This window comes from Macaca nemestrina, chromosome 10 (assembly GCF_043159975.1).
Source record: "Macaca nemestrina isolate mMacNem1 chromosome 10, mMacNem.hap1, whole genome shotgun sequence".
NCBI classification, from domain to species: Eukaryota; Metazoa; Chordata; class Mammalia; order Primates; family Cercopithecidae; genus Macaca; species Macaca nemestrina.
In genome coordinates this window covers 67,876,290-68,423,727 of record NC_092134.1, presented here as the reverse complement: position 1 = coordinate 68,423,727, position 547,438 = coordinate 67,876,290, and the positions used below count along the sequence as shown (strand labels likewise).

General features: G+C 37.9%; 5 protein-coding genes, 2 long non-coding RNA genes and 1 other non-coding gene across 17 annotated transcripts; 4 read left to right on the top strand and 4 right to left on the bottom strand.

Annotated features, from left to right (window-relative positions):
* Positions 1–47,155: 47,155 nt before the first annotated feature.
* On the bottom strand, positions 47,156–118,914 carry LOC105473451 (WNT inhibitory factor 1). 2 transcript variants are annotated; one of them, XM_011727275.3, is made up of 10 exons: positions 118,622–118,914; positions 117,997–118,136; positions 74,875–74,983; positions 65,576–65,716; positions 64,506–64,601; positions 63,463–63,558; positions 59,371–59,466; positions 52,581–52,676; positions 51,674–51,769; positions 47,156–47,999 (listed from the first exon to the last, which is right to left on the bottom strand). In XM_011727275.3, exons 1-10 carry the CDS (start codon positions 118,767–118,769, stop codon positions 47,878–47,880), a joined length of 1,140 nt encoding a protein of 379 aa, XP_011725577.2. In that variant the 5' UTR covers positions 118,770–118,914; the 3' UTR covers positions 47,156–47,877. The 2 variants fall into 2 exon arrangements, with proteins under 2 accessions (XP_011725577.2, XP_070927601.1); XM_071071500.1 differs by lacking the exon at positions 59,371–59,466.
* Positions 92,678–92,784, top strand: LOC112425177 (U6 spliceosomal RNA). The gene has a single exon (XR_003016225.2). It is a non-coding gene; the product is annotated as a U6 spliceosomal RNA (small nuclear RNA).
* A 16,015-nt stretch (positions 118,915–134,929) lies between the features above and the next one.
* LOC139356480 (MICOS complex subunit MIC26-like) lies at positions 134,930–181,254 on the top strand. Its single transcript, XM_071070575.1, is given in 5 exon segments — positions 134,930–135,070; positions 138,679–139,083; positions 139,085–139,330; positions 180,921–181,082; positions 181,150–181,254. Coding segments are annotated over 5 exon segments (1,059 nt in total).
* LOC105473449 (LEM domain containing 3) lies at positions 181,248–260,295 on the top strand. Its single transcript, XM_011727273.3, has 13 exons — positions 181,248–182,801; positions 222,987–223,024; positions 227,931–227,997; positions 230,504–230,571; positions 250,396–250,475; positions 250,562–250,707; positions 251,851–251,952; positions 252,080–252,182; positions 252,845–253,023; positions 255,340–255,421; positions 257,629–257,734; positions 257,821–257,899; positions 258,122–260,295. The coding sequence occupies exons 1-13, from the start codon at positions 181,286–181,288 to the stop codon at positions 258,283–258,285; spliced, it is 2,730 nt and encodes a 909-aa protein (XP_011725575.2). The 5' UTR covers positions 181,248–181,285; the 3' UTR covers positions 258,286–260,295.
* LOC105473450 (uncharacterized) lies at positions 260,118–286,039 on the bottom strand. 2 transcript variants are annotated; one of them, XR_982253.2, is made up of 3 exons: positions 285,702–286,039; positions 282,359–282,514; positions 260,118–260,243 (listed from the first exon to the last, which is right to left on the bottom strand). It is a non-coding gene; the product is annotated as an uncharacterized lncRNA (long non-coding RNA). The 2 variants fall into 2 exon arrangements; XR_011609064.1 differs by having other exon boundaries at positions 260,133–260,243; positions 282,355–282,514.
* A 92-nt stretch (positions 286,040–286,131) lies between these two features.
* Positions 286,132–480,744, top strand: LOC105473442 (methionine sulfoxide reductase B3). 7 transcript variants are annotated; one of them, XM_011727267.2, is made up of 7 exons: positions 286,238–286,408; positions 316,792–316,918; positions 335,398–335,506; positions 337,106–337,183; positions 369,073–369,101; positions 467,171–467,268; positions 476,982–480,744. In XM_011727267.2, the coding sequence occupies exons 2-7, from the start codon at positions 316,843–316,845 to the stop codon at positions 477,147–477,149; spliced, it is 558 nt and encodes a 185-aa protein (XP_011725569.1). In that variant the 5' UTR covers positions 286,238–286,408; positions 316,792–316,842; the 3' UTR covers positions 477,150–480,744. The 7 variants fall into 7 exon arrangements, 6 of the variants coding, with proteins under 6 accessions (XP_070927598.1, XP_011725567.3, XP_011725569.1 ...); XM_011727271.2 differs by lacking the exon at positions 286,238–286,408 and adding an exon at positions 286,504–286,619; XM_071071498.1 differs by lacking the exon at positions 286,238–286,408 and adding an exon at positions 286,994–287,063.
* A 978-nt stretch (positions 480,745–481,722) lies between these two features.
* LOC105473445 (large ribosomal subunit protein eL32-like) lies at positions 481,723–482,190 on the bottom strand. Its single transcript, XM_071071499.1, has one exon. It carries the CDS (start codon positions 482,167–482,169, stop codon positions 481,762–481,764), a length of 408 nt encoding a protein of 135 aa, XP_070927600.1. The 5' UTR covers positions 482,170–482,190; the 3' UTR covers positions 481,723–481,761.
* A 31,558-nt stretch (positions 482,191–513,748) lies between these two features.
* Positions 513,749–531,057, bottom strand: LOC105473447 (uncharacterized). 2 transcript variants are annotated; one of them, XR_982251.2, is made up of 5 exons: positions 530,830–531,057; positions 522,356–522,573; positions 521,393–521,442; positions 517,415–517,463; positions 513,749–513,925 (listed from the first exon to the last, which is right to left on the bottom strand). It is a non-coding gene; the product is annotated as an uncharacterized lncRNA (long non-coding RNA). The 2 variants fall into 2 exon arrangements; XR_982250.2 differs by having other exon boundaries at positions 530,909–531,057.
* Between the last annotated feature and the right edge of the window lie 16,381 nt (positions 531,058–547,438).

The following is a 547,438-nucleotide window of genomic DNA, read 5'->3' as shown; positions in this document are numbered from 1 at the left end:
TGGGAAAGGCGTGTGATCTGATCCCCTTCCTCCTGTTCTCTCTGGCTGTATTATGAACACATGTTGCAACGTCTCATGAAAAAGGGTGCATTCCAGAGTCCCCACTTTAGATTAGACAGAGCAAACATTTACTAACCCCATTCTAAGTTGAAACGAAGCATATTGATCTTTCAATGATTCTTCTATCTCCTTTCATTTTCAAGCATTTCCTGTGAATGTTAGAGGATGTCCTGCCACTCAGGAGCCATCATCTTTACCTTGCCAGATCTAAATTTGAGGATGAGGAGTGAAATTGAGGGGTGGAGATAGCATAGAAAAAAAAATAAAAAGCTTAAATAGGTCACAAAATTTTGGCCCAGGAAATTTACAAATCTCAAACAAGTTACGTAAATCAAAAGAAAGGAAACATTGTTTCAGCACATAATGGACTGATTGAGAGAAAAGCCAAACAAATTGAGTGTCAAAGCATTTTATAAAACTTCTCTTCACTAAGGCCCCTTTAAAGGGAAAGCGTGTAGCTCCCTCACTCTCCAGGTAGTGAAGCTCTGCCAACAAGCAGTCGCTCTGTCCAAATCTCTGAGCCCAGTTCAGCTTCCTGCCACCTAACAACGACTGGATTTCACACTCTGTTGGAATGAAATCTAGAAAAGAGAGCCCATAAAATTCTGTATTCTCCAGTGAAATGGCAGTGTTTTGAGTCCACAGCAGTGAAATCATTGCTTTAGGTTATCTGTTAATTCCTTTGGCTAAACATTAAGCCTGGAAAGTCATCAATTACAGAAGAGAAGGGGCTTCAGTGAGACATAAAAATAAATAGTAACAGAGAAGTTGAACAGGCATGAGGCAAAGCTCTCCAGAGCCTAGGATGCTGCTTCTATGTAGTAGCCAACTCTGGCCTGTAAAATCCAGTAATCAATTGTATGAGATGTGGAGGAAATGCCAGGCCAAGGATTCATCAATGCCATATGTATACTGCCACGTAAGAGTCAACAGTTTGGGAAGTGGATGAAGCTGTTTTCTGGCTGGACTGGTTTGTGGACAAAAACTTTTTGTTCAAGTTGGACTATTCAAGGAGGGAAAGATCACCTTTTAGACTTCCCCTTGTGATGATGGGCTCAGAGAGACTGTGAGTTGGTGGATTTGGCACATGAGAGGTTTATCCTTCATGGCTTCCCACTAGCTACCTCCAAGATTAAAGCACTCCACAATTTGAGCAATAGAACCAAGGAGACACAAACACTTCCTGGCAGGAACTTCTAGGCTTTTTCAAGCTCTCCAGAGATCATGGGAGGAAGGGAACATGAGAGAGTCATACCAGAATGCGTTAAAGGGGCCTCAAAGTTCAGCATGAAAAAATGTTAAGGGTGACAAATTAAGAGGAAAATGAGTTCCAGAATCCATGAACTACTCATTGAATTAAAACTGGTTTGCTCTCTTGGAGCTAATGACTAGAGGATGATCTAGGAAGTCAGAACATATTATGATTCTAAATCTACTGCTGATAGAAATTATTACATAGAACTTGAGTTCAAATTCTTTTATATCATATTGCTTTCTATACAGTTAACTGATGCAGCTGTGTTAGGGAACAATGAGGTAAGGATAAAAATGCAGCTTCTCTAGAAGCTGTTTTGCTTATTAAGCCACGGAACATGTGCACTGGAAGGGTCATTAGAGATATTCTAGCATTCTGTTCTCATAACTGAGAGCCAAAGAGAACAAATGATTTTCCTGAAGTCACACATTAAAGAGTAATAAAACAGGACTTCTGGATTCTGCTTAGGGAGTAGGAAGCTGGAAAGAGAATCATTCTCACTCTAACAACAACAAAAAATGCCAACTTAAAATTTGTAACTTCTCTTGAACCTGTCAGAGGACAGAGGTCACAGACAATCAACTCACCTTAAATCTGAACAAACACCCAGTGCCTCCCAGGAGAAATGAATCTCAGGCACTGGCTACAGGTGCAGATCCTATTGATAAGTAGAAGTTGGCTAAAATTTTGAACTAAAGGCTGAATATGGGCTAGCTAGAGTGTATAGAATGCCAGGGGGCCACAGACACAATGGAAATTCATAGCCACTTAGACTCTTCTCCACAGACCCCATCAAGTGCTCACAAAAAGATTGGAGGCAGGATGAGAGTTCTGAGAAACACTTCCTCACAGTACAGATCTGGGGAAGAGGAACAGCTGCCACTGTAGAAAAGGCACAAATCCTTTTCCCTCTGTCTCTCATGTGGAGTAAGTTCTTAAGTAAGGTAAGTTACTACACTATTGCTTTTAGGGCACTGGAGAAACCCATTGCAACTGTGAAAAAGGGACTGCAAAAAACCTCTCCTTCTGGGGGAGGCGCAAAATGTAATCTGAGAGTTGGGTAGGATTATGTACCAGAAATCCAGGAATATAGTGCCTACATAAGACTAAGAATTAAGCAGAACAACTGAGAGTCCCTCCTTTCCCATTCCACTCCCACCCATCAAACCAGGCTAACAAATACCAATTAACCAATAATAGCACTGAGATGCAGTGAAAAGGGAAGACCTAAAGCTGAGTGTGAAACAGACATTCAGAAAACATTCAGCAAACCAGCAGCCACCCTAAACACCAGAGAATGCTAGAGAAATTTAAAGCTCGTGCCACATTGAGGGTAACTGTAGCAACAAGTCACAAACTCAGCTCAAATCCCAACAGGATTGATTTAGCCCTCTCTCTCTCTTTTTTTTTTTTTCTGAAATGGAGTCTCGCTCTGTCACCCAGGCTGGAGTGCAGTGGCACAATCTCGGCTCACTGCAAGCTCTGCCCCCCGGGTTCACGCCATTCTCCTGCCTCAGCCTCCTGAGTAGCTGGGACTACAGGTGCCCACCACCACGCCTGGCTAATTTTTTGTATTTTCAGTAGAGACGGGGTTTCACCATGTTAACCAGGATGGTCTCGATCTCCTGACCTCATGATCCTCCCGCCTCGGCCTCCCAAAGTGCTGGGATTACAGGTGTGAGCCACCATGCCCAGCGATTTAGCCCTCTCTTGCAGAAGAAAATGCATGCCCCTACACAGGCATAAAACCTGCAGAAGGAAAAGAAGACACAAAAACAGTAGGGGCTAGTAGACTGGTAGCCTTTGTCTCTACTATCCTATATAAGATGTCTAGCTTTCAGCAAAAAATTACAAGGCAAACAAAGAGAAAAAAAAAAAATCCAACACTGTTAAGAGAAACAAAGTAATCAACAGCACCAGGCTCAGATATGACACAAATGTTGGAACTATTAGACAGAGATTTTTAAAAGGTGGACAATATGCATGAAAAGATGGCTAAATTCAGCATGGAGATAGAAACAATAAAAAAAAATCAGTGGAAATACATGAAAAGAAATGAAAAACAGCAAGAGAAGTGAAGTTTTTTGATGAGCTCATCCATAAACTTGAAACAGCTGAGGAAAGAATTAGTGAATTAGGTCAATATAAATGACTCAGATTGAAACACAGAGACAAATAAGGGAATAAATAGAGTATTTAGGAGCTGTGGGGCAATATCAAATGGTCTTACCTAGGTAACAATGACCTGAATGTGGACTTTTGGCAGTATTTGACACAGTTGGTTGCTCCTTTTTCTTGACAAACTTTCTTCACTTGGTTTTGAGCACCCAGCATTCTCTCCATTTTCTTTGTTCTTCACTGGTTGCTTCATTTCAGTGTACTTTACAGATTCCTCCTTTTCTTGTAACCTCAAAAATTGGAGTGATCCAGAACTCAAACCTTGGTTTCTTCTCCCTTCCACAGCCACTCTTTCACTGATCTCATCTAATCCGATGGCTTTAAATGCCTCTTATGTTCTGATGATTCTCATATTTCTATCTCCAGCCCAGATCTCCTTCCTGAACTCCACACCCATATCCAGCAGCTTATTGGCATATCCTCTTGAATGTCTAGTAGGCATCTCAAAATTGATAAGCCTCAAATTAACTCTTATGTCTTAACCACAAAGCTTTTCCTCCTATAGCCTTCCCAAAGTCCATTTAGTGGATCCATTCTTCCAGTTGCTCAGGGTAAAATCTTTGGCATTATCCTTGATGCCATTCATCCTCTCATATCCCACATCCTAACTCTCAGGAAATCCCACCGACCTTACTTTCTAAATATATCCCGAATTTGACTCTTACTATCACCTCTAGTGCTCCCATTCTGGACCTAGTCACCATCACTTTCTACCTGGATTATTGAAGCATCCTCCTAACAATTTTCCCTGCATTTGCTCTCATCCTCATCCCACTTCAGTCTAAGCTCCACATAGCAGACAGAGTGATCATTTAAAACATAAGTCAAAGTTTGCATTTCTCTGTTCAAAAGTATCCAGTGGCTCCTCATATTCAAAGTAAAAGCCTGATATGGGCTGAATTATGCCTTCTCACCTCACATTCATATGTTGAAGTCCTGACCCCCAGCACTTCAGAATCTGTCTTTATTTTAAAGAGGTAATTAAGATGAAATGAGTCCAGATGGGTGGACTGTAATCTAATGTAACTGGTGTTCTTATAAGAAGAAGAGATTAGGATGCAGATAATATATGGACCTAGCAATGATCATGTGAACACACAGCGAGAAGGCAGACATCTGCAAGTCAAGGAGAGAGGCCTCGGTAGAAAGCAAGTCTACTAACACCTTGATCTTGGATTGCTAGTCTCCAGGACTGTGAGAATATAACTTTCTGTGGTTTAAGCCATCCAGTCTGTGATACTTTGTTACAGCACCCTTAGAAAACGAATGCAAGGCCCAGATCCTTTCATTACAAAGGCTACTTGATTTGGCCCCTGGTTTCACCTCTCATCTCATTTTCCCTCCTTTTCCTCTCTTTCATGTGGCTCTAGCCATGCTATTTGATAGGCATGCCAGGCAGGCACACTCCTGCCTTAGGGCTTTTACCTAGGCTGTTTCTGCTGCCTGAACTGCTGTTCCCCCAAATATACAATGGACTTGTATATTTCCCCAAATATACAAGTCACTCTCTTTGAAGTCTTTGCTCAAATGTGACTTTCTTAATAAAACCTATCATGAAAACCCCATTTAAAACTTCAGTCTAGGGCCTGGCATGGTGGCTCACGCATATAATCCCAGCATTTTGGGAGGCCGAGGTGGGCAGATCATGAGGTCAAGAGATAGAGACCAGCCTGGCCAACATGGTGAAATCCTGTCTCTACTAAAAACACAAAAATTAGCTGGGCATGGTGGCTCACACCTGAAATCCCAGCTACTCAGGAGGCTGAGGCAGGAGAATTTCTTGAACCTGGGAGGCGGAGGTTGCAGTGAGCAGAGATTGCGCCACTGCATGCTGGCCTGGTGACAGAGAAAGACTCCATCTCAAAAAAACAAAAGACAAAAAAACCCAACAACTTCAATCTCCCCCCATTTCCTTCCCCAGTACTGACAATCCCACTTTCTCTCCTCTGTTACCTTCTAACTTATATATCATTTACTTATTATGTTTATTGTTGTGCTCAAAATTTCTTTCACTTCTTTAGATTCACTCTTCACCCCTATCCACTCTGCCCTGTGCCCTGGGAAGCTGGCATCTGTGGTGTATATCAACAAATCTCCCTTGCTCTCTGGCTTCTAGTTGAGTTCAACTATAGGTGACACTGTCAAAATATTGCATGTGAGGAAGAAAGAGAGTTTGATGTATTTCCCTAAATTGATCTGTCGAAGGAGACTAGACTGCTCAGCACAGTGTCACCAAGCAGAGAAAACTCCTGATCTTACATAGGGCTCAACTTGAGGTAAGGAACTCAAGATTGGCAGATTTTCAGAGGCTCAAATGGTTGACATCATCTGTAGAAACATTGTTAGTAGGCAAGGCTGTTGTTGATGGGTTGACTCTCAGAGGCATATTTATTGGAGTGTGTCTGTCTTGTTTGCCTGACTTTCAAAATGAGGGCCTGAAAGTAGTTGGCTTGCAAAAAGCACATTCGCTGAAGTAAGTTTTTGTTGATCATTTGAACAGTCTTAAAATGGGTTCTGGCGGCTACTTATTACCAGGGCTTCAAAAATCAGTGTTTTCCTAAGTTTGTGGGAACTTTTAAATTCTCATCTCTCTGCATGCTGTGGTTTGCTCATTTGAGCCTATGTGGTGGTGACTTCCTCTGGTTGCTAGCATGGGCATGCTTTATTACACCGAACAGTCATCGAATTATGTGCATTCATGCCTGTTAAGTGTGTCATCTCTTTCCTAGAAGGGATCCTGATATGCCCTTTGTCTTTCTCTCCCTGAGAGAGTGTAAACTCTAGCTTATACTGAGCAGGGATTTTGACCTCCTGTTTTGTTCATTGATGTTTCCAAGTGGCTAGAGTAGTATCCGGCATGCTCAATAAATATCAATTGTTTGACTGATAAGCTGATTCTAGAATTCTTTTTCTTGCTTTCTTTCTTTAATTCCCTGCAAGTGCTGCACATCCTTTTATTTCTAATTGTTCTTTCTCTTATTCATCTGTTCTGATTCCATTTCTGGCTAATTTTGGTTCAAATTCCTTGTTTTTTTAATAGCTATTATGAATTCCACTATCTCTTTGAGGACCACAAATATACTTATATTAAAGTTGTTTTTGTATAGTTCCATTTTTATTTTGCCTGGATGGATTTTATCTCCTGCTTCTGGTTTTAACTGGTTATGAGTTTTCCTCATGTGTTTTGGAATTTTGGCATGTAAGTTCATTTTGCATTGTTGTTTTCCTCTTTCTTTTTATTCCTTGGTCTTGCTTTCTTTCTGGGCACACCCTACCCTCAGTAGTCATTTTGTGGTTGCTTAATACAGATGTGATTGCTAATATAGAGCCAGGTCTTATGTTGAGGGCTTTGGCTCCAGCTCTGTGGTGATACTAAAGAGAGAGTAAATCCTACCACCAAGGAAGTAGGGAAGTTGGTCCTGGGTTTGGGACTGCATCTTCATTCTTTCACTGCCATTGGTAAGTGGCTATAAGTAAGGAATAGAAACAGAAAGTGGTTAATGGAAACATTTTTAGTCTTCTTTTCTTTGGCAGAAAATCTTGCTCCAGTCCCTAGGTTTGAGCAGTAAACTCATCTCAGGTCCCATTGGATCGACAGCTTCATCCAACTTTTTGGTTTGTATTTCTGTTTTGTCTATGGCTCACAAAAATGTTTATATGTTTATATTCTATTTGAATTTGGATAGGCCTTCTCTATTTTCTCTTTTTATATTTCATCAATCATTGCTTTGTGATGAGAGTAAAAGAAGGTGCCTTAAAGTATAGATTTCTAGTATATCTTGACTGGAAGTCAAATATCCTTCCATGGCATAATTTTTAATTGGAGTATGATATTTCACTGGGACAACTGCAAGTTAAACGTTGTGGACTGAACATGTACATTTACTTCTACTTACTCCCCGAATGTTGCAGCATGACAATTATGATCCATTTATGAATACACACTGCTTATACTCCTACTCTGATTTCTCCATAAAATGTGCTTACGTATTTCCTTTATTTTCTCCTTCCACTAGAATATAAATTCCACGACGGCAGGGATTTTGACAATTTTATTCATGTCTGCATTCTCTGCATTCTCAGCACCTAGCACAGGGCCTGGAATGCTAGTAGGTACATAAACATTTGTTGTATAGCAGATGAATGAATAAAGATATATAAAAGCATAACCCACAACAATAAAAATGAAGGCATAAACAACCACTGGCAAGAGAATTCAGCATCTTGGGCACTGAAAAATTGACCAATCAGAAGTAATTGTGATAGACTGCAACAATAACCATAGTTCTCACTTCCCTTCATCTATGCCCATTGTAATGTGACTTTGCAGATCCTTCCATTAAGAAGTAGAGTATATTTCCTCACTCTTTGAATGTGGACTGTTCTTGTCATTTGCTTTGACCAATAGAAATGGACAGAAGTAAATATTACCAGATCCAGCCTAGACCTCAAAAGGCTTGTTTATTTCTGCTTTGAATCTAGGGAGCCTGGCCTCTGCCATGAATAATCCTGGGCTAATATGATGAAGGATGGGAGAACATATAGCCAGCAATGAATCAACCCAATTGTCACAGTCAAAACTGCAAGAATGTGGGTGAACTCTGCCAAGATGGACACAACTGCCTTCCAGGCTCGTACCTGACTGCAGGTGCCTGAAGGAGCCCAGCTAAAAGCAGAAGAACCATGCAGTTGGACTGCAGAATCCTGAGTAATCAGAAATGATTGTTGTGTTGAGACACGAATTTTCGAAGGTACAACAATTCACTTAGAAAACTAGAAAACGCCGAAGACTAAGCCCATAGTGGGGAAGCCAGTGAAAGTCAGCTAATTCTTTCTGCCAAATTCCCCTGTAGAATCAGAGCTACCAAGTTTCACTGGAGTTAGAGATACGTGGCTCAGGCTTTAACAAGAGTTTAGAATACTAGATCATCTTGCCAGTCCATGCATACAAACAACTGTTTCTTTCCCACCTTGGCATAAGATGGGAAGTTTACTTTCTGGAGAGACCTTTGGGTTCAGGTACACTAGGGGTAAGGGGTGGTGTGGAATCATATTAAAATCGGGAACAATAAAAAGTCACCAAGCTTAACGGCACAATTCTGAGTCCCCACCTTTGCTCCCAGGATAATAGCAGCCAGGATTAAACCTCTAACCAGGATATTGGAGGGAAATCTGACCTGTCCAAGGGAAGGAATTTACACATATGACCAGGTGCCACCCAATGACCCTTCAATAAAATGTACCAATTGGCAAGCTCCATCCCCACACCCAGAGGGCTTCCAATCAGTATTTAAACATATTTAAACAAGAACTTTTAGTCAAGGATTATCAGTTATGTGAGGAAAGTCCTTAGCATAAAATTCAGAAACCAAAACAAACAGAAAAACAGAACACAGACAAAATAGAGATAATGAAGGGAGCAAAAGAAAACTTAAAAAACACCCAAGTTAACATTTAAGAGATAGATAAAATACTGTATCTTTGAAACAAGACAAGGATGCTGTTTATAAAGGAATAATCAGAGAACAAGAACAAGCTCAAATAAAATATCTCACCTAGAAATAAAAAAAAGTAACAGAGGAATTGAAAGGTAGAGATGAGAAAACCTTCCCAAAAAGTAGAATAAAAAGACAAAGAGATGAGATCATGGAAAAAAGTCAAGAGGCTAAAAATAGTATTCTATAACATCAAAATCTATTTAATTCACATTTTTATGACTTAATATTAAAACTATTTCTGATCTTTTCAATTATCAACATTTCTTTCCGTGAACATCCTTGAAACTAAATTTTGGTCCATGCCATGGTTATTTCTTTGGGACAAAATTCCAGAGTAGAATTACTAGATTAAATATATATAAACATTGTAAAGCCTTTTGATATATATTGCCAACCAGAAAGATTGTCTCAGTTTGTAATGCCAGCATCTGGGAATAATTGTTTGTGAATTTTTCTTAAATTCAATCTTCCTTGTCTCAATCTATCTAGTAATGGGTGCCCATCATATCCATAATAGGAAATTGGCAGTTGTAATTTACCTTTATTTCCCAACAAGATTAAGCAAATTATCATTGTATAACACCTTGAATTGTTTGGGGACATTCCTCTGTGTTCTACAGATTAAAAGCCCTGAGCTGAGTGAGAATTCAGAGAAATATGTATTACTTGGATTAAAAAAACTCTGTGACATCCAGCTTGCTACTGTCATCATTGCTGGTTTGGTATTTATTGACTTTTACATTCCTCCAGAAAGAACATATTGTGGACTTCTCTTCTTATCAGGTTCCTGTCACAAGTATCTCATTTCCCATAAACTGAGTTCTTACTAGCCTAGGTTAGAAAAAAGGAGTCTAGATTAGGCAAAAGAAAAAGGCGATGCAGTGAAGAGAAGCAAACTCCCAGGTATTTGGTTTCCTTGGTAACTTTCATGGAAAACAACAACAACAACAGCAACAACAACAGCTGAATGGATGTTGGTACAACTCACCAACAGAATCTGGTCTCAGTGACATCAAAGCAATCAGAAACTTTTAACCCAATAAATTTAACATAAGATAAACCTGGAAGAACCAATATTAATGGCCTCGTCCAAGTAAGAAAACTGAGGCCCTCAGATAAAGTGACTTTGTTTGTGGTTTTGTAGAATCAGAGAAGAGTTTCTATATAAATTCTATATTAGCTACCATGTTTGAGCTCAAAAACAAATCTCTATGGTATTAGATTAGTAGGTGATATTTTCCAGGACAGAGAAATAGGACACAGATTATATAAAAGGCTCAGTTGTTCAAGGGAAAAATTTGAAGATAACTTTTCATCACTATTAGACCAAATGGTGACTTTAGGGCACGCTAAACAAAACAAAGCACAAAATCCCTCAAACCCATACACATAAATAACAAAAAAGAAACAAAAGGTCTTACCAACACAAAGCTTCAACATTGTTAAATGATCCTCCTTGATCTTGAAAATACCACTCGCTTGAAATGTCGTACTTGTAGGCACATACTGTTCCTCATTGCCATTCTTCTTTCAGCTTGCATCTTTCCAGCTTCCATTCTCACCATCTGCCAAAACTGCTCTCATCAAGATCATCACCAACTTCTATGTTGCCAGATCCTACATATTTCTTTCTCAACTTATTTTTGAACACTTAGGCTTATTTTTGTTAATTCTATTCTAATCTACAACCCTTTAAAGATAGTATAGGTTAACTGTGCATACTAATGAATCTCTTAATTCAAGTTTGTGGGATTTAGTGTTGGTTGTTTATAAGTGATGAAATTTTACCCTCTTAGATGCAATAAATGATATAAAACCTTCTCTTCCCGACTTCCTGCCTGCCTTCTTCTCCATCCTCCCTCCCCTCTTCATTGCTTTCTTCCTTTTCTTCTTTCTCTAAATTTTCATAGAGCAGAACATTTTATTAAATAGACTCCCACTATCACCTTTGTTATCCTTAGCACTGCTAAGGTATAGTCATAGTTGGGCTGGACCAAATGTAGGCTTTAAAATTGGAGCAACTCCATCCTCATTAGATATGATCTCTTTTAGGTTGAGATTGTAGCACATGTATGGAGCTGTAATAGAAAAGAACATTTTCATTTACTGCTGCAGTAAGCACCTTATATTCATATCTGGTTCACTCAGGTTAAAGCAAAACTGCTAAGTCAATTTAAAAAAATTAAAACTGATCTAAGACAGTTACATAATTAAAATTTTTTCCACTGTAGTATTGCAGAAAGTATATTGGATTTGAAATCAAGCCATCTGATTTGAGAAATAGTTCCATCCCATAATGGACATGTAATCTTCAGCAAGTTACTTGACTTCTTTAAAACTTGGATTTCTCTTCTCTAAATTGGGGCCATGTGACTTCAGAAATATGAATAGAACTGAAGCATTTGAGAGCTGGTGCATAATTCTCTAATCTCCTGCCATGTGACTGTTGATGTTCCAGGTGGCAGAGTCTCCATCAGCCTGTGTCCTGAGTGATGGTACTACAATGGATGTGTAAGAGAATCCTGTGCACCATTAGGAAGAAGCTAGCTTTTTAATGTTAGATCACTGAATTTTGGTGGTTATGTGTTACTGTGACATAACCTTGCCTATACTAGCTAATATAAAGAGAAGAAAAGAAATAAGGCAGAAATTGGAAGAAAATGTAAGTCTTAAAGAGGATAATTTTTGGATGGAAGAAAGTTGCACCTATTTACAGGCTGAAAAGATGGAGCTAATAGAGAAGGACCCACTGAATCTATGGGAGAGAGGATGGGAGATCACTGAAGGATCAAGACCCAGAGGCAGGCTGGCTTTTAACAGGAGGTGAGAGACTTCACCTCTGAGGCTGGATGAAAAGAAGTAAGGATGAGTGGATGAAGACGCTTGTAGATTGTGGGGTGAGATGTTGAGGAAACTCACCCTGATCACTCACTTTTTTGGTTAAGCATTAAGTAAGCTTATCTGCTAAGAGGTGGGAAGATGTGAGTCGGATAAAAAGAACTAGAGGAAGTTGGGCTGGTAAAGATTTGAAATGTTTGCTAATGGGAATGAGAAAGGTAGCTGACCAAGGACAAATAAAGATCCTCTCCATCTCTTGCCCTCATTTGTGAGTTCCTTGAGGGCATAGGCTGTGTCTCTACCCCTCTGTATTCTCAATATCAAACACAGTATCTGACATACTGGGAATGCTCGAGAAATTCTTGCCAAAATGTGACTGCCGGTCATTGTTGTTTGATTCATAGTTTTGGCATTGAATGGCTGGGTTTTTTCCCCTTTCTCTTAAAATATCAGCTTGCCCTAGGCCTACCCTTACTTGTTCCCTATAAAAGTTGTTATTAAAAGAAACAAAAACAAAATCCAGTTCCCACTTGGAACACTAAATTCCAAACGCCCAGGAAGCAAATGCACAGACAGAGTAAGCCTCTGATTAGTTATGTTCCTGCCGCGGTATTTGAAACTCTTTCACTGGTGATGCCAACTTTTCAAAAGAAAATTTAACAGAGAAACTTTCATCGTGTTAAGTTCTTATCCGAGGCAGTTAGCATTGGAATGCATTTGCCGTGTGTGTTACAGTTAACATTCTAAAGAGACGTGAATTTTTAGGATGCCTCATGTTGGCAATTAAACTTTGGAGGAGTTAATGTCATGGCCCCATTTTTAATAAAGTGTGTGCACTTAAAAAAAACTTTAAAAAATTGCCAAAATAATGTGTGCCTATTGTAACCATAAAACAATGTAAACACATACAAAGAATAAATTACAAATGTCCACCTTCTTCATGCCTTTCCACTGGAGATGATGAGGACAGCTTGATGTGTATTCTTTTTATGCTTTTCTCTATGCTCATACAAATAGGTGGAGCTGTAAGCAGAACTTTGTGTTATTGTTTTATGTTTTACTAAAACTATATACATTGCTCTACAGCTTCCATATATAATTGTAAAATATATCATGGATACTTCCCCCAGATTAATTACTATAGGTCTAACTGTATACTCCAATGTATTAAATTATGTCCCTATTCATGAAGACTCAGATTTACTAGTTTTCGGTTGCTTTAAATAAAGCTACAATAAATGTCCTTGGATGTACCTCTTCAGGTTTATTTATTTCTTTTTCTATAGTATCCCCAGAAATGCACTTTTGAAGGCTTTAATGAGGAAGACCATTCAGGAGAAAAATCTTTCCAACAAAAGAGAAAGTGTGGAATAATGCATCAATTGAGAAACAGAGCGATAGGAGATCTGACGTGGATTCAGTATCTTGTTCTGGATTTGCTGTATGTTGGGAAAACCTTTCTGATTTTATTCCTTTTCTTTAAATGGAATTTTTTTTTCTCTGTCATCAAAATAGATTCTCATTATTTCTGGATAATGAGAAAGTTCACTGGATAAAGTGCTGCTTATTTATTATATATGCATGCACATGTATTACATGTATAATACAAACGACTTCTGGCTCAATAGGTCCCACTTTCATCTCCCTACAGTTACTTTGTGGAATTTTCAAAGGGATGCTTCTCTTCTGCTCAGAAAATCATTTGGAGAAGCATTATGCCCTCTCATCAATAGTCTTGCCAACAGGCTGACTCAAAATGCTCCATGCTTCCCATCCTCTTGGTCCCCAAGTGGTCCCAAGTTCTGCCGCCTACCACTGGGGACCCCAAATGACTCAGATTATTTACAGCCACGCGAGGTTCTTCTTGAACTGCCCCATCACTTTCTGGTCCTCTTCGCTCTCTAACCACAGGGCTACATGAGGCTGGGTGGGAAGGAGACAATAAACCACCCGTTCCATCATCCACTTCTTTTGGGGGCTGTAATTATTTGGGCAGACTTCTGATTACCTCATCCCAAACTCCTGTTCCAAGATAAGTTTCAGAACAAAAGTTCACATGCATATGAAAGGAAGCAAATGGATATAGTTAGGAGATGTGACAGCCAATCCCAAATGCCCTGTTTCATCTGCCCCTATGAGGTACAGCTATGTTCAATATTCTGAAACACAAGTATTCTGTTAATTACATGTGAGGGCTTTATGCATGAAAGATAACGAAGGAAAGAGAGAATGAAAAGAAAAAACTCAAAAGAAAAGTTATTATGTTACTTCCACTGCACTCACAAAGTGAAGGGGTTGTTCTCATCTTTGTTGGCATTTCATGTGCAAACACACACATAGGAAAATGTAAAGGAAAAAGGACTGGCAAGGGGGAATTTTTTGAAAAAGAAAGTAATTTAAAAGATGAATCAGACTGTAGCAATTATTAATTGAAGGGAAAGGAATCTTATTTTCCAGGTTTGGTCTTAGGCCAAGTGTAAAGCACTTACATAATTAAAATAATTTTTCATGCCCATTTGAGCCCTGGGAAGAAGGGAAAATCCACTTCTATGCAGAGAATGACTTTTCAAAAAGTTTAGCACAATTTTCAGTTGAACTCCTAAAACTTAGATATGTAGGGACATGATTATAAGATTCAAGCTTAAGTTTGAAAAACAAATACATGTGAAAGAAGCTGTCAACATTGCTCTTTGGGGACAGACCTATTTGGGAAGCACTCAACTTGCCAACAGGACAGTTCACCCTAGAAGCCCATCCCGTAGGCATCAGACCCGTCAACACTGACCCTGGGTGTCTGGAGGGGCACTCCTAATACTCTGGATAGATGAGCTCTTCTCAGACTTCTTCCAGAAGTATGTTGTGCTGGCTCAGAAGGAGGTTAAATGAAATCCAGTGTTCCCTTTACTCAACTTCCAACAGACATTTGGAATTGTTCATCAAGAAGGTCCTTGGAGGAACTTTGGGGTCACTGTGCTTCTGGAATTGTAATTTTGTTAAATAATAATTTATGATGTAAATTCTTCTTTATAATGGGCAAGCAACAAGGGCATGGCTTTATTTATATCAAATCGAATTTTAGAAACAATACATCCCCCTCCTCTAAATATGTTCGGTCAGAAGGAAATGTATGCTTAGACAGGTGGGCCCCTTCTCCAGGGTTGTACAAGAAACTTGTGTGGTGTTCAGAAAATGGAAAACGTACCCGCAGTAGCCTGTCATTGCTACTAATATTCTCACCATTACATTTTCACAGTCCCTTGAAGATGGGTAGTTTAGAGTGGGCTAGAGAAAAATATGATGACAATAAAATAGAAATTAGTATCTCAATAAATGACCCAGCCACAAGAGGATGAAGACATGGTCTTGATGATTCCACTGTGCATACTGTTTCTGGCAGAGCAAGGCTTTGACTTCAGGCAGTTTGACTCCAGAGCCCATATGGAATGAATTTATTGATTCATTTATTAAGTCAACCACCTATCCCATCAACCAGTGATATTTATCACCCACCACATTGCAGGCACTGTGTACAGCTATGAACTCCTAGCACAGGGGGCCTTTCTTAATGTGGTTCAAAGCCTAGCTGTAGAGGCAGACATAACCAGATGCAGCAGAGGAGGAGAGTTCACGCCTTACTACTCAGATGTGCTAAAAATTAAGTTTCCTTTATTTCTTATGATAGGTCTCATTCCTGCTGATGGTAAGAAAAACCCTTAAAATTATCAATCAATAAAACTAATTTAATTCTTTTATTCTTTAAAATAGCTACTTTTGGTCTACCTCAATCTCTTTTTGGGTACTTGCATTTAGTATTTCTCACCCCTTCTCTTTCTCCTTCTCTGGGCATGAGGAAGCCTGAGAAGCATGTGGGTAGGGAGGGTTCTTTGCTTGTGCTGTACCCTCAGGATTGTGCTGGGATTTCCCTGCTAGAACTTCCTGAGGTTTCTACAGTCCCTGGTCCTCTTCTCTTAGGGAGTTTCAGCCCTGAGGGAGAACAGGGCCCTTCAGCCTGACCTCTTTGCTTTGCTCACTTTCTTTCCTCTGTAGGAAAGAGGCACCTACCTCTTATGGATGAGAGCTTCTAAGAGATATTCTTCGCTCTTCCATGATTGTCTTCGATGTGGCCTTCTGCTTCCTTGGGGCATTTGATTATGCATTCAACAAACATTTATGGAGACCCTACCAGGTACTAGGGATATATCAGTGATCAAAACAAAGGTTCCTGCCTTTGTGAAGTTGACATCCTAGTGGGGGGGAAATCAAAGATCCAATACCCGTAGTGAAGAAGTAAATTACTTAGTGTGTTAGATCATAAATGTTACCAAAAAAGAGAAAGAAGGGCAGGGTAAGTGCGAAGGAGACTGTGGGGCTAGAGGATAGTTGCCATTTCAAACAGAGTAGTCAGGGTGGGCCTCATTCCGAAGGTGAGCTCCAGGAAAGATCTGTAGGAGGTGGCCAGCTGGACATCTGGGGAAAGAGCGTTCTGGACAGAGTGAACAGCAATAGCTAAGGTGGGGTGTGACAGGCACACAGCAGGGAGTCCGGCACCTCTGGAGTGGAGTGAGTCAGGGATCAGCAGGACTACAGGAAGAACGTTCATAAAAGTGGAGCAGGAGGGTGTAATAGTGTGAAACTTTTATATAGCTCATTTTTCCATCAAAGTTTTAGCTCCTTTAGCCAAGATGTGTGCAATACTTCTTTTTGCTGGCATTGGAGGCACTTAATAATTACTAATTTTTTTTAAATAAAAGATTTTGAGGGATTACTTGAATATGGTTCTACCTAGTGACACAGTGATGAGCTATACTCTCTTTTGCTGTTTTAAATTCCTGACGATGATTGCACTTAGTCCGGAGTTATGGTGAAACATTTCTCATTTACATTCAGATCTATGCTTGTTCTGTTGGCAGAGCCTCAATCAGTCAGATTGGAGTAGGAAGATACTCCTTTGGGATTGTGCCCTGATTCAGTAATACACAGGGAGCTCACCACAGCACTTAGCTTGGAAGCACAGGAGCTCATGGGTCACAGATGTTTTTGCCTAGAGGAATGGCATTTTTATTTAATATTTAGTTAAAGGGGGCGGCTGTACATGGTCATCCTGGAAATTCATCGCAGGAATTTGTCTGATATGCCCTGCACAGATATTTCAATTCAGTGATATATATTTTATATCTTTGAAATTGAAGTTTTTATAGCAAATCTGTCAGGGAGAAACTGAACAGGTATCATTCTTGCCCAGTCAATTAATTTGATCTCTGGCCCTGAATCCCATCTCTTATAAATGTATTCAAGGAGAGTCACTTGCTTTCTGAAGGGGACCTGGATAAGAAACCAGGAGCTGAGCATCTGATGAGTTACTTTTCTGTGTTTTAACAACTAAAGAAATGTGAGGAGCATGTTGGAAAAAGAGAGATGGCTTTTAAGCTTCTGTAAAGAGTTAGCTGCCTGTCTTTGTACTGCACAAAAGTACATTCTGTAAAATATCACATTCCTAGAAGGTGGATTAATGAAATTCTGAAACCATCTAAATATGATACACCTCTTGGGCGATCTCACATATGTTAAAATTGTTGCAGATATTTTCCCATCACCACAATTACATATTTTTTATGTGTGGATAGAAAAAGGAAAAGAATTCATGAAATTAAAGTAAGTCTTTCTTGTCATGTGGCAAATCCATCGGATAAATGATAAATATTTTTCAGAGCTGAACTCAATAGGGCAAGAGTGTTTATTCTCTTCCAACTCAGCCTGGGCTCTAGTAACTCATTAGTTGAGCGTATAACTGAACTTTGCATCCAAACAAAGTTCCGGAGGCCCCCAGTGTGCAGTTTGTTTCTTGCTGAGCACATTTTAAGGTTGTATTTTGAGTTGTTTGCCTTTCCCCTCCTTGAATGCCATGAAACAGTTTACTAGAGCAGAATTGCTTTTATGTGTCCTTTCTCCTTTCATGTCCATTTCTGGCTGGCTCTTCAATAGTGTGGCCATTGGCATGAGCTGTAATGCTCCAGTAACTGGACAAGCAATTAGGAGAGCCAGACAAATCTTCCTTCTTACAGCTGGGCTTTCCTGGCTTCTCTAAACACAGTCGGCCAAACAATGAAGATCCTGGGAAGAAACCAAACAGTAAAGCACTTCTTTCTTTAAAAGGAACACACTCAAAACTCTGCTAATAGTTGTCATGTTGTAGCTGAGGACAGGATGCTTCAGGAACCAATGCCATATGGATAGCGTTGGAGGGGGTGGCCGGAGCCATCCTAATCCGGCGTTTCCTGTGATTACCCTTTTGTGTCTCTCTACCTCTCTGGCAGCACATCACTTTAGAAGCAAATACTCAGATTCCAGATCAATGCATGGCTAATAGATGAAGCTTCTGGAAATCCCCACTGACATTCTGAGAGGCCAGCTTGAAGGATAAGAATGGAGTGAGACACCTCTTCAAACATCTTGGAAACAAATGACAGATTAGTTCTGAAACTGTAATTAGCACCTGAGATGGGGTTTCTTCCATTGTAGAAACTAAACGAACTAGAAGAAAGAGAAAATAAAAAACAAACAAACAAACAAACAAAAACATAACCAAATGTAGTTTATAGACACAAAAGGAACAATTAAGTTAGTAAGACTAGGCAAGAACTCAAAGGTAAATATAAGCATGAATTTTGTAGGCATGGGATCAAATAAAATACATTTTTAAGCCTTTCAAATCTCTGAATCCCACTGCTATTGAAATGCAGCTGAAGAAATGGGAAAAACACGGCTAGAAGCTTTACCGAAGCCAGGGGAGTAGAAATTCTTGGTACTAGTCAGCCAAACTCATCCCAGGGACAGGGAATGAGGAGTCAAAGGAGTCATGCTCCCACATCATCCTAGTTAAGGACACAAGAACTGTAGCCTCACCCTTCCTCTTTGTAGACACCATATGGGATCAATCTTGGTGATGATGATAAGTCCTTGGTGACTGTGATAGTTCCCTTTAAGATTCTTCAGATTTGACATGGAACTGGGACTGGGTGGAGGGGTGGAGTCAGAGGGAGAGAAAGGAATCATAGGGGATGAAAGAGGGTAATGAATATCAAACAAACCACAAGAAGACAAAAAGATGGGACTCCTTCAAGAAGTTTCAACACTTCCCAAATGAGTGAGTTAGGAAAACCTCACTAAATGTACCGCCCTTAATTTAAGGTAGTAAAGAAGAGGTTCTTTTGTATTGTGTTTTCTGAAGGCTAGATTAAGTTCTGATGGATGCTTTTGCAAATAAAACAGTAATTCTTAATTTCTCAACTTGCTGGAGCTTGCCACTTGAGCAGGACATCTAGGATGAAGCTGCTGTGTGTTTTTCCAATTTACAAGGACAATCATGAGGGAAAGAGTGCTGTGTTGGGAGCCTAAAGATGTGACTTCCTGCCACCAACCACTTATGCAAACTTTGGCAATCTGGTGGGATCTCTGGACCTGCTTTCTCATCTGTAAAATGATGCTGGGTCTGATAACCCATTAGAATGCTCTGAGTTCTAGAAACACCCTCAAATTTGATAATCTATAGTTTTAACTTTATCTCATGTCTTCCCAGTTGACATAACTCTCAGTCATCGCTTCTAGAAACTTCCTCAAAATTCACTTTAAAAGGAAAACTGTATGTAAAATGTTTTCTGTAGACAAATATGTGTCTCTAGTTTTTATTTGCTAAAGACATGTGTCATGCATGCCATCTGTAGGAACCCTGTAGGAACTCTCTTCTTTTCCCTGCCTCTTTCTGGGGGTTAAGCTTCCTTTCTTACTGTTCTCCACATGATTGCCAAGGATGAGACCAAAGTAGAACCCTTAACAACAGTAATAGCGTGAGAGGAAAAAGAAAGAAGGGAAGAGAGAAGGCAAGTCCAGGGAAGACCAGGCCAAAATGAGGAGGATGTGAGGAAGAAACTATTACACAGCCGCCGTAAGGAATGAACTTTGCCCCAGGCAGTCCTCAGGATGAGAGGGGTTCAACAGCCCTCTGATGGCTCAAAATTTCTAAAAAGAACAAAGAATGCTTTAGCTGGCCTAGCTGAGAAAGTACACCTACTTTTCTTGAGTTCTGTGGAACTTTATGTTACACAAATAAAAGGGTACTGTAGCCGGACAGTCTCTAAGGCAGAAGTGGGATCTGCCAACCTAAATGAGCAGCCCCAGCGGAGCAGCAGCACCTTGGGAAATTGGGGAGGCATCCCTGAAGGCCTCCTGTTAAAAAAAGCAAGGGCCGGGCTCCTTTTGGGACACCTGAGAAACATGCAAGCCCATGAGTTGCCATTGGATCCATGGGTAAAGCCCACTGCGACACTCCACTCATTTTTTTTTCAACACAAACAGTCCTCATCGTCAGGACTGCCCTCAGCTCCTGTGTGAGATGGACACACAGTGTCCCACCATGTTGCATGCATCTGGCCTGGGAAAAGGGGTGAGGTTGGATTTCAGCAGGGATTCCCCACGGGCAACTGTACTCAGCAACCCTGCTCGAACTCACACAGGACTTATCATCCAGATCTATGACAGGCAAAGCACAAATTCCCACCCACTGATCAACAACTCAGCCCTCCAGAGAAGCAGAATCAGGTTACTGTACAGGGGAATCACGTTGACTCTGTGGGATCCTGGCCCCCAAGAGGAGAAACTTTGTCCTAGAAGAACCAGTACTTAATTATTCTACTTTACATCTCCTTTAAAAGTGAACTGCTTTCAGTAAAACTAAGCTTTGTTAAAAGTCAGAAGAGTGGCTAAACTTGGCTGGAGTCTGGGAGCGTGGCAGTGATTGGGAAGAGTGAGGAGGTTCCTGGGCGCTGGCAGCATTCTGTTTCTTGATTTGAGGGCTGGTTACACAGGTGTGTTCTGCTTACGAAAATTCACTGTGCAATACAATCATTGTGTGTGTTTCTGTGTATATGTTATACTTCAATTTAAAGAAACGTTTTCTTTAAAAACTGCCCTGGGCTCTGCTCCCCTTCGGGACAGAGGATGTGTTTTTATTCACTGCTCTATTCCCTGCTTTGAGCACAATGTCTGGCTCATAATAAGTGTCTTAGCTCAAGTGGTGGCAGATTTCACATCTGGTGAGGGCTGGCTGGCTTCCTAATTCCTACATGGCTGTCTTCTCACTGCATCTTGGTTGGTGGAAAGGGTTAAGAAAACTCTCTGGGTTTTTTCTTTTCTTTCTTTCTTTTTTTATTTTTTGAGATGGAGTTTCACTCTTGTTGCCCAGACTGGAGTGCAATGGCATGATCTTGGCTCACTGCAACCTCCACTTACTGGGTTCAAGCAGTTCTCCTGCCTCAGCCTCCCAAGTAGCTGGGATTACAGGCACCTGCCACCATACCCGGCTAATTTTTTGTATTTTTAGTAGAGATAAGGTTTCACCATGTTGGTCAGGCTGGTCTCAAACTCCTGACCTCAGGTGATCCACCCGCCTTGGCCTCCCAAAGTGCTGGGATTACAGGCGTGAGCCACCACACCCAGCCTAGGATCTCTTTTATAAGGGCACTAATCCCATTCATGAAAGCTCCACCTTCATGATCTAATCACCTCCCAAAGTTTGCACCTCCTAAAACCATCGCATTGGGGGTTTGGATTTTGATGTATGAATTTCCAGGAGACACAAACACTGAGACCATCACAATAATACTTAATAAATACTCGTTGAGTGAAAAAAAGAGAAGGAACTGCTTTCTGCTGGTGTCCTGGCACCAACCATCTGTCATTGTCCTTCAGAAGCGTTGGCTTCTGAACAATGAGTCACCAAACAGACGCAGTTTACAGATGTCAGCAGCTGGCAACATCTCAGCGCCACCCTTTCAAGGAAGCTCAATGAATATGTGCCTGGCCTTTTGTGTTTTCAGTTCTCTTAAGCATAGGATGAATATTCAAGCCTGGAAAAACTATGCTGATAACAAATGTAAATCATCTGGGACTAAGATCCATGGCGGTGAGAAACTTCAAGCTGAAACTTCAAGTGGAAAGATCCAGCTGCTCTTGGAAGGACCAAAGGACCTGCCCCCAGGAGGTTCTTTCTTAATCCACAGTGGATTGAGCTTCCAGACACCCTGACAATTCCAGGAGATCCCTGCTGTCAGGTATTCTGTTGTTATCATAGGATATATTTGTTCTGGTTTTAAAAATATACTTAAAATATTTTTCAATCACAAACTTACAGAAAAGTTGCAACTATGGCATAAGAATCTTTTTTTTTCCCTGAATCTTTTTCCTTACATTTGAGAATAAGTTGTTGACCTGATGGCCATGAATCATTGAATACGTTAGCATGTATTGCCTGAAATAAGGACATTCTGCTACACAGCCACACTACAACCATCAGATTCAGGAAGTTAACAGGAATACGTCACTACCATCGAAACTTCAGGCCTCATTACAGTTTTTCCAACTGTCCCAATAATGCCTTTTATTGCAAAACGGTCCTACTCAGGATCATGCGTTGCATTTAGTTTTCACGCCTTTTCTGCTTCCTTCAGTCTTTCCTTGACTTTCATGACCATAATACTTTAGAATATTGTATACCAGTTATTTAACAGAATGGTCTCAGTCTGGGTTTCTCTGTTGTTTTCTCATGATCAGATTTTGGTTATTTATTTCAGATAGGGAGTCAGAGGAGTGAGGCATGTTCCTCTCCTTCCATGCTGTCAGATGGCACAGGAATTTGATTTGTCCTCTGACTGGTAATGCTCATTTGTATCACTTAAGGAAGGGGTGTGCTTGGTTTCTCTGCTCTGTCATTACTTGTAATGGTAAGTATTTTGGGGAAAGGCACTTTGAGACTATGTAAATATCTCATTCATCATCAAATTATTATCTTATTAATTTAATCTGTATGAACTCACGGTTTCCTTGCTATTTATTTAGTCGGTTATAATGTACTACCATCATTCTTTTTAAAAATGTTTAATTTTCCCCAGTTTGGTCATTGTATCCTTTTCAGTTGGCTTCTCTGTCCTTTTGACACATCCTCATCATTCTTCACATACTTCTTTGTTTTTCTGACATAAGATATTTCAGGCTTATCTTATTTTTTTCTCATGCCAACCCAGGAATCAGCCATTTCTCCAAGGAGCCACACACATGCATGCGCATGCACACACACACGCAAACAGACACACACACTCCATCTTTATTTTTGTATCTTGCTTTGCATATGGAAACATCAAGTTCACATCCATACCTCTGCTTCTAGTCTAACACCAACACCCGTGCCCTCCATGTGGACTCCAGCACTGTGTGCTGGTCTGCCCCCACCTATGGAGGCCTGCTTGGGCTCTAACATCCTACTCAAGGTCACCTTCATCCGGACAACCTCCTCATCCTGCTTGGGCTCTAATGCCCCTCACTGCTGTCCCCATATGTGGATCTCTTCTCGTCACACTTGGGCTGGAGCTCCCTCCTCCTCCCACTGCCAGTGTGGGAGCCCACCTGGGTCTGCACCACCTAATGGCTTTAGGACCAAATTCTTCAGACATGGAAGGGAAGAATTGAGAAGGAAAAGGAGAATATGGGGAAGGATAACCTTTTCCTTAATTTTGACCCCAGAATACTTTGTTCAGTATAATTATTTCAAGAGCATATTATGTTCTTTTCAGATGATTCATCCGTGTCTTTTGATTTATAACTGAGAGAGATATCCTTTTAGACCAATAAGAAGAAATGCCTGATACTTCTTTATTGTAGTTTCCAGAAAAGTGTTTACCATGTAAGTCATACTACTATTTCAAGCAACCCTGGACAACCCTTCTTGGTTGAGGACAATTGAAGGGGTGGGTAACAATTCTAGTGATAGTAGCAGAAGACTGTTCTTTGATTTATAGCTCTCAATCAAAACAGCCACTGAGAATCTGAATTGCCACCCTTTTACTACCAAATGAATCCAGATCATGCCCAAGAACCTGTGCACATTGCTGCTGTGGTGGGTGGTGGAGTGAGGAAGGGGGTAGAATTCTATGTCCATTACCCCCAGAGCTGGATGGAAAGACATTTCAGTGGCAGTGTCTCCCCAACACACCCATATTATCACTCCCTGTGTTTTCCAGTGTTCTTGACCTTTTTCTATCTCAGAAAGGCTCTATTTGCCTGAAGGCATTTCCCAAGGAATATGGGACTAGCTTTTGGGCCCCTCTTTCTATTTGAGATGCTTAATCCAGGGCCCTAATACAAAACATTGGTTTCATGCCATTATCAACATTTCTTCCGGAGAGCGTTCATGCCCACAGTTCTCCTGGAGGCTTGTCCTGATAAGCCAGTGGACCCAACTGTTTTCTGTAATCCCCTCTACATTTAAAATAATTGGTGATATAAATCCTGGTTTTAAGAGATTCAGAAATGATGTAATAAGAAATCTAGTAATGAATAAATACAGTCATTTGAAAACACGGGGAGAGTAAGTTAATGGTTAACCTCTTCTATGCTTATTGGTTTCTTTCCCTATAAGCCTAGACTTAATAATGGGATTCCAAACCATTTTTCTGGACTTCACCTACCCCACCCCATGCCCAACCCCAACAAGATTACACTGGGTCCATCACCCTGGACTATTGTTATACAGAGCTTACTTTGTTCTAGTTATTTAGTTATTCAATTGCTTTTTAAAATGCCTGTATTTCCTACTATACTTGAGATTCCATGTGGGCATACACTTTATAGGCTTATTCATCAATTGTGACTTTAGTGCTTAGCATAGTGCCTTGTGCATAGTCAGAGCTTTAAAAACATTTGTTGAATGAATGAATAAATTAATATTTTCTGAGTGCCTATTATGTTATCAACCTCACATTATTTAATCCTAATAGCAGCTGATAGGCTCTGAAAAATTAAAAACTTTGTGCAAATGTGCGTAAGTTTTAAAGGGGAGAACCTGAATCCAAACTCATTTAGAGAAAGAATAACCTGTAGTGGTTAAGAGCACAGGTTGTGAAGTCAGACTGCCTAGATTTGGCAGTTTTAGAGGCTGTCATGAGGAATGAATGTGTTAATGCAGAAAAAGCACTTGGAACAGAGCCTAGCACAGAGCCAGAACTTGGTAGCCATTAGGGATTAATATCATTTATGTCTCTCAACCTGTGTCTTTTCCACTCTACCGTGTTGCTTCCTCTCATTAATCAACAAACTTTCTCATGTTCTTAACTGCCCTCCCATTAGCTAAAAAACTAATCAAAATTAATATACTGCTTGTGTACTGTGATTTTAGAAATATCAAAATCTAGAGGCAGAACCAGAAGATGGAAGGAGCCTGGGTCCCTGAATCACTATGTGGAGGAAAGCCATTCACGAGGAGTATCTGCTTTAGACTGCAATATAAGTGAGAAACGAACTTATATTGGATTACATCTCTAAATTTGTGGGTGTGTTAGTGATACCTGGACTAATCTTTTTGCAGTAAACATTTGGGTGGGTAAACTAGACAACTGTTACTTTGTGGAATTTACAACCACAGCCTCTGTTTTTCTTTCCCCTTCCCTATCTCCCTCTCTGTCTTTGTCTCAGTTCCTTTCTTCTGGAAATCACACTCAAACAATATTTAAATATTGGAGGGAACAGAGAAAGAAAGCAGGAATTCCTACTTAAGCTTCCAAGTCCGAACAAGCCCTTTACTGGAGTATTAGGGATTTGCATAGATGTGAGTAAAGTGGGATTTTGGTTCCAATTTATCTGTTGTTTCTTATGAGTATGGTTTTCCCAGAAATTTTGTGATGAGGATGTGGTGTCAGGAAAGGATGTTACATTCCTGCATCTCTATTAGTGATATGATCATAAGAGCACCAAAACTCACTTCTCGTCTTTTTCAGAAGAGACTCTACTGTCTTTTCATCAAAAGAGTGAATTTCCCGTGTAAAAATTTGTTGCTTTCTGTTTCAATTAACTGCACCTATAAGAATCCTGGTTGTTTGAAAAAATTGTGAGATAATCCTACTTGCAGGGTAAAAACCCTCATTAAAACCTTTGGAGTATAATACCTATTACCTCCAAGCAGTGAAACACAAACATTTTATTATTACCCTGCATTGCATTTATCATTAGAGGAAAAAACTGTTTTCATAAAAACAAAACAAAAGCAATAATAATAATAAAAGCCAGCTTATTTTTGGAATGCTTTTGTTGGACACTATAAAAACCACCCTCAATGCCTTTTTCTCCACCTGTCTAATTTGTTTAGGAATTAACTTGAAGCATTTCCTGTAGAGAAGGCAGGCTTGACCACCCTGCCCACCCTGGCTTAGGTCAGAATCAGATGCTTTTTCGTTGTGCTTCCACAGTACCTTCTGCACGCATGTATTCCACAGAATGCTAGTGAATTACCTGCTTTCCCTCCTATTCACTTGTTAATGCAGAGTCTTACTCATCTTTAAACTTGGAACATGGTAGAAACTCAATAAATATCTGTTACGTGAGTAAATGATCAATAATTTACATCTGCAACCGCCTTTGCTAGGTAGGACACTTTGAATTTGAAGGTACTATTGTACAGGGACATCCCTCAGCTCCTTGGGAAGTAGCGTACACAGAACCTTCCCTTTAGAGAGGGAAAGCACGTTTCTGGGAACTTTTCAAATGTTTTATTGAAATCCACTTTTGTTTCCCTTACAAACTCTTTTTTTTTTCATTACTCCATATGCCTCAGTGGACATTTTTCTGGTGGTTCAACATGTTCTTGGCTACAGAAGGCTGAAATACTGCTACAAATTGAGCCTTGTAGGAACTTAAAAGGAGATGTGTCTCATAGGAAACCTGTCCTTCAGCATGCTTTAAGTGAGCCTCAGGCATCTGAAGACATCAGACCTAGACACTAAAATGAAAATAACAAGAAGGAGCTCCTGAGACGGGGATAGGGTGCCTCAGATTTGAATGAGTAGTCAATTGAGTCAAATGAGGGTGCTGACGAGCTGTTTTACGTGGTTCTGGCAAATGTACCCTGCACCCATAATTTTCTCTCAAGGTATCATTAAAATCAAATGATTCCCTTATTTTGGGTATCCATTTACACTGTACTTATTTTGGTCTTTTGTAGTGACTTTTGTGGTTAAATTAAGCAATTCTACTCCAGCCTGTGTAGATAATGTAATGACTTTTTAATCATTTGTTTTCTACTAGCCAAATTGTTTCCATGATCCCATTAGAAATTCTTCTGTAGTGATTCCAATGGATTTATTGAACTACTGGTGACAGCCACACTGATGAACTGCAGGCTGCCTGCTGCTAGATTCAGCCAATAAGTATCAAATACCTTCCATTTTTCCCTGGAACTAAGAAAGAAGCTAATAATTCTGATCCATGGACATAGTTCCTGAGTTTTGCCATAGAAGTCATAAAGAATACCATGTGGGTATAGTAGTTTAAAAACTGCAGTTATTGTTTTGTTCTGATTATAAAGGTAATGCATTATTATAGAAAATTCAGAAATACACAAAATACAAAAAAAAAACTATGAAAATTACCTATAATTTCACAACATAAAACCATTTCATATTTGATGGTATTTCCTTATAGTTTTTATCTAGTTATCTTTCTATTGTCTCTGTCTATCTATTTATCTATCTATCTATCTATCTATCTATCTATCTATCTATCTATCTATCTATCCATCCATCTATCTATCTACCTACCTAGCTACCTTCATGTCTGTCTGTCTGTCTATCTATCATCTCTACTTACCTACCTCTCTATTCAAAATTTGGGCTGTAACTTACATGTGATTTTTTTCCCTTTAATATGTATGATGAGTATTTTTCCATGTCACTGAATATTCTTTGAGGTTATGAGTCTTAATGGTTGTATAGCAGTCCGTTATATTCATTTGTTCTTTAAATATTTTCCAAACTCCTACTGTGAACAAGCACAGGATTTGCTGTGATTTATTTAGCAATTTTCCTGTTGTTTTAACATTGGGGAGCCCTTATAGGCTTTTGAGAAGTGGAGAGACATGATATGACTTATATTTTTAAAGGATCTCAACAACAGGGAAATTGCTACATAAATCACAGTGAATCCTGTTCTTGGCAACTTGGGGAGCCCTTATAGGCTTTGAAGCAATGGGGAGACATGATGTGACTTTTATTTTTGAAGGATCTCATTCTGCCAAGTGTGAAAAAGCTTTAGTCCTGGTGATGGCCTTTGAGGTTTACTCTCAAACTTTACCTCTCCCGCTTCATCTCCTTCTCCTCCCCTGCTCAAGCCACTCCAACCACATGGGACTCCCCACTTTTCCTTTGGAAAAGGCCCCTGGGCCTTTTCACCAGCTGTTCTCGATGCCAGAATGCCCAAGAACTCACTGCTCAGTTAGCTCAATGCCTTCAAACCTTTGCTTGTATCACCTTCTTAATGAAGCAAACTGCTCCTCTCTATCTTACCTCTTGCTATTTCTTTTTTTTTTTTTTTTTTTTTTTTTTGAGGCGGAGTCTTGCTCTGTAGCCCGGGCTGGAGTGCAGTGGCCGGATCTCAGCTCACTGCAAGCTCCGCCTCCCGGGTTTGCGCCATTCTCCTGCCTCAGCCTCCTGAGCAGCGGGACTACAGGCGCCCGCCACCTCGCCCGGCTAGTTTTTTTTTGTATTTTTAGTAGAGACGGGGTTTCACCGTGTTAGCCAGGATGGTCTCGATCTCCTGACCTCGTGATCCGCCCGTCTCGGCCTCCCAAAGTGCTGGGATTACAGGCTTGAGCCACCGCGCCCGGCCACCTCTTGCTATTTCTGACCTCTCTCTCTGTGTCTCTTATTCTATTTTTTTGTTTTTATGTTTTTAGAGATAGAGTTTCACTGTATGACCCAGGCTGGAGTGTAATGGTGTAGTCATGGCTCACTGCAGCCTCAAACTCTTGGGCTCAAGGGATCCTCCACCTCAGTCTTCCAAATAGCTGGTACTACAGGCATGCACCACCACACCCAGCTAATTTTTATTTTTATTTTGTAGAGATGGGATCTAACTATGTTGCCGAGGCTAGTCTTGAACTCCTGGCCTCAAGTGATCCTCCTGCCTGGGCCTCCCAAAGTACTGGGATTACATGCATGAGCCACCGTGCCTAGCTGTCTCTCTTAACCTCATATGCTTATTTTTTTTTTTTTTTTTTTTTTATGGCGAGAACATTTAAAATTTATTCTTTTAGTGATTTTCGAGGACAACACATTAGCTATAGTCGCCATGTTGTGCAATGGGTTACTTGAACTTATTCTTCTTGTGTAAATGAAATTTTCTTTCTCTGTATTTTTCACATCATCTATTACTTTCTCATGTACTATTTACTTTCTTTTTTCAACTTTTATTTTAGATTTGTGGGTACATGTGTAGGTTTGTTACATGGTACATTGCATGATGCTGAGGTTTACAGTATGATCGCACCATCATCCCAGGTACTGAGCATATTAGTTTTTCAACTTTGAGTGTTCTTCAGTGTCTAGTGTTCCCATCTTTATCTCTATGTGTACCCAGTGTTAAGTGAGAACACGTGGTATTTGGTTTTCTGTTCTGCATTAGTTCACTTAGGATGATGGCCTCCAGCTGTACTTGTGTTGCTGCAAAGAACATGATTTCATATTTTTTATGGCTGTGTACTACTTCATGGTGTATATGTATCACATTTTCTTTATCCAATCCACCATTGTGGGCACCTAGGTTGATTTCATGTCTTTGCTATTGTAAATAATGCTGCAATGAACATACGTGTACCTGTGTCTTTTTGGTAGAACAATTTCTTTTCCTTTGGGTATATACCCAGTAATGGAATTGCTGGGTCAAATGGTAGTTATATTTTCAGTTCTTTGAGAAATCTCCAAACTGCTTTCCACAGTGGCTGAACTAATTTACATTCCCACAGTGTAACAGCCTTCTCTTTTCTCTGGAGTCCCACCGACATCTGTTATTTTTTGACTTTTTAATAAAAGCCATTCTGTCTGGTGTGAGATGGTATCTCATTGTGGTTTTGATTTGCATTTCTCTGATTATTAGTGATGCTGAGCAACAAACATTTTTCATATGTTTGTTGGCTACTTATATGTCTTTTTTAAAGAAGCATTTGTTCAAAAGTCCTTTGCCCACTTTTTAATGGGGTTATTTGTTTTTTGTTTGTTGATTTGTTTAAGTTTCTTGTAGATCCTGGATATTGGACCTAAGTTTTCTTCTAGAATTTTTATAGTTTGAGGTCTTACATTTAAGTCTTTCTTCCATTTTGATTGTGTATTGTGATAGGGAAGGATTCAGTTTCATTTTTCTGCATATGGATAGACAGTTATCCCAACATCATTAATTGAATAGGGAGTCCTTTCCCTATTGCTTATTTTTGTTGACTTTGTTGAAGATTAGATGGTTGTAGATGTGTGGCTTCATTTCTAGGTTCTCTATTCTGTTCCATTGGTCTATGTGCTCTTTTTATCCCAGTATCATGCTGTTTTGGTTACTGTAGCCTTATAGTATAGTTTGAGGTTGGGTGGTGTGATGCCTTCAACTTTGTTCCTTTTGCTTAGGATTGCTTTGGCTATTCAGGCTCTTTTCTGAGTCCATATAAATTTTAGAATAGTTTTATCTAATTCTGTGAAAAATGACGATAGTTTGAATAGTATTGAATCTGTAGATTGCTTTGGGCAGTCTGGCCATTTTAACAATATTGATTCTTCCAATTCATCAACATGGAATGTTCTCCCATTTGCTTGCATCATCTCTGATTTCTTTTAGCAGTGTTTGGTAGTTCTCCTTGTAGAGATCATTCACCTCCTTGTATTGTTAGATGTATTCCTAAGTATTTGTGTTTTTGTGTTTGTGTGTGTGTGTGTGTGTGGCTATTGTAAATGGGATTGCATTCTTAATTTGGCTCTCAGCTTGAACATCATTGGTATATAGAAATGTTTCAGATTTTTGTACACTGATTTTGTATCCTGAAACTACTGAAGTTGTTTATAAGTTCTCAGATTATTATGGCAGATTATTATTTTCTAGGTATAGAAAATCATATTGTCAGTGAAGACAGATAGTTTGACTTCTTTTACTATTTGGATGCCTTTTGTTTCTTTCTCTTGCCTGATTGCTCTGGTTAGCACTTGTAGTACTATGTTGAATAGGAGTGGTGAGAGTGGGCATCCTTCGTCTTGTCCCAGTTCTCAAGGTGAATGCTTCCAGCTTTTGACCATTCAGTATGATGTTGGCTATGAATTCATCATAGATGGCTCTTATCATTTTGAGGTGTATTCTTTTGATGCCTAGTCTGTTGAGGGTTTTTATCATGAAGGGATGTTGGATTTTATTAAAAGCTTTCTCTGCATCTATTGAGATGATCATACGGTTTTTTGTTTTTAATTCTGTTTATGTGGTGAATCACATTTATTGATTTGTGTATGTTGAGCTAAGCTTATATCCCAGGAAAAACGCCTATTTGATTGTGGTGAATTAACTTTTTGATGTGCTGCTGGATTCAGTTTGCTAGTATTTTGTTGAGGATTTGTTCATCTATATTCATCAGTGATGTTGGCCTGTAGTTTTCTTTTTTGTTGTGTTTGCCAGATTTTGATATCAGGATGATGCTGGCTTCATAGAATGAGTTAGGGAGGAGTCCCTTCTCTTCGATTCTTGGGAATAGTTTCAGTGGGATGGGTACCAGCTCTTTGTACATCTGGTTGAATTTGGCTGAGTCCATCCATCCAGGGATTTTTTTTTTTTTTGGTTGGTAGATTTTTTTATTACTGATTCAATTTTGGAACTCCTTATTGATCTGTTTAGGGTTTCAATTTCTTCCTAGTTCAATCTTGAGAGGTCGTGAATTTCTAGGATTTTATCCATTTCCTCTAGATTTCCTAGTTTGTGTGCATAGAGGTGTCATAAGGATGTTTTATATTTCTGTGGAATTGGTTGCAATGTCACCTTTGTCATTTCTGATTGTGCTTATTTGGAACTTTTCTTTTTTTCCTTGTTAATGTAGCTAGCAGTCTATCAATGTTGTTTATCTTTTCAAAGAACAAATTATTGGGTTTATTGATCCTTTGTATGCATTTCTGTGTCTCAATTTCATTCAGTTCTGCTCTTCTTTTCTTCTGCTAGCTTTGGGATCAGTTTGTTCTTGTATTTCTAGTTCTTCTAGGTGCAATATTAGATTGTTAATTTGAGATCTTTCTAACTTTTTGATGTAGGCATTTAGTGCTGTAAACTTTCCTTTTAACTCTGCTTTTCTGCATCCCAGAGATTTTGGTATTTGTGTTTGTTTTCATTATTTTCAAATAATTTTTTGATTTTTACTTTTATTTTGTTGTTTACCCAAAAGTCATTCAGGAGCAAGCTGCTTAATTTCCATGTAATTGGGTGGTTTTGAGTATTGATTTGTTATTGATTTCTGTTTTCATTCCACTGTGGTCTGAGAGTACGTTTGGTATGATGTTGATTTTTTAAAAATTGATTAAGACTTACTTTGTGGCTGAGTGTGTAGTCAATCTTAGAGTATGTTCCATGTGTGGATGAGAATAATGTATATTCTCTGGTTGTTGGGTGGAGTATTCTGTAGATATCTTTTAGGTCCAAATGGTCAAGTGTAAATATAAGTCCAGAATTTCTTTGTTAGTTTTCTGCCTTGATGATCTGTCTAACACTGTCAGTGGGGTGTTGCAATTCTCCACTATTATTGTGTGACTGTGTAAGTCTTTTCATAGGTCTAGAAGTACTAGCTTTGTGAATCTGGGTGATCCATGCTGGGTGCATATATGTTTAGGATAGATCAATGTTCTTGTTGAATTGAACCCCTTATCATTATGCAGTGCCCTTCTTTGTCTTTTAAAACTTTTGTTGGGCAGGGCGCGGTGGCTCAAGCCTGTAATCCCAGCACTTTGGGAGGCTGAGACGGGCGGATCACAAGGTCAGGAGATCGAGACCATCCTTGCTAACAACGTGAAACCCCGTCTCTACTAAAAAATACAAAAAACTAGCCGGGCGAGGTGGCGGGCGTCTGTAGTCCCAGCTACTCGGGAGGCTGAGGCAGGAGAATGGTGTAAACCCGGGAGGTGGAGCTTGCAGTGAGCTGAGATCTGGCCACTGCACTCCAGCCTGGGCGACAGAGCGAGACTCCTTCTCAAAAAAAAAAAACAAAAAACAAAAATAAAAACAAACAAAAAAAACTTTTGTTCGTGTCAAGTCTGTTTTATGAGAATAGTAACCCCTGTTCTTTTCTTTTTATTTTCTGTTTGCATGATAGATCTTTCTCTATCCCTTTACTTTGAGCCTGTGCGTATAGTTACATGTGAGGTGAGTCTCTTGAAGACAGAAGATGGTTGGCTCTCATTTTTTAAATCCAATTAGCCACTCTCTGTCTTTTAAGTGGAGTGTTTAGACCATTTACATCAAGGTTAATACTGATATGTGAGGTTTTGATCCTGTCATCATGTTATTAGCTGGTCGTTTCGTAGACTCAATTGTGTAGTTGCTTTATAGGGTCTGCAGGTTATGAACTTAAGTGTGTTTTTATGGTGCCAGGTATTGTTCTTTTCTTTCTGTGTTTAGAACTCCTTTAAGGATCTCTTCTAAGGCTGGTCTAGTGGCCATGAATTCCCTTTGCATTTGCTCATCTGTAAAGATTTTATTTCTCCTTCATTTATGAAGCTTTGTTTGGCAGAATATGAAATTATTGGTTGGAATTTCTTCTCTTAAATTTAAAGATGCTGAAAATAGGTCCCTAATCTTATCTGGCTTGTAAGTTTTCTGCTGAAAAGTCTGCTTTTAGCCTAATGGAGTCCCTTTGTAAGTGACCTGACCTCTTTCTCTAGCAGCCTTTAAGATTTTTTTCTTTCACATTGACCTTGGAAAGTCTGATGACTATGTGTCTTGGGGATAGTCCTCTTGCACAGTATCTCACAGGGATTCTCTGAATTTCTTGAATTTGCATGTCAACTTCTTTAGTGAGGTTGGAGAAATTTGGGGGGACTAGGTCCACAAATACATTTTTCAAAGTTGCTTGCTCTTTTTCCTTCTCTCTTAGGAATGCCAGTGGGTCATAGGTTTTATCTTTTTACATAATCCGATATTTTTCAGAGGTTTTGTTCATTTTTAAAAAATTCTTTTTTCTTTTTTTTTTTTTTCTGACTGGGTTGATTTAAAAGACTGGTCTTTGAGCTCTGAGATTTTTTTCTCATCTTGCTGTAGTCTATTGTTAATGCTTCCAACTGTATTTTGAAATTCTTGTAGTGACTTTTTCAATTTCAGAAGTTCTGTTTCATTCTTTCGTAAAATAGGTATATCATCTTTCAACTCTTGTGTCATTTACTAGTTTCCTTGGATTGGGTTTCACCTCTTTCCTGAAGTTTGTTGAACTTCCTTGCCATCTAGATTGTGAATTCTATTTCTGTCATTCTAGCCACTTCAATCTTGTTAGGATCCATTGCTGGGGAGCTAGTGCAATCATTTGGAGACAAACACTTTGAATTTTTGAATTCCTAGAGTTCTTGTGTTGCTCTTTCTCATCTGAGAGGGCTGGTGTTTCTTTTCTTTTCTTTTTTTTTTTTTTTTTGAGACGGAGTCTTGCTCTGTGCCCCAGGCTGGAGTGCAGTGGCGCGATCTCGGCTCACTGCAAGCTCCGCGTGCCCCGGGTTCACGCCATTCTCCTGCCTCAGCCTCCCGAGTAGCTGGGACTACAGGCGCCCGCCACCTCGCCAGGCTAATTTTCTTGTATTTTTAGTAGAGACGGGGTTTCACCGTGTTAGCCAGGATGGTCTCGATCTCCTGACCTCGTGATCCACCCGTCTCGGCCTCCCAAAGTGCTGGGATTACAGGCTTGAGCCACCGCGCCCGGCCAGGGCTGGTGTTTCTTTAGCTTTTGAAGTTGCTGTTGTTTTGGTGGAGTTTTTTGTTTTTATACATATTTTTTCCCTTGAGAATTTGTGGTGTATGTTTTATGTAGCCAACTGGCTTCATTTATGGGTGATTTCAGAGGTCCAGGGCTTGTATGGGTTCTTTTGCTGTTCTATTCTTTTTTTTTTTTTTTTTAATGGAGTCTCACTCTGTCACCTAGGCTGGAGTGCAGTGGCACACTCTCAGCTCACTGCAGCTTCCACTTTCCAGGTTCAAGAGATTCTCCTGCCTTAGCCTCCCGAGTAGCTGGGATTACAGGCTCATGCCACCACGCCCGACTAATTTCTGTATTTTTAGTAGAGATGTGGTTTCACCATGTTGGCCAGGATGGTCTCGAACTCTTGACCTCTGGTGATCTACCCACCTCGGCCTCCCAAAGTGTTGGGATTACAGGCGTGAGCCACCGTGCTCAGCCTAACATGGATTCTTTAGTTGTAGCTAGATTCCTGCATTGGGTTTCACATATGATGTGTGCTGAAGAAATTTTTGTTTGGTGGTCTAATTCAGACTGAGATCCAGTAAATGGCACTTAAGAGTAAGGGCCAGCAGGTAGGCTCTTCCTCATCTTAGCACCTCTTTTGTATTCTCAGCAATGTTCTGGGGAGCACATTTGGGGAGATAGGAGGTCAAGAGATGACCCTCTTGTCAAGTTCATTCCAACAAGGCCTTGAAGAGCCCCCTTGAATGACTGGTGCCACACCCACATTTCCTTAGCCCCAAGGGTGTGGGGCTCTGGTAGGCTGTGTTGCCTCCTCCATTAGGGGCAACCCAAGCCAAAGGTTAGGTCACTAGCAGACCTGCAGTTCCCCAGGGAGCTGGTCCTCTGTGATTGGCATAGTCAGGGTGGGTAGCAGGGTATGTATGGGGGTTGTCTGTTGATGCAGTGCGTCAAGGGCAGAGGATCCCTAGACAAGGCAGTGTTGTCAGGGATATGCAGCTGGTGTGACACCCAAGGCCCTGGGTTTTGTGCTCAGCAGACAGCTATGGGGACAGTACAGCATGTGCTTCCCCAACCAAGTTTCTTCCTGGTGTCTGCCTCCGTAGCAGGCCTGACCAGTTAGTTTTGTCCTAAGCCTTCTGTGCCCAGATTGCTGGTATTCTGGGATGTGGGACTTCACTGGGCAGATGCTGCAGCTGGCAAACAGGGTACATCCTTCCTGGACTGCACTTCTGGAAGGAGGCATGCCCAGCTCCCATGCCAGCATATGAACCTATACTTTATTCTTTTCAGTGTTGTGAGAGTGGGGGCTCCTCCCTCACTTGATCTCAGATCTCAGCTCAATACCCTTGAGCTGTGTGCTCAAACTCTGGGGGGTTGGGTCTGGGCCCATGACTTTGTCCTCTGGCCCCACGGGGTGGTGTACTGACTCCCAGGCTGCAGGCAAAGCACTCGGGCAAGGCAACGAAGGCTGTGCTGTTTGCATGCTCTTGAAGGGGCAGCCAGGCAGGGGCCTTGGGAAGGGCTAGTGGACAGACACACCCCCGTCTTGTGGGAAAGACAGCCCTTCTCCATCCCAGCCCCAAAGTCAACAGAAGCTAGAGTCACTCAGAGCAAGATGGAGAGCTCTGGGGGATGGGCACCTAGGGTTGCCTTTTGCTACAGCTGCTTTTTGAAAACAGAATCATACTCTTTGGAGTCTTCTGCACTTCAGTACTGTGTTTCTGGAATTCACCCATGTGTGATTTCTACAGCTGTGATTTATTGGTTTTTGCTGTATGTTACTTATCCAGTGTCCTGTAGATTGGGTTGTACTTATCTCTGTTATTATAAATAACACTCCTACAAACATTTTGCTCGTGATTCCTAGGGCATTATATGCAAAATCTCTGTAGGGTATATACCTAGGAGTGGAATTGCTGGTTCACAGAGGATGTGTATATTCAGCTTTTCAAGATAATATGTAACTCCTCTTTAAATTGGTTGTATCAGTTTATATTCCTGCCAGCAGTGGATGAGTATTCCCATTGTTTCACATTTTTCTTTTTCTTTTTTTTTTTTTTTTGAGACAGAGTCTCACTCTGTTGCCCAGGCTGGAGTGCAGTGGCGTGATCTCAGCCCACTGCAACCTCCATCTCAGGTTCAAGCCATTCTTGTGCCTCAGCCTCCCAAATAGCTGGGATTACAGGTGAGTGCCACCATGCCTGGCTAATTTCTTTTTGTATTTCTAGTGGAGATAGGGTTTTGCCATGTTGGCCAGGCTGGTCTTGAACTCCTGGCCTCAAGTGATCCTCCTGCCTCAGCCTCCCAAAGTGCTGGGATTACAGGCATGAGCCATGGTGCCCTGCCCACATTTTTCTAATATTTGGTACTATGGTAAGGTGGCTGGCAAGTGGTATTTCATAATGGTTTGAATTTGCATTTATCTTATTACTAACTTAGGAGGTTGAATATCCTTTCAAATGATTGTTGCTATTTATCTTTCCACTTTCTTTTTTTGGCGGGGACAGAGTCTCGCTATGTCAGCCAGGCTAGAGTGCAATGGTGTGATCTCAGCTCATTGCTACCTCTGCCTCCTGGGTTCAAGCAATTCTGTCTCAGCCTCCCAAGTAGCTGGGATTACAGGCGCCTGCCACCACACCCAGCTAATTTTTGTATTTTTAGTAGAGACAAGGTTTTGCCATGTTGGCCAGGCTGGTCTCGAACTCCCGACCTCGAGGGGGGTGATCCACCCCTCCTCGGCCTCCTGAAGTGCTGGGATTATAGGCGTGAGCCATCGCGCCCGGCCTTCTCTTTCTTTATAAGGAGTAATAACCAGCATTAACACAATCATTTATTGGGTACTACTTTCTGTGTGCCAGTCTCTGCATATCACATGTTATTCCCTTATCAGTCTTATGAAATAGTTACCATGATATTTTGGGGTCCCAGAAAAATTATTATTAGAGTATATGTTACAAACTGTATTTCTCCAAATCATGGCCTTCACATCTTTATGACATGTGACTTGAGAACCCAAGCCTAGCCTGTAATACTGCAATTTGACTATAGGTATCTAATTTCTAAAGTCTATCCTAAGGCTTTTCAGGGATCCAAAAAAATCCCTAGTGGTTATATGAAAGAAACATTTCTAGACTTCATCTCCAAAGCCTTTTCTTTGTTACCTTAGCAGAAAGGCTAAGACCACTGGCATTTTTGCTTGTTTCCAGAGTGATATAAGAAATCACTTACATGTGAAAACACCAACCTAGAGCAAGGTATAAGCTTCTTTTCAGAAGGACTGTCTCTTAGAAGAACTATACATTTTTTTTTTCTCAATGGATGATTTTTTTTTTTTTTCTGTTTGACTTCCAAAAAGGAGTTGGCTGGTGATATGAGTCTGGAATTTTAGAAAAGAGGAATGTACTTATTGGTTCTTTTGAATGAATCAATCCAATAAGCATTTATTTTGAGTCTACTTTCTACAACACCCTGAGATATAGAGAGAGATGACAGAACAAGGGGATGTCATGCCCATCTCCACTATGTTTCCTATTTAGTTGAAAAGTTTCAAACTCTCAAAGATGGGGGGGGGGATTCATTCCTTTTTACTTGTTACAAGTAATTTTTTCCTCATTTATGTGTACCCCTGGCATATGGGGGTTACACAAAGTTTAGGATAGGGTTCCTGGTTGATTCCCAAATACACAGAAAGTTATCATTTTTAAGAAACATTTTTGACAATGTTCATAGTATATCAGAGCAAAACAAACATCCCAGAGCTTCCTTTCAGCCTTCCTGAGAGAATACCCATAGGGAATATTGTGGGATGGCTCCAAAGAGATATGGAAAGGCGATATGATTCTGCTATGGGCAGCTGGAGCCTCCCTCACCCAATGGAGGAGACCCAGCAAGCCTGGCTGAGAGCTGCGCCTTGGGCAGTGGAGAGGTGTAATGTGTTCTGATGCCACTGTTCTGTGTGATGTGTTGTGTTGGGCCAAGTTAGGCTTAGCGAGTCCACTGGGCCACAGGACCCCTAGGTGTCCAGGCTGCAGGTCAAGGGAGGATGAGCAGAAAGTTAATGAAAGGGATGCACAAAAGGATGACTTGTGAGCCACAGAGGTTGGAGCTAAAACTTACCTTTCTTTGTATACCCCTGGGCAGGTCCTCTCCTCAACTGTGCCTGTCTTCCAGCCCAAAACCATACTATGTCTGATGATTTGCTTTATTAGTAGAATTGAAAATATAACAAAATTTTAGATTTGACTAAAACACATACATACACACTGCACACTCGTATCCTCTCTTCAACCTTTGCATCACTCACTTACCCTTAGCATATATGGTCTTAGGCTATCATTCACTTAAAAAAAAAACTTTATTGAGATATAATTTGCATACCATGAAAACCTCCCACGTTAGGTATAGATTTCAATGATTTTTAGTAAGTCTGCTGAATGATGAAATCATCACCAAAATCTAATTCTGAAACATTTCCATTATCCCCAGATAGATCCCTGATGCTCATTTGCAGTCATTCCCTGCTCCCTCTGCCCCTCCAGCCCCGGGCAACCACCAATCTACTTTCTGTCTCTATAGATTTGCCTTTTCCGCGCATTTTATAAAAATGGAATCATACAAAGTGTGGTCTTTGTGTCTGACTTCTTTCACTTAGCATGAAATTTATCCATGGTGTAGCATGTATCAGCATCTCATTCCTTTTTGTTGCTGAACAGTGTTCCATTCCTTGGATATACCATACTGTGTTCATCCAGTCACCAGCCGATGGATATTTGGGTTGTTTCTACCTTTTGGCTATTATGAATAATGCTGCTATGAACATTCATATGCAAGTCTTTGTGTGTACATATGCCTTGATTTCTCTTGAGTATAAACCTAGGAGTGGAATTGCTGGTTCTTATGGTAAATCTATCTTCTCAAGATCTTATTCACAAACATCCAGTTTCTTAACTTGTTAAGAAGCTGACAAGCTATTTTCCAAAGTGGCTGCATCATTTTGTATTCCTTGTGATTGACTTAATGGTGTGAGTTCTGTCTCCCTCTGTATGTTGTAGGTTTCTTGAGGACAGCAATGCTACTCAAGTCCTAAATCACCGCATAGGTTTTGGGTCATTGATGATGATGACTGTAGTGGGCTGAATGTGGCTCCAAAGATACATTTGTCCTAATTACTAGGATGTGAGAATATTACATAGCAAAGGATGTAAGTGATTAAAGATCTTGAGAAGAGAGGCTCATCCCAGAATATCCAGGTGGGCCCTAAACGCCTATTGTGTATTTCTTGGACACCATGATATAATGTTTCCTTTATATAAACACAATAGATGTAAATAACCTCACGTAACAGTAAAATAATTAGGAAGAAGTTCATTTTCAGTATTTTTATTCTTTTTAAAATAAGTAATATAATTTAATTTTTATTCATTTTTTCACAATTTAATTTTTATTCATTTGTAATTTATTGATTTTATAATTTGTATTCACATAATTTAATTTTTAATAATTGCTGAATTTAACAACTGGCTTATTAGTTTCTTAAAAATTTAACAAGATTCTCTCTCACAAGCTGATATAAACTAATTCCAGCTCATTTAGATTTATGCATATAAAGAGCATTCAACAAAACCTTGCATACACAAATGGCATGTATTAGCTAATTACTACTGCTACTACTATTAATTATTTTCACTGGTGAGCTCTACAAAGGCTGAAAGTAGACCTATTCTCTTATTATCCTAGCACTAACACTGAGCTAGGGCCATCCTGTTTTGTGCCCAGGGAAGATTAATTACTGTTTGAAGAGACTCAAATTTAAGGGCATGGTCACCCAAGAACAGCACAGATTTGGTAGCAAAATGAAGGCAATGTTAGCTACTCCATCTCTATCAGAGTGCTTGATGTGTTCAGATCATGTTAAGAGCCAATTGTTAGGAATAAAGAGAGGGCCCAGAGAGGGGGCAGGTAAGGCAAATCTTGTTTAAGGTGCATCATTTTGGGGATCTAGAGTAAGAACCATCAGCTTGTGAGAGGAAGTGTTTATGGTTTGTCTCTTTATTCCCATCTGCTGTTCTTACTGGTACCTGTGCTCCCTGTTGTCTTTAGTTGGTGACCTTTTGTTCTCTGATCACCACGTCCATCCCTGATTTAAAAGTTGAGTAATATTTAAGAGGCAACTGGAGATCAGGAATTGACAAAATCGCCATAAAAGCATACCAAAGGCAACTGACTTTTAAAAAGTATTTGCCAGGTAATTCACACATGGGCTCCTTAGATGTTGGATGTTACTTAAATGTCTCAAAAATAAAATCATTATAAGGATCCATTTATCCTTTTGTTTAATTCCATAAATTGTAAACTTATACCTAAGTTTGCAGAAATTGTAGTGTTTTCTAATACTCCTATGTGTAAGTAAAGCAAGAATAAAACAGATCAATTCATTTAGGGGAAAGATAAGCAAATTATGTAAAAACAGCTGATTTACTTTATACCAGAAATTCTTTGTGTTATAAGCGACAAGTTTCACTCATCCTTGAATTAGCTTCAAAGAGACAGTGTAAATTCTGGAGAGAAAAAAAGAGTGCATTAAAGACCCAACTTGAGGGACTTCAAACTACTTATCTAGGAGTGTGCTTCCCAAAGCATGCTGTATGGAATTTTATTTCTGGGAAATGCTTCAGGAATAAAATTTCCTAAATTATTCTTTTTAAAATAATTTATTTATTTGTATTCATATAATTTAATTTTTAATAATTGCTGAGTTTAACAACTGGCTCATTAGTTTCCTGAAAATTTAACAAGATTCTCTCTCATGAGCTGATATAAATGAACTCCAGCTCATTTAAATTCATGCATATAAAGAGCATTCAAATAAATTCAGGGTGAACAGTTTCTTTGATGAAGTAAATTTGAGGGTGCTGCAGACCAGTCCCCTCTGACAGATGATGGCACACAGTCACACAGTAAAGGCTCTAAGAAGTGCTGCTGTAAAGACACCCCTCAACTTAGTGTAATTCCTCATTTTCTAGACATATTTGATCCCAGAATCCTGTTTTCACCTAACTCCTATTAATATTCTGAGCAACTAGTGTTTCCAGGACACAATTTTGGAATCTTCACACGAGGGTTGTTACTGCTTCTAAGTGGTTTTGTGATCTTCAGCAAACCCTAGCCCTCAGTTTCTCTGTAGATTTACTGAATCCTTTCACAGAGATGCTGTGAATCGAAATTTCCACAGAGAGTTTCTCTAAAAAGTTTCAGAAACTGCTTTTGTGCTGGGCTAACATTCCTAGCAGAAAGCCAGCTTATGAGTTCTCCTATTACTCCATTCTGTGGAGACTCTCAATAAGGCACATCTGTGGAATGTTGACCTCAGATTGACACACACTTAAAAGCATTGGTGGACACTTGGCAAAGCCAAGGAAGCTACAACTTGTTTCAGTTTTCACCCTGATGGTCTGTTTCAAAGGTCATTTTCTTTCTCTTCCTCATCCTCTTCTTCTTCTTCTTTTTTTTTTTTGAGATGTAGTCTCTCTGTCACCCAGGCTGGAGTGCAATGGTGTGATCTCAGCTCACTGCAACCTCTGCTTCCTGGGTTCAAGCAATTCTCCTGCCTCAGCCTCCTGAGTAGCTGGGGTTACAGGCACATGCCACCATGCCCAGCTAATTTTTGTACTTGTAGTAGAGACAGGGTTTCATCATGTTGGTCAGGTTGGTCTCTAACTCCTGACCTCATAATCTGCCTGCCTTGGCGTCCCAAAGTGCTGGGATTACAGACGTGAGCCACTGCACCCATCCCTTCTTTTTCTTCTAAAGGCACAATTGCTGCAGTAATTTTTTGTAGTACATCCTTAGTTGCATCAATGTAGGTTGTCATGGCATAACCTATGTTCACATCATTTCAAGGTTGGCTTAAATGTGGAGCCAGACGACTGCAACCTTAACGCTCACCTCGGCTCATTAGCCTGAAGCACCTCCTCGGCCTGGTTTTGGATTAGAAACAAGGTAGTACAGAATCCAAATAAACAAGCCTGGGCGGAATATCCAACCGACAGAAAAGCAAAAACTTGTTCTTTACAATTCCAGTAGAATACTTAGGTTTAGCTCGTGTGACACAGCCAAGGATTCATTTTTCGACAAGATGCCCAGTAGACTTGATGCCATGGGTGGCTTTGCTTCTGCAGAGGATGCCTTTGTTCTTTCCTCAAAGCATGTTATGTTGTAGGCTCAAATGCAAACTTTGAGCAAATGGTCATCTTCACAGAGTAAAAAAAACAATCACAGATTTTCTTTTTGGTTTTGGGTGTTTTCTTGAAATGAGGCAAGACTAATTTAGGTCTTTGGGACATTTGTTTTGGGGGTTTTTGGAAAATGTCATATGGCTTCTCATTGAATTAAGCTTCCATGTTTGGGGATGAATTTATTTTTTGTCACAAGGCTTAACATCCCAACTCAGCCAGGTTTCTGTGTGTTTCTTCTAATAAAGAACAGCAACTATGACTTGGAATATCCCCAAATTATCTTTTGGATTAAAATAGCTTGTTCACAGAATTCTGAAAAATATCTTTCCCTTGTGAGCTATAAACTTAAAGCTACTAACTCCTTTCCTAAGCAGGAACTGATGTTCAAACAATTTGGACTAAAACATAAAGCAAATAAATACTTGTCCCCTCAATTTGCCATCTACTCTCTTCCCTAATTTTGTGTTTGCAATATTAATTCAGAAGAAATTCAGTAAATGGTCATTGACATAACTGATTCGTTGGCTAATAATTATTTCTTTCTTAAGGCTTGAGTTCTTACAGTCAGCCATGGGGCCGAAGCCAAGAGAAAGGCAAGGGAGGAGGCCAGTGTCTAAGGAGGGGAGGATGTTTTCTATTTTACCCAAACTACCTCATGCATGGACCTAAGAACTTGCTCCCTGACAGGGCCAGCTTCATGGTGTGGTAACTGTGCAGCTGCACAGATCACTGCTTTGAGAAGGGCCTCATGCTTGTTGCATGCTCTGTCACCATCTTGAAAATTTTAATACTTTTTGAACAAGGAGCTCTACATTTTCATTTTTACTCTGGGTCCCTCAAATTATGTAGCCTGTTCTTCTCCTGAGTTATAGACGGCTTGGGCTCTCTGCTTTCTTCTCACTCTTCTCTCCCAGTCATGCCCCTGATCCAGGCTCAGGACCTGGACTCTCCATTGCCATGTCGTCTGGAGCAGGAAGCTGATTACTCACCCTACGGGGAGTCAACTTTCAGTGATCCTTCTGTGGATTTTGTGGATTATTTGTCATCTCATTAGTTTTTTTTTTGTTTTTTTTTTGTTTTTTTTTGTTTTTTTTTTTTTTGGCCATCCCATGGACCTCTAGCTGGTTTGGACTTTCAAGAAAAGTCAGGTAATTTCAAGTCATGCAAGCTGAACATGAGGAGAGAGGCAAATATGTTTTCCAGGAAAAATCCTGCAATGCCAAAGCTCGATGAAAATTACATTTCATTTGTAATTTTTATACTCATCAATGATAAACCAGTAAACAGGTACGAAATCAATTTACATTTGGAGTTTACATTAGAATTCTAAAAAATCTTGCTGAACACCTGAATACTTTGGTTTATGATGTCTGTTTCCTGTATACAGTTTCTATTTTTTATGTTGAACCATATGGAGGCTCATTTATTCAGTGTGCTTATTAAATTTTATATTTGCACCACTTGTATAAGCTAAGAATTTTTGCCACAAAACTCCTTTCTTTAAATAGTCATGTGTGTCTTTTTTAAAATTTTATTTCTTTATTTTTTATTGCCTTAGGAAATTCTTTTGAAATGGCAATATTTCTTCTTTACCCGATTTAAACATTGCTCACCTTACTATATTCCCTTCTCTTCTGCTACCTTGGTAGAAATGCTTTTGTGAAACCATACTTTATAGTGAAGATTTGTGCCTTCTTGAAGAATATGAAAAGAAATGGTCCTCTCTGTTATTACTCTGTCCATAATACTGAGAGCATTGTGTATTACATGACACTCTGACTTCTTTACGAGAACCATAGAAGACATTTCTCTGCTCTCGGTGAGATCTGGCTTAAGGCCTACGTTATCTGGGGCCATAACAAGCATATAAATCTAAAATTGTGCCAAAGAGAATAAGATGGCAGATGCCAGAGACTGCGAAATGTGGGTGAGGGGAGAGGGGGAGTGAAGAGAGTTTGGTTATGGGTACAAACATACAGTTAGATAGAAGAAATAAATTCCAATGCTTGACAGCAGACTAGGGTGACTGTATTTAGCAACAATATTGTGTATATTTCAAAGCAACTAGAAGAGAAGACTTGAAATGGTACCAACACGTAAAAATAATAAATAATCCAATTATCCTGACTTGATCATTACACATTCTTTGCATGTAACAAACACTCACATGTGGCCCATAAATATGTAAATTTTGTGTCTGTCTATCAATCTATCTAGCTATATCTCAATATGGCAATAAGAACAGAAAGAATTTTAGGCCTGGAGACATATAGTCTGGAATAGTGGATGAGAAGCTGAACTCTGTCAGCATTTTCTTCCTCACCTCGTTTTCATGCAGTTCCTCTATAAATAAATTTGAAAGAAATATTTTAAAGATTATCAGCCTGAAGAGATGCCAAAAAAGTAGCATTCCCACAGACCTACACCTCTTGATCTAGCCCGAATAGAAGTACCTCATGCAGTCTAACTTCTCCTGACAACTAGTTTGTTTTCATATTTATGGTCTTTGGGCCTCCTAACCAACCATGGTTTCCTCTTTGAGGAATGAGGTTAGGACAAAAAGTGCATATGAGCTTCTGCACACTGGTGAGAGATAAGCATATGGTCCATCGCTCACAAGTGTGCAGGAACTCATGTATGCCTTTTGTCCAATCCTCCTTCTTCCACCAATTTTATTGTCTACACTATTTCCTTTTGCCTCATTTTTCCTACTTCGTTATCTTGCCAATGGTATACGTCTGACTTAACTCCTTACGACCTTAACTTTTAAATTCTTGTTTAGAGGTGTTTTATACAGATACTATCCTCCTTTTCATTCTTTGTCTTCTTCTTCCTTCCCCTCCACGTTCTGTTGTATGGTAACTTCACAACAGAGATGACAATGATTTCATATACCATAAAGTCACAATTATTGGCCTTTCTATTTTTCTGTATTTTTCTATATAATATATATTTCTATATATATTTCTATTTTTCTATATTTCTAATTTTTTCTATTCCCTTTAACATTTCTGGCTTTATAATGCATATATTAGTGCAGTTATCCATGTTAATAAATAGTGGTCATATATAGGACAGTGTGCTCAAAAATGTCTAATGAAATGTGCAATTCAAATGGTTCAGAGATGACCAACCAAGATTACTGCAGTTAGCCCCTTTGTTTCAGACTAACTTCCCTACCATTCTATTATTAATCTGTTAGTTAATATAACTAAAGTGCTTAGAACAAAGTAAGTACTATATACCTTAGCTATGATTATTATCCTCTCGCCAAACTTGACTTTCTGCCACCATCTTAATCTTCATTATCACAGATTTGGATTTTTACTTACTTAATAGCTTTAGACAAATGACTTGTTCCCATAGTGGGATCCCAATGTTGGTTCCCTGGTTCCTAGCCTGCTTTGCCAAGTCTGTGTGATCACAGGCTGACAGGCCAGGCTCTCCCAGTTAGAGGAGAGGTTGCTGTGGTCCTGCACTGCATCAAAAGATGCATTCCCTCAGCCAAAGCCTTTCCCTTGATCCCTTCTGGTCATCAAGTCACCTCTCTACATCACACAACTGATAATGCCACACCCTAGTGGAAGAGAATCTGTAGACATTAGACTGTCTATGAAGTTAAGTCCACATTCCCTTGGGAGAATCAGAATAACATAGGCTGGAAAGCTGCTCTCTAGGATTTGTGGAGCTTTGTGTTCTATTGTGTCTGCTGAGAAAAAGGAAGGAGGGAGAGCAGCATAGTGTTACACTTTGGAGTCAGATGACACAGATTCAAACCCCGTCCCTGTCACGTGAGATCTTACTGTCTCCAAGCCTCAGTTTCTGATCTGTAAAAGGGCATAATGATAACTTGCCTCATAGAATTGTAAGATAACCCATGTACTATACTTGGGAACTAATAGGGCTGTTTGTTTTTTTGCTAGGTTCTCTCAAATCATGGTGCCAATAGGTTTTTTAATACATGGGAGCACTTTTCATTTATAACATTCTGACCCTTGAGAAAGTCTTCCACTCAAGGGATATTTAACACATTCTACTTAGTGAGAATGTGAAATATTCTTGAAAGAAATAACAAGCTGAGACCTGACATAAATAGCGTTGCAGGTGGTGACAACAGAGAGCAGTATGGCGTGGCTGGAGTACAGTTAGAGAGCTGGGAGGGAGGGCTGACACTGAAGAGCTAAGGCAGGGGTAGAGAAAGGAATAGCTTTGTTTCTTTATGATACTGGAAATATTAACTACCACTAAATTGCAACCAACTTTATTTTCATAAGACAGCATGTGCAAAGATCACCTCCGTGCAACACTCAGAAAACTAAAGCAGCACCTTTATTTTATACATACAAACAGTATAATATGTTTATTATGTAAGAGCTGTGTTTTGTTTACAATATATTATATTGCTTCAAGCCAATGCAAAAAGTTCATACATTATATTCCCTATTTCATTGTGTTTAGAATATATTATATTGTTTAAATGCCACTACCACAGTGTAATGTTTTTTTTTTTTTTAATACTGAATCTCTGGAATAATGGTAAGGTCAAAATATACTGTATTGAGAGTTTAAAAGTTAAGAGCGATTTTTAAAAAATGTGACAAACATCTAAATATCTGACAATAAAATCTGAAATGCTGTAACTTCAACATTATTAATGGCTCCATCCAAATTCTTGTGACTTACACATTTTTGCCCAATTTAACCTTTCGAATGTTCCCCTGCCCCCAGACACCATAAATGCATTGTGATTTTGAAAATATCTGCCAACTACACACTGAAAATCTTAACCTGATCAAATGACATAATATAAAATCTGTCCCAAAGCACTGAAACAAGAAAATCTATACCATCATGCTACAGACGTACTTAGAAAACTTAAAAGGAAGAGTAAATATCAGCTCAGTGATTTATAATGAAGCTAATAAAATTCAGGCCAGTATTCTTAAGTGTAATGAACATTATTTGAACATTCAACACATGAAAGGTTAACAAAGGCTATGAACTTGGTGTAACTTAAAACGTTTCAGATGTCGGAGTTCACCAGATGTAATTGGATTCAGGTGGATCCCGCCGCTCCTCGGCCTTTTTAAGTGAAGGCGTGTGCTGCCTGAGCTGGGCGCCTGCTGGCCTCAGGGCATGTATGAGGCTGGCTCCATACCCTGCAAAATTATTCACAGCTTAAAAGGAAAGAAACTACAAAACCAGGCTCTTCAGATTCATTACTAACCATTCAAATGAAATCCATTTTTGCCTTTTCAACCCAGAGTGAAAAACCACAATGACCACAAAAAGCTACCTGACTGAAGAGATCTCTGTTAAGAGCAACCCATTTTACTAACTCCATGAAACCAGGTTTCTGTTGGATTTCTTATTCTCTATATATTCTCGCCATGCAGAAACTCTTGATGCAAGATCTGGGTGAATGTGACTGGAAGGATAGTCTCCATCCAAAGGCTGGTAAGGATCTAGCACTGAAATTTTGAATGCGGCTACAGATTTGGTCATTGATCCTTTTCACTGCACTGCAAACCTAACCTAGCTGATATTGATCCAGTTCAATATGACGACCCTACTCTTCATAAAGATCACATGATTGGGTGTGGCTATTGCACTTATAAGACAGGAATTTTGTAAAAATTAAGGACTTCCATTATACGTGTTAAGGAAAAGGTTAAGATTTGAACTGACTCTTCCTTATCAATGGAGATTTGTGTTTTGGTCAAGGTGGTCATCTATCTGTTTCCACCTGGGTTGTAAATGGAATGTACTGAGTTACACAACTTCAGACCTCCCTTCTTCCTACTTGGGGTGATGCTCGGGGGTAGTGACTCATTTCTCATTTCCTAAAACTGATCCAAGGCAGCAAATTACATTGTAAAAATCTGCCTCCATCTTCTTGTGCATCAAAGTTAAATCAGCATTTATTTGTTCCTTGTGTTTTTAAATGCAAACGTGCCATTACGCAGCTACCGAGAACAGAATAATTTTTTCCTGAATGTGTTTCTTTGAATTGTCAATATGTAGTCTAGTAGCTCTTGGAGTGGTCAGAACCTGAGCCACCAATGAACTGGAGTAAATCCCTACCATGCTGCTTGGCCTGTGACCCATGAAGCCCAAACTTCCCTGTTGGTGAGGGTGAGCCTATGCAGGGACGTCTGTCTCCAGTATCCTCCTCCTCACCATGATGCCTGGGTCCCTGGACCTCCCAACGTGTCATCCCACTGGAAGTATGTTCTTAGCAGAACTCTATGCCTCAGAGCTTCCTTGACCTCCCTCTAATCAAAATAAACCCCCTTCTTTCAGTTCAATTATTTTAGCTAATGTACAAAATGACTGGGTGACTTCTCCTGGAAAACACATTTGCATTTGAATCAAGCACCAGGTCATCTTCTTGGCATGCAATGCTTGGATTTGAAGGAGGCACACTGATGGCAGAAGCTTTCAGCAGCATAATCTCCAAGTGGGGGTGCTATTTGGAGGCTGGCAGACCTGTCAGGAGGGCTCATCTACTACACGAGGGCCCCTAACTTGCCTTCCCTTTAGAAGAATGACTGGGTACATCAGAAGTAACAGTGCCCTTGTTCTCCCCTCTTTATCACTTGTGGGGATCACTGGGACCCGGAAGTGAGTCTTAGAAGACCTTTGTAACTAAGTCCTGGGATGTGTGGTCTGATCTAGGTGTGAGGATTTTTGAAAGTTATTTTGATTCTGAGACTAGCCTCAGGGTTTGTCTCCAGTTGAGGGTGGCATAAGGGCTTCGGTTTACTCTTTTCCAAAATGGCGCTAGAAATATTGAGTCTCCTATGGTCTTTTAGTCCAAAGAAGATCTCCTTATCAGTATGTCCTAGGAGGGATACCATTCAACCATTCCCACTGTGTGAGAAGCGACTTTCCTGAGGAGCTGCACTGCTTATTAAACTGTGTCCACCTGAAGCCAATTTAATCAACCATCCAGTTAATTCAATGGAGAAAAAGCATGAAATCAATGGCTTAGTGTAGTGATATGGTTCAGCTGTGCCCCCACCCAAATCTCATCTTGAATTGTAATCCCCATAATCCCCATGTGTCAAGGGAGACACCAGGTGGAGGCAATTGAATCATGGGGATGGTTCCCCTATGCTGTTCTCCTGATAGTGAGTGAGTTTTCACGAGATCTGATAGTTTTATAAGTGTTTGGCAAGTTCCTTCTATGGTCATTCTCTCTCCTTCCACCTTATGAAGAAGGAAGGTACCTGTCTCCGTTTGCCTTCTGCCATGATTGTAAGTTTCCTGAGGCCTCCCTAGCCATATGGAAGTGTGAGTCAAACCTCTTTCCTTTATAGGTTACTCAGTGTCTGGAAGTTCTTCATAGCAGTGCAAGAACAGACTAATACATGTAACCTAGACCAGACACCAACCTACCTTAAAGTAAACAGATGTACAACTACATCTGTTATAGATACATTATCTATACATTATATTATAGCTACATTAAACTAATACAATATGAACATTGTAAAATATAAGCAAAACTTAGAAATTAGAAAGATGACCATAAGTATATTAAATGTATATTTATATATATAAATCAAATTTAAAATATAAAAAATATTTAAAAACTAGTATATTCTTTTAGCACCCCAGTGGATAATTTCAACACTCACTGGGTTGCATTCACCAACCTTTGGAGACTACTGGTCTAGGAAAACATCTGACATGTGAGTGATTTGTTCAACTTGTATCCATTACTTTGGTGACATAATATGGTAGACACAACCTGGAATTTTGTGAATTTGCTTTTTTTAATTAATTAATTTATTTATTTATTTAATTTTAGAGACAGGGTCTTGCTATGTTGCCCAGGCTGATCTCAAACTCCTGGATTCAAGAAATCCTTTTGCCTCAGTCTCCCAAGTAGCTGGGACTACAGGCATGCGCCACCACTCCCAGCTAGGAATCATGTTTTTGAAGAGTATGGTGTGTGACTGATGTCTTCCTTTTTTCAAACTAAAGTGGACAGTGGGCCCAAGCTTAGGAGACTGAGTTCTAGCTGCCAGAAATGCTGAAACTGTGTTGTTTTGGTAATTTGCTAATTGACTGTCCCTCCACTCCACAAGGCAGGGCCTTTTCTGTCTGTGTACTGGTGTGTCCCCAGTGCTCGGATTCATGCTTAGCACAGGAGAGACCACAACAATACTGAACGCATTTAGCAAGTTTCATTGTGTGTCTAAAAGAGGCCAGCTGTTTATCTACATAGCTAGCTCATTTTTGGTAGTAAATTTTGAAAAAATGTAACTCCATTGTAACATCTCTCCCACAGACAACTTTATAAACCTTTTCTTTCCCTCAAAAGAACTCATTTACTTGCTATTACCAATACGATTTAAATATTTTAAGAAGCAAAATGCTTCATGTTTTATAATGATACTTGACAAATCATGAATTATAAAATCAGAGGCAAGGAGATACTGATTCCACATTTGATTTAAAAATCTTAATTTCATATGTCATTTCTTTCATAGTTAACATACTGTATTACCCCAAATCAATCTGTATTACTAATTTAGCCTAGAAAATATTTATGATATTTTACAGATGTGATATTTTACAAAGATGCATTACTCTTTACACACTAAAGCTTAGACTCTAAAGTTTAAAGAGGTGGAGAAGTGTGGGGGAGAAGAGGCAGAGAAGCTGCTTTTAATGAAATGGAAAGCAGGGCTGAGTTATAGGTTGACTGTTAGCCTTTGAAGTCAAGAAACAGAAGTGAAAAGGCTGGCTCTTCTTCTGGTCTCCCACTCACTTTTATTTTTATTTTTTTCCTTGTTTACAACTTTTTATTTCTCCCACTCACTTTTATTGCAGTGTCTTCCATGCCAACCTTCTTGACACTGGCATTTGTTGGGTTCATGGCAGGTTCCATGTGCACCACAGCCAGGCTCGCAGACAGCTAGAATCAAAGGAAATAAAAAGAGTATTTCCTGAGCTTTCCTTTTTCAACAGAATTACATAGTTGCTTTCCTTGCAATTCTTTAGAACGTGTTAGTTTTGGCTTCATCCTCTAATTTTTTTTCCTAAGTCAATCTCCAGCCATAAGTTGGTTTTGGACTTTTGTAAAGTCCTGAGAATGATCTTTAAGCATGATATTTTTCATTTGCAAAAGACGTTCAGTAGGATTTTGAAACTGCTGGATCATGGAAGTTTATTTTCCTTAAGAAAACACCTGGCTGGGCGCTGTGGCTCACGCCTGTAATCCTAACACTTCGGGAGGCCGAGGCAGGTGGATCACGAGGTCAGGAGTTCAGGACCAACCTGGCCAAGATGGTGAAACCCCATCTCTACTGAAAAAATACAAAGATTGGCTGGGTGTGGTGGCAGGCACCTGTAGTCCCAGCTATTCAGGAGGCTGAGGCAGGAGAATCAATTAAATCTGGGAGGCGGAGGTTGCAATGGTCCTAGATTGCGCCACTGCACTCCAGCCTGGGTGACAGAGTGAGACTCCGTCTCAAAAAACAAAACAAAACAAAAAAGAAACCACCTTATAGTTAAAACATTCAGTTGCATGTGTGAGTATCCATTTTTTTACATGCACAGATTTCATACAACGCCTCTGGTCTACATAAGGAAGCATATATGTCAGTGAAGAAAGGTTAACTGTGATGCCCGGGCAACATGCAGTAGGCACAGAAGTATGCAGTGAGAGACTCCTGCTAGTTTAATGACCCCGTAGCCCACATTGGCAATGTGTATGGGGTACTTACGCTTTGAACAGAGGTCTCCCTGGTAACCTTTGGAACACTTACATTTGCTTTTACCAATGCATTTACCTCCATTTCGACAGGGTTGTGGGCATTTGCCTGAAAAAGAGAAGAATGCAACTAAACAAGGTACCTGGTGCTTCATTCAGAGGTAATTACATTTTTCAGAGGAATTACAAGGCTTTGAGAGGATAAATGCTTTTAAATGGCAATTTTCATTTATTTCAGATCTACTCTGGCTTTTATTTTGTTTGAGTTTTGTTTTTGGAACAGATAGGATAATAGTTTTAACTTACACTTTTGGATTATAAATGTGTTGCCAAAATGCTGTATATATATATATTTTTTTAAGTAAAGACGGGGTTTCATCCTGTTGGTCAGGTTAGTCTCCATCTCCTGACCTCAAGTGATCTGCCCGCCTTGGCCTCCCAAAGTGCTGGGATTATAAGCACAAGCCACCATGCTCAATCCAATTACTTTTTAATAAACAGAATAATCTTTTAACTGACTCATAAATACTTGCTAAGATATACTTTACTAAAAGTTATGACATAAAGGGCCCTTTAAATAATCTTTTCTCTGGGTATTGGTTTTTGTTTTTTGGTTCTTTTTGAGATGGAATCTTGCTATTTTGCCCAGGCTGGAGTATAGTGGCGGGACCTTGGCTCACTGCATCCTCCGCCTCCTAGGTTCAAGTGATTCTCCTGCCTCATCCTCCAGGGTTGCTGGGAACACAGACATGTGGCACCATGCCCGGCTAATTTTTGTATTTTTAATAGAGACGGGGTTTCACCTTGTTGGCCAAGCTGGTCTCGAACTCCTGACCTCAAGTGATCCTCCTACCTCGACCTCCCAAAATGATGGGATTACAGGCATGAGCCACCATGTGTGGCTGAGTTTTGATTTTTGAATGTCACTTTTTTTGAAAGTGACTCTATACCTGTACCTGATGACAGTCTTTGCCTAGGATTCCCCAGAAAGCAGGACCTGCATGCAGCTAGTTTATTTGGGGAAGTGATTGTAGGAAACAGGAATGGGGGAATGGGAGGGGTAAAACGGAAGGAGGGAAAGGCAACACAAAAGTGTGTTTGTGGGTGGAAAGCAGGAGTATGGGGCCGCTAAGTCGAGGTGCAGTGGCAATGGCTGGCGTGCAAGGCTGGCCAAGAGGCTGTGAGATGTGACACAAAAGGTGCCCAATATCACAGCAGTGCATTTTCCTGGAACGTCCTAGGTCCATAATGATACTTCGTAATTTCTTTTTTCTCTTTGCCCAATGAGTATTACGAATGCTTTTCACAGATCTTTGAATCACAGAATTTTAGAGCTAGAGTAAGGCCCTAGGTGTAAAAATCATGTAATAAATTTTTCACTTCTTTCTCCAGAGGCTATTCTCCCTCTGCAATCTATTATTTACTATCATAAGTCCTAGCTTTTGAAGAAGTAGAAGATAAGGTACTTTTTACCTAGAGCTGAAACCACATCCTATGCCTGGCATAAGATGTTTTGAAGACAGCAAGTAGCCCATAGATTTTGGTAGTGGAGGAGTTTGGATTGCTTTTGTTGTTCTTTTTCTTTTCTTTTTATTCACTTCAGCAGAACACTCATTACAAAGGCTTCTGGGTACATAAGGAGAACTAATGAAAATTTATCCTAAACCAACCCGCCTTTCACTCTCTAAGCCCTTCTTTTTATTGCCAAAGAAAGCTGTGAAGGAAGTCAACCCCTATATATTTTACTGACAAGTACTATTCGTGACAAGCAAGAAGTAAATTCTTTATGAAAATCATTCTACTAAAAACATTTTATCTTTTTATTTACCTAAAAGGACTTTCTTCATATATGAGTAGACCAAAGCAGTATTTAGTCATTGTAGAGACAATATAGACATAACAATATTGGGATGTTAGGGTCTCTCACAAACCTGGAATGCTGTTAGACATTGAGGTTTTTCTGCATAGAGGTGTTCCAGAAAGTTATTAAAACAAACTTAATAACAGAATATCACCTCTTCATTGACCAAAAGAGGATCCTCTTTTTTTTTTTTTTTTGGCCAGGTTTGAATACAAGAATACCATTTACTGTTTAGTTAAGATCTCAACTCTCACCCAGAAGAAGGAATATCTAACTCCAAATTTCCATTTGCATCAAAGAAATACCTGACTCCAACATATACACAAAATTGGGTCATATCACAGTACTCTGCAATGCACCAGGTTTTTTCAAGCGAGCAAGGTATGGGATGATAATTATATGGCAGAAAACACAGAGTACTCATATATGAACTACTTGGTGGGCCCGAATTTTCTCCTCCTCTATGAGGGGTGAAGTTGGTAACTGGGAAAACACAGAAAATGATTGGTGGAGAGAATCCTTTCATTGACTTCAAGAGGTTTTTTGTTTTCATGGCAACAGGGAAGTGAGGACCCTTAGATTCACCGCAGTCAGGAAGGAGGACATTCTCTCCTGGCTATCACACAACAGAAACGTGACTGCAGGAGATGTTAGACATTTGAAAGCCATTACTAGTTCAAAGACTGTAAGAGCCAAAATTCATGAAGATCTGATTGTTTTAAAATTCAGAATACTGGAAACATCTTTAATATGAACTTCTTTTTCCTGAAAATATTTTGCAACCAAATTCTACCCATTAAATAGTGGAAAACTGATTCAGCCTGGGAGATGGCACATTTTTACTTAAGAGACTAAGCCCTAGCTGGGCATGGTGGCTCACGCCTGTAATCCCAGAACTTTGGAAGGCTGAGGTGAGCAGATCACTGGAGGCCAGGAGTTCAAGACCAGCCTGGCCAATATGGTGAAATCCTGTCTCTGCTAAAAACATAAAAAAATTAGTCAGGCGTGGTGGCAGGCACCTGTAATCCCAGCTACTCGGGAGGCTGTGGGAGGAGAATCGCTTGAACCTGGAAGGCGGAGGTTGCAGAGAGCCAAGATGGTGCCACTGCACTCCAGCCTGGGTGACAGAGCTAGACTCCATCGAGAGAGAGAGAGAGACAGAGACAGACAGAGACAGAGAGAGAGAGAGACAGACTAAGCCCTGCCTGAAGACAAACAGATTTGACTAAGTTTAGGCTGTTGGCATTTTTACTGTAACCAATGGATGAGTCCTTGTAAGAACAATGAAATAAGGTATTGACAAAATAAAGACGTTAGATTTCCTCCACCTATGCAATTGTAGGATAACTTAAATTCATGACAGTTTAATGAAGAAAAAAGATAAAAGGGTTTTTAAGTGCCAACAATTGTTAACTCTGGGTTTTAGGATGGTAGGTGATTTTTAACTGTTTCCTCCAATATTCTAAAAATTTTTAACAGAGAACATTTTATATTGAGAACTTTTATAAGAAGAACCCACTCAGTTATTTTTAAAATCCTTTTCTAATTCTTTTCTAATAATCTTTGCAGTAGAAAAGGATTATAAATAATTTGGGTAGTCTTTTTAACTGAAGGTTCATTAAAGATTCTTGGGAAATCCATGAGTCTTAGATAACAAGATGAATGTACATATCATCCATCCAGATACCTCTAACTATAGTTTTGTTAACCTACAAGCACATCTCACAATCAACTCAGAATGAAGTTTGAGATGGTATCATTCTTCTTCTTTTTTTTTTTTTAAGATGGAGTTTTGCTTTTGTCTCCTAGGCTAGAGTGCAGTGGCTCAGCCTTGGCTCACTGCAACCTCTGCCTCCACGGTTCAAGCGATTCTTTTGCCTCAGTCTCCTGAATAGCTAGTACTACAGGCGCCTGTCACCACACCTGGCTAATTGTTGTGTTTTTAGTAGAGATGGGGTTTTGTCATGTTGGCCAGACTGGTCTCTAACTCCTGACCTCAGGTGATCCGCCTGCCTCAGCCTCTCAAAGTGCTGAGATTATAGGCATGAGCCACTGCGCCCAGGTGAGATGGTATCATTCTTGATAGAGGTCAGGAGAAATGAAAATAAAGATGACATCAGAATATACATTTCATTAAAAAACAAAACAAAACAAACAAACAAACAAATACAACCAGCAATGAGTGCTGGTGAGGATGTGGAGAAACTGGAACCCTCATATACTGCTGGTGGGAATGTAAAATGATGCAACATTTTGGAAATGTTTGGAAAACAGTCTGGTAGTTCCTCAAAAAAGTTGTTACCATGTGACTCAGCAATTCCACCCCCAGGTAAATATTCTGAAGAAATGGAAACGTCCACACAAACATCTCACACACAGATTTTCATAGCAATATTATTCATAATAGCCCCAAAGTGGAAACAACCCAAATGTCCAACAACTGATAAATAAACAAAATGTAGTAAATCCATAAAATGAAATATTATTTGGCAATAAAAAGGAATAATGCACTGATATATGCTACACCATGAGTGAGCATTGAAAACATTAGAATGAACCCAGGTGAAAGAAGCCATACAAGAAATGCCACATCTTGTATGATTCCATTTATGTGAAATGTTAAGAATAAGCAAGTCTAGAGACAGAAAGTAGCTTATTGGTTGCCAGGGTCTGGTGGGAGAGGGGAAGAGGGAGTGACTGCTAATAGGTACAGACTTTCTTTTGGGGATGATAACATGTTCTGGAATTTGATAGAGGTGATGGCTACACAATCTTGTGAATAACCTGAATGGTACATTTTAAAATGTTGAATTTTATATGATTGTGACTTATATCTTAATTAAAAATAAGAATACAGGGGCTGGGTGCAGTGGCTCAAGCCTGTAATCCCAGCACTTTGGGAGGCCGAGACGGGTGGATCACGAGGTCAGGAGATGGAGACCATCCTGGCTAACAAGGTCAAACCCCGTCTCTACTAAAAAATACAAAAAACTAGCCGGGCAAGGTGGCGGGCGCCTGTAGTACCAGCTACTCAGGAGGCTGAGGCAGGAGAACGGTGTAAACCTGGGAGGCGGAGCTTGCAGTGAGCTGAGATCTGGCCATTGCACTCCAGCCTGGGTGACAGAGCGAGACTCCGTCTCAAAAAAAAAAAAAAAAAAAAAAAAAAAAAAGAATACATAATTCAACTATACTTTTTTGTTTCTATACCTTTAGAGGCACTTTTCAACTCAAGACCCATTTCCATATTTTCCTGGTAATGTGGTTGCCATGATAGAAACAGGAAACTTCCGCAGAGGTTTTGGATAAAACTTGCAGTAGGGTGAATCAGGAGCTTTCAAAGACCCACATTTTTTGATGCAGTTAGAAAAAAAACAAAACAAAAACCAAGAATACAGAACATTGTCTCTGCCAACAGAAGATTCATAAACCTAAGGACATGAAAGGGCATATTTACATGAAGGAAAATGAGTTTATGAACAAAGATTCATAACCATGAACCAAGTAAGTGTGCAGAGTCTGAAGTAAGTACAGGGGAAAATTGAGGGGAGTTAATTCAGACATGTCTTTATCTGGGAAGCGTAATTAATAAGAATAGAAACCACACCCAGACAATTAATTGCATGCTCTACGGAAACTTTAGAGGTATTTCATTTGAACCCTATAAAAAATGGTTACTTCATCCACTACTCATTAAAGTACAAAAACCCACAAATAAATTAGAGGTTGAAAGTTCAAACAGGAACTTAGTCTTATTCAACTTTCAATCTACAATACACTACTATATACACTACTGTACACACTGTTTGGCTATACCAAACAGTGGTGTTTTACAGACACAGCTGGAAATGAAACACAGACCAAGTTTCCCTCAACCAACACATCAAGAAAGGCAGGGACACAGGACCCTTAGTGGACAGGCTGACCTTCCTTTTGCTCTTTCTTGAGCATGTGCTTTGGTGCTATCTGTTCTTCTGGATTGTAAGGCAATCTAGGAGGGAGTTACCTCATTTCCGGGTTAAAGAGAAGGCTACATGACTTGCTGAGAGCTGCATGGCTGGTCAGTGGCAGAGCCTGGACAAGCAATTGGAATACTGGAATATTGATTCCGAAAACGATGATAAGCTACCACATTTCAACCCTTATGTTTTTAACTTTTGTGTATTGAAGTCTGACAAATATATAGTCAAGGCATAATGTGCACCAATCTTAAGTTTACAGTTCAGATATTTTTATTTACATAAACAGATGTGTGACACTTCACCAATCAAGATACTTAGCATTCCATAAAGTTCCTTTTGCTCCAGCTGTGATTCTTGTTTCCACCGTCATCCATTAGTTTCACCTATTAGCTTGAACTTCAAAAAGATGGGATCATGCAGGAGGTAATTTTTTGTGTCTGGTTACTTTCACTTAGTATCTGTGTGGTTCATTCATGTTGCCGTGTGTGCTATTATTTCATTCTTTTATTATTGCTATGCGCCTTTTTTTCCTCCTTTTTCTTGAGTCTACCTTTTTCTCTTAGATGGGTTGTTAGGCTCAGTCTAGGACATCTGGCAGTGAGCGGCAGGGGAAACAGGTAGGTAGGTAAACAGATCCCAGCTGTCCCAGAGCTCTGATCTACATTTCCAGTCTGAACCTCTGGGTTCCACATAATGAGGAGAGGACAAAATGACTAGCAGAGAACAATGCAACATGCTGAATAATCCAAATCCAGACATAACCGAGTCAGAGATCATTTCTTCTGAGTCCTGTGAGGTGAGCTGTGTCACTCTGCCCCACCTTCAGCCAAAATGCATGGCAGCTGAATCTAGCAAAAAGAAACCACTGGCCTAAGACCTTAGACAATCTATTCATTCTCTCTGGGCTTCTGACTCCTTCTTGATAAAATGAAGGGGTTATAAGCTCTCCCTAAGTCAAAAGAAGGTAGAAAGTTAATACTCACTTATTTCACATTGCTCTCCCTCTAGTCCTGGAGGGCAAATACATTTTCCAGGGTAGAAACAGGTCCCTCCGTTAAAGCAGGTGGTTGAGCAATTTGCTGTTAGAATGAGCAACAGGGGTGTTGCATTAGACGGTAGGTTAAGTCTAACACAAATTTCACTTAAAGTGAGGTACTATTTTTAGGCATCTGCTGCCTGTCCATTTCCTGACTTAAAGAAATAAGCTGCTTTACAAATATAAAAATTATAACCAATTGCTTGCCTATGTGCAGACTCCAGAACATAATAGGAGACCACACACATCATATACTACCCACCCGTAGGAGTTTCCATCTCAGTGAAGAAAGGCACAGTAAAAAATTAGCTTTTTAAATGTTTTTATACACATCTATGCCCTTAAAAGAAGAAGAATGGTATAAACCTAAGGATGTTTTTTTTTGTAAACATCAGATTGGAGGATAAAGGAAGAGTAAAAAGGAGAAGACTTACTTTGGAATAGATAAACGAGAAGTCATAAATATCAGGACCTGACAAAGAAAAAAAGCTACTTTCTTTCAGGATAAGATGAACAAAGGTTTATCTTAATGGGATTGTTTAAAAAAATAGACTTTTATGACTTTTGGAGAAAAGAGTAACTGTATTCAGAAAAAGAATGTGGGCCCAGGTGAGATGCCATAGGTAGGAGTGTGGCCACAGCATGGACCAGACGACAATGAAGCTGGCTGTATCGTAGTGGGAGCCCAATAACCAGATTATCCAGGTAGTAATCACACTTTGTGATTCATCCTAAACCTTCTCTCACAGTGTCAATTTCTGGAATTTCACTGCTCACTAGCACCTAAAATAGAGGGAGGATGGATAAATGGGGAGAGGAGGAGAGGAAATATCTAAAAAGAGACAAGTTGGCTCATTCTATAAAGGAAATTAAAATGAGAGCTTGGATTTTTAGCAATTCCAGTTATATGACCTATTTGTTCTTGTCCCATATAAAATTGGCCAAAATTCGCTATAGATGAACAAAAGCTAAAGTAAGCTTCCAGTAGGAAAATCAGAAAAGAAATCCAAAAGTTCTAAGTGTATGTTTTCTTTGTGGAAAAAAAGTCCACCAAGTAAAATGTTCTATGAATATCATGCTTCTTAGATGATAAATTGTGTTTAAAATCACAAAGATCTCCCAGTTGAAGGCAGTGCTGTACTCACTTTGGAAAATCAAAACTCTTTTTTTTTTTTGGTTTGTTTGTTTTTTGAAAGAGACAGGGTCTTGCTCTGTCTCCCAGGCTGGAGTACAGTGGCACAATCATAGCTCACTGCAGCCTTAAACCCCTGGGCTTAAGGGATCTTCCTGCCTCAGCCTCCCAGATGACTGGGAGTAAAGGTGTACACTACCATGCCTACTTAAGTTTTGAAATTTTTTTGTACAGATGGAGTCTCGCTACATTGCCCACACAGGTCACAAAAAAATCAAGCCTCTTAACGTGGAAGGGAGCTGTAGTATTTTGGTATGGGATTTAGGATTTAGGAGAACCAGCTCTTGGGGCCTCCTCTTTGCTGCAGTATTGCTAAGGCTGGACAGTTGTTTTTGTAAATGTGCCCTGTCTCCTCACTTCTGTTTCTCTTGGAGATAAAAGGGAACGATGAGATCAGTGCCCTGAAAAACTTTGGGATCAGTGCCCACTTGGCCCGTGTCCCATGGGCACTGCCCAATTACTGATGTGTAGAATGCAATGGTAGAATTCGGCAAAGTTGTTATATAACTTGGCCACACTCTTAGTACTTGTATGCTATTGTATTGTCATGAGCAAGTTTCTCTACATTTCTGTTGTTCAATGATTCTTGATTAGAAAAACAAGCAGCTAGAGACATGAAGTATGTTTCTCTGGGGCTGAGGCCCCACTGGCCAATGCTAAACTCCTTAGGTCCTAAAGGTTGTGATGTCCCAAGGGCCAATGAAAGTTATTCTTTAATATTTGTTCAAATAGATAGTGCTGAGGTCTAGCTCCACAGTAGTAATTAAATCATTTTTCCAGAGCCTCCACACATTCCTTCCTGGAGAATAAAAGCACCTTTTGTTGAGGTAGAAAAAAAATTTTTTTAGTATTCCCAGATCTCCAGTGAGACCAAGTGGAATTTCAACAGACTTTATAAAAGAATAAAGAAGTTACTGGAGTCTGATGAGTAGGAAAATCTTTCATTTGAAAGATAAAATATTATAAAATATAACATATACTGGAATATAGATAGATATATTACTTTAACAGTGACCATGTGGTGTTTGTGACACCACAGCACTAGAAAAACACTGCAATTGACACTCCATTTTGCAAACCACACCAACAATGGCCACACCTACGTAAGAAGGTCTCTTGTGAATATATGAGTTTTTCAACTAAATCTCTGGAGGATTTGTATTATTTATTAATAGTTTTGAGGTCATAAGAGTTTAATTCTGCTCTAGAATGCCCAGTTTTAAAATAGCAGAGATACTGAATGCTAAATTTAGACAAAAAGATTCACGGTAATGAATTTTACTCACTGGCTGTTAATTCTTATTAGAGTAAATAGTGCTACTCTTTATGAAAACACATTAAAAAAGGTTTTTTAATCCAATACTATAGTTTTAAAAGACCACTTTTAAAAAGGCAGAAATGCTTTCACATATTATCTCAATATAGTTATTATATATAGCTCAGGGGTGAGGGACAGGAGGGTCAGTGGCTTAATTCCAAGTCTAGAGATAGAAAAAGCATGGTCCACACAGAGATCAAGTTGCCTGCCCAGGTTCAGAGTCACCTGTGGAAGAATCGAGGGCTGAATTAGGTAGCCTGGGTGGCAACATGGTACAGTGCAGGATATGAATTTGGGTCAACCGACTCAAGTTCCATAAACCTCACTTTGCTTATCTAGGATGAGATGGATAATACTTTACATATCTCAAAAGATGTTCAGAGTAAAATCACATAACTGTATCATCATAAAAGAGTAAACAACCATAAATTATTCTGACTAATACTGAAGGCTCTTTCCTTTAAAACAACAACAACAACAACAAAAAACTGCTCATGGCAATCTTATTTGGTACTAACTGAGTGATCACTAAAGAGACACTTTTCAAGAATAAAATTTATTATTCCATCTTAACTTATATGTTTATTGACAAAAAACAATGCTCTATGTATACACTTAGCATTTTTAACACAAAGATAACTTTATTAAATATACAAATTTCACAGCATAGTCTTTATTTTTTTCCACTTAAAAGATGTGAACTGGGCAAAATAAACAAGTATCTTGTAAAGAGTATGAATCATTCAGCAATTTTAGGGCCAAGTTTGAATACACTTACTAAGAGTAAAATCTGGCTGTGTGGCTGCAGTGTTGAGAAGGAAGAACCCGATCTCTCTGGGATATGATTTGTGAGCAAAGTATTGAATCAGGAGTCAGTAAACTTCTAGGTTAGGCAATATATAGCAGGTTGTTTAATTTTAGCCTTGGAAGTTCACCCACAAAACCGATTTAGGACATACCAAAATTCCATGTGGCATAGACCAGCTAATTGTTCACAAAAATTTGCACTCCGCTCACATAACATGAGATGTCAGTGGGAGACAGCTGGGCAACATTTCTTCTGCCTGAATCCAGGTAGGGCCATGAGGCTAATTCCTACCTATGGAATAGGTGTGGAAGTTTTGTGGGTAACTTCTGGGCCAGGGCTTTAAATTTTTTAATTAATTTACTTATTTTTAGCAGTGCTTACTTCAATCCTTCTCTGCCTATTGGCTGGATCTAGAGAGTTCCAAAGTTCTAGGCAGGACCACAGATAGAGGGTGCCTGGGCTCCTGAGTCACTTCATGAAGAAGAGCTGCCCTGCCCACTGACCAGGCAAAATGCACTGGAGCATTCTGTGAATGAAAATAAACTTTTGCTATTACGCTACACTAAAATTGGGATTTCAGTTACTGTAGCAGCCATCTTTACCCTAAGCCATACACTCTATTTACAGAGCTGTTATGAAGAGTGAGGACATATAAAGTAACTCATTCTAATCAAACATTTTTAAAGTAAAAATAACTTTGTTCTTACAAAGAAACTGTTACCTTTGTCACAGTTCACTCCATAGAATCCAGGTGGGCAGATGCAGAAACCAGGAGTCACACAAAGTCCACCATTCATACACCGTGGGGTGCAAAGGGCTTATAGGGAGAGAGAACCCTGATTAAGGCCAAATGGTATTTTGGAGCAGGACCATTTTGAAATGTCAATAATACAATAGGTCTACATTTTCAAGCTTTGTGGTTGACTCTAAAATGATTACTCTTCAGAGACACAAGTTTGCTATATTAATATTATTTTTGTGGTATAAATTAGGCTATTTTTCAATTTCTCAGCCAATTTCTTAGAGATGACTTTTGGATTGGTTCCATTTGAATACCTGAATAAATTTTCCCCAGAATCATTTGACTAAGATGTAGTCTTCTTAAAACTGTTAAATATGTTCAGTCTGCCCCATTTCCTTAATCTTCTAATTCCAAGATAAATGCGAAGAAGAAAAATAAGAAAATATTCTTTCTTACTTATTTTAAAATTATTTTTTAACTATCTCTCATAGGATATTCTTATTTTTTGAAGATGAAAAATATTTTGCTTACTCTAGTCAGATAAGCTCTTAGTATTTAAACATCTTATGATTAATATTCGTTTTCATGCTTATCTTTTTTCATATATTTTTAAAAATTAATTTCCCTGAAATTGATGTACTTGCTACACAAATTCTTTTCACCCACTTTTTTGCCTTGTAACATCATAAGTCAGATATATTATTCGTTGTGAATCAAGCTACTTTTAATTGGAATAATTTCAGATCAGTGGTGATACTAGCTTTTTAAACCCTACTTAAGTGGAGAAAAAAACCCTCAAAATTATCATAAGATTATGCCAAAGTACGGTGGCTGTATTTGTGAAGTGGTACGAGTTGGGGGAGATGGCCACGAATGGCCACAAAAAGTGGAGGCATTGTGCCAAAGTTTTCTGCCCCTGTGACCAGAAAAATAATTTCAGGTGTTAAAAATCCACATGGGGCTCCTGCATGACATCCATGTTCATTAGGAAGGGAGCAAGGGAAGTCGGCTCTGTGTCTTACCTTTCTCACAGTGAGGTCCGTGGAACCCATCAGGACACTCGCAGATACGTCTTTCATTACAAAAGCCTCCATTTCGGCACCCGCCTGGGCACTCAGCTTCACCAGAGAGAAACAAAGCTTATATGGACACCCTTGAAATCATGTCGGGTGAATCACAGCCAGCATGAGACAGTAGTGTTCATTTCTGTTCTAGCCCACCAATTAATCATAATTGATCAAATACCAGTACTTCCAACTCATTCCCTCGATATCACTTGGATTTCACTAAAGCTGCTGCAGAGTAAGATTTTGCCTCTCTTACTTCCAATAGTAGGGGGCTCATGGAAGAAGGTAAGGCAAATTTTATTCTGCCTTCATCTCCTCCTACGGATCTACTGTACCTTGTTAAATTCACACTGCAATTGAATGAATGGTATTGCCTTTCCCCTTTCAGAGGGTAAGATGACTTATAGGTGCATCTTTAGAGCACTGAAAGGCTCCAGAGCTTAAATTCTGAGCTAGAAAAGCTTGTATGCAGATGCGAGAGGAGCCTGGGCCTTTATGTTTAAATGGGCTTCTGGGGTGTGGTGGGGAGGTACTGAGTGAGGCCTTGACCTGGTAGGAATCACTGGCATGAGGTGGCACCCTGTCCTCCATGGATGTGAGCAGCATCAGGCTTTCGTTAGGGGTTATATTACTGTTGCCTTTGACAAGTGGGAAGTGATGGTAATGACAAGCCACCTTGCCGTGAGCAAACAGAGCAAGAAAGGGGGGGGAAATTCATGACGACAGGTAAGATATACTGGGACTCCCAACAACTGTGTTGGAGGAGTGGAGAGGGAGGAAGAAAAGGTGTTTTGAAAAGGTTCCTATTCCTAATATTAAAAGTGGGGTCAAAGTTAGAGAAAGTCTTTCTTAGTACTGTTGCTAAATCCTGTGCTTATCATCTCCTCCTTCCGTTGCTGTAGTTATACAGCCATCATCCAAAAAACCGTGTGTGTGTGTATGTGTGTATAGATATAAATATTTGGCCCAAGTCACACCTAAAGCCCTTACAACATGTCTTCTCTTGAATCACCATCAGTGCTTACCTTGCTGACATGTTTTAAAGAAGATAGCATTTTGAGGTGTCTGGAGAATGGTGTTGCCTTCAGAATTCATAACAATCACATTCACTTCAAATGCTGCCACCCCATCCTGTTTTCCAAGACATGGGAAACCAACTTGAACAACTAAAAGAAAAAAAGAGAAAGTACGGGGAAACAGTTAATCTAGTTGATTCTAGTTTTACAGAAATCTTGGGAAGACAGTCAAAGGACAAAGCAAAAATGTTCACATGTTGTGGATTTCCTTGTATCTCCACTGGAGTAGGAACTGTATTTTGAGCATTAAGTTGGGCATCATGTGAGGTGAAGAAAGAGTGAATGACTCTCATTAATTTTTACCTCATTAATATGGAATTGGGGATATTCTGTTCATAGTCTAAACTTGTACTATCTTAAATATTTTCCCTGGAAATTAAAGATGGAAAGAAGAATCATAAAGTGGCTAATTATACATCAGTGTAGCATGGGAAGAACAAAAAGACAAACAAAAATAAGTAAAAAGTGGTTGATTGCGGGAAGAAACTTTGTGGCATCTTCGTCAACCTCCATATAATCCAAAAAGGGCTAGAAATAAGCATTTCATAATCTCCTAAATAAAGCCCGATGAGCAATATCCCACTGGTTTATGTTTACTATGTGTATGTGACAGTGACAAAATATCTTCTTTGAAAATATTTTATGACTCAGACTAGAGGCCAATCATTGGACTGAGTTAATGAAGTTAATATTTTATCAGGCTGTTTGTTAATAAGAAGTGTCCATATCTCAGGCATCTAGAAGAGAGTTTGATGTGATGAAATAATCTCATGAATAGGGTTATATCTAATAGTTTATGTTCCTAAAGAGAAGTTTCTCTTTCTTGTGAGTCTACGCTTGGCTTGTGCAAGTGTTGACAATGAAGTCACAAAGCAGGGATTGGGAACTGAAGACATTGCTGTACAAAGAGGGAAGGAGGACACCCATTGTGGGATACCCACAAGTCACTGGGCGAAAATGGGGCAAATCAGACACAACCATTTGCTGAGAAGCTGATTATGTATATTTCCAGCATCCACTAGGTTATGATAACATATCCACTGGGTAAGACTGATCTAGGAGATCCACCAGACTTGTTCTTCCTTGTGAATATAAAGAAATATTGCTAATGGGTATGTTTTTTGCTTCATTTTATTTCTGCATGGCAGGTTATGGTTTCTGCCAAGCTTGTGCAGAAACCATATCAAGCTAAGACGAATCTTTTCCTTTTAGAGTGTCAATAAACTTTCTCCCTAGGTTTATAGGAATAAATGGGCTGGAAACTGGTCTGCCCTTTTCTGTAAAGCATTGCACACAAGCTGGTCATACAGTTTCCTAGTGTGCTTCTGGCAACCCAAAACTCCTCTTACAGCTCTGGCATTGTCAGTGTTCATTGCTATGCCATACTCAAAATTACATGGACTTCCATTTCCAGCTCCCCTGAAACTTGAGATTTTAACATTGCAAATCGTTACGATGAAAAAGGAACACGGATATTTTAACAGAAATAAAAAGAAAAAACAAAAAATTTGTGTCTAAAGTTCTAAAGTAAAATTGTCCCTATTGAAAACCTTGGCTTAAGAAAATCCCATATATAAAAATGCCAATTTACAAAACATTTATGAATGGAGATTTCTACTTCAGAAAGTAGCAAAGGAATTGACAGGTAAGTTCCTTAAATTGTTTGTACTTATACTTTGTTCAATTATAAAACTTTACTCTTCTTATGACTCTTTTACATGGACAGGTAGGCCAATAATTGCTTTGAGGCATAAAAAGATGGAAAAACCTGAACGGAGACTTAAAGATAGAACTTTTAGAATCTTCCTCACTGCACGCCATCATCCAAACTTTATTCTTTTCCAGGTATATCTTTTATCTGAACCACATTCAGCCTCTCTTTGCAGCCCACCTGATTCTTTTAAAAAGGCCCTTCAGTTGTATTTTGGCTTCCAGAATCTTGGTATGGAAGAGAAGATGCTTACCAGTAAACTCATTTTCATTTCTGCTTGCCAGCATTATCAAATTTCAAAACATACCTTGGATATTAAATATCAAAAACTGTCTTATTAAGTTTGTAGGAAATTTAGTTAAGAACAATTATTAGTTCTTCCACATCTTCAGATGTGCTAAAAGACCGTTTACAAATCTGGTTAAATTATGACTACATGTTCACAAGCTCCCATTGTCAGTTGTCAGGGATGCTTCTAGAGGGTTTGGAGTGCTCATATAAAAGTGTGTGGTTTGCGGCCGGGTGCAGTGGCTCACCCCTGTAATCCCAGCACTTTGGGAGGCCAACGTGGGGTGCATCACTTGAGATCAGGAGTTGGAGACCAGCCTGGCCAACATGGTGAAACCTGTGTCTACTAAAAATAAAAAAATCGCCGGTATGTTGGCATATATCCATAATCCCAGCTAGTGGGAGGCTGAGGCATGAGAATCACTTGAACCCAGGAGACAGAGGTTGCAGCGAGCCAAGATAGAGCCACTGCACTCCAGCCTGGGCAACAGAGCAAGACTCCATTAAAAAAAAAAAAAAAAAAAAAGGAAAGAAAGAACAGTGTGTGGTTTGCTAACATAACCTTTAAGTCAATTAAAGTAAGGACATGTTCACAGAGTTCCCAGGCCTGTGGTGATGCTAGAAGATACGGCTTTCCACTATCGCAGGGAACAAAAACGAGGTTGCAAAAGCTAATGAAAGTTTTAAAATAGAAAAACTGCAAGCAATTTTGGCAGATAACTAAAGATGCAGTATCTTCATTTTCTTAGTAAACTAAAAGAAATGATATCCCTAAAAATTATTTTACTAAAGTTATATTCAATTACTGTTATAACTGATATGAAATATTTTCCTTCTTACATTTTTTAAAGACCTAGTATACTCTAGGCTTACAATTTTTGCTAATTTTATTTGTGCATAATAATTCCAGCCCTCAAATTCAGCTTCAAGTTAAAAATGAACACATTAAAAATCCCATCAGCCCAGGTAGATAAGTTTTACCTGCACATTTCTACCTCTTTGGAAATAGAAGGCATGTAAGCACAGTTATGATCTGAACCCTATGGCAGAATGATTTGTAAAGAACTAGGAAATAAAGTTGAGAAATTAGGAGGTGCCTAGCTTATAATTTCAATGAATTACTATTTTTTTCACTGAGGATATCTTGTGCCAGATCAACAATTAACTTTTAATGTAAAAGAATAAATTACAGAAAGATGTGATAAACCAAACCATTACACTTGCCCACTCTTCAATTTTAAAATACAAAGTAAAAATTTTATTTCTTCTTGTGCAAACCCATTTGTCTTCCTTTCTGTTTATATAAACTTTACCTATAAGACCATTTAGGTAATAATATTTATAATTGAACACCTTTTTAAAGTTTTCAAAGAATTTTGCTTTAAAAAACCAAATCTGACTGTAGTTAGCTGCATCTCCAGTAATTGCCTTTTGTCAACCCTGTGCTCTGCCCAAACTATTTCTCTCAGTTCCCCAAATGTGTGGTGCACGTCCACAATTTCCTGCCTGCACACCCAGGTGCTTGGAATGTTCTTGTGTTTTCTGTCCTACTGTCCTCCCACTCAACTTTCAAGGCCAAAATTAAATAGTACTTGCTTTCTTTAGCCTTTCCTAACACCCCTTGCCTGTATAATTACATTTATATATTTTACAAACACCTATATATTATTTCATTGTGGTGTAATGATTTAATTACAGTTTGCATTCTTTGCTAAGGATGAGAATTCTCAAAAACAAGAACTATATCTTGTTATTGTAATCTCGGCATCTAGCATATTATCTGTCACAAACTAGGTACCAACAGATGTGATATATGTTATGGTAGACACAACCATATATCTCATGTGCATAGGCACACACTTGCACTTCCACACATGCACATACCTGCACAAATACACAGAAACAGAAATCCACCATATACGGTGGGAGTTGTAGAGAATAAAATACTAGCAACAGCGCTCAGAAAAACAGATGCACAGAGAAAAAGAGACATCAAAGGCAGAAAAAGCAGAGACTCTTTGCTTCCAAGGAATAACAGGAATGTGAAAGTCATGTACTTTTGCAACAATAGGCATATGAGTAAAGAGCCACTGTTCCCAAACGCTAGATGAAGTTAGGCTGGTTGTGAATTCCAGTGCAGAATAGGTTGTATAATCTAAACGAGGTGAATTAAAACAACTCAGAAAAACTAAAGCAGATTGAATATAACTCACAGCATTGAAGTACAGACTGATATGCCATTGATTGCACATCAACTAACTCTTCCACAGAAGAAAGCAGCAAATTTGTTCTGATTGCATACTGCTCCCACATACAGATGGGCATGGTGTTCAGATAGCCTCAGCCTCCAGTCAGTTGAGTCTCTGTCCTTACAACAAGGCAAGAGATGAGAAAGGCAGGCAAGAGCCCATCCTCCACACCATATGATCATGAACCACTACATCACTAGAAATATACAACGTAAATATTCATCAGTCCTTCAAGCTGCCCTGCCAGCCATTCATTCTCTTACCAAATACTTAGCACAAACTCTGGGCTTCACATTCTGCTAAGAACTGGGGTCACCTATAAGAAGATGGTCTCTCCAGCATGGGCATCTATTTAATACAGTGTAGACATTGGATTCCTAAAAGTCCTAGTTGAGAAACACCACTGCTCTGTTGGTTTCATGGTCAGACAAAGAGAGTGTTCAAAGAGGCAAAGTCTTGGCTTCATGAAACTGTTTTTTGTTAAACAACTCAGTAATTTTACTGAACCACCCTGCAGTTTGTATTTCCTGTTTTTGTTCTCTTCTGATGCCAGAAGGCAGGCACTTCATAACTGTTAAAGATCAAGAGTTTTCTTTTTTCATGTAGTGTTTAGGCATATAGGAGTCTGTGGGATAAAAGAACAGTTTAGCAGCTTGGGGGTATAAAATAGCCCTGTAGAATAATGAATGCTACCTGGATGCTTAAGAGCAAAGACACACTGATTTGGTTACTTTTTAATAATGCAAGGTACCTTCACTTCTCCTACTGGAGGGACTGAGCTAATGAGGCTAATGAGTAACTGCCCTGCAATGGTCTAAGGTTCCCATAAACTTCTTGCACCTGCATTTCTACAAACAAATCCTACATCTGCTTCTAAAAGACTGTGTGTGTAAGGGGGTGGTGGGGTGAGGGAGTTGTATATGCAGAGGATGTGTGTGTGTGTGCAAGTCCGTGTGCACACATGGACACATGTGTACATATCTCCTGGTTCCCAAAGAAGGCTTGTTGTTTTTAGTTTCAGGTTGACCAAAGTGTTACCCACTTTTCCCTCTACATTTATTATTTATAAAGAACCCAAAGTATTAGAAAATTATGTTCTATCTAAACATGATCTATTAAAATATCCTCACATCATATGTTCAAAATCTTATGTGTCAATTTCCTAAGAAGTAGAATTTCAGTAATTTTTTTTTTTTTTAACTAGACACAAAAAGTGAAAAAAGCACTTAGGATACAAGCATTAAATTAGAAATTCAAAGATGCAAGATTTACCAGAAGCTGAGCAGGTAGGTATAACTGGGAATTAATGTATTTTTAATGGGCCATGATGAGCTTATATTCCTTTATTAATCAGAAAAAATATATAAAATAGAAATTGAGAGATGTTATGTACTTATTTTATTCTGACTGCTTCTAAAACAAAACAAAAGAGCAAGAAGAATTTTATAGAAAATTATCTTTAGCCAGGTGCTGGCTCATGCCTGTAATCCCAACACTTTGGGAGGCCAAGGCAGGCAGATCACTTGAGGTCAGGAGTTCGAGACAGACCCTGGCAACATGGTGAAACCCAGTCTCTACTAAAAATACAAAAATCAGCCAGGCATGGTGGCGTGTTCCTGTAATCCCAGCTACTCAGGAGGCTGAGGCAGAAGAATCACTTGAACTCAGGAGGTGGAGGTTGCGGTGAGCTGAGACCCACACCACTGCACTCAAGCCTGGGTGACAGAGGGGCACTCTGTCTCAAAAAAAAAAAAAAAAAGAAAAGAAAATTATTTTCGACTAAAAAGGAACACCATGTGACATGACATGAGATTGAGTGATGACCGTATTCCAAGAATTTGGTGGCTGGAGTGCCTTTGTTTTCTCCACAAAGTAATAAAGCCCTACCAATGCCATCTGAGTGGAATCAGCGTATCCAGATCTCTGGAATAGATACTCATGTCCTTGGGGCTACACATCTCAGGTGAATAAATCTTCACCCAGAACCCAAACACATCTAGGTCAGAAACAGATCCTCTAGGGGGGCTGTTGGTCACACCTGCAGCACTGTGATGATCAAAGAGAAACTGAAGTTATACTCCTCCTGTCTACACCCATGATGGCACTTAGATTGGGAAATTAGAGAAACTCTGTTTATTTAGTCTCCCACTCTTATGGCAGTGGAATGCAACAAGGAAGATCCACTGGAAGTGGCAGATAACTGTAATCTGAAAATGCCCATTGTAAAAGTACCTGATCTTCTGATTACTTTAGAGACTTAAATTAGTTCTGAAGGGGATTTGTATTAGTCATCTGACAAAATTTATTTTCATGTTCCTCTAGAAGAATAAGACTAAATTTTTTTTTAAAAAGAGAGAGTATGCCAGTGATGATTTTAAAACACTATAAACTACAACTATCACAATAGTAAAATAAAGAGTAATCTCTAAACATACCCTATGTGTAGAAAAACTTAACGTGAAGTAAACAGTATATCTTGAATCAATTCAACTTCTCATGTCAGAAAAGTTAATGACTCAAAAATAATTCAGTTTAGAGCCTTATTTCATAATTCAAAAATAAATTTTTTTTTTTTTTTTTTTTTTTTTTTTTTTTTTTTTGAGACGGAGTCTTGCTCTGTAGCCCGGGCTGGAGTGCAGTGGCCGGATCTCAGCTCACTGCAAGCTCCGCCTCCCGGGTTTACGCCATTCTCCTGCCTCAGCCTCCGGAGTAGCTGGGACTACAGGCGCCCGCCACCTCGCCCGGCTAGTTTTTTGTATTTTTAGTAGAGACGGGGTTTCACGGTGTTAGCCAGGATGGTCTCGATCTCCTGACCTCGTGATCCGCCCGTCTCGGCCTCCCAAAGTGCTGGGATTACAGGCTTGAGCCACCGCGCCCGGCCCAAAAATAAATTTTTATAAAATGCTAGATGCATATGTAAGTTATCACTTAACTGCTTTCTGAAATAGGAATTAGTACCAAAACATACATGCAGTGCAAAAATTGCAAAGGAAAAGATAGGTTTGACCACATAGGATTTTAAAGCCTCTGCATATTCTCCTCCAAAATAACATAAAATATAAATGTTAAATTGAAAAATATGCAATAAGTGGTAAATATACCTAATATACAACAAGCTTTGCAGATCAGTAGGAAGAACACTATTATCTCAATATAAAAATGAGCATGGCACACATTTTTCATGCTTTAATAGATACAAGAAAAATTTTTTTTCCTTAATAGGAATAAAAAATACCAAAAGAAGACTGCGATAAATGACTTTTTACTTTTTCTTTCTTTTATCTTTTTTGAGACTGACTTTTTTTTTTTTTTTTTTTTTTTTGCTCTGTTGCCCGGGCTGGAGTGCCTTCGTATGATCATATCTCACTCCCCAGCTCAAACAACCCTCCTGCCTCAGCCTCTTGAGTGTCTAGGACTATGGGCATGTGCCATCATACCTGGCTAATTTTTAAAATTTTTTGTAGAGACAGAGTCTCACTATGTTGCCCAGGCTGGTTTTGAATTCCTGGGCACAAGCAAGCCTCCTCCCTCAGCCCCCGAAAGTGTTGGGATTATAGGTGTGAGTCACCACACCCGGCCCGACTTTTTACTTTATTAGCCACTGAAGTAGTTAATGTGATCAATAACCTATGTTGATGAGATTACAGTAAGCCAAGCATTCTCCCTATTGCTTAACCAGGGTAAAAACGGGTATGATAACCTTTATGGAAAGTAATTTGGCATTTTGGCAATTTGTTTTAAGAATCTTTAAAAAGCTCATAGTTCCTATCCTTTGACACAATAATTCAACTTTTAGGAATCAATTTTAACAAAATAATGAGATAAGCACCAGGATTTTGGTATGCACATTAACCCAACAATTACTTTCTGAATACCTGCTCTGTGCTGGGCCCTGGGGTGGAGCCACAGTGAACAAAAATTAGGGCTCCTATGTGCATGGAAGTTACCATCCATTAGTTTAAAAAAATTGTGCTATTTCTATATTCAAAGTCTAAAAACAATGTCATTAACAAGTAATAAGGGAATGGGTGTACAAATTATGGTATATCCATAAAATAGAATATTGTAAGATCATTAAAAACAACTTTTGAAAAATCCATAATGACATAGGAAATGGTTATGTTAAAAGGTTAAAAGCAAAAACAAAAAATCTTGATGCAAAACCAAATATGTATTATCGCAAGTATGTAAAAATTCAGAGAAAAAAGATTAGAAGGAACTACATTAGGATGTTAACACAAGGTGACTTGTGATCTCTACATATTTCTAAAAGTCAGAAATTCTGGGCTCTAGTCTCAACTCTACTGCTTATTACTATCCTAATATTTGACTTTGGGCAAGCCAGTCAAATCTCCTAAGTCTTAATTTTTTAATTTAGAAAATGGAGCTGCAATTCTGGATTTGACTCACTGCTAGTATTCAAATTAGATAGCGCAAGAGTGGGTCTCCTGTAAGCTGAAAAGTTTGAAACAAATATCACATACTATTATTTTCTTAGCAAAGAAGGATGATTAGACTAGAAATGTTGAACGCCTTTCTCCCATTTTTCCATGTCTCCTCTCTCCTTCAAATTCTAATTGAATACAATGCTAACTTTTGGGGAATTTTCTTGACTTACCCCATCTGCCCTCCAATCACTTACTTTGTATCTTTGCCACATTTTTGTGTATCTCATTAATCCATACATTGGCCAAATATATCTCACTAGATGTGTTTATTTCTTCTTTTTTTTTTCTTTAAAAATGTCTTGAATCATTTATGAACTTAGTGTGGGCTGGGCTGGGGCTATTCTGAATTTTTAGAAAATTATATAACCATAATTTCTTCACTCCCATCTTAATCCTTTGCCCACAGAATAACAACTGAACTGTCCTAAAATCAACAGATCTCTTTAGGAAAACATCTCATAACCTCTCTGATGGTAGGACATTTGCATCTTAAATATTCTCATCATCATTACATTTTAAGTGTAAACCTTGCTTCAGGCAAAGACCACCCACCTGATGCCTTGTGAGGCACTGTTCCCAGCAGAGGGACATTGACGGTTGGATCTGCCATGATGCCTTTATCCAGGGAGCGCAAGGACAGGAATTCATAGAAGTATTCTGCCTACAGAAAAAGGCACTGACAGTTAGTAACATGGAAACCACAGAGAGGGAGAAGGCACCACTGAATTCATTGTCCATATGATGGGGCAGAGATAATTTTCATTACAGGAACTCTGGAGCACACGGCATCCAAGATACTGGGTAGGCACAACGCACCCTTCTGTGTTAGACTCTGGAGAGAAGTGATCTTTAAAAACATTAAAAATAGTCACAATAGTCAGTCTGTTTTTTGGGGTTTTTGTTTGTTTGTTTGTTTTTTGAGACAGAGTCTTGCTCTGTTGCCCAGGCTGGAGTGCAGTGGTGCAGTCTCAGCTCACTGCAACCTCTGCTTCCCAGGTTCAAGCGAGTCTCCTGCCTCAGCCTCCTGAGTAGCTGGGATTACAGGCATACGCCACCACGCCCGGCTAATTTTTGTATTTTTAGTAGAGATTGGGTTTCACCATGTTGCCAGGGTCTGTCTCGAACTCCTGACCTCAAGTGATCTGCCTGCCTTGGCCTCCCAAAGTGCTGGGATTACAGGTGTTAGCTACCACGTCCGCCCAGTAAACTTTTAACTTAAATGATATTAATTGCTGTCTTTATAAAAGAATGAGAAAACAGATTCTCTTAGGGAAATAAGTGATGTCAAACCAGTTATTGACTAAAGTCCATCTCAGCTATTTTAGCCATTCTTTAATACTCCTAATTCTAAGTTCTAAAGTGAGTCTTTTGATCAGAATTTGGAGAGTTGTAATGAAGTCCCAAATTTCATGATATTGCTGTTAACATTTATTTTTTACTCTCATTCCCTTTGAAAGATTTGTATTTAATGTCTCAATTTATTATGGAGAGAAAAGCCAAAAAATGCAAAAACCACCATCACAATAAGATAACAAGCCATAAACCTTTACATTGTAAACATGTTCATTTACCCACTAAGTCTAGTTGAGAAAATGATTCCTGCTACTCAAATGGCCATGAATATTGAAAGTAATGATGCATAATCTCACTATAGAGCTTTAATGCTTAATGGATTCCCAACTGGATTATTAAAAGGGTTTGTGAAGGCCAGGCTTGGCAGCTCATGCCTATAATCCCAGCACTTTGGGAGGCTGAGGCAGGTGGATCACTTGAGGTCAGGAGTTCGAGATCAGCCTGGCCAACATGGTGAAACCCCATCTCTACTAAAAATACAAAAATTAGCTGGGCGTGGTGGTGGGTGCCTGTAGTCCCAGCTACTTGGGAGGCTGAGGCAGGAGAATTGCTTGAACCCAGGAGGTGGAGGCTGCAGTGGGCCAAGATAGCACCACTGCGCTCCAGCCTGGGCAACAGAGCAAGACTCTGTCTCAAAAAAAAAAAAAAAAAAAAAAAAAGTGAAAGAGAGGCATCACTAGAGATGCTATAGACATTTAAGCAAGAAAACATATTGCTGTCAATGTTACACCAATAAATTCAATGACTTTGATAAAATGAACTCCTTGAGAAACACAAATGAACAAATCTGACAAGAAATAGAAAGTTTGAATAGCCTTATGTCTGTTAAGGAAATTATATTCAAAATTGTAAACCCCTCCAACAAGAAAAATTCCAGGGTCAAATGGCTTCCCTGGTAAATTCTCACAAACATTAAGGAAGAAATAATGCCAACATTACACAAATTTATAAGCATTAGAGATTGTTATTATTATTATCAATATTGTTTTCATAAGTCTCCTCCCTCAGTTATCAGCTTCCAGCTTGAACCTGGGAGGCAGAGGTTGTCACGAGCTGAGAACATGCCACTGCACTCCAGCCTGGGTGACAGAGTGAGACTCTGTCTCAAAAAAAAAGAAGGGGGCGGGTTGTGATGGTAACAATATGTTCTGGAAACAAAGAACAATCAATAAATAGCACCAATGCTAACATGAGAGTTAGGTAAGTTGAATGGTTCTGCAGTTACTTGTAGAGACATCCAGAATTACATTAATTTAATGTAATGAATTTAATTAATTAATTAATTTTTTGCATTCTATCCATTCAGTTCCACACCCAGGACTACATTAATGTAATTAATCAAATATATTAATTAATTTTTGCATTCTATCCATTAATTAAAGAAATTACATTAACATGAACCAGAAGGAGGTTAAAAAAGAATATGACCCTATAAGCAATATAAAATTTACTTTACAACATGAAGATATTAAGAGATTCATGGTAGACATTCAAACAATTTGCTCTTTTAAATCACAGTATCACATGCAGCAGGCATTAAGGACTTCATATGAGGATAATAATGCCAAGGGGTAGTCTCAGATCCTGTGGGAACTTGCCTATACTTGAAGTGAATTGAGAAATACTTCCTGGTTTCACTAGGCCAAAAGGAGCACCTTCATGGACCAAATTCCCACTGCATCCCCTCCTGTGAGTTGTGGTCAAGGTTCCAGAACACCACTGTGAACAGTTCCCTAGGTGGGTAACAACATTGTGTAAATTAATTTATAAAATTGATTCACTAGGATGGCCCTCAGAATAAAGGGTCATAAGGCAGAAAATTCTTCCCCTGTTTAAGGGAAGGCAGAGGTTTATAAGAAGTCTGATGAAGGGAGTGTTGTCACGAAAGGTGATTCAATTTGGAATGAATTCCTTTGAAAGAGAGAACAGTATGCCTCTCCCTGCAGGAAAAACCAATGACTATTAAAAGTGGATTCGTTTTCATGAATCCAGGTGTTTTAAATGACTTCTACCACCTGCACTTCCCTCTACACTTTACTAGATAATAAGTATCATTTAACACATTGTTCTAAAATGTATTTTATTTGGCACTATGAAAGGATTAGTGATAGATGCCTTTATAATGAATAACATTTGAATTATTTATATTACTAAGTACAGTAACAACAATCACACAATAAACATGGGTGTAACGCACACCATGTGCCAAAACATTCTAAACACTTTATTAACAGTACATATAATGTTGGAAAAGAACTGAATGGATAGAATGCAAAAACTTTGAAATGAAAAGGTCAAATACCATATAAGTTATCATTTACTACCCCATAATTATATCTTTGAGCTTTGTCACATTATAAATTAAATAAACCTTCCTATGTGTGATATATTTTAAAATTACATTTGTAAAACTATAATACTTTTAATAAATATAATTTAACTAAAAAAAACTTTTAATAGAAACTAGACACCCAGATTAAAACAATGATTGTGTAGAATTGATGGTGATTTTTTTCCTTTTCTCTCTTTTTCAGATTTTCTATATGTGAATTTATATCTTTTAGTGAAATAAGTGCATTTATTTTAAAAAACAGCATTAATCATGTACCCTCCTTTCAGTTATGTGGGTGATGATTCTTTTTCCATAATTCTCTGATCATAGATAAAATATTCTTCTTGAACATCTATTTAACATGGCTGTGTTTATACAACAATTTTATTTAAATCTCTTGCACGTCTCCTTGAAAGTGTGCTTCAAGGAAACAGCAATTCGCATAAAATAGCTTCTGAATGTCTCCTTCTTTCAAAAAATGTTGATGATATTCAAAGAATATGGAACTGAAAAAATTTCATTCGGAGGCCAGAAACATAACTTTACAGAACCTTCAGGTATGGCCACAGAAGGTAGGCTGAGAAGCATGGAATCTGTTAAACGTAGCATCAGAGAGTTGATAATGAGCAGTGGCACGACTGCTCCACATGATGCAGCTAGGCTTAATAGATTTCCCTGGACACCCAATACTCTGATCTAATCAATAACAAACTTTACACAAAGGTGTCCCTTTTATTTCTTTGAGAATCAGTAAACATTTGTCTTATTCTAATAAGACTATCATAAGGCAGGAACTGGTTTCTTTCCTGGATCTTATCAGCAAAAGGCAGTTACTAGAGTAAATCGTTTTCTTTCTTGCTGATGATGATAACTAACGGTGCATGAATCTGTGAAACATGTAATTTCCTGGATACTTGGTACATTTCTTAAAAAAGATTTTGTCTGTGGTTTTCATTGCCTCTTTAAAAATTCTAACTTTACACTGGAAAGTTTTAAGATCAAAAAAAAGAAAAAAGAAAAATTTGAACTTGAAAACCATTTAGAAATTAACCTTTTATCTCTGATGTTGACACTAACTTCTTTCAAAGTTTTACTTTGCCATTGTAAAGAAATCTGAAACCATCAATACTGTAAAAATATTTCTACAAATATAGTATTATGAACTACACAGTAAATATATCCTTCATTTAACCTAAGGGCTTAAATTAAAAGCCACAATAAATGGCTGATGAACAATATATTTATGCCGTACTCTAACTTCTAGACAAGACTTTCTGTTTCTACTTTATTTATAATATAAATATTCTTAGACCCAAATCTCTGCATTGGAAAAACTTGAGAGCAAATAAAATCCAAATTCTATGCCAAAGAGAACAGAGAACTAGCTTTAAAGTTCGGGAACAATTTCCACAAATTGTAGATTTATTATTTAGATAAAAGGAACTCAGAGCATGAACAGTAATAGAGAATTGGTATATTGGAGAGTCTAAAACCTCTATTAGGAAAAAATACATTTTGTTCTATTAAATGACACTAGAGTAAACTCAGGTAAAGGCAAACAGAGTGATTATCTGGGAAACACATGAAAAGGTTGCTTTGTATTCAAACAAAGAATGGGTCTATTCAGGAGAATAATTCACTGGCCTGGTTTGCCATGCAGTAAATTTTCTTTTCATGGAGAAGCATAAAAGACACCCAAATATTATCAAGAGAGGAGTGCTGGAGGTCATTTAACTTGCTTCCAATTGACTTGGCTGAATATTAGGATTGTTCCTTCCAGATGAGATGAAGACATCATTTAAACAGCAAAATGGGACAACTCATAAGGCCTTTGCTCTGGCACTTCTTTTGGGGTAGACATAGAGAAAGGAAGCAGAGAATTGCATTAACCATTGCGAGGAATGAAGAGAATCCAATATTTCTCTTCTACCTTTGAAGTTCTATGTTTATGGCATGTACTTAATCTAATAAACACAGTAATTGTAGGAGCCTCTGAGTTAAGAATCAAAGATCTTTCATAAAACATAGGTCTTCAAACCTCTTTTAACCCATATATCATGATGCTGGCCTAAGTGCTCATGGAAGAACATTAAAACAATGAAGTTATCATCTTTGTTCTAAAGAAGGCTTCAGGCATTTATAGATACAAAACACACAGAAGCCGTAAGGTTTGAAAATTTTCAAATAATTTTTGTTGAATGTTTATTATACTGCAGTTACTTTATTTAATTATCACAACAGCCTATTATTATTATAGCATACAAGTGAATTCAGATTAGCAGATTCACTGGGTATGAGAGGTACTAAAGAGATACAAAATAGATCCTACACTGTATGTGAAGGGCCAGAAAAAATCTAAAATCAGCATGGAAGGAAAACAGTTCAATGTTAAAGACCCAAACAAAACGAATAAGCATGCCCAATGATTAAAATAATCTGAACATCTAGAGCAAAAATTGCCAGATCTCACATTCTTCCTCAGAATTATTCTTGTTACCTCTGCAAAATTTCATCCTTCAAACTCAAAGTTCACTATCCTTGGACTCTGTGACACTCTTCTGATTCTCAAACCACTTCTTGATTTTCCTGCGTTTCCTCATTGACTCTCCTCTCAGCTCATAAGCATACACAATCACTAAGACTCTTTTTATATTGTTATGAAACTCAGGTATTTTCATAGATTGAACCATTTCCCTATAGACAGTGATGCTCAACATGAACCATTCACATCCTCCTTCCAAAGCGCAGACTCTTCTTGCCATCTGCCTCGTGCCCATGCTCACGTTCTTGGAGCCTGGTTCATTATCTTCCAAAATCAGCTTCCCCACTTGATTTCTCTTTTCTTTTTCCTTTTCCCTTTTCCCTTTCCTCTTTTCCCTTTCCCCTTTTGCTTCTCCTCTCCTCTCCTTTTCTTTTCTTTTTTCTTTTTGCATCTCACTCACTCTGTTGCCCAGGCTGGGATGCAGTAGCACAATCATGGCTCACTGTAGCCTCAACCTCCTGGGCTCAAGCCATCCTCCTACCTCACCCTTCCAAGTAGCTGGGATTACAGGCATGAGTCACTGTGCCCAGCCCCACTTGATTTCTTTCTAGCTGCCAACAGTCTTGTTATTGTTTCAATTAACAGATACTGAATCTCAGGGTTATTGCTGTTTCTTACCTCTATCTCATGTCCCCACAGAAATACACCAAAATCTTATCTTTTCTTCTTTTATATCTTATGATTCTGTACTTTCCTTTCATCCCCACCACTTCCACCTGAATCCAGCATTTATTTCCTCATATTGGCATTATTATAACATTCTTTGAAATATTCTTTTTGCCTTTCTATTTAAAAGTGGCCAATACATCAAATTAAACCACCACTTTTGCCATGTTACAATCCTTTCCTGTCCCTGCTTATGGCTGGGATAAGGCCTTCAGCCTGTTACGTGTCTCCACAGCCTGGTTCCTTTGTCTTTTTATCTCTCACTACTCCCCAACAGGGATCATCTTCTGGAGCTCACTGGCCTGAAGTGATACCATAGCCATGCCTATATTCCAGTGATTTAACCTCTACTGACCTTCAACAGGACTTAAACCAGCTTGGCCCTTAAACATCTACCACTATGCATTATTATTAAACTTTTCATATGTTTATATCTTGTATTCTCATCTAAATGCTGGATTCCTTGTGGCTAAGAATGGGACTACATATTTTTCCAATGGTCTACTGGAGACTCACTCAACATTGTGCACAGCAAGGCATTTGAAAAATATTTGCTGAATAAGTGAATGAATGGCCTACTGAGAAGCATCCAGAAGTGTAACCCCGGTGCGTTCCAGAACACATTGTTGTGGTAAAATGGCATTAGCCTCTGATTCTAGCAACAGGCAGCAGCTTTTCTGTTTTGGCAATTGCTTAGTTACTTTTATGGGCCAAAAACCTCTCTCTTACTTTTCTGTGTGGTCAGCCATTGCAGCCCACAATTGAGAATACAGAACACTTTTGAAAAAAGAATAATCAAACACTGACATTTGTTATCTACCTGATCTGTGTATAGTTTATAACTGTTTTATGCTGGTTCTGGCACAAAGCTTTGGCAATGAGGCTCCCAGAAAGAATGTAAGGAGACAATGTAAATGAGGTCCTGTTCTGACACAAGACTTTGCCCAAGGCTCTTCTGGTTTATATTTCTCTCTTGGGTTTCCAGTCATTTTGCCTTCTATAAATTACAGGATGTAATTGCGCTATCACTGGGAAACTGTGAAATACAGATTGAATATACCTTTTCCAAATTCTTGGGACCGGAAGTGTTTTGGATTTTAGATTTTTTTTCAAATTTTGGAATATTTGAATATATATAATAAGATATCTTGGGGATGAGACCCAAGTCTAAACACAGAATTCATCAACTTTCATATACACCTTACAGGCTGAAGGTAGTTGTATATAATACTTTAAATAATTTTGCGATTAGTCACACAAAGTCAGGTGTGGAATTTTCCACTTGTGGTGTCATCATGGCCATCAAAAAGTTTCAGATTTTGGAGAATTTCAGATTTTGGATTAGGAATGCCCAACCTGTATCAACAATGACTATTTTTCCCTGCCTCCTTTTGAAACTAGCGCTTAGAAGAACTTGTTTCAGAAAGGAAAAGGGAAAACGCCTTCTCATGCAGAGCTGCTATTTATTTTACCGATCGTGGCTTAAACAGGCAATGGAAGAAACATTGCTTAAAGAGAAAATCTCGGTTAGCCAACTTCTTCTGTTCTAGTCATTGTTTTTATATACACTAGACTAGACCCCAGCCAGTGGGCTGGACTGACGGAGTGAAGTTATTGGAATATAATGGTGATATTAAAACTTGAAGTTCAAATAAACATATCCAGGACTATGAGAGTTTTGTAAACTAAAACTGGCAGGAGATCACAGTTTGGCTTCACATGAATCTGAAATTTCTAAGACATTTTCCATTTTTTCCTCCTAGGGTTTGGAATCACCACTGCTCATGCAAACCACAAACAGACCTGGCTATCTGACAAATCGTTGGCTAGTCACTCTCTTTCAAGATGTCTAAAGATAGAGAAGCAACAGAGGGCTATACTGCTATTTTGTATTAAATAAAACCAACAGTTAAGGTTTTTTATTTATATTTTTTGAGGAAGGGATGACAGAAAAGTAGAAAAGCAAAGCATTGGGAAATGGAAAACACTTTTTTCAGCTCATCTAAAAATTGAAGAAAAAAAAAGGTATTAGTATAAATATGAAGTAGAATTTAAACCAAATTTTGCCCTGTTCAGCACACTGCTTTCACTGGTTTGCCAAAATTTATAATGGAAAGGGTTGTGTAGGCAGCAGTGGGGCTTCTGAAAACTTCTGTTCCCCTGAAACTTCCAGGACAAGTGCCTCCTCCTCACAGTAAGCCTGCTCCAACTCAAGCAGTAGCAAAATCCTGGGTCGATGCCAACCTAAAAATTGGGCATGGGGAGGAAGGAAGCATTAGGCAACTAAGGGGGGCAAGATAAGGGACTGAGGAAAGAAAATGTCATTACAAGTGGTGTGGCTGACACAGTGGAGACCAGGGACAGTCTAAACAGGAGGTGTGGAAAAAGAAACAGCGTGGAGAAACTTGAGAACAAAACGACACATTTCTGTTAGATGCTAAGGCAAGATGATGATTCCAGAGCATGGAGGTGCCCAGAAAGCAGCAGTGTGTGTGCAGGTACTTGGAAGAAGAAGGGAGAGGGAGACAGTTCTGGAAAGGGAAAAATAATCTCTTTCCTTGTGGTTTTTTTTTTTTTTTCCCATCTCATCTCAAGGCTTACATTTGAATATTTCTTTTCTTAAAGCTTCAGAAGCAGTCATTGGATATTCATCTGTATGAAGGGAAAAGAGAACTGTGCTAAGAGCTATTTCTTTACTAATAATTTTTAAAAATCTGAGCAATTGTCTGGGCGTGGTGGCTCACACCTGTAATCCCAGTGCTTTAGGAGGCCAAGGTGGTGGATCATGAGGTCAAGAGTTCAAGACCAGCCTGCCCAACATAATGAAACCTCATCTCTACTAAAAATAATAATTTAAAAAAATTAGCTGGGCATGGTGGTGCACACCTGTAATCGCAGCTACTCTGGAGGCTGAGGCAGGAGAATTGCTTAAACCTGGGAGGCAGAGGTTTCTGTGAGCCAAAATTGTGCCACTGCACCCCAGCCTGGGTGACAGAGCGAGACTCCATCTTGGGGGGATAAAACAAAACAAAACAAAACAAAAAACCCTGAGCAATTACCTTCACACCTCATGCAGTACATTTGTTCTTCATCAATATCTCATTCCCTTGTTCTCTCCTTCATGCATTTCACATGGTGATATATTTCAGCAAATCAAAATTTTTAGGACAGAATGATATTTACAAAGTGTACATAAAAACTTGAGTAGCACATATAAGTAGCTCAAAGAGGCAAAATTAATGTTCCATTTCTTTCACAGTTCTTTAAAATGCATAGTTACCTCAAGGGGTGTATATTTACTTCATTCTATTGGTAAAAAGTAAAAGTCAAAATTTTAAAACTGAAATATCAGGAGATATATTCAGTGGTGACTTCCAAAATATTTAAAATTAGGTCATATTTTTCTTAGTTTAGCTCTAGGTAGTTTTCTTAAATTCTTTAGTATTTTTTCATTGAATCCACATGGACAGTATTAACTTATTTGATTTTAAAAGAAGGAGGAAAAAAAACCACAGACTTTCCCCCTTAGCTTAATGTTTTGAAAAAATGCATTAGATATTTTCATAAAGGTTATGAGAAGTGCCTTAATTTGACATTTTTGTTCAAGTAATTGCAATTGCATATTTCAGAATACTATGTTACAAGATATCCTAATGAGTTCCTACCTAAGAGTCAAACAGAAAAAAAAGTCTGTAACCTCTTGGTTACTGATTTTCAAGGTCCAAAACTAGTCTTACGAAAGAAGATTTTAAGAACAGTCATGTATTCGATAAATTTTATTTTACACTTTAGAAAAAGTCATTGCCTAGAAGGTAGAACATACTTGGCTCTTTTAATCTTCTTTTAAGCTCTTCTAGTCATTTGCTATTTAAAAGTTGTTACTCATACATGCATTATTCATTCTGTTTAAGAAAAAGAGAAACTAAGGCAGAATTGAAAATTTCCTGAGGAGTACTGTTGATGACAAGCCATAATCCAAGGACTAACTAAATCTATGTGGCCAACTTCAATTGTCCTCCTAATCCCCAAGAAATTCTTGTAAACATCACTAGTCTTTCCCTTCTCGTACACACGACAGTTTCATAGTTTCCCCTCAGGTATGCTGTCCCATTCCTGCTATCTTCTCTCAACTGATGTCAATATCCACAAAGAAAACAGAGATTACTATATACGAATCCTCTCAACATTCCCCCCATCTATCTACAAATAGTCTATCCATATCCAATCCTGGTTCCTTTCCATATCCTCTGGCCCCATTATTTATGCCATTTGTGCTCATGTAGGTGATGAAAAGATTAAAAACTCTGTCTCCACCATCATTATCATGCTTTTAAAAGTCAATAACCACGGCCTCAGTTTTCTTGCCCATCAGTCTTTACTACAGTATGGTTTTTGCCCCAGTCACTATTAAAATTTCTCATAAAAGGTTACTGATGACCTCCAAGCTGTTGTCCAATGAGCCCTTTCCCATCTTTCTCTCTCCTGTCATCTATGAAAATTTTTAATGACAATTAACTTCTCCTTCTCTTCTTTTTTGATGTATACATAACAACTCTCTCTGAGTTTTCCTTCTTCTCCAGTCACTTTCTCTAGTCACCTTCTCATGCTCTTCTCTCTATAATTGCACCTCAAAAAAAAGAAAGTTCTGAATGTGGGTCTATGCATCCTTAGAGAACCCATAGCTTTGATGTTCATATGCATATGAATATCTTTCTGGCGGGGGGGGCCGACTGTAGCTTTCATCACATTCTCAAAAGAATCTATGACTCAAAAAAGTTAAGAACCATTGTCTTAAATGTTGATGTTCCCAGCAAACAACTACTTGTCTGCTCTTCTGGCTTATGCTCTCTTCTTGGGGGCATCTTATCTATTTCTATGACTTCAAATTACACCTACATTTCATTAGCCTCCAAGTTTTTTATCTCCAGTTTTCACCCTTCTCCTAATCTCTAGATTCATACTGACAACTGTCTACCAGACATCTCCTTTCGGACTTAACATTGGAAAGATAATGGACTAACTCATTATCTTCCCAATGAGGCTGTTCATTAGTATTCCTTAAGAAAGCATAATATACCTATTACCCAAGACATAAACTTGGCGGTTTTTCTAGACTCCAAACTTCTTTCTTACCACCTACCTCCACAAATTTTCATTGATTTCTCAGCTTTATTCCTGTCTTTTCCTTTCCAATGTTACAACCAAAATTCAGACATTTCTCCCTCATGGTCCTGTGCCCTAACCTACCTCCCTGGTACCTCATGCTCTCCAGATTTATTCCCTCAATCCCCTCAATCGGCACCATCATCCAATTTTTCTTCTTAAATGCCAACTGGAATATATCACTGCTCCTACTTAACACCCTTAATGGTTTCTTATTACAATGAAGACTTTGGCTACAACTTTCTCTCCAGCTCTGCCCACCAGCCTCTTCTCCCACATCCTGCCTCACAAGTCTTTGATCTGGCCATAGCAAACTTCAAGTTAACTGAGCCACTAGCCTCTGTCACGAATCTTATTTCATACTCTATGCCTGGAGTGTCCACTCCCTGCACTTGTCCACAAAACAAATTTTGACTTACCTCTCTAAGCTGGAATGAGATGTCATCTCTTTGGTAAAACTTCCCTTGCTACAGATGCTTCTTTCCCTTTTCTTCATCTTTACTATTGTACTTATAGTAAAAATCTGTTTTCTTGTCTCTTCTCCTTGGCCCCTATCCCAATTAAACTCTCCTCATTGGAAGGGAATTTTTCTCTTCTTATTTGAATCCACAGTGACTAATCTATTTTTTGTGGCTCAAAAACTGTTTCTAAAAAATGAATGCGAACATTGGGTTAAGTTAGTATAGTCTAAAAAATAGGTAAGTCACTTTTTACCATGTCCATTCAAGTCACGAAATTTCTGCCAAGGCATTGGGTCCCAGTCAGCAGTCAGCGGGAAATGGGAAAAGGAGTCAACAAGGGAGACTAAGTTGGTCCAGAGCTGACTCTTGAAGGGAGAAAGTCAACAGTCCAAATAACAATGGCCACGAGCCTGCAGAGAATGTGGGTGAAATCTGGGCTAGAGTGAGACCAGCTTGGCTTGAATTCTAACTCTACTATTTACTAGCTGGCCTTGCATACAGGCTTAGCCTCACATTCATTCAACACATATGTATGGCATGTGCCAGGCGTAAGGCATTATGAGTGCCTGAGATGCCAAGCTGAGTCAAAACAGACCTAGTATTTGTCCTTATGGAGCTTGCAGGCTGGAAGGGAGCTGACCATTAATCAAGTAAGTAAAAAATTAAGACTGTGATAAAGGGCTTCAGAGAAGTACACGGGGTTCTTTGAGAATGTGTACTTTGGCTTAACTTGGGGGTCAGGAACAGCTTGCTTGAGAAAGGATGGCAGAACTGAGATCTGCTCAGTGAGCAGATTTTAAACAGGTGAAGGAGGGGCAGCTTTTTAAGCAGAGGAAAGATCAGTTGCATAAGCTCTGGGAGGACTCTGGCAAGCTTGAGGAACCCAAGGAAGCCAGTGGCTACTTTGCAGTGCTGTTGTGAGGATCAAATAATGCATGTAAAGTAGGTGCAAATGTTGGCACATTGTAAGCAGTCAACAAATGCTAGTTACTATACACAGGATCAATATAAAGTCCCTTATTGGTGCAGTGTGGTAGCAGGAGTCCCTAGACAGTGGCAATACCCATAGGAAAAAGCAGCTTGGAGATTCCTGGGTGATGGGAGCTGGAGGGGTGTGATCAACGGAGGGTCTCTGTAATGCATTGTGGGTATAGGGAGTAAGGTTCAGAATGAAAGAAGGGACGGTAAAAATAGTCCCAAACAACCTTCCTTTTCTAGTTCAAGTTAGCACATACAGGCAAAGTTGGAATTATCTTATTTCTTTAACTTTAAAATAAATTAGAAATGTCTTATCAAATTATTAATTTGCAGGAAATTTAAAGGGTAGAGAAACAAACTACACCAAAAAGATGTAATCAGTAAAATCCAGACTATGGAAAACTCTATGGGGCAAAAACCTAGTTTCTTTAATACAAATTTGAAGGAATGAAAAAAAGAAATACATGGAGAGGAAATCTCCATATATTTTCCAGAATTATGCAAGACAAGTATTTTATATATTGTGTATATATTCCATACATAATATATATTATACATTACATATATTATTCCCAGTATTATACAAGGAAATCTCCATGTATTTCCCAATATTATACAAGGCGAAACTACAGAAGAAGTCTTATTCCCTACCTTTGAGAATCTCTGATAATAATGCTATTTGCCTGAACTTAGCTAATAAGAGTATCTGCTTCTGTTTAAATTAAATTCAATATTGTATCCTATATAACCAATTTCCTGTATTACAGTTTGAATAAAGAGAAATCACAGACTAGGTAAAATGGTATTGTGATTAAATTCTACTGTGTTTATATTTCCAAAAGTAAGTTCGATTTTCATAAGTCTTGCCTTTTACCCTAGGAATCCATTTCAACCAATAGCTCTGATCAAAGGTTTAAAAGTAAATTAATTCCAATCAATTAAGAACAAAATCTTTTCCAAATTGAGATACACACAGAAGAGCAAATCATTATATCTGGCTGATCTTTCCATGTTCATGCCTTCTTTCATTCATTCACCCAGTAAATATTTACTGAGTTTACACCATGTGCCAGGTTCTGCTCTAGGCACTAGGGATGCAGCAGTCAACAAAAGAAGTAAAAACCCTTGGCCCTCATGGAGCCTACTTCTGATGTGATAAAGAAGAGGAGACACATAATTTTTAAATAAATATTTAAATTAACATATAATATATCAAGTAATGACAGGCACTATGTGGAAGACTTCAGTAGAGAAAGATGATAGAGAATAAAATGTGGCACATATACACCATGGAATACTATGCAGCTATAAAAAAGAATGAGTTCATGTCCTTTGCAGGGACATGGATGAAGCTGGAAACCATCATTCTCAGCAAACTAACACAGGAACAGGAAACCAAACACCACATGTTCTCACTTATAAGTGGGAGTTGAACAACGAGCACACAGGGAGGGGAACATCACACACTGGGGCTTGTTGTGGGGTGGGGGGCTAGAGGAGGGATAGCATTAGGAGAAACCTAATGTAGACGACGGGTTGATGGGTGCAGCAAATCACCATGGCACGTGTATACCTATGTAACAAACCTGCAAGTTCTGCACATGTATCCCAGAACACACACACACACACACACACACACACATATATATATGCATGGTAGGGGATTGCTGTTTCAGAGAGGACAGACTCAGAAGACTGCTGGGCTGGGATGTTTTACTAGAGACTGGAATCAAGTGAGAGGGCAAGCTATGCAGATATCTGGGGGAAGAGCAGAGGGAATGCTTAGTGCCAAGTCCTTCAGGTAGCAGCGTACCTGGCACATTCATGAAAATAGCGAAGAGGCCAGTGTGACTGTACCAGAGCAGATGGGTACCATGGTTACGAGCATGCAGCTCAAGGGGAAGCAATGCCTTAACCCACGCAAAGCTGTCTGGAAATCCCAGAGGAGGAACCCAGGAAAGCGCCCATAATAACAAGATCAGTTTTAAACATCCTCTGGGGCCAGAGGAAACTCTGTAGGTGACATCAACTCCTGTCTGCCTCTTACCTCTGATCTCTCTTGTCCATGATCCCGCTCCTGGAGGAACTAGACCCTACTGAGAAGGGTCTACCATGTTGCAAACAACCACGCTGCAGCTAAGGGAGAGGAGAATCTTAACTTTAAATAAAGGTCAGAATTTTAACTACCCCACAGGAGATTTTAATTACTGCCATGAGAATAATCTTAGCACTAAAGTAATCAGAGGACATTTTATTATCTCAGGCTGACTACAGCAATCCCAGGATCTGCCTGAGCATCCATCCAAAGACCCAGAGAGAAAGTAGCCTAGTGATAGGTTTGCAGGAGCCGCTGTGAGAGAGAGTAAAGATCGCTCTGTCTGATTACACATGATGGCATTTTGCTGCTTTGGTGTAATAATTTATGTAAGGATGTTAAGAGTAAAAGAGGGGCAGCAGATCTGCCATTTGTAACGTTAGCCAAACTCACAGTCTGTTTTTTTGTTTGTTTGTTTTTTGCCTGCTTAACACATGCCAGAATATTAGGACACACCTGAACCCTCCTTCATTGCTTTTTACCTATATTAAGTTACACCTTTAGCTTTTCAACTTTTAAGAGTTGTTTTCTGCAAATTTTGAGTACTTGCAATTCCTGTTCCTAGATGCATACCTATTTAATGGTAATCACTCTCTTCTGAAAGCACAGCATATGACAGTATTTTACAGTCAAAATAAATGATTATATGACAAATGAGAGCAGACACTATAGTTAGTCAAGTTGATTCACTAAAAATATACATACACACACATAGACACATTAAAGTTGAATCAACTGTCATCTTTTAGTGATGACTGTTGATCTGATGTGATGAGAGTTCCCACACGTGGATAGGTGGATTCGGCTCCTGGATGGTCTGGAACATCGTTAACTCATACAGACTGATTCTGGCCCCGGTTCAAACTTCTAAGCCTTTGTTCTTGAGGCTCAGAGGATGGCTTTGAAGTTCAGGATAAAGCTCTTCTAACACACCATTACCAAAGAATAACCTTTTGATTATGATCTCATGAAAGTATAATCAATAACTTACATAAGTTAAAACCATGGCAAACAGTGATGGTTCTGTAATTGGACCTTTATGAATTCCATATGTTACAATCTCTGCATTAGCTAACAGTTCTGCATAATATACATATCTCTTTCCCAAACATAGTCGCTGAACTTTCTTAAAAGACTATGAAACTTTTCACAGCTACTGTCAGCCTTGAACTCTTCAAACCCCTAAGCGTGGGTGTAGTACCTAAAGGGCAGGATTTTTGGAAAGTCTGAAAGGACAAATATTTCTCCCAGATCCAATAAACAGTCATTTGCGGAAAGCAATTTAATCAAAGACAGTAACTTTTTAACCTAATCGCATGGCTTGTGTGCTTTGAAAAATATATCGGGGGAAAAAAAAAGACTTCCGACAAATCATTGTTAAAATATGAGTGAAAATATATTCATTTAGCAGACATGCTCTCATGTGAAGATCCCAAATGCCTGGGAAGCCATTATATCATTAACCACATTATCTAGGGTTTATATTTGCTTTCTCTTTCTCATTAAGTGAAATTGCATTATTAGCAAATTAGAAAGGTGGGTGTTTAGCTTGATTGCCTTCACTTTGGGAGGAAGGGCAGTAAGCATGAAAAAAACAAAACCAACAGAATTTTCTGATCTATCTAAGGGGGCAACAAAGAAGTGTGAATTGAAGGAGCACTTAATGACAGAATAAAAGATATCCAAGGAAAGATTAGTCCCATCTTTTTGTACTAAACATGAGATCTTTAAAGAGAGATGAATATGTAAAGCCAAATGCAATAAATGAAGAGGGCACACATCAAAGGAGTTATTTTTGTGTCTTGGCTTCTTCCTTCTCAATAACTATTACTAACTTCCCTCCCATTCCCCACTCTATCATCACCTTAGTCAATTTTGTTACCTGTTATCATGGATTCTCCTCCTCCTCCTCCTCCTCCTCCTCCTCCTCCTCCTTCTTCTTCTTCTTCTTTTTTTTTTTTTTTAACAAGGTCTTTCTCTGTCACCCGGGCTAAAATGCAGTGGTGCAATTTTGACTCACTGCAGCCTCCATCTCCTGGGCTCAATCCATCCTCCCACCTCAACCTCTGCAGTAGCTGGGACTACAGGTGCATGCCACCACATCAGGCTAATTTTTGTATTTTTTTTTTGTTTTTTGGTAGAGGCAGGGTCTTACTATGTTGCCTAGGCTGGTCTTGAACTCCTAGGCTAAAGCAATCCTCCTGCCTCGGGTCTCCCAAACTACTAGGATTACAGGTGTGAGCCATAGTGCCCAGCTTGAATTTTTCTTTATTTTGGAACATATTTGAAAGTTGCCAAAGCCAGGTCTGAGCAAATTTGTAGGTCTCTAGATTCTCTAGTTCAAAATAGCATGCTCAAGCAATCCTTGTGGCTCTACTGCCACTATAGATAACTTTTCCTCTTGTAACTATGTTAGTAGCTTTCAAATTAGAAATACTGACTCACAATGCATTCATTGTACTCATTTGTATTAAAAATATGATATTTGGCCCCATATCTCCTCTATTTGATTATAATTCCTAGAGGCAGAGATGATAACGATCTATCAGTCTATTTTCAATAGTCCAGTTTATTTTGTAAAGGTAATTTCAAGTGTCTTGCACACAAAAAAAGGATGATCAAAGACCAGTAACAGCAAAGGGGAGAGAGATCAGGTTTTTGAATATCTTCAGTATAACTAAAGAAAATATCAGTGAGCTTATTAGGACTCCAGTTGTAATAGAAGGAAATAGGCTACATAAAGAAGAAAAGAAAAGAAACAGATTTTGCTCACTTAGGCAGCACATATACTAAAATTGAAACGATACAGAGAAGGTTAGCATGGCCCCTGTGCCAGGATGACACGCAAATTCGTGAAACATTCCATATTTTTCAAAACTTAATTCAAGATGGATTAAATACTTAAATGTAAAACCCAAAATCATAAAAACCCTGGAAGAAAACCTAAGCATACCATTCAGGACATAGGCATGGGCAAAGACTTCATGACTAAAACACCAAAAGCAATTTCAACAAAAGCCAAAATTGACAAATGGGATCTAAATAAACTAAAGAGCTTCTGCACAGCAAAAGAATCTATCATCAGAATGAACAAGCGACCTACAGAATGGGAGAAAATGTTTGCAATCTACCCAACTGACAAAGGTCTAATATCCAGAATCTACAAGGAACTTAAACAAATTTACAAGAAACAAACAACCCCATCAAAAAGTGGGCAAAGGATATGAACAGACACTTCTCAAAAGAAGACATAAGTGCGGCCAACAAATACATAAAAATAAGCTCATTATCACTGATCATTAGAGAAATGCAAATCAAAACCACAAGGAGATACCATCTCATGCCAGTTAGAATGGCAATCATTAAAAAGTCTAGAAACAACAGATGCTGGTGAGGATGTGGAGAAATAGGAATGCTTTTACACTGTTGGTGGGAGTGTAAATTAGTTCAACCATTGTGGAAGACAGTGCGGCAATTTCTCAAGGATCTAGAACCAGAAATACCATTTGACCCAGCAATCCCATTACTGGGTATATATCCAAAGTATAATAAATCATTCTATTATAAAGACACACACACACACGTGTGTTTATTGCAGCACTGTTTACAATAGCAAAGACTTGTAGCCAACTCAAATGCCCATCAATGATAGACTGGATAAAGAAAATGTGGCATGTATACACCATAGAATGCTATGCAGCCATAAAAAAGAATGAGATCATGTCCTTTGCAGGGACATGGATGAAGCTGGAATCCATCATTCTTAGCAAACTAACACAGGAACAGAAACCCAAACAACACATGTTCTCATTCATAAATGGCAGTTGAACAATGAGAACACATGGACACAGGGAGGAGAACAACAGACACTGGGGCCTGTCAGTGGTGGAGGGCAAGGGGAGGGAGAACATTAGGAGAAACACCTAATGCATGTGGGACTTAAAACCTAGATGACAGGTTGATAGGTGCAGCAAACCACCGTGGCACACATATACCTATGTAACAAACCTGCACATTCTGCACATGTATCCCAGAACTTAAAAAAAAAAAAAAAGAAAGAAAGAAACAGATCAATAGAAAAAAACTCGAGGTATCCAAATCAGCAAGGCTGATGTAATCTGATTCATGATTTGTGTGGATGTATGGACACTAAGAGCTCTGAAAACTGGGCCTCTTTTATTCACCTTAGAAAAAAAAAAAAAGAACAGCTCTGAGAATTATACACCAGTCAGTATCAATATTTGTTTTCATGGCTTTATTAATGGCTAGATGAACAACCTAGATACCAACATAGAGTCACAAGATGCAAGCCATGCCATATTAAATTGATGTCTTTGCTCAAAAGGGAGGACAGGAAACAACAGAGATATCTACCTCCATAGTTACAAAATGGGAAATCTAGCCTCTACCATTCTAGGGGATGGCTAAACAATAGACTTAAGAGCCACACCCAAAGCAAAAACCTGTATCAGCCTGGTGGACACATTGCGTGGTATTTTATTCAGGTTAGTCTCAGAAACCAATCTATTAGATACTCTTATTAGTGACTTTGACAAAAGATATGATAGAGACATATCTTTGCCTTTATCAATTCCTGATGTTTTCAAAATGTATAGAAATGTATACAAAATGTATACAAATATGAAGGTGCTCACGTTGCCTACTTCTTTTTCCTACTTTTCCCACTCCCAAGTCTTATCATTGATTCATACTAGTCTATGTTACTTTTCCTGATCCCTCCAAAATCACTTTGTTTCAAAAAATCAAGTCCTTCCTCAACGTTTATTTCTAAATTATCTCCTGCCCAGAGAGTAAATCTTTCCACAGAACTCTTTCTGTTGCCATTTTTATAATTACCTTAGCATTGTCTTTTATGTATTTCTGTCTTTGGTGTTTTCCCTTAATTTTCTTTGATTGTATCGTATCACTTGTGTGATATGATTAGAGGAAATTAAAATTCAAAATGTTATAGTATCATAGAGGAAAAACATGTTTACTAAATGGAAGAAGTGAGGAAGAGAGGAGTTTTAATTCTAGGATTGGCAGATTCTGGTGAAAAGAACTCATCTCCAAGAAGGAGCCAAAGTTATAAAACAAATTAAGAGAAGGACAACAGCACATCAGGGTTAGTACATGTTGTGCTAGCATAATGTCTTTCCTGCTCCAGAGGCAGTGGATAAAGTAAGTCAATTTATGGACACAGACTTTTAGAAATAGGTTAACATAGGGTCAGGCCAATTTTTCAAAGTCATGTAAAAATAGTACTATTTTTAAACATATATATTATCTGACTGTTAAACACTTTTCAACTCTGTTTGAAAAATCTGTATCTGTAGTTCCTTTTGATGCTGTTGGAATGTCCATAATAAGGAATCTCAGAAAGCTTTGTAAACAGGCCAGTCTTCACAAAGCCCTTCTAAGGGAAAATAGCAGATCACAACACTTATACTACTTTAGAGCTGGAAAAATTCTAAGAGATCATATGGGGAAGTGGAGGACCAGGTAGGTTAATTTACATTTCCAAAGCCCAACCAGTCAGGACTGGCTCAGCATGCTTTTTATGATACCATATGGCCCCCACACAAACTACTTCCATTTTGCTATTGTTCAATACCTACCATGTCCTGGGCACTGTGCTGGGCAAAATGGATCATGGCCAGAACTGAGTCACCAAGTAAGCCTGCAACTAGCCCTCTCAGCTACTGCCTCAGAATTGAACATTAAAGTCTGTGTGTGTGTGTGTGTGTGTGTGTGTGTGTGTGTGTGTACTGGACAACACAAAAACAGATCAATGGCCTTCCCCATACTCCATTCCAGAGAAAAACTGTAGGTAACTTTTTCTCTCCACATTTTATAGGAGTGTGATATGGTGATTTTGTATCCTAAGACTGAAGTACAGTGAAAAACTCTGCCCTGGTTGTCAAAAAACATGTGCCCTTTAGCTAGCTCTGTTGCTAACTCCTTCTGAGAAGTCGGTCATCATTTCTAGTCCTTGGTTTCCTCATCTGAAAAGTGAGGTGGTTGAACTAATCTTTAATATTCTCTCCCTTCTAAAAGTTCAGAATTCTAAGGAAGCCCTTAGCAATTTCTTCTAAGATTATATTAATATAGAGTCCTGAGCATTTGGGAAGAGAATATAGCTCATTCTGCGTACATACCTAGGTAGAGAATTGATGAGCTCAAAGTAGACTTAGGTCTTAAAAGTCCCAGCATAATTGTTCTGTACTCTCAGTGACCTAAGATCTAATAAGCAATCTTCTCGGAAACACATGCAAACCTAGAAATTTGGTGCATACATCTCTTTGGAGACATATATTTGCCTTTATCAATTCCTGATGTTTTCAAAATGTATAGACATCTTTTGATAGCCAATTTATGAGATTACTTAGAGTGAGCCAATGGGAATGGTTCAGAATGATTTCCCTCCATCAGATCTGCCCATTTCCCTCCATCAGATCTGCCCATTTCCCTCCTGTTTGCCGCATGTTCACCGCAGCAGATTTTGCTCAAATAAGCCATGTGATGCTCCTGCCTTTGAAGTGGCTACAGAAGATGCTCTGCAGCAGAGAGGCCAGCAGTCTATAAACAATAATTTGTGTATGACTACCAGGCTCCCCTTCTCCCCTACCCGCCACCTTGAACTGTTTTATTCCATAGAGAGCAAATTTAGCAGAAGTTAACAGACATTTCAAAGCCTGAAACAGAGTATTTACTCAGATATCAAGACGGCTGGTTCAAGTGAAGCCAGCTCTTTGGCTGCCTGGGTACTTTCTCCAAAGACTCTCCTGTATCTACTCTTTCCTCTTCTTCCACTTTGATATACAGCTCTGGGAGCACTGATTAGCAAGTTAATTTGCCTTTTCTTTTACAAGCACCCATAAGAATGTATTTGTTAGCTCAGTTTCCTCATTTTTATACAATGTAGTATACACATTCTTTCTCTTAAAAAGTCCTATTTTCCAGCCAGTAATGACAATAACTCTTTGTTTTGACGTTGATCCACTTGTTAATCCCACTCTATTTTGTCCTTAAGAAAATTGAGGAAATAACACCTCTGAGCATTGGGAGAATAAATTGCTTAATATTAAAAAAATGTTAAAGCATTTCTACAAAAATAAATGTTCCAAACTCTGTCATTTTAAAATATTTATGAATAAACGCATGTGTACATGTATATGAAGCATACAAAGAAACTCATAAAAATATTTTACTCCTTCATTTAAAAGTAGTAGAAAATATGCTTCCTTATTATGTTCAAAAGGAATTACTTGGTTTATTTTTTAGTAATTACCTACTAGTTTTGTATTTGTAGGCTAGAAGTACAATTTATAATGTAGTATCCATCTGATGGGTCCCGTGTTCACAATTATAGTCATCCCCATGCAAAGCCTCTAAACTTGAGGGATCTTAACAGCCCTGATGAAAAGGGAGGAGGATCACTCACCTACCACTTACTGATCCCCCACTGCCCCCTACAGTATAAAATTCCTACTGAGAAAAACTCGTCCTAACTGAACAAAAATGTAGGCACAAATCAACAATTATCATTACTACTTGGAAAGCTTCATTTGGAGGATTTTTAAAAAGCAACAAAAGCATACTGAAAAAGAGATTCTTGAATAATTCTGCTGGAAGTATGGAGTAGTCATTACGAGCCATTCAGCAATAATGTATGTGCCAAGAGCCCATAGAATAATTGGCAATTTGACTCAGAAATTCCGCTTCTGGAACTCAGTCTTATGGCAGACATCCTAAAACAGAAAAAGCTTTATGCATCAAGTTGTTCTTCACAGTGTTAATTGTAATAGTAAAATATATATACATATATATATATATATGTAACATTTAAATAGAATGTTTAAATAAACCACAGAATAGGGCCAGGCATGGTGGCTCACACCTGTAATGCCAGCGCTTTGGGAGGCTGAGGTGGAAGGATCACTTGAGCCCAGGAGTTCAAGACTAGCTTGGGCAACATAGTGAGATCCCATCTCTACAAAAACGAAATAATAAAATACCACAAAATATTGTGTAGCCACTTAAAAAAACCATGTTTACAGAGTATGTAATAACATGGGAAACTACCCTACTGCCCTTAAGCAAAAAACAAACAAAAAGGACACAAATCTTCTTAGGCGAATTAACGATATATGAATGCTCTTTTCCCATTCTTCTTTCTCCTTTTTGGTATTTTCCAAATATTTTTAAGGGTGTGCTAATTTATGATGGAAAAATGTAATGAACTTAAAACTCAGTCAGGATTCATATAAAGAAATAGTTATATCCAGGAAATTAAGTACTACAAACTTTAATGAAGTCCAATTTATGTTTTTGATGAGTAAAATGTTTTGCAAGTTATAATTACTACAAAGACAACTAGCAATATAAAAACCTCAATTTGTAACAGAGAGACTAAATCTCAGAGTCAATTTCTCAGTTGTTTGTAAAGAGCCAAGCCAGGAATAAATGTCATGAATATCTAGAAAGAAGCTACCATTTGAGGAGGTCTTACAGTATAAGCACTAGTAATACAGTAATAGTAATTAGTAATTAATTCTGTCTACCGGCCTCAGAGTATAACTCCTAAAGTCTGTTTATTAGTCAAATTGAAGACACTGAAATCAAGCTAATAGAGAAACCAGACAAAAACTGCCTAAAATGAATTTAAGAAATTTTATTAACATTAATCTAGCAAACAGTATTTTGAAAAGTTAATTCTCTCAAAATTTGCTCTATTTTTGTTACAAGTAATTGTATTGTCCATGCTATTTTTCTTACTGTGATTTAAATTCAAATGCAAAACTAAGAACAATGCAGAAATGATAGTGACCAATCATAAATCACAGACATTTTAGAACTGGAAAAAAAAAAACCCTATAATTTACCAATGAGGACAAAAGTGAAATACTTGTCTGAGGACTCAGATAGCTGGTGTGGGAGCTGGTCTGGGACAGGTCTCCTGAGGTCAGCTCAATGTGACACTCTGAGTCCAGAGAGTGGAACACCATTCACTTAGAGGGGCATCTGGGCATCTTGCCAGCATATCCCCCAGCTTGGGATCAGGCGGACCAGCTTTCTTTGACCGAATGACTTTCACCTAGCACTAACAGCTCATTATTACAAAGGGAAGAAAAGACCCTACTTTTTCATTGTCTACCATGTGTCAAGAATTTTGTACACATTATGCAACTGCATTTTGCTGCCATTGTAACGAGTAATTTAATTATTTCCTTTAGTACTTGAAGAAACTGAGGCCCTTAAGAGTTTAGTTGATCAAGATTTAACCTGTGCTGCCTTTTGCTTCTCTTTGATAGTAACTTCTCTCACTGGTGGGCAGTTAAGACAGAATACATGGTATACTGGTCAAAGTTCTCCAGAGAAACAGAACCAATAGGAGTTATATACAGAGATTTCTTATAAGGAAATAGGCTCACATAATTATGGAGGCTGACAAGTCTCATGATCTTCATTTGGCAAGCTGGAGTCCCAGGAAAGCCCATGGTGTAGTTCCAGTCTGATGGTCCTTAAAAGTCAGTGTTTCAGCTGGAAGGCAGTCAAACAGGAGGAGTTCTCTCCCCACAGGAGGGGCAGCCTTTTAGTTCTACTCAGGCCTTCAACTGATTGTTGGAGGCCCACCCACATTAGGGAGGGCAATCTACTTTATTCAGTCTATGGATTCAAATGTTAACCTCATCCAGAAACAGAAACTCCCTCAAAGACACACACAGAATAATGTATGTGACCAAATTGGGCATCCCAAGGCCCAGTCAAGTTGACACATAAAATTAACATCACATGTGATGTTTTGCCAGTATGTTCAGTTCAGGGCCTTGGACTAGGCAGGCAAGGTCCCCAGGTGTGAATTTATGGAGGCACTCATTCCTAGGCTCATACAAGCACCCTGAGTGCCTTGCTTGCTGTGCCCTAGTCCTGGCCCTCTGTCCTACCCAAAAGGGTAGTTTCAATCACATCTCTTAGCTTGCAGTGTTTCATATTGGGTGGACAACTATCTACAACCAAGTAAATACCATTTGAGAAAAGCCTTGAATATATAGAGTTTCTGAAAGAATGGATGGCAAAAAATATCTAAAATATCGAGTACAAAAATAGATGATGGGTAAGTATGTCTATGCTTACTATGTAATGAAATGGAAATCCACTTATATTTTCCACTCAAAATGTTTCCTTATAATTCGAATAGTATTTATTGACTGGGCCCTTATATATTTCTATTGAAAGGCAAAAGCCTTTCTCTAAATCACAAACACACAAATCTTTTGTGCATTATAGAAAAATGCACAAATATTAAAGATCAGGTTTCAATTATTTTACTTTTGGCTAAAGGCCACTTACTATAAATTATCAGTTATTCCTCATATTTAGTTATCTAAAGTTTCACTAATGCATGATTTTTCCTGTTTTTAGGAGGACTGAATGAACTTAACGAGATAAAATAAATGAAAGCTTTTTTTTTTTTTTGAGACAGAGTCTCGCTCAGTTGCCCAGGCTGGAGTGCAGTGGTGCCATCTCTGCTCACTGCAAGCTCTGCCTCCTGGGTTCACACCATTCTCCTGCCTCGGCCTCCCGAGTAGCTGGGACTACAGGTGCCTGCCACCCCGCCTGGCTAATTTTTTGCATTTTTAGTAGAGACAGGGTTTCACCATGTTAGCCAGGATGGTCTTGATCTCTGTGACCTTGATCCTGACCTTGTGATCCGCCTGCCTTGGCCTCCCAAAGTGCTGGGATTACAGGCATGAGCCACCGTGTGTGGCCAAAAGCATGTTTTAAATGATTAAGTACATGAAAGGTATCATTACTGTTAGCAGAATAATAGAACAACATCTTACTTCAATTCAGGAGAGCTGTACCAATTTACACTTCATCTCTCAGTTTATGAGTGAATGCTTCCTCAAATTCTAGACAATATTGGACATGCAATAAACTCTAAACTCAAGCCTGCAGATAACTGAGAAACCAGATGAATGTTCAAACTTTGGGAATCAAAAATATTCAGCCAGTCTGGATTTTGCTCTATTTGGCTTCTGAACTAGATCTTGGATATGATGATTTGATATATATAGGACTCTATAAATGAAACTACGTTTTTAAAAATTGATTTGAGTGGACAGGTAGGCCTACCCCTGTGTAATACAGAGGTAAAATAATATACACGTATGTACATGTATCTTGGCATTTGAGTGCTAGAGTTCAAACCCAGGCTCTGCAGGTGACTAAGGTGTGACCTTGGGAAAGTTGCTTAATTTCCTTGTGGCTCTAACTTCTTACGTGTTTAATGGAAATAAAAATAGTAGCTTCAAGCCCGGGTGACTTGGTGGCACCCTGTCTCTACACAAAAGTTTTTAAAAACTGGGCATGGTGGTGCATACCTGTAGTCCCAGCTACCTGGAAGGCTGAGGTGGAAGGATCGCTTGAGCCCAGGAGGTTGAGGCTGCAGTAAGCCATGTTCATGCCACTGTAATCCAGCCTGGGTGACACAGCAAGACTCCACCCCACCACCAAAAAAATGAGTGCCTTTAGTTCATAGAATTGGTCCCAGTGATAAATGAGATAATCCATGTAAATTACCTTAGAAGAGTAGCTGACAGACAGTAAATGTCCAATATATGCCGGTTCTTATTATTAGGTTAAATCACATAAAATTCAAGCATTTTGACCTATTAAAAAAGACAATTTCAAGCAAGTGCAACCAATACTTACTAAAGTCACTCTATTTTAACTTCCTCTAAAAGTATAAACTCTTCTTGGTCAGGGTCTTGATTTAAACTCACCCTCCACAGCACACAGCAGGATACCCTTCATATGTACGCAACAGAATGTCTAAATAATACAGATGAAGATTCAGAAATATTCTGATTTCAAAGAGCTCAAATTGCAATTCATCATGGATTCTGCAGTCAGACTACCTGAGTGTACACCTCGGCTCTACTGCCTACTAGCTGTGTGACCTCAGGCAAGTTATTTAACCTTTTTGTGATCAAGTTGTCATTTTTGTAAAATGAGAATATCAGTAGTGCTTATCTCATAGGGCTGTGAGAATTAAATTAGATAATGATAAAAAGTAATAAGCACAATGACTGGCACATGAGCAATACCTAATAAGCATTAACCATTTTCCTCTATTTTCTTCTGCTACTCCTCCTCCTTCCACCCCACCACCCCTTCTTCTTGTTTGGTTCATAATACAAGGTTTACAGACCAAAATATGATTTTAACATTCTGTAAGTAAGTAAATTTCTCATTCTAGCAATCAACTCTTTTCTCATTAGAGCATAAAGAGTAAAAGACCAGTAAAGTCCATCTGTGACAATTTTATACTTTTGATAAGTATTTAGGAGTCAGGGCGTAAGAAATGCAAAGCTGAATATATGAAGTAGCTGAAGAAATTGGGGGTGTTTATCATAAAGAAAAGATGATTTAAAGGGGATGGGAGTGGTCTCAAATGCCTATGGTCTGATTTCAAATAAGAAAGGGGTTAAAACATACTCCAGTGACTCCAGAGGACAAGGAGAGGACCAAGACCAGGAATTACTGATGTGACCAGGATAATAGAAGTAGAGCTCCAATTGGGATTTTGGGTTCAGCTGTGTCTCTGGTAGTCTGTGGCACCCACTGGCATGCATGAGATGCCAAGGACCCACTAATGGGGAGTTTGTTTATGCAGTTGCCTAGGAAATAAGGGGGAAGGAAGTTAGAGGTACACATTTGTACTAAAAGATTCTAAGGCCTGGCCCTAAGGACCAGGCCTGATTTCTACAGGGACATGGGCTGAAGAAAATTAACATTGGTGTATTTCACTGGGATCAGGGTATTAAGCCATGTTGCCTGTATTAGTCTGTTTTGTGTTGCTATAACAGAATAGGCTGGGTAATTTTAAAAGAGTTTATTTAGCTCTTGATTGTGGTAGCTGGAAAGTCCAAGAGCATGGCACTAGCATCTGCTTGACTTCTGGGGAAGGCCTTGTGTTGTGTCACAACATGGCGGAGAAGCAGAAAGCAAGCAGGTGCGTGCCGACTAAGGGAAATGAGGGATTTTGTGGGGGCTTGGACTAGTGCACCAGGGTGTAGCTGAGAATGCTTGACCCACTTTCTAAGAACCCACTTTCATGGAAACTAATCCAGTCTCACAAGAGCAAGCACTCACCCACTACTGTGACACTGGTACCAATAGATTCATGAGGGATCTGCCCCCATGACCCAAACACCTCCCACCGGGCCCCACCTCCCAACACCACCACACTGGCAATTAAACTTCAAGAGGGTTTTTTGCAGGGACAAACTACACCTAAACCATTGCACTGCTTTAGGTAACAAGTGACAAAGTTCATTGCCAAATGAAGGAAAGGGGTAGACTCTTCTCCATTTCTGCACAGGACACCAAGCTGTTCTGAGGCCATAAGTCCTATAGAGAATACAGGCCAGCTTGACCCTTGCGTGTTTACAGCTTAAGAAGGATGGACAGATTGCACTCAGATCTGAGAAGCAGACTTCTCACCAGTGGCACCATGGGTCAGGATATCTCCATTCAGGATGGTGTGTGTGGAACTCTTCCAAGGACTCACAGAATTAGCTGGTCTTTGCAAGGGAAAAAGTATGAGTAAATGAAACAGAACCCCTACACGAGCAATAAGGACAGGTCAGCACTTCAGAGTACAAATGCAAGGTAGGAATCTCCAAAAGTAAGCCCACAGACTGGTAGAGTCCAGGGATATTCAAGTTATACTGGGAAGACAGATTTGGACTCATTACAAAAACAACTTTCTAAGATTAACAGAATCATATATATACACATATATATGATTATATAACTCATGATTAGTTAACTCATGTGATTTAACATATATATATTTAACTCATGTGATTTAACACACACACACACACACACACACACACACATATATATATTATTATTTTTTTTTTTGAGATGGAGTTTCACTCTTGTTACCCAGGCTGGAATGCAGTGATGTGCCTCGGCTCATTGCAACCTCTGCCCCCTAGTTTCACATGATTATCCTGCCTCAGTCTCCCAAGTAGCTGGGATTACAGGTGCTCGCTACCACGCCTGGCTAATTTTTGTATTTTTAGTAGAGATGGGGTTTCACCATGTTGTCCAGGCTGGTCTTGAACTCTTGACCTCAGGTGATCCACCTGTCTCGGCCTCCCAAAGTGTTGGGATTATAGGCATGAGCCATTGCGCCCATCCCAAAAATATTTTTTAAAGCCCACCTTAATGAGCTCCCTGCCACTGGGCATGTTCAACTAGAGGCTGAGAGACCACAATTCATTGATACTTTGGAGAAAGATTGAGCTCACTGAGTTAGATGAGCTCTGGAATCTCTTCCAATTCTGCTCTTCTATGTCTTCTAAAGATACAGCCAGAGAAGGCAAAGAAGAAATTGGATGAACATGGAGAGATAACTCAAAACTTGATTTCTGCCTAAATTTGAGCAATTACTTAAAAGAAAAAGAATATGTAATCAGTATGTAATGAATCATTCACATTTTTAATGAGGGTAAGTTCTAACTTTTGATGAGTTTTAAGTGTATCAGTGGCAATAAATTTGGGAAACTTTATTTTCCAATCTACTGAATATAGTAATGGTCTATTGAAATGAGTGAGATAAAGATCACAAATGGGCTTCTGTTATACAGAGAGCACCTGCGGGCTTAAAAAAAATGTTGAGATGAAAAATTCCATAAAGTAACTTTTACATTGCCATCTGCTGGTTACTGCTGTAAGTGACAGCAATATAAATACAACCTCAAATCCTAATTGAGTTCTAACTGCGAATAAAAATATTGATTGCTTCAACGTGCTTCAAACATGCAGGAATCAAAGTAATTCTACATGTCTATTGGGATCCATCTGGTTATTGTCTAAAGTAGGAGATGTCCTGGCCTGGCACAGTGGCTCATGCCTGTAATCCCAGCACTTTGGGAGGCCAAGGTGGACTAATTACTGAGGTCAGGAGTTCAAGACCAGCCTGGTCAACATGCTGAAACCCTGTCTCTACTAAAAATACAAAAATTAGCTGGGCATGGTGGCTCCTGTAAACCCAGCTACTCAGGAGGCTGAAGTGAAAGAATCGCTTGAACCCAGGAGACAGAGGTTAGAGTGAGCTGAGACAGCGCCATTGCATCCCAGCTTGGGCAACAGAGCGAGACTCCATCTAAAAAATAAAAAAAATAAAGTAGGAGATTTCCTACCTGGACTTGGCTTCAGATGTGAATTCTCCCAGTGGTGCATCCATTATTGATACTGAAATAGCCCTTGGAAACAAGCATCCTAATAAGCCCTAAAATATACGTTTATTTGGGCCTGTCTTCAGCTCCCACAAACAAGTTTCCTCAAGGGTTGTTCCAGATGTTTCATGTGGAAGAGCTGACTTGCTCTGTCACCTGGTGGTATAGTGACATTTGTCATATTCATCTCCAAAGAATTAATGGCAAGTGGAAGACAGACTATATTAGGCCCAATTATCTCAAATACATAAAAGCCATAAAGTTAAGCAGAGCAAAAGTTGTTCCACTTGTTAGTATCTTAGTTTGACAGTCTCAGGGTATGCTCTGAAGAACACCAGGAAGCCTATGCAGATAATGCACTCCTCCCCCAGCTGAGTTAACGCTCCTTTCTCAGTACTTTCATTGCACCTTGTTCATACTGCAATTATAATACGTTTAATATTGTATTGTTAGATGGGTAATATCTGTTTCTACATTAGATTGTGATCCCTTTGAGGGCAAGCATCATATCCAATTTACATTAGTCTTGTTTGTGTTCAACCTAAGCTTTGGTATTAGATAGGACCTGAATAAATATTTACTGAGTGGAGGTCAGAAGAAGGAAGGGTGATAGGGAGGATGAGAAGGAGGAGGAGGATTCACTCTTCAAAATCAATGTTTCTATTCTCCACTTCATGTCTTAGCTTCAGAGTCAATTTTTTTTCAATTGTCTACTACACTTTGCAATCTGAATGTTCAGTAGGAAATATGTATCCAGGAATTTCCAAATGGATCCCCGGGTGTTTGCAGCCCAAACTGTTCTGCCTTTGCTGTAGTAATTTATTTCTTAGTTACGACATCATTATCCATGCAACAGTCTCAGAGCCATCCTCTATTCCCTCATTTCCATTAACACCTATGCTCAATAAGTCCTGTTGATTGCACTTTCCCTCCCTCTCCACTGCCTGCCTTAGTTCAGGTGCTCCTCACCTTTCGTGGTATCTCAGATAATTTCCTAATTGGCTCCTTGTCCTTAGTCAAGCATCCCATCATCTACCTCCATCTGTCACCAAAGTTACCACTCATAGACAGAACTGTTGAATATCCCTGGACTTTACCAGTCAATAGGCTTACATTTAGAGAGTCCTACCTTACATTTATACTCTGAAGTGCTAACCTGTCCCTTCTATTGCTCCTGTAGTAACTCTGTTTCATTTACTCTTACTTTTTCCCTTGCAAAGACCAGCTAATTCTGTGAATTCAGATACAACATTATTATCTACTTTTAAGCATTCAATGACTCTGATTATCTATAAGACAAAGTCAACTGTGGCATACCTAAGTTGTCATAATCTTTCCCAAACTTATTTCTTAGACCCATATTCCTCAGTTCTGTTCCATAAAACCTACTGTTCTAAATAATTGTCATTTTCCAATTACAACAATGATTCTCAGTTATATGTACTTCCCTATGGGTTATTCATTATACTTAAAGTGCTCACCTCAACCCCACCTGCCTTGGCCACTCTGCCTACTAAACATCTTTCATGACTCAGGTCTGCTGTTACCTCCTTGGTGATGTCTTCTCCAGCAGGTAAGTAATTGCAAATTTACCTAATCAGGAGCAAAATCCTCAGCTTTATATTCCCATAGCATCTTTCTTAGGGCATTATGACCTATATGAAGTCTCTCTACAAATTAGGTGGAAGTTCCCCCTCTGGACAGAGGCAGCTCTGTATCCAAACTTGAGAAGTGAGGTGTGGGCTGGATTTCAGCTCCCACTTGCCCCTTTGGTTGGGTTCCCATATACATACATAATATCACAGTTACTATGATTGCCTTAATGATGCCACAGTCTTCTCTCCAGCTGGTGACTTCCTGAAGCCAGTTAGATTAGTTAAAACTCGTATTCTTAGGACCAAGGACATAGTAAGCACTGAAAAACGTTCTTTGAATTGTTGTTTTTTGGAATGAGAAGATATTCCAAAAGTTGTCAGAGCAGATCTGAGGAAAGTCTCTGAAATATATAAATATGTAGTGTATATAAATAGGTAAGTGTTCTTACCTATGTGATCTTGGGCAAGTAACTTAATTTCCTTCTTCTCTTGTTTCCTGGTCTACAAATTGGGGATAATAAGAAATGCCTGTCTCAGGTTACTATGAAGATTCACTGAGAGGTGATCTGTAAAGCACTCAGAAGAGTGCCTGGCCCAGAGTATATACCATGTAACTAATGACAGTAATAGGATACACAAAGGGTATTCAGAGGTGAATCTTTTAAAATTTGGCAACAAATAATACAATTTTGGAGAAGAGAATCTTTATGCTTCGATTTCTGAAAATCTGAAGACAGATCGTGCATTTGTAGAAATATATTACTATTAATGTTAAATGACTGCAGATGTTTTAGTTCAGAGATAGAATCATAACATTTTAGAATTTGAAAGTTTAGAGATAATCCAAATTGCTTTTCTTATACATAAAAGTGTTGGGGCCCAAATGGGTTAAGTGACCTTTCCACAGTGTTTCTCCATCTGGCCCTGACCACATGTCCAGCCTCATGTCATCATCTCTCCCCTACCCCCAGCCCCCAATGTTCTCCTTTCCACACACCAAGTCCCAGCCTCATTAACATTTCCCAGAATGCACTTTCACAACTCTGTTGCCCCTGCTTGTGATAGCCTTTCTCCCTGTGCCTTCCTCCCATCTCAGCTCATTAAACAACTTCACGAACATCCTTTGAGCTCCAGTTCCACTGTTACATGTCTCCTCGGTGAAGCCTTCCTCTACTCCCCCAGCCCAAACTAGGTGCATTAAACCCCCAGCCCAAACTAGGTGCATTAAACCCCCAGCCCAAACTAGGTGCATTAAACCTAAAACTAGGAGCTCTGTGTTCATACATTTATTTCGCACTTGTCAGAGCAAGGGCTCTGGATCCTGGCTGCCCAGGTTTAAATCCCAGCTCTGACACTTACTAGTTGTGTGACCCTGGTCCTCTGTGCCTCAGTTGCCTTATCTGTCCAATGGGAATCATAATGAGACCTACCTCGCTTATTCATTCAGTCAACAAATAATTATCAGCTGCCTACTATGTGCCAGGAGCTGTTCCAGGACCTGGAGATATATGATGAACAGGACCAAGCCCTTGTCCTTACATTGAATGGATGAGTTAATCAATTAAAACCTATTATAATCAAGTATTACCATTATTCTAAGAGCCATGAAGAAATATACAGTAGAGTAGGAGACTCAGAGTGATGGAAGGAATGGTGGCTGTTTTATTAGAGAGGGGAGTCAGGGGAAGCCTCTCAAGAGGAGTGACATTTAATCAGAGACATAGGGGAAGCCAGGGAGCAAGCCCTGCAGAAATCTGAAGGGAGTGCATTCTAGGCAGAGAAAGCTTCACGTGCAAAGGCCCTGAGGCAGGAAAGGTGAGCTTGGGGTTGGGAGACAGGATAGCTAACAAGGCTATTGCCAAGTCAGTGAACCAGAGCAGAGGAAATGAGGCACTCCTTATTCCCGGCACCAAGATTTTCAGATTTTTATCTTCTAAATATTTATCCAACCTGTTTTTTCCTCCTCTTCAACCCTGATCTCCTCTCAATCCCAGATTTCTCTCCTTACAGTTGAGCTACCCTCAAAACTACCCTCCACTCTGTGACGGGATAATCTAAACATGTATCTCCAACCCCATTTTCCGCTGCTTTCTAATATTTCATTATCTGACCTGCCACTGCTTATAGACTAAAGTCCCAGATGCCTTCACATGATGGACAAACACCTCTAGAAGATAGCCCTGATTACCTCTCCACTTCCTACCTTGTACTGGACACTCCAACCACACCAAAGTACCAGTTCCCCCAGAAAACTCTATTTCTGGTCTTTATGCCTTGCCTCAAGCTGTTTCCTTTCCCTAAAAACCATCCCCTCTTCCACATTTTTGCTTGGCTAACTCAATAGTGAGACTCAGCTCTGGAGTTACTTCTCCTCTATGCCCACATCATCCCCTGGGAGTACTTCAGTACTTCTACAACATCACTTTGCAGGAATCGTTAAGAGGATATGCTTATATATCTGTTTCTCCAGTTAGCTTCTAATTTTCTCAAGAGCAGAGAACTAGTTCTTAATCATGTTTTACCCCCAGGGCATGATTTGTGTTCTGGCCCAGGGCAGCTAAGCAAACTACATTCATCTCCTTTCTCATGCTGCCAGCTTAGGAACTTACCCTCCTGCCACTGTCCCTTTGTCCCAGACCTACAACACACAGCTGCCCTGTGAGATTTTATTCAGGTGAATGGGTTTCAAAAGATGCCTAACAATTTCCAAGATTCTTTCATCACATTCATCTAAAAAATCCAAAAAGAAGAAAAAATGTACAGTTCAGAAGGACAGACATCCATATGTCTAGCTGAGAAAAACAGGGAAGGAGAGTAATTGTCCTGTGACTTTAGAGTTTGTGCTAATAGTAAGTTTTAAAAGGAAATCAAATATTTGAAGATGCAGGCTTATTTTAAATAAATCCGTTTCCAGTGTTCAGCTTCTCATTTTGTAAACTTAAGGATCACTTGCCAACTTTAATTTCTATACTTCTCTTGTACTTTTCCTGGTACTTAAAAAGGCAGTGTAGAAGTTGAGAATAGATGCTAAGTCAATTCTTTTTCCAATTAACATATTATTTTCCTTATTTAAGCTCCCTTTTATGTTATGTTCAAAGTTCTAGACTCCATTAAAAAATAAAATTAGTTTTAGTTCTATGTACACACAAAAAGAATTTTTTTATAGTTCCAGGCTCTAATCTCACACACGTGCACGCGCACACGCACACACACACACACACACACACACCATCCTGGAGCTGAGAGGTGAGACTAATCATTGCAACTCTTTTGAAAGTTTATTAAGAAAGAAGAGCTAAATGAGGGTTGTGGAAAAACTGTTGCCGACCCAACACATACTCAACAATTTACTCAATACAAATTTGCAAGATGTTGCGTCTACTCTATCCATAGCCAAGAAGAGAGAAACTTCCCTGAGTTGTTTCTATCTTCTACTTCTCTTCCCCGAGACTCTCTCTCCATTATTTGGCCCTGACCTCCCTTCACTGGGCTTCCATTACTTTTCAGATGAGATACAAAGCCCCTTAAGATCACCTAGAATATGTTTTCCCCTCTAAGACCTCTAAGCATTAGGACAGCCTGAGATCTCCCCTGGGAAGGCATTTTCCTCCCTTGTTGATGGGACTCATCCTTTGGGATTAATTCAAACATCACCTGCTCAGTGAGCTCAGCAAAGTGGCCCCGGCTCCCTTCCTTCCCCTGGCAGGAAGAAGAGTGGCTTCCTTTGGCCCCCCAGCCAATCCTGTACTTCCTAACCTCATTTGGATGAGTGAGATTAATATTTGTTATCTAGAGTACAAGCTCCTATAGGGCAGGTACTGGGTTTATTTCTCTTTGTATGCTCTGCACCTAGCTCTGTATTTGTTGATTAAGTGCTTGAGTCGGAGAGAAAGGCTGCACGGGAGAACAACTTGCCATCCACCAAGGTTCTATAGGAATGTAAGCAAGTTACTCACATGTAACTTTACGGAATTGGCTAAATTACTGCAGTAAAAGAATCCCTGAACTGACAAGGCCTCCTCCAGAGGTCCGGCAACAGGATAAGGGATATTTTCGCTGAACTAAGTCCTCAAAGTTTTTCCCTAACCACACCCATCTTATTCATCAGGGACAATTAAGTTAAATCAGTTCGATCCAAAACAAAATGCTTTATTGGATATCATACCTTTCTGCTTCACCACAACAATTTCAAAGATTTTATTTGTGCAAGCCATTTAGAATCAGGAATAAATAGGGAGGGTGCCAGTGGAGGGTTTGTTTACATGCTTTTACACCACCGTGAAAGGAAGACATAGCAGAGTTTACATATATGCCATGTAAATTGCCATCAAACCAGATGTGGCTTACAAGGTACCTTGTAACTCATCTCCTCTAAGCAATAAAGGCCTTTTTTCCTTCTGGCAAAAGTTTGAGAAACTTACTGCTGTTTTCTATCAGCAGATACAACAGATGGCTGGCACATGCCTGCTTTGCTAAATGAAATGGGCTTTCTGCAGAATTACTCTTTGATCCCTAGTGGCATGTCTACAACACCACAATGCAAAATACCACAGCATAGCAGAATCTAAACATTAAAGGTTTAAAGTTGTGCTTTTGATATGAGTACCTCCTGAAAAAAAATCATGCCCACAGTATGTAAACATATTCACATTCCCACTTTGAAACCATGGAACAGGGGTCAGAAAATGAGGCATTTCCTCCATTTGGTGACATAAAACCACTACTAAGGTATGACGGCAAACCCCTGGAGTGCAAAGGTATGAAACCACTTGGGTCGTAACTACCAAAACAATCATAACTCTATTAGGAAAAAATGTAGACAGTACACATTAAGGGAGTTCCGTAATAATAAGTGTTACCATAACTGCAGGGTTGGAAAGAAGTGTTTAAGGGTGTTTGACAGTTCCTTTGAAGTTGGAGGGGGAATTCTTGAATTAAAATTTACCCTATTTTTTATTTTTTTGGTTTATGTCAAAGGGAGAAAGAAAGGGGAAAAAAAATACTTTTAATATAAGTCTCTAACTCCAGTCCAATGGGAAACTTGAGATTGCAAACTGTAGCCAATGTAATGGGACCAGTGTTACATCATATCAAACACTATATTACAGAAACAGATCAGTAGGATGATTCTGTTTTTTATAAAATTAGCAATTATGTGAGTCCATTGTCAGATAAATGGCCTGTTTCTGTTTTCCCTTTTTTCCAATGGTGCTTTTCTCACTTTAAAGCTGAATTTGGATGATACTGACTGGAATCATTCACAAAGATACCAGTATCCAGACAAAGTTCTTAAGCCTTTGTTGTATTTGATTTTTAAATTATTATTGTTGTTACTTCTGACAGTTTTCAATAATTCAAGAAGTTTTTTTAAATTGATAGGGAGCTAGGCTAGTGTCACTAACTCATTTGTAACAAACTTTACATGTAGGAAAATGTTTCACTTGATACGCTGTCTCTTCAGCATATCTAATATTTTCTATTTTCAGTGGTTATACATAAAAACAAACGCATTCCTGCAGCTTAACTCCATAAAGCCAGTTATTATACAATATACACATGACCTCCCACATCCCCAGGGCAGCAGACAAAATTCTCCTGTTCTTCTCCTGTATCCACAGCAACACTTCAGTTTTGTTTTTAAACATCTGTAGATTCAGAAAAATGAAGCTACCCCACTGACTTTTAGTGGTTATAAGAATTCTGCACACTATACACTAGAAAAAGCTCACTTTAAGATCTGGACCTGTTGGTACAGATGTCTAGAGCTTGCCTAGCAATCCAGGTGGTAGGTTTGAAATTAATATTGGTTGATTATCATCACTCAGAGAATTTCTATTCCATAGACACCAATTTCACTCCAACCCTTGCCATCCATCTTAGAAATCCAAGCCCTTGGTCACAAGGAGGTTGGAAAGCTAGTACAGACGGCTCAGCATAAATCCACTGTCACTGCTAAAACAAAATGAAACAAAAGAAAACAAAACAAAAGCAACATCAAAAGAGATGCCCTGTTGTTAACTAAGTACTAGATTCATAGTACCTTAGCATATTTAGGCAGGTGATAGAACATATTATAGTTATCAAGATCAAGTTTATGAGACCCTTGTAAGTAAAGATCTATTTATATAACCTACCTAAATAAAAACATTTTGGTCTTACACCAAATTGGTTCATATGGAAATCAGCAGTGGTATCCTAATGTTTGATTCTGATTTGTCTGACAAAACTTCTCATTAAATTTTTACTTGAAAGTCATTGGGCTTAGAAAGGGTTATTTTCCAAATAAAATGTTTAATTAGTGCCTTATTTAGAAAAACTAAAATTAATGCTCATGGCCCCTGCCTGTCTCAAATTTAGAGAAAAAGAATAAAGCATGCCTCATTGAAAAATATCATCTATTGAAAAGCTTTATACAAGGATAAAGAGTATTTTCCCTTAATTACTAAAAATCCATTAAGGCTAAGCTTTTGCAGTAGAAATTCTTCTCTCATCTAAAAGCCTTGAGAAGAGGCATGTCAGAAAATGAGTATCAGGTTAAATGGAGACAAAGTTGTCCATGAAAAATGGGAATTGCAGGGAGAGGGAGAATTCAGGAAAAATGATTTCAGGCAAGAAAGATTTGGGCAGACCTCAAAAGAAATTGATGAGAATCTGATGAGCATTAATAAATTCTTTGGTCTCCATAGTTACAATGACCCATGACAGTCATTGGTGTTATCATTTTGTTGAGTGATAAGCAGTGTAAAAATGATACCAGATAATAAATTATTTATAATACAAAATATCATACAATTTTAAACTCACACACTTTTTATACACATTTGATGTAAAATATTTTTTAAAATTATAAATGAATTCATTGTAGAAAAACCAAAACATAATAGATGAAGATGTAACTGGTATTTACATCTTGGAAGATCAGATGTTGAACGAATGATTTTTTCTATGTCTGCCAACTTATTTTGTAATGGAATCAAACAGAATACACTATATTATAGACCAGGGGTCCCCAACCCTTGGGCCACATATCAATGCTGGTCCATGGCCTGTTAGGAACCAGGCCGCAAAGCAGGAGGTGAGCAGTGGGTGACTGTTCCCCATCGCTTGCATTACCTCCTGAGCTCTGCCTCCTGTTAGATCGGCAGTGGCATTAGGTTCCCATAGAACTGTGAACCCTGTTGTGAACTGCACATGTAAGGGATCTAGGTTATGCACCTTTTATGAGAATCTAATGCCTGGTCATCTGTCACTGTTTCTCATCACCCTCAGATGGAACCATCTAGTTGCAGGAAAACAACTCAGGGCTCCCACTGATCCCACATTATGGTGAGTTGTATAATTATTTCATTATATATTACAATGTAGTAATAATAGAAATAAAGTGCACTATCAATGTGATGCACTTGAATCATCCTGAAACCATCACCCTTTCCCGGTTCATAGAAAAATTGTCTTCTGCCAGGCGTGGTGGCTCACGCCTGTAATTCCAGCACTTTGGGAAGCCGAGGTGGGTGGATCACAAGGTCAGGAGTTCGAGACCAGCCTGGCCAACATGGTGAAACCCCGTTTCTACTAAAAATACAAAAATCAGCTGGGCGTGGTGGCACGTGCCTGTAATCCCAGCTACTCAGGAGGCTGAGGCAGGAGAATCGCTTGAACCTGGGAGGCAGAGGTTGCAGTGAGCCAAGATCACCCCACTGCACTCCAGCCTGGGCGACACAGCGAGACTCTGTCTCAAAAACAGAAATAAAAAAATAAAAAAATAAAATTGTCTTCCGTGAAACCAGACTTTGGTGCCAAAATGGTTGGGGACCACTTTTATAAACTACTTAATTTGCATGAGAATCTTCCCATGGCCCCAAATGGATGTCTAGAATATCCTTATAACTGCTTCATTTTATTCTTCTGCCACTATTGCTGGACCCTAAGTTGTATCTATTTTTTAATTTTTATAAACATCATGATGAGGAACACTCTTGGACCTAAATTTTTATTTATGTCTGTGCTTATTTCCTTGGCATGAATCTCTGGATGTAAAATTGTCCAGTCAAAAAGTCTATATCCTGCCTTTTGCCATCAGAGTCTAACAGCCCTGCAAAAAAGTTTACATGCACATCAGCAGCATATGATGATAATGCACTGTTCTCCACATACTAAAACCACTTCTAAAAGATCTGACCAAGTTGATGTGGGGAAATGAATTTCACTGTAATTTTTATTTGCATTTGTTGGAAGTGGAACATGAGATGCATTTTAAGTGGCCCAAGAACACTTTGGGTTACTGTAATGGTCCCCCATCTTTTGGGCCCCAGGGGCTGGTTTTGCGGAAGACATTTTTTCCATGGACCAGGAGGTGGAGGAATAATTTCTGGATGCTTCAAGCACATCATATTTATCATGCACTTTATTTCTTTTATTATTACATTGTAATATGTAATAAAATAAGCATACAACTCACCATCATGTATAATCAGTGGGAGCCCTAAGCTTGTTTTCCTGCAACTAGACGGTCCCATCTGGAGGTGATGGGAGACAGTGACAGATCATCAGGCATGAGATTCTTACAAGGAGTGTGCAGCCTAGATCCCTCGCATGTGCACTTCACAATGGGGTTCACAATCCTTTGAGAATCTTATGCTGCTGCGGATCTGACAGGAGGCGGAGCTTAGTCAGTAAGGCGAGTGATGGGGATCATCTGTCAATACAGACAAAGCTTCAGTCACTCGCCTGCCACTCACCTCCTGCTGTGTAGCCCAGTTCCCAACAGGCCATGGACCAGCACTGGTCTGTGGCCCAGAGGTTGGAGACCCTTCGTTACTGGACCAATAATTTATTGGAAGTAAGTAACACCTTACTGCTTCTGTAAGGTCTTCAATCCTGAGGTTATTTTAATGTTGTCCACATGTTGCTAAAACACTTAAATATAAAATTTAAAACTTCATTAATCAGCTATGTGTTTTGTTTATGTATTGCTGAAATGCCTAAACATTTGATATCATTTGGATGAAATAATCAGATAATGAAATGAAATTTTCATTTTCCATGTAAATGTTTTGATGTGGTTTGGCTTTAGCCATAGATGTTTCAAAATACTTAATTGGTATTGAAGTCATTTTTCCCATCTTCAGAATTTCTGTGCATTTCAAAAATGATGGTGCTGGGATCACATAACTTTAGTGAGCAAAATTAGCCATACTTAAATGATATTAAAAATAAAAAAATAATATTTTAAAGCATCTTGCTGCTTGGTATTGTGTAGATTATTCCCCCTTCCCACATTTTCCTCAGAAAGCAGATTTTATGTAGTAAGTTGTGGTAACCTATTCAAGGCCGAATGAGTAGAGAGAGAAAGGTAGCTTAATTGAGGTGCTAACATTGTCTTGCATCATTAGATCATCCACATAGGTGAGCAACACTCAAGCAGGAGAAAAAAATATTACAAACTTCATCTTCATGCCAGTTCCACTCTCCTCCCTAATCCCCTACAGGACATATTCCCAAGATTGTATGACATGTCAGTCCATTTTGTACTCACCAATATGCCAATATTTGCACACAAGCATTATACTATTAAGCAATAGGGGAGGCAACATGGAATTTAAGCCTTTGCTTCAAATTCTATTCTTCAGCAAACATAAGTGAGAAAGAGATAGAGAGAGGAGGGAGGGAGGGAGAGAGGGACGGGGGGGGAGAGAGAGAGAGCGAGAGAGAGCTATTGGCACTTTCTGCTTCTCCTACAGTTAACCAGTTACCAAATCCTTTCAGCTGGAGGGGTGCAGTTCAAGCTACCTTTTAGTAGTTCTTATGAACCCATAAAGGTATAGGTTAAAAAATGTCTTTTCAGAAATATAGAATTAATTGGCCATTTAGTTAATGACCATCTGATGAGTGGTCGACCACAAGTAAACAGATTCAGCTGAAAAGGAGATAATGAAAGGCCATTCATTGGTTTATTACTGATTTCACAATATTCCCCACTTAATTGTTTATAAAGTATCTATGAAGAGGGACTTGTAGGGAGGAAAGGAATAATTTCCCTATAGAGCAATAAAAACCTCAATGACCCTATCTGCAAAATGGGGGTATTAACAGCAGATGACTTTCCTGTTATAAACCTCAATGAATCCAAAACCTCAATTTTTTTTTAACCACATAGCAATGGAAGTGTTGAAGGGCCTAGATTTGATCTATTTCAGAAGAAGAAGAAAAAGATAACAGACTTGAGGGGAAAAAGACAGCTAAAATGGTCATGTCTATACCATAACAGGTAATTAGAGGGAAACAAAGTGGTTTCTCAATTCAAAATAGTTATTTTTTTATAAAGTGTTTTCTGTATCACATTCTTCTTGAAAATAATCATTTAAGGAACTTTAGAATAAAAAGACCTCAAAATGTGGTTTTAATTATAATTATAATGATTTTCATAGTAGACACATTTTACCAACTAATAAGCTAAAGAATTTATTACTTGCCATTTGTCCTCTAAAGTAAATTCTCCAATTGTACAAAAGAAATTAAATTCACATAAGCATTTTATTCTTTCTTTCTAAAATTAGAAGCCATAAAATGAACAAAAAGTAACATATAGAAGATGCTAATGTGCTAAGGAATAAAAGGAATGCTTCTTCATAAAAAATAGATTGCAGTTTTCTTTTCCATATGAAAGCATTTAAAATGGTAACTTGAAAACATAGGCTGCAATATTTTACAACTTTCTTACATGACACCTTATGGATCTAACTTCTACCAGAAATATGCAACATTCATATTCCAGTGAATAACATTCAACATACTGGCTTTTTAAAAGTGCACAGTGTCAGAAATACTTATAGACTTTAAAATTTGTTGTAAAGTATAAAGAATGTCACAAATGATTAGAAACTACTATGGGAAAAGAGTCTTTTAAGTATGTTAAATTTTAATGTCAATGATTACAGAAACACAGTGATGTTGGTATTGGAGATCTTTATATTTCCAGCAGCCTCAGGACACTGAGTCTTATCAGAATAGTGGGCTTAGGCACATGGCTTACTCTTTTTTTTTTTTGAAAATCATTAATTTATATGGCAACTTGAAATAAATGGAAATTAATTCTTTGTTTGCTTTGGCAATCAGATGAGAAATTTCTCTTAATAACTGTAAAATGTGCCAGGCTACATACTGTACAGTACTATTTCCACCTGCCATAAGGCAGTGGAAATATTAAAGGGTAATTTTCTCAGAACTTACCTGCCCTGCAGCTTGCCAGGTAAAATTCATGGAATGGATATTGACAGGAATAGCTGGCATTCTCTGTTGCGCTTTTCTGAAATCATGTGTAAAAGGTGCCATTTTCCCCTCTGAAACAATCAGGATATCTTCTTCAAATCCTGGTTTTTAAAACAATACAACGATCAAATCAGGTAGACTTGAAATCATCTAAATCAGAAGTTTCAAGCAAAAAGAAAACTAAATAATTAGTATGGGTCATTTTTGTTCACAAGGCATCTGCCTTCGGTACCATCAGCGCTACTAAGATTAATTGTCCTCCGTGGATGATGAGAATGATGTCAACAGACCCATGCTTTCAGGGAAAAGGGATGGACATGGAGTTAACCGATGCAAACAAATGCTGGGTGCATCTAAAAACGCAGGGCTATAAAAATTAACAACAGCACGATCAGAACACTAGATCAGCTTTGGTTTCTTAAAAGAGAAGTTTATAAGCTTTCAGATGGAAAATCTCTAATTAAAAGGTGGGAACACTCTTTTATGGAAATTAAGTTTTAAAACACACGAAATGCAGGTATCCCTCCTTCTTGAAGAGTGGAGAGAGGACACAGGCAGGGGAAGGCGCTGGACGCGGGGGCCTTACCTATGAGTACTCTCGCCTGGTGAGCATCGATCCACAGGTACAGGCTCTCCTCCCGCGGCTGCCCGGCCTCCGCCCGCAGTGCCAGCAGGCACAGGAGGATGCTCCAGAGCCAGAGAGCGGCGGCAGCGAAGGCGCTCCTCCGGGCCATGCTGCTCAGGACCTCCTTGCTGCGGGGGAAACTCCTTGTGCCGCACCTACGCAACCTGAGGCCGTCAGATCCTCAGCTGCGCTGCAGCCCCCTCAGCCAGAGCTGTTCCCGCTTAGACGGCTGGGAGCGTCGCTTCCCAGCCTGGGTGCCAAGGAGCCTGCGAGAGCAGGAGGAGGAGGGGGCAGGCAGGACGGGGGAGGCGGGGGGGAACCAGCGGGCGTGAGCCGTGCAAGAAGATGGGGCGCGGGCGGGAGTGGGGGTGGCAGAGACGTAAGACTGGCAAAGCTGGCGAGGCCGGCAGTCAGCGGGGCAAATAGAGCGAGAACAGAAGAGCGGGAAGGGCTGGCGCAAGCGAGGTGCGAGCGAGTGGTGCCTGCAAAGCCCGGGCGGCCGCCACTTGGGGGCGCTGTGGGGTCCCCCGGGGGCGGGGCCGCGCGGGACCCCCGAGTCAGCGTTCACAGCGCGGTGAGCCCAGTGGAGCGCACGCGGAGTGGGCGTGTAGGGCTGGCGAACCCGGAGAAGGGCACTCAGAGACCCCTGGGACGTCACTTGCCTCGGGCCAAGGGAGGCTTCGGGGGAGGGAAATGGAGAGAGCGGACAATGCTGGGCTTGACTGAGCGCTGATGATGGTGATGGTGAAGAGGGTGATGACTCCTGTTCCTCCTCCCGCGCTGACTGAAGGCGCAAATTGCCCATCGTCTCCCTTTCAGCCGGCAGGATTCCTCTCTTCGCCAACCCTATGCGCTCTGTTCTGCGATTGGCTGACACTTTGCGCGTTCCCAAGCAGCTAAAACTCGAGGCTCCACTGTCCGGTGGTCTGATCGCAGGCGCTGGTCTTGGCTCGAGGGGCAGGGCGTTCAGCTGCTACTTGCCCGACACCCAGCAGTTGGGGAGGCCCGTCTGTCTCCCTGATAACGCGGCAGTGCCCGGAAGAGTGCCCTGGGCCCTGGATGATAGCTGTACCCGACCCTGCGGGGTAGGGCTCCACTAACGTCGTGGATATCTTCACGTTTGCTGATATTTTTTAGAAGTTGCTGAATTCGGCCCGGCTCACGCCTGTAATCCCAGCACTTTGGGAGGCCAAGGCGGGCGGATCACCGGAGGTCAGGAGTTCGAGACCAGCCTGGCCAAAGTGGTGAAACCCCGTCTCTACTAAAAATGCAAAAATTAGGTGGGCGTGGTGGCGGTGACCTGTAATCCCAGCTGCTCGGGAGGCTGAGGCAGGAGAATCGCTTGAACCAGGAGGTGGAGGTTGCGGTGAGCCAAGATCGTGCCCTGCACTCCAGCCTGGGCAACAGAGCTAGACTCCGTCTCAAAAAAAATATCAATCAATAAATAAAATAATATATTTTTTAAAAATTGCCGAATTCACAGGTGCATGGGGGCAAAACCAAGGCTCTGGCCTCGTCTGTGAGAAGCATGCTTGGCCGGCAGTGGTCTGCAGCCTAACCTATCCACCTGGCCCAACAGAAAGAACTTATTTTTGCCTCCTGCCTAATTCCTTGGATGTGCAAAGAAAACGGAAGCAAAAGGGTTTTTTTTGTTTGTTTGTTTTGTTTTTAATTTTAAAAAAAACTTAGAAAGTCTTCGGACTCAGAAAAGGTTCATTTACTCGTCTTTGTTCTTTAGTACCCGATGCTGTGACAAATGCCTCAAGGATCAAATGTCTGAGGCTGGGCGTGGTGTTTCAATCAGTCCTTTGTAGAGTAGCAGATGCCTCAAGAGGGAAAAACAAACAGAAACAACAGAAGAGAAGCTGGACATGTGCAGGCATCAAGTTAAATCAGTGTTAGGTTCTAAGAATATAGATTTCCAATAAGGAAATATTTACAGCTATACAACCAACCAATAGAAAAAAAAGGAAAAAAGGAATTAGATAAGAAGTTTATGACTGATTTGAACTTGCAGTGTATTAATTTTTAAAGTACTTTTATTTTAAGTGCTTGCTTACTCCTCACAACTCTTAAGTAGGTACTACTATTATTCTCATTTTACTGATGAGGAAAGAGGGCTCAAAAAGTCCAGTAAGTTGACTGTGGATATCCAGCTGGTAAATGAGAGTAAGGGTTCAAATCCCAGACACTCTGACTTCAAAGCCCATTCTCTTAGTAACTTATACCTCATAATGATAAATAAATCATAATTAAGTCTGTTTGCATTCAAAGTTTTGCAGTCATTCTTCCTTTAAAATAAAAATATTTACCTGTTTTCCAACATTTCATTATTTTTTATTTCTGTGAATATTCATGTATATAATGTATGAACATTAGGCTACTTTTAAAACACTTTAACGTTGTAATGCCAGTGTCACCCAGGTAAAGATAATAATTTCACAGCACAATAGGCATTTTCTTTGACTTGGAGCGTGTGGTTTTAATTTAACATTTTTTTCCTAGTTCTGCGCAAACCTCCATGGCTCTTGGTGCAAGGACGCCCTCTACAGGTTTTCCTAATCAAATACTAATTGAGAAGTACTCATAAAATTTATTTTTTGGTGCAAGAAAAAGAGGAACTCAATTCTCTCCTAATTTGGTTTCCTCTAAGTGAAATTCTTCTGCAGCAGTTGAATTTGGTGTTGATAACAATGGCAATCTATCTTGCTATAAGCACATTTTTTTTCCTTCCAGAATGGTTATTTTCTGTTTACTTCCCTCCAGCAGAGGACACTTAGAAAAACAATATTCTATTAGAGATAGATAAAGAAAAATGCTATTTAAAAATTTTTTGATATAAGCTCATTTGGTTATTAAAGGAGAGGAAGGAACATATGTTGTGTTATACAACAGCAATTTTTAAGAGTAGCAGCATGGATCTTTTTGTCGGGAGGTCCATCTCTAAGAGATGAATCAGGCTTGACTCTCCTTTCTGTTGTTAAGGAGCAGTTAATATAGCTATTTCATTAAGAATTAAGTTTTTAAATTTCTTTAAACAAACACGTGACAATATTTACTAGCATATGATAAAAATTTGGAAATAATGTGCTTGGCAAGTCAACTTCATTTCATTTGAAAATTGTGCCATTTATTTTCCAGTTCATTATGCTTCCTTTCCTTGTGCGATTCCCTCTCACCAATTATGTGTGCAGGCAGCTTCATTTATTTGTTCATTAACTCATTTGCTTATTCAACAAAGATTTATTAAACACCTATTATGTGTAAGACATTGACCTGGAAATTATAGTACAAATAAAACATGATCATAGCCTTCAAAGTGCAATAGAGCTACTAAAATAAGTAAGACAAGCACCTAAACAGATGTAATACAAGGCAGAATGTGGTGATTGTTGATAAGGCAGAAAGACTGGAAATTCATAGAAGAAATCTTGTATCTAGAATTCTGTACATTTGTTCATTCATTCATTCATTCAAAATATATTTACCCAGTGTCTGATGTATGCCCTATATAAGCACAGGGGATAGAAAGGTAAGTGAGAAGACAGTCCTGCTCTCAAAGAACTCTCAATCTAACAAGAGAGTGTGTTGAGAATAAACAATAGGGAGGAATGAATGTCATGGTGGGAAAATGCACAGGGTATTTTGGGACTGAGGAAAATCCCTCGAGGCAGACTGGGTTCTGGGAACACTTTCTAGAGTAGAGCATACTTGAGCAGTCTTGAAGGTCAAAGGGTCAAAGGGGAGTTGATCATGCAAGGGGGAAAGATAAGGAACACCCATGCATAGACAATGGCAATAGTGAGAGCAAGAGACATGAGAAAGAATGGCACCATGCAGGATCTGCAGGTGCTGACCCTGTAGTATGATGAGCCTGGAATGGGAGGGGGAGGGAGCACCTGGGGATAAAGCCCAAAATGTAGGTAGGACCTGGTTATGGAAGATTGTGCTGAGGACAATTCTAAATAATTTTTTAGGGTTGCTGTCCTCAAAGAGGCGAGGCGTAACTCCTCACTCCTGAAGTGTGGGATGTGCAGAGTGACTTCCTTTTATAGCGTGCAGTGTGGAAAGTGGGGAAAGTAACAAAGCTGACAAACACTACTTCAACTAGGTGATCAAGAGCATCAACAGTGATGAGTCATGTGGATAGTATGTGCCCTTGATACAATGTGATGAGAATGGTACTTTATCTCTGTGATCTTGCTCCTGAAAACCCATAACCCCAGTCTAGTCACAACAAAAATATCAGAAAAACCCAACTGAGGGACATTCTACAAAATTCTGATCAGTATGCCTCAAAACTGTCAGTGAATAAAAAAGGGAAGTCTGAGAAACTCGTAGCTAAGAGGAACCTAAAGACACATGACTACCAAATGTAATGTGCTATCCTGGACAGGATCCAGGAATAGAAAAAGGACATTAGGTAAAGCTAAGGAAATGTCAGTCAACTACTACTAACACTGTATCAATATTAGCTCATTAATTGTGACAAATGTACCATTCTAATGTAGAATGTTAGTAACAGGGAAAGTTGGGTGTGGGGTATATGGAAACTCTCTGTACTATCTTTGCCATTTTTGCTGTAAATCTAAAACTGTTCTAAAATATAAAGCTTATTTTAAAAATTAAAAATCAAGACTTGAGTATGTTTAAAAAATCTTTGCTGCTGACATTTGAAAAGCAGATTTTTTAATTAAAAATTTGATTTCTGGCTTCTCTTGAAAATGTAGAGATCTGACAATATTCCCTTCTGACAAAGAATCAGATGGTGTGAGTAGTGGCTGCCCTTCAAACAGGGCTAGTGCACCCAGTCCTTACAGTTGCACTACTTTTCCACCTAGCATGCTTTGCTCTTTTACTTTACCATCTAGGCTTCTATAGGCTCCTGAGTTTGCCATGCGTGTCCTGGAGACCTGGAGGAACAGGGAAGACGATGGTATCTGAGGGGGCTGAAGCCAGTGCTCATCTTGGAAGTGCAGTTGTGTGGGAACCAGGGCAAACACTGCTCTAGGGGTAGGTCTTGTCAGTGTCCGGCCATTCACTCACCCAGGCAAGTTGCCAGAACTATCTTGGTGATTGCAGGCATTGGGACTGAGACTGGGGCATATCAGCTGCACCCTGAGCTGTGTCTTGGAGAAGGAAGGAGCAGATACCCCTCTACTACACTGCTGTGGAGAGGAAGACACAAGATAGTAAATGAAAAGGGCAAGTTGGCGAGGATTATGCTTAAAAAACTCTCTTCTTATACAACTATATATAATAGCTATACATAACTATGGATAGACTATAACTGTCTGTCTATTCTATAATGTCTGAAAGTTTATATAACAAAATATTTCCAGTGGTTACCTATAGGAAGTAGGAACACGGATAGGGAATGATTTTCCATTTATGCACAAATATTTTTCTGATTCATAATAAAATGAGCCAATGCTTTTGTAATTGAAAACCATTTTTAAGAAGAGAAAAAGGTTGTTTTATGCCTGTTTCAGTCGGTTTCTCCTGAAGTAGGCAACTGTCAACACCTAGGTTAGCACCTCTTGCTATGCGGCTTGCACACTTTACCACTTAAGAACTGCACATCACAACACATGACAGCTCATTACTGAAGCACAGCATGACTGGAGCATTCCTCATCATCCTATGTGACATTCTTGCCCTTCTTTCTTCACATGATGGCATTGCCAAGCAACCTAGTATATCTTGTCTTTCAAAAACCATATCCGTTCTTTTTTGTTCATCCATGCTGTTTTATCCTTATGACATTTAATGAAGGTTTTTTTTATATATATGATAAGGAAGAAAGGGAAAACAATTTCATTGCCCAATAGTGGAGGAATGAGAAAGTAAATTAGAGTATCTTCATAGGAAGAAGTATTATTGAACTATTAAAATTGATGTTCTGACAGATATTCAACCATGAATCTATCACCACAATAAAGATAATAGATACTACCTATCACTCCCAAAAGTTTAACAAAATATACACTTTAAATATGTGCAGTTTATTGGATGTCCACTATATTTAATTAAACCCCTTTCAAAGAAATTTTTTAAAATAGTGTTTCATCAGGAAGAAAAAATGGTAAATTGAACTGTATTAAAATTAAGAACCTGTTATCAAAAGACAGTATTGAGAGTGAAAAGACAAGCCATAGAATGGGAGAAGATATGTGGATGTATGAGACTCTTATCCAGATCATATAAAGAATTTCCACAAATCTACAAGAGAAAAGAGAGTCCAGTAGAAAAATGGTCAAAGGCTTGAACAAAGAACATACCTAAATACCAATTAATACATTAAAAATGGCAACTTCATTAGCCATCAGAGAAGTGTGAATTCAAACTACAGTGAGAAACCTCTTCAGACCCATCAGAATGGTTAAAATGAAATAGAAAGAATATATGAGGTTAATGAGGATATGAAGGTTAGTGAGCATATGAAGCAAACAAAACTTATATACTGCTGGTAGTAATGTAAATTGGTACAACCATTTTGGAAAACTGAAAAGAAGTACTAAAGCTGAACCCAGCAATTATACTCTCAGGTATAAGCCCAACAAAAAAAGATCTCTCTCTCTCTCTCTCTCTCTCTCTCTCTCTCTCTCTATATATATATATATATATATATATAGTCATCCAAAGTCATACATAAATATATGTGTGTGTGTGTGTATATATATACATAGTCATCCAAACACATGTTTATAAAATCCCTGTTTATAATGGCACCAAAATGGACACAATCCAAATATCTATTGACAGTGGAATGGATAAAGAAATTATTACATATTTATAAATGAAATATTACATAGCAATAAGAATAACAAATTGTATTAGTTTTTGTGATTAAAAGCAATGGTAAAAAGTCGCAATTACTTTTGCCCCATCCTAATAATTACAACATTAATGACTCTTGAAAACATCATGTTGAGTTAAAAAAGCCAAAATGTACATACTTTGGTTTTAAATATGATTCCATATTTTAAAAATTCAAAAATATGAGAAACTAACTTATGATATTAGAAATCAAGATAGTAATAACCTTTGAAGAGTGGTAATGATTGCAAAGGACATAAAAGAGGCTTCAGTGGTACTAATAATGTTTTGTTTCTTGATTTGAATCTTGGCTACATCAGAATGTTTCTTTTGTGAAAATTCAGTAAGTTGTCCACTTACGATTGATGTACTTTTCTATATGCATGTTATAGTTTAATAAAACATTTATTAAAATTAGAAAAAATCATGAATGGGCTAGAAGAAAACATGGGCAAATGTACTTGTAAGTTTAGAATGGGGAAGGCCATTCTAAGGAAGACAAAAACTATTTTTTAAAGATATATAAATTTGGCCAGGCGTAGGGGCTCATGCCTGTAATCCCAGCACTTTAGGAGGCTGAAGTGGGAGTATTGCTTGAGCTCAGGAGTTTGGGACCAGCCTGGGCAACATAGTGAGACCCCCATCTCCACAAAAAAGTTTTAAAAATAGCCAGGTGTGGTGGCATGGGCATGTAGTTCTAGCTCTTGGGAGGCTGGGGTGGGAGGATCTCTTGAGCCCAGAAATTTAAGGCTGCAGTGAGCTATGATCACTTGCTACACTCCAGCCTGGGCAACAGAGCAAGATTATGTCTCAAAAAAAAAAAAAAAAAAAGATGTATAAATTTGACCTGAAAAAAGTTTTAAAAAGCTATGTAGGAAAACCCATCACAAACAAAATACTAGGGAAAATATCTGCAAAAACATGACAAAGGGAAAAGTATGCCATCCAGTAGAACAATGGACAAGGATATAGATGATTAACAGAAACAGAAAGACAAAAAGATACTTCATTCATAATGAAAGAGAAATGTTGTTTTGTTTTACTGATTGCCCAAATATAAAATACTGATAAATATAAAATTAAACAAATTAAAAAGTAAATACACATAAATATTATCAAGAATATAGGAATCAGATAATCTAATATATTATTGGTGAGAGTGTAAATTGATTCATCTTTTTTGGAGAACAATGCTCTATTTCCCGATATCCATAAAAATTCAACATCCATATATCCTTTGACTCAATAATTCCACCGCTAGGAATATGAATATACTTGAAATATACTGACTTCTTTCTACTCTAAGTTCTAGCTTTCTACCCATTCCTACATTCAGAAAGTTATTACAGACACAGACATCTTAGAACACAGACACTTGAAGCACTAAAAAATTCCATGAGTAATAGAAGTCCTCTATAAAGGAGCTTAATTCAGAATAAGCCTCAAATAATGAAATGAGACAATTCTGACATATTGCTTTGATGAGGCTATTTTGCCTGGAGTGGGAGTGGGCACACCATATTCACCCATCCTTTTGACAGAGTTGTTTTGGTGTCAATAGGAACGTGACTGCCACTACCACAAAGGAACCCTCATTTCTTCTTTCCCTGAGATTTTCTGTGTCTGATGAGGCTAAGGAATGGCAAAAAGCTGAGGGGTGTGGTGAAAACATCTAGTTCGTATATTATGTGGGAAAAAATATTGAAAATGTGGTCTATAAATCTTCTAGGAACAAATTTAGGTAAGCATTTGGCAATCTTTCTAAACAAAAATATTAAAGCCAGAAGCCACATAAAAGATAGTCTGTCATCTATGTTTGCCTTTTATGTGGTTTCTGTATATGTGCATATCTATATATCTATATCTATTTACCTGGATATAGTACATATCTATATAGATACCTCTATTTACATAGATACAGTTATATAAATATAGTTATTGGTGTAGGTATAGATATACTCAGTGATTCCAGCAGGAAAACGTTAAAGGATTAATTAAACAACATTAAAGAATTAAAGAAACAACATAAATGGATACATGATGTCCTCAGGGGAAAATGTTGGGTTAAAATCCCTAATATAAGGCAATTCTTGCCAAATTTTTTAAAAAGAGAAAATTTTTAAAGAAAATGATTATCTTTAAAAATCTTCAACATATAGGCACTTGCTTTATTTTAAAATTAAGCTTCAAAAGTAATTAACAGTAAGTTATTAGTAGATGAAAAATGCTTTAAACTTTATCATATAATTTAGATAAGGTCTCATCAGATGAGTCTTTTGGTTACAGCTCTCTTGGTCCTGTGGGGACCTCAATGAGAAATGTTGTCTGACACTGGAAATAGGAGACTTGAGAATATTTTATAACAAATTTTGACAAAAGAATTTTTTTTAAAAAAGCTTTATTTATGAGACATTATTATCATCAAGAAAGGAGAAATTGTCTTTCTAATTGCCAGGAATTAAGATTTAAACCATCAAAGACTATACCAAGTCCCTTGATTTAGCTCATAATAGAACAAACAACAAATAAACAAATTGCCTACCAAAGTACTCTTACTCTTATACCCTGAGCAGCATTGGAAAATTAGCCCGATAAGGAAGGAAGGAAGATAGGTAGGATTCTTATCAAGATCTGGGCAGATCTTTCACGAATAAAAGCTAACTGCAAGGCCAAGCTGGATATTTCTTGATTCACTTTAGGAAAGTAGATATTAATATTTTGTAGTTAGCTGATGAATGTTTTGACCAACGTGAATTACTAAGTTAGACTCCCCTCCCTAATTTTTCTTCCAAATTATCCAGATCCAAGTACAAATTATCTGGGTAATGTAGACAAAATAAGAGGTTTGGTCTTACTTATACAACCAGCAAAATCAGACAGACCTTCCAGGAGGATCTCATCCATCTACTCCTCCATTTTGACTATATCTTACTTCTCTAGTGCCTTTGTTGATAGCACATGTGCTTCATGATAAAGAACCATAGTTCTGGATAAAAGCTTGAATACTGCATGTGATGATTTTTTTTTATTTGTATGTTGAGTACTTGAGTATGTAAAAATAAAACTGATCTATATGTGACTTTAAATAAATTTTTAAAATTTGTAAAAGAAACAATGTTCATCAAAATTAAGATATACAATGAAATGCAATATTGCAGGTTAAAATGGTGTTTAATTAAATTTGTTGACACACAGAAAACAATAGATGTTAGTGTGAATGCATGAAAAAGGAATGCTTATAACATTGTTGGTGACAACGTAAATTAGTGCAACCTCTACGGAAAACAGTGTGGAGATTTCTCAAAGAACTAAAAGTAGATCTACCATTTGATCCAGGAATCCCACTATTGGGTATTTACCCAAAGGAAAATAATTTTCTTTTAAAAATAGCTTTATTGAGAAATAATTGATATACAAAAAGCTGTACATATTTAATGTGTACAATTTAAAGTGTTTGGACATATGGAAACACTTGTGATATTATCACCACAATTAAGGCAATGGACATATACAGCATCTCCCAAAGTTTCCTTCTGTTCCTTTGTTTTCGTTTCTGTTTTTGTTTTGTGTATGTATATGTGTGGTAAGGACACTTAATATAATTGTTAAGATACACCCTCAACAAATTTAGAAGCGCACAATACTGTACAGGCACTATGTTGTACAGTAGAGCTCTAGAACGTATTCATCTAGCATAACTGGAACTTTATACCCATTGAACAACTCCCCATTTTCTCCATTTCCCTGCCCCGGAAACCACTATTGTATTTTTTGCTTCTGTGAGTTTGACTATCATAGATACCTTCATGTAAGTGGAATCACATGGTATTTGTCCTTCTGTGATTGGGTGATTTTACTTGGCATAAATGTCCTCCACGTTTATTCATGTTATCACAAATGATAGGATTTTCTTCCTTTTTAAGGCGGAATAATATTCTACTGTATATATTAAATATATACAACATTTTCTTTATCCATTCATCTGTTAATGGGCACTAGTGTTGTTTCCATATCTTGGCTATTGTGAATAATGCCACAAAGAACAAGGAAGTGCAGGTATCTTTTAAAAACAACAACAGTAGGCCAGGCGCGGTGGCTCATACCTGAAATTCCAGCACTTTGGGAGGCTGAGGTGGGCGGATCACGAGGTCAGGAGATGGAGACCATCCTGGCTAACATGGTGAAACCCCGTCTCTACTAAAAATACAAAAAATCGTCCAGGCATGATGGCGGGTGCCTGTAGTCCCAGCTACTCGGGAGGCAGAGGCAGGAGAATGGCGTGAACCCGGGAGGCGGAGCTTGCAGTGAGCCGGGATCTCGCCACTGCACTCCAGCCTGGGCGACAGAGCGAGACTCCGCCTCAAAAAATTAATAAATAAAATAAAATAAAAACAACAACGGCAACAACAACAATCCCAGAAGTCCTGTTTTCAACTCTTTTAGATATATACTCAGAAGCAGAAGTGCTGAATCACATGGTAGTTCTATTTTTAATTTTTAAAGGAACTTTCGTACTGTTTTCCAGAATGACTGCACCATTTTACATTCCCACCTACAGTGTACATGGTTTCCAATTTCTCCACTTCCCTGACAATACTTGTGTGTTTTTTAAATAACAGTCATTCTAAGAGGTATGAGGTTATATCTCATTGTGGTTTTGATTTGCATTTCCTTGATGATTAATGATGTTGAACATCTTTCATATACCTGCTGACCATTTGTATGTCTTCTTTGGAGAAATGTCTGTTCAAGTCCTTTGCTCATTTTTAAATTGGGTTATTGGTATTTTTGTTACTGAGTTGTATGAGTTCCTTATGTATTTTAGATATTAACCTCTAATCAGATTTATGGTTTTCAAATATTTTCCCTCATTCCATAGTTTTCTTTTCACTCTGTTGGTTGTTTCCTTCACTGTACAGAAGATTTTTAGTTTGATGAAATCCCACGTGTTTATTTTTAATTTTGTTGTCTGTGCTTTTGGGGTCAGATCCAAGAAATCATTACCAAGACTAATATAAAGAAGGCTTTTTCTTATGTTTTCTTCTAGGAGTTTTACAGTTTCTCATCTTATGTTTAAGTCTATTTTCTATGTTTTACCTTTTTAGGTTTCATATTTAAGTTTTACATATATATTATTTCATTTTATTTTTTATTTTTATTTATTTATTTTTTTGAGATGGAGTCTCGCTCTGTTGCCCGGGCTGGAGAGCAGTGGTGCGACCTCAGCTCACTGCAACCTCCACCTCCCAGGTTCAAGTGATTCTCCTGCCTCAGCCTCCTGAGTAGAAGTTTTATATTTAATCCATTTTGAGTTGATGTTTGTGTATAACATAAAGTAAGAGTCCAATTTCATTTTTTTAATGTGGATATACAGCTTTGCCAGCATCATTTGTTGAAGAGATTACTCTTTCCCCATAGTGTTTTCTTGACATTTTGTTGAAGATCATTGGCAGTATAGGCATGGGTTTATTTCTGGCCTCTATATTAAGTTCCATTGGTCAGTATGTCTGTCCTTATGACAGTACCATACTGTTTTAATTACTGTAGCTTTAGCATATATTTTAAAATAAGAAAGTGTGATAACTCCAGCTTTGTTCTTCTTTCTCAAGATCTCTTTAACTGTTTGGGTTCCTTGTGGATGAGTATGAGTTTTATAATTTAAAACAATTTTTGTAAAAAAATGACAGCAAGATTTAGGTAGAAGTAGCATTGAATCTGTAGATCACTTTGGGTAATATGTACATTTTTAACAAGATTATGTCTTTTAATCCATGAACATAGGATGTTCAATTATTTGTGTCTGCTTTAATTTCTTTCATCAATGCTTTGTAGTTTTCAGTGCACAAGTCTTTCATCCCCTTTATTAAGTGTATTCCTAAGTATTTTTTTCCATTTGATGCTATTGTCATTGGGATTGTCTTCTTGATTTCCTTTTAGGGTGGTTTGTGATTAATGTATAGAAATGGACCTGACTTTTGTTTGTTGAATTTGTATCCTGCAATTTTACAGCTTCATTTATTAGCTTCAAGAGTTTTTTTTGTTTGTTTGTTGTTTTTTATTTTTCCCATGTGTGGTGTCATTAGGGTTTTTATGTATAAGATTATGTCATCTGTAAACAGGGAAATTTTATTCCTTTTTTTCCAATTTGGATTCTATTTATTTATTTTTGCCTAATTGCTCTGGCTAAGACTTCTATGTTAAATAAAAGTGGCGAGAGTGAGCATCCTTGTCATGTTTCTGATCTTAGAGGAAAAGCTTTCACTTTGTCGCCCCTGTGTATGATGTTAGCTGTGGGCTTGTCATATATGGCCTTTACTATGTTGAAGTATATGGCTTCTATTCATAGTTTGTCACTCATCTTTATGAAAGCATGTTGAATTTTATCAAATGCTTTCTCTAAATCAACTGAGTTAATCATGCAACTGTTATCCTTCTTTCTGTGTATGTGGTGTATTACATGTATTGATTTGAATATGTTAAACCATCCTTGCATCCAGGGAAACAACTCATTTGATTATGGTATATGATCCTGTCAGTGTGCTATTACGTTTTATTTGTTAGTATTTTGTTGAGGAGTTTTGCATCTATATTCTTCAGAAACATTGGCATGTCTTTTTTTTTTTTGTATGTCTTTGGCTTTGGAATCAAGAGAACACTGACCCCATAAAATAATTTTGGAAGTGTATTCTTCAATTTTTTGAAAGGGTTTGAGAAGGATTGGGATTAATGTTTCTTTAAAGGTTTGGGAGAATTCACTAGTGATGCCATCTGATTCCAGGCTTTTCTTCACTGGAAGGTTTTTAATTACCCATTTAATCCTCTTAGTCATTATTGGTCTGTTCAGATTTTCCAATCTTCACGATTACATTTTTATAGGTTGTACGTATCTAGGAATTTATTCATTTCTTCTAGGTTATCTAATTTGTTGACAAACAGTGATTAACTTTGAATAGTTACGTTACTTGAGATTTTCACTTGTTTCTTTATGTTGTTTAATTGTAATATCTAAATCTTTTACATTCAGCATGTATAAAGAAGAGAAAGTAAAACTACTTCACTTTGTTTAAAAAATATTTAATTTTTTTTCAGAGAGAGGGAATCTAAATTTCATGTTTCCCCACAAATGATGATTGTTTTGGAGTCTGCCAGAGCATTATTAAAGGTCAGCTATCAATAAATTTGATAAAGTCAAGGCTTACAAGGACCTCTCTCATTTTTCCAAGAATACCAAGGAACTGAATCCTCTCTGGAGCCTTGTTTACAACATATTATAGTCTACAGAATTTCACCTTCTCTTTGGGCTCTTAATACCATTTGGGAGTCAATGTAGTGTCATTGAAAGAACACAAACTGTGTGATCAAGACTTCTTCCACTTCCCCTCTCACCTCCTAACCTTCAGTTGAGTATGTATTTGAGGACTCATTATTTGATTATTTACTTCAGCTCAGATTCACTTCTGGCTTCAAAGTACCCTGAAATATAATACACGCTTCATGAGTGTCTGTTAAATATATATTGAGAAAGTTAATTCAGTGTTTGGTTGGTGCCATCTTGAAAGGTACTAGTTTCTTTCAAATTACTATAGGCAGTCTGTGAAAATTTACTCTAACTCAGGTTGTTCTGATAATATAAATGCCTGTGACATTCATCACTCATTTGTATGGACCCACATAACTTATTCCCAAGAGGTGTTTGTTCTGCCTTTTGGAGATTGCAATAGAAAGTTTTGTATATTGCAAATAGAAAGGCATTTGCTCTGCCTTTGTGATAGACAATGGGGGCACAGGTCTAGGTTCATCAACCTTAGCAGCACCAACTAGAATCTTAAATAAAGCAATGTAACTCTAAAAACCCTTTCCATACGCTAAAAGAAAAATCTTTATAATTAAAAAACTTTTTACCAAAGACCTTATATATTGTGAAAGTTGCCTTATTGATTACTGACAATCCCACTTTATCATGGCATATGAGTCTTTTAATGTGCTGTCAAAGTCAGTTTGCTAATATTTTGTCTAGGATTTTTGCATTTATGCTATTCAGAGTATTGAACTGTAATTTTATTTTTAAATAAGAGTTGAATTCAGCCAGGTGTGGTGGCTCACTAATCCCAGCACTTTGGGAAACCAAGGCAGGCGGATCACTTGAGGTTGGGAGTTCGAGACCAGCCTGACCAACAAGGAAAACCCCCCTCTCTACTAAAAATACAGAATTAGCCAGGTATGGTGGCGCATGCCTGTAATCTCGGCTACTCGGGAGGCTGAGGCAGAAGAATTGCTTGAACCCGGGAGGCGGAGGTTGCAGTGAACCAAGATCACACCATTGCACTCCAGCCCTGGGCAAGAGTGAAACTCTGTCTCAAGAAAAGAAAAAAAAAAAGGTGTTGAATTCTGTGTCTTGCAGTCATTCTTGAGAATACTCAAGTTTGCTGAGGCATTTTGCCCTGGACCATCTGAACATGATACATTTCCTTTCCATGTATGGGAAATCAAACAATAACCAGATTGTGTGACTGGCTTCATTCAGATAAATACTGAAGAGCATTTGTGCCAGTGATAACCTTCTTCTTAGAAAATATGTAATTACAGAATTTTAAAAGGAAATCTTCAACATTTCAAGGGAGATCAGCTAATTATGAAAGGAAGACCTAATGAGGGGACAATACCTTGGCAGAGTTAACACTAAGAAGTTAGTTTTGTGCAGATGAATCTAGTCTTATTAACTTCCAAGTTGATCAGGACGACAGAGATTGTTTCAGGCTAAAAAATACTCAGAACTGGTATAAACAAAAATGATTATTTATTAATCTCTATTTTGTGTCTTTATGTGTGGTCAGTCAGTGGCAGTTACAAGATGAGACACAAGAGAAGCTCAGGAAAACAAAATTTATTGTACTCACAGGACTCAGAAACAGGAGGCTCAGCAAGCCACACAAGGTCACATGTGAGGGAGAGCCTAGGCTATGGCCTTTATTGGAGCTTCCATGGGAGAGGCAAGGCAGGGCAAACAGCCTAGGATTGGCTGTTTGAATAATTTCAGGAGACTCCAAACTTTAAGGATAGTCCTTAGCTGCCTGGTACCTAGCCCTGCAATGATTAAAGGAAAAGAATATTTCTTCCTAGGATGTAAGGGGAACAAAGACGGGGTGTGGCTCTGAAATGGTTGGTTTGCATATCAAAGGCATGTTCTTTTTGCTATTTCTATGAATTATCTTGGCCCCAGGAGGAGCAGTCTCTCTACAATAAGAAACATTTTTAAGCTGTCAAAACATTATAGTTTAGAGAAAATAAATAAATATAAACAATACAATATGCAATATGGGAAATCTATTTCTAGAGACTAGAACACGAAAGTAGCACTTCAAGATATTCCTTTCCTAGTGTGAACTTATCTGAGAAATTCAACTGGTAATCAGGAGATTGGCGAACATTAATCCAGGATGATTATCCGGCATGAGATTACTAGATGGCAAAAGAGATACTTCATCTTGGCCAGTGGGTCTCAACTGTAGCCCACCAGGAAGAATTTTAGAAATTTTTTGGTTGTTGAGACTGGAGAGTACTTTGGGCTCTTACAGGTATAAGCCAGGGATGGTAGATGTCCTGCTATGCTTGAGATAAGACCATACTGGAATTGTCCCAAGTCTATACATTTTTTGATTGCCCCAGTGGAGATTCGTGTAGATGAAAAACCTATTCATACATAGCCGAACGCTAGAAACCTAACTGCATTTTGCATTAAAAAACACACCTTTTTTTTTTTTTTTTTTTCTGAGACAGAGTTTCGCTATGATGCCCAAGCTGGAGTGCAATGGTGCCATCTCACTGCAACCTCCGCCTCCTGGATTCAAGCAATTCTCCTGCTTCAGCAAAGAAGCTGGGATTACAGACATGTACACTAAATTTTCCAGAACTACAACTCTTGTGGATAATAAGATTCTCTGAAAAGTAAGAAAGTAAAATCCTACTTGGTTTTGTTCTGATCCTTACCAAGAATTGTTCATATTTCATAAAAATCACATCATCACACCTCTGTTTTTTTCTTTTTATTTTCCTGTATTTTTTAATGCAGAACAGCTTCTGATCTTGTTACGTCCCTTAAAATGAAAACTTTTCCATCAAAGTAGATGTAAGCATTTCATTACTTCACTTGTGCTCAACCATTTTCATTGTGAATACCTGTTATTTTATTAATTGAATTTTTGCTTCTTTTATTTATGTTAGAGTAGTATATTGATTTTTTGTATTTATATTTGTCAAAGTAGATAAATATTATTTACGGATTCTATTTGAAGATTATAAAGAGATAAGAGCAGAATATCTGTTATAAAAAGGCAGCTTTGGCTCATCCTGTAAAGTCTATATACTCTATGATTCCATTTATGTGACATTCTAGAAAATCAACAGAATGGGGAAGACATCAATGGTTATCAGGGACTAAAGGTTTGGGGGAGGGTTTGATTACATAGGAGTAGCATGAAGGAATTTTTTTGAGGGAAGTCAATGTTAACTGCTGTGAATCTTGACTATTGTGGTAATTACATGACTACTTGCAGTTGTCAAACATTATAGACATATACACCAATAAAAAAGTGAGTTTTATTGTATATAAATTTTAAAATAAATTTAAATAATTTTAAAAACTGGAGGATAAACAGAAATAAAATCCAGAAAATAAAAAAACCAAAATGGTGGCATTGAGTCTCATGTTAAAAACCACAGAATTATGCCTTTGAAACCCATGATGACATTCCTGCCTCCAGAAACAGTTCACATCTCTAGTGAATGAACTACTTTATTCCCGTCAGGGCCAATTTCATTCTCCTGTGACTAGTGTCAGCTATGTGGAGAAAAAAATCTTTTTTTATTGAATTCATAGTAATGAATGAACTATATTTCAACCAAAGCCATCAACGTATTGGCAGTTAGAATGAAAAATTCTAGTGATCTTTTTATTATACTATATTGCCATACTAGTTTTGTGCTAAAGTGGAAGAATACTGTGAGTTCTTAAGTTTTTCCATTCATTGCCAGCATTACCCCTCTAACGTAAAATAAAATACCATTACTCATATTATAGTGCCACCTGAGTTTACTAAGAAAGTAGGAAAAAAAAAAGAAAAAGAAAAAGCAATTTTCTTAATAACATTAGCATTCACATTCCTAGAAGAAAAGTGTACTGTAATGTCACTTCTATTGACAGAATATACAAGTCTCTTGTGTTTTTATCAGGTGTTTACAATAGGTCAGTGTTTTGGCTAGGGTGTTTAATGCTTTTTGCCATTTATAGTATATTCTGTAGCCTTCTAAAACTGCTTTGGGAAATTTTAACATGTAGAAATGTTTAGTTCACTTATTGCAGGCAATTAAAATAGTTAAGGGAGGAACATTAGCTAATAAAATGTCTTAATTTGGATAATATCCAAATAATAGGTGTCACAATGATGAATTAATAGCTCTTTAAATTGACTTGCCAAACAGCTATTCAACCAATTAAGCCACATGAGTAACTAGCAAGAATATAACATTTAGATGACTATTAATTGGTACCTATGCTAAGAACCTGTAATTCAAATTCAGTATGTTTGGCTTTCTAAAAGAAGAACCAAATAAATATTCGTTTAATAAATTTGCTTCATAGCAATTGACACTGGAATTGAGTGTGAATTCAAATATTTTAGAAATAATAAACAAAATGTATCTTTATGGATTGTAAACTGAATCATGGATTTGAAGGCAGGATCAGAGTTCTTCATGCCCACATTGCACATTGCAGTATCTGTGGCACATAGCCTTCAAGAGGTATCCTACTTCAGCTACTCATGACTGAGTTTGCAATCATCCTGTCCACCATCAATTTAAAATTGGTAGTTTCCATCTAGCAGGGGGGTGAGTGGGGTAGAAGTATAGATGAAATAAGATTGTCCGTGAATACTCAATAAGATAAATATAAACTGAAACTTCTCCTGCTAGTTATGATGGAATAACTGGTACTGGACTTGTCCTCCTATTGCAAACAACTAGAAAATTGGACTATCTGAGGGAACGGGGAGTGGGGAGGCTGAGGCAATTGTAATTTGTAGAGCAAAGAACTTAGAGAATAGAGCTGTGGAAGGAAGGAATGAAGGAAGGAAGGAAAGAAAGAAAGGGAAATAAAAGAAAGAGAGAGAGAAAGGAAGGAATGGAGAAGAAAGAAAGGAAGGGAGGAAGGGAATAAGGGAAGAAGGAAGGAAGGGAATAAGGAAGGAAGGGAAGAAGGAGAGAAAGAAGAAAAGATAGAAAAATAAAGGAAGGAAGGGAGGAAGGAAGCAAGAAGGGAGAAAGGAAGTAAGAAAGAATGAGAGGAAGGGAGGTAAGAAGGAAGAGAGGGAGGGAGGAAGGAAGGAAAAGAGGAGGGGAGGAAGGAAGGGAGGAAGGAAGATAGGAAGGGAGGAGAAAGACGGGGGAAGGAAGCGAGAGAGAAAGGGAGGAAGGAAAGGAAGGAAGCGAGGAAGGAAGGAAAGAAGAGCTCAAGGAGTCTGTGTAGGACTCACAGACTTCTGAACATTTTTAAGGGGAAACTTCACAATGCTTTTTAAAGAACCACTGGAAAGCTATAAACTGAAAAATTCCCAGAGCACCCACAGAAGTCGGAGACATTTGGGCCGGGCACGGTGGCTCAAGCCTGTAATCCCAGCACTTTGGGAGTCCAAGGCAAGCGGATTATGAGGTCAGGAGATCGGGACCATCCTGGCTAACACGGCAAAACCCTGTCTCAACTAAAAATACAAAAATTAGCTGGGTGTGGTGGCGGGCACCTGTAGTCCCAGCTACTTGGGAGGCTGAGGCAGGAGAATGGCGTGAACCCGGGGGGCGGAGCTTGCAGTGAGCTGCGATCGCGCCACTGCACTCCAGCCCGGGCAACAGAGCGAGACTCTGCCTCAGGAAAAAAAAAAAAAAAAAAAAAAAAAGAACTAGGAGACATTTGAGTTCCAACCAACCAAAGTGAAAAAACCTTATTGAACACCTGGGGCACTTGTTAGAGACTCCAGAAGGATAATCCTTTAATGGTAGGGTTAAACTAGCTCTAGAGTAAAGGGTTCCCTAGACCCACCCTGACGAAGCTTTCCAAAAAGATTTAAAAGAATAAAGATAATCTACAGGTAAACTAACTCCCTTCAAAACAAAATTCAAACACTTTAAAGAAAAATTTTCTTCTGGAGCCATTGGTGCCAAAAACATGCCCAAGGCCAATTCAGAGGTCCATGGGGCCAGCTAGCCTGAGCTTGCTCACCTTTAAAGTCTATGCAGCTCCAAAAAAGGACTTACCTCCCAAAAATCCCATGAAGGCTGATGAGCTTTCATTCTACTTAGTTCCCAAGGGTCAATATAAATATGTGGAGGAGTTAAGAACCCAGCTGGAAGAAAGCATCTCTCAGCTCCGACATTATCGTGAGCCACATACAAGTTGGTGTCAGGAAACATACTCCCAGACTAAGCCCAAGATGCAAAGTTTGGTTTTGTGGGGATTAGACAGCTATGAATATCTCCAAAATGTATCCTCTGGGTTTTTTCCCAAGACTTGGTGCTATAATTTTGCTGGCCTTGTTGGACTCCTTTTGGCTACAGACAGGTTCAAACATAAAGAAGCTGGTGTATCCACCTGGTTTCACAGCATTAGCTGCCTCTATCTATCATCCACAACAAGCCATTGTGTTTGCCCAGGTCAGCGGGGAGAGATTATATGATTGGGGTTTACAAAGATACATAGTCATCGAAGATACATGGAAGGAGCACTTTCAAAAGCTAGGAAATGAGAATTCACCTATAAATAAGAAGAAAATGCCATGCTTTGCCCATTTTAATCAGTTACAGGTAAGCATTGGAATCTCCTTACAATAAACCAGGGCTTCTACAGAAAAATGGCAGAGAAGTCAGTATTGAATGTATTAAATTTGCATTCTTCTTCAGGAAAATCTATATTAGGCCTCTGTTATCTTGAGTGATGCTGTCCTACAAGCAAACTAATCTGAAATCCTTTCACCTAGAGATAATGAACAAGCCTTAGAACTCCTCATTCTCATGTTGCTATTTATTTACATAATTAAAATCCAAGTAAAAGAAAAGAAAATTTTAAATGCAGACATTTAAAGCCTAAAATTTGCATACTAAAATCAATATACAAAAAAGTATTAATAGGCATGTGAAGAAGCAGGAAAAAGTACAGGACAAATGAATCAATAGAAAAACACCAAGAAATGACAGCAATAATGAAATTCACAGATAAGGACTTTAAAACACCTATTTAAAATATACTCAAAAATTTAAAGGAGGCCGGGCACGGTGGCTCACACCTGTAATCCCAGCACTTTGGGAGGCTGAGGCAGGCGGATCACCTGAGGTCAGGAGTTCAAGACCAGCCTGGTCAATATGGCGAAACCCCGTCTCCACTAAAAATACAAAAATTATCTGGGCATGGCGGTGCACACCTGTAATCCCAGCTACTTGGGAGGCTGAGAATCGCTTGAACCCAGGAGGCAGAGGTTGTAGTGAGCCGAGATTGCACCACTGCACTCCAGCCTGGGTGACAGAGCAAGACTCCAACTGAAAAAAAGAAAAAAAAAATGTAAAGGAAAATATGAATATAATGAGGAGAGAGATGACACATATAAAAATAATACAATTGGAACTTTTACACTGAAAAATGCAATATCTGAAATGAAAAAATTAATCAGACGGGTTTAAGAATAGATTAGATACTATAGAAGAAAAGATCAATAAACTTGAAGGCATAGCATTAGAAATTATCCAGACTGAAGCATATAGAAGGAAAAAAGAAAAAATAGGGCCTCAGCAATATGTGGAATAATATTATGCAGACTTTCACAAATGTATTTGAATTTCTGAGAAAAGGGAGGGCAGGAAGGCAGAAAAAGTATATTTGGAAAGATAATTTCTGAAATATCTCCAAATTAGATGAAAACTATAAACTCATAGATCCAAGAAGCTCAACAAATTGCAAGCAAGATAACTCCCCAAAAAACTATACCAAAGCACATCTTAAACTGCTAAAAACAAGTGATAAAAAGAGAAGAATCTCAAAAGCAGGCAGAGAATAAAAGACACATTACTTACAGGGAAATAAACTTAAAAATATCTGCTAGAAAAGAATGAATTTTACAGTGCCAAAAGAACAAAAAGAAGTCAATCTAGAATTCTACATTCAATGATAATGTCCTTTGATAAATTAATATGAAATTAAAAATTTTCAAACAGACATTGAAAAAAATTATCACCAGAAGAACTTCATTTCAAGAAATACAAAAGGACGTCTCAGGCTGAAGGAAAATTAAAACCAGAGAGAAATCAGAAGTGCTAAATATGTGGATAAATATAAAATAATATTTTCTCTTTTTAAAATTTCCTTGAAAAAGAATTGACTTTTTAAAGCAAAGATAATAACAATGTATTGTGAAATTCATAATACATAAAAATAAAGGCTATGACAACAAAAGCACAAAGAATGAGAGGGTGGAAATAGAAATATCTATTGGAAGGTTATTATATTTGAAGTAGTACAATATTATTTGAAGGTGAATGTGTTAAGTTAAAGTTGAAGATTATAAATTCTAGAAAAGACCAGGCTTGGTGGCTCATTCCTGTAATCCCAGTACTTTGGGAGGCCAAGGCAGGTGGATCACCTGAGGTTAGGAGTTCAAGACCAGCCTGGCCAACATGGTGCAAGCCCATCTCCACTAAAAATATAAAAAATTAGCCGGGCATGGGGGCGAGCACCTGTAATCCCAGCTACCCAGGAGGCTGAGGCAGGAGAATCGCTTGTACCCGGGAGGCAGAGATTGCAGTGAGCTGAGATTGCGCCATTGCACTCCAGGCTGGGCAACAGAGTGAGACTCCATTAAAAAAAAAATCCTAGGTAAAGTATCACAAATAAATAAATAAATAAATAACCAAAGAAGTGTAGCCAATAAGCTACTCTTACAGATTAAATGGAATACTAAAACATAGTCAATTAGTCTAAAACAAGGAAAAAAGGGACATAGAACAGATGTGGCAAACAGAAAACAAATAGCCAAATAGTAGATTTAAAGGTAACCATGTTATTAATTATAGGAACTATAAATGTCCAAACACCCCCATTTAAAAAGCAGAGATTGTCAGGATTTTTAAAAGGAAGACTCAATGATGCTGTCTACAAAAAACAGTATTTTAAATATGAAGACTAACATAGGTTAAAAGTAAAAGGATAGAAAAAAACATATAACAAGAAAACACTATTTATAAGAAAATTGGAGTGGATTTCTTAATATCAGACAAAATCAACTTCAGGACTACAAATATTAGTGGAAAAATTGTTGAAGCTGGGTGACTGATAAAGGACAGTTCATGATACTGTTCTATCTACTTTTGTTTATTGTTGAGATTTTTTATAATATAATAATAAAATTGAGAAGTGAGAAATGTGTTAAGACAATCAAACAAGACTCTTTTGTGTGTGTGTGTGTGTGTGTGTGTGTGTGTGTGTGTATGCCTGTTTGCACTGAATATACTCATCACTTATTTTGGTCACCCATTTTGAGACAAAAATAGCTTTACTATTTGTGCATTAGCAGCCTTATATTATAGACACCAACCTTTTTTTCCTTTATTACTCTAATTTCTCTTATAATGATTAGAATACACATATTTTTGAAATAATGACACCTAGGGGCATTGGGGGGGGTTAATTCTCCTGGTGAATGTGGGTATTAAGTTCTGGAAAACAGTGGTGGATTTTAGTTTTATAGAGTTCCTAGAATTACTACTTATTGAAACACTGTTTGGAACTCATATTTTATAGCTATTTTTTCAAATAATACAGAACAGAAAAGAATGCTTTTTGTTATTAACAGAATGTTTTTCTTTCTTTTTTCACAAAAAAGAAAAGCAATTTGATAAAAAGGCATATAATTTACATGACAATAAAACACATCACAAGTGTTATAAATAACATTTAGCCCAGTATTGAAAGGATTTTATCATTTAACTTCCTTTCTCTCTATTATTTTTTATTCTTACAATAATTTCATACAGTTTATCACAGATAGGTATTATTTTATTTTCAATCTCAGCAAGGTTTTGTAGATAAGCACCTAAGCTATTCTCATATTCAGAAGTCAGAAACAAAATATGTCTATATGTATTTTCTTTTCTAGTTCACTAGTTTTCACTCAAATTTCCATCAGAAACTGAAGGATAATATTAAACACAATTATACCAAATATACTGCCTCAGACACACAGCATTTTTTGTTACACAGTAATTTTAAGATTGTATATTTTCATGAAACCATACAAAGCCCTTTGATATGGTAATTCATTAACATTTATTTAGCAAATATCATGTGCCAAGCACTTTCATGAACAGGAACATAGCTTTGTTTTAATTTATTCCCTGATTTGTTTTGACAAGGATTTTTTAAATGTTTTAAAAGATACATTGGATATAACTTGATTGCATACATTTTCCAGCCAGGGATCATCTTAATGTCTAAGTCAGAACACAACATTGCACACCTCTGCTCAAAACTTTCCAAGAGCTTCCTTTCCCTCCCAGGAAAGAGCCTGCCAGTTGCTTACATTACTCACATTCGTGGTTCTCAATCCTGGCTGCATATTAGAATTACCTAGGGCCCTTTTAAAACCTGCCGAAGTTTAGGTCCTATTTCAACCCAGTGAAGTCAGGATTGGTTGCATCAAGTTGGGGGTTCTCCAGGTGGATTCAAATGTGCAGTCAGGGTTCAGAACCTCTATCCTGTACCCATCAAGCTTTATCCAACACATACAATCTTCCCCCATCCCTCCATCTCCCAAAACCTCTTCTCCTACAACTTTCCCCACAACCCATTTCTCTCTAGCCACACTGGCTCCTCAAGGATCTTCCAACATGCTGGGCATACTCCCAGATCAAGGCCTTGGCCTCAACTAATCCCTCTACCTACAATTCTCTCAATCACAAGTCTTGCTCCCTCATTTCTTTCAGGTCTTTGCTCAAATTCATCTTTGCATTGAGGGTTCCCTGTCTCTGCTTTTTAAACCATACCCTCCTCCCACCATGCTCTGATACTCCCTAATCTCCCTGTCCTGCTTTATTTTGATTGGCAGCACTTGTCACCATCTGATTTATTATACCTTTTATTTATGCATTTGTTTACTATTTCTCTCTGTGTGTCTGTAATTGCCACATCTTCCCACTCCCCCAAACTAAGTGGTCTAAGCGGGGCTTTGTCTGTTCTGTTCACAACTATATTCTCAGGACCTAGGACAATGCCTGCCACTTATTTGGCACACAATTGCCTATTTGTTGAATGAATTTAGAGCAAACAAAAAAAACAACACCCTCTATAGGAAAATAGCATGAGCCATTTCACAGCAATCTTTACCACAACACTAGGAAGTAGATATTTGTAATTTTGTTCTCAGTCTCCATCCTTCTCCAGTCACCTCCCGTTACTATAGAAGAGATACTTTTCTGGACCACCATGCATTTCGCTGCTCATTGCCATCTGCAGTTCCAAATCTATTGTTATTTTCATATGATGCTCTTGGCTCCACACCACCATCAGGAGGAAGTGAATGTGGAGTAGACCACACATTCAAGCTTGGATTCACCACTCACCCCCTTACATATGAGTACAGATGTATCACACTTCGGTGAAGTCTTGGGGAAGAAGAGAAAGATGTTTACATTAAGGGAGTGCAAAAATAGACTTGAATATCAGACTTCTTTTTCCTAAACGTTCTCTATTGGTTCACCTTAATTAAAACTGGCTTTCTTTTCACACAGGCTCCAGGCTTCAGTTGTAGTCATTTGCTTCTCGTTTCTTCTCTTCTCTCTCCCGCGTTCTCCCTCATCCCTAATTTCTGTTTACTTCTTCATTGAGTACAGTTTAGCCTTCTCTTTAGTTAAAATTTTTCCTTCCGATATATACTGTTAGGCACTACTTGCACTTACAACTCTTTGTTAAGATAATTTCCTAAATAAAAATAGCTCTCCTCCACTTTAAGAATAATTATGGTAGCCAAACATAGAATTAATTTTTCTCTGTTAAAACTGGTTATGCATAAAGGCTGGGTGCAGTTGATCATGCCTGCAATCCTCACACTTTGGGAGGCCAAGATAGGAGGATCACTTGAGCCTAGGAGTTCAAAACCAGCCTGGACAATATAGCAAGACCCCATGGCTCAAAAACACCACCTTAAAAAAAATTAGCCAGGCGTAGTGGTGTGTGCCTTAGTCCTAGCTACTCAGGAGGCTGAGGCAGGAAAATCACTTGAACCCAAGGGTTCAAAGTTACGGTGCATGATTGTGCCACTACACTCTAGCCTGGGTAAAAAAGCAAGATCCTGTCTCTATTTTTTAAAACTATATACAAAGAAGAGAAAGAAAGAGGTTAAGTGACTTCCTCAAGGTAAAATATCTAGTAATTAGAGTTCAAACCTAGATGGTCTGTGATACCTGTATTTCTTAATTTGCTGATGATAAGAAAAAAAAAAGCCCTGGGTTTGGTAGACATTAGTATTGCCATTTCACAGCAAAAGATACCGGCTCATCTTATTCAGCTTTGTTTATAAATAAAAAGACACTGATCTTTTCATTATATCACATTGTAACAGAAGCTGAAATACCTTATGTTGAGAAATTGTAAGTTTGGTTTATATAACAAATATAACTGTAATGCTCTATTTTGAGGAACTATAAATTTAGGGAGATATATAATTATAGCCTACAGTTATATAGCATTTGCCAGGTAAACAGGCACTCTTTTAAGCATTCTACATGTGTTAAGTATATAAGTCATATAACCTATATGACAACCCCATGAGGTGGGAGTTATTATTATCCTCATTTTATAGTCACACAGCTAGTAAATGGTAGAGCTGGGATTTTAAACCAGGTACTTTGATTCCAGAGTATGTGTTCTTTATCACTCTGTAATATGAAGAAACAACTCCTACTTTAAATTCCAACCCTGCCCACACATTTGAGGATTTACTATATGCCAGGCTATTCTAAGTGCTTTACATATTGTGTTAATCCATTTAATCTGCCATTCCAAAATACCTGAGACTGGGTGATTTATAAAGAACAGGAATTTATTTCTCACAGTTCCGGAGGCTGGCAATTCTAAGGTCAAGGTGCCAGCGGATTTGGTGTCTGGTGAGGGCAGCTCCCTGCTTCCAAGTAGGTGCCCTGAACACTGTGTCTTATGGTAGAGAACAAAATGGACAAAAGGGAGCTAGCTAGTTCCTTCGGGCCCTTTCATAAGGGCACTAATCCATTCATGAAGGCAGTGCTATCAGGACCTAATCACCTCCTAAAAGCCCCACCACTTAATGCTATCACACTGGCAATTCAGTTTCAACACATGAATTTTAAGGGGCATTCAGACATATGTTGTGTCATTTAATTCTTACAAAGTCCTGGTGAGGTAGGCATTATCACCCACATTTTACAAATATGGAAACTAAGGCTCAAAGAGCTAAATTACTCATATATGCTAATGGAGCAAATAGATGGTGAGCCAACACTTGAATCCATGTCTTACTATATTATAATATATTCTCTTTTCAGAATACATAGTGCATCTAGAAACGTACACATACAAATACATACAAAATACTTGGAATCCAAGTTCTCAGTGAACTTACATATTAAAAAAGAAATGTGTGAACTTTTGATTTTGTTTTCAATTTTTAAAAATACAATAAAAATGATTGGAACCCTGTTTTTCTCTTGACCTTAAGGGAAAAGATACTGTCCTGTTTTTTGTATCTCAATACTAAGCACGGTGCTGGTGAATGAAAGAGCAAATATTCATTCCCATGAATAGGGATTTACTTCTTAAATCCTGAATTTTGGATATGATGGACTCCTAAAAATGAGGTTTGTGCTTTAAACGTGATAGATATTGGAAGTTATCATATAAGCAGAAGAGATACTGTAATATTTGGAAGGTATTTAGCTTCACAAATAAATTAGCTGTAGACATTTGGCTAAATGAGATCTAGCCGAATAATATGTCTGAAATAAAATGGGCTATTAATATGGGGAATTTGGTCAAAGAAACTGCTTTTTGGGCTAGGGAGAAAATGATCATAGTCAACAAGAGAGTTTAAGATTGTGTGCGTATTTTTAAAAAGAAAGGGGATGATAAAAGGGTTCTGAACACAGGGTGATGTCAACCTGGAAAGAGTGCTTGGAAAATAGGACCTGATGGAGAGTAAGAGTAGTGTTTCTATGTGAGTTTCTACAATGAACTATGCTGGGCAGGAGGCTAGGATGGGGTGGTGGGAGCTGTGGTCCCCAAATATGTCAACATCCTAATCTGAAACCTGTGGATGTGTTACTTCATATGGCAAAAGGGTCTGCAGATGTGATTAAGTTAAGTATATTGATGGTGAGATTATCCTTGTGTGCCCAATATCATTACAAGGGTACTTGTAACTGGAAAATGGCAGCAACAGAGTTAGAGAAGGAGATGTGACATTAGAAGCAGAGACTGAGGTGATGAACTTTAAAGATAAAGGAAAGGATCACAAGCCAGGGAATGCAGACAGCCTCTAGAAACTGGAAAGGGCAAGGAAACAGTTTCTTCTTTAGAGCCTCCAGATGGAATGCAGTTCTGCCTACACTTTAATTATGGACCTATTTAATTTAATTTAATTGTGAGACCCATTTTGGACTTCTGAGTTCCAGAACCATAAAACAATAAATGTGTTATTTTAAGACACCAATTGTGTGGCAATTTGTTACAAGAGCAATAGGAAACTAATTCAGAAGCCAAGTTATCAATCATCATCATGGTCAAAGAAGCAGTTTTTAAAGAAGACAAGGCTGAGCAAGCAAAAGAATATATCACTAAGAATAAGATTAATAAGTAGCGCTAGGTAAAATTTCCATATATACAAAATAATAGACAAATGATGACATACTGTGAAAAATGCCTGCAATAAACATGGCAGAAAAGAAATGCCATTATTATTGATAAAGAGCTTTTCCAAATTTAAAAAAAAAGGCATCCTTATGGCAAAATAAGCAAAGGACAAAAATACATAATACCCAGGAAGAGTACAAATGGTAATAAGTATATGTTTAAAAAGTAATCTCATTTCTTTTTTTTTTTTTTATTATACTTTAAGTTCTAGGGTACATGTGCACAACGTGCAAGTTTGTTACATATGTATACATGTGCCATGTTGGTGTGCTGCACCCATTAACTTGTCATTTACATTAGGTGTATCTCCTAATGCTATCCCTCCCCACTCCCCCCTCCCCACAATTGGCCCCGGTGTGTGATGTTCTCCTTCCTGTGTCCAAGTGATATTGTTCAATTCCCACCTATAAGTGAGAACATGCGCTGTTTAGTTTTCTGTTCTTGCAGTAGTTTGCTGAGAGTGATGGTTTCCATCTGCATCCATGTCCCTACAAAGGACACGAAATCATCCTTTTTTATGGCTGCATAGTATTCCATGTTGCATATGTGCCACATTTTCTTAATCCAGTCTGTCACTGATGGACATTTGGGTTGATTCCAATTCTTTGCTATTGTGAATAGTGCTGCAATAAACATATGCTGCATGTGTTTTTAGAGCAGCATGATTTATAATCCTTTGGGTATATCCCCAGTGATGGGATGGCTGGGTCAAATGGTATTTCTAGTTCTAGATCCTTGAGGAATCACCACACTGTTTTCCACAATGGTTGAACTAGTTTACAGTCCCACCAACAGTGTAAAAGTGTTCCTGTTTCTCCACATCCTCTCCAGTACCTGTTGCTTCCTGATTTTTTAATGATTGCCATCCTCACTGGTGTGAGATGGTATCTCATTGTGGTTTTGATTTGCATTTCTCTGATGGCGAGTAATGATGAGCATTTTTTCATGTGTCTGTTGGCTGTATGAATGTCTTCTTTTGAGAAGTGTCTGTTCATGTCCTTTGCCCACTTTTTGATGGTGGTGTTTGTTTTTTTCTTGTAAATTTGTTTGAGTTCTTTGTAGGATCTGGATATTAGTCCCTTGTCAGATGAGTAGATTGCAAAAATTTCCTCCCATTCTGTAGGTTGCCTGTTCACTCTGATGGTAGTTTCTTTTGCTGTGCAGAAGCTCTTTAGTTTAATGAGATCCCATTTGTCAATTTTGGCTTTTGTTGCCATTGCTTTTGGTGTTTTAGACATGAAGTCCTTGCCCATGCCTATGTCCTGAATGGTATTACCTAGGTTTTCTTCTAGGGTTTTTATGGTTTTAGGTCTAACATTTAAGTCTCTGATCCATCTTGAATTAATTTTTGTATAAGGAGTAAGGAAAGGATCCAGTTTCAGCTTTATACTTACGGCTAGCCAATTTTCCCAGCACCATTTATTAAATAGGGAATCCTTTCCCCATTTCTTGTTTTTGTCAGGTTTGTCAAAGATCAGATGGCTGTAGATGTGTGGTATTATTTCTGAGGGCTCTGTTCTGTTCCATTGGTCTATATCTCTGTTTTGGTACTAGTACCATGCTGTTTTGGTTACTGTAGCCTTGTAGTATAGTTTGAAGTCAGGTAGCGTGCTGCCTCCAGCTTTGTTCTTTTGGCTTAGGATTGTCTTGGCATTGTGGGCTCTTTTTTGGTTCCATGTGAACTTCAAAGCAGTTTTTTCCAATTCTGTGAAGAAAGTCATTGGTAGCTTAATGGGAATGGCATTGAATCTATAAATTACCTTGGGCAGTATGGCCATTTTCACAGTATTGATTCTTCCTGTCCATGAGCATGGTATGTTCTTCCATTTGTTGTGTCCTCTTTTATTTCACTGAGCAGTGGTTTGTAGTTCTCCTTGAAGAGGTCCTTTACATCCCTTGTAAGCTGGATTCCAAGGTATTTTATTCTCTTTGAAGCTATTGTGAATGGGAGTTCATTCATGATTTGACTCTCTGTCTGTTACTGGTGTATAAGAATGCTTGTGATTTTTGCACATTGATTTTATATCCTGAGACTTCACTGAAGTTGCTTATCAGGTTAAGGAGATTTTGGGCTGAGACGATGGGGTTTTCTAAATATACAATCATGTCATCTGCATACAGGCACAATCTGACTTCTTCTTTTCCTAACTGAATACCCTTTATTTCTTTCTCTTGCCTGACTGCCCTAGCCAGAACTTCCAACACTATGTTGAATAGGAGTGGTGAGAGAGGGCATCCCTGTCTTGTGCAGTTTTCAAAGGGAATGCTTCCAGTTGTTGCCCATTCAGTATGATATTGGCTGTGAGTTTGTCATAAATAGCTCTTATTATTTTGAGATACGTTCCATCAATACCAAATTTGTTGAGAGTTTTTAGCATGAAGGGCTGTTGAATTTCGTAAAAGGCCTTTTCTGCATCTTTTGAGATAATCATGTGGTTTTTGTCTTTGGTTGTGTTTATATGCTAGATTACGTTTATTGCTTTGCATATGTTGAACCAGCCTTGCATCCCAGGGATGAAGCCCATTTGATCATGGTGGATGAGCTTTTTGATGTGCTGCTGGATTCGGTTTGCCAGTATTTTATCGAGGATTTTTGCATCGATGTTCATTAGGGATATTGGTCTAAAATTCTCTTTTTTTGTTGTATCTCTGTCAGGCTTTGGTATCAGGATGATGTTGGCCTCGTAAAATGAGTTAGGGAGGATTCCCTCTTTTTCTATTGATTGGAATAGTTTCAGAAGGAATGGTACCAGCTCCTCCTTGTACCTCTGGTAGAATTCGGCCGTGAATTCGTGTGGTCCTGGACTTTTTTTTGGTTGGTAGGCTATTAATTATTGCCTCAATTTCAGAGCCTGCTATTGGTCTATTCAGGGATTCAATTTCTTCCTGGTTTAATCTTGGGAGAGTGTAAATGTCCAGGAAATTATCCTTTTCTTCTAGGTTTTCCAGTTTATTTGTGTAGCAGTGTTTATAGTATTCTCTGATGGTAGTTTGTATTTCTGTGGGGTTGGTGGTGATATCCCCTTTATCATTTTTTATTGCATCTATTTGATTCTTCTCTCTTTTCTTCTTCATTAGTGTTGCTAGCAGTCTATCAATTTTGTTGATCTTTTCAAAAAACCAGCTCCTGGATTCATTGATTTTTTTGGAGGGTTTTTTTGTGTCTCTATCTCCTTCAATTCTGCTCTGATCTTAGTTATTTCTTGCCTTCTGCTAGCTTTTGAATGTGTTTGCTCTTGCTTCTCTAGTTCTTTTAATTGTGATGTTAGGGTGTCAATTTTAGATCTTTCCTGTTTTCTCTTGTGGGCATTTAGTGCTATAAATTTCCCTCTACACACTGCTTTAAATGTGTCCCAGAGATTCTGGTACGTTGTACCTTTGTTCTCATTGGTTTCAAAGAACATCTTTATTTCTGCCTTCATTTTGTTATGTACCCAGTAGCCATTCAGGAGCAGGTTGTTCAGTTTCTGTGTAGTTGAGTGGTTTTGATTAAGTTTCTTAGTCCTGAGTTCTAGTTTGATTGCACTGTGGTCTGAGAGACAGTTTGTTATAATCTCTGTTCTTTTACATTTGCTGAGGAGTGTTTTACTTCCAATTATGTGGTCAATTTTGGAATAAGTGTGATGTGGTGCTGAGAAGAATGTATATTCTGTTGATGTGGGGTGGAGAGTTTTGTAGATGTCTATTAGGTCCACTTGGTGCAGAGTTGAGTTCAATTCCTGGATATCCTTGCTAACTTTCTGTCTCTTTGATCTGTCAAATGTTGACAGTGGGGTGTTAAAGTCTCCCATTATTATTGTATGGGAGTCTAAGTCTCTTTGTAGGTCTCTAAGGACTTGCTTTATGAATCTGGGTGCTCCTGTATTGGGTGCATACATATTTAGGATAGTTAGCTCTTCCTGATGAATTGATCCCTTTACCATTATGTAATGGACTTCTTTGTCTCTTTTGATCTTTGATGGTTTAAAGTCTGTTTTATCAGAGACTAGGATTGCAATCCCTGCTTTTTTTTGTTTTCCATTTGCTTGGTAGATCTTCCTCCATTGCTTTATTTTGAGCCTGTGTGTGTCTCTTCATGTGAGATGGGTCTCCTGAATGCAGCAAACTGATGGGTCTTAACTCTTTATCCAATTTGCCAGTCTGTGTCTTTTAATTGGACCATTTATTCCATTTAAATTTAAGGTTAATATTGTTATATGTGAACTTGATCCTGTCATTATGATATTAGCTGGTTATTTTGCTCATTAGTTGATGCAGTTTCTTCCTAGCATCGATAGACTTTACATTTTGGCATGCTTTTGCAATGGCTGGTACTGGTTATTCCTTTCCATATTTAGTGCTTCCTTCAGGATCTCTTGTAGGGCAGGCCTGGTGGTAACAAAATCTCTAAGCATTTGCTTATCTGTAAAGGATTTTATTTCTCCTTCACTTCTGAAACTTAGTTTGGCTGGATATGAAATTCTGGGTTGAAAATTCTTTTCTTTGAGTATATTGAATATTGGCCCCCACTCTCTTCTGGCTTGGAGAGTTTCTGCCGAGAGATCTGCTGTTAGTCTGATGGGCTTCCCTTTGTGAGTAACCCAACCTTTCTCTCTGGCTGCCCTTAACATTTTTTCCTTCCTTTCAACTTTGGTAAACCTGACAATTATGTGTCTTGGAGTTGCTCTTCTCGAGGAGCCTCTTTGTGGCATTCTCTGTATTTCCTGAATTTGAATGTTGTCCTGCCTTACTTGGTGGGAGAAGTTCTCCTGGACGATATCCTGCAGAGTGTTTTCCATCTTGGTTCTATTTTCCCCGTCACTTTCAGGCACACCAGTCAGACGTAGATTTGGTCTTTTCACATAATCCCATATTTCTTGGGGGCTTTGTTCATTTCTTTTTACTCTTTTTTCTCTACACTTCTCTTCTCACTTCATTTCATTCATTTGATCTTCAATCACTGATAGTCTTTCTTCCAGTTGATCAAGTCAGTTACTGAAGCTTGTGCATTTGTCACGTAGTTCTTGTGTCATGATTTTCATCTCTATCAGTTCTTTTAAGGTCTTCTCTGCATTGATTATTCTAGTTATCCATTCAGCCATTCTTTCTTCAAGGTTTTTAGTTTCTTTACACTGGGTCCGTAGTTCCTCCTTTAGCTCTGAGAAGTTTGATCGACTGAAGCCTTCTTCTCTCAACTCATCAAAGTAATTCTCTGTCCAGCTTTGTTCTGTTGCTGGCAATGAGCTGCATTCCTTTAGAGGGGGATATGCACTCTGATTTTTTGAATTTCCAGCTTTTCTGCACTGCTTTTTCCCCATCTTTGTGGTTTTATCTGCCTTTGGTCTTTGATGATGGCGATGTACTGATAAGGTTTGTTGTGGGTGTCCTTTCTATTTGTTAGTTTTCCTTCTAACAGATAGGACCCTCAGCTGCAGGTCTGTTGGAGTTTGCTTGAGGTCCACTCCAGACCCTGTTTGCCCGGGTATCAGTAGCGGAGGTTGCAGAAGATAGAATATTGCTGAACAGTGAGTGTTGCTCTCTGATTCTTGCTCTGGAAGCTTCGTTTCAGGGGTGTACCCAGCTGTGTGAGGTGTGAGGTGTTGGTCTGCACCTAGTGGGGATGTCTCCCAGTTAGGCTACTCAGGGGTCAGGCAGTCTGTCCGTTCTCAGATCTCAACCTCCGTGCTGGGAGAACCACTTCTCTCTTCAAAGCTGTCAGACAGGGACTTTTACATCTGCAGAGGTTTCTGCTGGTTTTTGTTTAGCTATGCCCGTCCCCGGAGGTGGAGTCTACAGAGGCAGGCAGGCCTCCTTGAGCTGTGCTGGGCTCCACCCAATTCGAGCTTCCTGGTGGCTTTGTTTACCTACTTAAGCCTCAGCAATGGCGGGCACCCCTCTCCTAGCTTCGCTGCCACCTTGCAGTTAGATCTCAGACTGCTGTGCTAGCAATGAGGGAGGCTCTGTGGGCATGGGACCCTCTGAGCCAGGTGTGGGATATAATCTCCTGGTGTGCCGTTTGCTAAGACCCTTGGTAAAGAGCAGTATTAGGGTGGGAATTACCCGATTTTCCAGGTGTTGTGTGTCTCAATTTCCCTTGGCTAGGAAAAGGAATTCCCTTCCCCCTTGCGCTTCCCAGGTGAGGCGATGCCTCGCCCTGCTTCCGCTCTAGCTGGTCGGGCTGCACCAGCTGACCAGCACTGATTGTCTGGCACTCCTCAGTGAGATGAACCCGGTACCTCAGTTGAAAATGCAGGAATCACCTGTCTTCTGTGTCACTCACGCTGGGAGCTGGAGGCTGGAGCTGTTCCTATTCAGCCATCTTGGGTGCCCCCCCCCAAAGTAATCTCATTTCAAATGAAGAAATGCAAATTGAAACAAGACTGTGATACCATTTTTAATTTACAAAACTGGAGCAGGCTTTTAAAAAAAATCATATTCAAAGTTAGCAAGAATTCCAATAGACTGGTAGTCTTAGCCACTGCTGATGAAAGCGTTTAGTCATGAGCTCTTTTTGAAAAATGATTTACTAATATTTATTAAAAGGTTTTAAAATGTTTACATTGTTTGATCTAGTAACTCTGCATTTAGGGATTGGGCTGGTAATTGTTTTGCCTCATCCATGTCTCTATTCCACCACCTCTTTGTCCTACTCTATGTCTTGTATAGATTAGCTTCACAAGCTTCCTTGCTCTCTAGCTTCTAGTAGGGTTTAGACAATAAAAACACTTAAAGGAGCTCAGAGGGAAAAAAGGAGATTTGGGAGTATTTATTCCCCCCAACTGCTCCCTCCTTGCAGCTGTAGTTTTGTGAGTGGCATCATTCCTCTAAGCCAGTCCTTCTCAAACTTGAGTGCATCAGAATCATCTTGGGGCTTTTTTCCTAACTCAGTAGGATGGAGACAGGGCCCAGGAATTTGCATTTTCAACAGGTTCCAGATATTTCTGATGCTGCTGATCACAACACTACATTTGGAGAAGCACAGCAGTAAAGCCACAGTTCTCCTGGGACAGTCTCTATTCCTCAGCTGAGACTTTCTCTGTGTTCCAGTGACCCTATAGCCTCCCCTTTCTCCTTCAGATCTCGGTGCAGATAAGGACTTCTTTGACAATCCCTGAATGTTTCACCATTCCTTGTTGATTCCCTTATAATCCTGTCCACACCTCTTGTAATCAGTCCCTTCATTTAATTCTCTTGAATTGAACACTTTGAACATTGCCATTAGTTTCCTGCTAAAACCCTGGCTTTCATAGAAATTTGTCCTGGGGAAATAATCAAAGATGAAGACACAGACTTAAGTGTAAGGATTTTTTTTTCAGCATAATTTGCAATAGCAAAAATATTAGAAACAAGGTATACGTTCAACAACAGGGGAAACTTAGAATATTATACACTTATGAGTGACTAATTACATAACCATACTGACTAACGTGTGGAATACTCATGATGAAATGTTTAAATGAGAATAAGATATAAAACTACACTTAGAGAACATTCCCAATTTTGTAATTATGTGTTGATATGCTTGTATAAGGTTTAAATTGAGGTGAAATTGGAAAGAAAGTGTAGTTTACTTGACAATGACTACAGACACAGTTTATTGAAGGAAGATTTGCTTTGCTGGTATATTTGTATTTTTCTGATTGAATATTTTGAACCAAAAGTATAATTCCTACTTAAATTTTTTTCTCTTTTATTTCCAACTGGTATCAGCATGAATACCACATTTTACATAAACTATAAATATGCTTAAATAGAAAAGAGTCAGAATTCTATTCTAGCAATGGAATTAATCCCTTATGTCCAACCATTTTCTATATGACCCTTTTTAACACATGGATTCAGACAAATGTAATCCACAAATATTTACTGTGAGCCTGCCCTCAAAAAATTGACACTCTAGGAAGAAACATAAGACACAAGGATGCAATGTGGAATAGTAGGAAAAATGCAACTTGGAATGAAAACACCAGAGTTGGAGTCTGGGCTATATCATAATAACAATTAAGCAGTTCATAAAATCTTTTGCAGAGGATATAGTAGAATGTAAATTATAAAGCTCAATTATGTAATCAAGGAATCATGAAAAGCTTTTTAATTAGAGTCTAAATCTCTGTGGCATGCATAATGGCAAGTATGTGTTTACTAAGTCAGAGTTAACATTAGTCTGTCCTTTTAATTCTTCTCCAATTCAGAACAGAAATACACATTGTTCTCACTGCATAGGCATAATTACAAAAGTTTTGGAATATTGGTTACATTGAAAATGAATATTCAAAAACCAGAGCTGATGGTTAAAACAGAGGTGGCATTATTCTTAGAAGGGAAACTCAGAATACCCTGACTCTTAATTATGGTGAGTTTTCATAAAGAAGACTGGAAAGGCTGCTTAGGAATCTAGCTTATGAAAAGAAAATGTGCAGTACAACATTGGTGTGGTCCAGAGATAAAATGATAAAGAAAAATTGTACAGCAGAGAGATGATACAATAGCGGACTAATGGCATCAAGCTGATATTGACTGAAGGGTTCAGATAAAATTTGAATGTAGGAAAAAATGGAATATCAAATTGAGGGATATGAGCAACTAAAATGTGACGGTAGTTCCAATTCTGATATTTTCTGTCTTCATTACAGCATCCTGATATTCTAATTATCCCATTCTTTCATGCCCACCAAACCTACTATTTGTACAAATAATAAACTCTAGTTCTTTACTTTTCTCTGTTCTTTCAGAACACCTACCTACCCACTGCAACCCATTTGCCTTCCTACCCAGTATGACCCTATGGCAAGCCTTGTTAGTAGAACACTTGTTTGAACATTGACCTGGACTCTGTGGCATAGCCTGTTTGCCAGTCTTCAAGCATAGGAAATCTCCACTGAATATTTTCTTTGCTCATACTCAAAAGCTGCCGGGCCTGGCTATAGAATCACAGAACTTTTGCCTAAAATGGTGATAAGAACACAATAAAAATTCTCTTCTGAATTCCCACCAAACTAACCAGGAAAATATATGAAACGAGAGAAATTGTCTATGAACATAAGGCAAAATAAAAGATAGAGTCAGATTCTGTTAAGAAACAAAATTATCCTTCTTACCTACCTGTGAAGTAGGATTGAAATATGACAACCTTTCTTCCTGAACATTTACTCATGGCCACAGTGACCATGACTCAGTAACTAAAGTTATCAAAGTTCTACTTATTCTTAGTTACCTAGGTCATTTATTATCACACAGGGAAGTAATAGGGTGGCATTTTCAGGTATCCAAGGACTCAGAAACCAGATTGTCTTCCCAAATAAATATCCTGAATGCCTACTGTAGGACCCCAAGATATTAATCAAAATTTAGATTCAAGAAAAAAAAGTGGCCTAAATGAATTGGAGTGATCAATAAGATTAGTTAAATATACAGAGATAAATTGAATTTATACAAATGGTCTATAAATGTGAAATAAAGCTACTTGGAACATATTATTTATACTATTTAGTACAAAGACAATTATGCAGTTTATGACTACATTTTAAATGAAAGAGAAAAACAAAAACACAGGAGAGAAAGGAGGAACTTCACAAAGGGAGACAAAGCTCTGGGTGAAATGTTTCTCAGAAAACTCAAGTTCTTACCTTGTCCTTGATTTTAATAATTAGATGCTAATGGCCTAAGAATGGTTTAATGGAAAGAGGATGCTTCTTTCTCAATTATTGCAGAGAAAAAGAGCAAATTAATAGTCCATACCTAAGAAGAGGAAAGAGATTAAAACTTAAGAAGTATAAAATAAGACATTTTATTTTTGTAACAATTAAAATGGCCGTTTACTGATTTTTCTGCCCTGCACCTCTGCATTTTTCTGGGAAAAGCACTCCATTCCCCCATTCCCACTGGAATCATAGACTCCAAATGGAGATAATGTGGTTTTTAGATGATCTTATTTCCCCAGTCTAGATAATCTAGAAGTGACCCTCTAACTTAAGCTGAGTCAATCATAGAACCTCATCTTCCTCACCCACTTGCCATCTGGCCCTATAAACTGGTACAGCACAGAGGCATATAGACACCTGGCACAAACTGTGACCATCACGCTCCTTGTTCAGGGTTTGTTCAGCTGGGTCTGCGGGGAGGCAAGAGATAAAGCCGAGAGATGTCTGACGTAGTGTATGTGGAGAAAACTAATCAGAGAGAAGCAAAGAAGGGAGGCCGAGTAAGAGAATACTGGTGGTATTAAGTGTCTGGTTCAATGGGTCTCTAGCTGCACTCGTGTAGGAGCCAGTGAATTTCCATTTTGCCTAAGCTAATTTGAGATAAGTGTCTACATCTTGCAACCATATACTACGCAAATGGAAGAATTATGATTGTAAATGTAAATGAGCTTAATTCTTTTAGCAAAAAGTCAAAGACTCAGATTGGAATGGAAAATGAAATCTAGTTATTTAAAGAAAGGCATCTAAAATAAAAGATTACAAAAAGATTAAAATAAAATAATTTGTAAATACAAACCAGACAGATATAGAAGGCAAATATAATTCAAAGCTGAAAGCATTCAATAGAAAAAGTATTGTCCCTTGGTATGAATTAATAGTGCGCTCCATGCAAAAGACATAGTAGGGCTGATGTAGCAGCTTAAGAATGTCTTCAGGGTACTTTTCTATTTCTGTTTTACCATCCTTGGCATGTGGCTCTCATTCTGGTTACAAGATGGATGCTTTAGCTTCAGACATCACTTCTGTGTTCCAGGCAGAAAAAAGAAGGGAGAAACAAAGCAGAAGGGATGGCATCTTAATTAAGAAAGTAAAACTTTCTAGGAATCACTGGCAGGCTTCTGTTTTACATTTCATTGTTAAGAAGTACATCATACAGCCACCCATAGTCGCAGTGGAGGCCAAGCAGAGCACACTGACACCCCCAAGTTATAATTCTGTTACCAAAAAAAAGGAGAGAATGAAAACTGCAAAGGCAACTTGTAGTGGCTGGCACATCTGTCAATGGTAACATAAATTATACACTCTTGCATCTTCTACAGTCCTCTGGTTTTTATGAGAAAGATTTTTCCTAAACACTCCTCAGCCTGTTTGTACAGCTCCTGGCCTCAAACTTCCCCAGGGAAGATGGAGTGACTTCTCTGCTTAGTGAGTTTAGGGTAAGAAACAGAAGAAACAGGCATACACAGTTCAGTTGTCTCTTTTTTTCTTTTTACAGGAAATACATTTTGGTCCGCTGCATTATGACATTGGCATTTTATAGCACTGGGATCGTTGTGAGGAGAACTTGGTTTTCCAGATGTGCCTGGGATGCTGGGGGTGGGTGGGTAAGCACGCCTTGTTCTGAGTCTCAGTTACCGTACACGTAAGCCACTTCCTTCAACCTGGCCTTTATCAATACTTAAAAGGATATTTAGAATTAGCTTGTCAAGTTCTTTTTTATTTTTCTGTTCTTTTCTTTTTTTGAGAAGGAGTCTTGCTTAGTCACCCAGGCTGGAGTACAGTTGTGCGATCTCAGCTCACTGCAACCTCCGCCTCCTGGGTTCAAGCAATTCTCTCACCTCAGCCTCCCAAGTAGCTGGGATTACAGGCGTCCACCACCATGCCCGGCTAATTTTTATGTTTTAATAGAGACAGGGTTTCACCATGTTGGCCAGGCTGGTCTGGAACTCCTGACCTCAAGTGATCCACCCTCCTCAGCCTCCCAAAGTGCTGTGATTACAGGCATGAGCCCCCACGCCCGACCGGTTTATCAAGTTCTATAAATAAATGTTGTGATTTTGAGTGATTGCACTGGTATCCTATGTTTAATTTTCTGAAGACTTGCCAAACTATTTTCAAAAACGACTCTACCATTTTCCATTTCCACAAGCAATATGTGTGTGCGTACATACACAGTATGTGCATATATATGTGTATATGTATATATATCATATATATATTCTCATCAGACATATAATTTGCAGATATTTTCTCTCATTCTGTGGGTTTTTTTACTTCCTTGATAGTATCCTTCAAAACACAAAGATTTTAATTTTTATTAAGTCCAATTTATTTCTTTCTCTTATTTGTGTTTTTGATGTAATGTATAAGGACATACTGTCTAAAGTCATGAAGATTTATACTTTTGGTTTTGTACAGGAGTTTTACAGTTTTATATCTTACGTTTAGGTCTTTGATCCATTTGGAGTTAACTTTTTTTGTATATATTGTGCAACAGGAATTCAACTTCATTCTCTTGCATGTGGATATTCAGTCATCCAAACCCCATTCATTGAAGAGATTATTTTTTCCTCACAGAATGATTTTGGCACCGTGTCGAAGATTAATTGGCCATACAACTTTAGGTTTATTTCTGGGCTCGTGATTCCACTGCATTGGCCTATGTGTCTATCCTTATGCCAGCACTGCAGTCTTGATTACTGTAGCATTGTAGTGAGCTTTGAAATTGGGAAGTGTGAGTCCTCCACTTTTGGCTTTTTCAATGTTGTTTTAGCTATTCTGAGTCCCTTGCATTTCCATAGGGTTAGCTTGTCAATTTTTGCACAAAAGCCACTGGAATTTTCACAAAGATTGCAATAAATCTATAGAGCAATTTGGGCAGTGTTATCTATAATTTCAGCTTAAATTCCCTCTTTAATCAAGAGTTATTTAAAAATTTTGTCTATCCTTTTGTTGCATTCTTTTTATTACATGATTAGAAAATGTGACATTGTGAGTTCTATTGCTTAGATTTTGTTGAAATCATCTTAGTTAGTTCTTCTAATCCAAAATCCATTTATTTGATAATGTCCCATAGACATTTGAAAACAATACTCATCTATAATCATCTATGTGTTTGTGTCTATATATGTTCACACTTTTAAATCATGTTATTTAAATCCTTGTTTATTTTTATTTACTTGATATATAAGTTTATAAGAGGGTTTATTGATAGTTTCCACCGTGATTGTGGATTTGTGATTATTTCTGTATTTCTAACAGTTAAAAAACCTGTTAGACCATAAAGAATGCTACCTATTACATCTTCATGGTCACTTATTTTTTTACTCCATTTTTTTGCAGTGATTAGGGGACAGAGTATATCCCCTCCAAATTTTTGATACATATTGAATTTCTATTTTAATAATCAATAGTTGAAGTGAATGAACATGCTCTAAAGAAGACATTACACTTTAGTGCTCTTTCCATATTCCTTCTATAGCCCCCTCCTCAGTACTTCTCATCTTGAAATCATTTAGGCTTTTGTTTCTACAAAATTTATCTTTTACGTTCTATATTAGTAATGAATTAGTCATAATGATAGCTTCCAATGTATTTATGGCAATAATTAATGCATTTAAACTGTTTGGTATGGTGCCCGGCACATACTAATCACTCAGTAATGTCTGCAATGATGATGAAGAGTATCAATATTACTGTCATTCTGCACAGAGCCATTCTTCTCTCTCGACAAGGTCTCTTAGAGTGACCTAAGCTTCAGCTTTTACTATCACTACTGCCTGGATGAAAAATCTACCTTGACTCTGCTCAGGAGCTCCCTTGTTTTATTTTCCATTTCCACTACAGATTACTACTTAAATGTTCCACCAGAACATCAAGATCAACATATCCAAACTAGACTATCTCCTAACTTCCCAATTTCCATTCACAAAACAAGCATTCTTTCCTTTTACTCATCTGAAATGTTGGAGACATCTTTGCTGCCCCTTTCAACTTGCCCTCAGCATGGCAGTTGAGCCCAGTGTCTATATCAAGCAGTTGCTGATTTAATGTTTGCCTTCTTCCCTCTCCTTCAATATATTGCTAAGCCCTGCAAAAACTTACAAAAATGCCACTTCTATCCATCTTCCCCTTTATGGCTGCCTCCTCTCAATGTATTTTTTTAGTCTAATATCAAGTAAGACTCCCAAATTTCCTCCTTATTTTTCGATTTCTTCTCCCTTTTACTATTCTTGCATGTTAATCCTCCTCAAACATAGTGCTAATCATACATTTGCTATATACTACCAAACTGGCTCCTTGCTTTGAATGTAAGTTCAAACCACTCAGGCCACCACTCCAGGCTTTTTACTGACATGGGTCTAAACTACATCATCCACTTCCTGCTTTATGGACAACATGCATCAGTCAAAATGACACGCTGCTACTTTCCTGAAAACACCAAACACTTTCTTAATGGCATGATATTTATCCTTGATATTCCTTCTGCCCAGAAAGCTTTCTTGAAGCATCTTTGCCTATTAAAATCCTACCCACCCTTCCAGGACCTTCTTAAAAACCACTCTTGTCAAAAAGCCTTGGTTCACACAGCACATATGATTTGCCTCTTCTATGAGTCACTATAGCATTTTGTGTGTCTCTTGTAGTGATGAAAATATTTTTGCTTTAAATTACAGATTTTCAGGATTTTTAAAAATCTTAATCATGTACCTAATTATAAGATTTATAAAGGGCTTTGCCCTACCTATACTTTAAATTTTTGTAGGCCATTCTTAGAGTAGCATATTTCACGAATTAGCACTCAATAAATATTTGTCGAGTTTAACAGAGACTGTATCATTTAAGGCAAAGCAAAGATAAATGATTGTCTCTCCAATACACGGTGTGGGAAAAACTAGATATCCATATGCAGAAGAATGAAATTGGACCCTTATCTCATACTGTGAACAAAAATCAACTCAAAATGAATTACATATTTAAACATAAGACCTGAAACTACACAACTGCTAAATAAAACATACGGGAAAATCTTCTTGATAATGGTCTGGGCAATTATTTTTTGGATATAACACCAAAAATACAGGCAGCACAAGCAACAATAGACAAGATTGCATCAAACAAAAAGCTTCCGCACTGCAAAAGAAACAATCAAAACAGTAAAAAGACAATCTATGAAATGGGAGAAAATATTTGCAAACCATATATCTGATAAAAGGCCAATATCTAAAATATAGAATGAACTCAAAGAACTTAATAGCAAAAGCAACAAATAACCTGATTTTAAAATGGGCAAAAGACTTGAATAGACATTCCTCACAAGAAGACACAAAAATGGCAAACATGTATATGAAAAAATACTCAACATCATTAATTATCAAAGAAATACAAATCAAAACCACAATGAGATATCACCTTACACCTGTTAGAATGACTATTACCAGAAAGACAAAAGATATGTGTGGGCAAGAATGTGGAGAAAAGGAAACCCTTGTATGCTGTTGGTGGAAAGTAAATTGGTACAACAATTACTGAAAACAGTATGGTGACATTTTTGCTGATATATATATATTCAGCAAAATATATATACATATCAGATTACAGATATATATATATATATCACATAAACACAAAATGGGGGTATTATTTAGCCTTTTAAAAAAGGAAATGCTGCTATTTTAGAAAATGTGAATAAACCTGGAGGAGATTATGCTAAGTGAAATAAGCCAGGTACAGCAAGACTAATAGTTCATGATCTCACTCATGTGAAATCTAGAAAATCTGAACTCATAGAAGCAGAGAGTAGAGTGGTCGTTACCATGGGCTGGAAAATGGGAGAAATGGGGAGATGCCTGTCAAATGGTACAAAGGTTCGATTATGCAAGATGAATAAGTTCTGGAGACCTAATTCACAACAATGTGACTCCAGTTAACAGTACCACATTGTATAATTGAATTTTCTGAGGGTAGATCTTACATGTTCTCAATCCACAGAAAAAAAAGGAAAGAAAATGATAACTATGTGAGGTGATGGATATGTTAATTTGCTTGATTGTGGTAATCATTTCACTGTATATATCTCTTTCAAAACCTCAAGTTTTATATCCTAAATATGTACAATTTTTACTTGTCAAGGATACCTCAATAAATCTGAAAAAAGGAATGATTCCGAAAGCATAAACAAGGTCTCTGAAACAGACTATATAAAATACAGACTTGTTTAAGTAAAGAAAGGCTATTTCTATAAGTGAATCTTTGCTTGGAGAATGAACTAGCTAAATATGTCTCTGAATAATACAAGAGAAGCATACACCATTTTTATGGTGGTAGACCTGAAGGAAACATGTACTTTGCAAGAAAACCAGACCACAGAAACAGCTGTGGCATATGAATAGAAGTCTTTCTGAACATTTGATGAAGTGCCAGAGGTTGCCTGTTGCATACAGTTATTTAGAAATACTTTGCTATTGCATATGGTTACTTAGAAATGTTGCCTTTGGAAAAAAAAAAAAAAGAAATGTTGCCTTTGTTAATACAGACACAATAATAACAACTGTCAACTACCATACCGTACAGTCTGAGTAGATATAAGAAAATAATGGAACATAAATCTAGGAAAGCAGATTGCATCTTAATTTTAAAGTACTTTGAATACTGGTATGCTTTCAGTCTCTTTCCTCTCTCTGCATCAAAACTTTCGGAGCTATTTTTGGTATCTCCTTTATTTTGACCATCATAATCGTTTACGGATCCTTTAATAGTTTTTTCATCAGCATCATTTCCCTCCTTTCCATTACTTATGCCACGTTAGTTCATTTGATCTCTTCCTACTCTAAGTAGGCTAGCTAAGTCATTACCACTAGGGTCTCTTTCCAATCTATCCTACTCCCTGCTGCATGGTTAATTTTCTCTATGATGGTGTTCACAGGATCAAAACCAAACAAACAAGAAACAACAACAACATATTACAATGAACTACTTACTAAATAAAATCCCAATACTGTAAGGCTAGAGAGAGAGAGAGAGACAAAGAGAAAAAGACCCAAGAGGAGTTAGAAAGGTTACTCCCTTTACTCCTGTGGGTACCTCTCTTGTTGTTCCTTGTTAGTCTAATGTTAGTTTCTCTTCGTTTGCTTCCTCCTTTAAAAGTTAGTACTTCAGGCAATTCACTGATATTTAGGTAATGTGTCCATTACAGAACTCTTTTTGCATACCAAATGGAAAAAATATCTAAATGATTTATCATCTCCAGGGTTGTTACTCCTTTGGCCCTTCTATGATTTCATTGAACTTTAAAACAACCCTATTCAATAGTAGATGCAAGTTATCAACATTCTTATTTTATACAGGTGATGAAAATGATAAAGAGAGTTTAATTTACTCCTGCAACATCACAAAGCTGGTAGATGGGATAGTACTCAGACATTCTGAATCCTATTTATGTTTTCTTTCCACAATTAATTATATTAGGAGAAATATTTAAGTGATCTATCAAATAACCTGGCCAGCCGTGGTGGTTCATGCCTGTAAATCCAGCACTTTGGGAGGCCAAGCAATTGTTATCAGTGTAGAAAAAACAAGATATGGTTATATGCTCCTGGGGAAAATGTAAAATGGAATTGGTTTCATGATCAGAGGCACATGTACTATGGAGTTTGAGTTTTACAGTTTAAATAAACTTTATTAGAATGTCATTTACATATAAGATACAGCCACTGAAGTGTACTGTTAGGTGATTATTTTTCAAAAGCATGTAAACACTACCCCGATTAAGATAAATTTCATCAACCCAAAGAGTTCACTCACATCCCTTTACTGTCAATTTCTCCACCCTTCACCAAAGGCAACATTCTGCCTTCTTTTGCTATGGATTAATTTTTTCTGTTTCAAAATTTTATGTGAATAGAGTCATATAGTGTGTATTCTTTTGTTTTGAGCTTCTTTACCTAAACAATGCTTCTGAAATGTGTTCAGATTGGTATGTATCAGTACTTTATTCCTTATCATTACTGAGTAGTTCATATGTAGTTCCACTAAAATTTGTTTATATATGCACTTGTTGATATTTTTTCAATTTTTGCTATTATGAATAAAGCTGCTATTAAAATTCATATGTAAGCCTTTGTGTGGACATGTGGTTTCATTTGTCTTGGGCAAATACCCAGGAGTGGAATTGCTAGGTTTATAAGGTAAGTATATGTTTAGCTTTATAAGAAACTTCCAAAATGTTATCCAAAGTGGATGTACCATTTTACAATCCTACCAGTGATGGATGAAAGTACTGACTTCTCCACATCTTGGCCAACACTGGATATCATCACTTCTTAAAATTTTAGACATTTTTGTAGGTGTGTAGTTTAATTGTGTTTTAATTTGCTTTATTATAATAACTAGTGGTTAAGCATACTACCATATGCTTATTGACCATTTGTATATCTTCTCATGAGAAAAGTCTGTTCAAATACTACAAATTAAAATTTTTAATTTTTTGCCTGCCTATTATTTAGTTATAAGAGTGTAATATATTAGTTCTTTATCAGTTGTGTTACAAATATTTTCTCCATCTGTGGTTTGCTTTTTCATTTTATTAAAGATGGTTTTCCAAAAGCAGAAGTTTTTAGCTTTACATGTAACTTAAAGAGCAGGCATCATCTGAAGCAAAAGAACAGAGGTGATGCCAATTTCGAAGAGCAGAAGTTTTTAGTTTTACATACAAATTACATGCAACTTCTCACTTTTTCTTTGATGACCAAAGTTTTAAGGACTCCAGCCTTAAGAAAATGCAAGCCTCAGCTTTAGCTTTCTACCTATCCATTATTCACTTGGGATGCTAGAAAATTGTAAAATTGGGCTAGAATCCAGGAAAATCTTACCAAAGTCCAAGAATGTGACAGCCATTTTTGTTTATATTAATAGCTATATTTAGTGGGTATATAATATGCAATGAGTAGTGTGCTAAACACTGTACATATAATATTTCATTTAATCTTTACAAAAAGCCTTACTAAAGAAACTGGGTGTGTTAGTCTCTTGTAGCACTGCTATAAAGAAATACCTGGCTGGGCACGGTGGCTCACTCATGTAACCCCAACACTTTGGGAGACCGAGGTGGATGGATCACCTGAAGTCAGGAGTTCGAGACCAGTCTGACCAACATGGCCAAACCTTGTCTCTACTAAAAATGCAAAAAAATTAGCCAGTCGTGGTTTCATGTGCCTGTAGTCCCAGATACTCGAGAGGCTGATTCAGGAGAATTGCTTGAACCTGGGAGACGGAGGTTGCAGTGAGCCAAGATCACATCACTGCACTCCAGCTTGGGCAACAGAGTGAGACTCCATCAAAACAAAATCAAAAACAAAACAAACAAACAAAACCTGAGACTGGGTAATTTATAAAGAAAAGTGGTTTAATTGGCTCATGGTTCTGCTGTCTGTACAAGCAGCATGGTGGCTTCTGCTTTTGAGGAGGCCTCAGGAAACTCACAATCATGTGGAAGATGAAGGCAAAGTCAGCACGTTTTACATAGTTGGAGCAGGAGCAAGAGAGTGAGCAGGGAGGTGCCACACACTTTAAAACAACCAGATCTCATGAGAACTCACTCACTAGAGCAGCACCAAGGGGGATGGTGCTAAACTATTCCTGAGAAATCCCCCTCATGATCCAATCACTTCCCACTAGGCCACACCTCTAACAGTGGGGATTACATTTCCACATGAGATTTGGGCAGGAACACAGATCCAAACCGTATCACTGTGATTTAGAGTAAAAAAGTTATTATACTAAAAGCATACACATCATCAGTGGCAGAGATAAAGTCTACCTGACTCCAAAGCCCTTTGAATCTTTGAAAATATGCAGGATCTAAGAAATCTTTTGCTAGGCACAGTGGCTTATGCCTATAATCCCAGCACACTGGGAGGCCAAGGCAGGAGGATCACTTGAGCTCAGACTAACCTGGGTAGCGTAGTGAGACCTCATCCCTGTAAGAGATTAAAAATGGCCGGGCGCGGTGGCTCAAGCCTGTAATCCCAGCACTTTGGGAGGCCGAGACGGGCGGATCACGAGGTCAGGAGATCGAGACCATCCTGGCTAACATGGTGAAACCCTGTCTCTACTAAAAAATACAAAAAAAACTAGCCGGGCGAGGTGGCGGCGCCTGTAGTCCCAGCTACTCGGGAGGCTGAGGCAGGAGAATGGCGGGAACCCGGGAGGCGGAGCTTGCAGTGAGCTGAGATCCGGCCACTGCACTCCAGCCTGGGCGGCAGAGCGAAACTCCGTCTCAAAAAAAAAAAAAAAAAAAAAAGAGATTAAAAATAAAAATTAGTTGTGTGTGGTGGTGAGCACCTCTGGTCCCAGTCACTTATGAAGTTGAGATGGGAGGATTGCTTGAGGCCGAATCTTCTTTTCTTTTTTCTTTCTTTTCATTCCTATTTTACAAATGACTTGGTATTTATTTTCACTTTCTTTGAGTGCGACTTTCTGTACTGAAGTAGATGGAAAGCAAAATAGCAAATTTCCTTGACTTCCTTGCCACCAGGGTTCCACATTTGGTTAGATTACACCAATTCAATACACCTACACACATTTGGAAAAGTGGTCCTAAACAGGAAGTCTCCTTACTTCTGCTTTTGACTATTTACTAATGGTAAACATGGTTATAGAAATGTGGGGGTTTTATGCAGTGTCTGATCTCCAGTTTCAGAGCTATTAAGAGGAAGTCGCAGTGGCAGTGGCATCAGCTTCTTGAGCTCTGAATTACAGCTACAGTGTTTTGTTTTGTTTTGTTTCAACTTTAATAGCTCTATGGCAGATTCTCGAATACCAACCTTCCCGAATTATGGCAGAGCAGGTAACTCCTCTAGGAGGTCAGTTTCATGGTGTTCAGTGAATCACTCCTGGAGCTCAGCTTGAAACCCACTCTTTCAGCCCTTCCAGGGATTTTATAATGACTTAACACCCTGTATTAAATCTGTTTTAAATACTTCAGATGGTTTCTCTTTCCAGCATTGAACCCTGCCTGATACACATGGTAGGGACAGACATTTGACAATGGCCTCAGTAGACAGTAATCAGCAGATCAGCAGAGGCAGAGATAAACAGTTAGTTTAGGGAGAAGAAATTAAGCCTTTGGGGAGACAGGTGTGCCAGAGTCTCCATTACAAGAAAAGAAAGCACTATCCTAGTTAGCAGGAACCAGAACAACAGCTTCAGAACAGGCTGTGCTGCAACACAACCTGTGGGTTGAGTTGGCAAACATCGATCTTGGGAAATGGCTCCCAGACTTCCATTCTGGTCATCCTCCTCTATATGAATTTTAGTTTTTGAGTGTCTTTAAAATGTGGCAACAAGATGGGAACATAGTACTTTTATTTTTTTGGTTGGAGGACAGGGTTTTGCTCTGTCACCCAGGCTAGAGTGCAGTGGTGCAATCATGGCTCACTACAACCTCAACCTCCTAGGCTCAATGCGATCCTCCCACTTCAGCCTTCCAAGTAGCTAGGCACAAGGTTTCTGTCACCACACCCAACTAATTATTTTGTTAATTTTTAAAAATTGTTTGTAGAGACAGGGTTTCACCATGTTGCCTAGGGTGGTCTTGAACTCCTGGGCTCAAGAAATCCTCCTGCCTCAGCCTCCCCAAATGCACTTGGGATTACAACTGTGAGCCACCCTGCCTGGCCTCAACTTTTGTATAACCAGCAAAGTTTACTCCAAACATACCTCTATCACTGCAGTCTAGGATTGCATTAGCTTTTTTGGAAGCTGTGTCATAACATTGGATCACATTCTGTTTCTAGTTAATGAAAATTCCTGCATCTTCACTCAGCAACTGATGTTAATTCAAATCTACTTACCCTTGCACTTAGGCAGTTGGTGTTTTGAAATTATGGAAGGACTGACCAAAAAATTATCTTCTTTCATGGAATTCAATTATTTTTGTTCACAGAAATTTGCATCAATGCCTTTAATTGCTCAGTTTTGCTACTATGGCAACACTGTTAGTTGTTACTATTTTTTCAGCCATTACATTTTCTCATCAACTTTTCCTTCCTATCTTCCAACTGTCATGTAACACGAAAGTTTGTTGTTGTTGTTGTTGTTCTTATTTTATAGCCAAGGTTATCTTTTTTTTGAGACGGAGTTTCGCTCTTGTTGCCCAGGCTGGAGTGCAATGGCGCGATCTCTGCTCACTGTAACCTCTGCTTCCCAGGTTCAAGTGATTCTCCTGCCTCAGCCTCCCACGTAGCTGGCATTACAGGCATGTGCCACCACGCCTGGCTAATTTTGTATTTTTGGTAGAGATGGGGTTTCATCATGTTGGTCAGGCTGGTCTCGAACTTCTGACCTCAGGTGATCCACCCGCCTCGGCCTCCCAAAGTGTTGAAAATTGAAAAATATTGTAATTGTAGAAAGAAAAGTTAAATAGGATTCAGAAGGCCTGAGTACTATCCCATCTACTAGCTTTGTGATGTTGCAGAAGGAAATTAAACTCTATTTTTCAATTTCATCACCTGTATAAAATGTGAATGTTGATAACTTGCATCTACTATTGAATAGGGTTATTTTAAAGTTCAGCGACATCATAGAAGTGCCAAACGAGTATTGATATAAAACAAGAAAAATGACCAGAGACCCTAAATTGAGTTATAATCAGACTAGCTCCTCTTATTCTGCTACTTTTTTTCATTAAAGCATAGTTCAACAGTATAGAGAAACGGTCTGGAATTTAGGATACCTGGGTTCTAACCCCAATTTTCTCACTAACTAGTTGAGTAATGTTGGACAAATAACACAACCTGATAGGCTTTATTTCCTTAACCTAAAAAATAATAGGATTTATCTACATACTTTTTAAGATGCCTCTCAGCTCCCTGAATTTTTAAAAATCTGTCATGCTGGCCCACACTCAAGAATCACATAAATCTTATTTGCCCATTTAACTTTATCAAGGTACATCTCTAGTGATGTTTATGATTATTTTATTTATGATATAATATTTAGGCTGCATTTCAAATAGGAGCAATGGTGCCATCCTTATATGAGCAAAAGGGTTTTCAAGGAGTCCTAAAATACCAAAATGAAACCAACAAGGTTTAGTTCAAGTAATTCAAACAACCACTTGTGCTAAACTAGAAAGAATTTTTTACTCACTGAATATAAGTTTTATAGCTCAGATCACCACCTATGGTACTAAAGACTTTAATAACAATAATACATCCTGCTTGAATAAAAACAGCCTTTTAATATGAAATTTAAAAGATGTAGACAGTAGCAATCAATTATTTTTCTTTCCTTTAGAAAAAAATGTACCACTTGAACTTTTATGCAAACAAATCCAAATGCTAAGAAAAGAACCTAAGTTAATATGAGCAATAGAAAAGAACGACAACTTGGGATATTAATTCCAGTTTTATGAAGCATATTTTTATTGAAAACAAGACATGATTAAATATTTGACAATTAAAATAAATATTTATAACCCCACTATGGTAATGCAGCTATTTTTAAAATTTTGTTTATTACTTCTTATAGACATATATTTGTGTTCCTTAACTTGTTGAGAATCACCACCCTTAGGTCTTTGTACAGAGTGTCCATTATCCATAAGGAGAGTATATGATTGAGGAGAGTCTTCGGGAACTTAGCTTAGCAGCTTCTAGGTATCACTCTCTTGCTTTTCCTCCATCTCACTGCCATCTTGTTCTCAGCCTCCTGTGCAGGCTCTTTCTCATCTCCTCCATCTCTAAATGTTGGAGTACTTCTGGGATCAGTTATCAGACTTTTTCTTTTTTCTATCCCGCTAATTTCCATGGCTTTAAATTTCATCTCTCTGCTGCTGACACACATTTATGACTTTAGCCCAGAGGTTCCCTCTTGAACTCCAAGCTCATGTATACATTTTTCCCAAATTCCTTTTCTTGAAAGCCCCAAAAATCATATTCAAATGAATCCCCTGAGTTCTCTAAAGACTTACTGTACACCAGGCTGCTATATCTCAGTAAATAGCAACTTCGTTCTTCTGGATGCTCAGCCCAAAAGCCTTGGAATCATTCTTGATTCCTTTCTCTCACATTCACAATCTAATTTGTAAGGAAGTCCTTTAAAATACACTCAGAATCCCAATACTTCTCACTTCCTCTCACTACCATCCTGCTGCAAATCATAATATTTTCAACCTAGATTGTTGCAATAGCTTTCTAACTTGTCTCTTTGCTTTTCTCTTTCCTTTTCTAAAGTCTACTTTGGAAACAACAGGTCTACTTTGGAAACAATATGTAAACTATATCACATTGCTCCAGTCCTCAACCCCTACCCACCCCTACAAAGGCTTGCCATCTTGTTCAGAGTGAAACTCAAAGTCCTTATCATGGCTTAAAAGGCCCTACAAGATCTACACTTCTCCTCCACCACTGATCTGATCTTATCTCCTATGGCTAGTGCCCCATTTCCCATCCTATACCAGTGATATTGCCCTCCTTTCTGTTCTAAGAATAATCCCATCTTGCATATTCCCACACTGGGGTTTTGCCCCTGCCATTCCCTTCTCCCTTAGATATCCACCTGGCTTACTCCCTCACTCTCTTCAGATGACTGCTCAAATATCACCTGATCAGAAGGGTCTTCCTAATCACCCAAATAAAATAGCATCATTTGCCTGAAGCCTTCACTCTGTATCCTATTTTACCTTCCCTCATTTTTCACCTTAGCACCTATTTCTGACATATTACATATTATTTACTTAATATCTATCTTCTTCAGCTAAAATGTAAGATCTAGGATGTCTATTTTGTTCATTGTTGTATCCCCATCACCTAGAACAATGTTTGGCACAAAGTAAGTACTCAGTAGATATTTGTTGAACAAATGAATAAACGAACCAGATAGTCTTAACCAAATACTTAGACAAAATATACAGGGGAAGGTAAAAGTAAACATGCTATTCATTGATTTAATACAGTGAAAACAACTGAACTAGAGTTATATATGGCTAAATCTCACAAAATATTGAGCGACAATATAAGTTGCAGAAAACTGTATATATAAAATGTGATATCAAAACATTTTATATACATATTGTGTGTGTGTGTGTGCACAAGACAGAGAGACAGAGAGAGAGAAAGAAAGAGAGAGAGAGAGAGAGAGAGAGACTGAAAGGGGGAAAGAGAGAGAGAGGAAAGAGATGATCCTTATTAATGATAAATACCAAAATCATACTACAAAATGAATGGTTGTTAACTGAGGGGGTGGTAATGAAGACATATAATGATATTACTCTTAATGTTTTGAAAGTCAAAACAAAAAAATTAGTTATATAGACCATACTGTAGACTTCTTAGGGGGTCACAAAAGATAATTTATATCTCACATAATAGAACCAAATAAAATTCCCATTACACACCTTTGTTTTGCTTCAAAAACCTTCTGCACTACCAGGCATCTTGTTTCTACCTTTTTTTTACAGCTTATTTTGGGAAATCTCAAACACGTAAAAAAGTAGAGAGATTAGTACATTAAACCCCCATCTACTGGGATTTCTGCTTCCTGTCAAAATGGAATAAGAGGGACTGGATTTACTCTGTAGCCTGAAACAAGTTTCAAGACAATGAGCAACAAAGGATAGTGACTCCGAGAGAGGGGAAACAAATAAGGTGAGGCTAAGATTGCCCCCATTTATTGTTAGGAGAGAAGTTCCAGGCTGTGTACCAGAAAGGAGGAGCCCAATGACCATTGCCATTTATTGTAAACCTGTTCTTTAGGGTCAAATGAACAAGGAAAGGATATATGACACTCAGAAACATTCCTCTTGTATGGATGGGCAGAAAATTCTCTTATTTAGGGTCAAGCAGCAGAGGTCAGGAGCAGGTTTCAGCCACGGGCAATGGAAAAGGATGCTTTCTAGTCCATCAACAAAAACTAACGTCGGCCCTCTCCCCTTCTGTCCCCTTTCTCCTTTAAGAAGGCTTAAGCTTCTGGGAAGAACAGACAAGAAACATCAAGGGATAAATAAATCAAAGTTTAAAAGTCTTATTAAACCAAAACCTGGTGATTCTTGATGCCTGTTTCATATGAACTTCTCTTATAACAAATAAGATGACATTTAAAGAAAGGTTTCTGTTAACAAGAATGCATACTCATAAATGGAGGTGCTCAGACCTCTTTGTTTACACCACTGCTCATATGATGTGGGACAGGAAAACATTGGTATTAAAATGCTTTCTGCTGCTTAATGAAACCAAACCTCTAGAGAACCCTGGACCATGATCCTCTTTGCAGGTGTATTCCTTAAATTTCACGCTTAATTTGTAGACTCATATCTTTCTCTTATTTTTAGATAATCCTACAGGAGGCCTACTCCAAATGTATTTCTTGGTGTGTAACTCAAAGTCTTCCTAATGCCATTTTGTTACATGTGGTATCTCTTTACTATTCAGGCAACACATTTGTACAGAATACTGTGCATAAGACAATAAGCTAGGAGACGGGAGGGATGCAAATTTCAAAAAGGTATAGACCCTTATCTCAAGGAATGTAGAGTCTAAGGGGCAAGATAAAGCAAGTGTATAACTATAATAAAAAGTACAATAATAAGTACTATAAGAAAGTACTCTCAGAAAGTTTTGGATTTGGAAGGGATCTAAATGGTACAGTAGCTTTACTCATTTTAGACATGAAGAAACTGAAAGCCAAAAGATTAAATGACTCATTTCATGCAGTGTATGGGACAGCATGGTGGGTTAGAAAGAACAGTGGACTTACGGGTCAGAGAACCTAGAGTGATTTTGAATTTCAGTCCGTGCTAGCTTTCACAAAGGACAAATGATAGAGGCTTCTATCCTGGTTAAAGATCAAATGAGACAATAAAAGAATTTTATAGACTATGAGGCAAAATAAAAATGTAAAATATTACTACAATTGTAGAACTGGGAATAGAACCCAAACCTCCAAATTTTCAGACCCTTGTCCATCATGTATTAAAGTGAAATGTTTTTCCATGACTTTTAGTTAGCAATTTAGGCAATTCACTCACTTGCATAGTTAGAGTAGAATATAATTATCAATCATCGCATACATATGTTGTTTACTTGAATCCTATGACAATTCCCCACCTGTCTGAGTTATATATAGAAAAATAAAGCAGATGCTCTCACTACAAAACTTTCTTGGCTAATTCTTACAGTAACATAGGATAAAAATTTTATCCAACATTTCTCAATACCGTGTTGTATTTTCAGCCTGTTTGTTCTGGTTTCTTCCTTATAAGCAGTGTTAGTGTTGAGCAATTAAAAAGAAAAATAAATATCAGGAACTTTGTAGATCAAAACTAGTGAACACATCCTAGAGGCATTTTAACAGAAGTGATAGCATTGGCCGGGCACGGTGGCTCTCGCCTGTAATCCCAGCACTTTGGGAGGCCGGGGTGGATGGATCACAAGGTCAGGAGATCAAGACCATCCTGGCTAATACGGTGAAACCCCGTCTCTACTAAAAATACAAAAAAATTAGCCAGGCATAGTGATGGGCGTCTATAGTCCCCAGCCACTCAGGAGGCTGAGGCAGGAGAATAGCGTGAACCTGGGAGGCAGAGCTTGCAGTGAGCTGAGATTGTGCCACTGCACTCCAACCTGGGCAACAGAGTGAAGTGATAACAACAATATAATATTGTGTTACTTATTTGATCTGCTAAAATGGTAAGTGATATAATCAGTTTTGTATTTTTAAGTTTTCTTTCCAGTTGTTACATGTAGCAACAAAACAAAGCAACAGATTAATTGTAAAAGCCTTTGTCCTCTCCTTCACCCCATTACAGACACCTTCCTCTTTAGGGTAGATAAGAAAAGAGGGAACTAAGTTTATTTTTACCACCATATAACTGTATGACTCAATTAAGGTATTCAAGGTTGGTATGGTATAGTAGAAAGAACAAGGAATTTGGACTCAGAGGTCCTGGGTTTCAGTTTCTCATTTGTCTATTGAGACTTGAGTCAAGTAACTTTGCCAGCCATCAGTTTTTTCATCTGTAGAAGATAAAGACTAAGAAAACCTACCCATTGGATTGTCAGATGAATTATATAAAATGATATAAATTAAATGATTTCAGGCAGCTAAAAAGGTGCATATTAGGAAGATAACGTAAACATTAAAAACATCTTAAAGTTTTTTTTTGTTTTTCTTTTCTTTCTTTCTTTTATCTCAGAGACAGCTCTTGCTCTCTCACCCAGGATGGAGTGTAGTGGTGAAACCACAGCTCCCTGCAGCCTTGAATTCCAGGGCTCAAGCGATCCTCCTGCTTCAGCCTCCCAAGTAGCTGGGACTCTGGTGCACACAACCATGCCTGGCTAAGTTTTATTTTATTTAACTTTTTGTGGAGATGGGGTCTTGCTACACTGCCCAGGCTGGTCTTGAACTCCTGAGCTCAAGTGATTAGCCTCCCAAAGGGTTGGGATAACAGGCATCTGCCACCATGCTTGACCAAAATAAAATAAAATAAAAATATTTTAAAATGAGACACACAAAAATAAAGTTAAGAAATTTAGATGGACTCAGCAAGAAGGTTAATGTATAAAATATAGGCTACATAGTCCTATACACTTGCTCTGACTAGATTGCAAATTTGAGTATAAACTTCTTAGCTGTCATCTCAAAGGGGGAAACATGGCAAGTCACCAGACAGTGTCCATCTGTTAAAAGGAAAACTTAAGACAAAATAAATTTGACAGAGTTTAAGGAAAATAATGATTAATGAATTGGGAAGTATCAAAACCAAAAAGAGTTTATGGGCTCCACTCTAGCAGCCAAAGCAGGGAGGTGTTTCTTTCTTCTTTTCTTTTCTTTTTTGTTTGCATTGACACGGAAACAAAGTACAGAAATTACCCAATTAGCTACAGCTATGCATTGGCCTTATTTGGGTATGGTCTGATAGGAAGTCTCTAGTTATGTATCCAATCAGCTGATTGGCTGTTTGTGATTGGCTAAAGCTGGTGGGTTTTTTTTTTTTTTAAGTTAATTACAAGAACTGCTTCCACTTCAGTTTCAGTTTGCTTATATAAGAGTTTTAGGTGCAGAGACAACCTTAGGCTAATGGCCTCCTTCTTGTTTTTTCTTTTTTGTTTTGAGACTCAGTCTTGCTCTGTCACCCAGGCTGGAGTGCAGTAGTGCGACCTCAGCTCATGCACCCTCCGCCTTCTGAGTTCAAGTGATTCTCCTGCCTCAGCTCTCCGAGTAGCTGGGATTACAGGCACGAGCCACCACACCCGGCTAATTTTTGAATTTTTAGTAGAGATGGGTTTTACCATGTTGGCCAGGCTGGTCTCAAACTCCTAACCCCAAGTGATCCCTCCTCGGCTTCCCAAAGTGCTTGGATTACAGGTGTGAGGCACCTCACAGGCCTAATGGCTTCCTTATTTGCTTGAACACATTCATAAAGTTAAAAACAAATTAGTAGTCTTGTGATTCCTCAAAAAGTTCAACATAGAATTACCATATAATCTGCAATTCCACTTTGAAGTACATACCTAAAAAAAAATGAAAACAGCTATTCAAACAGATACTTATACACCAATGTTCATAGTAGCATTATTCACAATAACCAAAGGTGGAAACAACCAAAATGTTCATCAATGGATGAATGGATAAATAAAATATGGCATATTCATGCAATGAAATATATTATTCAGTCATAAAAAGAAATGAAGTACTGATACATGCTGCAACACATATGATCCTCGAAAACAAGTGAAAGGAGGTAGAAACAAGAGGTCATGTAATGTATGATCCCATTTACATGAAATAGCCAGACTAGTTAAGTCCCTAAAGACAAGAAGTATATTAGTATTTGTCAGGGGCTGGGGAGAGAGGAAAATAGGAAGTGGCTGCTTAATGAGTTCCAGGTTTACTTTGTGGGTGATGAAAATGTTTTGGGACTAGATAGAGTTGATGGTTGTGCAACATTATGAATGTACTAAATGCCATTAATTGTATACTTTAAAATGATTAATGTTGCTGGGTGCAGTGGCTCACGCCTGTAATCCCAGCACTTTGGAAGGCTGACGCAGGTGGATCACCTGAGGTCAGGAGTTTGAGACCAGCCTGGCCAACATAGCAAAACCCTGTATCTACTAAAAATACAAAAATTAGCCAGGCATGGTGGTGTGTACCTGCAGTCTCAGCCACTTGGGAGGCTGAGGCAGGAAAATTGCTTGAACCCAGGAAGCAGAGGTTGCAGTGAGCTGAGATAGCACCACTGCACTCCAGCTTGGGAGACACAGCAAGACTTTGTCTCAAAAATAAAATAAAATAAAACAATTAATGTTATATTTTATGAATGTCATTTCAGTAAAAATTAAAACAAGTGAATTGCTCTGGAAATATACAACCATTTCTAATAATGAGACCAGACAGGACATTCTTTAAGGAAATGAACTCTCAGCAATATCTTTATTTGAACGAAATGTTGCGTTCATATCATTCTTCAATATAAACTGATGTCAAGGTTAAATGGGTGACATGGTGAAAGGTATTCTATTGGGAACAGGGTGGGTAGGGAAAGAGAGTAGGAGGAATAGCGTGTTAGTAGTGTGGCCCAAGCTACATTGGTCTTTCATAAGGAGGCTTAATGCAGAAATTAAAACACCTCAAAGAAGAGTTGGACCAGAATCCATCATAAATGTTTTCCTCAGATTTTTGGAAGTTATGGAGCGGGACTGAGTTTGACATTGCACTGCCTGTCAAGTATTCGGGTGTAGTCAAGAATAGAGCCTCATACTTTAAGTGTTAGCCAGTCTGGAAGCAGGAGCAAGATCCACTGGCAAATGAGGAGAATGTTGGAAGTGAGCAGTGACAGTGTTGAGGTAGTGAAGGTTCTCCTGAAAAAGTGTTGGGTCTTCTCAAACACCAAACAAAGGGTAATTATAAACCCATATAGTTCCATGAAATAAATCACGCTCTCAGTATCTTCAGAGTGGAAAGGTTTCTTGTAGATCAAACAAAGTCATGTATAGGAAAATTCTTTGAAAAGTATAAAGTAGCATATCAATCATAGTTGTCATTATTATTAATATCTGATAATAATAACCTGTAAACAACATATTTGAACAACATTTTCACATACAGTGTTCATTCATCATTCTCAACAAATATTGATTGAATTGTCTGCCAGGTAGGGCAGGCAATATCCTCCACATTTAAAAGTTTTTTTTTTTTTTTTTTTTGTTAGACTGAGTCTTGCTCCATCATGCAGGCTGGAGTGCAGTGGCACGATCTCGGCTCACTGCAACCTCTGCCTCCTGGGTTCAAGCGATTCTCCTGCCTCAGCCTCCTGAGTAGCTGGAATTACAAGCATGCGCCACCACACCTGGCTTTTTTTTTTTTTTGTATTTCTTTTTTTTGAGGGGGGCGGAGTCTCCCTCTGGCGTCCAGGCTGGAGTGCGGCGGTGCTATCTCGGCTTACTGCAAACTCTGCCTCTCGGGTTCAAGACATTCTCCTGCCTCAGCCTCCGGAGTAGCTGGGATTACAGGCGACCGCCATCATGCCATTTTTGTAACTTTTTGGTAGAGATGGGATTTCACCATGTTGCCCAGGTTGGTCTCAAACTCCTGACCTCAGGTGATCCGCCCGCCTTGGCGTCCCAAAGTGCTGGGATTACAGGCATGGGCCACCGCACCCGGCCCATCTTCATTAACTCTTCATTGGAATTACTTAATGCCTTGAGGGAAGTTTGACCATTTCCATTTTTGTCTATGGAGTAGCATTTTCTTTAATTGCTATTACATAGCGTTCTTAGGGGCCATGCTACCGAAATGGCTGCACACAATACTTAGCTTTATATATTGACTAACATTTGTTGAGTGCACACTGTGTGTTACGTATGGTGCTAGGCATTATGCAGATATATAGTTTTATTTACTCTTTAAAACAGCCTTCTGAGGAATTTTTATCATCCCTCTTCTGTTTGTACAGAAGCTAAAGCTCGGAAAGATGAATTAACTTGTCCAAAGTCACAGGCAGAAACATAAATGGTTCAACAGTCCTTATAGGAGGTCATTTAAAGGTTCATGAAAATCAGAGGCTGAACCAACAGAGCTCTATGATTCCTATCAGAGGAGCCAGTATGGCATAAAGCAAATGTTGAACCAAGAATGAAAGTAAGAAAGGGCTGGGTCCATATATAGTTTTGTCTAACTCCAAAGTTCACAGCTTAAGCACTCTGCTACATGGTGACACAAGTCCGCTAAGTTTATAATAATTTTAGTTGCCACCCAGATAATTATGGCAATAAAGTCCAGGTCATCATCATCATAGCCATTATAATTTACCATTCAAAACTCTCTTATAAGTGTGTAACGGTCATAGATTCAGGAACATTTGCAAATCTTAAAGTCTCAATGATAAAGGACAAGGAAGTGAGGAAGTGTCCTCCACAGAAAAGTTTTTTTTGAGAAGATGGCAACCTTTTGCTAGGAAAAGTGAAAAATTGAGGTATTATTCTGTTGTTTGATTCTGGTTATTTAAAAGCTAGTATCTACGCATTTTTTTTTTTTTTTTTTTTTGAGACGGAGTCTGGTTCTTGTTGCCCAGGCTGGAGTGCAGTGGCGCGATCTCGGCTCATTGCAACCTCCACCTTCCCGGGTTCAAGCAATTCTCCTGCCTCAGCCTCCGGAGTAGCTGAGATTACAGGCGCCTGTCACCATGCCCGGCTTTTCTTTTCTTTTTTGTATTTTTAGTAGAGACGGGGTTTCACCATGTTAGCCAGGCTGGTCTCAAACTCCTGACCTCGTGATCCGCACCCCCCCCCGTCGGTCTCCCAAAGTGCTGGGATTACAGGGGTGAGCCACCGTGCCCGGCGGTATCTATGCTTTTGACTAACATTTTTCTGTACAGGTGTATAATGTAACGTAATAGGTAAAATAGCTCATTCAACAACAAAAAATTATTGTAGTATTTTGTAGCTACTAGGATTGAAGTACTAAAGAATTGTCTGTCTGCCAAGGTTTGGGGAAATGGGAAAATGGGAAAAGATCTTCACCACACTGGGCATATTTCACCTCTCTGGGATTCATTTCCTATTCTGTAAATGGGAGAGTTGGGTTTCCAGGTCTCGTCCTTGTTTTTTTGACTTTGTGTGAAGGTTTCTCCACCTCACCTGGCACTAGTCTTATTTCAAAATATTCATCTCATACTATCCTTTGTTTGCAATTCTTTAATTAATTCAACAAATATTTATTGAGCTTCTACTAGTATCGTAACAGAAGCAAGGTTCCTCCACACATGGAGCTTATTACAGTCCAAAAGGATAGGACAATAATTTTGAAAATAAATACAAATATTTATTAATAACTAATAAATAAAATTGGTTGGAAAGGTGCTAAGAAGGAAATAAATAGGATCATGTGTTATGTCTTTGAGAGTCTTAAAATGAAGCAGATAAGCTTTCACTTTCAAAAGTGCTCACGTAGGGAAGTCATTAGGTTTCAAAAAAGGAAAAAATAAGATAATATCTTACAATTAACTAATGAATATGAACAGCCATTACGCTAGAAGAAAATTGTATTGTGATTGGTGTACTCTGTATCTTCTCAGAATGGGAGAGGTGAGGCTTCTCAAGAGCAGTGAGAGAAAGTCAATTTTTTTTTTTTTTTGGTAAGTCAAGCGAAAGACGAACTGAAAATAGACAACCTGAAGTCAGACGGGAAAGCTGCCAATCTAGTCTGGCCAGCAGAATTTCTTTCAGTAGGTCTAGGCTTCCTTGGCAGTGGGAATCCAGATGTAAAGAAAACTTATGCCATGAACTTCAAGGTAATTTCAATTATTACTGCCCGGTGGCAGGAACCTAGGAAGGAGAGGTCAAGGTGTGGTTTAGTAAGAGACAGCTCCTGGGAACGGCGCTTGGAAGGGCAGGGCGGAGAACAGCTGGAGATGAGACAGAGAAGAGCGGGGAGAATGCGCCGACACCTCAAGGTGAGAGAGTAGAAACAGTCTCCGCCGTGGGAGCCGCGCGCTGCTCAGGTGGCTGTTTCCCGCTCAGGTGAGCTCCTCCCGCGCCTCCCATTGGCGGAGACGCCCGCGGCGCTGGGAGGGCGACGCCGCGCGGTCTAGTTCAGGGTCTAGGGCGGCGCGTCACTTCCGGTAGCGCGGAGCTTGTAAAACACCCTGGAGAGAAAATGGCGGCGGCAGCGGCTTCGGCACCTCAGCAGCTCTCGGATGAGGAGCTTTTCTCTCAGCTCCGCCGTTACGGCCTGTCTCCCGGACCAGTGACGGAGAGCACCCGCCCGGTCTACCTCAAGAAGCTGAAGAAGCTTCGAGAGGAAGAGCAGCAACAGCACCGGTCGGGGGGCCGCGGCAACAAGACGCGGAACAGTAATAACAATAACACGGCAGCCGCCACGGTCGTAGCCGCGGGACCAGCGGCGGCAGCAGCCGCGGGGATGGGGGTCCGGCCAGTCGCGGGCGACCTCTCCTACTTACGGACTCCTGGGGGCCTGTGCCGAATCTCGGCCTCCGGCTCGGAGAACCTCCTGGGAGGGCCCGGGGGCGCCTCCGCCGCCCCCACGGCTGGCAGCAAAGTGCTGCTGGGCTTCAGCTCGGACGAGTCGGACGTGGAGGCCAGTCCCCGGGACCAGGCCGGCGGCGGCGGGAGGAAAGACCGGGCTTCGCTCCAGTACCGCGGGCTCAAAGCGCCGCCGGCGCCCCTGGCCGCCAGCGAGGTGACTAACAGCAACTCTGCCGAGCGAAGGAAGCCCCACTCGTGGTGGGGGGCCAGGAGGCCGGCGGGCCCCGACCTGCAGACCCCGCCGGGGAAAGATGGAGCAGTGGAGGACGAGGAAGGGGAGGGAGAGGACGGTGAGGAGAGGGACCCGGAGGCCGAGGAGCCGCTCTGGGCGAGCCGGACCGTGAATGGCAGCCGGCTTGTCCCCTACAGCTGCCGGGAAAACTATTCGGACTCAGAGGAAGAGGACGACGACGACGTGGCCTCCAGCAGACAGGTATTAAAGGACGACTCCGTTTCCCGGCATCGGCCCAGACGAACCCATAGTAAGCCTCTCTCCCCGCTGACTGCTAAATCGGCCGGCGGCAGGCTGGAGACTTCAGTTCAGGGAGGGGGAGGACACGCGATGAATGACAGGGCGGCGGCTGCCGGGAGTCTAGACAGGAGCCGAAACCTCGAAGAGGCGGCGGAGCAGGGAGGAGGGTGTGATCAAGTGGACTCCAGCCCGGTTCCTAGATACCGTGTTAACGCTAAGAAACTGACCCCACTCCTGCCCCCGCCACTTACTGACATGGACTCAACCTTGGATTCGTCAACAGGCTCCCTTCTGAAAACCAATAATCATATTGGCGGTGGGGCCTTCAATGTGGACTCTCCCAGGATTTATTCTAACAGCCTCCCTCCCAGTGCGGCGGTGGCCGCCGCTAGTTCACTCAGGATCAACCACGCCAATCATACGGGCTCCAATCATACCTACCTGAAAAACACATACAACAAACCGAAGCTTTCCGAACCCGAAGAGGAACTTCTCCAGCAATTTAAACGGGAGGAGGTGTCCCCAACAGGGAGTTTCAGTGCCCACTACTTGTCGATGTTTCTCTTAACTGCTGCCTGCTTATTTTTCCTAATACTGGGACTGACATACCTAGGAATGAGAGGGACAGGAGTATCTGAGGATGGAGAACTCAGCAGTAAGTATTAAATCTGTGGGTAAGGTAACAAAGGGAATGTTGTTAGTGGTCCGCTTTAGCCGCGTTTAGCGTTTTACATGAACTGACTTACCTGCAAGAACATGGTTTGACAGCAAAAACGTAACAGTCAGTGCATGTGTCATCTTTCTTTAAGAAAGAATACCATTATCGAAATGATATCATATGACTGATGTTAAGTTTTCTGCATGATGTATTGTGAAATTCAAAACAATTTTTAAAAGAATATTATAAGCTTGTTAGTAAAACTCATTTGTATATGTGACAGTTTTCTTTTAGCCCTAAATATTTGCGCAGATGCCAATCACTCAACAAATTTGAAGTATTAGGATAAGGCACATTATAAATGTAGTGTTTTTTCAAATTGAGTTGTGATTCTAGTAGGCAATGTAGTATTAACTGTATGCATAAATTCGGGTTAAATATTTTGTCGTATTAACTATATGTATAATTTCTTAATAGTGAATGAATATAAAAAAGCAGCAAGGCACACCTCTTAATTTATTTCCCAGCCCAAAGCACTTTCCCTGTCATCTGTACAAAAAGTAGTGGTAGGGCAGTGCAGGAGCTTGCAGTCAGATTTCCTTGGATTGGTTTCCAGGTCCTGTTATTTACTTGCTAAATGACTGTAGGTAGGTGTGTTCATTGTCATTATCAAAGTATTTCTGCCCTTAAACACAAAAAGAAGATGAATACAGACCATTTTGTGTTCTGCGAAGGAAATAAAGATGAGTAATTGAAGTACACAACTTTATTTTTTTTTCCTTTTTTAAAAAAAACTTACCACACTACACTGACGTAGGTGTACACTGCTTTAGATTGAACGGAGGAGGTACTGTTTGAGGTGAGACCTGAAGCAGGAGACAGCCTTGTTGAGAAACAGGAGACCATTCTGAGCAGATTGTAAGAGGAAGGACCTTGAGTTGAGCAAGAGAGCCTTCTTGTAGGTTAAAGTGGTTAAGCACCTTGAGCAAAAGGGAGAGAGTAAGAGTTAAAGCTTCTGAACTTTCCTAATCTATAAAATGAGGCCTCTATTGACTAGAATGATGTTTGTGAAGATTAAAAGAGAAAGTAAATTAGTACAAAATGGACTTCTGAATACATAATTTCTCAGTGTTAGGTCTCTCTCTGCATTCCCCCTGAAGCCTTCCTATTTTCACCCAAGATGAATTCACCGTATTTTTATTTGTATTCATAAAGTTGGCTTATTAGTTTTATTTCAAAATAGAGTGAAAGATGCATTTAGCCAACTCAGATAAAGAATAGGAGTCAAAATAGTGTAAGCTTTGATATAGCCAATTCCAAGACAGTCAAATAATAGATTATTACTCTATTGCTTAATTACAGGGGTTAGAACAAGAATGAAATTCAGCTCTCACTTTAATTTGTTCCCTGGGAGCATGAGTGTATTGTGTCCTGCCCCAAATATTGGGGAGAAAAAAAATAAGGGCACACTAGAAGTTCAACTAGTAAAAGTTCACATAAATTAAATGACATTGCCTATCAGCAGTAGCTATCTGCATCTGTGTTTCTAACAGCTATAAGATCTGGCCTTTTTCTTTTTTTTTTTTGAGACAGTCTCTCTCTGTCGCCAGGCTGGAGTGCAGTGGCACGATCTCTGGTCACTGCAACCTCCGCCTCCCGGGTTCAAACGATTCTCCTGCCTCGGCCTCCCTAGTAGCTGGGACTATATGCACGTGCCACCAGGCCTGGCTAATTTCTTTTTTGTATTTTTTAGAGACGGAGTTTCACCATGTTAGCAGATCTGGCCATTTTCTAAGAGCTAATTGTTTTACATCTATTGTACCATTTCATCTTCCCAGCATCTCACAGAAGCAGGTGGTATTATCCTCATTTTTTGGATGAGGATGATACTAAGTTAAGAAATGCACTGAGTGTTGAACAGTTAGTAGTAAGGCTAAGATTTGGTTTCAGATTTTATTTCCAACTATAAAGACCATTTTAACAGTTTTGGGTATTGTTTGTAGAGAACTTTCTAAATAAGTGGGTACCTTTATTATGATTAAGAAAGTAATTGACGGCTGTGCACGGTGGCTCACGCTTGTAATCCTAGCACTTTGGGAGGCCGAGGTGGGTGGATCACGAGGTCAGGAGATCGAGACCATCCTGGCTAACATGGTGAAACCCCATCTCTACTAAAAATACAAAAAAAAATTAGTCGGGTGTGGTGGTGGGCGATCGCGCCACTGCACTCCAGCCTGGGCTACTGAGCAAGACTCCATCTCAAAAAAAAAAAAAAAAAAAAAAAGTAATTGACTGGTAGGATTTCATACAGAATTATTGATAAGCACAATTCTCAGTTAAGGTGACTTTCACATCTTTCTCATCAGTATTAAGATGAATGACTAATGTGATGTACTAAAAGTTCAGGTAGAATAGGATAGGAATGCTAGGATTTTGGTACTCTTCACCTTCACGGATAAGGAAGGAAGGAAATTATATTTACATTTTAGTAAATGGTAAATGTGAAGTAATCTGGGTGTTGGAAAGAACAAAGAAGTAGAGGATCTAGGTTCTAGGACTTGTCTGAATGACTGTGGTCAAGCTCCTTAATCTCTGAGCCTCATTTTATATACTAAATGGAAATAACAATATCTGCTGTCTGTGGGGTTGTGAGGGTCAAGTGAGACAGTGTGTTAAGCATAAGGTGGTATTATTCAGAAGTGTAGACAAAATTTGTTATATTCCTGGTAAACTAGAGAGAGAAATAGTTAAGACATTTCTATAAATGATATAGTAGTGCATTTCTTACCTGTTTAACATTTGGTTTTTATCCCATTAAATACACATTATAGAAATTAATACAGAAATTTGAATCAAAGTATGATGAATCCTTAATGTATGATATACTTGACATATTGTATGTCTACCCTGTGGAAAGAAGTGCCTAACTTCAGTTAGTCTGCACACCTAACAGTGTTAGGGTATCAAGAGTGAATAACATTTTCACTCCATATATATATGTATACACACACACACACACACACACGTATTCGATATCCTTTGTTATATTATGATGCTTTAACCGTGGAGTTCGTTGGTCAAATAATATGCTTAGGGAAATCCTTGTACTTTGAGCAATAGTTTTCACCAGAAGATTGTAGGTTATATGTGAGAGTAACTTTTAGGAGGCTTTTATTAGTTCTTTAAATTACATATAACATATAATAGATTAGTCTTTTAAATTGTTCTTAATCATATAGTCTTTGAAACTTTTTCATCAATACCCTATTTTTTATTAATTGAATTGCTGTAAGTCTCTTCTTCCTCATCTATAAAACTAGGGGGTTGGATTAGATGATCCCTAAGCTCTTTCCAGCTCCAAGGTTTAAGATTCTAACTTTGAACTGCCATACCAAAACAACTCAAGGATCAACCTGCAGTCAGAGTAGTCACTTGTTCCACAGGCGATTAAATCATTATAGCCCACCAAATGAAAATAGAGAAGCAGAGTAGATCAACTGTCCTAGGCTCATATGATCATTATTAATTTTTTTTTTCAGTTACAAAAGACGTGACTTCTACAGAAAGTTTGAATAGAGATGAAGGAAACAGTGAATGGTTATTGTATGCCTCTCTTCCTAGCCTCATGCTGCCCCCATATAAATAAGTTCAAGTATTAAGATCCTTTCTGACCTTCCTTAATATTTTTCATGTAAATACATCTGTGTGTGTGTGTGTATATGTGTGTGCGTACAGATTTTCATTCAAAAACAGAGTGTCTACTATGTGCCCGGTACTATTTTAAGCAGCAGGGATATGTGGCGAACAATATGTTGCATATGTGGAAGATGAAATCTCTGTTACAGAGCTTACACTTCTACGAGGGGAATGGACAAGTAAATAAGAATTTCAGATAATGGTAGTTGCTAACACAAGGTATTGCTGGTAACTTTTTGGGGCTGAGGTGAAGAGATATGCAATATTACATAAAGGTAGGCAGACTTCTCTGAGGAAGGATGTTTGAACTGAGATATGAATGACTTGAAGGAACTAGCCTTTGATCAGGAGAAGAGCATTCTGGCAGAAGTAACAGCAAGTGCAGAATTCCTGAGGCAAGAACAGCCTTGTGTGTTGAAGGACCAAAAAGAATGGCCAGTGTTGCTGGGACATAATGAATGAAGGGGAAAATGGCATGCTGTGAAGTTAGAGGTAGGTATGGGCCAGATCGTAAAGACCTAAACACCTTGAGGGGCGTTGAAAGGAGTCAGAATTTTAAGTGACATTATAGCATACATGTTCTGCAACTTGTTTTTTCACTTAACATTGTATTATGGGTAACTTTTCCATATACTAATTTTAAGTACAGAGGTATAACTTTAAAATCTCATTTTCCACTAGTCCCTTTCTCATTGTATAAAAATGCTAAAATCTCTATCATTCTAAAAATGTTGCTCTTCAATGCTCTTTTCTTCTCTAGTTGTTACTCTCTTCTCAAACTTTCTACCTCTATTTTCTTCCCTGCCATTCACTCAACCCTGTCTAGTTTAGCTTTCTTCACCAGCCATTCCTCTGCTACCTCTCTTCTTCAAGTCACCAGTTACTCAATTTTCAAATCCTCATCTCTTTGGTATGTTTAGTGCATTGACAGCTCCCTTCTTCATGAAACTTTCTCCTTTCTAAGCTTCTGTATCACTACTCTCTCTTAGTTTTCATACTCCTGTCTGCCTGTTTTAAATATTGGTGGTCTCCACAGCTTGATCTTTGGCTGTCTCCTATTGTACACATTTCTCTAGGAAGTTTCATTCACTCTCCTGGCCATTATCTTCGTTTTGTATTTTTACCTTGGATTTCTCCTGAGATCTAGGTATACCTATTTGTTTACTAGACATGTTTTGGGTATACTAGAAGTATGTACCAATACCATCTGACATTTTCCTTATATTTATCTTGTTTTTGCTCCTCTTCCCTGTTTTAGTTAATGGTGCTTCCATCCACCCAGACAGAGCTCAAGAGAGAAACCTTGGATTTACCTAGATTCTTTACTTTCCCTCACCTTCCTCCAAACCCCCAACCTAATTGGTTACCAAGTCCTGTAGTTCTGTTTCCTGTGTATCTTTTGAATCAGTCTTTTTCTGTTCCTCGCCACTGTTCTAGGTTAGTCTCTTGGCTGAACTCTTTTAGTAACCTAAAATGGTGTCCCTGCTTCTAGGCTTTAGGTCTTCCAGTCCGTTTGTCAGTACAGAGCAGTAGTTCTAAAGCACAAATGTGATCATCCCCTCTTGTTTAAAATTACACAATGGCTTTCTGTTAGTTATTGGCCAGAATCTAAACTCCTTGGCTAAACTGTTCAAGATCTGACTATACTTGCCCTTTCTACCAGTCCCCCTTATCACACTTACTTTCTAGAAAACTGAACTACTTGATGTTCTCTAAGTAATGAAATTTGTGCTTTTCTACCTTTGCACAAGTTATCCCCTTTTTTGGGAATGTTGTTTCTTTATTGTGTAACTGTGATTCATTCTTAAATATGTCATCTCCAGACATCTCTGACTCTCTGTCTTTTTACCCTAGGGTTTGGCCCATCATTTTGTGCTCAAATAAGACATTAATGCATCCTTCATAGTATTTAGGGCAAAGTATTATATTTGTGTGTCCGTCATGCCAAATAGATTACAGCTCCTCTCTTTAGAGTAATCTTTCTATAGGAGTAGAATACAGTGTTAAAGAGTACAGACTTTTTACTCAGTTCTGATTTTGGCTCTACTTTTTAAAGTAGACTATACTAGAGATATAATTGCCTCATACTAAAAATGAGATTGATAATACTGTCTCAGGATGACTTGTATTAAGTGAGATAATGCATCTAAACTAGTGTTGTCTGGCACGTGGAAATCTCTTAGTAGATGGTAGTCACATTAGTATCTTCAGCACAGATTCATTATTCAGCAAATATCTGTTGAATAAATGATCACATATCAGGTACCCAGTATATATGCACTGTTAACTCATAATATCTAACTCAGTAATTGGTTATCTACTTAGTGTCTTGTAAGGATATGTAAAAGAAATCTTATTTCTGTAGAAGCCTCCACACCACTAATAACAGTAATAGGAAATGGCTAAGAAACATACGGGATATTATGTGGTGACACACTTGTATAAAAGGGGAGAATTCACTGTTAATTCTCAAATGATTGGTCTTATATGATCAGAAGCTCTAAATTCAACATTTGGATTTTATTCTGTAGGTTGAGTAATGGAGTTCATAGAGGTTATAAAGCAGAGGACAAGCATGATCGAATTGGTCTTTTAAGAAGGATAAACAGGTGATGGTGTAGATAGTGATAGGATTGGAGGGAAGGAGTAGGGTGATGAAACCTGAAGGAGGTTGATAAGTGGGAATGGAGTTGGGCCTCTGAACGACATAATTCATTTGAAGAAAGACGTATGGTTTTGAATATAGAGAATAAAGTAGAGATAGGAGTCAAAGATTATTCTGGCCATGAACCTGGATGACTGTGAGAATGTTAATGTCATTGGAGGAATTAGAGATGTTGAAGAGGGATCTTGTTTGGGGAAAAGTGGTCTAGGGAAAATGAGTTTACTTAGGACTTATTATTTGAGTTGTTCAGTGAAAAATTCTTGAAGGCTCTTGTAGATACAGAATTGGAGTGAAGATGAGAGACTGGTGCTGAATGTGAGTACTAGTACTGTTTACTAAAGGAATACTTTTAAATGTTTGTTTGTTCTTTTAATGTGTTGTTGTTTTCTTTAAAACCAAGACCGGTTGTTACAAAGAGGTAACATGTTTTATGTCATTGTCGTTTAAAAAATACTTTTACTGGCCGGGCACGGTGGCTCAAGCCTGTAATCCCAGCACTTTGGGAGGCCGAGACCGGCGGATCACGAGGTCAGGAGATCGAGACCATCCTGGCTAACCCAGTGAAACCCCGTCTCTACTAAAAAATACAAAAAACTAGCCGGGCGAGGTGGCGGGCGCCTGTAGTCCCAGCTACTCGGGAGGCTGAGGCAGGAGAATGGCGTGAACCCGGGAGGCGGAGCTTGCAGTGAGCTGAGATCCGGCCACTGCACTCCAGCCTGGGCGACAGACCGAGACTCCGTCTCAAAAAAAAAAAAAAAAAAAAAAACTTTTACTTTTTAAAGTAGACTAGCCAAAAGGTCCCAACCGAACTTGGTATCTAAAATGAATATGGGGAATAAGCATTTTGAAAAATAGTTGTTGCTCTCATTCTTTTTTTTTTTCCCAACATGAGACAGGGTCTTGCTGTGTCACCCAGGTTGGATTGCAGTGGTGTGATCATGGGTCACTGCAGCCTCAACCTCCCAGGACTCAAGCAATCCTCACAGCTCAGCCTCCTGAGTAGCTGGGACTATAGCTCTGCACCACCACACTTGGTAATTTTTTGTATTTTTTGTTGAGATAGGGTCTCACTTTGTTGTCCTGGCTGGTCTTGAACTCCTGGGCTCAAGCGATCCTCTTACCTTCGCCTCCTAAAGTGCTGGGATTACAGGTGTCAGCCATAGTGGCTGGCCTATTCTCTCATTCTTGAAGAATGAAAGCTCTGTGTTATGTTTGACGTTTTACGAGTTGACTGCTTTGTAAAAAAAAAAAAAAAAAAAAAAAATCCTAGATCTATGAGAATATTCCCATGAATGCCAGGGATTTGCGTATACCAGTTTGATGATTTCAGAAATTAAAGTCTACTCTATGAAGATGTTTTTCATTTGAAAATTTTCCCTAGAATGATTTAAAATTAAAAATAATCAGAGGAAAAACTTGTGAATCTCTACAGATATATCCACGGAGACTAGTTTGAGGATACATTGGCATAGCTATCAGAGAACTTAGATGTCAGTATTGGCGCTTCCACTTGCTAGGTTTTTTTTTACTAAGGCAAGTTGCTTAGCTGTTGTAAACTTCAGTATCCTCATCTGGAAAATAGGTTAAATGAGAATTATTGAAGTAACGTGTGTAAAGTAAAACTTATACATGGCACATAGTAATAATAATAACTAACCCTTATGTAGCATTAACTGTGTACCAGGCACTGAGCTAAACAATTATTATTTAATCCTTATGAGGTAGGTACTTATCCCATTTTATAAGTAAATGGAGAAGTAACTGAGAAGTAACTCACCTAGGGTCTTGTAGCTAGTAAGTGAAGCAGCAGTAGTTGAACTCAGATAGTGGCTCTTAACCGTTCTTCTAGATTGCCTTTTAATATGTATAAATAAGGACTTGATATATGTTCTCTACTATTATTGTTATTAGAAAACTGTGAAGAGTATAGATTCATAAAATCCTAGAAGTGCCAGGAATAATCTTTGAAACCTAACAACTTTAGGAAAAGTGGTATTCATCCAACAATTATGAATCACATGGAACTTTTTATCCTTAAGGTTTTAGATTAATTAAAGGGGAGGGGGCATCTGCTATAATACAAACTATAATATGTAATACATAGAACAATAATACAATATGAAAACTGTTTCTAATTTTTAAAATATTTGCACAGTCTCAAAACTGGTAGGGAAAGTGATCTTTTGATTTGTATTACCACTTACAACTTGTTCTTTCCATTGTTCATTTTTAGGATATAAAGACCTTTTCATACATTTGTTCCCCCTTTTTTGCTCCTTTTAAATAAACTTTGTATTTTCCTTTTATACTCATATTCGTTTTAATGGAAAGGATGTGTTTGATAATTTCAGGGACACTTTAAAAAATTATTTTCATGATTCCTAAGAGTTGGGAAGTTCTTAAAGCTTGCTTCTCCTTGCTCATTGGTTATTCAGTATTAACTTTACCTATCTGAAAAATACGTTATATAAATAAAAGGAAATTTCTATCCTCAGTGCAAAGATAATTATATAGTTTATAAGTTGTTTAAAAGAGAAAGACACCTTAAACTGTTGGAACTCTCCTCCAAAATATACTTGTTAATAAGTACTACTGACTTCTTTGTGAAAATTTTATTACTAATGATATAATCTAAATTAGAATAAAGATATATTCTAAGGGTGGGGAGAATATCAGGAAAAATAGCTAATGCATGCTGGGCTTAATACGTAGGTGATGGGTTGATAGGTGCAGCAAACCGCCATGGCACGTGTTTACCTGTGTAACAAACCTGCACATCCTGCACATGTGTCCCAGAACTTAAAATAACGTTTTTTTAAAAAATGTATTTTAATCTTGTATTGATTATACACTAAAAATTGCTGCCATTTAATTTGGGAACATAGCTTAATATTAATTGTGGAAATTGTTATGACAGTTATTTGCTTATAACTTTGGATTTTGATTTTCATATTTAGAATTTATTTTTAACATAGATTTTATTTATTTTTTATTTTTTTGGAGACAGGGTCTCGTTCTGTCGCCCAGGCTGGAGTGCAGTGGTGCAGTATCTGCTCACTGCAGCCTCCACCACCCAGGTTCAAGTGATTTTCCTGCTTCCACCTCCCAAGTGTCTGGGATTACAGGCACATGGGACCATGCCCAGCTAATTTTTGTATTTTTTAGTCAAGATGAGGTTTCACCATGTTGGCCAGGCTGGTCTTAAACTCCTGACCTCAAGTAATCCACCCGCCTTGGCCTCTCAAAGTGCTGGGATTGCAGGTGTGCGCCACAGTGCCCAGCCTTAACATAGATTTTAAAGTGAACCAGTAGCAGTATATTTGACCAGTAACCTTTGGATTTCACTGTTTTAATAATCTGTGGTTTAAACTGCATCAGTTTATACATTATATCATATATATATAGTTAATAATATTATTTATTAACAATACTACCAAAATTTTTTTAAACAAGAGTTGATCAGGAAGAAAAGTTAGATCGTAATAATTTATTTTGCACATTTAATGTGATTATTTAAAAAATATATTTCTAAGGAAATTAGCTCTTCAAAAAGGTTATAAAAATTATTGTAACAGGTAATCTCTAAAAATAGAATAATGCATCTATCATATGGAAGCCATCGTGAATTACTTTTCATTTGTCTTGATTTTCTTTTATTTCGAGGTATAGTTTAAAATTATACCACTTAATTTTTCCTGGGTAGCAGATTTATTGCTTTGTGCTTTTGCACACCTTTTTACTTAAAATGCTTTTGCAAGATGACTTCTGAATTCATCTTTACAGCTATGTTACTATCAAATGACAAGCTAAAGTTTAAAAACAAGGCTTGGTTGTAAAACTATGCAAGAGTTTAGTTCAGCTCTCCTGAACTAATTGGGTAGTAAGTATGCACCAGCAATTGCTGTCCTGCCCTGAATGTGACATGAATAGAGAAAACCCTTTAGTAGCAAATGAGTATTTTAGCACATAGCAGAAAATTAATTTTGTTTTTCAGTTAGCTCATATATATCTGAGTATGTACACACACGCGCGCGCGCACACACAGACACACACACACACACACACACACACACACACACACAATTTGCTCACTATGACTAATTCCTGAAAGCACGCTATACTTACAAAGGATGCTTTTGCTCTGTAGGAGTTCACCAAGGTAAAATTTTCAAAGCATATGAAGAGGATTGTTGAAATTAATTAGGAGGTGAGGGGAATCTTGGAATATCTACTTCTAGCCTCTGAGCTATGACTTGGAACCTTGGTCAGCCTTATTAATGACTTCCTTGGTTTATAAGTGTATCTCCCATGGGATCACAAATGCTTTCTTGTTTGATTTAGTTCATTTGAAGAAACATTAAGTTTCTCCTACTCATTTATTCATTCAATCACCCATTCACTCAGATTATTTATTGAGCACCTATACTATGTACCAGGTAATACCAGAAGATAAGTATATATCATACTTTTTAGAACTATGGGAGTGACACTCTCCCCACACTTTGGCTGGCATTCTCTCCTTTCTCCTAAATATTTCTGCACTAGCTAGCCTTCAGATTGGGATTTTGTTACCATGCAACAATATATCAGATTTTTATATATTGTGACTTAGGAAACATACTTTAAAAATTAGTTTCTGTAAATTCGAGTATACCATCTGGTAAAGCTTACCACAGTGGATATGTACACAAAAGAAATAGTTGGATAATTGAAGTAATGTGTGTTGATCATTCCTTTCACCTTTTCTGTATTATCATTTTCTCAATTGGGAATTCTACCTTTAAAACCACACAATTTTAATAAATGTAGGTTTTATTATTTCTTGCAGGTTTTTAGGAGTAATTTTTAAAAAAGGAAGAGACATGAAGAATGAATTTGCCAAAAATGAAAATGTTATAAAATCTGAACATTTATGATTATGGTTCATGATGTTCTAGAAATATTCTTATCCTTTTGACAGCAGTGTTATTTTGGTTTTTTAAAAATTTCATCTCTAAATGTCCCTTCTTTCAGATTTTAAAGCCTTAGGTGATAAGAGCAAACATTTATTGAGAATTTTCAGTGTGTGTGAGCATTTTATTTTAATTTTCATGCGGGTAACTACTCATACTATGTCTGTGAGAAAATGGAAAGATAGAGGGAATAAGGTTACAAGTGATTTGTCCAAGGTCCCACAGCTACTACGTGTTGGAGCCAGCATTTGAACCCAAGATCTAACTTTAGAGTTCACAGTATTAACTACCAGGCAGCAGTAGAATTTTTTTATACTTTATCTTATTGTTAGCTGCAAGCTTTATTTGGGCAAGCAAGATACATATAACCTCTGGGCCTTGTTTTTTGTGTCTGTTAAATGAGGGTATGGTAAAATCAACTTTACTTCCAGCCAGTGATTTTTGTAGGGAACTGCTGTGATAATGTCTGTAGAAATGCTTTGGAGAAATTTGGAGTGATACGTAACTGTAATTTTAATATTATAAGTTAGGACTTAACATCTATAGTAGTTTAAGTAACACATGTTCAGCACTATGACATGTCCAGTCAGTAATGTTAATAAGTAATAGAGTTGGCTAAATTTATAGTCCTTATCAGTATTTTTAAACCTTTCTCTCAAGCCATTTGAGCAGATAAAAGGGAGTATCTTTTCACATTACATAATTAGTGCCTTCCTTATCTCCAGGACTGAGAAATAATGTGTTTTTTTTTTTTTTTTTTTGCAGCTATATTAAACAGGTGATGACACAACTTGAAACTGGATTGTAGCCTTGCTATTCACTAAAAGGTAGATTTGCTGATAGGAAGGTCAGAGATGGGATACATTGCTTTGATCCAAAATGTAGTACTGAATTTGAGACAGAAAAACATTTTTTAAGAATGAGGATGGGTCTTAGAGTAAGATTCTGTTAATATTATGTGAAGAACAGACAATGCATACAGTTGGTACAGAAGGGTGACTTGTCACATGCTGTTCTTCAGCTAGTTTGTAAGATACCATGAGTACTGTTATTATCAAAGTGGGAAGATGACGTGTGTCCCCATGAATGCGCAATAGGTGAATATTAATGCTACTTAAATTAGAAGGTATTTAAAGTACATTAGGATCTTCAGTCTCTTAGATAAGTCATATGAAGCACATAATGAAATTTCCATCCCATTTTGCATTTGAAACTGTTATCGGTGATGGTTTAGACCAGAACCGTCCAGACACAGTAGCCACATTAAAACATAAAAAAGTTGAGATTAATTTTAATAATTTATTTTATTTAATTTTATTTAATCTGGTATACCTAGAATATTATTTTGACATCATTAATTTTCCATCATTAATGAGGAATCTGAGGATTAGGTTAATCACTTTGTCCAAGTTTATAGGGCAGGGAGAGGAGTTATGGAGTTATGTCGTTGGGTAAAAACCTTAGCAACATGACTTGAAAGCTCATCCACTAACCATTGTACATACTGTTTTATAATCAATACAAAAGTTATTGATGAAATATTTTATGCTCTTTTTTGAATTAAGGCTTTAGAATCCGATACGTATTTTGCACTCATGGTGTATCTCGATTCAGACTAGGCAAGTCTGGACCGTTCTGAGTTATGGAGTTACATTATTGGTTTAATGAGACCTGATGACTGTCAGTTTTTGAATGTTTGTAATGTGCCATGCATAGTGTTCTCTATAGTATTTTCAGTAGATCTTTGTAATGACTCTATGATGTCAGTTTTGTTATCATTTTAGACATAGACAGTGAGGTATGGAGATATTAATTTGCCTAAGATTAAACAGGTAGTCTGTAGAGGAGCAGGATTTAAAGCTAAATCTGACCCTAAAACCCCTGTCCTGTTTTCTGTTTCTGTTGCACTGTTTTAAAGCACTGCCACTTAGGGTTTGGGCAGGTAGGTGAGTGAGCTATAGTTCTGGCACTGCTCAGCCAGTGACTTGTGATTTAATTTCTCCTTATTTTTAGGCACAAAGGACGTCTTAGCTTAGAGTGGAAGTGATGTCTTTTAAGTCCTTACTCATGTTACTTATTGAGAATGTTCCTTTATACTCATTCCCCATTTCCCATTCATTAAACCGCTTTCTACAATTCTTGAAACATGTAGAATGGAGAGATGGCTCTTTGAGTCTATTACAGGACCGTGGCGACAGATAAGGGAAAACTCAGCTTGTATTGGCAAAAGTGAAAACTAATGTCTAGTAAAACTTATGTCTGGATGAAGAAGTTTTCTGAGGGTTTCAGTACTTCATTCTGAGAAAGAATTGAGAAGTTCTTATCATGCTCTTTGAATTGTAAATATTTTTTCAGTTATTTTACAGGATGTTATATAGTGGATTAATACTTAGCACCTTGTTCTATTTAATTTGAATAATTTCTTTGAATTACATTTGGATTCCTAGAGAATATTTTCTCACAAAGACAAGCTTTTTCATTTCAAAAGGAAAAATAGGCAGTCCCTGATTTTTGAATATGTTGTCTTCCAGATTGTGTGTAAAACAATTGTTTGAACTTGGAGCATGTTTTACTACACTGGTTTTAAGTTCCTGGGCTAGCCCACAGAAGCCTATTTAAAACCACATCCTATTTTAGCATTAATATACTATTGGTTTAAGTTTAGGGAATCAGAGCAATGGATTGTGTTCTGTGAGAGTTGGAGGAGAAAGAAAGTTTATTTTTGGCTTTTAATGTTTTCTCTTATACTTTGTTGTTTTCCAACTTATACTGGCCTAAGCTTTCTGCTGTTTTAATATGATCTTGGCTCAATAACTTTAAAAGGTTCAATAACTTCTAAGTACTCAATAACTTCAACATTTTCTGTATGAAATAGGTTTACTTGTTGAGTGCTTGGCAAGTAAACATTTTATGCTCCTTTGTATCTCATTTAGTTTTTAAGAGTTTTATGAGGTAGGGGCTAGTTTTCCATCATTAATGAGGAATCTGAGGATTAGGTTAATCACTTTGTCCAAGTTTATAGGGCAGGGAGAGGAGTTATGGAGTTATGTTGTTGGGTAAAAACCTTAGCAACATGACTTGAAAGCTCATCCACTAACCATTGTACATACTGTTTTCCTCTTTCACATATCCTCTTCTCCTTTCTCTCTTTATTAAGTCCCAACTTCCCTTATTCCCTCAATTCAGAAACTTTATTTTCTTTTTGAAAGAGACGTGTCTTGCTATGTTGCCCAGGCTGGCCTCAAGTAATTACTTGGGCCTTGGGCTCAAGTAATCCTCCCACCTCAGCTTCCTGAGCAGCTGGGTCTACAGGCACACACCACCAAGCCTGGCAGTCATCTACTTTAAATGTTAGGGTAAGCCGTTTGATTGAATGAATTCATAATATAATATTGCGGAGCTCTGTTCATAAAAATTGTATGATTTTATGATAAAATTTGGTAATGTGATTATCTTTAGTGAGGATTGAGCCAATATGGAATCAAGAGTTTAGCCCTGCCTCTCTAAATTGTTCTTTATCCTTAAATGTGTAGTAGCTGGATTGCCTACAATTCTACATTTTCTGTTAGAATTTATGGCAGTAGTTTTCAACTGTGGACTGAGAACATTTTGGGAACTGTGCCCATTATAAAGTTTGTCTGAATACCTAATAAATAATTTACATTTCATACTGTGCTATTGTTTTTCCATGGTATTTCAATACTGCTGTGATTAAAATATAAAATACTGTATGCATGGTAGAATTTGGTCATATTTTCTTAATAAGTGGATATCAAAAGTACCGTTATGGGGAATCTGAATATCTTGATGTAAATGAAGAGGTCCTTTTGCTTTAAGAGTGGAGAATCATTACTTAAAGAATGTTACAAGGAGATTTTATATAAATTTTATATATAATATATATAGCATTTATTTTCAAGACATTCATATTGAATGTCAGAGAATCAGTTGTGGTGTTGAAATGACTGACTTACCAGCTGGTAACCCCTTAATCTCACAGGTGATTGTACAAGATCTTGATTAACTCAGATTCTATTAATATCTTTGATTGGTAAAACATTTTTGGCAGTAAGTGAAAAATTCAGGCATTATAAAAGACTTGGGGAGTCTTGCCTTGAAGTCTATCTTCCTAAGAACTGTAATTTTATCCCAGTAGCTCTGTGGTAGAGACAGATGAAGGTTGGATTTGCAGTATATTATGTTATTTTATAAACGTGCTATTTTTTATTTCATGCTAGGATTGGGAAAAGATGACTTATTAATCTATCTAAGATACATGAGTCTATCTCTCTTCATGCTGCTGGGCATGGTTACAAAACATCCCATTTTACATTGAGGAACTAAGAGTCCCAGAGAGGGTAACTTGCTTTAGATTGTAAGTCATAAACTTTGGAGCTAGTGTTCCTTGCCTCAGATTTTTTTTTTTTTTTTAATTTCGCCCATTGCTTTTTATTATGAAGAGATACTTACTCATCTAAATGATATAACTTATGGAGCAAGCATTACTTAAAAGAAAATTTGTATTTTACTTAAATTCTTTAATTTTTAAAAAATTGTACAAGGTTGAACTTAATACAAAATAGCTATAAATTATATTAATGCCATCTTATCTAAGAAGGAAAAAGGATAAAAATATTACTCAGTGACTTTGAAAATATTCAGTACCTTTTAAAAAATTCTAATATTTGAGTTAGGAAATGAGAGAAACTAGGATGATTTAGGAGGATCTTTTCCTGAATTTTGTTTTGGGAAGAATATCAATCCAAATGCATTTAAAAAAATAGGAATATAATACTCTGCAAGATTGGTTTAGATTGTTTTTTGTTTTTTGTTTTTTTTGCTGACACCTTCTGTTTTCTTTAAAATTCCTTTTGGCTAATAAATTCTTCAAGGGTTAAAATAATAAAAGACACTGGTGTTACATCAGTACGTGTGTAGTGATAAAGAACCATAGTACAAACACAGTAGTTAAGTGAAAATATATAAGCATGGTGTATGGGTTTTGATGTTTAAAAAGCAAGATTAAATAGGCTATAGTAGTATGTTTGGAAATTTGGAAGAAAAAAACAACTTAAAGTGGCAAGTCAAAATTCTGCTAAGACCATATGCTGGCTAGGACAGACATGATATGAATATAAATAAGTTACTTGTGCTTTAATTTGTAAGGCCTTTTACATATGTTCTAACACAATCAGCTTTACCAGTTTATTACAGGGTTGTTGCCATACTTTTCATTTATTTTTGCTAATCCTTGTTCTGCAGGAAGGGAGGATACACTGAATAAATAAAAGCAGATGAAACCAATGGTTTTGCTATATACGATAATCTTAGGGTTTAAAAGGGTTTTAGAAGCCATTAGCTACTTTAAGCCATATTAGCTACTTTAGCTACTTCAGGGGTTTGAGGGAGATAATGTTTTAGTTGGGCTCTTTTGGTTATAAGGACAGTTTTAAGAAAGTGAGTGTTTACTATGAGGATGTATGTAGACTTCAACTGTAGAGACATTAACAATTCAGTTCAAGGGATTCCAGGTCTGTGCTTGTGTGTGTGCCTCTGTCTCTCAGTGCTGTGCTAAGTTTTTCTTGGATTATTTCACTTAATTCTTGAAATTGAGGTCTAGGGAGGTTAAGAAACTCATCCAAAGTCAGTAAGTGGCAGAACTGATTTGAGTACAGATAATCTGACTCCCACTATGGGATCTTTGTCCCTATACTGTACTATCTGCACAATTTTGTATTATTTCATGTATTTGTTTTTTAGATTTCCCTTGGAATTATTCCCACTTCCCCCCTTTAAAAAAAAAAAACTCTCACATTCTACTAGACCAGGAGTTCTTAAAACAGTGGTCCATCAATCTTAAGGAAGAGATAAATGGACTCCAGGTAAGCAGTAACTCCTTGAAATTATATGTACATATTTGAATATGCATGCATTTTTGCAGGGAAAGGGTTCATAAATTTTATTAAATTCTCAAAAGGATCTCTGTCCTCCAAGGCAGTAAGTCACTGTACTACCAGCAGCTCTAGGGAAGATTCTGAGTTCTCATCTTTGTATTCCCTAGCACCTGGTTTTTGGTTACTCAGTAAATATTTGTTGAAGAGACCTTAACAAATAGAAATGGTATGTAGGAAAATCAGTTTGAATTTAGTCCTAATCTGGAATTTGAAGATGCCTTCAGTGTTTATTTAAAATGGTATTAAGGCTCAATCTTACTGACTTCGTCCAGAAAACTGTTTTCTGGCAGATTCAGATTTTATGAATCAAGTTTTTTGAAGTCAGGTTTTTGAAATCAGAGAATAAAGCAAAATTCAACATTTAGAGTCTACAATAGGGTCTCTAAAAAAGGCCAATTTTTCCCCCCTCCAGTGTAGTATTAAGACTCTGTTAATATTGGATAAAGGATTAGGGACCATTAAACATTTTAAACATTAAAATCATACTCAGGGGTTGAAGTACACTATGTAAGCTACATGGAAACTGAGAGCAGCTGAAGGCGGGGAGAGGTAGCCTAGTGTTAAAAGAAAAACTTTACGCAAAATAAATTAAACAGTTTATTTGAGCAAAGGATGATTTATGAATTGGGCAACACTCAGAACCAGAAGGGGTCCAGAGAACTCCTCTCCAAAGCAGTGATGGTCAGTGAGCTTTTATAGGCTGCATGTGCAAGTAAGACAAAACTTAAGTGGAAAGGCCCTTGTTAGAAGTTAGTTGGTGGTTTCTGATTGGGTATGCTTAAGTTTTGTTTTACTGTTTACATGGGATTGGGTTTTGGTTTGCTTACAGAGGAGTTCTGTTCACAGAGAAAATCTTCAGGCTAATGGCTTCCTCCTTACTTGCTTTAACAATTCTCTCCTTTTGTCAGCCTCTCAATCTTGAGTGCTTGACTAAAACTTTGAGCATTGATGACACTTTCTGTCACCATTATAGCAGACTTACTTGGTCTCAGTATGGAATACATAAGTCATGATGGCAGGCTCATGGAAGCAATATTCCTTTTTTTGGTTCATCTTATTTTTGTTTTTCTAATTGCGGTGAGACCATTTGGCATATTGCTGGTGGCTGCAAACATTCATTTAAGACACTAGAAAGAATACAGTGCATCAGGAAGATGACAATGGGCACTATCAGGAGGATAATAGTAGTTCTTTCTTACCCACAGGAAATATGTTTCAAGACCCCCATTACTCCCACAGTGGATGCCTGAAACTGGATACTACCAAATCCTATATATACTATGTTTTTCCTATAATACATACCTATGATAAAGTTCAATTTATAAATTAGGCACAGTTAAGAGATTAAAAACAATAACCAATGGTAGAAGAATTGTAACAATATACTGATAAAAGTTATGTGAATGTGGTCTCTCTCAGAATATCTTATTTTACTGTACTCATCTGTTTTTGGTCCATGGTTGACCAGGGGTAACTGAAACTGCAGAAAGTGAAACTGCCATAAAGAGGGAGGAGGGACTACTGTCATCAAAGGTCTGGTGTATGCTCTTTAGCCAAGGCCTCCATGCACAGAACCAAGTAAAATAAAAAGGTTGATGGCTAGAACAAACCATAAACTCACTCTCTGTGTTCAGAGGGCAGTTGGTCAAGGTTTCTCGATTTGAGCTCAAAGCATATTTTCCTGGTTTGCAGTTTGAATGTTTCTGGTTATGGCATTGGGCATTTTGGTAAACTCCCTGAGTGGCCCATTCATCAGCAGGGATGAGTGTTGCCCAATACCCGCCTGTAGGGCGTCAGAAACCAAGAAGTTTATAGGTACGATGTCAAGGACAATGAACAGGACTAGAATCTGATATGCACAAGGGTGCCCTGTAGTTTTCTACTGAAACCTAATTTTTCTCTCTACAGCTGCTCCCATTTCTATCAAAGATAATCACAATAAGGCTAATTTGTTTGCATAATAGGTCTAGTCTCATTAAACTCGGCTTGGTTATTCACATACGTGCAGCAAGAGTAGTGATGGACCATATAGGCTGTCTAAATCTGCTTTGCTGGAAATTTTAAAGGCATCTCAGATTAGACTTTAAAAGCCTCTCTAGGCTATGAAGCCATGCCAAAGACTTACCAGTAGACTTTGCCTGCACTACCTATAGATTTGGATGAATTCCTCTCTTCTCAAGGTCTTCAAAATATTTTTAAAGTTACTGGGCCTGCCTTATGCAACCCTTAAGGCCAGGAAACCCTTAAAGCCTCATGCTGCACCAGTTTTTTTCCAAGGGGCTTTCATGGCTTCATAAAGTAAACCTTAGTTCTTTAAAACTGGCCATATCCAACTCTACGCACATTTTCAAATAGGACTTTCCAGCTAAAAGCCTTGTTTTTCCAACCAGTGTTTCCAGTTATAACTTGTTACAAAGAGAACAGATTTTTATTGAACTTTCGCAAGTAATTTACTGCAAACCAAAAATAAAATTTGAAGGTCCCCTGCAACTATCTGAATGGACTTCCTCCTTGGCCAGGGAACCCTAACATTTAACCCGAAAGACTGCTTCAGGCCATGATGGGAAGTGGGGGTTGAACATGCCTCATTTAAGTTGGGGTTGGATGTGCCTCATTTATACCTCTCCAGTATTAACGTCAACACAGACTCTAGGTCTGATAAGAAACATATACAGTCTATTTTCTCTAAAGCCTGCTACTTGGAGGCTTCATCTGCATGATAAAAACCTAGGTCTCTGCAACCGCTTCCTTTCTATATGTCATAACTCTTTCAACCAATTGCCAATCAGAATATGTTTAAATCTACCTATGACCTGGAAGCCCTGCTTTGAGTTTTCCCCGTCTTCCAGATCCAGCCAGTATAAATCTTATGTTTCAATTGATGTATTATGTCTCTCTAAAATGTATAAAAGCAAGCTGTACCCCAACCACCGTGGGCACATGTTAACAGGACCTCCTGAGTGTGTGTCATGGGCAATCCTTAACCTTGGCAAAATAAACTTTCAAAATTGATTGAGACTTGTCTCAGTTACTTTTTCGTTTACACTGTATTGCCATAAAAATAGAAATAGTTGCTTATAGTTTCTGAATTCTGGAAGGATCAGATAGTTGAGAAAAGGTGTTTCATCTTCATTCACAAAGTTATACTTTACCAAATTATTGAAAGTTGTAGAGATAGCTTAAGAGAAAAGTTTCCTTAAATATGCAAAGCACAACATTGCAGAATCAGCAATGTTTTAAACAAAAAGGCCATAAAAAAACCTATAATTTTTCTTCATTAGTCGTTCAGTCTCATGTAATTCCTGTTCTGCTTGATGTCAGGTTAACAATTTTATGAACCAGTTTCTTCATCAGTGTTGTGGAAACTCTTAGCCAGACCAACGATATAATCTTACAGTTATAAGAAACTTGTACTTATTCAGAGTCTTTTCCATGAATCTCCTTGAAGATGAAACACTTTAGGAGTATAGTTGCTTGCAAAAGCTTTCAGGAAAGTGTCAGAGTAAAAATTAACTCTGTGGATGACGGGAGTTAAAATGGCTATGATAAGAATTTATTATTCAATTGACAAGGAAATTCTATTTTTTGTGACATCAGTATTTTAACATAAAAATCAAAATTATGACTGGTAACATCGTAACAGGACATATCAGATTTGTAGGAATTCCATACCGTTTCTAGAACACTCAGTAACATACCCAGGCAAATATAACTGAAGGAAAGTTAAACATCATTACTTGTTTGACAGTGCTTACCATGTAAATTTAGCATAATTAACCTTTAAACTAAGGCTAATTAGTTTAACATCTCCCTTTTTATGAGGAGAGAGAACAGATTCTTTTGAGATATTCTAGGAATCCCCTGGAAACTATCAAAGTTAGTTTGAGGTAAAAAAGACCTAATGGAGGCCGGGAGTGGTGGCTCACACGTGTAATCCCAGCACTTTGGGAGGCCGAGGCAGGCAGATGTTTGCTGAGGGAGGAAGCAGCCTGATCAATGTGGTGAAACCCTGTCTCTACTAAAATTACAAAAATTAGCTGGACATGGTGTTGCACGCCTGTAGTCCAAGTTACTCAGGAGGCTGTGGCAGGAAAATCGCTCAAACCTGGGAGATGGAGGTTGTAGTGAACCGAAATCGCACCATTGCATTCCAGCCTGGGCAACAGAGCCAGACTCCATCTCAAAAAAAAAAAAAAAAAAGAAAAAGACGGAATAATGGAATAGAATTTTGGGAAAGTTTGTCAAAAATATCAAAGGTTTAAAATACTTGATTAAAATAGATCACAGATCACTTGAAATAATACCTACTGATTTAGTCAGAGTGATAATTAAGAGGCAAATACAGGAAGTTACATAGTTGCTAAAAAAAAAAAAAAAAAGCACCTTAGCTCTTTTAGGAGAATTCAGTTTTCTTAAGCAAAGACCTAATAAAGCAAAAACAGACCAATACTTTAAGAAAACTTTGTTACCACTCTACTTTTGATATTAAGGTTCATCATTTTTAAAATAACTTTTAAATATAAAATTCATTCACCTTCTAGCCACTTTGACCACACATAAAATTCCTTTTTCACGATTGCTTTTCTACATGTCTGCAGTTTTCTCGTATGCATTCAGTTTTGCCCTATACCCTTCTTCCTTCCCATTGCGAACAACCAGTCATTCTTCTTTAGGATGGAAATTACTTTTTCCCTTAACAGAAACACATCTTTTATACCTTAATAGCTTTTTTTTTTTTTTAACCAAAAACATGTCTTACTTTCCTCCATACAGAGTTGTTTCCCTTATTATTTTTAACTTAGCAAAACTCCAATGGTGTAAGTTACCAGAGATTTTGGAAACTGGTTTTAAGTAGATGTATTATAACATAAAACAAAGCTAGCCATTATCAAGTTATTTCCTTGTTAGCTATTTTTACAGCATGTGCATGTTAGGCAGTCATCATGAAAGCAAGAATCTTAAAAAAGTTAAATACCTGTTTTTTTTGTTTGTTTGTTTTACTGCTGTGCTGTATAATACATGTTGCTGTTAGCAGCAGAACGTATCAGAGACATGGCACCAAAGTATGTTACTGTCGGCGAATTCATATGGATCTGCAGCAACCTCCGTTCTTGCCTCCTCAGAAGAAAGAATTCGACTGAGAGGCATAAGGCAGAAGGAGAGATGGAGGCAAGTTTTAGAACAGGAGTTAAAGCTTTGAAGCAGGAATGAAAGGAAGTAAAGTACACTTGGAAGAGGGCCAAGTGGGTGACTTGAGAGATTAAGTGTGCGGTTTGAGCTTTTGACTTGGGGTTTTATATGGTGGCATGCTTCCGGGGTCTTGCATCCCTTTTCCCATGATTCTTCCCTTGGGGTGGGCTGTTTTTATGTGCAGTGGCCTGCTAGCACTTGGAAGGGGCCAGCATATGCAATGTGTTTATTGGAGTTGTATGCATGCTCATTTGAGGTGTTTTTCTGTTATCACTCACATGTCCCTGAAAGGTCATATATCAGTTAAAATCCTCCATGTTGCTTCTTAATGCATATGCTGGAGCCCGCTCGCCCAAGTCCTGAGATCTTATTGGAAAGCTGCTGATCACCAGTTTCAGGTGTTTCTGTTTATTGGTAGACTGCCTATCCCTGGCGCTGGCTGCAACTAATTATTGTTTTAGAGAGACAATTAACAACTGCTTGGCCATCACCTGATGGTCACCTAACATAACTGGCGTGTGTGTGTGTTTTGGGGGAGGGGGCCTCTCCTGCCTTGCTCATACTTGACTAGCTACCTACTGTAACAAGGCACTTGGAAACTGGACACTGCACTTTCACTTGCACATTTGTTCTTAGGTTGAACCCATAGTTCTATAATCTTAAACATCTAGTAAAGATAACAAACTTATTTGACGAGTAAAAGCAGGTAAAATAAAATGTTATGCTCGTATTATGCTTAAAGCTGGTAACTGAGAAGACACAGCTGTTTTTATTAAACCAACAATATTGGGTTCGTTTTGCTTGTTGCCCAGATAGAGCTGATTTATCAAGACAGGGGAATTGCAACAGAGACAGAGTTTAATTCATGGAGAGCCAGCTGAATGGGAGACTGGAGTTTTATTACTTTTCAAATCCACCTCCCTAAAAATTTGGAGGCTAGGGTTTTTCAAGGATAGTTTGGTGGACAAGGGAATGAGTGCTGTTAATTGGTTGTGGATGCAGTCATAGCGGTGTGGAAATGGTCCCTGTGTGCTGAGTCTGCTTCTAGGTAGGGGCCACAGGACCTGTTGAATCAAGAGTCATGGGTCTGGATGGAGCTGTTGGTGGTCAGAAACATAAAAGCTTTAAAGGACATCTCAAAAGGGCAGTCTTAGGCTCTACAATACTGATGTAGAAGTAATTGGGGGAGTTGTAAATCTTGTGATCTCCGGGATAATGGCTGGTAATTGATGTCTGTACCTTAGCAGAATTCGGGCTTCTCTCATCCTCCTAATTTGTGGTCTTTCATTAGTTTTACATAGGCAGTTTTGTTTTGGAGAATGGTTATTATTTAAACTATAATCTTAATTATAATTATAAAATAATTATTAAATTATTATAATCTAAATTATTGAATTGTAATCTAAATTTCTCCCAAAATTAGCTTGGCCCAAGCCCCAGGAATGACTAAGGACAGTTTGGAGGTTAAAGGCAAGATGGGAGTTGGTAAGATCAGATCCCTTTCAATGTCATAATTTTCTTACCGTTACAATTTTTGCAAAGGTGGTTTCATTCTTGGGTTCTCCAACCTGCAAACACTGTATTTTTGACCCATGGCTGGTTGAATCTGCAGATGCAGAACCTGTGGATATGGTGGACCAGCTATACTTAATTTACATAAGCACTTGTTTTTCTTTAAGCCGATTAAATAGAGCTCTTTTATAAATTGTTTTTGGCAATACCATCCGGAGGTAGAAAAATATCACACAAATATAACACATGTACGTAAATATATAGGCAGAAGTAAACAGATCATATAGCTCTCATTTTAAAATTTTAGTCATGTGCGACGTCTAAATACAGAACTCACTTGTTTATTAAAAAAATAGCTAGTTTCAAATTGTGTCTCTGGCCAGATGGCTACGCTTCTTACTGATGTTTATGAAAAGACTGAAGATTTTTTATTTGCCAATTTCCAAATAGTTGTACCCCCGTTTTCCTCTTCTGATGAGTCATCTTCCCTAAATTTACATGTCTAAAGGGATGGCTCTTAGGTTAGACTAGGTAGAGCATTTATATCTCAAAGGCACAGAGCTAAGGCTTCAGGCTTCAGTACTGTCATTTACTGAAACAAGGAAAGAAGGTTGTAGGTAAAGCCCCAGTTACAACAAGATGACCAGGAAAAGCTTCTTAAATGCTTAGGTAAAGCTGGTTATATAGGTTTAAGTCATTGTCTTCTCCATTGTAAGAATTTCTAGTGATTCAGTCCTACTTCTCTCTCTGGTGTAGAGAGAGAGACAAATGGGAGATTTCTTTTATAGATGTAAATTTCCCTTACAAAACGGTCTAAAAATAACTGGTTAAAAATAGTCCTTATGCCAGTAAGGCATATTTTGGAGACTAATTTGGCTAGAAGGATCAAGAAGTCCTGGATCTTGTGCTCCAATGAGAATTCTGAATTCCTCAGCAAATTTCTGGGGGTTTTCCTTTGGGACAGAGAAACCTTTGCTTGATCTGAGCTCAAGATTTTGACCAAGGCATAAAGGTGGTTAAAGATACAGACCTGGTTGATGTGTAGGCCTAACTTTATAAAACATTTGTCTAGCTTTCTTTTCATCTTTGGGTTGGGAAAATAACTGAGCTAAAAGCTTATTTAGCTTTTTAGCTAAATAAGGATGGGGTGGGGAGGCAGAGGATGGGGTGGGGAGGTGCGATCAGTGTTAAGTCAGTCAACATGTAATTTAAAAAAAAATCAACTGCTTAAGCTTTTCATTTGCCTTTTGTAGGGAGTCTTTGAGAGAGGCAATTTTTGAGTCTTTTAGAAGCCTCTGCACACCAAAAAAACCCCAAACAGAACTCTGTTGTTTCTGAGGTATTTTGGATCCTTTTTTTCTAATGTGCCTTGCAAATTAAGTTTTATCACTGTGGCCACTGGAACTCTTGAGTTACTTTTGGTAAGGTTCACTCATTTCTCTAAAAAATCACAGGTTCTGAGCCCTTAGTTCTTAAACAAAAAATTGGCTGACGTTCCAGATGGCAGAGTTCTAGACTTCTTGCCTGCAGATGAACCCATGATTCACTGCCTTCTCAAACTTACCTAACTTACCTTATATAAGACTATATTGGGCCTCCTGCTAGACCAATATAGTCTCTGTCATGACTTACAGGCCCAGTCTGGATCAGAAATGCTCATAGTCAAGAGAACTCAAAACAAGTAGTGAAGCTTATATCCTGAGAGGGACCTACCATGGTGACCTCCAAATGTGCAGCAAAAAGCCATGAACTCAAAGGGCTCAGTGGGGGCACTTATGCCTGTTACTCATTGCTTCTTTGGGTTATCGTTGGTGGGATCTCCTTCAGACCCTTATTTCTAACACTAGAACTATTAAAAGAAAAACTTTAGACAAAAGAAATTTAATAGAGTTTATTTCAGCGAAGAATGAATTATGAATTGGGCAGCACTCAGAACCAGAAGAGGTTGAGAGAGTTCTACTCTGAAGCATGTGGGCAGTGAACTTTTATAGCCTAAACACAGAAGTAAGATGAAGAAAATTTATTTGGTTAGAGTGGCAAGATCCTAGCTAGAGGTTAGTTGATGGTTTCTGATTGGTTGAGGTTACGTTTCATTATCCTGTTTACATTGAATTGGGTTTTGGTTTGCTTAACGTAGGAGTTCCATTTTACAGAGCTCAATCTAATGGCTTCTTTCTGATTTAATAGTAGTCATATTTCCCATCTCAAGATGTGGCTGAAGCACGTGTAATAGCCAAGTAGAATGGTTGTGGGAAATTGTAGGTATCATTTTTTTAGCATTCACTCACACATATTCGTGTATATTCTCTCACTCCACTACAAGTAGAAGTTGTAGAAGTTAGAGTAGATGTTAAGTGAGAATCTGATATGACTACAGTATATGCTGAACATTCTGTCCATTGTATTCATGGGGAAGCATGGTTTTTACTCTTAAGGTTCCATATATTATAATCAACAAAAAAGTCTTTAGCCTACTTTACCACATATTATAACTGCTTAAATTGTTATTTTACCAAGCAGTTTTGTTTTTGACTTGATGACATACTTAAGTGTCTCTGTTTCCTAAATGACTTTTCATCTGTGTCTGTTTTCTTCCAGAGGTAAAATCCAAACATATATATCATTTTTAAGCACATTTCTTATAAAGTCAATGATGGGAACTTCTTCAAATTTAGTTTGTATGTTCGTTCTGGTCATACTTCCACCTCTATATGTTGTCTGTATGTATAATGCCCTTTTCCTTTTTTATCATACCTCTGCTCTTTATTCCCATTCAGTGAATGGAGGGGAAACTATTATTATTTAAGTCTTACTTACTTTATTCCTCTGTGCATTTGCTGTCTCCAGTTTTCTTATTTGCATATTGTTTTTGTGCCACTCAAAACTACAACTGGAGATAAGCGTTGAAGATGTTAAGTACATGCATTGTAATTTTGAATGTTACAAAGTGGAAGACCTGTTGTATTTAATTGTACGTGAAATTCGTATTATTGCATTGCACATCTCCAGTGCATCACAAATCCCTTTTGGATCTCCAGACTCTTGTTTAGCACAATTCCTTCAGAATTGACTTTGTTATAATAAAGTTTTACTTGTATCTTTTAATGTAAATTTAGAGGAACTGTTATAGTCTCCAGTGTGTAACAGTTAATATTTAAAATTTCTTCCTACAGTGAGCTGTCACCATGTTTAATAAATTATAGTATTCATTAGCATAAATTACTTTGGGTGCCAAGTTAACTATTGCACGGATGCTTTGTATTATTTATAGATTTGTATCTAACCTTTACAAGTTGACTTGCTTTTGTTTTTCTGTTCACTTGTCACCGTGCAGTAGGCAGTAGCATAATTATTTAAGTGTCATATGTACAAAAGTAGTTTTCAGGAAGAGATCTGTTGAAACTCCTAAGAGGTAGGTCAGTCAAACTTTTCTACCTTGAGCAATATAGTAAGATTAAGCTCCCATAATTTAAGTAGACATATTGCTTTGTCTTTATTTGAATCTGATCCCCTTGTATATTAATCCCTCGGTATCCATGGGGGATTGGTTCCAGAACCCCCACAGATACTAAAATCCACAGATGCTCAAGTCCCTCATATAAAATTGTGTAGAATTTGCATATAACCCATGCACATCTTCCTGTTACTTTAAATCATCTTTAGATTATTTATAAAACCTAATATGATGTAAATGCTATGTAAATGGTTGTTATACTGTGTTGTTTTTAAAATTTGTATTATTTTGTAGTTATATTGTTAGCATTTATTGTTTTGTTTTTTTCCCCCCACATGTCTTTGATCTCAAGTTGGTTGAGTCCTTGAATGCAGAACACATGGATACAGAGGGCTATCACCACTACCTTTCTTCCCAACATTGTGGTAAACTACAGGGGTGTCTTTAGCTGACAGATTAGATAGAGGCAGCACCTTAACTGTTTCCCTCTGGAGTTTTGAGCCGGGACTTAGTTTGTGTCTTTGTGGGAGGGGTGAAGCAGGGAATTCATTATTAACTTTGTAGTTTATCTTAGAGTAAATTGTTGATACTTACTTAACATCTAAGAGTCTTCTCTTAGATTAAACTTTCTTTGAATGAGGACTTCAATTTTAGTTGCTAGTCAGATTCAGGAAGAATAATTCTATCAAACAATATTTTTTGAGTTGTGGATGCTCTATAAAGATATCAGAATTCATCTTTGGAAGGAGTAGACTGTCATTAAAGTCTTAAATGTCTATTTTGGTATTTTCTGGATTTGCTAATGATCTAACTTTCTAATTTAGTAATATTTTATTTAAATAAATGAAACCAGACTTACGAAATCATTGATGGATGAATCACCTCCAATTCAGTAGGTTAAGCATTTTAGAAAATAATTTATGAATATTTGCAGCCACATTTTTAAAATTTCTAGACACTAAGATCTTACATTTTAGCTATTTTTCAATATGCTGTTTCTGACATTGTTTTAGTAAAAATAAAATCTTATTTCTAATGTAAATTTTATGAATTTCTAAAAATAAGGCTATATTAAACATCATTCTAAAACCAAAAAAACTGTTACATTACAATGAATCTTCTAGGTATTTGCAAAAGAGAGGGAACTTTTCTTTTTCAGTTTTCAATTTATAAAGAGTTTAGATTGAATTATGAATAAAGCTGCTATAAACATCCATGTGCAAGTTTTTTTTGTGGACATAAAGTTGTCACCTCCTTTGGGTAAATAACAAAGAGCATGATTAATGGATCATGTGGGAAGATTACATTTAGTTTTGTAAGAAACCAACAAATTGTCTTCCGAAGTGGCTATACCATTTTGCATTCCTACCAGTAATGAATGAGAGTTCTCAGGCAGGAGAGTAGCGTCTGGAGGCAGGGAACCTAAGACTGACTCACACTGACTTCCTAGAACTGAATCAAAAGGAAAACCCCAACTTTCCACACCCAAGTAACAAAGGAACAGAGGCTACACCCTTTGAAACCCCTGTACCCCTAGCCCCTCTGCCACCTTCTGCATTGCAGATGAGAAATGGAAAGTACTTTTGATTGTTCCCCTCCAGGAACCAATCAGACTGATCACTGGCCTAGTCTTCATTTGCATAAGGGTGTAACTTTGTGACTTAAGCCTCTGATTGGTCACCTTCCACCATCAATCAGACTGGTAGTGAGCCACTACTTCATTTACATAGGGTGTAACCAAGTGACCAGTGGGAAACCTCTAGTGGGTATTTATACCCCAGAAAATTCTGTAACCAGCACCCTTGAGCCACTTGCTCGAGCCTGCTCCCATTCTGTAGAGTGTACTTTTGTTTCAATAAATCTGTGCTTTCGTTGCTTCATTCTTTTGTTGCTTTGTGTATTTTGTCCAATTCTTTGTTCAAAACACCAAGAACCAGGATGACTCGTAGTCAAGACCCTCCACCAGTAATAGTTCTACATCCTCACTGCATTTATGATGTCATTGTTCTTGTTTTTGGCCATTCTGATAGGTATGTAGTGATATCTCTTTTTTTTTTTTTTTTTCATTTGAGACGGAGTCTTGCTCTGTCACCCAGGCTGGAGTGCAGTGGCGTGAACTCGGCTCACTGCAAGCTCCGCCTCCCGGGTTCGTGCCATTCTCCTGCCTCTGCCTCCCAAGTAGCTGGGACTACAGGCGCCCGCCACCACGCCCGGCTAATATTATTTTGAATTTTTTAGTAGAGATGGGGTTTCACCGTGTTAGCCAGGATGGTCTCGATCTCCTGACCTCGTGATTTGCCCGCCTTGGCCTGGTTTCTCATTATTTTAATTTGTATTTCCCTGATGACATATGATGTAGATCATCTTTTTTGTATACCTTCTTTGGTGAGATGTCTGTTAAGTTCTTTGGCCCATTTTTTAATAGGATTTGTTTTCCTGAATTTTTTTCATATATTTTGGATAGTAGTACTTTATCAAATATGTCTTGCAAATATTTCCTGACAGTCTATGGCTTCTCTTTTTATTCTCTTAACAGTGTCTTTTATAGAGCAGAAATTTTTTAATGTGAATGTCAGCTTATTTCTTTCATGGATTATGTGTTTGGTGTTGTATCTAAAATGTCATTGCTAAACCCTAGGTCATCTAGATTCTCTTTTATCTTTTATCTTCTAGGAGTTTTGTAGTTTTGTGTTTGATATGTAGGTGTGCGATCCATTTTGACTTAATTTTTGGGAAGGGTATAAGATCTGTGTCTAGATTAAATTTTTTGCATGTGACTATCCAGGTGTTCCAGAATTATTTGTTGAAAAACTATCTTTGCTCCATTGTATTGCCTTTGTTCCTTTATCAAAGATCGGTTGACTGTATTTATGTGGGTCTATTTCTGGGCTCTCTATTCTGTTTCACTGATCTTTTTGTCTGTTCTTTTACCAATACCACACTATCTAGATTATTGTAGCTTTAGAGTAAGTCTTGAAGTCAGACACTGTCAGTCTCCCACCTTTGTTCTTCAATATTTTGTTGTTTATTCTGGGTCTGTTGCCTTACCGTATAAACCTTAGAATCAGTTTAACAGTATCCCCAAAATAATCTGCTGGGATTTTGATTGGTATTGCATTGAGTTTACAGATCAAGTTGAGAAGAACTGACATCTAGAAAATACTGAGCTTTCTTATCCATGGACATGAACTATCTTTCGGTTTAATTAGTTCTTTTTGATGTCTTTGATCAGAGTCTTATAGTTTTGCTCATGTAGATCTTGTACATGTTTTGTTAGATTTACCTATTTCATTTTGGGAGGATGCTAATGTAAACATTATTGTGTTTTAAATTTTAAATTCCACTTGTTCCTTGCAGGCATATAGCAAAGTAGTTGAATTTGTCTATTAACCTTGCATCTTGCAACCTTGCTATGGTTGCTTGTTAGTTCCAGGAGTTTTTTTGATCAGTTCTTTCAGATTTTCTACATATATTGTCATATTATCTGTGAACAAAGTTTTATTTCTTCTTTCAACCTCTGTACTTTTTCTTTCTCTTCTGATTGCATTAGCTAGGACTTCTAGTATGATGTTGCAGTGCAGTGGTGAGAGAAGACAAAACATCCTTGCTTCATTGCTCATCTTAATGGGAATGCTTTGAGTTTCTCACCATTAAGCATGGTGTAAACTGTAGGTGTTTCTATTTTTGTTTTAATTTTGTTTTAAATTAATATTCTTTATCAAGTTGAGGAAATTCCCTTGTATTCCTAGTTTATTTTACTGAGAGTTTTTTTGTCTTTTTTTTTTGATGCGTGGGTATTGAACTTTTTTTTTTTTTTTTTTTTTTTTTTTTGTTGAGATGGAGTTTTGCTCTTGTTGCCCAGGCTGGAGTGCAATGATGCAATCTCAGCTCACTGCAACTTCGGCCTTCCAGGTTCAAGCAATTCTCCTGCTTCAGCCACCCGAGTAGTTGGGATTACAAGCGTGTGCCGCCACACCTGGCTAATTTTGTATTTTTAGTAGAGATGGGATTTCACCATGTTGGCCAGGCTGGTCTCGAACTCCTGACCTCAGGTGATCCAGCTGCCTTGGCCTCCCAAAGTGCTGGGATTACAGGCGTGAGCCACTATGCCTGGCCTGGGTATTGACCTTTTGTCAGATGCTTTTTCTGCATTTGTTGATAAGATCATGTGATTTTTTTTTCTTTAGCCTCTTGATATGGACTACATTAATTTATTTTCAGATTGCACAGCTGCAATAAATCCCACTTGGTTGTAATATATTGTTATACTGTGGAATTGGCTATTTGTTGAAGACTTTTGCATCTGTGTTCATGAGAGATATTGTTCTGAAATTTTCTTGTAATGTCTTTGTCTAGTTTTGGTATTAGGGTAATGCTGAACTCATATCTGTTTCTGTCTTCTGAAAGATATTGTAGAGAAGTGGTATAAGTTTTTCCTTAAATCTTTGGAAGAATTCTCCATCTGGCTTGGTGCTTTCTATTTTGGAAGGTTATTACTTACTGATTCTGTTTCTTTAATAGGTATAGTCCTATTCAGATTGTGTCTTCTGTGAGTTTTGACAGATTGTGTTTTTCGAGGAATTGGTGTGTTTCATCAAGGTTGTCAAATTTGTGGGCATAGAGTTGTTCACAATATTCTTTTGTTATCCTTTTAATATCCGTGGGATCCATAGTAATGTCCTCTTTTATTTCTGATACTAGTAATTGGTTTCCTCTCTCTTTTTCTTAGCTAGCCTGCCTAAACGCTTGTTAATTTCATTAACATTTTCAAGGAACCGGCTTCTGGTTTCATTGATTTTTCTCTGTAGATTTCTTGTTTTTTAATTTCATTGATTTCTGCTCTAATTCTTACTCTTTCTTATGTTTATTTTGGATTTAATTTACTCTCTTCCTGATTTTCCAAGGCGGAAGCTTATAAATGATATTAGGTCTTTCTTTCCTAATTTATGCATTCATTAAGTCATTTATGCCTTAGGTTGCAATTTTTTGAATTTTAGCAATCAGGCCTTGGCGATGATCTTGTGCAGTAGGGTATTAATAACTCCCACATGCTTAGTGTTCCAATAATGGAACACTAGACATAAATTTAATAAATTTCCTTCTAAGCACTGCTTTTGCCATGTCCCACAAATTTTGGTATATTTTGTTTTCATTTAGTTCAAAATATTTTAAAGTGTCTCAAGATTTCTTTGTAAACCCATATGTTATTTAGAAATGTGTTGTTTAATCCCCAAGTATTTTAGGATTTTTGCAGCTATCTTTCCGTTGATTTCTTGTTTAATTTAGTTGCAGTGTGAGAGCAGTCATTGTATGACTTCTGTTTTAAATTTGTTATGGCATGTTTTATGGCCCAGAATGTGGTCTGTCTCGGTGAACATTCCATGTAAGCTTGAGAAGACTGTGTATTCTGTTGTTGTTTGATGAAGTAGTCTTTTGTTCATTATATCCAGGTGATTAATGATTTGTTGAGTTCACCTATGCTTACTGACTTTCTGCCTGCTGGATCTGACCATTTCTGGTACAGCAGTGTTGAAGTCTCTATGTTAGTGGATTCCTCTTTTTTTCCTTTCATTTCTGTCAGTTTTTGCCTCACATATTTTGGTACTTTTTTGTTAGGTACATAAACGTTAGGTATTGTTGTATCTTCTTAGAGAATTGACCCCTTTATCATTATGTAATGCTCTTCTTTGTCACTGGTAACTTTCCTTGCCCTGAAGTTTGCAGTATCTGAAATTAATACAGCTACTCTTACTTTATTTTATCAGTGTTAGCATGGTATAACTTTCTCCATATTTTTACTTTTAATCTACATGTGTCTTTACATTTGAGGTGGATTTCTTACAGACAACTTATACTTGGGTCTTGTTTTGTTATCCACACTCATGTTTTAATTAGTGCATTTGAACTATTGATGTTCAAAGTAAGAGTTAATGTCATCAGTAGCTTCTAAGAAACTGCCACTTTTTTTTCTTCATTTTTATTTTTTTTAATTTCAGGGGTATGTGTGCAGGATGCACAGGTTTGTTACATAAATGTGTGCCATGGTGATTTGCTGCGCCGATCATTCTGTCAACCCAGGTATTAAGGCCAGTATCTATTAGCTATTCTTCCTAATGCTCTCCCTCACCCCACCCAACCCTCTGACAGGTCCCAGTATGGGTCTTTCCCTTCCACGTGCCTGTGTGTTCTCATCTTTCAGCTCCAACTTATAAGTGAGAACATAGAGTATTTGGTTTTCTGTTCTCGTGTTAGTTTGCTGAGAATAATGGCCTCCAGTTCCATACATGTCTTTGCAAAGGACATGATCTTGTTCCTTTTTATGGCTGATAGTATTGCATGGTGTATATGTACCACATTTTCTTTATCCAGTCTCTCATTGATGGGCATTTAGGTTGATTCCATGTCTTTGCTCTTGCAAATAGTGCTGCAGTGAACATATGTGTGCATGTATCTTTATAATAGAACGATTTCTATTCCTTTGGGTATATTCAGTAATTGATTGGTGGGTCAAATGATATTTCTACCTCTAGATCTTTGAGGAATCGTCACACTGTCTTCCACAGTGGTTGAACTAATTTACACTCCCACTAATAGTGTAAAAGCATTCCTTTTTCTGCACACCTTGCCAGAATATACTTCATAAAGACTTGTTGAAAAGCCTGTGGTTAGAAGTCTTTCTTACAGCTTTTGTTACAGAGATCTCAAACTGAGGGTACAATTATCATGTGGAATTAGTGCTTGAGTAAATATAAGTAATTTCAGTTATAGTCTCTGTATTAGTCCATTCTCACACTGCTATAAAGAAATACCCAAGACTGGGTAATTTATAAAGGAAAGAGGTTTAATTGACTCACAGTTCTGCAAGGCTAGGAAGGCCTCAGGAAATTTGCAATAATGGCAGAAGGAGAAGCAGAAGCAAGTACCTTTTTCAGGAGGCGGCAGGAGAGAGACAATGCAGATGGGGAAGAGCCACTTATAAAACCATCTGATCTCATGAGAAGTCACTATCACAAGAACAGCATGGGGGAAATTGCCTCCATGATCCAATCACCTCCCACCAGATCCCTCCCTCAACACATGAGGATTACAATTTGAGATTAGATTTAGATGGGGACACAGAGCCTAACCATATCAGTCTGATATCAGTTCCCCCCCACCCCAAGAATCTTCATTTTTATGTTGAGCAAGTGTGAGACTTTCAGATGATTACAAGATTGAAAGAGACCATAATTTTTTTTTATCATATATAAAGACTAAGAACCAGCTAAGTAATAAGGATAATGGAAAATCTGACTCTGAGTTTTGACCTTTTACTTCCTTAGACACATTGTTTTCAGTTTTCTTTATATTCTTAGTACTTTGATAGCGATGTTTAAAGTTTTTTTTTTTTTTTTTTTTTTTTTTACAAAATCAGTGTGTACTTTGTTATTTTTAAGCATAGTTTGTTTGAAAACAGCATGGGATTTTTGCCTCTCAAACAAGGACAGGTGAAAATTGGGAGTTCTGTAGGAGAGCAGAAGGCAGAAGTGGAGAAGCTTTTGTGTTCTTGCCCTTTCCCTTCTCTATATCTGATTATCCCCATCTAGGTTTGTATATCGAAATTCAGATCAATAGGTGGGATTACAATTGAAAGGTTATTAATGAATACAAGGGTGGTGGTACAAGAGTTTACCTTAGGCAAGTTTTATGGAAGACAGTAATAGATAATTTTGTCCATAAAACTTTTCCTATTTTGATTATATAAACTCAATATTCATATGTTAAGTATACATCAAGTGAACTGTTCCTGTCATCTAGAATGACCATCTATTTAATAAAGCCATGAAACAATTAGAGAACTTTCAGAAAACAAATGGGCAAAATGCTGTGTTACAAAAACATGTCCTGTCTTGTTCATCCTGTCCATTTTTAGATTGGTCTGGATAATAGTGAAATGCAGAACTGTTTGCCACACAGGTGCAATGTTTTGCAGCTGTTGGAAATGTTCCCCCTCACCCACAACCCCTTTGCTTTCTTCACATAAAATTATGCGGTGCTGACACCATTAATGCTAGAAGATGGGATTTGAGAATTTGAATGTCTGTTTACATAAAGATGTAATACAGAGAGATAACTGCACATTCAGGCATCTGAATATAACTGCCTAGATGACTTTATTGAAACTGTCCTTAAGGTCACACTAGCCTTAAGGTCATGGAGTTTTAGAGACTGCCTTTAAAACTCCTGTCTGTAGAATTGCTGCCCTCTAGGACTGAATGTCTGAGGACAGGGCTTATATGTATTTATTTTTAAATCTTTTGTAACTAGCATAATACCTGGACATAGTAGGCACTTTATATGTTTGTGAATATTTTATGTTGCAAGATGAAGCCAAATGAAAATATCGTTTAGATGTAGTATGGTACTAAATCAGAAATTGTAATTTTTTTAAACTGATGCCATGTGGTACACTCTGTAGTAGTCATATGAACAGAGTGCCATGGCCTCAGAGAGAAGGAGAGTGAATAATTCTGTCCATGGAAGTCACGGAATACTTTATATTTTTATATATCATGGAAAATACTTCCCTAGACTACAATTGGAGAATCTGTTTTGAAGAGAATTTTTTCCTCATCTAAGAGAAAATGTATTTTTCAACAGCAGTGTTTTCCTCCCATATCCCCATTTTTGTCATTTTTGATGCATTATATAAATAACCAAATTAATGATTCAAAATTGGAAAGTTTTAGAGCATGCTTTCTTTATATAAAACCAATGTTTTATTTTCTATAGTTATTTCTATGATGAGAGTTAGGTAGGCTTTGGAGTCAGACATAAATAGGTTTGAGTTGCTTATTTTTGAATCCCAACTTATTAAACTGTTTACCTCAAGGAAGCAACTTAACCTCAACATGTCTCAATATTTCTGTCTGCAAAAATGGGGCTAATATCTACTCTGAATGGTACTGTTACGAGGATGAAATGAGGTACCTCTTGAGTACATGGCAGCAGCATTATTCCTGGTGCGTATTAGGAACTCAATAAACATAATTTCCATTTTATTCAGAGAAGAGGGTTGTAGTGATCAAGGCTAGTACTTTTCTGGCATTGACGAAACTACTCATCTCGGAGACTGTAGTATACCCTCAAGTTTCTATTTGTTCAGCATGTGCATAGTACCCAGTATCTGCAAAGGCATTGAGATACGTGGCGATATTGCAGTCTTGTTGGGGTTGGGGGTGAGGAGTTGAACACCAAATATTGAAATCATGATGAAAGGTAGTAAATTACTGAGATTCTGAGAAGGGGGGTTCTGAGAGGGAGGTCACGATAAACTGCAGTGATTAGGCATCCTTCATGGTTGTAGCATAGCTGCAAACTGAACCTTCAAAGCAGAATGGAGAAAACATTCAGGCTTAAAGAAGACCAGAAAGATCAAATGCTCAGTCTTCTGAGAGAATATTTTTGTGTGCTATAATTGACAGTGGTTCCATGTATACAGAACAAAAAATTGTCATAGCAGACTGAAGCTGGCTGTGTTGACCCGAAGAAAGCGTAGGAAAGCATCCTGGATGTACTGTTGCCTGTTTTCCTGAGTCATAAGTAGCATATCATTTATTCTGCATATGCTTGGGACTCTTAAGCTAGGAAAGCATATACTTTGAAGTTTATAAAAGTATAGATGTGTTCGCAAGTTTTTCCTTTTTATCTGAGAATTCATAACAGATGATAAATTTTATTTCTATGTAAGAGGATGGAAACCTGTTTACATTTGAGAAAAGACCAGTAAAACTAGTAACATTTTTGGAATTGTTGGGGTGTGGAGGGAGGGATTTGGAGGAGAAGCATTGTGTGTCTTATAAGCAATTATCACAAGGTAAGAATTCGTTCCTTGCAGCAAAGTGTGATTAGAAACCATTGGAAAATTTTGAGGGTTCTAATGAAACATTTAAGGAATTTGATTTTTACAGTTATTAGGATAGTTTAAAGGGAAAAGAAGTCGAAATATTAAGGACATTTACAAAGAAAAGTTTGGTATATTTGAGGCTTGAAATAATCTGAATTAAAGTATTGAAGAAGAAAGGTCCAAAAAAGCAATAGTGAGAGAGACTGTTGGGAGTGTAGGGTTAAAGGAGGACAACAGATCAAAAATGGCTTCAAGGCTTTGCCTTTAGGGGATGAAAGAGTAAATTTTGAAGTACCATCTCGTCATTATCATTGCTCTAGGATAAGAGATAAGAGCTGTAATTCACTCTCAGGTCCCTTCCTAGTTTTCTCTCCCTAGTTGACTGAGTAATGAATGAAGTGGCAAATTTTTGCTGTGGGATGCTTTTGAAACAAGGTTTCTTCTCTTCAGTTACCTAATTGGGATAGGGTATTACATATTTTCACTAGGGGTAACAGTATGTGTTGTTTCCATTAAAGACTAGGTAATTTGAATGTGATAGAAGATATTGGTATGTTTTTAGAAATACTGAAATGATTTGGGGAAAGGAAAAAAATGTGTAAAGATACTTTGAAAACTTTGAGGGCTTTTAATTTGTTAGAGTTGCTGTTTTGGGGTGGTGTTTTCCTGTAAAAACTTAACCCCAATGACATGTTTTACTTCTGCTGTTGTTAATAGGTCTCTGTTCATTTAATAGGTGGCGATTATCATGAGCATTTTGGGAAAAAAAATTTAATGGAAGTTTTGTTGGGCGGAAAGTATACTCTTGGCTTTTTTAGGTATGTTATACTCCAGGTATTTTAGACTACAAGGCAAGAGGCAGAAATCTAGAAGGATACTAGGAGCAGAGCAATATTTTCAGCAAAATTGTTTTCCTCATCTTCAGCTTTCTGTGTTATCCTATCCCTCTCCCTTCTTAGTAGCTCAGAACATACCCTCCTCCAGCTTCCTGCAGAATTTAACACTTTTGCTTCAGTGTTAAAGCACAAAGTGAAATAAAGAAGAGTGCCTAGATAGCACTACCAGCATTTTTCAAGCACTAACTGTGTGTCTAGTACTATGCTTGATTCTGGGCATGCACATGTGTATAACACACTCCCTGTCTTGAGAAGCCCACAGCAGAGCAGTCTGGTGAACATTCATAATTTACAGTTACGCTTTTATGGAGCTACTCAGAGAGCTGATTTTCCATTTGATAGTCTTAACAAAAAGTAATTTTGCATATAATCAAAAAAGCAATACTAGCATGGCTTTTCTTCATAGACATTAAAACTTCTTTTTGGAACTGCACACTTATATTTTTAAGAATTGTTCTTATAAAGAGCAAATACTTCTTACACTTCGTATTGTTTGGCTAATTTATTGTCATTTGGCCAAATGATAAGGCATTTTTTTGGTAGTATATTGAGCTAAATATAGCTGTTCAATGTTTACATTGAAAAATTAGTATTATTAAAAAGGGTATCTTTTTAGTCCATGTGTTCTGATCATTAACATTTTGTTTAATCTTGAAGCTATATTATTTCTTCTCCATATTCCCCTTTTGAGTACTTTTGATTTTCTGTAATATCTTTCAAAACTTTTTCTTTCCCAACGTTAAAATCCTTTGATGTATAGAGAAACATCGTTTAAAAATCCATTAGCAAGATCCCTTATGATGATAACAGGATACGTTTTTTTTTCCTTGCTCTTTTATTGTACCTTGTTAAGCTGGTCTCACATGAACTTTCTTAGAATCAGGCAGTTCCTGGTTCCTATGGGACTTCCTGTTTTCTCAAATAAAAATAGAAAAGCATCTCAGAAAGGAAACCTGGTCAGTGTGAACTACTTTGTGAGATCAGTTAGTCTTAGTCGTAACCTGGAGTATACAGATATATAGTCTATATAAAATATAAAAGTTTACAGGTATCTGAAAGCTTTGAATATTTTTGTATGTGATATTAAAATAAACAAAATGATAAGGAGAAGATTCTGAATAAAAACCCTGAGAGGTGCTACATATTCAGCCATAAACATTTTTGTATCTTAATTTAGAGGTGAAGGAGGGGCATAGGGGTTGGATAGAAAGTGGTAAATCCTTTCCTTATTATGTAATATTTTATTGGGCATTTGGAATTGTTTAATACTGAGACTTAATGCTTAGTTACTTCGATCTGTATTTTTTTTTTCTTGCCACTTTTTCAGATGTTAGCAAGGATTAGGAAGGTGGATTTAAAAAAATCATTAGAAGTCAGAATTCTAAATGAATTATTCAGTTTTAAAGCATCTTATAGATTTCTTTCAGTAGTTAACTGCTTCTTACTCTATATTTTGAAGTGAAATCAAGTTAAGGTGGAAACAAATGATATAGTCATTAACAGTAATAATAATGAATAGTGTGTATTGAGTGCATATTAAGTGCTTGACACTGTGTCAAACATTTTATCTTGTTTATCTCATTTAATTCTGACAACAACTGTATAAGGTAGGTATCATTGTTATCCATACTCCTTTAAAGAAGAAACTACAATTTAGAGTAGCTAATTAGATGTTAGTTCAAGGAGACATTACTAATAAGTGGTAGAGGTGGAGCCGGGACTTGAACTCAGCTTCTGTGACACCAGAGCACCTGATCTCAGTGATTATGAGAAAAACCACTAATTCAGAGTGAGAATGATAAGTGTAAGTCTGAAAAATTACTTCCCCAACCATTATTATCACCAGTTTGTTTACATTTGGTTTGCATATTTATATCCAGTTTTAGCAAAGTACATGCTGGCATTTCAGAGAGTTTGTTTGGGGGATTTTAATTCTTAAGTGATGCTAATACTTCTCTTTTTTTCTTTCCTTGATAGTAGAAAACCCCTTTGGTGAAACATTTGGAAAAATACAAGTAAGTAAATGATCATAGTACTGATAATTTCATGTCATGTTTTATATGATAAAAGCATTAGAATACTATCAACTAAAAAAAGTAATTTTAAAGTTATTTTAGTCTAAAACAATAGGTTTTATCAAGTAAAAAATAGTAATTTTAGGGTTATTTTAGTCTAAAACAATAGGCTTTCTTATTCTGAGTGTTCCTTAACTGTAGTATAATTAAATCTGACACAGATTTTCTCTTAAGAGCTGAACTGTTTATCGCTTTACTGTAAAAGACAACTGCCAAGTAAAATGGGAGTGGCATATCATCAGTGGATCTTATCTTACACTTAAAAGTATACCTATTGCCTGTGGTTGTTGGATACCTTAGCAGTTTTTGTCCGTTTTGCCCTCATTTTATCTCTTTGGATCTTCTGCATATTGGCATGCCTATTCGACCATCAAAAGGACTTAGAAAGACAGCATGTCCTTCAGGCTATTTCTTTAATTTTTTAAAGAGTGCTATAATACTAATTTTAACCTAAATCTTATTTATGTAAAAATATTTTTCACTTACCCATCATTACAGGGACTTCAGAGATTAAGATGTTTAAGCTCGTAATTAGTTGTTAATTTTTAATTATAGGAACTGTTATGTAGACTTGCATAGAAAACATTATTTGTTGTACTGAAGGATGTGTAATAATGTGTAATCACATCCATAGAATATTACTTTCTGTTGTTAAAGTGGAACTCTGAAATGATTAGTAATATTCTATTGTGGTGATAATTGTTTAAAACAAAGTTGGCTTTTTCAGTTGCATTATTAAGTGTAACAGTGCTACAGTGTCATAATTTAAATTTGGTACAGTATACTTACTGAACATTGGAAATAGAAGACTATTTTTTCTGTTTAATTTTCCCCAAGGAGGAAACTGAAGTTCTGAACTTCTGAATAATAGTAATAATTATAATGAAGATAGTGGCTGTTTACTTATATTAAATGCTCATTCTGTACAGGGCCCCTTGCCAAGTTGTATTAGTCTGTTCTCACGCTGCTAATAAAGATTTACCGAGACTGGGTAATTTATAAAGGAAAGAGGTTTAATTGACTCACAGTTCAGCTGGGGAGGCCTCACAATCATGGCAGAAGGTGAAAGTCATATCTTACCTGGTGGCAGGCAACAGAGTATATGCAGGGCAACTCCTCTTTATAAAACCATTGGATCTCGTGAGACTTACTCACTATTCATCATGAGAATAGCATGGGGAAAAAAGCCACCCCATGCATGATTCAGTTACCTTTCACCACTACCTCCCAAAACACGTGGGAATTATTACAATTCAAGGTAAGATTTGGGTGGGGACACAGAGCCAAACCATATCACAAGTGTCAAAATTCATTATTATTTAATCAAAGACATAATGCAAACAGTTAAAAATATCCTTGAAGAGAAAATTGGCTGAGGGTTAAAGAGGGAAATATTTAATGGTGATAATATATGAGAAAATTGGATAGAGTCACCCTATGGATTTTTCTCCCTCTAAAATGAAAAACAATAATCTGGCCCTTACTAAAACAGACAATTATAAAGTAGCTAATTCAAATTATAAAATTGCCTTTATTTAATGAAAGATTATTCGAAAGCTTATTTTATGTATTTACTTGTGGAACTTTAACTAGTTTGCAGAATGATTAGGGAAGCCAGTAGTTAGACATTAAGCTGAAATATTAGGAGACAATCTGAAAAGCAGTCAAAGTGGAAGAAGAGTATAATCAAACTGTAAACCAATAGGTAAGTTTAAAAGTTGATTTGTATACTTTTCAGATTTACTGCTAGTTTAGTGTACTTGTACTAAAGATAATTGAACCAAAACCTTTCTATTTCTTTCTCAAAATGTATTCATTCACTTAACAACATATATCATCATGCCACTGCACTCTACTACAGCCTGAGTGACAAAGCAAGACTGTAAAGATAGATAGATAGATAGATAGATAGATAGATAGATAGATAGATAGATAGATAGATAGATAGTAAATAGTATGTGTGTGTATATATATATATATCATAAACACCTATTTAGATTATAATTTAGTTGGCCATTTGGATAGCAGTTAAGGCCCTTCTAGTATATACATGGTCATTTAAACTCTCTGTTTGTTTGTTTATTTATTTATTTTTTGAGACAAGGTCTCATTTTTATCACCCAGGCTGGAGTGCCGTGGCATGATCACGACTCACTGCAGCCTCAACCTTCTGGGCTCAAGTTATCCTCCCACCTCAGTCTCCCAAGGAGCTGGGGCTACAGGTGCACACCACCACACCCAGCTAAATTTTGCATTGTTTTGTAGAGATGGGGTTTTGCCACATTGCCCAGGCTGGTCTCAAATTCCTGAGCTCAAGCAGTCCTCCTGGCTCAACCTCTGAAACTATTGGGATTTCAGGTGTGAGTCACTGCACCCGGCCTTAAATAAATTTTCATTGGAACGATAATTCTTGTAAAAAACTATAGTTGAGCTTTCTGAGTTCTTACGTTATTTGTATGAGAATTTAACAGTGTGTGTGTGTTATCCAGTATGAGATCAGTTCCATCTGGTTAAGTGTTGTTGCTTGTACTTATCTAGTCCTGTGTAATATCTGTGAATCAAAAGCTAAAGTTTATTCCCAGGTCCCTCTTATGTTTATTAAAGATGTAATCAGAAGACAGATGCCAAATGTTTAAATTTTGTTTTGTTTTTGAAAGGGGAGTGAGGAAGGGTATGATAGGACATATAAAACAAAAAGAAAGAAACTTTCTGTTACTTTAATCCCAAAATTTAACTAGATTCACCTTGGTTTTATGTGTCACAATCCATAAGCTACACTATCATTGGAACACCTACTCATCCTGTTATGTTGAAGTTATTTATTAAAAATGATTTTGTGGTTTAATGTATCAAAATGCTTAGATTTCAGAATCCTGAGTTTCAGCCCCTGCTCTTACTTTTTTTTTTTTTTTTGAGACGGAGTCTCGCTCTGTCACCAGACTGGAGTACGGTGGCCTGATCTCCGCTCACTGCAACCTCCGCCTCCCAGGTTCAAGTGATTCTTCTGTCTCAGCCTCCTGAGTAGCTGGGACTACAGGTGCATGCCACCACGCTCAGCTAGTTTTTTGTATTTTTAGTAGAGACGGGGTTTTACCATCTTGGCCAGGCTGGTCTCGATCTCTTGACCTCATGATCCACCCGCTTCAGCCTCCCAAAGTGCTGGGATTACAGATGTGAGCCACCGCACCTGGCCTACTCTTACTTTTTGATATCTGATTTTTGCAGTTTGAATTTTTGTTCTTATGTGAAGGTAAGGACTGGCTTGATTCAGAATCTGAATAAGATAAAGTTGAGGCAATATATATATATATGTGTATATGTATGTGTGTGTATATATATATATAGGAAGGCAAGTAGTAAACTGAATGAATAAGTAACTTATCTCAGTCAACCATCTGACATAAAACCAGCTATTCTGGTGGTAGGATCTTGGCACTTTTGATGAGTTTTCTTCTTAGTATAACTGATTAAATCTGCAGTGACAAAAGCATGCCACCCATAGTGTGCAAACATGTTCTCTTCTGTCCCTGAACATACACCACAAAATAAGTGGATGAGGTTGCATGTTATTAGACATATAAATGTTATTTTTCCAGCCTTTTATATCTTGCTTCAATTTGCTCCATAATCTGTTCATCCAGTAAATCTGTTTTGTTGGAAACTTCAGGAAGACAGAAAATAATAACGACAGAGCCCCCTGATGAATCATGGATTTATTTTAGATAGTGCAATAAGCTATTACCCCTTCCCCAACCTACCCTCCTCCATCATTTATATGAGTCCCTCTTGATCGTAATTGCTCTTAAATTGGGGGTCTTGTTGCTTTAGACTACTTGGCAGGTGCTCAGGCTGTACCATTGCAATAATTCTCTATCTAGACTCTTTATACAATTATTTCTGCTTCCAGGCCAGTCTATACATTCTACATTCTGGCCGGATAGTATTCCTGATGTACAAGTCTGTTTTACTCTCCTGCTAAATTTTCAGAATGAAGTCAAACTCTCTGTGTTCCTATCCAAGGCTGTCTGGTAGTTAATACTAAACAACTTTTCTAGTAGTTTGCAGAATCAAACTAGGCTACTGGTTATGTAAGAAATATAACTAATGCTTTCATACCTTCATGCCCTTGCTAAGGGTCTTTCCGATTGCCTAGAATGCTGATCTGTTATTTTTTCCTTTGAAACCAAACTCAAATATTCTGTTCAATAGATTCTCTTCCCTCCCTCCCTTCCTCTGTATTTACAGAAGGAGGAGGGAAGAGAATCTTCTGTATTACTTTACAGTTTTTAATATGTCTTTTGCCCTTGAGAACAGGAACCATCTTGTTCACTGGGACTCTCGCTTTGCTGAGAGAACAGTTCTTAACTCCTAGTAGATGTTTGTTGAATGTTTGTTTCATTTTAATGGTTCATAAGTTTATACAGGGGCACCTCATTCCCTTAGTTTTATGTGGTTGAGTTAGATTAAAACAAGACATGAAGGGGGGCAGCCTTGATGAAGAAAACAGTCTCATATGAGCAGTTTACATAAGAATACATTGTGTAGAGGGGGTTGGGAACATTGCTTTGGTGATTGATGGAGTTTATTGTCTGTGAGACCTTTTTTAGCACTAACTTTATGCCAATTTTTAAATCATTCTCCAGAAAGTGAAATATTTAGAGCAATAGAGTCTTAGATTAAGGTTTCTTAAAAATATGGTGCCCATTACTTAAATATGAATTTGCCTTTCAGATTGTGTGGCTTCTATGATTTTAAATTTTACTGCTTTTTCTTTTTGAATAAGAATTATTTGGTGTATTTTTTTTCTTGGAATTGGGTATTTCATAATAACTTCTTTTAATTTTAGGAAAGTGAAAAAATTCTTATGATGAACACATTGTATAAGCTTCATGATCGATTGGCACAGCTTGCAGGTAATTGTTTTAACTTTTGTAGTTGCTAAAAATGTTTTGAAAAATGTTATTCGTAGAAAATCTTTTTCCAAGTCCAGTGTTATATTTGTGGAATATTTTTCTTTAGAAGTTTTTATTACCTATACAAAGTGATTTTTGATTTTTACATGTGTATTTAATCAAGGCTTTTTTCCTGTCTTCCATCTGTATTAGAGGTTATATATATATATACATATTTATATATATTATATAGTTATAAAGTTGATAAAATTCTTTATTGCATTAATAGTAACAAAAAATCCTGAAAGTTTAAGTATCAGAGGAATTAGGTAAGCAATGAATTAACTAAAATATTGGATTAAATATACAAATGCAGATTTTCTTTTATTTGTTGTATAGGTATCATTCTGTTGGATAAAGTAAATTTATTCTCCTGCAGTTTTCTCTCCTGATTCATTGCATTTTCCTCGTATTCTGCTCGTAGCAATTCTTTGAGAGCTCTAAGGTAGTGAGCTTGTCTGAAATTGGAATAATTTATTATAGATGAATTGGTATCAAGCTTAGCACATATAAACTGCAGTAGCAGCTTATCTATTGCCTTTTTTTAGTTCTTTTTAAATTTTTATTTTACATATAATCTGAAAGAAGAGACTTGGATTCTTGTAAGCAGTCATAAGAAAAGAAAAATACAGTTTTCAAACTTTTCTATGTAGCAGATCTTTTGTGTAAACCAGATTATTGGTAGCAGCCTATAGGTAAATGTGGAACTTTTCTGGTTGAATGGAAGTATTTAGGATCCTGACAGTTTCCCATTCTCTCATCTATCTTTGTTTTGTCCATTAGGTGCTTCATTCTGGTCAATTTTTTAAGCTTTTAATTCTGTATTATATTGCCAAAAGCCTTCTTTGCTTTGATTGTCATTCACACACTGCAAGCTAATGACATTTATTTGCTATACTGTAGCACTCAGAGATAGGTTAAGTATATGCTAGTTGTGCTAGCCAGGGATATTGCTAACACAGGCTTCTACAGGTATCTCTGTAGCATTGTTTTATCAAGTATGGTTAATGGCCAGCTAAATCAGCATAATCTGGTGTGCTTTTAAAGATAAGATTCCTTCCCCTTGAGTAAGGGTCAGCAAGCTTTTTTTCTGTGAAGGGCCAGATAGTGGATATTTTAGGCTTTGTAGATTAGTTTGCCTCTGTCATAACCACTCAGTTATGTTATACCATGAAAGCAGCCATAAATACTACATAAGTGAATGAGCTTGGCTGTATTCCAATAAAACTTCCTTTATAAAAACCAGCAGTAGGCCAGATTTGACCCATGGGCTGTAATTTGCAGACCTCTGCTCTAAATCTATGGGATCTACATCTCTGAGGATGCACTAATAAACTTTCAAGACTTGTTCATTTAACAGGTACTTCTCCCCTTTTTATAGCTACTGATATTAAAATAATTACTTGAACAAAACTGAAATAAGAACATGGCAACTTTTATTTTAGAAACATTTGCCAAGGATTTTACTTTAATTATTCTACTTTCATGTTAACAAAACTACTTGAAAGACACAGGGAAGGGAAAACGTGACAATTGGAGTTCAATATGAGGATAATTTATTTCTAATAACCGCTTACAGTCTAAAGAAAAAGCTCTGAATTCTCTTCTTATCAACAATTAAAATAAAAGATAAATGTAGTTTTCCAGTGATTTATATGTAGCACATCCCTTTGTAGAAACCAGATCATAGGTGGAAACTTGTACCCGATTTCCCTGTTGATCTGTTATAACAATTTTTTTTTTAAGATTTTTTTGAGACAAGATCTTTTCTGTCACTCAGGCTGAAGTGAAGTAGGGTGATCACAGCTTACTGCAGCTTCAAATTCCTGGAGTCAAGCTGTCTTCTCGCCTCTGCTTCCTGAGTAATTGGGACTACAGATGCACACCACCACACCTGGCTATGTTATAACAATTTTTAAGGCATGTACACCCCTTGCTAAAGATAGGATTAGTTATACTCTGAAAATGCACATACTTTAATTCATTAATAAATTCAAACTTACTTGAACCTTTAAATGATTAGCTTTAAGAATAGATGCGTAAAATAAGTTAGCACAATGAATTTGCTGAATTTTTTCCCTTTTAGGAATAATACATATTTCTGGAGGGCGTCTTGTGTGCCAAGATCTGTGGATAGGCATCAGTGTGACATAGTTCCTATAACAGCTTACAATTTAGTTGGGACTATAAGAAAAAGATATGTTCCCGTTTGGACTGAAATGCATTTAAAAGTTGTGGTTAATGTAAGGGTAGTTGTTTGTTTATATTCTTACTGGAATTTCTTTGTTTATATTCTTACTGGAATCGCTTCTAGAAAGTATAAATAATATTGTTCATGTTCTTTGTTTACTGATTATAATAATATAACCTATAATTGTATAATATATAAAATATTTGAATTAATTGTTTGTTTTCTTGTGTTTAAGAGAGTACTGATTCAAAATTAATGATATGCTAATCTTTCCAGGAGATCATGAATGTGGCAGTTCTAGTCAAAGAACGCTTTCTGTTCAAGAGGCAGCTGCGTATTTAAAAGTAAGCAGTGAAATTAGAATTTTAATAGCTATATTTTTAAAAATTATATAAATCATTGCTACTTGTAAGAATCATATATTTGATTATTTTAATTGTACTGTTAAAAGCTTGGACCTACTGTTTGGTGTAATATGAGCAGTTATGAGAAGGTGAAATTGTGCAACTTTTTTTTTTTTTTTTTGTGAGACAGAGTTTCATTCTTGTTCCCCAGGCTGGAGTGCAATGGCTGATGTCGACCCACTGCAACGTTCACAACCTGGGTTCAAGCGATTCTCCTGCCTCAGCCTCCCAAGTTAGCTGGGATTACAGGCACCCACCACCTCGCCCAGCTAATGTTTTTTGTATTTTTAGTAGAGATGGGGTTTCACTATGTTGGCCAGTCTGGTCTCAAACTACTGGCCTCAGGTGATCCGCATGCCTCGGCCTCCCAAAGTGCTGGGATTGCAGGCGTGAGCCACCTGTTCAATTTTTTTTTAGTTTGTTTTAGAACATTCTCTATGAGAGAATGCATATTAATTTGGAAAGGGTACAAAGAAACATTGGTCAGAGGGAAATTGAGATAGGTGAGTAGTAGCATGTAAGAAAGCAGGTAAACATCTAACCATTTATTTAAAATCTTCTGTCCCAGATCAGTTTCTTCTCAGAATACTAAGAGAACTTGCTGTTCAATTTTCTCAACTACTGTAAATAATTTCTGGAAAATCTTAATGAAAGGAAAGGTACTAGAAGATTAAAGATGGATAAATGTCATTCTGATTTCTCAGAAGTGGAAAGTGGAATTTGAAAACCATATAGGAAAGCTTGTTGTCAGTCCAGTTCCATAAAGATAATTTCATAAAGATATGAGTTCTTGCAAATGGAAATGTTGATCCCTGGAAGGTGGCTGGCATTTGAATGTGGACAAGTCATGCCATACAAATTTCATGCCTCCCATTCTCTTGTTAAAATTGTGGTAAAAAATACATAACATGAAATCTATTAACATATTTTTAAGTATACAGTACAACTATATGTGCATTCTTGTATGGCATATCTCTAGAACTTCTTCATCTTGTATGACTGAAACTCTATACTCATTGCATGGCAGGTCCCCATTTTCCTCTGCCCCATATCCCTGGCAACCACCATTTTACTTTCTGCCTCCATCAGTGTGGTTAACAGATACCTCATATAAGTTGAATCCTGCAATTTTTGTCCTGTAACTGGCTTATTTCTCCTAGCATAATGTCTTCAAATTTCATCCATATTGTAACATGACAGTATTTCCTTCATTTTTTAAGGCTGAGTAGCATTTCATTGTATGTATACACATATTTTCTTTATCCAGTCATGTTGATGGGCTTTTAGATTGTTTCCACCTCTTGGCTATTGTGAATAATTCATCAATGAACATGGCAATGCAAATACTTCTTTGAGACTTTACTTTTAATTCTGTTAGACAAATACCTAGAAGTGGGATTGATAGATAATATGGTAGTTCAACTTTTTATTTTTTGAGGAACCTCCACACTGTTTTCATACTGACTGTACCATTTTACATTCCCTCCAATAGTATAGTAGGATTCCAGTTTCTCCACATCCTTACCATTTATTTGCCTTATAGCGCACTGTATTTTCGATTTATGTTTCCCTGATGATTACTGATGTTGAACATCTTTTCATATACCATTTATATACATATACATCTGTGTGTACATATAGCATATATACAACATATATGTAATACCTTATCTATTGACCATTTGTATATCTTCTTTGGAGAAGTGCTGTTCAAGTTCTTTGCTGATTTTTAAATTCGGTTATTTTGTTACTGAATTGTAGGGGTTTCTTATGCATTTTGCATATTAACCGCTTGTCAGATACATGGTTTGCAAATATTTTCTCCCATTCCATAGGTTACTTTTTCACTCTTTCACTGTTTCTTTTACTGCACATTTTTCTATTTTTGCTTTTGGTGTCATGTCCAAGAAATTATTGCCTGTATCAACATCAAGAAGCTTTTCTTCTATGTTTTCTTCAAGGAGTTCTATAGTTTCAGGTATTACATTTAAGTCTTTAATCCATTTGGAGTTGATTTTTGTGTATGGTGTAAGATAAAGGTCCAGTTTGATTCTTTTGCATGTGGAAATCCAGTTTTCCTAGCACCATGTATTGAAGAGATTGTCATTTCTCCATTGCGTAGTCTGGCACCCTTGTAGAAGATTGTTGGATCATACATCAGTGGCTTTATTTCTGGTTCTCTATTTTGTTCCACTGGTCCATTTATGTCTGTTTTTATGCTAGTACTATACTGTTTGGATTACTGCAGTTTTGTCATATGTTTTAAAGTCAGCGTGAGGCCTTTGTGGTTCCATATGGATATTAGGATTATGTCTTCTATTTCTGCAAAAAACGCTTTTGGGATTTTGTATTGCTCTATTGCTTTGGGTAGTATAGTAATTTGAGTAATATTAAGTCTTACAATTCACAAACATGAGATGTCTTTCTATTTATTTGTGTCTTTTATTTCAGTCAGCTTTTTTTTTGTAGTTTTCAGTGTATAAGTCTTTCACCTCCCTGGTAAAGTTTATTCCTAAATATCTAAATCTTTCTGATGCTTTTGTAAATGGGATTATTTTCTTAACTTCCTTTTCAGATTGATTGTTGTTAGTGTATAGAAATGTAACTGATTTTTGTATATTGATTTTATATCTTCCAACTTAGCTGACTTTATTTATTCTAATTTTATATATATATATACATATATATATATGTATTCTATTTTTTTTTTTTAGTAGAGACAGGGATCTTACTGTGTTGCCCAGACTGATCTCAAACTCCTTGACTCAAGTTATCCTCCTGCCTTGGCCTCCCAAAGTGCTGGGATTACAGGCATGAGCCACTGCACCCAGCCAACTAACAAAATTTTTTTGGTGGAATCTTTAGGGCTTTCTATGTATAAGATTATGTCACCTGTTTAGAGAGATAAATTTACTTCCTTCTAATTTGGATGTCTTTTATTTCTTTTTCTTGTCTAAGTGCTCTGGCTAGGATATCTAGTGCTATGACAGATAGAGATGGGAAAAATAGCCACCCTGGCCTTCTTCCTGATCTTAACAGGAAAATCTTTTTTTTTTTTTTTTTTTTCTTTTTTTTGAGACAGAGTCTCACTCTGTCGCCCAGGCTGGAGTGCAGTGGCATGATCTCTGCTCACTACAACCTCCACCTCCTGGGCTCAAGTGATTCATGCGTCTCAGCTTCCTGAGTAGCTGGGATTACAGGTGTGTGCCACCACACCTGGCTAATTTTTTTGTATTTTTAGTAGAGATGGGGTTTCACCATGTTGGCCAAGCTGGTCTTGAACTCCTGACCTCAGGTGATCCACCCACCTCAGCCTCCCAAAGTGCTGGGATTATAAGCGTTAGCCACGGTGCCTGGCCAGGAAAATCTTTCAGTTTGTCACCATTGAGTATGATATTAGCTAAGGATTTCCATGTATGACCTTTAATGTGTTCAGATAATTTCCTTTTATTCCTCTTTATTAAATGGTTTTATCATGAAAGGATATTGAATTTTATCAAATGCTTTTTCTGAATCTATTGAGATGGTCATGTGATTTTAATCCTTTGTTCTATTAATGTGGCATACTCAATTTTGATTTTTGTATATTGAACTATCTTTGTGTCTGAGGTATATGATCCTGGTGTGTGATCCTTTTCATGTGCTTTTGAATTCAGTTTGCTAGGGTTTTTTGAGGATTTTTGTATCTCAGGGATTTTAGTCTGTAATTTTCTTATAGTATCATTGTCTGGCTTTGGTGTCAGAGTAATGCTGGCCTCATAAAATGAGTTTGGAAGTGTTTCCTCCTTTTCAATTTTTCGGAAGAATTTGAATAGGATTGGCATTAATTCTTCTTTAATAAAATAGATAATAAACTCAGAAATGAATTCTGATTTTTTTCTGAGTCTAGTTAAGGGTTTGTCAATTTTGATCTTTTCGAAAAACCAACTCTCAGTTGTGTTGATTCATTAAATTCTCTATTTATTTTTGCTCCAATCTTTATTACTATTTCCTTCCTTCTGCTAACCTTAGGCTTAGTATGTTCTTTTTTTAGTTCTTTGAGATGTAAAGTTAGATTTCTCATTTGAGTTTTTTTTTTTTTTTAAACATAGTCTTACCACTGTAAACCTCTCTCTTGGTATTGCTTTTACTGCTTCTCATAAATTTTGTTAGGTTGTGTTTTTTATTTTTTTAATCTTAATAAATTTATAATTTTTCTTTTGATTCCTGCTTTGACCCAATGCTTGTTCTAGGAGAATGTTGTTTAATTTACATATATTTGTGAATTTCTCAGTTTTTCTCTGCTCTTGATTTTTAGTTTCATTTCATTGTGGTGTGAAAAGATACTTGGTAGGATTTTGGTCGTCTTTAATATGTTAAAATTTTTGTGGCCTAATATATGATCTAATTTGGAGAATGTTCCATGTGCACTTGATAAGAATGTGTATTCTACTCCTGTTGGATGGAATTTTCTGTATATTTCTGTTAGATCCATTTGATCTATAATCATTGTTCAAGTCTTCTGCTCCCTTATTGATCTTCTATTCATTATTGAAAGAGGGGTATTGAAACATCCTATTGTGTTGCTGTAATTTCTCCCTTCACTTTTGTCATTGTTTGCTTCATATAATCAAGTACTCTAATGTGGGATACATATATATTTAGAATTGTTAAATCTTTCAGATGAATTGACCCCTTTGTCATTTATATAATGAATGTCCTTCCTTGTCTCATGTGATGATTTTTTTTTTTTTTTTTGAGACAGAGTCTAGGCCTGTCACGCAGCCTTGAGTGCAGTGGTGAGATCATAGCTTACTGCAATCTCAAACTCCTGGGCTCAAGTGATCCTCCTACCTCAGCTTCCCAAGTAGCTGGGGCTACAGACACGTGCCACCACACCCAGCTAATTTTTAAACTTTTTGTAGAGACAGGATCTCACCATGTTGCCTTTAAGTCAACAATTTGTCTAATATAAGTATGACTACCCCTACTCTTTTTTAGTTATTATCTGCATAGAATATCTTTTTTCATCTTTTGGCTGCCAGCCTGTGTGTGTGCTTAAATCTAAGGTGTATACATGATAAAATTGGAGGTTTTTTTTTTTTTTAATTCATTCAGCCACTCAGTGTGTTTTGATTTGGGAGTTTAGTCCATTTACATTTAAAGTAATTAGTAATAGGGAAGGACTTATATTGCCTTTTTTATTAAATATTTTCTCTCTGTATTATAGCTTTTTTTGTCCCCTTTTTCATGTCTTACTCTTTTGTGTGTCTTTTTTTGTTTGTTTGTTTTTGTAGTGACAAGCTGTGATCTCTTTCTCATTTTCTTTTTTGTGTCTTTTGTAGGCATTTGTGGTTACTATTGGGGCTTATATAAATCATCTTATATTCACAATGATATTTTAACCTGATAACACCTTAACTTTAGTCACATGGAAAGTCTCTACTTATATCTCTCTTCATTCTTTATATTATTGATGTCACAGATTACATCTTTGCATATTGTGTATCATCAACATATTTTTATAAAGTTTTTTACACGTTTGTCTTTTAAATTGTATATCACAATTAAGTGATTTACATACCACCATTACAGTGTTACATATTCTGATTTTGTCTATATATTTACCTTTATCAGCAAGCTTTATATTTTCATATGCTTTTGCATTGCTAGGTAGCATCCTTTCATTTAACTTGGCACTCAGTTTAGCATTTCTTATGAAGCAATTCTAGTGATGATTAACTCCCTTGGTTTTTATTCTGAAAAAGTCTTTATTTCTTCATTTTTGAAGGGTGGTTTTTCTGGATACGTAGTAGTCCCCTTTATCCATGGTTTTGCTTTTCACAGTTTCAGTAACCCCCAGTCAACTATGGTCTGCAAATATTAAATGGAAAATTCCAGAAATAAACAATTCATAAGTCTCACATTGTATGCCATTTTTAATAGTATGATATACTACTCCCCTGACCCCCCTCGCCCACACACACAGTATTCTTGGTTGGCAGTTGTTTTCTTTCATTACTTTGAATATGTTATTTCACTCTCTTCTGCTTTGTAAAGTCTTTTGGGGACTCCCTTGTATGTAATGAGTAGCTTGCATCTTGGCTGCTTTCCTCTCCTTGGGTTTCAACAATCTGAACATAACATGTCTCAATATGGACTTATTTTGAATGAGGATTCATTGGCTTCCTTGAGTCTGAATGCCCATTTTCCAGGTTTGGGGAGTTTTGGGCCTCAAATACATGGGTTTTTTTTTGTTTTTTTGTTTTTTTGTTTTTTTGCCTGTTTCTTTCTTGTCTTTCTGAAAGTTCTATGTTACTTATATTGCTTATATTGGTTGGCTTAATGGTGTCACATTAAGTTCTTTAGACTTTCTTGTCTTTATCCTTTCTTCATTTTGCTTATCTGACAGAATAATTCCAAATTACCTTCTTTGAGTTTGCTGATTCTTTCTTCTGTTTGATACAGTCTGCTCTTGAACCCCTCTAATGAATTCTTAAATTCAGTTATTCTTTAGCTCCAAAATTTCTGGGTTTTAAAAATACTTTCTGTCTCTTTGTTGATATTCTTACTTGGTTCATGCATTGTTTTCCTGATCTTGTTGAGTATCTTTATGATGGCTTTTTTTGAATTATTTGTCATGTAATCCTTAGACTTCTACTTCTTTAGGATATGTTTTGGAAGTGTATTTTGTTTCTTTGACCATGTTTTTGTGGTTCTTCATGTGCCTTGTTACTTTGTGTTGGGATTCATGCATTTAACAACAACAGAAAAAAAAAAAAAACCCAGCCACCTTTGTAGACTTTGTGCAGGGAAAGTCTTTTACCAATATGTCTGTGTAGAGATTCTGGGTTTCTTACATATCTTTTCTGTGGTTGTGGTTGTGTCCTCTCTGGATTTTTGTGTGTGAATTTCCAATTAGAGAAATTTTGCCGTTTTATTTCCTCATAGCTTGTAATCTTTTGATCCCTGGTATCTGTAGATTATCCCTGGTGTCTGTAGATTATCTGGAGCTGCCATAAGCTATCCAACTCTTTTGTTTGTTTGTTTTGAGACAGAGTCTTGGTCTGTTGCCCAGGCTGGAGTGCAGTGGCATGATCTCAGCTCACTACAACCTCTGCCTCCCTGGTTCAAGCGATTCTCCTGCCTCAGCTTCCCAAGTAGCTGGAACTACAGGTGCCCGCCACCATGCCCGGCTAATTTTTTGTATTTTTAGTGGAGATGGGGTTTCACCATGTTAGCTAGGATGGTCTCGATCTCCTGAACTTGTGATCCACTCTCCCCGGCCTCCCAAAGTGCAGGGATTACAGGCGTGAGCCACTGTGCCCGGCCCAGCTCCTTTTTCTTCTTAGGGGCCCCCAGGTGTCAAGAGTATACTGAGTCCTGTCAGCATTTTGAATCAGGTGAGGCAGAAGACAGCCAGGCAACGCTCCCTGCCCCTGTGAAGTCAGAACTTTGGATGCATGTCTAACTTTTTTCTTCCTCAGGGAGAAGCCAGGAGTTGGGGTTTTTCTCAACTTTCTTATGCCGAGCTGGGGGTAGGGACAATGGTGAGTGAGTGCTGTTGCCTTTGTTCTTAGTAGTCCTTAACTTGGTATCTTTCAACTATTAGATTCAGACACGACAGAAACCAGTTGCCTCCAAAAGTTAGACCATTAGATGTATATTCTAGTCTTCTGTTTTCCTTCTGAGGGGGAAGCCATGAGTTGGCAGTTTCCTCTCTATTGCACTGCCCTGTAGGGTGATGGGAGTGTCTGGGAAGTGAGTGACATGAATTTTCATAACAGCTTTGATACAGGTGGTTTTGTGCTTGCCTAGGTGCAGGAACCTTTTAACTAATTGCTGGATTTTTCTTAAATGGAATTGGTCCATGTATTTTTGTTGAATCAGTGTCTCATTGAGGGAAGGAGGGTCTGGGGCTTCCTATTCTGCCATCTTGCTGATGTCACTCCTCCACTTTTTAAAATTTAAAAATGTAGTATATGTTTTAAGGCTTTCAGCAAAGTTTTGGTAATAATCTCCTGTGATACGCTCGTCAACAAAGAGAAATATTGACTGAGTTTTTAACTTAATGCATGACTTATATGTAGGTACCAAAAAGATCCTAAGACAGTTTAATAATGAGATTATATCTGGAGTCAAATTCTGGCACTGCCAGTAGAAGCTATTGCATTTTGGTAAAGTCTCTTTAACTTTTCTGAACCCGTTTCTTTGTGAGTGTGGGACTGCTGTTAATACCTGTCAAAGTTGTTGGGAGGCTTGAGTATGTAAAATGCCTAGCTCAGTGCCTGATGATTATAGTAGCTTCCCAATAAACTCAGTTTCTGTGTTTTCTAATTAAATCAGTGCCACTCTAGCGAGTAATCTCTAATAACATGCCACAGAAATTTTGCTTAAGGTTGTTTATTGTCTTTATTTTCGATTTTGACCTAGATGAGAGCATTAATGACAGTAAAATTTATGGATAGTGTAATAGCTAATAGACTAGACAGTTAAAGAATCAGAATTCAAAAAGATCTTGACTAAGAAGGAGTTATGATTATAGGGCTCAGTGTTATAGGATGGACGAATGTCAGGGTGCAGGCAAGAAAAGGGATTGGATTGAGGAGGCTAAAGGAGACATAGAATAAAATATTCCGTGAAGAAAGGCATAGTGGGAATCCAAAGCAAGCAAACTGTTCCTTATAAAATAATTGAATGGGTTTTTACTTCTAATAGTAGGACTGTCTTATCCCATTCAGTGTTTCTTTCCTATTTTCTTTTTGTTATGTAGTTAAACCTCTGAGATTTGATCTCTGAGAGGTAATACCACAGATCTGTGTTATGATTGGTCATAAATTCCTGGAGCAAGTTTCATTTGCTTTACAGAAGAATCCTGAGACTCTTAAGGCATATTAAATATAATTAATTCTTCCTTGGTATCTGGGGATTACTTCCAGGACCCCATGGCCACAAAAATTTGTAGATGCTCAAGTCCTTTATATAAAATACTGTAGTATTTATGTATAACCTATGCATATCCTGCTGTATACCTTAAATCTTCTCTAGATTACTGATAATACAATGTAAATGGTATGTAAATAGTTATTATTATACTGTATCATTTAGGGCAAGCTTGTTCAACTCGCAGCCCAGGACGGCTTTGAATGCGGCCTAACACAAATTTGTAAACTTTCTTAAAACATGAGAATTTTTGCAATTTTTTTTTTTTGGCTCATCAGCTATTGTTAATGTATTTTATATGTGGCCCAAGACAATTCTTCCAATGGGGCCAAGGGAAGCCAAAAGATTGGACACCCCTGGTTTAGGGTATAATAAGGAAAAAAAAAAAAAAAAAAGGACTGTACAAGTTTAATGTAGACATAATCATCTGTTTTTTTCCCAAATATTTTTGATTCATGATAGACTATATTGACTCTATTCAGTATTTCAATCCATGGATGTGGAACCCATGGATAAAAGGACTGACTGTATTGTGTTAGAAGGACTGAAGAAATGGGATAGGGACTGGGGACAAGATAGGACCTGACTAGTAATTAAGGTAGAACTGAAGAAGAGGAGGGATTAGTGTAGAATTATTAACCTCTTTTTCACTTCTCCCAACCATTTTCTTGTAGCTGTGGGTCAGTAATAGTACATGTTAAAAAGAAGGGGCACAGGCGTGGGGTTGGGGTAAGTCAAAGTCTAAGCCAGGCAGCAGTAGAGTATAAGATTGGTTCTACTAGAGACTGGCAGCAAAGAAGTTACTGGAAGCACCCTTGCATGAGTTAAGTTGGAAACTGCTTATATCTACTTAAAAAAAAAAAGTTATTAATGAACTGTAACTTTTTTTGTTTTCTTCCTCTTCTTCTTCTTCTTGTTTTTTGAAATGGAGTCTCGCTCTGTCGCTCAGGCTGGATTGCAGTGGCGCGATCTCAGCTCACTGCAAGCTCCGCCTTCGGGGTTCACGCCATTTTCCTGCCTCAGCCTCCCGAGTAGCTGGGACTACAGGTGCCCGCCACCACACCTGGCTAATTTTTTTTGTATTTTTAGTGGAGACAGGGTTTCACCGTGTTAGCCAGGATGGTCTCGATCTCCTGACCTCGTGATCCACCCACCTTGGCATCCCAAAGTGCTGGGATTACAGGTGTGAGCCACTGCACCCAGCCACTTTTATTATTTTTAATTAACATAATTGTACATATTTATGGGGTATAGTGTGATATTTTGATACATGTATACAATGTGTAATGATCCAGTGGGGTAATTAGCATAGCCATCACCTCAAATATTTATAATTTCTTTGTGTTGGGAACATTCAAAAATCGCTCTTTTAGCTATTTGAAAATATGTAATAAGTTGTTGTTAATTATAGTTGCCTTGCAGTGTTGTAGAACACTAGAATTTATTCCTCCTACCTGGTTATAATTTTGTTTAACCAACCTCTGGCTACACCCCCTCCTCCTGCCACTTTGCCACTTTCTAGCCTCTAGTAACCACTATTGTCTTCTCGCTCCCTGAGATCAACTTTTTAGCTTCCCCAAAGGTAAAATAAGCCAAGTTCTTAGTAGTCCTTAACTTGGACTTCTAACTCACTTGTCTTCCGCAAGTGAGAACATATGGTATTTGTCTTTCTGTGATTGGCTTATTTCACTTAACGTAATGTTCTTCAAGTGCATCTGTGTTGCTGTGAATCACATAATTTTGTTCTTTATTATGACTGAATAGTATTCCATTGTATATATACCACATTTTATTTATTCATCTGTTAATGAGCACTTAGGTTGATTCCATATTGTTGTTAATAATGTGGCAATAAATGAGAGTACAGATACCTCTTTCACTTACTGATTTCCTTTCCTTTGGATATATACCCAGTAGTGAGATTGCTGGATCATATGGTAGTTCTATTTTTAATTTTTTGTGGATCCACCATACTATTGTCTACAATGGCTGTACTGTACTTTTCCACCAACAGTGGATAAGAGTTCCCCTTTCTCTGTCCTCGCCAGCATTTGTTATTTTTTGTCTTTTTGATGCTAGCAATTCTAACTGGGGTGAGTGAATATCTCATTGTGGTTTTGATTTGCATTTCCTTGATGATTAGTATGTTGGGCATTTTTTCATATACCTGTTGGTTGTTTGTATGTCTTAAGAGATGTCTGTTAAGCTCATTTGCCCATTGAGTTCCTTGTGTGTTCTGGATATCATTCCCTTGTCAGATGAATAGTTTGCGAACGTCTCCCATTCTACTAGTCGTCTCTTCACTCTGTTGCTGCCTTTGCTGTGCAGAATCTTTTATTTTGCTATAACCCCATTTATTTTTGCATTTGTGTCTTCTCCATAAAAACCTTTGTCCAGACTAATGTCCTGAAGCATTCCTCCTGTATTATCTTTTAGTACTTTCATAATTTTAGGTCTTAAATTATTTAATCCATTTTGAGTTGGTTTTTGTGTATGGTGAGAAATAAGGAGGCTGGTTTCATTCTGCCTGTTTTCACAGCACTGTTTAGTGAAGATACTGTCCTCTCCCCAGTGAATGGTCTTGGCACCTATGTCAAAAATCAGTTGGCTGTAAATATGTAGATTTATTTCTGGGGTCTTTATTCTGTTCCGATGGTCTATGTGTCTGCTTTTATGCCAGTACCATGCTGTTTTGCTTACTATAGCTTTGTAGTATATTTTGAGGTTTTATAGTGTGATGCATCCAGCTTTGTTCTTTTTGCTCAGGATTGCTTTGACTGTTCATAGTTCCATATGAACTTTAGAATTGTTTTCTTCTACTTATGTGAAGAATGTCAGTGGTATTGTGATAGGAATTGCATTGAGTCTATAGATTATTTTTGGTAGTGTAGTTGTTTTCATAATCTTCTAATCGTGAACATGGGATGTCTTTTTTATTGGTGTTTTGTGGTTTTTCTTAGATATCTTTTACCTTCTTGATTAAATTTAATTGTAAGTATTTTATTCATTTACTTATTTTTGTAGCTATTGTGAGTAGAACTGCTCTCTTGATTTCTTTCTCTGCTAGTTTTTTGTTGGTATATGTTACTGATTTTGAGCATTGATTTTCTGCCTGCAAGTTTATTTAATTTGTTTATCAGTTCTAAGAGGTTTTTGGTGGAACTTTTAGGGTTTTCTACATTAACATCATGTCATCTGCACATAGGGACAATTTTTCTCCTTTCCAGTTTGGATGCCCTTTATTTGTTTTTCTTACCTAATTGCTCTGGCTAGGACTTCCAATACTATGTTAAATAAGAGTGGTGAGAATGGGCACTGTTGTCTTATTCCATTTCCTATAGGGAAAGCTTTCAGCTTTTTCTCGTTCAGTATGCTGTTGGCTGTGGGTTTGCCATATATGGCCTTTATTGTGTCCTTCAGTACCTAGTTCGTTGAGAGTTATCATGAAGAGATGTTAAATTATATTAAATGCTTTTTCTCCAGTGAACTCTGTAGCCTTTAGAATATTTTTATGTCTTGAGTTATTTTATGTTTCATATTCGATTTTGTCTTATTTATTAGAATTTCTGTTGCATATTTTTACAAGATTGTGGATTAATTTAATTTCATTCTTAATTAAAGAATTATTTTATGTAAAATGTTAATACTCTTTTTATGTAGTTAGGCTTATGTTTGTGTGTTTTTGTTACCTTTTCTTTTTGGAATCTCATTTTTCATGTTTTTCAAATGCTATAAAACCTGCTGTGGTTTGTCATCACCATAGACGCAGTTTGTACTGCCAAAAGCAAAACAGAGAGAGCTTTAAACAGGGTTTTTTCCCCCAAAAAATATAGCTTTAAGGTCTATATAAAAGTCTTAAAGTACTATTTTTAATAATGCTTATTTTTTCAACGTAAAATGAAGTAATACCAGGTAGTCACCGTGGCTCACACCTATAATCTCAGCACTTTGGGAGGCCAAGGCAGGAGGATCATGTGAGCCCAAGTGTTGCACACTAGACTGGGGAACAGAGTGGGATCTTGTTTCTACGAAAAAAAAAAAATTTAATAGCTAGGTGTGGTGGCACATGACTCTGTAGACCCTCTGTTGTCCCAGCTCCTCAGGAGGCTGAGGTGGGAGGATTACCTTGATTGTACCACTGCACTCCAGCCTGGTTGACAGAGTGAGATCCTGTCTCAAAAATAAAGAAATAATTTTTTTTTTCTAAAGCTAATATTACTTTATTATAAATATTTTATACTATAAATATTCATGTGTCTTTCCCTTGAAATTATTGTGTGTATTTCAAAAACCACTGAACGATTTTTGAAAATGTTTTCTATCATTGAATATTTCATTATATGATTTTATTTTATTGGTTTGTGGTTTTTCAATATTATGAAATCACTCTAATCTTTGCATATAGTAATTTTCTAATATTTCTTAGGAAAAATCCTAAAAAGGAAATTACTTGTTCAAACAGCATGAACTTTTAAAAGTGCTTTTGATATATGTTGCTGTATTACTTCCCAATTTGAAATAACTGCTTTAGCACAATCTAGCCTTTATTTTATTTTATTTTGTCCATATTCTGGCATAAATATGGAGGAAACTCTTTACAAAGGTGTAACAAACAAGGATTATAATATCTATGTGGAGGGGCTTCTGCTTATGGAAAAAGAGATCTATTACATATTTTCATATATTTGCACTGTAGTTTCACCAGCAACACATTTAATTTTTAGATTGAGGAATAAATAAAGCAAAGAATGTGTAGAGTCCCTACAGGTATAAGCTAATTTTTTCACAACTTCTAGTACATTTTAAGCACAATAAGTGTAGTAAATGTTTGATGGAGAAAATGAGTGAATAAGCCTCAGTAACATGTTTTTTGTTTTCTTGAATTTATTTATGTTTAATTCTTTCTTTATCCAATTTTCTTCTTCAAAGGAAATTTAATAAACTTAATAACTAATTTAAATAATTTAAACACTATTTTTCTAACTACTCCAGTGCTGCTCTTGAGCTTTTTAAAAAACTCATTTTTGATATTGAAAGCTTATTTTAATTTGTGAAAAGTTAAGAGGTCCCTCTGGTGGAACATTTAAGAAATACATAGTTTATATTTCCATGAAAATACATGGTTGGTTTTTAAGTTAAACGGTAGTAACTTTGTATAACTTTTTATGGAATGATGTAATGAATGGGGGTTACGTTCCTAGGTTGCTTTCAAAACCTGCTTAACCTTTAACACAATGAATATGTTTAAGATTTGTGAAGAAAATAGGAAAGTAGACAGCTGCAAATGTGTCAAATTATGGGGCTGGATAGACTTTTATGGCCTAGAATGCTAATTACTGTTAATAAAACCTGTGTGGAAAAATGAGTGTTCTGAGAAGTGGAGTGAGGGGGAAATTTTATGATAATAATTAAAGTTTATAAAGTACAATGTGGTACTTTCTATATGTTAATTCTAATTTCAGAATGATCCAACAAGATAGATGGTATTAGACCAATTTCATAAAGAAACTAAACCATAGAGGGGCTAATAACTAGAGTATCCAGCTACTATGTGATGGAACTGGGAATAGAACCAGAGTACTTGCTCTTTTCTATATATTGTTCTGCCTCTTAGATGGATGGAGTGGATTCATAATCCTTAGCTCCAGCTATTGAGTGGGCAGTGAACTGATGCTATTAAGGGTTAGGATTGGAAAAGGTGGTCAAAGTAGATACATCTGAATAGGTGGCATATTTTCACTTGTCCCATTTAAGGTTGTACATATAGCTAATCTATAATGGAGCCAGCATCTGATCCTGGGTCCACTTGGTTCTAAAGACTATGTTTTTTTCTGTTATTCTAGCAGGTGAAAGATCATACAATTCTTACTGAATCAGGAGTGATATCCTATTCAGCATTGTGGATTTTTGTGTGTTATATTTTAATTAAGTTTAAAAGGTGCCATCTGATGTATAGTGTATATCATCTCACAGTTCACTAGAATATTCACCAGCTGGAAAGCTGCATAGCTATTACTATGTAAATTATCAGTTTCATAAATTATCCATAGTAGGTTTTTAGTCTTTGCTTGATTTCTGCCTATACCAGTGCCTTTTTCCCTTCTTACTAACTAAAGTTTTGTTGCCTTATTTAATGAAACAATATTATTTTTGTACTTGGAAACTGTAGTCCAAGTTCAGAGCATCTGATGTGGGTTTACACATTTTTGACCCATTATTTTGAAAATAACATTTGGGAGAGGTCATGGGGGTATGTGTGAGTACACACATGTGTTAGATTTAAGATTTGGGAAAATATACTTCGAATTTAGAAAGATTTACATGAAGCAGTCAGTGGTATACTGACTGAGCTCTTGCCTATAAGTAAATAGTAATAAACAATAGTAATAAAAGTTGTGCCTTAAAAATTAAAAACTTAGTTTCCTCCTGATTTTTGTCATCAGTTATTGGAAAATGTTTGTTTTATGATGCTGGAATGCCTTACCTCAGAGGTTAGCAAGCCATGGCTTATGGGCCAGATCCAGCCTGCCTGTTTTTGTATGGCTTGTGAGCTGTGGTTTTACAACAGTTTTAAAGCTTGGTTTTAAAAAAGAAAGAAATTTATATGGCTGCACAGCTTAAAGCGTTTACTCTCTGGCCCTTCACGGAAAAAAGAAAAAGTTGACCAACCCCTGCCGTACCCACAGCTTACCAGGTGGCTACAAAAAGTGAATAATAAAACAGTTTAAACTGTTAAAATCAGGTATATGCTATGTATGCTACAGTATTAGCATCAACTATTTGGCACAAGCAAATAATTCAATTTTTGCTTTTATAAAAATTCCATTTTCTAATACTGTAGAATGCTATATATATATATTTGTGGAAATAATGGCATATTTTAGACCTCAACAGCCTATTAAATCCTTAATGAGGTTTTAAATAATCAATTGTTTATTGAGAATGTGTACCCATAAAATGAACATTCCGTGGTTTCGTTGTATTCCAGATAGTGAGTGGTTGTCAAGTGACATTAACAAGGGAAAGGAAAACAGAAAAAGGGAAAATAACAACAGATCGTCTTTTCTTACCCTTGTTATTTTGTAACTAAGAGGTTTAAGGCCTTCATTCCTCCTCGTACTTAACTTTTTAGATCTGTGGGTGTCCTTGTTAATTTTTAAGGGATATTTGATGAGAACAGTAATATTTATAATGTCAGCCTCCTAAAATTTTTATATTTAAAATTTGCAACTAATAACCTTGGGAGTTTGTTTTTATGTTATCTGAAACTTATGTTTATAGTCTAGTCTTCGAAGACTAGATTAAACTTGTCCAGTAGTATATGTAGTAATGCAAAGCATGCCATGATACTAGGCAAATCATAGTAATACAAGCTGAACAGCATGTATATAAGTACAAGTAAATACAACATTTATTTCATTCATTTTTAATATATGCATGTATTTCAAGGGTACTATGTGGCATCTGTGTCTTTGAAGAACCAAATGAACACAAAATCCTTTTTAAAAATGTATGGTAGTGACAACATTACAAAGAAAACTAAATGCAATAATGCTGTCTTCAGCTGCACTGATAACCTATATTAATCTTGCTTTGTAGATTTTCATTTATACACAAAGTGATTTCTAGTAGTAATTGAAACTAATTGCCTGAAATTCTTTTGTGTAACTTTATTGCATATTTTAATACAATATTAAAGCGAATAAAAATCACTTGTATCCTCATTCTTATGCTACTCATATGAGTACATATATTTTTATAATTATAAATACAATTGGCGCTACGTGTACATGGGTTTTGCACCCACGGATTCAACCAACCGTGGATCAAAAATCTTTTTGGGAATAAAAAGAAAAAAAAATACAATGGAAAAAGTACAGATTTAAAAAATACAACTGTCTATATTCATTTACGTTACATTAGGTGTTATAAGTAATCTAGAAATGATTTAAAGTATAAGAATGATGTGCATAGGTTATATGCAAATACTATGCAATTTTATGTCAGGAACTTGAACATCTGTGGATTTTGGTATCCATGGGGCATCCTGGAACCAATCCTCCATGAATACTGAGGTATGACTATATATATATAAATTAAACGTAGTTTTATTTTTTTTAAGCAGATAGCTATTTAGCTCTCATCATGATTATTTCTAAGTTCATAATATCCATTGAAATTATCTCATATATAAACCTTTTTTCAATCATTAAATACATTGTCTGCAATTTTTTTGATATTTGTAAATGCTATAATAAACACCCAAGCTTAAAAAGACAGATGGCCTATAGTTATCTTCATGATCTTAAAAATCCCAATAGTAGTTTCATGTAACGATGCCTAACAAGATTAGTTCTGCTTTATAAAACTTTGTATTACATTTGCAAATTTGATACATTAGAATAACTGATCAGTTTTATATTAGGAAGTAAACTATACTGATCAAATGAAAACCTGACAACTTCCAATGCTGCTGAAGAATTTGTTGATAAAATACAATAGGGCACTTCTTAGAAGAATCTTTTTTTAAGAGAGATTGTAATGACTTTTTATTTCTGTGTTTAGAAATTCATTTTTTCCTCTATGAGCCAGGCACGATGCCTCATGCCTGTAATCCCAGCACTTTGGGAGGCCGAGGCAGGCAGATCACTTGAGGCCAGCAGTTTGAGACCAGCCGGGCCGACAGGGCGAAACCCTGTCTCTGCTACTACTAAAAATACAGTGATTAGCTGGGTGTGGTGGCACATGCCTGTAATAGCCCAGTTACCTGGGAGACTGAGGCACAAGACTCTGCTTGAGCCCTGGAGATAGAGGTTGCAGTGAAGCAAGATCGCACCACTGCACTCCAGCCTGGTTGACAGAGTGAGACTCCGTCTCAGAAAAAAAAATAAATAAATAAATTCATTTTTTGGTTAAAAAGGACATAAAGACATACTAATAATACAAACTCCATGAACATAGGGAATTTTCACTGTGTTGTTTATGCTGCACCTCTAGTTTCTAAAATAGTACTTGGCACATGGTAAAGGTGTTTATAGCAGTATTATATTTGATAAATTTTAAAAATTGGATATACTCTAAATGTTCATTAATAAGGGGTTGATTAAAAGTGTAGAATAATCATACAATGGTATACTATTTTGTTGAAAAAATAGGATTTTTTCTATGTATACTGACATTGACACAATATTTTGTTCCATTAAAAAAAGCAAATAGAACAATAGTATGTGTAGTATGATACCACATTTATTTTTACTATTTTAATTTAAAAATACTCTACCCACACAGAGCAGTTCTTAAACTTTTTGGTTCCTTGTAATTACTGAGGACTCTCTGGCTTTTGTTTGTGGGAGATATATTTTTATATGTTTTTGTTTATATTAGAAAGATATATTTACTTTCTAATGGTACATATGTATTACAAATACATGTTTATATTAAAATTAAAACTGAAAAAAATTTATGTATTTAGAATAAGAAAAATGAATCTATTATATGTTAACATAATGTATTTTTATGAAAAGTGACTTTTCCAGAATGAAAACATTCAATGAGAACAGTGGCATTGTTATATATTTTATAAATCTCTTAAATTTGTAGCTTAATAAAAGGAGACTGGATTCTTATCTGCTTCTGTATTCAACCTGTCATGATGTTTTAGTTAAAGTACGTCATTAAAATCCAGCCTCACATTGATATGTAGTCAAAACATTGGAAAGTATTTTAGTTGCCTTTTCAGATAATTGTAGATAGATACTCTTCTTTGATATGATACCAAACCTCTATAAGTAGTAGTTTCTTAAATGTTAGTTGCAATGTGGAATGTCAAACTGTATCAGTGAACTTTTTGTACTCTCGTCTCATAAAATCCTTTTGTTTATTTTGTACTTTGAATGGATCTTTTACCTATGCATGATGTTATATGCGTGATTGGTTTTTATAAAAATCAGAATTTTTCAAATGCATTGGTCACATTTCATTATTCCATATCAAAAAACTGCATTTGTGAATGTTACACAAATCTCATTGGAAAGGTCTTCAAATATTGTGAAGTTGTCCAGATCACAAAGATGAATGCTAGTTTTTCAAAATTCTACTTTTTACTTGAATGCTCAAATCTTATAATTGGTAACCCAGTCAGTTTTTCTTTAGTTGATAGGCTTACTGCTTTTATGTGTTGAGAATATGTCTGTGAAACATCCGTATCTGGAAGAGTTTGCCATTTCTTTGTTCATTTGTAAATAGTATTGCATTTTAAAAAGTGGTGAATTCACTCTTATGATGGCACTGATAAACTAATGATAATAAAGAACTTCCAAGCCCGGCACAGTGGCTCATGCTTGTAGTCCCAGCACTTTGGGAGTCCAAGGCTGGCGGATCACTTGAGGTCAGGAGTTTAAGTCCAACCTGGCCAACGTGGTGAAACTTCGTCTCTCCAAAAGTACGAAAAGAAAAAAAAAAATTAGCCCGGCCTGGTAGCTGACGCTTGTAATCCCAACTACTTGGGAGGCTGAGGCAGGAGAATCGCTTGAACCCAGGAGGCAGAGGCTGCAGTGAGCCAAGATTGTTCCACTGCACTCCAGCCTGAGTGAGAGAGACTCAGTTCCCAAATATGTAAAATTAAAAACAAAAAAAGCAAAATATTCACACTGATTATATTGGAGTAGTGGGAAAATGCTAACTTTTTTTTTCTTTTTTCTCATTCTTTTTAAATTTTCAGTAATGAATATTTTATGTTATGTAGTTAAAATAAAATGTTATATAGAGTGTGTTATAAGGGATACCTTACAGAGAGTCGAATGTAGATTAAGAATAGTTATTTTTCTCTATTTTTGTTGTTAGGATTTAGGTCCTGAATATGAAGGTATATTTAACACTTCATTGCAGTGGATCTTAGAAAATGGAAAAGATGTTGGAATAAGGTAAAGGATCTGATTTCCACTTTGACCATTTTGTACTGGGAGAAGTGATTTTGACTTTAAATTCTACCTTACTTATTTTTACATAGGTGTGTTGGTTTTGGCCCTGAGGAAGAATTGACAAATATAACTGATGTGCAGTTTTTACAGTCCACAAGACCACTGATGTCTTTTTGGTGTCGTTTTCGACGTGCTTTTGTTACTGTAACTCACAGATTATTGTTGTTATGCTTAGGTAAGTTGTAAAGGTAAGAAAGGAGATAAATTGCAGTCTGAATTTTTGTGTGTATTTCACTAAATGCCAGAGTTGAGAATTCATTTTTGTGATTGTTGCTACATAAGTCACAGCTAGATGTCTTCTCTAAATATAATAAAAATAATGTCAGGATCATTCTAAGGGCTTAGAAAACAGTAATATAAGGAGAGGTAGGAATAAAACTTTGTCATAAGACTGTCACAAAAAAAACAAGTGTGGTCAGTGTATACATAGAAATCTACTTTAGAAAGTAGAATTGAAAAATATAAAAATTGAGCTTATTTTTAAATAATAGTGTTATAAATTAAGTTTATTAAAATTATGTTTAGTTTTTAAAATGTCATTTACCTAAATTAAAATTTTTATCATTTTTAAATTGATAATAGGGATTTAGGTGATAGGTTTTTTTTTTATTATTTCTTTCTTCTTTAAAAATAATTCATTTTGGCCAGCTTTAGTGGCTCACACCTGTAATCGCAGCACTTTGGGAGACTGAGGCAGGAGGATTACTTGCACTCAGGAATTTAAGACCAGCCTGGGTAACATAGTGAGACCCTACCTCTACAAAAAATTTTGAAAATTAGACAGGCATAGTGGCATGTGCCTGTAGTCCCAGCTACTTGGGAAGCTGAGGTAGGAGGATTTCTTGAGCCCAGGAGTTGGAGGCTACAGTTAGCCATGATTGTACCCCTGCCCTCCAGCCTGGATGACAGAGCAAGACCCTATCTCAAAAACAACAACAAAAGAAAAATTCATTTTCTTTTTTAAGATGATTTTTATAAGATTTAGTATGTTTAGTCTTACGAGATTCACTTTTCTAGTCATTTTATGCTGCAAAGGAAAAAAGTTTGTGAAACATAGTTATATTTACTTTTTTTTAAATAGTAGTTAGAATTTAAATGTTCACTTGTCAAGGTAATGGAAGAAATGCTTTTTTCTAGAAAGAAGTGAAACTTTGGAAAATGTTCAGTATTAAATTTTTTTATGTAGTTTTAATCGTATAGCTAATTCAGCCATCTGTCTTGAAGATTCATTCCATTGTGGCAGTTAAAATAATCACTGCAATATTATTGAGTGATATTGACCACAATTTTTAAAACACAAAGTATATTAATATTACAGGTGTAGTGATGGTTTGTGTCGTTCTGCGTTACATGAAATATCGATGGACAAAAGAAGAGGAAGAAACAAGGCAGATGTATGATATGGTGGTGAAGATTATAGGTATGGTATTTCTAAGAATCTCAACTATTTCTAAGAATCTCAAGTATTTCTGCAAGAGTCATTGTGTGATTAAACTACAACATTATGTCAAGTTATTGATTCCTTTGTAAATTTTATTTATTTTTAGATGTTTTACGAAGTCATAATGAAGCCTGCCAGGAAAACAAAGATTTACAGCCTTACATGCCTATTCCACATGTACGCGATTCCTTAATACAGCCTCATGACAGGTGTGTTCAAAGCATTATGAGTTCAAGTAAATCAGAAAATATGGGTGCTTTCTGCAGTATTGAAAATCATATTGAGAGCTGTGACCCTTCTCAACTACACTGACTGACTGCACAGGTTTTGTTTTGTTTGTACTTTATACTCTCTTTCTAAATTCTCTTCTATTATTCTCCTGATTTTGAGTGACACCTGGATTTCTAAGTCATTCTCATTCCTAGGCATTCTTGATTCTTTGTTGTTAGTCTCCATCTTATTTCCTTTAATTTCATATTGATAAAGAAATAGATGATAGCCAGTGGCTGGTGTTTTACTAATGTTTATTAAGTACTAATTTTATTATTAATGAAGATTTTAAAGTAAAAACTAAATACAACTTTTTGAAAATAATAGATAATTCCATATCCTGAAGCAGCATCTTGACCCTAGCAGCACATAATCGCCAGTGGAGCTTTGGGGGAAAAAAAATACAGATGTTTGTGCTCTAGCTCTGGAAATTGAAACTCAGTAAATCTGAGATGAGGTATAGGCATCTAAATCTTCTTTGAACAAACTCCATGAGTAGTGGTAAGAACAGCTAGAGTTAACATTACCTCAGATACTAATATTTCAAAAAGATGACATAAGCCAAGATGATAGTAAATTTGCCATTTTGTCCACTTGATAGGAAAAAAATGAAGAAAGTCTGGGATAGAGCTGTTGACTTCCTTGCTGCTAATGAGTCTAGAGTTCGCACGGAAACACGAAGAATAGGTGGTGCAGATTTTCTGGTTTGGCGGTGGATCCAGCCTTCTGCATCCTGTGACAAAATATTAGTTATACCTTCTAAAGTATGGCAAGGTCAAGGTATGTATTTGTAAACATCAAAAAAGTAATATTCTTCCAATTTTTCAAAATGACAAAAATGTGTTAAGTGAAACAGTACAATTCAAAGATGTATGAAGGCAAAGCTGTCTTTCTGGTTCCATTTCATAGAAGGAATCAGTGTTAGCTTCTTAAGTATCCTTCCACACTTTTGTCCTTGCTAATGCAAACATAAATGGTTTATCTTTAATAAAGATGAATATTCCTTGAATCTTGCCTATTTCACTTAAAGCAACTTAGTATTATATATATTAACTGCATTCTTTTCATCTAATTTCTTTATGTAAATAACACGTAATTTATGTTATATATACAGTATAATATATATAACTTGTATGTATATAAGTGAAGTTATAACTTTTTAACTGCTCTTTTTTTTTTCCAATTTTTGCCTGCCGCCTCTTACTAAGACCTTTCTATTTATATATCCGTCCTGCCAAGTAACTTTTGTGGGTATCTTTCTATATTTTTCTTAATGCCTACATAGTTTCAAAAACATGTATAAATAAGGAAGGGATAAGTTTGTAGGGGGTTTTGAAGATTGGCTGCCATATGTACCCAAACCTTTGCTACACAGAAAAGCAGAAAACAGTGCATCAGAAGATTATGACTTTTTCCTATAAAAGTATGTCAATATTTGCTAAACACAGTATTTGTGGAAAAGGTAAGTAAGTTGTTTTGGACATGCAATACAAAGTCCAGTCATTCCTTTTTTATTCTCCCATTAAATTTCGCTTTGAAAAAGCTTGAAAAAGAGGCTTCTTTAAACATGGCGTAAAAGTGATGCTCTGTCAGGGTAAATAGCTAAAGCATCCAGGGCTTAATACCTGGGTGATGGGTTTGAGTTGATGGGTGCAGCAAACCACTATGTCACACGTTTACCTGTGTAACAAATCTACATGTCCTGTACATACATCCCAGAACTTAAATTAAAAAATGATGCTTTGATGTTGGCAACGATTATACTATTTCCTCTAAATGATGCATGCATTTCAGTTTCCCTATAAACTGAAAATAGAGAATTCCTTATTTTACTTGACCTCTTAACAGTGTTTGACAGTTCAGCCCTCCTTGAAACTTTCTTCATTGGGATTTGGGGATGCCACTTTCTTCTTCTTTTTTTTTTTTTTCCTCCTACCTCAGACTTTTCTTCAGTCCTTTTCTAGATTATCCTCTTTTTCTTCACCTCTAGGTGTTAGAGTTTCTCAAGGCCATCTTTTTTTTCCCACTGTGCCATCTCTTCCTAGATGATCATCTTGCTGTGACTTAATTTACCATATTGGGATAACTCCCCAATTTATTATTTTGAATGAAGTCTGGTTTTCAGATTTTTGTACCCAACTATATATTTCTCTACTAGGAGGTGGGCACCACAGATTCAACATGTACACCAGCCTGATCTCTCCAGTGTTCCTAGTCTAGTTAATGATACCTTTTCCGAGTTGATTCTGCATAAACTTAGGGGTAATTCTTAATCTCTCCTTTATCCCTCTTTGTCCAGTCTTTCAACAGGTCATGTCATGTCTACTTCATAATATGCCCTGATTCTATCCACTTGTCACCTGCACTGTTGGCCTGTCTTACCCACATCATTATCCTCTCCTTCTTAGACAACTATAATATAATAATAACCTTCTAACTGGTCACCTTGCATTCACTTCTGCTTTTACCTGAGTCTCCACATAACAATGTATTTTAAAATTTGTAGTTTTAAAAGACAGATCTCATGCTCTTCTCCTTAAAAACACTTGAGTGGCTTTCTATTACTCTTACGATAATGCCCAAATACTTTTTTGTAGGCTACATCATCTTAAATAATCTGACATCTTCTATAGATTTATCTTTCTATTCTTACTACTCCAGCCACATTTGCTCCTTCTTGCCCCAGGAGCTGTGTACAAGCAGTCACCTCTGCTTGAAATTTTCCTTTACACACTTCTTTTCACCCTGCTAATTTTTACTCTTCAGTTCCCACATAAATGTCACTTTTTCAGGGAACTTTTATTTTCTCATATGAGGTTAAGTTACTTTTAAAAAGCTGTCTATACTTTCCTTTCTTAGGACTTAATAATCACAGTGGTACTTTCTTGCATGACACTCTTTATCATCTGTCTCTCCCATTAAACTGTAAACTCTTTGATAGCAATGACTATCTGTCTTATTCACCTTAACATCTAACCAGGGGTCTGGCTCCTAGTAAAAGCATGCAGTGAATATTTTTCGAATGAACTGAATAAGTGAATACCTTTCAACAAATTGGAACAATGACAAATAGTAAATCTAACTTGTTTTTTGTAGCATTTCATTTAGATAGAAGAAATTCACCGCCAAATAGTTTGACACCGTGTCTAAAGATTCGGAATATGTTTGATCCCGTTATGTAAGTATTATGATCAGGGGTACATGTAACTCTTATTCTGAATATTTGGCTGGAAAATGCATGATATTCTTATAATAGTGTGTCTGTAATTGATAATGTTTTTCTTCTGAATCTCTACTACAGAAACGTTATGTTTTTCTCTTTCATTAAATTCCAAGCAAAGATTTGGCCAAAGGACACTAATGTATAAAGATTTGTAACACTTTTATAAATCTTTGTATTCCCTATGAATCCCCATAACAGATAAATAGATAAATGCTTGAGGCAAATTAATGACTCATGTCATTATACATGACTGTCAATATTTTTGCCTCAGTAGAAAATATAGATGAAAAAATCACTGCTTCTTAAAAATTTCAAATCTCAAATTGTAAAACGTTTCCTGTAAAGATGTATACACCTGCTTCTCTACAAAGTCCTGTCTCCACTTGTCAATGTAATATTTGAAGAACTTCTCACTTTATAATTCAAACAACATGCTTCCAGAGAATAGCACAGTCAAAAGTGACTACCTTAGAATTCATAGTATTTCATATATAAGCTGTAATAATTCTTACAGTTAGCTTCCTGAGGGTACTGCTTATCTATGCAGTGATATTACAGATCAAATTCTGTTTAAAAGTCTCGACAGTGGAGTGATATTACAGATCAAATTCTTTTTGTTTTAAAAGTCCCAGCAGTGGTAATTACAGTATGTATAAAATACCCCCAGAGTCTCATCACTCATTGATGAAATTCCAAATAAGTGACAGCTTATTTGGAATTTGTGAGGAATTGGAAATGTGAGGAAGCAGTATGCACACCTGTTTGCACGCGCACGTACACACACACACACACACAGAGACACCGCCTCTAATTTTGCAGAGATAGAAACAATTAGCAGTATGATGATATCTCTGTTGGAAATCTCACCTCGTATCTTAGGAACTCGCAAGTCCACTATTTTATTACCTAAGGTGAAAATTTGTGATTTAAAGTGAAGTCACTTTCCTCTCTCTCCCACCATCTTTGTCTCACAAGCAAGACAAATGTCCATTACTACAGCAGAAAAACCTTAGAACTGTCGTTATAGTGAGGTGACTGTACCAAATGTTAGTCCTGTATCATTATTTTGGAAAAGAGAAGCTCAAATATAGTATTTACTAAGATTTTTCTTTAGGAATTTGAACATATCATTACAATTAAAGAAAATAACATTCGGCCGGGCACAGTGGCTCCCACCTATAATCCCAGTGCTTTGGGAGGCCGAGGTGGGTGATCACTTGAGCTCAGGAGTTCGAGACCAGCCTGGGCAACATGGCAAAACCCTGTCTCTACAAAAAATACGAAAGAAATTAGCCAGGATTGGTGGTATGCGCCTATAGTCCCAGCTATTTGGGAGGCTGAGGTGGGAGGATGGCTTGAGCCTGGGAGGCAGATGTTGCAGTTAGCCAAGATCACGCCACTGTACTCCAGCCTGGGTGACAAAGCAAGACCCTGTCTCAAAATAAATAACATTTAACTTTTACAACTTTAATAAGTTCACAACTCATTTAAAGTACTTATTAACACTAGAAAGAAAACAGAAATAATTGTAAGTACACAGGATTTTTAAACGTAGGAATGACCCAATCCATTTTTTCTGCAGCGGTGGGCTAGTCTTTTATTGCCTCAGCTCTCTGCACTCCTTTTTTTTTTTTTTTTTTTTTTTGAGACAGAATCTCACTCTGTCGCCCAGGCTGGAGTGCAGTGGCATGATCTAGGCTCACTGCAAGCTCCACCTCCTGGGTTCACGCCATTCTCCTGCCTCAGCCTCCCGAGTAGCTGGGACTACAGGTGCCCACCACCACGCCCGGCTAATTTTTTTTTTTTTTTGTATTTTTAGTAGAGACGGAATTTCACCATGTTAGCCAGGATGGTCTCAATCTGAACTCGTGATCTGCCTGCCTCGGCCTCCCAAAGTGCTGGGGTTACGGGCATGAACCACCATACCCGGCCAGTTCTCTGCACTCTTTTACTGGAAAGTGAGAGGAGGGCTGAGACTTCTGAATTATTATTTTTAAATCCACCTCCTGTTAGTCAACAGACATTTACTTAATACCAATTAAAATCATATGTGGTTTTAAAACTATCCCAATTCTAGTAGTATATATATGTTGTAAGAGACAATGAAGAATTTTTACCGAGTAGGAATATGGTTGTTGATTTTTGTTTTCATTAACTTTTAGGGAAATAGGGGATCAGTGGCATTTGGCAATTCAAGAAGCAATTTTAGAAAAATGCAGTGATAATGATGGCATTGTTCACATTGCAGTAGACAAAAATTCACGTGAGGTAAAGTAACTTTTAGTATTGAATTTCATGTTTTGGATTTGTTGCTATTAAACTAAGACTATTTTCTTTCTTTTTTAATATCCCAGGGTTGTGTATATGTTAAATGTCTGTCTCCAGAATATGCTGGAAAGGCTTTTAAAGCATTGCATGGCTCTTGGTTTGATGGTAAGAAATTTGAGTATTATAAACATTTTGAAAAGATAGTTATAGTTTAATTTTAAACTATACCAGATTTCAAGTAAAAGAATTTAGGTTAGCATTTTTTTGAGTAATAATTTTAGATGACTTTAGTTATGTTTTGTGCTCATATGTCTTTTACCACAGTTAATTTTCTGCAAATATTAAACAGTTTTACTGATCTAAAATATTATTTTTATCTTACAACAGGGAAATTGGTTACAGTAAAATATTTACGTCTAGATAGATACCACCATCGCTTTCCCCAGGCTCTCACTTCCAACACTCCATTGAAGCCATCAAATAAACATATGAACTCTATGTCTCATCTTCGTCTTCGGACTGGCCTAACCAATTCTCAAGGAAGTTCCTGAAAAGATTTCCTTCCATTTCTAAGACTGTTACTTACAATAGGAAAATTCCTGTTTGGCTTTTTGTCTTCCTTTTTAAGTGCTTTTTGTATGTAATATTTTTATTGATGAATACATCTCTGAACGTTCCAGAAGTCTTAAGGTTCCAAAGGGATTTAGCAGTGAGGCAGCAATGCTGAGTAGGTAGGATAATTATTTCATTCAGTTTTTGGAGCTCAGTTAAGCCAATGCATTTAAAGTTTTGCATGAGGAACATTGACTTTATTAAGCATTTTCAGATGTGGTGGTTGTATTTTTGCACCAAGAAGTGTTTGGATAACCACACAAAAGCATGATGAAAAGGCTTCTTGTAGTCCCATACTTTCTTGTGAACTAATGTTGTGAATTTTTGTATGCAGTCACCTGCATAGTTCCTACAGGCTAATGTGGTAAAACTGTTGATTTCCCAATTTAACCTTAGGTTTCTGTTGCTTATAAGTGATTCATTTGCTACAGCTGGAATATGGGAAAATTAATTTGGGCTTAGTGGTTACAAATATGTGTAAGTGGATGTATATGTACTTCAACTGGCTTTGTATATATGTATAAATGCTGGTGGTGGTGAAAGTAGTCTTGTTTTGTGAAGATGTCTGCATTAAAGCAGTAAAATAAGCTTTCTATTTTATTCATAATCTAATGTGTGTGTATATATGTATGTGTATATGTGTGTGTATATATATAGATGTGTATATATACACACACACAGATATACACATATGGCTGTACTTTTGCATAGATCAAACAGCCAAACACCTGGAAGTATTAGATACAAGTTTAAAATATCTTTTATAGGTTTTATATAAAAATGTCTGAGTATGATTTTGTGTGAAAGTTCTGATACCAGTTGTAATAGATTTAAATTTATGTGAGCAATAAAGAAGAAATTGGCAGATATTGGAAAAATATTTTGTGAAAAGCTTTATTTATTATAGATACCAGGGCTGTGACATAGTACCATTGGGATTAAGTCATTTTCCCAATCTATTTATAATTTAATGATATGTTAGTGCCTCTGTTGTATGTCAAGTTTAAAGCAGGGCACATTGTTGCAGCAGAATGTGTATTTGACAAATTATACTTGCAATTTTGGGTCATGAAAGTTTGCAGTATAGTAAATGCACGATTGACCGTTGCTTTGTGCCTCAGTATTTAGTTTGTTTCAGTAAAATTACTTTATTACTGTTTATGATTTCAGATAAAAATAGTTGCTGAGTAAATTTTACTTGTAATCTACAATTGGCTTTTTAAAAATAACCTGTTGATATATAATTGTCAGTCCAAATGAATATGTGAAGCAGCTGGAATTGTACCAATTTTGGTTTTATTTAAAGCTCAGTTTCCTTTTCGTTTTATTGTATGCGTTGGGTTTGCAGCATGAACTTGCACAGATAATGCACGTTTTCTGGCTAAGTAAACATGATGCACACTATTCTGTAACAGAAAGCCCTATTGTGCCTTACCTATGTGCTTTTGTGGGCACCTTGTTTATGAAGAATAAAAAATGATTTGTTATCTGAAGAGAATAAATTTTAAATTCTCAGTTTATGTCTCAGATGCTAACGTGTGAAAATATAAATATATATAATATATAAAGTAACCAATCTTCCTGTATTTTATGTGCATCTTAGTGATTTATCTGAGTTTAGTGACCCCCATCTTGTAACCTGTTGCAAGAGTGAATGTAAAAAATAGTTGTGGCATTTTAAAAGGTCGCCTTTGATGCAGATGCATCTTTTTCTTGCTTCTAAAACATATTTCATGTAAACATTGTACATTTATTATTGTAATATATACTATTATGCAACTTATTTTACCTGAAACTGTTAAGCCGACCAAGATCCCTCCCTGCAAGACAGATGGGAATGTGTATAATAACTAGGTATTTGAGAAGTTCTGAAGTTTGATGTAATCTGTTACTTGTCCTGTTAAAAAAAAGGAAAAAATTCTAATTAAAAATTTATTAGTTTTTTTTTATGTGTCTTGGCTTTTTAAAAACTTTTTAAGTGCCCTGTGTCTGTATTTATTTTTTACCCTTGAAAATAGGTGTCTTTAGTTTAAATCAGTTTGACAGTCTATGAATATTTGTGCTTATAAAGATGAATGAAGACCATAAAGTTAATTTTAACTACCCATCCCCTTAGCATTTTAGTTTTTCTCATGAAAATGTCTTCATCCAACTTTCAAGTATTTGAACCAAAATGGGGCAAGAATGTCAATCAGCTGCATCACAAAGCATTAGTTCTGCTAGATACTTTTTCAAGCAAGACTTTCTTTAAAAGGAAGCATTTCTTTTTCTTTTAACATTCTGGCTTGAATTCTATTGCATTATAAACTATTAACAAACAGTTCATAGGCTAGTTAGTTACTTTAGCATTGGTTTAGACTTTTTGATATGTTAATCAAGTAAAAAGAAGACTAGATTAGTCAGTCATGTGGTACACTTATTGATTACTAACAAATGCCAAGTACTATTACGCGTTAGGGATACAAAGATGAAAAACACATGACCCAGTCCTCAAGATGGTCACAGTCTAGAGGACGAACACAGAGCAGATAAAAGATAATGTGGACAATACAGTGAGAGCGAAACAGGCAGAGGAATTCTGCAAGTAAAGAAAGGCACCTTATGCATCTTAATATAGAGAGAAGACTTCAGGGCAGGTGAGGCAACAACTGAGCCCTATTTTCATTCAGTTGAACACTCTTAATTAGTATAGATACAATTAATTATAGTTAGTATACAATTACTATAGATACAATGATAAAATTTCCCTTCTGTTACTGTGGTGAGCTCATGAAAAGCAATGTGATCTGTGTAATTATAAAATCAATACTCATTGGTATGTAGATTCATGAATATCTTGTGAATATTGAAGGCTGATGTTGGATTTTGTTATATTTTCCTTGTATTCACAGTTTGAATGGTAAGTTATGATTTCCAAGTGAACTGTGTTTTGATGTGTCGTGTGCCCAGAACATTTCCTTTAATAAGATTTATCTTGCAGTTCTTCCTCCCTGCTCCTCTTGACATCACATTATTGTAAGTCCCCTCCATGGCATTTTTGCCTTTTTTTTCCCCTAGAGTTACCTTGGCAAGTCACTTTTTCCAGCTGACTCATACAGGGTGCTAAATCAAGCAGAATTTTGGCAATCACTCTTTTGGGAAGGATGCTGAAGAACAGATACTTAAGAACTGAGATGATTAGGAACCAGAGTTGTGCTTTAAATAAACTGAATGTCCAGAATGCTCTTGACCTTTAAGCCCCATTGGTTAAACTTTATGACTAGAAATGCATTCTCATGGTGGTTTTCTATGCCTGAGAACCTCTACTAGGGGTAACAGGATAGACACATTTTATTGATTCTTAGATTTTAAAACCAGCAGAGCCTGTGTAACTCAGATTTACTTTTTCTTTCATGGGTAGACACTGGAGACCTGAGAATGCTCCTGAAACTGGAAAGAGGGCAATATAGGTATAGAGAGCACATGAACAAATATTGATGAGAAACAACCCAGTTTATGCACAAACTAAAAGCAGAACTGGGTGTGTTGGCTCATGTGTGTAATCCCAACTAGTTGAGGGGCTGAGACGGGAGGATCACTTGAGGCCAGGAGTTTAAGACTAGCCTTGGGCAACATTTAGACCCATCTCTAAATGAGAAAAAGAGTTAGCTGGGCGTGGTGGCTCACACTTCCTAGTCCCCATCTACTTGGGAGGCTGAGGTGGGAGGGTTGCTTGAGCCCACAAGTTCGATGCTGCAGTAAGCTATGATCATGCCACTGCGTCCAGCTTGAGTGACAGAATGAGACCCCATATCTAAATAAAATAAATCAGCTGGGCACAGTGGTACAGGCCTATAATCTTAGCACTTTGGGAGGCCGAGGTGGGCGGATAACTTGAGGCCAGGATTTCAAGACCAGCCTGGCCAACATGGTGAAACCCCGTCTCTACTACAAATACAAAAAAAAAAAATTAGCCAGGCATGGTGGCACGCACCTGTAGTCCCAGCTACTCAGGAGGTTCAGGCATGAGAATTGCTTGAATGTGGGAGGTGGAGGTTGCAGTGAGCCAAGATCACACTACTTCACTCCAGCCTTGGTGAGCAAGACTCACTCGAAACAAAAAAACAAAACCGTAAGCAGTTTCTTATGACTGAATCACTAAGCTTAAGGACATAAATAGATAAGAGGGGTAGGCAATGGTTACACCATGGAAGTCTTTGTAGGTCACATGAAGATCGGATGTTGGATATTAAGGGGAGTTTAGGTGAGAAATGGATGATATGGATTTATTGACATGAAAAATAGAGAAAAGATTTGAAGAATAAGAAAATGGGAAAGACTTGATTAATTATTGAGAGAGAAACTGATATCTAATTATTTAGCATGGGAAATCTAAAATCCCAACATTTTAAGGAACAGATTGGATAGGAAAAATGATAAATTGGGGTTTTGGCTATGTTGAGTTTGACCTGCCTACAAAACATTTAGGTGGTGGTTTCTAGCAAGTGAAGGGGGATCTACATTTCTGAGATATTTTGAGAACTGTCTGAGGGAGGTACAATTTGGGAGTTAGAACCATGACCTTGGGTTAGATGACCTAGCGAGTCCAAATGGTTAATCCCATTTCTGCCATACTTACCTGTGTGGCCCTTAGATGGGGATTGGGAATGGGGTGAAGTAGAAAGGAAAATTTGAACTAAATTAAGAAGGTAGAATTTGAGAAAGTGTTTCAATGATGTGAAGTTAAAGTGTAATCTAATATGACCATCACATTTCTGGTTTGGGTAGCTGGTTGGCTGGTGATGACATTCCCCAAATTATAGATTACAATTGTCCCATGGTATCTGCAGGGGATTGGTTTCAGGACCCCTGTGGACACTAAAATCCACAGATGCTCAAATCCCATATATATAAAATGGCATAATATTTGCATTCAGTCTACTCCTACCCTTCCATGTACTTTAAATCATCTCTAGATTATTTTTAATACCTAATACCGTGTTATTGCTATCTAAATAGTTGTTATACTGTATTTTTATTATTTACTTTTTTTTGAATATTTTCTGTCTGCAGTTTGTTTAATCCACAGATTTAGAGCTTGTGGATACACAGGGCTGACTGCACTAGAGGAGGGGAGCAGGAAGCCAGTTATGGTGCTAGATAAGATGTCCTATAATTGACAAAATAAGGCAAAATGATCCCTCTGACTTCTTTTTGTCTACTGCAGAACATTGTTGAAGGAAGGGCAAAAGGGGACTGTCTTTGAGAATCTCTCCTCTCCACAAAACAGAATTAACTTTTAAAATGTTCTGCCATTGTCTGTGATTGTTTGATATTGATTAGAAATTTTCCTAGTTTGTAGAAAAATGAGATTTTGTATAGGTCTAGAAACCTGCGGCTGTCAAAAGAAGGAATACATGCTAAAGTTGACTTTTGTCAACTGTTAAGAACAGTTTTGAACTGTTCTTAAATGGTTTATCTTACACTCAAAACTAGAAATTTGTTTGAGGCTTTATGTTAGACAGCCTGTGTAACTGTAATCAAGTCATTTGGCCTGAAAGCCTTTTTCTTTTTCTTCTTTTTTTTTTTTTTTTTTTTGGTGACTTCATTTTGTTGAAGTGATTTAAAAATACAGCTTTTAAAGGGCAGTACTATTTTTATAGTTCCAAATGTTGCCATACTTCTCTTGACAAAAAAAAAAAAAAAACACTAATGTGGAATTTTGAAATCTCAGTGACTATTTCCTACTAAATAATAGTGAAATTCAAGTTGGATTTCAAGGCCTGCCTTTATCTAGACAGGTGCTATTTCAAAGAAATATGTCAGTTGTGTAATTAATAGTTTTCTAATGGCCACACTAAAAAAAGTATAAAATGGGTAAAATTAATTTTAGTATGTTTAACCTTATATATTCAAATTATCTGAACCTGTCTTTAAAAATGTTATTTTACATACTTCAAAAATCTGGAGTATATATTATAGCTAAGGTGACCCTGGGATATATGACTTAAGTGCTAAAACCTATACAGTGGGCAACTTTATTTACAGCCTATCTTAATCCAGATTTGACATTTTAGTTGGAAATACTTGATCTATATTGAGATATCATAAAATCTACAGTTGAAACAGTAGATTCACATACCCAAGTTCTTCCCAAATACTTAAAAGTTTTAAAATTTAAATTCAAATTTAAATTAATTTGAATTAATCAAATTAAAACTTGAGTCCTTCAGTTGTACTACCCACATGTAGCCAATAGCCACATGTAGACAGTGGCTACCATGAGTACAAGTCTAAACCAACCTGTACCTTTCTAGCCAAATCCCAGTTCTCATCCATCTACCTGTGCTCCAGTCGAACTAAACTGCTTGCCTGTCTTCTATATACCTAACTTTTACTTGATTCTGCCTTTTCTGATGTTGCTCTCTGGCTTTACTGATAATTATCCTATTATGCCTCCTTCACTTAACTTTCTCCAGCCACACTGGTTTTCTATGTCTCCTGTATACTTCCTATCTACAGGGCCTTCACACTTGCTGATCTCTGCCTGTAACATTATTTCCCTGGGACCAGATCTTTGAATGGCCTGCTCCTCCTTATTCAGGTTTCAGCTCACATCTCTTCATAGAGATCTTCTCTGGCCTTTCTCTTTTAAATTGCTGTTTTATTTTCTTATTAATATCTGAAAGTATCTTATATGTTTGTTACCTATATCCCTTGCTACAATATCAATCCCCATAAGAATAGGGAGTCTTATTTTTGTGGTGTTTGCTTGATTTTTAGGTCCCCAAATAGTGTCTGGCTGAAATTAGGTGCTCAGTATATATTTTTTGAATCAACCCATACACTTTATTCTGTTACTCTGCATCTAAAATTAAGTTTGTGTTTTGATTCTAGGGAGTTCAATATAACTTTCAGGGACCTAATTTCTTCTTAAGTAGTGCTTTAGCAGAATCCCACAGATTTTGATGTGTTGTATTTTCATTTGCATTCAGTCCAGAATACATTCTAATTCCCTTTTGAGTTCTTCTTTGCCCCCTGGGTTATTTAGGAATGTGTTATTTAGTTTCCTGATACTCGAGGATTTTCCAGGTAACTTTACTTACACTTTTGATTTCTAATTTTATTCCTTTAGCATCCATTGAATGATTTGAATCCTTTTAAGGCTGAGACTTACTTTATGGTCCACAACACAAACTTTCCATAAAAATTCTATGTGTACTTGAAAAAGAGTGCTTTCTGCTGTTATTTGGTGGGCTGTTTTATAAATGTAAATTTGATGAAGTTGTTTGATAGTATTATTCAAGTCTTCTGTATTCTTACTAATTTTTCATCTACCTGATAATTATTGAGAAGGATTATTGAAATCTCTAACTATAATTGGGAATTTGCCTGTTTCTTGCAGTTCTGACGGTTTTGCTGCATGTATTGCAAAGCTCTCTTATTATGTATATAAATAATCAGGGTTATTATATTCTCTGTGTTTTGACTCCTTTATGGAAGTGATCTTTATCCCGGATAATATTCTCTGCTCTGAAATCTACTTTGATATTAAGATAGCCACTCTAGCTTTCTTTTGATAAGTGGTAGAAGGGTATATCTTTTTTTCATTTATTTTAAACTTATTCATATCTTTATATTTAAACTATGTTTCTTGTAGGCAGTATTTAATTAGATCCTTTTAAAAGATCTGGTCTGATAATCACTCAATCTCTGCCTTTTAATTGGAGTATATACAGCATTTACATTTAACATTTAATGTGATTATTCATTGGTTAAGTTTCAGTCTGTCATTTTGCTGTTTATTTTTTATTTGTCTCATCTGTAGTTTTCTTTTCCTTTTTTCCTACCTCTTTTGCACTGTAGGTGAAATTAGTCTCTTTCTGAATGCGAAATTAGTCTTCCTCCTAAGAGTTGTGGACTGGCTTCGTACAGTGGCTCATGCTTGTAATCTGAACACTTTGGGAGACTGAGGCAGGAGGATCACTTGAGCTCAGGAGTTCAAGATCAGCTTGGGGAACATAGTGAGACCTTGTCTCTACTTAAAAAAAAAAAAAAATTAACTGGGCATGGTGGCGTGTTTCTGTAGTCTCAGCTATCTGGGAGGCTGAAGCAGGAGGATCACTTGAGCTCGGGAGATAGAGGGTGCAGTAAGCTATGATTGTGCAACTGCACTACAGCCTCGGTGACAGAGCAAGACTCTGTCTCAAAAAAAAAAAAAAAAAGCTGTGGCCATTAGCTTGAAATTTCGACATAGATTTGTGGAAAAGATTCTTGCAGCATTTGGTTTTTGATCACAAGTTCGGATGATAGTTTTAAAAAAAAAAACCTTAGTATGCATATGGGCACAAAGGTTGATTAAAGGGTGATAATGAAATACAGAGAGATGGTTTTGGGGATGCACTGCTCCTACAAGGGGCTCTGTAGAGTTAGTAAGGGGAGTTAGTTGTTAGACTTCCTTACTCCATCATCACTCCATTTTTTTAGTCCCTCTTTCATATTTTCCATCTCTTTGTCTTTCTGTACAACATACTGAGAAACCTTCACATCCATTTGTGAGTACACTAATTTTATGTTCAGCTGGGTTTAATCAACTCATAAATAGAATTTTAAAAATTTGTCTTTATGAGATATATTAGTTGTATTTATCTCAACTTTATTGAGATATAAGTCACGTATCATACAGTTCATCTATTTAAAGTGTATAACTTAGTAGTTTTTAGTGTATTCACAGAATTGTGTAACCAGCACCACAATCAGTTTTAGAATATTATCACCCCAAGAAACTTTACACCTCTTAACCATCACTCCCAATCCTCTTAACCCTCACATTCCTAGGCAACAACTAATCTTTCTGTGTCCTCATATTTTCCTATTCTGAACATTTCATATAAACGTAATCATACAATATGTGGTCCCTTGTGGCCAACTTCTTTCACTTAGAGTAATGTCAGGGTTCATCCATGTTGTAGCATGTATCAGTACTTTATTGCTTTTTATAGCTGAATAATATGTATAGATACACCATATTTTATTTATGTGTTGTTAGTTGATGAACATTTGGGTTATTGCCACTTTTTGGTTATTATGAAGAATGGTGGTATGACCATTCATATACTAGTTCTCAAATAGATACAGGTTTTCATTTATCTTGGGTATAAGTAGGAGTGGAAGTGAAGGTTGTGGCAACCCACAAGTCATATGGTAACTCTATGATTAACATTTTGAGGAACTGTCAGGCTGTTTTCCAAAGCAGCTGTACCATTTTACATTCTCACCAGCAGTGTATGAAGGTTCCAGTTTCTTCTCACACTCTTCAATACTGATGATCTTTTTTAAAACCATCCTAGTTGGTATGAAATGGTGTCTTAAGTGTTGCTTTGATTTGCATTTTCCCTGCTGGCTTGTGATGTTGGGCATGTTTTATGTGCATATTGGCATTTATATATCTTCTTTGGAGAAATACCTATTCAGATCATTTGCCCATTTTTAATTGGGGTATAGCCTTCATTACTGTGTTGTAAGAGTTCTTTAAATGTTGTAGATCACAAGTCCCTTATCAGATTTCGATGTGCAAATATTTTCTCCTATTTGTGGGCTCTTTACTCGCTTGATGATGTCTTTTATAGGACAAATGTTTTAAATTTTGATAAAGTCCGATTTATTTTTTGTTGTTGCTTGTGGTTTGGGTATTTAAGAAACCATTGCCTAATCCAAGGTTATAATGATTTACACCTATGTTTTCTTCTAAAAGTTCTATTGCTTTTCCTTTTACATTTAGGACTTTGATCCATTTTGAGTTAATTTTTTAATATTGTGTGAGGTAGTAGTCCAACTTCATTTTTCTGTATGTGGGTATCCATTTGTGACATCCCATGAGATATCCCAGCACTGAGCTATCTGTTGAAAAGACTGTTCCTTACCCAACTGAATTGTCTTGTCACCCTTGTCAAAAATCTACTGATTGTAAATGTGAAGGTTTATTTCTGGAATCTCAATTATATTTTATTGATTTATATGTCCATCCTTATGCTAATACCACACTGTCTTGATTACTGTAGCTTTCTAGCAAGTTTTTAAATCAAGAAGTGTGAGTCCTTCAACTTTGTTTTTCTTTGTCAAGATCGTGTTGACTATTCTGGATCCTTCAATTTCCTAATAATTTTGGTGGGATATGCTTCAATTATTGCAAAAAAGCCAGCTGGCATTTTGACAAATTATTTGAAATCATGAAACAATAATTTTCAGTTTATGTTTGATTTCTGCTCTATAATCAAAGAATCATTTTGCATAATATCCCAGGCTTCATTTTGAAAACGGTCTCTCTCTGATCATATAATTCCTTTCGGCTCTTCCTGTGGTCATTTTTGTTGTTGTTTGTTTTTGAGACGGTTTTGCTCTGTCGATCAGGCTGTAGTGCAGTGGTGTGATCTTGGCTCACTGCAACCTCTGCCTCCTGGGCTCAAGCAATCCTCTCACCTCAGCCTCCTGAGTAGCTGGGACCACAAATGTGTGCCATCATGCATGGCTAAGTTTTTTTATTTTTTTAGAGACGAGGTCTCTCCACGTTGCCCAGGCTTGTCTCGGATTCCTGGGCTTAAGTGATCCACCCACCACAGCTGCTCAAAGTGCTGGGATTACAGGCCTGAGCCACTGTGTCTGACTTCCTTGTCATTGTTTTTTATCATTTCCAACTTTTTTTTAATTGCTAACTGGACAGACCCTGATACATTTCTGGTAATGCTTGTAATTTGAGCAGTTTTAAGTCATTTTTATTGACTTTGTGAAATCCTCCAAATTTTGAGAAGTTTGCTAGTTCACTTTTTAGTGGAGTTTCATTGAACTTATATTGTGTTTTTAATGACAATCTGCCAGACACTGACATAGACATTAATATAATGGGCAGAAATAGATCATACTGTGAAGCAGACAAGGATATGCAAGGAGGCACTGACTTTTTAAAGGGCACTTTTGTAAGAGAGTATTTTATGTTGTAATTCCACAAATAACCATATAACCTCCATGTGAGGTTATATAGTTGATAAACACTTCAATTATGAAGATACTCTAGTATGTAAGAATTTAGTATATGATAAAGGTGGCTTTTAAAATTAGTGAGAAAAGTGGATCATTCAATAAAAGTAAAAAAAAAAAAAAAAAAAAAATTAAGAGGAAAGTTAGAGCCCTAATGTTACTATTGCCAGGGCCTATGGCTCCGGCAACTGTTTCCTTAGAAGAGGCACAGGCTCTTTGGCTTGTAATAACTTAGAAGATCTTAATGAATTGATACTTCCACACGGAGAGTCACTCAATTTCCTCATACAAACTTGACTGACAGAGGATATCTTTCACAAAGATTTCCTGTGTCCCAATAATACAACAAATATTTAGTTGTATTCTTGAAATTCAGGCTCTTCTCCTTAGCAGGCTTCTCTCCTTACAGGACAAATGGACAAAAGGACAATGGTTTCCTGATGCTTATTTTATTCAGGATTCTCATTTTGTTTGATAATCTCCACTGGGCTCTTCTATACCAGTACCAGCATTTGATTAACAGAACCCAGTAACATATCAGTGAAACAGGGATCCTATTAGGAACATGTAAGTAACAGAACTATTCTGGAACACAACGTCCCAACTGGTATACCATGAATGCGTTACAGATTTGCCCAAATATTAGCTTTAGAGTGGTGGCAGGACTTGGGATAGTGGAGCTCAAGGCCTAGTTGCCTCCAGCAGGTTGTAAGCAGCTTCCTTTATTGAACCAATGCATGGTACAATTATTATCCTTTTCTTTGAGTGCCATTAAAGTTTAAAACAAGGTGGGAAAGCACTGTTCTAAGCAATTAGCTGGGAACAAGGAGAAAATGAATAATACCATTAGGCAAACACAGTCATTTGGTTTAGGGAAGAGTATCACAGATTTCAGCAGAGAATGGATGAGGAAGCAAGTTAGATTTTTTTCTGACTCTCAATCACTTCGATTCTATTTTCGTATTAGACTGTATATCATTAATATGATATGTATATTAGTAACAAACTTTTGCAACTTTTATTTGTTAATACTCCTCTACATATACCCAGGTAAGTTCCAGTAGAAATAAAGACTTGAGAAATAGTCATAAAATAAGCAAAAGAAAAATTAGAGGAAAACATTTGATATAGGTCTAAGCACAGAGATCAAGAAATGATAAAGAAAAATGTTACATGTTTGGTTGTACTAAAAGTTGTTTCCCATTCTGTAGGTTGTCTGTTCGTGCTGACTATAGTTTCTTTTGCTGTTCAGAAGCTCTTAGTTTAATTAGATCCCATTTGTCAATTTTCGCTTTTGTTGCAATTGCTTTTGACATTTTCGTCATGAAATCTTTGCTCTTGTTTGTGTCCTGAATGACATTGCCTAGATTTTCTTCTAGGGTTTTTATAGTTTGGAGTTTTACATTTAAGTCTTTAATCCATCTTGACTTAATTTTTATATAAGGCATAAGGAAGAGATCCAGTTTCAATTTTCTGCATATGGCTAGCCAGTTTTCCCAGCACCATTTATTAAATAGAGAATCCTTTATCCATTGCTTGTTTTTGTCAGGTTTCTCTATATTTTTACCTAATGCTGAATAATAATTGAAATTTAATTTAATTTAATTTAATTTAATTTAATTTAATTTTTTGAGACAGAGTCTCGTTCCGTGGCCCAGGCTGGAGTACAGTGGCGTGATCTCCGCTCACTGCAAGCTCCGCCTCCCGGGTTTACGCCATTCTCCTGCCTCAGCCTTCCAAGTAGCTGGGACTACAGGCGCCAGCCACCACCCTAGACTATAATTTTTTGTATTTTTAGTAGCGACGGGGTTTCACCATGTTAGCCAGGATGGTCTCGATCTCCTGACCTCATGATCTGCCCACCTCGGCCTCCCAAAGTGCTAGGATTACAGGCGTAAGCCACCGCGCCCGGCCCATTGCAAAAATATTCTGAAAAAATATTCTAACATAGAAAGACCAATATCTCAATGAAAAGTAGTCAAATGACATCAGGAGATGAGCCACAAATGAACAACTGCAAATGGCCAATAAATACATAAAACATTCAGCCACAGAAATAAAGGCAAATTAAAGAACAATTGAGAAGGTGTTTTTTATAGGAAACTGGATAAATTTGACTTCAGTTTAGGGAAAATAGGCCCTTTACATACGGTTGGTTGTTGCATAACGCGATGAGCATTTCTGAAGGTCAATTTGGCAATATGTAACAAAAAAAATTTTAACGTTCATACCCTTTGACCTTATATTTTAATTTTTAGGAGTCTATTCTGAAGAAATTACCAGAGATAACATGAAGATAGATGAAAATGATTTTCATCACAACTTTCTTTATATTGTGACTAAAAATTAAAAGCAACTAAATCTACAGATATGGTAATAAGTAAATAACAGATTATCATATGGAATTCTGGAAAATCATCAACAGAGTGCCTTTGAAGATTATTTAAGATGTGGAAAATAGTGTCTATCAACTGCTTAAGTTACATATACATTATATCATTCATATATATATAATTTTTTTTTTATATGTAGAGAGATAAGGTCTCATTTGGTCACCCAGGCTGGAGTACAGTGGCTCCAGGATAGCTCACTGTTGCCTCAAATTCCAGAGCTCAAACAGCCTGCCAAGTAACTAGGACTACAGGCATGTCCACCATGCCAAGCTAATTAAAAATTTATTTTTGTAGAGACAGGATCTTGCCGCATTGCTCAGGCTGGTCTGAATTCCTGCCCTCAAGCTACCCTCCCACCTCAGCCTCCCAAATCATTGGGATTACAGGTATAAGCCACTGCACCTGGCCTCAAATATATTTCATATAAGACACTGTCAGTTGTAAGAGGCACCATTATTTTCTCTGGACCTTAAGAAAGAAAACAACAACAAAAATGACATTCAAGGTGTAGATTGTAGTAGAAGACCCTAGCATAAAGGTAGGGTCAGGGTAAATGAGAAGTAGACTTGTCTCTAGAAGGGAACCGCAAAGAAACCAACCAGTCCTTGTTCAGATTGTGGTTTCAACTGCTACTACCAGCATCATCTGAAAAGCTTAAGCAAAAAGAAAATTTAAAGTGCTCACAGGAGCAAGCTGTGGTTGCATCATCCACTGCACTCCAACCTGGGTGACAGAGAACTTGTCTCAAAAAACAAACAAAAAAAAAGAGTAGGTTTTGGGTATATTAAGTTTGAGATATCTGTTAGACATCCAAGAGGAGCCGTACAGCAGAAAGCCGTTGCTCAAAGGATGAGACGAGGATAGAGTTATACACTTGGGAATCACTGTGTACAGATGGAACTTAAAGCCACATAACTGGATGAGATCAACCAAGGAAATGAGGGCAGACAAAGCAGAGGAGAGTATTGAGTATTCCAACATTTCAAGATGGGAGAAGGAGGAAGAGCCAGCAAATGAGGCTAAGCTAGAGGAGCTAGTGAGGTAGAAAGATAAGGAAGTGTTTTCAGAGGGAAATGGTGTTCAATGATGTGGAAAACTTTTGACTCATCAGGAAAGATTGTTTCAGTAGGTAGCTGGTAGGTATGAGCAGGGCAGGAGAGGGTTCTCCCCGCCACATAGGCCAGGAGTGTTGGGTGACCATTAGGTGATGGTCAGGTGGTTGTTAACTATTTCTCAAAGGAATAATTGTTAAAGTAATAAGTAATAACTGCCAGGGAAAGGCAGTTTTCTAATAGATAGAAAACACCTGAGGCCAGGCTCAGTGGCTCACACCTGTAATCCCAGCACTTTGAGAAGCCAAGGTGGGCGGATCATCTGAGGTCAGGAGTTTGAGACCAGCCCGGCCACTATGGTGAAACCCCATCTGCACTAAGAAATAAAAAAAATAGCTGGGCATGATGGCACACGGCTGTAATCTCAGCTACTCGGGAGGCTGAGGCAGAATCACTTGAACCCGGGAGGTGGAGGTTGCAGTGAGCTGAGATACTACCACTGTACTCCAGCCTGGAAAACAGAATGAGACTCTATCTCAAAAAAAAAAAAAAAAAAAAAGCAAAAAGCCAAAGAAAAGCACCTGAAACTGATCAGCAGCTTCCCACCAAGATCTCAGGAGCGGGGAGAAGTAACAAAAGATTCCGGAAGTATGCCAACATTTAAAACCCCAAGTCAAGAGGTCAAGCTGTGTACCTGGCTGGTATCTCAAGTTGCCTGCTTGGCCCTCTTCCAAGTGTACTTCCTTTCCTTCATTTCTTTCCTTTCCTTACTGTTCTAAAACTTTTTAATAAACTTTCACTCCTGCTCTGAAAAAAATTTAAAAACTTAAAAAAAAAAAAAAAGTGCTCACAGTTCATAGTTCCCTCCAGGAAGAAGAAAACATCCATCCCCCTGGCAGAAATGGACCTTAATGCAGGTAGGCAGCACTTTTCTTATTTGTAATTTTGACAACAATTTTAAGATATCATTGATTCTGAAATGTATTATTTCTACATTAGAGTTGTTAAAAGGTGAAAAATTATATGTTTAAAATAAATTGAGTGTATTCTCTACACACAATTGGAAAGAAATGCTCAAAAATTTAGCAGTGGAGACCAATCTGTTGGATTACATACGTATTTTACAAAATTTACCATGAATATTTATTACATATTTAAATGTTTACCTTAATTGAGATTCTCATAATTGTCTTTATTCTGTTTGTAAAATTTAATCTCCTCTGCTAATATATTTCGAATTACTGCCAACCTTTGGCAATTAATCTCAGACAATGAGAATTTTTATAACTTCAGCACTTCGGAAAAGGGCTATGTTTATTTTGCCTGCCATGAGTTGTTATTGTTAGCAGACATAGGAAAGGACTTCTGAAACACACCCAATCCTTCCATTGAGAGACAGGGTGGCAGGAGGGGCAGGGAAAAGAGGGATAAGTGCTTAGGAGCATTGTCTCTAGAATCAGAACCATGCTTAGATTTCAGCTTTGACACATACTGATGGTGGTGTGACCTTAGGCAAGTTATGTAAATAGATTGTTTCTTCATTTTTAAAACAGTAATAATGGTGTTATCAAGAGAACTCAGTGAAATAATGCAAAATGACTGCCACGTAATATCACTGTTACTATTTCTAAACTGGTCTGTGAGAGCAACAACTTGATAATATGACTTATTTTTAACATCCCTTTGCTGTTCTTCATTGTGATGCCCCTTAACGATGCTCACACATAAGACTTGTGAAAATGTATTCTCTCTTCAGCGCTTCCTTTTGAAATGACATATTCCCTATTCCAGCAAATAGAAAAAAGGGGTGCACTCCTGACTGGCATAATCTTGATGCAAATACAAGACAAAAAGGGAAAATTCAAAGGCCAATCTCACTGAATAAAGAAAATAGCAAAAATCCCAAACAAACCAAATTAGTCAACAAACCAAATTCAGCAAATAGAGTGAGAATTACACATCATGGCCAAGTTGGATTTATTCCAGGAATGCAGTTTGACATTAGAAAATCTGGCGGGGCATGGTGGCTCACACCTGTAATCCCAGCACTTTGGGAAGCCAAGGCGAGCAGATCACCTGAGGTTAGTAGTCTGAGGCCAGCCTGGCCAACATGGTGAAACCCCATCTCTACTAAAAATACAAAAAAAGTTAGCTTGGTGTGATGGCGAGTGCCTGTAATCCCAGCTACTTGGGAGGCTGAGGCAAGAGAATCTCTTGAACTCAAGAGGTGAAGGTTGCAGTGAGCTGAGATCGCGGGTGACAGAGCAAGACTCCATCTCAAAAAAAAAAAAAAAAAAGAAAAAGAAAAAGAAAAAGAAAAGAAAATCAGTATAATTTGTCACACTAACAAATGAAATAAATAATATGATCGTCTCAAATAGATATAGTAAAAGCATCTGACAACATCCAATATTCGTATATCTTTTTGTAAAAAGTAATTCTTAGCAAACTGGTAGTAGAAGGGAACTTCCTAAATCTGATAAAAGATATTTACGAAAAAACCCACAGCAAACATCACATTAGTGGTGAATTTTCTGGAATATCCCTTTTGAGTGCAGTTTTGAATGCCCAGAAGTTTTGATGTTTTCCTTTATTTCTGAAACTTGTTGCTTTTCATTAACTGTTTTTGTTCTTTTGAAACTACTATATCCTTTTCATTTGCTTTGAAATTATATACCTTGTCTTTCATCTTTGCTAAATGATTCATCTTATTGTTTTCCTCAGCTATTGTGTTCATAATGTCTTTCTTTTATGCTTGGTGCTTCTGCTTCAAAAAGGCAAAAATCAAAATGTAACTTGTTTCTCAATGTGAATAACATTGAGATCGGATACCACGTATGGCAGTGTTGAAGAATTATTATCACTGGAACTAGGGTAGTGTCACTCATTACAGAGGTGTCAATCTGACTGCAATGACCAGTCTGTGCATTCCAATAGGAGATATTAAATCTTGAAACTGACTGTCTACAATTAGTCCTGTGTTATTAAAATGTTCCTTAATGTCCCTCTAAACATATAAACTAGTATAATCTTTAACCATAGGAGTCTTAAAAATTAATTCATGTGATTACATCTTGTAACAATATGGCTCGATTGTATGGCGGACATCCCTAGAAAATAATAGGGAGCAATATAAACAAGAGAGAAGTAGACAGCAAGAGCGATTATTTGCATAAGCCACCATGTGGGTTGTTGAATCCCGTTTGCACACCCAACGAACTAGCCATGAACCTCGTTGATTGGCCACTTACTCTGTTATTTATTTATTATTATGAATTCTACATTGTTTCACATTTAATATTAGCCACATTTTAATACATAACTTTGAAATAAAAGCACATTTTCAAAAATTACATGGTATTATATCTAAATAAAACTCTAATTGTATAAAAATTTATCATTTTCACATTCTACTATGCTTTAATAACATCAAAAAATCAAAATTGCTTTTCTTGGTGTTTCCGAAGGACAGCACAATGTACTCAAAACACAACTTAGCTATAAAACAGAACCTTTTCATACATAGATACTGGTTGAAGAAATATTCTCTGTGAAATTAAAAATGTTTAGAGAAGGCATACTATTTTCATTGTGTTCAGAAAAAATTTGTACTATATTTTGGTATAATAAAGTATATCATATTCTAGTATTAGATTGATACAGTTAATTCCTATTTTCCTGGAATAATTATTAAAAATGTGTCCTGGTAAATTTAATATTACAGTTATAACTGAATTAAAAGATAATTTCAAAAAATTCACAGCACTAAAAACTATAAGCAGCTTAATTTAATCTTTGATGAGTTAGGAAACAATTCAGAAACTTACAGCGCCTCATTTCATAATGAACCTCACTTATTGTAGAATAAAACTGAAAATTCTACTTATTTGATTTTTCTGATTAGTTGGATTATGAATAAGCCATGTATTTCAGAAAGGTCATGAAAGCTGTGTCATATATACACTCATGTATTTTCCTATTAATCTTTCTTACCCCTGTTATGGACCTTACAGAAAAGAGAGATTAAAACTTATGCCCTCATCCCCATTGGGAAGCAGACATGAAAATTATTACAGTTACTCTAAACCAGAGTGTTTCAAAGAATGATCTATGGACAACCTGTCTTAGAATTACCTGGAGTATTTGTTAGATATGCAGATTCCTGAACCTTTCACCAGACTTGCTGAATCACTGTGTCTGGGAAAGACCCCAGGATATTAACGAACTCTCGAAGTAATTCTGATTTTTAAGTTTGAGACTCACTGCCATACAGTTTCTGGATATGATTTGAGGTCTCAACCTAGGGAGGATCATCAGAGCAGCTCCAAATAATTCTTCCCATGAATGTTGATATAGGAAAAAGAGTGACAAAGATTGAAATGGGTGTGTTACTTCCCACAGAGTAGAAGAACAGGAAATAATACGTTATGCCATCAGGCCAAAGGAATTTTAGAGGCAAAGTTGGAAATAGTTTAGAACTATTTCATTCATGTTGCTAATATCAATGCTTACTTAATACACGGAGTTTCCAATATATTTTTCCTTATTGATATGAAGTAACATGAAATTAGCTGACTTCCATTTGATTCATTTGGAAGATGTTTTGATTGCTTTAATGCCTTGCTTTTACTTCAGATACTGTAGTAAATGTCTCTTCTGGGTCTCTTTCCATTAAATGTCTTGAATTTTTCAGAGCTTTGGTTGTGATACAGTTACATATTTTCATTAACATGAGCCAATTTTACTTGTTCTTGTAACTGTTATCACTGGGAACAGAGTATAAATGGTTTCTAGAAGGTTTCTTATTTTTATTTCATTTTATGTTATCATGAAAAGATAAGTGGCTGATGGTTTATTTGGTCTATTTGTTTTCTCTATGAGAGTTGAAACATATAAATTACACTTTAATCATTCCCTCTACCACTATAAAGGGTCAGTCACCAGCATGTATTAAGTATCCTTTACCCTTTGAGGAGTCACAAAAGGAGGCAGACTCTCACTTCCTTTGCAAATCTCTTTATTACTCTTGAGAATTCAGTCAGTATCAAAGTCCTGCCAAGTTTTCCCCTATATCTCTACTATCCACATGTCCAAAAGTTAGCATGGCTCACTTTTGCTCAGGGCCAGCTCTCATTAGGCCACAAGCCAGTCATGAAGGTTGGCTTTACTTTCTCTTCCACTTGTCTTCTCCAAAATACCCTCAACAGGCCAGGCACAGTGGCTCACAATTGGTATAATCCCAGCACTTTGGGAGGCCGAAGCAGGAGGATCGCTTGAGCCCAGAAGTTTGAGACCAGCCTGGGCAACATGGTAAAACTCCATCTCTACCAAAAAAAAAAAAAAAAAAAAATTAGCCGGGCATGGTGGCATGCGCCTGAGGGCCCAGCTACTTGGGAGGCTGAGGTGGGAGGATCCCTTGAGCCTGGGAGATGGAGGTTGCTGTGAGCCATGATCATGCCACTGCACTCCAGCCTGGGTAACAGAGCCAGACCCTGCCAAGAAAAAGAAAAAAACCCAGGAAAGATAAGAAATAATACTCCCCAGGGATGTGGACTGCAGGCCTTTTGTGGCCTCTAGCTTTACTGTGGGCTATTCTTGGTTACTGTCAATCATCAATTGTGAATCACAGTCTTTCCCTGTATCTACAAGTGGTTGGAAACCATACCTCTTCTCCTTGCTGCTTTGACCTTTCAGTCTCCACAAAATTAGATGCCAGGCCCCACTAAGGCAATTCCAGAATGGAATTACAAAGTAGGAGAGACAAGGGTAAAAGTTTTGCAGTTCTACTTTGAATTTCCCCTTGCATCACCCAAGGGTCTTATGGTTTCACACAGTCACCTTCCTGAATGCTTCTGTTGACCTGCCTCTAGGTTCAAGTTATGACTCCAAATGGATCCCCTTCTTTGAATCTTTCAACTGTCCCTGCTCCTCCACTGAAAGGAGCCTTATAGTCTGAGCCCTTCTTCCTTCCCACCCATACCATACACTGTCCAATCACATAAGGCCACAGGTTTGGCCTGTGAGGACCACATTGGGAAAAATATCCCTGCCTCTGTGTGTGTGTGTGTGTGTGTGTGTGTGTGTGTTTGTGTGTGTGTGTTCGTGTGTGTACACTGGGGGATGATGGGTGAGCTGACTGTGGGTCCTCCAATCCATGTTTCCTATTCAATATTCCCTCCAGCAGGAACTCTGACCCTACAATTCCTTTGCTAATCAACCCATACACTAAACGTGCATATGTGCACACATATACACATTCATATAGATTATATAGCATAGTATCAAACCTGTATTGAGAATAGAGTGTAGCCACAATATTAATAAGGCTCATGCCCTGGCTGGAAAATAAACAGATCTGTAAAGAAAATTGACATCTTTACTGATCTCTTCAAGATTTTCAAGAGAGCTGGACTAACAATGAATTTCTCTCCATTTCACACTGGTCACATTACACAAGTTTTTTGTTTGTTTCAGAATTTGCCTCTGACTGAAATATGGGGACTTGCGGGGTGGGAGTGAGTTTATCAGTTTCTCACTAGGGCTGCCAGGTTTAGCAAATAAAAATATGGAATGCCCAGTTAAACTTGAGTTTCTGGTAAACCATGAATAATGTTTTAGTGTAAGTTTGCCCCATGCAATACTTATACTAAAAAATGTTTTTGATTTTTATCTAAAATTCAAATGTATCTGGGTATTCTGTATTTTATCTGACAACTTTATTCCTACCATATCTCCTTGTTCATCTTGAGTTTCACTGCTACCATTTAGTCTAGGGGTCCTCATCATCTCAAGTCTGGGTATCTGCAATACTAGCCTGGGTGAGCTTCCCAACATTACTCTTCCTCCGACCTTCCCCACAGCCCACTTTTTAGAATTGTTTTCTTTCTTTTCTCTTTCTCTTTCTCCTTCCTTCCTTCCTTTCCTTCCTTCCTTCCTTTCCTTCCTTCCCTTCCTTCCATTCCTTCCTTCCCTCCTTCCCTCCTGCTCCTCCTCTTCTTTCTTTCTTTCTTTCTTTCTTTTTCTTTCTTTCTTTCTTTCTTTCTTTCTTTCTTTCTTTCTTTCTTTCTTTCTTTCTTTCTTTCTTTCTTTCTTTCCTTCCTTCCTTCCTTCCTTCCTTCCTTCCTTCCTTCCTTCCTTCCTTCCTTCCTTCCTTTCTTTCTTTCTTTCTTTCTTTCTTTCTTTCTTTCTTTCTTTCTTTCTTTCTTTCTTCTCTTTCTTTCTTTCTTTCTCTTTCTTTCTTTTCTTTCTTTCTTTTTTCTTTCTTTCCTTTCTTCTCTCTCTTTCTTGTCTCTCTTCTCTCTCTCTTTCTTTTCTTTCTTTCTTTCTTCCTCTCTCTCTCTCTTTCTTTCTTTTTTTTTTCATTTGACAGAGTCTTTCTGTCACCTGGGTTGGAGTTCAGTGGTGCAATCATGGCTCACAGCAGCCTTGACATCCCAAGCTCAAGTGGTCCTCCCACTTTAGCCTCCCTAGTAGCTGGGATTACAGGCACATGCCACCACACCTGGCTAATTAATTTTTTTTTTTTTTTGTAGAGATGGGGTCTCCCTGTGTTGACCAGGCTGGTCTCAAACTACTCAAGTGATCCTCGTGCCTTGGCCTGTCAGGGTGCTGGGATTATAGGCATGAGCCACCACACCTGGCTAGAAGTTACTTTTATTAAGCTCTCTTCCACCCAAGAAATTATGATGACTCCTATTGCTTTCCAAAGTGACTTTCTGTCAGCATGTACTTATATATCACATTTAAAAATTTTTAATTTAAACTTCTAAGTTTTCCTTCTTCTTTCACATTCCACATTGGGTCTGTCAGCAAATCTAATGGGCCTCTCCTTCCAAATATATCTGCAATTTAATCACTTTCCACCGCCACCACTGAATATTCTCTACTCCAAATCACCTCCTGTCTCACCTGCGTTATTTCAAGACCTCCTAACAAGGTCTGTACATGCCTTATCAGAATAGCCAGAGTTATTCTTAAAATGTGAGTCAGGTAATGTAACTGCTCCACTGAAAACGCTGTGATAGCCTCCTATCTCACCATAAAAACCTAAGTCTTTATAATGACCCATAAGATCCTACAAGATTGCCTCCCAGACCACAGCTCCTAATGCTCTCCCCATCTCCTCACTACCCTTTTTACCATCTACTTCCTAACCTGGCCTCCAGGATGGGCCTCCTACGGAGCAGGCCTGCTTTCACCTTGGGTGCAGCCTTTTGCTTGCTGTTCCCTCCTCTCCCAGATATTTGAATGGCTTGCTTTCTTCTTTCAGGTCATTATTGTCACTTCCCCAGCACTTTTAGCAATGTTTTCTGCCTTATTTATCTTATCAGTAGTTACTACTCTTTAACTTACTAAATATTTTACTGATTTATCTTGTTTATTGTCTATTTAGCACATAGCAAATATTTGGTTGATATTTGAGTGAATGAATGAATGACTGCAAAGATGATTTCCCTTGTTGAAGATATTTTAAAAATTGCATCATATATTTTGACGGCAATTCTTAAAGTGGTTTTCACAAAATAGTTTGAATAATCATTAAATGTGTGTGTAGTCTTCTAATATTATTGCTTTGAAGGAGTTAAAAATTTTTTAAAATTATAAAAATAATTACTGTTAGTAACTTTAGATGTAAATATAAAAAGAAATTTTGAAGAAAAATATGTTGAAGAGATTACTAAATCTGAACAGATTTCCTTAAGAAGTAATTATGAATACAAATGCAGGATTCTGAGCTGTGAAGAGAAACTGAGTCATGACTCATTTAAGACAGAGGAAAATCATATCAGATAAGGCTTTAAAGGCAAAGAATGACTTTGTAGTGATTGAAAGTCGGGAAGCAATAACAAAAATTAATATTAGTACTATACTGATATGTATTAAGGACTTACTATGCGCTAGCACGGGGTTAAGTGCTAAGCACCGTATGTGGTAGGTACCTTCACTGTTCCATTTTATAGACACAAGTATCAAGGCTTTAGAGAAGTTACTTGCCCATTGTCCCAAAGCTTTCATAGTAGAAGCCACACTTGGATAGATGTATCTGATACCAAAGCCCAAGTCCCTGACTCCTGAGTGGTCCTGACTCTTATGTGGCCGTTGAGCTGTAACAGCAGCTTGCAGGGTGAAAATCCCTTGAGTCATCATTTTGGAAAACAACATGCCATTTCCCAGAAAACCTAACACAGCTAGAGTTTCCTCTACCACTGGACCAGATTGTAGCCATTTTGGCTGAACAATAGATAGAAGAACTGATCTGCAGTTAGGGCCAAGTTGTTTGAAAAATACACACCTTTAGAATTGGACATACATACCCATAGGGTGAGATGCTGGCAATACAAGAAGCACTTAGGAACAGAGACTGAGTGAATGCTTCTGTACCACTTAAAAAGTTAATTCTTCCCCTTGCCCTATTCTCTGTGTGTGTAGTTGATTTTTGCCTATTCCGCTTTATGTTATAAAACCTTGCCAAAAGCCAAGCAGCTTTGTTGGTCTAGAGACGATTACTTAATTCTCTATAATATGGAAAATCTTGTTAAATATTTATTACTTACTGCAGCATATCCAAAGCAAAATCTGGCAGAGTCAGGCAGCACATCAATCACGGGAGTATAGACTTCAACTTTCTCCAGAATTTATCAACAAAAGGGATAGCTTCGACTGTGTCAAACAGAAAATACCATCATTGGAGATGCAGGCAAATCACTTTACTGTGAAAAGAAGGAAAATGGTCACTTTAATTTGGTCTTCTCTCTCTGCTTTATGAGTCCTACCTGATTTGCTGGTAGTGAGTGCTTATTATTTTAACGCACTTGGTGACTGGGGGCTGGACAGTGTCATGGCAATGGAGATCATTTTTCAGAATCTGAGAGAAAAATTCAGGCGTCTCCCTTAGCCAGTCAGTACTCATGGTGTGTCCCCCACATTGTTGAGAATAGTTCTCAACCCTGTTCCCACTTGCCTTCAGTGCATTGAGGCAGGAGGCATGCTTCTATCAGTATAACACAGTTTTCTCAGGGGTGAGAGTACTTCCCACTTCCCACTATAGGAAAACAGAATTTGGGGAGTTTGTATTGAGTGTAGTTTGAAGAATTACATCCCCCAAGAGGTATTACTGTTACTGTCCAATTGAGCATTAATTGGTTTAGAACAGTGGCACTTGTTTTGCAGTTGTTGGCATCCACCTAAGATGTTTCTTGGGGTATGTGAAGTGGGGGCTGTCCCAAGGCTTTGTGCAGTGTCTGAGGAGATTTTATTAAAGAGCTGAGAATAGCACCTTGGGGAGGTTACAGCTTAGATGCCTGTCATGTTCACCTATTCTTTTTGAAAGAGGCTGCCCCAAGCACAGCCCTATAAAAAGACAGCAACACAGGCCTTTAGGATGGGCGGCCATGTTCTGTTGGCATATGACCTTTCCATCTTAGCCACAACTGAAGAACTAGCACCTGGATCGGGGGCGGCCATTCTATAGGCTGCTCAGTGGCTTATAAGACAGACTCAATATAAGAATGGTGATAGAATCAGATTCTCCCCCGCGGGGCATTTGTTTATGAGATGTATGGAGAGAGTTGGCACCTGGTTGTGGGAACAGAAGTGGAAACACAGGCAGAGAGACAAAGAGCTGTGGTTATGCAACTTGAATTATTCTGTGTTCTGAAGACATTTCATGAGTTGCAGCTGTGGTATGCCAGAGCTGGCTCTATGGCCCCGAAAACTGGTTGTGTGGATCCCTTCCCAACCCTGCCTTCAGAGACATCTGGTTGGTGGGAGTATTTGTACCATGTGAATTGGTTAATGCTGTAGATAAGGGCCCCTACCCCTTTCATCCAGATCTGGTTGTTAAATGTTTACCAGCACACCACTGGGTTGGGGGAGGGATGGTGCAGGAAGCAGCCAGAAGCAGCTACCTCCTCTGGGTCTTTTGCCTTAAAATCAATGTTGAACGGAATATGGTAACATGATTGTTATTAAGGCTATAATAAAGAAGACATTTAAAAAGCATTGTAAAATATATGATTAAAGTATCAATGGTTAAACTACAAAACTCATAGGAATGTGGGCAAGGGGGTGGTACCTTTCCTGTTTCCCTAGCTATCAAAGGCACAGGCCCCACCCACCATGCCCACAAAGGATGATCTGACACGCCAGGTAAGCCTCTGGTCTTATTTCCACATGTATTCTTTACCTCGGTTACTTGAGGTAACCTGAGTGCATACCAGTTACTTAAAACCACAAGAGCCCAACGAATACAGTTTTTGAACGCCACTTTTTTTTTAATGTAGAGAAAATAAGACTGATTAGTATGGTAAAATATATATACACTTAGAATGAGGATTTAATTCTAATACTACTTCACCTCTTCCTGGTAGCATATTACTTATCTATGGCTCAGCCTCCTTAGCTGTAAAATAGGGATAAAAATAATCTCAGATATATTTGTAAGGATTAAATGAGATATCAGGTATAAAAAAACATCTAGCACAGTCTAGCTCTTATCACGCACTTAGTAACTTTTGTTCTTTTCTGCCACGCTTAGCATATTTATTCAAGCCTTTAGCAGTTGGCATTGCTGACAGTGATGTCAGCTATGTTGATACAATGAACTCTGTATTTTTACTAACATGAATTAGGTTGTAATGATATTGTATTATTTATAATTATTTATAATTTTATATTTTTGCATGTAAGATTCTTCACTAAAATATTTTAAATATAGCCATAATTATTGCAAGCCTTTGGAATATGTTTTACACTTAGGGAGCTCCTATATTCCTTTCTACAAATGGCTGTGTCCATTTTATTTTTGTTTTTAAACAAACATTTGGACTACGGGCAAAGAACTTTGCAAGGTGTTGTGGGGGAAGTAGAAAAACAGACACTTATGTAACACAAGGCTATAAAAAAAGAGGAAACGGAGGGAATACTGAAGAGTTTCTTCAGTATTTCCAACTACCTAGGTTGTAGCTTCCTAATTAGTCATTTTATGTGTCATTTAAATTCTGTATTCGTTGCATTACAATTTATTCACCATTACTTTATCTGGGTCATCTACCCTTAGTCCCATTATAATTGCCAATGCATTAAGGATGACATTTGCCCACCTGCTATATTTAATTCACAGGATGTGGTTTTTTTCAGTGCCAGATGTTTTGAGGTGAGCCACTTGCAATGGACTGTTTTTTGGTGTATGTGTTTTAATACTTTGCCAGAATTGAGTTTGATTTGAAACAAGGTTTTTGATTTTCAAATATAGCATTTTCAAACAAATAGTGTGATGTACAAATTACCATCACTTTGGTTCATGATGAAATAATCCACACTCTAAATCTGTTTGACATTTACCCCTTAAGTATTTTGGATCAATAAATCATTTCTGTATCATCTAGCATCTTAAAATGTTCGTAACTACTTAACACCCTATATCTCCAGGTCCTGTCCCATTAGTTTCAGGGAAAAAATATAGTAATTAAGACATAATTATGTTGTCTTGAAAAGTTAAGGGCCATTTGGACTTGATTACCCAAGGAGTTATCAGTGCCAAGGAAAACTCAGGCAATTACAGGCTTGGGCCTGTAATTAAACACATAGGACTGAAGTTTTGTTCATCAGAGGTGGCACCTTCTGAATGAATTAGAGCATTGCATTTTAGACAAGTTACGGTAAATACAAAACAAGTGTGTGGAGGGGGTTGGGGGGTGGACATGAATAGAGATTGGAGCCACGTGGATAGAAACAGCAGTGTAAACTTAAGCATTTTGTTGTGAAAAACTATTGTTCAGCCAGCCTGCCTGGGCTCCATATATGGTGTTCAAATATAAGTTTGGGACGAGCCCCTTTGCAATTTTGGCCAAGAACACACACACACTCACCCTCCTCTGCTAGAGAGGGCCAGCTCACCTGGAACGCGTATTATAGTGAGTGCTTGTTCGGTATATATAGGATGGCCAAGTAACTAACTGGCAGCGCTGCTCCTACCTCACTCTCCCACAACTTTTTATCCCCTCACCACCAACGCTCTCAACTCCTGACACGTCTTCCCACAAGTCCCTGGCTCGCTGTCCGGTCTCTTCGTGTTGGTTTGTCTGTTTCCCACTCCTTCAGCGGTCTCAGGTGGAACACGCCAGGTGGGCGCTCGGCTGTGCTCTGAGGTCCCGAGTTGGAAAGGGATGCCCCCTTGCAGAGGGCGGCCGGCAACCGTGGGAAGGAGGAAGAGGGGGAGGAGGAGAAGGAGGACGGCGCAGAGGAGGAGGAGGAGGAGGAGGAGGAGGAGGAGGAGGAGGAGGAAGAGGACAGGGCAGAGGAGGAGGGAGTTGGCGGCCGCAGAGCCCCGGGCAGCGGGCCCCGTCCGCGGCCGGCGCGCTCCGTGGTCCTCCCTCGCTCGTCTCCTATGCTCATATTTGGACTCGGCTGCCAGTGCCCAGGAATTTCCCGTCATGCCTCCTGCCGCCCCGTCCGTCGCCCGGAGCCTGGGAGGGAGGGAGCGAGGTTCGGACAGCGGCGGCGGCTGCCTGGCCTTTCCATGAGCCCGCGGCGGACCCTCCCGCGCCCCCTCTCGCTCTGCCTCTGCCTCTGCCTGGCCGCGGCTCTGGGAAGTGCGCAGTCCGGTAAGTTCGGGCTCCCCTCCCCTCTCTTCCCCTCCTCGCCTCACCCCTCCCATCCCGACCCTGCCACGTTAGGGTGTGACCCCGAGCCCGGATTCCATTCCGCGCCTGCTGCGCCCCCTCGGCTGCCTGCGGAGACAGCCCCTGCCTCAGCCGAGAAGGGGAGCAGAAGGGTTGCGCCCCGCGCCAGCGGTGAGGGGCCGAACGGAAGGAGGTCAGGGCTGGCTTCCCCCACACCCGCCGACGGGAGGCGTCTGGCAGCCTCACTGACACCTTATCCTGTCCCGGGAGCGAACCTGAACCCGCGGGAGCCTCTCGCCCCGCGCGGGCCCCCGAGAGAGGGTTCTGGCGGGGCAGCCCGCGGGAGGCAGGGGAGGGGTCCATCCCGGAGCCCTCTGCTCCGTGCGTCGGCCCTGCCAGGGTTGCCGCTCGGATAACGGGCCCGGGGCGTGGGAACCCGCCCGCCAGGCCTGCGCTTTTCGCCGCGCGCCTCGGGGAGGACAGGGGCGCCGGGCAGGCGGCAGGGAGGGGCGCACCCGGGAGCGCACCCGCCGCCCGCCCGCCCTCAGTGCGCTGCTACCCCGCTGCTGGGCCAGACTACCGCGGGCTCGGCTGGCATTTCACAGGCCAAAATCGAACAGAACCCCTAGTTTGCCAGGTATCAGTTTTGTTTTGTTTTTAAGCAGAAAATGGCATCCAAGTCTATTTTTGAAGTTTTACACTGGACTATTTCAAGTCAAACTATATGAATGAAAAGTGCTGTTCCTGCCTTATTTGGTTTAGGGCTAATAGCTATCGGAAGTGGCGGTTCTGAAGTCGTTACAGTAAGATTTCATAAGATAATCTTCTTGAATCATGTGGAAAATACTAGGGGGGAATTTAATATCAGATTATTATTTTAAAAAGCAGTTATTTGAAAGTACAAAGGTAGGGATAAAGGTAAATGGGAAATTGCATGGACTTTTACATTTGTGATGAGTAGTCGTCAAAGCTTCTTGCTTCTTAATTTTATCTGGAATGGAAGAACATAAATTATAATTCCTTAGAGCTGAGATTACTTAGGAGATTTCAGTTTGCTTTTGTTTTTGCTACCAATAGACTAAATTGTCAAATAAGATATGGCAAACTAGGACTCATAAATTAGTTGAAACCTGACTCTGTGAAGCATAGATTATTTTCAGTACTCTCTGGTTTATCTCTTCATTTTTTCATTTGCAGCGCTGGTGGCAAAATCGATTTTCAAAGACAATTTTGTCTATAAAAAATCTTCAGGGTTCATATAACTTATAAAATTGTCAGTTCAGATTAATGACAGATATTTACAATATTTAACTTTATTAAATTTGCAATTTGTAAATAGTAACTTGAGCAGTGATATCGGTTTCAAATTTGTTTCTGCATAGTATTGTTTTTCAAAAAACCCCTGCTTTTTATAGATTCGTATTTTAGAAGTAACTTTAATGGCACTTCTTGGGAAATACAACAGGTTCTAATTTCACATTTTATCAATGGATTTCTAAAAAATACTGTGCTGGATAGCGAAGAGTGGATTTTATTGCCAGGATATACATGTATGCTTTCTTTTTCCTCAGTGATGTGTTGGCTTATCTAATACTTGTGGTTAACTGGCCTTCGAAGACCAAAATCCACTGTACTGGCCCCTTGCCAGTAATTTCGAACACCAAGTTTATATTTGAGCCATTTAAACATATATTCTTTTAATTTTGGTCCCAGCTGACGTATCAGTCTAATTTCTGATGACTTATATTAGGGTCGTATACAAATATCTGGAAATTTTTATATTAAGATAAGTAGCTCTTTGCCATCTAGAATTTTGTCACAGTGCCTAAACTGTCTGGCAAGTTTGCAGCATACAATGTAATTGAGATTTTGAATCAACACATTGCTTTTTATTTTTAAAAGTGCTTGTTCCAGTATTTTAACTAAGATGGTAATCCATTAAGTCAGAAATCCTTACTGTTTTGCTCAACTCAAAAGAATATCCAAAGACTATCCCAACAGTAAGATTCATCAGTTTTTCTAATACATATGCCACTTATTAATTAAAAATAGATTTTAAGGCCACGTGTAGTGGCTCATGCCTGTAATCCAGCACTGTGGGAGACCAGTCCAGGAGGATTGCTTGAACCCAGGAGTTGCAGACCGGCCTGGGCAACATAGGGAGACCCTGTCTCTACAAAAATTTAAAAAATATTAGCTGGGCATAGTGGCTCACTCCTGTGGTCTCAGCTACTTGGGAAGCCGAAGTGGGAGGATTGCTTGGGCCGGGGAGATCAAGACTGTGGTGAGCCGTGATCACACCACTGCATTTTTGATTCTGTCATAATCTGGTCACAATCCCTCTAATTTTTCTGTACCTGTGTAATTAATTTATCATAGTTATGGATTTGGTTGATGAATCTGATTCCCATGTTTAGCTTCTTGGTAAAATTATTAAGTTGGACAGTTTCCCTGTCTCTTCTAACTCCAAGATCCTATAATATTGTTTTTGTTTATATAACTCTGCAGAGCCACCTACTACATGTGGTTCAAACTTCTGATTGTCAGCCTGTGACTTGCTATACATGTCAAACTGGTCTACCATAGCCAAATGTGATGGGTGTGGTCCAGCTTTGGATAGTCCAGATCTGTCTCAGGATTGTGTTAACACCTGGAACATGCACAAAGATACATACATACCTGGACAGATTCCCTGTTAAGCGTCTATTACTTTTTCTTCCTCATCTAATAGCGGAAAGTGCTGATTATGTCATAGGGTAAATGCCTAACTGCTTTTCGGGGATAGTTAAGCCCAGGCCTTAAGACAGTTTAATATTCAGTTTTGTTATTTAGGTCTGAGTTAGGGATACTGCCAGAGAGCACCCAGACATTCCCGTGGTTGGGAAGGCTAGTTATCTGTAAGCATTCCAGATGAAATAGCCTATAATGGGTTATCACCTTTGGATCTTACCTCAGAGAAGATTGAGTTGGATCTACCTATCTGATTTAGCAGATTAAATTGAATTTGGATGGGAGGGTAATCAGCTATTTAATTTGCCAGTCGTTAGCATTTCTTATTGCTGTGTATCAAGGATTTACTTTGAATATTCTGTATTTTCTCTTTCCTGGCCATGATGGACTTTCCTTTTAAAATGCTCAGCACAGGCTGGGTGTGGCGGCTCATGCCTGTAATCCCAGCACTTTGAGAGGCCGAGGCAGGCGGATCACCTGAGGTCAGGAGTTCGAGACCAGCCTAGCCAACGTGGTGAAACCCTGTCTCTATGAAAAATACAAAAATTAGCCGGGCGTGGTGGTGGACAGCTGTCATCCCAGCTACTCAGGAAGCTGAGGCAGGAGAATCACTTGAACCGGGGAGGCGGAGGTTGCAGTGATCCAAGATCATGCCACTGCACTCCATCTTGGGTGACAAGAGCAAAACTCTGTCTCAGAAAGAAAAAAAAAAAAAAATTGCTCAGCACAGTCCCTCATCCCTGTTCGTATATTTGTCTGTAGAGTATGCTGAAGTCATATTTATGGCTTTAAGGGAAGTACAAAAAAGGAAAGTACAGAAAAGATCAGTAATTCATCAAACAATTGACTTTATGAAAGATTTTGGTTATTGCCTTAGTTAAGCTTCTGTTGCAAGTAACAGAAATGAACTAGTTTTAGCAAAAAGGAAGAAAGGAATTTGTTGGAAAACTATTGGAAGTCAAATGCAAGCAGACCTCATTTAGGGCCTGTGATCAGGGACTGGAAAATCTAGAACGTTCCCTGTCTCTAGTCTTTGTTTGCTTCACTGTTCTTTCTTTGCTGGTGTTTTTTTTTTTTTTTCTTTTTTTTTCTTCATGGTTAGATGTGGCTGCTCAGCAGCTCCTGAGTGTTTATGTGTCCCTTCATAAGGAGGAACTATATTATTGAGCCTTGATCCTAAATTCCTGGGAGGTAGAACCTGATAGACACAGTTTAGGTCACATGGTTGACCTAGATTTTCCCTAAAGTCTCTTCTAATTCTAGAGTTATCTGGTGTACATAGTACAACCATATAGATGGTTTGATTTTGCATTTTTCCATTTTATGTTATGAGGTTATAGTCCTCAAAATGAATTGTGAACATTTTCTTTGATAACAACTAATTCACTCTGCTAATAATCATCTGCATATTTTCAGGAATTCACTGAATAAAATGGTGACCTCCATTGGCTCTTTAGGATAAGTTCATTAAAACTATATAAGTGGTAGAGATATTTGAAATAGTAATAGTTTAGGGACCAAGAATTAATCAGTTGTTTTCCTATTTCTCACACATATATAACATTTTCTGCCTCTTCCTTTCCTTTAGGCTTTTCCTACTGCCTGGACCTCTTCTCTATCAGAACAGGTTGAAGTCCTTCAGGCCTCTCAGATGGTAGTTTGTGACATTTTCCTCTTGCCACAGAATTTGTAATTTCCTTGTGCTTCTAAGGCGTTTTGGACCATGGTTGGAGTACAAGTTTTACTATCTTGTGTTGTAGTTAAGTCCATATATATTCATCTTCACTAAACTATAAATTCCATATGTCAGTGAATCACCTAGAATGTTTTCTTTCTTCTTTTTTTTTTTTTTTGAGATAGGATCTCACTCTATCACCCAGACTGGAGTGCAGTGGCACACTCATGGCTCACTGCAGCCTCGAACTCCCTGGAATCAGGTGATTCTCCCACCCCAGCCTTCTGAGTAGCTGGGCCTACAGGCACCTGCCACCATGCCCAGTTAATTGTTGTATTTTTTTGTAGAAATGGGGTTTCACCATGTTGGCCGGGCTGGTCTTAAACTCCTGACCTCAAGCGATCTCCAAGCCTCAGCCTCCCAAAGTGCTAGGATTACAGGCATGAGCCACTGCACTCAGCTAGAAGAATTCTGATAGGCTCTCAGCATCCATTGTTCCAGGTATAATAATTCTGACTTTTTCAAATACTCTGATGCTTTTATGGTATCCTGCTTGCTGCTGTCTTCTTCTTTTGAAATTGGAGTTCAGTCACTCTGCTCTTCTTTCTTAATACTTGTCTGTTTCCTAGATTTTACAGGCTTTTCCATGAATACTCTAATTTCCTGTATGAAGACAGAATATACAAATGATAGGATGCTTTCCTGTAACTGAGATGGCAGGGGGAAGGAGAGGACAGCAACTCATATGGAAAGAAATCAGCTTTTGTGGAGCACCCAAAATTTATCAAATCAGATAGAGAGGACAGGTGTAGAGGAAAATGAGCATGTATAAAGAGGGATAATGGGACAATAAAGTACAAATATGGAAAATTAAGTGGAAGGCTTTTAATGCTGTTAGGGAACTTGGATTGGGTTAGTAAGTTATGAGACTGACATTTTTGATCCTTGAAATGTCATAATCAAAGGTGAATGATGAGTTATATAATCTACTAGTTTAGAGAATGAATTGAATTGGGAAATAAGTCATAGGACCAATAAAGAAGTGTTTTGAGAGTTTCTCTTAAGGAATGAAGACCTAACGAGAGTAGCAGCACTGCAGTAGAAGTGTTGCTAAAGTACATTGGATAGAAATAAGCAGTTGGATATTGGCAAAGAAAGGGATGAATAAAAGGTGACATATAAGCCTGGGTGATGGAGAGAATGTGATCTCAGCAGGTTTGTGGGTGGAGGTAAAAATAAGTTTTGTTCTAGATCTCTTGCTTTTGAGGTGCTGGTAGGATATTCCTGTGGAGATGTGTAGTAGAATCCGAAGTGTGAAACTGGAACTTGGAGGGAGAGATCAAGGCTGGAAATAAAACATGTATGAGTAACGAGAGTTAAAAATAAAGAGAAGAAGAGAGCATTTGTTAGCTGGAGTAAAAGGAAGGGTATAGGAAAAGCATCATAGAGAAGAGAGAATTTGATCTGACTTTAAAAGATGCCGAGTCTGTATATGGCGTTCTGTTCACGAGCTTTCCTTGTTGAGGGGACATCACATTTACTAACTTGAGAGATAATACATGGGAAATGTTGGACAAAGAATACTGCATCCACAATGACTTTTCTGAATTACAAAATCATTTCCCTTCCTTCCTTGCTTAACCCTTCCTCAGTGGCTTCTTATCTTTCTGCAGATAAAGGACTAACTCCTAAATGTCTTCATCATCACCAGTTTGAACACACATTCTGTCTCACACTCCTCCTCGTTCCTCCCTCTTCTTCCCCAAGACTGGACAGAATGTGAAGAAGATATGATTTCCACCAGATGGAATATTCTTTATACTTTTTTGGGGTCCTTTATGGTCACTTTTTGTGGCCGTGGTCAGGTTCTTATCCATAAAATAATTATTGATAACTTCCTAAAGTGAGAAATAATGATAAATCACATACTGCCCTCTTTTTTACAGAATTCTTTGCTTGCCTTATCTCTTCAAGTGTTGACTGCAAGGTTCCTGTACACTTACTTGAGTTGGCCACTCCGGTCACTGTGCCGTGATATCTGACACTTGGCCGTGGTAGCCTGGAGCAGCATTGTTACTGGGCATTGGTATGATTGGCTTACCCAGTTGTGTGCTGATTTGGAAACCTCAGGGCGATTTATTGATACTTTCCTAAAGGAAAGTTGAGGGAATTTATTTTATGAGAGGGCTTTATTCACACAGATTAAAGAGTTTTATAAAATGCGGAGATGCACCTGCAGACCTTTTCCCCATCTGAATGCTTCAGAATACCCACACCCTCCTGACCCAGTTCTCTCTTGCTACATTCCAACACAAGTCTACTGAAATGAAATTTCTGCCTTCTCCAAAAACCAAAGATGGTACCGAATACCACATCTATCAGTGAGAAGGCCTGCCACTGGAAGAATGAAATACTCTTAACTAAAACCAGTTTAAGCAACACTCGCAATTACTATCTCACCTAATCAGAAGTCTAGAGGTAAGAAGTGCTGGTGTTGGTGCAGCCATTAAGCATTTTTATCAAAGATCCAGACTTCTCCCATCTTTTCTCTCAGCTATCCTCAGATTGCTGGCAATGAATCCCAGCGTGGCTTCAAGATGGCTGCCACACAAAGCATAAAGAAAGGGCCTGGGCAAAATGGGTTTCTTCTTAAATGGCTCTCTGACAAGGAAAAGAAACCTTTTCCAGATACTCCCATCAGACTCTCCATATATCTTAATTTCCCCTCACTCTCGGAACGATCACTAGTAAATATCCTGGGGTTGTGCACCGTATCTCCCAAACAGTTTGGAATTCTGTTATCCAGAAAAGAAGAGATGGTTTTGGCTGTGCAACCAGAAATGCCCACCAATCTGTACTGAGCAGGAATAAAGAAAAACATGGCAGTGTAAAAAAAAAAAATGCGGAGATGAATATAGGTGAAATAGAGAAAGAATGCTGGTATAGGAAGTGTTTTCAGCTGGGTTTGGTGGCTCATGCCTTTAATCCCAGCGCTTTGGGAGGCTGAGGCAAGTGAATCACTTGAGTCCAGGAGTTTGAGACCAGCCCGGGCAGCATAGTGAGACCCATCTCTACAAAAACTACAAAAATTAGCTGTGCATTGTGTTGCATGCCTGTAGTCCCAGCTACTCAGGAGACTGAGGTGGGAGGATTGCTTGAGCCCAGGAAGCAGAGGTTGCAGTGAGCCAAGATCGTACCACTGCACTCCAGCCTGGGCAACAGAGTGAGACCCTGTCTCAGAAAACAAACAAAAATCCCCCAAAAGCCAGGAAGTATTTTCTCAGGGTCTAGCTTCCAGGTGAATGGTGTATCCTGATTCTAGGTTTATAAAAATAGTGTATTGTTCATAACATTTGTCTAAAGTGACATATTTACATACAGTATATAGTAGTGAGTAATTTCCAAGTCTTTAAAAATAATGGGAACCCTTCCATGTGGTAGTAATTATGTTTTTAGTATCTGTTGACTGAGAAAATACGTAACAACAAAAGCTACTATAAAACTTTGAAATAAGTTCTTGTAAATATAAAAACATTGTCATATATTTGGAAAGTATACATGTGGAAATTATGACTTATAGAGTCTATGGACACTTGATTTCTTGCTTTATGGATATTCTCGGGGAAGTTCTGGTCTCAACTTTGAGTAGCTCATTGTCGTCTTACTTTAGAATGTGGGGTATAGGGGAAACTTCTATTTGAAAATTTGAGTCATAGCGGAAATTTTGGAATGACAGGGAAACTCCTCAGAATCCTCTTACAATAGCATTTGTGTATGTTATGCCAGACAATGTACTTTATACTAAGACTGGACTTTTAAATCGTCTCAGGGATTAGAAGTCAATTACAATAAATAAATACTTTTTAAAAATTATATTTTTAGGTAAATGAGCATTGTTGTTAGGACTACAGTGCTATTTTAAAGTGAAATTTAGTTGATTTGCATGTGAGTATACACCTACCCATCTCCGTTATAGCCATAACATGTCTTCTGTTACTATAAATTACATGACAAATCCTTATGGTTTCTTGGGTCACTTATTTTATTTAAAGACAAAAACATCTTTCAGTACATATGTAAGACTTAAGGCATTATTGAAAATAAGCCCGTGCAACATTGTAGAATCTATTAAAAACAAAAACAAAAAAACAAAACTCAAGGCCAGGCACTGTAGTTCATGCCTGTAATTCCACCACTTTGGGAAGCAAGGAAGGAGGCACTTGAGACCAGGAGTTTGAGACCAGCCTGAGCAACATAGCAAGACCTTGCCTCTACTAAAAATTAAAAAAAGAAATTAGCAAGGTGTGGTGGCACGCACCTGTGGTCCCAGCTCCTCTGGAGGCTGAGGTGGGAGAATTGCTTGAGCCCAGGAGTTCGAGGCTGCAGTGAGCTATGATTGCATCACTGTACTCCATTCTGGGTGACAGAGCAAGACCCCTTCTCAAAAAGAAAAAAAAAAAGCAAAACCAAAAACTGAAAAACAACTCAGGACAGTCCTTGTATAAATTAGATAGCCCTAAATTTTATGTTTGTTCTTTCATTTCTCTCTCTTTTTTTTTGGAGACAGGGTCTCCCACTGCTGCCCTGGCTGGAGTGCCATGATCCCAGGCAGGATCATAGCTCACTGCACACTGCAGCCTTGAGCTCCTGGGCTCAAGTGATCCTCCCTCCTCAGCCTCCCGAGTAGCTGGGACTACAGACTTGTGTCACCATGCTGGCTAATTAAAAAAAAAATTATGTAGAGATAGGGTCTCCCTATGTTGCCCAGGTAGGTCTTGAAATCCTGGACTTAAGCAGTCCTCCTGCCTTGGTCTCACAAAGTGCTGGGATTATAGGCATGAGCCTCCACACCCAGTACATTTTTTTTGTTTTTATTGTGTTTGATTGTCAGAGAACCTGAGTTTGGCTGGGGTTGAGAGAGAACTATAGGGCCTATTATAGGTGAATACTTATTTTATCTTAGATTAGTGGTGTGTAGCTAGGGAAAGATAAGCTCGTATCTTCCTGTAACAGTCCAGATTAGATAGGGCAATGGGTGAGAAGTTGTTTTGCAACTCTGGTCTCAGTAATTGAGAGCAAAAAGGAAAAAGTGCACTGTAGTCCCCCTTGTTTCTGATTTCGTGGGGTGCGAATATGCCTTCTAGTCAGATCGTCTTAGGGGACCAAGAAGAGGAGGGTTGAGGGCAGAGCATGTTTACCTGCATGCAGAGCCACTTGAAAAATTGTAGGCTCGTCTGCATATTTGCATCCTTGTGTACGTGTTCATGTTGCAGGGGAGTCAGTGTGGTATTATGAAAAGAACATTAGACAGTGAATTGGAAAACTAGGTTTTTCTAGTCCTGTTCTTGCCTGAGTCGTTTAAACTTCTTGTGCTTCAGTTTTCATATCTGCAAAATGAATGAATTAGACTGGGTAATACCTGATGTTGCTTTAAGATTCTGTAGGCTGGGCATGGTGGCTCATGCCTGTAATCCCAGTACTTCGGGAGGCCGAGCCGGGCGGATCACCTGAGGTCAAGAGATTGAGACCATCCTGACCAACATGGTGAAACCCTGTCTCTACTAAAAATACAAGAATTAGCTGGGCGTGGTAGTGTGCGCCTGTAGTCCTAGCTACTCAGGAGGCTGAGGCAGGAGAATCACTTGAACCCTGGAGGCATAGGTTGCAGTGAGCCAAGATCATGCCACTGCACTCCAGCCTGGCAACCGAGTGAGACTCCGTCCCCCGCCCCCTCCTCCAAAAAAAGATTCTGTAATTTATGGATTATTTTAAAGTCTCCAACTTTTCATAAGTTTTAATGGAAAAATATATTTAATACAGTATACAAAGTTATGTCTTCTTTTTAAATATTTTGTTCAAGTTGACTATCTTGTGCAATTCACTATAAATGTTACACTGCATCTAAGATCTTGTGTTTGAACTTCCTAGCCCAGTGTGCCCAGTAATTTGATCTATTGGCAAAGTTACATAACCCTTTTAAAGATTTAGTATTTAAAGAATAGATTACAATGTATCAGAAGCATCATATTAAATATCCCATCTGGAGTAATGGTATTAAGCCCTAGAAATTATGTCTTTCTAAATATGCAGCTGGGAATTGCTTATTTATGCTTGACAATAGATTTCAGATGAGAAAAGTCCTCATTTAGCAGGATATATTACCGTCAGAATTTGTCTCTGATTACCCTATTAAATGTATTTAACTCTTAAGGTTAGTTAATCTGGTCTTATTGTTAAAAAAACTTCACTGTGAGTTTTAAAGAAAAAAACTTGGCTAATTTGATGATTTTAAAAAGTGTCTTCTCTTGCCTGTAAAATTTACTTATAAGATTTGTCTTTTTTATGAGAGAATATTTTATACACAAAAAAGAATATATAGTGTCTATATAAGGTATAACAAATATTTTTTAAAAATCTGTGTACCCTCATCTGGCTTCAGAAATGGAATGTGAAGATGTCTGTGAGACACACATTTCCTCTATTCAGAAGTACCCACAGTCCTATATTTTGTGATTATCGTTGAACACAAATAACTGATAAACTCTTGCTTTCTTTATAATTTTATCATAGATGTATGTCTCTATATCATATTGTTCAGTTTTTCATGTGTTAGAACATTATATAAATGTTATTGGCCAGGTGTGGTGGCTCACACCTGTAATCCCAGCACTTTGGGAGGCCGAGGTGGGGGGGGATCACCTGAGGTCGGGAGTTCGAGGCTAGCCTGGCTAACATGGCAAAACCACGTCTCTACTAAAAATACAAAAGTTAGCTGGCACGGTAGCACATGCCTGTAGTCCCAGCTACTCGGGAGGCTGAGGCAGGAGAATTGCTTGAACTGGGAGGCGGAGGTTGCAGCGAGCCAAGATCGTGCCATTGCACTCCAGCCTGGGTGACAGAATGAGATTCTGTCTCAAAAAAAAAAAAAAGTTATCATCTGCTGTGTATCCTCTGTGACCTACATTTTTTTTTCTTTGTAAATTGTATTTTAGGTTCAAGGGATACATGTGCAGGTTTGTTACATGGGTAAAGTGCATGTCGTGGGAGTTTGGTGTGCAGATAATTTTGTCACCCAGGTAATCAGTATGGTATAGGTAATTTTTCAATCCTCACCCCTCCTTCCACCCTCAAATAGGCCCCAGTGTCGATTGTTCCCTTCTTTATATCCATGTGTACTCGATGTTTAGCTCCCACTTAGAACATGTGGCATCTGGTTTTCTTTTCCTGCATTAATTTGTTTAGGATTATGGTCTCCAGTTCCATCTATGTTGCTTCAAAAGCCATGATCACATTTTTTATGGCTATGTAGTATTCTGTGATGTATGTGTACCATGTTTTCTTTATCCCCCACAAAATTATGTTTATATTATCTATATTGGTGTATGTAACTCATCTTTCTAAAACTTAGCATTTCTTTTATTGTCCATATGTTTTTCTACTTTTTAATTTATTTATGCTCCTTGGTCATTTATCCATTAGGATTCTTGTGTTTTCCTATGGAATCAAATTTGTATTTTCTCGTATTGCTTTCTAGCTTCATTATCTATATATTTAAAAATAATAATAATAGTGATGATAACAGTGATAATAATAGCAACTACTGACATACAGATATGTGCTATGTGTCAGGCACTATTCTAAATATTTATTTATTACAGTTTTATCAAGGAAGTACGATATCATCATGATAAATCATATATTAAGGTTAAGGACTGAGGCAAGAGTGTTCAGTAATTTGTATGACTGTGATTTAATCTGGCAGTCTGGCTTCACAGTCCATGTTTGTAATCATTACACTACTTTGACTCCTATGTAGCCTTTTCTTTTAATTATGCTTTTTCCCATTTAACTTTTTAAGATACTTAAACATTTCTGTGACATTCAAAAGAGAACGGCCCTAGTGTGATGTTCAGATGGGTTCTACTGTACAACACCAGTTGCTCAAAGCCATGACACAATGTAATTTTCCGTGATTTTGTTCTACAGGTCTTTTAAAAATTCTCTGGGATTCACTATTTCTTTTCTTTTTCCTAACTGAGGGGGGGGGAAAGTATGCCTTATTTATTATCCTTCTAAAATATTTCAGTTTTTCACTTTTGGTCTGTGGTTTGGAATTGATTCCATTGTTTTCCTGTGTGTGTTCGGACTAGTTTCTTCATATTTGGACAATGCCTTCCTCTTTTGAAAAATATTGATATGACCTTAGATGAATCACTTAATCTTCCTGAGCTTTGACTTTTTCAAGTAAGTTGCATTTGTTAAGTAATGAATATTTTAAAATCAGACATATATAATTGCTAATCAGAACTCCTTTTCAGTATGAAGTAACCAAGGGAGATCATGAGGGGAAATACAGAAAGTTTTTGATAGTGATTGGAAACTACTGATTTTACCCAGACCCCTCAAATTACAGAAGAAGAAACACTGGCAGAGATGTACCACAATTTTCTTCTACAGCTTTAATTTTTTCCTAAGGTAGCTAATTTTCTTTTTTCGTATATTCTGTGGCTTTTTTTTTTTTTTTTTTTTTTTTGAGACGGAGTCTCGCTCTTGTCACCCAGGCTGGAGTGCAGTGGCACGATCTCGGCTCACTGCAACCTCTGCCTCCCAGGTTCAAGTGATTCTCCTACCGCAGCTTCCCGAGTAGCTGGGATTACAGGTGCCTGCCACCATGCCTGCCTAATCTTTGTATTTTTAGAAGAGATGAGCTTTCTTCATGTTGGGCAGGGTGGTCTTGAACTCTTGACCTCAGGTGATCCGCCCACCTCGGCCTCCCAAAGTGCTGGCATTACAGGTCTTTTCTCTTGGTTTCCACACCCAGCTTCTGTGGCTTTTTTGATGTCTTAGTTTTTCCAAGCTCTTGGGTAATTTCTTAATATCCCTTATTTAAACATGTTTAAATATCTCTCATCTTAAAAGCAAAAAGACTGTTCAAACCTGCCCCCACCCCACGATCAATCTGTTTTACAAGTTGCTTACATCCTTGCTGTCTCTGTTTATCTGCTATCCATCCAAAAATATGTATTGAGTCCTGTTACATGTCAGGCACTAACTTGTCTAACCTGAGGTTACAGTATGGACCAGAGAAACGCAGGACCTCATTCTCAGGGTCTTTCCTTCACAGTTTGGAACCAGCATGGCATGTTGTAGAAAGAGTAAGTAGACTATTTTGTGGTAGGAGCAGGAGAGAGCATGGTTAGAGTTTAGGGCAAAGAAGAAGACCAGATTATATGGGGCTTTTAGATCATTATGAGGAGTTTAGATAGTATTCTGTGTGATGGAAGCCATTAGAGGATTTTAGGTAGGCAGTGGCAAGATTTGATCTGCATTTTAAAATAATCACTCCAGCTGACTTGTGTTGAATGGATTGTGGGGGCCAAGAGTGGAGGCGGTAAACCATTTAGGCCTACTTCAGTGGTTCAGATAGGAATTGATAATGGTTTGGACCACAGTGGTGGTGGCAGAACTGAGACATTGCTGATTGGATATAAAGTCTAAGGAAAAGAGAAGAATCATCTATACTATTCCATTGAAACAGTTTTGGATGAAGCCACTAATGGTGTTCATATCATTGAGCCCAGTGAGGTCAATTTGGTCCCTGTCTTCCCGACTTCAGGTTATTTGATACACTGACCACCAACTCCTTCTAGAAATTGTCTTTTCTCTTGGTTTCTGTTATTGTTAGATATATGATTTTAGGCAAATTAGTTATCTGTGCCTCAGTTTTGTCACTTATAGAATGGAGATAATATTGTATCTACCACATAGGTTATTGTAGTCATTAAATGGGAGGATATATGTTAATTACTTAGCACAGTAATTCACAGAGTTAATTCCCAGTAAGTGTTAACTAGCATCGTCATTGTCATCATCATCATCATCATCATCATCATCATCATCATCATCATTCTGGGACAACACTTTCCTTGACCTCTCCTTTTTCTGGTCTCTGCTCCTTCTTGATCTTCTTCGCTAGTTCTTTCTCCTTCAACTCAATTCTGAATGTTGAAGTTCCTTAGGGCTCTGACATTTACTTTTCTCATTTAGTATACTTTCTTAGTCTTATTTATTCCATGGCTTTAGTTCTGTCTGCATATAATCAGCTCTCCCCATCTACCACTCAGCCCAGTTCTCATTCCTGAGCAGACAGAGGAAAATATGAGCAGTAACCCTGAGGTAAGAGTGTAACTCATTGAAGATTGGGAAAGAAGAGTAGTGTGGTGCTCTTCTAGCTTTCAAAGGATTTGGGAAGCACTGTCATGCTGCCTCTTGAAAAAGACAGCCAACCTGAGAAATACTGGGGGCATTGCCTGGAAATCCTGGATAGCACTCCAATCAGAAAAAAGAAACTTCAATATACAGACAGAACTAAAGCCATGGAATAAATAAGATTGTCTAAGAATGTGTACTAAATGAGAAAAGTAAAAGGTAAAAGCAGAATTCCATGTATTCATTTGCCTCTATATCATCTCCATTTAAATGGCTGTGCCTTAGATACAATAAACACATCACAAGCTGAACTTTTTTTTGCCTGAACTTAAGCCTCCCCACCTTGTTACCTAGCTAAGTAAATGGTACTGCTATTTGCCCAGTTACTTGAGCCAGAATTGGAGTCCTCTTAAATTTTTTTTATTGATCTCATGGCCTGTGTCATATCTTTGCCTAGATTTCTGCAGTGGTCTCCTAAAAGTGTCTCACCACCTTTGTTCTTACACCACTCCCATCCATTTTCCACCTTTCAGTCATGTTTATCTTTTTATTTTGTAGATCTGATTATGTTGTTCTCCTTCACTTACTTCCCTTTCTTTTTAGGATGAAGTTCCAAATTCTTATACTGGCTTCCAAGGTTTGCATCTGTCAGCCTCATGATTTCCTCCCCTGTTCCTCACTGACACCTCCACCACACTGCTCTTCTTTCCCAATCTTCAATGAGCTACACTCTTATCTCAGGGCTACTGCTCGTCTTTTCCTCTGTCTGAAATACTACTTTCCTTATTCTTAATCTGGGCAACAGTCTTAGCCTTTATTCTTAGTTTAAATGTTACTTCCCAGGAAGGCTTTCTCATGCCCCCCAACTAGAGTACATCCCTCTGTTGTATAGGATCTTCCCCACTCTGCTTCTCTGTGATCCTTACTGCACTTGTTCATGTCTTTTGCTTCACTAAGAAATGAGCTTCGTGGTGGCAGGGACCATGGCATCTTGTTTCTCACTTTCTCCCCAGCATCTGTTTGTTAAATAGAGTGAGGAATAAATGCAGCATGGGTGTGCCCAGTTTGGGGAAGGAGAGGCCTTCTAGCTGGGTTGGTGTGTTTGTCTTAATCTTTCAGTGTGACAAAAGAGGAGAACAGAAAAGTTTCAGTTTTCTGTAGGTTTACTTTCAGAGGTCTCCTGCAACCTTCAGGTAGACAGGAGGGAAGCAGCATCAGACTGAAGGCGGCTCTAGTGAGGAGATACTGTTCTGGGGTTGAAGTTTCTTTTTTCTGACTGGAGTGCTATCCAGGATTTCCAGGCAGTGCCCCCAGTATTTCTCAGGTTGTCTTTTTCAAGAGGCAGCATGGCAGTGCTTCCCAAATCCTTTGAAATCTAGGCATGAGCATTACCACAGAACCCTTGTTTCATGTGGCTTCCAATGTCAGAAGTGCTTGTTAGTGTTTTCTGTTGGATCCAGATAGATACTGTGACAGTTTTAAGCTCTCCATACCTCATTGCCTACCTGCCCTCTGCCTTTCCTCCTATTTAGAACCCCACTGGGAATCTGCTGAATCTCACTAACTTGCAGTAACAATATTTGTGTATGAGATGAGTTAGGAATTGGCCTTTTCTTCAATACAGCCTCTCTGCCCGATAGCAGCAGTTTTTCAAAGTGGGTTTATTCTTTTAGTTTCCAGTGCTGATGTAGGTTTTCCCCTGTTTTTATACTTATCATTTTAATGGGAACTGGTGGAAATCTGATTGAGGAAAAACATGGGTGAGCTCTTTTTGAAAGGTATTTATTTTATTGCCACCTTTGTCCTTGTGCGTGTATGCACATGCATGTGTGAGCAATTTCCTTCTCTCTTTGCTTTAAAAAAACTCCTTCTAGGCATTTTGTTTTGTTTTGTTTTGTATCTTTATATGAGAGACATTGTTTTTAATAGACACATTTAAATCATTTATATTTTATGTTATGGACATATTTGATGACACTCTTTGTACTATAGTTTTATGCTCTTTTTGTGATTTTTTTCCCCCTAGGTTTTCAATCTTTTGCCATGTGGTTTCTGTGGGGATTTTTGTTTTGTTTTGTTTTGAGACAAAGTCTCTGTTGCCCAGGCAGGGATGCAGTGGTGCGATCACGGCTCCCTGTGGCCTTGAACTCCTGGGCTCAAGTGATCCTCCCACCACAGTCTCCCAAGTATTAAATAGCTGGGACTATAGGCATGCCTACCACATCTGGTTACCTTTTAAAAAAAATTATATGCAGACGAGATGGCACTATGTTGCCCAGGCTGGTTTTGCACTCCTGGCCTTAAGTGATCCTCCTGCCTCAACTGCCAAAGTGCTGGGATTACAGGCGTGAGCCACTGTGCCTGACCTTCCATGTTTTATTCACTTTTATCTTTCATAGGGATTATTTTAGGTTCTATGACCTTGAAAAAGTGTCTAAAGACATCATTGAGCCTTACCTAATTATTAAATTGAAAAAATAAAAAAATGTGGTAGCATTTGACTCTTTTCTGCAGGAGAACTCAGGATTCTTGTCTTTTTCTCTGCCCTGCCTTTGTTAGCTAGAGTGGGGCCTGTAGATACACATGACTATTGTTGAATAGTTGACATTCTATATGATTTTGTATTATACATTCTCCCTTTTAAGGGTTGTTTTTATCTTTTTCATTAAATCAGATGACATTTACTGCATTCAGTGACTACCACCACAACTTTTATATGTTAATTTAACTATCCTTAAGGATATTTGATTCATACATCATTTGGCTAGAATATATTTTTGAGTTGATGTCTCCTTGTTTTTTGATAGGGAAAGATATATGCCTGCTTATTTCCTGAGCCCTTCTGTTATCTGAGGAAACTAAACACTATTATATAACATGTTAACTCTGCCTTGCAAAACAACATTTAATTGATAAGAGGATTACAAAGAAGCATAATTGGGAGGCTGTAAAATTCCTATATAGAATAACCTAAAAGCAAATATTTTAATTATGGAATATAAAAAGTTGCTAGCATTCTATACAGAAGAAGAACCTAGGAAAAAGGAATTTACCATAACAGGTGATAAATTACATCAGTCACAAGGTTATTGCTAGGAATTCAAGACCTGTAATGTCATAGATAATTCTCAGGGTCACAAGGCACAATTAGTTATAAGCCCTAGAACAGATTTGTTTTTGAATGAGAGTGAGCGATATTGGCAGTTTTAGTTGAATTGCAATAAATGTTTTATAATTTCTATTGTGCTATTCACATTGGAGTTGACCAACTGTTTATTTTGTCAAATACTTGTTTTATTAGTGTATTTGTTTCATGCGTACACAGAGTTGGATCACTCTACATGATTCGCTGAAATAGTTGGTCACAAAATTTGAAATTTCTTTTTTGTCAAATATAATGATTTCTCTGACAGTCACTAAAACATAATTGTTGAAATGGAAAAAGTAATCTTAGTTGAGTTGTATGTTAGGCAATCACCTCATTCTTTCCCTGTGCAAAAATAAATTAATTAAACCCTCCAACATTCACACACATGCGTACATGTGCCACAGCCACACATCCATTCTCTTTCTCTCTTTTAAACCTCTTCTTACTTTTCAATCTCCATAAGGGAAGTAAAACTCACTAAGCATGCTTCTAGATGCTTTCAAAAACGTTCTCTCATTTAACTCTTCCAAAACTTAATGAAGTACATGTTATGATCCACATTATACAAGTGAGGAAACAGGACCTATAGAGATCCATAGGAAGCTGACGATCTTAGACAGTAACTAAATTGCTTAAGATATATCAGCTGGTTAAATGATAGAGTCAGGAATTTGAACCCAGTTTGGACTCTTTCCTGTATTCTGCACTGCCTAGACAGCAATACAGGATACTCTAGTCCCTGGGAACTAGGACACTATGCGCAAAGATGAAGGAAAACAGGAAGTGCCATTTGTTCAATGATATTGAAACATTTATTGAGCCTTTATTTTACAGAGGTGAAAGGCCACTGACTACTCTCAAGGAGTTTAAAAGAGAAGCAGATTTATAAACCTAAACTTCAAACTACAATAATAGAGACCCTGAATTAGGGAGTAGCTTAGAGGAAGAGCTGATTAATTTTCCCATGGAAGTGATAGGGAGAAGGAAGTGGGGGACAATTGTGAAATAAATGATTTCTAAGTATATCATAAATATAAATGATTTGTAAATAATATTCTGCCCAGAAGAGATGATACCTAAACTGTGTTTGAAGGTTAAAAAATAATGGAGTACTATGCAGCCATAAAAAGGAACAAGATGATGTCCTTCGCAGGGACATGGATGGAGCTGGAAGCCATTATCCTCAGCAAACTAATGCAGGAATGGAAAACCAAACACCACATGTTCTCACTTATAAGTGGGGGCTGAACAATGAAAACACATGGGCACAGGGAGGGAGGCAACACACAATGGGGCCTGTTGGAGGATGGGGTAGGGGGAGGGAGAGCATTAGGAAAAATAGCTAATGCATGCTGGACTTAATACCTAGGTGATGGACTGATAGGTGCAGCAAACCACCATGACACACGTTTACCTGTGTAATAAACCTGTACATCCTGCACATGTACCCCAGAACTTAAAGTAAAAATTTTAAAAAGAGTCCATTCTGCATATGAGATGGAGGATGTGGGTCATATGGTGAGGGTAGACAAGACTATATAGGAAACTATAAATGGTTGGCTATCATCAGAACATTATATTTATTTGACAGATATTTACTGAATGCCTACTAAGGGTTAGGCATCATTGTGTGAAGTCGTAGAACTAAAGTAAGGGACAAGAAAGTTCATGAAGCATATAGTGTACTGGAGAGTGTTGAGGATTGAGGTTCTATACATAGGGAAAGAAACGAACCTGATAGGTCTTTAATATCAGGATACATTGGTTGGATTTATTTCCCCTGTAGGTTCTAATGAGCCATGGAAGCATGTTATGCAGGTTTATGGCATGGTCAGATCTAGTACACAGCATTTTGCAGTAGTATGGAGGGTGAATGTGAGGGGAATTAGATTGAAGGCAGAAAGACCAATAAGAGGCCATTACTTATTGTAGATGGGAGATGAAAGGGATGTATTTGAGCAGTATCTTGGAAAAAAATTGACAGTACTTAATATTGTTTGGATATGAATGGTTACAGTAGAAAGGAATTGAGGGTGACTCCCAGGTTTGAGGTTTTAGTGCCTGGATAGATGGGTCTACTATTTTTTTTTTTTTCTTTTGAGTCAGGGCCTCACTGTCACACAGGCTGAAGTGCAGTGGCCCAATCTTGGCTCACTGCAGCCTTGATCTCCTGGGTTCAAGCAATCCTCCCACCTCAGCCTTCCGAGTAGCTGGGACCACAGGTGCATGCCACCATGCCTGGCTAATTTTTGTCTTTTTGGTAGAAACAGGGTTTCACCATTTTGCCCAGAGTGGTCTCAAACTCCTGAGCTCAAGCCATCCTCCCGCCTTGGCCTCCCAAAGTGCTGGGATTAAAGGCATGAGCCACCACACCCTGCTGAAGGAACTACTTTCTAACAAGGAAATACAGACAGATTAATTAATGAAGAAAGAAAGTAATACATGATTTGAGTTTGGGATATAATAAGCAGTTTGAAGTACATGTGGAACACTCAGATTCTTTGAAAAACATCTTTTAATCACCTAAAATTCATGAAGAAAAATAGTATAGGACAAAGTGGAAATTTTGCAAAATATTTAATTTCTTCTACTTTATGATCTCATTCAGGACTTTTCCTCCCTTCTAAGCCCAACATGATGTCAAAGGATAGCTGATAGAAGTCATTAAATATACTTTTTAGTGGAATATAAGGAGTCAATTTTCATAAAACTTCTCTTTTATCTGCTACATCAGATGCAAGCCATCATTATAATTTTATTTAATAATTTTCTATTTTCTGCAACAGTATGTAAACTTATGGGGAGGGATACAAAAATTCAGATACAAGAACAGATATTTACTTGTAATTTCCAGTGCTAAAACTTTTTATTCCATGAATGGGTGGCAAAGTTCTGACTTAAAATATATGAAATATGATTTAAGGATCTGTATTTTTAAGGCTTATATTTAGCTCACTAAAAATAGTCTTTTAGTGATATAGATACTGTAGTTTATAGTCTCAGGCATAGGATTTAGTTGGCTTGCATTAGCAGGATTTTTCTTTAGATAAAATGGTCTATTGAGACACTGGATCTTTTTTTATGTATAAGCTTTATTTTTATAAAAAACCTGCACATGACTCTTGGTACAGGGGAACTAAGGTGAAAAAACCTGCCTACAACTCCACCTCTTTCTATTTCTGTCTCACTCCTCTGAAGTCATATTTTAAAATCATTATTCTACTAGTTACTTTCATAATTTTGGTTAATATAGTTATAGTGCTATTTATTGGTGCATCAGTTTCAGATAATAACCAGTTACAGAATATAAGTATTTATCTGCTATCTCTTCACCTTTTTGTGTACCATTGTTAGACTTACAGGCTAAGCTGCTCTGACAAAGAGATTACAAGTGGAGCAACTTACCGAAAGTAGAAGTTTCCCTTTCATATACTAGTCCAAGGTTGGGCTGGTGAATAGCTTTGCCTCATGACCTGTTAGGTTTGTCTTCCTCAAGTGCCTTCCTTCTCAGGGTTCAAGCGTACTGATGCAGTTGTTGCCATTTCTCAGGAGGGAAGAGGAAATCCAAAGCAAGTGACTTTGTCTTTAAAGGAGATGACCTGAAAAATCATACATGATACTGAATTACATTCCGTTTTTCCACAACTTAGTATCATGTTCACATCTACCTGCAAAGGAAGCTGAGAAATGAGGCTGTATGTTCAGTTAAAATTTCAGGGGGTTCTATTGCTAATAAGAAGAAGGAAGCATGGATTCTAGGGGTCAGTTAGCGTTTCCCAGTCTAGTTGGTGTCTTCTAACCCTCTACTTTATAAGAGAGGACACTGATACCCTGAATCTTTCCTCCGCCTTTCTGTCCAGCCTTCTTTACATTTCGTTGCTGTATACTTTTTGTTTCACAATATGAAGCTGCTAATGCTCACAGTCTGTTCTGAAATCACAGTCAAATATTTGTCCATAGGTTGTCTCTAGAAGCTTATATTGTTATGACTATGTACACATTGATTACTTCCCGGTCACAATGTGAGCTATTAATGTGGTTCTTTCTCATTAGTTCTGGGATCATGATCTCAGCTATTGGAAGAAACAGACATTTTTCTATCATCATGGCAAATGGATTGATTTTCCTTGTATTTGTTGATTGATTTTAAATCAAACATTCTATCTATAAGGTGTGGATTTAGGCATTGACTTGTTAGATCACTAAGAAAACTACAGTGAATGTGCTTAGTGTCCAAGAAACTTTCAGTTGCTTCAGGAAATAAGATCTTCACATTGTCATTTTATTGTGACCAGAAGCTACTCAGTCACTTTTGCAGCTGAGGAAAATCTTTAGTTTTTGGTGTTGAGACAAGTTTGTGAGCTCTGAGTGATCGAAGTAAAGTAGCTGTCTCCTGGCCTTTAATGTTTGAGAGGGCAGCCGCATCTTCTGACTAAATTAAGAATCTCTTTGAGATATTTAGGATAGAAGGGATGACTAATGAGAGAGAAACTACGGACTTTTGGAAGTGGTCTCACAGTTCTTGGCATTAGACTTCTCATCCTTACAGAGTCTGTTGTTTTCTAAAACAAGGACATCAGTCTGGGGGCACAAGGGCCTCTGCCCTTGAGGAGTTTGGAATGTAGTAGAAGAGATTAAAGTTTAGTTAAAATTCTGGCTCCATAATTTACTGACCATATAACCTCAAGCAGGTAATTCTCTAAACTTCAGTTTCTATTGGAACAAATAGCCCCCAAATTCAATGACTTGAAATGCGGAAAGTTTAGTTCTTGTTTGTACTATGTGTTCACTGTGGTCCAGATGGGAGCTCTGCTCCATATCTCCTTATCCCAGGATCACGACTAATGGAGCAGCCACGATCTAACTATAGAACATTGCTGGTCCCTGCTGCAGAGGGAAAGAAAGCTCTGGAGGGTCTCGCACCAACAGTTAAGTGCTCTGGCTTGGAAGCAATACACATAATCATTTCTGCTCACAGTTTATTGCCCAGAGCTAGCCAGCCACATGTTCCCACCCAACCACAAGGGGGGCAGAAAGTGCATTCCTACCATATGCCTGGAAGATGGAGAGCCAGAATTACTGTGTACAGAGTAATAATGACTACTACATATAGGAGTGCCTAGCTCAGGGTTGATATGAGGATTAAATGAGGTTACACACATATATATACACACACACACACATACACATATACACAGTACAGGTGCTCAAAAATGATTATTGTTAATAATCTCATCATAGATGTATACATGCAAATATTCAATAACAATATACAGGGAGACTAAAGCCTTTATTATAAGGTTAAAAGACTTTATCATAATATATATGAAAATGCCTTGTAAATAATAACATACTGTGCAAATGCAAGTTGATATTATCTAGTAGATGTTAGAAGATAAAGCATTAGAGCTTAGTTCAAAGTTGGTGCTAGACCTTTGTATTCATCTATCAAGAAGTGATGGTTGAAGTTGTAAGAATAGATAAAATCTACATGGAAATTTTGGAAAACTTGCATCTCCTACTGTGAGCTTGACAGCTTCTCAATATTTAAAAACTTTTCTGATGAAATCAGTGATGATATTAATGAGTATGGTGTTTTGATATCATGTTATGAAATGTTTCAACATACGAAAGATCTGTGTAACTCGGTGAACCAATATTTTCCAAAGGAGCAGTGCAGGATGTTACAAAATCATGCAAGATTAGAAGGTCCATTCAAAATGCAAGATAGACCAATGGGTTTTAATGTAACAGGATGAGAAGTTCATTGATATGGTTTCAGACTACCATTTGTTGATCTTCGGTGTGATAACAAAGAATAAAACATACAATTATCTGAAAGGGTTATTAAAATACTCCTCCCCTTTCCAGCTACTTATTTGTATGAATCTAGATTTTCTTCACTTATGTATTTCAACCAAAACAACATATCACAACACATCGATTGCAGAAGCAGAGATGAGAATTCAGTTGTTTTCTATTAAGCTAGATAATAAAAAGAAATTTACAAAAATATAGAACTCTTTCCATTATACATATATTTTTATTTTTGGTAATATAGTTGATTTTCATTATAAATGTCATTTTTATAAATGTATTTATTTAAGCTTTCGGGTTAAGCTAAAGTTTTACTATTTTAAGAATAGTCATTTTGTAAGTTATTTTTTATTTGCTTTTAATGGAGTAAGCAAATAGTTAAAAAGTTTCTTAGTTGTAATTTTTAATAAGTAAATATTAATATTTATAATCATGTGAACAAAAGGTATTTGGAGTCCTTGATAATTTTGGGGAGTGTAAGGAATCCTGAGATCCAAAAGCTTAAGAATGGGTAACCCTAAAGATATAGAGATGAAAGAATACAAATAGAAAGTCTTCCTTCATACAACTTCTCTTTGGTTCCAAACTCCCGTATGTCCCTGCCACTCACTCCCTCTCCTAAAGCTGGAAGCAATTCTCTTTCCTCTGAAATTCCATAACACTTGATTTCTACCCCTGTTAACTCATTTAGCTTATGTCATATGTTCCCACTTAAGCTAATATGTTTTTTAACAGCACAGACTATGTCTTACATCTTTGCATGTTCATCAGCACCTGATACATTGTTTTCCATGTAGTAGGAATTTATATAGATGAATTGAGTAAGTTAAAAAAATTATCTCTTAAAATCACTTGAAAGATCGACTAAACATTCTGAATAGCCAGGATTCTGTTGTTTCTTAAAACAAATACAATCACAAAAGGATCTCTGTTTAACAAAAGGAATGTCAAATTCTAGCCAATGAGCTATGGATTTCAAGCAGTAGCTAAATGATTGATCATTTCACTCAACAAACACTAGTTGAGCATAAACTGCTAGGCACTGGGTTGATAAAAACAAAGATGTTTTTATAGAACTATATTATATAGATTAGTGGTTCCCGTGATGAATTTTCTTCTGTTCATAATAACATTAAAAAATAGCAACAATGAAAATTCTCCCCCACAAAACTAAACATATTCTACTTAAAAGGATGTTTTTTATCTTGAGATTGCTTTCTTAGTTCTTGGTGTCAGTATAATCTTTCTTTTCTGATATTATGGTGAGATTAGGGTTTTGAGACTTTTTTTGGTCATTATTTAACAAAACTCCAAACTGTTGGCTCCTACAGTTCTGGGTGTGGTGGAGGGGAGCATTTTACTAGCTTGTGAAAAACCACTGATGTGGACATTCCTTTGGCATTTATTGGGAAGGGATTCGACCTTTAGGTTTGACACTTTAAAACCACTAGTACCATCAGCTCACTTATTCTGGAGCTAATTATCAGCTTTGTGAGTTCTCTAGATTACTTTTTATACCATCTCTTTTTGGAAGATTATTGTTCAACTACAGGGAAAAAAGTAAAAGGGAAAAAAGATAAACCTAAAACAAAACCCTAGCCAATTAACTTTAATCAAATTTTTGGATGTTAGAATTCACGGGGGAGATGAAGAAGTAGAGATTTTTGACCAAAATAGGGCATTTAAATTATTTTTGGATTTCAAGTCAGGTTACATTTGCAACTTCCCACATCTTCATAGGAACTAATAATTGTATAATATATTTTAATTCAAATTATTACCTTTAAGCATTATTAGCAGTTGAGATGGCAGAGACAGCAGCATTGGAAATGATGATCCTGAACAATATAGTCATATCCTGAACATATAATCAGTCATTTTCGTAGTCTTTCACTCAATAAATGAATGACTGTTATGTGCCAGGTACTGGGATGCAGGGATGAAAGACACTGTCACTGTCGTTAAGGAGTTTATAATCTAGAAGAGGGAGAGATCTAAGCAAATCAGTACCCTGAAAATTGTTATGGGGGTATGATAGCATATTTGGTACTATACTGGGGACTAGAATTGGAGGAGTTAGGAATGGTGGAGGTTGTAAGTGGTGGCAAAGATAGTAAGGATCTGGAATGAAGACATGGAGGTGGAAATAGGAAACAGCTGACCTATCAGGAAAATTACCACCATGTTAGTATGGTAGGAGTGTGGGGTGCAGTGGGTTCTAGAGGTATGGCAAGGGAAAAGGCTGAAGAGTTCAGCAGTAGCTGAATGTAGAACTTTAGATACTTAAGAAACTTTGTTTAGGAATTTGGGCTTTATCAGAAGGATTTACCAGAATGTGTTCTAGGGGTTGGGTGATAGGACAGAAAGGGGTTTTGTATGATCAGAAACATTTCAGAGGCACCAATTGAGACAAAGTTAAGCAGGCATATCTACTGAAGACTTCTCAGACCCTTTATATTGGTTAGCATTTCCACAACTATTTGACTACTAAACTTGTTTGAAGGGCTGTCTTACATTTCTCAGAACATGGTTTGGAGAACCCTGTGATATACAAGGGGGAATCATCAAAATGTTTTAAGCAGGAAATTATAGACAATTACGGAATCTAATTCTGTTCTTAACACATAATGTGATACTGCTCACTAGGCATTGTGCAGTCAGTATTTTTAAATGCCCACTATTTTCAAAATTATCTACCAGATATTTGGGGAGATTAGGAAGATTCATGAGACATCTTGTCTGGCTTTTAAAAATGACATGTTGATTAGGTCGGGTATGGTGGCTCACGCCTGTAATCCCAGCACTTTGGGAGGCCGAAGTGGATGGATTATCTGTAAATGTTGTTCATCCATGTAGGTAATTGAATAAAAGGCAATGCAAAAGTGAGGAAGTTGAGAATAAACTTGGAGAATTATGGATTTTCTGGTGATCCTTGCTCAATCCTGATTCCTACAGGGTGTTTAATGCTAAGCGTTTGCTTCTTTCTGGACTAGGATTGTTTCTGGTAATGGCCTTCACTCAGACAGTTCAGGAAATACAAATGGTTAAAAGCTGCCAAACTGAAACTTCAGTTTGGGGGTCTGAGAGTGGAAGTAGCTGTTAGTTTGTTTGGTCCTCAAAAGTACATTATCAGCATATTGAAGTTTTGGTAGATTAACATAGAGTTAGCTTTACAGATTCTAAAGGTATATCCAAGGAATTTAGAGAAAAAATTGGAAGGTGAAAGCAGTTGAAGTTGCATGTGGTGGAACTAGAAAGATCAAGTCTAGAAATCTGAGAATGTCAAGGGAGAGAATCTTCAAGTAATCTTCTTCTTTTTTCTTTTTCTTCTTCTTTTTCTTTTTTTTTGAGACAGGGTCTTTCTCTGTCACCCAGGCTGGAGTGCAGTGAACAATCTCAGCTCACTGCAATCTCTGCCTCCCAGGTTCAAGCGATTCTCCTGCCTCAGCCTCCTGAGTAGCTGAGATTACAGGCACCCACCACCATGCCTGGTTAATCTTTTGTACTTTTAGTTTCGCCATGTTGGTCAGGTTGGTCTGGAACTCCCTGCCCGCCTCAGCCTCCCAGAATGCTGGGATTACAGGCATAAGCCACCTCGTCTGGCCATCAAGTAATCTTGAATTAAGTTTCCTTATTACATGCTTATCATGCTACCTAGTAGGGGAACATGGAATCAGAGGATCTAGAGTTGGTTGGTGCATTGTAAAGCTTTTCATTGCCAGTTGTGTAGTGGTCAAGAGTACTGGCATTGGAGGTAAATGGCCTGAGTTCACATGTATCAATTAGATTACCCAATTACTTAAAGTCCTTGTCCCTTACTAAGTGTAAGACCTTAGGTCATTTACTTAACCTCCCTATGCCTCAGTCTCTGTGTCTAAAAAAGGGAAAATGATAGTATATACCTCATTAGGTTGTGGGGATTAAAAGGGCTAATAAATGTGAAATGCTTAGAGTAGTACATGGCACATAGTGTGTGCACAGTCAACTGTTATCTTTAGGATTTCTCTGTTCTATTGTTTTCATTAGAGTAATTTACTGTGGAAATCTATCAAGTAGTGATTTTCTGACCTAAATAGGATTCTTTGGAGAATAGCTTGCTACCTCTAAGAAGGGGTGGACATAAATGGACTGTTACAATTTTCTAATTAATGCAGTTAAAACTGTAGTAAATATTTGGCATAAATAATAATAGCTAACATTTCCTGAGCATATACTATGTCCCAGGAGTTGTACCAAGCACTTTTTACCAATTAACTTATTTAATCATTATCTTATAAGTGAGGAAGCTGAGGCCCCGAGAGGGTAAGCAAGTTGTCCAAGGTCACTGAATTGGTTATGGGCATGACCAGCATTCAAACCCAGACAGTCTGTGTCCGTGGATCACACACATCCATTGTGATGTCCCATCTTTCATGCAAACATATGTACTTTAGATCTGTTTGTTAAAGTGTTTTGTTTTATTTACTGCAAACATTAATTAGGTGGAAAACATGAGCTAAAAATAATTTTGTTAAACCATTTCAGCATAAAAATACATGTTAGAGCCATATTAACTATGATTCTTTTGTTCTGTGGAAGTATAAGCATATTAGTTTGATATAACCAAGGCATCCAGATGCACACATCCATTCTTTAGAACTGTTTTTCACTTTATGTCTCAGCTACACATTTTCAGAGTGGTTTATGAGTAATACCAATTTGCATGCATTTTACAAAGTTCAATCCTTTTCTACTATCCATGCAGGCGTTAAAATAATTTGGATAATATCAAATCCTAACCTATGAAATGCATTCTTTTAGGTTTAGAAAATAGAGAACAGTGTGACAAATTGTGCTTTTTGCATTCTTCAGTATAGAAAGACTAGAGTGCTCTAAAAGCAGTCATTTTAGTTGCCCCACTTTGTTAGTGCTAATGTTGTACTTTCTGGGTCTTCTATTTTCAAAAAACTGGGCAAAACTAATTTGCCACTAGATGGAGCCCTGGCTATTTGGGTAGAAATACAGGCAACGCAGTCAGAATATTAAATCACACAGTCATATCATGCTGGAGGGCTCCCGGTATTTGTGGCCCTCAGTTTTTAATTGTAGAATGCATCTTTGTTCTTTCCCTGACCTGCAGAGTGACATCACTGCCTCTCTTCCTGTGCGCTGGCTTTGACATAAGCCAGATGGCCACAGTGGTTGGTAGGCGCCCAGGCTGCCTGGTACAGGAGTTGATGAAACAGAATAGGAAGACGTTTTATGGTCAGCTGTGGAAGCACAGTGAGACTGCAGCTTTGCTAAGTAATTACATTTACTGTGTGCACTTTATTCCTCACAGAGAAGGGTCACAAGGAAAAAATACATTTTTATTTATAGTGATGTGAGGTATAGACCTTTGATCTTTTATTAGTCGGTAGTCTGCTCCAAAGGAGTGCTCTCTTTTCCCTGCTCTGCAGTCACTCGTGAAAATGACATGTTTATTTATGTTTAATGGTTCTTTCGGGCTGTGCATTGTGATACTTACCTTCCTTTTCCCTCCCCTTTGTCTCCAGTTAGTAACACAAAAATGTTTTAGTCTTGTAGTGAGTTTAGTTTGGGGAAGTCAGAGTTCAGGCATGTTAATACAAGCAGATTTCTGTCAGATATACTCCAGAGTGATTTAGTAAAATATATTACTGTTTATTATATGTTTGTTCTTCAAGGAGGTCAGAAGAGTCCGGAACAGACTTTTTTTGGGGGTGGGGAGCAGGGGAAGTGGTCAGGAAATGAACAAGACATTAATTTTGTATTAATTTTTGGGCATTTAATGGTTAAAGTCACTTAAAATACTAATTTGAAATAACATATGTGAAGTTTATTGATCTAGTATTTTCCATTTCCATTTAAAGTTAATCTTTACCAATTGAAATATTGTACAAAATTTTTAAGAAAATTCTAAGAATTGAACTTTTCTCTAAAGTTTAATATCTACACAATTTTTAGATTCTTCCACATAATTCATTTCCAAAGACATTAAAAAACAATTTTACACTTTTAAAATGACTAAATCATGAATATTATTCACAGAATTGACCTAGAAATTATAAATCATATAATTAAATGAAAATTCATATTTGCCATGCTTTATTCAAACTTAACGCTGTTTTGAAAGTGTTAATTGTCCATAGGTTTTCTGGGTCTCTATTTCATAAAATGAAATTCTAACAAAATATGTCTCTTAATCTTATTATTTTATAGTCTTCTCCAGGGAGGGAGATTTGCCAGTAATTGCTGGAAGAAGGCAGCATGGTGTAAGGAAGGAACATGGCTTTGCAGTCAGATATAACAGGGTTTTCTAGTCCTTTTTCCACTGATTATTTGCTTTGTGCCCTTGGACTTTGGAGTCACAGTTTCTTCACATATGTATTGGGGCATAAAACCTACCTCCTCGGTTTATTGTAAGAATTAAATGATACGACGTGTATATTAGGCTCCAGACAGTTCCTGTCACATGGTATGAACTCAGTAAATGCGAATTCCTTTCAACTGTTTTTAAACTTCCTCTCTTTTCTCAACCTCTTGCAAACTGTGTTTACAGATTACACTGCTATCTTGTAGTGTGTATTTTATCTCTAAGATACAAATAAAGCTAGATTGAAAGTAAGCTCACCAGCTGAAAAATAGGCATTTGAAATTTATTAGCAATATGTGCATGTGTTCAGTTCCAGATAAAACTGTAACCATCAGTTGTGCAATTAATGTGTTTAATATTTGTGATGTTTTAATTTGTTTTTTGTTTTTGTTTTTGTTTTTTCTCCTACTCAGCTCTTGCCCCTGTTCTTTGCTTCTCGTTTTGTTGGTGAAGATATCACAGTGATGTCTGCATTCAACCTGCTGCATTTGGTGACAAAGAGCCAGCCAGTAGCCCTTCGAGCCTGTGGGCTTCCCTCAGGTTGCTGCTTGTTGTACTGTACATAGTGAAGGCACAGGGCCAACTGGGTGTTTCTGCTGCAGGAAATGATACACCATCATGCTTTGCTAAATTTCATTTTCTTTTACTTGGGCCCTAATTTGAAGACGGAAATTGGTTATAAATCACCACTCTACTTTGAGTAACATTCATTTCCACAATCCTTACAACCCTTGGAACATTGTCCAGTTTCCTTGCCCAGTGTATAATTGTCACTAATATTTCATGATATCTTCTTGTTCTTTAATGCACACTACACATCTGCAAATCATAACGTTCATAAGAGGCTGGCAGTCTGAGTAAGAAACTGCCCCAAATCACACAAAATAGGACATTCATCTTGTTAAAGGATAATGAAAATGCTTTTCATTCCACATGTGGTCGTTCCTTTAGGAAAAAATGAAAATGAACAACGTTAGCGTAATTAAGTTACCAATTTATTGTAGTTAAAAAGAAAAAAAGTTCTACTTAACAATGACCAAATAAACAGAACTAATATAGCATGCATCAGTGGGTTCTTAAATTAGAACCACTGCACTTTCTAACAGTGTGATTTTAAGAATTTAAATAAGTGAGGCATGAAAGACCAAAATTTTTTATGCGCCTGTATCATAAGCTTAGTATTTTAATTTTATTATGAAAACCGCAATGGCTAAATATTTTACTTCTGTGAGTATGATTATCAATATTATTTACATTTTTCCATTAGTGTAAATATCTATCACTACATTGTATAGAGAATTTAATTCCAACTCATTAAATGTTAACTATATGTGCCAGGCATTGTGTTAAGCAGTGAGGATACAGTGATAAATAAGGTAAAGCTGATGTTTTTCAAGTACAAGATGGAAATGGAACTATGTGAGGACTGTTGAATCATATGTTGACCTGACTAGACTAGAGGCATTTATACTTGGTGTGTTAAGGTAATTCAGAGGAGGTTGATCCTAGATCTTGTCTTTAGGAGAAGAAATGTTGGAAGGAAGGGAAGATCTCTGAAGTTTAAGGAGGGCTTTATGGAGGATATGGTGCTTGAGCTGAATCTCATACTGGGAGCACAGTTAGCCTGGTTTCTAAGCAGGGTGGTGGGGAGGCTGTTTCTAACAAAAGGAGTAGCATGGGAAAACATGAAGGCCTGAAAGAGCAAGGCATGTTCAGAGAAATACAGTTATTCATATGGCTGGTTTGGATGTACAAGGGCAAATAGAAGAGGTAAGGAAGGAAAGGCAGCCAAATCATGAAGCACTTTGTATGATGTTCTAAGGAATTTAAGTCTTGGAGAGATGAACAGGAATGACATGACTTCATTTGCATTTTACAAAGATTATTGATTTAGTATGGTAGGAGGTCAGAGCTGGTTTTTCAGATGTTTCTGTGAGAGAGGCTGGGTTGGCAACCTGATTAGAAGGAGTAAGGTATTTGTCTTGCAGCCATATTTATATAGCAAATACACTTTTTTAAAAGTAGATTTTAAGTCTGTTTGTGGTGACATGAGGGGCTAATGAAGCTTAATGTATAGAGGCCCCAATCACTCTTCTCAGTATGCCCCCTGGGCCCACATCCCCCTGCACTGCCACCGTAAAGAGTACTGGAGGAGTCTGAGGCTGTAAGGAGATGTGAAGTGCTGTGGCCGTTACAATAGAGTTGAAAAGGAAGATTGTAATTGGGGGAGATTCAGGCTGTAGAACTGACAAGGTTTGTCTGTAGAATTGTATATGACCTTGAGGGAGAACCTCAACCACTAGTTACTTGTGCTATGCAGAACCTTTTCAATGCTCTACAGTACGTGTTACAGGTAGACTATGGAGGTTATTTAGATGATACATAATGATGTTTTCCTCTGGAAAAAGCTCCAGTGTGTAAAAGTACCCAGCATAGTTCTTGTAATATGGGTTTGCCAAATATAGAGGAGGCTAAATGTTTATAGAAACCACATTAATTAATAGTATATTCTTCAATAAATGACGGTCATGGATTAAAGGGTTTCATAATGAGATTGTTTAATTGAAATATAAGTATCTTTAAGTTTTGACGACAAAATGATTCAAAGATAAATTCACCAAAGCAAATCGTTTTTAAGAAGTTAACCATTGTGGTACAGTGCTTAAGCACACTAATTCTGTCTGGGGTCAGACTGAGTTTAAAATCTGACTTTGCCACTAACTAGCTGTGTGCCTTAGCTTCCTTGTTTGTAAAATGGGGATAATAATAGTACCAATCTGAAAGGGTTGCTGTGAGAATTAAATAGATTGGGATGTGAAAAGTGCTTAAACATGTGGCCGGCATTTAGTAAACACCATATATGTCTTCACTATGTTCAATATGGAAATTCATGTGTCTGTATTAATACAGGTTTATGTTTTTCCAATACAACAGACTTTTCAAACTTTTAAACATGTCCTATGTTTCATTTAACTATTTTTTTACTTTCATGGGACTCACAAATACACTTTATGTTTGAGAAATAACCATCTTGATCTGTTGTTCTGATCTGTTTATTTTACTTATACACCCTGCTGAACCAGAATTCAAGTCCTATAAATATACAACAGATTTATTTTATTCTTACTACCCAGTACTGGTAAAAGCCAAAATAAACTCTCATCTTTCTTATCTAGGGCTTGTAAACCCATTTTAATTTGAAAATTGAATTGGCTAGAATAGTATTCCATAATTTCTTGACCATTCAAGCACCCCTAGTTTTTAAAGTGTTATGAAAGTCAGTCTTCCGGTGTCTACATATTTTATAACTTGTATTTAGCAAAATCTTTATCATCATCAATTTCTCTAACAGGATTTTGCTCTTAGATATATAGAAATGTTGAAGAAGTTAACTTCAACAATAATGAAACAAACTGTTTAAATTTTGAAAAATAAAGATGAAATTGAAATGGGAATTCTAGTCCCTATTACTTTGTACAGGTAGGGAAAAGAAGAGGCCAAAACTGGAAATACAGGAAGTGAAGGTGAAAGTTTGAAGTCTTGCTTTAATATACTGTTGCTGGTCAAAACCCATTACAACAGAAATCTCTGTAAATCAAAAAGATGTCTGTTCCCCAGCCAGTACCCTACTAATTTTGAGTATTATTCAATATGAAATAATTCCAGGACTAAAATATAATTGGAGCAGGCTCTTAAAGTTGATTATAACTGGATTGACCTGCATGAAGGCTATATCCCAAAAGAGCGATCTATTATTTTTAGCTTTGACTTTCTTTACTTCTTATTTTTTAATAAAGTATAATTTTAATTTAGATCTTATTAAGTGCACCTGAGTTATGGTTCACTCTTGTTTGTAATTAAAGGTAATTTTTCTCTCTCAGAATTTCTTCTTAATTTCTTACAACAGTTTCTTTTATGTATTAAAAGAACACTGGATTAGGAGTTAGAAAACTCTAACCAAATCTCCGTCCTTAACTTGCATGACCTTGAACAAATCAATAAACTTCTCCTGATCACAGTCTCTTCATCTTTACGAGGAATTAAAGTTAGATAATATATTTAGTTCTTAAATTCTGTGATTTTATTAACTGTCACTTGTTTTTACTTTTGACTTTAGGTTAATCAGATCTTAAAACTCAATACTAACTAATACTGGGAACTTACAGAGAAGTCTGCTGACTTGTGGTGGTAGGACAGTTTCCATGTTTGAACATTAGAATTCCTTGCCTCTTAATCAAGACTGAAGCATTATCTGAGGAGGAATCAGGAAGCACAATTTTATACATAGTTTTAATGCTAGATAAAAATTAAGTGTAATTGTAGCTTATACTAGATATCATGATAGCTTTCAGCCAAGTCAGGGTGAAATAAAGAAAATTTGTCTAAATAGTACTAATTAGAGTGATAAATTATACTTTTTTTCTACCATCATACATATAATTTGTGGTTGTGATTCTTTTTTTTTTTTTTTTTGAGACAGAGTCTCGCTTAGTCGCCCAGGCTGGAGTGCAATGGCGCGATCTCGGCTCACTGCAAGCTCCGCCTCCAGGGTTCACGCCATTCTCCTGCCTCAGCCTCCCGAGTAGCTGGGACTACAGGCGCCCGCCGCCTCGCCCGGCTAATTTTTTGCGTTTTTAGTAGAGACGGGGTTTCGCCGTGTTAGCCAGGATGGTCTCGATCTCCTGACCTCGTGATCCGCCCGCCTCGGCCTTCCAAAGTGCTGGGATTACAGGCGTGAGCCACCGCGCCCGGCAGGTTGTGATTCTTACTTGACGTTAGTGGCATATTTAATAGTTTCCATGAATTGAAGAGTTACATGGCTGTAGCTTATAAATATATCATAGTTTTCTAATGTAGCAATTAGAAGTCTTAGAGATATTTTGCAAATGGTGTTAGAAAGTCATTGACTATCATCTGTATAACTAGAACTCTATGAATCAGCGGCTTATGGCTCCAGAGCTTAACACAGTGCCTGGCACTTAATAAATATTTGTTAAATGAATCAATAAACATTTGGAATGTTTATGTGGAGGTGAAGTCATAGCTGTAAGAGAGTACAAATTTATTTGAAACTCCTTTATATGGGAAGATTAAAAGTAAAGTTCATAGTTTGGTTTACTTTTGAATTTATTGTCTAACAATTTTTTTCTCACTTTATTGCATTAGTACAATATAGGGGATACCATAAGTATAAATCGCATTGTGGCTAAACAAATAACAAAAGTGGCAACAGATTCAATGCATATTATCCAGAATTGCTTTTACCTTTTCTTGCAAACAGTTTGAGTTTTGGTAGTAAGCTGTTTGAGGCAGTGAATAAGGATGTATTATACTTAGCATAAGACTTAAGAACTCTGGCCCTTTTGATCACTTCTTTGCAGCAGATTATTGTTTATTGTGCTTTAAAGTCTCCATTTGTAAAGAGGAAATACTACAGATGCACATTAAAGCCACATCCATAAGTAGCAAGTACTTATTCAATTTGAGCTGGCAATATTTCATTAATAGAACTGATGTACTTAAAAGATAATCAGAATCGTCAGTGTGCTGTTCACTTACTGAATGCATTGACATTCTATATTAGTTCTTCAGAACCTTTTTTGGGTCATAAAAAATATGGACCACCTACATAATGCTTTGATAAAAGTTACGACCTTCTTTTCCAGAAAAGACATATATGCATCTACACATGTTTTCATATAATTTCAAGAAATTTTTTGTTAGATCTTCTGAAACTCTTCAAGGGGGCTCTTTGACCGCATGTCCAGAACCTCTGTTCTAAAAGATGCACATGAACCCAACATAAAACTCATCAGAACGCAGTGTTTCTGATTTCAGTACTGGTGTCCCTAAAGGAAAGGAATTCTCTCCCTTTTGTTCAGATTAATGCCCTTAGTTCTCCAATTTCACCATTCTTACCCGACATCTGACCTAACTTTATCTTACCTAACTTCTTTGATTGTATTATAATGCTGTGGAGAGGATTTTTTTTTAAAGAAATAAAAAAAAAAAGGACCTACAAATTTCAACCCGTAATTCACAAAATAATTTGCAATTAATTGATTAAATGGTATCCACTTTTTCCAGTAGATGGCACTAGGTTTACACTCTTTCATAGCATGAATGATTATTGATATTAGCACATAGGTGCATTGTGAAAACTTAAACAAAAGTGTATAAGGAATAGCCAGTTAAGAACATATGGATTTATAAACCACAAATTTTTCTGCTTATATTATGTTCAAACAATATTTGTAGAGCACAAAACCTTTTTCCATTTTCAATAGGATTCCAACTCCCTTATGCTTGACCATTTCATTGAAATTGTCTTTCATGTGTAGACTTTCTATAAACTGAAACAAGCTTTCATAAATTAACTTATCTTGTATCCAAATACCTGATTTAACAGTCATTTATGGTTTTATGTGCAGCTAAATTTTCTTCAGCAGACCACCCAAGAATTAAAGAAAATTTCACATTTTGTTTTGCTGTGTTTTGAATTTTTATAGAATCTTGAAACCGTTATTAGTTTAACATGTTGACTGTTAAGCATGAATCAATTTTTGCATGAATGAAAATATTTTAGAAAACTAAGAAAAATTATATTTAAAATGTTGATTAATGAGTACTCTGGTGCAGCTGTATTTTTCTAAAACAAACTGTTTTCGTAGCTCTATAATAAATGTTTTAATGTTGAAAAGTTGCTGTGCAGCATCTAATTACCAGACGAATTTTTAATTATCTGTGGACAATGCATATTAGTTAAAGCTAAATTGTTATACAACAATAAGACTGTATGAATAAGATGTTGGGCATATGGTTTGTTAAGTGTGGATTCTCTTGATTTTCTGTTAAATATGGAATACATTCTTTATATACCTTAAGAATTATAAAATACATAACACCTAGTAACGGGAGAGTTTAAATAGGCATGAACAAGAAAATTAAATCTTAGTTTCGTTTGAGAAATTCATTAGTTAACAATGACTGTAAAGTGTGTAAAACATAAATTCTGAAAACAAATGATAATTCTACAGGGTTAGAATATCTAGACAATATGGACTTTGGAGGAATCATATAGGTAATTAGATGCTTATTTGTCTAAACATATTCACAATAATGTTATGTAACAGATTGTAGAAGGATTTATGAGCTCTTGCTCTCAACAGACACAAGTTTAATGAAGGAATGAGCCATGAATAACAGTTCACAGATTCGCTAATATTGTGGATAGATATTTGATGAATTTTTACTATCATCCTTTCCTAGTTTACAATTTCATCCTAAGCATTTCATTTAGAGATTGAATTTCTCATAATTGCGTCTGCTAGGTACACTCTTTAAAAGAAAGAGCTGTAAGAGAATACAAATTTAACATTTTAAAAAATAGATTGTATTAAGATGCAATGATAAATTATCTGAAATTACCTTTTGTGCCTTTGCATTTGAAATCAACTATTTACTTGAAAATTTAAAATCCTCATTCCATTTATTTCAATTTCCTATTTTTTTATTTTTTAAAACATTTAGTATATTTACGCTTGTGTTAGATATTTAAAAATGCATGTTATAAAAAATACACCTTGAGGCCTGGCGCGGTGGTCACGCCTGTAATCCCAGTACTTTGGGAGGCCGAGGTGGGCAGATCACTAGAGGCCAGGAGTTCGAGACCAGCCTGGCCAACATAGTGAAACCCCGTCTCCACTAAAAATACAAAAATTAGCCAGGCGTGGTGGTGGGTGCCTGTAATCCCAGCTACCTAGGAGGCTGAAGCAGGAGAATTGCTTGAGCCCAGGAGGCAGGGTTGCAGTGAGTCGAGATTGCATCATTGTACTCCAGCCTGGGCTACAGGGTGAGACTCTGTCTCCATCTCAAAAAAAAAAAAAAAAAAAAAAAAAAAAAAAAAAAAAAATACCCCATGAAACGACAAAAGATATCAGTTATTTAGATGGTTAATAAGAGATATACTTTTGTAGAGTTTAAATTTATATATTAACTTATATGATAAGCATTTCTTTCAGTAATAGATGTATTTATTATATTGAGCCACATAATTGCAAGGAAGGAATGGAATGTTAATTTGTATCATTAGAGTATTTGAATTTGAGGTAAGCAAAGAAAGTTCAGAATCCTATAACTATAGCTTTCTAAGATTTTGTTTTGTTGCAGAAGTACATGTTGGCGCAGAAAGATAAAACTGTTTATACTATATTCCACTTGATTAATATTTTAATCTTCCTTCTGCAAATTTTAGATAATATCACAGCAAATTTCAGAGCTTCTCATCATATTATTGGTATTGATGAAGAAAGAGATTAGACACTTGATCTGTATTTACTAGTTTGTTTCTACCACCAACTTGCTTTCTGGCCCCAGGAATCTTTGTTTTGTACCTTTTATTCCTATTCTGCATCTGTAAACTGAGGATTTTGTAACATTCTTGTCAAATCTTTTATAATTAGATATGACCTTCAGGTGAGAGTTGTTATATTATATTATATATTAGCTGACATTTTCCAAAAGTTTGTTCTGTGCAGTTTAAATGCCTTGTTGTAAGGGAGAAGAAATTGGGGGAAAAAAGATGGGGGTGTAAGGGAGGACGCCAAAAAGTCCGGGAAATGTGATGGGTTTGATCAGGCAAAATCTATTTCAGTTATGGAAAGTCCTTCGTTCCTGCAAAGTAAGCTCTGGAAAGGCAGAGATTTTTGTCTGTCTAGTTCACTGTTACAATTCAGCAACTACAATTGTTTCTGTCACATAAAAGGTGTTCAGTAAATATTTGTTGAATGAATGAATGCTTGTTAATAAGTAACATCATCTTATATATCAAAATAATGTCACATTACAAGTAATGTGATCTCTGCTCTTCAAGGATCTACATTCTGGTGAGAAAGATGGCCACCTCAGGTTCAAATTTTATTATCTATAGGATGAAAGGAGTTATATACTTGAAGGTTTTACGATTCTGTGTGAACACTTTCTCTTTTGTTTTACCATGGAGGCAGGGAGTAGAAGAAGTGAGAAGCATTGTGCTTCTTTCCTCCCAGAATGGCAGACTGAATTCTTGGAATAGGATTTCAAGCAATGCCAGTTCCTCTGAAGGATATTGAAGGAATGTGTAGATGTAATTAGTGGGAGGTGGTAGGAGTGGAGGATGAGAAGATGGGAGTAGGAGTGGACTGTGGGCACATGGGTTAGCAATAGATAGGTATGGTAAAGTGCAACCAAGCATGAGTTCAAGAGAGAAACAGAATGGACAAATAAACTAGAGGAGGAAAGCTGCAGACAAGAGAACCTGGCTGTCATTAACCAGGTATGCAACCATGAGTAGTAACTCTTTTGGGCTCTATTTCCTTTTGAGGGCTTTGGACTAGAAATTCATCATTTCCCAGATTATAATCCAAGGAACACTAATTCTACTGACTTTCCCTTGTAAAATGGATCTCATCATCAAATTGAGAACCAACCCTGCATACTACCCTATTGCATAAATTCTAAGATGCACTGCTTTTACATTCTACCATCTTGGTAATCTGGACACAGCTTAAAAATCATTGTGACAAGAATGTATTATAGTTTGGCCACTTTCTCCCCCCTTTTCTAGTGGAGCAGAAAATAATGGTGTATCAAATGACCACATATTTAATAGCGCACATCAGCATAAGAAAATCTCTGAGAAGGTCTTCAAGAATCCCATGTCACCTAGATTTACCTAATTTGATTTGACAGTGGAACCTTTCCCTTCTCACTCTGCAAGAGGAATAGCATGTTAGCATTTTTTTTCAGAGCCAGTATTTTAGAGAATGCATTTTGGGGAATGCTGGACCAGGTAATCTTATAATCTTAAATCCAGAGAATTAATAAAATATTAGTTACAATAAGAGATTTGAATATGAAACCCTAGAGAGGTAACATAGGATTCAGAGTAGTAATCTGAATTACTGAATTAATTTTTTTACTGTCGTTATTTATGTTTAAAATTTCACTGATTTATTAAGGAAATGTTATTGTTGCTGTTCTTAAACTAATTTATAAGAAACATAGCCAAAGTCATTATTTAGAAAACATCTGTTAGAAAGAAGATTTAAGCAGCAATAATTAAAGTGAAGAATTGAGTGTTTAAATACAACATATACCCTTTTAGTCCTTCCTTTTTCTCAACCACAGTACTAGGTGCTGGGGATGCAAAGATGACTAAAATATGTATGAGCACTGTCTCTCAAGAAGATATTGAATAATGTCTTCCTATGTCAGGGGAAAACATGGCTTTTCTTGATAAATCTGAGTGAAAAAATAAAGTGGATTTTTTTTTCTCCAGAATTCCTCAGATTTTTCTGGAATGTATAGATTCAGATTTAGCTGTTTGTTGAGTGGCAATTGAAGACTTGTTTTCTAGGCCTTATGCTTAATTAATTTATATTTGAAATTTGATTTGGGTGGTAACGTAATTTTGGAAATTTGCAAAGCTGAGTTTTTGACAATATATATTTTATTTTGTTTCTGGTGAAGTATACTCAATGTTATATTTAAATAAAATTCTGCATGATAATCTAAGAGAAGGCTCCTTTCCTTCCTTTTTGTGGGTGGTTACTGCTCATCTCCCTAGCAGTTGGTGCTCCCCAAGGGGAGAAGGAGGATGAGAGAGCGAGCTATTTTTTGCAAATCTTTTTGATTGCATGTGAAATGTAGAATGGAAATGAGCCTGTCTGTTTTTAATTTTTTTTATGGGCTATGACGTTCTAGTGAAGACCCATACTGGAAAAAAAATTAAAAACAGGGAACTCCAAGTTTGTCAGACATTTCACATGCAATCAGATAGAATTGAAGTTAAGTGACTTTCTCTTCCACTGTTGTCACTTGATGATGGCAGAGACTTTAAAAATTCTCTTCTTATTTATATGCCTTGCAAGCAAGAAAAAGCCCTTTGGATCAAGACATTTAAAAAATATTTCCCTAAACTCTAGGCTTTATGGTCCACATTAACACAAAAAATTGTTGCTCTCAGTATTTGCATTAAATTTTGAAGAGTTGATAAGATACTCTTTAGTTTTTTATGTGCTTAAATAATGCTAATAAAATACACATGAATTCAACAATTAAAAATTTATAATACAAATGAAAGATAGAAAAGTAAAATGTGGCTTCTGTCATTCATTCGGGTGGATTATTAATGGATGTTTCATCAGGATGAATGTAGTGCTAAACCTCTATTGTTTCCCATCAAGAAAATAATGTAGCTTCATGAATGAGATTTTACTGTTAAGGTTAGAATTTTAATTCACATTAATAACCTTTCAGTACTGTGAAAAATACATTTACTCCCCTTGACTTACAGTAAGAAAGTGTTTGCACGTTTTCCCCCTTAATTTTAAAACTGCGTTACTTCTCAGTTCCCCAATTTCTCCCTTTTCAAATCTGAACCTACATTTTATCTGGATTTTTGTTTGTTTGTTTGTTAAATTAGCTGCTACTCTTACATGAAAGACTGCATACTTTTCATCAGGATAGGGTAATAACCACCTTGACTTGTACACATTTGATCATATTATATCTATTGGGATGTCTAGATGTAGTTTTCTATTTGGATCTTTTCTGGCACCCTGTGAATGCTGTTGCTATTAGTTATTTGAGTTTTCTATATTTCATTTATAAGCAGATATGATTAAATCTAGGTGGGAAAATTTTAAAGTGTTAACATCCTTTTTGTTAACTCTCTTTACACAAAACTTTGCACATACCTTTACTGTAAGACTGCACATTGTATAGATTGTTTGTCTTATCTTTCCTGCTAAAATATGTGTTCTCCTAGAGCAGGAACACCACCTTATTTATTTTTAACTTTCCAGTGCTCATGACAGTTCCTGATTCACTGTAGATGTTTAATAAATAGTTGTAGAAAGTATAAATTAATATTAGGCTCAACAGTTTTTATCTTCAAAGAATTTGCAATGTGTTTGGGAAAATAAAGCAGAAATGAATGAAGATGTTTGAGAATAATTGCATAATACTGTATTTGCCCATTTAAGCAGTACCTTGCAGAGTAAATACACTAATACTAAAAGTGCTAATAGAGGTGAATTTATCAGGATGTGTAGCCTTGGAAGGAAAACTTGCTTGACAACATCTTCTGAGTGTATTTATTCAAACCTTCAGTATGAGAACCATACTGAAGGCCATTTTTATCATTCAAGTATGCACCACTAAAACATATGGTCTTGCTTAATTCAAGAAGTTTACAATGGTATGTTGCATGCTTATAATGTCCATTGATGTTAATTAGAACTCTGTGCATACGTCTATGGAATATAATTGAAACTGATCTTGTGGAATTGTCTTATGTGAAGTAATAGTAAAACAGCAAGAAGGCATTAAATGTGAATATTATTATGACAGATAAAGATATGATTTTTCTTACATATAGGAAAGAATAACTCTTTACCTTAAGAAGAAACAATTTTTTTTTCTGAGTCCTAGAATTCATAGGTTTATTTTTGTGTGTGTTATATTTAGGGCTCGGAGAACAGATGAAATTAAACTGAAACAAAATGTAAAAATTAAGAATGTTTTTAAAAAATAGAACAGGTACTAATTTTATACTTTCTTTGGTTATGGACGTTTCCTGCCAGGGCCAGAAGATTACTCTGAAGGGGAGGGTTATTGGAGTGTTTCAGAAGGGCAACAGCATTGTCTGGTCGAAGAGTTTTTTGCTCTCCAGGCTCATCCAAAATTCATCACCAGAAACAGCCATCGAGTATCCTCTTACATATGACTCCAAGTTGAGAATGATGATCTATAGTGTAAAAAGGATGGCTTTAAGTAGACAAAGCAAATTAGCAGAACTTGCACTCTGATCATACATTGAAAGTTCAGCCAGAAAAATACTTTCCAAGAGCTATTTTGAGGGTAGCACTTTGCTAAATGGATATTCACAAAACTTTCTCTTGGAAGTAAAAATGTAATGCTAAACAATGTCTGTATTAAGATATGTAGTTGTAAACTTCCTGGTTTAAAAGCATATTCCTTATATATTTAAATTGTTGCTTATCTATTCATATTCAGGTTTTAGCACTTGCACTGAGGTTACCTGTCTCTGTCTCTGCCACTGGAATATGAACTTGTTAGTGTTTACATCTCTTGCATTGGTCGTTTCTGCCATGTGTTCGGAAAGCTATTCCTTCAGAGATCAGCACAGACACCTTCCTCTCCTTCAGGAGAGGAGAGGCTTTGCTCAAATATCACCTCAGTGAGACTTCCTTGACCACTGTATTTAAGATTATAATCCTTATTCCTTTCACTCCCAGTCCTCTGGTTTTCCTTTTTCCTTCCTGAATACTTACCACCTTCTAAGAGACTATGTAATTTACTTACTTGTTTTCATTGTAGTTTGTCTGTCTTCCCTTGCTCCTGCTGGAATGGGAGCTCCAGGAAAGTAGAACTTTATTTTGTTCTCTGGTATATCCTAAGTACTTAGAATAATGCCAGCAGATAATAGGTTCTCAATAAATAATTAGTGAACTAATGAATATATCTTACTTAGCATAGAGTCTGGCACTGTATAAACACTCAACATTTTTGATGACTTAGGCAAACAATTTAAGAAAAAAATCTTGTATCAGTGGTCCTCAGAGTAAACCCTGCAGCTCTAGTTTTGTGGAAACCAGAGGACTGAAGCAAAAGTGTCCTGACATATGAGTTTGTATGTTAATCTCAGGAATGTTTTTCCTTTATATGTCTACTTTGAGAGAAAAATCAGAATTGGGTATGGTTCTACAAATATAGAGCTTTTCTTCCCCCATGCTTTTTAGTTTTATCTTAAAGCCTTTATTGAATTACTAGAATGCAAACAAAAAATGATAGTTATGGTATATATTTTACATTTTATTCTAAAAATGTACTAGATTTGGCTTTTCCAAATGGCCAATTATTTAGAAATTCTAACACTATACTATGCCTGAAGTAAAAATTTGCTCAGTTTTCCAGTGACAAACTAATAACCAGCCAAATTTACAGTGAAAAATAAAGTATACCACCTTTAAATAAAGCAGCAAGATATTTCAACATGAACTTTACTGTTTTAACCTACTAAACTCAAAGCAAAACAAGATATTCTTATCTCTTATTCATTTATTATCTTGGGAAAATATTTAATAGTTTCATTTTTTTCTGATCCTAGAACCAAAATTAAAGTTATGGGATCCTTAGGTTTTGTTTTGATTTTTCACATCGAAATATAAAATTTATGACTTGAAAGTACTCTAAGATTTAGGTAACAGATCTAATTTACTTCTTAACAGGAAGTTAAAAAGCCTTTCAACGTTTTATAGACTTTGTGAAAATCCTGTATAAAACTTGTCACTGACCCTATGTTGAAGGAGTAAATACAGGGAAAAGAGACATTGGCTAATAGAGGAATGTAACTTTTCTAATGTACTGAGGTGATTGTTACTTTTTGCCCCTTATTATTTTGTTAATTTTTAAGCTGAAAGTTATTGTATAGTTAGAGAAGAAAGAAAAAAGTTGTTACATAATTTTTCCTGACAGAAAATATGATGATTGGCTGGGTGCAGTGGCTCACGCCTATAATCCCAGCCCTTTGGGAGGCCGAGGCGGGCAGATCACCTGAGGTCAGGAGTTTGAGACCAACCTGGCCATTATGTTGAAACCCAGTCTCTACCAAAAATACAAAAATTAGCCAGGTGTGGTGGTGGGCGTCTGTAATCCCAGCTACTCTGGAGGCTGAGGCTGAGGCAGGAGAATCGCTTGAATCTGAAATGCAGAGGTTGCAGTGAGCTGAGATCACACCACTGGACTCCAGCCTGGGTGACAGAGCGAGACTCCATCTCAAAAAAAAAAAAAAAAAAAAAAAGAAAGAAAGAAAATATAGCAACTATGGGTTTTGCAGTTAGACAGCCCTGGGTTTGAGATGATATGTCTACTTTCTGTTTGTCCTTAATAAGGTATGTTATAACCTCTCCAAGCCTTAGTTTCTGTATCTGTAAAATGGGCATGACAGTCACTTTCTAGAATTATTGAGAGGATTAAATGTATTTATGTGAAAGTGCCTAGACATGTGCCTGGCATGTAGAAGAACTCCAACTTTATTTTCTTTTTTATTTTCTTTCTTCATTTCCTACTTTAATCATTTAAAAAAAAGATAAGGTGTGAGGAAAATACTGTTCCCAGGGAATTATTATAGAAAAAGAATTACCAATAAAAAATTGCTGCACACTAAATACTGGACCTGGCCATCTTTTAAAATACAATTTTAACCTCAGAATTCACTGTAATCAAAATGAAGTAAGTGCTAATGGCTGTGATCCTTACAGCAGATCTTTGAGGGTGGCAACCCATAACGAAGGTGACTTGCTTCAGGTCACGTGGCTGGGAAGCAGGTAGAGCCAGAAAGCAAACTCTTGCCGTATGTTTATTTGTACTAATAGCAAGAGCTTCATACTGGGGCCTGGAAACAATACTGGCCTTGAGGCAACAACACAGGACAAGCCTCGATATAAAAAGAGACTTTGGGCATATTTCAATAAATAAAATATCCTTGGACTGGCTTCACGATGGATCTGATCTATCCCAAAGTTACTCTGTAGGGAACAGTATTATGATTAGATACAAAAATGGCAATATTATCTCCTCAAATATGTACTTTTGTTACATGTGTATGCACACACGCTCACTTGTGCCTTCAAAAGACACTATTAAACGTTTAAATATAGGGAAAAATATTTCCCAAACATACTTCTAAGCCAATTTAGAGGTCATTGAACAGATGTCATATAATACTAATGTTAAATTACCCTGTGTAATAAGAAAATTACAGTACCTGAGTGAAGATAGTAAAGGGAAACCATCCAATGAATTACTCTAGAATTTCAAAATGAAATGATTTTTTCAAGATTGACAGTGGCACCATATGACTTTAGAAAAGTGAGTCTGATAGGGAGAAGGGAAATCGGAGACAAAAGTGAAGCTTTTCTGTGTTTATATATGCCAATATTTGATTCTGATGGTAGAAAGGCTAATGTAATGGTATAGCTTTAAGTTGTCCAGGAAGTATATTATTATTAAATGATGTGGCAAGACACTTATTAAAATCTAACTTCTCATTGAATTGTTTAATGTAAAATCACAATGGTTGTTTCTAGTCTACATATATTTCCTTTCGGTATTAGATATACTTAAAAAACCTAATTATTTTGAGAATATGGTATAACCAAAGAGTGAAAACGTACAAAATTTGACAACTTTAAATAATCACTAGTATTTCTTAAAGGAAAAACCTCACTTACAGTTAGGAAACAATATTTATACTTAAGGTTGAAAAGCCAGGATGTAGAAAAATTTTGCTAATTTGGAAGGTGACCTTTAAGTGCACCAAAACCAAATAATTTGTAGGCTATGACATAGGGCACATTCCTACAAAATTTGTGTGAATACTGCTTTAGTGGTTCTTGAAAGACAAACAAAGAAAGCTGGAATGAAATCTTTATTCTCCTCCCAAATAAGACGGAGACTAACGAAGGAGTACAGCAGCACTCTTTCAAGGCTTGCCATTAAAACGAGGTCTCTGTAGCACAGTTAATGAGATGTTTCATAGTGGAAAACAATCTGTTTTTAAGAATGTTTAGATCAAAAGTAATTTCTAATCTATGAAATAAAGTCTCTTCAATACCCTTCATTCACTAGTAAAGCTTTTATGTTTGTATTATTTACTTCAATCAGATGTTTTCAATTTTACCTTTTTTTCTTGTACAAATACTTGACATGGTTCATCAATACTGACCAACAGTTTTATTCTCTTTCTTCAGAAAAGAGAGATTCATGAGAGAGGGAGAATGAAAAAGAGAGAAACATCTTTGCCTAAACGATTTGCAAGCATCTGTGTTTTAAGCTACTTTTTATGAACACTCCTTAGTAAATGACTCAAGGTAAAAAAGCAGAAAAGCATCCAATGTTAGGAAATTGCAATCCAATACCATGTAATTTAAACCTGCAGTTGCTTCTCTTGTACTAAATGACATACAGATGGGTAGCTTAGTTCTCTCAACTTTGGGAACACAATCGGTCTTTTTGTATGAATGAACATATATTAACAAAAATATTTTGGATAGAATTGTTTGATTTTAATTGTACATATTTTAATTATTTATGACATTGAAAAGAATAATTTTAACCAAGTCATTTTGTCATGTTAAGTTTGCAGTTAATGATTTTGTGACACTATTAACTAAGATACAACCCTTCCAACAAATAAATGAAAATAAAATCATTTTTAAGAAGTCTGTACTGAATTGAGCAGAAACTCACCTATCGCTGTTGACTGATTATTTAAGAAAGGGCCACTTTGCATTCAAGCTATTGAGAGGCTTGTTCTGATAGGACAGACATTTTTCAGGGAAACATTTCCACCTAACCCGTTGATAACAGTAAAAATACAAGTAGTAGGTATTTGGATAAAGTGTAGGATAAGACAGGGTCCAGTGAGATGAGAGATCAACATGCCAGGAGTGACATGCCTGCTGTGCCTGTGGATCTTTCCAGGCCAGGGAAGGGCCGAAGTACTTGTGGAGGGTCAGCAGAGGTGCTGTCTGACAACCTGCAGGCCCACTCCAAGGTGTATCTTGCTCTTTGGCTCTGTCTTGCTCTTTTGCTGCCTCCATTTTCTCTTGTGGAGAATCAGTCACTCTCTCTTGGTGGCCCTGATTCTGCAAGCTGATATCCTTCTTCAACCCCACAGTCAGGGTAACTGGCTAGATAATGTTTTCCTAGTTTAAGGTCAGTGATCTCATACTATGACATTAGGTACCTTGAAAGTTAAAAAAGCGGGAAGCATTTCCACTCCTAAATCATATTTCTTTATATTTCAAAAGAAGTTGCGTTTACTATTTGGGAAACTAAGCAAGCTTTCTTGTAGTAATTTCAAAACATGGCAAAAACTCTCTACATTTAGGACCATCTGCAGGCTTCTTTCCCACTGTGATGGATGGCAAAGAAAAGCAATTTTATTGCAGTGAGTAATGGCTACCCTGTCCTGGAGTTATATTTCTTTTCAGTCATTTGCTCATGTAAAATAAAATACTACATATAAACAGGTGTTGTCTGAACATTTTACTGCAGGCTGTATAGGTTGAAATAAAAGCTGCCATTGTTATCAGAATCACGTTAGAATTATTTCACCATTCAAATACAGTTAATCAGTGAAGTCTTCCTAGATGTACTTTGCAAAAAGAAAATGTAGGTTTCTAAAAATCATATTCACGTTTCCTTTTTCCTTTGTCTTTCTCCTTTTCTATTTTTCCCACTCTTTCTTTGGAACTTCTTGAATCTGCATTAGTGAAAGTGCCTTCTCCTATAGTTTATCGAAAGTTTCTTGCTGCCCATTTAATATGGTAAGATACAGTCTTTGATGAGATATACAGAATCTTTATACTTTGAAGGAGTATACAGAATCTAGTGAAGTTTCTGATGCAATCATGGAGAACAGTAATTCCTGGTCGTAGAAAAAAATATTTTTAGAGCTCATAAAATAGGATGGTAGTTAAATCATCCACAATGGAAATTGAATTTTGATGGTTTCAGGCTATTCTACTAAGTTGCAAAATTATTGCAGACTTATGGTTTAACTTAATATGCCCATCATTTTATATATACAGTGTAAATTTTTGTAAATTATGTTTTGAATTTATTTGGAACAAAAAGGATTTCAGGATACTGGGAGATATAAAGCATGTATCTTGTGAATGATCAATGAGTTTTTAGTATCACATGCTAGAGACTTTGGCTATAGCATATTGTCACTGCTCCAGTGGAATAATCTGAATCTTAAGAAACATTCTTTTTAAACTTAGAGAAATAATCAGCTGCAGTTCAGGTAAGCATTTCCAGTGCATTAGAGACTGGTCTGGTCATTGACAAGTGACTGCAGAAGCTGCGCTGTGGCGGCCAGCCAAAGCAATTATTTAGGATTCAAGCTAAAAAGCCTTCTTCTCCCATATCCTCTCTCTTTTCAGGGTCATGTAGGGATAAAAAGAACTGTAAGGTGGTCTTTTCCCAGCAGGAACTGAGGAAGCGGCTAACACCCCTGCAGTACCATGTCACTCAGGAGAAAGGGACCGAAAGGTAAGGTGAGCTTTAATAAAAAGTCATTAAATAAGAGCTAGATTTCTTCTCCCCCCGCCCCCGCAATCCTCTTCCTTGCCAATTAATTTAAAGCATTCTATACTTACTTGCTAAAGTCTACAAATTAGTATCCTTGAAAAGGTTAAAATGGTATTGTTTAGGTTAAGACTAAGTTTTATTTGTTCTTTTCTCCATTTAATGAACACTCCATATCTGATATAAAGTCACAAAGCTTTTGTTAAGGGCCTGTTTTTAGTTTACTACAAAATGTGTGGAAGTAATAGCGATTTAGGTACATTTTTTGGGAAGACATCACAGTAAGCAAAACCATGAGGGACTTGGCACTATGCCAGGATGCTGAAATTTTGAAGGTGGCCATTGTAAGTATAGACATTTTGGCTGCAAAAAGAAGGTAGCATAATTTAGTTCTTTTCTACCCCACTCCAATTTCTTTTTGAAGCACATGTGGAGAAAGTATTTATTGGCTCATTTGTGGTTGGAATGTCAAAAATTTTCAATAACTGCCCTCACATGGCTTTGGTCCTTGGAAGTTCGCCCTAAGTCCTGAAAAAAAGAATTTGTTCACTTCCAAGACTGTTTTTAGTGAATAAAGCCTCTCTCAGCTGATTCCAGCTCAAAGGTAACTTGCCAAGGTCCAACGACTTTGTTGTCTAATTTATACCGTGGAGCTTGGCGTAAGACCGTAGCTTACCTCTGATCCAAATTTATTAATGATGTAACTTCTTGTTTTCATTCATGAACTGAAAGAGCTCTCTACTACACATGGGATCCCTGTTAACAGGCAACACTCTCTTCCTGCCACAGTATCTACTGTTTACTGAATTTACCAAATGTTGAATCTCTGACGGAGTCCACCCTTAGCATACAATGAGCTAGCAGTGGACTTTAGTCTCAGCTTGCGAGGATTTCTATCCATTCTGTTGTGTACATGACTAGCAAAATGATTTAATGCACACAAACAACCAGAGATTAGGTCATTCTTAAAAATTCTGTTTATAAAAAAATTGGACCTCATAAAGAGGGTGAAAGGATAATAAAAACAAGCTGCAGAGCACATAGACTTTTTGTTGGGCTAGCACAGCTGATTTGTATTAGCTGAATGACCTCCTAGCCTTTAAGATTGTTAACTTAGAAAAATATTCCCTTAAAGCTGCAATATTCCTTTTCAAACCAAAAAATAAGACTCCTTCCACTTGAAGTCTTGGACTCTTCTGCATTTTCTGGTATATACTCTTGCACCCTGTAAAGTAGCAAAATCTTATGTAATGTTCCTTCTGTGAATCTAAACTACAGGCTTTTTTTTAATAGAAAAAAAATCTTTTTCTAAGCATTACGTAACTAGATGGCTTTTTTTTTTTTTATGTAACCTGCACTAGTTTGTAGTAGTTATATGCACATTTTATTATATAGATTTGAAATGTATTAGTAAAGTTCAGATTTCCATATGTTTTGTTTGTTTTCATTCTAGGACAAAAAGCCCTTGAAAGATTTGTTAGAGAAATATATTTTAAGCAAATACATTCTGTAAGAAATAATGCTAACTTTAATTTTTTCAATGATCTGTTTATTATTTATCAGTGCCTTTGAAGGAGAGTACACACATCACAAAGATCCTGGAATATATAAATGTGTTGTTTGTGGAACTCCATTGTTTAAGTAAGTATGTTGAAAACCTATAGGTATGGCTGCATCACAGACGGCAGCAAACTAGTTATTGCTTGTTCGTCTTAGAATCTTTCCATTGCTGAATTTTCTTCTGTTTGTTTTTCTATTACCATTTACCCCCAACGAAATAAAAGTAATTATTGATTTCATGGTAAATTACCAGTGTGACAGACTGGCTGATTTTGCACTACTTGGATCTTTAAAATACCCAACATTAACTTGTTCATATTAATAACCATGGTGCTAAGCAGAGCTATGAAAGATATTTTGGCAAGCATAGAAATGTTTATGCATTCACTGATTTTTCAAACCTTCAAATGATGGCCTTAAATATTTATTGGAACATAATGAAAAGTTCTTCATGTATATCCTTCATATTGAATAATATCCACCAAGTAGATTATACTTTTGCAATGAAGGGAAATACCTGTATTGAATGTAACATGGGAACATACCTTTACATAGGTAAGCAAATTATGTAATATGAGGTTAACAGTTTTTGCATAGTTTCAAAATCTTTATTTTAAAGATCCCAACAGTTTACCATAAAATAGGCAGCACACTGGACTTTCTGACTAAAATAGTTCATTCAGATAGTATATTCTGGAGATTATGGATGTTATTCAAGAAAGGAAAATCTTTACTGAAAATTTATTTATCTAGGGGGAGAAAATTCTAGAAGCCGTATGCTTCCCATGGGTTGCTGACTTGGGGGAATAAAAAGGCAGAAACCTTAATTGGGAGTAAATGTCATTGGCCAGGTATGGTGGCCCAGGCCTGTAATCCCAGCACTTTGGGAGGCCAAGGTGGGTGCATGACTTGAGGTCAGGAGTTCAAAATTAGCCTGGCCAACATGGTGAAACCTCATCTCTACTAAAAATACAAAAATTAGCCAGGCGTGGTGGTGTGTGCCTGTAGTCCCAGCTACTCAGGAGGCTGAGGCAGGAGAATCACTTGAACCCGAGAGGCGGAGGTTGCAGTCAGCCAAGACTGCGCCACTGCACTCAAGCCTGGGTGACAGAATAAGATCCCGTCTCAAAAAAAAAAAAAAAAAAGTAAATGTCATTTATTTAAAACAGAATTACAGAGTTTCTTAGGGAAATAAATAAACAAAGATCTGATACTTTATAGCTAAAACACACTTAATATCTCTCCATAAGTGTTTTTCTTTTAAAAAAGCCGCATTTACCGATTTTCCAGAAATAACAGGAAACAGTGGTTTCCTTGAAATTAAAAAAAGAAAAAAAGATTTAAAACGTTTCTTACATTGCACAAACCTTATTGAACATTAGCATTGGTTGAGAATCTGTTCTGAATTCTTATGTATTCCTCCTGTTAAAAAACCGACCCTTCAAATTGTCACCCATTTCCTCTCAGAAAACACACTCCTTATATAATATTTCAACACCTTTAGCTTGTGTCATAATAGTTGATATAACACTTAAGATAGTTTTTGCTGAGCCACGTTAAACTTGTTAATATCCCAAATGGTAAAAATTGGCCACATCCCCTTTACTTTTTGATTCAGATTCTCCATCCCCTTCCCTATCATGTGATTCACTAAAGTATGGGATCTAAAGAAAACTTACTGTTTTAAATAAGAAACAGAACCACTGTAAATGAACGATTTAACCCATGTGAGATTTTTGAGTCACAAATCCTAAAAGCAAGACTCTTATCCAAACATAGATGCTAGTGAGAGTCAGGTTTCACATTTGATGTGATATTGCCTCTATTTCATCTACTTCTATACTTACAAGGAGAACTTTTATTTTCCACATTTATAAGGAATGTGATTTAATACTTTTATTCTACTTTTTCTAATTTTAATTGTTTGCTTCTTTTTACTTGTTTTCTTGTCTATTTTGGGAAAAAATTCCTTGCTGTATCCTTCACTGGAGAATGTAGTCGAGTAGCTCATTGGTCTAGTGCCAACTTCTGTATGTGCATTTTCCTGAAACTGATATGTCTGAATGTCTGTGGTTGGCTGGTCTTCCTCCTATTTCCTCTATCATGAACACCCTTCTCCCACTTCACAAAAGATGACATATCTTTCACCCAGCCCAGATCTTACCACGTATTGCCCTGGGGTACAATCTCCAGGGCATCAAACAAAATGACAGTTCGGGAACTTTAAAGAGACTCATTGAAAGCAAGGTTCAAAAGGTGTTGCTAAAAAATAGTGAAATGGGGGCCGGGCGCGGTGGCTCACGCCTGTAATCCCAGCACTTTGGGAGGCCAAGGCGGGCGGATCATGAGGTCAGGAGATCGAGACCCTCCTGGCTAACATGATGAAACCCTGTCTCTACTAAAAAATATAAAAAGTTAGCCGGGCGTGGTGGCGGGCGCCTGTAGTCCCAGCTACTCGAGAGGCTGAGGCAGGAGAATGGCGTGAACCCGGGAGGCGGAGCTTGCAGTGAGCTGAGATGGCGCCACTGCACTCCAGCCTGGGTGACAGAGGGAGACTCCGTGTCAAAAAAAAAAAAAAGTGAAGTAATATTTCACCTTGGCAAGGCTCCTGGCACAGCACAGTCCACCTCCCTGTCTGCCTGCTTGTCTGTCTCTCCATCTGCTGTCTGTCCATTCATTTTCTACTAGCCTACTTAAGTGAGAAGGCTTCCATGAGTACATGTATTCATATTTTTTTTTTTTTTTTTTGAGACGGAGTCTCGCTCTGTCGCCCGGGCTGGAGTACAGTGGCTGAATCTCAGCTCACTGCGAGCTCCGCTTCCCGGGTTTACGCCATTCTCCTGCCTCAGCCTCCCGAGTAGCTGGGATTACAGGCGCCCGCCAACTCACCCGGCTAGTTTTTTGTATTTTTTTAGTAGGGACGGGGTTTCACCGTGTTAGCCAGGATGGTCTCGATCTCCTGACCTCGTGATCCACCCGTCTCGGCCTCCCGAAGTGCTGGGATTACAGGCTTGAGCCACCGCGCCCGACCTCATATCTTTTTTCAAACGAACAAAAATGAAATAAATGGAAGTCGTTTTTTCAGACACGGAATACATCTGATTTGGTTGATTCATTTGACAGTGAGGACTGGCTTTGTAGATTATATGGAGGACTTCATCTGCTCAGTGATCTAAATATGTATCTCTAAGGTTTTGACAAATCTACATTTTAAGTATGTATAAAATACACAAAACACCAGAAAATTAATCTTCTGCAATTTAAAGAATTTCTGATAAGACATTTTAACTTAATTTAAAATGTATGAGCTGGGCGTGGTGGCTCACGCCTGTAATCCCAGCACTTTGGGAGGCCGAGGCGGGCGGATCACGAGGTCAGGAGATGGAGACCATCTTGGCTAACACGGTGAAACCCCATCTCTACGAAAAATACAAAAAAATTTGCCGGGCACAGTGGCTGTTGCCTGTAGTCCCAGCTACTCGGGAGGCTGAGGCAGGAGAATGGCATAAACTCGGGAGGTGGAGCTTGCAGTGAGCTGAGATGGTGCCACTGCACTCCAGCCTGGGCGACAGAGCAAGACTCCCTCTCAAAAAAAAAAAAAAATGTACGAGGAAGCATGTATCAGTCAGCACCCAGTCAGGACACAGAATACACAGTATTTTGAACAGTAAGGTTTACAGAATTATGAACTGTAAGAGAGGATTGTGGTAATAAGGGGTTGGGTAGTAAGAAATGAAGAGAAATTCTAAAGAATACAGAAATAGCAGATATAAGAAACAATCATGACTCCTAGGACTGAGATAGACAGCCAAAGAAATCCTCTGCACCCCTCCGTACACACAGGGCTGAGGACTAAATCTTGTTGAAGAGGGCATGGCTGTAGCCACTAAACATCAGAGAAGTTGTTATGGTGCCATGATGGTGCAACTTGCTGGAGCTTTCCTGAAATCTGAAATTTGCTGGAAATTTACCCTCTGGGAAGCTGGGGAAAGCAGTTTGCAGGGTGTCTCAGTGGAGACGCTCCACTACCAAACCATCTGAGTGGAGTGCCAGGGGAAGCTGCTGGCCTCTGGCTGCTGCTCATCGCTGTGCACAGAGAGCAGCACCTGGCACTGAAGAAGCCACTCATGTAGCTGGGAAGCAGAGTATGCTACCTAAGCTGGAGGCAGAAGGAGCTGTGTGCTCTGCAGGAGTTGGTTGCAGGAAAAGCTGCATACACAGGAGGAGATGGGTGCAGGAGAATCCAGTCATGTAACAGGAGTCTGGCACTAGAGAAGCTGCCCTCATTGCAAAAGCCTGCAAGCAGAGAAACTGCATGGGCTGTGGGATCTGGATGTGAAAGATGCTGCAAGCACTGGAGAAGCTTATTAAGCAAGCATCCCGAAACCAGAAAGGAAAGGCCTTTTCCTCCTGGAGTCTGCCTCCTGTGCCCTCAGCTGGCAAAGTTAAACATCATGCTGGCTGACAAAGAAAAAAATATTTAAAGGGCCCAGCCCCATTTTAGCAGAGCAGGCAAAGAAGATGGGTTTAGAGGTGAGAGGCTCTAACTTTATTTGATAACTGGCACAAAAAATCTATTTTTTTATATCAAAAGTATTTTAGGGGTTCATGAGCAAAAGTTTCAAAACCACTCACTAGTGTGGTAAATTAATGTTGTCACTATCAGGGGCCCTGTAGGTAATTGGTTTTATGCTTTGAACAAAAGTGTAGGAAACAATTGAGGGGTATGTGTGTGTGTATGTGTGTGTGTGGAGTTTCTGTTTGTTAGAAAGGAGTGAGGGTAGAAAACCAGACAGAACAAATTAACTAGAAGAACCATATGACAAATAATAGTGGGAGGGAAATAGATAAAAGAGAAGAAATAAGAACAGTGCTGAATATGAAGTATCTAATCATTATGAAAAGATCATTTCCCCCACTGCTATTTCTGTTATTTTATTCACACTTAAAGTATATGTGTGTGTGCATGCACATACGAGCATAATCCTCATCATTTACTTGACTGCTGTGTGTATTTTACTTCCTCACAAAAAAGGCTATTCAATTATTCTCATTTCATTTTCAAACTTGTACTCTAAATACATTCCCTCTCTGAACAATATACTGCTTTCTTGCTGCTTACCAAGTACAAGAACCTCATTCACAACCTTCTTATAAACCAAATGTATAATTTATTCCATGGTTCACATTTTCTTCACATTCACAAATTTTACCAAGCTAGTTTATTTCTCATATAGTACTACTGACTTTCAGTTAGTAAATTAACTGACAGAAGTAAGAATGTTTTCTCCTCTGGTTATTTGAACTTTTAAAACTTCATAAAGTGAATTTATTGCACATTAGATAAACCAAAGAAAGCACTGGGAAAATAATTCAGAAAGTATTTTTGACCATTTATATTTTGCTTTGGTTGACACTTTCCTAGGTATTGTAGAATAAATAAAATAAATTTATGAAATTTTTTTTCCTCAACATACTTACTTTTTTGGCATAGTAAGAAAAACATAACAAACCATTATAAAATATGACAAAATAATGCTAGTGTCTCTCTGAATGTGCCTGTGTGAAGTGCGTTTATATATAATAGGAAGGAATATGACTACATCACAGTCAGGCAAGATTTCATGGAAGAGATGAGAACACACTTTACCAGGCCAAGAGAGGGGTTCAGTTTTTCCCAGGTGGAGGATGCCTAGTAGAGAATGCCATATGAAAAGAGGTATCAGAGACAGGATCAAAAGTGGATTTTCCAAGGACATGGAACACTAGTCCAATAGGAGTGGGCAGGTGGGTTATGTTGGGAGTAATGGGAGATATGGCTGGGGAGTTACAGGGGACCAATTAAGGAAGTCCTTGGATGCCAGAGAAGGCATCTAAATTCCTACTAGAAATCTTTTAAGCCTTGGAATCTTTTCCTCCATAAAGCCCTATCTGATCCTTCTAGTGTGAACTTGGGTATCCCTCATCTCTGCTCCATAGCACTTTGAATGCACTTCCATCATTGCAATTTCTACTTTGTTTTATAATTATCTGCCTATGTGCTTGTCTGCCCTCTAGGAGTGAATTTCACAATGGCAAGGCCATACCTCAGTCATATGTGTATTTATAGCCCCTGGCTACATAGTGATCACCAAATACTTAGTTGTTGATCACATGCATATCTGAACTTTGTTAGATAGATAGTGAAGAAATTTTGAATAAGGTAATAGCATGATGAAAATGAGATGTAAGCCATAACAGTGCAGAAGATAGATTCTGGGAGTGAAAAAAGAAGGAAATAGGGATGTTAATTAACAGCGTCAGTGGGAACTCTTCTTTTTCCTTGTTAGCTGATAAACTTCAACACTATGCATGTCCAATCAGCTTCTGATAATTTTGTTTGAGACCTTGAAGAACCACATAGGACATTTTAATATTTTGTATACACTTATTCAGCAGGCCTTGCACTGAAAAGCTCATTTTCTATAGATTCACTAATGATAATGATAATAATGCTAAAACAATAGCTAACACTTATACAGCACTTACCATATGCCAGGCGTGGTTCTTAGTGCTTCATGTATATGAACTCATTTAATTTTCACAACAACACATTTTATAGATGAGGAAACTGAGAGAGGATAAGTAACTTGTGAAGATCACACAGCCAGTATACAAATGGATTTGCAATAGTAGCACTCAAACATTTAAAAAAGAAGTAAGTTAAAGAATTATAGTAGAATGAAATTTTAATATTTCATTTTAATCACTCTTGGTTATTTCGCTTAGCATCATTGGAACAAATGGACCACAAACAAACATGCACACACTCACATACATACATCTCTCAATTGTTTGAAAAATCTGTTTGTCATAGTATTTAAGTACTTAAGTTGAAAATTGAAAAGTGTCTCAATGTGGGAAGGGCTAGCACAAATGTAATGAGATCCATCATGGCAGGTCGTCAAGAAGGACTCAGTTTCAGGCAGGTTATTATCTATCCTTAGGGAAGTCCCTTGGAATCCTGACAGGCAAATGGAGCCAGTGTTCAGGAAGTCATCAGGCCATTCAACATCTGGGAGCTAGGGCAGCAGCTGGATTTATGGGCAAGATTTTAGTAATTGAAACTGGGAGGTCATTTTATTTTCACTTATTGACTCCCTGTCACATTTTCTCAAATAGCTGCATTCCAAATTTTCACTGTCTTTTTTTTTTTTTTTAAATCCTCTCTCTACATTTTTTGAGAAGGTTGATGCCAACTGACACGAACTATTGTAAATGTCTGTCTTACTATTGGAAATTTCTGTGTCCCTTCATCTTCATCAAACAATCAGAACAGGCACTGGCTAACAGCAGCTAGTGGTGCCTGCTGAATATCAGGCCAGATGTGTAATCTCAGATTCATCACCTGTAAAATGGGGTAAATAACACCAAACAGGTGTAAAAACTAAATGCAGAAAAATGCCTCGGATATGCCAGGTATTCAACAAATGTTAAATACGAGTGACCTGTCCAAGTTTGGGGAACATATCATACTATCACAGCAGCCTAAAAAATCCTTACAATGTGAGAAAGTACAGGCTTTATTAGTCAGAGTCTGTCTGTTAACAGTGGATATTAGTGTGATGAGTCACAGCTCCAGCTGTGTTGCTACATTTCAAATGGAACTCTGCTGCAAGACTGTTCACACATGCTACATTTCACATGAGCCTCCTGTGCAATTTTATTTTAGGCTACCAGAAAATTTAAGCCATTTTTCAGCTCTTTAAGAACATATGCCCTTTCACTGAGGAAATTCCAGTCCAGTGCCACACACAATTCACTCAACTGTGCTACTCCATGCATCCTATTCCATTCACCACTAAAAGACACTTTCAACATGAACGTTTCCCTCTGTGATGCAATTTTGTGTGTATGTATGTGTGGTGGGGGAGGATGTAAGAGCACAATGAGAAGATAGAGTTTTCCCATTTTCCTCTCCATTCAAATCCTGTCTCCTGAACCCTTTTAAAACTCTGTTTATGATATTTACCAACCATTTCAGTCACTGTGGAATTCTGTTAGGGAGAGTAACATAAATTTAACTTAGGCTTTCTTTTTGTGAAACTCTAGCTGGAAATTGCTCATAATTCCAGAAAATGTTTCTTAACCTCTAACAAAGTACATTTTACTTGAATTTTAAAAGATTTGAATTGCCTCTCACCTTATTCAAAATCCTTTAATAAAGAAAGCTTTCCAGTATAAAGAAACTGTTCTGAAATAAACTAGAGTTCTGAGTGGTGGCTTACTTAAAGTTGTGTTATAGCTGAGTAAGTAATATATTATTTTGAAGAGAATATAAAATTGACTTCTCTCAGCCCACTGACCCTTCCTGGCTTGTCCCCATACAATGATTTTTAGGAAAAGTATTTGTAATAGAGACAGTTACTTTTCCATCTTCAACTCAACTGAAAACTCAGAGAAAGACCACAGCTGGATTGGAAAAAAAGAACTTACTTGAGACAGGGAGTAAAAACATAGCCAAAGCATGACTTTAGAAGAAAGAAAAGAACATTAAAAGCATGGCATAAGAAAAGGAAAGAACAACTCCATTTGAGAAACTAGAAAACTATCGCAAGGCATGATTCAAAGTATAACACTCTACAAAGATAATTATAACTGCATTTTTCTTTTTTAAAAGTTATATACACATGGAAAAGAACTGAAGCAATACATACATATAAAATACCTAGGTGTGTGAAGGTGTGTGTGTGTATTATTTGGGGAAAGGAAAGTGAGGGAAGAACAATCTTACCTTGCCTTGTATAACCTAAATAACAATCTTAGTTCTTTAGTTAATTTTCCAAATGGATTACATTTTTCACAGTGAATTAGAATGGATAGTTAGAATAAACTGGGAAACATAATAGAGAAAACTTTTAACTGTAATTCATGTACATTTATCTTGTTTGATAAACATGAGTCAGAAAATATTATTCCAGTTCACAAACTTTGAAATTACTTAAAGGCAGTTTATAAAAAATCATGTACAAGTTTTAGCAAGTACTTCTGAGATAATTCACAAAGCTTTTTTTGTAAATGAATAATTCTTTTATTGAAAAATAGTTATTGAGAATTGCACAAATTTTAATCAGATAGATGTCTTCAGTATGTTTTACACGTGAATAAAGAACCCATCACATGACATTGTCAAACAAAGATAGAAGCCATCCAGCTCACCAGTTGGAAACATGGTGTCTCAAAAGTTTTAGCACAGGCCGGGCGCGGTGGCTCACGCCTATAATCTCAGCACTTTGGGAGGCTGAGGCGGGTGGATCATGAGGTCAAGAGATCAAGACCATCCTGACCAACATGGTGAAACCTCGTCTCTACTAAAATTACAAAAATCAGCTGGGCATGGTGGTGCATGCCTGTAGTCCCAGCTACTTGGGAGGCTGAGGCAGGGGAATCACTTGAACCTGGGAGGCAGAGATTGCAGTGAGCTGAGATCACATCACTGCACTCCAGCCTGGTGACAGAGTGAGACTACATCTCAAAAAAAAAAAAAAAAAGTTTCAATACAGATTTGTTGCATAACCATAGGCAAGTTATTTTAATGTTCTATCTCATTTTTCTCAACTGTTAAATAATGAGACTAACATCAACTCTTTCTAATTCATAACCCTATCATATCAAAGGAAAGGATCACAGAAACATGCTAGAAAAGATATAAAGATGGAAGTATAAAGTAAGATTTGTAAAAACTGCCCCTTTAAATAAATGTACACAATAAGCCATAAACAGCATGCAAATCTTAAGTTCTCAAAATAAGTCAGTATAATTGGCTTTTGATGTCAACATTATTGCATATTTTATAATATATTATTTGACACAGTGATCCATCTCATCCAAAATGTTTCTGGTTTCTGTTTAATAATTTAAAAACATTTTAGTGTGGATTTTAAATTCTCCAAATTGTGTGACTTACATGAGTAACTGACAGTTTTAATACATTCATCATTTGCAAATCTCTCTCGCCAACAAAACTATAAACTTTTTGAGATAATAGGTTATGATGTAGGACTTTTGTAGTCCCCACCTCTACTCCATTACATGGGCATTGGATTTTGCAAATCCTAGGTACTTGACTATTTGTTAAATAAATGCAATATAATCCTGATAAGAATAACAGCAGAATAAAATGATTCAAGTTGACACTAAAATGGTGGAAATGTAGATAGATACTTGGTAATGGATTCCCATAATTATTAATCCCCTACCATGTTTTCTGAATAATTTTTTTTTGTATTTTCTGGTTTCTGTGGTACAAATGCTTCTGCTGTGGGCTATTTCAAGTGCAGATATGACGTCACTAAATGTGGGATTGGGAAGTGATGTTTGGTAACACCATTACACAGTATTTCTGTAATACAGATATGACAGTTGTAAATAATGTAGTCTAATGTAGTTAAATAATTGGGAAGTGATGAATTTTGAATATTTATTATCTTTGTTTTTAATATACTACTCCTGGAACTTACTTTCAGTAGATGCTTATTACAACAATAGCATTGCTTGCATCTGTAGAGTTCTACCTGTCTCACCTAAGGGAGTGATGACGATGTCTATGGCTACAATCTTTAACAACAAAACAGTACATAGACCAAAAGGTCACAAAAAATAGGGTCAACCACCCAAAACTACATTAAAAGAAAAATTCATAGTCAAGCCTTTTTATTATCAAATATAAGGAAGGTTAAAAATAATGAAACTAAATCTTCATCTCAAAATGCTGGAAAAATAACAACAAAATCAATAAAAGAAAATGGGATAAAATGTCCACCTTTTTTCTCCAGGCGTTTGCCAATTCTAGGCATGAGGAGAGAGGTAAAGATTCCAAGCTGGGCGCGCTGTCTCATGCCTGTAATTCTAGCACTTTGGAAGGCTGAGGTAGGCAGATTGCCTGAGCTCAGGAGTTCGAGACCAGCCTGGACAACATGGTAAAACCCTGTCTCTACTAAAATAGAGAAGAAACTAGCCAGGTGTGGCGGCATGCACCTGCAGTCCCAGCTACTCGGGAGGCTGAAGCAGGAGAATTGCTTGAACCTGGGAGGTGGTTGCAGTGAGTCAAGAGTGTGCCACTTGACTCCAGCCTAGCGACAGAGGAAGACTCTGTCTCAAAAAAAAAACCAAAAAAACAAAACAAAAACAAAACAGCTTCCAGACATTCCAGACAGAGACATACTACTAAGAAGCAGACATATGAATAGACAGGTGTTTCTCAACCTCAGCTCTATTTACATTTTGGGATGGACAATTCTTTGTGGTGGGGAGCTGCCCTATGCATTGTAGGATGTTTAGTAGCATCTCTGACCTTCCACTAGATGCCAGTAGCATTGTCCCCACTTCTTCCGCAGTTGTGACAAACACAAATTCCTCCAGACATTCTCAAATATTCCGTGGGACAAAATTGTCTCTTGTTGAGAGCAACTGAGCTAGACAACCAACAGAATGGTAAATCTAGCTGTAAATCAACAAATAATAAATCAAACACTGACTTTTAGTATTTTCTGATTTCTGTGGTGCAAATACTTCCACTGTGGGCTATTTCAAGTACAAATATGACATCACTAAATGTGGGGTTGGGAAGAGATGTTTGGTAACACCGTTACATAGTATTTCTGTAATACAGATATGACAGTTGTAAATAATGTAGTTAAATAACTGGGAAGTGATGAATTTTGAATATTTATTATCTTTGTTTTTAATATAATTCATTTAATTATAAATGTACATAATTTATTTTTAATAATGGCTATGTTTAGCAACTAGCTCAACAGGTTCTTTAAATGATAACAATAGGTTCTCCCAAGCTTCAGCACACCACTGTAATGGGGGCAAACAAAAGGTAGACCAAACTTAACAAAACCTGCAATCCAACCTCAAGTCAGCTCAGTCCCCAAATAGATTAAGGTGATCTTCCACCTCCTTTCCCCAATCTAGCTGGCTATCAGAGAGCTATCAGAGGATGAACCCTCTCTGCAAGAAGATTAAATTATCTGGAGTGCAATTTTTCATGCACAAAGCCTGGCATTCATAAAAAATTACCAGGCATACCAAAGTACAGGATCAAGGGAAATAAATTGACAAAACCAACAGGTCTATACATGGCCCAGATATACAGATATTTAAGTTAGGCTTTAATATAACTGTGATTAATATATCATAGATGACAAGATGGAGAATTTCACCAGAAAGCTGGACTCTGTTGTAAAAAATTAAGTAGTTTTAAGGCTGAAAAATGCAATAACTGAAAGTATAAACACAATAGATGAATTTAACAGCATATTAAACACACAAGAAAGTAGGACTGGCAGACAGCAACAGCAAAAAACAGGTTAGTAGAAAATATCCAGACTGAAGCTAGGAGAGCAAGAAAAAAATATAGATAAGAAATATGTTTCAGTTATAACATGGATATAATTAGAGCCACAGAAAGGGAGGGAAAAGAAGATGGGAAGGAAGCAATATTTGAAGGGATAATTACCAAGAATTTTCTCAAACTGTCAAGCTTAGAAAGAAACATCAAGTTACAGATTGAGAAAGTGCTTGAAATCTGAAACCGGATGAATAACCATATCTTGTTATCATACTGCTGAAAATCAAAGGCAAGGAGAAAATCTTAAAAATATCCAGATAAATTAACATGAAAAATAAAAAATGTAGAACTGTTAAATAAATTCAAGAGATTGATCTCTGAAAAGACTGATAAAGTTGCCCATTTATGTCAAGTTAGACCATTTCTGTTAAGAAAGAAAGGAGGAAGAATATAAAACACTGGAAATGAGAATAAGCTAAAACCAAAGAGATGAAAAAAACTATTTTAATGTGAGAGAATACTATGTATAATCCAAGTATAATAAATTAAAAATCTCAGTGAGATGGGTAATTTTCTAAAAAAAAAAAAGATACAAAATTTGACTCGGAAAGAGTTACAAGACCTGAATAGACCAGCAGCCTCAGAAGAAATTGAGTTATCACAAAAATAAATTATTCCTATGCTATTATAAACTGTGTCAATTAAAGAAAACAGAATAACTCTTATCAACTTATTGACAAATGTAAAGTACCCCTAAAACCGAGATCTGATAAAAAGGTATTCAATCAAAGCAAAACTACAGAGCAATCTGATTTATGAAAATAAAATGCACTCACATTTTATTGCAGCACTGATCACAACAGCCAAGATTTGGAAGCAACCTAAGTGTCCATCACAGATGAACAGATAAAGAAAATGTGATACATATACACAATGGAGTAGTATTCAGCCATAAAAATGAGATTCAGTTATCTGCAACAACATGGATGGAACTGGAGTTCATTATGTGAAGTAAAATAAGCCCGACACAGAAAGACAAACATCACATGTTCTCACGTATCTGTGGGTGCTAAAAATTAAAACTGTTGAACTCATGGAGAGAGAGAGTAGAAGGATGGTTACCAGAGGCTGAAACAGTTGGGGGAAAGGGAGGATGGTTAAATGGTACAAAAAATAGTTATAAAGAACAAAAAATTGAAAAACTGAGTGAGACCTAGTATTTACTAGCACAGCAGGGAGACTGTAGCAAAAAATAATTGTACATTAAAAAAAAACTAAAAGAGTATAATTGGATTGCTTGAAACAAAGGATAAATGCTTGCAGTAATGACCCCGATGTGGTAATTATGCATTGTATGCTGGTATCAAAATATCTTAGGTAACCCATAAGTATATACCTGCTATAGATCCACAAAAATTAAAAATAAAAAAGAAATAGATGTACGAATCTTAAATAAAATGTTAGTAAAAGGAATATAGCAATATGTTGAGTAAGTAACATGTCATGACAAGGTAAGGTTTATTTCAGGGATGTACAAATGATTCAATACTGGGACATCTTAGGAAAACTATAATCATTTTAATATGTACTCATAAGAGATTTTTATACACATTCAAAATGTATTCTTTAATTAAAAAACCTCTTAGTATAAATTAATACTATGTTTCATCAAATCTAAAAAGCCATTTGTAAGGGTATAGAAGAAAAACCAAAGTGTTTTTTTCTGTTGTCTCTCACCACTCAACACTATGACAAAACAAGTCCTAGGGGAAAATGTAAGTGGGAACTTGTATAACATTGGGGTGATATAGGCCTTTCTAAACAAGATTCCCAAAGCAGAAATAAAAAGGTAAAAGACATTGGATTGGACTACTAAATATTTTACATTTCTAGAGCTCATAAACACCAGAGAGTATATTGTAAACAAACAGACAGACAGACAAAAAAACCCAGCAGTGACCAAAAAGCAAACTGGGAAATACATATGCAACCCAACCCATTTGATGGACAAAAGATTCATATCAAAATCAACTGAGAAAGACAAACATCAGAAAAATGGGCAGAAGATATAAACAGATACTTTTCAGAATGAGAAATACATATGATCCACAAACTTAGGAAAAATCTTTCACCTATTAATAATAAAAAATGAGGTAAAAGGATGAATAATTTTTCACCTACCAAATTAGTGAAGATTTCCAAATTGTCGAATTAAGTATTGATCAGAGCATAGGAAATTAACACTTTCTACTGCAGGGTAGAGTGTGAATTGGTAGTGCCTTTCTGGATAGCAGTGTAATAAATTATTTAAAAGTCTTAGAATTCTGCATGCCATAGGTCTAGCAATTACACTTCTAGGAACTTATTCCAAGAATCATTTTTATGCATAAAGATATAGCTACAAGAATGTTCTTAATCATTCTTCTTATATAGCAAAAAATAATTTCAATGTCCAAAATAGGGGTCTATGTAAATAAGCCATATGGTGAAAATATATCTGACATTTCAAATAATAGTGCAAAAGAAAATTTAATTATCTGGAAAGAGATTTAAAATACATTTATAAGTCTAAAAGAGTATTAACATATGATCCCATATTTATAAAATATGCATACCTATAAATATATGCATATGAAATAGTTTAAAAGGTTTTGTACCAAATGTTAACAGTAGTTGTCTCTGGATGGTGCAATTATAGGTGATTTTCAAAATCTGTACTTTTAAGTTTTTTTAAAATTAGCAAGTATTTATAGGGTATCAGAAAGACACTAATATTTTAATATTACCTTTGTTCAATGTGTTACAAACACTGAACAATTTATTTTAAAAACTGACTTTAAACACATCATCTCTCTATTACAAAATTTATCTTTTCCCAATAATAATTTGAAGGAATGAATTAGAATGTAATTCTACATTTATTTTTAAAGGCCAAAATCCATGTTGCCCATCTACTCACATTCGTGGTAGATACTTTGCCCACTGCCATCTCTTCTAGGTTGTTGCTGCTGCTTTTCTTTTTTATCCCTAAGTGACTGTTAATGGTGATGACATCCTAATGAAAGGTAGCCACCGGAAGCTTAAACTGCTCAAACCTTCTGGTTTCAAATTTTCTCCCTCCTCATGACTATCTTCCATGTTCCTGTAGCACTTACACTGTCCTATTCCCAGAAGCCTAGAGGCAATCGATGAAGGGCGGGACACCAAAGTTAGATCTGCATTTATTTTCAAACGGATTGATTTTATTAACTGTTTATCATGTTTGAATATTTTAACATTGAGAATATTTTAAAGCCACCATTGGTTGATAACTTACCGTGCATTTTGCTAAGCACTTTAAAGAAAATTGTCTCCTTTATTTTTTATGACTTAAATAGAAAATCAAAGCTCACAAAAGGTATGTAATATGCTCAAGGTAACACGGGTAGTAAGAGATGGAGCTAGGACACAGATTCATGTCTGTCTGGCCCCTAAGGCACCCTTCCCCAGCTCACTATTATGTTATAATGCTTCCCTGTATTCTGGCTGATTCTTCTTTTTGCTGAGTAATTCACCATCTGGTAGCTATCACACTCTGGTGTTAATCGGTGCTAATTTTCTGATGATGGCCAATGACTATACTTGGATTTTAAAGTGGAAAAAGCTATGATTAGGTGCAATACATGTGAAGTTAAAGTCACAACTTTCCCCACTTTACTGTGTGTGACTTTGAATAAGCTACTTAACCTCTATGAGCCTTAATTTCCTCGTTTGTAACATGAGGATAATACCCTTGTCACAAGAACTTTTGAGAGGATTAAGTAAATAATGTTGAAATGTTTTGTAAGTGGAAAAAACACTGTACATGTGAAGCATTGATATTAAACAGTGTAAGGATTGGTATACATAGCAGTTTTCAGAGCAAAGGTTCATCAGTGAAAAGGAGGCATGCTGCTTATTGGAATAGAGACTGGAGATCTATTAGGTGAGTATTCCTTTAAAATTCTGGTAAGGTTTGTTTGTTTACTGCATCATATTCTGTTTATGGTCATATTCTGGGTTAGTTCTGGTTATTGCCGATTGGTGTTGATGATAACTAGTCATAATTTGCTGCAGGGATGGGATGGGGAAGAGAGCGATTTTGCTTATTTAGAGTAGAAAGAGATCTAGAGAAACTCAGGAGACAATGGATAATTGATAGTTTTAATAGCTTACCAAGTGGCCAGCCTATATCCAGAGCACTGTGTGGTTCAATATGAGACCCTCGCTTTAGAAGATTTATAGACATAAAGTGGTATGTGTATTATTTTTTTGCCCAGAACGGGGTCTTTTTCTAGATTTTTACCTGTTGGTGCTTAGTTCAGTGCTTCCCACCAAGACAGCTTTGTAACAGTAATGCTTAAAAACTTTTCAGTGTGGAAGTTTATACAGTGTGAAGGGACTTTTTTTACTTCCCCATTGGGCAAAAAGCTACATTCAGAGAAGAGCAACTGATGCTAAGGAGACTCAAAACCATGTCACTTTGAAATGACAATGGAGAGAACTGAAAAGGCTTAGCTCAAGGGGAAAAGTCGTAGAGCTGTCAGGGTCTACTTCAGTAGTTTGCAAACCTCACTGTCCATTAGAACCATACCTTCCAAGCCTCTCCTCAAAGTTCTGATGTAAAAGATTATGGTGGATTCCAGAATTTTCTTTTTAAACTCTCCCATAGTTCTTATGCTTGGTTCCCATGAGTCCAGGTGAAGGTTAAGGAAGCCCTGCCTTACAGTGATGTCAGAGGTCATGCAACAAACAGTACAAACAACAGGCATGGAGAGCTGAAAAGATTTATCAACTGTCTGAATGTGAGATTGGTGAAAAGCTATTCCTAAAGATTAATTTGATGTTTAAAACCTAGTTTGGAAAGGAAGATGATGAATTCAGTTTTGGAAGCCTGATATATTTGAGATTTGAACATAAAATTTCAGGTATATGAGTCTTCCCCAAAGTGTGTTCCATTGAATATTTGTTTCATCAGACCATTACATCTACATAATGCTAGTTCCAGGACATGTTAATATTGTGTTCTGTGACAAAAATGAGTGCCATGGACTAGGGAAATAAAAGATGGCTCATTGGGAAACACCGAATTAAAATAAATAGTTGCTTTATCATAAAACTCATGGAGCCTACAACACACTAATGTTCATTGTAGAGCTCCAGGAGTAAAATATATGTAGCACTTTCAAAATTTTTTCAACACAGAACATTTTTTTAATTGAGGAAATGTTTTGAAGCTAATGTTCCTGATAACACACGTAGGAAATGCTAAAGTAGATAAGGATATTTAAGTTTACTACAAAGGCCAAAGTTAGAGTGTAAGTTTCATGGAAGGGTTGAATAAGGCAGTGAAATGCTGCAGAGACTCACGAGAATAAGAACCAGTCATTTGAGTTGGCAATATTAGAAAATTTAGAAAAGGCAATTTTAGTAGAAGTAGTAGTGAAAGTAAGATTTTGAAGATGTTAGGATGCAATCTCATGTTTTCAAACCACAAGCTGAAATGGAGACAACGTATTAAAATATTTAAAATTGGAATTATCCCGGAAAATGTAGTCATTATAGTTATGCTACTATAGTTAGAGTAGGAGTGGTAAAACTAACTCCTTATAATAGGAGGGAAAGTGGATTCAAGGAAAAATTTTAGTTTTTTGAATAAATTGAAGAAAGGTGTACGGAGAGATGAATTTAAGGTGCTAGAAATGAGGGAAAGAGATTAAAGAACAGGTAGAATAAACTTTAGAAAAGGAGTTTACTTTTTCTCCTTCTGGGGGATAGGAAATTTTTTAGATGAATAATTGTGTTAGATTTTTTTGATTAATAATTGTCCATCTATGAGATTAGTTTTTAGTATTCCGTTTTTTGGATTAACTAGTTTCTTTGCTTGTGTATTAGTGTCAAGTATGCTTGCCTAGAGTAGGAGTTCAATACATGGCTGTTCTCATTAGTGATGCTGTTATTTTCTCTATTCGAACATGTTGCTGCTGCTTATCACCACCAGTAAGTAGACAAAGGAGACTGAGACTCCATTAAGGTCAAACCAGATAACTAACTCCATTTGGTTTATCAGTACTGTATTTCATAATCATAAGTTGGCTGACCATGATTCCTTCTGCTGTTTATATTTCATCTTCATTATGTTGCATTGCACTTGAAACAACCTACACTTTTGTTCATTCATGTCTTGATTTGTTTTTCAGTGGTCATTCTAGTTGCAATTTTTTTTTTGTTCTAAGGAAGCTTACTTTATGCTGCTGGAGATTTGCACATTTTACTTCTATGTACTCACTTAAGTATATAGTGTTAATGGCAGTCGCATGACTCATAGTCTGCATAAGCATAAATTAACTCCAGTACCTCTGTGGTATGCCCTCTTTGAGATTGCTCTGGAAGACCACCCAGAAGTCTGAATTTACACAGACTGCAAAGACCCATTGAACTTAAGAATATCCAGCAGCACTGACTGACCAAATACACCTGCATCTTTCAGTATGAACGAGCTATCCATTTGCTCTTCATTGAGGTTCAAACTGTTGATCTTACACTATAAAGGGCTTTATGGGCTGAATTATGGATACTTTAAGCAAGACCTCTTCCTTTAAATAGAGTACTTTGCACATAGTGAGCACTCCATAAATGCTCTTGACTGACTATGACTTAATGAATGTTTAGACCTTCCAGTGAACTTCTTTTCGTGGTTTCCAGATTTGAAGGAAGGGTTCTTGATATTGAATATTTGTCTTTCTTATTAGTTTTGCTTGGGGGCTTACTATAGTATAATTTTACTGACCACAGGAAATTTATCTTTTTAGTGATGAATCATTTTAGGTGGTCTGTTGGCCCTGACTGAGTAATCAATGGAATCTAAGGTTTTATAATTTGATTCGTGTGTGCAGAGACAATAGCTGTAAAATAAAATAATAGTTTTAATAAGTTCACTAAGAAAGTAGCAAATGTATTATTTTTTGCCCTGGGCCTGGGTCTTTTTCTGATGGATTTTCACTTGTTTGGTGCTTAGTTCATTGCTTCTCACAAAGACAACTTTATAACAGTGCTGTTTAAAAACTTTTCAATGTGAAAGTTTATACGATGTGAGGGGACTTTAAAAAAAAAATTTCCATAGTTTATTGGGGAGCTGGTGGTACTTGGTTACATGAGTAAGTTCTTTAGTGGTGATTTGTGGGATTTTGGTGAGGGGACATATTTCACTTCCTCATTAGGCAAAAAGTTACTTTGGAGTAATTAGAAAGATAGAATGCTCTATTTTAAATAGGTGAGATTTTCTTAGCTTTAAAAGAACATCCAGGTTAGTGGTTCTCAGGATTATCTGGAGAACTTAAAAGTATAGATTTCCACATTCTTCAATTGTGCTTTTCAAAAGGTTAATGTAATTCAGATAATCATACGTGTTCTTGAATTATTGATTTGGGCCCAGGGAACAAGTGGTTTAGTACTGATTTTCTGTCCCCAAGTTAGGTCAAGGAACATTTTATTCTATCTCTTTTCAAGGCAATTATATACTATTCTATTATAAAGTAGGCTTTTAGTATCCTTATGATTTTTTTAAAAACAAGAAAATTATATGAATCTAATATCCTGTGTGGGACCATGCAGCTTGAAGTTTTCTTATTGATCCTAGTAGCTCACGAGAATAAACCAGGAATAAGGAACAAATTGAGGTGGCAAATGACTCCAAAGGAACAAAACTTACTCCTCCTTCATTTCTTCCCCATATACTAAATGAAGATACTACTCATTATCCACTGAGTTACTGGAACGAAGAGCCTCTCAGTCATCTTTAACTATTATTTCCCTCACCTCCCATATCTAGTCTACCAATGCATTTTGCTCTATGCACCTTCAAAATATATTCTGAGTCTGACTCCTCTTCATACCCATTGCTACTGCTCTAGTCTAAGCCACCATCATCTTTACCCTCTTTGACCTGAATTATTATGAGCCTATCTTCTTTGGCTTTTTAAAAATAGACTTCATTTTTTAGAACAGTTTTCTATTTACAGAAAAATTGAGATAATTCAGAGAGTTCGCATATATTCTCTCACACTGTTTCTCCTATTGACATCTTATATTAGTGTGGTATATTTGTTATAATTATAAATGAATATTGGTACATAATTATTAATTAAAGCCCATTTTTTTCAGACTTTCTTAGTTTTTACCTAATGTCCTTTTTCTGTTCCAGGATTCTATCCAGGATACCACACATTTAGTCCTTCTGTCTCCTTAGTCTTCTCTTGGCTGTGACAGTTTCTCAGACTTTTCTTATTTTTGATGACCTTGGCAGGTTTGAGGAGTCATGATCAGGTATTTGCAGGATGCTCCTCTGCCGGAATTTGTCTGGTATTTTTCTCATAACTCGACTGGGGTTATGGGGTTTTTGGAGGAAGATCACAGAGGTTAAGTACCATTTTCATCACTTCATATTAAAGGTATATGCGAACAACGTGTCATCACTTTTGATATTGACCTTGACCACGTGGCTGAGGTAGTGTTTGTTAGGTTTCTCCACTGTAAACATACTTTTTTCTCCTCCTTTTCCTACTGTATTCTTAGGAAGAAAGTCACTACACATAGCTTATACTTAAAAAAGAGTAGGGATTTATGTTCCCCATCCTTGAGGGCAGAGTATCTCTACATAAATTATTTGGAATTCTTCTGCAAGCGAGAGTTGTCTATTTTTTCTCTTTTACTTTCATTTATTATTATTTTTGTTTTTTAGAGGCAGGATATTACTCTGTCACTCAGACTAGAGTGCAATGGCGTGATCATAGCTCACTGCAACCTCAAACTCATGGACTGTAGTGATCCTCCCACCTTAACCCCCTGAGTACCTGGAACTACAAGTGTGCACCACCATGCCCATGTAGAGAAGGGGGGTCTCATTGTGTTGCCCAGGCTGGTCTTGAACTCCTGGGCTCAAGTCTTTTCTTTATTTAATCAATAATTATTTATATCAGTATAGACTCATGGATATTAATTTTATACTTTTGAGTTATAATCAATACTACTTTATTTATTTTTGTTGCTCATATTGTTCCAGGTTTGGCCATTGAGAGCTCTTTCAGTTGGCTCTTGTGCCCCTTTGATATATTCCCATCAATGTGGGGTATATTTTTTTTATTGTGTTTTTGAGTGCTTCTTACTTTTTGGCACTTCTTGATGATCCAGGCTTATCTTGTATATTTCCTGCCGTAGTCCTAGAATCAGCCATTTCTTCAAGGAGTCCTGGTTTTCTTTATTAGAGAGTAGTGTTGGAAACCAAAATCTGGATGGTAGGTGGCCTCTCTGCTTTGGCTTTTGTCCCACTGTAGTTCATTCTTCACATAGCAGGGTGAAGATTTAAGTACAATTAAATTATATTGCAACTTGTGATGGGTTATCCTTATATCTTTCAAAATCGCAACTCCTTACAATGGCATTTAAAGTTGTGGTCTATCCTTACCTACTTCTATAACTTTATCTCTTACCATTCTCTCTCTCATTCTCCCTTCCTGGATGCATTGGCCTCCCATCACCCTGCCTTTTTCTTTCTTCTTCCCCCTCCCCTCTTCCTAATTTTAACCCCCAAATTATTAACTAATGATTTTTAATGTAGTATTGTCTAAATAGTATTACCTTCCTTACTAAAAAGAATAATGTAATGATTAATTTTATGACTTATAGCTATCATTATATGTAATAAATTGAGTTATATAACAATGTTGCATTTAGGCCCTAATGAGCTACATAGGACTCTCTTTGCCTTCTAAATAACTCTACAGAGTTCTTTAAAGTGAAAAGGATGCTCCTCCTTTATCATCTCATCCACATTTATGTCCTCAGAGGCTATCGAAGTGTCCAAAGTGCTAGTCAACTCGGTATTGCTCTTGTCTGAGATTTTTACAGCTCTAAACTTTTAGAATCTGTCAGTAATTGTGTCTAGAACTAACCCGCTAGCCATAACTTCTATTGTTCTATTCCTGATTACAACCTAAGGCAGAAATGAAAATTTCTGGGGAATATAAGAGAATAAATATTATGTATGAAACTGGTAAATTTTACTAACTCCTAATCTGCTTCATCCCCCAGAGAACACATGGCAAGTGTGTACACACCACCAATCTTGAAAGACAAGACCGAGAAACAAACACACAAACAAATAAATGCATTGGAAATTGTCACAAAGTGATATGAACAGACAAAGATCCCATTGATTAAAATCTTCTGACATGCTACTGGTGGTCTCCAGTAATTTGCAGAAGCAGCTGCCCAATGGCCAAAATGCAGGTTAAGCACTTTGGCAGAATATGTTTGAAAATAGTGATGAAGAGTAGGGAAGTAAAACACATTTTGTAAAACGAGTTAAAGTATGGAAGAACTGTATATGTTTTGTTTGATTTGGCTAACTTCTAGGTTTTTGGCTTTTATTGGAGGTTTGGGGTTGCTAAGTGGCTCACTGTAGAAGAAGTGAAATGTATGAGTTTGCTAGGACTGCCATAACAAAGTATCACAGACTGGGAGACTTGACAAAATTTTATTGTCTCACAGTTCTGGAGGGGAGAAGTCCAAGATCAAGATGTCACCAGGTCTGATGTCTTCTGAGGTCTCTCTCATTGGCTTGTAGATGGTTATCTTCTCCCTGTGTCTTCCCTGGCCTTGCCTCCTTGTGTGTCTGTCTTAATTTCCTCTTTTCATAAGGTCACCAGTCACATTGGATTAGGGTCCCCCTGGATGACATTTTAACTTGATTAACTCTTTTAAAATGTTTTTTCCAAATACAGTCACATTCTGAGATATTAGGGGTTAAAATATCAACCCCCAACATATGAATTTTGGGGGAACATAATTCATCCAGTAACATGAAGGTGTACTCTGTTCTCTTTAATGTTATTTTCTTAGCATTTTGAATTTATTCTCAATAGATAAAGGGCCTTGACTTTAAAAAGCCTCATTCTCTGTGGAGATATAAATATACACAAGAAACAATTACATTATTTTAGAGGAAACATAAATCACATAGACAGGAATTCAGAGAAGGTGAATATCAACAAGGCCTAGGGAAGAATTGTAGAAGCTGGGAGCCAAAAATGGCCTTACAAATTATTTATTTTGTCAGCATTCTCTATCTGCAGGCTTGAGTTCTACAGATGCACCTTTTTATCCCTTCACGCTTACTTTTTCCTCTGTTCGCTTCTCTCTGTTTTCCCCTTTCTTCATTCCTGGGAATGCAGGGGGAAAAAAAATAGGTAATTCACCTTTTTAATGGGATAGCTTGTGTCGGGCAACATTGACTCACTTCAGTAACCTCATTTCACTAATGAGAAGAATGGAGTTCACAAGTTAAATGATTTGTCCAGGTTTCTGACCTAGAATCCAGGTCTTCTGATTCTCGCTGCACTATGCTCTCAAGTGCATTGTGCCACTGTTTTAGTGGGAGAATGTTTTATTTGTGTTTTAAGAACAAATAAGATTGCCTTTCCATATTGCATAATCAGGTCATTTATATTATTTTCCATTAGCCTTCCCTCTTAAACATTTCCAATTTCTTCAGCTATTTTTATAACTATTCTCTTATTGTTTTTCTACATCATTTTGGCATCCATATTGAAGTTTCACCTCACATAAGATCTTAACCAAAGTAATAATTCTTTCTTTTATAATGTAGTGCTTTAAAAAAAAACAACAACAACTTAGCTTTACTGGTATTTGTACCACGAGTATGATATTACTAGTTGTGCTCGTGGCCATAGGTAAACTTCACTTAGTATCATTGTTTCGATGAAAGCTACCTTTTACTCAACTTCTAATATGTGTCAGGACCACCTGGGTACTTTATGGTATCATCTCATTTAATCCACACAAACGTTCTTAAAGGTGAATGTGTTACCTGTTTTATAGATGGTAAGACTTAAAATCGTCATTGACTTCTCTAAAGTTGCATAGGGTGGAAAGTGGGAGAGCTGGGACTTGACTTGTTCTGTTTGTCTCTGTTGGCTCTTTTCCCACAACTGTTACGTGAATATGGACAAGAAATAGACCTGTTTGCTTACCGTGTGTACCTCCGATGCCTACATGGAGCCTGCTTCCTTAAAAGTCAATTTGTGGAAAAAATGAATGTGGCCCACAGCATCTAAGTGTATTTTTATATACCTTTTGCTCTTTTAGTTTCTTTGAGTCATTTTTATGTCTCAATTTGTTCTCCCAGATATTAATATTTTGTAATGAATTTAGACTTCTTCTTGGAACATGATTTATTCCTTCTTGATATTGGCAAATCTTAAGACTTTGGCATGATTTAATTTAGTGATATATCTTAACCAAGCAACCATAAATCTCATTTTCACATGAAAGTTAAAAGATGTATAATACTATATTTTGTTAAACCACATGATTTGTCATAATAGTTGTAATTGTATCATGTTTTCAAAGTGGCTTGACTGAATTCTTGCTGCTCTTTTACTCATGATTATCCTGATTTCTAAATTTCTGGGTTTTAAAATTCTATTTTTTTCAGTTTTTTTAAAAAATTAACCATACAATGAATGGGCACCTTTTATTTAAATCATTATTATGGAAATGTAACATAGATGCCTAAATTTTAAACACAGTAAGGAGGTAACTCATAACCTACAGCTGCTGTAACAATGTCAGTTAATATGTTGGGTTAAAAGGATAGAAATACCCAAGTAAAAGTGGACTGCCAATGCCAGACCCTACTATCTAACTCAGTGAGGACTCTAGAGAAAGGCAGGTTTGGAATAGAAATGATATCAGAGTTGTGAGCTGGGATTTCTGTGACTATCTTGGTGTTCCTCTCAGGGCTGCAAGATTGCTATATCAGTTCTAAGTGGCATATCCTTATGTGGTATTTTCAAAGGCAGGAAAGAGGGAAAGAATAGAAAAAGGGCCTTCTCCCTAAATCATCTTTCTCCTTTTCATGCAGAAAAAAGCCTTTCTGAGAAACATCACCAGCAGACTTTACCTTTCCTCTCACTGCTCAGGACTGGACTAAGTGCTTCTCCTTGTACCAGTCACTGACAACAAATAGGGTTGCCATGATTGGCTTAGTCCAATCATGATTCATCCCTGGGGAGTGCACATTTTTTAGCACTCTTCAAAATGGGAATACTGTTATTAAGACAGGTTGTTAGGTAGGCAATTAATAGTGTCGCCACTATTAGTGAACTCCTTTAATATGATCAAATAATTATTATGCACAAATGTACAATTACAACTCTGATGAGTGCAAAGGAATGACTGGTGCTATGAAATGAAAGGGATTTAATCGAGCCTGCCCACTCTTCTTCAAATAATTGATAATTAGACTAAGATGTGGAGAGTTTCAGAAGTTAGGTAGGCAAAGGGGTTAAGGTATAGTAGAGTAGGGGAGGGAGGAGGAAGCATTCCACGCAGAGGAAGCATACTGTGTTTATGTAAATTAAAAGGGCATATAAATATTCACTGCTGTTCTCACCAGTTGTTGGTCGGTGAAGGCCTTTGAATTACTTCTGGGGGTAGAAGACATTGGTAGACCTTGTAGGTCTACAAGTAGGACGCTGAAATACTGGAATTTTTGAAAAATTTCCTTGTGTTGAGGGGACAACAGGACAGATTATTTGACTTGGATTGTTTTACAAAATCCTTGCTGTGAAGTTGCCATATATAATGTGCTTATAGGCAAAAATCAGGCTGTCACCCATGCTCCTTCCCGCTAACAGTTGCCTGCAGCTAGAATCTTTGGTTGATATCAGTTAAAAGCATTAAGAACAACACCCTCACTTCTCTGATACCTTCTGTGATGCTAATTTCTGTACTTGATACTTATATGATTCCCATTTTAAAATTTTTGATACAGTTGAACATTAAATGAAAAGCAATGTTCTCTGAGATTTTGTGGATTTCCCAAGAGAGACAATAAAATAAAATAAAATATCTTTTGGCTTCAATACACATAGAACTTTTGTGGACACTGGGCTATTCTCTGTAAGGATAAAATGGTAGTTTTATAAATTTGTCCAGGAGTATACAGCTCTGACCAATGACTAAAAGTGACCTCTTTTGAAAATTTGCAACTCTATTATCAAAAGAGTGCATATAGTACATAATTTAATTATTTAAGTAGTATACACGATACTTGAATTCTCCTAGTGTCTACCCTTTCTGGCTTACAATTCTTGAAACGTTCATTTTCAGGTTTAAAAATTTGGAAGTTGTTATTTAAATCTTGTAAAATGTGGCAATATTGCTATGGTAGATAGGATACAGACTCAACTGTTCTGACAAGACTCCAAAATAATGGTGGCTTAAAAAAAAAAAAACAGCTTGGGGCCAGGTGTGGTGGCTCACACCTGTAATCCCAGCACTTTGGGAGGCTGAGGCAGGCGGATCACTTGAGGTCAGGAGTTCAAGACCAACCTGGCCAACATGATGAAACCCCATCTCTACTAAAAACAGAAAAATTAGCTGGGTGTGGTGGCACATGTCTGTAATCCCAGCTACTTGGGAGACTGAGGCAGGAGAATTGCTTGAACCCGGGAGGTGGAGGTTGCATTGAGCTGATAGCATGCTCCTGGGCAACAGAGTGAGATTCTGTCTTAAAAACAAACAAACGAACGAACACACACACACAAAAAACAAAATAACAGTTGGAGATTCATATGGCAGTTCTATAGGTGCCTTCTATCTTACTGCTTTACTATTCTAATATCAGTTTTCCCCTCATGATCTAAGAATGGCTACTTCAGCTCCTGGAATTACATTAACATTCCAGCCAGTGGCAAGGAACAGAAAGACAGGAAGGGTACATTCCTTCTCTATAAGGGAATAACTCAGATGTTATCACCTCGCTTTTGCTTGCATCCTTTTGGCAAGAACTTAGTCATGTGGGTACAACTAGCAACAAGACAGTTGGGAAATAATGTGGAAATATTGTCTGTGTGACCACTTAAAACTCAGAGATTTTCTAAAATTAAAAAGGGGAGGATGAATATTGGAAGGCAGTAACATTCTGTGCTGTAATCACCATCTTTTGGCAGTTGCCAAAAGAAGTGGTTGAATAGTTTTGAACTTAGAAATGAGTATATAATTCGGGGTAAAATGGGTGTCTGTGGAGACACAATTATATTTATGCATATTTTATGCAATTTTGTATCCTATTTTATGCAATTTTGTATCCCTACCATCTAGCATAGTATACTACTAAAAATAAACACGTAAAAATATGTTTGGAATGAATGACCATCCTTCTTTTCTTTTCTTGTACAATCTGTATTAGATATGTATTCTTTTTTTACACTTGCCATATATTCGTCCTTATCCATATTTCACTTCCTTTCTCAAAGGGGATTTAAAAGTCGAGATGATCATCATTCATAGGATGATAAAGGAGTACTTTGTATCTCTCTGTGTTTAAGTCTGTATGTAAAATCTAATAGGAATCTGAATTAACTTAGAACAACAAAGGACCAATTTTCCCTATCCCCATACTGACAATTTTAACTTCTATTATCATGTTTTAATTATAAAAAAGAGTAGCTGTATTCTTTTGAATGTTCAGTACTGTGTCTGAGAATTCTGAAGATTTTTTTTAATTGATACCCAAGGCCACTAATTGGTTTGTGAAGATGTTTTCTCTGCACTTTACGTGTATATTTTATGTATTGACCAGCTATGCCTAGAGGAGATAAGACAATCTGAGGAATAAAAGTGTACGGACATGATTTTTTTTTGTATCTCAAAATTAGGTATTTTATAGACATTTTAATCATTTATCTTGTTTTTGGCCTTCTATTAATATACAGATTCATTTGTTCTTGTGTTAATTTATACTACACATTTTAAATAACTCTTAAGTGTCAGGTGCTGCATTCAGTGTTGGGAGCATGAAGATGCATGAGACCCAGTGTGCACCTCACTCAGCTTAGTGTCAGTGCCACACCATGTGGGGAGTGCTGTGCCAGGCCCCCACTGTGGGGTAACTGAGGGGGAAGCAAGGAGCCTGTGAGGCGATGGGGGCAGGCGGGATGCCAACATGATTCACGTGAGCCTTGATTATTAAGAAATGATATGGCAGTAGTTTCATCTGATGGGAGTGATGCATACAAAGTGTGAGTTAGAGATGGATCAGAGAGCTGGATCGTGGAGGACTCTTTATACGCCATGCAGAGGAGTGGGGACTTAATGTCCCCAGGTCAGTGGCTTTCAAACCTTTTTGTCCACAACCCATAGTAATGCCTGTGTTTTTACATGATGACTTATTACTAGGCCCTAACATTTGCAAGGCCTGGGCAAAAGGACAAATGGTAGCATAGATACATACAGTATAGCTAAATATTTAAAACTCAAGGCAAAAAAATGTTAGAAAAGGATACACCAACCTACCTTGACACATATATCTTATAATGAAAAATGATACCAAATAACTGAGAGTAGTGCAAATTTAAAATTAATTTTGTCTTCCACCAAAAGACTATGAATTTACCCTAGGAAATGCCAGGGCAGTGGTAACTGGGCCAAGCTGGAGGAGAGGAGGGAAGGCTCACTCAGCTTTCTCTTCCAGTGGCCATGGAATCTGTAGATAAATACCTCCTTTCTCTTGCTCTTTTCGTGGGGAGGGGCTCTTTCATTTCTGCCAGAGGCTCTGGGCCCCCACCCATTGCTCCTTCTATACCCAAAGGCATTGAGTTCCAAAGTGATCTAGTTCATGCCAATCCAGTCCAAGGGCAACCTCTGGCCCCCAGGTGCTCTCAGCCACTCACCCTCACAGGAGGGTTTGCATTAAGAGTTCTTTGAGCAGGAATGTGAAGGGGTAGTGAGACAGCTAGCACCTGCTTTCTATGGCACACCTTTTTTCCATTCTTTTAGGGCCAAGGGGTCCCTCCAGCCCTCAGGTTCAAGCTCTTTCATTCAGCTGACAACTTTTGGCCACTTCTTGGACTGGAGGTACACACATGCTAGTAGTACTACCTGACCTGAAGAAGGGGCCCATGTAGGTCAGAGAAGCAGCTTACAGCCATTTGGGTAGAGAATGATGGTGACCCTGGTAATCAGAGCTTCAGGTGGAAAAGAGAACTCCTTGGCTGGTGGAAAAGAGCACAGGCAGAGGAAGGCCAGAGAAAAGCTTCTTGCTCACTATTGGTGGATCTGAAGGGAAGGAGGACACTGGTTATGATGTTATTCAGCCAAGGAAAGGCCTAAAGATGGTGAAAGTGAAGATAGAGAGGAGGGGAAGGATGTAGAATCCACAGGTCTTGATGGCTAATTAGATATTGGGGGTGCAGAAGAAATCTAGAATAATGCCATCATTTCTGATGTGTGCCATTTAAGGCCACAGTGTGACATTCAGGTAGTATTTTGTTTATTATTTGGATATATGGGTCAAGATATGGTCAAGTAAATGTCTTCATTTGGACAGTTTATTAAGATGGGAATTTCTAGGCTCCACCTACTAAATCAGAATCACCAGGAGAAGTCCTGGGAGCCTGCAGGTGAGCAAACTCCTGTGGTGATTTTGAGACACATGTGTACCCTAGAGAGTGGGAACAGTGTTTCAGGTGGCCTGAGGGCTGAACTCTGGTGCTCACTAATACTTAAGGGACAGGAGGAGGAAGGGAAGTGACAGACACACTGGAAAGAAGTGGGCAGTATGTCCGATGAAAGAGAGAGGTTTAGTAAAGGAAGGACGGTGACACGGCTTGTGCATTTAACATTGGGAAGCTTCCGATAAACCTTAGCAAAGGCAGATCACACGGGTTCAAGGATTGAATATGTTGGGAGATTAGGAAAGGGAGATAGATGATATAGGATATAGTCTATACATCTTTTTTACATTACAATTTGATTGTAAAGCCAGACAAAAGAGGGATAACAAAGCAAGGCACAGATTTGAAGGAGTCCTTTAAAAACAATTCTGGAGCACTTACATGATGAAGGGAAGAGGAACCTGTGGAGAACCAGATATTGCAAATAAGGCAGAGAAAAGGAGTAATTGATACAGCATGGTTTCAAGGGAGATGAGAGATGCATTTTAGGACCCAGAAGGAGGGAAGCTTAAGCAGAAGGAAGAACACCTCTGGCTTCTATACAGTTAAGAAGGAGAAAGGGCATGCATAGATGCAAAATATTATCTTAACAGACATTTGAACACAAACTCTCGTCCCAATTTAGGTGTTGTGGCTACAGAGGTTATATAAGGCATGACTGTAGTTGAGTGGGGGAGATAGACAAGGAAACCAGCAAGATAACATGTGGCAAGTGTTGTTAGAGTTGTGCTAAGAGATGGTGGAAACACAGAGGAGGCATGAGACAAGGCTTTGCAGAATTGGAGAGAGGGCAAAATATGAAAATGGGTTTGTACCTGAAATAGAAGGCAGGGACATGGAAGAGAAGGGTTGAGATGAGGACTATGGTAGGGCGAGGACTTAGGGGAAATGTGCATCAGGATTACGGCGGTGCTGATTGATAACCATGGATGCAATTTTACATGTACATGTATATGTGTGTATTACATATTACACACGTATGTGTATATATTTTATATATATATATACACACACACAATCATACAATTATGAGTATCAGCTGAAACTTTGTTTGGGAGGACTTCAGAAAATCATTGTTTGTGACCAAGGAAACTTCTTGCTTATCCTTCCCTTTTCCCCTTTGATAACTTTTCTTGAGGCTAATTTAGGTACAGAAAGCCACCGCTTCCAAAATGCTTGGTACCCTGGCATAATTTCAAAGAGATCTCCTTTCCCACTTAGTTAACTACATTTCTCCAGGAAAAAAAAATCTTCTCTGTCAATGTAACATCCTTTAACAGGACTCCTGCTGGTCGGTTCTTATATCTTGCTGTGGCAGCTGTGAACATATATACTATTGATTGTTGATGTGTGATATAAATCTGACGGCAGCATGCCCACTAATTGGTTTGAGAGCTAGATATAGACAATGCTGTTTTATAGTAGCTTGTGTAGATAGGCCTAGTCATAGGGTTAATTCTGCTTGACAGCACATCAGCAGCATCTTGAGAGTAATTACCTAACAGAAGTTTTCCCACAGCCAAACTGAGAGCTTCAAAGGCTTCTGAATTTACAACCAGTATTAACCAATATCTGAAACATAATGTTCCCACAAGAGCTCAGAATTTTTTCTTCTTATTATTAAATGTATGGGGTTACTAGGTTCATTTGCTGTGTCCAAAGAATTTAGTGAAAAGTTACTTGGTGTTGAATAATTTCTCAAACCTTGAATAATAAAGAGAATAATTATGAATTTGGTTTTGTATTGCTTTATTAACTTACTGAAACAAGTTAATCTGTAAAGGTCAGGTGCCTTTTAAAAAAACATATTTTATCCTGTTTCACCCAAAAACAAATTTAAAACGTTAGTATCTTTTCCATATTGTGCTATCTGTATTGATATTTGCATATTTAGAGGGCCTAGGGTAATGCATGCATTTAAAATGGTTACAATACATATATATATTTATATTTTAGAAATATACACTGAAAAATGTAACTATGACCTCCCCTCCCAACCACAGCTCCCTTCCCCATGAAATAACTGTTCTTTTACAACAGTTTTTATATTGTAAAAACTTTCTTTCTCTTTGCAGGTCAGAAACCAAATTTGACTCCGGTTCAGGTATGTTTACATTAATAATGCTATTTTGAATATATTTTATTTACATTATTCTCTGGGGAGTAATTAATCAGATCAAGAAACATTTTGATTTTAAACAGACTGGGCAGTCTTTTTTCAAAACGTGAGTCCCACCTCAAAGCAGGGCTATTGACTGCTTCAAATCATAATTTGAGATGTTCACTTTGGAGTCTTCATAGCTCTACAATAAGCATTACATGCCCTATATCTGCAGAGTTTCATTTTAAAAGCAGAGGTGGGGGTTATACATGCTAATTGCTCAAAGTAGATTATTATTTTCTCAGTGGACAAAGCATCCTGAGTAATTTGAAAATTCTCTTTAAGTTGTCACCAAATGTGGGAGATAGATGCATTTAATTCAGCGAACTATAGAGAGTTCAAGCTAATAGAAATAGAAATTTGTCTATGGCTTACTAGCTTATTTTCTCTAAAAAAAATTTCATTGCTAGATGGGTGATAGAAAATGAAGGTCACCTTAAGCCATTATTTTGAATCTATTATGACAAAATTTACATTCTCACAAGCAGTGGCATATCAGCCTCATTAGACATTTTCTTTTCATTAAGCATGAATGTAGCTATATAATTCTCAGGTTTGACTATGTCATTATGTCACTTGCTGAGATTTATGTGCTTCACAGTTTCTGATGGCATTTACAATTAAAGCACAAAAATTGCCTCATGTCTCCTACAAAGGAATTATGTGTGCCCTTTGGTAGACTAACAAAAAAATAAACATTAATTTTTGAATTCCAGGAGAAAATAATTTACAGAAAAATATATAACTTGTTGAATTTAAAAGTAACATTTTTACTCTGGTTTGAGTTTCACTATATTGTAACTTGAAAAATGTTTTTACTTATTATGTTCACAAAGGAACAAGTGCTATATATTCTTTTTGATAGTAGTGTTAAGGGGACAACACACTTTTTCTTCTTTGTAAGCTTTGTCTTTTATTGTATAGTTTTGTGAATTTGGTGAGACTCATTAACTACAAAGTCTGTACATTTGAGTTAACAAATTTACCCAGTTTGAGAACTCCAGAAATCTTTGTATCCTGTGTCTTCTGCAGCCTCTGAATCAGATGTGTGTGAATGACAGTATAAGATAAACAATTTTGGTTGAAAACATTGACCATATAGAGACTAAAGGTGGGATGGCGTTGTATCAACTGTTTGACTCCTTGATTCACAAATGGCTCAAAACGAGACAAAAAATCTTTTTCATTTTTTAACAGTTAAAATCTTTATAATTAAAAATAAATGAATGAAGTAGATGGAAAGTGCATTTTTACATAAAAATTACATGTCTTTTTTTCCCTGCCAGTCACCAAATATTTATTAAGAACCCACTTGATTATGATCTGATGTAATTCCCTGAATATCAAGTCAGACACTGGTTTTAGGGTACAGGGTCTGGAATATAGCTTTTAAAAATGAATAAGTCCACTAGGTTCATTTCTAAGGTAGAACCTGGAAGTAGTGTACAAAACTGAAATATTAGGCAGCTATTGTCAAAGTCAGACAATTTATGTTAAGTTTTCAAATCCAAATTAAAGTGTGTTGCTAAATTCCTGTAGTGAAAGTAAGTATTTATCATGAAAATAGTTATAACATCTGTACAGGCACACATCTTTCACTCTTGTAACCAAAGATTTTGTGCATGACTTATTTTTTTTTCAAGTTCTTATTTAAAAAAAAATATCTATCATGGACAACATCTGCATGTCTTTGAAAACTACAAAGTTCTGTACTCTGAAAAGTCTTATAGGGGAAGACTGATTAAAAGTTTATTTATTCTTTTAATTTTAAACTTAAATATGTTGTGGAAAGAATTCAGATGTTTTCAAATTAAGAAACGGAATTTTTTTTTATAAGCTCCTTTTAGCTTATGACTGAAAGAATCATGACAAAGGAAGTTAGAAATATATTCTTTGGCATCCTATAACATAAATTCTAAAATTTTGGTTAGAAATAAGGTAGCACAGGGCCGGGCACAGTGGCTCACGTCTGTAATCCCCAGCACTTTGGGAGGCAGAGGCAGGTGGATCGCAAGGTCAGGAGATTGAGACCATCCTGGCTAACACAGGGAAACCCCGTCTCTACCAAAAATACAAAAATAATTAGCTGGACGTGGTGGCACGTGCCTGTAGTCCCAACTACTCAGGAGGCTGAGGCAGGAGAATCACTTGAGTCCAGGAGGCGGAGCTTGCGGTGAGCCGAGATCTTGCCACTGCACTCCAGCCTGGGCGACAAGAGCGAGACTCCATCTTAAAAAAAAAAAAAATGAAATAAGGTAGCATATTGGAACAATTAAATGTGTGACTTTCATGGGTTCAGATTCTCTATTGTTCATCAAATACAGAAAGTAAACTATGTCTGTCTAATGTTGTATACAGCTGTGACAAAGTAAGATTTTTAAATGAAGGAATATGCCAATCTTACTAAGAAAAAAAAACCCATAAAAAATAAATACCATGGTCAGTGACTAGCCATAATGGAAAGGATTTCAAAGTTAAATTATATGTGTGTGTGTGTATACACATACACCCACATACCTCCCCCGCCCCCACACACAAAGTATATCAAGGAGAGTACCCAACTTATGCAGAGCTTACTGCACAACATTTTTAGTTTATGTAAATAAGTTTTATGCTGTGGAGTGAGATTCAGGAGAAAGGAAGGAAAGTTTTCATTGTCAGCACATGGTAAAAAGTTTCATTTGTTGATTGTATACCAAATGATTATTTTCCTAGAAATTGATTAAAATTTTTTCTGATCAGAATCACATCTTTGTTTTTTTTTTTACAAATGCAAATCCTCAAACAACCTCTTGTGCTTTTTAAGTTCACAATTTTTTATAATGAAAAAATTTCAACCATGTATAAAAGTAGAAAGTATGGTGTGATTAGCACCTATATAGTCATCATCTAAATGTTACTTTTGTTAATTCTTTGCCGAATTTGTTTTAACTTTTTTTTTTTTTGCTTGAAATATTTTAAAGCAAAATATATACATTTCATGTGATTTTTACAATCTGGAAATTATAGATGGTCTTGATTTATTAAAAGGAGTCAAAGTTTTGAGGTTTTCATCTATTTTAGAAATTTGAGTCACATACACATGATTGTGTAAAGGATTGTGGCATTTTCATGTCCATATCCAGTTGAAGACTCTTTGAAAGTCCTATTTATGGTGAATTGTATAGTTAAGAAAACCTTCAACCAGAAGGCAGAGGCCCTGACTTAATTCTGACCTGAGAACTCCAGAAATTTTCTATTCTCAAAATTAATTGAGTTAAAATGTCAGCTGCCATTTAGCTGTGGTCTCTATGTACTGAGTAATATACTGATTAGAAACCTTTTCTGTTGATTTATAACTCAATCACCTAAAGTTTTTGGCTTTGCCAATTGAGAACAGTCAGCTTACTTCTTTTTAAAAGGAGTTTTAAGGTTTCCATTTTATACCTTTTCCTAGTTGATGTACTAATGTTGGCTTGCCTAGGATTATGTGGAGTTGGTGATTTTACTAATAGAGTAAAACAGACTTCCTTTTATGTTCAGAAGTAGCAAGAAGCTATACTCTTCTCCCCACCTCCCAAGAAGGGAAGTTAGTTGATGCTGGAGGAAGCAGAGCATTGAGTTTAATGTAGTGATTAAACATGAAAGCCATATATCAAATCTCAGGAGAAACAAGCTTTTGAAAGAGGCAGAGAACTGTGGAGCATATTGCATGATAGGCTATATAAACAGAGCCCTGGAGGTCACTGTGTGGATGCAAACCAATTAAATAAAAGAACTTACTGGCTTTGCTTTCTGTCATCTGGATAGGGAGGATCACAAGTTAACATGCACAGGATTGAAGTGTAAACTTTGTTTAAATAAGCTAGGCACCTTTGGAAATTTCATTAACTCTTTCAATCCACTGCTAACGTATACTTTCAAAAACCAAAGTCTCTGGGAAGTTTTTAAAAAATCCAGAATATATGTTCTCTTGGCCCTCTGTACATACCCATTGGCAAAGGGTAATGAACTAGTAATGAGTAGGATAGAAGAAAAAGTGAAGGATGAGGGTGAAAAGACCAAGAGTTGGCTCTGTCGCCAAATTTCAAGAACGTGCTTGTCTTTCAAAATCAACCCATTTGGAAAAGCACAGCTCTTGCAAAATAACTGAAAAAAGATGTTTTTCTCTTCTGAGTTCTGGGTATAAGGATATAGGTGGAATTTACTAGTCACTAATATAACATCAGGATATTGTTATTTCTGTTCCAATAAAGTAGAATAGCTTTCTGACCAAGAAGAATCTAACTTATTTATAAGTTAACCTTATCTTATTAACTTATTTATAAGTTAATAACTGGATGTTAAGGACAGCTTGTACTGTAATTCTGTGTTCCTAACCTTATCAGGCAATGTTTGGGTGAGAAAATGAAGTACCAAGTTAAATGGTATAGATTCATGGTCCATAAACATTCAAAACAAAGATTTTTTTTTTTTTTTCTATGGAGTCATGTTGGCTGAGAAAGTGAATAAGCTTATGTTTAGTGCTTGTTGATTCTGGGCTGCTTGGAATAGCTATACGAAGGAAATGGGCTCATAGAACACAGCAACTCAAAGGTATAAGATTTCATGAAAGCAAATTATGGAGGATTAAGAAACCTAATGAGCATGGTTTAGTGTGCAGAGTTGAGGAGGGAGCTCACTATTAAATAAAGCCGAGAGTGTAGAAGGTTAGGAGAGCCTAAAAGACATGATTATAAAAGGCACAACAGAATATAATTATGCTGAAGGAGGGGGTGGGGGTGGAATCAAAGGAACAAAAAGCAGCTAGTGTCGCTTTTAGGATCTGTAGTTAAAAAGGAATCTACACCAGGGTAAGGAAATCAAAGAACATAATCACTTAAAACTTGAGGCAAAAACGTAAGTGCGGGGAAAAATAGAGTGGGGCTGTTAAGGTAGTCACTAAGTTGAAGGGAAATGAGGAATTTAAAAGTAGTGGAAATAGAGTTTTGAAAGCTTATTAACAAATGAGAGAATTTGCCTAACATAGTAAACCTTCCTCAAGAGCTATTAATAAGGAAGATATTTTCAGTTCTTGTAAGCATGAGAATATGTTGACAATACTTTTTAGCCATACAGTTCAATTTCTTCATTTTAAATTTCTTATTTTAAACTCATAACATTGATGAACAAGGAAATAAAATATAAATATTTATATAAGAATATTGAAATCTGCATTTAGGCATCATTTATCAGCGGAAATAAGAAAAATATTGACTATTCATCTATTCATTCATTCAATATATATTTATTGGGCATACCATATGCCAGATGTTGAGATTATAGCTGTGAACAGGATGGATACAAGTCCTTCTGTCATGGAATCTTACACTGGTTGGTTGGTCCATGGTCCATTATACAAATTCACATGAACTTACCTGCATACTTAACTGAGGAGGCCTAACCAGACTAAAACTTAAATCTAAATGGTGAGTCAGAGACCTCTTGATATTCAAACATAAGCCAATTTATTTTAGATTTAGACAAATTCACCTTTCGTTACTTTATTCAAGCGATATCATTCTGTTTTCTACAGACTTAAGAGAACAGCCTAATACTGCTAATGGGTAGGGTGTAATTTTTCTAGAGTTTTAAATAAGGAGCGACATTTTCCATTTGATCATCATTTTTTAAAAAATCAACTTAGAAGAGAACACACTGACAAATATTTGTGAATATGGTTCTATTCTTTGTTTTTGTTTATTTCTTTTACAGGATCCTGTTCAAGGTTAGCCTGAAAAATCAGGCAACCTTCCCCATAGCAATCTTTTTGTATTTTTTTTGAGACAGAGTCTTGCTCTGTCACCCAGGCTGGAGTGCAGTGGCATGATCTCAGCTCAATGCAAGCTCCGCCTTCCCGGTTCATGCCATTCTCCTGCCTCAGCTTCTCGAGTAGCTGGGACTACAGGCGCCTGCCACCATGACATGCTAATTTTTTTTTTGTATTTTTAGTAGAGATGGGATTTCACTGTGTTAGCCAGGATGGTCTCGATCTTCTGACCTCGTGATCTGCCTGCCTCGGCCTCCCAAAGTGCTGGGATTACAGGCATGAACCACTGCGCCCGGCCTATGGCAATCTTTCTTGATTGAATAGAAGCAAGTAGAGGGGACATGGCTCTTCATCCCCTTTTATAAACTAACTTGACCAGGAAGCAGAGAGGCATAGTGGCTAAGTGCAGAGGTTTGGGTCAGATAGATGTAAGTCTCTCTTTCTAATAATTTCCTATTGATTTTCTCAGATTTCATATGTACCATTATGTCACATACTTACATTTTGTATTTTTTCTTAGAACTAGAGCATTTAAAAACTGAATTTCCTTCATTGGAGCTTTAGCTGAATCCTATAGTTTTAATATTTTACTTATTTTTATTATTTTTTTAGAGGCAGGGTCTCTCTCTGTTGCCCAGGCTGGAGTGCTGTGGCACAATCATAGCTCACCATAACTTTGAACTCCTGGGCTCAAGTGACCTCCTACCTCAGTCTCCCAAGTAGTAGGGAATACAGGTGCACACCACCATACCGGGCTGATTTAAAAAAAAAATTTGTAGACACTGGATCTTGCCATGTTGTCCAGGCTGGTCTCAAACTCCTGGCTTCAAGCAATCCTCCTGCCTCAGTCTCCCAGAGCACTAGGATTAGGCATGAGCCACTGTGCCCAGCCCAATATTATATTTTAAATAAATGCAGTTTTGATTTTCTTTTGAACATGATAGTTATTTAGGGAAGTGTTTTTTTTTTTTTAATTTCCAAATTTTCTACGTTCTACTTTTATTAATGTTTTTCAGTTTTATTGTTTGGTAGTCAAAGAATTTGGCCCTACTATTTAAAAAGTCTATTATTCAGTACTTATTAAAGTTTTAATTTTGGCCTTCCATGTATTTAATTTTTGTGGCTTTTTTGTTGGAAAACTATATTCTCTGCAATGTAAAGGCTTCAATGGACATTTAATTAGATCAACCTGATTCATGATAATTAATCCTTTGTATCATTATTTATTTGGTTTTTATTTTTTCTGAGAAGGACGGTGAAAGGAATGAGTTTGTCATTTTTTCTTTAACCTGAATTCTGCTTCTTTAGATATCACCATCCCTGTGTTGTCAGCTCCACATACTCCATAAATCTGGTGGCAGCCAATTTACTTGGGGCATGTATTACACTTGTCTCCTTGTAGAGAACATTACTGCAGAGCAATGCTCATATAAATGAAGGCTGCTAAACTAACACAGGAACAGAAAACCAACACTGCATGTTCTCACTCATAAGTGGGAGTTGAACAATGAGAACACATGGACACAGGGAGGGGAACATCACACACCCGGGCCCGTCAGGGCATAGGGGGTCTGGGGAGGGATAGCATTAGGAGAAATACCTAATGTAGAAGATGGGTTGATGGGTGCAGCACGTGTATACCTATGTAACAAACCTGCATGTGTCCCAGAACTTAAAGTATTAAAAAAAAAAAAAAGAAAAGAAATGAAGGCTGCTGTAAAGAGGAAACATGTTATTCCAAACTCATATGTGAGGCAAGAAGTTGCTGCAATTACCATCTGTAAATACCAGTGCTCTCCTCCTCCCACATATCCCATAGCTTTATAAGGAAGGAGGCTCTGAGACTTTATATGATTCAAATGTTTGTTTTCTCCACTTAAGATCTTCCCCGACTACTCCATCTGTTTGGCAAGGTTCTATTTACCTTTTAATGCTCACCTCAAACATTACTATATCAATTAAATGTAACCTTCCTTGACACCTTCCCAGGAGTCAGCCATCTGTTTCTCTGTGCAAATGCTGGCTCTTGTAGCACTTATCATCTGCAGAAATTATTTGTGTGGATCTTTTCTCTCTTTCCAAGTCTGTGAATTTCTTAAAGGCAAAAGCCATGTCTCATTTACCTTTATAGCCTTGATGTGTTTTTTTTAATTTTTTTTTTTTTTTTTTTGAGACAGAGTCTTGTTCTGTCGCCCAGGCTGGAGTACAGTGGCACGATCTTGGCTCCCTGCCTCCTGGGCTCAAGCGATTCTCCTGCCTCAGCCTCCCCAGTAGCTGGGATTACAGGCGCCCCGCCCCCCACCCCTCTGCAACCATGCCTGACTAATTTTTGTATTTTTAGTAGCGATGAGGTTTCACCATGTTGGCCAGGCTGGTCTCAAACTCCGTATCTCAAGGGATCCATCTGCCTCGGCCTCCCAAAGTGCTGGGATTATAGGCGTAAGCCACTGTGCCTGGTCTACAGTCTTGATGTCTTATATGAGATAATTACTCAATAAATAAAAATTCCATGAGGTTGGAAATTTTTGTTCTTTAATAGTAATAGAGATAACTAACTATGGAAGATTTATTCTCCCCTTTTATAGTGTTGAGTTGTTGCTGGGAAGTGGCTACTGGGCCAGAGTTGACAATTTCCAAGCTCTTTGCATCTATGTGGAGACATGTAACTAATTCTTACAGTGGTATGTATGTCATTTTTAGGTTAAGGGGATTAAGTAGTCAATATGCTTTCCTTATATCACTTTTCCTCTTCTGAGGTTAACTCATAGTTACATGCTGAACATGATGCCATCACAGTGTGGAAGGAGTTTGGATCCATACATCATACTTGGAGGAGATCCACGCAGGAGAGCCATTCATCCTAGATTATCTTCATTGGACTTCATGTATTATGAAATAATTTTTTTTATGATAAGCCACTGAGATTTTTCTATCACTTATTATAGCAGCTAATGTTACTTACCTTGACTAGCTCAGTGCTTCGACTAGTACTTGGGAAAAAGTTATTTGCTTATAATTATTATCTAGTGGCAAGTATCCCTAGATTTTTTTTTTGGATAAATGATTGAATGAATGGCTAGGAATTACATTATCTAACCTGAAGGATCCTTTAAACCAAGGATTATAGAAAAATAGAATACTATGTTCTATATAGTCACCAAGCCTAGATAAGCTAGAGAGTATCACAATAATGCAGTATAATAGGTCACCTCAGAAAGTGGTGATTTAAAACAATCATCATTGATTCATGCTTGTATGTCTATGGGTTGGTTGGGTGTTGGCTGGCACATGCTAGTTGCAGGTTGGGTCCAGGTCTGTTCTATGCTTGTCAATGATGGTAGAAGATAAGAGGGCAAGCCCAAATATGCAAGCACATAATGATATGATTATAAAACACCTTGAAAATATAAAATGTAGTACAGATTTGTATATGGTTGCAATGTGGCCATTAGTAGGCCATTAAAAAGGTTGCTGGCCACACACAAAAAGTAGCATTAATTGCCTTGGTGAATTTTTTGTGTATAGTATCTGGCTATTAACTTTCAGGCTCAGAAACCTAGATGTTTCACTATCTCTCAGGGGTGGACTCACATGGACAAACCCAGAAGACTGATGGATGAAGCCAGAATGCCACTGTATTTCTTTATAATGAAAAATGTAATTTTCACATGAGTGAGAATACTTACATCTGCATGATCAGTGTTTTCTTTTTTTGTAAGTAATCCAGCTACATGAGACACAAAATCACAATAAAAATTCACTTGATCAGTTTACCAACATAAATCATTAATGTTGGGACTGAAATTTCCTTACTGTAACATATCAGCCTAAAGCTAAATATCTTTGACAAGTTGAATCAAAATGGAGAATTGCTGTTGAGTACAGACTAAGAACAAAGAAAACAAATTGAATGTGTAGTTTTATGAGTTTAAGTTAACAATTGTCTGTCTCCAAATAGGGATGGTCCTGGCTAGTGAGACCTTTTATGACATAAATTTAATTGGCCACAACTTCATTCATCCATTCATCCATCCATCCATCTACCCATCCACCATCTACCTATCCACCATCTACCCATCCATCTATATAAAAGATAGCCTTGCTGTTGGACCTGGACAATATACTGCAAATTCGTTGCCTAAGACCTTGTTTCCAAATTCACAGAGCAGCCCTTGGAAGCGATTGTAGAGCTGGCAATTTACAGTTTAAATGTTTCCTACCTTATTGAAATAAATATTAAAATTTCAGTGGTTTAATAAACCATGTCAGTATACTTAAATTAACATATAGAACAAGGTCAGTATATAGATCAAAATATAGAACATTTCCACCTGTTATATTCCCTTATATCTTTCTTTCGTCAGTCCCCACTCATCAGAGGTAACCACTCTTCTGACTTCAGTCACCACAGATAAGATTTCCCTGTTCTTGAATTTCATATAAAATAGAATTATATGGTATATACTCTTTTTCATATGGTGGCTTTTGCTCCATATCATGTTTTTAAGATTTATTCATGTTATTTGTACATATCAATAGTTATAGCTGAGTAGTATAAATTGGGAAGTATATTTTGCTCCAAGTTTGGCTACCATTGATGCAGTTGTGTTTACTGAGCAGTCTTGGTTTCTAATATTCTCAGGCCCACAAGACCATTATTAATATATTGAACCAGCATGTAGGCATTTTTACTTTGACTCAGTGGTCAGTCATGATCAGTCGGTCAATTTGCGTGTGCATGTAGAGCACTTACTCCAAGACATGGTGGAGGATGTATGAGTATGAGATAGTCTCTACATTTGTGGAGCTTATAATCTAATTAAAGAGATGAAATGTACACGCATGAAGATATTTGTAGCTTCAGGGTAATTTGAATGGTCTCAGCAATGGAGTCCTAGAATAATTTAGAAGACGTGAATTACTTTAGAGTATGGTGATTGATCGGGGCAGTTGCATGGTGGAGGTAGAACTGAAATAGTCAAGGGTAGAATATGGATAGATATAAATAAAGAGGGAGATAATTTTAAATAGAGGGCCCCTTAAGATCAGGCACAGAGACGTAGTTGCTAAATGTATTTGAGGAACAGTAAGTAATCCAACTTGCCAGAACTGGAATATTTTTGTTGGGGGGTTCTGATATAGTTGGGAGTCTATTAGAGACCACAGGCTTGGCCAAGGCAGGTGGATCACCTGAGCTTCAGGATATTGAAACAGCCTGGCCAACAAGGTGAAAACACATCTCTACTAAAAATTCAAAAATTAGCCGGGTATGGTGGTGCACCCCTGTAATCCCAACTACTTGGGAAGCTGAGGCGTGAGAACTGCTTGAACACAGGAGGCAGAGGCTGCAGTGAGCCAAGATCGCGCCACTGTACTCCAGCTTAGGTGACAGAGCGAGACCCTGTCTCAGTAAGAAAAAGAATTGGTACTTAACTCTGTGGCTAATAATAACAATGACAATGACAACAAAACAATTACAAAATTGATTTTCTGCCTAATACGTAATATGCACACTGTACTAAGTGTTTAATATTAACTCATGTAATTTGTATAGACCATGCATTATTATTCCCCTCTTATAAATGAATAGACCAAAGCAGAGGAAGTTTAGATATTTGCCCAAGGTCACATAGCTAGTAAGTGACAGAACTGGGATTTGATCCTAAGTAGTCCGATTCCAGAGTCTTAACCAATATGCAGTATAAAAACCTAGAATATGAGTTGATGGGATGAAAACAATAGTTTATGCATTTTTAGTCATATACCCTATTCCCACATGACATACTTGCTCACACAGTCACATGTAGTTGTAGAAATTTTCTCCCCCTCCAAATAGTTACTCAGATTCAGTAGTCTGTTGAGAAATGGATTTTGAAGGTACTGTAAGAATTTTAATTAAAATAACATGCATTTAATCCCCTAGCTTTAAATTCCCGGCTGAGAAAGATACTCATGAAGGATTTGTTGCAAAGAAATGATAGAGGAAGAGTTAACTGGTTCTAGAGAATTTATAATAATTTGTTTTAGACTAGGGCTTTATTTTTAACATAGACCAAAATTAACGTAATTCAATTAATACAGTTTACTATGGTTTTGACAGGAGGTGAAAGTACTTACCTTATATTGATAGATATTTATAAATTGGAATGAATTGGTGATCATGGTCACCTTCTTTGGGCAGTAGAACAAGGATTATTTGGCTATTCATTATAATTGACATATCTTGCTCATTCCTGGGTAGAAATAAGCTACATTCAACTGCAACGTGTAGAAAATTTTGCTATAGCACATTACTTGTTTGCAGGCTTAAGATTTTTAACATATTGTTCCACTATGAAAATATTTTATTTATTAAGGAACATGTACAAATTTAGTAAAACTATCAGTTATTTGCTTATAGTATCAAAATATTTTAGTAAAAATCCTTTAAAATGATAATGACTTTTCAGTTCTTTTTTTTATTATTATACTTTAAGTTCTAGGGTACATGTGCACAACATGCAGGTTTGTTACATATGTATACATGTGCCATGTTGGTGTGCTGCACCCATTAACTCGTCATTTATGTTAGGTATATCTCCTAATGCTATCCTTCCCCACTCCCCCAACCTCATGACAGGCCCCGGTGTGTAATGTTCCCCTTCTTGTGTCCAAGTGTTCTCATTGTTCAGTTCCCACCTATGAGTGAGAACATACAGTGTTTGGTTTTCTGTTCTTGCAATAGTTTGCTGAGGATGATGGTTTCCAGCTGCATCCATGTCTCTACAAAGGACATGGACTCATCCTTTTTTATGGCTGCATAGTATTCCATGGTGTATATGTGCCACATTTTCTTAATCCAGTCTGTCATTGATGGACATTTGGGTTGGTTCCAAGTCTTTGCTATTGTGAATAGTGCCGCAGTAAACATACGTGTGCATGTGTCTTTATAGCAGCATGATTTATAATCCTTTGGGTATATCCCCAGTAATGGGATGGCTGGGTCAAATGGTATTTCTAATTCTAGATCCTTGAGGAATCGCCACAATGTTTTCCACAATGGTTGAACTAGTTTACAGTCCCACCAACAGTGAAAAAGTGTTCCTATTTCTCCACATCCTCTCCAGCACCTGTTGTTTCCTGACTTTTTAACGATCGCCATTCTAACTGGTGTGAGATGGTATCTCATTGTGGTTTTGATTTGCATTTCTCTGATGGCCAGTGATGATGAGCATTTTTTCATGTGTCTGTTGGCTGCATAAATGTCTTCTTTTGAGAAATGTCTGTTCATATCCTTTGCCCACTTTTTGATGGGGTTGTTTTTTTCTTGTAAATTTGTTTGAGTTCTTTGTAAGTTCTGGATATGAGCCCTTTGTCAGATGAGTAGATTGCAAAAGTTTTCTCCCATTCTGTAGGTTGCCTGTTCACTCTGATGGTAGTTTCTTTTGCTGTGCAGAGCTCTTTAATTAGATCCCATTTGTCAATTTTGGCTTTTGTTGCCACTGCTTTTGGTGTTTTAGACATGAAGTTCTTGCCCATGCCTATGTCCTGAATGGTATTGCCTTGGTTTTCTTCTAGGGTTTTTATGGTTTTAGGTCTAACATTTAAGTCTCTAATCCATCTTGAATTAATTTTTGTATAAGGTGTAAGGAAGGAAGGGATCCAGTTTCAGCTTTCTACTTATGGCTAGCCAGTTTTCCCAGCACCATTTATTAAATAGGGAATCCTTTCCCCATTTCTTGTTTGTGTCAGGTTTGTCAAAGATCAGATGGTTGTAGATGTGTGGTATTATTTCTGAGGACTCTGTTCTGTTCCACTGGTCTATGTCTCTGTTTTGGTACCAGTAGCATGCTGTTTTGGTTACTGTAGCCTTGTAGTATAGTTTGAAGTCAGGTAGCATGATGCCTCCAACTTTGTTCTTTTGGTTTAGGACTGTCTAGGCAATGTGACTCTTTTTTGGTTTTATATGAACTTTAAAGCAGTTTTTTCCAATTCTGTGAAGAAAGTCATTGGTAGCTTGATGGGGATGGCATTGAATCTATAAATTACCTTGGGCAGTATGGCCATTTTCACGATATTGATTCTTCCTGTCCATGAGCATGGAATGTTCTTCCATTTGTTTGTGTCCTCTTTTATTTCATTGAGCAGTGGTTTGTAGTTCTCCTTGAAGAGGTCCTTCACATCCCTTGTAAGTTGGATTCCAAGGTATTTTATTCTCTTTGAAGCAATTGTGAATGGGAGTTCACTCATGATTTGGCTCTCTGTTTGTTATTGGTGTATAAGAATGCTAGTGACTTTTGCACATTGATTTTGTATCCTGAGACTTTGCTGAAGTTGCTTATCAGCTTAAGGAGATTTTGGGCTGAGACGATGGGGTTTTCTAAATATACAATCATGTCATCTGCAACAGGGACAATTTGACTTCCTCTTTTCCTAATTGAGTAGCCTTTATTTCTTTCTCATGCCTGATTGCCCTGGCCAGAACTTCCAACACTATGTTGAATAGGAGTGGTGAGAGAGGGTATCCCTGTCTTGTGCCAGTGTTCAAGGGGGAATGCTTCCAGTTTTTGTCCATTCAGTATGATATTGGCTGCGGGTTTGTCATAAATAGCTCTTATTATTTTGAGATATGTTCCATCAATACTGAATTTATTAAGAGTTTTTATCATGAAGGGCTGTAAAATTTTGTCAAAGGCCTTTTCTGCATCTATTGAGATAATCATGTGGTTTTTGTCTTTGGTTCTGTTTATATGGTGGATTATGTTTATTGATTTGCATATGTTGAACCAGCCTTGCATTCAAGGGGTGAAGCCCACGTGATCATGGTGGGTAAGCTTTTTGATGTGCTGCTGGATTCAGTTTCCCAGTATTTTCTTGAGGATTTTTGCATTGATGTTCATCAGGGATATTGGTCTAAAATTCTCTGTTTTGTTGTGTCTCTGCCAGGCTTTGGTATCAGGATGATGTTGGCCTCATAAAATGAGTTAGGGAGGATTCCCTCTTTTTCTATTGATTGGAATAATTTCAGAAGGAATGGTACCAGTTCCTCTTTGTACCTCTGATAGAATTTGACTGTGAATCCATCTTGTCCTGGACTATTTTGGAATAAGTGTGATGCGGTGCTGAGAAGAATGTATATTCTGTTGATTTGGGGTGGAGAGTTCTGTAGATGTCTATTAGGTCTGCTTGGTGCAGAGTTGAGTTCAATTCCTGGATATCCTTGTTAACTTTCTGTCTTGTTGATCTGTCTAATGTTGAAGTCTCCCATTATTATTGTATGGGAGTCTAAGTCTCTTTGTAAGTCTCTAAAGTCTTGCTTTATGAATCTGGGTGCTTCTGTATTGGGCGTATATATATTTAGGATAGTTAGCTCTTCCTGTTGAATTGATCCCTTTACCATTATGTAATGGCCTGCTTTGTTTCTTTTGATCTTTGATGGTTTAAAGTCTGTTTTATTAGAGACTAGGATTGCAACCCCTGCTTTTTTTTGTTCTCCATTTGCTTGGTAGATCTTCCTCCATCCCTTTATTTTGAGCCTATGTGTGTCTCTGCATGTGAGATGGATCTCCTGAATACAGCAAACTGATGGGTCTTGACTCTTTATCAAATTTGCCAGTCTGTGTCTTTTAATTGGATCGTTTAGTCCATTTACATTTAAGGTTAATATTGTTATGTGTGAACTTGATCCTGTCATTGTGATATTAGCTGGTTATTTTGCTCGTTAGTTGATGCAGTTTCTTCCTAGCATCGATGGTCTTTACATTTTTGCATGTTTTTGCAATGGCTGGTACCGGTTGTTCCTTTCCATGTTTAGTGCTTCCTTCAGGATCTCTTGTAGGGCAGGCCTGGTGGTGACAAAATCTCTAAGCATTTGCTTGTCTGTAAAGGATTTTATTTCTCCTTCACTTCTGAAACTTAGTTTGGCTGGATATGAAATTCTGGGTTGAAAATTCTTTTCTTTAAGAATGTTGAATATTGGCCCCCACTCTCTTCTGGCTTGGAGAGTTTCTGCCAAGAGATCTGCTGTTAGTCTGATGGGTTTCCCTTTGTGGGTAACCTGACCTTTTTCTCTGGCTGGCCTTAACATTTTTTCTGTCATTTCAACTTTGGTGAATCTGACAATTATGTGTCTTGGAGTTGCTCTTCTCGAGGAGTATCTTTGTGGCATTCTCTGTATTTCCTGAATTTGAATGTTGGCCTGCCTTGCTAGGTTGGGGAAGTTCTCCTGGATAATATCCTGCAAAGTGTTTTCCAACTTGGTTCCATTCTCTCTGTCACTTTCAGGTACACCAATCAGATATAGATTTGGTCTTTTCACATAGTCCCATGTTTCTTGGAGGCTTTGTTCATTTCTTTTTACTCTTTTTTCTCTAAACTTCTCTTCTCACTTTGTTTCATTCATTTGATCTTCAATCACTGATACCCTTTCTTCCAGTTGATCGAGTCAGTTACTGAAGCTTGTGCATTTATCACGTAATTCTCGTGTCATGGTTTTCATCTCTATCAGTTTGTTTATGGACTTCTGTACATTGGTTATTCTAGTTAGCCATTTGTCAAATCTTTTTTCAAGGTTTTTGGTTTCTTTGTGCTGGGTTTGTAATTCCTCCTTTATCTCAGAGAAGTTTGATTGTCTGAAGTCTTCTTCTCTCAACTCGTCAAAGTCATTCTCTGTCCAGCTTTGTTCCATTGCTGGCGAGGAGCTGCGTTCCTTTGGAGGGGGAGAGGCGCTCTGATTTTTAGAATTTCCAGCTTTTCTGTACTGCTTTTTCCTCATCTTTGTGGTTTTTATCTGCCTTTGGTGTTTGATGATGGTGACATACAGATGGAGTTTTGGTGTGGATGTCTTTTCTGTTTGGTATTTTTCCTTTTAATAGTCAGGACCCTCAGCTGCAGGTCTGTTGGAGTTTGCCCGAGGTCTACTTCAGATGCTGTTTGCCTGGGTATAAGCAGCGGAGGCTGCAGAAGAGTGAATATTGCTGAACAGCAAATGTTGCTTTCTGATCGTTCCTCTGGAAGCTTTGTCTCAGAAGTGTACCCGGCTGTGTGAGGTGTGAGGTGTCAGTGTGCCCCTAGTGGGGGATGTCCCCCAGTTTGGCTACTCAGGGGTCAGGGACCCACTTGAGCAGACAATCTGTCCATTTTCAGATCTCAAACTCCGTGCTGGGAAAACCACTACTCTCTTCAAAGCTGTCAGACAGGGACATTTACATCTGCAGAGGTTTCTGCTGCCTTTTGGTTTGCTATGTCCTGTCCCCAGAGGTGGAGTCTACAGAGGCAGGCAGGCCTCCTTGAGCTTCGGTGGACTCCACCCAGTCGAGCTTCCTGGCTGCTTTGTTTACCTACTTAAGCCTCAGCAATGGCAGGTGCCCCTCCCCCAGCCTTGCTGCCACCTCGCAGTTAGATCTCAGACTGCTGTGCTAACAATGAGGGAGGCTCTGTGGGCATGGGACCCTCCGAGCCAGGCACAGGATATAATCTCCTGGTGTACTGTTTGCTAAGACCCTTGGTTAAGCACAGCATTAGGGTGGGAGTGACCTGATTTTCCAGGTGTTGTGTGTCACGGTTTCCCTTGACTAGGAAATGGAATTCCTTTCCTCCTGAGCTTCCCAGGTGAGGTGATGCCTCGCCTTGCTTTGGCTCTTGCTCATTGGGCTGCACCCACTGTCCTGCCCCCACTGTCTGACACACCCCAGTGAGATGAACCTGGTACCTCAGTTGGAAATGCAGAAATCACCCGTCTTCTGTGTCACTCACGCTGGGAGCTGGAGGCTGGAGCTGTTCCTATTTGGCCATCTTGGCACAGATTCTAGTTCTTCTTATGTCTCAATACATTTTTCATCGAGTCTTTTGTGTTGTAGAACTATGCTAAGAACATTTTATAAGAGGTTCTTTTGATTTTTCATTAATTTCCCAGGATAGGAATGAAAAATTAACAGATTTAAAGTAAATTTTTGCTTAATGATCACTAGTCTTAGTGAATTTTCAATATCTATGTTTTAGATATTCAAACATTATTCCTTAATTAAGAACTTAAATGGCCATATGGCCTATATTGTATTTGATGTTGCAAATTAGTAACCTTCTATTCTAGTTGTACTTTTGTTTTTGTTAATATTAAAGACATACTTAATTGATACATATTTAAGATGTATAATTGACACTGTATTTTCACACAATAGCATGTAATAATGTTTGTTGAATAAGTGATAAGTGAATGAATGCCATATGGAGTAATGTTTTGCCATTTCCAACCAATGTGGAGTATTTGCTGCTAACAAATATCACCCTGTTTTCATAAAATGTGTCTATATATTACCTTGCATCTAAATCATTCACATTGTGAATGGAAGGCTATATGTAGATGGTGAGAGGTAAAAAAGACAAGAAAATTTAATGACAACAAAAATATTTTGTGGCAGAACATAGGGACACAAAACAACAATGTAAAGATTCAAGTTGTATGGCCTATCCGTGGTTTTTCTACCAAAAATAGTAACCCTCAGTCTCCCCAGTCAATCAAAAATAGACTTTGGAGTTTTATCCTAGATTTGAATTTATTTCTATGTTAGAATAGTCTATTAAAATTATTTTCCCCATGTTGTTATATACTAATAGTCAGTAAAATACATTTTTACAGTGTGAATGAAAGTGACATTAAAATTCATTTAAATTTATACAATAGAATTACATTTTGGGGAATCTGTTTAAGTTTCTTGTATTTTGTTGCTTGTTTCATATCACTTTTTTATTTATTTTGAGATGGAGTCTCGCTCTGTTGCCCAGGCTGGAGTGCAATGACACGATCTTGGCTCACTGCACGCTCCACCTCCCAGGTTCACGCCATTCTCCTGCCTCAGCTTCTTGAGTAGCTGGGACTATAGGCACCCCCCACCGTGCCTGGCTAAGTTTTTGTATTTTTAGTAGAGATGGGGTTTCACCGTATTAGGATGGTCTAGATCTCCTGACCTCATGATCTGCCTGCCTCAGCCTCCCAAAGTTCTGGGATTACAAGCATGAGCCACCGCGCCTGGCAGATACCACTTTTTATCTACATATTTGCTTTTTCAATCATACTACATAGGAATTTATTCAATTTTTTTTCATCATGACCACCTGTTTAGTTAGCAGTATTCCTTGAAATATTGTGATCATATGTGGCTTTTACTGATTTATTAGAAGATTTGTTGGGGCTTATTTTGTTGTTTTAAGTAATGTACTAATATATTTATTTTTTATAGCTATATGGTTTTATTTTTTCAGGCTTGTAGAAGAATATTACATATCTAGAACTTAGAATTGCCTATAGTTTCCAGCATATATGTTATACACACACCCCCCCACACATGTGTATATATACATGCATATATGTGTATATATATGGATATGTATATGCTTAAAAATTTCCTCCTAAACGTTTTAAAATCAGGTTAATTTATTTATGATGAAATATAATTTTTTTCCAAAATTTTCTTTGTAAAATTAGTATGCATTTTATGCAATTTAAGAATTTTATAAATAGCAAATATAGTTATGTCAAATATGGAAGCAACTTCATAGAACTATATTTACATTTTTTTGTTAAAATGATATACATTTTTATGACCAAATGTACAAATCAAAAAGGAAATTTTAATGTCAAAATGAATGTGATTTCATCAGTTTGTAATTTTAATTTACCCATGTTTAATTTCACAAATGTTTGTTGATCACACACTCTGAGTTTTGTACATTGCCTTGAACAAGCTAGCTGTAAAGTTTGTAGAATAATTTAGTATCTAGCAGAAATAACTCTTGGCATAGAAATATACTAATGGTAGGATAGTCTTTCATGATTGTGACAAGTATGAAAGAAGATTGCCTCTTTCTGAAGCCTGTTTATTTTGTAGTTAACAAGGCCAGGGGAGACTTGATTATTTTTTGCTTGCGTGCCTACACATACTTAAGGAAAAATTAATCCCAGATCACAGTGTCACTTTAATTATGCCATTAATTTAAGTATTGATTCAACAGCTATTTACTGTTCACAATATTTTAGTATTTGTAAATTTCTTGGTGGTATGGGTAACAATAAAATAATGATAAATTGATATTTTTATCTAAAGTAGGAAATCACATAAATGAACAAAGATGCGTTGTTAGTAAATTTTTTTTTTTTTTTTTTTTTTTTTGAGATGGAGTCTTGTTCTGTTGCTGGGGCTAGAGTGCAGTAGCATGATCTCGGCTCACTCCAACCTCCGCCTCCCTGGTTCAAGTGATTCTCCTGCCTCAGCTGCCAAGTAGCTGGGATTATAGGCATGTGCCACCACACCTGGCTAGTTTTTGTATTTTTGTAGAGATGGGGTTTCACCATGTTGGCCGGGCTGGTCTAGAACTCCTGATCTCAGGTGATCCACCCGCCTCGGCCTCCCAAAGTGTTGGGATTACAGGCGTCAGCCACCGCCCCTGGCCAAATTATTTTAAATGTAGAGATATGATGCTCGATAACAATCAGCTTTATTATTTACTATACATGACTGTATATTTTGAGGGAAATGTTTAAAGACAGATTATATTCTTAAATGTGATGAAATGTAATCCCTATTTTGTAACCAGTTTAAAAGAAATAATATTTTATGCATTTTCAAAGTACTTTAATTTGCTTTGTAGAAATTCAAAGGACATTATGTTTTTTATAAAAAGATTGGTAGGAACTTCCTTTTCTACTTTATTCTACTTACTGGTAGATTTAATAATTTTCCTCTTTTGGAATGATTTTTTTTGAAAGATATTTCCAAATTCATATGAATTTTGATATCTATTATGTGTCACCATACAAGTAATGTGTCTATGTAACAAAAAGATGAAAGTTTCTATATTTATCTGTTATCTACATTTGTTAATAAGAGTCAACACGATGGCTTTATATAGGATGATCAAAAACAGGAAAGCTGTGGTTTAGAAAACGTTTTAATCTGTTTCAAATAACTTAGCAGGGCAATCTGGTACAAATGACATGATTAATGACTGAAGAAGATTAAAATATTTTCACATTCTGTTTTTAATGACCTCTATCTTAAGTTTCTACCCTAAAATTTACAACTAGTAAAATATTATAGGAAAAATATATCATTCATAATCCTCTTGAAGTTGTGTTTTACCTTATCAAATTGTGCCTTCTTTTTAGCCAAAAATAGCATAAATTTAAAGCAAATTTTAACTGAAATATAGCTTTTGTGTTATTCTTAAATAAATTCATTAAAGTGTTAATATTTACTAGGTTTAACATAAAAGATCTAAGATTATGTTTTCAATTAGACAGGGTAACACTTCAGTCAGTGTGTAATTTTTAAAAATTTATCCTTACAACTAGGCAGATCTTCATCATTTGGAAACAGGCCATTTTAGAAAGTTTAACTATAAATGTTTTCTATGTGCATAAATAGGTGGCAAGTATGAGTATTAATGTTGGAGTTTTGCCCATTGACTCTAGTGGCTCTGTCTTTTTTATCCAAAGATAATGATGTGTATTCAATCTCTGTCATATTTACCTAGAGGAAGTCTTTTTAATCCCTCATTTTTCTCCTTCACTGAGGTTATGTGTAAATACTACATAAAATAGCAAATGGAAGGAAGTCTGTTTTGTCTAAAGATACCATTCATCTTAAACAAATACATCAGCCTGTCTCTGAAAGGATAGTGATATGGGTTTTATTTGGTGGGAGAAGGAGGAGGATGGATAAGCCAAAGCAAAAATATGTGGCATATTATATGAACTGGTATTAAATCCCTTTAAAAATTGGATACATTTTTCTGATTGTTTCTGCTTAGGGGAATCACTTCAATGCCACCCGACATTGTTACAGCACTTCTTAATTTTCATTACTATTTGCATATTTATTCATTCCTATTTTCATAGTTAGGAAAACTTGTATTGATTTCTGACAGAAATCTGAAGCTAATCTTTGCTTATAGCACCATTTTCTGGAAAGCCATATATATGAATTTATAATTCCAGTACGGGAAAGAGAATGTATTACCTTCTCTTAATTATATCTGCTTCTAATTTTCATTATTTCTAAATTTAAACCCCCACAAAATTAAATAAAATAGCTTTCTTTAACCTGCTATGTTGTGAATTCTTTTCGGACAGAGGCCCTGTTAAATTTTTCTATTATATTTATCCCCAGCACTAAAAAAATTAAAATGAATTAATTTTATTTGCTTACATTTGCTTACTTATATTTATTGTGAAAACTAATATATTTGGTGTTACTTCTGCCATCTTGTTTCCTCTTTATTATGCCTCCTTGTGGTCTTTTTCTTTCCTTTAGTTGGATTAAAGTTTTGCCCTTTTAAGAAAACTTCTAGTTGTAAATTAAACATACTATTTCTGTTTGTTCTGTTTACCATCTAATTCTAACAAACATATTTAACCTGATATTTTTTCTGTTGGTATTGTGAATTAATTAATATCTATAACTTCCTTCCTTTATTTCAGTATGAGAACTTTAGTACACTTTTGTCTCTGATGCCTGCATGTTTCCCATTATGCCTCTACTTACTTAAGAATCATTTTTTAAGAATGCTATTAAGCGTTACAGCATCATTGTTAACTCCCGTTTAAACTTAACTGTTTAATTTTACCTATTTATTTACTCATTACTGCTTCTTGTGTCCTATCTTTACCTTTTTTAGACTTATTTTTCATTGTGCTTCTGTTCTTCTTTGGCTATTCTTTCAGAAATGGTTCTAGATAGCAAATATCTGGGTTATTTTATATGTAGACTGCTTATTTACACCTCTTATGGTATCAGAAAAGATTAGAGGCAGAAGACACACCATTACACATTTTTTCTTTAAGAGTAGTTGGTAAAGAGAACTTACATGATTCTGGGATCTTTATGTTGCTCCCATTAAGGGTGAAATCTTTTTTCTTTTGAATGATAAACTTTTTCATAAGTATGATTTGAATTTAGTTTATAACTCATTTTCTAAAGTTTTTCTCTTGGAGAAAAGAAGGAATTTGTTAGGCATCATACGGTTAAAAATACACTTAAACAAATACTTCCTAGACATCTTTTCTATGCAATAAATATCCAGTATTGAGAAGAAACATATTAAGTAGATATCTGGTTTAGAATATTAAGATGTGCATCTTTTCATGTTGTAGCTTAAATTTGGGCTTGATAGTTCCTTTTTTTCTTCAAGAGTAGTATTTTTAAATTAAATACATACAAATTGAATTTTAAAGAAATAGTATCATCTTTGATTAAATCAGAATACACATTGCATCAATTTTTGAATAGTATTACTATTTTTGGATACTTAGTTAACAACAATAGAGCAATTCAAAGGATGACAGGATTTTAGTTTGTTTTTGTAGTTTACAAAGACAAATGTAGCAAAGACCTTTCATGTCAGTTTTGTCATCAGTGAAAGAGTAGAATTATTGGTTACACAGATACATGTACCTTTAATATAGACTATATATCCTGATACTTCTTGGTCTTATCTCATCATTTCAATTCTGAGTTTATTTATGTAAGGCTATTGTAGAGCTAATGGTTGACAGGATTACAGTTCAACAGCAGTATCTCATTTTAAAAGCACTGAGGGAGTAAATTTAACACAACAAAGAATATAGTTTGAGAATGAAAGGCAATGAACAAGGGGAACTAAAAAAATTAGCAACATGAATAAATAAATATAAAATCTATGAAAATAATGGCTAGTCTACACATTTTTATGACTTTTAAGTTTTACTGTGAAATAGCCTTCCAGAAAAATTGTTCCAATTTCTGCTCTCACCACTGTGCGTGGTAATTTTTTTTTCCCCTTGGACACACTGACAGTCTCTGAGTGTTACTATTATCTTTTTTCTTTCCAGCTCTGAATATTTCTATCTGTATTTTCTTTGCCTATGTGATAGGTAAAAAGTAGACTCTCATTAACTTGCATTTTTGATCACTAGGGATGTTGAATATTTTTATTCTTATGTACATTGACTGTTTATACTTCCTTTGTGAATTGCTTATTAACTTTTGTTTCTTTGGTGAGGCTGGAAATAAGAACAGGGCTTGAGTCAGACAGACCATCATTTGGATCCTGACTCTGTCTTTTAAGCACTGTGTAATTTGGGGCAAGTAATATAAACTCTCTGAGCTTCAGTTTCTTCATTTGTAAAACAATATTTATAATTATAATGCCTACCTCAATGTTATGAGAATTAAATAAAATAACATACAGTTAAATGTATACCATGCACTTTGCTTGGTATACATTAGTGATGCTGCTGCTGATAAAACATAAAGCTGGAAATATTTTCCCAGTTTGTTGCTTGATTTTTTTTCCTACAAAAATAAAACATAATTGTAGTTAGTATATGTCAGTCTTTTCTTTCTTTTATGGTATTTACTTTGGGTTTATACTAAGAAAATTGTTCTTCACACCAAAAAGTGTAAAAATATGATGAAAGTGTTTTTGAATGTGACTGAGTTCTAAATGGAATCATCAATTTTAGTTACACAGACTAAGAAAGAAACTAATAATTCTATAATCTTTCTATTTCTTCAGGAAAATATTAGCATTCACTGTGGTTGAAGAAATCCAGAAACATTAGTTCACATATTTAACAAGTTTTTAAAAAATGTGTTAAGACTGACAGTACATTCCCCAGGATTATTTGTATATTTAGGAAGGGTCTCTGTTATTCTCTACAGTGCTTTTGTATCCACTAGAAAATGATGATGTGCTTGGGCCAATGAATGAGAAAAAGGGTCCTCACCTTCCCACCCCCACACCCCCGCCCACACTGCAGCTAAATGACTCCTGTGGGTCAAGGCAGGTACACAGCCCTGGGAGTGAGGGGAACAGGCGCTGGAGTTCAGCTCCCACTTGTTTCTTCCACCAGGTTCCTTGTGCACTGCCCAGAGTACACCATTTTATCAGATGGGACTGTGTTTCAGTGTTATCTCAAAATGGTTCTTGAAATAGTTTGATAAATTAATGATTATTTTATCTAAATCCACTTGTGTAATTCAACTAAATTGAGCAGCTTTTAATGCAGGCACTTTTATAAAAGAAAAGAAGCCAGGAGCAGTGGCTTATGCCTGTAATCCTAGCACTTTTGGGGGCCTGAGGTGGGCAGATGGCTTGAGCCCAGGAGTTCGAGACCAGCCTAGGCAACATAGTGAGACCCTGTCTCTCCAAGAAAATACAAAAATTAGGCAAGCATGGTGGTGGGTGCCTGTAGTCCCAGTTACTCAGAAGACTGAGGTGGGAGGATCACCTGAGCCCAGGGAGGTCGAGGCTGGAGTGAGCCATGATTGTACGCTGCACTCTAGCCTGGGTGACGGAGTGAGACCCTGTCAAAAGAAAAGAAGAAGAGAAGAAAAGAGAAAAAAAAGCTTTTTAATTTGAGTATTGTGAGCAAAAACCAAGTAAGCACTGGTACAAATATGCCCCCCTCTTTTCTTCTACCTTGTTTATTAATCCATGAGCTCTTAAGGGATGGCTTCTTCCTCCTCGTAAATAATGATGTTAATGACATATCTGGAACCATGCCCTTTTGCATGTCTTCATTGTTATGGGTAAATTAATCAGCATTGTGTGGAGTATCCAGCAAAATGTGCTCTGCAGAAGTCTCATCCTCCAACTGTACATAACCATCCTATGGTATTCCTCTCTCCTGCCCTTATATTACCCCATAGCTTCTTATCCATGATTCTTTCTTACTATCCTCACAGTCATTTCTACTGTGCTCTTTGGAGCTGTGATTCCATTGTAAATGCATTCTTTTTTATCCTCAAATCTCTTCACAAAATGTTTTCTTCATTTTTTTAAGTTGAGACTTATTTCTCTCCCAAGGTTCCTCTTGCAGCTGCAAGAATGGAGGCAATAACTCTTCATTACCTCCTTCAGAACCTCACTTTTCCTTTCTCATATAAGAACTCCTTATACAGCCACTTATTAACTTTCATCATTGCTGTGATTTATTAGCTCCCTGGTAATGCCCTTCATTTATTGAGGACTTTAGTTTTCCACTCTAATTCTTGCTATCCTCACATGTGATTTCAGTGACCATGTGGACCGTCCAATCAGCAACTGAGTGTCTTCAACCTCCATGTCCTGACCCCTCCCTTTCTTCCCAGTCTGTTGTATACTTTGTCACTTTACTTCCCTCCCCATCCATCCTAGACTCTATGGTGACCATTTTGTCACTTTTGCCAGTGCCCTGTGGGTCCTGGATTTGTTTTCCTTATGTTAAATTCCCTGGAAAAATCCTCAACCATCTGCTTTCAGTTGTAGCTCCTTCACACAGGCTGCATGGCCCTGCTGGAGGAAAGAGTATAATTATGGGATAATTGCCACTAAAGATTTATGGTCTTCAATTTCAGGTTGCCTCTTGGCACTATTCTGCAATCCTTCAGTGTCTTTATCACTTTTCTCAAATCCCCTTTTCTACCACCATTTTCTTTTTGAACGATCATCTTGCCTCCTATTTCATAGAGAAATTTAACGCTATGAAGCTTGAGCTTTTCTTTCCCGAAACTAACAAACATTTATATCCACACTGAATCTCCTTTCTGTATGCTTAGAGGAAGAGATGTCCTTTTTTCTAGTTCAAAGTAGTCCCCTCAACTCTCTCCTATGGGATGTTACTCCATCAGTCATTTACTCTTAATTCCTGAAGGTCTTTGATTCTGCTTACTTCTTCCCCACAGCCTAAGATAAACTCAAGTCATACTGTCTTAAAAAGAAAATCAAATAAAACCCCGCTTTGTCCTCTTTTAACTCTTATCTCTTCTTTCCACTGGAATTAAGATTCTCAGTACACTACGCTGTTTGTTTTTTATTTTATTCATAGGAATAACCTAATTAAAAAAAAAGGAAAACTGAAGAATTACTAAAGACCAGTAAGCATTTGCAAAATTTAACCTCACTATTACTCACAGAAATGCAAATTGCATCGACTGTAAAAATATTTACTCAAAAATTAGGGCTTTAAGACTATGGGGAAATGTTTACTCCCAAATATTACTAGTGAGAACATAAATTGATGCAATCTTTCTGAAAAGCAATTTGGTAATTGTTTAACCCAGTAATTCCACTTTGGGAGACTTTATGAAGAAAATATGCAGAGATAAATGTGATAGAATGTTCATAGAACATTATTTATTGTGGCAAAAAAGCCTTTAACAGCCTAAATGTCCAATAACAGAGGCAGGCAAGGTACCATACTCTCTACATGGAAAAAATCCAAATTCCTTTTGGATTTTAATTGTAGTTATTTCATTGTGATAAGATTGCAGCCGATTTGTTATCTTTTTTATAGTTTTCTATGATTTTCTAGTTTAATTTACAAGAACATGTATTGTATTCAGAAATATAAAAGGTATATATATTATTTCCTAATCCTTCTACCCCCACTGTCTTTGCCTTTGGCAAAAGAATAGAGTAGGAGTTTTTGTGAAATGGTGTTTGTATGTCCATAAGCCTTCAGTATGTTCCAGTTGTTTTTAAATTTTCTTTTATGTAGTATTGATGTTCATGATGAAAAGGAAAGGGAATGTGATTTGCATAGGGTTTTCCATCAAGCATTTGAACAATAGGAACATGTTGACCTGCACAAAATGTTAGACGAGGGAAAAGAGGAACTCTTCAGTGAATGATGGGTGGAAGCACTAAAGGAGAAGGAAGAGAACCAACTGGAAACAAAGGAACCGATGGTCTCAAGCTGAGAGGAGGTAGGTTCACATCAATACTGGGTAGATTGTCTCATAATATTTTCACTGAATGTAAGACTAACAGCCAAACAGCCTTTAGTTAAAAATAAAGATGAGTTGGCTCCTTCCCCAGAAAATGTGAGAAAGTGATTAGTGACAGGAGAGTATTTCTCTTCAGAGGCAAGAAGCTGCTGTTGTTGGTTAAATAGAGATATCCAGGATATGTGGTTCTGGTTGTAGACTTTTAATTTCTGACTTTACAGATGTAGGCTGAAATTTACCATGTGGGTCCCTTGGCTCTGTTTTTTGTTCATAATTTATATTCATACAAGTAATACTGTCATATCAAATAATGGCCAGTATGTGATAAGCAGAATATTCTCAAAAAGGTGAATAGCTTGTTTTTCAAAAGTTCATTTGTAAGTTGGTTGTTTTGAACTTAGAATATATTTTACTATGGAAACAACATAACAGAAAAATTAGATTTTAATGCTAGTTCACTAAATATTTTTAATTTATAATATGCTTAAAGAAGAAGCCCGAGTGCTGGAAGAGTTATCAATATAATTGTTGCAGTTATAGAGGATCATGAAAAGTTGGATTAGAAAGAGAAAATTGGAGCCAAGTGCTAAAAGAAAATGGGAGAGTATCCTAGGGGTCCACAGATGGAGGGGAGAAGAGGATAATTGAAGACTTCCAAAGTAGAGTTCCTTGAATGATAAAACTCTAAAGGGCCTGCCTGATTTTCCTGCTACACTAGTACTATTATGTGCACCTGGAATTGTTAGTATTTACACTCAATTTAAGCCAAACCCTAAATTTGCTTACCAGGTCAAATTGCTTTTAGAACAGTTTTTCTGAATCTTAGCCACACATAAAAATTATGTGAGGAATTTTTTGAAAACAGAGGTGACTGGGCCCATCCTAGATCAATCAACTCAAAGTATCTGCAGTTGGAGCCCAGGCACTGGCATTGTTTTAAAAGCTCCCTAGATTATTCTAAGTTCATGTAGAAGGAGGGGTCAGCCTTAGAAGTAGTAATAAATTACACAGGGGTAGAAATAGTGGGTGTCTATTTTTTCTACCATTTTACCTCTGCATCCAGCATACTTCTTGATTATTAATGGAAATTCAGTGAATATTTGCTTGAATAAAAGAGTGAATCAAGGAATGAAGAATGAATGGATTTAACTAGCTCTAATCCCATATATTATAGTTCAGCGTTAGGGCACAATTTATGACTAGTCCTTTATTGACTGTGTCTCAATTCATACAGCTGGTCTTTTGTATGATTCCCAAGTAATATCTTTGGTACCCCGATTCATTCCTTCTTGCTTGGTTACTGTTTCTCAGTCATTGTTGTCAGGAACCTGCCAAGAACTGTGATCCTCTCAAGTCAGACTCACTTTCTAAGATCCAGAATGTTGCCCCTGAATCTCAGCCAACTAGCTGCGAGCCTGTAAATTTGGCTGTCATTTTGACTTCTTCAGTACTACTTTCTCCAAGATTCCTCAAGAGTGTGTTCTGTTTCTTCCATTTCATGCTCCCTTTTGTTGACTTGTTGCTCTGGAACTAATTGTAGTTGTAAATGCACAAAAAGAGTTCTATTATTCAGTAAGGCTTGTTAATTATATTATTCATATTTTCTTCCTCATTTTTTACCTTTATTTTTTGTATTGAAAGATGTACATTAACAGCTCCCACAATATTTGAGGATTACAAAGTTTCTTAGTATTTCTAATAGTTTTTGTTTTATATAGTTTACTGCTCTATAGTAAATAAAAATTCTTTAGTGTTATATCTTGTGAATTATTACTTTCTATTGAAAATATTCTTTTTTATTTTTGTCACTTTTTTGGAATTGATTTTTTTTGTTTAGTATTAATTGTATTATCTCTACTTTCCTTATGTTTATTGTCTTATATTTGACCATATTTGTCACTTCATTTATATGTACCTCTTAGAAATATAGCTGAATTTTTATTTTTATTTTTTACCCATTATGAGAATATTTATTTTCAAATTGAAGAATTTCAACCTTTCATTTTATTATAAGGGAGGTGCTTTAAAAAATGCCAGCTGGCGTGGTGGCTCACACCTGTAATCTCAGCACTTTGGGAGGCCAAGGTGGGCGGATCACGAGGTCAGGAGATCTAGGCCTGGCTAACACAGTGAAACCCTGTCTCTACTAAAAATACAAAAAATTAGCTGGGCATGGTGGCGGGTGCCTGTAGTCCCAGCTACTCCGGAGGCTGAGGCAGGAGAATGGCATGAACCTGGGAGGCAGAGCTTGTGGTGGGCCGAGTTCATGCCATTGCACTCCAGCCTAGGTGACAGAGCGAGACTCTGTCTCAAAAAAAAAAAAAAAAAAAAGCCTACCATCTTCTTTTATGGTTTCTGTTTGCTATTCTTGTTTTTTGTGTGTGTGTGTGTGTGTGTGTGTATTTACCTGTTTATAAAGGATATACATACACACATGTATACATATAATAGAAATATTATAAAATACAGAAAATCTCCCATAATCCTATGACTCAGTGTTATTGTTGATGTGTGTGTATGGATGTGTGTACTTCTAGATTCTTTAAAAAGAATTCTTTAAAGAGATTCTTTAGATGGGCGGATCACGAGGTCAGGAGATTGAGACCATCCTGGCTAACACGGTGAAACCCCGTCTCTACTAAAAAAATACAAAAAACTAGCCAGGCGTGGTGGCGGGCGCCTGTAGTCCCAGCTACTCGGGAGGCTGAGGCAGGAAATGGCATAAACCCGGGAGGCGGAGCTTGCAGTGAGCTGAGATCCGGCCACTGCACTCCAGCCTGGTCGACAGAGCGAGACTCTGTCTCAAAAAAAAAAAAATGATTCTTTAAAAATTTTTTTAATAAAAATGAATTTATCTTGAGTATATTGCTTTGTAACCTGCTAAATAGTGATGCCACTAAATATTTATCCATAATATGCCTTCATGGTTTTAAAATACATTTGAATACAAGGCATTTATAAATAAGTAAGGTAAATTACTCTATACTCTGACTAAGTAGGAATATATAGACTGGTGGAAAGATTATCTAGTTACAGAATTATATATGGAATATGAAACCATTTAGATAAAACATATGTTTGTATGTATGCATGTGTATGAATTAGATGCTTCTATATGCTTGTATATAAATATTAAAGACTTCTTTATGCTTGAATTTTAATTTTATTTTACTTAAAACATTTTTTGCTTGAAATTTTAGAATTGAGGATATCATTATGTATTACTTACATAATAAAAAATAAAACTAACACATTCAATTAAAATATTCAAGCAAATGCCAACACATTAGGTGGCTTAGATAAAATGAACAAATTCTTAGAAAGACAGAAACTACTGAAATTGACTTGAGAAATAGGATATACTTGTAACTGAATAGACAAGTAAAGAGATTAAATTGGTGCTCAAAAAACTACCCACAAAAACAAGTCCCAGCCAGGATCAGTTCACTGATAAATTCTATGAAATATTTAAAGAAGAATTAATGCCAATTATTCACAACTCTTCCAAAAAACGGAAGAGGAGGGAACACATCCCAACTCTTTCTAAAGGGTCACTATGACCCTGATGAAATCCAGACAGTGATCACAAGGAAAGAAAACTATAGATCAATGTCTTTTATGAATACATACACAAAATCCTCAACGAAATACTGGTAAACCAAATACAGCAACATAAAAAACATAACCAAGTGTGATTTATCTTAGGAATGCAAGGTTGGTTTGACATTGAACAGTCTATTAATGTAATATGCTACACCAATGTTGTGGGAAGTCAGGGACCCCAGATGGAGGGACCTGCTGAAGCTGTGACAGAAGAACATACATTGTGAAGATTTCATGGACATTTATTAGTTCCCCAAATTAATACTTTTATAATTTCCTACACCTGTCTTTACTACAATCTCTGAACATAAATTGTGAAAATTTCATGGACATATATCACTTCCCCAATCAATACTCTTGTGATTTCCTGTGCCTGTCTTTACTTTGATCTCTTAATCCCATCATCTTCATAAGCTGAGGATGTGTGTTGCCTCAGGACCCTGTGATGATTGTGTTAACTGCACAGATTGTTCGTAAAGCATATGTGTTTAAACAATATGAAATCTGGGCACCTTGAAAAAAGAACAGGATAACAGCAATGTTCAGGGAACAAAGGAGATAATCACTGGGCCTGACTGCCTGAGGGGCCAGACAGAACAGAGTCATATTTCTCTTCTTACAAAAGCAAATAGGAGAAATATCACTGTATTCTTTTCTCAGCAAGGAACAGCCCTGAGAAAGAGATTGCATTCCTAGGGGGAAGTCCCTAAAATGGCTGCTCTAGGAATATCTATCTTATATGGTTGTAGATAAGGGATGTAGCACCCCCAGGCCTATTAGGATGAGGAAATTCCTGCCTAGCAAATTTTAGTCAGACTGGTTGTCTGCTCTCAAATCCTTTCTCCTGATAAGATGTTATCAATGACAATGCATGCCCAGTGGGACATGAAACTTCATCAGTAATTTTAATTTCACCCTGGTCCTGTGATCTCACTCTGCCCCCATTTGCCATGTGATATTTTATTGTCTTTTGAAGCATGTGATCTCTGTGACCCACACCCTATTTGTACACCCCCTCCCTTTTGAAATCCATAATAAAAACTTGCTGGTTTTGCGACTTGGGGGGCATCACGGAATCTGCTGACATGTAATGTCTCCCCGGACACCCAGCTTTAAAATTTTTCTCTTTTGTACTCTTTCCCTATATTTCTCAGACTGGCCGACACTTAGGGACAATACAAAAGAACATACGTTGAAGTATCGGGGGCTGGTTCCCCCGATACACCAAAAGAATAAAGGTGATTGTATCAGTAGACACAGAAAAAGTATTTGACAAAAACCTGACAACCTTTCATAATAAACACACTCAATAAACTAGGAATAGAAGAAAACTTCCTAACTCGATAAAGGACGTATGTGAAAACCCACAGCTAATGCCATATTTAATGGTGAAAAGGCAAAATGCTTTCCCTAAAACAAAGATGTCTATTTTCACCATTTCTATTCAGCATTATGCTGGTGGTTCTAGCCAATTAGGCCAAAAGAGAAAAAAGAAAGAACAGAAAATGGAAAAAATAAAAGAAATAAAAGGCACTCAGATTGGAAAGGAGTGAGTAAAACTGTCTCTATTTGCAGATGATGTGATCTTGTATATAGAAAATCCTGGCTGGGCATGGTGGCTCACACCTGTAATCCCAGTACTTTGGGAGGCTGAGGCATGTGGATCACTCGAGGTCAGGAGTTTGTGACCAGCCTGACCAACATGGTGAAACCCTGTCACTACTAAAAATACAAAATTAGCCAGGCATAGTGGAGAGCAACTGTACTCCCAGTTACTCAGGAGGCTGAGGCAGGAGAATTGCTTGAATCTGGGAGGCAGAGGTTGCAGTGAGCCAAAATCACACCACTGCACTCCAGCCTGGGAGTGAGACTCCATCTAAAAAATAAATCCTAAAATATTATGCATTTCTTCTAGATTTTCTAGTTTATTTGTGTAGTGGTGTTTATAGTATTCTCTGATGGTAGTTTGTATTTCTGTGGGATCAGTGGTGATATTCCCTTTATCATTTTTTATTGTGTCTATTTGATTCTTCTCTATTTTCTTCATATTAATCAGGCTAGTGGTGTATCTATTTTGTTATTCTTTTCCAAAAACCAGCTCCTGGATTCATTGATTTTTTTGATAGGTTTTCTGTGTCTCTATCTCCTTCAGTTCTGCTCTGATTTTAGTTATTTCTTGTCGTCCGCTAGCTTTTGAATTTGTTCGCTCTTGCTTCACTAGTTCCTTTAATTGTGATGTTAGGGTGTCGATTTTAGATCTTTCCTGCTTTCTCCTGTGGGCATTTAGTGCTATAAATTTCCTTCTAAACACTGCTTTAGTTGGGTCCCAGAGATTCTGGTACACTGTGTCTTTGTTGTCTTTGGTTTCAAAGAACTTCTTTATTTCTGCCTGAATTTCATTATTTATCCAGTAGTCATTCAGGAGCAGGTTGTTCAGTTTCCATGTAGTTGTGTGGTTGTGAGTTTATTAATCCTGAGTTCTAATTTGATTACACTGTGGTCTGAGAGACTGTTTGTTATGATTTCTGCTCTTTTGCATTTGCTGAGGAGTGTTTTACTTCCAATTATGTGGTCAATTTCAGAATAAGTGTGATGAGGTGCTGAGAAGATTGTATATTCTGTTGATTTGGGGTGGATAGTTCTGTAGATGTCTAGTAGGTCCACTTGGTCCAGAGCTGAGTTCAAGTCCCGAATATCCTTGTTAATTTTCTGTCTCATGGATCTGTCTAATATTGGCAGTGGGGTGTTAAACTCTCCCACTATTATTGTATGGAGTCTAAGTCTTTTTGTAGGTCTCTAAGAACTTGCTTATGAAGCTGGGTGCTCCTGTATTGGGTACATATATTTTTAGGATAGTTAGCTCTTCTTGTTGCATTGATTCCTTTACGATTATGTAATGCCCTTCTATGTGTCTTTTGATCTTTGTTGGTTTAAAGTCTGTTTTATCAGAGAGGAGGATTGCAACCCTGCTTTTTTTTGCCTTCCATTTGCTTGGTGAATATTCCTCCATCCTTTTATTTTGAGCTTATGTGTGTCTTTGAACGTGAGATAGGTCTCTTGAATACAGCACACTGATGAGTCTTAACTCTTTATCCAATTTGCTAGTCTGTGTCTTTTAATTGGGGGCATTTAACCCATTTACATGTAAAGTTAATATTTTTATGTGTGTATTTGATCCTGTCATTATGATGCTAACTGGTTATTTTGCCCATTAGTTGATGCAGTTTCTTCATAGTATTGATGGTCTTTGCAATTTGGTGTGTTTTTGCAGTGACTGGTACCAGTTTTTCCTTTCCGTATTTAGTGCTTCCTTCAGGAGGTCTTGTAAGGCAAGCCTGGTGGTGACAAAATCTCTCCAAATTTGCTTGTCTGTAAAGGATTTTATTTCTCCTTTGCTTATGAAGCTTAGTTTGGCTGGATATGAAATTCTCGGTGTAAAATTCTTTTCTTTAAGAATATTGAATATTGGCCCCCACTCTCTTCTGGCTTGTAGGGTTTCTGCAGAGAGATCTGCTGTTAGTCTGATGGCCTTCCCTTTGTGAGTAACCTGACCTTTCTCTCTGGCTGCCCTTAACATTTTTTCCTTCATTTCAACCTTGGTGAATCTGATGATTATGTGTCTTGGAGTTGCTCTTCTCAAGGAGTATCTTTGTGGTGTTCTCTGTATTTCCTGAATTTGAATGTTGGCCTGGCTTGCTAGGTTGGGGGAGTTCTCCTGGATATTTTCCTGAAGAGTGTTTTCCGACTTAGTTCCATTCTCCCCATCACTTTCGGGTACACCAGTCAAACGTAGGTTTGGTCTTTTCATATAGTCCCATATTTCTTGGAGGCTTTGTTTACTCCTTTTCACTCTTTTGTCTCTAATCTTGTCTTCACACTTTCTTTCATTAAGTTGATCTTCAATCACTGATATCTTTTCTTCCACTTGATCGATTTGGCTATTGATACTTGTGGATGCTTCACGAAGTTCTTGTGCTGTGTTTTTCAGCTCTATCAGGTTACTTATGTTCTTCTCTAAACTGGTTATTCTAGTTAGCAGTTCCTGTAACCTTTTTTCAAGGTTCTTAGCTTCCTTGCACTGGGTTAGAACGTCCTCCTTTAGCTCAGAGGAGTTTATTATTACCCACCTTCTGAAGCCTACTTCTGTCAATTCATCAAACTCATTCTCCATCAAGTTTGTTTTCTTGCTGGCAAAAAGTTGTGATCCTTTGGAGGAGAAGAGGAATTCTGGCTTTTGGAATTTTTAGCCTTTTTGCACTGGTTTGTCCCCATCTTCATGGATTTATCTACCTTTGGTCTTTGATGTTGGTGAACTTCAGATGGAGTTTTGTGTGGACATCCTTTTTGTTGATGTTGACGCTATTGCTCCCTGTTTGTTAGTTTTTCTTCTAACATTCAGGCTCCTCTGCTGCAAGTCTGCTGGAGTTTTCTGGAGGTCCACTCCAGACCCTGTTTGCCTGGGTATCATCAGCGGAGGCTGCAGAACAGCAAAGATTGCTGCCTGTTCCTTGCTCTGGAAGTTTCATCCCAAAGGGGCACCTGCCAAATGCCAGGTGGAGCTCTCCTGCATGAGGTATCTGTTGACCTCTGCTGAGACGTGTGTCCCAGACAGGAGACAGGGAGTTCAGGGACTCGCTTGAGGAAGCAATCTGTCCCTTGCAGAACTTGAGCGCTGTTCTGGGAGATCTGCTGCTCTCTTCAGAGCTGGCAGGCAGGAATGTTTAAGTCTGCTGAAGCTGTGCCCACAGCTGCTCCTTCCCCCAGATGCTTTGTCCCAGGGGGATGGGAGTTTTATCTGTAATCCCCTGACTGGGGCTGCTGCCTTTCTTTCACAGATTCCCTGCCCAGAGAGGAGGAATCTAGACAGGCAGTCTGGCTACAGTGGCTTTGCCAAGTTGCGGTGGGCTCTGCCAAGTTTGAACTTTCTGGAGGCTTTGTTTACACCGTGAGGGGAAGACTGCCTACTCAAGCCTCAGTAATGGTGGACACCCTTCCCCCCACCAAGTTCAAGCTTCCCAGTTTGACTTCAGACTGCTGTGCTGGCAGTGAGAATTTCGAGCCAGTGGATCTTAGCTTGCTGGACTCCATGGGGGTGGGATCCACTGAGCTAGACCTCTTGACTCCCTGGCTTCAGCCCACTTTCCAGGGGAGAGAACGGTCTGTCTCACTTGTGTTCCAGGTGCCACTGGGGTATGAAAAAAAACTCCTGCAGCAGCTCTGTGTCTACCCAAATGGCCACCCAGTTTTGTTCTTGAAACCCAGGGCCCTGGTGGTATAGGTACCTGAGGGAATCTCCTGGTCTGTGGGTTGCAAAAACCATGGGAAATGCATAGTATCTGGGCCAGAGTGCAGCATTCCTCATGGCACAGTCCCTCACGGCTTCCCTTGCCTAGCATATGGAGTTCCCTGACCCCTTCTGCTTTCTGGGTGAAGTGACACCCTACCCTGCTTCAGCTCACCCTCTGTGGGCTGCACCCACAGTCTAACTGGTCCCAATGAGATGAGCCAGGTACCTCAGCTGGAAATGCAGAAATCACCTGCCTTCTGCATTGATCTCGCTGGAAGCTGCAAATCGGAGCTGCTCATGTTTGGTCATCTTGCCAGCCACCTCTTTTTCTTTTTTAGAGATGGAGTTTCACCATGTTGCCCAGACTGAGGGCAGGTGCTATTCATAGGTACAATCATAGCGCACTACAATCTCAGATTCCTGTGCTCAAGTTATTTTCTTGCTTCATCTTTTCAAATAGCTGGGACTATAGGTGTGCCACTGTGCCCAACTCTTGTTAACTATTTTAGTGGTTGCCCTGGAGTTTGCAATATACATTTACAACTAATCCAAACCCACTTTCAGATAGCACGATACCACTTTGTGGGTAACAAAATGCCTTATGGCAAAATATTCCCAAATATTTCCTCTCATCCCTTTGGTCATTGCAGTCATTCATTTCACTCATCAGTAAGTTTTAAACACTGAATGCGAGTGATTTACTTGTATTTACTATTACTATTATGAACAAACTGCTATCCATTAGATAGAATAAGAAAAGAAAAAAATTTCTTACCTACATTTATTTCTCCTAATGCTCTTTGTTTACATAGATCTGAGTTTCTGATTTATATCATTTTCCTTTTCTCTGAAGAACTTCTTTTAACATTTCTTGCAAGTCAAGTTAGTGGCAACAAATTCCTTCAATTAAAAATTTTTTTTTCTATGTGCTGTACAGCATGATGTTTTGAAATATGTATACATTGTGGAATGACAAAGTGAAGCTAATTAATATATACATACTAATTATTTGCAGTGAGAACACTTAAAATCTACTCTTTGCAATTTCCTCAAGTATACAATACCTTGTTATTAATTATTGTCTTCATGTTGCACAATAGAGCTCTATAACTTATTTCTGTATAGCTGAAATTTTGTGTACTTTGCCCAACATTTCCCCAATTCCTCCCAAGCCCTGACTACCAGCCCCTGATAACTACCATTCTACTCAACTTTTTGTTTTTTTAGACAGAGTCTCGCTCTGTTGCCCAGGCTGGAGTGCAGTGGTGCAATCTTGGCTCACTGAAAGCCTCCTGGGTTGAAGCAATTCACCTGCTTCAGCCTCTCAAGTTGCTGGAATTACAGGTGTGTGCCACCATGCCTGGCTAATTCTTTTGTATTTTTAGTAGAGACGAGTTTCATCATGTTGACCAGGCTATTCTTGAACTCATGACCTCAAGTGATCCACCTGCCTCAGCCTCCCAAAATACAGGGATTACAGGCATGAGCCACCACACCTGGCCTACTTAACTTCTATAAATTCAACTTTTTAAGATTCCACATATGAGTGAGAGCATGCAGTATTTGTCTTTCTGTTCCTGTTTACATAATGTCCTCTAGCTTTGTCTATGTTGCTGTCTCTATTGACAGTTTCTTTCTTTTTTAAGGCCAAATAGTATTCTATCATATATATATGTATAATATATATGTATATGCCAAATAGTGTTCTATCATATATATGTATGTATATATGTACATATATATGAATATATGTACATGTATATGAATACATATATTCTATCATATATACTCTATCATTTATGTACATATATATGATAGAATACTATTTGGCATATATATTCAATCATATATTCTATTATATATGTACATATATATGATAGAATACTATTCAGCATATGTATTATATATTATATATTATATATAGTATATGTATATATACATATATGTATTTATATATAGTATATGTATATATACATATATACACACATATATTATGTATATTATATATAGTATATGTATATACTGTATATACCTATACTATATATATTATATTCACTATATATAGTGAATATAATACTATATTCACGCTGTTGATTGCTTTCTTTTCTGTGCAGGAGCTTTTTAGTTTGATGTGATCCCATTTTTAAATTTTTCTTTTGTTGCCTGTGGTTTTGGAGTCATATCCAGTATATACTGTATATACATATACTATATATAATATATGTGTATATATATCATATATTCCTTATCCAGTCATTCTTTGAAAGACAGAGATATCCATTCCATATCTTGGCTATTATGAGTAATGCTGTAGTGCACCTAGAGGCGCAGCTATCTCTTCAATATACCGACTTCATGTTTTTTGGATGTGTACCCCGGTAGTGGGATTTCTGGATCATATGGTAGTTGTTTTTTATTTTTAGGGGAACCTCAATACTGTTTTCTGTAAGGTCATTCCCACCAACAGTATACTGTGTTCCCTTCTCTCCACATTCTTACCAACACTTTTTAACTTTCACCTTTTTGATAATAGCCATCCTAGCAGGTATGAGATGATATCTCATTGTGGTTTGGGTTGCATTTTCCTGTTGATTAGTGATGTTGAGCATTTTTTTCATATATTTGTTGGTCATTTGTATGTCTTCATTTGAGAAATATCTATTCATGTCTTTTGCTCATTTTTAAATTGGGTTATTTATTTTCTTATTATCGAGTTTGAGTTTTTTATGTATACTGGATATTAACTTCTTATCAGATAAAAAGTTCATAAATATTTTCTCTTGTTCTGTAGGTTGTCTCTTCACGCTGTTGATTGCTTTCTTTTCTGTGCAGGAGCTTTTTAGTTTGATGTGATCCCATTTTTAAATTTTTCTTTTGTTGCCTGTGTTTTTGGAGTCATATCCAAAATACACTATCCAGACGTGTGTCATCGAGCTTTCTCCCTGTGTTTTGTTCAAGTAGTTTTACAGTTTCAAGTTTTACATTTAAGTCTTTAATCTAATCTGAGTTAGTTTTTGCATATGGTGTGAGATGAGTCCAGTTTCATTCTGCCACATAGCTATAATCTAGCAACAAACTATCCAAAAAAGAAATCAAGAAAACTATCCCATTTACCATAGCTACTAAAAAGCCAAAATACTTAGGAATAAATTTAACCAAAGAAGTGAAAGGTCTGTACACTGAAAACGATAAGACGTTCATGAAAGGAATTGAAGAACAATTAGATGGAAAAATATCCTATGTTCAAGGGTTGGAAAAATTAATATTGTTAAAATGTCCACATACCCAAAACTGTCTACAGAGTCAATGCAATCTCTTTCGAAATCCAAATAACATTTTCCACAGAAATAGAAAAAATAACGTTAAAATTTGTATGGAAGTACAAGAGACCCTGAATAACCAAAGCAATCTTGAGCAAAAGGAACAAAGATTGCAGCATCACACCACCTGGTTTCAAAATTTACTACACATCTATGCTATGGTTTGAATGTGTCCTCCCCAATATTTATGTTGAAACTTAATCCCCAATGCCACTATGTTAAGAGTTGGGGTCATTTCGGGAGGCGGAGCTTGCAGTGAGCTGAGATGGGGCCACTGCACTCCAGTCCGGGCGACAGAGCGAGATTCCGTCTCAAAAAAAAAAAAAAAAAAAGAGTTGGGGTCATTTAGGAAGCTCTGCCTTCAAGTGTAGGATTAGTGCCTTATACAAGAATTAGAGGGAACTAGCTAGGCCCGTTTTGCCTTTTTGTATTCCACTATGTGAGGACCTAGCACCCAAGGCATTATCTTGGAAGCAAAGAGAGCCAGCGTTCATTAGAAATTGAATCTACCAGTGCCTTGATCTCGGATTTTCCAGCCTCCAGAACTGTGAGAAATAAATTTCTGTTCTTTATAAAATTATCTGGTCTAAGATATTTTGTTATAGCAGTGGGAATGGGTTAAGACACTATACTAATCAATACATCATAGTACTAGCATAAAAACGGACACATAGACCAATGGAGCAGTGTAAAGAGTCCAGAACTAAATCTATGCATTTATAGTATATTGACTTTTGTCATAGATGCCAAAAACACACAATGGGGAAAGGACAGTCTTTTCAATAAATGGTTTTGAAAAACCTCATTTTTTTTTTTTTTTTTGTCTAAGAAAGTCTTTATTACTTTCTCACTTTTTTTCTCAATTTAAAATATTTCAGGGTACAGTATTCTGTCCTGGTGGTGTTTTTTTTCTTTTAACACTTTAAATATTTCACTGTGCTCTCTTCATTGTATGGTTTTTGAGGAGAAGTCTGACATAATTCTTACCCTTGTTCCTGCTGTAGGTAAAGTGTTTTTTCCCTTCTAACTTTTTTCAGAAATTTATCTGTCTTTGATTTCTGCAATTTGAATATCGTATTGCTAGACATAGATTTTTTTGACATTTATCCTTCTTGGTCTTCTCTGAGCTTCCTGGATATATGGTTTGGTATCTGTCATTAATTTTGGAAAATCATCAGCCATTATTACTTTAAACATTTTCTCTGTTCCTTTTTGTCTTCTCCTTCTGCTATTCCTATTAAACAAATGTGACACCCCTTTAAAATTATCCCATAGTTCTTAGATATTCTGTTCTGTCTTTTTCATTTTTTTCCCTTTGCATTTATTGTTTTGGAGGCTTCTATTGACCTTTCTTTAAACTCCCAGATTCTTTCCTCAGTTGTGTCCAGTCTGTTGATGAGCCCATAAAAAGGACTCTTCATTTTTGCTATAGTACTTTTGATTTCTGGCATTTTTTCTTTGATTCTTTCTTAGAGTTTCCATTGCTCTGCTTACATTATCACCTTTTCTTGCAATGTTGCTTGTTTTTTTTTCCATTAGAGCATGTTAACTATAGTTGTTTTAAATTCCGGGTCTGATTATTAGAAAATCTCTGCCCTATCTGAGTCTGATTCTGAAGCTTGCTCTATCTCTTCAAAATGTGCTTTTGTCTTTTAGTATACCTTTTTTCTTTTTCTTTTTTTTTTGAGATGGTGTCTTACTCTGTCGCCCAGGCTGGAGTGCAGTGGTGCGATCTCAGCTCACTGCAATATCCACCTCCTGGGTTGAAGCAATTCTCCTGACTCAGCCTCCCAAGTAGCTAGGATTACAGGTGCCTGCCACTATGCCCAGCTAATTTTTGTATTTTTAGTCGAGATGAGGTTTCACCATATTGGCCAGGCTGGTCTCGAACTCCTGACCTTGTGATCCACCCACCTCGGCCTCCCAAAGTGCTGGGATTACAGGTGTGAGCCACTGGCCTTATCATTTTTTTGTGAAAGCTGGATGTGATATAGTGGATAAAAGGAACTGAGATAGTAGGCCTTTAGTGTGAAGTTTCATGTTTATCTGACTAGGAGGTAGACTGCATTTACTGTATCTGTGGCTAGAGGCTTCTTAAATATGGTTTGAGATGTGTAGTTATTTTGGTTGTAATCTTTTGTTATTATACAGGAGCTCTTCTGATCTTGTGGTAAGATATGGGAAGGGGTAGTGCATTCTATAGACCCATAATTAGGTCTCCGACTTTCAGTGAGCCTGTGCCCTTGGGCTGTGACTTCTGTCTCACCCTTCCCCATTTGATGAGACAACAAAGCTAGAAAGGGCCAAGATTGGTTATTTCCCTTCCCCAACATAGAAGGCTGGAGTGGGCTGGAGTTGGGTATTTTCTTTCTCCCAGTTTGATTAGGCGCTAGTATATGACAAATTGATTAGGCTCTGGTAAAATACTTTCCATGAGGGCAGGCCTTGTTAAACATAACACAGTCATCTGGGTGTATTTTAAAATGGCTACTTTCCTCTTCCCCCTGCTGGAATCACAAGGGGACTTTTCTCTGATCTTCACTGTGACAACCTGGTAGGGCTTCTAGAGGTAAAACCGAGGTGGGTGGATCACGAGGTCAGGAGATCGAGACCAACTTGGCTAACACGGTGAAACCCCGTCTCTACTAAAAATACAAAAAATTAGCCGGGCGAGGTGGCGGGCGCCTGTAGTCCCAGCTACTCGGGAGGCTGAGGCAGGAGAATGGCGTGAACCCGGGAGGCGGAGCTTGCAGTGAGCCGAGATGGTGCCACTGCACTCCAGCCTGGGAGACCGAGCGAGACTCCGCCTCAAAAAAAAAAAAAAAAAAAAAGAAAGTGTATCCACTCCTTCCAAAAGTGGACCTCTCTGGAGTTTTAAACTCTTAAACTTGCTGAACCTCCAGCAATCTGTTAATTACAGTAACATATTTTATATATATAAAATACCTATATATCTATATATAAAATATATGTACCCATTAATAGTAACTGTAAGGATATACCTGTATGTGTGTGTGTATATATGTGTGTGTGTGTATATATATACACACATAAACCTAGATGGTGTAGCCTACTACACACTTAGGCTATATAATATAGTCTATTGCTCCTAGGCTACAAATCTGTATATCATATTACTGTATTGAATACTGTAGGCAGTTGTAGCACAGTGTTAAGTATTTGTGTATCTAAACATATCTCAACATAGAAAAAGTAGAGTCAAAATGTGGCATTATAATCTTAGGGGACCACTGCTGTATATGTGGTTCCAGTTGTTGACTGAAATGTCATTATGTGGCATTATGACTGTATAATTTTACCTTTTCCTCTCTTTTGCCTTTTCAGATTCTTTAGAATAATTGAGAATTTGCTTCCAGATTATTAGTAATTTTTTTCTTAACAAAATACCTCATCCATCTATAAAATCCTTTTTGTGTGTTACATTATACTTCAAAGCCATATTATCAAGAGTTATCTAGATTTAGTATAAAATAACTTTTATTAGTTTTATTTATCATTGCTGTTTCTTAGTAAGTCATCTACTTGAGCTTTATATTCTGATTTTTAAGAAACAGAATGCTTAGAATCAGAACAGGAGTGGTAATGAGTACTTCCATGTCTTGTTATAAACACTTTTGGTAATTATTACCAAATTGCTTTCCAGAAAATTTGTGCTGATTTAACTTCCATCTGAATTTTATGGGTGTTTCAATTTTTCCATTCCCTCTTTTTTCATATTGAATATTTTCATTCTTTATGTTATCTGGCATGTTGTATTTGAAACCTAGTTTGCCATTTATGTTTTAATTGCATTATTTAATTATTGAGTTTAAATTTTATAATGTAATTATGCAACTTTTTTATTTCGTGTATTGCCAGTTTGTGTCATTTGTCTATTTTTGTATTGGAGTATCTATATACTTTATTGCTTTGTAAGATCGCTTTATATATTAAGGCTATTACATCATCTTATTTTATCTGGTTGATATGTTTTTAGATTTATTTATGTTGCTTTCTGTTTGGCACTAGATCAATGCTTGTTGGCATTTTGTTAGGGAAATCATTAGGTGCATGGACTTTGTATTGAAACTCCAGCACAGGCCAGGTATGGTGGCTCATGCCTGTAATTCCAGCACTTTGGGAGGCCGAGGCAGGCAGATCACTTGAGGCCAGCGAAACACTGTCTCTACAAAAAAATACAAAAATTAGCTGAGTGTGGTGGTGTGCACCTGCAGTCACAACTATTTGGGGGGCTGAGGTGGGAGGATTGCTGGAACCTAGGAGGCTGAGGCTGCAGTGAGCTGAGATCGCACTGCTACACTCCAGCCTGGATGACAGAGTGAGACTGTCTCAAAAAAGAAACCCCAGCTCAGCCACTTGCTCATTGTGTAATCTTGGGAAATTGCTTAATAACTTTTAGCTCTTGCTAAAACTGATATAAAACAATAGTGCCAACTTCATGGAGTTGTTGAGAGAGATTACTTAAAAGGTTTAGCATAGTATCTGTCATAATTTAGTAAACAATCATTTCTGGCTGTTACTGTTTGTATTTTTTTTAAACAGTGACCAAAGCAGAAATAAAGGGAATGATGTGAAATTAATGAATATATAAGTTATATTTGTTGCCCTCTCTGGCCTTTTCACATGTACCTTTCCCTCTGTGAAACTCCCCCACCCCCACCCCTTTTATGGGGTAGCATATTTAATACATAATCTTCTTCTCTTTGTTTAATGTCTTGGGAATGTGTTGAATACTCTTTGTGTTGGTTTTCATTTAAGTATACTTTTCAAATATGTAAATAAAGCTCAGTAAATAGAGGCCTGTTTTCAGATACAGTGTATAATTTTGCTAAGTTGCTTTTTCCTACTTACATAACAGTGGCAATTATTGAAGTAGGAGATACATCAAGTGAATAAATGGGTGTTTCTAGCTCTGAATATGCCATGAAGATCTCACTTCTTTTTTTGATTAGTGACATTTTTCTCTTCCAAAAGTTAAGAGGAATGGGAATGTGAGCCTTCCATGGGGAAGTCTTACTTGTGTTGTTACTTTTTATATGTTTTACATATCTGTCTATTCTGTGGTTGAATAAAATATGTCCTTCCTATGACCACCAGTGCAACTTTTGTACATATGCTACCCATTATACTCAGATCTCCTTTTTAAAACCTCACATGTAGAAATGAATGTAAAATTTGTACTCTTTTACCTTTGAAAAACTTGCAGTAATCACCATATCTTTATGATCATTAGATTAGCAAATGGTTAAATCCTCATGAAATTCTTTTATAAGCTGTTTGTAGTTTTCAGGCATTCAATAATTCATGCCTTATAGAAGGCAAAAAAAATTGGTCATTGATGAAATAGAAGTATGATAGAATCACTGTTGTATTGCTACTCAGTATATTAATGCAGAAGTAAGCTAGATTTATAATATATATACAGTATATTTATATTTAATATACTAAAATATAATATATGTAATAGGACTATAAATTTATATTATATACTTATGTTTTACATATAAATTTATTTAATATATAGATTTATATGTATATAAAAACATAGGATGTGATTTTTCATTATTTGTTTTTACAGGAACAGAATGCTAGTGCTTGAAAAGGGAACATAAAAGATCATGTAGTCCAACACTCTCATTTTACAAATAATAAACTTAGAAAGGCAGCACATGGCTTACTCAAAGTCTCATGTGGGAGAACCTGTTGAAGAATCCAGGGCTGTGTTCATGAGACCACACTTCCTTTGACTATAGTCATGTTTTCACTCAATTTCAAGCCCTTTTTATTTTAACTTTATTTTTATTTTCACAATTATTTCTTTACATGGTTAAGCCAGTTCAAGATTTTCCTATTTAATAACTTGGCAGATTTCCTTTAAACAAGAGCCATCTTATTAGACACTGAAGCTACTAAAAACAATTAAGGTTGCTTTCACTGAAAATGTGCAAGAACAACCACACTAGTACTTGCAGTGTTACATATATTCCCATCTTATGGCCCTAGTAGAGGAATAAGTAGTTACTTTATTTCTCCTTCACCTGTCCCCTTCAGGAAGTGTCATGCCACATGCCTGTTGCAGACTTTCAAATTGTGTGCTGTATTCAAAGGAACTCAAGACCATCATAATTAACTTGGGCTCAATAGTTAAGATTGAAAATGATGTTTCCAATCTCATTATTAAACAACTTTCTTATTAAACAACATATTAAAAATACAGCTAGCTCTGTGTAATTACATGGATCATTGTACCCCCTGGATAATACTGTTAGGTTGGTGCAAAAGTAGTTGTGGTTTTTGCCATTGAAAGAATGGCAAAAATGCGATTACTTTTGCACCAACGTAGTAATTTTCTTTCCCACTCTTTGAGAGGTATATGGTTTGCAATCTCTATGGTAAGTTGTTCTATTAGTCCATTCTCATACTGCTATAAAGAACTGTCCAAAACTGGGTAATTTATAAAGGAAAGAGGTTTAATTGACTCACAGTTTATCATGGCTGGGGAGGCCTCAGGAACCTTCAATCATAGAGGAAGGTAAAGGGGAAGCAAGGCACTTTCTTCACAAGGTGGCAGGAAGGAGAAGTGCTGAGTGAGGGGAGAGGAGTACCTTATAAAACCATCAGATCTCTGAGAACTCACTTGCTATCATGAGAACAGCATGGGGGAAATTGCCCCCATGATTCAGTTTCCTCCATCTCATCCCTCCCTTGACACATGGGGATTATGGTGATTACAATTCAGGATGAGATTTGGATGCAGACACAGAGCCAAACCATATCAGTTGTTCTTAAGAGATCCTACACTCACCTCTTGGTAATTAGTGCTTGCCCTATGTCAACAGTGTCTCTTCAAATTGCTAAAAGGTCAGAATGTACATAAGGTATTAAGATGAAACCATCTCCTGACTGAGATAAAAGGCAGGCTTAAGCTACCAGTGTTTAGTGGCATATATCTCTTATGTGGAAAGGCTAAGATATTTACTTCCATCATCTTTATGCTAACTCTGTGAATATCTAGCAGATAGTAGGTGCTTTATCACAAATACTCTTGAGGTCAGCATCCTTCTTTGCTTGGTTGCCTGACCTCCTAAGATAAAAGCGAATGCCTGGTTAGTTGTTTCCTGATAGCCCTCAGTAAAGGAGGGTATAACTTGGGATAACTTTTTAGTACTGTTCTTTGGCTCTGAGATGTTCTTGTTCCTGTTTTAGCTTATTCTCTTCTTTTGCTCCATGAACTCTAGTCTTTCTTCATAGATTAATTTCATCCCTCGTTCAGTAATCCTGAATATTTTTTCAGTGCTTTACTATGTGACAATCACTGTTATTCGTGCTTAATGTACATTAGTAAACAAAACAGACAAAAACCTCTGCCCTTGTGGATCTTAAATTCTAGTTGGGTGCGGGAGGCAGACAGACAATTAAAGAAATGCGTACTAAATGTCTACACTTTATAATATATTAGGAGGTAACTGCTATTAAAAAAAAATAACCCAGCAGAGTAAGGGGGATTGGAAATGCTAGGGAAGACAGGGGTACAGTCACAGTTTCAATAGGTCAGAGTAGGTCTCAGGGAGAAGACATCTAAGTAAATATATGCAGAAGAAAGGGAAGCTGACAATGCAGATATCCTAGGGGAAAATGGTACAAAGGCCTTATGATAAATGTATACCTGGTTTTTAAGAAGAACAGAGAAGCAGGCCAGTATTGCTGTAGTTGAGTGAGGTGGAGAAGGGTAGCAGGAGGTCAGAGAGGAAATGAAGATCAGGTCCTGTAGGACATTTTAGGCCACTGTGAACACATTGGATTTTACTCTGAGTAAAACAGGAAACCACCAGATGGTTTTGAATAGAGGAGTGACATGGTATGACTTCTATCTTTAAAAGCTCACTTTGGCTGTTATATACAGAATAGGCTGTAGAGAGCCACAGGTGAAAGCAGAGAGAATAATTAGAAGGCTGTTACAGTAATACGGCATGGGGAAAATGGTGGCTCACATCAGATGGTAGCAGCTATAGGAATGAGGTATGGTAGATTTCCAGATACACAGTCATGCATCTCATAATCACATTTCAGTCAATGACTGGACCACATATAACAATGGTGGTCCCATAAGATTATAATACCGTATTTTTGCTTTACTTTTTCTATGTTTAGATATGTTTAGATACACAAATACTTAGGATTGTGCTACAATCACCTACCGTATTCAGCACAGCAACATGCTGTGCAGGTTTGTAGTCTAGGAGCAATGAGTGATAGCATGTAGTCGAGGTGTGTAGCAGGTATACCATCTATGTTTATGTAAATTTACTGTGTGATGTTTATATGACAACAAAATAGACTAACAGCACATTTCTCAGAACACATCCCCATCACTAAGCAACACGTGACTGTAATTTAAACATGGAGCCAATAGTATTTCCCGATAGGAAATGAGTTGTGTGAGAAAGGAGTCGAGGAAATCCTCAAGGTTTCTGGCCTCAGCAACCAGAAAGATGAAGTTGCAGCAATTAAAATGAGGAAGATTTCAGGTAGAATAAGTTCAGGTGGGGCCTGGGGGAGTGGTGAGGGAAATCAGTAATTCAGTTTTGAACATGTTAAGTTAGACATGCCTATGAGTCATCCCCATGGAAATGCTATGTAAGTGTTGGAGTTTAGAAGAGAAAACTAGAGATAAAAATTTGAGAGTGGTAAGATGTACAGGTGATATACAAAGCCCTGAGAGTGACTAAGATAACCACTGGGGAATGGCTTTCGTTAGAGAGCAGGATCAGAGTCAGCCTGGGAGCACTGCAATATTTAGAAGTTGGGGAAAGAGGAGGAACCAGCAAAGGATACAGGGAGGGAGTAGCTGTGAGATAGGAGGAAATTCAAGACCACAGTATCTTCCAAGCAAAAGTGGTAAGCTCATACTCTTTAGGATGCTTTCTAATTTGACCAAACCCCTCTGCTTCTAAGTGAGGTCAATGCAATTTTACTGAATTTCCTGGTTTCTCAAGAGAGGAATTTCTTTCCATGAGCTATGAGAAAACTGATCTACAGTCTGTCCAGCCTGTTCTGACAGCAGCCTCAGATGGCTGTCTGGAGTTTTGAGAGATGTTTGATAGAAGGCCATGGACTTTTGAAGTTTGTAGCTAGCAACCTACAGGAAGGACAGATTCATATATCCCATAGATAGCACCTGGGTCAGGGTCCTGATCAACACTGTTTCAGACTGTGTAGGTCCTGAGGTACAAGATTGAAATTTCTGCTGGTCTTACAAGAGAATTTAGGGAAATTGGAATAAGCATTTGTTGAACTGGTAAAATATAAGGTTGTGTACTCAATATGCTTCTACCATTGTGTCAAGGGAGTGATTCTCTTCTGTTTTCTGGTCCAAAAATTACGCCACAAGAAAGGTAGACTGAATAGTCCCTGGAAGAGTTTACCAACCCCATCCTAGATCAGCTGCCCTGCATGACCTTAAAAGACTGATGGATTTAACCCTCACTTCTGCCCCTGGCAGGCTTATAGTGCCAAGTTGTGGTTTGCAAACTCTAAGACTAACACCTAAGGATTGCGTCCCTGGCCACCAGTTCAAAGTCCAGAGAGCAATGCCAAGTCAAAATCTGACACTATTTGTGTGTGTGCTTGGGGAAGATGGGGTCTCTAGGGAGGTGGACAAAGTTCACTATATATAGAAAGTGGGTCAACAGTTACAGAGGATAAGGCATGAAGCAGCCCAGAGGCATCTTACAAATGGTTTGCTTGTTGTCTTAGTCAACTTGGATACATCTTAAAGGAAGCCAGTCCTTTGGTACAACTTTGCCTTTGTTTTTTCCCGTTTCTAAATCAACACCTGGTGAAATATTCCCCATTAATTTCTAGCTCCGTATCATTCTTGCCTGTGTACATACATGTCTTCTCCACCACTCAGAACACAGGAAGACTTACCCTGGTTGTGATTCTATCTCCTCGTTCTAAACAGAGTCCTGGAATTTGAAAAACACCTGTCCATTAGGTATTGCAGGACTCTTTGTGATCCCATGTAACAATGTATAGATGTGTTGCTTAATGATGGGAATACATTTGAAGAAGTCTGTCATTAGGTGATTTTGTCATTGTGTGAACATTGGAGAGTGTATACAAACCTTGGTGGGATAGCCTACTACACACCTAGGCTCTGTGGTATAGCCTGTTGCTTTTAGGCTACAAACCTGCACATGTTACTGTACTGAACACTGTAGGCAGTTGTAACTGGTAAGTATTTATGTATCTGAACATATCTAAACATAGAAAAGGTAATGCATTGCACTAAGATGTTACAATGGCTAAGATGTCACTAGGTGATAGGAATTTTTCAGCTCCATTATAATATTACAGTACCACCATCATATATGCAGTCCATAGTTGACCTGATTGTTGTTACTTAGCATGTAACCATATTATCCTTTGTGACACTTGTGATAGGAACATGTAGTGGTGGGGAAACCTGAAGGCCTACAGTAGCCCCCTTCCATTGCCAACTCTATAGTGTGTAGCCTTGGATTCTCTTTCTATTTTGGCCCTGCTTGGGTTTCAGTACATCTTGGTTTATATTGGTAAAGTCACATATATGATCCATTTTATCCCCTGCTCAGACAACACAAGCACTACAGACACAATGCACCTCTTTCTTTAATAAAATGAAAAGTACTGTATCCTTTTTAATAGATTCTAGTTTACTTTCTGATTCTAGAAGACCCTCTTTACTACTTTCCAAATCAAGACACATTTGTTCAACTATAAGATCATGGTTTATTCATTTTTATTATGAATTGTAATCAGTATTTTACCTCTGCTTCAGATATTTGTCCTATAATATTTAGTCTAATTGGTGTTTGCCCCTCATTAAGGGAATTAATGACATTAGCAGGCAGGAAAATGAGAAATAGTCCTTGAGGACTCTATCTCTAACCTTTACTGTGCTAATAAGAAGATAATAGATTGAAATAGATTATTTTCTTTTGTCAATTTCCTTTTTTAACTGACAAGTAAAAATCGTATATAATTATGGTATACAACTGGTGTCTTGATAAAGATATATGTTGTGGAATGGCTAAATCAAGCTATTTTTAACATATGCATTACCTCACATACTTATTTTTGGTGAAAATACTTAAAATCTACTCTCTTAGCAATTCTCAAACATACAATAGGTTGTTATTTACTGTAGTCACCATGATGTACAATAGGTCTCTTGAACTTATTTCTCCTAACCGAAATTTTATGTCTTTGACCAACATCTCCCCAAACTCCTTTCCCTTACCCTTGGTAACCACCATTCTCCTCTGTTTTTATAAATTCAACTTTATTAGATTCCATATATAAGTTAGATCATGTGGTATTTGTCTTTCTGTGCCTGGCTTGTTTTAATTAACATAACATCCTTCAGGTTCTTCCAAGTTGTTCAAATGACAGGATTTTCTTCTTTATAAAGGATGAATAGCATTTCCTTGTGTGATTATATACTACATTCTCTATCCATTCATCTACTGATGGACATTTAGGTTGATTCTCACATATTAGTTATTGTGAATAATGCTGCAGTAAACATGGGAGTGCAGATATCTCAACAAACTGATTTCATTTCCTTTGGATATATACTCAGTAGTGCGTTGCTGGATCATAGGGTAGATCTGTCTTCAATTTTTTATCATAATGGCTGTACTAATTTACATTCTCACTAACATGTACAAGGGTTCCCTTTTCTCCATATCTTCACTGGATCTTGGGATGGAGTTTTGCTCTTGTTGCCCAGGCTGGAGTGCAATGGCACGATCCTGGCTCACTGCAACCTCCACCTCCCAGGTTCAAGTGATTCTCCTCCCTCAGCCTCTGTTACGGGCACAAGTCACCACACCCAGCTAATTTTTGTATTTTTCGTAGAGACAGGGTTTCGGGAAGTTATCTATCAAGTCCTTTGCCCATTTTTAAATTGGGTTATTTGTTTTCTTATTATTGACTTGTTGGAGTTCCTTTTGTTATATTTTGTATATTACACTCTTATCAGATGTGAGGTTTGCAAAGATTTTCTTCTATCCTGTAGGTTGTCTCTTTACTCTGTTGTTTCCTTTGCTGTGCAGAAACTTTTTAGTTGATATAATGCTATTTGTCTATTTTTGCCTTTGTTGCTTGTGTTTTTGGAGTTATATCCAAAAATATTATTGCCCAGACCAATGTCATGGAGCTTTTCCCTGTTTTGTTCTAGTAGTTTTGCAGTTTCAGATCTTATTTTTACATCTTTAATCCATTTTGAGCTGATTTTTTTTTAACCTCTGAACTTTTTATTGGCCTCCTGCTCCCCAAAGAGTACCCTGCTTCTGCTGGCTGAATGTCTCAGAACTTTGGTGTCATTGGTCTCAGACACCACTTTGCCATCCATTATCTGGCAGGTGGTAGTCTTTTGGATGGTTTGCATGGAGTTACTGCTGTCCAAGGCATCACGAAGATTGAAGTCCTTGACGTCTTCCAGCAGGCGGTGGTAGGTGGTAATCTCAGCCTCCAGCTTGACCTCGATGTTCAGCAGGGCCTCCTACTCCTGGGCCTGGCACTGTCCCTCTGCCTGGGTCTGTGTCAGCTCCTACTCCAAGTGCAGCAGGATCCTGTTGAGTTGCTCCATCTGCAGGGTGTACCGGGCCTCCACCTCCCTCAGGCTGCTCTCCAAGCTGGCCTTCAGATTTCTTATGGAGTCCAGGTCAATCTCCAAGGACTGGACTGTATGTTACAGCTCATCTGTTGAGAGTGTCATCTCAACAGCTCCAACCTTGGCCAACTCCAACCTTGGCCAACTGCGTGACCACTGTGGTGCTCTCCTTAATCTGCTGAGACCAGTATTTGTCCAGCCCTTCTCGGTTCTTCCAGCCAGCTCATCATATTGGGTCAAGATGTCTGCCATGATCTTGCACAAGGTCCTGAGATTTGGGGACATCTACCTCCACAATCAACTCAGAGCTGATAATCTGGGCTTGTAGGCCTTTTACTTCCTCTTCATGGTTCTTCTTCATTAAGAGCAGCTCCTCCTTGAGAGTCTCCATCTCTGTCTTCAGCTGCAGCCAAGTGACATTGGTGTCATCAGTGACCTTGCAGAACCCATAGATGTCGCTCTCCACAGACTGGCACATGCCAGCTCTGTGTCATACTTGACTCTAAAGTCATCAGCAACAAGATGGATATTGTCGATCTGCAGAACGATGTGGACACTATCCACAGTATTTGCGAAGATCTGAGCCCTCAGGTCCTTGATGGTCTTGAAGTAATGAACCCAGTCTCTGACCTGGGGTCCTGTCTTTTCTGGGTGCTCCCAGATTTTACTCTCCACCTTCCAGTTTTCAGTCTCTGGGCTCCTCACTCTGTCCAGGTAGGAGGCCAGATGGTCTTCAGGCTTTGTATGGTCTCCTCATTCTGGATGCCTCCCATTCCTGCCAGACCCCTGGTCATCCCTGTGGCCAGGCCCCTGGACCCCAAGCAGCCTGGGAAACTGCTGGAGCGGGACACAGAGATCCGGAAATCAGAGCCCCCAGTAGCTGCATAGACATTGGTTGTGCTGCTGACCGGCTGGGCGCCATAGCTGTGCACCTGGGTGGAGCCCAGGGATGGGTAGTTGGTGCGCAAGGTGGAGCCCGTGGTGAAGCTCATGTTGTCTGGGGAGGAGAGTGAGAAGAGAGGACTCAGGCTTTGCTGAAAGCCTTAAGTTTTGTGTGGTGTGAGATGAGGCTCTAATTTTATTTTTCTGAATGTGGATATCTAGTTTTCTCAGCACCATTGAAGAGAATATCCTTTCCTCATTGTGTGTTCCTGGCATCTTTTTCAAAAATAAATTGAGCATAAACTTGTAGCTTTATTTATGGACTCTCTATTTTATTCCATTGGTCTATGTGTCTGTTTTTACGCCAGTACCATGCTGTTTGGTTTACTATAGCTTTATAGCAGATTTTTAAAATCTGGTAATGTGATGCCTTCAGCTTTTTTTTTTTTTTTTTCCTTATGATTGGTCTGGCTATATGGGAGTCATTTGTGGTTTTGTGCAAATTTTAAGATTTTTTTTTTCTATTTCTGTTTAATATGTCACTGGAATTTTTTAAAATCTTTATTATTGTTTTAAATTTTTAATTTTTTAAAAAAACTTTTAGGTTTGGGGGTGCATGTGAAGGTTTGTTATATAGGTAAACTCATGTTGCAGAGGCTTGTTTTACAGAGTATTTTGTCACCCAGGTACTAAACCTAGTGCCCAATAGTGATTTTTTTTCCTGATCCTTTCCCTCCTCCCACCCTGCTCCCTCAAGTAGGTCCCAGTGTCTGTTGTTTCTTTCTTTGTGTCCTTGTGTTCTCATCATTTAGCTCCCACTTATAAGTGAGAACATGCAGTATTTGGTTTTCTGTTCTTGTGTGCAAAGGATAATGGCCTCCAGCTCCATCCATGTTTCTGCATATGACATGATCTTGTTCTTTTATGACTTCATAGTATTTCATGGTATATATGTGCCACATTTTCTTTATCCAGTCTGCCATTGATGGGCATTTAGGTTGATTCAATGTCCTTGCTATTGTGAATAGTGCTGCAGTGAACATTAGCATGCATGTGTCTTTATGGCAGCATGATTTATATTCCTTTGGGTATATACTCAGTAGTGAAACTGCTGGGTGTAATGGTAGTTCCATTTTTAGCTCTTTAAGGCATTGCCACGCTGCTTTCCATAATGGTTGAACTCTTTTACACTCTCACCAACAGTGTATAAGCATTCCTTTTTTCCTGCAACCTTGCCAGCACCTGTTATATTTTAACTTTTAAGTAGTGGCCTTTCTGACTCATGTGAGGTGGTATCTCATTGTGGTTTTGGTTTGCATTTCTCTAATGATCAGCACTATTGACCTTTTTTTCATGCTTGTTGACCACATGCATGTCTTCTTTTGAAAAGTGTCTGTTCATATCCTTTGCCCACTTTTTAATGTGGTTGGTTGTTTTTTTCTTGTAAATTTGTTTAAGTTTCTCACAGATGCTGGCTATTGGGCCTTTGTCAGATGCATAGTTTGCAGATATTTTCTCCCACTCTGTAGGTTATCTGTTTACTCTGTTGATGGGTTCTTTTGCTGTGCAGAAGCTCTTTAAGTTTAATTAGATCTCTTTTGTCAGTTTTTGCTTTTGTTGTGATTGAATTTGGCATCTTCATCATGAAAGTTTTGACAGTTTCAGTTTCTGTGTATTGCCTAGGTTGTCTTCCAGGTTTTTTATAGTTTTGGGTTTTACGTTTAATTTTATATCCAGCCAAACTAAGCTTCTTCGGTGAAGGAGAAATAATATCTTTTTCAGAGAAGCAAATGCCGAGGGAGTTTTTTACCTCCAGATATGCCTTAAAAGAGATCTTGAAAGGAGCACTAAATATGAAAAGGAAAGACCATTACCAGCTGATGCAAAAACACCTTTAAGTACACAGACTAGTGACACTACAGGGCAACCACACAAACAAGTTGGCATAATAAGCAGTTAACAACACAATGACAGGATCAAATCCATACATGTCAACACTAACATTGAATGTAAACAGGCTAAATGCCCCATTTAAAAGGCATAGAATGGCAAGCTGGATAAAGAAACAAGACCCAGTGGTATGCTTTCTTCAAAAGACCCATATCACATGCAATGACATGCATAGGCTCAAAATAAAGGGATGGTGAAAAACCTACCAAGCAAATGGAAATCAGAAAAAAGCAGGGGTTGCAATCCTATTTTTAGACAAAACAAACTTTAAACCAACAAAGATCAGAAAAGACAAAGAAGGGCATTACATAATGGCAAAGGGCTCAATTCAATAAGAAGACCTAACTATTCTAAATATATATGTCCCCAACCCAGGAGGACCCAGATTCATAAAGCAAGTCTTTAGAGACCTATAAAGAGACTTAGACTCCCACACAATAGTAGGGTAAGACTTCAGCACTTCATTGTCAGTATTAGACAGATAATTAAGGTAGAAAATTAACAAAGATATTTAGGACCTGAAAATGTTTAAATTTAAATTTTTGTGAGTACATAGTATATGTATATATTTATGGGGTATATGGGATATTTTGATATAGGCATAAAATGTGTAATAATCACATCAGGGTAAATAGGGTATCCATCGCCTCATGCATTTTCCTTTGTGTTATAAAAAACCCAGTTATACTCTTTTAGGTATTTTAAAATGTATAATTAAATTATTACTGGAATTTTGATGATGCTTACATTAAGTCTGTAGATGGCTATGGGTAGTATGAACATTTTAACAATATTAATTCTTTTAATCCATGAACATAGGATATCTTTCTGTTTATTTGTTTCCTCAATTTTTTAAATCAATTTTTTATAGTTTTCAGGGTACAGATCTTTCACCTCCTTGTTAAATTTATTTCTAAGTATTTTATTTTATTTATGTTATTGTAAGTGGGATAGTCCTCTTGTTTTCTTTTTTTGAGTGGTTCATTATTAGTGTATAGAAATGTAACTGAGTTTTGTATGTTGATTTTGTGTCCACCCACTTTACTGAATTTATTAGTTCTAACAGGTTTTTGGTGGCATCTTTAGGGTTTTCTTTTCTTTTTTTCTTTTGAGATGGAGTCTCACTCTTGTTGCCCAGGCTGGAGTACAGTGGTGCAATCTTGGCTCACTGCAACCTCCACTACCTGGGTTCAAGTGATTCTCTTGCCTCAGCCTCCTGAGTAGCTGGGATTACAGGCATGTGCCACCATGCCTAATTTTTTATTTTTAGTAGAGATGGGGTTTCACCGTGTTGACTAGGCTTGTCTCAAACTCCTGACCTCAGGTGATCCACCTGCCTCGGCCTCCCAAAGTGCTGGGATTACAGGCATGAGCCACCATGCCTGGTGGATTTTCTATATAAAGGATTATTTCATCTGCAAACAGGGACAGTTTAACTTCTGCCTTTCCAATTCAGGTGTATTTTATTTTTCATCTTTTTGCCTAATTGCTCTGACTGGGACTTCTGGTACAATGTTGAATAGAAGTGGTAAGAGTAGGCACCCTTGTCTTGTTTCAGGTCTTAGAGAGAACTTTTCACTTTTGAGTATGATTTTAGCTGTAAGCTTGTCATATATGGCCTTTATTGTGTTGAGACACATTCCTACTATACCTAATTTGTTGAGAGCTTTTATCATGAAAGGATGTTGAATTTTTTTCAATGCCTTTTCTACTTCTGTTGAGATGATCTTATGGTTCTTGTCCTTCATTCTGTTAATGTGGTGTATCATATTATTGTTTTGGTTATGTTGAACCATCCTTGCACCTTCAAATCTCACTTGGTCATGATGAATCATTCTTTTAATGTGTTGTTGAATTTAGTTTTCTAATATTTTGTTTAGAATTTTTGTATCTATATTCATCAGGGATATTGGCCTATAATTTCTCTTCTTTAATATCTTGTCTGGCTTTGGTATCAGTAATGCTGGCCTCATAAATATGTTTAAAAGTATTCCCACCTCTTCAATTTTTTGGAAGAGTTTGAGAAGGATTGGTATTAGTACTTCTTTAAAAGTTTGGTAGAATTCAGTAGTGAAGCAATCAGATCCTGGGATTTTATTTGATGGGAGATATCTTATTACTGATTCAATATCCTTCCTTGTTATTGGTCTCTTCACATTTTCTTTTACTTCATGATTTAGTCTTAGTATGCTGTATGTGTCTCAGAATGTATTCATTTCTTCTAGGTCATCCAATTTTTTGGCATGTAACTGTTCATAGTAGACTCATGATCATTTGTATTTGTGTGATATTTGTGTAATATCTCCTTTTTTGTTTCTGATTTTGTTGTCTTTTTTTCCCCCCCTAATCTACCTAAGGGTTTGTTGATCTTGTTTTATCTTTTTAAAAAACCAACTTGGTTTCATTGAAGTTTTCTTTTTTGTCTATTTTCTATTTTTTTCTGCTCTGATTTTTATTATTCTTTTCTTCCTGCTAACTTTTTGCCTAGTTTGTTCTTTTTCTAGTTCCTTGAGATGTAATGTTAGGCTGTTTATTTGAGATCTTCTTTTTTTGATGGAGGCAGTTATTGCTGTAAACTTTCCTCTTAGAACTGATTTTGCTGCATCCTGTGTCAGGATCTTGTATTTCTATTTTTGTTTATTTTGAGATATTTTTACATTTTCCTTTTAATTTTTTGTTTGACCTTTTGTTTGTTTAAGAGCATGCTGTTTAACTTCCTCACATGTGTGAATTTTCTGAAGTTCCTCCTATTATTGATTTTTGGTTTCATATTATAGTGGTTGGAAAAGATGCCTGATACAATTGCAGTTTTCTTAAATTTGTTATTTTCTTAAATTATCTTAAATTTCTTAAATTTTCTTAAATTTGTTAAGTTATGTTTTGTGGCCTAACATATGATCTGTCCTGGAGAATGTTCCACTGGTGCTCAAAGAGAATATGTATTCTGCTGCTGTTGGATAGAATGTTTTGTACATGTCTGTTAGGTCTGTTTGGTATAAAGTGTAGTTCAAGTCCAGTGTTTCCTTATTGACTTTCTGTCTGGATGATCTGTCCACTATTGAAAGCAGAAATATTGAAACTCTTTGTTATTATTCTATTATATTCTATCTCTCCCTTTATTTGTATCAATATTTGCTCTCTCTCTCTCTCTCTCTCTCTCTCTATCTATATATATATATATTTAAGTTGTCTGGTTTTGGTTTTATACATATATATATTTATGATAGTTATATGCTCTTGAAGTTTGACTGCTTTATCATTATATAATGGCCTTCTTTGTCTCATTTTACAGTTTTTGACTTTTAATCCATTTTATCTGATGTAAGTATAGCTACACATACTCTCTTGGTTTCTATTTACATGGAATATCTTTTTCCATCCTTTTATTCTCAATTTATGTGTGTCTTTGTAGGTGAAATAAGTCTCTCGTAGGCAGAATATAGTTGGGTCTTGAGTTTTTATTCCTTTAGCCAATCTGACTTTTGATTGGAGAAGTTAGTTCCTTTATATTCAAGGTAATTATTGATAGTTAAGGCCTCATTACTGGCATTAAAAAATTGTTTTCTGGTTGTTTTGAAAATTCACTTTTTCCTTTCTCTTTTATGACTTTCCTTTGTAAGTAGATCATTTTCTCTAGTGGTATTTTTGATTTCTTGCTCTCTACCTTTTGTATATCTACTGTAGTTTTTGTTTTATGACTATTATGAGACATATAAAACATAGTCATAGTGGGCTATTTTAAGCTCATAACAAGTTAACTTTGACTGTATTACAAAATCCTACACTTTTGCTCCACACTTCTCTCACACTTTATACTTTTGCTGTTACAGTTTACATCTTTTTTTTGTATATCCCTCAGCAAATTATTGTAGCTATTATTTTTAATAGTTTTTTTGTTTTAACTTTCATACTAAAAATATAAATGATTTCCATATAAATGATTACAGAATAAAAGTATTCTGAATTTGAGGGTGTACTTACTTTTATCTGTGAGTTTCATACTGTAATTTTTGTTTTTGTTTTTGTTTTTGGAGATGGAGTCTTGCTCTGTTGCCCAGGCTGAAGTGCAGTGGTGTGATCTTGGTTCACTGCAACCTCCACCTCCCAGGTTCAAGCAATTCTCCTGCCTCAGCCTCCTGAGTAGCTGGGACCACAGGCGTGTGCCACCACACCTGGCTAATTTTTTGTATTTTTAGTAGAGAGGGGGTTTCACCATGTTGACCAAGCTGGTCTCGAACTCCTGACCACAAGCAATCTGCCCCCTTCAGCTTCCCAAAGTGTTGGGATTACAGGTGCAAGCCACTGTGCCCAGCCTGTAATGTTTTTACGTTACTATTTTTTGTCTGTTTTTTAAGTTTAAAGTATTTCCTTTAGCATTTCTTTTAAGATGATATGGTGATGTTGAACTCACTTAGCTTTTGCTTATCTAGGAAAGTGTTTATCTCTTCTTTACTTCTGAAGGACAGGTTTCGTGGGCATTCTTGGTTGGCAGTCCCCTCCTCCCCTTGCACTTACATCACCCTCACTCTTTCCTGGCCTGTAAGGTTCCTGCTGAGAAGTATACTGCTAGCCTTATTGGAACTCCCTTAAATGTGATTGCTTCTTTCCTCTGGCTGTTTTCAGAATTCTCTCTGTCTTTAATTTTTGACAATTTGATTATAGTATGTCTTGCTGTAGTCTTACTTGGATTTTATCTGATTGATGATATTTATTACCTTCCTATACCTGGATATTTGTATCTTTCCCTAGATTTGGAAAGTTTTCTGCTATTCTTTCTTTAAATAAAGCTTTCTGGCTCTTTGTCTCTTTATTCTCCCCAAAATCCTGTAACATGAATATTTACTCTTCTGATGCTATCTGATAAATCCCTTAAACTTTTATTCCTTTTCATTCTTTTTCTTTTATTCTCTCTGACTGTATTTTTGTAAAATAACTTGTCTTCGAGTTCACAGATTCTTTCTTCTGCTTAATCAGTTCTGTTGTTTTTACTTCTCTATTGGGTTTTAAATTTCATTCCTTGTATTTTTCAGCTCCCTAATTTCTTTTTTAAATATAATTTTAATCTTTGTTAAATTTCTTATCTTACAGTGTTTTCCTAATCTTATGGAATTGTTTCTCTATCTTATACTAAGTTTGCTGTGCTTCCCTAAAACAATTGTTTTGAATTCTTTGTCAGGCAGTTTGCGTATCTCTGCTTCTTTAGGGTCACCTACTGGGAAATTATTGTGTTCTCTTGGTAGTGGTATGTCTGCCTGGCTTTTTATGTTTCTTGTTGCCTTATGTTAATATTTGCACATTTGGTGGAACAGTCATCTCTTCTAGATTTTATGGGCTAGCTTTGCTGTGGAAAGACCTTCTTTTATCTGGAGCTTCCAGGGAACTTGCTGGGTGGGGTATGTAGCAATTCTAGTACCAGTGAAGGTGCAGCTGTGTATGTCTCTGTAGCTCTGTCAGCTGAGGTCAGTGTTGAATAAGACTGCAGTGATACTCAGCAGCTGATGCCACAGTGGCAGTGAGGGTTTCTGGGTTTTCTGTGTCTACAGTGGCAGTGGCAGTGAGGGTTGTCCACAGTGGCAGTGAGGGTTTCTGAGTTTTCTATAATGGCAGCTAAGGGCCTCCTGATCTCTTTTTCTTCCACTGAGGAAGTCGTGGCTGAGGGTATTTCTATTGGCACTGGATTCGGCTTGCAGGCCTACTCACAGTTTGGTGTGGCACTAGTGTCTGATGGGTGGTGCCCATGGAGCAGCCATGGAGCTGAGACCTGAAGCACAGGCACACAGGGAGGGAATATGGCTCTGGAATCTGGGGTGTAATGGCACTGGTGTCCAGTGTACAGGCCCTCTCACTGCCACATTGATAACAGAATGTAAGACTCAGATTCTTGTAAAGTAGCTGGGAAATCAAAAACTAGAGCACAAATGTGTGCAGTTACAGTGGTTTTGGAGTCAGAGCAGGGCCTCACTCTCTGTGGTGGTTGAGCTGGTCCCTGGAGTGCAGCCGTGCACAGCAAGAGCTTAACACTAGGTCCTGGAGTACAAATTAGCTTGCTAATAAGCTCCAGTATCTGAAATGCTCCAGTGTCTGAAATGTGGACAAACCCAATGCAGCCACAGAAACCAGGTCTAGAATGTAAAGATTCAAGAGGTGTCCAGAGTTGAGGCACATATTGGATTTGGAGAGTTGGTAGCTCCTTTCCCAAAGCAGCTCAACAGTGGCCACTTCTTGGGTTGGAGAGGTGTGTATAGCTGTGTCTTCCTCTCTGGGGTTCTCTATGAAGAATAATGGTTTGTTATTTTAGTCGCAAAAGATATTGTTGTCATCTGCAGAGCAGGCTGCTGAGGACCATGGTGGTTTTCACCACATGGCTGATACAGACAGCCTCTGCTATTCTTTGTTCTGGGCAATATCCTGGCATCTCAGGTATACTGATCTTACCAGTTATTTATTTTCTGTGTGTATATATTTTTTTGCTCCACTGTATTGTTGCAAAATCTTTAATAGGATCTTGGGGACTCTCTGGGAGTATTTTGTTTGTAGATAGCTGCCTATGTTTATTTTGGGGGGTGCTAAAGGGAGAAGGCTGATATCTCCTACTCTGCCATTGTGGTTACATCCCTATTATTCATTCATTCTTTTAAATACCAATTCAACACCAGCTCTAATGGACTGGGCACTGAATGTATATGGTACAGTGTAAACTCAGGGCCTTCCCTAATTGAGTGAATTTTTAAAATAAGTTTACAAAGAGGAGTATGACATTATTGGCACTAGCAAATCTGATCATGTAACCCCTCTGCTCAGAGTTTTTCCAAGGCTTCTAATTGACTGTGGGATGAAATATCACTTGCTTTGTATGCAATCAAAGGCTTTCATGACCTGGACCTTTCTCTGTCTATGTTCAATTTCTCTACTCCCCACCCCCATCTTTAGCAATTGGTATTTTAGAAAACGCCAAACTAATTCCCCAGAATGCATTGTGCTGTTGTTGTTGTTTCTGTGCCCCTACATACAGAGCGTCCTCCCTTGGAATATACATTTTTTCCCCATAAGAGAGACATGAGGTTTCTTTCCACTAGAATTATACGCCCCTTGTAAAACAGCTGTCTTAGTGTATTATGATTACTTACCGGTCTCCACTGTCTTTGTAATTTTTTTGAGGGTGGGACTGTATGGTTTCCTGTTGTTTTACCCTTGGCCTCTAGTATAGTTTTAAACACATCCATTAAGTCAATATCTACCACTTTAGGGACAGGAGATACATTGGCAAACAGACAGGACTCCTGCTATTAATGAATTACTAATCAAGGAAACAAATAAATGGGATGATATTTGATAGGAACCATACAGGAAATAGAAAGGATCTATTTAATCCTTTGATATCATTGATCCCAAGATAGGGAATGAAGATGGTGGTTGGAGGGAGACACTCATTTAAATAGGCATTTCAGGGAAAGCCTCATTGAGGAGGTGATGTCTGAGCCAAGGCTGGAAGGATGAGAATACAACCACAGAAAGAGCTTGAGGGAGTGTTCAAAGCAGAAAAGAAAGCAAGTATTTGATATGTGTGGGAACCAAAAGAAGACCAGTGTGGTCAAAGCACAAGGGGAAGAGTGGTTTGAGATGTGTTTGGAAAGGTAGGCAGGAGTTGGATCATGCAGGCTTTTGTCCACCTTCAAATATTTCTTGCACGGAATGTGTCAAGCCTGAAATCAAATTCTGCATATATTGTCCTTATCCTCCAACCTAGCCTTAGGCTTCATTTCTCTCCAGCCATGTTCCCACTGGGCCCACTGCAATAAGAGTAAGAGTGTCATACATTTCTCTCTTCAGTATTATTAGTGGAATTTTACCAGATCTGGAAACATTAAAGGAAGCAACTTGTTTTCAGTGTTTGCTCTTACCAGTAGGCCTTTAACAACAGCTATATCATAATGAATTCAGGATGATGTGAATGATGATTGCAGAGGAACTGGATACGCACAGTTCATACAGACGTCTAAGCAAAGCCCTAGATCGATCTCGTTTCATTTGCTTCTGGTTTTTGTCTCAGTATGATCCAGGAACCTAAAATAATGAAAGAGGAGCTCCATTTCCAGTGACCAGTTCAGTCCCTGCACTAGCAGAAAGTTAGTGGAGAATCCAATGCAAAGATCACATGTAAATTCTAGAAATTTTACTACATTTTTTTTTCAGAGATGACAATTGAATTGCCTGCTTTCCTTCCTTCCTTCTTTCCTTGTTCCTTCCTTCTTTCCTGAGCACTGAAGGATATAAGTCTGGTTTGAAGAATCTAAAAGGCTTCAGGGTAACAGCGAAGTGGATGACACATTCTTCTTCCAGCTGCTGCTGTTCACAACACTTTTGACAGTTAAAATACATCACACATTCTTTTGTCCTTTTAATGTAAACATTTACTGTTTTAAGTGGACTATAGAATCAAACCAAAATAGAAGGATGCAGACTGATACTTCAGAGGTGAAGCTAAGCACTAGACTAAATTAAATAAGAGTAATTTGCAATCTAACGCATGGTTATAATACATATTGTACAGCATACCCTGTTTGTCCCTGGGAAAGATTAAACAGAGGGCTTTCATTCCTTGCTCTATTTTTACAGCCTGTTACTAGAAAAGAATTTCATATAGAACAGGCAAAATTTTGAATTGAAATTAAGTTAAAAATAAATGGAAAAAGTAGTAAGGTCAGGGTAGGCTCCTTGGTGTTGATTTTCTCCTATGCTTAAAGCATTATCTGAAAGTCAAGAAAATGATGGTATCTCTAGTTTTTGTTGTTTGTTAATTTCCTCAGGAAAAACTTGACCTCCTTCTTTCTTATTACGTTGGCATCTGTCTTAAGCCTTTACCTTCAACTCTTATAGCTTCTTTCAAATCGTATTAAATTTGAAGACTAAGAACCTTCAAAATGACCCACATTTGAATCCTGGACCTACTCCCAAGCTGACCTGTTCTATTTTTTGAAAATGGATATGGAATTTTGCTTAGAATCCTAGAAGTTAAAAATGTGACATCCTATAGAATGCCATTTCATACAGGAAAGTCTGGTGCCCTTAAAGTTAGTTTTACCCTGAGAGGAAAACTTAAAAATGAATACAAGCTCAAGTTTATTCAGTTTCTTGTTTTGCTTAAAATTTGCCTACATAACACATAAATTCATCAAACTCCTTTCCTAGTGACAATACTTCATTAGATTAGTGAGTATTCAGGAGATTTTCATTTTATGAGTCATAAAATTCTTTTATTCCCCAAAGAATTTCCGGTGTCTGATTGGAATTTCATGTCTTTGTAGTTTTAGCTGGACTCCTTGAAACAGTTACTTCCTAAATAACTGTATTCCTGAGGCCTGCATGTAATACCTGGGGAGCCAGGTCACAGGTTGACTCCTGTTTTTCAAGAAAATTGAAAAATTAATCCCTTTCATTGCTTTAGTCTTAGTAATTTTATTCAGAAATTTTCTTAAACTTTTTAACCTCCTCCTCTCATGACAGAGATGTTTTCACTTGCTGCCTATACAATTTTCAGCATTATTTTTTTTTTTTTGCACCTACTTAGGGCCATTTTTGTCTATTTCTGTGAATACATCCCAGCGATTTAATGTTAGTATGTTGCTTGCCTTTCCCATCAGGTTTTCATCACTCACTTGGTATAAAGGAAAATGGGATAGAATTACAAATATACTGGACCATATAGCTATTGATGAGAAATGTCTTTGGATATCCTTTTACTTTTTTCTTCTTGTTTTTTTTTTAAAGTTCTTTTTGAAGAAGGTGAAAGTCAGGTTATAGTGAAAAGCCAGAACCATCGTGTGTTCCTATTTGAAAAATCCTAGGAAGTGAACATGATACTTTTTGACATGTGAGTTTAAGAAATTCTTAGTGATTATTATGATACACATTCTGCTTACGTACAGAGCTTCATCTGCATGTGCATGTCTTTGTGTGTTTTAAAAGATAATGCCTAACTCTTCTGTTTATAAATGGCAGTAGCTGAGTATGCACAACGGATGTGCTAAGTCTGGATGTGCTCTTTGGCTACATTCAACCAGCATGGACAAACAAAAAATATAAGGCTAGTAGAATATTGACACTAACAAATTGTTCAGAAGTTGGTTACTGGGAAATCTTTCACTAGACTTCAGTATTTTTGGTTTCTTTAAGAACAAATCTAAAATTTTACCCCAAAAGCGAGGTAGTTATGTATTATTTGTATTATGGCTCCTTCAACACATAACTTTTTAAAACTTTAAAATCAATAAAAGAAGGGGTTCTGTCTATAAACCACAAAGGAATATACCAAGTTAATGTTTTAGTTGGTTGATTAGTGTATTATTTTGAGAGTAGAAAAAATCAATGCAAAATTACTTGCTATTCACATATATGCAGAAAATGTAAGTCCTTGGAATGTAGCACACATTATCATTACATAATCTATATCCATATGCTGTTTATAACAAGCTGAAATGTTAGACCCTTGAGAAAAGAACCAGATTCTGGCACAGGACTGTTTTGTGGTAAGGAAAGATGAATGGATTCCAAAATTTTAAAATGGGGGAAAAGTTTGATGGTTCCACAACAAAATAAGAGAATTGAAATGGGGGTTTAAATATATATATGTTAACACAAGCTGACAAAGCAATTAATTTCCTTCTTTATCTATATCCCCTCCTAGCTCTTCTAATCCTGACTAAGGTAAATGGATTTACTCACCTTTTTAGCAGATGAAGATAGGAACAAAGATATCTGGCATTGCAGCCTGTCTCCCCATGCCCCTCCATCTCCATTTGCAGCATTTTTTTTTACAGTTGTTTTTTCCATCAGTTAGAGTAGTTAGTTCTTAAAGCAGTTAGAGACAGATCTGTACCAGTCAGAGATCTGTACCTGTTGGCTTAATTGCTTTGAGTATGTTGCTAATGATGCTGGGGGTCACATGTTAGATAGCCAATGTGAGCATTTTTATACAGTGGAAAAGATCTTTGTCCGACAAATACTATACCCCTAATCCTTTTTTGTATAAATTTGAGATAAAGGGATTTGTGAATTTGACAGTGACTCATTAAAAATATATTCTGAGTCTCTTAGAATAGCTATTATTAAAAAACAAAATAATAAGTGTTGGAGAGGATGTGGAAAAATTGGCATCTTATACGTTACTAGTGGGAATGTAAAATGGTACACTCAATGTGAAAACCATATGTCAGTTCCTCAAAAAATTAAACATAGAATTACCATACAATCCAGCAATTTCACTTGTAGTTATATATCCAAAAGAATTGAAAGCAGAGACTCAAACAAGTATTTTTTCTCCGGTGTTTATAGCAGCATTATTCATAATAACCAAAAGGTAGAAACAACTCAAATATCCATTGATGAATGAATGGATAAACAAAATTGTGTATAATACAATGAAATATTATTCAGTCTTAAAAATGATGTAAATTCTGATACATGCCACAACATTGATAAACAATGAAAACATGATGCCAGGTGAAATAAACCAGAAACAAAAGGATGAATGTTTTATAATTTCACTTAAATAAGGTACCTAGAATAGTCAAATTTATATAGAGAGAAAGTAGAATGGTGGTTACCAGACTGGAGGAAGGGGATCTGGAGAGTTATTATTTTATGGATTCCAATAATCAGTTTGAGAAGATAAAAAAGTTCTGGAGATGGATGGTGATAATACTTGCACAACAGTGTGAATATATATATAGTGCCATTGAACTGTACACCTAAAAATAGCTAAAATGGTGAACTTTTTGTTATGTATATTTTACCATAATAATAATGTTTATACATTTTATATGTTATCTAATGTTATTTACCTTCATTTTTATTTAATAATATGTATTTTTAAGTTCTATATAAGAATTTTCTAAAACCATCATAACTAGAGATTTTTATTTATTTCTGTTGGTTTATTTTTATTTATTTATTTTTTTTTTTGTAGAGCCAGGGTCTCACTGTGTTGCCTAGGCAGGTCTTGAACTCTTGGTCTTGAGGTGAGGATCAAGTGATCCTCCTGTCTCAGCCTCCCAAAGCACTAGGATTGTAGGCGTGAACTATTATGCCCAACCTATACCTAGAGATTTAAAAGAGAGAAATTAGACTTTGAAGCACAATGGCAAAATGAAAAGACATCATTCGTCTCTTCCAATTTTCAATTAAAATAAAGGAATGTAAAACATTTTTCAAATTGAGAATTTCTGCCAGATAAAGTAGACTAGAATGTGATAGAAGATATTAAGGGAAAATTTATCCTTCTTCATGAGAAAGTGGTATAATTGTAAGTTAGAGTGTTCCCATCAGAACACAAATAAATACTTCTCAAGTTAGAGGGTTGACAGCTAGAGGCCCGGTTGGTCCATGGGACACATGAGGAACTTTCTGTTTGGGAAATCCTTTAAACACTGTGGAACAATTACATTGAGAAGCAACTGAATGAAGATGTCTAAAGGCAATTACCATTACACAACATAGGAAGAGGTAAGCATTTGGAACTTTGCCTGCTGGGCCAGACAGTAGCTAGCAATCATATGGACCCTAGACACAGTCTCATCACGAACAAGGCCAGGTCAGAGAGTAAATTGGATGTGGAAAAATGACCCTTGGCATAAACGATTTGCTAAACACACTGAAAGGTATACAGAGACAAATACCCCAATGAGGACAACCTGCAGCACTTGCTTTCAGTTATTTCCCTCAATGTACTAGATCACCAAACTGGTAGTATAAAATTAAATTAGTCAAATTTCTAGCCCTCCATATACCAGTACATAGGTGCACATATAACAGTACGTAGATGTTAGTACTTCTAACAGTATATAGGTGGGCAATAAAGTATACAAGGGAAATACACTCGTATTAATTTGGGGCCAATAGCAGGCCTAAGTATACTTCTTCCCATTGATGTGGGAAAAAACAAACAAACATGGGACCTACAAAATATTCTGCAGTATAAGCAAGTGAAAATAACAAAGCACGTGGGGGAAAATATGCATGTTAAAAATATTTATTACTGAAAAAAATTTGCACTCTCAAGAAAAGATTTTTAAAATTCTGTGAAAGGGATGAAAGATGAAATGTGATCACAGGCTAAGATATAACAGAGCTGATAGAATCAAGAAAATCCTGGAGAGAAACTAACAATCCTATAGCAGAATTGGAAACCTCACTAGAAGCAGTGAAGAACCAAATTGAACCTACTAAATATATAGTTAATGATGTGGAGAACCACTTGAACAACTGTTCTGTAACGCAGAGGAAAAGGAAAATGATTGGGAAATTTTCAGCAATAAGATGATAGATGTGGTCTATAGAAAACAAGGATCTAACTAAGAGGAAAATTGATATCCTTCAAGAAGAAAACAGAAAAACAGAAGAATAAAGGAAACAATAATAAGACATACATGAAGAGAGATAGGAATTTCAAGTTTTAGAGACACATTTACTATGTGTCTGTGAAAATTAGTGAAAAAATAGCAGCACCTAGATATACTCTGCTGAAATTTTTGAATTCCAAGAAGCAAAACTCACAAAAATACATTTTTAAGCTTGTGAACAGAAAAAAAAAAAAAAAAACCTCTGAGGGAACAAAAATTCAGCCATGTTTCAGAGATCTTTTCAGCCTTATTCAGCAAAAGACAATGAAACAATTTGGCTTTTGTTTTGAGAAAGAGAAAATTGTAGTGCCTAAATTCTATATCCTGTCAAACTTATTCCTTTATCAAAGAACGGGGCATATTCTTAGATGTAAGCGATTTAGGAAGCATACTGTTTACATACCTTTCTTAAAAAAATTACTTAATGTAATATTCCACACAGCTGAGAAATGAGCCAAAATAAAGAGCTCCATTATGGGGAAATTGTAGGATATAAGCATATTTATGAGCATTGAAACAATAAACATAGAATTAAGTTTAAATGATTGTTTTATATATAGAATCCCCACAAAATACAAAGTCAAATAGGATTTTTCGAAGCATAGATATATCAGGTTAAAATGGATCGTTTCACAAATAATAACTTGGGTCAAAAATTCCAGATTATACCAACCAAAACAGTAGAATTAGGAAAGAATGGTGTGACGGTAGGTAAATGTGTCCTGATTTTCTCTTCTTACACACAAGGTTTTCTATAGATGCTGTCGATAATATATAATTGATACAAGTGAACGTATAATGTATTTGAATTATTGAAGGTAATCCTAAAAATAAAAATAGTATATATGTTTTCCAACTCACCAGAGAAAAAGTCTAGTGTATCTTCAGTTAAGGAAGGAATTTAAGGAAAAGGGAAATCACAATGACATATAAAATCAGAAAATAAGATGACAGAATTGAGATGAAGTAGGTCCATTTTTATATAAATATTAGGGATAAACTTTCCCTTTAAGAGATAGATAGATACCTGGTTTAAAGAATCAAATTTCTTTAAAGGAGCACCCTATCTGAAAAGGACACTCAAAGCACAATAACACAAAAGTTAAAAATGGAGGGATAGGAACAATATATCAAACTAAATTAAAATAGAACATCAAACTACTTTTTAAAAATAGAACTTCTTGGATGACCCTTGAATGAAATAAGCAAACAGAGTTGCAATTATTTTCCTGTGGGCAACTGATTTTTCTGCCTGGATGCTCATAGGAGTTTGTATCTTTAATGCTAAGTAATTTCCTCAATGTAATTCTGTTTTCATGGTACATACTAAAGTTTACCAGAATACCTTGAACCCTTGTGATCTACAGATTAAGCTCTTCATTGTAGAAAATATCTCTTTTGTTTTAACTTAGGAAATTTTTTTGTCTTTTACTTAGTTTTCTGCTTCAAAGTCTTCATCTTTGGTTGTCTGCCCTTCAAAATACATCATCTTTTTATATAGTTGCTTTCATTTGTCTATTTTCTTCTGTATTCTGTTTTCTTGAGCTACTACTTAAAGTACTACTTCAATTTTCTTCTGTGTCAATTCTGCTCTTTGATATTTCCCATGCATTTCTTATTTCTGAAATATTTTTTCCTTGACTCTGCCAACTACTTTTCATTTTAGTTTCTTCTGTTATGCATTTATCTTTCTTTAAAATTTCTTATGGAGTCATATTCTTTTAAATTTTCTTTAGAGTGTGAAGTATTTGTGGTTTGATTTCTTTTTCTGATTTCTGGGATAAAACTTCCAGAAAAGGGGAGGCGGAGCAAGATGGCCAAATAGGAACAGCTCCAGTCTCCAACTCCCAGCGCGAGCGACACAGAAGACCGGTGATTTCTGCATTTTCAACTGAGGTACTGGGTTCATCTCACTGGGGAGTGCCGGACGATCGGTGCTGGTCAGCTGCTGCAGCCCGACCAGCGAGAGCTGAAGCAGGGCGAGGCATTGCCTCACCTGGGAAGCGCAAGGGGGAAGGGAGTCCCTTTTCCTAGCCAGGGGAACTGAAACACACAACACCTGGAAAATCGGGTAACTCCCACCCCAATACTGCGCTTTAAGCAAACAGGCACACCAGGAGATCATATCCCATACCTGGCCGGGAGGGTCCCACACCCACGGAGCCTCCCTCCTTGCTAGCACAGCAGTCTGTGATCTACCCGCAAGGCAGCAGTGAGGCTGGGGGAGGGGCGCCGGCCATTGCTGAGGCTTAAGTAGGTAAACAAAGCTGCTGGGAAGTTCGAACTGGGTGGAGCTCACAGCAGCTCAAGGAAACCTGCCTGTCTCTGTAGACTCCACCTCTGGGGACAGGGCAATAACAAACGCAGCCGAAACCTCTGCAGACGCAAACGACTCTGTCTGACAGCTTTGAAGAGAGCAGTGGATCTCCCAACACGGAGGTTGAGATCTGAGAAGGGACAGACTCCCTGCTCAAGTGGGTCCCTGACCCCTGAGTAGCCTAACTGGGAGACATCCCCCACTAGGGGCAGTCTGACACCCCACACCTCACAGGGTGGAGTACACCCCTGAGAGGAAGCTTCCAAAGCAAGAATCAGACAGGTACACTCGCTGTTCAGCAATATTCTATCTTCTGCAGCCTCTGCTGCTGATACCCAGGCAAACAGGGTCTGGAGTGGACCTCAAGCAATCTCCAACAGACCTACAGCTGAGGGTCCTGACTGTTAGAAGGAAAACTATCAAACAGGAAGGACACCTACACCAAAACCCCATCAGTACATCACCATCATCAAAGACCAGAGGCAGATAAAACCACAAAGATGGGGAAAAAGCAGGGCAGAAAAGCTGGAAATTCAAAAAATAAGAGCGCATCTCCCCCGGCAAAGGAGCGCAGCTCATCGCCAGCAACGGATCAAAGCTGGACAGAGAATGACTTTGACGAGAAGAGAGAAGAAGGCTTCAGTCCATCAAATTTCTCAGAGCTAAAGGAGGAATTACGTACCCAGCGCAAAGAAACTAAAAATCTTGAAAAAAAAGTGGAAGAATTGATGGCTAGAGTAATTAATGCAGAGAAGGTCATAAACGAAATGAAAGAGATGAAAACCATGACATGAGAAATACGTGACAAATGCACAAGCTTCAGTAACCGACTCGATCAACTGGAAGAAAGAGTATCTGCGATTGAGGATCAAATGAATGAAATGAAGCGAGAAGAGAAACCAAAAGAGAAAAGAAGAAAAAGAAATGAACAAAGCCTGCAAGAAGTATGGGATTATGTAAAAAGACCAAATCTACGTCTGATTGGGGTGCCTGAAAGTGAGGGGGAAAATGGAACCAAGTTGGAAAACACTCTTCAGGATATCATCCAGGAGAACTTCCCCAACCTAGTAGGGCAGGCCAACATTCAAATCCAGGAAATACAGAGAATGCCACAAAGATACTCCTCGAGAAGAGCAACTCCAAGACACATAATTGCCAGATTCACCAAAGTTGAAATGAAGGAAAAAATCTTAAGGGCAGCCAGAGAGAAAGGTCGGGTTACCCACAAAGGGAAGCCCATCAGACTAACAGCAGATCTCTCGGCAGAAACTCTCCAAGCCAGAAGAGAGTGGGGGCCAATATTCAACATTCTTAAAGAAAAGAATTTTCAACCCAGAATTTCATATCCAGCCAAACTAAGTTTCATAAGTGAAGGAGAAATAAAATCCTTTACAGATAAGCAAATGCTTAGAGATTTTGTCACCACTAGGCCTGCCTTACAAGAGACCCTGAAGGAAGCACTAAACATGGAAAGGAACAACCGGTACCAGCCATTGCAAAAACATGCAAAAATGTAAAGACCATCAAGGCTAGGAAGAAACTGCATCAACTAACGAGCAAAATAACCAGTTAATATCATAATGGCAGGATCAAGTTCACACATAACAATCTTAACCTTAAATGTAAATGGGCTAAATGCTCCAATTAAAAGACACAGGCTGGCAAACTGGATAAAGAGTCAAGACCCATCAGTCTGCTGTATTCAGGAAACCCATCTCACATGCAGAGACATACATAGGCTCAAAATAAAGGGATGGAGGAAGACTTACCAAGCAAATGGAGAACAAAAAAAAGTGGGGGTTGCAATCCTAGTCTCTGATAAAACAGACTTTAAACCATCAAAGATCAAAAGAGACAAAGCAGGCCATTACATAATGGTAAAGGGATCAATTCAACAGGAAGAGCTAACTATCCTAAATATATATGCACCCAATACAGGAGCACCCAGATTCATAAAGCAAGTCCTTAGAGACTTACAAAGAGACTTAGACTCCCATACAATAATAATGGGAGACTTCAACACTCCACTGTCAACATTAGACAGATCAACGAGACAGAAAGTTAACAAGGATATCCAGGAATTGAACTCAACTCTGCAGCAAGCAGACCTAATAGACATCTATAGAACTCTCCACCCCAAATCAACAGAATATACATTCTTCTCAGCACCACATCGTACTTACTCCAAAATCGACCACGTAATTGGAAGTAAAGCACTCCTCAGCAAACATACAAGAACAGAAATTGTAACAAACTGTCTCTCAGACCACAGTGCAATCAAACTAGAACTCAGGACTAAGAAACTCAATCAAAACCGCTCAACTACATGGAAACTGAACAACCTGCTCCTGAATGACTACTGGGTACATAACGAAATGAAGGCAGAAATAAAGATGTTCTTTGAAACCAATGAGAACAAAGATACAACATACCAGAATCTCTGGGACACATTTAAAGCAGTGTGTAGAGGGAAATTTATAGCACTAAATGCCCACAAGAGAAAGCAGGAAAGATCTAAAATTGACACTCTAACATCGCAATTAAAAGAACTAGAGAAGCAAGAGCAAACACATTCGAAAGCTAGCAGAAGGCAAGAAATAACTAAGATCAGAGCAGAACTGAAGGAGATAGAGACACAAAAAACTCTCCAAAAAATCAATGAATCCAGGAGTTGGTTTTTTGAAAAGATCAACAAAATTGACAGACCACTAGCAAGACTAATAAAGAAGAAAAGAGAGAAGAATCAAATCGACGCAATTAAAAATGATAAAGGGGATATCACCACCAACCCCACAGAAATACAACTACCATCAGAGAATACTATAAACACCTCTACGCAAATAAACTGGAAAATCTAGAAGAAATGGATAATTTCCTGGACACTTACACTCTTCCAAAACTAACCCAGGAAGAAGTTGAATCCCTGAATAGACCAATAGCAGGCTCTGAAATTGAGGCAATAATTAATAGCCTACCAACCAAAAAAAGTCCAGGACCAGATGGATTCACAGCTGAATTCTAGCAGAGGTACAAGGAGGAGTTGGTACCATTCCTTCTGAAACTATTCCAATCAATAGAAAAAGAGGGAATCCTCCCTAACTCATTTTATGAGGCCAACATCATCCTGATACCAAAGCCTGGCAGAGACACAACAAAAAAAGAGAATTTTAGACCAATATCCCTGATGAACATCGATGCAAAAATCCTCAATAAAATACTGGCAAACCGGATTCAGCAACACATCAAAAAGCTTATCCACCATGATCAAGTGGGCTTCATCCCTGGGATGCAAGGCTGGTTCAACATTTGCAAATCAATAAACATAATCCAGCATATAAACAGAACCAAAGACAAGAACCACATGATTATCTCAATAGATGCAGAAAAGGCTTTTGAAAATATTCAACAGCCCTTCATGCTAAAAACGCTCAATAAATTCGGTATTGATGGAATGTACCTCAAAATAATAAGAGCTATTTATGACAAACTCACAGCCAATATCATACTGAATGGGCAAAAACTGGAAAAATTCCCTTTGAAAACTGGCACAAGACAGGGATGCCCTCTCTCACCACTCCTATTCAACATAGTGTTGGAAGTTCTGGCTAGGGCAATTAGGCAAGAGAAAGAAATCAAGGGTATTCAGTTAGGAAAAGAAGAAGTCAAATTGTCCCTGTTTGCAGATGACATGATTGTATATTTAGAAAACCCCATTGTCTCAGCCCAAAATCTCCTTAAGCTGATAAGCAACTTCAGCAAAGTCTCAGGATACAAAATTAATGTGCAAAAATCACAAGCATTCTTATACACCAGTAACAGACAAACAGAGAGCCAAATCATGAATGAACTTCCATTCACAATTGCTTCAAAGAGAATAAAATACCTAGGAATCCAACTTACAAGGGATGTAATGGACCTCTTCAAGGAGAACTACAAACCACTGCTCAGTGAAATCAAAGAGGACACAAACAAATGGAAGAACATACCATGCTCATGGATAGGAAGAATCAATATCGTGAAAATGGCCATACTGCCCAAGGTAATTTATAGATTCAATGCCATCCCCATCAAGCTACAATGAGTTTCTTCACAGAATTGGAAAAAACTGCTTTAAAGTTCATATGGAACCAAAAAAGAGCCCGCATCTCCAAGACAATCCTAAGTCAAAAGAACAAAGCTGGAGGCATCACGCTACCTGACTTCAAACTATACTACAAGGCTACAGTAACCAAAACAGCATGGTACTGGTACCAAAACAGAGATATAGACCAATGGAACAGAACAGAGTCCTCAGAAATAATACCACACATCTACAGCCATCTGATCTTTGACAAACCTGAGAGAAACAAGAAATGGGGAAAGGATTCCCTATTTAATAAATGGTGCTGGGAAAATTGGCTGGCCATAAGTAGAAAGCTGAAACTGGATCCTTTCCTTACTCCTTATACGAAAATTAATTCAAGATGGATTAGAGACTTAAATGTTAGACCTAATATCATAAAAATCCTAGAGGAAAACCTAGGCAGTACCATTCAGGACATAGGCATGGGCAAAGACTTCATGTCTAAAACACCAAAAGCAATGGCAGCAAAAGCCAAAATTGACAAATGGGATCTCATTAAACTAAAGAGCTTCTGCACAGCAAAAGAAACTACCATCAGAGTGAACAGGCAACCTACAGAATGGGAGAAAATTTTTGCAATCTACTCATCTGACAAAGGGCTAATATCCAGAACCTACAAAGAACTCAAACAAATTTACAAGAAACAAACAAACAACCCCATCAAAAAGTGGGCAAAGGATATGAACAGACATTTCTCAAAAGAAGACATTCATACAGCCAACAAACACATGAAAAAATGCTCATCATCACTGGCCATCAGAGAAATGCAAATCAAAACCACAATGAGATACCATCTCACACCAGTTAGAATGGCGATCATTAAAAAGTCAGGAAACAACAGGTGCTGGAGAGGATGTGGAGAAATAGGAACACTTTTACACTGTTGGTGGGATTGTAAACTAGTTCAACCATTATGGAAAACAGTATGGCGATTCCTCAAGGATCTAGAACTAGATGTACCATATGACCCAGCCATCCCATTACTGGGTATATACCCAAAGGATTATAAATCATGCTGCTATAAAGACACATGCACACATATGTTTATTGCAGCACTATTCACAATAGCAAAGACTTGGAATCAACCCAAATGTCCATCAGTGACAGATTGGATTAAGAAAATGTGGCACAAATACACCATGGAATACTATGCAGCCATCAAAAAGGATGAGTTTGTGTCCTTTGTAGGGACATGGATGCAGCTGGAAACCATCATTCTTAGCAAACTATCCCAAGAACAGAAAACCAAACACCGCATGTTCTCACTCATAGGTGGGAACTGAACAATGAGATCACTTGGACTCAGGAAGGGGGACATCACACACCGGGGCCTATCATGGGGAGGGGGGAGGGGGGAGGGATTGCATTGGGAGTTATACCTGATGTAAATGACGAGTTGATGGGTGCAGCACACCAACATGGCACAAGTATACATATGTAACAAACCTGCACGTTATGCACATGTACCCTACAACTTAAAGTATAATAATAATAATTAAATTTAAAAAAAAAATAAAAAATAAAACTATTTTCTTAATTAAAAAAAAAAAACTCCAGAAAAAAACTTCATCTTTTTTCTCCAAATTCCTCTTAGAATTAAAAAAAAAAAAAATTGTAATTGTCCATGGTATTCAGTGCAACCAGAATTTTCTAATGTTAAATTTCAGTAGTTCTTCTGATCTCAGTCTTCTGCAGTACCTCACACCATCATGCACAGAATGGTGTGAGGGAGATACTTTACACTGTGGCCCACAGACCTGGAAACTATCACTCTGCCTTTTCTGAATTTCATCACCCTCCTGCTTCACTGTGATGGCCATTCTCCAAGGTTGTTGTATGATATTGATAGCTTTCCTAGCTTTCAGGACTGAGAAAATATTTGTCTTTTCAAAAATTCATTTTGTTACATTTAGTTTCCGCTTATGGAAATCTTGAAGTCTCTACACTGCTCCCTACCCCAGGGTTGCTATTTGGGTTTGTATTTTGCATGTCTCCAAGATTCTCTCTTAGCTTCCTATCCTGCAGCCCAACAACAGATGACCCATTCCACTTGTATATCTCTGGTGCCTCAATAGATGTGGCATTTCAGGTTGTCTGGACCACCTGATCTGCAGGGAGTACTTGATCACTTCCTTTATTTTCAAAGATCGTGGCATATTCTTTTGAAATCCTCAGTGGTAGAGAGTCTTTGCACTTTGAGGTGCCTACTTTTCTAAATGAACAAATTACTCTTGCAGCAGTCTTTTATGGAATCTTTTGGCTTAAGGACTCCTTATATAGTGTGTGGGGTCTGTCCTTTCTCCATGTTTTTTTTTTTGTTTTGTTTTTTGTTTTTGAAAATTAGACAAGTAGAATCTTACTGTCTGCTTTGTATCCACACCTGGGAGCTAGACCTACACATCTATGTCTACATTTGATTTCAGGCTCTTGACTCTAGCCCCTAATTTCAGTCCAGCTCCTTTGGAATTGGCATTCCTCCTTTGATCATTCTCCCCCAACTCTGGTGTCTGTCTCCTATAGGATTTGGCTGGGATCTACCCTTCTACCTCTGTTCTAGTATATACGTTAGATCATGTTGTCTACCCAGGGTGCAGGCAGTTTAATATCTAGTTGGGAAGATAAGTCCAACATGGTAAGACAACAGAGAATAATATGAACTATCACCAAGTAAGTTTTATTGTATAATAGGTGTTGATAGGTGTCATCGCCATTCAGAAATAGTGTAGAATAGTTACGGAAAGCTTCAGTGGACAGATGGGACTTGAACAAGATATTAATGAACGTTGGGATTTGGAGATGTAAAAATTCCAGTCCAGTGAAGAAACATGAATGAAGGAAGAAGGTGGGAAGGACCTTGGCATATTGATGCAACAATAAAGATCTCCTCAAAATACTCTATTTTCCTTCCATTAATGAGATAGCAAATAGGAGGCTGTTGAAGATCGTTTCCGTCTGGAGGTTACTATCATATAAATTCCTTACATTTGTGTGGTGATTAGCTATTTTAGATGCACTGATATAATTATATCATTTGGTCCTCATAACAGCTTTGTAAAATCACAGATGAGTAAATCACATCCTAAGTATCTTGCCAGAAATTTCATAGTTCATGCATAGTAGAGCCGGGATCGATTTAGGCAGTGAGAACCTTGTGTCTGGGAGACCAGTTAGATGTTATCTAGACAGAAAATGGTGAGGCTCCAAATTTTGATGGTGGCTGTGGAATGGAGAGGAAGGGATGGAAATTAGAGGTAGGCTCCATAGCACTTAATGACTAAGTGGATATAGGAGTACCACAGATATACTTTGAATATTGGTAACTCAAAGAGTTGTGATGCCATAATTAAGAGACAGAAAAATATATGTAAGTCAAGTCCCTGATTTGTAATTTGAAGCCCATTTCTTTTGTTATATAAAAGGCAGTAAATATCTCTTTCTGACTCATTACACCTTGTTTAAAATTTTTTGTGTTGCTTTTCTATCTTTTGGCCAAGATCAAATCTATATTTTAAAATGTTTTTCATATGTTTCAAGACTGTTTTGAGTTTACTCTTTAGTATTTTCTTTGCCAGGCTACATAATCCTAGTTGCTAGTTTATTTAGCCATTTGTATAGGGATGTTTTTAATGCTTTTATTATATATGTGATATTTTTTTCTGAATCTTTGCCAGCTTCTCCACATATTTCTCATGATGTTAAATTCAGATTTGGTCATAATACTTTGTCAGAGTTATAGTCTGAGCAATATTGATTTTGAACAAAGAGTAGTACATCAAGTTTCTTAATACTTGTACACCTGTTTATTCATATTCATACCAGTATAATGTTACACTACACTGAAAAAATGATATATAACCTAGATATATAACCAGTATATAACCCAGATTCAGGTTATATTTTCTATAAAGCACTTTGAAAGATTTGGATAACAGTTTGTGGAGATTTCTAGAGTTGATAGACTTGGAGGCAGCATTTCTTCTACTCTGAAAGGTAAAGGTCTTGACATTCATTTCTCATAAGAAAGGAATTTATCAAAGTAGCAATAAAAGATAAGGCTGGAGTTAGTAAACCAAGGTTTGTGAACCCTGAAGCTTGGTTTATGTATTTATTTTTTTCTAGGGAAAGTCCAGATATTTTGTCTGGTTTTTCAATAATCACCAATAATTCTAGGAAGTATAGTTTTAATTTTAGATTATATAAGAAGAAGATTATATAAGAATAAATTGAGGCTCAGTGAGGTTAAGTTACTTGTCAGAGATTTCACAGACACAGATAGCAAATGGCAGAGCTATGATTTGAACCTAGCTTATGTATGTGTGTTTAAATAAAACTGTATCTTCCATGCTTCTTCCACTTAATACATCCTACTTAGAAAAGTTACATGGTGAAAAATGATTATATTCTAGGAAAAGTCATGATAGTTCAGCCCAGGTAGGAATGAGGTTTCAATATAGTGTCCCTGGAATATTCAGGCATAGGCTTTAGATAAGGAGTTCTTAACCTGGGGTCCTTGAATTAAACTCAGAAGGTCCATGAATTAGGATGGGAAAAAAATCCGTATTTTATTCTCGCTAATCACAATTTCCTTCAATTATGATATATGTTATAGATAACCCACAGAAGTACCTATGACTTTGTCACCATTAGAAATCACAGATATTTTCATATCATAATACAGTCATCACAGATTTCTCAAAATAACGTTAACACTCATTACTACTTCCAACTTACGATAATTAGTAGATCCACCATTAAAGCTTGTTATGTAATGTGTTAATAAAGAAGCACATTTTTACTATATAACACATTTGTTTTTTTCAGTATTTTGATAGCAGTATTTAAAGATCATTTTTTCATTGTAATCCCATGTATTTGTTCTCATACATTTAGAAACATTTTCCTGAAAGCTTTGCCAGACTTCCAAAGGGTCTGGAGCAACAACAAAAATTCAAGAAACGCTGATGTGGATGTTATAGCATCATTTCATCATTTCTAGAGTTTTTTTAATTTACTGAACATTAAGCAACTCAGGATTTCATTATATAATATTGTTTATTGAGAAGAAAATTTACAAAAATCATTAATCATCTGGTAGAATGTGAACTTTTCTAGCTTTCAGAAATGTTTCTAGCTTCTTAATATTTTATTTCTGTTCATCACTAGTTATATTCTGTAATAGACTGTCTCAACTTGTCAACTCTCTGAGCTGCCACAGAAATTGTTTGGTGTAGGATTTAGAAGAAAGAATTTTGGAAATAATCTTGGATTTACATGCCAACTTCACTTAACGGTGCACAGTAAAGTGCCCTTGTGAAAGGTACATAATAATCTCTAAACCCCAGTTTCTTTACTTGTATAATGGGAATAAATAGGATGAGTACACAATATATGCAACAATAAATGTAAAGCACTTAGCATAACATCACAAATAATAACAATAATATTCAATGGAGATGGTCCTGTGTGTGGCCTTATACTTTCTATTCCAGTCTTTCTGAACCTCTTGAGCTAGTGACAGTAATTTTGGTATGGACAACTTGGGTAAAGTTTTTGCCCTGTAGACTAAGGGACCAGAGAGCAGCATCACAAAGCATGATGGTGGGATTTTGAATGTGACAGATCATGGAGGGAGTTTGACTTAAGAAGATTTATGGACTTCAAGAGTAGAGGTAGGCATAGTCACTTCTAAGTGTACCCAGCTTTCTTATTCCCAGAGACTAAGAAGCGGCTAAACATCTGAGCTGCATCACTCTTCGTGACAGGAATTTTGGATACAGGAGGCTTTTTCTTATTCTTTATCCTCTTATTCTCTCAGCAAGATCTGGTAGTTCATCTGTGTCTGGATTTTCACTATCCGTAGGACTACTAGTTTTTGGATTATATTAACAACCAGGCCTGATCCCAAGTGGGACAAAAAAAGAAAAATGAAAACATATCTAAGGGAGTCCTGCAGCGAGACAGGATCAGTCTGAGCAAATAGACACATATCCAATAAAACAACACCTACAGTAGACAGACGACAACTAAACCAAGAAAAAAAAAAAAAGCCAGTTGTCATGACACTGTTTGCCTAATCCAATTATACTTATCTCTTTTGCTCAGGACAGAAGTGAATATTCCCCAGACAAATAATAATTGATCTAAGCCAATCATAAAATTCCATTTCCCTTGTCAGTGGTTGATTTCAGTTGGACAGATGCTCCATTCCCGGTCAGTTGGATCTGAGGGAAAATCTTCTGGGAGTTTTTGCTAAAGGTTTTGCTCACTAACAAAAAGAGACACACTGGCTGAAGTGCTCCCTTTTTCACTAGATGTTGTTTTATCTGCCTGTGGTGTCTGGAATTACTGTAGCCATTGTGTGACCATGAGGCGGATATCACTGACATTGTGAGGAGGGCAGACATGGGCCCTGATGAGGTAATTATGCCGCTGACTTGACCAACATGGAACCACTGGAATATAGACTCCTTGTTATGTGAAACAATAATTCCTTTATTGCATAAGGCACTTTTATTTGTGGGTTTTTTGTTTGTTTGTTTGTTTGTTTGCAGCTGAAAAATTCTTTCTGATACAATTAAGGGAATTCATGTCTAGTCCCCAAAAAGTGTTTTGGAGATTTGAAAAGATCATGATTTCCCACCTTAACAATTTAGTAGGTGAGTTGAAGGAAGCCACTGCTGAGACCAAAATTCGTTGCCTAGAAGATCAATTGGAAGAAATATCTCAAAGCACAGAGCAAAAACACAAAGAGGTATAAATCATGAAAGAAAAATTAAGAGACTTGGAAGATAGATCCAGGAGGCTTAACATGCAAATAATCGAAACTTTTTTGGGAGACCTATAGAGCAACTCAAATCTACAGACTGAATAGGCTCACTAAATTCTACATACGATTAATGAGCAAGGTAAAGCCTAGTAAGATGATATTCCCGAACTTTAAGGATAAACACAAAATCTTATAAGCTTCCAAATTTACAATAGAAGTGTCAGGTTAGCATTAAGTTTCTCATTTGCAATCCTGGAAAATAGAAAGATAGCTGGATAACATCTACAGATAACGTCTACAGGAGAGGAAGGCAGAGTGGAGGAAAATGAGAGTTTTCCAAAGGCTTTATTTTACTTGGGTGGGAGGAAAGGGAAGCAGAAAAGGGAGGATATAGCATCTTGATATGGAAGACAATGGGTCTTTATGGAGGAAATGGTATCTGATTTTCCAATAACAGCAGATAATTCTTTGTTTATAAGCATACACATACAAAAAGGAAAATGATGTAATAATGGACAAGAATGGAATGAATAGGAATTTCATCTGAGTAGCAGAAAAAGGGGGACAAGCACAACATAAAATGGATAAATATAAGGAAAAATGAAAGGAAAATAGGTATGTCTCTTGTTAAGTCAAATATGAATGAACTGAATTCTCCCATTACAAGACAGATTGTCAGAGATTGGGTTAAGTTCTAGTTATTTGCTACTTACAAGAAGCAAACAAAAGTATAAAGAAAGCTTTGTGGTTAAAATATACTAGGCCAAGGCAAACAAAACAGAAAGCAGAATGGCAATATTAATATCAGGCAGAGTGAAAATTAAGCTAAAAAGTGCAGAAGGTAAAGGGGAATTATATGACAATAAAAAGGTACTATCCATGAACAGTACAGAGCAATCATAAACCTATAGGAATAAATTAACATAAATAATAAATATATGAATCAGAACCTTAGAAATGAAAGAAAACTTGATTTAAAAATACACAGTTATAGTGGATAACTTTGATCTCTCTGTCAGATTGAGATATATGTGTAGTCAAACTAAATAAGGATAGAGAATAACCAAATAGTACAATCAACTTTTTTTATAGATGAAATATCTTTCAAATAAAAAAACATCTTTCAAATAAAAAATATAATTTTATATTCTCATGGAACATTAAAAGATGATATGTCATGTGTGTGACTACAAGGAAAATCTTGAATTTTAGAAACTAGAGATTTTGTATGGGCTGTATTTTTATAATAATCCAATAAAACTAGAGATAAATACCTAACTCTATGGGATACAATGAACATTAAACTTAAAGGAAATGTTGTAATCTTGAATACCTTCATTATGATAGAAAAAAGTGAAAAATAAAGGAACTTTATAAAAAGAACAATAAAATGCTAGGAAGATGGGAATAAAGATAAAAGCTAAAACTAATGAAACAAAACATCAAACAAGAGTAGAAAGAACAAAGAATCCAAAGTTGGTTCTTTGAAAGATCAAAAAAATAGATTAACTCATAATAAACCTGATTAAAGAAAAAAACCTAGAGCAGAAATATTTATGATATTTATGAAAAAGAAATACAGTAGTAGATACTTGCCTTTCCTGATATAAGACCAGTCTATAAAGCCACCATAATAAACTTACATTGGCATAGGGATAGACAAATAGATTAGTAGAGCAGACTTGTAGATAACAGTGTAAACAACAGTTTATAAACATGGTATTTCAACTTAGTCAAAAATGAACAGTTTAAAATTTGTTGATAGCCCAACTGGTATTCTGTTTAGAAGAAAATAAAATTATAATATTATAGCGTATACTTAGTGAAATTCCTGATTAAGATCTGAATGCAAAACAAACATCCTATGTGAAAATATAGGATACCGTGTGTATAGTTCAGGGGCAGGAACTCTTTTTAACCAAGGCTGGTAGCCCAGAAACCGCAAAAGAAAGGGACAGGCATATTTGAATAAAATAATCAAAAGCAAAGTCAAATACAGAAACAATAGATATAGAAGAATAATTATAATGCAGATGTTAGTAATTAATATCTATAATTTATAAAGAACTGTTAATCAGTTAAGAAGAAAACAGCAACTAACCCAATAGAAAATGGACAAAGAATATGAAGATGCAAGTTCCAGAAGAGCAAATTCAAATCGCCAACATTAAGAGCTGTCTACCTTACACATAGTCAATGAAATACAAATTTTGTTTAAATTAGCTACTGGTAATAATTTACTGGAAATTTATAAAAACTACAACACCTATTGTTGCTGAGGGCATGGAGAAAAGAGTATTTAACTGTATTAGTTTTGGAAAGCTATCTAGAAATATCTATTAAATGCAAAATACTCTTCGTCCTAGCATTTACCCTTTGGCCTAAGAATTTGTCCTATGATGATAGAAAATTCCACCGGATGTAAGACCATGTATGCAAGGATGTCATTGCCCTGTGTTTCATAGAGAAAAAACAGTTGGAAACACAGTCATTCAGGAGAGAGTTGCACAGTGGAATATTATGCAGCTACTAGAACATTTACATTTATGTATATGTAGATGTCTATTATTTGTATGGCTATACAAACATGAACAAAAATGTGGTAGAACCCTCTTTAGGTTGTTAACATAGGTTTTCTATAAGATGAGGAAAAGGACCAAGAAAAAAGATAATAAAGTTTGTACTTAAGATGTGTATGATATGTTCACAATTATGCATTTATATGTGGTTAATAAATATGCATATAAGATTTTTAAAAAGCAACAATGCATAATAACATTAAGGTATCTTGGAGGCCAGAAACCAAGGGAAACATCAGGGACTAAGCAAAAAGTTGAGATTAATTGAGAGGTAAAAATTGTGTGAAACAGCCATTACAAATAACAATGCATAAAAATTTAATAATACCTTCCTGAGACTTTTGTAATTTTTTAAACACTAAAAGGAAGCCAAATATCAAAAGACTATATAATGCTATAATAGTACTACAGTGCTTTATGTTTGTGGATACTGACTAAGGCTTCCAAACTTTCGTGCCACCCAAACTAGATAAGATCAAAGAGATCTCATAGGTGCCCACAGTATACTACCAAGAAATAGTAACCTATGGTTACTCTGGTCTAGTGACATAAGTAGTAATAAATACTTGCGAGGTGATGTTTATTACAAATATCTGAAATATAGAAATTGATTGATTGTAATATCATTTTCACAATTTTTGTTAATATTTTCTTCAGCCCCAGGTTGGCTCACTTATTTAACAAGTTATCTATTTAGGGCCTACTGAGTACTAAGGGGCTATATCTTTTGCCTATTAATAATTTACCATTTAGTGGAGTGAGACTTAAATATTACTGCACAACTGACAAAATAATATGTCAAAGTGTGGGTCATGGATTATATTATGGGTATGCTTGGACCTTTATTGAATTTCTTTTTTTTTTTTTTGATAACAGAGGTCCAGTGGACACATTAAAATATGACTACAGTACCATAGTGTCTTTGCCAAATTTATCCATCTGAGATTCAACACTCTTCATGTGATGACATCTAATTTTAACGCACTTTAAGCTTGTCAGTGGTCAGTTGCAAAGCCATTGAAACCGTCAGATTGCAAGGGTGCCTGGTACCTAAAGGTCTTGTTGCAGGACCCTGGCTCTATGAACTTAGTTTAGTTCTCTGAGGTACTCCTAGAGCTGTCAATATGAGGAGTGATAAGTAGGTTACCTTCATTGAGGTTTCCTAGAATGTAGGCAGTTGTTTGGGATTTAGAGAAGACTGTCATCAGGTGCCAAACTCTTCAATAAATATTAATAGATTACCTGGAGACTCTATAACTAATTCTGTTACAAAGACTTGTATCTGTGTATTTTAAAACCAAAGCTAGTATTGTCTTTAAATTCCAGATTTCCAGGGTAACAGGAATGTATATAGAAAATTCATTCAACCAAAATGCATTTGAGGAGTTTGGAATACACTGGGAACAAAACAATTATCTTTCCCTTCCTGGAGCTTACATTCTAGCTGGGAAAATAAAGGAGACAAAAAGCATAATAAACAGTTACGGTATATTGGAAAGTGATACGTATGTGACAAAGTAGAGCATTGGAGGTCGGCAAAGATTTCCCTAAAGGATTTTAAAAAGAAGGGGTGGTAATAGAATATGCTTTGGTTCGATGTAGGTTCCTTCATGCCTTTTCGATGTAATCTATTTTTTAAAATTAATATATTAGGGAACATACAGTATTTTCTAAATTGCTTCAATTTTGCCATGTGTCTGCCTGCCACAAAGGCAAAACACCATTGTCATGTAAACAATTCTAAGTAATTATTTTGTCCTAAAATATTTGTTCTTAATAGCTTTTCTGAGCAATCTCTTCTGTTTCTAAAGATAGTTGAAAACAGTATTTTCAAGAATGGTTTTCAGAATTTAAATTTTAGTAGGTGGACTAAGTTTTGATATATCATAAAAAGGTGTTGTAGATCAGTGAATGATCATAGAAGATTTATGAAAACAAGGAAATTCAGGTTGTAGTATTTAAAATATATATACTAGAATAAAGATCTAAAGCCTATTCAGAAGTTGGAGAGGTTTCAGTTAGAGAAAAATGTCAGGAGAAAGTTTAGATAAGGGAAAGAATGTTGAGACTTAACTGCCCCTCAGAAGTAATCTTACATTTTCATCAGGTACATATATTTATGAGAGGAATTACTCTGACATTTTTGATAAGTACCCAACCAAAAAATGTAAGTAATAGTTTGTCTTAGAGTCCCAAATAATGCTTTGTAGTGAATAGCCCTAATTCAGGACTGCAGTTGAATGGATCATTATTTCATTTTTAGTCTGAATTGCATGTTGCTGAGAGTAGAATCTGTATTTCTTTGAATTTCCCCATCCTATATCTCACTTTGTATTTTTAAGGGCAGTTAAGCACAGTAAATAATCTTTGCTCAGCAAGCAACCCACATCACCATCTTCCTGTCTGATGTAGCTAATAAATTCTAAGCAAACTTCAAACTCCTTGTGAAGCTTCCTAATGGATGCCTCACTGGACTGAAGAGCTTTTGGAAGCAAAATAAAATAATCATCTAAAGTTGAATGTTTTTGGATCAAGGTTACTAGGTCAACACTAAATTTAAAACCATTTTGAGAGACATTTTTTAATGGCATTTAGAAATTATGGCTAAAGATCAGGCTGTTACATGTGATGTGGCTCAGGTCCTTTGATGCTGAAGGTCTACAACTGACTTCTGTGTAAGATATATTTTTAAAAACATTAACTGTGATTTAAAGTAGCAAGAGACAGTGTTCAGGCCAGGGAAAATAAAGTCTCCCTCTCCAGGTTTTTGGTTGAAATGGTTTGAGTTCAGTAATTTTATTGAACCTGAAAAAATATTATTAATAGCTGCCTTCACAAAGGGAAATAGGGAAGCTGGCCCCTGTCAATTCCTGCTTAGGAGTTGCTGAGATATTTTGAGATTGCAAGAAAACTGTGGATGAAATCCATACCAATTAGAGATCCTGTGTGTTTGGAACCATTTAAAAATGTTGTGCAGGGCTCAAAGGAATTAGTAAAGCTTACTGCAGTACAGCTACATTATTAATCTCCAAAGAGAATAGATACCAGATGTTCACAGTGCCCAGGGACACCTCAATGTTCTTGACAGTCTTAGTCATATTGTCCTTAAATAGATTCAAATGCCTGAAATGATTATGGGTGATAAGGCTACATGGTTTGTACATCTGAACTAGTTAATCATTTTTTGAAGAAGTGCACTATTTTTGATAGGCAGGAAAAGTAAACATGATAAATTCGATATTTATAAAAAAAATCTAAAGTAAAACAGTAGAAATTGTTTGCCTAGTTAAAAAAATTTTTTTTCAGTTGACCCAGTGATAGTCATATTCAGGCTAAGGGATTCTTCTTGTGTGTGCATGCTTAAACAGAATAAATTTATTTTTCTGAGTTCTGGAGGCTGGGAAGTCCAAGATCAAGGAGCTCACTGATTCAGTTCCTGGGGAGAGGTCTCTATCCTGGCTTATAGTTAGTCATCATCATTTTTTTTTCTCTGATTTTTTATTGTGGTGAAATACACATAAGAAAATTAGTATGTTAACTGTTTTTCAGTGTACAGTTCAGTGGTATGAAATACATTCACATTGTTGTGCAACCATCGCCACCTTCCAATTTCAGAACTCTTTTCATCCTATAAAACAGAAACTCTGGACCCCTAAATAATAATGCCCCTTTCCATCTTCCCACCATCCCCTGGCAACTATCATTCTACTTTCTGTCTCTGTAATTTTGACTGCTCTAAGTGGGAAGTTATTATCTTTTAATTAAGTCAAATATTGTAAATAGAATGTAAATAATGAAATATGTGATATTTTCTTTATAATTCATTTAAGAAATATTTCCATGAGCTTGGTGTTGACGTTGTAGTAGTTAATGAAGTAATCATGGTCTCATAGTACTTAGTGAAAGAAGCAAACATCAATCAAAAATTACCCATATAAGTAAATAATTGCAAACCATTATACATGGCTTGAAAAAAAAGTACTACTGGGTGCTGCAAACATGTTTGACCTGGGAGCCTGACCTAGAATGAAAGCTCTGGATTAATTTCTCCAGACATATTGACTGAGCACCTACTTTGTGTCAAAAAACAAAACAGATTACAATGGTCATTTAAAGCATTACAGCCATGACTCTCAGTTTGGTGGACCACAAGATATTAGGAACAACAAACAAATTTTAAAAATATAAAAATAAAATATTCTTGTATTCTTCCTTCAAATATGGCTTCTGTTCAGTATCCTTTGGAGCATTTAAGTAATGCTTAAGATTTTTTTAACAGGTCTAAATATTTTTATGTCACTAATTTTATTGCAAAAATTCCATTAGGAAAGTAATATTGCCGGGCGCGGTGGCTCAAGCCTGTAATCCCAGCACTTTGGGAGGCCGAGACGGGCGGATCACGAGGTCAGGAGATCGAGACCATCCTGACTAACACGGTGAAACCCCATCTCTACTAAAAAATACAAAAAACTAGCCGGGCGTGGTGGCGGGCGCCTGTAGTCCCAGCTACTCGGGAGGCTGAGGCAGGAGAATGGCGTAAACCCGGGAGGCGGAGCTTGCAGTGAGCTGAGATCCGGCCACTGCACTCCAGCCTGAAGGGCAGAGTGAGACTCCGTCTCAAAAAAAAAAAAAAAAAAAAAAAAAGGAAAGTAATATTGTGACATTTGAACACTTCAGAAAACACAGAAACATCAGATGAGTGATAGGGACCTTGATTCCAAATATCTTAAAATAAACCTCATTGTGTTCTTCCTGTAGCCTTCCTTCCCTGCAAGCTGTAAAAGAGTAGTCTCTGTTCACTGTCTCTTCTTCACTATGCTTTCCAATCTAATACTCATTGTTGAAATCTGCAGTGTCTCTCAGGTCTTACTTAACTTGTCCTTTCTGTAGATTATGTGACTGCTGTCTGTCCTCTATCCTTAAGCAATTTTCTCTTTTTTCAGACTCTGTCCTGATTCCCTTGTCCTCTTCCTATTTCTTGAAATGCTCTCTTTTCTTTTCCTCTACTGACTCTTATTCTTTTGCTCAACATTTAAATACCTGTCTGGTTCTCCTCTCCCTTTATATTCATCCCTCCTACATATCTTTATCCAGGACTTTACTGTCTTTTATGTTTTGATGACTTTCCAATCTGCATCTAGAGCTTGGCTCTCATTTCTGAGCCCACATATTCCTTTGTCTCCTAGATCCACAAGAAACTGATTTTGTTATTTTCTCTGTGAAAATGTATCTCTAGCATGATTCAGCTAGTTACACAAGCTGGAAACCTAGTAATAATGTGATCCTGCCCTTCTTCACTGCCCTACATGTACTGCAGTCGCCAAAATCAGTAAATTTTGCTCTCTTGATTGCTCTGTAAACTCTCTCCTACTTCCCAGTCCCGTTAAAGCTTCATTATTTCTGTTCCAGTATAGTCTCTCATCTGATGTACACGTTTCCATGTTCCCTCTTATCCCGAATCCCTCCAGCCTGCTTTCAGAACCATTTTTCTAAAATACAAATTTGATCATGTTACTAGGCTGCTTAAAAGCCTTCAGGTGGACCCCAATCATCGTTTTATCCAGAATGCCCCTGGCAGCAGTGCCACCACCATTTACAACTACTGAGTTCCTGGACAACTAGATGAGAAAGCAGGGCAACCTGTTAACCAAAATAAAGTTAATTTTTGAATAGTACGTTGCATTTAAATTTTATTTGCATTTTTATCTGCATGAATTTTTAGAGTCTATAGGTTTATGCTAATTTTATGTATATTCTAAATTCCCTACTTTTCAAGATATATAGATATATTTTGGTTTTTGTTTTTTGAAACAGAGTCTCACTCTGTTGCCCAGACTGGAGTGCAGTGACACGATCTCGGCTCACTGCAACCTCCACCCGCCAGGTTCAAGTGATTCTCCCACCTCAGCCTGCAGAGCAGCTGGGACTACAGGCATGTACCACCACACCCGGCTAATTTCTGTATTTTTAGTAGAGATGGGTTTCACCATGTTGGCCAGGCTGGTCTTGAACTCCTGACCTCAGGTGATCCACCTGCCTCAGCCTCCCAAAGTGCTGGGATTACAGGTGTGAGTCACCGTGCCTGGCCAAGATAAATATTTTAAGTATCATTTTTTATTTCAGATACCTCTTAATAAAGCTGAATGAAGCATGGGAGAATGTTTGCCAAAACCAGTGATTTTCTTTTAGTCATATTTACTCTTTGTCTGAACTGAACTAGTTTGCTTCTTGACACTACTGTTTGTTTGAAGTAATGAAATCATGTCATCAGCATAAAGGGGGACACGTCCTTATATTTGCAATGGCAGGAGGGAAGAAATACAAGAAATTCTCAAACAATACCAAGCAAATATAAACTTGAAAAGTGGTCTAAGAAATTCCTTTCCACTGAACTAGGCAATGAAGAGACCATCCTAACCTACTGATTCTAACTCAGATGCCATTGCAGTTGTCATAAAAGTTTGTGTTAATCTCATACAGCTAACCCATAATCCATTTTTAGCCACAGAGTGAAATCTGAGCCAGTTAAAGCTGCTAAAACTTACACTGATTTTGATATTTTTATCATTAAGGCTTTTAAAATGTAATTGTAGTTAGTAGAAAAATTACGATGCCTCAAATTTGTTGCTTCTTCAAATAAAATATTAGATCAAGAGACTAATGTCTGCAGTTTATTAAAAAAAAATCTTACCTTCTTATTCAAGATGATAAACTGAGCATACATGTTTGTTTCCCCTCTCTCACAAGAGACCTCTTTCAAAATGAGAGTAAGAAAAAGAAGAGGAAGAGTAGAAGGAGTAAAAGTAGAAGAAATCCATTGCAAAGAGAATTGGAGTGGGGTAGGGAGCCTTGAGTAGAAAAGGAAGCTCAAAGTTTTCCCAAGAAATAAAAAAATGGGTGGAAATGCATTAATGGGTATGACCGATTAAAGAAAGCTGCAGCCCAAAATATGTACAAGAGTTGTTGCAGATGCCCAGCAGAATTACAAAAAGGCTCGGAACTCAATTCTTCAATTTGCAAGAGCAAAATGGGGGCCTGACAACAAGATGCTTAACTGAAAGTCTAAAGAACAACTAGACTAGTTTTATATTTTCCTTATCTTTGTATTTAGAATGACAGATCATTAGTTACCTACAAGAAAACAAGCCTGGAAGACTGCTCTCTTAAGATATTAAACAGCCTGTCTGGGATAATTGGGGCTGCTATTGAGGTGTTGATATTCCAGAGTAAACCATTCCCCATTGAGGTATTCAGGGAACCCCAGGATGAAACCTTGTCCATCAGCAACTGACGACAGCAGTCCTGGAGTTCCCAGGCAGCTTTTATATTCAGAGGAAAGGCTGGCTAAGGATACAGACCCATACTACATCTAATAGCAGAGAAAACCTCCATCAGATGTGTAGGATAACTGACCTTGCCTCCATGTTTAAATAGGAACTGTTGATCAAAGATCACCAAAGACATATGAAGGAAACCAAGAACTTGAAATTTAAAAATCAAGATAAGGAGAAGAATTGCCCCAGAAGGAGCAGAGATATTTTAGAGAATCATAGAAAAACTAAAATAAAACAACTCTCTAGTTAATATTCTCAGGAATATTTGAAAAGATACTTTGTTTATAAAATAAGATGATATGGTTACCAAGAAAGCCAGAGATCAACAATAATGTGAAAAAATAAGTTGTCAAAAAAATACCTACAATTCAATGCCATTTATATAAAATTCTAAACATTTAAAACAGTATATATTGTTTCTGGATATAGACATATGTAGAAGATGAATCAAAATCAGTGTGGGAATGGTAGGTAAGTAATTGTCTTTGGAGTACCAGGAGGCATAAGAGTAGGGAATAAGGTTAGAGGCAGATCTGCTGTAATTGTTGGAGAAAGAGGGGAAGAAAGAAACCTGAAGCCAATATAGAAAACAAGGTAATATCTGTGAAACCTGGGCAGTGAACATCTGTTAAATTGTGGACACCTAGTCTATTATTTGTATACTTTTGCATATGCTTGAAATGTTTGTAATTAAAAACTCAAAAAGTAAAACTTTGAATACAGAAGTTTGTACAGTTGTGTAATAAAGTCATAATCCAAACAAAAATAAAAAGAAGCATGGCATGCCTTTTAACAAGTGTTGCTGTGAAAAAATGGAAAATTAATTTAATTTTTGGTCTCCTAGGATTGCTTGTTGCAGTAAGGATTTGACAGAATAATACAAATAATGTTGCTTAATTTTCAACTCTTAGAATCTATAGAAAAGCACGGAAGACTTAATTATGGTTGGTCTTTGGAATGGGGCAAAGGATAGGTGGAGGGAAGATGAGGGTGCCAAGGAAGATGAGAGTGGGGAGCCGAATGCTGTTATCTTAAGCTACTAAATATCTACTTAAGCTAGATATTCATGCATTTGGTTGTTCATTTATGAGATAGTTTTTTTGGAGCACCTTTTATGTAGCAGGCACTTTTTTAGTTTGTTGCCAATGCAGTGGTAAATGAAACAAACTCTCTGCTTTTATTTTTACTTACATTCTAGTTCAAGAGGCAGACATTACCCAATGAGGTTTTCAAGAAATTAAAAATAACCTAAGTATTAAAAGATTGGAAAGGGGAATGGAGGGGAGATTATGTAGGTAAGAATGCTAAATCTTAATCTTTCATAAGAAGAAATCAATTCATAATGTCTAAAACGTCACTGTGCAATGATGGAAATGTTCTATGTCTGTGGAAATCTTGGTGGGAATATTCTATATGTATATCTGTGCTGTCTAATATGGTCACCATTAGCTACTTGTAGCTGTTGAGAACTTGAAATGTGGCTAGTGTGACTGAGGAACTGTAATTTTATTTAAATTTAATTAATTCAAATTTAAACAATGACATGACTGATAACTACTGTATTGGACAGCACAGGTTTAAAATGAAATAATCAAGAGACAGCAGCATAAGCATATTTTTAAAGAATTAAACAGAAAATCTATTTATCATGGTTTCCTGTGGATATGGCGAAACTGACAGGGAATGTTTCATTATGATCCATCTTGTTTGATTTTCTACCACATGCACATATTTGGTTGATTACCACTTAAATTTTTGGAAGACTATATTGCAACCAAATGGGTCTTTGAAGGGGAATAAAGAATCAGTTTTTAAGTGAGATACAAGTTATACTTGAAGCATCAGTTCAAGTGAATATTAAATAATTTGGCAAGAGTCAGGGCTGTAAGCTTCAAACAATTCTTGTTAGCAGGGGGACTACACAGAGAGTTGGATTATTTATTTTGAGTTAGGTGATAAGGTAAATTGTGATCAGTAAGGTTAGCAGATTCCAGCTACAAATAATCCGAATACTACAAATTTTGAAATATGGCCTGGAATTATAGAGCTGTGAGGACTGATACACACACAAATAAGGACCTATACCTCCAGCTTGTCTCATCAAAACTGTGCTAAAATATGTATCATCATTATTGAATCATCACCCAAACCCAGTGGGATTCATTGTGTTCAAACTTACTTTACATTTGAAAATAACAAAACATGTGTAATTACCTTTCAATTCAATAAGTTCTCATTCATGAGTAGTTTCTGCTAGGTTCTACAGATGAGTCATGTAGCTGACTACCAAGGTTTCTAATTTTTATTTTAGGGTGGGGAAGGATTAGGGGAAGTGGAAGCTGAATAGCAGTTCTTGTTAAATTAAGAATAGGACAATGAGGGCCACATTTTCTAGACATGATACAGATAGAATTGGCTTCAACTTGTTTACACTCTGTTGCTAACTTTAACAACATGTTTCACAGATTTTTTTAAAGAAGGTGGGATCGATTGGGATGGAGAGCTAAGAAAGTTTTCCTTATGAGGCAGTTGGCATGAAGCATTTAGAATTTGTCAACAGAATACTACTGGAGAGCTATGCCATTATTCAATTATGGGTTGGAGGGGGAATAATTATTTATACTGCAATTCAAAAAAATCCATTCTAGTGTAGATGATATAGCAAGCACCAACCAAAGAAGCTAAAACAACTAATCTGGATCACTTGCTCTTATATTTGAGACGAAGATGAGCATATTCTGGAGTTGCTTCACATGATATGAGTAGTATGATATTATATCTGCAGATGAGTGTGGCCTGATAGGTGAATAAAATTGAGGCAGAACTGCCATATTTCAACCTGCCTGCTTCAGTTGTACTACATATATTTATTTGCTATCTAGAGATGGGAATTCTTTGAGGGGTGAAACTATTTATTGAAAATAAGGGCTAATAATAGGCTTGATAATAATAGGCTAATATCTAAAATGTACAGTTTATATTATTTGAAATGAAATTATAATAGGCCTAATCCAGTCTCATCAAATAGAAACTAAGGGGTGTATTGGGGGTGGGGTGAACTGACACTGCTTATACAGGTTTTCACATGACTTTTCTTTTAAAAAGTGCATGGAATGCATCCAAAACAAATAATGTTTTGTTGGAAGACCAAAAGGAAAATCCTAGAGAAAGGAGGATGGATTATCTTTCTTTAATGTCAAAACTGACATAAACACACTCCCCTTCCCCCACCCTTTTGCTCAAGATAATTTTCTCAACAAGACGCAGATTGCTTCAGTCTTTGCCTATCACCCTTTGAAGCACTTTCCTTATTATTAGGAGTGGGGGCAAGGTTTCCTTTGAGGATTTTTACAGCAGTGAAGAGTTCCTTCTTTAAATACTTTCACATGATGAGGGAATTCCGTTTTCAAAGTGCTGTCATCACTGTGGCTTCCCTGCCATAAGACAATTTTTTATTGTGGGAAGGTCCTTCTTAGTTTGATTGTCATTAAGTACTTACCTTTCTGATGTACTCTTTTATAGAATGTCACTTTTTCTGAGAAGTCTAGCAAAGCAACTCAGCATTCTCCTTTGTTAACCTTATTGGCCAAGTTAGTCATGATTCTCTTTTGAAATGTGTGTTCCACCACAGGGAGTTACAGTCTCCAGCGTGGTTTTTCCTGTCCATCTCCACTAATCAAGATTTGGGTTGACATATTGAATATTCCATTTTGAAAACTGCCATCTCTTCTACAGGGCAAAGGGAGATTGTGAGTTTTCGGGAGTTTTGAAATATCTTTATTTATTTTTATTTTTTGAGTGTCTCTTCTAATGTTTAAATAATGCCGTGGTAAACAACAAACTATTCAAGCATCAACAGTTTCCCATAAACACTGAAATCTTTTGAGACCTGCACTCTGTTTCAACCTCCCTCATCCTGCTCTATTCTTGAATATAGTTTTCTGGAAAATCCTGTGCATATCTAATTCAGGTAGAAAAAATTGAGGAAGAAAGTAGAACATGAGAAGAGAGTCCTAAAGTCAGAGTATTCATATCCTAGTTTTGGTTTTGCTACTTACTGCCTGTGTAACCTTGGCAAATAACTTATCTTTCTCCTCCCTCCCACCCCCAAAACCTTGTAAAATGAGTGAACTATATGAACTTCATGTTTCTCCTCTCCTAAATACACAAGAAGTAAACCTCTCCCCTACATAAAGAGGCTTAATTACAGTGATTGAGCCAAGTTGGGTACTGCAGTGAGAAACTAGCATTGACATTTCCTAATTTAGTCTGTAAGCAGTACGATTTTATTCTTTCTCTTTCTTGTGGAACTCTCTGATGTGCTGTAATTGTTGATCTCATTTGCTTATTTAAGGCTAACTGGAAATCAGTTTAAGAAACATTTGAGTTGTGCCTTTGTACTGGACACTGTGTTAGGCAATAAGAATACTCAGGTCAATGAGGTTAGACTCTGCCTTCAAGGTGTTCACTAACTAGTTAGGGAGGAAGGCATGAAAATAAATTACAAATCCAGGGTGATGTCTAGAACAAGATAAATAAATATAAGATGCAATGTAGCATAAAGGAAAAATATATGTGTGTATATCTATTTCTCTATACCTATTTTGAATTCTAGGAATAGGACTATGTGGTGCTGGGGTAAGGTAGCTTTATAGTAAATTTAACACAACAACGAAACTCCTAAACCTGTTTGCCTGTTTACTACTAAATCAAGTGTGTCCCTCCCATAATATTAGTTGCCTTAAATTGCAATTAAATGAGTTATGCCCTTGAAGGTTAAAAAGGAAAATACAGAACGTTTTCTTTCTTTTCATAGATAAATGACTTTATTTTTCAATGTCCTCAAATATCACCATTAAACCTGTTTTCACTAGCAATTGGCACTTCTATTATTAACAAAGAAGAACCCCTAAATGTGTCAAGTAACCATTGTGAACCAAATATTATAGCCTGGAATATATTGAAATTCTCTTTAGAATTTAGAAAATGGGAAGATACTCATTTTCTTAAGAATACTAGTATGTCTCAGCATAATTAATTTTTGTGAAAGGGTATAGCCTGGAAAGTTAAGGTTTTCCTGGTGCTTTGTAGCAATTTTGAGCTCAAATCAAGGAATTGGAAAGTGTTCAAACTCTCGGTGTTAAATCTAGCACTGACTATCAATACTATACTCTTGCACTGTGGGAGATGAGGGAGCTTGGGGGATTTGGCCTAATCTGATTTGTTTTGTTTGAAACTGCAAATCATGTTGTTGAAGTTTGCATTCTGTTTTCTTTCAATAGATGTATTACCACAAAGCACCAGGTTCTTAACAAGCTTCTTCCTTTCTGCAGAAGTAAATTTGACTTGTGAAAAAGAAAAAAAAAATGCACCAGCACTTCAGCAATATCGCCCCTCTTTCATCATTTTGGGGATTCAGGCTTCAGCTCAGTAACTCCAGACATATTTTGGGAAAACATAAAAACATGCCATAAAAACATAAAAACAATAAAACCTGACTGTACACTCAAAACATTTGTACAATCTTATGATCCATTTACCATCAAGTTTCTTAAAGTGTGCATATATTTTTAAAATCACTAGAATAAATAAAAATTGGAACTAGATGCTCTTTGAGACAAGGTGCTACCCAGAGATGTCTGAGGACTGATGCTCTATGAGTCGCCTGTGAAGTGAACAAGCTTCTTGCCCATAAAAGTAGATAGATGCTACGATTTCCAGATAGCCCTTGTTCCAGGAAATTAGATGAGGATGGTGATAACAGGATAGTTGTTTTTTTTAAAAAATATTTTAACTATCTAAACTAAGTACTGAAAAAGCTTGCCTTCTAAGGAGACATGGAGTAGTTGAAAAGTTAACAGCCAGACCAACTAATTGTGTTTTGGAAAACATCATAATGGAAGATTCTTAGTGCTTCAGGGCCATGCCCAGTGACTCTGAAGACAAGAGAAAGAGTGGTGAGAGAGAACCTTCTAAGTTCAAGGATGCTTTAGAAAACTATTGGATGGTCTAAGAATGTCTCATGAAGCACCAAACCCCAATGCAACTGTAATCTGAATGTGAGGAAGGGGTTAAAAAATTACTGTACTCTTGTAAAATATATTTTCCTTCAGCTTTTGACCTTTCTTTTTTTCAGGTTGAAACGTTAAACATACACTAAGGATTTTCATTATTTGCTTAGTATTCTTTAAAATGCATTCTAACCCAAGGCTATGTAACTCTCGTCTCTGCTTTGGTTCTTGTGCCTGCTGTGCCCCAGGTTGGCCTTCATTCCACGATGTGATCGGTTCTGAGGCAATCACATTCACAGATGACTTTTCCTATGGGATGCACAGGGTGGAAACAAGCTGCTCTCAGGTGAGTTCATCCTTTCTGAAAATCCAATACGCTGCTCCCTCTGCATTGCAAACACTTTCAGGACTCCTGGTTATGCTAAATATAGCAACTGAGGCCAAGTGACTGGTCACAAGAAGGACAGACAAGCTTGACGAAGTCTATATGAAGTCCGAGGGATGCCTATGTTCAGGTGTTTAGCAAGTCTAGTGGAATGTTAAGGCCGGCATGATAGCTCATGCCTGTAATCCCACACTTCGAGAGGGACGAGTGGGGAGGATCACTTGAGGCCAGGAGTTCAAGACCAGTCCGGGCAACATAGTGAGACCTCGTCTCTACAGAAAATATTTTAAAACTTAGCAGAGCATGGTAGCATATGCCTGTAGTTCTAGCTACTCAGGGGACTGAGGCAGGAGAATCGCTGGAGCCCAGGAGGCTGCAGTGAGCTGTGATCGTGCACTGTACCCCAACTTGGGCAACAGAGCAAGACCCTGTCAAATAAATAAATAAATAAAACTCCAGCCTGGGGAACAGAGCAAGACCATGTCAAATAAATAAAATAAAATAAAATAAAGTAAAAGCCAGTTATTGGCTTCACCACTATTAAACAAAATCAGTGGTAGGAAAAAATCATCTTCAATTGGCTCGGTAAAGTGAAGAGTGGGCTGTTCCTGGGGCATATGAAGATTCATTATGTGGCTTTGTATAACCTGATATTTTTGATAATCTCCCTCTCCTTGCAGTTCTGTGTACCCACTGTTCAGTCAGAATGCCTCTAATGGCAGTGATCCAAAGACAATCAAGGAAGACCTCAGAAATGGCTTTTTTTTATGTGGGTGTGAGGAAGGTGGTTGAAGAGAGGCTGTGGGAAGTGAAAGTTCAGTGGTAGGTCAGCTATATGAGATAAGGTAATTCCTTTTTTGCTTCTCCTCATATACAGACATCCTCATTTCCAATAATTTTCTAATTAGTTCTGTCCATCTGCTCTAACCAAATTAATGCTGGCTCTAAGGAAACAAATGAGCATGTGTTGAGGAGGAGGCAAAAATAGTTAATCTGACACCCACAATCGAGATACTTGAACTTGTGGGTATTTTGTGCTTAAACACAGAGACATAGAATCTCCATCTACATGGAATAAGAGCAGCTGCGTATTCTATGGAAGTCAGTCTTGTTCTTTTAATCTGCTTTAAATAAGTGAAATGTAAAGTTTGCAATATTGTGGCATTGAAAGTTATTGACCCCACAGGGTATTTTGTTGGGGAATCTGTTGGACATATCAGAGGTACAGGGGCATGATCAGGCAGCTGTAATAGCAAAGTGATTTCCATATGGGCCTCCCTCAGCATTCTTTACCTGCCCTTTATCCATTTTTCTTTAACCCCCTCCACCAGGCACAAGATTTTTAGGGAGTAGGTGGCATATTTACTACCAAGTAGGGAGGGAGATTGGTTTGAACCTAACCGTCTGATGAATTTTTGTTTTTATTTAAAAAAAAAAAGACTGGCAAGTTTCCTGTCCTCCAAGTGTGAGGACTACTCTCTCCCTTGAAAATTAGACTTCATATTTTATCTGAATCACATTTTCAGCTCACTCTTGTTTCTCAGAATGGAGTCTCTGATGGTGATAGTGGAACTTTCTAGTGCTGGGTTTCACCCACAGAGGGTCTAATGTAATTGGACAGGTTTAGTGTGGGGAGCAGCATTTTTAAAAGCTCCTCTGGTTAATGCTCACAATAACCTTCTGAGGTAGGTACTTTTTTTTCTCTGTTATGTTACAGTTGAGGAAACTGACGCACAAAGAGAACAATTAAACTTGGGTCAGTTTATGTGGATTTAAGTGGCGGAGCTGAGACTTGAATTAGGGTACTCTCCAGAGCTCTTTATGGTGCCCAGATAGATAGACAGCTTGAAAAGAGTCATTAAAATTTAAAAATCCCATGATCTTCCAGCAGTTGGCTTAATGCAATTTAGTTTTGGGGATTTTTTTGTTTGTTTTTTGTTTGTTTTTGAAATGGGGTTTCACTCTGTCGCCCAGGCTGGAGTGCGGTGGCACAATCTTGGCTCACGGCACCCTCCACCTGCTGAGCTCAAGCAATCCTCTCACCTCAACCTCCCAAGTAGCTGGGATCACAGGTACACACCACCACACCCGGATAACTTTTTGTAATTTTGGTAGAGACGGGGTTTCACCATGTTGCCCAGCTGGTCTTGAACTCCCGAGCTCAAGTGATCCACTCGCCTCAGCCTCCCAAAGTGCTGGGACTACAGGCATGAGCCACCGTGCCCAACCTGCAATTTACTTTAAATTCAATTAAATTTGATCGATGATTTTATAACTGTCACAAAAAGGTAAACTATAAGTAGGATGGCTCACTTTTTTTTTTTTTTTTTTTTTGAGACGGAGTCTCGCTCTGTCGCCCAGGCTGGAGTGCAGTGGCCGGATCTCAGCTCACTGCAAGCTCCGCCTCCCGGGTTCACGCCATTCTCCTGCCTCAGCCTCCTGAGTAGCTGGGACTACAGGCGCCCGCCACCTCGCCCGGCTAGTTTTTTGTATTTTTTAGTAGAGACGGGGTTTCACCGTGTTAGCCAGGATGGTCTCAATCTTCTGACCTAGTGATCCACCCGTCTCGGCCTCCCAAAGTACTGGGATTACAGGCTTGAGCCACCGCGCCCGGCCGGATGGCTCACATTAATTTGTAACTTAGGTACACAGTATTTAGTAAACCTCTTTTAAGACTTATCATTGTTTCTTTTCCTTTTCAAGCTACAAATGCTATTACATGATCGTTTTTTTCTCGTTTTCACTCAGAACCCATTTTCAAACATTGAATCTTATGAAAACTAAATTTAAAAGCCACAGAAAAATGAAGCATAAGATATTAACTTTCCTTATGACCCTACTCTCCAATCTCTTTGTGACAAATTCTTATAATTCACTGTTGGAATAAACTTCTTTCTTTCTCTGTGCCAGTCACAGAGATAACATCAGTAATAGTCTAGGAAGGATCATTATTAAGATATCCTACAGTGATCAAAGAGAAATGAAACCCACAAACAATGCCAAAATTAGGCAACATTCCTAAAAGAAGTCAAGCTAAACCAAGCATAGCTGTTGGCCCCGCAGTTAAAGCCCAAGGTGACTGTTCCTGTTCTTTCCTAACAGTTGTATGATGAACCATTACAGACCTGCTCCCTTTTGACTTCTTTTTCCACAACCTTCACTTCTCATATTTAGAAAGTGTTTGACCCTTTCTTAAATAGAACTCTTAAATTTAAAGAAAAGAGGGAGAGGAATTTGTTCTGCTAAGGCATGTATGAAAATACATACTTTGGAGTAAAGTAAGTTCCACGTAGGAGAGAATGAGGTTCCAGCACTAACGAATAGTATGTGTGCCACACACTTGCCCTTGTGGATGGAGGAGGGGGTGTCTGCCACCTAAGCACAAAAACAGCATACTGAATTCAAGTGGACTGGGTATCTTTCATTTCAATTTCTCTGTCTTTTATTTGTGTGTTCCATGCACATTTACTTTCCTTTTGTTTTACAATTTTCTTTTTTTTTTAATTTTCCTTTTTCTAAGCATCTTTTTTTACCTTGACTTGATAAAATAAAAGATTTAATAGTTCCCATGCTAGAACAGTCACTTGTATTTTACTTCCTAGTTTCTCATTTTAGCACTATTTTTTCATTATCTCTTTATCTTTTTTTACCTTATAGTTTTTCAGTTCATGTAGTCTCTTCTCTTGCTCAGAACTTCTCCCGTTTATTTTATTTTATTATTTTTTATTATGCTTTAAGTTCTGGGAAACGTGCAGAACGTGCAGATTTGTTACATAGGTATACACGTGCCATGGTGGTTTGCTGCACCCATCAACCCGTCATCTACATTAGGTATTTCTCCTAATGATCCCTCCCCTAGCCCCCAATCCCCCGACAGGCCCTGGTGTGTGATGTTCCCCTCACTGTGTCCATGTGTTCTCATTGTTCAACTCCCACTTATGAGTGAGAACATGTGGTGTTTGGTTTTCCGTTCCTGTGTTAGTTTGCTGAGAATGATGGCTTCCAGCTTCATCCATGTCCCTGCAAAGGACATGAACTCTTCCTTTTTTATGGCTGCATAGTATTCCATGGTGTAATTGACAAATGGGATCTAATTGAGGTAAAGAGCTTTTGCACAGCAAAAGAAACTATGATCAGAGTGAACAGGCAACCAACTGAATGGGAAAAAATTTTTGCAATCTATCCATCTGACAAAGGGCTAATATTCAGAATCTACAAAGAACTTAAACAAATTTACAAGATAAAAAACAAACCCATCAAAAAGTAGGTGAAGGATATGAACAAACACTTCTCAAAAGAAGACATTTATGCAGCCAACTTCTCCCATTTTTTAAGGGTTTTATTTTATTATTTTTTATTATTATTTTTGCTGGTGAGATAATGTGGGAAACTTACCTGGTTTGCTCTCTTTCTAAAATTATTGTATTTTTTATTTATGTGGCTTATCTTTTCTCTGGACCGAATTGCCTCAATATGTTTTGTGTTATAAAAAATCTATTAGATGCTTTTAGTGTGTTGTAGACATTTTCTGTTGGATATGTTATGTGGTGTATTTCTCTCCTTTTGGTAAAGATGGAATATCTAAATACAAAGAACCTTTAACTGCCAACTTCTACAAATGAACTGAGCTTTCATGGACAAAACGTAAATCGACTCAACCTGATCAGCAGTTTGGCAATATGGCAATATTTCATTGTTCTTTTGGTTCCTACCTAATTCTCACTTTAGTGCTTAGGATTCTTTTTTTTAAAAAAATTGTGGTAGGGATGACACCATGCATGCAGTGAATTAGGCTTCATATTTGCATAGGAATTGTAGACTCATTGGGAGCCAATATCCTACCACCTCTTTACAGTACATTGTAAAGAGGTTTGTCCGTGTGTCCAGTGGCTTCTCAGATAATGTTTTTAGTAAATTTTTACTGAGAGAGTTAAGATTGGTTCAGTCCTGTCACTACGTTTTCTACAAGTCTTGCAGTGAGGTTCTTCTAAAAGAATTGTTGTGTAGGAAATAGCACACTGCCTAATCTTTGCATTGACAGCACTGAAAACAAGCAAGGGTGGGAGAGATTCTTCACTGTCTTCATTATAATTGCTGCCTATGGGTACCCTGTTATATTCTGATTTTGGTTGCAATTGTATTTGTTCTCTTTTGTTATTCCACCTACTGAATTGAGGAATTACATTTCAGTTATCTCTTCCAAAGAGGATCTTCATCTTAAATTTACTCACTTTGGTGGGCACATGTATTTTCCCTCCAGCTGCAGCCATTTTGTAACAATTTTCAGCCATAAAGAATTTTCCTTAATTTAATTTATATTTTCAACTAGTGATAAAATACATCGCTTCTATTCCAGTTTCACTGACTACTATGAATAATTATTTGACAGCCTCTCCCTAATCCTCCAACCCCAGCCTGTTAAGCAACACTTTGTCAGGAGTTTAAATTCAGTGCAAAGAGGTAAGATTTCCACAGTTTAACCTGTAGTTCAGTGAAGTAAGTTCCTTCTAGAATACTTGGGGAATTCGTCCCTCTTCAGATCAAAATTCTACATCTGGAGCAAATGGGAGACTAATAAATCACTTAACTTTTTGTAATATTCTTTGCAGAAACCATCAGATCTCTGAAATTGCCCGTGTTGGAGTCTATTTATGAGTTCTGCTATTACTGCTTGAGTCTATGGTGTAGTCCCTTAAGTTTGTTTAAGATCATTATTAATTTGTTTTAAGTCAGCGAAATCAACAGAAAGGTAAATATGCACCAATAGAAAGTATTTTTCAAAAGTTAAGTAGTTTTTGGTAAAAACCCCAAACCTTATTAATCTTCTACAGATGACAACTCACATATTGCTGATGATTAAAGATACACATATGTTACAATAGGGCTTCAGACTCACAGCCCATCTCTCTTTTTCTTGATCTTTCAGTAAAATCATAATGCTAAACTGGTGACTTCACATTCATTTCCTTGGCAAAAGATTAATATCACAAGCACAGAGGAAAAAACCCCCCACTTACACACAAGTGTCTTCAATAACACTGGGAGAAAATAGAATACTACTGGCAAAGTAAATTGCTTTTCTTAAAACTTCCCATCCTGCCCCATGTGCCCAAGTGTAAAAGCCCTGCTTTGAAAATGCTTCATTTCATAGATCAAACACTTAAGAGAAAATGACAATAATAAAGCCTGAACATCCTAGGAATAGCTAGGAGAAAAACCTCTAAGACAGTGGGAAATACATCAGTGCAGAAAAATGTAACTGTGTTGAATACACTATTTGTGTTTCTTATGTATACAATTGAGAGCTGCAGTCAGATTTTAAGGAATTATGTTAAATTTGATGCTCAAACACTTATTTTAGGGGGGTCCTTTCCCTTGGTTCTCTGCAGATTCTTCAGCTGCCAGCGTTTCTGAGTAGGAGGTTTAGGTGACAAAGGATTCTTGTGAGAATTCAAATTTTTTCTTTTAAACAATCATCTGATGCTCTTCAGAATGAAGACCAGAATATTCAGGTACATTTACCTGAGAAATAAAGAAACACATAACCATTAAAAATAACGTTCAAAATGCACACTAAAGATTCTATCCTGAAATAAATCATTAACAGCAGGTCTCAGCGATTTCTTCATGGGGCAACCAGTTTATTTCAGTTACAACCAATTGTGCTGAGAGACCTTAACACATTGCCAGTTGGCTGGGGCCTGGGAGGCAGAGCTTGCAGGCAGCTAAAAGAAACAATGCATCTCTGGCAACTACCATTTATCCTCCCAGCTTTCCCAGGACTAGAAGCTGCAAAGAATGGGCTCCATGCGCATCCTCTCAGGAAGGAGCCTTTAAGGCTTGTGCACTTTTCAAAGAAACCAGGTAACAGTCCTTTCTGGGAGACTAGGTTTACCTGGGAGGAGGCACGAATGGTACTGCATGGTTAGGCTTCCCTCAGACAAATGGCTTTGTTGGCAGTGGGGTGGGCATGTATGTGGTGCCACAGATACGGATGAACACCTTTCTATGTTTTGAGATGATGCTACTCCCTCAGTAACTTAAGGCTGCTGTGAGTCTTCCAGAGCACCCTGTGGCAAGTATAATGAAGCCATAACTATCATTTTCAGGGGACTCAATCTGTTTCTGAGGATTTTTCTACCTCCATCCTCAACCCATATATTTGTTAGCAAATGGTTTTCATTGTCTTTTTCTAACTATAATTTCTCTTCCTCACTTCTCCTTTTTCTTTTGCCTTGTATTAGGGACACACCTAGAATCAGTGTTTTCCTTTCTATTTAACCAGAATACTAGTTCCAGATTAGCAAATGAAACTATAGGTTGAAAACCCAACTCAACAGATTCAATTACTATAATTTGGATTTTTAAAATATGATTTGGGAAATTAAGACCATATAACTTATTCTTAAACACCTTCAAATATATCCTTACTATGCTTTATTTTTGGTGTAGAATAAATAGAAATATTTTCTAAAGATGCTCAAGAGATTATTAGCAAAGGCAATATCACTTATTTTTCCCAGATAGCTGCATTCTCTCATTAAACACACACACACACACACCACACACACACACACACACACACACACACACACACACACACACCCCTAAGGCTTGTAGGTATATGAAAACTTCATCTCTTACCTGCCAAGTGGTCCAAGTGCTGGAGCTGCATCTGAGATCAGTAATTGTGCACACACTGGTCACCGAGAGCACTAGTTCCCGTTGGGCAGCACCTTGACTATTTTGGCAGGGCAGATATGGGTGTTTTCCTGTGTCCATTGGGCAAGCATATGTATTTTTACTGGTTCATCTTAGCTGTGGATGCCTAAAAATTTGCCATCAATTGTTTATAGAAAGGAAAAGCAATCTGAGCTGTCAGCCTTGATATTACCTAAACCTGCATAGAATGTGGTAAAATAATACAAGATTTGTTTTTTAGGCCTGTTTCATATTTTCTAGGCAATAGATCAAATCAGTTCAGGGTTCATTTTTAGCTCTTTAATAAACTGACAGAGTTTGCTGGCAGTGAAATGAGAATGCACTTTTAACATGGAAGTGCCATACAGTCAAAGTTGCTATTTCTGCTATTTATTAATAACTAGGGAACGCTTGAGAATTGAGCTTAGCATGTTCAACAGCGAAACTAAGATTCTAGTGCTTTTCATTGTAATGAGCGCCTTCCCTCATTTTTCTCTCTTCATCTCCATTTGGTATCTCAGCCCCAGTCCCTTGTCAATTCATACTCTTCCCTTGAAACTTGTAAGTGTTTTATACACCAAACCAGCACAGTGAGAATTAACGAATCATTGATATGCTTTTTCTCTCATACTCTTACCTAAATCATGACTCTTCCCTGTCCTCAAAATGCCCTCCCCTAGAGATACACTTCCTCCAGATCCTTATTCCAAAGTCACCCCAGGTAGGCCTCTTCTCACCACCCTAACATTTCATATCACCTTCCTTTTTTCCTCCCTTAGCATTGCTTTCTACCTTCCATGCTTTATAGTTCACTTGTTTTCTTGTGTACTGTTTGTCTCTCCCACTAGAATGTGAGCTCTATGAGGCCAGGTATTGTTGCCTGTACTCCAGAGTGTACAACAGTGCCTGGCATATAGCAGGCACTCCATTAATAAGTGAATGAATGGAAGTCATTTACCCCAGGCTTTGGCTTCTTTGTTCCATGATAAATGATGGATTTTCACAACCTGCTTGAATATGGTGCACCAGTGTCTCCATTTCCTTCACCCTGTCCCTGCTGGAAGAGGGTAGTAGATATCTAAGTGTGACATGTACCTTCATTTCCTGGAGCTGAACCCAGCATCAACGCAGTTAGGGTAGGGGTATTCACTGAGCCAGCCTTTTTGGAGAAACTTTCTCTGGGCTGGATTTCTCTCAAACACCAACATGATGCTCCTTCTGCCTCTGTCTAGACCTTATGTCTCTTCTTCCCCAGCTTTTTGAATAGTCAGTAAACTTGATTTTAGCTAAACAGCTTATTCCTTTTCTTTATATTATAGTTCATTTGGATAAAGAAGCCAACATGACACTCTACTTATTGGAAACCAGGAAAAAAACAATTGTGTACGCTAGAGATGTTTCCTTTTGCTACATTTGCAGCCCTGGTGACTGTGACATAAATCCATTGAGCCTTGCCATTGCTTCGCTGAGTTCCAAGAACATCCAGTGCTTGTCTGATGTTAAGTTTTACTGCCCATGAAAGCAAACATCACCTCTGTCATGGCCAGTTAAACAGTATCTTTTCAGTGGACTTCTGCATATCTGAAACCCACCCATCCAAAGCCAAAAGTAATGCCAGGGGGAAAGATTTCATTCTGCCATGTTTCTTACAAGGGAAGATCAAGGGTCAACTTGATTCATAAAATTACTGCAGTCATTTTTCAGCCGGCTGAGAGACTTCACAGATCAAAAAATACAGTGGCTCTTAAACGATTTCTGATATGCACAATTCTGGTGTTTTTTATTCTCAGCATGTGGCACAAAGCCTGCCAGAAACCATCTTTGCGGCTATTGACAGGCGGATTAGAAATCATCCACGATGGTTTCCTTCATTTCTCTACAGGCTGGTCATCCATTTAAACTGCTTAATGTGAATTCCTCTCAAAGCCTGCTTTGTACATGCTTTTCCCTGATGTTTTGTTCTTCTCTTGCAGTGTGGTGCTCACCTTGGGCACATTTTTGATGATGGGCCTCGTCCAACTGGGAAAAGATACTGCATAAATTCGGCTGCCTTGTCTTTCACACCTGCGGATAGCAGTGACGCCGCCGAGGGAGGCAGTGGGGTCGCCAGCCCAGCCCAGGTGGACAAAGCGGAGCTCTAGAGTAATGAGAGTGATGGAAACAAAGTGTACTTAATGCACAGCTTATTGAAAAAATCAAAATTGTTTATCTTAATAGATATATTTTTTCAAAAACTATAAGGGCAGTTTTGTGCTATTGATATTTTTTCTTCTTTTGCTTAAACAGAAGCCCTGGCCATCCATGTATTTTGCTATTGACTAGATCAATAACAGTTTATAGCTTTAGCAAATGGAGACAGCTTTGTGAAACTTCTTCACAAGCCGCTTATACCCTTTGGCATTCTTTTCTTTGAGCACATGGCTTCTTTTGCAGTTTTTCCCCCTTTGATTCAGAAGCAGAGGGTTCATGGTCTTCAAATGTGAAAATAGAGATCTCCTCTGCAGTGTAGAGACCAGAGCTGGGCAGGGCAGGGCATGGAGACCTGCAAGACACATGGCCTTGAGGCTTTTGCACAGACCCACCTAAGATAGGGATGGAGTGATGTCTTAATGAGACTGCTCAGCTTTGTGGAAAGTTTGAGCTAAGGTCATTTTTTTTTTTTCCTCGCTAAAAGGGTGTGAAGGTCTAAAGTCTTTCCTTATGCTAAATTGTTGCCAGATCTGAAGGGGCATACTGAGTGTTGTGGCAGAGAAGTAAACATTACCTCACTGTTAGGCCTTTATTTTATTTTATTTTCCATCGAAAGCATTGGAGGCCAGGTGCAATGGCTCACGCCTATAATCCCAGCACTTTGGGAGGCTGAGGCGGGCAGATCACGAGGTCAGGAGATCGAGACCATCCTGACTAACACGGTGAAACCCCGTTTGTACTAAAAATACGAAAAATTAGCCGGGCGAGGTGGCGAGCGCCTGTAGTCCCAGCTACTCGGGAGGCTGAGGCAGGAGAATGGCGTGAACCCAGGAGGTGGAGCTTGCAGTGAGCCGAGATTGCACCACTGCACTCCAGCCTGGGCAACAATGCGAGACTCTGTCTCAAAAATAATAGTAATAATAATACAAAAACTAGCTGGGCATGGTGGCGCATGTGTGTAGTCCCAGCTACTCTGGAGGCTGAGTCAGGAGAATTGCTTGAACCCAGGAGGCGGAGGTTGCAGTGAGCTGAGATCACACCACTGCACTCCAGCCTGGGCAACAGAGTGAGATTCTGACAAAAAGAAAAAAAAAAAAAGAAAAGAAAAGAAAAAGAAAGCAGCATTGGAATGTAAAACAACTGTAAAATATTGGGCCCCACTTGGTGTAAAATTCAAAAAGAAGAACGCCTGTCCATCACCTTTTTATAAGTCCTTCTCTCCACACCTAAAAGCAGCTGCAGCTGGAAGGGCATTTTGGTAAATTCCACTGTGTAAAATAAAATATTAGGGGCAACACACGTCATCAAGGCAGCAGGAATGAGAGAGAGCAGAGAAGATCAAGGATGAAGTCTTGAGTACTGAAAACTTCAGTGCTGGGCAGAAAAACTGACAGGACACTACAAGTAACAAACAGAATCCAAGGGGGGGTTCCTTGTGCACGGAGCTCCAGGTGACCTCTGGAGAGACATGGGGATTCACATGGAAAGCTAAAACGGAAGCTCAAGTTTCATACTCAACATAATCTTCTGTGTGACAAGGGACAAGCCATTTAGCCTCTCTGTGCCTATTTCTTCATGTATAAACTGGGACTCATAGTATTTGTAAAATGTATTGATACTCTCAGGGCAAATTCACTATATTGCTATACAGTTGAGATCAGTGTTGTAAAATTGAACTGATCTGGTTCTAATTGCCTCAAAGGCCAAAGCCCAGGCATTTGAAATGGAAAGAAGCAGAGAGGAGGCTGACTTAGCTGATTGGTATGGAAACAGTTGGGCCAAGAGCCAGAATTTTCCTTTGTAGCAACACAGCTAGTTTTACTTTGAGAAGCTCTGCTCAGTTGCTTTATAACATTAAGTCTGGTGGAATGGATGTCACTGTGCACAATAAAGTTTTCACAAGTATAAACAACGGTGATATAAGTCAACAGTGCTGTAGCCAGGTGTGAAGGTATGGTGTGTGATGATGGTACATCGTGTTTGTAGCTTTGGATGCTAATCTTGAATTGTAGTTTAAAATATGTATGTATTTTTGTAACTCTTTGAAAGCTTATGAAGACTGACAGCTTTCCTTGTAAGCACTAAGACAAAAAAAGAAGAGGGACATTTGACAATTTTAAAGAAACAAGAAGAAATTAGAATGAAAAGCTGTGACAAACAGTGTCAGTGTGGCCATGTCCACATTCCTCCACGTCTCTCTCTACAGGCACCTTTCTAAGAAGCCTGACATCCCGGTAGACTCTTTATAGTAATGTACGCTTGATTCCAGATGAGCCCTGATCTTATCTGGATGCTCCGATAAGAGGTTTCCATCTGAGCATCCAGATGCTCCCTCAGATTCCAAGACATTTCACCCGAGGCCCTAGATTCACTCGGGAATTCGTACACTTCACGTCTTTCTAGAAATGAGGTGTAAAATTTAAGACCAGACCTCAGCCTTCAGTGTCCAGACCATCCTGGAAGTCTTTCCCAACCTCACAGAGAAAGCCCTAGTATTTCCCAGTGACCCCAGGATTCCATGTTGGGGCGGCCAAAGAAATAGGTCTCTTCGGGCTTTGCCACAGCCTGCAGCCCATCCTTCAGAGGCACACACAGCACCTCTGGGCTGCTCCAGCTCTGTGGGATAGCCTCCCCTGGGGTCCGTGGGATGTGGGCCACAGTGTTGAGGGAGACAAGGAGGATCAATCAGAGGCCTCTTGCCTCTCCACAGAGACTGGATTGTCATTGTTCCTTCATTTATGTTGCAGGGCTTAACATTTCACTCAAAAAAAGCCCTTCTTTTTCTAATCCTTAGTCTTTGTTTCAAGGAAAGCCAGTTTTTCTTTTACCATATTTTCCAGGATCAACTTTAAGAAAAACGCAACATCTATTGAAAAAAAGTGGGATGTATGCATGTGGTTTAATTCCAGATTGCTTTTGGGTTTAAGTGGTATCAAATTTCAGTATATTTCTGTCTTACGTGAAAGAAATATATTACTAAAACGTCAGTGAGCAATAATGTCAGCTGTCGAGCACTAGATTTATTTTTGCAGGATATGGAGTGCAATGAACTGAGTCAATATGGCGAGGTGTATGTGATCTGTGGGAGTTATGCCATTTAACATAGGAAGTGCATGGGACTTTCCCTCTCTGCACTCCAGCTCTTACTGTACCATTAGAAAATGCAAAAAGTACAGCCCTACGTTCAAACAGAATGGATCTGAAGAAAGCAATATCTGTTGTATTAGAGAACATTCCCATGTGTTTATACTCTTCACTTCTTAGATGCATTTAAATTCTTAATGCAAATGACGTAGCAATTTGAAAACTTCTCCGTATTAATTGTGTTTAAAAGTCTTGCTTTAAATAAAAAAAAAAAAAATGGTAACAGGGATTATCTTTTGTTTTGAAGGTTAAATATTATTTTTGCCTTAGATAGCTTTGTAATAATTTTTCTCCAGACAGTTCAAAACTTTTGAAAAATGACATGAATTTTCATTAAAAACCCTTTTCCTATGTTTATTGTATACAAGAATTATGCAATAAAATTTCTTTATAAAAATCTTCTCTTCTTTGATTCCTAAAGACTCCTTTTATTTTCAGCAGAGATACATGGACTAGAGTTCGTAGCAGACTGTTCTGTTTGCCTCCTTAACCAGCTGACAAGTCTGTAGTCTGTATAGAGAGCCTTTCATCTGATGCAGTTTTTGAAAGTTGGGTTTCTCACAGTAGGGTCAGGTCCAACTCTCCATACCACAAGCCCTGGGAGAGGCCTCCAGGGATCTGAAAGACTGGAGGAAAGGGAAACATTTGCAGAATTACTCAACCTTCACCTCACCTCAGCAAAATCTTCAGTAGCTTGTGTATGTTTCTTTGCTTAAAACATGGATTTGGGAGTTCCACCATGAAAACTCTGCGGGTAAAAATGCAGGAATGATACCACGCTGATGCCTTGGCTTCTGTTAAAAAATTTGACAGGAAACTTATACTATCGTCGAGGATTGGTCTCTAGGGAAGTATATTAGGAGCTTTCCACTGCTTACAGATGATTTCACTGATAAAAGCCATCTCTACAGATGAGTTTTGGTATTGTATTATTTGTTGTTGAAATGTTGAGTTGTTTTGTTTTGTTGATTTATTTACTTTAGGAGGCAGAAGTGAGGTGATGAAGACTTTTGTTCTTCAGCCAATTCTTTAAGTCATATTCCTGGGATCTTAAAATTCACAGGCCAGCAACTTTATGTAGTGTGCTTTAGAGCACTGCTTTTCATAGTGTAGTCCTCAGACACTGAGGCATCAGCATCACCTGGGAACTTGCCAGAAATACAAGTTTCCAGGCCTCATCTTGGGCTTCCTTAATCAGAAATTCTGGGCTGGGGCCTTAGCAATCTGCATTTTAGAAAGCCCTCCATGCGATTCTTGTGTTTATTCAAATTTGAGAACCACCGCCTTGGAACTTTTAGGGAGAAAACTTCAATTAGTATTAATTTTAAAGGCATTTATATCTGACCCTCGAAAATGGCTTTTTTTTTTTTTTTGGCAGTTTTTACATTTATTTAAACAGAAAACATGCACACGAGCTGTCTACTCATTTTCTTCACTGTGCAGCCTGGCATTGGGGTTGGTGACTCTGATGGCCAGCTGGGCAGCTCTTTCCACGATGGCTTTGCGGTTCTTGGAGAAAACATTGTGAGTGATCTCAGCACAGTAAGATTTGTTGCATGTGGGCAGAACTTCCAGCTCCTTGACGTTGTGGACCAGGAACTTCCGGAAGCCACTGGGCAGCATGTGCTTTGTTTTTTTGTTGCTCCCATAACCAATGTTGGGCATCAAGATCTGGCCCTTGAATCGTCTACGAACCCTGTTGTCAATGCCTCTGGGTTTCCGCCAGTTACGCTTAATTTTGACATAGCGGTCTGACTGGTGCCGGATAAACTTCTTGGTTCTTTTTTTGACGATCTTGGGCTCCACAAGGGGTCTGAGGGCGGCCATGATGCCGAGGAGGAGATGGCTGCCACCCTTTTCTTTCTATAGGGGTGGTGGATAGTTTTTCCAAAATGTCATACCTTTTAGCTCTTCTCGTTCCTCACTGCCCATTTGTCTTGTCCTGGAGGACTAGCCTGTCTTCATTCACTAGCACCACCTTAATTCCTATGTGCATTTCTGGACTGAGCCTGGCCCGCCCAATGGTGCTTCCCAGTGCCTTTCTAGACCACAGGATATCCATGGCAGGGTTCATCACAGTAATTCCAAGAATTAGAGAGCAGACCTCAGTGTATAAATTTACATATCACCTTTCCCATCTCTTCCATTCTCTTGTGCTTCCTTTCAACATTATCATCACGTTTTTTAACCATTTAAGAGATTTCTTCAAAGGTGCCGTGTACTGAAATCTTCAACTCTTTTTTATCAGAAAACTGTTATTGTTACCCAGATCTTAACAACAAAATGACTTTTGGAAGATACTGGCATTCAAAAAAGGTTGAATTTAAAAACTGTGTTTGGGACAAGCTTACTAGCACCCCATACAGGTTTCAAACCAGAGCTCATTGTGCTTTGCACAGCAGATTGAAATTTCACCATATTTTGATGATTTTTTACCTGAAAAAGCCCTCTGCCATAGAAGAATATTCTGGCAAGAATGCTTCCCATCCACTTACTCCCAGAAGTCAGTCTTGTGGGCCAGTCTAGGAGGAATTGGCCTGAAAATGACTGTAAGCTCTGTATGAGGCAGCGCTGACACCCCTTGCCCAAAACACCTGAAAGGCTGTCCTGTGGATGTAAGGAGCTTTTATGGAACCCTCATGAAATAAAACCATGGTGACCTGAAATTTGGGAACCAAATCGGATTCCTAGCCCACATGAGATTTTCCTAAGTTTTAGTTGATTACAAAGCCATACCAACTTGTCAGATTACAGATGCCAGGAAGTCTCTCTCTCTCTTTCTTTCTTTTTCTTTCTTTTTCTTTCTTTCTTTCTTTTCTTTCTTTCTTTCTTTCTTTCTTTCTTTCTTTCTTTCTTTCTTTCTTTCTTTCTTTCTTTCTTTCTTTCTTTCTTTCTTTCTTTCTTTTCTCTCTTTCTCTCTTTCTCTCTTTCTGTCTCTCTCTTTCTTTTTTCTTTTTTGTAGTCTCACTGCTCTGTTGCCCAGGCTGGAGTGCAGTGGCATGATCTTGGCTCACTGCAAACTCTGCCTCCCAGGTTCAAGCGATCCTCCCACCTCAGCCTCCCAAGTAGCTGGCATTACAGGTAGGCAACCATGCCTGGCTAATTTTTGTATTTTTAGTAGAGATGGGGTTTCACCATCTTGTCCAGGCTGATCTTGAACCCCTGACCTCATGTGATCCATTCACCTCAGCCTCCCACAGTGCTAAGATTACAGGTATGAGCCACCATGTCTGGCCAAGGAGCCTCATTCTTATTTCAAGGTTTTCAACTCTCCTCCCTGCAATGTCTACCCTGCTATTCCCAGTAAACATATACTCACTCACCCTAATTATCATGCAGGTGAGACTGAAACCAGACAAATTTTCTGGAATAAGCAGAAGGGCAAGTTGATCAATAATTAATAAGTGCTTAGTTCAGCACAGCCCTGACATGGGCAAGGTATAGAAGTGTAAATAACTAGAAAGCAAAGTAAAAGAGGTTATATATATAAAGACAGCCCAGGAGAGAGTCATAATTGTTAAGTTGCAGTTGCCTGAACTTTATTTCCAAGGCCTTCAATCCCACCACAGGATTTCTTTTTACCTTAATGATACTGTGGATTGAATAACCTCTGTCAATAAGTCAGGCACTTGATCAATTATTTCTACTGTGCGGTAGGTAGTCTTATCCTCATTTTACACATGATGGTGCTAACAGCTCAAAACAGTTAAGACAAATTACATAGCTAGTCCATGGCCAAGCTAAAATTGAAATCCAAGTTCCTGTGACTTCAAACACTGAGCCCCTAGCTCCACTCTGGGCTGCCTCCCATGTACGACACTGGCTGCTTGGATAGTGTTCAGTTGTGGTGAGTTTGAACCTGGGGGAAAATGTAGATAGCATTTCTTATTTGTTTCAAGTTAACTGCAATTCACACTTCTAAGATACATTCTGCATTGTAGACTGTGTTATTTCAGAGAGGCCTAATTAAGCCTTTGTACGTCTTGATTTTCTTATACTTTGGTGACAGAGAGTTTCATATTTTTCTTCAAAGGGCTAACTTTAACACTCCTAATAATTGTTTTTTTAAATTAAAACAATTTTTTTTACTTCAATAGCTTTTGGGATACAAGTGGTTTTTGGTAACACGGATGAATTCTATAGTGGCAAATTCTCAGATTTTAGTGCATCCATCACCCAAGTAACACTCCTGATAATTTTAACTACCACAGCAAAAGAAAGTCCTATTCGGGATTCATACGGAAAAAGGAAAGAATAGAGGTGATACTAAAGATGCATTTAACCAAAATATTCAGTTTCTGGCATAGCTGATCCAGCTCATCCTTTCTCATCCAAAAAGATATAAAGCCCAGGTGGTGGGGGTAGGGCACCTTTACCAGTGTCGCTAAGTCAAACTCTACCATGGGAGGGTGAAGGAGGAGGACAGGTTTGTGAGGGCTCTCACCACACTCAGAACCTGTCTGCAGCACACATGATGGACCTATCCCAGGAACTGATGGAATAAAGAGGTTTGTTTCTGTTTGATTACAATTCATGACAGATTGATAACTGCAGAGGCATTCGAACTTGGGGTTTTTCCCCCTTCTCTTTAACACCAGAGCTTAAAAGGCTACTCAGGCATCTGGTGTTTGTTAGACGGCTGTGTTGCATCATCCTTATGATTGCTGGGGAACATCTCCTAGCATTCGAGCGATTGGAGGAAAGACTATGGGGCACAAAATGGCCTCATCCGGTTTACATCTTCATTACTGCGCTTCTCGCATACCTGCTTACATCTGGAAAAAATCTCCAGGTAAACCTCTTGGGCTCTTTCTCTAAAGAGTAACTGTAATTATTAGGGCTATACCCAAATTCAGCTTAGAATAGGTATTTCGCTGAACTTCAGCCAAAACCCTGTGCCTGTCTAAAAGAGATTTTCTTTTTTTACATCCAATTACATAGGAGGGGCCTTTTCCCCACACATGGCCAGTGGGGTTCCTGATTCTTTATGCCCAACACTTCTATTTATGCCCTTAGGGAAAAGGCCTTTAGGGAAGAAACAGAGATCTCTTCAAATCTCCTCAGTGTTTTTTCCTCACTACCAAATCCCAGAATTCTAATGTGGATTGCAGATCATGTCAAAATTTTACAAATGCTGAATCTTTACCCTGCTAGGTACTATCACAACTTTACCTTACTAACCAACAGCATCAAAACAAAACAAAGAACAACAACAACAAAAATTGCAAACAAAACCAACTACCGTCTCTGTTTCCAGCCTATCCCTCTAGTATATGGAGTTCATCCATTCAGCATGATTTATTGAGCACGTACTAGGGTACCACGTAGCATGCTTGGCACAGGAAACCCCAAACTGAGTGAGACTCCCTGCATCATGCAATTAGCTGGAAAAACAGACATGCAGCTAATTATGCATAACACTGGCATGTTGCATAGGGTTATGCAGAAGTGTGAATTAAATGTAATGAAAACTAACTGGGAGAAGCATGAATTATCCTCCCCTAGAAAAGGGATGAACTAATTATTTTGATAAGTAGTGGTTGTCTAGGATCGTCTCATAAGATGCTTTTCTGCATTTGCTTCCCCCCTCCTTTTTAAGACATATATATATACATATACATATATATGTGTATATGTGTGTGTGTGTATATATCCAGATACACTTCATCTTACTGTGCTTCACTTTATTGTGCTCCTCATATAGTGCTTTTTTTTTTTTTTTTTTTTACAAATTAAAGGTTTACTGCAACCCTGCATTAAGCAGGTTTTTGGTGCCATTTTTCAGCAACATGTGCTCACTTCATGTCTCTGTGTCACATTTTGGTGATTCTTGCTATATTTCAAACTTTTTAATGATTATTATTACATCTGTTATGGCAATCTGTCATTTAATAATCTTTGATGTTACTCTCATAATTGTTTTGGGGCACCACCAACTGAGCCTATATATATGGCAAACTTAAGAAATGTATGTTTTGTGACTGCTCCAATAACCAGTTATTTTTTTTGTCTCCCTCTCCTTGTGCCTCCCTGTTTCTTGAGACACAACAATATTGAAACTAGGCCAGTGAATAACCCTACAATGCCCTCTAGGTGTCCAAGTGAAAGGAAGAGTCACATGTCTCTCACTTTAAATCAAAAGCTAGAAATGATTAAGTTTAGTGTTTAGTGCAGAAGGTAGGTCGAAAGCCAAGACAGGCTTAAAGCTAATTCTCTTGCACCAAACAGTTAACCAAGTTGTGAATGCAAAGAAAAAGCTCTTGTAGGAAATTAAAAGTGCTACTCCAGGGAATGCATGAATGATAAGAAGCAAAACAGCTTTATTGCTGATACAGAGAAAGTTTGAGTCATCTGGAGAGAAGATCAAACCAGCCACAACATTCCCTTAAGCCAAAGCCTAATCCAGAGCAAGGCCCTGACTCTCTTCAATTATATTAAGGCTGAGAGAGGTGAGGAAGCCACAAAAGAAAAGTTCGAAGCTGGCAGAGGCTAGTTCATAAGGTTTGAGTGCCAGGTGTAATATAACAGTGCTATAATGTAAAAGTGCAAGGCGAAGCTTCAAGTGTGATGGGGAAGCTGCCAGTTATCCAGAAGATCCAGCCAAGGGAATTGATGAAAGTGGCTACACCAAAAAAGACTTTCAGTGTAAATGAAGCAGCCTTCTATTGGAAGATGATGCTACCTAGGACTTTCGTCACTAGAGAGAAGTGAATGCCTGGCTTCAAAGCTTCAAAGGACAGGCTGACTTTCTTGTTAGGGTCTACTGTAGCCGGTGGCTTTAAACTGAAGCCAATGCTCATTTATCATTCTGAAAATCCTAGGGCCCTGAAGAATTATGCTGAAACTACTCTAACTGTTTTCCATAAATGAAACAACAAAGCCTGGATAACAGTATATCTCTTTACAGCATGGTTTACAGAGTACTTTAAGTCTGCAGTTGAGATCTACTACTCAGAAAAATGATTTCTGTCAAAATAGTTCTGCTTACTGACAGTGTACCTGGTTACCCAAGAGCTCTGATGGAGATGTACAGGGAGGTGAATGTTGTTTTCATGCCTGCTAATACAACATCCACTCTGAAGTCTGTGGATCAAAGGGGAAAGTTTTAAGTCTTTTTATTTAAGAAGCTGAGGCGGGAGAATGGCGTGAACCCGGGAGGCGGAGCTTGCAGTGAGCCGAGATCACGCCACTGCACTCCAGCCTGGGAGACACAGCGAGACTCCGTCTCAAAAAAAAAAAAAAAAAAAAAAAAAAGAAATACATTATGTAGGGCTGTAGCTGACATAGATGGTGATTCCTCTGGTGGATCTGGGCAAAGTAAATTGAAAATCTTCTGGAAAAGATTCACCATTCAAGATGCCATGAAGAATATTCATGACTCATGAGAGAAGGTTAAAATGTCAACATTAACAAGAATTTGAAAGAAGTTGATTTCAACCTTCATGGATGATTTTAAGGGGTTCAAGACTTCAGTGGAGGAAGTAACTGCAGATTACTGTGGTGGTGGGTGGTGGAAATAGCAATAAAACTAGAATTAGAAGTGAAATCTGAAGATGTGACTGAATTGCTACAATCTCATGATAAAGCTTGAACAGAGGAGGAGTTGCTTCTTAGAAATGAGCAAAGAAAGTTATTATTATTCTGTTTTTGAGACAGGCTCTTGCTATGTTGCCCAGGCTGGTCTCAAACTTCTGGGCTCAAGCTACCCTCCCGCCTTGCCTCCCAAAGGGCTGGGATTACTGGCCTGATCCACTGCATCCAGCGTGAAAAGTGGTTCCTTGAGATGGTATCTACTCCCGGGGATGAGGCTGTGAATGTTGTTGAAATTGCAATATAGGACTTAGAACATTACATGAACTTTTACAAGGAAGTATATAAATGGGAAAAGAGCACAAATTAAAAATACTAAGACGACACCACCAACAAAAGAATATTACATAAACTTAGTTGGTAAAGCGGCAGTGGGGTTTGAGAGTACTGACTCCAATTTTGAAAGAAGTTGTACTATGAGTAAAATGCTGTCAAACAGCATTGCATGCTACAGAGACATTGTTCATGAAAGGAGGAGTCAATCAGTGCAGCAAACTTCACCACTGTCTTATTTTCAGAAATTGCCATGGCTACTCCCACCTTTAGCTACGACCACCCCAGTCAGTCAGCAGCCATCAACATTGAAGTAAGACCCTCCACCAGCAAAAAAAGGCTCAGATGATCATTAGCATTTTTTAGCAATAAAGTATTTTTAAGTAAGGTTTGTTCAATGTTTAGACATAATGCTATTGTAGGCTTACTAGACTACACAATAGTATAAAAATAACTTTTATATGTACTGGGAAACCAAAAAATTTGTGTGACTTGCTTTACTGAAATGTTTACTTTATTGCCATGATCAGTAACTGAACACATAGAATATCTTCAAGGTATGCCTGTATGTATGTATGTGTGTGTATTTATATGTATATGTGTATATATGTATGTGTGTTTGTCTATGGACACATATACTTATATATACACACACACATACATACCTACAGGCATACCTTGTATGTATATATACAGAAAGAGAGAGACAACCAAAGGAAGAGGAGGAGGAGGAAGAGCTTAGGGAGAGGCTTCAGTGCCATTTCTTCCATTTGTGCATCCCACACCTAAGAAGAAAGCAGACTCTGTCAGGTCCTTCCTACCTGCTTACACCTCTGGTCTACTCCCTCTGCTCAGGGCAGAGCTTATCTGGACCTCTGCAGCATTGCCAAACTGGCTTCCTGTCTCCAGGCTCTCTCCCCTCCTCCTAGCCTCCACAATGCAGTCAGTGACCTTTTGAAATTATAAATCTGGGTACCTGGAATCCACTGCAGGATGTAGTGCAGACACACTGTAGCATGTGAAAGCAGGAATTGCTACATTTTTTACCAAAGAAAATAAATACCATCCTAATTTCCAGGACCTGTGACTATGTTACCTTACATGGCAAAATGATAGGATTAGTGCCTTATAAAAGGGTTGGAGGGAACTAGGTAGGCCCCTTTTTGCCCTTCTGCTCTTCTACTATAGAAGAACACAGCATTCAACCCATCTAAAGGACACAGCAACAAGGTGCCATCTTGGAAGCAACGATTGGGTCCTCAATACAAGCGAAACCTGCTGGTGCCTTGATCTTGGACCTCCAGACTCTAGAACGGTGAGAAATAAATTTCTGTTCTTTATAACTTACCCAGTCTCAAGTGTTTTGTTAAAGCAACACAAATAACTAAGACAATGTCAGAAGATAAAAGCTTAACTAGAGAGTCAATGAAAGAAGTAGTTTCATAGTTTACCTATGAAGAGAGAGTGATATGGGAACCAAGACTCAGTAGTTGGGGTAAGGATGTCATCCAACAGACCCTGTGTAAATTCCCACAGTACTTATGTATTTAGGGGCCCTATTAAAATGTAACTTATGTCTTGGAGTTATCATGATTACCTCTGTTGTTTAGCTCTTTAAGTTCATGTTAGAAGCCCAGAATAGCACAAATACACATGACATTGTATTGGGAGGTAGGGAAAACTTTAAAACTAATTATAAAAATGTTTATCTAAAATAAGAAAAATTAAATAAAATAAGCTTTGACAGTATAGGTAGTCATCACTTTGCATGATTCCATTATGCACAAATTTTAGTTAAAGCTTCATTAAATAATACTAGTCTACCAGCAACACAGCTCAAATTTCAATTATCACAGTAGATTAACTGTGAAAAACTTCATAAGGTATTAACAAATAAGAAAATGCAGCAAAGAAATGAAAAGCGATAATGCTGGAAGTGAAATAGAATCTAACATAAATGGTGTTATAGAAGAAACAGGGGATCATGGATGTCCACACTGCCATCCTTTGAGACACTCTAGGTTTGCAGCCAGAGAATATAGTGAAGGCAAACTTATTGACATTAATGAGGAAAGTGGAGGTGATGGAAAGGATAAAAATGCCTCAGAAGAAGTGACACTGTCAAAAGAAAATAAAACGTCTCCGTAGAGCACCTCTTGGAGATATTTCACAACATTGAAAGAGCAAAGGGTGAAGTGTTGGAAGTGGATCCAAAAGTAGAAAGGATATGACCATTCACCCAGGCATAGAAAAGATGGTCTCTCTGCAACTGCTTTTCCTGCCCCAGGGACAGTAACTACCATAATCTGGAAAGAAGACAGTGTCAATATCAAATAAAAATGGAGGGGTGCATTCCCAAGCAAAAGGTGTTATTTGTGAATATTCAAAGAACAGAATTACAAGTCAGGGCACACTCAACAGACTGGGGTGGCCCCTGGTGTGTCCAAAGAACAAAGGAGAAGTTTGGGCTTTTGTTGGGAGAGAGAAAAACTACATAAATTGTCTTGAAAGAAAGTTTGTTAACACTTGTGGCTATGCCTGAGCTGGGGAGCTCTGGTTGGTCAGTGGTGACAGTTACTACCTCAGTAAAACTAATCTTGGCCTGGTGTGGTGGCTCATGCCTGTAATTCCAGCACTTTGGGAGGCTGAGATAGTAGAATCTTTTGAAGCCAAGAGTTCAAGACCAGCGTGGGCAGCACAGTGAGACACCATGTCTCAAAAAAAAAATTAAAGAATTAAAAAATTAGCTGGGAATGATAGCATGCACCTGAAGTCCCAGCTACAGGTGAGGCTGAGGTGAGAGGATCACTTGAGCCTGGCAGGTTAAGGCTGCATTGAGCAGTGATTGTGCCACTGCACTTCAGCCTGGGCAACAGAGAGAGACCCTGTCAGAAAAAAAAAAGAAAAGAAAGAAAGAAAAAGAAAGAGAGAGAGAGAGAGAGAAAGAAAGAAAAAGAAAGAAAGAAAGAAAGAAAGAAAGAAAGAAAGAAAGAAAGAAAGAAAGAAAGAAAGAAAGGAAAGAAAGAAAGAAAGAAAGAAAAGAAAGAAAGAAAGAAAGAAGAAAGAAAGAGAAAGGAAGAGGAAAAAAGAAAGAAAGAAGAAAGAAAGAGAAAGGAAGAGGAAAAAAGAAAGAAAGAAAAAGGTGGGAAGGAAGGAAAGAAAGAAAGAAAAAGAAAGAAAAAGAAAGAAAAAGAAAAGGAAAAGCAAGAAAGAAAGAAAGGAAAAAAAAAGAAAGAAAGAAACAAACAAACTAGTCTTGAAGTCACAGCAAGTTGTTTCGATTTAAGTGGTCCCCTTGTCACCTGCATGTTTTTTTCAAGGCCTCTTCACTCTATTTTAGTTGGATGTGACAGTGATATCTCCACTTTGTATAATAAATTATCACAATAGTCACAAACTAAAATGTATTTATTGAAAGTAAATGCAATTGGAAGATGCAGACACAGCATGGTGAAGATGTGAAAAAGCAAGTATTCAAACAAATTACATAGTGCAGAGATTTCCTTTGCAGTTGCATTAAGAGTAGATGTTTCTAGCACATCTTGGCTTATGGTATTTGCTGCATTTGTTTCAATAATGCATAACTTTTTTGTGTGAGCCAAAAAAGAAAAGATGGAAATAATCAATTTAATAAACATAATGCTTTATGGCAAACTCTGTTAGGTGTGAACACCAGTGAGGTGGCTGCTTTGGCTGGAGTGTTGGGGAAAAGAATGTTCCATGAGATTCCAGATTCCACAAGATTCCTGATTCCACAGTTTCTAGATTCCACGAGAAGGTTCTGGAAAGACTGCTGCATGTGAAAGTCACCCAATGCATTATTTACTTGTAGACAAATGCTCAGCTGAGGGACTGAAGCCAGAAGTGCTACTGTGTGTGGTTAATTTTAGAAACATAGGTCATGGAAATACAGTCAAATCTTTATAATACCTTGCAGTGAGATAAATAATATCTATGAAAATATTTTATACTTGCCAGCTATTTCATGGAAGGGTTATCATTCATCAAGATGAGTTCTTTTTCAGAGTTTCAAGAAAATATTTTATACTTACTGGGTCTATTTCATGAAAGGGTTAACAATCATAAAAATGAGTTCCAAGTTAAAATTTAAAATTTAAATTTAAAAAGTTTAAATTTTCCAACATTTTCTGTGATGACAATTGTCTGCCCGTAGTATCCTATTTAAAAATTATCTTTGAAAAATACACTCAATCCATTCTTTCAGGTAAAAATGCCATGTCAACAATGCATAATTGCTGCTGCTCTTTTTTTTATTTTATTTTATTTTTTATTTTTTTTTTTAAGAAAATCAGGTCTGGAGAAAGCATTTTGAAAATGAATGTTTGGAACTGCTTCCATTGTGTGATTTTTATTGAAGAAAAAGATGTTTGTGTCTTACCTTAAAGAATCTCATGTTTGTGTCTTACCTTAAAGAATCTTTCATAACTGCATGCTCAAAAAACTTGAGATCAGAATTTTAAAACCTGTTTTTAACGCTGTTCAATGGCATTTGAAAATTTTTTAAGTATTTTAAAAATATGTGAATATTTTCTTTCTATTTGAATAATTGTTAGTCATACTCATTGACATCTGAGAATATGAAGACCTGCTGGTCAAAATTCCACAGATACCACTGTACACCAGCGTTTGAGATTAAAAAATGAGTATCATGATCTGTAAGCAAGCCTGACATGCACCTTTCCATGTGGGACATTGTTGTAGAATGCAGTTTTCAGCTATGTCAACCACTTCCGCAAATATTAAGATAAATTGAATTTAGATCCAGACCTTTAAACACTGTTTCACAAATTCTTAAACCCAGGTTTTAAAAAATAATGATGTAGTCAAATCACACTGCTGTCATTAAAGATATTATTAACATCTTATTTCAGTAAAGGTAAACATCTTTATGCCATCTTAAATAACATTAAAATTATTTTAAAATTCATGTTTTAAATTTTTTTCTCATCTTTTAAAATTGTTCACTTTGCATGTATTTTAGAATTGAATACTATATTACTATAGCAGTGAACATACATAATTTAAAAGTGAATGTACATATTAGGTAGACATGCTAACATTTTTCATTTATGGAGGTGTAGGATCAAGAAGTTTGGAGACCTCCATTTAAGAGCATAGGCATTATAGTCAAATGTCTTTGCTGGATGCTTTCTAGATATGCTGTGTTCTTCTATAGTAGAAGAGCAGAAGGGCAAAAAGGGGCCTACCTAGTTCCCTCCAACCCTTTTATAAGGCACTAATCCTATCATTTTGCCATGTAAGGTAACATAGTCACAGGTCCTGGAAATTAGGATGGTATTTATTTTCTTTGGTAAAAAATGTAGCAATTCCTGCTTTCACAAGCTGATATATATGTATGTATGTATCTGTCTATCTATCTATATCTATCTGTCTATCTAACTAGCTGTCTCTATCATCTATCATATCTATCTGTCATCTTTCCCCCAACTTTATCAAAGTATAATTTACAAATAAAAATTGTGTATATTTATGATATACAATGTAATATATATATATACACACACATTGTGAAATAATTAAATGAACCTGTTTACCATATCCATCATCTCATATACTTATTTTGTGTGTGTGGTAAGAACATTTAAGATCTCCTCTCAGCAATTTTTAAGTATACAACACATAACTAACTAACTATAGTCATCATCTATACAATAGACCTCTAGAAACTATTCATCCTGTCTAACTGAAACTTTGTATCCTTTGAACAAATCTCCTCATTCCTACCCCTCAGCCCGTGGCAACCACCATTCTAATCTCTGCTTTTATGTTCAGTATTTTTAGATTACAGATATAAGTGAGATAATGCAATATTTGCCTTTCTGTGCCTGAATTAGTTCACTTAGCATAATGTCCTTTAGGTTCATCCATGTTATTGCAAATGACAGCGTTTTATATACCACATTTTCTTCATTCTTCATTCATCGATGGACATTTAGGTTGGTTCCACACTTTGGCAAATGTGACTAATGCTGCGTTGAACATAGGAGTCCAAGTATCTCTTTGATACACTGATTCTATTTTCTTTGAATATATACTCAGCAGTGGGTTTGCTGGATCATATGGTAGTTCCGGTTTTAATTTTTTTAGGAATTTCTATATTATTTTCTGTAATAGCTGTACTAATTTACATTTCCACTAATAGTATGCAATGGTTCCCTTTTCTTCACGTCCTTGCCAACACTTAGCTTTAATCTTTTTTATAGTAGTCATTCTAATAGGCGTGAGGTAGTATCTTGTTTTAATTTGCATTTCTCTGATAATTAGTGATGTTGAGCATTTCCTCACACACCTGTTGGCCATTTGTATGTCTTCTTTTAAGAAATGTCTATTCAGATTATTCGTCCAATTTTTATCTGGGTTATTTGCTTTCTTACTGTTGAGTTGAGTTCCTTATATATTTTGAATATTAACCCTTATCAGATGTATGGTTTGCAAATATTTTCTCCCATTCTGTAGGTTGTCTCTTGACTATGTTGACTGTTTCCTTAGCTGTGGAGAAGCCTTTCAGTTTGATGCAATCTCATGTGTCTGTTTTTGCTTTTGTTGCCTATGCTTTTTGGGTCATATCCAAAAAAACAATTGCCCAGACCAATCTCAAGAAGCTTTTTCCTTGTTTTCTTTGAATAACTTCATATTTTGAGTTTTTGTTTAAGTCTTTAATTCATTTTGACTTTTTTTTTTTTTTTTAAGAAAATCTCACTCTGTTACCCAGGCTGGAGTGCAATGGTATGATCTTGGCTGACTGCAACCTCCACCTCCTGGGTTCAAGCAATTCTCATGCCTCAGCCTCCCAAATAGCTGTGATTACAGGTGTGTGCCACTAGGCCCAGCTAATTTTTTCTATTTTTAGTAAATATGGGGTTTCACTGTGTTGGCTGGGCTGGTCTCCAACTCCTGACCTCAAGTGATCTACCCACCTCAGCCTCTCAAAATGCTGGGATTAGAGGTAAGAGCCACGGTGCCTGGCCAATTTTGAGTTGATTTTTAAAATATGGTGTCTGATAAGAGTCCAGTTTCCTTCTTGGGCTTGTGGATATCCAGTTTTCCCAACATCATTAACTGAAGAGGCTTTGTGTTCTTGACACCTTTGTGAAAAACCAATTGATAGTAAATGTGTGAATTTATTACTGGGCTCTCTATTCTGTCCCATTGGTCTGTATGTCTGTTTTTATGCAAGTACCATGCTGCTTTTATTACAATAGCTTTGTAGTGTATTTTGAAATCAAGTAGTGTGATGCTTCCAGCTTTATTATTCTTTTTACTCAAGATACTGCTTTGGTAATTTTAGATAGATAAAAGTGGCATTGAAAAAATAAGTCATGCTGGTAAGATGGAGAGTAATTGGAGGGGCTACTCCAGGGTGGTAGTTGGGAAAGGCCTTTCTCAGGGGGATGACGTTGGAGCAGAGACCTGAACCTTATTTGAAGAAGTGATCAAGGGTTCCTGGAAAAGGCATATCTGGAAGTAGAGCCTAAGCAAATGGGAGAGATTTGGGTGGGAGGGAGGGTATTTCAGAGGATGGTAAATGGTCTTTACTAGGGGTTGGAGCTGGGTGTAAGTGTGGGTTGTAGGTTGCATTCCCTGGAACTTCAGACTGCAGACCCAAAGGAGCTTCTCCTGTAATCCCATCAGTGAGGTTGTTGGGTTCATCTGCAGAGAAGTTCTGCTGAGTTAGGCCAGTGCGTGTGTGAGCCCAGAGTCCTTTGTGAACTATCGCTGAACACTGGGGCTCAATTGCTACCCAGTGAAGCCAAAGGAAGAGTCAATATGGGGACAGCCTCCAGGGTGTATAATTCCAGGGTCTTACAGAAGCTCTTTCCCCAGAATGAAATATTTACCAACTGGCTGCTGCCTGAAATTCCACCATTCTAGCTTCTGCTTTTCCATGGCAAGGCAGCATGGTACAGTATTGTGCAGATCCTGCTCTAACTTGCTCACCCTCCTGGGGCTGCTGTAGGTGGAGCAGAATTCAGTGTGCTGAAATTTCACAGGACTGTATCCTGCATGGCAAATACACAGATTCTGTGGTTGGGCCCCTGGGTTCCCCTCTTGCCTAGCTGGGAGATCTTAAATATGTTATGTAAGCTCTCTGGGCTTTGGTTTCCTCAACTATAAAATAGAAACATTAATATACCCTATCTTGTATTATTGTTCCAAAAGAAGATGATGATAAATTCTTAACAAATGAGCTACTACTATTAACAGTATTCTGTTTTGATCTCTGTTAAAATAGTAAGCCATTAAGGAGATGGGCTGTCACTCAAGACTAATTATATCTCAGTATAAATTACTTTTTGACATTTGACCAGGAACAGATTTTGATGGTGGGAGAACAGGCACGCTCACCCACACAATTGGTTTGGCTATTCAGGGCCTTTTTGGTTCATACAAATTTTAGAATTTTTCGTATTACTGTGAAATATGCCATTGGAATTTTGATAGGGATTACATTCAATCCATAGATCACTTTGGGTGGTGTATTAGTTCATTCTCACACTGCTATAAAGAACTACCTGAGACTAATTTTTGAAGAAAAGAGGTTTAATTGATTCACAGTTCCACAGGCTATACTGGAGGTATGGCTGGTGATATGGTTTGGCTCTGTGTCCCCAGTGAAATCTCATCTTGAATTGTAATTTGAACTGTAGTCCCCAGGTGTCAAGCAAGGGACCTGGTGCGAAGTGACTGGATCATGGGGGTGGTTCCCCCATGCTGTTCTCATGAAAGTGAGTGAATTTTCATGCAATCTAATGGTTTTATAAATGGTAGTTTCCCCTGCACTCTCTCTCTCGGTGGCATATGAGATGTGCTTGCTTCCCCTTCCCCTTCTGCCATGATTGTAAGTTTCCTGAGGCCTCCTAGCCATGCTTCCGGTTAAGCCTCTGGAACTGTGAGTCAGTTAAACCTCTTTCCTTCATAAACCACCCAGTCTCAGGTATTTCTCTATAGCCATATGAAAATGGACTAATACAGCCTGGGAGGCCTCAGAAAACTTGTAATCATGGCAGAAGGTGAAGAGGAAGCAGGCACAATCTTTACATGGTGGAACAGGAGAGAGAGAGTGAAGGGGAAGCACTACACACTTTTAAACAACTAGATCTCACGAGAACTCACTCACTATCATGAGAATAACAAGGGGGAAATCTGCCCCCATGATCCAAACACCTCACAGCAGGCCCCTCCTCCAACACTGAAGATCATAACTCAGTATGAGATTTGGGAGGAGACATAGAGCCAAACCATATCATTGTGCTCTTGGTTCCTCCCAAATCTCATGTCCTTCTCATATTTCAAAACACAATCATGCCTTCCCAAAGTCTTAACTCATTCTGGCATTAACTCAAAAGTCCAAGTCCAAAGTCTCATCTGAGACAAGGCAAGTCCCTTCTGTCTATGAGCCTGTAAAATCAAAAGCAAGTTAGTTACTTCCAAAATACAATGGGGGTACAAGCATTGGGTAGATGTTCTCATTCTAAAAGGGAGGAATTGGCCAAAACAAAGGGGCTACTGGCCCTATGCAAGTCTGAAACCCAGTGGGGACATCATTAAATCTTAAAGCTCCAAAATAATCTTCTTTGACTCAATGTCTCACATTCAGGAGACACTGATGCAAGGGTGGGCTCCCAAGGCCTTGGGCAGCTCTGACCCTGTGGTTCTGCAGGTTACAGTCCTCACAGCTGCTTTCATGGGCTGGCATTGAGTACCTGTGGCTTTTCCAGTTGCATGGTGCAAGCTGTCAGTGGATCTACCGTTCTGGGGTCTCAGGATGCTGGCTCTCTTTTCACAGATCCACTAGGTAGTGCCCCAGTGGAGATTCTGTGTGGTAGCTTCAACCCCGCATTTCCCCTCTGCTGTGCCCTAGTAGAGGTTTACCATGAGGGCTCCAACCCTGCAGTAGACTTCGGCTTGGACATCCAGCCATTTCCATACATTCTCTGAAATCTAGGCAAAGGCTCCCAAACCTCAACTCTTGCCTTCTGCACATTTACAGATCCAAGACCATGTGAAAGCCACAAAGGCTTGGGGCTTGCACCCTCTAAAGCAACAACCTGAGCCATACTTTGGCCCCTTTTAGCCACAGCTGGAGCTGTAGCAGCTGGGACATAGGACACCATGTCCCGAGGCTGCACAGAACAGCAGGGCCTGGAGCCCGGCCCATTAAACCATTTTTCCCTCCTGGGTCTCCAGGCCTGTGATGGCAGGGGCTGCCATGAAGATATTGGAAATACCACAGAGGCATTTCCTTCATTGTCTTGGCTAATAACATTCAGCTCTTCTTTACTCATGCAAATTTCTGCAGCCTTGAATTCCTCCCCAGAAAACTGGTTTTCCTTTTCCACTGCATGGTTGGGTTGCAAATTTTCCAAACTTCTATGCTCTGTTTACCTTTTAAATACAAGTTCTAGTTTCAGGTCATTTTTAATTTTTTGCTTATGCAAATGAGTATAGGCTTTTAGAAGCAGCCAGACCCATCTTGACCACTTTTCTGCTTAGAAATTTCTCCCACCAGATACCATAAATAATCTCTCTCTAGTTCAAAGTTCCAGGGATCTCTAGAGCAGGGGCACAATGCCACCAGTTTCTTTGCTAAAGCATAACAAGAGTGACCTTTACTTTAGTTCCCAATAAGTTCCTCATTTCCACCTGAGACCACCTCAGCCTGGACTTCATTGTCCATCTCACTATCAGCATTTTGGTCAAAACTATTCAATAAGTCTCTAAGAAATTCCTAACTTTCCTACATCTTCCTGTATTCTTCTAAGCCCTCCAAACTATTCTAATCTCTACCTATTACCCAGTTGCAGAGTTGCTTCCACATTTTCAGATATCTTTATAGCAATACCCTGCTTCTGGTACCAATTTTCTGTATTAGTCCATTCTCACACTGTTATAAAGAACTACTTGAGACTGGGTAATTTATGAAGAAAAGAGGTTTAATTGACTCACAGTTCTGCAGGCTGTACAGGAGGCATGGCTGGGATGCCTCAGGGAACTTATAATCATAGCAGAAGGTGAAGGGGAAGTGGGCACAATCTTCACATGGCAGAGTAGGAGAGAGAGAGAGAGTGAAGGGGAGAAGCACTACACATTTAAACAACCAGACCTCATGAGAACTCACTCACTACCATGCAACAGCAAGGGGGATATCCACCCCCATAATCCAATCACCTCCTGCAGGCCTCTCCTCCAACACTGAAGATCATAATTCAATGTGAGATTTGGGTGGGGACACAGAGCCAAACCATATCAGGTGGTATAGACATTTTAACAATATTAATTCTTCCAACCCATAAACAAAGATAGAGGTTGGCATATATTTTTTTAATATACCTTTTACATTAAATCTTGCCATTAGTTTATATTTTGGCGAGTCTCTTTTAAATAGTAGGTAGGGGGACTGTTCTTTTTTAAAATCCATTTTCACAATCTCTTTTGAGTTAATATAGTATAAATATTAGGACCATTGGTATATTTGAATTTGTTTAAACTATATTACTTTGTGCTTTAGGTTTTTCTGCTTTTGCAATGCTTTTGGAAAAATCGATTTTCTTTACTTTTTCACTTATTTTGTTCTACTAGTTAGAAAGTCATAACCTCTCTTTTTAAAATGTTGCCATTGGAATTTATCATGTGTAGTGAACTTAACAATATCTGGGTTTTTCAATATCTGGATCAACTCAACAAAGTTAGTGTACTTTAGCATTGAGCATCCTCCTCTCAACTTGGATATTTTTGTAATACACTTTTAGTTCTTTTACTTTTTTCCCCTCTCACAAAATAAACACTATTATACTGACTATACATAAAGATAATGACAGCTTGCCTACATGTTTGCTAATTTCTTTGCTCACAATTCTCTTCTGTTTTTTAAATGTCTCTTTTGAGATCATTTTCTTAGTCCTGAAGTTCATTCATTCTTTAGAAGTTTCTTTGGTCAATGTCTTTTGAAGGCAAATCCTCTGTTTGTTTGTTTGTTTATCTGAAAAAGATGTTCCTTTTGCCTTCTGCCATGATTGTGAGGGCTCCCCAGCTGTGTAGAACTGTGAGTCCATTAAACCTCTTTTTCTTTATAAATTACCCATTCTTAGGTATGTCTTTATCAGCAGCATGAAAATGGACTAATACAGGCCACCAGATTAACACAGCATGAAAATGGACTAATACAGTCACCAAAGAGGACTTTCAACTTTAGGAAAGTGGAGAGTGAACCTCCTCCCCTGTCCACTGCCACAAACACACTCTATGGCAAACACTGCACCAGAGGATGTGGGAAGGTTTGTAGGGAGGGCTTTGTGTGTTTTCACATGGCATAGAGAGCCAAAATGGAGAAATGAAAGAAAAGTCACTTATAATTCAACACCAAACCAACAGCACAAGAAGCAAATGTGTAGGGTCCTTTTCTCAGTCAGAATCTTAAAATTAGGTCCTTGAACTTCCCTGTGCTGCTAGTGGGAGTGTAAAGCAGTAGCCACTTTGGAAAACTGTTCAGCAGTATCTGTAATAGTTGAATACATGCATACCCTATAACTCAACTACACTGTTAGGTGTACCCCAAGCATATTCACCGAAAGATGTATACTAAAATGTTTCTAGCCACAAGAGAGGAATGAGATATAGAGATATGTATGTTTCAGTGTGTGAATCTCTCTATTATATATCTCCATGTTATATATTTGTATATTATATATAATTATATAGAGAAATATAATAGAGATATATTCATACACTGAAATACTATACAGTACTAAGCATTAAAAAGCTACAACTGTACACAACAACATGGATAAACCTCACAAACATAGTATTCAGAGAAACAGGCCAAGCACAAAAGAGTGCATACTATACAATTCCCTTATATAAGGTTCAAAAATCAGCTAAGTAATCTTTGAGGTAGAAACCAGATCAGAGGTTACCTTTCACATGGGCTGTTGCAGTGGTTAGTGACTAGGTAGGAGGGGTCTCAAGGGGAGCTTGTGTAAGTACTGAAAATGTTCTATTTTTTTATTAGATGCTGGTTGCATGGGTGTTGCTGCGGTTTAAATGATGCCACAAAAGTGTTCATTAGAAACGTCACCCACAATGCAACAGTGTTGGAAGGTGTAGCTGAATGAGAAGTGATTTAGGCCATGAGGGCTTCACCCTCATGAATGAATTAATCCTGTTGTTTAGGGCATGTTTTGTTATTAAAAAGGAGTGGCTCTGCACCATGGCTCGCGCCTGTAATCCCAGCACTTTGGGAGGCCAAGGTGGGTGGATTGCTTGAGCTCTGGGCAACATAACAAAACCCAATCTCTACAAAAAAATACAAAAATCATCTGGGCATCATGGCATGTACCTGTAGTCCCAGATACTTGGGAGACTGAGGTAGAAGGAGCCCTTGAGCCCAGGGGCAGAAGTTGCAGTGATCCGTCATTGCATCATTTCACTCCAGCCTGGGCAACAGAGTGAGACTGTGTCTCAAATTAAAAAAAAAAAAAAAAAAAGAGTGAGTTAAATCCCTTTCTCTCTCCCTACCCTCTTTGTCATCCCATGTTGGCATAGTGTAGCAAGAAAGACCTCACCAGATGCTGCCCCTCGATCTTGGACTTCCTGGCCTCCAGAAATGTGAGCCAATAAATTTCTATTCATTCTAAATTACCCAGTCTGTGGTATTCTCTTATAGCAGCACAAAATGGACTGAGACAGGTGTGCTCACTCAGTGAAAATGTTTTGAACTGCATGCTTATGAATTGTTAACTTTTCTGTGTTCATGTTACACTTCAATAAAAAATGTTTACTCAGAAACATAGATGCTCCTCCCATAATTTCTAGAGGGATTTTCTCTAAATACAAAATGAAATTCTGCAATCAGCAATTTCTTATTTAGCTCCATGAGTTCCAATCCACTCCCCACCACTCCCACCCCAGATCCCATGCTCTATGTCCTCAATGTTTCCAATAAATGTGTATGTGCAGGCATGCACACATCATGCACACATACATAAACACTTGCACATATTTCTTCTTGCTGTCTCTTCCAAATGTGAGTTTTGCTATACATTGCCGGTGCATACGGCACTCTGCTTGGCACTTAGTACATATTAATTCATTTAGTCCTGAGCACTACCCTCTAAGGCAGTCATAAATTTCTCTATTTTATGAAATCTGAGGTCCAGAAAGACGAGATAACTTGCTGCAAATCACAGAGCTAACGAGGTCTCACTGACTTTACAGTCCCTTGCTATTCCTTCACTAAAAATTCCTTCTTATTAAGCAAGAAGATAGCAACTCAAAAGCTAGTAATTTTAAGAGAGAAATTATATAGTTAGTTCATCTGTCTCCATTTACAGATGAGAAAACAGAGGAAAAAGTGACTGGCCCAAGGTTCCATGCTGAGTGGTCATAATTTCATGTATTAACTATTCACTGTAAGAATTATGTAGGGAAAAATATATAGGTAAAAATGAAGTCTAAAGAACTATAAAAGAATAGATAGAGCATATACAATTTTACAATCTGACTTAAATTTCCTTTGTTTTGCCTTGAACTTGAACCACAACTTGTACCTTCCTTATACCCAGGCAAGATGGTCCTGCTCTGGGCTTTGGAAGCCCCAACATATCACAAATAACTGTGCACTTTGCTCTCTTGGAATCTGATACCAAGTATTTGACAATATGACCTGTCACCCCAAACAAATTCTGTTCTCATGACTTGTTCAGGACCCAGGAAATGGATTCTCCATATTTTTGCCCTTTGTTGTGAACAATGACTGATGGTTCAAATGCTGTGAAGGTCTGTGGTTCCTTCTACTTCTGAGATTGAAGTTGACACTACATCTGAATGAAGGAAGGATTGAGGCAGTGGCACCTAGGTTAGGGAGAACACAGTTTTCACTAACTTGTCAAATCCTTCTTTCTTGGCATGAATGCAATAGATTATGTATTTATAATCTATTGATTATGACTAATGAAAAGTCATTTTCGTAGCCCTGAGGGTCCATTTACTTGCCTCATTTTGTGTCCCAAAAGATGGTTCCACAAGTGCTTGTAAGTTTTTGTGTATTCACAACAATTACGCATGGTGGCTGAGGAATATTTTATGCCATTAACCAATGCATATTTCTGTTGAATTTGTATGTGTTATGTCTTGACTTGAAATGCACAAAACACTAATTCTTTACATTGGCAATTAATTGATACTGTATTAGTTAAAATTGGTTTTAGCTAATAAAATTAATAAAATTAATTTTACTTTTAGAAAAGTGTTGAATAAGGTTAATTAAGATTTTCAAAAAGTTACTCAACATCACTCACCCTCAGATAATTGCCAATCAAAACCACAATGAGAGATCACCCCGCACCTCTCAGCATGGCCATGATCAAACAAGACAAAACAACAGATAACAAGTGTTGATGAGGATGTGGACAAATTGGAACCCTTGTGCCCTGTTGGTGGAACACAAAATGATATAGCCCCTATGGAAAACACTATGGGGGTTTCTAAAAAAATTAAACATAGAACTACCATATGATCCAGCAATCCCACTTCTGGGTATATATCTAAACTAATTGAAACAACCATCTGAACTCCCATGTTTATTGCAGCATTATTCACAGTAGCAAAGACACAGAAGCAGCCTAAATGTCTATCAGTGAATGAATGGATAAACAAAGTATGGTATATACATAAATAGAATATCATTCAAAGGGAAATCCTGCCATGTGCAACAATGTCAATGAACCTGGAGGGCATTATGCTAAGTAAAATAAGCCAGTCACAAAAGGACAAAGACTGCATGATCCCACTGATATGAGGTATCTAAAACAATCAAGTTCATAGAAGCAGACAATAGAATGGTGATTGCCAGGGATAGGGAGTGGAGGTGGGGAATGGGGAGTTGTTTAATGGGTATAAAGTTTCAGTTATACAAGATAAATGAGTTCTAAAGATCTGCTGTAAGCATAGTGCCCACAGTTAACAATACCATACTGTGTACTTAAAATATGTTAAGAATGTAGACCTCACATGAAGTGTTCTTACCACAAAAACAAAAAATAAGCAAAATAAAAAATGAATAAAAGGGCACAAGGAAATTTTTAAAGGTGATGAATATGTTTATTGCCTTGATTATGGTGATGATTTCCTGGGCATGTGCATATGTCTGAGCTCATCCAATTGTATATATTACGTATGTGCAGTTTTTGTATGTCATTTATACCTCAATAAAGGGTTTTTTAAAATTTTTTGGATTTTTTAGAGATGGAATCTCACTATGTTGTCCAGGCTGGAGTGCAGTGGCTCTGCACAAGCACAATCATAAGGTACTGCAGTCCTCAACTCCTGGGCTTATGTGATCCTCCTGACTCAGTCTCCCAAGTAGCTGGGATTACAGGTGTGTGCCATTGCACCTGGCTTAAGAAAATTGCTTTTAAAAAGATTTTCAAAAAGTTAGATAAAAACTCAGCTTTTCTCAAATAAGTATGATTTAAAACTTTATTATCAATTATAATTTATATTTTGCTTTTTAAATTTAAGAGATAATGTTGAGTGTTAATGGTGACAACTTTTCAATTTATAAATTAAAAATAATTTGAATTATATTTAACATTTACTTTAATATACATTTCGATGAAAAAGTCCAAATTTTCTATGTGTTGACCATGATTTTACTTATATTTTAATCCTTCATATCATTACCATCAACTGAACATAGACTTTACTTAAAGGTAAAGACCATCAATTTTATGAAATTCATACATAATAAATTATGAATTATGTATGTTTTCATTTTATTACGCACCTGAACATCATTGGCCATCAATAGAATACTCATACCTGACCAATAATAAAAAAATTTACTCTTTTGCTATTGTACTGATTTTTCATCATTAAAAAACATATATTTATCCATATTTTAAAATTTTGTTCTTATGAAGCAGTATTTGTCAAACGTTATGGAAATAAATTTGTGAAACAGAAAAAATGTTTTATGTAAAAGTCTGTGAGCTTGATTTAAAACTTTAAAATATTTATTTATAAGGTATAAGTGCCTCTATCTTGCTTCAGGGCCTGCAAAAAGTTAGTGCCAGGTCTGACTACAGCTCTCTTTCACTTAGGGTCCATGTAACCAATGAAGAGCTTTGGGTCTTATCAGATGTCTTATCTTTTGCCACTGTGGCATTGATAGGCTGTCTGGCAGGTATCGAATCAATGTTCCTTCAATTCTCCTTGAATTGTAAATTACTACTCATTTTGTTCTCTCTAAATGATGGGTCTTTCTTTGTGAGAGGCTGTTTTAGTGGCAACAGGAAAAACTTCACAGTCGAAGAAAATGGATTAACATAAAGTGCTTTGTGTGGGTACATACCCAAAGGAATTGAAATCAATACGTTGAAGAGATATCTGCACTTCCATGTTCATTTCAACATTATTCAAAATCGCCAAGATATGGAAGCAACCCAAGTGTTCATTAATGGATGATGGATGAATAAAAGAAGAAAATGTGGAATATATACACAATGGAATACTATACTGCCTTTAAAAAGAAGGAAACCCTGCCATTTACAACATGGATGACCCTGGAAGGCATTATGTTAAGTGAAGTAATCTATGCACAAAAAGACAAATACTGTATGATTTCACTTATATGTAGAATCTAAAAGAGTTGATCTCACAGAGACAGACTGTAGAATGGTGGTTCATAGAGGCGCTGGGTTGGGGAGGTATGGGAAAAGGGGAGAGGCTGGTCGGAGGGTACAAAGTTTCAGATAGAAAGAATACATTTTAGAGAGATCTACTGTACAGCATGGTGACCATGTTTATAATAATGATATATTTCAAAATTGTTAATGGAATAGATGTTAAATGTTCTCACCACAAGAAAATGATAAGGTGTCATGGTGATAGATATGTTAAATAGTTATGATTTAGTCTTTCTACAATTTTATATATATCAAAACATCACATTATACCCCATAAATATATACAATTATAATTTGTCAATTCAATTAATTAATTAATTTTTAAAAGGTGCTTTTTGGTTTCATTAGTCTGTTTGAATCCTTGTTTTCTCCTTCCTCATCACCTCTCTTCTTCCTTTGCCCCTCCCATTTCTCTTTTTCTTCTTGTTTTCTGTTTCCTCTTCCTCCTTCTGCCTTTTAGTGAGGAAAGACTCTCTTGGTAGCTGTGTTACTTCTCAATTCCCTCTTCCCTCTTCATTGATGCCTACTTTTCTCAAAGCCGAAGTGTCTAATGTTTTTTGAATCTGACTTTCTGCCAGAATTCTTTGAATAGATCAACCCCCTTTATGCTCTAACATTTTAAAACTCATTCGTGCAAGAGAGAATTGGAGGATCTTAGGTATAGTGGTTTCCTTACAATCAACGAAGAATGTTATTCCAGTTGACAATATTTTAAGACAAGTCATGATGGCAGTTCTCACTTTCACACAAATATTATAGGGACTTACTAGGCTTAATATCTGGGTGATGAAATAATCTGTACAACAAACCCCCACAAGTAAGTAACAAACCTGCACTTGTACCCCTGAACTTAAAATTAAAGTTAAATAAATAAAAATAAATATCATAGGAATAAGTAAAGAATCTGAAGTACTATCATTGCCATTTTGCCATTTCTACTGGATTTCTAGATAAGAGTCTTATCTCAATATTTTGCCCTTCATTAATTTTCTATCTATTTGGCTTTTTCAGCAAATGGAGAGGAAGTGGGTTTCCCACAGTGTGCTAAGACAAGTGGTCTCTCATTTGTTGCTGTCTTACTGACCCCACATTCAGCAAATTACTCTCTGTTGGGGGAGATGGTTGCCAAGATAGGCAGTCTAGACTATAATTAAAAGTAAGATATTTTTTCACTCCATAAATTTAACAGTCTGCTTCTTGAAACCATCCCGTTTCTCCTTAATTTGGCTCTAGGAAAATAGCCACAAGTGACATGTGGTTCACTGTGGTTTCCTCAGACATTGTGGCTCTCCTCATTTGCTGTGTTATGGTTCGTAACGGTTCCAGACCCAGAGACTGAATGATGGTGGTGGTATCAGAAACGTTTAATGGCTGGAACCCCATGGAAGTAAATTAATAACATGTATTTGACAAGAAGTGAAATGTCTTGGAAGTTGCCAGGGCTAAACTGCCAAAGTTTCATGTTATCCTTATTTAGAATTTAATGGAACAATTTAGAATTTCAAAAGCACTGGGTGCTTTCTCAACTATTTAACTCTGCCCTGAGTTCGCAGTAATGTAAAATGGGTTCTGCAATGAAGAATTTCAAGTACCCATAAGCAACTGCAGAGTTGCAAAATCCTTCCAGAGTGTTGATTTATATTTGTGTAGCCTCACAGCAGACATAGAGTTAGCAATGTATCTATGGTATTTATCTCTTCCATTCAATTGCAAACCCCTCTTGTTCATGGCTGTATCATGAAACCAGAGTCCTTAGAAAGTAATTAGGGAACAAGAGGTCTGGGAATGATCCATGGTGTAGTCTTCCTCCCAGTTCCATCTGCATGATTGCTTAGTAATCTTAGGCTATAACGCATTTTTCCCTTGGAAAATGATGACATTTTGTTGTCTTGGGAGGCACAGCAAAGCTCCTGTCACATGCTAATGTAACAGAAGCTGAAAGACCCTGGGCTCTGAGCCTGTGTAATTCCTGATTATGCTGGGCACATCTTGTCACTTTTGCCTTTGAAGGGAGGGAACAAGCCTGGTGTTGCCCACTCTCCTCCTTTGGAATAATGAAAATGGTAATGATGATAACCACAGTGAAAGCTAATGACACTTTTGTATTATATGCCAGACACTGGGGTAAATGTGTCATATAAAGTATCTCACTTTTTCCTCCCAACTACACATGAGCCCTATAATTCTTAGCTCCAACTTACAGATGAAGAAACAGGTAGAGAGAGTCTAGTGGCTTAGTTAAGATCTCCTAGCTAAGGAGTGCCTCCAGGACCCATGTTCTTAGTCTTTTCTCTCCTCTGGGGCAAATATGTTAGATCATCTATTATAAAGCAACAGAGGACATCAAGAAATACTCCAAGGCGGAGTTTGTTGCCCTTGGAGTCCTTAATCATTCTTTCAAACCTTCCAGTTGGCATGGCTCTCTGCTTATAAAAAGATGTTTCATTTATTGAAACGTGACTTCAGAAGTCTTATGAGTGCAGCCAGCACACAGTGGGTAACAAAGAGTTAAAGTGCTTACAGTCCTTCCTGTTCGAGTCCAGCCAGCAGCAGTTTATCACAAATACAGGCCTTTGATCCTGACAGCTTTCCTTTTACTCAGGGGGAGCAGGGAGTGCTTGACATGGGGAAGCAGGGAAAACTACAGAGAAAAGGTTCTTGTTTGTTTCCTGGGTGGGTCGCCTCCTTCTTGGCACATCTCCAGGAAGCAAGTCTTTTCCCACCCTAAAACGTCAAGGAAATAAATCTCTCTCCCATACAACAGACCTGGACAAGGCCCCAGGGCAGCCAAGAGTCCAGAGACCTGGGTGTCAGGGAGGCTGGAGTGTGCCTGGAGATGGCAACCCAGTCCTGGGCCAGAGCTGGAGACAGAGGTGTCAAGATGATGCAGGGAAGAGACGGTTGATGTCAGCGAGCTCTCTGACTCTAGGGGGCAGAGCCAGGGTAGGGACCCATAGAGAAATCTGTGCCCTGAGATTGGCCATCTGGAGAAAGAAAGCTAAGAGAAAGAGAAATTTGGGGAGTATTTGAGGAGGGCAACCTGAGAGGCAAGCACGAGGGAGGCTGAGCCCAGGCGCCCAGAGTCCCAACAAGGCTCTCCTGGGCAGACCCCGAGGGAAGAATGGAAGTGTTATGAACACAAGCCAATGAAAAACAGCCCCAGCATTCGGAGAAGGGGAACTGAGGGTTGAGGGCAGGCAGAATGAGGTCTCTACTGTGGACCCTTGTGGTTTCTTGTAGCCCAAGATGCGTTGACTGTCATTCTGGTAACTGTGTTCAGATTCGTCTGTGGAATTTAACCCATGCGATCTGAATGAGGTGATCCACCTCCCCAGCTCTGGTCAGTGCCTGGGGAGTCAGTGCCTGAGTCAGTGCCTGTGATCCTGTTTGTCACAGTGATTGGTGCAGGGAAGGCTGAGGATGCACCAGGGCGAGTGAGGAGCAAGGAGACTCTGGCTGGGGCTTGAGACAGGCATTCATCTCCTCGGACCTGAAGTTGGGAAGAGGTAAATGCTGAGGACGTTGTGTCTTTTGGGACTGAAATGGGAAAAGGACTCTGTTAGGTCTGATGATTGTTTACATATCTTACCTTCTTCCCCTCACCCACTTCCTCTTGACTGCCCTGATGTTGAGCTTGGCCATGTGACTTGCTATCTGAGTAGTCCCTAAATTTGGGCTCGTCCATATAACTTGCCTTGGCCAATGAGATGTCAGCAGATGTAACGCAGCAGAGGCGTGAAATGTGCTGGTGCCGTTGGGCTTGCTCTTTATGCTTCTACAGCGGTTATGAGAAGAGTCTCTCAGGGTAGCTCCTGCCCTCTCAGCCAGACCTTAAGATGAATTCCCAACCAACCTTGAGGAGCCAAGCTTAGCAAGAGCCTCATGTGAAGCAGAGCCACTCAGAGTCTCACTGTGCCAGCCCTCCCACAGGGTTGAGTAAGCCCAGTTGACATCAGCTGTCTGGCAGATGTATGGGAAAGATATGTTCATTGTTGAATGCCTCTGATACTTTGTGGTTGCTGGTTAGGCAGCATCATTGTGATAATAGCTAATTGATACAGGCTCTTTCAGAATTCAGCCAACAGGGCAGTGACAGACTAAGAAATAGACAGAAATAAGTCACAGTGACATCATTTGAATGCCTGGTCAAACTGCTGCTAAAGTCAGACTACTTCTTGCACTTTCCCAGTCTGTGAGCCCTTCTGTTAAGCCATCTCAGTCAGATTTTTATCATTGGAAACAGTCCCTGATTGGACTGGATATTGACTAAATGTGAAAGGGATCTATATGCCCCTGCAACTCCTGCAATGCAAACACACACAAAATATATATGTATGTATAGATAGAGATATCTGTTATATGAAGAAGGAGTAACAGACAGGAAATTGGAAAACAAACAACAGGAGGAGGAAGGGGTTTATGCTTAGTTCCCTGAAAAGGGATTCTGAGATGGAAATTTACATGCAGTTGCAGGACCAATATCTGTGAGCAAGTGAAAGAAGCAGAATGGGGCAAAGGGAGAATCTGCATTATAACACATTTTGCACCAGAGGCCTTAGTGGATCTCATGGGGAATTCTGGAACTGAACTGGCCCCTCAGACTTGTCCCCATAGAGGTAAGGAAGCCAGATCTTTGTACCCACCCCATTGGCCAGGCATTGGATATGAGCTGGCCCCAGTGAGACATTGCAGTCTTGGACAAGGCAGCTTCCTTCAGCAGAAGGCAATTCTTAGAAACGCAGCTGTGAGATGTTGCAACCAACACTCCTGGAAGCAGAGGGACTGAAAGCCTTGGTCCTGAAGCGGGTGGTGATCTAGTTTGGGCACCCTAGCATCCACCACAAGGGCCACAACCTGATGCAGAATTGGGAGGGTTTCTGGTTGAGATTATCTATCAGGTTACAGCAGGATATTAGCCCAGCAGTCATTTGACCTACTTCTACTTTGCATTATCAGCAAGGGAGGAATAATCAGTCAGTCAAAAAGTACTTATTTTATACCCAGAGAGTAAAAAGAGCCCCACATTTATATAATCAGAGAGAGATAAGAATGGTAATAGCAGTTCTTTCCCAAAAGGATCAATGGAAATTTGTCATGGAAATCATTTCATAATCAGTCAGTTTTTGACTTCTCACAAAGGTGATGGTGGACTAGAAGGACTGGCTGGTTCTCCACTGTACAGGTTGATTTGGTGATGGCACAGATGAACAAATCCTTTTCCATGCTACCAGGTATCCCAGAGTCCCAGAAGTTAGGGTGCTGGTTTGCTTGCTAAGGGAATCACATGTACAAAGTTCAAAGAGTTCTCTTGCTGTCAGGGCTGGTTGGTACTCACCATGCTGGGAAATGGCGGGCAGGCAATCTCCTCCCTTAACTGTCTTTGTCGCCCTTGGGATGTCTTTGTTCACTCTATTCCATTTTTCCCTATAGTCTACAAAGCCTCCTGAGTGCCAACCAGAGGGTGAGGAGGAGCCCCTTTACCTACAGCTCTTCTTGCTGAGAAATTCTGCTTCTTGACTTTTCAGCACCCTTCTGTGGAAATGTGTTACTTACAATGCCTACGATATTTGGGGTGGAAGGGGTGGAAACAGGGAAAGTAATAATATTGGTGACACATCGTAAATCCGCAGAGACAGGGATGCTGAAAGTGGCAGAATTAAGGACTTTGGAAAGCACACAAGGTCAGCTGTGAAGAGGGCACTATTGTGAAACACTCAAGAACTGTTTTCTTAATCCTGGTGTGCAATATGGTACAGAGAGCATTCAGGAGTTACACCATTAGAGCCCTGATTTCACATGAGTTTAGTATTTCATGCTAATCGTTTTGACATTTCCAGACATCGGCTAATATTGGTCCCCATTCTACAACAGCCTATTTCCCTCTTCTCCACATGAAAGGCAAAGCTGTTGAGTGTTCCATCCCTGTTGGGTCTGCAGTTTTACCAACTGTTTGTTTTAAGTGAAGTATGATTCCTGGGTATGGAGGAGAACTACAATCTTTCTTTCAGGCTGGTCCTTTTTCTGAGACTAGGTCTGGGGAGTTAGGAGTTGGAGAGAGACAAATTATATTGTGAAGGGAAAAAGTATTTTAACACTCAGATTGAGGGGAATTGATTAGCTTTATAGAGGCAGGATTTGAAGTGCCCTTCTCTTCATCAGAGTATGAAATGATATTTATAAGGGTTTTAGTACTCACAATTTTGATATTTTTGTATTATTTTATTGTTATGGATGTCATCTAGAAAAATAAGTGACACTCCTTATTTATCATGCCCCACTAAAAACTCTAAAAATAGAATTCCATCATGACAAGAAAAAGGTCCATTTTTCCCAAGAAGTACATTTATTTACAGATATTTTGATATTTTGCTGTGATATCAGTTATTTTGGAAAGGTTGCAAAAGCATAAAAAACTGTGGTCAAAATGAGCTTTATTCTGAATTACCAAGAGTTGTTATGAAAGCCCTGTGTTTCATGAGATTTTGCATTTGATAAAATGCAACATCTTTCGTAATAAGAAATCTTAGCAAACTCGGGATTAAAAAGACTTTTCTCTCTCTCTCTCTCTCTCTCTCTCTCTCTCTCTCTCTCTCTCTCTCAAACTCCATAAAGGGTAGCTAAAATAAAACCACAATAAAAAATATGTGTACTGGTGAAATACTAAAGCAGATTGCTAAAGTGAAAATAAGACAATGATATCAGCTATCATGCAACATGGTGAAGGTCCTAACCATTACAACAATATAAGAAATAGAAATGTATGCTTATTTGAAATAGCACACTGTCCATCTGGAAAACACAGGAAGTGCAAGTGAAAAAACCTTTAGAGCCAGGAAAATAGTTCATCAAGGTAGTCATATATATGCTATCTGGGGTATATAGTGATGCTCAATTAGAAAATAAAGGAAAGTAAGGCCCTATTCGCAGAAGGAACAAAAACTCTAAAGTACATAGCAACAAATCTATCAATAAATAGGTAAGGCCTATATGAAGAAAATTATAACACTTTACTAAAGGACATGCTAGAAATCCTGAATAAAGTCAGAAGCTTATGTTCTTTGATGGGAAGACTCAACATGAAAAGATATCAATTCTCCCCAAATTAACCTGTTAATTCAGTGAAAATCCAATCCAAAGAAGAAGCATTTCTGATGGCAGAAGGAAAGGGGTTTTGGCTTATAAAGGAAGAACCTGAGTCCGCAGACCTTTTGCAGGTAGTGTCAAAACCCAGCTCCAGTTCCACTGGAGTTGACAATGCATGTCTGAGGCACTGAGTGCAGCAAAGCTGCTGGCCTGCCAGGGATGTCGCGGGGCCAGAAGATGCCGCTCACAGTACAGGAGCTGCAATCTCCTCTGCTGATTAAACTGAATTCTCTGGGACAGTTAGGATCAGACCTACCATTAGTGCTTGTATTTATCACAAGAGGGGAAAGGATCCCAGGGAGGGAAAAAGAAAATTTGCTCTCTTGATAGCAAGACAGGACATTTTCTTTGAAAAACTGAAAAGTGTACGGCCTTATTTTATTCCCAAAGCTGATGAAGTAGACAAATTCAATTGCATAGTCATAATCATAAGGGTGATTAAGGAATTTGCTAACTTTCTTCTTTCTTTCAGGAATTATCCCCTCTGTGTAGAGACATCGTATGACTCTGTACATGTTCCCTATCCTTAATTAGATCCATGAGATCTTTGACAGTGTGTACTTTGAGTCCTTCTTTTGGAAACATCGATAGATGCTAAATACATTTTAAACTGTAAAATGTCCAAAAGAAGAAAGTCCAAAGGATGGTTCAAGAGTATCAATGGAATCAGTTATTATATTTATTCATCCACTTACAATTGTTTTTGAAAAGTCCAGGAGAGCAGAATAGATGCCAGGAAATTGGAAAAATGCAGCTATGGTGCAAATCTTCAAATGATGTGAGTTGAGCAGTCCTTTCAAATTACTCTCCCTCACTGTCAGTTTGGAAGATTTGGAAATAATTGTATAAAGCTGAAATATAAAAAGAGAGACACACAAAAAGGTTTAACAAAGCAATTTGACCTTGAATACATGTCTACAATAAAGGGATAAAGAGTGGTCCGCAGATGATCACTGTGCTCTGTTCAAGCATATTGCCTGCCAGGACCCCACACAACTTCATTTATCAAATTCCTTAAGCTTGAAAGAGCAGTTGTGATGACTTCACTTTAGCCTAGTTTTGAACACAGTGAAAAAGATCAAGGGGTTGGGGTGTGGGGAGCTGGGCTAGAGCTATCTCCAGAAGCAGCAATGCCAGATCATTTGGTGAGGCTTTATATCATTTTGAGTGATCAGGAGGGAGAAATGCCAGAAGATTCTGCAGTCTGGAAAAAGTTCCTGTAGATTGGGGGTTTGGGAGGCACCAAAGACCCCAACAAAGATCTAAGAAGTGAGACCGACAGGAAGTAAGGAAATGAAACCCCTGCCAACAAAAAATTCAAACTGAGTCATCAGGGAAAATAATTCTTTACTCTACAGGGTCGAGAGTAATCTGGAAAACCACAGTGACATATGTGATGTCATGAAGATAGTGACAGCAAATTAGATATGTAATCAGTATGTCTCTTCCTCGAGCTGCTTGTCTAATGTAAACCTTGAAGTTCTGTCACCCGGGGGCAATTGGGGGTCATGTTGTTTTGGGCTCACAAAGGGATGGCTCTTCCTTTTTCCTATCCCTACTGCTCTCTCCTGGCAACCAGATGCATACTCAGGTTCATTTAGGCTCAGATTTTAGCCTTTTCCTTCTGGTGAGAAATCTTAGAAGATATGACACTCCCTTGTTCTGCATAGTAGTTTGTGGAATCTGATGGGTATGTTTGCAAGTGTCCAGAGACTTTTCTCCCTCCTCTTTCCTCCTCCTGACCACCAGAAGAGAGGGTTGAAAAAGCAGATGATTTTTTTTCAATAACCTTCTTTTAGAAATCACATTCATGGCTGGGTTTGCCATTCGTTTTTGCACCAAGACCTTTATGAAGTGGAAATGGCTGAACTCATTTGGCAGGACTCTCAAGTGCAGACGGCCAGTTCCCAAATCCCTGAGGTGTGAGGGCTGGGTTCTTTTCAATAAACATTCCTGCACTTGGCCTTCTACTCCAGCCCCCTGTCCCTGCCCTCCCAGCGCCTGGAGCTTTCCACCTTGGCTCTGGCTCCTCTGAGCCTGGGCTCAGCCTTCCAATTCCAGGTTGACCTTGGCTGAGCGCCCCATATGCTCATTCTTCTTGTAAAAGTAGAAAATCTCAGGCACAGATTTCTGCACTTGGCCTCTCTGCAGAACTTTTTAGTACTCAAGGCACACGCAGCTCCCAGCTGACACTGAGTGAAAGCAAGAGCACTTGCTTCGCAGAAGTCTGTGTTTACTGAATCTGATTTGGCCTTTGGCAACCCTGCTGCTGAGTCCATGCTGAGAGAAGCTAGAGCTGGGCCAGGTCGCAGGTCTACCCGGGGCTTGTTTAGTACCTGTGGGCATGGAGGATTCTCTCTGACCTTCTCAGTACACACCTCATCTCCCACCCTGCTGGACAAAACCGGGTATTCTCCACCATCATTGTGCTCTTAGGCATTCTGTCTGGGATGGTTGTGAAGATTCAGTGAGATCACTGTTTATCTCAGTGGCTATTAAAAACTTATTAATTGATCATTAATTGATTTAGCCAAATCAGATAACATTGATAAGAAAATATAGTGATGAGAGCAAATTAGAGAAATAGTCAAGCTAAGAATATTTAGATATCTGGTTTCTGCCTTGGATTTTAGACTATGGCAAAATCCTTCCATAATCCAGGGGTAGTGGGCCGTGCCTTATTGTCAGAGAGAAGTGGGTGGGGGCTTAGAAAAAACTCCAGTCATTGTCATCTGACATACCTGTGATTAAGGAGAGCTCTGCAAATTTCTAGCTGTTGACCCTAAAATCTTTGAGCCTTGGTTTCCTCTTGGTAAAATAAGGACCACATTTTCTACCATATGAAGGAATTGAGATTATTAAAAGAGATAAAGTTCAATTGTCCTTGTCTTGACTCCTGCTACCAGCACTCTCCTTGGTCCTGACAAAGATTTCCCCAAATGCTGGCTTTTCATGACTTCCCGACAAACGTGGTGAATGATGTGTTCTATACACCTGTTCTCTGTCTCCAGGCTAACCTATGTGGTCTCCAGCTTTTCTTCCTAATCTAATCAATAATTTGCTCATGTTCAGTGTGACATGTTATATACTTACAATTAAAGATTCTAGACTAATTTCATGAAGAATCTGGAATCTTCCTTGAGATCTTTCTTGGATAAATTCACCTTTCTTTGATACCTTAGCTGCCATTATCATTAGTGTCAGGGATGGCAAATATACATTGTACCTGTTGCCAGCACACTTTTCTGAGTCCACAGCAGGCATTACTAATTGAACACGGTGCGTTTTCTCATGAACAGGGACAGTCTCAGAGTCACTTTGAGCACATCGAGCGAGCAATGATTCTCATTGAATTGGAGCAGTGCATCGGGGAAAATCCATTAGCCATCTCTCTACACCATTTGACTTGTTACCTTTCTTGGACTTGTGAATGTGTTAATGACCTTGTAGTCATCTGTGCTTCTCCTGTCTGCTCCATTAAACAGAATACACATATGTAATTTGCCAAGGATTCTGCCCCTTATCTTGAGTATAACTCAATCTAAAAAGCAAAGACATAGCTAATAGCTCTTGTCTTGTAGTCAAAACCAGGGTCTGTCACTGCAGGTTGTGGGATGAAACAAAACTATTTTTATTATCCTTTTTTCTAGTTAATTCTAATTATTTCCCTTGACATTAAATAAGTATTCCTTAAAAACATGGTATTTCACGTCTGTGCAAATAGTCTGTCATATTGATAGACCACTGTTTATTTGATAATTCCCTGGTGTTAAACTCTAGGCTGCTACCAGTGTCTGGCCATAAAAAAAAAAAAATAACATCATGTGGTGAATTTCTTTGTACCTATTTGTGTGACTGCATCTCCAATTATTTTCTTAGGGTAGATTTCTCAAAATTATAAATAATTGTGTCAAATGGTAAGAACAGCTTTAAGATTTTTGATGTATTGTTTTCTGGAAACGTTGAGACAATCTATAAGAGTATGTAAAAGGACAATATTAATAATCACTAACCCTTGTGGACCTCATCTTTGTGCCAGGCACTGTCCTAAGAACTTTACATACATTAACTCATGTCATCCTCACCATGACCTTATTTCACAGCTGAGGAGACTCAAGTCATGCTGGCATGACTTGAACGCAGTCTTTTCAGAGGCAGAAGGATAGCTGGGTGATGTTGTTCAGTCTCTTGAGCCCAGTGAAAACTTATAAAGAACTCAGTGTATTTGGTGCAGAGTAACTGGAAGATCTGTTACAGCCTTACATACATGAGGTGATAAAAATGTCATTATTAACAATAACAAGAACAACAACAATGGTATTTATCAGGAACAGGCCTACCTATTTTCCAAGAAAACTCATCAGTGGTCTGGGATGGCTGTTGTCAGTCCTGTGGCAGAAATACATGTGCAGACTCATTAGCACTTAGCAACACAGGTGAGCAAGAACTGGTTATTCCTAAACCCTAAGCTGGGAAGCAGCTCTGATAAAAGAATAATTAATTCAAAGCAATCCAAAATGTGCCAGCTTGGACCACAACACTATTTAATGTTGTTGTCAAGAGTGGTTCTAACTCTTTTTTTTTTTTCAAAATAATATTAATGATAATTTCAGCTGTTAGAAAGGACCCAATAAGAATTTATTTCTCCCTCTTCTTGAAGTCTACAGTTTTGAATACCTAGTCATGGGAAATCCTGATTAGCAAAGGGCTTTTTTTTTTCTTCTTTTGTTTCTAAGGCAGCTGGTTGGTTTCCTTAAGGGTTTTACTTTTATTCTTGTGATTTCTCAGCATTAGAGAATGACCAGAGTGGCATGGGGGTGGGAGGTTGTCAGGCAGGAAGCTTACCAGGTTGAGCAAATAAAATACAGGACACCAGCTAAACCTGAATTTAAATAATCAGTGAATAAGTTTTAGTATGTCCCAAGCAATGTTTGAGATATACTTACACCAAAAATTTTACTCACTGTTCATCTGAAACTCAAATTTATCTGGAGATCTATATTTTACTGGTACCACATTGGAAGGAGGTAGGTGAGGTGGCCCTAAGGAGGGCCAGGACAAAGAGAGGAGACAGGTATTTAAAAATAATAACAATCTTGGTCCTTTCAGATTGAAAAAAGAAGCACGAACAGTGTCTGCTGTTGGTACCAATGCTGGGGTCCTTCAGGGTTCTGGAACTGCTGGTTTCCTGAAGAGCATGCTGTTTACTGACTGAGGCTGTCCTGCTGCCCAAAGGGAGTTTCTCAAGGTTGCAGAGGTGCTTTTAGCACTTTCCCTGGAAATCACATAACTTCAGATAAATATTAATATTCACATGACCTCAGCAGTCTAAGTACCTGGATGAAGGAGGTTTAGAAATGACCTCAGTGCTAACTCTTTGTAGGGGGTGGAAATCATGGGGTTTTCTCATGACAGCAGAACTCAGATACAGACCTTAAAAGTAATTAAGTTACAAAATTTAAAGCCAATGCTGTTTATTTTTACAGAGGGAGTTCAATGACTTGCCCCTGTTTTCTTGGCAGATTGGTTGTTGAGGGAAGAAATAATGAAGCCCCATTTGGTCATCAAAAAGGGAATTTTCTCTCTTTTAAAAAAAGTTATCATTATTTAATTAGAAATTAAAACACATTTATAATCAGAAAAATTAAATGTGTTAATCATAGGAAATCTTAAAATGCAGGAACATATAAAGATGAAAAAAAATCAGTCCTAATCTATATGCCCCAGAGAAAATCATTGTGAATGTTTTCCTGTATTTTTTTCTGGTCTTTTATGTGTAAATATTTATGTAATTGAGATCATACTAAACATATAGCGTTGTATCCTACTTTTTATTAATACATTCTAGGCATTTATCTGTGTTATTAAACATTTTTCTGCAGATTGACTGAATAAAGCCTCATTGTTTGAACATACCAAGACTTACTTGATCCTGTGCCATTGATAAACTAGGTCCTTCCAGTTTTTCTCTCTTCAGATAATGGTCTGTGGATCATCTTTTATATCCATTTTTATGCATTTCTGATTATTGACTTACGAGAGATTCTTGGAAGTATAACCGTGGTTATGTCAAACTCTTTTATAAGAGGCATTTCTCCCTTGAGTCTTTGTTTTCCCAAAACTCTGTGGATTGGTCCTCCTCTCCATCTGATTAAGTTGCTAGAATCAACAGGATAGAAAACATGGCCTCTCACAGATTTCTGGGTTTTCTTTGATCTCAAGAGCATGGGCTATGTCAAGCAAGACTGGGTTTCCAGGCTGATGCTCTCAGGATCTGGGCTATGACTCCCAGCATCGCTTTGGTATCAATGGTATCATTACCATGACTCCCAGCATCGCCTTGGCAAATACCTTCCTGAGTTCAGCCTGGGCAGAAGGTGGCACATACTCCCTCCTCCCCAGCCCTACGCTGCCTTCCAGCCTTGGCCCAGACAGCAAGACAAGCACTTCCTCTCTGATTTCGTGATGTTTCTAGTGGCACAGTCAGCCTAGGGGCTCTGTCAGCTCAGGAGCCACAAGCCCGGACTCTGAGGGATTTGGGTAAGAACGCCAATGGGACAAAGCTGATCGGGAGGGGTGAGGAGAACCTCGTTAATGCGAATCCCCTGCTCAGCCCTAGCCTTCGGCTCCCCTTTCCCCTCAGATCCACAAGGAATGAACTGCCTGCTCCTCTTTACACAGCCTCCACATGTTGCTTCGGACAGGCATCCTCGATGTGGCCTCGCCCCACTCTGAGAGTAGTGGAAATAGAAGTTAGTCTCATATTCTCACCTCCCTGAGCACAGGGAGGCTTTCTAAGGGTCTGTATCTCTAACAAAAACGGGAAACAGGCAAGGCATAAGAAGCTGTCCCCTTCACCCCGTTTCCTCCTTTTTCCCTTAGACCACCTAGGCGAGGAGAATTACTCCCCTAGAGATAATAACAGCACTACGGAGACATGAAGGCCTGAAGTTACCTACAAGGCTGGTTGGGGAAAATCCAGACTCTAATGTCTTCCTGGTGTCTCCTCGAAGGAGTGGGTGGAGTATGTCGGAATGAAGGGGCCAGGAGGGAAGCTGAAGCCTGGGCTATAGAGGTGAGAGGCTCTGCCACGAGGGTGGAAAAGGCTGGTGTTGGGGATTATCCTTTTTGGTGCTTTCCCGCTCTTTCTTTCCTTCGCCTTCTCTGCCTGTCCTGGTTGGTGTAGACCTGAGGGGCGGGGTTCCCAGGCAGCTACACAGAACACTGCACGGAGAGAAGGCAAGGCAAGAGTGGGGAGATGGGGTGGCAATTTCACACATTAGCAGTCTGGGAGGAGTTCCTTCTAGAACTCAGCAGAGCAGACACACAGGTACTTAGTCATTATTGCCGTTATTACATACGGAATAGGTGGAAGACATTGCTTGCCCCCCTTCATGGATGGAAATATCAGTTCCTGCCTGAAACACATATCCATAATGGGCTTGAGGGAGAACTAGGAGGAAGATGGCAATGATGAAGACAAAGGTGATGGCAAGTTTTATCTGTGCCAGGCAATGTGCCAACACTCTAAATAAAAGTCTTTACTTATCATCCCCACCACAACTCTGTGCAGTGGACGTGGTTTTTACTTTGCAGATGAGAAAGTTGAAACACAGATTCAAACAGACTTGCCTGAAGCCACTAACTGGTAAGTGCAAAAATAACTTCCAACCCTAGACAAGACCCATGCACAGTGTCCCTCCATGACATTAGATTTAGCAGCTCCTCGCAAAGCAGGAAAGCCAGGCGTGGCAGAGGTATATGAAAATGAGGAAGACACTACCTTTACTTTTCAAAAGCTTGTGGTCCACTGATGTTTCCAGACTTTCTCCTCATTTTCATTGCCTCCCTGCATTGCATCCATCCATTTGACATCAAAGCCCCTTCTCAGGATTTGAGAGCCTTATCATTTGTTTTTCCCCACTGGGTCACTGTCTTCTCCAAGGAGGCACCGAGTCCCTGGTCACTTGTCCAGTGTGCTCATTGACTTTCCAGAGGGCAGGGTGGAGACAAAGGCAAAAACATAGAGAATTGCCATGTGGCCTTCCACTGTAGGGTCTGGTTTTCTTCAGGTGTAGAGTTTGGCATTCAATCCATGGACATTCATGCTTCTGTGAGAAGTTAGGATTCCTCTGGGCACCTCAGCAAGACTTGCTCTCCTGCTTCCTGCTAGTACCACAGTCAGACATACACCTCTGCAGCTTGGCCTATGATTTTCATTCTTTCATTCTTTGAATATCAACCCTAGGAATTTCACAGCCACATTTTTAACTATTTAACAGTGTCTCCCTGACACAGCACATCTGTCCAATACATACCTGCTTCCCTCAGCCTCTTCTCCCTCTTCAAGCTTCCCACGTGGGTTATTCTGCAGAGGGAGATAAACTCAGTTCAGTTATTTCTCTGTCTCAACTCTCATGCTGTCTCAACTCTTATGCTGGTCACCTCCTAGTGGCCCCCACAAGAGGAGACGCACTGCTTTCTTCCTTGCCTTCTGCAGCATTTCCAACTGCCTTTGAATTTTTATCACGTATACTTTTGTTTTGTTTTGAGACGGAGTCTCGCTCTGTTGCCCAGGCTGGAGTGCAGTGGCCAGATCTCAGCTCACTGCAAGCTCCGCCTCCTGGGTTTACACCATTCTCCTGCCTCAGCCTCCCGAGTAGCTGGGACTACAGGCACCCGCCACCTCGCCCGGCTAGTTTTTTTGTATTTTTTAGTAGAGACGGGGTTTCACCACGTTAGCCAGGATGGTCTCAATCTCCCGACCTCGTGATCCGCCCGTCTCGGCCTCCCAAATTGCTGGGATTACAGGCTTGAGCCACTGCGCCCGGCCCTCACGTATACTTTTGAACTGCACTTTTTGCCAATCTAACTATTCATGTTGGCATCTGTATTCTGATTTTATCTGGCCTGGGGCTGGGTTGTCCAAGCCTTATTTTTTTCTATTTTGACTGGAGACATCATTTTGTCTACTGTTCAATTCAGTGTATACAGTTGCCTCTCACTATCTGCAGAGGATTGGTTCCAGGACCCCCTGCAGATACCAAACTCTGTAGTGTTCAAGTCCCAGATACAAAATGGTGCACTATTTCCATATCACTTATGCACATCCTCCCATATACGTTAAATCATCTCATGAATACTATGTAAAGTAATTGTTGTGCTATATTGTTTTTATTTGTATTTTTTACTGTTTTGCTTTTTTGTTTCTGAATATTTTCTATCTGCAATTGGTTGAATCTGCAGATAGGGAACACATAAATGTGGAGGGCTGACTGTACCTTGAATGCTGTGGCTTTAACTTTCAAGCACAGTTAAATGTAGCTGGGACACTTTTCCAATGGAGCTCATGGGGCGTTGGATGAGAAAGACATTCAGATGGAGGCATGCTCTGGAAGAAAATGTGGGTGGGAGCCCCAGCCCAGAGATGATCTTGTCATTGGTTATAAATGAGCTCAAGTCTCTGCTTCAGTGCTGGGGATGACATGTTTTAGAAGACCTGGAGAGGAAAGGAGATTCCTGAAGGCACTGTGGATTCGACCCAGATGCAAGGGAAGGTCTCTGGGAATTCCCTGGGATCTGTGCTTTGCCTGAGAGGTTTCCAAGAGACATTATCTCAGTACATTCTGTTTTAATAAAGAACATTGAAGGAGACAGCATCTGGGGAGCATGTGCAGCCTACAGAGTTGCTATAGGTTAAAAAAAAAAATTCTTTCTGTTCATGGTAAATCCACAATTGCTTGGCCAATGTGGATTTATTGCCACTAAATCTTTTCTGCTCATGGTAAGAGGTTCAGGTTGAGTAGTAACAATCCCCCCTCTGTAATGGTTCATGTGAGTAGAACTGGTGTGCTGTTGCCGGCTGTCCTGCTCTGATTCCTGGCTGGGTGGGGTGGTCCCTTGAATGTTATCTACGTTTGTCCAGCGACAAGTTTCCTCCATGTGTGGGAAACACTAACACTGTGTCAGCGGCACACCAACATCTCATTGTATTCTTTACCGATTTTGTCAGATGAGGACTGTCACCATCAAAGTTCTCCTTAGAACTTTGAGACAAACTTTTACCCCTAAAAACAAGAACCCTATCATGAAAACTGTTACCTGTCTATTGTCTCTCTCTTCCTGGAGACAGTATATTATTCCCTGTTCTGCCCCCCAATTATATCTAGAGGGATTGTTGACAGTTTCTGCTTATAACCTAGCTACTTACCAAAGGAAAGTAAGGTGATCTGATGAAGCACATTGCATCTTATTCTAGCTTTGGAGAAAACCTTTTTAAAACCAGGAAGCATCTTGGATTGGAAGGTCATAGACATTATTATTATTATTATTTTAGCCAAGATGTATACCCTGGCTAAATCTCTTACTTCTGGTTTTTTGTTTTGTTTTGTTTTTCCTCATTATAAAGTTAAGAGTTTAGACCAGGTGATCTTTTTAAAAGATCCCTTTTCCATTCTAAATGCCAAAGATGCTTCTCTAAATAGTGTCTGCAAAAACACTGCTTGGATTGCAGAGTTCATTTTCCTCTGGAGACATATGAAGTCCAACAATGACAATACTTTAGTGCACATATTGTCCCTCCTTTATGATGCTTCATCCAATTGACAACCAGCTCCTACCATACAGTCAGCCTCTAAAACTATGCAACATAAGCCTAGGGTTTTACTTTTTAAGTGAACTACAACGTCATGATAATGAACATTTATTGAGCACGTACTAAGCCTTTAGATGTAAAATCACTTTAGATTTAATCCTTACAAATATGTTCTGAGGTAGGTTCTATTATATATCCCCATCTTACAGGTAAGCAAACCAAAATATGAAGCTGATAAATAACTTGCTTGAGGTCATATAACAACATGATAGATCTGGGATTCCAGTGCTGGCAGTCTCACATCTGAGTCAGTGTTCTCATCCCCAGGTTCAATCCAGGAAAATGTTTTTGTTTGGTTTTGTTTTTCCACAGCCTCAATTATCTTACGGTCTCTTTTGAAAGTGTTTTCAAGCATGACGCATTTCCCAAATGTTAGAGGCTACAACTTACATATATGTCTTGCAGATATGATTTAACTCAAGTTATATACAAATCTCCTTCTACATATACCAACAATACATAGGAGCCAAGAAGGAATAAGCTTGGCAGTGAGTTTCCTGGAAAGAACCACAGAAAGAGATGATTGCCAGTACTGGTGGATATTGATTCAGACACTGACTCAGGTTGTATGCCCTGATAGGAGGGCCTGGCCTTTCCCCTGGGCCTCTGGCCATAACCTCCTTCAGATCTTAAAAAGACACTAAGCATTGCTTGTCATCATGAATGAGAAATATTGCCTGGTTACCCAGAGGGAGACCAACTGGTGGATCCTTTAGCCGTGACATGAGGATATGGCTCCAGCTGGAGTCTCTCCTCCTGCTTCTGTACTTAGCTCATCCTAGTTTAACCAAAACCCAAAACAACCCTCTCCAAGGGCTCTTCCCTGGCTCAGGGACATCCCATTTTAAGAAATGCTCACCGCGCCTAGTGCTTTGCATGGTACGTTATAAGCACTCAGTAAATATTTGTTACTTCGTGGCAAAATAGATCAATTCAGCAGTGATTTTTCACTTTTCAAAAAGATTCACTGCAGGGTTCCTTTAAATGGCCGGCTCCCCTGGTGCATTTAAAATGTGATTTGATTTATAGGAATTCGATGTACATGGTTCTGCAGGGCCACATCAATCGTGTAAAGTGAGCCGCATGTGCTGCTGGGCTCCCACTGACGAGCGCGTTGGCAGCTCTCCTCCATCGGCTTGGAATGCACACAAGCCCTGGGTCTGCTCTCCCCGCTTTTATCACAAAGGGGCTCATTTTGTGAATGAACAGCCACTGCCAACAGCGTGATGGTATTTTCAGTGACCTTTGCCTGGGGATTGGATTCCCGCCCAGCAGGGAGACAAGGCCTTAGGAAAAGGTTAGTTCATTGACGGCCGGGGCCTGCTGGGCTGAGGTCTGGGGAGGGAAAGGCTCAGAGAACTTTTCCTTTTTTGTGAATCACCGAAAGAAGCCACCCTTCCTGCCTGGCCTAGGCCGCTTTCTCTCTTTGTCCCAGCATATTGGATTCTGTTCAGCAGGACAGTTTTATAGCTCCTGCTGCTTCTGCTCCTGAATTTTTTTTTTTTTTTGTAGCTGTGAATAATAATCCTAGTTTTGCCTTGCTGTTTCCCAATAGCAATTCTGGGGTCTTCATGAGCTTCTGCCCCCTCCTCTCCACCCCCTTTCTTCCTCCTCCTCCTCCTTTTCACCATGGCCTTTTCAGTTTGATGTTTTTAGGTATCAAAGGAAGGTCTCCAGGAACCCAGCAACTAAAGACTTTAATGAGGACCATGCCCAAGAAATCCTGGCTGCTAAAGACATGATGATGATTTATGTCGCTCACTCACTCCCTAACAGCAAGAGGACTATTTGTAAAAATAAAAAAGCTGCTCATATGGAATTAAACAAGAGCATAGCTGCTTCCTTCCAGACCCCGGGAGCTTAACAAAGAGCATCCACACTCCTCTCCAGCAGCACATGGCTCAGGGCCGATATTAGTCTTCCTGTCACATAAAGCTCAATCCTGTTAGCGCAGGCAGTAGTGCACGCTCTCCCTATCGGCAGACCTCAGAAGGCACATTTCTGAGGACCGCACAAAATGTGCACGAGAATGTAGGCACAGGCTCAGGCCTACGCTGAGCCACAGAAGGGTGGTGTGAGTCCGGAGGCTAACAGAGCCACTGAGTTGCTGCTGGCGGCAGGCTGAGGCTGGCAGTAGGCATTTGCCATCCCCTGTTTGTTCCTGGCATCAGAGAGTTGAATGATATGGATGCCAACTGGGTTCTGGCCAGCTCAGTGGAGAGGGTTCTTGAGGGAAGAACCTTCATGCCTCCATTTCCTTATCTGTCAAATGGGTTACCTCTTAGTGTTGTTGTGAGCAGTGATGAGATCATGCATAGAAAACACATAGCATCATATTGGTAAGTGCTAATTATTATTATTAATTATTGCTATTATTACTATTTTGTACTGTGGCTGCCATGAAATGGTGCCACTCAGACCCCTTGCTTCAGGGAGAGTGATGGAGAGTAGCTGGCTGATGACCCCAGCTGCCAAGCTCTAAGTCCACATCCACATTCTCACCATGTTACTCTGCTTGACCCAAGGCCATGCTTCCTGTGGGCTGCTCCAGGCCATTGACAGAGCATGGTATGGATGCCAACACAAGCTCATTCAATCCCTAAGAGAGCAAGGACTCCTCCAGCAGCGACTTTAGCTCAAAGACTTCCCGTCAGCCTGGCAGCAGTTCCTGGAAATTGTGCTACAGCCTGCAACTTTCTCCTACCTTGTTACCTTTCTGTCCTCCCCTCCCTCTCCCTGTGTTTTCTGCTCATCTTCCCTTCAACCTTTTCTCTCCCACATACACTTCCCTCAGTAAACCTCTTATGTGTCCAAATCCCTGTCTTGGTGTCTGCTTCTTGGAGGACCTGAAGTTACACGCACAGTGACTGGGCTTTCCACCATGGCTGTACTGTATTAGTACTAACATCTTCTTAGATACGTGGACCATTGTTCACTCTTAGTCATTCAACATTGGATAAATGTCATGGTGTCACCCGTGTCATGGGTGCTTGATGCCAGGGACACAGAGATAGTTCTTCTCACAGACAAGGTGTACACTGATAGACAGATACGTAAATCATCATAGTGATATGGTCAGTGTTCGAGTAAACAAATGTATAAGGAATGCAAGAATCCAGAGGAGAAAGTGGGTTTTTCAGCCAGGGTGGGAGAGTGGGTGGGAAATAGACAGGGATGGCTTCATTAAGGAAGGGGATTTGAACTCCGGCAAAAGGCACATGCCACATGCTCTCACCCCCTGTCTTCAGTGTAGTCCAATGAGTAAGTAAAAAGGAAAGAATGGCCCAGAAGAGATGTGACATCATGCCCTTTGATGGGCTTTTTCTCTCCTCTTTTACCTCTTCCTCCAATGACTGTGAAGGAGCAGTAATTATCCCAGGGATTTGAGACATAATCCACCTTTCAGAGTTGAAAGAAGCACAAATGTCATGAGCTTTTCCCAGTGGGAAGGCAACTCCTGGACAGGCAAGTGGGTGCAAGAGGTTGCTATGGCAGCAGGAGAGCAGCAGGGCCATGAATTGTAGGCTTCGGAGATGGAGTTGTTTCTCAACCAGGGCTCAGCCTGGCCCCAGATCCAGCCTCGAGAGTCTAATGTGGATCTGTAATGCATGAATTGTGCCCCTTCCCATCCCCTTACAAAAAATTCATCTGCTGAGATCTTAACCCCTAGTATCTCACAATGTAGCTGTATTTGTAATTGCCTTTAAAAAGGTAATTAAGTTAAAGTAAGGGTTTAGGGCCCATTAGGGTGGGCCCTAATCCAGTGTGACTAGTGCCCTTATGAGGAGTAGAAATTTGGACACAGAGGCATAGACAGAGGGAAGACAATGTGAAGAGAGAAGACGGCCATCCACAAGCCAAAAAAAGAGTCCTGAAACAGATCCTTCCTTCACAGCCTTCAGAAGGAACCCACCTTGCCAACATCTTGAACTCAGACTTCCAGCTTCCAGAACTGTGTGAAATAAGTTTCGGTTGTTTAGGTCACCCGGTTGGTTGTACTTTGTTACGGCCATTCTAGCAAACTAATACAGGGTTCCTCCATCTCCCTTTATTGTGGATGGAATCCGGCCCAACTCTGCTCAGAACCTTAACACAGAGTGGTGAGCAGGGAAAGATGGCGTTTTTCTTTTCCAGAGAACTGGAGATTAACCTTTGATTACAGGAGAGGGAGCAAGAGTTGTGAGGCCTGAGGGAAAGCAGAAAGTGGAGCTTACCAGTGAGGACTTGGTCATGCAAGATGCAGGAGAATTCACTAAAGAATGCACGTCCCTGATGTCTCAAAACAAAAATGGGAAAGATACATTTTTGCCCCCCTGATTTGAATGCTCAGATGCTGTTGGAGAGGAGGACAAGTTGTTCTGCAGAACTGAAAAAAGAGATGGGTTGTCTGATAAGGCTTACAGTAGACGGACTGCACAGCAGTCCAACAGGAAGAAAAATGAGGAGCGGGACATGCTTGGGGACTAGAACCTAAACAGCAACTCATATGAAGCCTTCGCTTTGTCCCCTGAGGAAACTGACATGGGAATTCATGAGAAAGGATGGAACAATCCCTCAAACTCCCATCTGGACATCGCCGAAAAGGAAGGCGTCATTGGCCCTGGGTCAGAACCAAGAAACATGAGCAGTTTTAACTTGTAGGGTGTGATGTGACAGTCCAGTCACTTTCCCAGGGGCAAATCAAGTCATACTGTGACAGATACTACATTATAACAAGTCATGTCTGTTGAGGAGCTAACCCATGTCTGAGGCAGGGGCTGCAATAACTTTATGCCCAGACCATCTCCCTAAAGTAAAATGTTCCATGAATTTGCCTTATTCACTCTAGTGTCTTTTGACACTGAGGGATAGTTTCCTGCTAAAGCATTTTCTTTTTCATTTTTATGTAAATAAGAGAAATGTGTGGGGTTGCTAAGGATAGATCTTCCCCACCCAAACATACACATTTAATGCACATGCCTCATTTTAATGTATCTGGGGAGGGACCAAGGTGCCCAGTGTGCCCAGCATGACATTAGGCCTCTCTCCTTCAACTTAAACTTGTGGAGCCCCGTTCCTGCCCCCACATGCCCAGTGCATAGAGGAGTAGGACAAGTAACAAACCACAAAAGATGAGAGAGAGTTAGAGTCCAAATTAAACAGCTAACATCTTCACCCCCAACCAGGCAGCAGGAAGCAGCTCAGAGAGAATCCATACACCCTGTGAGAAGCAGCAATGATAGAAGGAGAAACCTCCAAGGAGTGCAAAGGGTAATGCTGGGGTCTCCAGGAGTAGCAAGGAGATGCCCAGCTTCAGGAGTGACAATGGTAGAAGCCACAACAGAACACAGGGGACTCCAGTGTCAGTTGCAGTTGTGGAATGATAGTCATTTCTCACAGAAATGTATTCAATATTGAGCACCTTCTATGTTCTAAGAGAGAATAAGTGAGTCATGAGTCCCAGGGAGTAGAGAGCCAAAAGGATCAGCCTTGAGAGCTGCCTGTGGTCTACGGAGTTGAGTGACTGGCCCTGCCCACCTGAACTAGCCTGGGGAAGTTCTATTCTTCCTCTCTTCCTCTCTTAACTAAGTCTTTTCCTCTAAACTTCAGGAACATTTTCAGGTAGCAAAAGCCCTAGCTTGTATTTCCAAACCTGTTTTTGGAGTAGCCAAAGTAGGCATTTCCACTTAGGTATCTTGCTGGCATTGTAGACTCCTCATTTTCCCCAGCCACTTCTCCTCATCCCTTCCCTCCACAGACAAAACCCCAAATCATCTCCCTATCATAACACTGTTCTTCACTTCAAAGCTTTAGTCTTCTTTGATTCTTCTCTCTTCTTTCCAGCTTAGTCAACTTTCATGTTATTTTCAACTGCCTATGTAAGGTGCATGGAATGTATGTTTTCCTTTTCATTCTAGCTGTCCATCACTGTCCCTTCCATTATCAACCCTCAAATCCACTACTGTAACAGTCTCCTAACTGGTCTTCTTACTTCCCTGCAAATTGTTCCTGTGGTCTTTAAACTTTCCTCCATGATTCCCACTGGCAAATTCCCTTTGAAATGGTAGCCCCAATGCCACCACCTCCTCCATGAATCCTTCATAATATGCCCAGTGGGAATATGCACTCTTTCTCTTCTAAAATCATACAACCAAGATTTCTCTCAATTTGTGCCCATGAAGATGCACACCAGGCTTAGATTACATCCTCTGTTGTCTATACAGATCTATCTTACATCTTACTTGACTTCACCTGGATAACCTATAGGCACCTCCAATCAACATGTCCAAAAGAGAATTCTTGATTTTCCCCTCTCAAAACTTGATAATCTACCAGTCTTTCCCATTTTGTAAATGGCAGCAGCATCCTATTTGTCAAATTAAAAACTGTAGATTTATCATTGATTCTTCTCTGTCGCAACCATCCTCTATGCTCTTTCCACACCCCACTACCCCCCATTAAGAAGTAAAGTCTGTCTTCCGTCTGCTAAAATCTGGACTGACCTGTGATTGCTTTGACCAACAGAATATAGCAAAAGATACATTGTACCAATTCTGTGCCTTTCCTTTAAGAGGACTGGCAGCTTCTACTTCCTGGATCAATCTTGGGACGCTTCTAGGAACCCAGCATAAAATATGTGCTGATTTTACCACCTTTCCCATCACTTCTGCTGCAGTCCTAGTGCAAACTAACATCTTGTAGAGTTACTGCAATTGCCTCGTAAAGGATCTCTCTCTCAAAGAGCGAATGAAAATGTAAATCAGATCATGTTATTTACCTGCTTAACACTCTCAAATGGCTTCTCAATATGCTTAGAATACAATCCAAATTCTTTACTCTGTCCTACAAGTTTCTTTGTTCTGGCCCCTGCCACACCCCTGACTTTGTTTCCTTCTACTTTCTTCCATGCTTAACCTGCTACTTTGCCCATTCCTTGAATACATCATACATGCTCCTGCCTCAGGATCTTGGCTCTTCTTCCTCCTGTCTGGGACACTCTTTCCTGGATCTTTGCAGGACTAACCTTTTCTCTTCATTCATATCCTAATTCATGTCACCTTCCCCGAGAGGCCTTCCCTGACCATCCACTAGAGAACAGTACCCTTGTTCACCTCACCTTACCTGCTTAGTTTTCTTTACAACATTCAACACTGGATGAAATTCTCAACTAATTTGCTTCATTGTTTTTGTCTCCTCTCACCTTGAACATGAGCTCTATAAAAGCAGGAACCTTGTCTGTTCAGCTAACAAACTTTTACCATAAATGGCTCTTGAAAATTATGCCACCTTTGGTGTCTAGCCTCCAAATTAGTCCACAAAGAGTCTTTCCTTGCATAGTCTGTTCCCACACTGAACAGGGATGTCACCAATATGATATCTCAGAAATGATGAAAAAAACTTCCGAGGCTAGGTCATAAAAGACTTTGTGACGCTTGCCTTGTTTTTACACTACTCACTTTGGGAAAAGCCAGCTGCCATGCTGTGAGGACACTCAAGCAGTCTATGGAGGAGTCGATTTGTTGAGGACCTGAGGCCTTCTGCCAGCATTCAGTATCAACTCGGCAGTCATATGAACGTGACATTTTGGAAATGGGTCCTCTATCCCTAGTTGAGCCTTTATGACTGTAGCCCCAGCTTGGCATCAAAGATAAATGCAATATAGTCCCTGACCTCAAGCTGCTCAAAATGTAGGGATAAAGAAGTTGGGGGTGGGGGAAGAGTTAAATGATTTCATAGAAGAGGAAAGGAAGCATGGTGGTGGGAATGATTTGACTCCACCACAGGAAAGAAGGATTAGAGGAAGCATCCAGTGGAAGGGATGCTTGGGTTAGAGCCTGAAGAACAAATGTTAGTTATTAATGAATGTTGGTTGACATTGCCTCCAAGACACTATTGGCTTCGGCTCTGGAATTGTTCTTGATATTGAATTATCTTTTTTCACGGATGGAATGTTCAAATTAATGAGAGAAAAGAATGAATGAAGACTTGAGCACTGACCCCAAGGCTGGGAAGAATTCATTCTTCATATATCCTAGATTACTTCAAAGAAAATGAACAGAAAGGATTATCAATAGTACTTACATCTTGAGTATTTTTCCTTTTTCTTTATAAGTTTGCTAAAGCAATATTCTGTTAAGGCCTCTCAAAGGTATAGGAGACTGTCAGTTGGTTGTTATGACTGAAATGGAAGGGCCAGAAGCATTTTCAGAGGTATCCAAGTGCATAAGGTACAACTATTAGGTAATGAGTTGGAATTTTAACAGTCCTGAGCACATACATCTTAATGAGCATGGTCCCCCAGGGAGGAGTTCAACCCCTTATTCCAATGATTTTGCCATTACTGAAAACATTCCGAGAATGCATGTCTCTCTGGAAATTGTCTTCAAACCTACAGTACATTCTTTTGAATTGCCTTGATGATGGTAAATTGTAGTCCTTTAAGTCTGAATTCTTATGTGCAGCAAGTGATTATCCAGGCTATACCAGCCGGAGGGAATAGTCAAATGATAAGACAATGACATAAGTCCATTACTTCCAGCTCAGCTCCACCAGCTGGTTTGCTGGAATTCTGACCTACCTCATTCTGCCTCCAGGTGTATGTTTGGGGAGTGGGGAGCAACACTGGGAAGGAGAGAGGGCAGAATTGAGATTTTTTTTTTAAAGGGGTTTATTTAAATTTATGTATTAAATTTTCTTCATAACTACTGCATTTTCCGACAGTCAGTTTCAGTCCATTCAGTGGGACCCTCACTGAATCAAGGTGGTACTTTCTGGAGACAATCCATGTGGTAGTTTGTCTTCAAAGCAGGCTGGCATCAATTTCTTCCCTCCCTCTGTGCTCTATGCTCTTTCCACTGCCCCCTGCCCCACCTCAATTAAGAAGTGAAGTCTATCTTCCATCTGCTAAAATCTGAATTGACCTGTGATTGTTTTGACCAATAGAATATAGCAAAAGGGACATTGTGTAGCAAAAGGGACAATTCTTTGCCTTTCCTTTAAGAGGACTAGCAGCTTCTACTTCCTGTATCTTGGATCACTCAATCTTGATACTTCTCCTAGGAACCCAGCCACCAAATTATGAAAAACTTAAGACTTGGCAAGGGGCCAGAAGGAAGCCCTCCAGTTGACAGCCCCCAGCTGAACTTACAGACAACAGCCTGTATCAGTTGTAGCCATGTGAATGAGCCATCTGGCATGTCCAGTCCGTTGAGCTGTCAGATAACTCCAGCATCAGAGACCCCAAGTAAGAGCCACCCAGTTGAGTCTAGCAGGCCTCTGAAAACATGAGAAGCAACATATGGCTGTTTTAAGTCACTGAGTTTTGGAGTAGCTTGTGATGTAAGGATAGAGAACCAAAACACCCTATGCCCTGTTCTACCAGCCCTGTGCCTGCATGGTTGAGTCACTGGTGCTGCCACCATTGACATGCCTCCAAGCAGCCCCTTTGGTAGGTAACTGTTACTAGGCACTGAAGCTAGGCCTTCGGAACAGCCTGTCCATCTAACCACCGGTCAGAAATGACAATCCTACCATTCTTTCTTTCTTTACTCTCTCTCCGGCTAAACCCCAACCAGCAGGAGGGAGTCAATTAATTTGTTCTTAGCGTTAAGTGAGACTGCATTTTACCACAGGCCCAAGGGGACAGAGAGTTCAGGACCCTTCCTTTTCATCTGTCTGTACCACATTTCCCACTAGCTCTATCTTCTCTCTTCCCTTTCTGGACAGCCAGTTATCCCAGAATTTGTCCAGATGATTCAACTTAATTTTTAAAAGCTAGCGTAGTGCTGCAAAAAAAAAAAAAAACCCTGTTCGCTTGTTTCATGTATTCACCAGGAATTTGTTTAGATGCCTGTTTTATGCTAGGTACTGTACTAGGTGCTAGGGAGATAAACACCTCAATTTTTTGAAACTTTCAAAAATCTAAAAATATGTATGGATATGCTAAAATGAAAAACAGAGGAGAAAGCTTCTGCAGCAAATGGAAACATTAAAAAGCCAAAAGGAGCTGCGTCTCAGAAGAGAGATGAGTGACAAAACTGTAGAATCCTGTTGAGTCAAAAAAGGCATCATTCAGGGAGGGGGAGCAACACACACTGGGGTCTGTGGGGGGCAGGGCGTGGGGGGTGGGGAAGGGAGAGCATCAAGATAAATAGCTAATGCATATGGGGCTTAATACCTAGGTGATGGGTAGATCCGTGCAACAAACCACCATGGTGCACGTTTACCTATGTAACCAACCTGCATGTCCTACACATGTATCCCGGAACTTCGAATCAAATCAAATTCAATTAAAAAATAAAAAATAAAATGGGGGTAATAATAGGACCTACTTCATTGGGTTGTAAAGAGGTTTAAATGAGTTGATTCATGTAAGACAATTAGAAGAGTGCTTGGTACATAGTAAATGCTCAATAAATGTTGGCTGTTACTTTTGCATTGTCGAAGTATCTTAGGAAAATGAAGGTACTACTAGTTTTTGCCCTAATTTCCCTGACAATATTTTTTATTTTCTTCTAAAAAAATAAAAGGGAAGTGCCTTTTATACAGCAATGTGACTGGTTTCCTTTTGAGGCTTACATGCAAGTCCTGAGGGCAATCTCAAAAGAGGATGCATGGCCAACACGTTTTGAATGATAGTTACATGGTTGGAAGTAATGGAGCCTCCTGGGATGCCGTTGAAAGGAGCTGTCCTCCCTGGCATGTGAACAGTGCTTGACTGGCTATGAATAAAAGTCAATTATGCCAGTATCTCCCTCAAAGATGGTGAGAATCAGGAGTGCTGAAATCATGCATGCATGTATGACTTACTTCTGGTGGACCCACCGCGGGATCAGAAATGTCTACACTGTTGCTGCTTTTCTAATTTTAGGTAAGACTCCAAGGAGGCGGGCACTGCAGAGATGGAGATTCCTCCTTTGGTTTCGCCACACTCAGAGGCAGAGTGGGGGGTCTTATTTTCCAGAGCTTTGTTCCTCAGCTTTTTCCTCATCAAGTCACCATCCCTTCCATCAGCTTCCCAACAGCAATAGCTTCCCAACCTCTCTCCTTCTTTCTGCACTTGCCCAACTCCCACCAGCTTATTCTCCACCCAGCAGCCAGAGGGACTCCATTAAAATGAAAATCAGTTTATACTGTTTCTCCACTGAGAACCCTCCAGTAGATCCCCACTTCTATCTAAATAAAGCCAAAGTCTACAATGGCCCATAATAAGGGGTTCTAAGACCTGTTCCCAGCCCAACCACTTCTCTGGCCTTCTTTCCCTGTACCTCCCTGAGATGCTTATGACTACAGGCACAGTGCTCCCTTGTCTATCCTCTGCCTGTTCCCTGCATAGGCTTCACAGTGCTGTGCCCTGTGCTCTGCACCCACTTCACTCATGACTCACTCCCAGGCCTCCTTAGTCTCTGCGCAAATGTCATCTTACCTAGGAGGGTTTTGCTCTCCATCCTTTAACAACAGCAAATCCTTACCCCTTCTTAGCACTTTGTGTCCTTCTCCCCTTGCTCTGTGTTTCGCCAGCCAGAGCACTCAAAATCACACACTTACCTGATTTTTTTGTTGTTGTTCATTATCTCCCACATCTAGAATGCTAACTCTAAGAGACAGGTACTTTTTGTTTGCTCACTACTCTGTCTCTAGCATTCACAATAGTGTCTGGCACAGAGGAAGCAATCAACTATTTATTAAATGAATAAATTACATAGCTACTCCCAATGGTAGGGGAGAGGGAAATCATAACCATACAGAGCAGCTTCAGAACCTGAATGGCCAACCTACCAGGTAATTTTTGGCTGTCTCGTGTTTTATCTTAAAGACTTTTATATTCTACTGCATTACAAAATCTGGTAGATAGAAAAAATAATCTTGAAGTAAAATTGATATTCCAAAATGATGTGTCTGTTCTCTCACTGCTATAAAGAAATACCTGAAACTGGGTAATTTATAAAGAAAAGATATTTAATTGGCTCACGGTTCTGCAGGCTGTACAGGAAACATGATGCTGATATCTGTTTGGCTTCTGGGAAGGCCTCAGGAAACTTACAATCATGGCAGAAGGTAAAGGGAGAGCCAGCACTTCACATGGCCAGAGCAGGAGCAAAAGAGAGACTGGGGTGGTACCACACACTTTAAAATAACAAGATCTCATAAGAACTCACTATCGTGACACCACCACCAAGGAGGGATGGTGTTAAACTATGAGAAACCACCCACATGATCCAATCACCTCCTACCAACTTTGGGGATTATATTTCACTATAAGAGTTGGGTGGGGACACAGATACAAACCGTATCAAGATAAACGATGTCTATCACTCATTCATGAAATAATGACATTTTAAATTCATGATCAATGATACCCATTTGTGAAAGAATGGTGTTTTATTGAGCATCTATGGAATGCCAAGCCCAGTGCGGAACCCTGAGATCTTCTGTGGCTTTATAATCCTCCTGACCCCACATGCCCTCAACAAGCTTGTGCCTTGCAGTTAGCAAAGCTGGGAATTTAATGGAGCATTCGTGACATCTTCCGCAAATGCTGATAATAATATTTTTATTAAGTAATAATGACCACTTGGTTTACTGTATGTTCCAGCTTTCTATTGTTGCATAACAAACCACTCCAAAACTCAGTGACATGAAACTACACTAAGTGGGTAAGAAATTTGGGCAGGGCACTACAGGGACAGCTTCACAACTGTTGTCCCTGCTCCACATTGACTGGGGCCTCAGCTGGGTGACTTGAATGTCTGGAGATGGCTGGGATGGCTTCCTTAGGACCATGTGCCTGGGGCCTTGGTTCTGAATGTTTCCTGGGCTCCTTGATTTTTCTGCAAGGTATATCTTCTGGAACTGAAATGAACGTTCTTCCTTGATATGTCCAGTGCTGGGCTGGAAAAGCTGGAAAAGCCAGCCTCCTTTCTTTCTCCACACTGCCTGTCCATGTGGCTAACTGGGGCTTCTCCAGCACAGTGGTCTCTGGGTAGCTGGACTTCTCACGTGGCAGCTGGCTTCCTCAGAATGAGGGTTCCAATCGACTGGGCAGAAGCTGGAAGGTTTCTTAGGACCTAACCTTGGCTGTCTCAGAATATCAATTGCACCACATCTACATATCAGGCAAGTCACCAAGATGAGTCCATAATCAAAGGGAGAGAAATTAGACTTTACCCCTCAATGAAAGAGGCAAAAAAGAATTGGTGACTGTCTTTATTCTACCATATTGTGCTGAGCGCTTTTCTTGCAGCATGGCTTTTTATCTTATGACAGCCCTATGAAGTATATGCAATGACTATTTCCATTTTATGGTAAAGAAATTGAGGCCTTGAGAGAAAAGAACTTCTCTCCAAACCCATAGTTAGCAATTGGTGGAGGCAGTAATGAAACAACATTTAATTTCCTTGAATTTTTAAAGCAAAATAGATAGCATTCTGCCTCTTTAGAATGGCTTCAGGGCAGACAGGGAAAAGTGAGTGGAGGTGAGAGGTGGGAATTGGGTTCTTACGGTAAGTCCTTGTAACCGCTCATAAGGAAGGACCTCGTCAAAGCACTGACTACATAATAAGCCCATCTTTGAGCTTGGACCAGAGAGAGGGTTGGGAGCTCTAGAGAAGAATGTCGGCAGCTATAAAATAAAGCAGCTGTGCCTCAGGGTATATGTGAACCACAGCTGGTAACCCCAGACTGGGATATTGATTTCTTCAGGGCAAATGAAAGAGAACATGTATGCCAATTTTTCTTTTTTCCTTTTTTTTTTTTTTTTTTTTTACCTAAGGAAAATAGTGGCAAGTCTCTGGAACGACCCTAACAATCCCACATTCATGAAGTGGCTCAAACCAGCAGGACTCGTGTTTGGAATGGAAAGACCGGAGCTGAGGAAAAGGAAAGTGGAATTTCTCTTTGGAGTTTTGAAGTCTCTCCTTAGCTTATGACTTTGAGTTGCTTGAAAAGCTTGAAGGAATTTCCACACTTAGCACACTTCCCGTGGCTGCCGGCCGCCTGGCTCCAAAGCACATTTTGTGAGGTTTCAGTGTGTTCTCATTCCTCAGCATTATAATGGATGCTGTCACTAGAGCTGGATCCTGGCCGTGTAAGGCAGGTCACCCGAAAAGGCTGACCAGGGCCCTGTTTCCTGACTGAATGCTTGGTTGATGGTATCTTGTCTGATTCATATCCTATTGGAAACGGTGTGAAGCAGGGCCTGGAAGTAGATCTGGTTTGAATCAATCTGGCCTACACAGCCTTGCTTGACAGGCAACAGAGGCTGGACTGCTGGTTTTAAAAGAGAAATCCTAGTTTTAGAGAAGTTTTTTCTTTTCCTTCAAAAGACTGAGAAACTTACCGATTTCTTTTGACTAACACAGTGCTGCACAAACATACAATGCTTTAAAAATTTCCTCTTTTGTTGTTTCACATATGCATTCACCAAATATTCATTTAGATGCCTGTTTTATGCCAGGTACTATACTAGTACCTGTTAGGAAGACAATCATGAGCAAAATAGACTTCATTCCTGCCCTCATGAAGATTACAGTCTAGTGGGGAAGATAGAAATTGAACAAACACCAAAACTAATATAAATAAGTGCTTGTAAATGAAAGATATAGGGTTCCAAGAGGGACAACATACAATAGGGGTTCTCGCTTAGATTGAGGAGCTCAGGATGCAAGGAAGAGACATTGAAACAGACGCCTGGTAGATAGATAGGAAATATGCAAGCAAAGAGCTTGGGGAAATGGTTCTGGACAGAGGGAACAGCAGAGGTGAGGCAAAGTGGGTTCAGGTGGGGCTCAAGAGACAGAGAGAGCCCAGATCATGCAGGACCTGATGGCCAAGAGCAAGATTTTGTGTTTTGAATTCTCCCTCCAATCAGTTTTGTTTAAAGCACTTTCTACTAGTGTCAACTGGATTGGATGCAACACACTATCATTGAGTGAATTATTAGGTTGGTGCAAAAGTAATTGCGGTTTTTGCCATTAATGGGTTGTGCCAGCCTTATAGATCCTGAAACAGCCAATTCAGAGCAAGGTTGCTGGCATTCTCCACTGAAGAGCTGGATTAGGGATGGGGCCAATATTAAAGCACTAGCTTGGGAGAAAGATGGAATTTAAATGTCCATATATTACCCTATTTATTATTTTCATTGCCATTCTCCATTTGTATTTCCTTTCAATCAAAAATTACTGAGAACATCTTATATGCAAAATGCCTTGAAAGATTCAAAGAGTTCTGGGACACATCCTTTCTCTCCAGGAATTTATGTCTTAGTGGAAAAGCCAGCTCTGTGAATCACCCTACAAAACCACAGACTTATGCAGCAAAATGGACAGCATCTGAAATATCATCTGGTCCAGGTTCACAGACATATTCTCCAGGGTCACAGAGCTCTAGAGTAATTGTCTTTTAATTTTGTGGTTTTCATTTTGATTATAATCTAAAACGTATTTTACTGGTTATAAAGGAAAAAAAAAGATCCTCTTGTTTGCCCTAATGATTTACAATTGAGAGACATTTCAAGTCATAAGACTTTAGTTCCTTAAGTCACTGTTTGTCCAACTAGGATCCATGGAGTCTTCAGGGCCCACAGATGTATTTTCAGGAGTCTATTAAAGTTATTCTTCCCTTGAAATATGTCCTTATATCACCAAGTCTGAGAAACTAACCTATTCCAACACGTCATTATCACAGACTTTTTTTTTTTTTTTTTTTAAAGACCAAGGCCTAGGAAGAGTAAGAATAAAATTCCTAAAACATTTTAGATTTCTTATATTAATTAGAAATCATCGTTTTCAACGTTTTTTTGAATTCTTTATCTCATTGCTTTCTTATAAATATCCATGACCCACACACCCACACAAAATAGACAGTATTATTATCCTCATCATAGAGATAAAGAAATTGAGATTCGTAGCTGTTAAGTAACTTGCCCAAGTTCAACTAATAATAGTAAATGCAAACAGTGGCGTTGGAATGAAAACAATCTACTTTCCAGGCCAGTAGTCATGCCATTGTCCGAACTTTCTAGCATTTAGGGCAACAGATGTAACACATTAAAGTCTGCAACCTCTGTTCCAAGAGTGTGTTTTGGTTTTATTTTACCAATGAGACACAAATTCCTCATTTGGTCATAGTCATTCCATGATATCTTAATGATTTCCTCTGCTTAACTTCGGTGGTTTAAAAATGTCTACAAATTCTTTGATTGCTCCCATGAAGGAGGTCTATATATCCTCCCCTTGAATCTGGCTGACTAATAGCATGTGGTAGGGGTGACTCTATGTGAATGTTGAGGTTGAGTCATAAAAGGTGATCCAGCTTCCACCCGGTCCTCATGAGATGCTCCCTCTTGGAACTCAGCCACTAAGCTATGAGGAAGCCCTGGCCACATGGACAGGCCATGTGTAGGTGCTCAGCTGACACTCCCAGTTGGGGTCTCAGCCAATAGCCAGCATCAACCCAAGACCTATGAGTGAAAAAGGTTTTGAGATGACTCCAGCTTTAGCAGCCATTGAACTGCATGAGAAAGCCTGTGTGAGAACCATCTAGCTGAGCGTAGAACCTAGAGAGACAGTGTAACAACTTTTAAACCACCAAGCTTTGGGCTGATTTGTTAGGCAGCAACAATGACTGGAATGCTGGCTGGGCACCTTGCATTGGGTGATTTCATCAGTGTTTCTCCCAAAAGGCATCATGGTCTGCACTGTACTAGGAGCTTTCAGCTTGAAGAGAAATACTTGGTCTCCCTAAAGGGGACCAGAGGCTGAGCACAATTATGGCTTGATTATCCCTAACATTTCTGTTCCTCTGACTTATATGTTCTCTTTTTCATCAGAAAACACTGCAATTGACTGCAGCTCAGTGCTGCTTCTGTAAACAGGGAATCAGTTCACCGTAAGGTAAAAATACCATGCTCCTGAGAGTTCCTTCTGACGAGATATCTCCCTTTGCTAATGCTGAAATAGATTCCCTCCCAGATCTAGGAACTGGTGAGCCAGCTGCTCTGAGGGAATGGAGGGACTAGGCAGCCAGAAGGAAAATCATCGGCAGTGAACATCTTCAGGGCAGGGAGAAGATGTCTTCATCTCTGGCCCAGTCCCCAGCATAGATGTATTTGGGTTTTCTAAATGAATGAATGAAGTCAAAGTAGCAATAGATTCACCTGATCAAACTTAATTCATTTGCGACTCACTAGCGCATGAATGAATAATCAAAGTACATACTCATTTATAAAGGAAAAATTCTCCCTGTCCTCACAAAAGGTGGAGAGTGTAGGGGAAAGTTACGTGGAATTGGAATAAGTCAATGAGTGAGCAGAAGACTTTCAAAATGAAATGCTTAACAGAGAAAGAGAATAAACCTAATTTGGCAGAATTAAGCCTATAGTCATTAAAATGTCATGCCACTTAAAAGTGAGAGCTAAAATGTTGTCATGAAAGGGTTGCATGTTGTCTGCAGAGATCTCGCTTACAGAAAGCATGGGTACTGCCTGCATCATTGTAGGTATCAGGAAAGCCTCACCCCATGAGCTACTGCAAATGGCCACACAGGCTGAGTACCATACACCTCCAGTGGGCACCATTCACAAAAGCCTGGAGCTTCTCCAGAATTTAAAAGCTAATTTAAAAGAATTCATCCCTAGCAAGCATCTATTACATTCACAGTTTTTATGGTAGGGATTTGAACACAGCATCAAGAAGTGATCTGATTGGGAAGATGGTCACACAGGTTAATAATAAGTGTTATGGGAGCAAAGCACACATCTAACTCTACCAAACGAAGTGTAGGAAAGTCCACCAAAGATGTGGCTTTTAAGTAGAACTTGCCAGGAAGAGGAGTATGGGAAAAGCCTTCTGGATAAGCAGCACAGCATGCAAAGTGTCGTGAGTGTAGAGGAGCAAGGCATGTCTGTGGGGAGGACTAGTGGGGAATGAACCAGAAGAACTTAAGCAGAGACTTGACTGTAGAGGATCTTGGGATGCTAAGGAGTTTGGCCCTGACCTTCCAGATGTATTCTCTATTAATCAGGGGAGAAATTGCTAAGCCCGGAGAAAGCAGCCATAAACATGCTCCATACAGCATGGAGCCTGAGAGCCATGAGGTAGACCAGTCCTTGCCCTCTGTCTTGTTGAGGCCTAAAAGGTAGGAGATGTCTGTACATGCAGAAGCCTTTAGCCACAGTAATGTGGGATGTCCCACAAAGACAAGTTTCCTAATCCCTTGTATCCCATAGTCAGTAAGATCAGGAGTGGGAATAAACCAAAGGCCTCAGAGACTGAGGTGTGTTTGTGTGTGGCAGTAGTTGTTGGTTTTGTACGCAGGCAGGAGGGAACATCCTGGGCCATTAGAAGCTTAAAGATATTTGACAGTCTGGTCAAGGGTCTCTGATGGCTAACTGAACTTGGTTCAATGCAGGGAATGCAGAAGCCCTCTTTACCTACTACAGAGTTCTGCAATGGGCTCACCTAACCCAAGATTTTTAAACATATACTTTGGGACATCTTTGAAGACAAGACAAGTACACTTTTGTAAGAATAATACTAATCTCAATAATAAAAATAATATCTGTTATTAAATGTTGTGTCCTTCCAAAATTCATATACTGAAATAAGGTTTAATCTCAAATGTGGCTGTATTTAGAGATGGGAACTTTAAGGAAATAATTACGACTAAATGAAGTCATAAGGGGTGGGACCCTGATCCAATAGGATTAGTGTCCTCATAGGAAGAGCGAGATCACTCTGTCTGGGCACAAACACAACAAGGAACATAGCTGAGATGATGTCTGTCTGCCAGCCAGGAAGCCCTCACCAAGAATTAAATTTGTCAACACCTTTATCTGGGACTTCCAGCCTCCAGAACTGTAAGAAAATAAATATCTGTTGTCTAAGCCACTGAGTCTATGGTATTTTGTTATGGCAACCCAAGCTAATAAAAATAGCAAGAATAGTTAACATTTATGGAGCACTTATTATGGGCAAGTCATTGTTATAAGTGCTAGTGATAAGTGCTTCATACTTATTAACTGTGTTAATGGTAGGCACCATTATCTCCTTTTTTTTTTTTTTTTTGAGACAGGGTCTTACTCTGTCACCTAGGCTGGAGTGCAGTGGTATGACATCGGCTTACTGTAGCCTCCAGCTCCCGGGTTCAAGTGATTCTCCTTCCTCAGCAACCCCAGTAGCTGGGACTACAGGCGTACACCATGACACCCGGCTAATTTTTGTATTTTTAGTAGAGATGAGGCACCATGTCGCCCAGGCTGGTCACGAACTCTTGAGCTCATGTGATCCACCGTCTTTGGCCTCCCAAAGTGCTGGGATTACAGGCATGAGCAACCGCGTTTGGCTCGTTATCTCCATTTTACATTTGAGTAAACTGAGGTTTAGTAAGTCACCTGAGGCAATGCAGCTAATGTGTGGTAGAGTTGAAATTCAAACCCAGCAAAGCGCCCCAGAGAGCCTTCTCAGCATTTACACTGCTGGCCATTGAGATATTCATTGGAAAGTTCTGTGTGCTGAGTAGAGCTTCTCACTGAGCAGGGACCCAGGACCTTGGCCAGTTCTCTGCCAGTCAACTTATTTAGGCCAGGGTCAAAAGGCCTCATTCTCCCTGAATGTCCCCCTGCTGGGTGGCTTGATTTTTCCTCAGAGGGGCTGGAACCCTTCCACAGATATCACTAGAGTCCCAGGACCATTCCTGCCTTCTTTTTCCCATAAAGAGCAAGCATTATTCAGCCACCCTACCCTTGCCTGCACATTGAGATGGAAACTGAGAGTTGTAAAAAAGCTTTGAAGAACCACAGAAATAATTTTTTTTTTTTTTCCTAATCATTTTGGATCCATTTGCTCATTACCCATTTGAGAAAAACCTTGCAGAAAAGCAATTTCCTAATATGGCACTTTGGATATACAATGTAAACATTTTTGTCCTGGGACAAATAGGCTTGAGATTTGTTAAACTCTCCAGAGACACATTTTTCTTTCTATTTTCTTTTCTGTGATGTGATATGACATTATAGGGTGTTGGGGATGGAGGGGAGTCTTGTGTACTTACGCATTTTCCCATTGATTCTCATGTTATTTCAATTGTACATTATTTTCCCAGAAAGATTGTCATAAACCATTTGGAATGGCCATGCTTTTAATGGGTGCTAAAGATTTTTCTCTCTAGCTTTGTCATCATTAATAGGCTCTCCAAGAGGTTCATTGTCCCATGGTGAATCAGTGGTGAAACTCCCAACCTCCCACTCCCTCAGTGAGCCACATTTACCCGACAGCGAGTCTTTCTTTCTGGCCCTGGCTTGAATTTAAGCTTCAAGATGGAAAGATCTGGCAAAAATCTGACACTAAATAGCTTTGTCTTGTCACTTACTATTAAGTATTCCTCTGCCCAATGAAGTGCAGGTTACTTGAAGCCAAAAGCTTATCCTGTGTTCTAGGGGTCACCAAACTCCACACCAGGTCTCAGAGCAAGTTCCAAAGGCAGAGTCCTTCCATTCAGGCTTTTACATTCCTCACCAGGAGCCCCCAGGGCCAGTCCTGCAGGACAGTCATGCATATGGTTTCCAAGATCCCAACCCCCTCTAAAGCCACTCTCCACACATTTTTCTAAGCCTTTTCTGCAATTTTCTGCTGCTTTTCTTCTGTTATTTCCATCTCTTTTTCTTGCTACTACTTGGTGGAACCATCGTCAGAAATGCATTCCCCTATGCTAGCTCTGTCACCGTCTACATGAGCAGTCTCTGGCGATGCATTCCTGTAATCTTCTCTGTTGCATTTTGTGCTAAGTGAATGCCAGCAGTCAGCTAGAAACTTAAGTGAATGGCTTAGATTGTAATTCCTACAGGTGGTGCCTGACATAAATCAAGGCCTCCCAAAGTGCTGGGATTACAGGCATGAACCATCACACCTGGCTGCTAAATAAATTTTAAAGAAAAGGATAGTCCTTGGGCACATCTTTGGCACCTTTACACAAATGTGTTATTTTCAGAGGAAACAAAAAAAAGACATAGTACAGTGTTTGTTAAGATTAATTCTAATACTTCTAATAGCAGTTAGGTATTGAGTAGCTATTAAAGATATATATATTAGGCTGGGCGCAGTGGCTCACAATTGTAATCCCAGCACTTTGGGGAGCCGAAGTGGATGGGTCACTTGGGGTCAGGAGTTTGAGACTAGTCTGAACAACATGGCAAAATCCCATCTCCGCCAAAAATACAAAAATTAGCCAGCTGTGGTGACATGCCCTGTAATCCCAGCTACTCGGGAGGCTGAGGCAGGAGAATCAGTTGAACCCAGAAGGCAGAGGTTGCAGTGAGCTGAGATCATACCACTGCACTCCAGCCTGGGTGACAGAGTGAGACTTTTTCTCAAAAAATAGATAAATAAAAATTAAAATATATATATATGTATATATACATATGTGTATAATTTCAGTTCATATTCTTAGTTTAACTCCACAGCAACCCAACAAAGGAAGTTGCGTAATTAGCACCATTTACAAATGCAGAGAAAGGTTAAGGACCTTTCCAAGATCATAGACCTAGGAAGGTTGTATGGAGAAAGGACATTGAATAACCAAAGACATTAAGACTTCTCAATCAAATGATGCCAAGCAAAAATTATGAAGCGAAAAGGGTCTGAATGGCAGAAGAGTTTGAGGGTGAGGCCAGCCAGAAAAGATAGAAGGAATAGGGTAGGAGCTTAGGATGGGGCAGTTGGAAGCATGTGGAGCCCATACTCTTCAACTCCCCCTACCCCATCTACTACCATATTGAGTCATCTTTGAAGATTGGTGACAACTGTGAAGTGGGCCAGAATGAGCTGGTGGGCCACAGTGCCACCTAAGCATTCATGGAGGGTATAGAGGGAAAACCACCATAATTCTCTTGCACTGGGTGACTCCCAGTTCCTACTGGACCTCTGGTTTCTCTTTCCTCTGAAATGCTAGCTCAGCCCCTTACCCTGGGTTAGCCCAGGCTTTCAGTAGCATTGATAAATGGCCCAGTGTGGAGAGAAAGGCTTCTACAAAGCCCCTCCCTGCTGAACCTTCTGGTAGGCCATACTGATTTGGCCCTCAACTCATCCCAGAGAGCTGGCCAGGAATCACTCTGTTCACCAGCCTATACCAGCTGTTCCCGACCAGCTCTAACCTCTTTTGAATCATCAAGAGGACCATTAGGTGAGCTCTGTGAAAGTATGAGGGAGTAGTGAGAGCTTCCTGTAAAAATTCAGTAAGGAAGACAACCTGGATAAGCAAGAGAGTATTGCCCTAGGAGTACAAGATGGTGAGAAAGCCCACACAGGCAGCTTCTTGGTTCCCTACAGAGATGATGGGAGGGACTCAGGTCTTCCAACCTAGCCAGCGACATTTCCCCTATCAGCCTCATCTTGAGAAAAGTTCCTCTTATTTTTCATGGGTGCCAAAATAGGAAAGCAAAAACATTTGCATTTCAAAAGTGCAATGTAAGGCAATTCTTAAACCAAAGATATAAATTTCTATCAATAAAATTAAATTTCTGTCTGCCGGTCTGTTATTGCATCATGAGAAAATAGCTGGATGGATTGTCACTATGTGCAGAGACTATGTTTAGGATGATCTGAGTTACAGCTATATGAAGCATGCACCAAATTCTTCAGGGAGAGGTCAGAAGTCATCCTCTAGAGAATTTGCAGGCCTTGATTTGCAATCAAGCTCTTTTCACAGCAGCAGTTCCATGTAGCTGAGTTCCATGGTGGATAGCCAGGGATTCATTTATTTAACTGCACCAATAAATCCTAAGCAGTCCTTAGGGAAGCCAGCCACTCACAAATAGTAGAATGTCAGCCACTGGGTGAGGAGGCTGGTGCTGAGAGGGGCTTCCTAGTAGCCCCCAACCACAGAAAATGAGAAACTTTCCAGCTCATCCACTGCTTCAGACTCCTCTTTACTTCTTCTATGGCCATTGGGTTTCAGTGGGAAAACAGAACAAGAGTTGGATGCTTGCTAGACACCCCAACACATGCCATTTAGGGGTAGGAGGAAGGGAGACTGGGAGAGGAATGCAGGAAGTAGAGGTCACATGAAATTATGGCTGCTCCAAAGGGGACACAGTATTCAAGGCATCACGGGAAGTATAGGAGCACAGACCCTCAGCCAGAGTCCCTCTCCTCCCAGCCTCACGGACTCTGGTCGGGCAGCCTGGGGGCTAACTGGTCTGCAGGGAGTTGGATAGTCAGTGAAAGCACTCTGCTCTCCTCCCACAGCCTGCCTCCAGGTAAATGTGTGTATTTAACTAAACCACTACCACAAAGGCTCATGAAATTTTCCTGGAAGCCAGTTAAAGCAAGGAGAGTCACAGTAGTAGATAGAATTAAGCCATGTACCAATTCTTTTTGGCTTACAAGTGCCGGAATTGCTTGTTTATACATTAAGAGCAAAAAAAAAAAAAAAAAAAAAAAAAAAAAAAAAAAAAGACTGTAGTCTTTTCTCTTAATTGCTGTAATTATACTTGTGCCACCCACAAGAGAGGCCGTTGATCTCATTTCTAAAGGGCAATTGTTGTAGCCTGGCTCGTCTGAGAGCTTTACAAGGTTTTTCTCATTTTCTGATTACCACTGGCCTATTGAGCTGCCAGTAGAAATTTATTTTCTCCCTGGTGCATTTCTCCCTCCCCACACCACCACACCACCCCCCCACCACGCTTTTCTCTCTCTCTCTCTCTGTCTCTCTCTCTCTCTCTCTCTCTCTCTCTTTC

Bases quoted from the DNA above. Each gene is read 5' to 3' on its own strand.
- LOC105473451 (XM_011727275.3), bottom strand. From the start codon at position 118,769: ATGGCCCGGAGGAGCGCCTTCGCTGCCGCCGCTCTCTGGCTCTGGAGC. The intron at 59,467-63,462 runs GTAACAGTTTCT...TCATTCTAACAG, and splicing joins TGGAGTGAACTGTGACAAAG to CAAATTGCTCAACCACCTGC. The intron at 52,677-59,370 runs GTGAGTATTAAC...TCTCTTTTTCAG, and splicing joins GGGAGAGCAATGTGAAATAA to GCAAATGCCCACAACCCTGT.
- LOC105473449 (XM_011727273.3), top strand. From the start codon at position 181,286: ATGGCGGCGGCAGCGGCTTCGGCACCTCAGCAGCTCTCGGATGAGGAG. The intron at 250,708-251,850 runs GTAAGTTGTAAA...TTAATATTACAG, and splicing joins ATTATTGTTGTTATGCTTAG to GTGTAGTGATGGTTTGTGTC. The intron at 253,024-255,339 runs GTATGTATTTGT...TGTTTTTTGTAG, and splicing joins TAAAGTATGGCAAGGTCAAG to CATTTCATTTAGATAGAAGA.
- LOC105473442 (XM_071071497.1), top strand. From the start codon at position 286,192: ATGCTCATATTTGGACTCGGCTGCCAGTGCCCAGGAATTTCCCGTCAT. The intron at 286,409-335,397 runs GTAAGTTCGGGC...CTCTCTTTTCAG, and splicing joins TCTGGGAAGTGCGCAGTCCG to GGTCATGTAGGGATAAAAAG. The intron at 369,102-377,531 runs GTATGTTTACAT...CCCCTTTTATAG, and splicing joins CAAATTTGACTCCGGTTCAG to TGTTGAGTTGTTGCTGGGAA.
- LOC105473445 (XM_071071499.1), bottom strand. From the start codon at position 482,169: ATGGCCGCCCTCAGACCCCTTGTGGAGCCCAAGATCGTCAAAAAAAGA.